General features: G+C 43.2%; 2 protein-coding genes and 1 long non-coding RNA gene across 16 annotated transcripts in view; 2 read left to right on the top strand and 1 right to left on the bottom strand.

The window, feature by feature from the left end:
* Positions 1–129,979: 129,979 nt before the first annotated feature.
* LOC134533644 (dnaJ homolog subfamily C member 21) lies at positions 129,980–528,520 on the top strand. The gene is made up of 4 exons (XM_063371171.1): positions 129,980–130,123; positions 233,641–233,823; positions 490,442–490,529; positions 527,796–528,520. The coding sequence occupies exons 1-4, from the start codon at positions 130,018–130,020 to the stop codon at positions 527,962–527,964; spliced, it is 546 nt and encodes a 181-aa protein (XP_063227241.1). The 5' UTR covers positions 129,980–130,017; the 3' UTR covers positions 527,965–528,520.
* On the top strand, positions 501,415–505,590 carry LOC134533639 (uncharacterized). Its single transcript, XR_010075352.1, has 2 exons — positions 501,415–501,521; positions 503,346–505,590. It is a non-coding gene; the product is annotated as an uncharacterized LOC134533639 (long non-coding RNA).
* Positions 528,521–535,529: 7,009 nt separating the features above from the next.
* Positions 535,530–563,776, bottom strand: part of LOC134533641 (serine/threonine-protein kinase tricornered) — a 455,610-nt gene continuing 427,363 nt past the window's right edge. For 9 of the 14 annotated variants that reach the window (XM_063371161.1, XM_063371157.1, XM_063371162.1 and 6 more), the window contains 5 exons: positions 561,071–561,453; positions 559,091–559,348; positions 557,400–557,600; positions 556,535–556,846; positions 535,530–555,303 (listed from right to left, as the gene is read on the bottom strand). In XM_063371161.1, coding sequence (XP_063227231.1) covers positions 555,188–555,303; positions 556,535–556,846; positions 557,400–557,600; positions 559,091–559,348; positions 561,071–561,453 — 1,270 coding nt within the window. In that variant the 3' untranslated portion in view covers positions 535,530–555,187. Of the gene's footprint in view, positions 555,304–556,534; positions 556,847–557,399; positions 557,601–559,090; positions 559,349–560,700; positions 561,454–563,776 lie in introns of those variants that run through there. The other 5 variants (XM_063371165.1, XM_063371155.1, XM_063371160.1 and 2 more) reach the window with 3 other exon arrangements.

Below are 563,776 nucleotides of genomic sequence, written 5' to 3'. Positions count from 1 at the left end.
CGTCCTGGTCTCCAGTCCCGTGCGAGCCACCTTCGAGGCTAGACGCGGCCGCGATACGCTCCATAAACTCGCAACTATTATCGCTTTTGTTTCCTGTACTATAGTATGTTATAATCTCTTATACCGTTTTCTTTACCGTGTGTGTGAGTGTTGTTTTGTATCTGGCGTGTCCGCGGGCCAAAACATGTGGACTAACACAACTAGCCTGCACCGCACATTTCTCCAGCGCGCGAGATGTCCCTCGGCAGCTTCATGGACCGGACGGTCCACCCCTGCCTCCCCGCAGGAGGCTGCTCTATGCGAGAGAGCTTGCGCCGGGCAATACAAGAAAACGGCCGAGAGACGTCCACCACGTCTCCACGTATTCTACGGAGACGGGTACGCGACATTTGGCGCCCGTACGTGTGGCGAACAAGAGAGCGTGTGCAGTGCGGGAAAAGAGTGTACAGTGAGTGATCAGACAGCGTGAAAATCCACCTGGGACAATGAATTGATTCACTTATCCACCTAGACAGTACTTCTGATCTCATCAACGCGAGGACGCAACCATTACTTTCCCACGTTTCCAACACCTATCAGTTTCACGGTTCAGCTGATAACGCATCGCCGTCTCCCGTCCCGCAACGGGATTATATTTCCCGTCGATTCACCCCCCTCCCCCTTCCACGGGATAACCAACCGTGGTACCCCCTCCTTTTCCTCCCTTTCGCCGTTCTGCCATCGGTGATCTTCGTGGCGAGCTGGCGGTGTTCGGGCGGACGCAGTGGTAGCCTGCGCAGACGGAGCGGCCACGTGGCCCGGTGTTTGTAAACAATGCTGCCGCGCGGTTTGACAGTTGTCATCTACCGAAAGGCATGGACATTGTGACAGGAGAGTGGCAGTGTCGGAACATGTGCACGTGCGCGTTACTGAGGCGCAGTGAGGTGAAGACAGAAACTGCTGAGGGTGTGTTGTTGTGGGACAGGGATACATCATCAGAGCAGATGCATAGGGTAGCCTCGAACACAGTGAGTGCCGTGTACCATGAAAAAGGGGTATGTGACGAGTGTAGAGGCTGCTCGGGCAACCAGGTCGGGTCGATGTTACCGAAACAGGATCCACCGTCGCCGAACCTAATTGACTGGGACACGCCTACAAACTCTGTAGCGCCGCCAGTCGCGTACGCTGTGCGGGTTGCCACAGGGGCCGGGCGTATAGTGCTGCCGGAGTTTAGCGGGCTCCTTCACGAAGACCCACGGGAGTTTGTGCGATGGTGTGAGAGGCATATGTTACAGTGCAGTGTGCCAGTAGAGGAGTGAACACAACGCACGAGCGAACAGTTGCGTGGGCGTGCTCATGAGTGGTGGACTCTATGGGGTCGATACGATATGCAGTGGCGGGAGTTCGCCACGCGTCTCATACAGCGATTTGACGACCGCCAGGCAGTCTTGAGCTGCAATGCCCGTTTCTATGGCGAGGTGCAGAGTGACACGGAATGGGTGGAGAGATTCCTGGCGGGCAAGTTGCAGCTTTATCGTCGCATAGCGCCAGGGGAAGCGCCGGAGCAAGCATTGCCGGACGTGACCGCGTTAGTGCGGGAAGAATTACAACCCTTCCTCAGGCCGTATTGCAACGGGTCTGTTGAAGAATATGTATGACAGGCCGTAGCCATGGAGGGCAACCTGCAGCGCCTTCTGGGGCGCCGGACAATTACAAGGCCCACCGAGTGGCAGCCGACAGACTACCACACCAGAGTGGCGGAACGCGGGGAATCGGCGGGACGGAGGCCGACCACCCCAGTGTCGCCTTGGATGCCCGCAGGACACGTTCCATTGGCATCAGGACTGCCCAAGACAACGACAACAACAACAACAACAACCGGAGGAAAACGGGCAAAAGGGGATGTAGGACCAACAGTTCTGCCCCCCACACCACCTACCCCCCTTCCCAAACCCACGGCCGAGACACACATAACACTGGGACAGCTCACAACCCCAGACGACCGGCTGATGCGGGTACCCATCAATCTGAACGGGAGACCGACGGCCGCTCTCGTAGATACAGGTGTGAGCCACGTGTTTGTGGCCCAACACTTGGTACCACCAGCGGACGTCACACCGAGACGTTGCGCGCTGCGCCTGGCCACGAGCACCGGAGTCGGGACAGCCATCGGGGATGCCATCATAACGGTGAGTGTGAGGGAGCTGGTTACCCAGACAGCAGCAATTGTAGTAGAGGGACTCAGGGAGGACCTAATGCTCGGACAGCCTTGGTTGGTGGAGCATGACACAGTGATAGCACTGGCCTCTGGGCTAGTCAATGTCGGCAAACATGAGCGCCTGGCAGTGTATGCACTAGGTAGAGCACCACCTCCCCCGAGAGAGCCCACGAAGTTAGAAGATGTGGACAATGATGTACCCCCAGGTTATCAGGATGCATTCAGGCGGCTCATAAGGGAAAGGCAGAGCGTCTTCGCCACTGCCGACCACTCGGGCGTACAACGGTGACAGAACACCGAATCCCCACTATGCACGACCAACCAGTGTATGAGGCCCCCAGGGGATATGGTTTCCGCGAGCAACAGGTGATACGTAAGTGCACGAAATGTTTCGAGATGGTGTTATTGAACCCTCCAACAGCGCATACAACTCACGCATCGTCCTAGCTGCCAAGATGGATGGGACCATGCGCTTCTGTGTGGACTTCCGTCCCCTGAATAGTGTCACCATCAGTTCTCCACCACCGCAGATCAGTGTGGACGAGGCCTTGGCAGGTCTGGGCAATGCGGGAGTGTTCACGACCCTTGACTTACGTTCGGGCTATTGGCAGGTGCCAATACACCCAGGTGACAGAGAAAAGACAGCATTCATGGTGCCCGATGGTAGATGCTTTCAGTTCTGTGGCATGCCCTTCGGGCTCAAGTGCGCGCCGGCCACATTTCAAGCTATGATGGCCCGCATACTGGAAGGGTACATTGGCCAGTTCGTGACAGTCTACCTCGACGACGTGATCGTGTACTCCAAGACCTGGGAGGACCATGTGCAGCACCTGTCCCTGGTCCTGGAGCGGCTCGAGACGCACCACCTGACCTGTGCCACACAGAAGTGTCACATTGGACGGAGAGAGGTGGAGTTTTTGGGGCATGTGGTGAATGCTGAGGGTAATCGTCCGCACCCGATGCACCTGGCGAAAATTGCAGAAGCTGAACCCCCTAGAACCCGCAAGCAGTTGCAGAAGGTCTTGGGCCTCACCAACTGGCTGCGGAACTATATCCCGCAGTTCTCCATGCTCACTGCCCCCCTGACAGATCTGTTGTCACCTTGACAGTGCTACCACTGGAAACCGGCTGCACAGAAGGCGCTGGACAGCTTGAAGACGGCTTTTCTCCGATGCCACACTCTGTCACGGATAAACCCCGAGAGGACGCTGTACGTTCAGACGGATGCGAGCGCCGAGGGGGTAAGCGCGGTGCTATACCAACAAGACGAAAATGGGGACAGGTGCATAATCGACTACGCCAGTGCAAAGTTCGGTCGCGCTGAACGGAACTACCACAGCAATGAACAGGAGTGCCTGGCTGTGGTATGGGCACTGAGAAAGTACCGTCCCCATCTCGAGGGTAGTCAATTTGTATTGCGCACGGACAACCAAGCCCTCACGTGGTTGTGGACCCTCCAGGGGCAGAAAAGAAAACTCGTGAGGTGGGCGCTGTTTCTACAGTTGTTCGACTTCGTTGTGGAGCACGTACCAGGAGTAGAAAATGAGCTGCCGGATGCCCTGTCACAGGACCCTGATGAGGGATCATGCCTGGAGGACGAGGTATCTTGGGACGAGATACTACCACCTGGCCATGAGATGGATCACCACCACCCAAGGGACCCAACCTGCCGCCTGCTTGCTCTAGGTGTGGACGACGACCCGCCTCCTGCGGACCTGGTCAAGCTGAAACGTCGGGTGCACAATGCCCAACACAACTTATCAGGACACTGAGCACAGATGCGCGAAGCAAATAGCGGAACCATGTGAGACCTGGACTACGAGAGATGGCGTGCTCTACCCACGAGGAATGGGACCCGATCAGGAGTGGTGCACCTATGTCCCACCGGAGGCACGTGAAGCGGTGTTGCGCTTTATGCATGATCACGACCTGGCTGGACACCCTGGGGCGGACCAAACACGACGGGCGGACGGTCAGCACTACCACTGGCCTGGCATGGCCCGGGACGTGCGGGAGTACGTGAGGACTTGGTGAGACATGTCAAGAGCGGAAAGCGCGGCTGAGTGAAGGGACGGAGCAACAACAGCCTCGCATTCCCACTACCCCTTTCCAGTCTATCGCGCTGAATATCATGGGGCCATATTCCCGCACAGCCCGGGGCAAGAGATTCCTGTTGGTAGTGACCGATCTCTTCACCCGTTGGGTAGAAGCTTACCCCACCAGCAACGTTCGGGCCAACACCATTGGGACAGTATTACAAATGGAATTCTTCCCGTGTTGGGGCTACCCGAGAGACCTGCTGACAGACAACGCCACCAATTCGTCGGGATGCAGTGGCGGGAAATGTGCAACTCGTGGCACGTCGAACACCGGACCACACCTGCCTACCACCCCCGAGCCAACCCGACGGAGAGGCGAAACCAAGAGTTGAAAGTCCAGATGCGCATAAGGCTGGGTAGCGACCATACTAAGTGGGACGACCATTTTGCAGAGGCTCTGTTTTCTGTTTTGCATCCGTCGCAGAACCAATGCAGCCACAGGAATGACCCCGGCGGAAATGGTCCAAGGCCACAATTTGCCCTTGCCAGGAGAATGGACAGCCCACGGGGTAGCCAATGAAGAAGAAGACCCAGAGGAGCGCCATCAATGGCGAGAGGCAGAAATGACAACAGCGCGCGAACACCAGAGGGCCTATACTTGCCAGATAACACCGCAGACGACCCGAATGCCACCGGAACTCCAGCCTGGAGAACTGGTATACGTGCGCACGCAGCCTCTCTCCAGCGCGCCGAAGAACTACAGTGCTGGGTTGAGCTCCAGATGGTCGGGACCACACCCGATCCTTAAACGGCTAAGTAGGAGCACCTACCTAGTCCGCCTGGATGGACGGCGGGTGCGAAAAGTGCACCGAGACACCATACAGAGAACAACATTCCGAGGAGAAAATTTGGTCTCTGAAGATGTCACCCTAGTAGAAGTGGATGAAACATCTACTTCAGACGACTCGATCACGCCCCGAGGCATGCGGGGCCTGTTCCATGCCACCCCCAGCCCAGAAACAGCGACCCTGGAAACAGCAGGAAGCTCGGCCACAAGTCCGAGGCGACGCCGTCGGAGACGCACGACGCGGACACAGATCGGTGAAGTAACCGAGATGCTCGAGGCGGGTGCAGATGCGGTGGAGGAACAACCTCTGGTGACCGAGCCGGATGAGGAGGCAGCTGAGCCACTCTCCCCCACCCGAGGTGGATGGGGACATGGTGCCTCCTTCGCCGATGCAGAGTTCCGAGTCACAGTCAAGGAGCCGGCTGAGACGATCCCGAGATGCAACCGACGACGTCGCCGAGCCCCACGTTACTTGGCAGACTATGTCACAGGCTCAGAGCTGGACGCGCTTGTGTACGACGACCCGGCGAGTACAGGGCGAGAGAGGCGGCCCTAACCCCGACGACCGCCGCTGGAGAGGGCGTCCCTATCCTGCTGCCACGGGTGGAAGCACAGATGGCCTGGACCCGGGCTTATCCAGGGGGGGGGCAGTCTAATGTCGTACCTCCGTGCCTCAGCATTAAAGCCCGGATCACAGCCCTGTCCGCAGCGTGCCGCGGCTTTGGGAATGACGTCACTTCCGCTCCGTGCGCGCGAGAGCAGTGCGCCGGCGTCCTGGTCTCCAGTCCTGTGCGAGCCACCTTCGAGGCTAGAAGCGGCCGCGAGACGCTCCATAAACTCGCAACTATTATCACATTTGTTTCCTGTACTATAGTGTGTTATAATCTCTTATATCATTTTCTTTACCGTGTGTGTGAGTGTTGTTTTGTATCTTGCGTGTCCGTGGGCCAAAACACGTGGACTAACACAACTAGCCTGCACCGCACATTTCTCCAGCGCGCTAGACGTCCCTCGGCAGCTACACGGGCCGGACGGTCCATCTCTGCCTCCCCGCAGGAGGCTGCTCTATGCGAGAGAGCTTGCGCCGGGCAATACAATAAAACGGCCGAGAGACGTCCGCCACGTCTCCATGTATTCTACGGAGACGGGTACGCGACATGTTAGGAATGTATACACACTCTAAATTAGCAGTTTTAAGATGTTACAGAGTGGAGGTCCGTGAGAGACAGTACGTAATTACAGATTAATTGACACTCGAAATTCACGATGTAGAACACAATGTAAACTTTTACACGGCCGAGAATTTTAGGATAACATAACACATAATACATTACATTACAAAAAAAATTAAGAGCATATGTACCAAGTCCCAAAGAAGGTCTGCAGACACCTCCTCGCGGGTCACAGATTTTATTTAGTTTATATATTAATTAACATAGGGACGACGTTGCATAAGATACCAAGTGTATCGATGATTAGCAAGGGCGAAAACACCCATGTTCACATTCCTCACATGGTGACACGGCCTGCAGAAATAGTCCCACAAAAGACATAATACGAATTACATTATTTTTGGAAATTGTCTGCAGGTTTCGTCTGGGGACGGACCAGTGCAGGCGAAAGTCAACAGTTTCCAAAAACAGCATCCTGCCTAAGAATAGGCTCGTACGTAGCTTTTGACTACATGAGTAGTGATGCTAAAATTCGCGGACATGTGTATGCGAAAGAAAAGTATATGTTAAGCGATAAGCTATTTAAAGCTGCACCGAGGTGAGGCCAATGAAAGTGGATGAGGCTGTACTTACACTATTATAACTAAGTAGGACGAACAAAGCCCAGATAACCCCGTGGCACATTTGTTGCACTCACACACTACAATGCAGGTGTGAATGTGGCATAATGGCCTGTGCGACAGAGCACCGACGGTTGGCGTCAATCTATGTCCTGGAAAACACTGACGTCGACCAAAGTGTCTCCCCGGCTTCTTCAGGCCGTTATGTCTCATAAGCGCCCTCTCTTGCTTTAGTGCGTGCGCCCTACGTCTGATTAAGGACTGCTCACAGACGGCTACGTATTTGTGTAATTTATGTTTTTTATTTTGTAAGTGATATTGTATTTGTATTTTTATAATTAATCGTTTAATGTTATTTTAGTGCTTGTGTTTAATTTGTAGATCCACCGCCTGGCCTGCCGCGAGCTTGTGTTCTCCCGCGCCGGCCTGTTTCCCCCCCTCCGCCGCCCCTGCGTAATGCCGCGCGCGGGCGAGCGGAGAACTCAGTCGCCGACCAGCTGCCGCACAGAGCAGACCTGCGTCGCTCCGCTCCGCGAGAAGTCACTCGTCACGAACACGCCACGTACCGTCGAGCATCGCGATCAGCTTATCATATCACGGGGCACTCATCAGCTGCCCTACAGAACCGCGTTCCATTTATTATTGTAATTAGGGAGTCCGGGTCACGGCGTCGAAGAAATGTCCATCTCACGACGTGGTCGGCCAGGCTGCGATAGGATTTCCATTAATAAATCTTGTCTACGGAACCGGGCAAGACGTCTTTTTCCTACTGCCTACGTCAACATCTCCAACATCCCCTGAACTCCTTTCCCTGTCCCACATATTCTGGTCACGGCCACGTTAGGCCTGAACTCGCCACTCTCTGGCTGGAGCTACTCGGGCAAAAACGACTTCCACAGGGCGAGCTTCGTCTGGGACCGAGGGACGTAGGGCTGAAGGGACAACATATGGCGCCCAACTAGTGTGGCCAGAATACATAGTGATTGGGACGCACGTGAATGGTGTCGCGGGGGCCGGGTCGTGTCTCTCACGCTCGGGCGCGGACAGGAAGCAGGTGCGGTCACGCGACGTGGGAGCGGCGCGAACCGGAGACGGCGGCGCGGCAAGGATTTTCGGTGCGAGATAACACCACGTGGAAGGCGCGGATTGTATTACCGAACGACTGACATTACTTCCCGAATCAGTAGCACCGCTGATAATGATGGCGGGGGCGAAAGTCGAGATTGGAACAGGAACCTGTTCGTGCATGTGAGACGCCCCGAGCCGTTGTTGAGATTGGTCTGCCGCGACCACGACACAGAGGCCACACATCGCTACAAATATGAACGACTTCCAGGAAGCGTATGAGTCCTAGGCCAACACAGACTTTCCAGAATAGGGAAAGAGTTGCGAGCACTTATCAAATTATGAATGTGGATTTTGTTTTGAATACGGGGCGTATGGCTTGACGATGTGCGGTGCGCATTCATGCCCTGGCGGGACACCTTATGGGTGGTTCTGCGAGGAGTGTGGGATTATATGGCACGAGGAGTGTTTACATCCGATCGCTCGAGAAGAGGAGTGGATGTTTGGATTTACATGTGACCAGTGACCAGCGAAGCTGTGTATAGGCATTACCGTAATCGTCACGATGCCGCCCCCGGAAGTTCACACATCCACCACTCCTGGAGACCAAACGACCACGAAAGCCGAGTGGTCACACTGTGCGGATGCCGACACGTTGCTCACAATGTCTCTGCTTGAGACGACGATACTCCCGATTCCACTGCAACCAACGCTGCCGCCCCAGACGCCGCCCCCGACGTTGTCACCTCCAGCTGAGCAGTGGGTTGCTGGTGCGACATCGGGCTGTATCGAAATTGAGACAACACACTGCAAGGCTGCTGATGCCACACCATTCCACGTCATGATCAACACGCTTCCCCCGACGCCGCCGCCACAGCCTGGCGAGAAGGCTACTGGTGCGGTGCCGCATCTCACCTGGGCAACATCGCTATGCTTTTCAGACAGCCAACAGGCCGTCGAAGATGTTCCGCACCATGCCATGACCATCACACCGCCCCCGATGCCGCCGCCACCGCCTGCCGAGAAGGCTACTGGTGCGGCGCTGTGTCTCACCTTGGCAACATCGCCGTGTTTTCCAGACAGCCAGCAGGCAGCCGAAGCAGTTACGCACCATGCTATGACCATCACGCCGACCCCGACGCCGCCACCCCCAACTTCCGTGGAGGCTCTCGGAGGTTTGACGCGGTGCAAACCGGCCGTTCTGCCACATCCGCCAGAGGACAAAATGACCACTGAGGTGACAACGACAGAAGATCACCCGGAGGAACCACTCCGATGGCGCCACCCACAGTTGCTGAGAAAGCTGTTGGCACGGGACGGAGTCGCAAAACGACGATTTTGCAGTACTCTCTGGGGAATCAGCCACCTGCCGAGCCATTAACAGTCGACCCAACACCACCTACCGCACATCACCGAGGATGTGCCACTACCACCTGCCACGCACGTCACAGAGGGCGTACCACTACCACCTGCCATGCACGTCAAAGAAGGTGTGCCACTACCGCCCACCACACACGTCATCACCTCATCAGAACCCAATTTTATTGCTACTGACCGCACCCTGTCTCATTCCACTTACCCACACAGGAGATTAATTTTGACTGTGCATGAGTCATCCCGACAGCAAAATTAGGGTCGCGCACCATGCCTGCTGGGGCCTCGTGCTATGAGCGGAGGTATCCCTGCCTAACGCAGTTCACTCAGGCTGTCCAGACCTGTAACCTCGGTGATAGTAGGCCCTTCGGCCTGGATTGGGGCATTCGATTCGCCTGTTTCAATTTTCCTTGTTTCTCCAAATCTCGGGGATTTGTCCATAGGATGTTCCACTTCCTCCAGGTCCTTGCGTCCCTTGGGTAGCCAGACCATGTATGTTGTGGCCCCGAGCTGGGCTACAAACTTTCTCAGAGAGGACCATTTCGGCACCAAACCCGCACAAAACTTGCACCTTTCTGACAACAGATGAGGGCACCTAGCATACACAGTATGTTCCAAACCAGTTGTGCTGAGGGCTGAGTTGATTGGGGGTATGGTGAGCATGGAAATGAGCTTGGTGCCTTCGTGCCTCCTTCCGTATTTCCTCCATCGGGAGTCTGATTCATGGCCCTCCATGTCTGTACTCCCCGGGTAATATGAGGTTATGGCCCTGTAATAGTTCTGACAGGGTGTGTCTGGTTACCATATTGGACTGGCAACCTTATATAGAGAAGCGTGTGGAGATGAACGTCCCAATTTGTATGATCCTCAGCTAGCCTGAGGATTAGTTGGGTTTTGATATCTTGGTTGAGTTCTCAGTGGGGTTGACATGGGTATGGTAGATCGGGGTGGTTTAGTGCACCATCCCCACTTCTGGCAGTAGGCCTTTCAGTACCATCCCACGTATTGTACCCCATTATCAATAAATAGTACCCTGGGGTACATGTAATGTGGGAAAACCTTCCAATCCAGGAAAAACACCACCCTGCTGGTCTTCACATTAGTCACTGTGAACACTTCCGCCCACTGGGTGAGGATGTTTGTGACTACTATGACAAAACAAAATGCTTCCTGTGGGAGGTGCGTGGATTCAGTCCCATTATATCCATGGCAACTGTGTGGAAAGGAATGTCGGGTCGTAGGGGAGCCTGTGGCTCCACCCCATCCGGGAGGCGTGCCTTGTGATCAGGCAGGATAAGGTATAGCATGGCGTGGAAGCGTAGTTTGACCGGGCCGAAGGCATGTCTGCAGCAGCCGTCCACATGAACTTGGTTTTTGGTGATTAGGTTTGTTATCGGCGAGATGATGGTTGCGAACTGACGATGAAGGATCGGAGCCAGTTAATAAGCTCCAAGAGTTTTTGGAGCTTATTCTGCCTGCATATCGCCTGTTTGTGTTTGATGAGGTCCAACTGTGCAGGCAGGGGACAGCAACCCTCAGCTGTCATGAAATGTCCCAAGAACTCTATTTTCCTGGTATGATATAGCATTTCAGGGGTGCTCATTCTAGCACACCTGCTGGCCAGGTAAACCATCCCCGGCTGTGGTGCTGCTTCATATTTGGGGATGAAGTTAGCCGCGAAGTAAGAGTGTCTGGCTGCAATGTCCACCAGCACCTCCAGATCTCACCTATTCGCCAAGACTGGAATCCAGAGAAACTCCCCCAACTCTGGTCCCAAGCACACAAGTCGGTATGGTGCTTCCCTCGTTACGGCAGTATTTGTCATGGTTGCCAGGGTTGTGTCTTGAGCTATCGAACTCACCGCAGACATACGGGGTGACTCATTGTGGTGGTGCAGGCCAGCACCGCTGACATCAGGAGGTCGGGGCAGAAGGTCTTGGGTGCCTGCAGCTGCTTTTGGTGTCACCAGTGACATAGTGTGAGTGGTGGCTGGGCATGAAATCGGGGGCTGCATCCAGATGCTTCGATGTTCTATATCTGGTGTTTCCCAATGGAATCTGTAACTGCATCACTTGTTCCCTACATGGTGGCTCTGGTGGGTCACACATCGCGCTAATGGTATTCCTTGGAATAACAATACTGACACTAGGGTGGTTGCTTCTCTCCTGCCGAATGTCCTTCATGGCGATACTCCCAACAGGGCTGCCACTAGCTTTGCCTCTGCTGGCTCTGTCGTGTCGGGTCCCATCGCCGTATATGGCCTGCCCTGGGTTGGCGATGGGGCCACATACAGGACAACCGCAATGTTGTCCTCTGGTCAAATGGTGGCATGAGCTGGGCTGGCCCGACTTTGTGTATTTTGTCAGCATGACAGATGCACGTTCTGTATGTCATGTTCCAATTACCTTGCTAATGCATGGGCCAGTCCTCTTTCGAATGCCCTGCTCATGAAAGGGTGTATTTCCGGGATCATGAGCTCCACTATTATGGCTAGCACCTCGTGACATAACCTCCTTATGCCAGACGTCGGCGGAGCCATATCTTACTGTGGATGAATTATTCTACTCCTTCTCCAGCAGCTTGCAGGCAGCAGAACAGTTAGCTCTGACAATTGGCAAGTGCGCGAGCATCATCGAACCGTGACTCGAACTGTGTCGTTAAGACGTCCCAGGTCATTGGATACTCGCCCACCATAGTACACCATACCTGAGCACTCCCATGCAGATGCCTGCTGACCCTCTCTGTGAACTCTTCCAGTGGAATGTAATACATCACGAGCTTTTCCATGCATATTAAAGTGAATCTACATGGGTCTTTGTGTGTTTGGCCCACAAACTTTGGTAACGATATTGACATGCTTGTGGCGGGCCCACCCATCTCTAGGCCAGAGTGACCAAACTGTCCTAGCAGACTGCACCCATGAAAAGTCCTTCCTGGAAATTGACACAATTCTCGCACTATTGTACACATCCTATTCTTGGTTTTCTCGCACTAGTAGATGCACCATTTAGCGAGGCTGTCCAGGCCAGTCCAATAGTGCACATGCAATGCCCTCTTCATTCCATGCATTGTCTGGGTCCAGTTCAGGTTTCATTATGTTGGTGCACATGCAGGTTGATGCAGCACCCCTTTGCAACATACTGCTGGTCATGAACTCACTGATAAGAAGTTTTCCTGTTCATCTTATTAAGACTTTTAAATCTTTTATGTTTCTCATCGGGGCTATTCTCGACCAGCGTGTGTGGACCACACCGCGACGTAAACTGATTTGTGCCTCAAGGCTGTTTATCTGAATAAATCCATACATGTTTGACGGAGTTTAAGTCTAAATAAACCAGGACGTGCTAGTCAAAATGTGTTCTTCTATTTGGTTCATGTGTATACCATCTACTACCCGGTTGTGTGTGGGACGTCCTAATGTAGCGTACCTGACACTGAGAGTGGGCTGGGTCCAGGGGCTTTGAGCAGTGTTGAGGGGGATTCGAGTCATGCCTCATGGGCGACATCACAGTACTGACCAAGAGTCACTATTGGGTCTATGTCCATACACACGGTGGAGCCCTTAAATATACCATTCGTTCGTTAACGTAAACCCCGGCCACAACAACTGTCTCAAAGCAGCAACAGATAGTTATGTTTGTAAGAAATGCTACTGAACACTGCAAATGGGTTTCTTTTGAGAGAAACCTTTTGAAGGCTCCAAGGTGTAGGTTTTTACAGATAAAAAAAAAGTTAATGTAAATTGTCTGCTTACAATTGTCGATCCTTGATACGTTATTTGACAACTAAGCAGAATACATGCCATTAGACCACTGAAAAAATTCATACGGGATGATACGATACTGAATGATGAGGTTCAGAGTAACTATTTTCAAATAGAACAGAATGGTTTGTTATGGCATTCTCTCAATAAAATTCCTTGGAAGCTTACACACGCAGATGAGCATTACTACTTTAAACACATACCAAGATACTGCAAACCCAATATGACTGTTGGAGGGAAGAAAAAACATTACCCTATAGTTGCTAACTTACAGCCAATTACCTTGCTCTGTCTTTTAACTGAGGTAGCAAACGAAAAACATTTTTTTGACAGCTAGGAACATAGTCACCTGTCAGAGTAAGCTACGCTTGCCTCACCATGTGGAAGCTTACATTCCTTCATGATAGCTTTTCAGTGGGCTTTGTTTCAATAAGTTATGGACTGTTTAATTCAAAGTTTATAACCGTATTTCAGGCAAATAATTCTGTTACTGACCAAACTCATAACAATATTTCAAAATTATTATTGCTGATTTTTTTTCGGGTAATTCATGTCATGGTAAAAACATTTTTGTTATTTTAATTCACAGCAAGAGACTTATTTAAAATTTAATTTATAATAGTGTTGTGTATAAAACCATGAACATTTATTCAAAAATTTTGATTTGGACATGAATTCCCAACAGGAATATATATGTCTTTAATCTAAGGGTGGGTTTCACTCTTACTGAGGATTTGACACTGTAAATACTCGTAAACTATGAAATCTAAAGAGTAAATGTAAATAAATCTTAGAGCAGACATTTCTCATGGTTGTGACGTATGACTCACTTGGTTAATATTTGCAACGATGATATAATGAGCACAGGTGGGGAGCATCGAATTTAAAGACAGTGGGAGCTCTAACTCCAGATTTGCATGATTTAAACATGAAATTTGCTTTGAGTGAGCACTGATAAGTGCTAGTTGAGTGAAATAACTATAAATTTAGTAACTTTGGTTTTGGAGCCATTCATTGCAAAATTCCTAAGCAAAAAAACATTATGTTGCAGAACAGAAAGAAAACAAGCAAAATCACCCGACCAGAAGCAATTAAAAATGCAGATTTGCCGTAGGTATCAAATAAGACAAAGTCCCCACGAGAAATGAGCTAGTAGATCAAAACGAGCCACAGAACGAGGCAATAAATTTGCACTCAAGTGAGTTTCAGCCATCTACCTTGTGAGATGCGACAGGGAATGCAGAAAACTGTTTTGTAATGGATATGGATATGCTCTCTGATGATTTTGATGTTGATATTGTTACGGCCGTCGACTCACACTTAGCTGTGTCGACCGTAAAGATGGAAATGAAGGGAATATGTACGTGAAATGATGATAATGAAATGAATCGTGAAGGATGATGGGGAAAGGGAATGGAAGTGAATCTACCGGGATCGTCTGGTCTGTGTTCCTGAAATCGTGACGGCCCTGTCATGAGTATCAGGTTCTGGGGGCGGTTCCACCACTCGTGTTTTTCCTTAATTGTCCTTAAGGTAGGGTGACGAGTCCCTATTTGCAAAATATTTTAAATAAAGAGGTTAGGGGTGAATGTTTCCACAAGAACAGGTTTATTTCCGCAGTTACAACTAACATTTTATTCAACACATATATAATCCTCTACTTTCTGTGACTTTATAATTACAATTTATAACATTGACGACATTCGTCGTACCCTCCCAGATACAGAGGCCGTACCTGGCCACCGATGTGGGCCTGAGGGGGCCTGTTTCCCCCCCCCCAGTGAACCTCCAGTGTGTGCATCGGCCAGGGACGCGCCCGCGTGCGCCCTAGCACGCCAGTGAACCAGTGTTAATGTGTAAATGTTTCTGTGTGTATATATTTTCTTTCCTAATGACAGTGACTTTTTTAAGGGTGTAAATAATGTAACTGTAATGTATTAACTATCATATAATAATCGTGTAATTCTTGTAAACGTGTCGCAGTGTCTGTATGTAAGCGCGGCCTGGCGCTCATCCGCGTCGCGAGGGGTGGCGCTCTCCCACGCCGGCCGATTTCCCCTCCCCTCCCCCGCAGCCCGCGCGCGACGGCCCGCGGACGGGCGGGGGACAGCAGTTGAACTCAGGACTCGAGCAGCGGCGGACGTGCGCTCCGCTCCGCGCTGATCGCGAGACGGGTTGTCGAGCTCACGGTCCGGCGACTCCGCCACAGGACGAGCATTTTCGCAGCAGCCGTGCTGCCTACGACGTGCCGCCCACGCGATTGGGTGTCCGAGCTGCGAGTACGTAAGTTACGTCACGAGTCGGTCTTTATAGGACGCGTAAGACTTGTTACGCATCGCTGAACTTTCGCCGACGTCACGAGTCAGTACGTAAGAACCGCGCACGCATCACGTGTCTTAGTGGGGGACATAGTTACTCACTGCCGAACCATCGCCGACGTTACGAGTCAGTACGTAGGGTCCGCGTACGCGTCACGTGCCTTCGCGAAACAGTTGATTATCGGGAACTTTGTTACGTGGGAGAACCGCCAGTACGCGTCGGAACGACTGGGCCGTACGAGACGGTCATCGGGAGTCCGGGTCATCATGGGAGGGGCGCGCACCCCGCGACGGATCCGCCAGGCCGCGGCAAGCTCTCTGAACGTAATAAAAGAGCTCGTGAACCGATTAACATCGAGTGGTCCTTTCGATCTACCTGTCATTCTACCTCAACATCCCTCCAGGTCCCGCATTTCCAGGTCCCGGCCACGTCGGCCTGGACCCACACCTCTCCGACGAGAGCAGTACGGGCATAACAGACATTTCTAGCAAACAGGGAAATAGGGACCAGAAGCCGAGGGACGTCATTTGGCGCCCAACTAGTGTGGCCGTAAGCATACGCAAGCGCACGCAAGCGCGCAGGTGCAGGGCAGGACGGAAGCAGGTGCGGCCGCGCGGTGTGGGAGCGGTGCGAACTCGAGACGGCGCGCCGGCGCGCCGGCGGGAGATAACGTGGCGCGGGAACGGCGCGAATACGAGACGTTTCGGCGAGAGATAACGTGTCGCGGGGGCGACAGAAATACAAGACGGCGGCGCAGCGACGTCTCCGACTGAAGATAACGTGCTGGGTAGGATCGGATTGTGTTACTGGGGAGATTGTGATCACGAACCCGGATCAGTAGCACGGAGAGGACAGGATGGTGTGGAAACAGGCGGGACAAGGGAAAGACGATCTAATAAGTTTCGAAACAGACTTGCATGGGGAAGGAGGCTCCGCGAAAATGGACGTAAAAGACGAAGTGTGCGGGTCCGGCGGCGCGGCCGAGGGAACGAAGAGCACGGACAGCACGGACAAGGACTGTAAAAGGGAACAGGGGGACAGGCCCGCGGACATGGAGGGGCCAGTAGTGCGGTATGTGAACACGCAGTTCGAGTTGCCAGAGTTTGCGGGGAGAGACAACGAGGACCCGCGGGAGTTTTTGCGGGAGTGTGAACACCTCCTAAAACTGTACGAAGTGCGACGGGCGGAGTGGGCGCCGCGAGTGGCGGGACAGCTCCGCGGCGAGGCAAGGAACTGGTGGTCAATGGCCGGGAGTTTTGATACCGAGTGGGGATATTTTGTACGCCAAGTCAAGACTAGGTTTGATAAAGATCAGGCGCGAGAAATGTGTTTGCGGACATTTTATTGCCAAAACCAGGAGGAGGACGAGAGTGCAGAGCAGTTCATTTACGAGAAGTTACGCATGTTCCGCCGATTGGGGACGAGTGGGGACGTGAGTGCGGCGTTGCCAACCATTGTCGAACAATTGCTACCAGAGTTTCGCCTCTTCATGAGAACGGCTGCTGGTCGTGATACGGAGGAGTTCGTGGCCCTCGCCCGCGTGATCGAACGTGACATGTCGCAGTGGAGGACGGCATTCAGGGGCGCGAGAGCTCCCCGTGCCCGCTCGGGGCCGCGGGGGGTAACCGTCACAGAAGTCACGGACAGTGACATGGCCGTGGTGAGCTACGCCGATGGCGAGGGACCGCGCAAGACAACAGACCGTGGTGGCACCAGGGAACGTCCGGGGTCAGCTGCAGCAGGAGGGGGACATCACGAGCGGACAGCTACGCGGGAGAGGGATGAGCGTCCGCCGCGATGCCGATTTTGCCCGGACGCGTACCATTGGCATCGCCTCTGCCCCACCAGAGCCGCGTGGGAGGAGGCGCGCGAAGGCAACACGTCGCAGGCGGGAAACGCAGGACCGGGGGCGGAGGGACAACTGGGTGCCGCTCCCCGGCCCGCCAGCCACCGGCAGACCCAGTAACCGACAGGACTCGTCGACCACCACCGGAGCCTACCACAACAACACCGCGTACGCCGCCAGGGAGCGAGGGGCAATGGACTCGCTCCTCGTCAGCTGTCCCTGTGCCGGGGCAACCTCAGGGACAGCCGAATGTCGCCACCACCACCACGGCCCCGAAGCCGGTTATACCGGGGCCGGACCAGCCGCCTCGTCGACATGCCATCGGCGAGGTGGGCCACCGGAGCATCAGCCCAGGCATCCCGCCAGCAGTCCCCGTGCGGGGGCAGCTGGATGCCACCAGGCCCCCGGGGCCGGACCAGCCGCCTCGTCGACCTGCTGTCGGCGAGGTGGGCCACAGGAGCATCAGCCCAGGCATCCCGCCAGCAGTCCCCGTGCGGGGGCAGCTGGATGCCACCAGGCCCCCGGGGCCGGACCAGCCGCCTCGTCGACCTGTTGTCGGCGAGGTGGGCCACCGGAGCATCAGCCCAGGCATCCCGCCAGCAGTCCCCGTGCGGGGGCAACTGGATGCCGCCAGGACCACAGCGGCCCCGACGGAGGTTTTTCCGGGGCCGGACCAGCCGCCTCGTCGACCTGTCGTTGACGAGGTGGACCACCGGAACGTCAACACGTCGGCGCCAGAGCGAGCCGCGGACCTCGCCGCGAGTTTCCCACGCCCGGACGGCCAGGCGGCCGGGGGCGGTGGGGGACAGACGACTGCACAGCTGGGGCAGGTCGGCCCCGAGGAGCCGGAGCTGCTGCGAATTCCTGTCCGCGCTAACGGGCGGGAGATGCTGGCCCTGGTGGACACCGCCGCCAGCCGAACCTACATCGCGGCCCACCTGGTGGGAGCGGAGGCAGTGACACCGCGGAGGGAGCTGGTGCAGCTGGCCACCAGGGACGCCATCGTCGCGGCAGGGGGCATCACTCAGGTAACATTGAGCATCGTTGGTCACGTTAGCCACATCGAGGCCTGGGTGGTCCCCGAGCTCCGCGAGGGGCTGATCCTGGGGGTCCCGTGGCTGCACGAGGTCGACGCCACCGTGGAAGTACGGGCCGGCCGGATGCACTTCGGCACCCGGGGGCGCTGGACGGTGTACGGCGTGCACCAGGTTCCCCCCAGTCCCCCTCAGTCAGTCATCCACCTAGAGGATCTTCAGCACGGTGTCCCCGAGGAGTACGTCGACGTCATCAACAATGTCCTCGCCTCCCAGGCACAGGTATTTGCGGCCGCGGACCGGCTACGACGGACGAACGTGACTGAGCACCGGATACCGATGGTACCGCACCGCCCCCCCTTTGAGAAGGTATACGGATTTGGCATCCGAGAATGGGGGGCCATACAGACTCAAATTGACGAGATGTTACGTGACGGGGTGGTTGAACCCAGCACCTCCCCGTACAACTCGCGGGTGGTGCTGGCCACCAAGAAAGACCGAAGTCTACGCTTTTGCGTAAACTTCAAGGCGATAAACAAACTGACCATTCCTGCCCCGCTTCCGCAGATCAACATCACAGACGCTCTGGCAGGACTGGGGGACGCTACTATCTTCACGACACTTGACTTGAAATCGGGCTACTGGCAGGTGCCGGTATGCCCAGAGGACCGCCCTGAGACGGCATTTACAGCACCAGACGGCCGACGTTACCAGTTTTGCGCCATGCCGTTTGGTCTCATGGACGCCCCTGCCACGTTCCAGGCACTGATGGTACGTGTTCTGGATGGGTACATTGGTGAGTTCGCCAGTGCCTATCTGGACGACGTTATCATCTGGTCCAGGACGTGGGGGGAGCACGCGCACCATCTGGCACTGGTGCTAGAACGTATGGCCAGACACGGACTGACGTGTGCCCCAAAGAAATGCCACATTGGGGCCACGGAAATCGAGTTCCTGGGACACATAGTGACGGCGGAGGGGTGCCGCCCCCGACCTGAGCAATTGGAGCTGATTGAGGGAAAGGGGGCACCGAAGACCAGGAAGCAGCTCCAGAAGCTTCTGGGGCTGCTCAACTGGCTGCGGTCCTTCGTCCCCGACTTCGCCACGGTGACGGCCCCGATGACGGACCTACTGTCGCCGAAGACTAAGTTCCGGTGGACCCCCGCCGCGGACGAGGCCTTGCGACAGGTAAAGCACCGGTTCAGGAACTGTCACACGCTCTCACGCCTGGTGCCCAGCCACCCCATCTTCATCCAGACAGATGCGAGTCAGGAGGGGATGGGGGCGGTGCTGTATCAGATGGATGACCAGGGCGTGAGACGCGTGATCGAGTACGCCAGCGCCAAGTTTGGGCAGGCTGAGCGGAGGTATCACGTGAATGAGCAGGAGTGCCTGGCGGTGGTCTGGGCACTGCAGAGGTACCGTCACCACGTCGAGGGGCGCTCATTCACGCTGAGAACCGACAGCCAGTGCCTCCGCTGGTTAGACTCCGCTCAGGGCCGGAAGTCTAAGTTCACTTGGTGGGCCATGCTGATCCAGGAATTCTCGTTCACGGTCGAACACATTCCTGGACGTGAAAATCAGCTGGCCGACGAGTTGTCCCGGAATCCGGATCCTGAGAATGAGTTCCACGACGATCAGGGCTGGGAGGAAGTGCTCCTCCCTGAGCGTGGGCGCGGGGTAGAGGACTCGGTGCCGCGACCTTGCGCGTTGTACTCGCTGACAAGCTCCACTGCTCCTGCACCCGACGCGCGACCTGAGACAATGACTGACCTGATCGCGTGGGTCCACGCGGCGCAGCTCCGGGACCCCGACACCCAGACCCGACTGACAGAGTGTGGGGAGGGGGTGGTACCGGGCTGCCGAAGTCTGAACGGGGTGCTCCAGACCAAGGGGGCTCACAGGACGAGCAGGTGGCGGACCCACGTGCAGCCCGAGGCGAGGCGCTGGGTCCTGGGCTACCTGCATGACCACCCCCTGGCAGGACACCCGGGTGCGGAGCAGACGCTGCGTGAGGTCAGACGGACGTTCCACTGGCCTGGCGACGCGGCAGAAGTGAGACGCTACGTGCGGGCCTGCCTGCGTTGCCAGGAGCGGAAGTCCAGGCGACCCGACGGCAGGGAGCAGCAGGTCCCACGACGGCCCCGGGATCCCTTCCACACTGTGGCGGTGGATATTATGGGGCCGTATCCTCGCACGTCCCGTGGCCGGCGATTCATTGTTGTGCCACGGACGTCTTCTCTTGCTGGGCGGAGGCGTTCGCAGTACCAAACGTGAAGGCCGGCACCGTGATTGCCCTGCTCGAGCGCGAGTTCTTCCCGCGATACGGGTACCCCGCGGTCCTGCTGACGGATAACGGGGTGCAGTTCACGGGGAGAAGCTGGCGAATGTCCTGCGCGGGGTGGGGGGTGCAGCATCACATGACGCCCACCTACCATCCGCGTGCGAATCCGACCGAAAGGCGGAAACAGGACATTAAAACTCAGCTGCGCATCCGGTTGGACGAGGACCACACCAAGTGGGACCTGCACCTGCCGACGCTGCTGTTTTGCCTGCGCCGTCGGACGAACGCGGTCACGGGCCATTCCCCCGCTGAACTGGTGCAGGGCCGAAACCTCGCCCTGCCCGGGGAAGCACGTACACCCCCCGACACGCCCGACGTGACCGCGCACGATCTGCGCGAAGATGCCCGACGTCGCCAAGCTGACTACCTGACTAGACGCACGCCGCAGACGCACCAGCCCCCAGCACGACTAGAGCCTGGCCAGAAGGTGTTTGTTAAGTGTCACCACCTGTCGGAGGGCGAGAGGGGTTTTTGCGCCAGTCTGGCCCCTAAGTGGGCAGGACCGCAGGAGATCGTAGACAGACTGGGGACCACCTCGTACCTCGTGCGTCGCGCCGACGGACGAACGACTAAGGTACACAGGGACGACATCCGACTGATAGGCGAACCGCACGACGAGTACGACCACGACGACAGCGGACCAGTGGTCGGTGACGGGGTCGAGGATGACGTCACCGAAGGTGTACTGGCCGACCTCGGCGCCCCTGTGGTGGCACCACCGGAGCCGGATCAGGGACGTCGACGGGGACACGCCCACCCCAGGTCACAGCGGGGGGTTGGCAGGAGCGTTGACGGGGACGACGACACACGGGGCAGGACCGATGACAACGTCGCAGTAGGAGTCCTGGTCGACCTCGGTGACCCCATGGTGACGCCACCGGAGCCGGATCAGGGACGTCGACGGGGACACGCCCACCCCAGGTCACTGCGGGGGGTTGGCAGGAACGTTGACGGGGACGACGACACACGGGACAGGACCGATGACAACGTCGCAGTAGGAGTCCTGGTCGACCTCGGTGACCCCGTGGTGACGCCACCGGAGCCGGATCAGGGACGTCGACGGGGACACGCCCACCCCAGGTCACAGCGGGGGGTTGGCAGGAACGTTGACGGGGATGACGACACCTGGGGCACGACACATGAACGGGCCCACACAACGACACCGACTCAGCCTCCTACGGGGGGACAGCAAAGGGGGGACGGCGGTTGGCGACTGGCGAGAGGGGGCGGGGAAAGAACGCCCTCCAGAAGGGGCGTAAGGGGTCCGCGTGGCGCAAGCATGGCAGAGCTGGAGCGCTTCGTGTACCGGATGCTCCCGCCTGATGACGTCAGCGCCTACGCCAACGACACTGACGGACCACTCATCGAGGACGTGACGCATGACAACACTGTACAGGGCGACCTGGTCGACCTGAGTGAACCAGTGGTGACGTTGCTGGAGCCTATCCAGAGACGTGGACGGAGGTACGTCCACTCCTGGGAACGGCGGGTGATGGGGACGGACGTAAGCAAGGACGTGACAGACGGGGTAACGGTCCGGCTCCTCAGTGGGGAGGGCGATGTCGACAGGGCCCAGCAGGTGGTCCTGGACTTGCCTTCCGGGGAGACGATGATGACCGCTCACGCGGGGAGGGGACCGGCATTGCGCCGGTCCACGCGTGAGAAGACGGCCCCCCACTACCTCCGGGACTACGAGTGGGGGAGTCAGCGCAAACCCCGAGACGTGAGACAAACGACCGACGGGGGGTTACGCTGCAGCGTGATGCAGCTCCTGCCCCAGTTTGCCCGACCCAGACGGAATGACGTGACGAGCTCCGACGACCAGACACGTGGCCGGACGCGGACGCGGCTGCCGGTCTAGGTCGGCGTCGGGGGCCAGGACGGCCTCGGGAGAGGGGGGGCATATGACGACAGTCGTCGTACCCTCCCAGATACAGAGGCCGTACCTGGCCACCGATGTGGGCCTGAGGGGGCCTGTTTCCCCCCCCAGTGAACCTCCAGTGTGTGCATCGGCCAGGGACGCACCCGCGTGCGCCCTAGCACGCCAGTGAACCAGTGTTAATGTGTAAATGTTTCTGTGTGTATATATTTTCTTTCCTAATGACAGTGACTTTTTTAAGGGTGTAAATAATGTAACTGTAATGTATTAACTATCATATAATAATCGTGTAATTCTTGTAAACGTGTCGCAGTGTCTGTATGTAAGCGCGGCCTGGCGCTCATCCGCGTCGCGAGGGGTGGCGCTCTCCCACTCCGGCCGATTTCCCCTCCCCTCCCCCACAGCCCGCACGCGACGGCCCGCGGACGGGCGGGGGACAGCAGTTGAACTCAGGACTCGAGCAGTGGCGGACGTGCGCTCCGCTCCGCGCTGATCGCGAGACGGGTTGTCGAGCTCACGGTCCGGCGACTCCGCCACAGGACGAGCATTTTCGCAGCAGCCGTGCTGCCTACGACGTGCCGCCCACGCGATTGGGTGTCCGAGCTGCGAGTACGTAAGTTACGTCACGAGTCGGTCTTTATAGGACGCGTAAGACTTGTTACGCATCGCTGAACTTTCGCCGACGTCACGAGTCAGTACGTAAGAACCGCGCACGCATCACGTGTCTTAGTGGGGGACATAGTTACTCACTGCCGAACCATCGCCGACGTTACGAGTCAGTACGTAGGGTCCGCGTACGCGTCACGTGCCTTCGCGAAACAGTTGATTATCGGGAACTTTGTTACGTGGGAGAACCGCCAGTACGCGTCGGAACGACTGGGCCGTACGAGACGGTCATCGGGAGTCCGGGTCATCGTGGGAGGGGCGCGCACCCCGCGACAGATCCGCCAGGCCGCGGCAAGCTCTCTGAACGTAATAAAAGAGCTCGTGAACCGATTAACATCGAGTGGTCCTTTCGATCTACCTGTCATTCTACCTCAACATCCCTCCAGGTCCCGCATTTCCAGGTCCCGGCCACGTCGGCCTGGACCCACACCTCTCCGACGAGAGCAGTACAGGCATAACAGACATTTCTAGCAAACAGGGAAATAGGGACCAGAAGCCGAGGGACGTCAACATTCTATTTATCACACATAAATTACACATAATTACTGAACCATAGTCGTGCCCATGGCGGGCTATCTTTTATGGGAAAACCGCTTACAGTGTAATTAGTTCGAGGTACACTTACGTGTGTGCATTTGAGTGCTAGTAGTCTGTTTTGTTTACGTTGACTGACATTTTTTCCCGCTTAAATGCTTATGAACTGTGCACAGTTTAGGTTAGCTTATTCCTGTTGATCGTGTAGTTTATATTTAGTGTTTTTGTCGTACTTGCGTTATGTCAATATGTACTTCACTAAAAACTGTTGTGTGCCGGGTATTCAAAACAGGACTGAAACACGTCACAGATTTCCTCGTGTTTGTGACGTGGAAATATTTCAGCACTGGAAACGTTTGATTGCTTCGCCGAAATTAGCTCTCATTAGTAATGAGCATATTTACAAAGTACCTATAGGATATGCAATAGTCACTTCAGTGCAGATTGTTAATTCTGTACTAACCCTCCTATTGCCAGGTTCGTAATATCAAATTATGCCCTATTATTATCTGTTTTTGTTACTACAAATGTATTCGTTCATGTCGGCATGTTTTTTCAACCCCTTTCAGCAATTATTTGTATTATCAAAAATTGTTTCATGTAACAGTTTTAGATACAAATTATAAGATTTATAAACAATTCGAACGGTTTTGATAGTGTGCCTAATGAGGAAGTTATGAATTTTTTTGTTCTTGAACCCCTGTTTTTTTCTCCCTTTGCAATACATTTGGTCGTATAAAAAAACTGTTTCAGACGAAAGTTGTACACAATAATTCAATGTTTAACAATAAATAAGATTGAATTTATAATCTTACATAGTTCTGGACTTACGAATTTTTATTTATTTTCAAACCCAGTGTTTTAAACCCCTTTCTGCAATGTTTCGAATTATCAAAAATTGTTTTTGATAAAAGTTTCAGATAAAAATTATAAGAATAATCAAAAAATTGAATCGTTTTGACAGGTTGCCTAATGAGGGAGTTATGAATTTTTTGGTCCAGGAAACCCTGTTTTTCTACCCCTAGCAATCATGGTTGGTTGTATAAAAAAATTAGTTTGGACAAAAAAGAATTGTGTTTTCACAACAATTTATTATATGTTCCATCGGATGTGATATTCATCATATTATGGGAGTTATTGCAATTTTTCTGTTTTTCGAAAACCTTCCTGGTAAATATGTAGTTAAACGGCATTTGTGAAGAAAAAAATTCTAAAAATCTGAAAATTATGTTATTATATGCTATTTAACTTCCTCTTTTCATTTAACCCGGCGGAGATAAGAAATTCCAAATACTTTAGGAGATATCGCCATTCTTTTTTTTTTTTCATACAAGACCTGTCCAATCATTCGACTGTCGCAATTTTTTATTTTGCCGAGTGTTTGTGAATGCCTAATTAATTCAAATGGTCGATTATGTTAGGTCAGTTACATTATAAATACTTTCAAACTAAGCGGACATTTAAAATAATGTGAATTAATTTTAATGGTGGTTTAGTTGTAAAGTATTTATAATGTAACTGACCTGACAACGAACCGGGACAAAGGATGAACAGTAAGAACTCGCATATTTTTTTTTACTAATTATTTGCGCAACAATATCCAAATAACAAATAAAACATTAAAATTCAGTACAATCACTGTTTCTTGATAGAATTTGTGCTTTTATGGCACAGTAGGTACATCATATCATTTATAGTGTAGGTACTAACTGTTTTACTATTCTGCAATGTCAATAAATGGTGAATAAAGTTTGCCAGTTATATGTACATTCCAATAAATAAATTATATTGTATACCGTTGTCTAGTTGCTGCTTTATACATTTGGCAATATGTTTGCTCTATGCTGTTGCAAATGTACAATCTTAATGCTTTAATAAAGTTATTACAATATTTTATTTCAACTAACAATTTACATGCACACATGTGGTGGGCAGTTCAAAATGCACTGTTAAGGCTTGAAATTCAACTCATAATGTTTTTTTTTAATTTTGCTTTCCTTCTAACAATTTATGTCAATGTTTATTAAATTTTGCAAACAGGACATTAATTTATGGTGTATACTCGGTAAATGGAATGTATTGTTTGTAAAATTTAATTACTCATTGGCTCTTACAGTTAAGCAAATTCATTGATGGAGTTGTAATGAAAGTCTCAATAGTGCATTTTGAACTGCCCGCCACCGTAGTTTTTTTGGTTTAGTTTTAGGTCCAGCCACCAGGAGCGCTGTAAGCACTGTCAATGTTTGCTCTATGGAAGATATCCATCTATCCCCTCCCTTATCTATGGTCGTGCCTATCAGGGATACTGTCGTTAATAAATAAACCGTGCTGTCGGCCATTTCCTAGAGCTTATTCTTGACCTCATTTGTCTCTTACTGTTTTGTGCAGTTACCAACTGTTGCAGACTAATTTCTCCCCAGTTACGTGACGGGTTTAAATTAATTTATTATTCCTAATTTCTATCGAGTTATTGTTAAACTGCGTATTCTTAGTTTTTGAAATGAGAGAGAGAGATATCGAATATTACCAGCTACATGGGCATAAGGCCGTTGTGCTGCTGTCTAGTTTTGAGCCATCGTCGCATCGTGGCTGATCATTCACCCATCGTCATCTCGGCGGCGAAGTAGCGTGGCTTCCAACTGACTCTGTGACTCTCTGACTTCTCGAATAAAATCTCCCCGTATAAGAAGCCCGTTTTGACCCTGTTTGCGTCTGTTTATTAATAACATAAACAGTTCCGCTTCGGCGCCGCTTCTGACGTCATTACACACTCCCCCTCCTTCCCTGTGCCTATGACCGAGTTTCGCTGCGCTGTGATCAAGGTCGCGCCCGCTGAGCGCGTGTGGCAACCCCCCTGTTTGTTTCCGTGGCCGTGTTATGCTTGCGTTAGCAAACATTCCCCGACTCTCGCTTCACCTGTCCTTCAATGTTTCCTGCTGCGTTTGTCATTTCCTCATCGTGTCCCGCTGTTCCTGATCGTCTGGCTAGCTATTAAAAAACCAAAAAGCTTTCCCTGGTATCCTACGGTATTTTAGGCCGTTACAATATGGAGTCAGTTGAGCTAGCGGTTGTGAACGATGGGCCGAGTTTGTCACAGTTTGGTGTAACAATGTTTCTTGTCTGGCTGCCCAACAGTCAAGAAAGGCATTCATCGAATCCATGCTAAAAAAATAAAGCAAAGTCAGTTTTTAAAAATTATTGTATTTATTTCATACACAGCAAAAATTCAAGAAATAAACCCCTGGCGGCTGTAGTCAAAATGCAGCCTACCCATAATTTTGTTTTCTTACTGCAACATACTAAATACCAACATGGTTTTATGTGAAAAAAAATTCTGCGATTATTATGTTATTAATGTAATAACTTGTATCAATGATTCCTGTTACAACTTAAAATTGTACATCTTTAATAAATTTACAGGTTTTTCATTTCCTTACATTTAAACTACCTTATTATAGATCCATATATCTATCATTAGTATTACATATTTCTCATTTTAAGATACTCCTGGCCTGAACAAGCAATTTAGGATGATAAATTGTCCATAACTTCTTTAATATTTTGTTTATAATGAAAATTGTAGCACATAATTGAGATAATAATGTAAATGAATTATTAAAACTGAAACCATTAAAGAATGTTACCATGCAAGATGTAAATTGCTGAAAACTTAAAATTAAGTTGGTTTTTACAAATTTTCTCTCTTGTAACATAATATTATTAAAAGGTTACACTTTTAATAATTAATTTTCATTATCTAAATTAATTGCAACAATATTAATTATAAACGAAGTATTAAAGATGTTATGTGCTATTGTGCCGTGTATTAGGGATTTAGGCACGTTTTATTTAAAATTTTGTAATCTTAAATATTTTTGGAAATATTTTTTTTCTTTCATCTTATTTTCTTTATGGCCAGGCCCTCAGCCTCTGTTCTCAGAGGCGAGCTGTTTTTCTTTCCCAGCCTCATGCTAGGCTAGCATTCTGGCTAATATTTCTCCTGCCTCCAGGCACGTCGAGGGCCGGTAACTTTATTTCTTTGCGTGACCTTTTTTGCCTAGAGCAGCTTGTGAAGCAGTGCTGAGCCCTGCTAACTCTGTCACGAATCGGTATAAGGTTCACTAGCAGCAAGACACGACAGGAGGATCCCGTGGGCCTTGCGTCCCACAGACCATGCGTTTTTTGAAGCCATCCCCCTCCTGCTCACCCACCCTTTCTTCTCAGAAGAGAAGCTAGGAGCGACGACCGCACGGGTACGTTAACCGAAGTCAAGGCCATCTCAGGCTTGACAGCCGCAGTTACGATTCTGGACTTTAATGACATCTAGTGACGGCTGTCGTCACTAACGCCACTTGTGGGCGTCGGCAGCGCCGACACCAGCGCTCGCGCGGAGGTAACGACAACCTCTCTCCCCTCCTTATGTCTCAGGCCGCTAGGTGGCACCGCTGGTTACTCCATTACCCCCTAGCTTGACACTCTCGTCGGTCACTAGTCGATTTATTAGTACTTCTTCTCGCCACCAAAAGATAGCGCCTCAGTCGCGCAGTCACTCCAGTAAGATCTAATTTTTTTTATGCCGGACACCTTCGGGTGGACTCGGTAATTTTCGGCTCAGAGCCTACCCCCCCTCCCATTCTCTAGAGACCCCGCGCTAATGATATTCTGGTGATATCCCGCTCTGAACTTATTTCGGTGCGTGCCTCCTGACTGACTGGTACCGTTTGTATCTGCGATCTTCGGCGAATCATCGACATCGCATCGTATATTATGTAGTCTTCTCAGACTAGAGGGATGGAGTCCCTATCTAAAATTATTAACCAGTCAGTAGTTTAGTTGAAAGTAGAGAAACTTAGTATTTTTTTTATATTTTTTTAAATTAATCATGATGACTTCCGTGTCTACCGCGCATCGTGGTTCGGGTTTTCAGAGACGAGACGCCCTCTCCTGAGCGCCAGGACCAACACCCTGTTTTGGTAAGTCTTGACGTCATCCCCCCCTTTATTTCCCTGTATTGGCCTTTTGTGCCATTTAAGTATACTGTCTGGAAACAGGTCTGATTCTTTGGAATTTGGACTTCTGTTTCAGACAGGGTTCCAAGTTTGGGGCAGCCAAAATCCTCTGCCAGAACCTCTGGAGTCGGTTCCTGAGCAGAACCCACCACCTTTAGGCCAACTACCTCGATCACCGTCTACCTACAGCCCCGGATGATACCCGCATAATTCTATTATTCTATTCACGAACTCAAAGAAAAATAGTGTAACCCAGTTAAGACAGCGGACAGTAAAATCAGTTCGAGGAGAAGAAATTTATATTATGTTTTGCAAGGACTATATGTACAACCTTTAAAGTTACCAATGTTGATTTCATTCCTGTTTTTAAATATTGTTATTTTTGTTAGGCATTCAGGGCCGGCCCGATAGTAAATAAGTTCAATTAATATAATGAGAGTAATTGTGTGGAATTTAAGTAAGATCACTTATCAATGAAAAACAGATGTTACTAAGGAAAATTTAATCTATAAAAAAAAGAAAGAACAATGATTAATAAAATAAGGAAGTCTATAGACGTAACAGTTGTTTTTATTCATTAAATATATAATAACGATCCTTTTTCTCCCAAGTGTTCGTACGGAATCTCTAAATTTTCTTTGTTTACTCCTAGTGTCGCCTCTGTTGTTGACTTTTATCGCTATCAATTGAGGGCCCCAGTATTCAGAGTTTCCAAATCTTTTATCTAATTACTTAATTATTCTTTAAAACACTTGGAGTATTACAAAATGGTAGCAGAGCATGTTTACGTCTATAGGCATACCTAAGTTGAAAGGTCATACCTAAAAAAAAAATTTAAAAAAAAATTCTTTTTATGTTTTTCTTGGTCACTTAGAATCTTTTTGTAGTAAGTAATTTGTGAACTGTCCGCTGATACAAGTAGTAGCTAAATTGACCCTTGAATTTTAAAATTATCATAAGTTTTGTTGCACGTCGGTCTCTGTGTTTACATTTGAGCGCGCGCTGTGAGCCGCTGGCTGGCTGCCCGCCCACGCATCTCGGGCCTCGCGCGTGGCTTATCAACAGAGACGTGTTCGCTGGACAAGATACACCCTCCCCCCCCACACCCCTAGTTAAAGGCGCTGCACGCCAAGGTCAGTCCTGCCGGCTGACGTGATGTTCATTGTCGGTACCGTGTTGTGCAAGCTAACCTGACAGCTTGTTACACCCGAGTACACTGTTCATTTCCCGAAGCGGGTAGTAATAATAATAAATTATGAAGGCACACTATTTAGCATACCATAATGCTAATTTAGACCAGGGGTAAATAAAACCCCTTAAGTAAATGAAATCTTTGGACAGTGAACAATTTATTTGAGTTTCATTTAAAAGTTGTGTATTTTATAACCCGTATGAAATTGCGATGCACTTACATTACATTGGACAATAGCAGAATGTATTATACTAACTTTAAAATTCTATGACTGTTATGAAAACACAAAGGTATCTGACAATTTAATTCATAGTCTGTAGTAGTCGCGGATATCACCCCCCTGTGATGCTGGTCTGTGCTCTGTACTAGGGTCGGTGTTCAGGCCTTTTGGCGGGGGGGGGGGGACACCACTATCCGCACTACAAATAAACGTTTGCCAGTTTGGATACAGCTTATTTAATTAATCCCTCACACATTCTCTTTACATGGGGCTGTCTGAGGCACAACACCCGTCCCTCCGCGGAGTGAAGCTCGGCTGCACGTGTTTCGGTGGGCAGGCGCCTAGTGCGGGCTGCCCCTCATGGTCTCGTGCTACGTTCGTGCGAATGACTAGCTATGGCCCCCTCTCGATGATAGCTGTGAAGAAGTTATGTTAGGATGCCGGCGACTGAGACATGAAGTCCGTCCCGCTACTGTAGTGACATGCCCGCTGGTATGCGCAATGTCTAGACACAAAAACCCTTATATACACTTAGAAATATTTACAATTATGTTTCGCGTTGTATCAAACGTAGTCCTGAACTCCCCACTTCTCACGCTTGGTCTCACCAGTCGCTGCTCTCCGACCCAGGTCTCCGCGCACGTCCGCCTCGTCCCATCACCAGATGCCTACTGCCCCTCACGCGTGCGTCGCCCCTCTCGACCGTCCTTCCACCACTCCGCGACACGCGCAGTGCTCAAAGAGATTCCAGGTGTTGGCCTCGGCTTCGTCGCCCGGTGTACAAAGTTGCGTGAATATTTGGCATATTTCTTGAAAAAACATATCATTGTTATCACTGCAAAATATTACGTAAATAACAATAAAAATATTACATACAACATATAGGTACGTTTTTGTTCTATCGTAATGTTTTTAATACTCAATTAACACAATATCACTTAACACACTGCACGGGGCAGGGGTGGATTAGGGGTTGGCGCAGTATAATGGTCTTTATTAGCAGGGAAGACACTTGGGTCGACGTCAAGTCTTCGCTGATTTCACTTCAAGATCTGTCTGACGTGGGTTGAAACTTCTCTTCCTCGATTGTCTTCCTTCAGCAGTGCCATCTATTTTAAGCATGAAGCAGTAGTCTGCCATCATCTTTACATCCCACCTTCCCTGGTATCTCTTTTCCAAGTCCTTTATGTCCTGGTGAAAGTGTTCTCTTTGTCTTCACTGACATCACCAAGATTCGCAGGGAAAAAATATGTGAATGCAAGAGGTTAAGTTTCACTCTCATGTTACATCCTAATTTCATGAAATCCTCCAACATTTCTTTAACAATTGTTTTGTACTCTGGATGTTTTTTGTTACCTAAAACGTTGGCCAAAACTTCTTTAAAAGAAACCCAGGCCTTTTTTTTCTGCAGCATTCATTGTATTTTCGAACCTACTCTCTTTCATTAATTTTCTGATCTGTGGTTCCACAAAGACCCCTTCTTTCAGTTTCACATAAGATATTTTCGAAAATTTTGTTACCAAATACTGGAAACAGTCACCTCCTTTTAGAAGTGCTGTAGTAAATTGCTTCATTAATTTGAATTTAATGTGAAGAGGAGGTAATAGTACTTTGCTTTGTTGAACAAGTGGTACATTTATTATGTTCTGTGAAAAGAGTTGTAGGGTATTTCTTTTGGGCTAGTCTGTCTGTGCTCAGGTGCACAGCGAGCAATCAGTTTCTTTGACATGCAGTGCGTGCTGACATTTGATAATACATATGATGCTGTCATCTTTGAGAGACAGTGGCTGAGTGACAGCTTGTGCCGTTGCGTGCCTGCTGCCTCTGTCGCACAGGTGTAGCCTAATGCGCCATCATGTCTAGTCTAGAGAATTCTGCCAAGTATGGGTGGCTGAGAGCTATAACCTTAGAAGTTCCAGACGTTGGTGTTGGGGGGGGGGGGGGTTATCTGTCACAGTTATCGATGCCGGCAGTAAGGGGTGCAGTCCTGGGCTCCTGTTGAGCTGGGTCTTTTTTTTTTCTTGCTCAATTTCCTCTGCTGGGACTTCATCCAGGCAGAACAGCTGAGGGAGATGGGTGGGCGATGGCTCACATGTGTCCAGCGGTCGATTTTACCCATCAGGTTTCTGTGGTGTCTAGACGGTGGTCCACGGGTACAAGGTTAGTTGGAAGTCTTCTCTGTGGAGCTTCTTGACCCTCCGACCCCTACATGCAAGAGGTAGGTGGTCTGCCTCAGTTGTTGCTCCACCTGGTAAGGGCCACCCCACCATGGTCCGGGGCTGGCGCAGTAATTCTTGGGAGCTGCAGACAAGGGTGTCTCCAAGCATATACCATGTCCAATAAATGCATCTCCACTGGGAGATTTTCTGTGTTATAGCCATGGTGTAGCGTGACTGTTGAGTGCGTGCTGCCTCCAACTTTGTTAGACACTGGTCCCGCCGTTCTGGTGTTTCCCCTGCCTCATGTGGATGATGCGTTTCACATTCTCCTGGCTTCATATTTCGGCGGACGTCATCTCTGTGGTCACATTATGCGTCATTGAAGTCAAGTGCTGGTCCTACTTGAAGTGGTTTTCCTCTTGGGTCGGAGTTAGATTTTTTGTTTCCTTCACATGGTGGGGTTGGCAGGGTGTTGTTAGGCAGGAGTGGTCTGATGTTCGACATGCTGGCACCAGTCCCTGCGGGTTGGGCCAAGAAACTGACTCTTATTATCCATCAGTAGTCTGCGGGTAGCTGTACATCAAAAAGTTAAACTCCCAGGATAGTCTCTCTCCTATCAGGTTAGCCCTGACGCATCTGGTTGGGTAGACCTTCATTCACCTGGAGAACATGTTCGTAACCACTGCTATGAAGTGCTTGCCTCCTGAAATAATATGTGTGGGTATGGGCCCATGATATCCAGCAGGATCGCGTGGATTGGCATAATAATCTGGAAAATGTTGCTGTGCCTCTCTAGTTCTTATTCAAGCCTTTTGGAGATGACATACTCCATACTCCTGTACATTCTCCCGAACATCCCGGACCAATGATAGTACCTACACACTTAATATTTTGTTCACTCAGTGCCAGGATGGCTGGTGAGATCGAGGTCATGTGTGCATCATAGCAATGCCTCCTGTATCTCGGGTAAATAATGCACACGCAACTCACTCTGTTCATGTGGGACCCTGTTCCAGACAATTCCATCACCTGGCTTCTAAGTTGGACTTGTGTGATTCTTGTCCTGAGTGCATCGCAGTGTGGCATCCTGTGTAGTGGCTTGTGCCTCACGTACGAGCTCATCCAGGGTCATGAGGTCAGCTGGGGTGGGTTGTGGTTGTAAGTATGTCTGGCTTTATAGTTACTCCCTGGATCCATCTGTGAGGTGTCCAATGTTCGACTCCTTGTTGCACCATTTCCTCCCAGTCCATGACATCTCCCATGAAGCACGACTGTTGCGGGTCCCGGGACAGCAGGTTTTGGTCCACTTTCACATGCTCCACTTGTAAATCAAATGACTGGAGCAACAAGGCCCATCTTAACCAGTTTCCTCTCCGGCCCTCAAGGGTGTTTAGCCAAATAAGTTATTGGTTGTCCATGCATAAGACGAACGGCTTGCCCTGTAGGTGAGGCCTGTATATTTTTAGGGTCTAGATCACTGGCATGCACTCTCACCCATTACTGTGGTAGCGAGCCTCCACAGGTCCAAACTTGGAGCATCTTGGTCTGTAGTTCTGCAGCCAATTCACTAAACCCACAAACATTTGTAATTTTTACATGTACGAGAAGGGATCCCATGCTGCAATATGTATATGTATATGTAGGTGTTGAGGTTGTCAATTGCCGAACGCACTCGCAATATTTCCTTAAAAGTGAACCACCTCTGCCCCATTGTTGCACTTCTGAGGCACACATGTCAGATGCTGGGCAACAAAACGCTCCAGCACCTGGGCGAGATGGTGCACATGCTCTTACCACATCTCAGACCAAACGATCACATCGGCCTGATATGGCGTAATGACCTGGCTGACATGCCCATCCAATACGTGACCATCATGGCCTGGATTATTGTGGGAACGCATTTCAGCCAGAAGGGCATGGCTTGGAACTGGTATGGTAAAAGCAGTAGTTTCCTTTCGGAAGGGGGGTGGCATGTTACAAAGGTTCGAGGAGGGGATTGGCTGTAAAAACACATGGTAGAAGCTAAGAAGGTAACGCTTTCTTGCCGAACTGAAGCGAATATGGCCGAAGCAGACGGTGGAATTCTTCTGCCGACTACTTCGGCTATGTCCGCTACAGTTCGGCACGGCAGGTGACGAGGCGGCGTTTCAGGAATGATTGACGTGCCAGTTTCTTGGTACACGTACCAGTTAACAGAGTTTCTGATCATGTATGAAGATCATTTCTTTTGTTTTGGTACGAAAAATGCCAAGATTTAATTTTTACTATTCTAAAAAAAATTAACAATAAATCCAGTTTTAGACTTAGGCTAGTTACACAGTTAGTTTTAAAAATATGCGTAAACTGTGACGACAATTTTTGTCGTGTGAACCAGTATTTTGACTGAAGTACCAGTTTTTGTAGGTCAGTACCAGGGTTGTCTAACACCCACAGAATAGGAGAAAAAAAGCAGTTTTCTCCCTTTCTTGCTGCACCTCTGGCACCTGCCTTTAAGTCCAACGTACTAATTATCTCGGCATTACCCAGCCCAGCAAGTGCATCCACCACGATGACATGGAAGGAGGTTGAGAAGACACTGAGCCAAAAGTCTACACTCAAGGTGCAGTCATTTTTCTAAGCCAACACAATATCTACATTGTAGGCTCCTGGTAGATGGTTTTAGCATGCCCATGTAGAGCATTCCCTGAATCTGTTCCCTGATTACTCTGTGTTATTTAAAACCATATGCACGGGGTTTCTTGTAAACAGGCTGGCCATGTGTAGTGGGAATCTGATGCTCTGCAGTGGACGTGCGATGAAAAGGGTCTGGCTGTCTCTTAGGACCTGATGCACATTACTCTAGCAGTACAGAGTGCTTGAGGTCATCGAGGTCAATGATAATGTTCGGTTCTTGGGAGGCATCAGTTAAGGCATACACTTTGACGCTCTCTCTGTGTCTACCTTGTACTGTGCTTCTCTTACCTCAATCAGGGGACCAAGTTCACGCAGCCAGAGCTGCCCTGGCACAAGCTCTTCACACGGCCCCTCCATTAACCATCGATCATGCTTGCGTCCCCATATCTCTCACTATTACCTCTATTTTGGCTTCTCCCAGTTCTGTCACCGTGCTGCCCTGAATGATCGACCTCACAGTGGTCCAGTCGGGTGGAATGGCGACACGCTCATCAGCCACCGCGCCACGAAAAAATTTAAACATTAAAACTTTTATTAAGTCTATAATAAACTATTTAACAAACTTGACAAACTTTGGTTTTATAAATGATTAAATTATTTTCTGAGTTTGATATGCGACGGGTGTTTTGCAGAGCAAATAATGGTCAATACAACTTTCCTTTCACAGAAAACAAATATCTAAGTATACAACACATAATATAAATATTGAATATAATTGTTAAAAATGTATAATAGAATAGAAACATAATGCTTAAGTTTTATGAAAGTCATCTATCTGGTTTTCGTTCTTTTAGTAATCCATTGGCTGTAAACTGCTAGCACTTACATCAACTGTCACAAAAATATCTTTCTCGTAAATTAGCTACCAACCTCTGCATGTTATTGAATGCCGAGCCGTCTGACGACGCTGTAGTGGCGACGGAAGAGTTATGACGATGAAGAGTATCTTCAGTTTTAAGTGTTCCTATCTTATAGTTCACCTAAACTGAAAAGTCAGCTAGTGTAATTATGTAAATTATTAAATGTAATTAATAATTCCAGTTTCTCTAGCCTTCCTCTATCAGTTTTAAGAATTGTTTCTAGAAGTTTGTGTCTGAAAGTCAAAATTACAGTGTGTCAAAAGTATGTTAAATGCTAATTTCGTGGCTAGACCTGGTAATGACGTGTAAACAAATTCCAATGTAATATTTATATTTGCGTGTAAGGTTTTGTGCAGACGGTGACAATATACTTCGACAAACGCAATATTACAATTTATATAAATATCTTAACTAAAATAGTTTATGTTAAAATACAGATGGAATTTGTTATTATTCTCGACTTCAACGATTCTACCAATTCTTTCATTAGAGTAAGTTATCTTTAGGTTAAAATGTTAATCAATTGTGTGTTGTTTATTTTAAAACTAGCTTCAGTCCGCAGAGCGTGGACTACTGGGTACGTAACTTGCAGTACCCGTCAAACAAAATAGCAACATGTTCTTTCAATAGCAAGTTCCATCTATACTGTCTTATGTTATTAGGTTCTGGATCGCGATTCCGTAATTTAAATGATAAATCTAAAGATGAACAAGTACACGGTCTTTCTATAAAAAGAATACGTTTGATAACAAAAAAAATTCTAGTTCGGTGAAAATGTTCGTCTTGTTCAAATCGTCGTTAGTGAGGATACTTGTTTAATCAGCGAATATTCGGGTGATGGGGTAAGGGACCAAACCTTGCTGCAGAATACCCACGAGACGTGTAGGTTCTCGGAGGATCCTTGGTTCGCCTCAGTCAGGACTGCGAACTTGGTGTTGCTCCTCCGGTCTCTAGCGGGCGGCAGGAATACGCGCCGTCACGACTCCATCCTTCGGGCTGCGGGCGGGAACTGGGCTGGACTGCACGACGGTCATCCTTCCCGGGCTCGAACTGCGACTTTTCATTATTCGACTGAATTCTTCTTTCTTCAGGATGATCAACGACATCTATTCTTCGTAGTTTCAATGCAATTTATATTCATTAGACGCTCTCTTGAAATCTGGATATTCGTCGCTCTCTCTTCTTAAATAATGGTTTGAAGTCTTGACGTTTGAGTTTTATCTTCGTTGATTCAAATTAGCAATGCCCTCGAAATCTGATTCAATATTAGCATTAATAAGCATTTTCAATTCTTCTAGGAATAGTCATTATCAATTAAAGGTCGAAATCGTTGCGTTTTTAGATGTTGCCTTCATCGAATCTCAATTTGTTCTAAAGAATCTTTTTCACAGTTACTAATAAACGACTCTCTTAAAGTTGTTGATAAAACAAAACTATTAAAATTACTACCAATTACTGTCGTTGTTCATCTTTTAATTAGTATTAGTTCAAAAAAAAAATACTGCTATACTAGCTTTGACAATTATTTAAAATAAAATTTAACATAAAGTAATACATGTACAAATTGATAACCAAAGAACTTTAAATCTGAATTACTCATAGATGACAAAGTGTAAACATGCGGAATAAATTGTAATTAAACAAAATACATACTAAGGAAATTAAATATTTACTTTCTATAAAGGGTAAATATGGCCTTTATAGAATTGCCCCTTTCAGAAATGTTCATAATGGCAATTATTCATGACGACAGGATGACATTTCTCACAACTTAACTTGAAGTGTCCTTTCACTTTCGACTATCAAATGTTCGATACTATCGAAAACTAATCACCAATTAGTTAGTTCATGTACACACACTAAACCATAATCCGACAATAACAAACGATACATCTATACGTTAATACTTACAACAAAATACCATTATCAACCAATAGTATATTGTAAACGTCTGTGAGGTAATAACATATTTATAGGAATTTACGTTACAACAGGAGTGTAATATTCCCTGAGTTGTGTGATATTGTAGCAACCTACTACTTGATTAGTAACTCTATCTGAGATTTCATAACAATTGTTTCTAATTATTTTCGTGACAATATAAGGTCCTTCAAAAAGTAGAAATAATTTCTTTGTGACAAATCTCCAAAACTGACTACTAGGGTTTGTTCTTTTGAGCACGAGATCTCCACATTTGAAATTAATGTTTCTAGATGTTTTCTGTTGCTTCTTACGAATTCTGGCCGCCGATGTTAGTTTGGCTTTGACCATTTCTTCCGTCTCCTTTCTAATCTCATTTAATTCTATCTGCTCTTCGTTGGAAATTTCTCTATTCAACTTAGGTACCTAATATGAATTCGGGAATGATTATTGATTTGTTTCCCGTCAGAGTTGAACTATGCACAGTATGATTAAGTACACATTCAATGAATGGTAACTTATTTCTCCAACTCTGCTGTGCATCATGACAAAACGTACGTAACATATTGCCTAAAGTTCGCATTTGTCGTTCTACTGGGTTACTTTGCGGATGTCGAATTGAAGACATGGTTGGGGTAATATTCAACCCTCTTAATCCTTCCTGCCATTTTCGACTGACAAACTGGGTAGCATGGTCCGATATAATGGTTTCGATATGCCCTATTTCGGTTTCAAATAATTTAACTTTATTGTAAACTATGTTATCTGTGGCGTAGACGATAGGGTAAAGTTTTGTAAATTTTGAAAATATATCTAACATTACGAAAATGTTTTTAACTCCAGCTGTGGATCTGGGTAGTGGTCCCAACACATCCACAGATACCAGTCGTAAGGGCTTGTCTGGAATTATGTGTTGTGTTTCGCCAATTAAGTTTTTATGCGAATGCTTGGCCTTTTGACACAGATCACAGGAGCGGGTAATTGCAGCTATCCTTTTAGCTAAATTGGGAAAATAAATCTGCCTGCTTAATGACGACAGTAGTTTCTTCGATCCAATGTGTGCGCAGTTTGAGTGAATTTCCCAAATCATAGTGTTTATCACCGCTTCCGGTATCACGGGTTTCCAAATACTTTCAAACTTCGAATTTGATCCGTTTTCGTAAAACAACGTTACATCACTAGATAAACAATATTTCTTGTGTATTTGGTGTGTAGGTTCTAGACATCTTAATTTTTCCGTTACCTTTCGACAAAAGTTATCTTCACTTTGTAATACTGGCAAATCTCTAAAAATGTTTTTGATAATCACATTATTATTAATCTGTTGTGCCATCATGTTCGCCACTAAAAATTCTTTAGGATTACTTTTTGCGGAGAATTCGTTAGATAATCCATCCGGTATTCTACTCAGGAAATCCGCAGCAACATTTTCCTTGCCTTTAATATGACAGATTTCTATATCATACTCCTGCATAAGTAAACACCATCTAGTTAGCCTGCTTCCGAATATTTTTCCAGTTTTTAAACACATTAACGCCTGATGGTCCGTTAATAGTTTAATGTGCTCTCCTAATAGTAGATCTCGAAATTTCTGTAATGACCAGATGATTGCCAATGTTTCTTTTTCCGTGACGGTATAGTTTCTTTCTGCCGTATTCAGGGTTCTGCTTGCCATTGCAACCGTTCGTTCTATAACTTCGTCAGCAATCTGAGCTAATTTAGAACTTAATGCATACGCAGAAGCATCCGTATATAATAAAAATTCTCGACCTAACATAGGGTGGTGTATAACCTGTTCCTTCATAAATATTCGTTTCAGATTTTCGAAAGCTTCCTCCTCTTCATCACCCCATTTCCAGATTTTATTTTTCTTTTGCAAATCAAATAGAGGTACTGCTATCTTGGCTACCTGGTCACTATAGTTACGATAAAAACCGATGACCCCGAGAAAATTTCTCATTTGCTTCACATTCTTTGGCGATGGAGATTTGGTAATATTTTGTAATTTATCAGGAGCTGTCTTGATACCAGTGGGAGACAGTATGTGTCCTAGAAAAGGAACCTCTTGCCTGCAGAATAAAAATTTCTTCAATTTTACCGTCATGCCGGCATCACGTAACTTGGTTAAAACTATACTGATATGTTCGACGTGCTCTTCGAAAGTAGACGACGTAATCAATATGTCGTCGACATACGCTCTGGCAAAGTCTTTACATTCTGGTCCTAGAGTTTTGTCCAAACATCTGGTAAACTCGGCCACCGCATTACATAAACCGAAAGGCATGACCTTGAAAATGTATTGATGGTTATTGAACAGGAATGACGTATATTTCTGCGAATCCTCTTGAACCCCCCTTGTGCTTGTGCCATTGGGTAGTACCCTTATTTATAGTCCAGGAAGCCGCTTATAGCCACACAAATGTTCGTTGAAAATTCCAGAGGGCACAAGGGAGAAACGGAAAGTCCAAATGGTGTTCCTCAAGTAAACCTTAGAGAACACTGTGGATCGTTAATGTTAATAAAAAAATTAACAACTAGATAAAAAATACACAATGGGTGATTGTGCCATATTTCCTTGTTTATTTGTTAAAGTTAGAATTTTAAAAAAAACTATTTCTGTAGTTGGTATTTTCTGAATTTCGGACATATTATAACTTTACAATTTCAATACATAATAATGTTAGACAGATTCAATTTACTAATTCAGGGGCCCCTCTAGAAAAAGAACATAGACAGAGGTTAATAATAATTTTTGCGTAGTCTTTAGTCTTATAATAAAACCTTCGTAAAATCAGTTCTGTTATTTTAACAATATTAAAAGTTCACCGAAGACTGGCCATGACGAGGGGGTCGGGAGAAATAAGAATGTACTGTACCACAAGCATGATCTGGACTTATTGCCGAAAATATCGTTGAGATGCAATAGCTTCCCGGTCACCGGAGAAGGCTGGCGATTTTCAGGGGCTCCGCGAAGTTGGAGCCGAAACCCCAAGAGGTTGGGAGGGTGGTACTCCGGAGATTTGGAACCCGGAACTTTGGAACTTGGGACTTTGCACCCTCTGCAACCAAGAAATAGGTCACAGAGTTTAGAAAATGTAAAAAATTACAAGGGAGGATACAAAAGGGATGTTCCGAGAATTATAGAGTTTGGAGCTTTTGTTTACACTCACCATTCTGCTGAGGGTGAAATCCGAAGAAAACGGTCCACGGGATGGCACTCGCGGACGCGGGTCGCGTAAGCGAACATAACTAGATTACTACGGTGATGTAAACAATAATAAAACCAACTAGCTAACTAGAAAAAAGAGACGGGACTACTCCCGAAACTCTGGTAATCACATGCCTAGACTTTGTTGGAGCTCTCCGACAGCAAAAGAAGAAAAACCGACGAATTGGCGGGAGTCAAGTCTCTAAGACGACCGTTCGCGACGAGAGCTCAAGAAAAACTTCCTCCATCCCCTAAGTGGCACAAGGTAACATCGGCTAGCCCAGGGAAGCTGTGACTCGAGGGGAAGGGAAAATTAGCTGATTGGCCGAAGAAGCCTTGGTGGGGGTCGCTCGAAGGGGCTAAAAGAAATTATAAAAAAAAAGGGGGGGGGGGGTAAGTTCTGTTGCTCGGGCGGTACTGCTCTCTAGGTAGGTGACACGAGAAACTAAGGGTTAGCCGACAGCTCCTGGACGAGCGGGAAGCCTACTTACAGGCGTTCGGGGGTAATTTAGTTCAAAACAGTGCCACTAGATGGCACGGGTGAGTCGTTTGGTCCTCGGGCTCCTTCTGAGAAAACATGGGGGGGTGGGGGGGGGGATGGGAAAACTGCACTGTCTGTGAGAAACGACGGCCGTTCGTGACGAGACGTTATGCTAACGTCGGGTGGGACATGAGCCGCGCATGACAAAAGGTGCTCATGTCATGCGGCTACTCGGATCCGAGCTCGTCGTGAGAGATTGTCGATGGCAGCAGTTCCTGTCACGAGAGGGGATCGAAATGACAGACGGGAGGCGTGTGGCTAGGCGAGGAAAATTTGAATCGCCCTGCTGAGTTTAGCAGGCGTCGGCGAGAAAATTCCTGGGGGGGGGGGGAACTTAGGCTTGGGAACTTGGCAGGGCCACTGCTATAACAAACTTTAGTTGAGAGAGTACACTGAGGGGGGAAAAAATTAAATTGAGTCGCAAATTTAATACGTAAAATTCAGATTAAAAAAAATTGAAAATTTTTGAAAAGGGCCGAAAATCTAAATTGGCGGCACATACTCCCCCGCTGAAAGGCGGACCCAGGGTAAGTGACCAGAAGTAAGCAAAAGGTCAAGGGAACTGACCGACTTACCCTGTACCAGAATCGACTAACATAAACTACTAACAATAAACGGTCTCCTTAATACTTAACACACATGATAACACTTCATAAACAAACTTAAGAACTAAGTGGCGCCACTTTAATCTAGACATCTTATCCTAACATACATGTAAACTTTACTGCATTAATACACTTACAATTTGTGCCAGCACTCTTACAAACTAGTACCATGGTTTTTTTTTCTTATAACTAGGACCTAGGATTTGTGTTCAGACTCAACAGCACGTGTTGAGTGAGGCATGCCGAATTTTTGACTTCAGCTCCTTGGTTCGGAGTAAAAAGGGAAGAAGGAGGCACCTACTTCAGGTTAGGATGCACTTTCTTCAGGTGCGAAATATGCGCACGAGTAAAGAAGGCACCAGAACTGGGGTCGGCTAAGGCGACTGTTACTGGTGTTAGAAAACGTTGGATTTGCCAAGGACCACTCCAACGGTAGGCGAGTTTGGCTGATCTCTTATCGATCGCCTTGCTTTGTGTGTGTGATTTACACAACACCAAATCGTTTATTCTATAGGGATTGTCAGCACGTCCCTTATTGTACCTTTTCTTACTGGTTTCATGGGCCAGGTTTAAATTTTTCTGAGCACGCCTCCAAACTTCCTTTATATCACGAGGGTCGTCTGGCAGAAGATCATTTAAGGACCAGAGATTTGAGAGCGGGTTGTTGGGTCTGTAAGTGAACATGAGTTCGAATGGTGTTGTTTTATGTCCTTCGTGACGAGCATAATTAAATGCCATCTGTAACCATACAAGGTTGGTATCCCACTTATCCTGCGAGTTCGCATGGTATGCTATTAAAGCAGACCGGAGGTTCCGATTGAAACGTTCCGCATGAGAAGGCTGTGGATAATACGGGGAGGTGGTCACATGTTGAATGCCGTGTGAGAAGCACATATTTTTGAATTGTCTGGATGTGAATAGGGATGCGTTATCTGATACAATAATAGAGGGTAGACCAGATATCTTGAAGATATTGTTTTGCAATGCTCTTATTGTAGTTTCTGCTGTAGCTCTCTTGAGTGGGATGAGCCAGACGAATTTGGAGAAGGCATCTATGCATACAAGAAGCATGGAATGTCCAATTTTAGATCGGGGGAAAGGTCCCACAAAATCTATAAATAATTTTTGCATTGGTCTTTCGGCCACATCAGAAGTAAGGAATCCGAATCGTGTTTTCTGAGCGGGTTTGCTCAGTGCACAATTTTATTCTCTCAGCAATGTCCTTGTGCATTCCGTCCCAGCTAAAATGGCGACGTATGCGTTCAATTGTTTTGTAGGTGCCCAGATGTGCTCCAATCGGTGAGGTATGATAATACCTAAATACCATGTCTCTTAGGTTTTGAGGGAGGACAATTTTGAATGTTTTGCTTTGTTTTGTGCGCCTGTACAACAGTCCTTTTGAAAATTTATAGTATTTTGGAGGTGAATTTGATTTCATGTCTTGAATAATTTGTGATAGGTAGGAGTCTGAGTTTTGATGACTCTGCAAATCCGAGAAAGCTAAAGGGAAATCGGTGAGAAGTGCCTGACACGCAATCGTAGGTTCCTCCTGAAGATTAGAGTTGGAGGGGTTCTCGAACATTCGAGAAAGAGTATCAGCTACTATATTTTGTGAACCTCGAATATGCCGAATGGTGAACTTTAGTGATGAAATTTTTGCAATCCATCTGCCAAGTTTGCCTAATTGTTTGGGGTGGGCCAAAAGCCAAGCAAGGGCCTGATTATCGGTTTCTAACAAAAACTCTTTGTGTTCAAGATACTGCCTAAATTTATCTATTCCAAAAACGACAGCTAGGCACTCGAGTTCGTAAACAGATGAAGACTTCTTTTCTTGATGAGTCAGAGTGCGCGAGGCGAAAGCAATCGGTTGTCTGTGTCCATCAAAGTCTTGGGACAATACTACTCCCAAAGCTACGCTGGATGCATCGGTTTGGAGAATAAATGGCTTAGTAAAATCTGCCATTCGGAGCACTGGTGGGCTGATGATTGCCTGTTTCAAGTAATTAAATGCTTTGTCCTGTTCTGGGCCCCACTTAAATGCTGAATTTTTCTTTCTCAGGGCTTTGAGTGGAGCTGCCTGTTCCGCAAAATTAGGAATAAATTTGGAATAAAAATTAACCATGCCAATAAATCTTGAAATGCCTTTAGTGTCTTTAGGCGGCTGAAAATCTACGATAGCCTGTGTGCGGCTTGGATCAATCGTTACACCTTTACTTGAAATAATATGGCCCAAAAATGAGATTTCAGGGACAGCGAATTTCACCTTTTTTGTGTTTACAGTTAAGCCAGCATGGCGTAATCGTTCCAGGACTTGAGTCAAATGAGTTATGTGTTCCTCAAAGGACTCTGAATAGACCACAACATCGTCTAAGTAGTTGAATACAAATTTAAATTTAAGATCGCCGAAAACTTGATCAAGGAGGCGAGTTAAGACTTGTGCGCCAGTAGCTATTCCAAAAGGGACTACTTTATACTGATATAGGTTCCAGGGTACACAGAACCCGGTGATGTGTTTGGATTGAGGAGTTAAAGGTATTTGGTGGTAAGCTGAATTTAGGTCAAAAACGTTAAAATATTTGGCCTTACTAAACCAATGACAAGCTGAATTAAGGTCAGGGAGTGGAATTTGTTCAACGTCTATCTTCTGATTGGCTAATCGATAGTCGATAACTAGGCGGTGACCTTGACCTTTGGGAACCAAGAAAGCAGGTGACGAATAACTAGAAGTTGAAGGCTCAATCACATCCTTATCAAGTAAGTCCTGGATGTGTTCTCGCATAATTTGCATTTTGGGTCCTAACAACTGATAAGGTTGACATCTCACTGGCGTTTTGTCCAAAAGTTTAATTTCATATTCAATAAGGTGGGTACGTCCTAATTTTTCTGTCAAAAAATCAGAAAAACAGTTACATAAATTTTGTACCTCTGTTTGTTGAGCTGGTGTAAGATGGTCCAAATATGATTCATTTCCATCTTTGACACTTGTGCGAATGGCTTTAACCTTACCCTGACATTTTGTTCCCGGCGAGTCAAAAGAGATATTAACTTGTTTATTAAATTTAAACTTAAAATTTCTTGCTTGCAAATCAATTATCAATCCTGTTTTGGCTATGAAGTCTGATCCAAAAATAAGATCTGTTGCTAGATCCTGTGCAACTAGAAATGGGAAAGTCCAGGAGAATAAGTCGATTTTAATTTTAAGTAAGGCGATTGTGTTCACTTTTAATGGCTGCTCTGATGCAGTCACACATTGGATATTAACTGGTTCAGTTTTGTGAATTACTTTTTCTTTCTGTAAAACTTCAAACAGATGCCCAGAAATGAAACTTCGGACTGAGCCTGTGTCGATCAGTCCTGGAGTTTCGTGGTTGCCAATTAAGGTTTTGGCATAAGGTAAAACTGTAGGTAAATTTGCAAAAATATTATGACAGGTCCTCTTGTCTTGTTTTGGATTGATGCAGTGTTTACAGTACTCTGTAGGCTCATTATAATTTTTTATGTTTTTAGACTTAGTTGCCAATGTGTTTGTCTGTTGGTTATAGGTTTGTTTTGAATTGGACGGTTTTTTGGAAATTTTTTGTTTCTTTTTGCGTTTTCGTTTTGTCTTGTTTTCGCCTGGAGGGTGGCGATTTTCATTGACTGAGTTATGCCAATCAGTTTGTTTATTTGGTGGCACAGAAAGAAAACTTTCTGGCCACCTACCTACATGTTTTTTGGTTTGTGTTGGTAGTGAAAAGGCTGTTTGTTTTTGCTGTAACATTGTTCAATTACATGCCCGGATCTCTTACAGTATTCACAAAATGGTATGTTTCCCTGCTGTTGCCTATAATTTCCCTGGTGATTACTGTGAGGCTGTGATTTAGGGTGATTGTTAGTGTTCGTGCTTCCCTTGTTGGAGTTTTGGGAGGTCGAGAAAATGGGATGATTAGCCGGGAAATCTGGATAGCGGTTCCTTTGGTAATCGGCAAATTCTACATTGGTAGCATGAATACACAGTCTGTCCAGCTCGGCAAAGTTCTGTGGTCGGGTCTGGAAGACCGCTCGTGACCTTTCGGCAGGATTAATGCCATCAAGAATATTTGATACGATTTCATTCTCTGTGACTCCTAAACGAAGAACTAGGGCCGCTTCTTTAATGTCGGCGATGTACCTGGACAAAGGCTCATTCCTGTGTTGTAATCTATTATACCAGTCAAGCCTGAGATTCGTGAGCATCCTGGCAGGAATAAAAAAACTTATTACATCTGCATGGTATTGATCAAAAGTTAAATTATTTTCAATGGCCACCGAGGTTCTTTCACTCAAGGGTGGTTGTGTAAGGGGGAAAACTAATTCGAAAAGTTCCCTCGTTGGTATGTTGCATTTTTGGTGCAACCTAATAAGTTGTCGTAGAAATTCAATTAATTTCTTTGGGTCCAAACCATTGGTTTCAGGTAGATTATTTAGTAGCCTTTCGGCTGGGTGGGGAATTTTGCTGTAGAAATGCGAACTATGGCCTTGAGGTTCTGATGTTGGTGGTTGGTGCTGTGTAGTCGCTGGTTGTTCATTAGACAAAGGGGGGTGGGGGTTGTGTCGCGGAAGAGGGGCGGCAGGGGCGAGTGGAAGGTATGTGGTTGAGGGACTGACCTGTGGTATTTGTGGATCGGGTATTGGAATGGTTGGCATGACAGTTGTTTGTGCCCTTATTTCTGTCGAGGTGGATGTGACTGGCTGTGCTGAGGGTGTGATTGGGATGCTAAATGCCAAGGGGGAGGGGTGACGTTCAGGGGTGGTTTGAAGTGATGAGAAGGGGGATGTGAATTGATGGTATGGATTGAAAATGGCTCCTGAGGTGGGTGGAAAACACACGGATTGGTAAGGGTATGTGGAGTATTCTGGAGGAGGTCTGGTGTAAGTGACCTTGGTAACTGTCTGCGGTATTGGTCTGATGACCGTCCCGGGTGGAAACCACACGTGGGTGGATGGCTGACTGACAGTAGTGAATGTGGGTGGACTAGGAAGTTGATTTGTGGAAAATGAAACTGGAAAAGGTGATGCAGGGAGGAGTGGAGGGGAGACTGGTAATGATGCGCCCTGAGTGGTCTGTGTTTGTGCTCGTTGTGTGTCAGTTTTAATCTCTTCGAGGGGTGGTGTGTTCACTTCAGACCTTTGTGTCTGGATGTCGGGAACTAACCCAGTCGCCTCGAGGCTTGTGTTTTGTAGAGCATTGAGTCTAGTTCTCAACTTGAATCGGAGATTAGGGATCTGCTGACGACATTTGTCTATTTCCTTTTGATAAACCCCATTTAGTTTGCCTTTTGACAATATTACCAGGTTTGCTAGCCTGGTGGCAACGTGATCGAGTCGGGCGATCATTCTTAATATGTGGAGTTTGTTTGTTTCGGTGGACACTACATTTGCAAATGCTGCAATATCTTGGAATTTACTGGTGGTGACAGTAAATTCACTAAGAGGGTCTAAGTTCAAATTTAGAAGTGAGTGTTGTGTTTGTGGTTGGCAAGACCTGAGTCTTTTTCTCAGCTCTTGGGCGTCTCCTGAAGTGGACTGCCCACGAAGTGCTAACTCGTAGATCACCTCGTCTTTCAAAAGATACTCTGGAGTAACCATAGTGAAAATCAAATTTAGTGTACCCTTAAACCACAGAAGGCTTAAGAAGGAGTGAGCGTCTGCTCACAATGACCTTGAACCTTACCCTAGGCTTACTTACTAAACATAAAAACACTCTTAACTTAACTTATACTAGTGACTCACAAGGAGCCTTATTATTTTTTCTTTCTGGTCGCAACCCTGGTCGCACAGATTCTAAACCCACAAATTGTAAGGCAAAAATTATGTTTGTCAGGAGTAATGACCTTTAAACAACAAGGGAGGGGAGGTTCCTCTTGCTCGGCGGGCGTGCGCGCTGATTAGATAAGTCGACACCGCGCCCGTCGCTGTTAGGGTTGCGGGGGTGTGAGGGGGGGGGGGAGAGAGGAAAGCCGTAGTGGAAGCACGTTTAACTGATAACATACGTGCGCGCAGCCGAACTCTGGCCGCGAAACGGAGTGGGTGGGGAGGTCAGCTGGGAGGCGCGAGGAAACACTCGCCTGTCTACTGATGTGCAGCTGCCATATTCAACATGGCGGACACTCTATGGTCCGTAAAAAAAATACCGGACTATACGTACACATACTCATTAATAAAAGGGAGATAAAAGAATTCTAATGATGAGTGTAAATTTTCATGCAAAAATACTTACTATAGTAAATAGATATAAAAGTACGCGTTAATTGGCCAGTCAACGTTTACAATTCTACAAACTAAAGTTAAAAATTATTTTTAAAAAAAACTGTTTACACTTATTATCATTTAGTTTGAAAGTATTTGTAATTTAGCCAAAATAATAGCAATGACCACAATAAACACAGTTTTGATGCAAAATTACGTTATTACAGATCCGATAAATTATATAAACTAAAGTTACTGCTATCACTTCTTGAACTCTCTTTATGTTCTATTTAAAATATACCCTGTCAAAAATTTATTAATTTAAATTTAAAAAAAAAATTTTTTTTCTTAAACTATGCTTATAAAGTATGCTTCTAACAAACCATGCTCTGCTACCACTTTCTGAACCCCCCTTGTGCTTGTGCCATTGGGTAGTACCCTTATTTATAGTCCAGGAAGCCGCTTATAGCCACACAAATGTTCGTTGAAAATTCCAGAGGGCACAAGGGAGAAACGGAAAGTCCAAATGGTGTTCCTCAAGTAAACCTTAGAGAACACTGTGGATCGTTAATGTTAATAAAAAAATTAACAACTAGATAAAAAATACACAATGGGTGATTGTGCCATATTTCCTTGTTTATTTGTTAAAGTTAGAATTTTAAAAAAAACTATTTCTGTAGTTGGTATTTTCTGAATTTCGGACATATTATAACTTTACAATTTCAATACATAATAATGTTAGACAGATTCAATTTACTAATTCAAGGGCCCCTCTAGAAAAAGAACATAGACAGAGGTTAATAATAATTTTTGCGTAGTCTTTAGTCTTATAATAAAACCTTCGTAAAATCAGTTCTGTTATTTTAACAATATTAAAAGTTCACCGAAGACTGGCCATGACGAGGGGGTTGGGAGAAATAAGAATGTACTGTACCACAAGCATGATCTGGACTTATTGCCGAAAATATCGTTGAGATGCAATAGCTTCCCGGTGACCAGAGAAGGCTGGCGATTTTCAGGGGCTCCGCGAAGTTGGAGCCGAAACCCTAAGAGGTTGGGAGGGTGGTACTCCGGAGATTTGGAACCCGGAACTTTGGAACTTGGGACTTTGCACCCTCTGCAACCAAGAAATAGGTCACAGAGTTTAGAAAATGTAAAAAATTACAAGGGAGGATACAAAAGGGATGTTCCGAGAATTATAGAGTTTGGAGCTTTTGTTTACACTCACCATTCTGCTGAGGGTGAAATCCGAAGAAAACGGTCCACGGGATGGCACTCGCGGACGCGGGTCGCGTAAGCGAACATAACTAGATTACTACGGTGATGTAAACAATAATAAAACCAACTAGCTAACTAGAAAAAAGAGACGGGACTACTCCCGAAACTCTGGTAATCACATGCCTAGACTATGTTGGAGCTCTCCGACAGCAAAAGAAGAAAAACCGACGAATTGGCGGGAGTCAAGTCTCTAAGACGACCGTTCGCGACGAGAGCTCAAGAAAAACTTCCTCCATCCCCTAAGTGGCACAAGGTAACATCGGCTAGCCCAGGGAAGCTGGGACTCGAGGGGAAGGGAAAATTAGCTGATTGGCCGAAGACGCCTTGGTGGGGGTCGCTCGAAGGGGCTAAAAGAAATTATAAAAAAAAAGGGGGGGGGGGGGGTAAGTTCTGTTGCTCGGGCGGTGCTGCTCTCTAGGTAGGTGACACGAGAAACTAAGGGTTAGCCGACAGCTCCGGGACGAGCGGGAAGCCTACTTACAGGCGTTCGGGGGTAATTTAGTTCAAAACAGTGCCACTAGATGGCACGGGTGAGTCGTTTGGTCCTCGGGCTCCTTCTGAGAAAACATGGTGGGGTGGGGGGGGGGGATGGGAAAACTGCACTGTCTGTGAGAAACGACGGCCGTTCGTGACGAGACGTTATGCTAACGTCGGGTGGGACATGAGCCGCGCATGACAAAAGGTGCTCATGTCATGCGGCTACTCGGATCCGAGCTTGTCGTGAGAGATTGTCGATGGCAGCAGTTCCTGTCACGAGAGGGGATCGAAATGACAGACGGGAGGCGTGTGGCTAGGCGAGGAAAATTTGAATCGCCCTGCTGAGTTTAGCAGGCGTCGGCGAGAAAATTCCTGGGGGGGGGGGGGGGAACTTAGGCTTGGGAACTTGGCAGGGCCAATGCTATAACAAACTTTAGGTGAGAGAGTACACTGAGGGGGGGGGGAAAATTAAATTGAGTCGCAAATTTAATACGTAAAATTCAGATTAAAAAAAATTGAAAATTTTTGAAAAGGGCCGAAAATCTAAATTGGCGGCACACTCTCTCAACGGAATTTGCCAGTATCCAGCCGACAGATCTAATGTGGTAAGAAATTTTACTCCTTGGTATAAACGCAAGATATCGTTGGTCGACCGTGGACTCTCCCTATCACGCACGGTGATCTTATTAATCTCTCTCGCGTCCAGGCACAAACGTACCGAACCATCCTTTTTCCTAACACATAGAATTGCGTTGGTATATGGACTAGGTGCTCTATTTATCACATTCCAGTCTAGCATAAGTTTCAAATATTCTTGTGCTTCGTTTAGATATCGGGCCGGTATTGGATACGTTTTCTTATGAAAAGGTTCGCCTCGTTTTACTTCTATGCTGGCTTGATATATTTTATTTAAACCTGGCTTATCAGAAAAAATGTCTCGATAAGAGTTCAACACTCCGAAAAGGGATTCTTTGTCATGTTCGTTAATTATTGTGATTACTTTAATGGCCTCATTCAAATCATTTTCTGTAGCATTTAAATTCTCCATATTACTTGTGCATATAAATGCATACGGGTCTTCCCTACGAATAAGTGCTACGCATTTGTCTGTAATTTGCCAATTTTCAGTAGTCGTTGGTTTTTCTATTTCATCCATGGCCGTAACCATCCATCCGCTGAAATCCAATATTATTTTACTTGTGGTAAGAAAGTCTACTCCTAAAATAATAGGTTTGGCTAACCCTTTGACAATTAATACGGGTACATGTTTCTTATTTCCCAATCCTTCTATCTCCAATAAGGTCTGTTTGTTTGTAATAGGACTAGCCCTAGAAGTTACTCCTAAAATTTTCAAACTGGGTACAGGCATTAGTGGTAATTTTACTCCAGTAGATTCTATCATATTGACGCAATCTTCACTGATACACGATATTTCCGCACCACTGTCTAATAATATAGGTGTTTTAACTCCATTTACTCAAAGTGTGATTTCCGGACATAAAGCTGCTTTGCAATGTTCAGTGTTTTCACTGGGTTCGTTAAGTAAAAATTCTCTTTCATTTTCTTTGAATAATATGGTATTAATTCTCCTCGTAGTTATACTCTTAGCATGAATATTCGACGTAGTGTTAACCCCTTTCATTTCCTCCTTATGGAATGACGTACAGAGCCATTTTTCGTCATTCCTATTTAGTTTCCCTCATTACCGACAAAACCTTTTCTATGATTTGGTAACCATGTTGTCGCTAAATTTTCGTTATTCCGAGGTGACGAAAACGCCTGCGTTTCTCCTTGCATTACTTCGGTCCCTCCATTTGCTTGCCTCGGCGTCCATTTTGTGTTATTACTCTCTTCCCTCGGTGGAATAGAATAATGTGTATTTCCTCCTTGACTAATCTTATAATTTACACTCGTAAATTCATTATCCCTCTGCGATGGTATACACGTTCTATCATTGACTCTATATGAATTAGGTGCTGTTTCCTCAGAACTTATAAATTGGTTATCTGCGTGTTCTGAATGTAATTGTTTGGATTTAAACCAAACTGCCCCTTCCTGATGTGGACTATGTGGTCGTTCCGGTTCTCGGCTATCTTGTCTCTTCCCGTTTTGATTTCCGTAACTTCGTCGGTTCCAGAAATTGTTATACCGACGTCGCCCCTGATAACTATTATTGTGCCAGTTATCATTAGAGTATTTAACGTGTAACGAATTAACTTGTGGTGGTTTAGGTCCGTGATTCTGGTCGTCTTTCCTATTTCTCCAATTCTGATATAACGGTGCCGACTGACTTGCGTTCTTACGTTCGCTAAATTCCTTTTGATTGTGAGAACGATCTAATTTTTCCAGTCTATCGTATGTTAACAGTTGTTCTTTAAAGTCAACTATACCGTTATACTGACGTCCTGTCAATTGCAACTGATATTTTAACGGAAATTGAGATAGTATCATGGCAATGAATTCCTCATCTTCCATATTACAATCTAAATATCTTGTTCTTTCATACATATCACTGATATGGGATTCTAAATTTTGAAATTTCTTGTTCTCGAATTTCTCTGAGTGTAGTTGAATCCTGAGATTACTTTGAATTCTGGTACTCCAAAATTGTTGCAAGAATAAATTCTCGAAATAACTAAAATTGGTGACAGTGTCTCTGAGTAATTCCCACCAAAAATACGCAGTGTTTTTTAAACAATGACTAATGCATTTTAACTTCTCTCCATCTGAAAGATTAAATACCATACAATATTCTTCAAATTGTTTCAAAAATCTTTTCGGATTTTCTGTACTCTTTCCAGTATAGGTTGGCACATTATCTAACCATTTTCTGGCAGGGTTGTGTAATGTTAAAATAGGGTCAGTGGTCATTGGTAAAATATTTCTATTGGAAGTGTTTGGTTCAGTGTTGATATCTGTAGAACTAGCTACACTAACGGTTTCCTTGTTGCTAATACGTAGTTCATTAGTGTTTTGTCCCATTTCCTTTTCTACGTCACTTATCCTAAGTTCTACCCTATTTACTTTACCTTCCAGATTCTTTTGTAACTGATATAGTTCCTTTTGAATTATTGTAACTGTATTTTCCTTACATTTATTTTGATGTTCATGTAAAGTATCATTAATGTTAGCTTGTATGCGAGGTATGGCATTTTCCACTGTTTCTAATCGTGTTTCCACTACAGAAAAGCTTTGTTCCATTTGTTGTTGTGTTTGTGTTACCTCTGCTCGAATTTGATCAGTTTCTACTGCAATCTTATTCAAAGCAGTATTTAAAATTTTGGCAATATTATCTAACCTAGTACTCTGTTCCTGGTTTTCACGTTCGCGTTCTTGTTTCTCTTTACGTTCGCGTTCTTGTTCTTTACGTTCGAGTTCCTGTTTTTCACGTTCGCGTGCTTGTTTTTCCTTACGCTCGCGTTCCTGTTCTTTACATTCGCGTTCCTGTTTTTCACGTTCGCGTTCTTGTTTTTCCTTACGCTCGCGTTCCTGTTCTTTGCGTTCGCGTTCCTGTTTCTCTTGCTGTATGAATTTGAACAATTGCTCTATAGTAGTGGTTTGCGATTCTTTTACCTCGGATGCTATTTCTTCCTCCTGTCGCGGCTGATGTTCGTTCGATGTGTTCACCTCGCTCGGGATTCCTGAACTAGTGCTTGCTTCCATTTCTTCGGTCACTAACCTCACCTCGTCAGCTACGTCTGAACTAGAACTGCTACCGATATTATCCTTGTTTCCTCTGAGGAAGTACGTTGTCCTATTTTCTTCTGCTGCCATAGTGTTAACTGCAAGTTTACCGTTACTCGAGCTTCAACGTTGGGCGCCAAAAACTGAAGAGTATCTTCAGTTTTAAGTGTTCCTATCTTATAGTTCACCTAAACTGAAAAGTCAGCTAGTGTAATTATGTAAATTTTTAAATGTAATTAATAATTCCAGTTTCCCTAGCCTTCCTCTATCAGTTTTAAGAATTGTTTCTAGAAGTTTGTGTCTGAAAGTCAAAATTACAGTGTGTCAAAAGTATGTTAAATGCTAATTTCGTGGCTAGACCTGGTAATGACGTGTAAACAAATTCCAATGTAATATTTATATTTGCGTGTAAGGTTTTGTGCAGACGGTGACAATATACTTCGACAAACGCAATATTACAATTTATATAAATATCTTAACTAAAATAGTTTATGTTAAAATACAGATGGAATTTGTTATTATTCTCGACTTCAACGATTCTACCAATTCTTTCATTACAGTAAGTTATCTTTAGGTTAAAATGTTAATCAATTGTGTGTTGTTTATTTTAAAACTAGCTTCAGTCCGCAGAGCGTGGACTACTGGGTACGTAACTTGCAGTACCCGTCAAACAAAATAGCAACATGTTCTTTCAATAGCAAGTTCCATCTATACTGTCTTATGTTATTAGGTTCTGGATCGCGATTCCGTAATTTAAATGATAAATCTAAAGATGAACAAGTACAAGGTCTTTCTATACAAAGAATATACGTTTGATAACAAAAAAAATTCTAGTTCGGTGAAAATGTTCGTCTTGTTCAAATCGTCGTTAGTGAGGATACTTGTTTAATCAGCGAATCTTCGGGTGATGGGGTAAGGGACCAAACCTTGCTGCAGAATACCCACGAGACGTGTAGGTTCTCGGAGGATCCTTGGTTCGCCTCAGTCAGGACTGCGAACTTGGTGTTGCTCCTCCGGTCTCTAGCGGGCGGCAGGAATACGCGCCGTCACGACTCCATCCTTCGGGCTGCGGGCGGGAACTGGGCTGGACTGCACGACGGTCATCCTTCCCGGGCTCGAACTGCGACTTTTCATTATTCGACTGAATTCTTCTTTCTTCAGGATGATCAACGACATCTATTCTTCGTAGTTTCAATGCAATTTATATTCATTAGACGCTCTCTTGAAATCTGGATATTCGTCGCTCTCTCTTCTTAAATAATGGTTTGAAGTCTTGACGTTTGAGTTTTATCTTCGTTGATTCAAATTAGTAATTCCCTCGAAATCTGATTCAATATTAGCATTAATAAGCATTTTCAATTCTTCTAGGAATAGTCAAATTATCAATTAAAGTTCGAAATCGTTGCGTTTTTAGATGTTGCCTTCATCGAATCTCAATTTGTTCTAAAGAATCTTTTTCACCGTTACTAATAAACGACTCTCTTAAAGTTGTTGATAAAACAAAACTATTAAAATTACTACCAATTACTGTCGTTGTTCATCTTTAAATTAGTATCAGTTCAAAAAAAATACTGCTATACTAGCTTTGACAATTATTTAAAATAAAATTTAACATAGAGTAATACACAGGGGCGTATACTCCTTGAATGCAATGCATGCAGTGCATGCTCTTAATGAAGCTAATATTTTATGGGCATTGTGGCATTGATCACTATCTCGCTGTTTAGTTCTGCAATTGTTTTCTGCTTAAGTTATTCCCTTTTCTTTATAGCTAATCTCGTTCCGTTCATGATTTGTGCGACGTGTGGCAAACAAATGCATTAGCGCTACCTATTGACTACAGCGTGAATGATACTTGTAATAGTTCCTCAGATTGTCGCGGTACGGCGCTGTGGTGTTCTCAACAGCCACTCTCCAGATGTGACGTCACTACCAACTCTCGCGAAGACGGGGTCGCATGCATGCACTAGTTGCTTCTGCATTCACTGATCAGTAACACAGCGCGGCCGCGAACGAGTCCATTTAGTGTCTGTTCAGTCGGTTTTTTTTTTAAAATAAATGTTTGGGTTAGAATTATATAAAATTCGTATACACATTTAGTTGTAATTCAACTCTTAATTTTACTATTTTTCTTTTTCACTGTAATCTTAACGCGTGCGGCGTGGGTGCTTGTCGCAGCTTGTGTTAAGCTTTTGTGTCACGTGGGAGGTTGCAGGTGCTTGAAGGTGACATTTTATTCAGCATGAACAGGAGTAGATTGTGTGATGGTTAGTGATTTAGTGATAAGTTTACAATTAAGTTTGTTGTAAAATTGTAGTTTTGCAAGATGAATAACTGTAAAAATGAGGTCGTAGAGACTATTTTTAATAAGCCTTTTCAATCATGTTCATTTGATGAAAAGTTAGAAAACGTTAAAAACGGGCGCCCGACGCCAGCGCTTAGCAATCTAAAAACAGATAACAAAACTAAAAATTTTGTACGGACATTTAATCCTGAGCTTTATAACAAAATTGTGTGGTTATGTGGCAGTGAAACATTAACAAAACTCTTCTGTTGGCCATGTTTGTTGCTTGCAAATGAAAAATCACCCTGGAACAGTAAAGACCGGGGTTATTCATATCTTAATAATTTGCACACGGCAATTTCAAGGCATGAAAAGTCAGCCTCTCATATACATGAGTGGATATCGCTCGGTACATTCGGCAAAAGTAGGGTTGACTTGCAACTGGATTCACAGAAACGTGCAAGCATTTTAAAACACAATGAAACTGTAAAACAGAATCGGGAAATACCGAAGAGACTGATTGCAGCTACATGCTTTTTAGGGCAACAGGAACTGTCATTTCGAGGACATAGGGAAAACAGTGATTTTAACAATCGAGGCAATTATGTAGAGCTAGTTCATTTGTTGGCTGAGTTTGACGACAAATTGAGAGTCCACTTGTCTACAAGCTCTGTGTTCACTGGATTATCACCAATAATTCAAAATGATTTAATTCAAAGTATCAATGATGTAATGATTTTGGAAATAAAAAATGAGATTAAAGAAGCAACGTTTGCTGCTATTTTGCTTGACGAAACATGTGATGTAACAAAATTTTCACAGCTATCAACAGTGTTAAGATATGTGTACAAGGGGCAAGTATACGAAAGGTTCGTAGGCTTTCATGATGTCAGTGGAGACAGGTCAGCAGAGGCACTAGCAAAACTTGCAATAGACACTCTTGAAGTATTTCAATGTAAGGACAAACTGGTCGCGCAGACGTATGATGGTGCGGCGGTCATGGCCGGACATTTGAATGGTGTGCAGGCAAAAGTTAGAGAAGTGATTCCTCATGCTGTATTTGTACATTGTTACGTTCACAAGTTGAATTTGGTGTTATCGCAAGCAGTTTCATGTATAAGTGCATGAAGAGTGTTTTTTGCTAACCTTAGCGGCTTTGTCAGTTTTTTTGTCCATTCCTCAAAAAGAACTAATTTATTAGACACTATAGTGCAGAAGAGATTTTCTAAACTTGCACCGACAAGATGGAGTTATTCAAGTCGCTTAGTTCAGACTGTCGCTGATCATAAAGTAGAACTTGAAGAACTGTACGAGCACATTTTAGAAAATCCGGAAGACTTGGACACAACTGCTATTAACGAAGCTCGTGGATTTCTTATGATGTTAAGGGATTTTCAGTTCAACTTCTTGTTGTGTGTATTTGGAGAGTTATTTTCGTTGACAGATGTTACATTTAACATTGCGCAGTCAAAATACTTGGACATTACATTTTGCAGCAAAGAAGTTGAAGCTCTGAAGGATAAGCTAAACACAAAGAGAAATTGCGGTTTTGATTAAATATGGTTGAAAACTGAAACCGTATCTGACTGTGAGCCTGCAAGGAAGAAAAGAAAAGGAAACTGCTTAGAATCCACTGTAAAGGACAATTTTAGGAGGATGTACCTTGAGATTTTGGACACTGTAATCATGCAGCTGAATATTCGGTTTCAATCGTTGCATGATTTGAAGTTCATTGAAATGTTTGATTCAAAAAAATTCTCAACATTTTCAGATGTTTTCCCCGAGGAGGCATTTCAAAAATTAAGGACACTCTATGGAAAATTTTTTGATATTGTTAGGCTGAAATCTGAATTGAGTGCTATGTTTACATCTAAACATTTTGAGGGAAAGACAGTGCAAGAAATGTATCAAAATGAACTCCAAAGTGAACTTCCAGAACTCTATAAACTGTGTGTAATGGTTTCAACTATTCCTGCTACATCGTCATCCGTAGAACGTTCGTTTTCTGCACTAAGACGAATAAAATCATTCACAAGAAATGCGCAAGGACAAAGTCGTTTGTCTGCACTCTCCATCATGTCCATAGAAAAAGATCTGTTGGTGCAGATGAAAGCCCGCAACTCGTTTTTCGACGAAGTCACAGAGCAGTTCTGCAGGAAAAACCGCAGAGCCGAGTTCCTTTATAAGTAAATACATGGTGAGTGACATTTTGATATCTTTGTTAATTCTTCTCTCTAAGTTTATAACAAAAAAATTAATGTTATTACCAGTTTTATGTTTAATTATTTTTAAAAAAAAAACTGCCTAAACAGCACCATTTTGCTCCCTGAAAACCAAAATTTTCTGGGAGAGGGCCGGACCCCCTTTCTTCCGGGGGGAGGGGGGGGGGTTGGATGTATTCTATATTGTTACCAAATTTGTCAGGATACGCCCCTGGTAATACATGTACAAATTAATAACCAAAGAACTTTAAATCTGAATTACTCATAGATGACAAAGTGTAAACATGCGGAATAAATTGTAATTAAACAAAATACATACTAAGGGAATTAAATATTTACTTTCTATAAAGGGTAAATTTGGCCTTTATAGAATTGCCCCTTTCAGAAATGTTCATAATGGCAATTATTCATGACGACAGGATGACATTTCTCACAACTTAACTTGAAGTGTCCTTTCACTTTCGACTATCAAATGTTCGATACTATCGAAAACTAATCACCAATTAGTTAGTTCATGTACACACACTAAACCATAATCCGACAATAACAAACGATACATCTATACGTTAATACTTACAACAAAATACCATTATCAACCAATAGTATATTGTAAACGTCTGTGAGGTAATAACATATTTATAGGAATTTACGTTACAACAGGAGTGTAATATTCCCTGAGTTGTGTGATATTGTAGCAACCTACTACTTGATTAGTAACTCTATCTGAGATTTCATAACAATTGTTTCTAATTATTTTCGTGACAATATAAGGTCCTTCAAAAAGTAGAAATAATTTCTTTGTGACAAATCTCCAAAACTGACTACTAGGGTTTGTTCTTTTGAGCACGAGATCTCCACATTTGAAATTAATGTTTCTAGATGTTTTCTGTTGCTTCTTACGAATTCTGGCCGCCGATGTTAGTTTGGCTTTGACCATTTCTTCCGTCTCCTTTCTAATCTCATTTAATTCTATCTGCTCTTCGTTGGAAATTTCTCTATTCAACTTAGGTACCTAATATGAATTCGGGAATGATTATTGATTTGTTTCCCGTCAGAGTTTCAAATGGGGTAATCGTAGTTGAACTATGCACAGTATGATTAAGTACACATTCAATGAATGGTAACTTATTTCTCCAACTCTGCTGTGCATCATGACAAAACGTACGTAACATATTGCCTAAAGTTCGCATTTGTCGTTCTACTGGGTTACTTTGCGGATGTCGAATTGAAGACATGGTTGGGGTAATATTCAACCCTCTTAATCCTTCCTGCCATTTTCGACTGACAAACTGGGTAGCATGGTCCGATATAATGGTTTCGATATGCCCTATTTCGGTTTCAAATAATTTAACTTTATTGTAAACTATGTTATCTGTGGCGTAGACGATAGGGTAAAGTTTTGTAAATTTTGAAAATATATCTAACATTACGAAAATGTTTTTAACTCCAGCTGTGGATCTGGGTAGTGGTCCCAACACATCCACAGATACCAGTCGTAAGGGCTTGTCTGGAATTATGTGTTGTGTTTCGCCAATTAAGTTTTTATGCGAATGCTTGGCCTTTTGACACAGATCACAGGAGCGGGTAATTGCAGCTATCCTTTTAGCTAAATTGGGAAAATAAATCTGCCTGCTTAATGACGACAGTAGTTTCTTCGATCCAATGTGTGCGCAGTTTGAGTGAATTTCCCAAATCATAGTGTTTATCACCGCTTCCGGTATCACGGGTTTCCAAATACTTTCAAACTTCGAATTTGATCCGTTTTCGTAAAACAACGTTACATCACTAGATAAACAATATTTCTTGTGTATTTGGTGTGTAGGTTCTAGACATCTTAATTTTTCCGTTACCTTTCGACAAAAGTTATCTTCACTTTGTAATACTGGCAAATCTCTAAAAATGTTTTTGATAATCACATTATTATTAATCTGTTGTGCCATCATGTTCGCCACTAAAAATTCTTTAGGATTACTTTTTGCGGAGAATTCGTTAGATAATCCATCCGGTATTCTACTCAGGAAATCCGCAGCAACATTTTCCTTGCCTTTAATATGACAGATTTCTATATCATACTCCTGCATAAGTAAACACCATCTAGTTAGCCTGCTTCCGAATATTTTTCCAGTTTTTAAACACATTAACGCCTGATGGTCCGTTAATAGTTTAATGTGCTCTCCTAATAGTAGATCTCGAAATTTCTGTAATGACCAGATGATTGCCAATGTTTCTTTTTCCGTGACGGTATAGTTTCTTTCTGCCGTATTCAGGGTTCTGCTTGCCATTGCAACCGTTCGTTCTATAACTTCGTCAGCAATCTGAGCTAATTTAGAACTTAATGCATACGCAGAAGCATCCGTATATAATAAAAATTCTCGACCTAACATAGGGTGGTGTATAACCTGTTCCTTCATAAATATTCGTTTCAGATTTTCGAAAGCTTCCTCCTCTTCATCACCCCATTTCCAGATTTTATTTTTCTTTTGCAAATCAAATAGAGGTACTGCTATCTTGGCTACCTGGTCACTATAGTTACGATAAAAACCGATGACCCCGAGAAAAGTTCTCAATTGCTTCACATTCTTTGGCGATGGAGATTTGGTAATATTTTGTAATTTATCAGGAGCTGTCTTGATACCAGTGGGAGACAGTATGTGTCCTAGAAAAGGAACCTCTTGCCTGCAGAATAAAAATTTCTTCAATTTTACCGTCATGCCGGCATCACGTAACTTGGTTAAAACTATACTGATATGTTCGACGTGCTCTTCGAAAGTAGACGACGTAATCAATATGTCGTCGACATACGCTCTGGCAAAGTCTTTACATTCTGGTCCTAGAGTTTTGTCCAAACATCTGGTAAACTCGGCCACCGCATTACATAAACCGAAAGGCATGACCTTGAAAATGTATTGATGGTTATTGAACAGGAATGACGTATATTTCTGCGAATCCTCTCTCAACGGAATTTGCCAGTATCCAGCCGACAGATCTAATGTGGTAAGAAATTTTACTCCTTGGTATAAACGCAAGATATCGTTGGTCGACCGTGGACTCTCCCTATCACGCACGGTGATCTTATTAATCTCTCTCGCGTCCAGGCACAAACGTACCGAACCATCCTTTTTCCTAACACATAGAATTGCGTTGGTATATGGACTAGGTGCTCTCTTTATCACATTCCAGTCTAGCATAAGTTTCAAATATTCTTGTGCTTCGTTTAGATATCGGGCCGGTATTGGATACGTTTTCTTATGAAAAGGTTCGCCTCGTTTTACTTCTATGCTGGCTTGATATATTTTATTTAAACCTGGCTTATCAGAAAAAATGTCTCGATAAGAGTTCAACACTCCGAAAAGGGATTCTTTGTCATGTTCGTTAATTATTGTGATTACTTTAATGGCCTCATTCAAATCATTTTCTGTAGCATTTAAATTCTCCATATTACTTGTGCATATAAATGCATACGGGTCTTCCCTACGAATAAGTGCTACGCATTTGTCTGTAATTTGCCAATTTTCAGTAGTCGTTGGTTTTTCTATTTCATCCATGGCCGTAACCATCCATCCGCTGAAATCCAATATTATTTTACTTGTGGTAAGAAAGTCTACTCCTAAAATAATAGGTTTGGCTAACCCTTTGACAATTAATACGGGTACATGTTTCTTATTTCCCAATCCTTCTATCTCCAATAAGGTCTGTTTGTTTGTAATAGGACTAGCCCTAGAAGTTACTCCTAAAATTTTCAAACTGGGTACAGGCATTAGTGGTAATTTTACTCCAGTAGATTCTATCATATTGACGCAATCTTCACTGATACACGATATTTCCGCACCACTGTCTAATAATATAGGTGTTTTAACTCCATTTACTCAAAGTGTGATTTCCGGACATAAAGCTGCTTTGCAATGTTCAGTGTTTTCACTGGGTTCGTTAAGTAAAAATTCTCTTTCATTTTCTTTGAATAATATGGTATTAATTCTCCTCGTAGTTATACTCTTAGCATGAATATTCGACGTAGTGTTAACCCCTTTCATTTCCTCCTTATGGAATGACGTACGGAGCCGTTTTTCGTCATTCCTATTTAGTTTCCCTCATTACCGACAAAACCTTTTCTATGATTTGGTAACCATGTTGTCGCTAAATTTTCGTTATTCCGAGGTGACGAAAACGCCTGCGTTTCTCCTTGCATTACTTCGGTCCCTCCATTTGCTTGCCTCGGCGTCCATTTTGTGTTATTACTCTCTTCCCTCGGTGGAATAGAATAATGTGTATTTCCTCCTTGACTAATCTTATAATTTACACTCGTAAATTCATTATCCCTCTGCGATGGTATACACGTTCTATCATTGACTCTATATGAATTAGGTGCTGTTTCCTCAGAACTTATAAATTGGTTATCTGCGTGTTCTGAATGTAATTGTTTGGATTTAAACCAAACTGCCCCTTCCTGATGTGGACTATGTGGTCGTTCCGGTTCTCGGCTATCTTGTCTCTTCCCGTTTTGATTTCCGTAACTTCGTCGGTTCCAGAAATTGTTATACCGACGTCGCCCCTGATAACTATTATTGTGCCAGTTATCATTAGAGTATTTAACGTGTAACGAATTAACTTGTGGTGGTTTAGGTCCGTGATTCTGGTCGTCTTTCCTATTTCTCCAATTCTGATATAACGGTGCCGACTGACTTGCGTTCTTACGTTCGCTAAATTCCTTTTGATTGTGAGAACGATCTAATTTTTCCAGTCTATCGTATGTTAACAGTTGTTCTTTAAAGTCAACTATACCGTTATACTGACGTCCTGTCAATTGCAACTGATATTTTAACGGAAATTGAGATAGTATCATGGCAATGAATTCCTCATCTTCCATATTACAATCTAAATATCTTGTTCTTTCATACATATCACTGATATGGGATTCTAAATTTTGAAATTTCTTGTTCTCGAATTTCTCTGAGTGTAGTTGAATCCTGAGATTACTTTGAATTCTGGTACTCCAAAATTGTTGCAAGAATAAATTCTCGAAATAACTAAAATTGGTGACAGTGTCTCTGAGTAATTCCCACCAAAAATACGCAGTGTTTTTTAAACAATGACTAACGCATTTTAACTTCTCTCCATCTGAAAGATTAAATACCATACAATATTCTTCAAATTGTTTCAAAAATCTTTTCGGATTTTCTGTACTCTTTCCAGTATAGGTTGGCACATTATCTAACCATTTTCTGGCAGGGTGGTGTAATGTTAAAATAGGGTCAGTGGTCATTGGTAAAATATTTCTATTTGAAGTGTTTGGTTCAGTGTTGATATCTGTAGAACTAGCTACACTAACGGTTTCCTTGTTGCTAATACGTAGTTCATTAGTGTTTTGTCCCATTTCCTTTTCTACATCACTTATCCTAAGTTCTACCCTATTTGCTTTACCTTCCAGATTCTTTTGTAATTGATCTAGTTCCTTTTGAATTATTGTAACTGTATTTTCCTTACATTTATTTTGATGTTCATGTAAAGTATCATTAATGTTAGCTTGTATGCGAGGTATGGCATTTTCTACTGTTTCTAATCGTGTTTCCACTACAGAAAAGCTTTGTTCCATTTGTTGTTGTGTTTGTGTTACCTCTGCTCGAATTTGATCAGTTTCTACTGCAATCTTATTCAAAGCAGTATTTAAAATTTTGGCAATATTATCTAACCTAGTACTCTGTTCCTGGTTTTCACGTTCACGTTCTTGTTTCTCTTTACGTTCGCGTTCTTGTTCTTTACGTTCGCGTTCCTGTTTTTCACGTTCGCGTTCTTGTTTTTCCTTACGCTCGCGTTCCTGTTCTTTACGTTCGCGTTCCTGTTTTTCACGTTCGCGTTCTTGTTTTTCCTTACGCTCGCGTTCCGGTTCTTTGCGTTCGCGTTCCTGTTTCTCTTGCTGTATGAATTTGAACAATTGCTCTATAGTAGTGGTTTGCGATTCTTTTACCATGGATGCTATTTCTTCCTTCTGTCGCGGCTGATGTTCGTTCGATGTGTTCACCTCGCTCGGGATTCCTGAACTAGTGCTTGCTTTCATTTCTTCGGTCACTAACCTCACCTCGTCAGCTACGTCTGAACTAGAACTGCTACCGATATTATCCTTGTTTCCTCTGAGGAAGTACGTTGTCCTATTTTCTTCTGCTGCCATAGTGTTAACTGCAAGTTTACCGTTACTCGAGCTTCAACGTTGGGCGCCAAAAACTGAAGAGTATCTTCAGTTTTAAGTGTTCCTATCTTATAGTTCACCTAAACTGAAAAGTCAGCTAGTGTAATTATGTAAATTATTAAATGTAATAAATAATTCTAGTTTCTCTAGCCTTCCTCTATCAGTTTTAAGAATTGTTTCTAGAAGTTTGTGTCTGAAAGTCAAAATTACAGTGTGTCAAAAGTATGTTAAATGCTAATTTCGTGGCTAGACCTGGTAATGACGTGTAAACAAATTCCAATGTAATATTTATATTTGCGTGTAAGGTTTTGTGCAGACGGTGACAGTATACTTCGAGAAACGCAATATTACAATTTATATAAATATCTTAACTAAAATAGTTTATGTTAAAATACAGATGGAATTTGTTATGATTCTCGACTTCAAAGGTTCTACCAATTCTTTCATTAGAGTAATTTATCTTTAGGTTAGAATGTTAATCAATTGTGTGTTGTTTATTTTAAAACTAGCTTCAGTCCGCAGAGCGTGGACTACTGGGTACGTAACTTGCAGTACCCGTCAAACAAAATAGCAACATGTTCTTTCAATAGCAAGTTCCATCTATACTGTCTTATGTTATTAGGTTTGGGATCGCGATTCCGTAATTTAAATGATAAATCTAAAGATGAACAAGTACAAGGTCTTTCTATACAAAGAATATACGTTTGATAACAAAAAAAATTCTAGTTCGGTGAAAATGTTCGTCTTGTTCAAATCGTCGTTAGTGAGGATACTTGTTTAATCAGCGAATCTTCGGGTGATGGGGTAAGGGACCAAACCTTGCTGCAGAATACCCACGAGACATGTAGGTTCTCGGAGGATCCTTGGTTCGCCTCAGTCAGGACTGCGAACTTGGTGTTGCTCCTCCGGTCTCTAGCGGGCGGCAGGAATACGCGCCGTCACGACTCCATCCTTCGGGCTGCGGGCGGGAACTGGGCTGGACTGCACGACGGTCATCCTTCCCGGGCTCGAACTGCGACTTTTCATTATTCGACTGAATTCTTCTTTCTTCAGGATGATCAACGACATCTATTCTTCGTAGTTTCAATGCAATTTATATTCATTAGACGCTCTCTTGAAATCTGGATATTCGTCGCTCTCTCTTCTTAAATAATGGTTTGAAGTCTTGACGTTTGAGTTTTATCTTCGTTGATTCAAATTAGCAATTCCCTCGAAATCTGATTCAATATTAGCATTAATAAGCATTTTCAATTCTTCTAGGAATAGTCAAATTATCAATTAAAGGTCGAAATCGTTGCGTTTTTAGATGTTGCCTTCATCGAATCTCAATTTGTTCTAAAGAATCTTTTTCACAGTTACTAATAAACGACTCTCTTAAAGTTGTTGATAAAACAAAACTATTAAAATTACTACCAATTACTGTCGTTGTTCATCTTTTAATTAGTATTAGTTCAAAAAAATACTGCTATACTAGCTTTGACAATTATTTAAAATAAAATTTAACATAGAGTAATACATGTACAAAACGATAACCAAAGAACTTTAAATCTGAATTACTGATAGATGACAAAATGTAAACATGCGGAATAAATTGTAATTAAACAAAATACATACTAAGGAAATTAAATATTTACTTTCTATAAAGGGTAAATATTGCCTTATAACGATGTGTTCCGTGCTCGCATGTTTAAGAGGCGGTCATGCCGAAGTCGCGTCCTCACCATGACTCCTTCCTACAAACAACTGCTGACAAGGCCTCACCGCCAGGAATAGTCCCTCAAACATAAGGACAGGGTGATGGGGCTCCGGGACAGATGATGCAGCAAGTTGGTCAACTGCAATGTGACTGGAGACGGAGACACGAGGGTTGCCATGGTCTGCAGTGAGGCGTCATGCAGGATGACATGGCCGGGATGCGAGTCCAGTGTCTTACCACTGCGCCGCCTTTACCAGTACCAGTGTGTTTCCTCATCCATTCATCATCTGTTGTCTATTAAATAGAATTTTTATCTTATTATATATTTGTAGAAAACTGTTAGAACAATTCTCTCGCAAGTTTTACACAAGTGCAGAAACTGCTAGCAACGAAGGTGTTTATATTTGGTTGTTGCCAACAACGGTTGTCGCGCCGCGAATCAGCCAAGCAACAATGACCCGAGGCAGATGTGACATCGCGCCGAGTGTTGGTGATTCAATACCCACCCTCTCTCACTGTCAAACTATCTCTCCCAAGTTGGTCGTATAATGTTTGTGAGAACATAGGTCGTGTTCTTAAATACGTGCGTTAGGAATTATATTTATTTGGGGTTATTAAAAACTAACTTAAATTTTGCATATAAATAATATAATTCAATAATAAAAGCCCTGGAGTAATGTTAAAAATACGGTAGGTAAAGTATAGATTCAATAAAATTAAAACAAATGATCAGATTCAGTATTTATATTTACATGTGTATATAATTATTTAATTATTAAAATAATTGAAATAATGTTGACTATTATGAATTTCAAGAAATATTTTGAATGTTTATTTTAATATTTAAATTCTTAATTATTTATTAAATAATGTATAATTTTATATGCAAATAAATTATACATAACCTCACTTATGTAAATTTACTTGAAAAAACCTCAGTGGTGCAGCCATGTTTGTTTGACGAGAAGGGATTTTTTGAGTATATAACCAATATCTTCTGTACAGGATAGGTTCTCAAATATGTTGGATGTTTGATGGAATCAGCCAATGCTACTCGCTTGCTCTGTTGTGTGATCTGTGTGGTGAGTGCTAATCGCCCTAGCTGCTACACGCTGACTCTGATGTTTTGTGGTCTGGCTGATGACTACTTGCTCTCCAGCACGAGCTCTAAACTGTTTTATATCTACTACTTGCTTCCTAGCGTAAGATTTTTACCTCTTGTTTCCCACTAATTGCTCCCTAGAGCAAGTTCTTAACAGCTGGATTCTGACTACTTGCTTCCTAGTCCCAGCTATTGACTGCGACCCCGATTGAAGCTGACTGATCAGTTTGTACCTCCTTCTGGACTCTGGAGGCATTATATACCACATAGAAGGCTTTTCCTAACGTTCAGTAATGTCTCATATTGTGCCACGAACTACCACATCTACGGCATTTTAGATAGGTTTAAGACTGCCACACATGAATGATTATCGGTACACTTTAACTTTCACTCACTTTAATTGGGTTTGCCAGCTTTAGGGTAGAACACAAATATTCAATGGTGTACACCCCGTTTTAAGCAATTATTGTTAATGCTGTTATTAAATGTTATTAAAAGTCGTCTTACGACGATAAACAGGCAAGTTGCGAGTATAGTGTTTGGGTTTTGTAGGAAACGTCACTAACTGTTCATATTTTTAATCTGAGCTGGCGAGGCGTAGACTCTATGCTTAGGCTAGGGAGTAACTCAAACAGGTGTGCAGAGGACGCACCTGCTACGTGTGGTGCGATTTAGGCGATCCTAAAGTAACCTTCTCATGATATTGAGGGGCCGTACGCCCTTAAACATCGGTTTGAAGAAGAAAATATACTTATTATTAGCCAAGGGTCTAGTCTGAGGGCTGCTGCCAAAAAAATAGGAGTCAAATAATCTACACTTTGAAAAAGAATTGAACTGGTAAGTATTCTTAATCCTGCTGTATTTAATGACTTTAAACAATCGAAGAATTTAAATTTTACTTTACTCTGAACGTAACATAAAAACTGTGAGATAATTGAACATTTATTTAAATTATTTAAAGTTTATAAATATATTATGTTTTAAATTATAGTTGACAAGTAAGCAGGGCAGTGCTTTGAGACTCGGTAATCAGGTTTTCAACAAACTGGCAAATTTACTTTGAATTTAATTTCCAAACCAAACTTTTACTTTGACAAGCCAGCTGTGTAATTTACTTATAGCTACACTGTAGAGTCAACATGTTAATTCAAATATCACGATTTTCAATTGCGTAAAGGATACTAGACTGGCTTCAAAAAATATGAATGGTTTCACAATTCATTGCAGAAATAGATTCGAATTAAACTGGATATAAATCAATCACTTAATATAATTATATTTCATTGGCATTGCTTACATTTGCGAGCATTTTGTTACTTCTGCTATGGGAATCATTATCTCCACATGAAATGAAACATTTTCCTACGTTTTCTTATGACAATAATATCTCATGTTTTTATCAGAGGCAGGTCTATCGTGGAGAAATTGTGGTAATTACAAGAAAATTTAAATGCCAAAATTGTTGTTGCCTGAATTTAAATTGTACACCCAAAGCCTGACCTGTCTGTGCTAATATCTTACCAGCACAGCTTCAACATAGCATGTGATGCAAATTGAGCCAAACATTTTTTAATGAGTTCTTACGACGAAGCCAGTCTAGTTTGAGAAGAGTATTATTGTTGAAAAAATGAGATAGGAATGATTAAGTGATTTGAATTTTTTTTTTCTCTTTTCCGGTGAAGTGGATGCCACTTCAAACCGCGCGCCATCGAGCGCCTCCGCCCCCTTCCTTCCCCCCGTCCCGGTTCCCGTGACGTCACTGAGATTATGAATTGGTAGGCCCCCTGTGGCCTCGGGTCAAAAACCTCGATTAAATTAACACAATAAATAATAAAAACGAAAGCGACATGGATTCAGTTATTAGGCTTCACCTCCAGTGCCGGCCGCGTTTCGGAAGGGCATGGGATTTTGAATTGTGAAATAATTAAAATTTCTATATATAATTTCTATTTATAATAATAACAATTTAAATTAAATAAATAAATACAAGCTACAAAATAACTTCAGTATCATTAACTCCACTTCTTTCGATTCAAAATGGTCCGAATCACGCAGGTGTATATACAACCCCCTCGGGTTCACTGCCTGTGTTGTTAGGGCTGACTCCCTATGCCTGAAGGGCGAGACCCGCCTGGCAGGCTTCACCTCCAGTGCCGGCCGCGTTTCGGAAGGGCATGGGATTTTGAATTAACAAAGATAGTTCCGTAAACTTATCATCACCTAATAAATATTTTTTCCCATCCCCGGGGTACGTAAAATTTTACAGCCGCACCACTACAACACGCGCGACAATCCACACACACGTCGTAGCACCTTGTCAAGGCAGAATCATGCAGGTGAACTGGTAGGGGGAGCTACCCCAGCCCTCGCTGGGGATCCGGGCCGAGAGGCATGCATGCCTGTTGCCTGGCAGGGCAGGGCTCTGGGGGCATGTACAGTAGTCTAGATTTTTAAAAGAAGGGGGAAAAATTAAAAAAAAAAAAAAAAAAGTTTGGACGAGGGCATTTCTTCCACCCAAATAATATAACAGGACGACCTTCATTGGAAATAAAATACACTAACTCCACTTTCTATTGTCGCGTTCCAGAAATTTCTCGGTGTGGCCGGGTTCAGATTTCTGTCTTTCACGGCGCGAGCTGTGGGCGGGCCGCTGCGCCCGTGCGAGAAGCGGCCTGGTTCCGTCAGCGGCCGGCGGCGGCGTGTCGTGTGCTCTCGCTGCACATTCCTCATGAGTCGCGCGGGCCACCGACCTCTGCTGGCGTGGCTAGGCCGCAGCGGTGCTCGTCGGCGCGCTCGGGCCTGGTTGCGAGGTCTGGGGGCGGCGGCCGAGGTTCTCTGGAAGGGTCGGCGGGCCGAGAGGGTTTATAAGCGGCCGCTGGAGGTTGCTCGGGGCTCACTCTGGGGGAGGCTATGCTTCTCTCCTGTGGCAACGAGTCGGTTAGGGATGTTAGGCTCTTTGAGGATGAGGCTTTGCCGCGGAACAAGCAATACGTTCATGTAAAGATGGTTGGGGTCGTGGAAATAATGTTTAAGTTAACTTTAAGGACTTATAATGAGTTTTAACGACGTAGACGATTTTGATACCCTCTAGCTGCTCGTTGATCAAAGCGTTTGTATCATGATCACTTTTTGTTCATTCAAGTTAAAGTAATTAATTGTAAAGCAACTAATAAGACGGATTTTCAGATTGCGCTAGATTTTAAGTTTTAATGTAAATGTTAATACTTAATGATTGTCTGTCATAAACTAGCAACATTTTGTATGAGTTTAAGGTCTCGTGTAATAAACTTACTTTCTTTATAACTAAGTTTTAACTCATTTAAAGTAATTCCTTCTCTCTCCAGACCTGCTGTACAGGGGGCGGAACCTATTATTTTAAGATCCCGGGTAGTGAACAGTTTTGATTACAAAGGACCTTTTTAAAGCTAAGCGAGTATGTTAAGAGTTACGGATTACCCCCCCCCCCCACCCCCACCCCCCAAGAAGTATTAGATTTGTTATGGTTTTGATTAATCATCACCACAACGTCTCATTTAGTTTAGGCACCGTGTATGACCTACGTCACATTTGGTGGAGTCTGCCGGGTCGGAAATACCGCGACACTATTTTACATGTTCTAGCAGACAACAGCTTGGGGGCTAGCTACAGCAATATTGGCTTAGCCTAACTTTGACCGAGCTATGTTGGAACGCAATAGTTCGGTCCCTAAGGCGGCCAGTAGTATGTTTTGGTTCCTCCGGGGACAGGCGCCAGGCGCTGGAGCCGAGAGCCGGTCCGCCATATTGGATTTTGACGTCACGGCGGCCATCTTGGATGAGTGTAACGGGACTCAGCGTAACGGGACAAGTAGGACATTGACATTTGACCCTCAAAAATCGCCAAAATTTGCCAAAATTGGGAAAAAATTGCCCAAAATTCCTCAAAAATCGCCAAAATTTACATTTCTGTGGAAAAAAATTCCACAAATTGAAAATTCCCGTTTTCGAGGGAAAAATTTCCCGTTTCGAGGGAAAATTTCCCGTTTTATTCCTTAAAAATACCAGCAGCTAGAAATGTCCATATGTAGGCTTAAGCATCCATGTCTACAGCCTACGATAAGCCTCTGACGTCATCATGGATTATGACGTCACCGTTGCAATTTCCGTTACGACCGCCATCTTTAAAATCTTTATTTATTATCCGATTTTAATAAAAAAATTTTTAAAATTTATAAAAAAAATTCATGTAATGAAATTATAATAAAAAATATTAAAAAAAACATAAATTTACGACATGGAGCTCAGAGTCCTCGGTTTTAACCCGACGAGTGCAAAAATAAAAAAATTGGCGACCGATCCTTCCCCCCGTGGTGGGTGCTGGCAGACTGACCCCTGCCACTTATGTCAAAGTATATATCGTCACCTAGTATGACGACATGTCCGCCATCTTGAAAATCCGTAATTTTTATGTTAGAATATCGGTAAAAAAATTAAAAATCCTTAAAAAAATTAATCAACCGAATTAAATAATAAAAATCTTTAAAACCACCGTTGCACTTTTCGTTACGGCCACCATCTTGAAAATCCAACATTTTAATGCTATTAATTATGGAAAAAATCCAAAATTCATAAAAAAAAAATTCACTCATTAAAGTAATGATTGATTCGAAACTTGGTTCGATCCCTGGGTGATACAAAACAACTTTAATTTTAAAAAAATACCACTAAAGTGGCAGGTTTGAGAAAATAAAAACACCGCAAGTTCTTTTAAAAAAAACTTTTATTACATACATTCTACACAACTACAAGTACAAAAAAATACACAGACAAATTACCAAAGTTTCGTGGATCTCTCGATTCAAACAGTCTTCTTATTATACGGACTAAGTCCTTTACATGACTTGAAATGTCTATTCAGTTTATCAGGTCGACATATTGGTACACCACAATTTTCACACAAAGACGAATTATCGACTTCATTAAAAGGACAGTGATATATTTCGTGTCGTTGTGCACTTTGAATATTTGCTAATGTTTTGTTACAAAATATACAGCTTGATTCCGATGAATGTACAGCCAGTCTATCACAATTCCTGAGGTGCCGTTTTAATCTTCCATAGAGTATAAACTTGCTTAAACATCTGTTGCACTGATATTTAATGCGTTCAGAGTTATTACTACAATTGTGTATTACATAATCCCGTAATTTCAGGTTTTTGATCTTCTCGCAGTACGTACAGTTGGGCGATGGAACACCGTTGGATGCTCCTTCCTTTATCAATGTCATTGGAACAGTTGACAACCATTGTAACACTGCTGACATGTTAACTTCTGAAGCCTTTGAGGTCTGCTCTGCGGAAGATGTTGCAAGCGTCGAAATCTCCTGCTGTGCTGAGAGAGCAGGTGTAGCTGTAGACGTCGTTGTCATCGTGCTCTGCACTGATGATGGTAGACCTTCTATCCAGGTTGGTGTAGATAGTGGTAATGATGCCATCGAGTTCTCAAGAATAGCTAGATACTGGTCTATTATACAAGTCTAACTATCCGATCCGTTCATCACCGCAGCCAGAGACGGACTGAAGTCCATATCACCAGGGTCTCACTTATATATTCTCATTAGCTTGTTCAACACATGAGTCAAAACAATAACCATGTTCATTATACTTGCAATTAAATAACTCGGAGCATTTTATATAATGACGTTGTAAGCTGTCGAGACGTGAAATTAGTTTACCGCACTTATAGCACTGAAATTGTATTCTTTTAACATTATTAGAACAACTGCTTCTTTCATGTCTGCGAGCATTTGAGGTGATAGTAAATGATGCGTCACAGTATTTGCACTGACGCAATGTACGCTCTTCATTAGTTGAAGTATCCATTGCTGATGATGAAACTTCGGATGATGGTGGTATCACATTTGTTGAAATCTCCTCCAATGTTGATGTCGTCGTTGCCAACGGGATCTGCACCTTCTCCGTCGTAGCTGCCGTCAAGGTTCCCGTAGACGATGGTACAACCTCCGAGTTCGACGTTAAAGTCGGTAAAGATGCCATCGAGTTCGCAAGAACAGATAATTACGCGATTTATGCACCAGATTAAACAAACTAGGTGATCCTTACACCGCCGACGTCAGTAACAAACTGAGCGTCCTGCTGTCTAGGACTCGCTTATATACATGCGCCGTATGGAATAATACGCTAGTCAAATCAAGAACCATTTACAATAATACTAGAGTCAAAACAACATTAAAAATAGAAGGACCATCAACGAAAAAGGCAGCACATTTGGAAGCACCGACAACGAAAAGGCAGCACACTTGGAAGCACCGACAACGAAAAGGCAGCACATTTGGAAGCACCGACAACGAAAAGGCAGCACATTTGGAAGCACCGTCAACAAAAAGGCAGCACATTTTGGATGCAACATCATAAAGGCAGCACATTTTGGAAGCACCATCGAATAAGGAAGCACATTTGGAAGCTCCATCAACAAAAAAGGCAAAAAGGAAGCACAAGTTGCGAGATCTAAGTCTTAGTTAGAAATCAGAATACAAGAAATAAAAACATTAAATTTTTATAATTTAAATTATTTATTTTATTTCTTTACATTATACAAATGCAAGTAAAACAAGCCATTATTGTATGTAGCCAGCTTTCCTCAGTTCCTTGAGTATGAAGGATATTTCTTTGATGCACGAATAGTTTCCTGCACAAAGCGAACCATGTAGAAGTCTTAGCCGGTCAACCAATATGTTTGGATCTTTCCATGATGTGTAATCATTCTCTTCTACCACCATCTTCCTTGCACGTTTATAATAAATATTATGATCTCTGGTGTCTTCCGTTTTACCACCAACCTCAGGGTAACTTTCATTTTTGAGACGGTGATCACCACAAGCTTTATCAGATTTATTTAATATATCACGTCGTTTCCATCGTTTCGGTCTCATGACACCACCACATTCTTCGATCTTGTCAGCTTTAGGTGCTTCATCATAGTCTATGTCTTTGTCAACAGCCTCAGAGTTACTGTAACAATCACCGTAGAAGGAATCGTCTTCACCCAATTTACCGTAAGAATTCGATGTTGATGATGTTGAAGTGTCTTCATCGTCTTCATGCTTCCTTTTTAGGAGTCCATCATTTCTACAAAGTAGGAAAGATCTACTTGAATTCGGCTGGAATATATTCTCACTTTTCACGTTAAGGATTCTTCCATTGTCTTCATTCTTCCATAAATCACCAACCTCCTTCAATTTAAGTTCTTTGTCGAGATCGGAAGAGCCAGGAAAATTATTGTCGTAATGTAGATCACTCTTCCTTAGTCTAGTAGATTCATCGTTGTCCTCTAGCTTGTACGCAGGCTTGGCGTTACAAGTTCTGCCATGTCTTTTTAAGCTCTCTCTCCGCGTAAACAACTTGCTACATCGAACACAACTTATCATATTGCGTAGTGGATTTTTAACACAGTCATTCTTCTCGTGTTGTCTTTTATTCTTTCTCAAGATAAACTCTTTGCTACAAAACTCACACCTATGTTCTTTCGATACAGCGTCAGATCCTAAATCGGAATTCATATTAGTTACCGAGACTAATGCCAGATACCAATTGAGTGTTTTAAATTATATCCATTACTTAAATAGAATTTTTTTCATATTTCATCAGTGAGAATTAATATATCTCATGCAAAGGTACTTCATGCATGTAGTTCTGCTTTTCAACAACAGATGTCGCTACATGTTGCTTGCAGGTAAATAATATTTAGTTCTTTTATGCGGGATGCGGGATGCTCACTAACGATCGCAACAGAAGGATGGCTTCGCTAGACTCCAAGGAGAAGGAAGTTCGTCCTTCCTGTTAGTGCTTCTTAAATTTCTCAGAGATTATTATTATTTGACTGAGTAATGATATTTTTTTTTTCATTTCCGCCTGATAAAAATATTATAAGTGTTGATTAAGTAGCAGAAATTCACTAATTACATGTAACCTTGAATAAAATGTCATGCCTCATTAAGTAAAAAAAAATCCTTCATGCAGAGATCAATTTCTCATCTGTAACCAGTGTAACCCTTCTCTACCTATTACCCTTACAGCAGGGAGAACCTGGCCTAACAATTGGCCCAAGGGTACTAAATCAAAGGGAAAGAAAAGGTTACGTTAAACAAAACAAAGAGCAGAGCTCAGTGGTATAAATATATTTTCATTATTTTGCAAACAACTCGGTATATGCGCATCTCAACAGCGCTCAAATGCAAAAAAAAATTGCTTTATTACAACAATCAGAATAACCTTAAAAATCTCAAAATTCAGGTACAAGACAAAAAACTTTAATAGAGGTGGGTATATTTTTCTTTTTGGTTGCGTGGGTTCACAGGCTTCACCACAAATTCACCACAAGTTCATGTTCATGAACTCTTAGTCCATTTTCATACACCACATACAAAAAAACAAATTACCTAACAAAAATTTTAAAATATTATATTTCGTTTATCCCACCCCGAGAGCTCTCCTATAGCAAGTCCCGACACTCTAAACAATAATTTAATTACGGTACTCTACCAACATTATGAGTATAAAGTTTTATAAAATTTTATATAAAAGACAATTATGATAATAAAGATTTCCTAATTTCATCAATCACAGATGGCAGCCTCAAATGAGCATGAATAGAATATTTTAACTCTCATACATTTAACATCTAATAAAACATATATGATAATAATTTGTACCACTCAAGATATCAGCAATATAAATATATAATTCTATAAAAAAAATTATATAATTAAAAAATATAATAAAAACAATATAACAAAATTATAATCTCACTAATCACCCACTGCAGGCTTTTTCTCCAACCTACAGAGGCGGGCAGCATGCAAACAATAAAATGCCTAAAATATTTCTGGCAAAATTAAATCACCAAAAAAAATTATAGAACTAACACCCTTAGGCAAATTGTGTTCATTATCTCAACTTCTTAGTAGCTCTTCACTATCCAAAGGCACCCAAGGAAATATACTTTTCAAGACTCACCCCTTCAGTTGCCATCGGGAACAGGACGACGCACAATATAAATAATTTAAAAAGGCCATTTAAAAGAAAAGATCACTACACCACCATTAACTGGACAGCTGGGACGCCGACTGTAACCACCGACTCTCGAACCAGCTGCATTCCATACGACGAACCATTTAAACTTCGTGGAATTTCCTTCGCTCAGCTACCGACGAAACTTCATTTCTTCCCAAATTTCAATTCCAAAAATAAATTAATCCGTCGAGACGATCTATTCTCTTCATCCGCAATAAACAGGAAAAATCACATAGTAGACCAAATTTAAGTTTATAAAATGTTGTCCTCGTCCTGTGCCAGCTGCTCAAGTTGACTCGGTAGACTAGTCTCACACCTTCTCGCTCATTCCACAACCCTCCATGTCGTGTCGAACTCCAAAAAAATTGATTACATAATTTTTTTTTTTATATAACTTCTTAAAATAATTTTCTCGCACGCGCCGATGCTTCCTCGAATTTAGAAAAGAAGGTACCACTATTATCTTGTTACAAAATTTTTCCCCACAGCTGAATCGTAGCTGCTTTTCTTCTGCTCGTAAGTAGCCCGGGTCTATGGTAATATTATCCTCGGCGATAGAGGCCTCCACTGGGGGTTAACTACACTTCATTTCCCCGCACGAGCCTCGCGTTGCTTTGTCCAGCATATACACGCTGAAATCTCTCTTCTCCTGTCCACGAATTACACATAAATCAAGTAAAGTGAAAATCATTTCTTGAAGTCGTGATGTGCATTATTCTCCGGAGGTACCTATCATAGACCCACACTGACCATCTGGCCTCACTGCTAACTCACGAGTCACTCCCAATTTCTCTCTGTACAGCGCTGTTCTTGACTCGTCGCTTACCGCGCATGCGCGGTAGCTAATTCCAACAGTCACCGCCGGCAGCGCTACACAGATTAGCCCGTAGCTAGCGTACAACTCTCGACCCAAAACACTAATAGGTGGCGCGATAAGTCACACCTTCCGACAACGCGCGGACACGATCAAAACAAAAAAAAAAAATTATTTGTGACGCCGTCACAGGCGTCAGACCAGAAGCACTCGGAGAAAACCATAAGATGTCTAGTCAGGAATAATCAGGAGCACTCGGAGAAAACCATCAAAATATTGTCAAGAATAATCGGGAGCACACGGAGAAAACCACCACAAGTTTTCTTTGTTACCATAAAATTACAGAAAAAAAATTAATAAAAAATAAAAAATAAAAAAATCACAAAAAATTCAAAACTGATTGTGGCTTGGACTAGAACTCTATCTTTGCTCAACAATGAGAAGTTCACAAGCTAGCAGACAGCGCGCGGGAGCGGCAGGGCACAAAAAGCTCGACAAGCAATAACGTCGACAACTTACGAAGTTCCGCCCCTTAGCTGTGAGTGGCTAGTAAATCTCACCCCCTACTGTGGCCTATAGGAGACGCGAGGCCTGGAACCACCTACTTTACACATCTCCGGATAAGAAGCCACTATGAACTGGTATGGAGATATTCGACCTTTTGGACTGTCTATGTTTTTGTCAAGCGAAGCTGGATGGGTACCATAAGCTCGACAGTCCAAAACGTCGACAAGGTAATATTTGTTAACTGCAGGATCAGACGTCTGAGAAATCGCTGACGTTTTTTTAATACACATGCTGATAAATAATCTTAACGATAAAAATTATTATCTAAAAATATTTATTATTAGTGCAATTTATTTGGGATTTTTATGGTATTGATTTAAGTTCCATTTTGCGGTATGATGTTGTAAGACTTGTAAAAGTTTTAAGAAACAATCTGATATGGTTATATTTTCAAATCTAATTTATTTATTGGATCATTTTACATAACCCCCTGAGTTAAAATGATCATGTCGTTATTTCGCATATCTTCACTATTATATTTATAATGACTTAAAAATCCTTCGGAAAAATATGGGGAAAACACATCGTTGTACATATTCTTGCAAAAAAATTCAAGGAATGTTACACATTATAATAATTGCGTAATTTTTGCTTAAGAATATAATTTTCCCCAGCCGCCCCTAACTCAATTTTTTTTCCATTTGTCGCTTAGATCAACGCACTTGGCATCAAACTTCGTCCCACCTAATTTTTTTCTCTACATACCCCGTTAATAAACCACCTTCCCCCTCCCGGGTACGATCCAGCCTTTCCCATTCCCGAGTCCTCAGCGAGTAACTTGGTTTCGATCCCACCCTACGGGGCATGGCTCATATTTATGAGCACCTAGGAAAGACTCAAATGGTTCAGAGCACATTAAAATCAGTATGTCCCGTCGCCTTAAGCCTTTCTGTGCATAACCCTGTGACGTAAAACCTATTTACCTTTACCTTCCCCTTCCCATCCCATCCTTCTTCTTCTCACATGGTTCCCAAAGCATGTATTATTTTTTTAATTTAAAATTTAACTTTTAATAATACTTATTTTCGTTTTTTAATTTTGTTTTATTTTAACCAGTAAATCACCAGCTGCAGTATGACTACCTACCTTTTTAGTTTAACTACTCGACTGAGCAATTTACACGAATTTGGTTCAGATTTTTTTAACAGGTGTATTTATTTTTTACATTTTTTACTAATATAATTATAAAGAATAAATACGTATATGCGTGTTTGGAATATTTTTAGTAAAAAATACGACATAAGATACCTATGTGCTAGCTACATTAGAATATAAACATCATTTAGAAAAGTCACTGCTTTAACAATGTTTCAAAACCTATAAACTCTTTTATCTTTAAGAGATTTCCGGAAAATATTATTAATGCGCTCTGTTTATTTCTTTCTTATTAAACCACAAATTAAGTTATTAAAAATATAATACTCAGCTAAGTTTATGTAGGAACTTTAAATGTAAAATACAAAATACTTATTCGGCCTAGTGTAAATGTTTAAATTCCCGAGAAATAAAGTTCATGTACATCAAACAAGCGAAACAAAAACTATGTGTTTTTCCCTTTTTATTTTTTTTATTTAGTAATAGAATGCACTCGTCGCTGTGGGTAAAATTTATTGCAAAACGATGGGAAGTAAACTAATTAAATAATGTGTAACAAAAATTTTGAGTAAATATTTTTTATATAACTAATTTCTATACATTTAAACTCAATCATTTTTTTTCAATACTTAGGGCCAGTATATTACTCGCATTGAACCGTAAGTCGCTGCTGTTAATAAGACCGTTTTCATCAATTTATCAGGTTATTAGTTTGTGTAAGATATCCGTAGCGAACAAATATAGACACGCTATTACGAAAGTAACCATTGAAAATAATAGAAAAGTAGTAAGATAACTATATCACTTGTCTTTATGAGAGGTGGGTGTCAGGATCAAATTTTAACATTGTATTAAAAAAATGAGAGATGTAATGGAAAGCTCAACCATGAAATTCATTGAAAATGCAGGGCTTACAAGATTTTTAAAAAAATGCATGAAGTCTAACAGAGCATTAAAATAATGGCACTAAACACAACAATATTAGCTGTATTTAAAAGGAAACTGCACATATCATTGTTATCATACAACAAAATTCAAGGTTGGGAGAATGTACAAAATATTAATAATATTCGTAAACTTCTAAATGCATTGAAAAGGTTTGGCGAGGTAATGTAAAATAACAATAAACTGTAAATAAAAGTGTAATATGACATGCACATTTGGTTTCGGTAACAACATGGAAAGCGATGCTACGCGAAAAAAAAAGCTACAGGCTACATTACAGCTAATTTCACACAAATGGACAGAACATTTCTGAAGCGTAAGCAATTCACAACTAAACAAAGTATAACTTTCAGATTAAATTACAAAAATGTTAATTTTAATCTACACCTTTCAGTATTTGTGTATAAACACCCTATCGTTTCCTTTTTTGACACAATAAAGTAACATTTTACTACCACATTACATTTGTACATATATAGAAACATAATGGTTTATTTTTAGACTACCAACTTTCGCGTGGCCCAAATAACACACACATTTCATGTAATTTCATACGTGTATTGCAAATTATAAAATAAAAACAATTAAAATAAACTAAAACATTCTGGTAAAATCACAGATAGGCCTATGCTAGTGTAAAACAATACATTTTAAAGTTTGTAAATAAACACCCCACCGTTTCGTATTTTTACACAACAAAGTAAAATTTTACCATCACATTACATTTGTACAAATATAGACACACATAAAACACACAAACGTGTACGAACAATGAATTTTACGCTAGATTGAGTTATCTGTCTTACGAATATGCATTCGCACAAATAAGAATTTTATGTGGCATAACTTGGAAAATATGAAGTTGTTAATTTCCCAAAAACGGGCTAATGTTATCAGCACAAACTGTTGAATGATAAATGTTGACAACGATATATCATAAAAATAATATGTACAAGAAGTTTAAAAAATAAAGTGGTAACTGGATAGTTGATAGTGTGTCTTATTTTCATAAACTATCTAAAATATATTTGTGTTTCTTGGTCTGCTTACAATACAAGAAATGAATTTAATATAAAACAAATCTAACTTTTCCTATAAGTAAAGCATATTCTGTAAAACTAAATCATGACCGTAAAAAATAATGTATTTTTCTAAGTGTGTACTTTTATCGCCATTTCCTTATGCATCAATGTCTAGCGATGGAAAAATTAGCGTATTAAGTATTTTGTGTTTGTACTGTACTGCAAAGTATGGATGTTTTCACTTAGCTGAACTTTGGTAAAGATTACAAATATATGTTTATACAATAAAGAGGTGATTTTTATATACAACCAACATTTGTTCTTAACTGATATAATGTGCAGTTCTGAATTAAGCAGTCGCAGAGATAATATTTACAGTAGACAAATGTTTTAACTTTGCACTACTCTACTGTAAGAAGGTATGTTTATTTGACATATTGTAAAGGTTGAATGGGGAAGGACAGAATTACTATATGCCAGAGCATTTCAGCTTTCTAAGTGATACTAATTTGACGTGTTAAAAAAAAATTTAGACTTCCCTTCTCAAAGATTTTTTTATGACTTCAACATACGTAGGCCTGACTTATTGTATATAGTAATATTTCTGCATGGAATTATATTCCTTGTAATTACTCCCATTGCATGCAATTGATGAAATGCTCACACTCAAACACAAAGAGTCATCACAGTGGTAATTATTGATTTTATATGCACTCTAAACGAATGAAGAATATGAAATCCCTAAAGACGAATTACACAATAAAATAGATTAGCATTTTTTTTTAAAAGAGAATAAGTGTTGGAATGAAATGAATAAAATATCGGCCTGAAGTAAGCACTATAAGCATAGGCTGTATCCGAATACATAGGGATGCGTCCTTAGCACACACATCCGTACATCCCTTAGCAAATGCAGCCACAATGTAGAGGACGCATTTTTAATGGATGGATAGTATCCGAATACTTTTACTGCTAGCACCACCTGTTTACTGTCAGTCGTACTAATGTTCACGCAGCCATTTTGTCTAGGGATATCTACGAATATTCAGCAAAACGTAAATAATAAATACCTACCAATTAAAAAATAATGTAACGTGTATGTTATACATGTTAGCGATCCAAATAAAATACATTTTATAAATTGTAAACTTTAAAAATACTTATGAGTTTTGAATTATCCTTTAAGTTTAAATTCGTATTTTTATTATATTTATTAACGTCTTCATTTGTCTCTGTTTAAGTTATCACTTTCGCTTATAATGTTTTAAACAAATATTATGCTGAAAATCTGAAGTAATATTATACACAAACAAAATAAAACCCGATTCCGAAGCTAATGGATGTAGGGACGCGTTAGTGGATGCGAGTGTCGCATCCCTAGAAATCTCGAATTAGTGGATGCGTGAAGGGATGCATCGGCATCCCTTGTGAGAATTCGGATTCAACACAAAGATGGCCGCGTCCACTACGATGCACTTTTAGTGGATCCCTTAGCTAAGGGATCCATTAGACCAGTATTCGGATACAGTCATAGTTTAATATATCGTTTTCAAAAAATTTTCAAAACTAATTAAAATTAGTTCCGACTGTCGTTTTTGCTGTTCATAAATTTTTCGGCATTATCTAATTGTTTTTCAAATGTAAGCTGTCATAGCCGATGCACCCGATCTACAGATAAACACATTTTCAAATAAAACATTAAATGCAACGACTTCCAACGGGGAATTCAGATTTTCGCGCTGCTAGGAAACATTTTTCTGCTCTGATTTTCCGTTTGTCTTCGTACCTGATGGGAAGGAGAGAAGGTTAAGAAACCCAGTGGGCAGCAAGACAGGCGAGGATGATTTTTAAAATCAGCAGGTGGTCTGGAAAGGAGGAGCATTAGGAAGGTTTAGACATTCTTACATGACTCAGGTAAAGTGGTCGAGGATGGAATGGCCCTGGAAGTGGGAGAGGGAAAGATATTCCTTTCTTTGTCCGTTCCTTGTACCAAATTAGAACAGGAAATAAAGGTTTCAACGTGAAAAATCACATTACAAGTTTATACTACAAAAATCCTATTACAATATTTACTTTTTATGAGAAATACGTAAATTCATTCGTCCTATCAGCACTTTAAGCGTTTTGTTTTCTACTCGACTGCGTAGCCTTGGTAAATTACAATAAAGTACGTTACTAAAGTGATAGAAAAGTCAATAACTTTTATATTATACCTACCTATATGTTGATAATTATCATGATGCAATTGATCTAAGTAGTTAGTATTTTTAAAACCGTTGTTTTTATTATTCAATACAGCTATTTTTTCTTGATAATTTACGCACTGAAAATATGATGTCATACATCATGCCTCATTATAAATGTGACGTCATATGTCCGATTCCTAGAGTATATGATTTTAAACCTCATTAGAGAATCCCATTTAATTTTCCAAATAGTTGCCAGTAAAATTAAAAATAAATTCTTTAATCGTAATTTGTGAGAAGGAATACCTACCTAATTTTATATTTATATAAATATTTATTAAATTAGAGTTCTAGGGTGTTCTGTTGAGCAATTTGTGATGCCAGTACAAAAATTCTTCACAAGTAAAAAGTGATTAAAATTTCATCTTACTTGCACTAATCTAACTTCAAATATACCAAATAGAATAAATGTAACATATTTGCAGCATTCCCTAAACAACATAGGTACTTACAGTAAATTCACTGTCACATGTATAACGCACATCGCGCAGGCTTGCTGTGACCGAAGCACTCCGACGCTAAGGCAACTCTAGCGATCTAGATAATTGCCTATTTATATATATGCGCACACTCTCACTCCACCTTAAACCTTGATGACTAAGAAATCTGTTCAATGATCTTCACATTGGGCACTATATGTGTATGATATAATAATTTGATTTCCCTAATTAATTAAAAACACAATTAAAATCTTTATCTATATTTATTTCACCTTAAGTAGCCAAACTTGATTTTTTTCACATGATGAACTTTTCTAGATTTTGTATAATTTTAGCGACAGTATGTTATAAACTGCGTTTTTGAGATACATTTTAATGGATGGCTGTATGACGCTGTGTCGCACACGGTGTACGGCGGTAAAGCTTTGGAGTACTATTAGGCATAGTTGACTCTAACACTGATATAGTTTCTCACATTTTTTATGTTTCTCATTTCTGTAAAAATCTTTCAGCCCGTCTTGCTAAGAGGACAACTTCAATGTACTGCAGCTGCTGAAAAACTGTAGTTATCAATCAAGTGACTCCTCGATTTTGAACACTCACATTGCGGACAAAAATTTGTCAATATCTTTGAACTCTACTATAAAATGTTCTCGTCTTCCTTAATCAATTTTACTCCCCATCTTTATAGTTACCTCTGCAATAAATTAAATTCCGTGAAGTGTTGAAAGATTTACAAAGGTCTGTTCGAATTTCCGTAAAAGATGAAGATGAAATAATGCAAATAATCACTAAAAACTTAAACATTATTTTAATTCAAAACAAAAATGTGAAAACATTTTTTCATACAAATTATGCAGATTTAATGCGTTTTCGAAACCTTTGTAATAGAAACATGTGGAACACATCTCTTGCAAATAAACATTATAATTGCACAACCGTGAAAGTCAAAAATGAATATAAAATGATAAGAATACAATGTTATTGAATAAACTATTTATATAAACAGTCCTTAATCGGTGAAAAACGTTATGTACAAAATTAAAACTATACACTCAATATAAAAAATACACAATCCATGGTTTTGTACACTATCTGAGTAAAATAATGTTTATAAAAGAAAGAAAACCATTTACAAAGTTTCAAAAGAAAATACTTGAAACTTTTATATGAAACCATGTCAAATAAACATAGATCAATTATTCTTGTCTTGTAAAAAAAAATCATTACCCTTCATCCTATTTGTTGAGATACTTATAACATAAAACCGTAACTCATAAAAAATAATAACAGTATACACAGTTTGACATTATTTTCTGATTTCACGGTGAAACATTCAAAAATATAAATAAAACATATGTATGTTCATTTAATTAATATGAAGTAATACTCAAACTTAAATGAAATTAGGAGTGTATTGAACACCTCAGAAATGTTATTATCTTGTTGTCGTTAATATTATTTATAGGCCTGTGTACTCACAGCATAGCCTGAAGTTAATTCTAACCAACATTTCACTCAGGTAAAAATCTGTTTTAAATGCCAATCTCAAATATTTAACTGTAGATAAAATCTCTTATAGAATCTATATAATATGTTAAAATATTTTCCAACGGCTAGGATTAACGCCGTATTTAGAAGATAATTTCAGCAAAACTTAAACCGTGGCCTTACTTAGCCTTTCAGAAGGGACAAGTCTTATTTTATTATTTTCATAAGACAAATTAAGCAATATAAACAACGATCAGTTCTACTCCGGTCGTACCCATTACCACGATACAAATAAAATCACAGAACACTTAAAACATAAACATTCTTATAGGACAACATATACTAGAAAAATGATAAAGTATCATAAAATTATTCAAAGAAACATGAAAATTACGCCTTGACATATACACAAATCCAAACATTCTTTTTCAAAGTAATCCACTTAATTCTCTGAATTTCACTACGTCACAGAGAATAAATATATTAATAAAATAGACCAAATAAATATTGAAAGATTACTCATAAAGTCATAAATATATAGCCTACATGGATTTGAATATTGAAATCTGAATTCTCTACGCGTCAGTTAGCTCACACCGTAACATAAAAAAGTCTCATTGAGGATTATTCAGAGATTCAAATTCATAAACACAATTTTCGTTTTGGCTTTTTTGATGTAGGTTCATCCTTGCTGAAAAATGTTTGTACATCATTGTATTAGAACGGTCATATTCTTCTTTATCAAGTTTTTTACAGTTCCTTAGAGAAAATTCAGTCATAGCTTTAACTATGTAGTCGGGATCTCGTATGGGCATCGAACGAGTTCGGCGTGGGTCGATTAGTTCAGGTAACATACAGTTTAAATAAAATTTCGACAACTGTTCCTCCATTTAATTCTTTCAGAAATTGTCTCTCTCTATCTGTGTTATTTTCATGTCGCATGGAGTCAAAAGTCCCAAAAGGCAATACTCACGTCCGGTTACGTGGAGTTGCCCTTGAATCTGATAAAAATAATGATGGTTTTTATTAATTTCAGTGACAGTTGTTTTGTCACGAGAAACATTCCAAAATGTGCATTTCCTCTTGCGAATTAACTCATCAGGACTTATTTGTACTGGCTTTACTCCTGACGCTGGACATTTTTCTTCCACTGTGCCATCTGTCCCGATGAGTCCATCTGGGCTGGCTCCAAGAAACGATATCTCTTTATCAATAAAGAGTCCGCATGCCTTTACTTTAACGTTATGTAACTCTTCCAGATTTTTTATAGCTTCCTTTACGTGATCTCTACCCCATATAATTGCATCTGTGTCGAAGTCACTATAAAGTAGAGTAGAAACCAATTTCTGGCACGATGTGTGTGGTTTACGCCTACACACAGTGCCAAAATTTGAAGCTGTCAACATTTTCCTGCGTGTTTGTTTCCATAGGTTACTTACTGTCTCTTTGTCGGACTGTTCCACTTTTCAAGTCTTTGCGCTCTTTTGGTGTTGTTGGTAAAGATTTTAGAAAGGTTTCCTTCGTCATCTCAAAATCATCGCGAGTCATATCTGGTTTTTGAGATTGGGGACCATGGTCACTCTCTGCAGGAAGCTTGGAGTATTTGCAACAACGGCACTTTTGCGCACATACTGTTTGCGCCTGATCTTACTTTTCAAGAATATTCTTCTGCTTTCAAGTTTTTTGGTGTCCTTTCCTGGGCTGCATTTGTACATTTTTTCTGTGTAATTTGTAAAGTGGTGTTTTTGTGTTGTATGTCACTACAGCGGCATGGCTCCTGCCCCGATAGCTTCTTCGTAGGCAAAAATTAACCCTCTTGCCACCCACAAATTTAGCAACAATGTTATTAAATTTGCTGGGCCGAATTGCTATCGACATCATTCAATAGACTTCTTGCATTGTTCAAAATGCAATGCTTTTGAACTTCTTCGACCATGGACAAAATTCCACTATTTCTTAAATCTGGTACCAAATTTTCTTTCTCTTTTCTTGTACCAAAATATTTTTGGCACTGAGAATGATCCCCAAAAATATGGTGTGGAGCATTCAAAGCATCTGCTTTGAAATTGTGTAACTGCTAGTGTTCACTTATATTTTTTTGGCTTTTCCAGTGCCTCGCTGAAGAGACAATCGATGTTCGCATCCTTAAAATATTAGCAGCTAACTTTTTTCCGGAACACGATGTGACCGAGTTTGCCATTGGTTGCGATTACCTTCAACTTATTACTATAATTACGAAGCACCTGATTCCGGCATTCTATTTTTTGCACTGTGCTGTCAGAATATGGTCGCATTTTTATCAGTGTGTTGTATATGCTGCAATCACCATCCGCGATCAACGTACCAAATATAACTCCATGAAGTTCAACACTGGATCGAAATCCTTCAGCGATTATATCGGCTTCCATACTTCCTGCACTTCCATTCCAGTTTTTGTAGCATACGTGGTCACTGATCTCTCTTCCATTTCTTTCAGCATAAGCACAAATGGAATAATATCTATTTCTTACTCTAATAAAGAGAACTTCTCCTGTATAAAATCCTACAATTGCTGCCACTCCAGATAATTAACTGTAGCTGCTGTTCTTGTAAGACATTTTAGCACATGTTCCATCAACAACAACGGTTAAGATTGGAATTCCGTTACTATCTACTTCACCTTTTTGTACTGCAAACTTGACTTCTTTTTTTACTGATGCTTACATTTCTTCCACAGCAGTAGACTCCCAACCATAACACACTATGTCATGATATTTTGAATAAGTATTTATTGACATAGCAGGAACATCCATGGCTGTGGTTAACTCTTCAATCTGCTGATGACCTGCCCCTATGGACATTATTCCTGCTACTGTTGCAGTGTTTATGTCTCTAGACGGTTTCAGTGGGTTATCTGTTCGAATTAATTTCCTAACATTGCACATGTAGCAACGAAGGGTAAAAATGGATATCTGCCCATGTCGCTTCTCACTCGACATATCCATGTTATTTAATGTGCAGCCAAAAGGCTCATGTGAGCTAATGTTCTTATGTTCTTCAAAAAAGTACTCAATATCAACTAGTCTACGGCCAGACACTGAATACTCTTTACTTTGTTCCATATCGTCAAGTGATGTGGGCGGTAAATCATAGCCAGATTCTTTTTCTGTGTTTCCAGGATGCGAAGTTGAAGCCATTTCTTTTCTAGAAGAGAGACAAATAAAATGACTTACGAACATTCCCCTTTATAGTGAGACTTTACAATGAAATGTGAAAATGATCTATTTCGTATATTAAAAAGTAAAAAAAAATATTATAACGCCTTAGTTTTTGAATCCGGTATGTACTGTGGCAAAAGGCCTGCAAGAACCCAAGACTAATGTGTAGACACCTGCAAAATTCGCCAATTCATTTTGCGATAGGCTAGAATCCAAATACGTTTGCACCTTTTGCTGTTTCAGTGATTGGGCCACGGTTTACCTGAAGGACTCTGAGCCAATGAAAAACCTTCATCGATAGAAGTATCGAATCACGGAACATCCCAGTTAACAGGACTTATACCTACGTCAGTAGCCAATGAGAAGGCGTAATTTGCCCGAGAGCATAGAATATTATGGAGTCTATCCTATAGGTCATTGAAATCGCGAATTTTGCAGGTATCTACTAATGTGCTTTTTTTGAATAAGAAATTATTATTCTGAATAAACAAATACTTTGTTCACAATCTAACGACTAACTATTGAACATAAAACTTCCACAACATAATTCTATCAATGTTTATATCAGTAACATATTTCGTAAGAATAACGTGGAAAATATATCTATTAATATTAATATAGGACGGTATTCAAAGACACAAAAATAAGAGTTAAGGTGTTGAATATGCTACACCTGTACCCGAGCCATATTCTAGTGGCCATTTCCGATCCTGAACCCTTAGATAAGACACAGCCGGTCCCTAATTTTTGAAAACAAATTTTAGTGTCCTATCCGTGATCTATCTGTTGCCCAAACGTCTGCTCATTCATAGAGCTAATTGTTTTGGTGATTTCGTCCAGATTACGGAACCATGTCTGGCGCTACTAATTCGTATCTATTTAATCCTGGAAAAAACATTTTGTTTATTTTCATTCTAATAAAAAAAATTATCACAGCTTGAAACGTAGTTGAGAATATTAGAATAATGGTCTTGAATACACATATGTTGAATACACGTCTATGTTGTATGTAGTTATCTCCGTAGCAGAGAGGTGAAATACAAGACAAGGTACAGGTTTGGTTGGTAAAAAGTTGTTAATTCGACAGGGATAATTTTTTTACGTTATCTATAAAACATAATATTAAAAACACTAGTAGTATAGGAATGTATGTCCGGCGCCTGGCGCTGGCGCGTGGAGCCGGAGCCGGTGTCCGCCATCTTGGATTGTGACGTCACGGCGGCCATCTTGGAAGGTTGTGACCTTGACCTTTGACCTTGACCTTGACCCCGGTGGCCATCTTGGATCCGCCATCTTGGATACACCATTTTGGATGACGTAATTGTGTGTTCTCGAACATTCCGGCGATGTGTTTTCCGCCATATTGGATGATGACGTCACCGTTGCAATTTCCGTTACGGCCGCCATCTTTAACTTTTTTATTTATTATCCGATTTTAATGAAATTTTTTTTTAAAATTATAAAAAATTCATTTAATAAAATTTTAATAAAATACTTATAAAAAACAAACATTAACGACACGGAGTTTGGAGTCCTCGGTTCGAACCCGGTGAGGACAAAAAAACTAAAAATGGCGGCCGATCCTTCCCTCTAGGTGGACGCATGCAGACTGACCCCCACCACTTCTTACCATGTACATATAATAACTTACACCCCCCCCCCCCCTTACACCCCCACCCCTCCGTTCCTAAAAAAATTATTTTTTTCGCACATGACGACCAACCCCTCCCCCACCACCTCTTTTTTATTTTATTATTTTTTTCATCGTAATAACCACCCTCCTCCACCACTACTCTAGTTTTTTCCACTCCCTCCCTCACTTTACCGTCATTCCCACCCCTACCCTCCTCCTCACCCCTATTCTACCTTTAAAAGTATAAATACCGGCTGCAGGACCCGGGAGCCTTCAGTTTTTTGCCTCAGTTCCTCCTCCGCTACCGAGTACTTACTTCGTGCCGCGGAGACGTCCGTCGACGCCGAGTACTTACTTCGTGCCGTGGAGACGGATTTTTGTTTTTTTCACGTAATAAATATAATCATGGTTTCGCTTGCTGAAATGCATGATTTCATCGGTGAACTAATCACAGGATATGAAGGGATGTCGTTCGATCAAATTCGCCAGTCGCTAACTGCAACCATCATAAGTACCCTCGAAGCATTTCCCGGATGCGAGGAATTCATCCTGTATCTACACCACCGCATCCTGTGTACGGTGGAGGCGGCCATAGAGCTACAGCAGCAGCAGCAGCAGCAAGACGCACAAGACTCCGGCATCGAAGAGTGAGGCGCCATCGTCGCGGCATCCTCGTAACAAATCCAGCAATATCAACATGTCGGACGACGGGTGACAGCGTCGACGAGGGCCATCGTCGAAGCCCATCGATGTCGCCATCGTCCGACACGTTTTGGACATCTTTCGCAGAGGGGCCGTGGCAGCCGCACGTCCCAAACGAGGACGTCTCAGCCGTCGTGACGCGACAGCTGCCCCGGAGATCGTCAACGTGGTTCGCCCAGAGGACATCTTCTATCAGGTACCCAGACTTCGTCGACCACGCCGACCACGTCGACCACGTCGACGACGACGACGACGACGATGACGAAGATGTCATCACGTGGTTCTGGGACCTCTGTCCGGACCCACGCCCTCACGAGACTGAAAAGTGTGCCTTGTTCGACAGCAGCCAAGAAAACTATTCTTTCGTACGATCAGGAGAGCAGTGTGTTCAATATCAAATGTTTTATCACGGTTCCACTACCGACGTGTTCGCCACGAACATTACGTATTTTGAATCGTGTCGTGACGACATGCACTTTAGGCTTAAATGGGATTCCAAGGATCCCTTCGGTACCGTGAAACCTATAATTGCATATGACTGTACGAACCCAAATTGTGTAATCAAACTATGCCATCCGCAAGCGTATTTTCCGTGTTCGATTGATGAACTAAAGACATCGAAAATCGGTAATCGTAAATACCACTACAGTGAACAGTGCGGTGGACTAAAACATTGTAGGTACATGTACCACGATGATTTAGGTTATTGTTCAAAGTTTGAGACACCTTGCTGTCGTGAACTGTGTCCCGTGGCCAGATCAAAACTATTGTGTGACGCTAACTTTAACGCGACAATGCATATTCATAGACAATGCAAAATTCAACCGTCATATACTTTATAAATATTATTATTTTTGATGTATCTTTTTAATCAAAACCTAAACGAAAAAAAATAGCCATGTTCTTACAATTATTTTGTGTTTTGCATCTCTGTAAAAAAAAAACTTTGTAATCAAGAATTATTTTTAAAAATGTATATCTACAAAACTAAATTAAAATTCTTATAATGTTTTTGATGTTAAAGTATGTATTAAAAAAACTTGTTAAACAAATGAATATATATAAAAAAAAATCTACGTCTACTCGGCACGAAGAAGGTACTCGGTAGGGGGGAGGGGGAATTGGGGCAAAAACTAATGTGTGAGCGATGTATATATATGTATGTATGAAACGCAGAGAAAATAAAATGGAAAAAAAATTTTTAATGTTTGTGTTTTATCGTAATAATAAATCCCCCAAGTCACTATACACACACATTGTTTTTAAAAACAAAAAAAAAATATCTCTTCATGTTTATACTTGAAAAAAATACTTAAAAAATTATACATCGTTATACTTGGAAAAAAAATTAATTCTTTTCAGCTTTATACTTGGAAAAAAAATTATTCATCTTTATACTTGGAAAAAAAAATTATACATCCTTATACTTGTAAAAAAAATTATACATCCTTATACTTGTAAAAAAAATTATACATCTTTATACTTGTAAAGAAAATAAATTCTTTATAACTTTATACTTGGAATAAATATTAAAAGTTATTCTTTATAAAATAATTTTTGTAATATATTGTTAGCACGTGGCGACCAGCACACGAGTCCTTGAAGAGGACGTTAGGTCTGTGCCCCCAGCGCCGTGTCCCACGGTTCGGCGAGCCACATGGAGGGGGAAGATGCACCTGCACGGTCCAGGGGAGAGGAGGGAAATTTTTGCAAACTAAGATCTTCACCACCTCCACCCCGCCGCCACCGCCGCGGCCAGGGGGCGCCGGACCCCCACCACCGCCGCGGGCGCTGTGGAGGGGGTAAAAGCCGTCTCACTGCCCCGCCGACCGCGTAACGGAGCAGCCGCGCTTCTTGCTCGCTCCCCGCATGGCGCATGTATACACGTACAGAAATAAAAAAAAATACAATTTATTACATACAAAGATTTATTTACACACAAAATATGTTTTACACACACAAGTTTCATTTAAAAAAAAAACTCGTTGTTTTAAAATATCCTTTTCATCAATCCACGAGTCAAACTCTGGTCCATGATGCAACCATCGTATTAAGGCCTTACCCTTCTTACGTCGTAACACTTTTTCAACGAGAAAAGTATCTGGAAATTTAGTTTTCATAATCTCTTCTCCATAAAACGCCCCTGTTATACGTTTTCCTTTCAGATCCTCGAGAAAATAAGTACGCGGATACGTATTTTTTATTCTACATACACGAAATAGTTCACCAGTCCAATTCCCCTTGTAAGGTCTGTGAAAAATTCCGCGATTTTTCGAAATCCGCACAATGTCGCCGATATTCGCTTTTTTCTTTCGCGAATCTAGTATATTCGTCTTGGAGTACACAGTTCGAAGCAGTCGATTGTCCTTTACGTCCTTTGGCTTCATTTTCGTGGTAGAATGCACAGTAGAATTGTATTCTCGCACCAGTTTAGGAAGTAAATTCAGCCACTTGTAATTACCGTTCGCTGTAAAATTCCTATACAGTTTATTCTTCATCGTACGAATCACACGTTCTGCCATTGACGCTTTGACACCGCTAAACGTAGAATAATGCGTAATGTCAAACTTTTTCATCAATGCCTTGAATGATGCATTGTAGAATTCTTTCCCGTCGTCAGTCTGCAGTAACGAAGGTCTTCGTTTATGTTTCAAAATATCCGCCATGGCACTCGTAACTTCCACGGCGGTTTTCCGTTTTAAGGGTCTAGCCCACAGGAACTTTGAATAGGTGTCTATGACTATGAGAATGTACCTGTAGCCCTTGTTCACACGTGAATATTCGCACATTTCGAGCAGATCAGACTGCCAATTGTCGTCCAATCCTTTGATTTTTATTTTTCGACGTGGATAATTACGTCTTGCAGGTTTATGCAACTCGCCCGCAATGGCAAACTTTGACATGATCACTATTCAATATAACCCGCTTCCCGTAATTCCTCAAGTATGGAAGTGATTTCGTTGGTATGCGAATTATTTCCCACGCTCTGAGATGCCTGTAGCAGTCTAAGACGATCAACTAATTCGTTCGGTTCGTCATAATATACATAGTCCAATTTTCTACCAGTGTCGAGTTTATAAAGTCCGGCCCCCTCGATGTCTAAGAAAAGACTAGCTATCAAAGGATATTTCTCATGTTCATAATCTTTGAATCGACCTGTTTTCGGATCATTTTTCGCGTAAACGGCGTTGGAAGCATCTAGCAATCTTCTATATTTTCGCAAATCCACCTCTGAATATCGTCGCGGTTTTTTACGAAACAAAAGTTCGCATAATCCGCGAGTAAGTTTTATCACCTCTTTGCCACATTCAATATTATCGCCGGACACGAAATGAACCTCCTTCGAACCAAGGACCCATTTACTACCTCGTTTATGCACGCCATACGTCGCATCGCTGTTTCGAGGCACAGAGGAGGCCAGGTACTCGCTAGCGAGAGGACCGACTTCGAATCCTTTTTTATTTCGCGGTTTCTTTCTAAGAGTTCGACCGACACGAACTTCGTCTTCGCTAGTAGATACGTTGGAATCGTCTGTTAATTGTGGACTTCGCTTTCGTTTGCCCGCGGACGTAGTTGACGGCTCCTCTTTTACCTCGATTTTAGTCGGTTTCTCGTTTTCGACGTTCCCTCGCTTGGCTATGAAACTATCCAGACGGGCACTCAAGGGCTTCAATTTTTCCTCTCTTCGAACCTCGTCGCTTAATCTGTGTTGCTTGGCGAGCAAGTACTTTGTCCGTATGGCCTCGATGACATCGTGCAGTTGCTTAGCCAAATCGGTGTTAACATCCATACTGTTTATCTCGAAGCACCTTTAGACACCAGACGTGAATTAAGTTTTGACAGAAGCGACTTTAGGTCGTCGCGTCTTTGTGCATTCGAAACTTCGATCATGTCGCGAATTCGAGAATCCGAAGCTTCCACGCGCTGGTCTATGGCTACGAGGTACACGATTATTTCGTCCTTTGCGCGTTTTATTTCTTGGCTAAGTAGCGAAATGTATTTACGTATTTCATCATCGTGTGTCACGGTGCATAGTTCGGTACGCGGAGCTCGACTGCTGCGTCCAAATTTCGAAATGCTATGATTCATGTTTGACGATAAACTGATCGAAAACCTGTCTGTACCTGCCCTTATATAGAGGCCAGTCTTTGACTATGACTAGGAATCCGTGTTCGTCTTTCCAACACAAGGAACACATGTCTTTAAATTCCTGAAACGACATGTCGGTGTTTACGTGATCGTCGTAAGCATGACGTAAATTAAGTTCGTCCATGCGAAACAAAACTATAACATTCGCATTATCACGCAGCAAATGTTTGGGTATTCTACCGTACGTCTGACACAGGTATACGCAGTCTACCTTGGCGTGTCTGCCCATGAAAAAGTACTCTTGTATTATGCCTTGTTTCTCACAAGCCACATCATCGAACACAAACACGGAATTAGGCTTTGCTTCGTCGGTAGACACCACATCGGTATTATCGCTAAACGGAAAATACTCCAGACCATCCACCGAGCGAAGAACAGCGGCCAAGCGCTGGTACTTTGGCTGTTGCAACGACTTGGAATACAAGTAAACGTTCTCGAACCGAAGACCGTTTGGCTCCTCCAGTAAACTCAGTAAAACACACGTCTTGCCACAGTTTGACGGTCCCGCTATGATGCAACGTACGGTGGACGGTAATAATATACCATGTCGTGATTCTCGACCGATAGTTTCATCGTCCTGCGTAATGCACACTGGCAAACAAACATCTTGCTTGACTACCTCCATCGCTACTGACGTAAATTCTATAAGAGCAATCGTATTTATTGATTTTAGGTCAGTTGCATGTAATGTCTCGAAGAGGCAGGAACAAACAACACATTGGCGCGGGACTCGTAAACTCGCTGATAAACAACCTACCATTCGAGCTACACATTCCCGGCTACAGATTTTGCGGCCCCGGGACTAAACTAGCGAAAAGGTTAGCTCGCGGTGACGTGGGCATTAATTCTCTCGACGAAAAGTGCAAGCAGCACGATATCGCATATTCATTAAGCAAGGATCTGGAATCTAGGCACAGAGCAGATCAGATACTGGCACAGGAAGCCGAAGATATAAGCAAATCGCCTGACGCGGGACTAGGAGATAAAATCGCAGCGTGGGGCGTATCTAAAATCATGAAGGCAAAGACGAAATTAGGAATGGGTGCTCGTCGCCGGACCAGGTCTCGCAAGACCAAGAAGCGCAAGACACAAAGATCCAATAAGAAAAAGGGCAGGTTTTTACCGCTGCTGGTGCCTGCTATAGGTGCACTAGGCGGGATCGCAGCAGCCGCGGCAAATATCGCTAGAGCAGTCAACACTAGCAAGAACCAGAAAAATCAATTAAAGGAAGCACAACGACATAATGCAAGCATGGAAGCCATTGCCATCGGTAAAAAAAACGGCGCAGGACTCTACTTACGACCTCACAAGGCAGGTCGAGGCATGAAAAAAAAAACGTGTAAAGAGAAAATCCTAAGTTCCCTACCGAAACGACCGCTCACCAACGTAGATTTAATAAAGTACGCACGCAAACTTAAAATACAAAACTTCCGTGGCGTGTTTATGCGAGACACTTTGCCCAGCAAGCCAAAGACACGTGAGCGCGCCATAATTAATTTAGACACGTCGGTGGGTCGCGGCACGCACTGGGTGGCCTATGTAAAGACGGGGAAAAAAGCTACTTACTACGACAGTTTTGGTAATTTACGTCCTCCGCCCGAACTGCGACAGTACCTGGGTCGGACCACTACGATGTTTTACAATTACGAAACGGAACAGAGGCCTAATCAAACAAACTGTGGTCACTTGTGCTTGAGATTTCTGACCAAATATGAAGTATATATAAAATAAACGCACAGTAGCGAAAATCAATCAGTCATGTCCGTAACACTCATATTGACAGGTCGTAGCTCGCAGCTACGAGCCACATTCTACCCGCCGCTGGATTTAGTCGGGGAATGGTGTATCGGGCTCGTAGATTTTCAAACGTATAATGCCATACCGAACATTGACGAAGAAAACTGCAAAATGTGCTTCTTGAAAAGTGATGGAACAACAGCTCGGGAAGTTGTCATACCTACCGGCGCATACGAGTTGAGCGATATTACAAATTACATCAAGCAAGCCCTGTCTCCAAACACAATTTTCGAATTGCGAGATAATCCAAACACGCTACAGTGCGAACTTTACTGCAGTGAAAATGTCGACTTTACGAAACCTAGCTCCATAGGTACAATGCTAGGATTCGAACCGAAAATATACGCAGCCAAGACCTTGCACGTCTCCACGCGACCTGTAAATATCATGTCGACAAATGTAATACGCATAAACTGTAATTTGGCAAGTGGAACGTACCTCGACGGAAAAATAAACAACATGGTACACGAGTTTTCGCCAACGGTTTCGCCCGGATATAAACTGGTCGAAGTACCGCAAAGTATCATTTACGCCCCTGTGCTCGCCAAAACAGTACACGAAGTGGTAGTGGACATTGTCGATCAAAACGATAAACTAGTAAATTTTAGAAACGAAGAAATTACACTACGTTTACACTTGAAGCGATGGGACTGATTTTCAAGACCTATAAATCAAAGAAGCGACACGAACCCAGGACCAGTCTGTTGCGAGGCCGCGGCGCGTTAACACCTCTTAACGTTAAGTATCTCCGCAGTTTAGGCTACAAAGTTCACAAGCATGGAAGATTATTTAAACGTGTCAGAAAAAGCTCAGTTTAGCGACGATGTAAATAAATTTGAATACCACTGCTACGCACCCTACCTCCAAGGTCCGTACATGCCCGGTAGGGAAATACGCATCCCGGTACAGAAACAAGACGTTTATACTCTACCCTGCCAGTCGTTTATTCGTATAAGAGGCACGTTGACAAAGGCGGACGGAACACATCCCACAACTGCGTATTTCGGACGAAACGGAATATTACATTTATTCGAACGAGTTATTTTCGAATTGAATAATATTGCGATCGATGAATCGTGGGACTTGGGCATTACCGCCACGATGAAAAATTACCTGTCTCTAACACCGAACGACCTGAGCGCGACCAAAATCGCGGGTTTTGGAATGGAACCCGATTTCAAAATTCCCATCTACGAATCTGGAAAATTCGAAGTTAGCATACCGCTTTCGATGCTTCTCGGCTTCGCGGAGGATTACAAGAAAATATTGATTCAAGCCCGCCAAGAACTCGTGTTAATTCTAGCGACATCGCACCTGAATGCTGTCGTGGGAGCACCCGGAAACGACCCCCAGCCGGTCGCAGTCACCGTCACGAGCACCGAGTGGTTTGTTCCGCACATAACCGTCAGCACGAAGGAAAGAGTCAGACTTTTAAGTTACGTCAAAAAATACAAGACGGTCGAAATTGCGTTCAGGAGCTGGAATCTCGTAACGTGTCCCTTACTGACCCAGAATAGACGCAATCACTGGGTCGTCAAGACGTCGAGCAGTACGGAAAAACCTAGGTATATAATATTAGCTTTGCAGACAGACAGACAAATGAACTTGAAAGCCGACAGGTCGGTGTTTGACCACTGTTTTATGGAAAATGTAAAATTATTTTTAAACAGCGAAAGTTACCCGTACGTGGACATGAACATTGATTTTGAAAATGGTGGTATTTCCTTGCCGTATCACATGTACACGCAGTTCCAATCTTCGTACCACGGACGAGAATCGCACCCGATCCTGAGTCCAGACACCTATAAAACATTAGCTCCGCTAATCGTATTTGACGTGAGCAAACAAGACGAATCGATTCGCAGTTCTATGATTGATTGCCGATTGGAAATTTCCACGAAAGATGACGTACCGCCACTCACAACGGCGTACTGTCTAATCCTACACGACAGGGTAATTAATTACGACGCGTTTTCAGGTCTCGTGAAAATATTGAACTAGATATAAATACAACTGCATGTACCATCCCATCATCAGTCGGTTTCAGAATGTACTGCAACCTGCAAGGTTTCCAGAGCCAAAATGGGTTCGTGCTCAAGGAAATTGCCGTCACTCACGACGGCCGGACTCGAACCCGCAGCTTCCGACCCCCGTATCCGTGGAAACTACTAGACGAAAAAAGTAAACGGTCGAATGAATGGCTATGCAAATATTATCACGGACTAGAGTGGGACGAAGGAAAAATTCCGTACCATCAAGTGAAAAACACACTTCAAGATTTACTACTGCAAAACGAAATAATCTACGTTGCCGGACCTGAACAGAAGAAATGGCTACGAGAACTGTGTGACGACGGAGCAGCTGAAATCGTAGATATACAGACCGACTACGGCTGTCCTTCCCTGCGCAAACTCTGTGCAATGTACGAAGCCAAGCATCCAAACGACAAGTTTGAACATGTCTGTGCCTGCACAAACTCGCAGCTAATGCAGAAATGGCACGCGCAGCAGTGCGAATAACTTATTTTTTTAAATATTGGCAAACCCGATTTTTTTTGTCAGATATTGGCACACCTGAATTTTATTTTTTTGGTATAAATAGCTCGACACTCGAGCTCTATCAATCAGTTGACGTTCGCACACGATGACGACGTTTAACCCGGAAACCGAGTACCTGAGTGCGAAACCAGACTACAGCTGTATTGAATACAGTTTCCTGGACGAAGAAGAAAATTTACGCACATATAAGGAAATATGTTACGGCGGAGTATTACATTTCCTAATGGCTCATTCGCCACACAGTTATGAGCCATCCCAACAACAAATAAACTGTTGCGGGGCGGAAAAGTGCGTCGTGTTTAACCTCAGACCAACATCCGTTCTTCCATGCACCAAGGAAGAAATTCTCGGTACAACTCTACACGCATCCGACCGCACGCCAGAAGACTGTAGCGGTATCGACCCCGGCACCCCGGGCTGCAGTGAGCAGTCCAAACCCGTGTCTACGAGACGCAGCGACCTGTCCAAACTCGTCGCTACGAAGCGCAGCGACCTGTCCAGACCTGAACTCAAGACTAGGACTCGACGTCGGCCCTCTCCCAGACTCGAACCGACAACTCGGCGCCGCAGCACCAAGAAACGTGGATTGAGCGTCGATACGCCACAGATCTACAGTGATAATGCTACGGACTGTTACGAATTTGATTCTGTAAAAACCATTCGTACCGCCCTGTGTTCTGTACTCTCTGCCTTGCTAGATGTTTTGAAGTAATAAAAAAATCAAAAAACTATTGTATTGTGTTTTACTTATTTATTTCGTCTTCCGTTTAAAAATTAATTATGTAGGATTGAAAAGGTAATCATACAAATAAAAAAAAATGATATTTTACAGTCGGTTATGTAAATATGAAAGTGATGAAAATAACCTAATCTATAAAGTTTCATAATATATAAATTTTCAGTAAGTTGGTAATTATTTCGTCTGGAGCATGGCGATTCACGTGGTGAATCTTCCAGCTGCCAGGAGCTGAGTGAATCTGATTGGCCAGTGGATATCCCCACCGTGCCGACGGCCCTAGGCGAGGATTGTCAGCCTCCCTCCTGATTCCCGCAACATTCGCTCCTCCCACTTCCCTCATCCCTTCCCCTGATTGCAAAAAAATCGACCTGACCATGCTGCAGTTTTCGCGGGACCTGATTGGCTTGAGCCTGTGACCAAGGGGGGAATTTACCTATAAATTGGCGTGTGAGACGTCGGGGGCTTCACTTTTGGTCTTGCCGCCGTCACCGCATGTTCCTGTTTGAGCTTCGTTGCGACTCTTTCCACCTCTTCAACTCCAGCAGCTTGGTAAGTACAACTTCTCCGTAAATTTTAACTTTGAAAATTTTGACGTAAATTTTAACTTTGAAATTTTTTCGTAAATTTTAACTTTGAAAAATTTTTCCGAACGTTTTCAACTTTGTAAATTTTTTTCCGAACGTTTTCAACTTTGAAAATTTTTCCGAACGTTTTCAACTTTGAAAATTTTTCCGAACGTTTTCAACTTTGAATTTTTTATTTTTATTTTAACATTGCGGTTTCGCGTGTGTGTACGCCTTCGCTACGTCCTTCACTCAGTCAGCAAGCCTAACAGCTGGCCACTGGGTGAAGGCCGCTGCTGAGCCAGCTAGTACGTGACGAGGTGATAACACCCGAGCGAGCGCGCACGGCTGACGCGACGCCCGCCGGCTCCCCGGCCAGCCGGCCGGCAGAGAGAGAGTAGAAATAATAATAATAAAGAAAGAAGCAATGCGTACGCACGAGGAGTAGTAATCGCCTGTTTTCCAAAAAATTTTAAGAAATTATTACAATTTCCGTCTCGTAATTTTTCGAGTGTATTTATTTTTTTTCACGTCTATGATTGGTTCTGTTTAGATGATGTGTGCGAGTGGAACTGGTTTAGATGTTACGTCTGCGTTAGGTTCAGTATTAATATTTTACAGTCGTGATTATTACAATTTTTTCTTCTAGTCGAAATTATTAGAGCCATCAGTTGCAGTATATTACATCTTGAATTAATAATATTTTTTTCCCTCGGGCACGAAATGTTAGTTATTATTCACGCATGAACGTCTTAGCTTGCGACAAGATGGATGTCGTGTACACCCGTGTCCTACCGACGGGGGCAGCGCGCGCAGAACGTGCCCTCCCCCCTCCCTGCTTCAGCCCCCACCCGTGGTGCACGGAGCGATGTTTCCGCCGTGCCGTGCGGCTTACGTCTGGCTAGTTACCGCGCACCGCCGCATGGAGCGCTCAAGTCGTCCTGCCTGCCCCCCTCGCCTGGCTCAAAAAAAAAAATAACAGATGCACGCGCACTTGCTATCATAATCAAATAGAAAAATAAATTTGTTTCATAATCAAATAGAAAAATAAATTTGTTTCATAATCAAATAGAAAAAAAAATATTTTGTTTCATAAAAAAATAGAATTTTTTTTATACTTAATAAAATACAGAATATCTAATCACAACTAACTACAGAAATATACAAAAAAAAAAAAACGAGTAAAACTACTATTGTAGTACAATTACGTAAAAAAAAAATTATTGTATGTGTTGCAGGTATTCAGTGCTTCTCCTTGCGTCGAGCTACTCTCCAGTGTGATCCGCTTGGAGAACGCCTGTCTGCCCTCTGGAGTCCTGCACCGTTCCTCTTCGATTCCGGTCAGTACATAAAACATAAAATATTGACATCAGTGTCTTTGCGCTGTCTTGAAAAAAAAAATTCGAGTACTAAGCCAGGTGGTCTCTTTTCTGTGTTACAGGTTCCTGTGTGCTGTGCGGCGTTCCAGCCCTCCTCGTTGTACGTGCGTGCAGTACACACAGAGACGTTCCTGTGTTCTTCTGGTGAGTTGATTGTATTTTAATTTCCACTTTGACTTGTTTCTGATGTTTTGTGTGTGCGTGTAGCTGTCTTTATGCAAGTGTATTTTGTTTGTGTGTAGGTGTGGTTGTATTTATGCACGTGTGTGTGTGTGTGTGTGTGGTTGTATTTATGCTCGTACATGTTGGTGTGTATGCTCGTACATGTTTGTGTGCATGTGTTTTTGTGCGCGCATGTGTTTGCGTGTGTGTGTTTGTGTGTGTGTGTTTGTGCGTGTGTGTGTGTGTGGTTGTATTTATGCTCGTACATGTTGGTGTGTATGCTCGTACATGTTTGTGTGCATGTGTTTTTGTGCGCGCATGTGTTTTCGTGTGTGTGTGTGTGTGTGTGTTTGTGTGTGTGTGTGTTTGTGCGTGTGTGTGTGTGTATGTGCATTTATGCTTGAAATTGTGTGTGCATCTTGGTGTGTATTTGTGTGTATGTGTGTGTGATATTTATGATGTTCTTGTTGCTATAATTTTTACGTTGGTGTTACAGACTTCATCATGAAGAGGACATCGACTGGTGTTCCCGTGGCAGCCCTCCAGCCCTCGACCTCCGGAGCCCTCCAGCCCTCAACATCGGGGCCAGCACAGGTATGTGCACCAACACCACCAGGGAATGGGTGTGCTTTCTGTGGCAAAGTTTTTACTGTTACTCGTAAGTAGTTGGAAAAGGGGGGTTCAAGCACAGGCGGAGGAGCCAGGAGCCCGCCATCTTGGATGACGTCATCGGCGGCCATCTTGGATGACGTCATCGGCGGCCATCTTGGATGACGTCATCGGCGGCCATCTTGGATGACGTCATCATGACCTTTGACCTTGACCTTTGACCTTGTCAATCTATGCTAATCTATGCTAATCCATGCTAATCCGTATGCCAATCTATGCTAATCTATGCCAATCTATGCCAATATATGCTAATCCGTATGCTAATCTATGCTAATCTGTATGCTAATCCATGCTAATCTGTATGCCAATCCATGCTAATCCATCCGCCATTTTGTATTTCTAGAAATTTCCACCAACTTCGAATCGTGACGTCACCGTTGCACTTTGTGTCACGGACGCCATCTTGGATTTGAATTTTTTTTTCGAACTTTGAAATTAGATGTAAACATCAACCGCCATCTTGTTTTCGTCTGCTGGTGGCCGCCATCTTGTTTTCGTCTGCTGGTGGCCGCCATCTTGTTTCGTCTGCTGGAGGCAGCCATCTTGCGACGTCATATAGTTCTGTTGGTCGCCACCAGATAGCAGCAGGGATTATTTTATTTTTTTTCTTTAACTAAAATAATTTCAGTGCCGAGGCTGGGATTCGATCCATGGGACGTGAAAACGTCCAGGAAGTCGTGGTTACGAGGCGGACACCTTGACCACTAGACCACGAGACCAATTGGGATATGGTGGAATAAATAATCTATATATGCCACGTACTGACGTCAAGTTTTATGATAAAAGGGGGGAGGGTGTCTTTGCCTTCCCAAATGCATGAAATTCAAATTATTATTATACCATCGCCATCTTTAATTCCAGCACAGATACCAGATGGCGCCAAATTCAAATATTAGTTAGGGAGTCGGCAGGCAGGTGTCGCATGCCGCCATCTTGGTTCTCAAGTTGGCTGGTAGATGTCGCTAGTATCGCGCGCCAAATTCAAAAATTAGTTGCCAGAGACGCCGCCATCTTGGTTCTCAAGTTGGCTGGTAGATGTCGCTAGTATCGCGCGCCAAATTCAAAAATTAGTTGCCAGAGGCGCCGCCATCTTGGTTCTCATGTTGGCTGGTAGATGTCGCTAGTATCGCGCGCCAAATTCAAAAATTAGTTGCCAGAGGCGCCGCCATCTTGGTTCTCAAGTTGGCTGGTAGATGGCGCCACCGTCGCCATATTTTAGTTCATACAATCGATACCAGATGACGCCACCATCGCCATCTTTAGTTCCTAGTGTTGCTACCAGAGTGTGCCACCGTCGCCATCTTTAATTCTTAAAGTTACCGCCGGAGCGCGCCACCATCGCTATCTTTAATTCATAAAGTCGCTACCGGATGGCACCACTGTCGGCCATTTTTAATTCAAGGTATTGTCGCCGGATGGTGCCAAGTTTGAATTTAAAAACCTACAAGTGTTATGCAATGTGTAACCAGTCGAGATAAGTTTGGAACCTGTAGCCATATTATTATTATTATTTATTAATGTATGTTTATTAAATATGATAGAGTATTTATAAAATATTGGTGTTGTGTAGAGTCTCTCTCTCTTCTTCTCGTAGTGGCAGACAGTTGTAGCAATTGTAGTCAGTTTGGAACCACTATACTACATCTCGACACTACTTAGAAATTATGCCTCCACTATTTTACCCGGACTTGGCACCGGGCAAGCATGGAACCAGAAGAGTAATGCAAGGGAATGGCTTTTCATTTGTTTGTAACAAACAAACCATCCATCCGATTACATTATCCCAAGTTCGAGCGGCATCATTTTCAGCCTCTCTGTCCAGGGAAGAAAGTGTCCTTCGATGCAGAGGGCTGCGGGATCGCTCCCTACTATCATCCATTTCGCTGTCGCTGGATGAAGCCATGATGAGAGCGTGGTTAGAAGCAGACTACCACGTTAGCGGAGCGATGCTGTGAGGCCCCAGAACTCGATCGAAATAACCTGCACAACACATTCCAAAAACCCGGTGCAGCCTATGGTTGACGACACAAACACCCCTAAGTGGCTCTGTGTGTTTCCTCCTGCCCGAACACGCGCTGCTGTGAAAGCCTCTTCCCAAGCACAGACGTCACTCCAGCAGCAGACAAAACAGGCGTATGCTACAGGAGCTAGAACAATTGAATAACCAAATATATTTAGACTACCCAACTTCATAAATGACATGAGACAATTCCTGTGCGATAATCATACTTTAAATGTTGTAATGTATGGAAATAAATACTCTCCACTCATTTTTCAAAAATCGACACTTAATTCGACATTCATATTCAAAATCAACACTCAATTAAACACTCATTCTCCATCTGCACCCGATACAGAACTAAGTTACAAAAATTAAGATACACCTCTTAATATCAACTGTTTAAATTTTATTAAATCATAAAATACAATTTATAAAATATTCTTCATCCAACTAAACATTATTTTATTCTATATAACATCTACATCTTAGAGCATTAAGTATACTGTACATGTTTCTTTGATAACAGACAAATCTTTAATTTAATGATTGCATTTAATTTTTACAGTTAAATAATATTTTGAAAATTAAATGTTGACAAATTAATAACATGTCCAGCGGCCATATTGAAATTTTGTACTGTGATATAAATTTGAGGACAACGATCCTGAAGAAGCTAGTTGAATCATAGATCTCATCCAGTACCCGTGTACTGTGGTCAAAATGTCTTTTGATCCGTCTGCTGAGTATGCAGAGGTAACGTCTGGATTCCGTCGTGTGTTCTTCGTGACAGCTGATGGTCAGTTCCAGCTGGAGGTCTGCAACTTTGGTCATCACTGGGTGTCGAACTGTGACGAGGACAACCTAGATGTACGCAATCAAGCATGTAGTAAGGTCAACTGTGTTATATATCATATACGACCTGACAGTAAATTTCCCACAAGCTTAGACATACTTAAGGCTGCATCAGCAACCGAAACGTTACGTGTGCGTCCAGGACAAGCGTCAATGAAGTGTGAGTTGCGGCGTAGCACCGGTGCGGTTATCAGTTGGACGGAACAGTGTGACGGGCTTATTCACCACACCATTGAGGAAGAAAGTAATCAAGTATGGTGGGCTTCATGCAACTACCTGCAATGTAACCTACATAGTTTTAAGCCTCTGTACGAACCCGGTAGTTAGTACCACGTGACATCTATGAAATACATGCAAGAGAACCATTTTTGAAAAGAAAAAAACGAAAGTGTTGCACAACAATAAAGTTGGTACAACTGTATGACATTTTTTGCGTCATAATCGTGAAACTAATTATTATAATATTAAATAAGACTCATGCGCCAACTGTATACAATGAACCACGTACCACCAGTATGCTCTGAGCCATACGCAGTTTACTCATGAAGTGGAATATTTTTTGTTTTAAAATTACAATGTTTGTAACTCGAGAAATTTAATTTTAAAAGTTTTATAAATGGCTTGTTTTTAAAAATATATTATTATTATTTGCAATCTGTGGTTGCACGAGTATATGTCGACTTTCTTGTAATAAAAATAATGAATGTATTTCTCGACTTTAATTTAAGTAAACCCCCAAAGTGTATAACTTCAAATTAATATTTATTCGTGTAAAAATCCCTAAAGCAAATAGTGCATGCTTTGAAACGCAGGTTGAGGTCAACGGTTCGGAGCAGCATGCCAGGCCAGCGACCGGACGGAAAAAGTATTTCCGGGGTAAGGAATTTTGTTGACTGCCTGTGGGAGACGGGTCAGTCTTAAGGTGGTTTCATGCGAGGTCCTTCGTAATGAACAGACCCAACAAATCCGAAATTAATTTTGTAATACGCATGTCTAAAGGAAGTTCAATAATGCATACCATTAGTTTATAATGTATGAAACTACTGGTATGCATTAATACTAAAAATTAAACCACTAAACATATAAAAAAAAATTAATGTTTATAAAAATATATATTTATAAACAGTCATCATGTTTAGAACCTGTGTTGGAAACCAATATAAATTTACTCGATTTTTTTTAAGCTAACACATCAAATGAACGTTCAGGTGTGAACCCACCCTAGTGACTCGTCCATGACCTCACTGACGTCACACACAGAAATCCTTTATATACCCGAGCGAGCGCAACTCCAACCATTTGTATCGTGCCTTCATGATCGAGTTCTATCAGTCCACTAGTCCACGTCTTCAGTTCACCGCTGAGGTAAGATGCCCTCCCCGTTTATAAAAGAAATATTAGTATAACAGTGCATTGTTCAGATCCATGTCACATTAATATTAAAGTATTGTCATTCGTGCATTTCATTAGTTGTGAAGTAACACTATTCGCGGCTGAAGATTAACGGCTTATAGTAATAACTAAATTCGTTTGCAACTACTTATTTATTTTACAAGAAGCAAAAGCAGTAGTTAAAAATAATCTATATTGTTAACGTCTGTACTGTGGCGTCAACAAACATCTAGATTTTAAATTTAACTCAAAATTAAAAACATTTTGAATGTCTAGCAATCATTACGATGAGTCAGATTATTCGGCTCTAAAAATCTACAACCTTTCGATAACACTATAGGCATCGATCTGCATTCTATATTAGCTTATATATTCAGGTGCATTCAGATATTTTAAAATTGAAACATATTTCCTAAAATAATTCATTAGCGAGAGTTAATTTCCTCTTTTTGCAAAAACCATGTATCTACTAGTTTTGTTACGATATATACCAACACACATCAAATCACGAGTGTCGTGGTGGCTAATATCTAAAAAACTTTACGGAGAATTACCGTCTCAAGAATAAGTAGAAGCACACTGGGGAAATCCAACACAAATCGTGCACGCTTATGCTTTATTCCTAACACGTCTGTAGGTTAGTTGTAAACTGTTTACATTGATCCCCTCTGCAACTCGTAGCTACAGTGTTGTGCTCCTATCTGGTAGACATGGCGCTCCGTAGTCTGGAGTGCGCGGTTCGATACCCATCTCGTCCAGTTTTATGTTATTACAAAAAAAAAAAGTTGTTCACTATGTCTATATATTGAAATCTTTCATAGTCACATTTACTGTATACGTTACGTCCAAGTGCAATTCTAGTATCGCATGCATTATTGTCTGCGAGCCATAATCTCGTAAGCAACCATGCTCAGTCCTCTTTCCCTGACTGAACCAAATGCCAGACATGCTCGGGGGGACCGATGACTTTATTTATTCTGACAAGCCACAAATTAAGATGTATTTATTATAAATAATTATTTCCAATGTAACACTAGTAGGCTCATTATTAGTTTTATAATTTATTGTGCATGTCCTTACACAGTTTTATTCTCTAGCACGAGTAATATGGATTTTCATACTAGTGTATTTTCACATAGAATAGTTATTTTCGTATTTATTAAACACATTTTTGACTTGAGTGGTAGTTGACGTCTACATAATGTACTGTAATATCCTAGCGGCTTACATATATACCGCTGCTCTCAGGCATCGGTCCTATGCTATAGGGTACGGACAAGTCTTTGACCTCGCCTCAGCTGATGTAACCTGTAATTTTATCACGTCTCAACTGATGCATACGTAGTCTGTGTTAACGTCCTACTGCAGGCACGAGCCTTCAGTCCGCCACAGTCAGAAGCCTACACATACTTGTAAAAAGTATTACACTTGTGATTGTTATTTTATGTAGTGTCACATGCAGTTGTAGCCATGAAACCATTTACGATACCCTGGGAACAATGTAGGGACCACATTAGGAAGTAATATTTTTCTTGTTGTACTTATGCTGAAATCATATATCCTAAAGTGTCTGGCCACATACAGGAAAAGGACGCACAGTTGGCAGCACACTATGCTATGAGCAGCGATACATTAATTTATATAGATTATGTTTTTATTTGAAATATCAGTGTAAGTATGTCTAGTATTCCAGCAATATAACAGCAGAGCTACTTCCTTTCATTATACGTAAATGCTCCCCTGACAGCATAGGGTGCTCGAGACATGTCGGGACACGACTCAGACTGTCATGAAGCGCGCGCCGCCTGTCTGAAGAGAGTGGTGTAAGAGAGGTGGGGGTGGGGGGAGGGGGGGGAGCTTCAACATACCTTCTGAAAGGTTTCCATTAGTGCTCTGACCCAGCGCAGAGCTACGTGAAATTATATATGCACTGCGAGTCCATTTCCTTACATCGCGCACGATATTACTGAGTCCCATACCTTATTAAATCATAAATATTATTTATATTTTTGTTAACTCGTTATTTACATTTGCTGCGTATTTCATTACAAATATATTCTTAATGAATAAAGTTTTTCACGCACGATACCTAGCACTGTATCACGTAGCGGTAGACGGTCTGTTAGAGTCTCGTCGGCTAGTACACACATTTCCTACCAGTACAATTAATTATTATAAAGCTAGTGTGACCTGCTTATGTTTACACAGGAAATATTACAGCTTCAAACTGTTGACACATTTTTTTTTGTTAAGTTCTCAGTAATACATAAAAAATTTTTTAACAAGTTGGTGGTCCTGCTTATACACTTTCATCTGTTTTTATGCAAGTGACTGCTGGTTATTCTTCGAAATAGTATTTTAACTAGTATTTCGTTGGTAGGTATCTACTTCTCCGTCGAACCGCATCGAGGCTTCTCTGCAGGATCCGGAGCTGATAGCAAGAGATATAGCATCATCATCATCATCATCATCCACGTCTGCTGATATTTCAGTTAGTTCAGGGGTAGGCGCGATGGGTCCTAGTTGTCGCTTTTGCAAGAAGTTATTTACGGCCTGGAAAAATGCCTTACGTCATGAACGACAGTGTGCAGACGCACCTAACCTAGAAATGCACCTCTGCGAGAAATGCGGCACTACATTTGCTCGTTGGGGTAACCTACAGCGCCATTTGAAGATCTGTACCGGCACACATACATCTCGCAGCAAGCATTGTCGGTACTGCTACAGGCAGTTTACGAGGACCTTCGATGCTTGTAGGCATGAGGATTCCTGTACTGGAAACCAGGCTCGAGCAGTTAATGCTCTTTGTGATAAGTGCGGAAATGTTTTTGCCCGGCGCGACAATTTAGCAGCACACCGCTTGGTATGTCGTGGGTCTGCGGCGACGACTCCAGCTCTTCCGACTCGGTGCACAATGCTTGTGAGTGAAGAGCAGCAAGCCTCTACTTCTAGAGCAGTTCAACCCATGGTGTTGCCTAATACCTCAACATCCCAGGCCACATCAACCATTGAGCCAGAAGATATTAATAATAATAATGATTTTGTTGAAGTGGCTCGTGCATTCAGTGGTAGTTTGCGCACCTTCGTAGCCGGGAACAATTTCGACCGTTCATTGGATATCTGTACATATCTTGAGACGATGGAGGATAGAATAGTTGCGCAGCTAACTGAGATTGTAGAGGCAACTGGGGCCATAAAATTTAATATGTGGCTCGAGTGCAATTATGCAAAACCAGCACCATTCGACGACAGTGCAGACCTGCGTGCCTTCAAGACCCCCAACATCCCTCTATACAATGTAGATGATGTTGCTATAGCTGTTCGAAATAGCATTTTGAACATCTGTAAGGAGGAGGACGAGTACATGAGCAAAGGTTCTGGCTGGTCGCTGACGTCAGTGAAGTGCATACAACTTCGTGTCAGCAAGCTCGACCCACTGCGTGCATCTTCCTATCTGCCTCTGCCACCATCGATTGCTATCAAACATGCTGTACTTAATCCCCAGAACGAAGACCAAGAATGTTTCAAGTGGGCCATTATCTCCAAGTTTGTTGGGGGATTTAATGTGTGTCGAGTTGACCAACGATACCTGAACCTGGAGACACAATTTAACTTTGACGGACTTGATTTCCCTACACCAGTCAAACAGATCAATGTCTTTGAGCGACACAACCCAACCGTGTCAGTTAATGTCTATACTCTCGGTGAAGAGAATAAGGTGGTCCCAATTCGGGTTGTTGATGAAGAGAAGCAGCAGCATTTCGATCTTCTGCTAATATCTGATGTCGATCACAAGCACTACTGCCTCATAACGGACTTTTCACGGCTGATACGGTCTCAGGTAACCAATCACAATGAAAGAATATATATATGTAAGAGATGCTTCAAATCATTTGATGATCGACTCCGAGTGACTGGAATGACGGGACAACAGTGCCTGGAACAACATAGGAGGTACTGTGTTCCTCATGCACCTGTGCGTGTTGAAATGCCACTTCCCGACAAGGATGGAAACCCACCCAGGCTGGAATTCACCAACTTCCACCACATGGGTAAACTGCCTATAGTTGTGTATGCAGACTTCGAGGCCATGCTAACCAAGGTGGACTCATGTCAGCATGACCCCAATATAGCATACACAGAGAAGTACCAGAAGCATGAGCCATATAGCTATGGTATATACATCAAGGTGGACAATGCTCGTATACCCACACACCTTACAGCAAACCTGCCACAGGAACCGATTATATACCGAGGTGTGGATGCTGCGAGTAGGTTCATGGAGGATATAGTTGAAATTGGGAACAAAGTGAAGGATATATATGCTACCTCCATCCCAATGACACCTCTGACACGGACCCAGTACATTACCTTCAACCATGCAGCACAATGCTGCTACTGCCACAAACCCTTCACTGCATCAAACTATAGGGTGAAGGATCATGATCATTTTACAGGAAATTACATTGGACCTTCCTGTAATGGCTGTAACATGTTGCATCGTAGACCAAAGAAGCTAGTAGTCTTCTTCCATAATCTCGGCTACGACCAGCACTTTATTGTCAAGCAGCTTGGGTATGACACTAAGGAGATCTTCATCATACCACACAGTGAAGAGAAAATGATAACATTCTCGAAGAAGCTTGGTGATAGGTTCTCAGTCCGGTTCATTGACACACTTAGATTCATGGCATGCTCCCTGTCTTCACTAGCACATAACCTACCACCAGCACAGTTTGTCACCACCATGAAGTTTTTCGATCCCACCTGTGTGTCGCTCGTCATGCGGAAGGGAGTATTCCCATATGATCACATTGATTCCTGGGAACGTCTGGACGAACTGCAGCTACCGCCCAAGGAGGCTTTCTTTAACATTCTCACCGACTCTACCATTAGCGATGAGGATTATGTTCATGCACACACCGTCTGGGATGCCTTTCATTGCTCGACATTGGGGGAGTATAGCGATGTATACCTAAAGTCAGATGTTTTGATCTTATGTGATGTTTTCGAGAGCTTCCGCAGCCTTTGTCTTGACACGTATGGTCTAGATTGTGCGCATTACGTCAGTGCACCAGGATTTACTTTTGATGCCATGCTCAAGACTACCCAAGTTCGGTTGGACCTGCTCACAGATTATGACATGCATTTATTTGTTGAGTCAGGCATCCGAGGTGGGGTGGCACAGTGCATGAAAAGGCACTGCGTGGCAAACAATGCCTATGCACCTGAGACACACAACCCCACCAAACCTTCATCGTCTCTTGCATACCTAGATGCCAACAATTTGTACGGTTGGGCCATGTCTTGCCCTCTACCACACAGTGACTTTCAGTGGAGCAATGATACGAACATTGATTTTACCAGCATACCTGATGATAGTGATATTGGCTACATTGTGGAGTGTGACGTCGAGTATCCAGTAGAATTACATCCGTCCCACCGGGATCTACCCTTCCTTCCTAGGAATGAGTGTCCTCCCAATTCTACCCAATCTAAACTTCTCACCACTCTCTCCAACAAATCCCACTACGTTATCCATTACATTAACCTCAAACAAGCAATTTCCCACGGTCTCCGCCTAACTCATGTCCATAGAGTCCTACATTTTCGTCAGTCAGCATGGTTGCAGCCATACATAGCATTGAACACTGGAAAACGACAAGCCGCACAGAACGACTTTGAGAAAGACTTTTTCAAACTAGCTAATAATGCTACTTTTGGGAAATTGATGGAGGCGAAACGTAAGAGGCAAGCAATGGAGCTGGTGTGCTGTGAAGAGCGCCTCCGCAAGCTTGTGGCTCGCCCCACCTTCAAGGACTACACAGTCTATGATCAGAGTCTGGCACTGGTGCACCTTCAGCACGAGAAAATAATGTTCGACAAGCCAATATATGTTGGATTTGCCGTTCTTGACCTCTCCAAGACTTTGATGTACCACTTCCATTATGATGTGATGAAACCCAGGTATAATGATAGGCTTGAGCTAGCCTACATGGATACAGACAGCTTTATTTATCAGATTGATACTCATGATTTCTACTCTGATTTGCAGTCTGACCATGCACTGTTAGACCACTTTGACATGAGTGGTTACCCTACCAACCATGTCCTGCACTCTGCGACCAATTCTAAAGTAATCGGGAAATTCAAAGATGAGTGCTGTGGCCGACCCATGACAGAATTTATCGGCTTGAGGGCTAAGCTGTACGCCCTAAAGTGCAGTGACATTGTAACCAAGAAGGCCAAAGGTGTGCAAAGGTCTGTGATTAAAAACCGAATCACTTTTGAGGACTACCTGCGTACACTACACCAGGAGTCTACATTGCGTGTAAAAGTGCGATCTATACGCTCCTACCACCATGATATCTATTCCGAGTGCACCAACAAACTAGCACTTACTTGGACAGATAACAAAAGAGTTATCCAGGATGATGGTATACATACGCTACCCCATGGCTACGTTGGGTAATGGAGGCTTATCACATGTATTTATACATTTTTTATTTAGGCCTTCTCTTCCCCGTCCTCTTTGCTGTCATCTTTTGTTGTTGTAATTAATGCTGGGAAGTATGTTTCAGCGATGGTTATTTTTCCCTCAATGTTTGCACATATTTACCCTCCCCTTGTGTTCTTATGGGAATTGTTTTCATTTTTCAGCTTCGTGGGGGGGGGGTAACACAGCCAGGCATGGCACTTGGGATAATGTAATCGGATGGATGGTTTGTTTGTTACAAACAAATGAAAAGCCATTCCCTTGCATTACTCTTCTGGTTCCATGCTTGCCCGGTGCCAAGTCCGGGTAAAATAGTGGAGGCATAATTTCTAAGTAGTGTCGAGATGTAGTATAGTGGTTCCAAACTGACTACAATTGCTACAACTGTCTGCCACTACGAGAAGAAGAGAGAGAGACTCTACACAACACCAATATTTTATAAATACTCTATCATATTTAATAAACATACATTAATAAATAATAATAATAATATGGCTACAGGTTCCAAACTTATCTCGACTGGTTACACATTGCATAACACTTGTAGGTTTTTAAATTCAAACTTGGCACCATCCGGCGACAATACCTTGAATTAAAGATGGCCGACAGTGGTGCCATCCGGTAGCGACTTTATGAATTAAAGATGGCGATGGTGGCGCGCTCCGGCGGTAACTTTAAGAATTAAAGATGGCGACGGTGGCACACTCTGGTAGCAACACTAGGAACTAAAGATGGCGATGGTGGCGTCATCTGGTATAGATTGTATGAACTAAAATATGGCGACGGTGGCGCCATCTACCAGCCAACTTGAGAACCAAGATGGCGGCGCCTCTGGCAACTAATTTTTGAATTTGGCGCGCGATACTAGCGACATCTACCAGCCAACATGAGAACCAAGATGGCGGCGCCTCTGGCAACTAATTTTTGAATTTGGCGCGCGATACTAGCGACATCTACCAGCCAACTTGAGAACCAAGATGGCGGCGTCTCTGGCAACTAATTTTTGAATTTGGCGCGCGATACTAGCGACATCTACCAGCCAACTTGAGAACCAAGATGGCGGCATTCGACACCTGCCGGCCGACTCCCTAACTAATATTTGAATTTGGCGCCATCTGGTAGTCTGTGCTGGAATTAAAGATGGCGATGGTATAATAATAATTTGAATTTCATGCATTTGGGAAGGCAAAGACACCCTCCCCCCTTTTATCATAAAACTTGACGTCAGTACGTGGCATATATAGATTATTTATTCCACCATATCCCAATTGGTCTCGTGGTCTAGTGGTCAAGGTGTCCGCCTCGTAACCACGACATCCTGGACGTTTTCACGTCCCATGGATCGAATCCCAGCCTCGGCACTGAAATTATTTTAGTTAAAGAAAAAAAATAAAATAATCCCTGCTGCTATCTGGTGGCGACCAACAGAACTATATGACGTCGCAAGATGGCTGCCTCCAGCAGACGAAACAAGATGGCGGCCACCAGCAGACGAAAACAAGATGGCGGCCACCAGCAGACGAAAACAAGATGGCGGTTGATGTTTACATCTAATTTCAAAGTTCGAAAAAAAAATTCAAATCCAAGATGGCGTCCGTGACACAAAGTGCAACGGTGACGTCACGATTCGAAGTTGGTGGAAATTTCTAGAAATACAAAATGGCGGATGGATTAGCATGGATTGGCATACAGATTACCATGGATTAGCATACAGATTAGCATAGATTAGCATACGGATTAGCATATATTGGAATAGATTAGCATAGATTGGCATAGATTAGCATAGATTGGCATATGGATTAGCATAGATTAGCATAGATTAGCATAGATTGACAAGGTCAAAGGTCAAGGTCAAAGGTCATGATGATGTCATCCAAGATGGCCGCCGATGACGTCATCCAAGATGGCCGCCGATGACGTCATCCAAGATGGCGGGCTCCTGGCTCCTCCGCCTGTGCTTAAACCCCCCTTTTCCAACTACTCTCGTAATGCCAGACGGCACGAGAAAGTGTGTGCAGCTAATCCTGGCCGCACTGTTAACAACCAGTGCCATACTTGCGGCAAGATAGTTAGCCGCAAGGACAGTTTGGCCCGCCATATGCGAACTTGTTAGGGCACCGTCGAGCACAGCACAGGCTCGAGGTGCATTCACTGCGGGCAGCATTTCAAATATACCCGTGATGCCAGACGCCACGAAAAGAGCCAGTGCCAGTTCAATCCCGACCGCATTACATTCAAATGCACGAAATGCCAGGGAGAATTTACCCCCAAAGACACGCTGTTTGTGCACAGCAAGTCTTGTAATGGCGTGGCTCCCAAGAGACGGTGCGTAGACGCGACCTCTGGCCTGCAACAGCCCGGCCCCAGCACTCGTCCGCAATACGTGGCGAGTGTGCCCGACCAGGCTCGAGTAGACTTGGAGGCGCAAGCGCCTGACCAGGCCCAGGTAGACTTGGAGGCAGGCGGTACCGGGTTCGTTGAGGCGGAGTCTGCGTTCCGCCGCAACCTGAAGACGTATGTTGCAGAAAACAACGGTACAACAAAAGACATTTGTACTTACATGGTCCAAATGAAGTATAACCTAATAAATCAGATAACCAATGAAGTCAATGAAAATGGTCCAGTAAAATTTAATATCTGGCTCGAGTGCGACTATGCAAAGCCCGCTCCCTTCGATGAAGGTGTCGACAAGAGATCATTCAAGACAAAAAATATTCCCATATATGAGGTAAGCGAAATCGAGGAAGCAATTGATGACAGTATCCTGAAAATATGCAAGGAGGAGGAGGACTACGTCAGCAAGGGATCCGGGTGGACCTTGTCTGTCGTGAAGCGAATCCAGCTCCGCTTCAACAAGCTTGTCCCTCTTCGAGTATCTTCATACATTGACCTGCCTGCCGCCATCAAGAACCGTGAAGCGTGCATAAACCCCAAGAACTTGGAAGACAACGAGTGCTTCAAGTGGGCCATACTGGTGCGGTACGTGGAGGGGGAACATGCCAACCGAGTTGACAAGAGGTACCACGACCTGGAGGGAAAATTTGATTTTTCAGGACTTGAGTTCCCCACCCCCCTCCACCAAATCAAAGTATTCGAACGGAACAATCCCGATGTTTCCGTCAACGTCTACAGCATTGACGAAGACAACAAGATCGCGTCGGTGCGTGTGGGGAAGGAGGAAAAGAAACACCATTTCGACCTCCTCATGATGACGAGCGAAAACAACTCTCATTTCTGCTTTATAAAAAATTTCTCAAGACTCGTCCGGCCTCAGATCACTGCCCACACAGAAAAAATACATGTCTGCAAGAGATGCTTCACTTATTATCATGATTTGCCACGTGAATCAGGACTGTCAGGGCAGCAGTGTCTCGACGCGCACAAGAAATTCTGCAAATCCCATGATCCCGTGCGCGTCGAGATGCCTAAGCCAGACAAGAACGGCCAGCCCCCAGTCCTGGAGTTTAAAAACTATCACCACATGTCCAAGATGCCCATTGTAGCATACGCAGACTTTGAGGCCATGCTCGTGCCCGTACATACATGCCAGCAGGACCCCCAGCAGTCAAGCACTCATGCGTACCAAAAACACGAGGCATACAGCTATTGTATCTATGTAAAAGTCGACAATAGCGTGATCCCAGCCACGCTCACTTCCTCGCTGCCGCAAGAGCCGATTCTGTACAGGGGTCCCGATGCTGAGGCAAAATTCGTGGAGACCATTGTTGACATTGGTAAAAAGGTTAAGGACATATACGAGACGAGCATACCCATGACGACGCTGACGGCACAGGAGTATGCCAGCTTCGCCGCAGCCCATCAGTGCTGCTACTGCAATGCGGTATTTACCATGGGTAATTACAAGGTCCGAGACCACGACCACTTCAGTGGGAAGTACCTTGGCGCCGCCTGCAACAGCTGCAATCTTCTGCGCAGGCGGCCCAAGAAACTCGTGGTTTACTTCCAAAATCTGGCCTATGATGAGAAGTTCATCATCAAGAAACTGGGCTACGACAATAAAGAAATATTCATCATCCCCCACACGCAGGAAAAAATGATTACCTTCTCGAAAAGTCTGGGCAACAAATTCTCCTTACAGTTTGTCGATAGTTTCAGGTTCATGGCTCACAGTTTGGCGTCCCTTGCCTCGTACCTGCCAGCCGACCAATTCACGGACACCATGAAATTTTTTACTCGTGACGAAATGGCCCTCGTCACGAGAAAAGGTGTTTTCCCCTACGATTATGTTTCCAGCTGGGAGAAACTGGACGAGCCACAACTGCCACCACAAGATAACTTTTATAATATATTGAATGACTCGCACATAACTAATGATGATTACGAACATGCAAAGGCAGTGTGGGAAACATTCGGCTGCGTGACCCTGGGCGACTACAGCGACGTCTACCTCAAGACAGACGTGCTGCTGTTGACTGACGTGTTTGAAAACTTTCGTCGGCTGTGCCTGCAGACGTACGGCCTTGACTGCAGCCATTACGTCAGCGCACCAGGGTTCGCGTTCGACGCAATGTTGAGGCAGACAGGGGTACGACTTGAGTTGATGATAGATTACGATATGTACATGTTCGTCGAAGCTGGGATCAGGGGTGGGGTCGCGCAAGTGATAAAGAGACACTGCAAGGCGAACAACATCTGCCTGCCCCATACCTACGATCCCAGCCAACCATCAACTCATGTTGCGTACCTGGACGCCAACAATCTGTATGGGTGGGCCATGTCGTTGCCTCTTCCAGTCAGCGGCTTCAAGTGGGTGGGCGCTGATATCGACGTGATGTCGATACCTGACGAGGGGCAGACAGGCTACATCCTTGAAGTCGATGTGGAGTATCCGTCTGCCCTCCACGAGGACCACAAAGATCTACCGTTCCTGCCCGTCAGCCAGTGCCCACCCGGATCGCGTCAAACTAAATTAATCACAACACTGGAATCCAAAGAAAATTATATAATTCATTTTAGAAACCTGAAACAGGCCATCCAGCACGGACTGAGACTCAAGAAGGTGCACAGAGTCCTTGAATTCAAGCAGCGTGCCTGGATGGAGCCATTTATTACGAAAAATACGTTGAAACGACAGGCAGCTACAAATGATTTCGAGAAAGAATTCTTCAAGCTTGCCAACAACTCCTGCTTTGGCAAGCTCATGGAAAATAAATTCAAGCGGCAGCGTATGGAGCTCGTATGCAGCGAGGCGAGGCTCCGAAAGGTTATTGCCAAGCCAGCGTTCCAGGACCGAACCATCCTTGATGAGTCTCTGATGCTGGTGAGACTACAACAAGAAACCATCTTTCTTGACCGCCCAATATATGCGGGGTTCGCGGTCCTGGACTTGTCCAAGACGTTAATGTATGGGTTCCATTATGACATAATGAAAGAAAAATATAAGGATGACATCACGCTGGCGTACATGGACACGGACAGCTTCATATACGAGATCAAGACGCGTGACTTCTACCAGGACCTGGCCGACGACGCTGCGCTCCTGGACGAGTTTGACACCAGCAGCTATCCCATTGACCACCCCTGCTACTCACCTACGAACAAGAAGGTAGTAGGCAAGTTCAAAGACGAGTGCAGTGGAGTGGCAATGGAGGAGTTCGTCGGCCTAAGGGCAAAACTGTACACCTACAAATACAATAGTAATATCACAAAAAGGGCCAAAGGTATACAGAAGTGCGTGGTGAGAAATAAAATATCGTTTGAAGATTTCCTCGAGGTCCTGGAGCAGCACACGGAGAAGCGCGCAAACGTCCGGTCCATACGTTCACATAATATGGTCTTATATACAGAATGCTCAAATAAATTAGCACTAACATGGCACGACGATAAACGCATAATATGCGACGATGGAATTCATACATTACCGTACAGATATATGGCCTGAATATAATTATATACATACGTGGAAGAATGAGAATGCTATAAAGACTGAATGGTTTTTAATGAATTTTTTTTTTCACATAAAAAACCTTATAACATGAAATGTTGAAACTTGCGTCTGTGCTCGTACGTTTCGCACAGGATTCTCTGTCGGGGTCCCAGGCTTCTGCTGTGGTAGCCGAGAAAAAGACCTTGACGGGAATCTGAACCGGAATGTGCGAGCACAGAGCCGGTGTTTGCCACTTGCTAGCCACTCATGTACCTGTTGATGATGTTGTACATAGCCTTCACCGTTGGATTTTTCATCGTTGGTTTCCTGAGTCCGCTCGTTGTAATTGTGTTGCACCCACGCTGTTTCGTGGTGCTCTTTTTTTAAATTTTTTTGCACCTAGATTTTTGGTTTTCTGGTGCTATTTTTCCTTGTTTTGTTCATGCACCCACACACACACTGTTGTTTCGTGGTGCTATCTTTTTCATTGATTTTTTTGCTCCTACATTTTTATGGTTTTCTGGTGCTATTAAACCTTAATTTTTTGCACCCACACTGTTTCGTGGTGCGATTTGTTTTGTTCATGCTCCTACACACTGTTTCGTGGTGCGATTTGTTTTGTTCATGCACCCACAATATTCGTGGTGCTTATTTGGTTGGATGGTTGGGATGGCAGTGGTGGTGTTTTGCATCCTCGTTGTTTGCGATGCTACGTTTTTTTGGTTGGTTGGTTGGGATGGAAGTGGTGGTGTTTTGCATCCTCGTTGATTTGTGGTGCTGCATTTTTTGGTTGGTTGGTTGGGATGGAAGTGGTGGTTTTATGCACCTACGTTGTTTTGTGGTGCTACGTTTTTTCTTGGTTGGTTGGTTGGGATGGACGTGGTGGTTTTATGCACCTGCGTTGATTTGTGGTGCTACGTTTTTTGGTTGGTTGGTTGGGATGGAAGTGGTGGTGTTTTGCATCCTCGTTGTTTTGTGGTGCTGTGCTCTCTTGGTTGGTTGGTTGGGTTGGAAGTGGTGGTGTTTTGCATCCTCGTTGTTTTGTGGTGCTACATTTTTTGGTTGGTTGGTTGGGATGGAGGTGGTGGTTTTATGCACCTACGTTGTTTTGTGGTGCTGTGCTCTCTTGGTTGGTTGGTTGGGATGGAAGTGGTGGTGTTTTGCATCCTCGTTTTGTGATGCTGCGCTTTTTGGTTGGTTGGTTGGGATGGCTGTGGTGGTTTTATGCACCTACGATGTTTTTGTGATGCTGCGCTCTCTTGGTTGGTTGGTTGGGTTGGAAGTGGTGGTGTTTTGCATCCTCGTTGATTTGTGGTGCTGCGTTTTTTGGTTGGTTGGTTGGGATGGCAGTGGTGGTTTTATGCACCTACGTTGTTTCGTGGTGCAGTGTTTTTTGGTTGGTTGGTTGGTTGGGATGGAAGTGGTGGTGTTTTGCATCCTCGTTGTTTTTGTGGTGCTACGTTTTTCTTGGTTGGTTGGTTGGGATGGACGTGGTGGTGTTTTGCATCCTCGTTGTTTTGTGGTGCTACATTTTTTGGTTGGTTGGTTGGGATGGAAGTGGTGGTTTTATGCACCTGCGTTGATTTGTGGTGCTACATTTTCTTGGTTGGTTGGTTGGGATGGAAGTGGTGGTGTTTTGCATCCTCGTTGTTTTGTGGTGCTACATTTTTTGGTTGGTTGGTTGGGATGGAAGTGGTGGTTTATGCACCTACGTTGATTTGTGGTGCTACATTTTCTTGGTTGGTTGGTTGGGATGTAAGTGGTGGTTTTATGCACCTACGATGTTTTTGTAGTGCTACGTTTTTTCTTGGTTGGTTGGTTGGGTTGGAAGTGGTGGTGTTTTGCATCCTCGTTGTTTTGTGGTGTAATACGAATTTTTTTTTTACACTCATGAGTTTTACACTGATGCTTTTTTTTTACACCGATGCGTTTTTTTTTATGCTTCGTTGGGCTCCTTACGACGTTGGTGTCAAGACGATGGGCTCCTAACATCGATGGTGTCGTGATGCTGGTGTCAACGCTGGACTGTTACACCGCTGGGTTCCGCATTCGATGACATGCAAGATTTCGGCGTTGTGTGTCAACGCTGGACTGTTACGTCGCTGGGTTCCACAGTGGTTGTCATGCAAGATTTCGGCGTTGTGTGTCAACGCTGGACTGTTACGTCGCTGGGTTCCACAGTGGTTGTCATGCAAGATTTCGGCGTTGTGTGTCAACGCTGGACTGTTACGCCGCTGGGTTCCTCAGTCAATGACATGCAAGATTTCAGTGTTGATACTTCGTTGTTACTGGACAATTTCAGCGTTTGTATGTGACATATGCTAATTTAAGCACGTGCTTTGTGTCATTGTATCATATGCTAGTTCTTTCTGGTAGGCTTGCATCGTTGTAATGGGCCACGGCTAAATAGAGATGTTGTTCATAAGTACTTGACTACATATGTGACGTATATTGCATATGGAGGCAAGGGGCTTGTGCGCGACCAGCCTGTTTAGCGGTGTCGGTCTCCAGCCCGTTAAAAACCCGCAGAGAGCAGTGATGCAAGCCTTCTGTTTAAATTACTAATATTCTGTTTAAGTATTTAGCAGGTGAGCAGTTGCTGAGATGGGGAGAGAGAGATTCAGCGTGAGGAGGAGAGAGAGCTGGTGAGATGGAGAGAGAGACGACGGGACGAGAATGGTCTGCTGGGAAGAGAGAGAGAGACCTGCGAATCTACACTCTCACACATGTCAAATAAAATAAGAATATATTTGATTGTATATGTTAACGAAAATATATATCTGTAAAATTTTTGACCTTTGGTTTTATTTCTATACTACTGTTACCCTTGTTTTTTAAATTGCTGATTTTTTTTATATAATGTATGCTTTAAATTAGATTGCTGAAAAATAATGTAAAATGATTTTAATTTTTTAATTTTTTTTGGAAGAGTATAATTAATAGACTTTACAGAAAGAAAAAAAATGAAATAAAGGTGAAATGAAAATAGACAATTACATTGGTTTATATATTTTTTATTTACATAATTTCATCAGTAGATGACATTGGAAACAATATTTACAATTGCAATAAAGAATAAAAAAAATAAATATCACTGTAGTAATAAGGATGCTCATAGAGCCACCGTTTCAGTAACTGACTATTACAATGTGCACAGTGGAAACCATTATAAAATTTATCGCACTTTTCAATTTGGTTTCCGTACATCTTTAACAGTTTGTTGAAGCCAGGACAGTTGCCTTGTTTACGTAGGTCAATTACATTGGCACTACACAAATCACTCACAATACATTTCTGTTCATTACCACGGACGTAAACAACGTCGTCTTCCAGCTCGACGAGATCACGTAGCACAGATGTAAGTTGTTCATAGTCCACATCACCTTCATTCCACGAGAGTCCGTTCACTTCATAGGTCAGACGGCGGTTCTCGCGTTGAGAGGATCTGTCTAGCTTAGTCCAGTCACACGGCGGTTTAAAGATGTATTCGCTAGTCTTGACTTCGTCACCGCCAATGACGGACGTCACGGACAGTTGCTTCACTACAGGCCCCTTTTGGGACGTAAGACACTGGACGTTGACAAGAAAGAGTGTCATATTGTCGTTACTCACAGTTACGCATACGACGAGGCTGGAGTGACGTGGCTAAGATGCTGGCTCTGCAGAAATGCTGGAGTGGTACCTAGATGCCGACTGTGGCACGGCGCTCAGGATCTAGGCTGCTGCTGCCGCCACGCATCTCGTCGCTTCTTGCACCATGACTTCATGTGCGGCGTGTCGGGCACGGACGACATATCCTTGTCGCACTCGGTGCATGGTAGACAGTCTTGGATGTCTGGGTCTAGCTGCAGGTACACCGGCAGGAACTTGTACACGTATCTTATCTCGTACGGGGCGTATACCAGGAGAAACTCCTTTGGTAGATAGGGTAACTCCGTCTCCTTATCCAGTGCCGTAAGCGTGCGCACTTTACCATATGCTAAGATGGCCGACAAGATCTTTGCTCCGCTCGCACAACAAGCAAACATCGTCTTTCCTTCAGGATGGGAGCGACTGCAAAACTGAAGGCTCCCGGGTCCTGCAGCCGGTATTTATACTTTTAAAGGTAGAATAGGGGTGAGGAGGAGGGTAGGGGTGGGAATGACGGTAAAGTGGGGGAGGGAGTGGAAAAAACTAGAGTAGTGGTGGAGGAGGGTGGTTATTACGATGAAAAAAATAATAAAATAAAAAAGAGGTGGTGGGGGAGGGGTTGGTCGTCATGTGCGAAAAAAATAATTTTTTTAGGAAGGGAGGGGTGGGGGTGGAAGGGGGGGGGTGTAAGTTATTATATGTACATGGTAAGAAGTGGTGGGGGTCAGTCTGCATGCGTCCACCTAGGGGGAAGGATCGGCCGCCATTTTTAATTTTTTTGTCCTCACCGGGTTCGAACCGAGGACTCCAAACTCCGTGTCGTTAATGTTTGTTTTTTATAAGTATTTTATTAAAATTTTATTAAATTAATTGGTTTATAATTTTTAAAAAAAATTTCATTAAAATCGGATAATAAATAAAAAAGTTAAAGATGGCGGCCGTAACGGAAATTGCAACGGTGACGTTATCATCCAATATGGCGGAAAACACATCGCCGGAATGTTCGAGAACACACAATTACGTCATCCAAAATGGTGTATCCAAGATGGCGGATCCAAGATGGCCACCGGGGTCAAGGTCAAAGGTCAAGGTCACAACCTTCCAAGATGGCCGCCGTGACGTCACAATCCAAGATGGCGGACACCGGCTCCGGCTCCACGCGCCAGCGCCAGGCGCCGGACATACATTCCTATACTACTAACACTATATTTCGTGTAAAATAAATTAATATTATTTGTTTGTGTAATTGCTATAGCAAAGTCTTGGCCCGTCAATTGGCTTGGGTTTTTTCATATAAGATAAGCCTATGGCCCTTTGTTTTAACTTCATATAAAAATTAAAATCATAAACACAATACCAATAAAGTATGAACGTATGTATGCATATATATAATTAATGATTCTCCTCTAAGCCGTGAAATATTTTTCAGTTACAAAAACTGTGTTACCAAATGCCGATAAGAATAAAAAAACCATTCGGTGTAAACCAGACACCCTGGTTGTTGTAATCTTCCATTACTCTTATGTAAACGCAAATAAACAAATGTTGTATAGAGTCACGTCAAGTAGCGTGCTTGTTCGCGATGTGCAACGGTGTTTAGCCTCGCGCGGGATACTGTTTATTAAAACGACAACCGATCTGTTCCCTACTGGAATTCAGTTTGGAAACCTTCTGCGATATGGCCCATGAGTTAGTGTTACGGTTGTATCGCAACAAGGCAGTGCTTATTCACTACCTTACCCGAATGTCTTGGAATACCGTCTTTGTGACTTAAAATAAACATGTAGCTGATACATTATATAACATTCATTACAACATATATTCCTGCAGACATTCTATGCATGCCTGTATACTCAAACACAGGTCACTTAAATACATACACATCTCCGTAAAAATAAAATAATCATGCATTTCAATTTACTATGTAATGTAATAATATTATATATTTTTATAGCTTCTTCAGATCATGGTTGTCTTAATAATATTACAGCGAGCTGGGCTATTGCAGTTAAGTTATTTGTTAAAACACAATGCCTTCGTTTATTAGTATATGAATTCTTGAATTTTTAAAATTGTTTCCACGATTGCCATCTAAAATAATTTTCTAATCTCGTTGCAAGAGTTTTAACATAAAAGAAAAGAGTTCGCACATGAGCGAAATTGTTTTCTTTACAAATACGTCTTTGTTTCATTTTACCAATTATATAAATTGACAAAAATCCTATTTGCAAATTGTTTAATGGGATAATCTTATCAAATTAGTGTATTGTCATGGGTCCTCGATAAATCTACAAAGTTTGAATGAAATCTGGCAGTTTTTAGTGGGTCAAAATCGCACCCAAAGGAGTCGGTTACAAACATACAAACAAACATACAGGTGAAGTTAATATAAAGCGTGTAATAAATTGACTACGTTATTAAAGTGATAGAATAAGTCAATAACTATCATATTACATTTATTTGTTGATAAGTATTTGTATTAACTTTAAATTATGTAGTTAGTTTTCCTTAATCTGGCTTTTTTAGTCTTCACTATAGCAATTTTTTTTTAAATTTACATACTGAATACATGCTCTCAAATGATATCCTGCCTCATCTGCAATGTGACGTCAAGTGTTCGATCCCTCATTTATTACTTAAAAGTTCATTAGTGATTCCATTTTCCCATTCCAAATAGAATTTAGTCAAATTAAAAATAAAAGCTGAAATCGTTCTTTATGAGAAGGAAAGTTTACTTAATTTTTTATATAGTTATATTCATAATTGTTAAACTTGGTAATTTGGGGTGTTCCTGTTGACAAGTTCTAACAAATAAGTTGAATTTAATTTTATGGAGTCATATCACAGAAGAAAAGGTGTAATATTATTATATTATTTGCGATAATTTAACTTAAATGTGTTAAATTGAATAAACGACTCATATCTGCAGCAATCCCTAAACTAAATCTTCGGAACTTTGAAACTTGGCCATGAAGGTCGCGTGCAACGCTCGTCGCGCCGGCTTGCTGCGACCGGAGCACCGCCGCAGGACGGCACACACGCCGACGCTTAGGATATTCCAGCAATTCAAATAATTGTGCTAGAATCTTTATGTTTATACCGCCTTAAAGCTGAATGAGTAAGAAAAAACCTTTATGAAGAAGATTTTCACATTGGACCCTTGATTTGTATGTTAATCGTGTTTTTAATTCCTTTGTTATGATTGAAAAACACTTTTTATTACTTCATCGATTAATATCGTACTTTTAATATTAACATTTAGAAATTTTTTTAACATAAGTGTTTGAAATGGTGTTTCTAGATTATTTTGATGCGTTTACGGTGAATCTTGTTAATAACTGCGTAAATGCGAATCATTTTAATGGACTGCTGTAAGTCGCAGCCATCTAGGAATAAAATGCACGTTTTCGGTGATACTCACAGGGTCTACAGCGGTAAACTTTCGGTATGTTATTAAGTATAGTTGACTCTATCAATGTGCAAAAATTCAGCTTTGGACAAATTTTTCACAGGTTTGTGCCTCTTTAGGTCTTTGTTTCTTGGACTGATAGCCAACATTTTACAATGGATATTTATAAGTAAACATTATTTTTACGGTGTTTTCCGTTGGATCTACAACACTAACCAAGGTTTATTTATTGCGCATTGTAAGTTTACCTCAAAAAATACATCTTAATGGCCTGTATTCGAGACATTCTTGTATTAAAAATTTTCAAATGTAGGGTTCTTCTGAATGCCATTTCATAAAATGGGTTTAAAATATATTTTCTAGCAATTTTTTTTACGGTGAAAATCAATTTGATCTTAGAATTAACCTTTCCTCGAAACTTTGTTTAGTCGGTTACTTAAGAATAAATGTTATTATAAATCGCTGATCCAAACATACTATTAATCGAGCTATCTATAATAACATTGGAATTTGATAGAAACATTAATCACATCGCCAATTTCACTAACTACATTTGAGTAAAATGTGACAAACGTGAAATGCCAGGGAAAATAATATAGAAGCCGAACAAAATTATTCGCTGTGACAAAGAAACGAGGCACTTCGCGCCGTAATTATGTGGTTTTCCGGTAATAAAAATAATTAACTCTAGCATTACAAAGTTGAATTTTTTACCACGAGTGCTACTTGAAAACATAAATATGCCAGAAAAAATATTTCCTTTTAGTAAATAACGTGTTAACCATTTAAAATATATATATTATTATTATTTATTGCATAACTAACTAATGCGAGAGTTGGAATTAACTTTTTTATTAACTCTAATAATGTAATTGGGTTATTAACACGCTTTTATGAGTTTCACTTTTAATTAACAAAGAATGTAATAAAAAACTGGAAGTCTATTTTAACCTACTTATAATTGTCATATCGAAATGAATCATTGTATGCAGCCTATATATGTAGTTCGAAAGACAAAACTGTAATTTGGTATTTCGGAGCAGATCTTATGATGGAGAAAAAATTAAAAATAAATTATATAGTTTAATAAAAATAACTATAAACACGCTTTTATCACGCACTATAAAGTATAAAATAATGAAATTGAATTAAATTCATACAAAACTTCGGTAATTATAAGTAAGCTTGTCACTTATTTTTTTTTATCCAATGGTTAATTCAAAAAAGCATGGAACGCTTTATTTAAACTAATGTAAAGTACACACAATCAAAGCAGCAAATTCGGCTAATAGCATTACTGTGCCTTCAGCATTATGAACGTGATTTAAATGTTGAATTAAGTGTTAAACATTTTCACATGTAAATTAAAAATTAATTTTATTTATTAATTTAGGTAATGAAAAAAAAAAAACATTTTTTGAAGAAGCTAGTGTCATGTCTGTAAACGCTTTTCACGCCTGTAACAATTTATTCATTTCTTTATAGTTAAAAAAATATTGCTCTTTTGTAGTTTATACTTTTTTTTAGACTGTGTAGATATTATATTTACACTCTACACTTGAATTAGTTAAAACTGCTCCACATCAGTGAAACTTACTGATGATTTGTTTAACCTTTTCCACTTGAATCAGTCAAATGTTACTAATTATTTCAGTAAATTATATTCACTATTTTAACTTTTGTTAATATTTTTTACAGTGAATTACACCGACCATAAACAAAATTTTCATCGCAGTCCACTGATTTTCCAGTAGGTAGTAAGTCGTCAACTAATTTATCAGTAAATTTAATTTTACTGATTAAAACTACTGATTCAGGTTTTGAGAGTATGTGTTTACACAAGCTTAATATTAAATTAGCTTTCACTGTCTAAATGTTTCGTACGGACAAATTTAAACACTTACTGTCATGTAACTGTGCCTTTATTTGTTTCCAAGAGTGTTTTTCTGCTTAACATTGTGCATTTTTACTAACGGATCACACAAAATTTCTTAATTGTAGTATTGGAGTGCTTACTTGTATTTTTGGTCTATTGTTTGCACTTATTTGATTATTTTAATTTTATTTTTATTAATTAGTTTTGGTAACTCTAGTATTTTTTAGTGTTTTAAAAGATTAATACAATGCAAGTAAAGTGTTAGAGAAACTAAAAGCCTTAACTTCGCCCCTTATAAAGACAATTAAATTATTAAAAATAAAATTACTGGAAGTAGTTGACGATTAATTCACTTCAAGGTGATATGACTCGCAACAACGATTTTATGTTTGTATTATATGCGGCACGAATAATATGGGGGCATATTTACCGTGGAGAAACATCCACCAACAAACTTATTTTCGTGTGATGTCGTTGTACGCTTCTTCTTCTCGGTATTAAAAGTCTACAAGTAAGTGACAGGTTCAGATGTTATTCATTCATTGGACACAACAAGGAGGCTGACACGAACACAATAACCCATTCTAGAAAGAGGGGACAGCTTAGATCCTATTGGCCGCACAGAGGGCGTGGCTTAAAGCAGGTAGTTTTGTCGACTTTTGGACTGTCGAGCTTCTCGTACCCATCCACTTTCAACCTGTTACATTTCCGCTGTGTTTTGCGTACTTATCTCATTGCATTACTGATGCATACTTAAATTTGTATCTCAACACCTCTAAAGAAACACCCCCTTCCTCCCCACCCACCCCCCTTCCCCCCCAAAAACGCAGGCAATGATGATTCCGGTCAGGGAGAAATGTCTCAGGTTCAGCTTTCAGACATTTACATGCGACGCTTTCGGTACTCCTGTTGTTCGGCCGTGCGAAATCAATGGTGTCACCGTGTTAAACAAAATTATTGGAAGTTTTTAAAATGGGGAAAAAGTTTTACAGCTTTCCTCTAAAATGAATGCTTTTCGTATATTTAACACGCTCGGCAATATTTTAAATATTTCCACGTTAAATTCGGTGTCCGAGTTTCGTATTATAAGTTTATTTACAACGTGAGAACACATGAATTTGCTCGTTACCTGGGTTAGATATTTACACATCACTGGCGAGTGTTGGAACAGTAGCTTGCAATTTTTAAATATTTGTTCATTTTATTTTGTTTCAACTTTTATACTGATTATGCATGTATACAGTTGTTATAATGCTCCTGCAACAGGCACGGATGCCTCCAGTGGAGACTGGCACAATGTTTGCAAACATCTGCGTGCCCCAGCCCGAGAGCGTGATGGAGTTTGTAGATGTTCCTGAAAATGGATAGTTGTATGCGAATTTAAGGCGCATCTTTTAAAGTATCAAAAAGTTTAGCACAGCGACAGTAAATTGGTGGACATTGAAGTACTAATTTCCAAAAGTTATCAACAAGTGCATCATTTAACAGCATGTAAAACTTTCCGGTTGCTTTTAAGATTTCTGCTTTGTAATATCTGGTCATTCACCTGCAGGGGCGGATACAGGCTTTTTTTTTTTTTTATCGGGGGTGGAGAGAGGATTTAAAAAAAGGATAAAATTTAAAATTTGAACATATTTGAAAAAAATGAATGAATTCGAAAAAAAAAATAACAATACTATTGACATTAACATCTTGACACATGGTCTTATTTAGTAACCGTGTGTGACGTAGCTCCTCACACAGTAACATTCTGTCTTGCATAACTGCGGGGGGATGTATCCTCCCTATGCACTGCTCTTGTAGCCACCTGATATCGCACAGTGACAGTGCATGAGAAGATGAAGGCGAACAGGCGCTGCTCGAGGCGCGAGTAAGAGCGCGCGGGCTGTGCTAGTGCGAGGCAGCGCCGCAGAGCAGCGCGCGCGGCGGGCGGGCGGGCGGGCGGGCGGGAGGCGTGGCCTCAGTCTGCCGGCGCGCTGGTCCCGGCCGGTCATTAGGAGGGGGCTGCTGCGGCGAGCATGTTCTGGATCCTGAAGCACTCGCGCCTGGGCGCAGCCGCGTCCTTCTTCCACGCCGTCATCAACAACAACAACACCACGGCGGCCGGCAGCACGGCCAGTGCAGGTACACCAGCGCTTGCGAGCTCAGCTGCCTCTGACATCCCAGGACAAATGCTTTCATCAGCGTGCAAATTATAAATAATAAGCATGGCTTCTCAACGCGATGCTTGTAAAGACCAACAATATCTGTATTTTCAAAACTAAAGATGTTGAACTGTTTAGCTTTTGAGTAGTTTAAGAGGATACGGACCACGAAGTTTGCTAAAGTTAGCTGAAGTTTATTTTATGGGTATAATGTTTCATCACTATTACATTTCCTGAAGAAGCTACTGTTTCGCTTTCCACTCTACATCGGACAACTTAAATAAAAATAAAAACTCTCACGGTGAAATGACTATGTCCTAAACGAATATATTTAGTTCGTCGTTTCATACATTTTTATAAGGGCCAACATTTAAGACACTATAAAAAGGGATATATTTATTCCTGTGCTATTCTCTAATTTGTTCAGTCTTAAATAAATTAATTTTGACATTATGAAATAAGACTCACCAAGTAGGATTTACAATATAAGAGTAACAATTCACAACATAATCAAAATAAACAGAACTGAAGATGATTGAAATTTATCTATAGTTAAGTTCCTTATATAATTATTTTAAATTCAAATATCAGACACACTTCTGATTGCAATTTTCTGTCTTGTGAGCAAAGGTAACAGGGAGACAGGGACACCCACATACCCACACACACACACCCACACACACACACACACACACACACACACACACCATCATCTAAGAAATGGTAATTATATCACATCATTACAAATTGTACAAAATAAAAAAAAAACAATATGTATACTCTACTGAAAATTGAACACAATATTGTATGTTGTTCGTGAAATGTTGACCGGTGTTTGGATATAATTGATTTAGCTCTGATTGCTAATTGGTCAGGTGACTAAATGTTGGATGATAGGCTGGTGACGGGTTAGTGTGAACCGAATAGTCTTTATATGCTTCAATAATTCAGGAAGTGTTCGAAAATAGTAATTTTGGAAAAATTCGTCACAATATTAACTGGGCAAGAGTTGTTATGAAAGTAGCCGTGGAACAGCGAGCATGGCAGGTCTCGACTCTCTCAGGCAAGCTTGTAACCGGCTAATGAACGGCAAATGGAAGCTATGACGGCAGCGAGTAGATGCAGCAGTCTACATAGCTCAATAAACAAAGCGTTAATTTTTTTTTTCGCGTCTCAAAGTTGTGCTCAGCAATAATATCACACAGTTTGTTCGTAAACTTGCTGGAAATTTTCATGGACGTGTTTCCCAAAGAAGAAAATTTTACTGGATAATTTAAGTGGAAAACTTGGTGGACGTGGTTTGTAAGGGAGCTTCCATTTCCCCATAAAGTAATATCATCACTGCCACATTTCACTGCTTCAACCTTCACATGTCTATTGATCACGAGGTTCACGAGATGCCTAACCTAATCACTTTTATTAATTAAGTTTTAATTTCATTTATATGAGTTTAGAAGCTAGCCTAACACGTGAAAATCAAAGAAAATAAGGCGTTAAGAGCGATAAACGCACGTGCAACAAGTGTCTCATCAGCTCTATGTGCTGGGTACTGAACTAGTGAGACCCTTAATGGCATGGTGTGTGTGCAGCTGCAGGAATCCATGTGCAGTGACGATACTTACATAGCATGCGTTATTTCAAAACATTTTAACCATTTTAACACTCACAAAAATAATCTTGAGCAAGCATTAAAGAAACTGATACATTTAGTTACATTTTCAAAACCAGTCTTTATCGCGTAATGCGTAGTACTGTCAAGTGCAGACGGATTTCTCGGGCAACGCAGGTGCTTTAATGTCTCTTAAACAGCCATCCCTTTGAAGAGATAGTTATTTCACCGAATTGTTTTGCTGAAAACAGTTTTTGATGGATTAAAATGAAATACGTAGTATTACTACGGGTAATTGTTATAATTTCAAACAAAAATACAATTTTCTTTCTAAACGTACCCTGGACTGGGATTATGTGGTTTATTATTTTTAATAAACCATACTTATTTAGGACTAGCTGCCCGACCCGGCTTCGCACGGCTATACTAATGGAAAAAAATTAAGCCACATCTCCCATTTACAGTAATGGTAAATAAAAACAAATTCAGTGAAAATTTATTACAATGCTGTATAATGTACCGAAGAGAAAATGAATAGAACCGATGGTTTCCAGACTCGTGCACGCAACGTACAACTGATGTACCCGTACTTCGCTACGGCAGTCTACAGGCAGATCACTCTTGCGCCGCTCATTATACATGCCCCTCCTTGTGGGTACGCCACTGCCGCGCGATGCCCGTTGCCATGGAGACGCAGAAGGCATGAACAATGCAAAATCCTGTTCTCATGCAGACAAAGTACCCACTGTTGCCTGGTTTTAACCACCCATGGGATCTAATTTTCGGAAAATGTCATCCTGCGTAACATAAGGTACATTACTGTGAAGTTTCAAGTCTGTAAAATATACATACTTGAAAAAAAGGGCAATTTTTGATATTTAAAGTACCCGCCAAAATTTCAACGGTGATGAGGACTGCACTAACAATGAAATAGTCGTTGCCATAGAGACGAATGAAGCATCAACAAAGCAACAGCCGTTGCCATGGTGATTTCCTACCAAAAATTGGAAATTTTGATATATTACGCCCCCGAAACTCCCCTTGGGATCGGATTTCCGCAGAATCCATTCTTAGTGAGCGTCTACATCACAAAATGAGTAACTATGCTAAATTTAAAGCCAATCGGGTGTATAGTTTCAGAGATCTCGTGATGAGTGAGTCAGTGAGTGGTATTTTATCCCCTTGGGGGTAGAATTAATCAAAATCCTTTCTTAGCGGATGCCTACGTCATTTATAACATCTACCTGGATGCCAAATTTCATTCCGATCCATCCAGTGGTTTGGGCTGTGCGTTGATAGATCACTATGTCAGTTAGTCAGTCACCTTTGAGTTATATATATTTAGAGATTTCACAAAAAATTATTTATTTTTGGTAGTTCATTCATTTTAATAAATATATATATTTTTTAGGCTTAGGAATATTGGGATTACATGAAGATATGAATTTTCCCATTCCCTACATCTTAAACGTATAATAAAGATTCTTAAACCCTTACAAAACAGACATTATAACAATATGTGTCCATTAAAATATAATATAGAAAACAAAAAAAAAAGTTTATTGTGTTTTTAGCGCTATTAATTGGACAATGACTTATTTATAAAATGTGGTGGTGAGTGGTACGCCAAATAGCCGCTGAAGGCGCATGAAGCAGACAGAGCGCTGCCGGTGAAACCAGGAGCTGTCGTGATTGGACGGTCACTGGCAAGCCCGAGGCAGAGTTGCGAGGTTGTATACGGTAATGCCGCGTGTGGAAGTAGCAGCGGTAGTTCTTCCGGCGGCATGCTTCAGGCTGTGGAGCCGCCATCTTGGATAACCTTCACCTTGAAAACCAAAATTGCCAAAAATGACCCGAAATTTGCCAAAAATTCGCCAAAATAACCAAAATTTCCAGTTTTTGGGAAAACATTCCGCCAAAAAATATGAAGTTTTCACCCATATTTTGAGGGGGAAAATTCACGTTTTGAGGGAAAATTTCCCATTTTATTCCTCAAAAATGTCTTAAAAAGAAATGTTCTAAAAGCGGCATAAGAGTTCTAAAAGCAAGCCTCCATATGCCACCTAGGTCATGAACTTGACAATTAGGATTCCATGACCGCCATTTCAAATTGGTGACGACATTGTTGCCATTTTCGTTATGTCCGCCATCTTGAAAATCTGTGAATATTAAGCTAGATTCGGGAAAACTTTAAAATAATTAAAAATGTTTTATTAAAATTTTATTAAAAAATTCTGCCATTTTGGATTTTTATATCACTTCCACCGTCTTGAAAAACCGTAGTTATCAGATTTTTATGGGTAAAATTATAAATTTATAAAAAATAATTAAATTTTAATACATTTTTTAGTAAAAAATACACTTATGTCACGGAGTCCTCAATTCAAACCCGGTTAAAGAAAAAATTAAAATGGCAACAGATCCTTCCTCTACGGAGGTCAAAGACAGACTGACCTCACACCACTAATGCCAAGGTATATATATCGCCAGCTAGTATGAGGTCACGTCTACCATCTTGTTTTCGTCTGATAGAGGTCTCCATCTTGGATCCGACATATTGTTTTCGTCTGCTAGAGGGCGCTAAAACCATGTTAGTTGTTTAATTTTTACCCGCAATAGTGCAGTAATTATTTATTGCCAGGGCACCCGCCATCTTGACATTTGACCACCATCTTGGAAATCTGTATTTATTTAGCTAGAAAATCTGCAAAAATCCCCAAATTCATCAAACATCACTTATTTAAATAATGATGGATTAGATCCATATCCATCCTCGCTTCGATCACTGGACGATAAAAAAAGTTAATTTTAGGTAAAAAATATTTATTCAATAAAATATGAAAATAATCCTAAAAGCAGCTTAGGTTCCTAGTATACTAGTCTCAAGTAAGCCGATGATTACATATTGACCACCATCTTGAAATGTGTTATTTAGCTAGAAATTCGGGAAAATTTCCAAAATTCGTTAGAAGAATTGTTCATTCATTTACTAATGAATTCAATGGATTACTGTGATTTCTTCAATCTTTCGTCAAAGCAAAAATTTAATTTAAATAAAATTATCAAAATATAACATGTTTAAGAAATAAAATAACTAAATTAAAAACAACACATTTATTACATAAATCCTACACTACTACACGAATACTTGTTTAAGGAACAATATAATAAAAATTTAGTTTTGCATTGGCATGAACTGACTAAATCTTAGCTCCAATCGGTTAACTGAAGACAAATACCAGCCAGATAACTTTCCTACGTAGTTTTTTTTCTTCCCGGCAGAGTAACTCGATACTGTGTTTAACAGACTGCTTCAAATCGTTATGATTGTAAATGGGAGTATTCGCTGTCTTGAATGCACACTTCTTCACTCTGTTCTCAAACGGATATGGTTTACCATATATCCAACCACAAGTTATATTTCTAAGGTCCGTTTGTTGCTACTTCATCAGTAAGCTGATTGATAATGTTCTGCTTGATATCGTCAAGAAAAGTACAAATGTCTTTAGACTCACTGAGTGTATTTAGTTAATAGTAGTCTTTCAAAATTCAACGAAAAGTAGATTGCGCCAAGTGGAATCCATAATCATTTACCTGTAATGCACCGAGCACAGGCATGTGTTTAGTGTCATGTCCAGATATAATCGCAATCGGTTGCAGCACATCTGTTTGTGTGCTTGTATGCATACGAGACTTAAACCTAAACTGAGGAGTCTAAATGTGTGCAGGTAGTTCCACAGTAGGCACATGGATTTCGCCTTTTCAGATTTTTGCGTGTCATCTTATACTGTGAATACAAGTAAACCACACATGACACTCATTACTGCGAATCTTCATACGAGAATGATTCTTCGTACATTTACTTCTCTCGTGCCTTCGTGCATCATGGGAAAATGCGAACGACATATCAAAGTAGCCGCAAGGATGTCTAGTCGATGAACACGAACCTTTCAGAGCCGAACCAGATGATGATGATACTACAGTTGTACCAATTTCTAATGTACACGTATGGACAGCGATGTATCGTTGTTGCAGCGAAACCTTCACTTTCTGCCATGCATCACGACCTCTTCATGTCTTCAAGTGCGTTTTCATATTATGTTTTCTGGCAAACTGCTTGTGGCATTTCTCACAGCCAAACATTTTGCGAGGAGGATTTTTAGTACAGTCTCTCTTCTCATGTCGACGAGCATTAATGTTATTTGAGAATATTGTTACGATTTACTGTGGGTTCGTAAAGGATAGCCCAATTAAAGGTTTTTATCACACACAGTTTTATTTATTGCCACTTTAAATTACTAGCTAATAATCTAAAAATTCCAATTAATAAATTGTACTTAAAAAAAATGTCGCTTCCTCCAGTCACTTGTTTCTCACAATCCACACGCCTCGCTGGGCCGCACCCCTCGTGGGTCTCCGTCGCCGCACTCCGCCGCCGCCGTCGCACTTGCCCTTCGCCGGGACCCACTCGCCGCCTCGCTCGGGACTCCACTGACTCTCGATCAGCGTCCTCGAGCCATCCCGACGGCAGAAATCTCTCCAAACACGTGTCGGCGTAGTCCTGCATCGAAATTATAACATTCAAAAACAAATAGTAAAGTTACTTAACTTTAAACTGTCAAAACGTACCGATGTTATTTGAAATAGAGTACTTATACCTGCAAGACTACGCCCCTTCCACTTTGCAACCAGATCTAATGTCTGCTGTCATTAGGCAGCTTAGCTCCTCCCTCCTCGTGTATCATACACCTATACATATCGTCTGTTAGTGTACTTGCACATTCCTTGAATAACCTTAAGTATTTCGCTAATTTGTTGTCGTGTTGGGTGTTAGGAGTAGTGGTGTAGAAACATGTGTTGAGCAGTAGACCAGAGAGTTGTAGATGTAGAGTCAAACTACTTACGTGTGCATTAGCATTTCATTTTATCGACAATGAAAAGACAAAAAACTGTTTTAGCATATTTTTCAATAGCCAAAAGACAGTGTGAAGATGCTCATGTTGAAACTTCATCGAACGGATGATGGTCATCATGATGGTCGATTCTGCTGTTAGTGGGCTGCATTCCAGATTCAACCAAGAAGGCATAAAGAAAATGCAGAAGATGGAGGACTGTTTGCTCAAGGGAGAAATTTGTGACGAGCTAGCAAGTTATCCAGAAGTGAATTCTCAGTTACTGAAGACTGAAGTTGAACTATTTTTGAAGAAGCATAAGCCAAAATCTGTTAAGGATGTATCAAAAATACTATTGAACTCTGTGCTAGAAGTTAGGCAGCTGTTTTCAAATATAGAAGTGGTTTTGAGATTGCTGCTTGTTGTACCCAGCTCTTCTTGTTCAGCTGAAAGAAGTTTCAGCTCTCTACAAAGGCTTAAAACTTATCTCTGGTAGGTATGTTTGATTTTTCGTGAAACCTTAAAAAGATTATTTGGCTTTAATAAATATTGTTTTTGTACTTTCATGTGTCGGAAAGTAATTACCATTAAATTTAATTTTTCAGATCAACTATGACACAGGCAAGACTTAACCATGTAGCTGTACTACATGCTCATCAACATGAGCTGGACGTACTTGATTTAAACAACATCACGTCTCAATTTATAAGTAAGAATGAGAGACGGGGACATGTGTTTGGTAAACGATAACGAGCTACAGGCAGTCAGGCACTAGTACAGCAGAAAGACTTAATACAAAAAAATGTGCAGTGATATTTAAGGTATCGAATAGTGATGTGTGGTGGAGATTTTAAATGTGTAGGGCTAATCAGTCAAAGTAGTCGTGACATAAGATGTAGCCTATTATGTGGACAAGAAAGCAAAGTTTATGAATTGTAAACAATTTTTTTTAATGTTTCAAAGTGTACATGTCTTTTAATTTAGATTGAAAATATCGTAAGTGAATTAGTTGTAGAAAATAATTTATAAATATAAATATGATTCTAAAATAATACATTTAATTCCATTCGAGTAAAAAAAAAGAGAGCTTGTGTCCTCCCTGCCTTCTGCCCAATTTTATTTGTAAATTATTCACTCATAAAATTGTATCTTAAGGAAACAATAATAATTTTAACATCGATGTATCCAATGGTTAGATACCAAAACTGCTTAAAAAGAGCTATTTTGCACTTTTAAAATCAAAAATTTCCGGTGGAGAAGCCCCGGACCCCCCGTCTTAATGGGAGGGGAATGGGTTTACATGACATCAAAATCATTATTTGTCCCCCCCAACTTTATGAACACAGCTACGCCAATGCTCAAACATCAATAATCCTCGGCAACACGAGAAGAGAGAAAATGCTAGGAATCTATTTTACGCAACATTTTAAGCTATACCAATGTCGCAAGCAATTTGCAAGGCATGATAATATGAAAAAGCACATTAAGACATGCTGAAGTAGTGCTGCACGGCAGAAAGTAAAGGTTTCTCTGCAACAACGATGCATCGATATGCATAAGAGATCACTTGGAGTTTATACAACTGCAGCGACATCATCATCTGGTTCGGGTCTGAAAGGTTCGGCTTCATCAAATAGACATCCTTGCAGTTACCGTGATATGTCGTTCGCATTTTTATATGATGCACGAAGACATGATAGGAGCAAATGTGTAAAGAATCCTTCTCGTACGAAGTTTCGCTGCGATGAGTGCCATGTTTGGTTTACACGTATTGACAGTTTGTGAAGACATGCGAAAAAAATGTAAAGGTGAAGTCCGTCTGCCTACTGTAGAACTACCTGCAGACATTTCGACTCCTCGCTTTAGGCTGGAGACTCGTATAGGTACAAACACAAAAACTGATGTTCAGCAACCGAATGTGATGAGGCCTGGACATGAATATAAGTCTCAGACAGTTCTCGGTGCATTACAGGTAAATTATAACGGGTTACACTTGGTGAAATCTGCATTTCGTAGAGCGTTGAAAAACTACTATTATTTAAATACGTTTAGTGAGTCAAAATACATTTGTACTTTACTTGACGATATTAGGCAGAACATTATCAATCAACTTACTAATGAAGTAACTACATATGGACCATTAAAATATAACTTGTGGTGGGACTGTGTATATGACAAACCATATCCATTAGAGGAAATAGTGAAGAAGTGTGCATTCAAGACAGCGAATTCTCCCATTTACAATTCAAACGACGTGAAGCAGTATGTTAAAAACAATATCCAGAAACTCTGTCGGGTAGAAAAAGACTGTGTAGGCAAAGGATCTGGCTGGTCTCTGTCTTCATTAAACCGATTCGAGCTAAGAATTAGACAGTTCAAGCCAGTGCACAAAAATTGTTTTATAAGATTGATAATTTTAGCAAGTGTTCCTGCAGAAGTATAGGATTTATATAATCATTTTTTTTCTAACCTGACTCTTTTATGTTACATTGATATATTATTTAATTAAATATATTTTTGTTTGAATTGACAAAGGATCGAACCGAGGAAAAGAGTCGATCGTATCAATCAGTATATTAATTGCAAATGTATTTAATGACTTTTTTTATTTTTTCCGAATTTCTAGTTCAATAAATACAAATATCCGAGATGACGATCATAACGTTTTACTGAAGTTTGGTATATGAGAAAATTAAGCCTCCTTAGGATTTTCAACATGATTTATTGAATAAGAGTCAATTTACCATTAATTTTCTTTTTGCATTGACCAAGGATCGAACTTAGGACAGGAATCTATCGATTCTATCAGTATAATAATTGCTGGAATTTTGGATGATTTTTGGAATTTTTTAGACATTTCTAGCTAAATAATTAGGAATTTCCAAGATGGCATCCAAATTTCAAGATGGTGGGTGCCACAGTAATAATAAATTATTACTGCACTCTATCAGGTAAAAATAAAACTAATAAGTTTGTGGTGCACTCTAGCAGACGAAAACAATATGGTGGCCTCCAGCAGACGAAAACAAGATGGCAGACGTAACGACATACTAGATGGCTATATATATATATACCTTGGCATAAGTGGTGGAAGGTCATTATGTCGGTGGCTTTCGTGGAAGAAGGATTGAACCGAGCACTCTATGATACAAGTGCATTTTTCAATAATAATTTATTAAAATTTGATTAATGATTTTTTTTATAAATTTTAAATATTTCCCATTAAAATCTGATAATAATTACCGATTTTCAATATGGCGGCCATGACATCATAATTCAAAATGGCGGAGTGTTTTTACTTAAATTTCAATTTTTTTACATATTTTAAATTTTTTCCGACTTTCTAGAATAAAAATTATGGATTTCCAAGATGGCGGCCAAAACGAATATTGCAACGATCTATAATCCAATATGAAGACCATAAAGAAATGCGCAACAATGACGTCATATACATCCATGTTGGCGGGCGTAACGAAATATGCAATGTTTTCCAGATACAATGATGGCAACTGTATTTTTAAAATAATATTTTATTAAAATTTGATTGATTAAATTTTTTTATGAATTTTTAAAGTTTTTCCGAATTTCTAGCACAAAAATGAGGGATTTTCAAGATGGCAGTCGTATTCATAATTGCAGCAGTTAGGTCAAAATCGAAGATGGTGGGTGTGATGTAAGACATTTTTATTAATTTTTTAATGTTTTATTTAGATTTTTTTAAATATATTAATAATTAATTACTTTTTTACCCTAGCCTGAAATCGAACCAAGGACCGAAATCGATTAAGTAACTAAACATTTGAAGTAGACAATTTTTTAAGTAACTAAACATTTGAAGTAGACAATTTTTTTTAATTTTTTTTTGGAATTTTTTTCGGGAATTATTTGGTCAAAAATTAAATTATTTAAATTGATCAAGTTCCTGTTATCAGCAGCTTTTAGGAATCTTAAGCTATTGTTATGAATTTGTATTCTTTCTAAGGCAAAAGTTTTTTGAGGTTCTTGGAATTCTGCATTTTTGAATTTTGTAGGAATATAACGGAAAATTTTCCCTCAAAACGGGAAGATTTCCCTCGAAATTGTAGATTTTGAGTCATTTTTAATAATTTTTGACAAATTTTGAAGGTCAATGTCATCATGATCCACAGCTTGAACACCGGCACCGGACCACTAGCCGAAGCCTGTACCAGGAAATACGTATACTACTATTGGCGCATTACACACTCGCTCTACTACCAGAGTGATGCATGTTTGTGACGAAGCGTGGACCTGGTGAGCAAAATAAAGCGGAATGACTAGAGACAATAGTACATTTATTGACGATTAAATGTTATACACATAGAATACTTCATACACTGAGAATGAAAGAAATCAGAGGTGTCTGCTACCAAGGATTCCTCAGTAACTAGTCATGGTAATCACTGTAACATACGAACCACGGCATTACCTTTGAATATATATACTGTATAGAAGTCGCAAGTGGATAGGATTTACTCTACGTTTTTCAGAAGCGTATAATGAGCAGCTTGGGAACTTCACCGCTGCAGTGCGCTGCCGTAACGCCCTGTATCGTCTTAGTTGTTATTTATACGTTAGAGCGCAGCACTGTCGCCCGCTGTCATTCCCCGCACCCCTCAACCATCATTCACTGCAGCTCAACGTCGTTCAACAGGAGGGGGAAGGGGTGTCTGAAGAGTTCGACACTTGTCCGCTAGGGACCACCACAAGTCGATGCCCTAGAGATGGTGGCGATTGCGGCGGTGAATTAACCAACTACCTCAAAACCGTATTAGAATTTTTAACCTGGGCTGGCGACTTCTATACAGTATATATATTCAAAGGCATTACTATATAAAGCAAGCAATAGAAAGACACTAAATATTGACTTTAACAAGTTATGGCTTACAGTAAAAAATATATCGACATCATGAATAATTGCTTTGGACAGTTGTTGGCATGATGGAACGAAAACATCTCTTGTAGATTGGACGACAACTGAAGTTACAAACTGTTGCACATATTTATTTATACAGGAATTATGCAGGTTTAGACAAGTCTACTCACAATCGAACAACCATTTACGCAATAGCTGCGAGTTGCATCAAGCATAGCTCCATTCAAGTCCAATCTTGTCGCAAATGTTAGGCGGCTTTCCATACATTGCACTAAGCTTGCGCAGATAAGGACAGCCATAGTCAGTCTGCAAGCTTACGATTTCATCGGGACTGTCACATAACTGGCTCAGCCATTTATTCCTTTCGGGTTCGTTTGATAAATTATACCTTGTGGATTCTGCAGTAGTAATCACTTGGTGATAAAAAAATTTTCCTTCCTCCCATTCCAAACCATAATAATGTTTGGTTAGTCATTCGTTGTACTGGTGGCTTGGTTCATGCAGTCTTTGCCAAAGATACAGAGGACGGAAAGTGAATGTAAAATTCGTAGGTGACAGCAATCTCCTTGAGCATGAATCCGTTTTGACTCTAAAAATCTTGCAGCACATCTTGATGTTAGCAAATATGTGTTTGCAACTAAATTACATTTGCAACTATGCCAGTATTTATGAGATGATTGTTAGGTATCTGGCATATCGCCAGACAATATCGGGATTCTACAGTCGATAATTTTTGTATTTATTCAATTATTCTGTTTTGAAACATCAAGCACCATTAACGGAACTTTGCTTTTGAAATGGCATAGATTTAGTACTGGCAACTGTCCGCGACCATAGTACACTTGCTGAAACTTGGCGTACATTTGATATGCAAGAAGAAATCTTGCATTATCAAAGTCCATGTTCATGTCCAGATACAGGTATGGAACTAGAAGCAGTACACTCCTGCACTGAGCTGTCTTCCAGTCTGAATCCCAACTATAATGGATTGAATTTTCCCGTAGCTAAGCTGTACTTTACCATCCACTTGATACGTTGCCTTTGAGGCAAGCCAGGATACATTTCTGGGCTCCATGAACGGGATCATACACCAATTTTCTTACCATATCCTACTTTCTTCAGCATATTTCTGAGTTGGATGGTTGGCAACCTCCACTCGATTGACTGTAGTGTTAGTGAAACATCCTGCGGATTATCTGCAGCAAAGACTATTGCATTAACGTGCATGTTGCCTGGAAACAGTGAGTACTCTTCATTCGAATTAATGATTATTTGCTTGGAGTTTTCTGCATATCCAAGCAGCATTGATAGGGGAATGCATAAATCGAACTTTCCCTCTGCATAAACAGGTATTTTTACTTATCCTCGAGGTCCCATTCGGCCTTTGCAGCAGACAGTTCATTCGATATGAGTGAGAGGTATCTTTTCATCATGGATGTTATGCCTACATTTCTTGTCTGGTCTTCCTCAATACTGTTATGATTACACTTGTACTTCCTATTTATAGTAATTAAACAGAGACCTCATATTCTTTGTTCACTACTTCTTTATTACGATTACACTGGATATAAAATACTATTATAGAAAACACACACTTCCTTGTTGGCTTCCATCTTTTCACTGTCCTTTCTTGCCAACCTTAGCTACACAACTTCCTCCTGGCGATCCATGTATTTCTCTACTATTACATCTCCCTTTCTTAACAGTACTCCTCCAAATACTTAGGTCTATGTACATGACGTCCACTTTGTGTTGTGAGAGTGGTGGCAGGTTGAGCCGTGGCTAACTGACTGTCATCGTGGTGTAACATCTGATTGTTATGTTTATCCCACCGTATTGTTTCCTTAAACTCCCTACTCTCATGATCCCATCCTTTAAAGTCCTCGTCTATACTTTCCCTTCTTCCCCTCGCCTGCCTGTTTGTCTCACCTCCTTCCCCCTCGTCGATCCTGTTCTTAACTCTGAACTCAAAATTGTTAGTTCCTTTATGTATGTGAACTCTATTTCTTTCAACCTGCTTGCCCTCAGGGGTCATAATCACATAAGATCGTGGTCTTTTGGAGGAGTACCCCAGTACCTGCCCCCATGGTCCTTTCCTGATCCCCTTGTCTGCTATAGAATACATTATCGCCTGGCTTGAAAGGCTTGAGCCTTCTTGATCCCCTATTGTAATACTCCTGTTGTTTGTTTTGTCTGCTAATGAGCTTTGCCTTGTCTGCCTGATGTACTTCCAGACTATCTCTACCCACTGTCAGCATGGTGTTTGGTTGACGACCAAACATCATTTCTGCTGGCGTTTTCCAGTTTCCCTCTAGCGTAGTGTTGTTTAATTCCAGCATTGCTAACTTGACATCCTTGTTCTCTACCCCGACTTTCTTTAACATCCGCTTAACTGTCTGTATGTGTCTTTCTGCTAGCCCGTTTGACTGTGCATATTGTGGACTGGAGGTGACATGGTTAAACTGCCATTCCTCTGCAAATTGTTTGAATTTCGCATTGGCATACTGTGGGCCATTATCACTATACACAATGTTCGGTATCCCATACCGAGAAAAAACTGATTTTAATTTATCTATGGTAACCTCGCTAGACATATCTCTGAGTTCTTCTATTTCCACAAACTTAGTAAAGTAATCCACCACCAACACATAATTCTTTTGGAAAAGAGCGAAAATATCCGTGCCTACAGCCAGCCACGGACCACCTGGTACCTCTCTCATGTACATTGGTTGCTTGACATTTTTCTTTGGGCTCCTCATACAAATTACACAATTATTCACCACATTCTCTACTTCTTGACCCATATTAGGCCAGTACAAATGTTGTCTGGCACGATGTTTACACTTAGATATACCTAAATGATTATAATGCACCCGATTCAGCATCTCCTTCCGTAGGGCCTTAGGAACTACAATTTTCTCTCCCTTAAATAACAAGTCATCAACTACGTTTAACTCACCCTGCACCATGAAGTAAGGTTTTGTGACATCCGCACACTCTTTCTTGTCTTTTGGCCAACCCTTTTTAACCAGCTGTATTACTGCCTGCAATTCTGGATCCTTACCTGTCTCTACTTTAAACTGTTCTAGTCTACATTGTGTGACTGGCAACTTAGCTATTACTAGCCCTACGTGTGCTTCTATTTCTTGGCAAACATCACTATTCTGTGATTTCTTTTCCCCTAGCCTCGACAAAGCATCTGCGATGATGAGATCTTTACCCGGGACATGCTCCAGGGTAAACTCGTATGGTTGTAACCTCAAGCGCATTCTTTGCAATCGCAACGGACACTCATTTAAGGGTTTTTTAAAAATAGAAATGAGAGGTAAGTGATCTGTCTGTACTACAAACTTGGTTCCACACAGATATTGGTGAAAGCGCTCACAACCATAGAGTATTGCAAGACACTCTTTTTCAATCTGTGCATAATTTTCTTCACTTTTGTTAAGTGTTTTGTTTGCATATACTACTGGCAACTGCTTTTGAAATATAACTGCTCCTAGGCTATGACTAGACGCATCGACTGATAAAACTATCGGCTTATTTCTGTCATAGTACTGTAGTACTGGGTTTTTTGTTAGCACTTAAGTTCCCTAAATGCCTGCTCATGGTGATCATTCCACTGCCACGCTGCATGCAGTTTATTAACTTCTCTCAGGGGATGACTAATTTTATTTACCTGAGGGATGAACTTTGATACATACGTGATCATTCCCAAAAAAAGTGGCTAATTCTTTCTTATTTTTAGGTGTGGGCATGTTCCTTATTGCTTCGACTTTTGACTCATTAAGGCTAATGCCGTTGGAACTGATTTTGTGCCCAACATAAGTTACCTCTGAAGAACTGATCCTGCATTTTGACTTGTTGAATTTAACTCCATTTTCTTTAGCTCTTTGTAGTACCTGTTGTAACCTCAAGTCATGTTCTGCTTGATATTCCCCCCATACAATCAAATCATTATGTATATATTATCACTCTATATATTTATTATGTATTGTGTTTGTATATGGTTTGGATCTGACTTGTCGACTCTATGTATCTATTTCTCGTATAATTTCAATTATTCAATAGGCAAAACATAGCTAATTAAAAGTTATTATAATTTATTGGGCGCCGTTGCTATGTTAAGTGAGTGTCCGTTATAAATGTTGGACGTAGTGAAATAACTATGGAAACAAATGAAATTAAAATAATAAAAGCAAAAAAAATGTAATTGTGTAGAGTGAATGGGTATTACAATGTAAAAAACACACAGTTTAATGACAAAAGACCTGCAAACAACTATAACAAATACACTGAACCATATTAATTCTAGACAAACAATAACACAACGACATTAACACTTATATTGCCACACAGTGGGAATTTAATGGTGTTGTTATGAATAGTGATAAATTGTGCAGATTATTAGTGAGAAAAATATTCTGAATTAATCAGGTTAATTGTGGTTTTCATGGTTAGATTGACTGGTTAAAAATTCAGGAGATATGTAGGCAAAGATTTATACTAAAGTTCGTTACGTTAAAATTATCATTTGTCACAAGTTCTTATACGAGAAAGAGTTTAATGGTTAATGTATCCAAATTTCTGTAATTTAACGTCGATCAGTTTCAGTAAAAATATACAAACACTAAAGAATTATTATGAAATTCCTTCAATAAATAATATTGTCACCTCGGCTAGTGCTCAGGGTTAGCATAAGTTTTGCTTTCAGACCACTGAGTAGAATATTTACTTTAAATCATTCTGAAATAATCATCCAAATCTGTAATAAAGTTCAAACGAATTAAAAAAAAAATAATGTTCAAAATTGTCCGAAATATATGTAGTTGATTGGAATATAATTATAGTGTTCAATAGTATTAACTTGTAAAATTCCGTGCTAGTGACGCTATCCAGCAAAAAACATGGCAACTTTTAGCTTAGGCTCTAGGCCTCTAACTAATTTGCAGATAATTTATCTATTTGCCGCCGGATCCCGTTGTAAATACTCACGGTCTTAGTCTCTACAGCACAAATTTTTTTATAATCACAGAAGTTATATTATTTTACAAGATTATGTTAATTATATCAATTTACATAAGGCCGGCGTCGGGATAGACCCAGACGAAGAGACGCCTTTTCGTACTTTTTCCTTCTATCATAATTCACGGACGCACTTCCGCCCACGGCGGTATGCTTTTGACTTGTCCCAGGCAGAGGGGAGGAGTGGGAGCAGTCCCCGAACAGGGGTCGCTGCCCAAGAGCAGGGAGGGATCGGGAAGAGGGGGGGGGGGGGGAGAGCGGGAGCAGTCCCCAAGCAGGGGTCACTGCCCAAGAGCAGGGAAAGGTAGGAAGGAGGAGTGGTCCTCCAGAGAGGTCGCTGCCTAAATAATACTGCTCAAGTATTCTGTCATTTTTATTAACCCAGAAAATACTGGGAAGAGCTTTCTTCCCTGGCTTAGCTCAGCCAGAGTAAATATACAATGTATGTACATATTCATCAGGGAGGGCACATCTGTACCCTTCCTGTGCATACATATTCGAATTAAATACTATTTACCTTCACTTGTATAATTTAAAGGCTTCTTTTTACAACACTGGGTATTTACATATTTGTCCTGAATTAGGCTGGGCAGGTAGACAAAGTTTCCTTAATTTACATTCCCCTTTGTCTGCCATCTAGGGGCGGGTGGCGAACTAACTTTCCTCCCCATAGATTATGTAGGATGGGTGGCGCACTTGGGGCTTGTGCTATCATACCAGCCGAGGCCAAACAGGTGGACATGACAATTCGCCCCCCCTCCCTCTGTGGCCTTGTCTGGGATCGTTGCACATGCCAGGAGTCAGCACGCTGGGCTTCAGTCCCAGGGCTGGCTCCTCTACACTGGCCACTACACTTCGCGGAGGTTAGTCGGTAGCGGGCTGGTCTGCCAGCCGTTCCCATGGTCGTAGGGTCCTGGAGGTAGTTGTCCTGGTGGAGAGGGGCTAGTAGGTTCCTGAGGTTCGGGGTTTTTGGACAGATCTGTTTTCCGTCTCCATGGCTGCAGGTGAATCCTGTTCTGGGAAAACCATATTCCTCGGTCTGGAAAAGGCTCTTTCTTCCAGTGGCATCTTGCCTTTGAGAGGGCGCCGCTCAGCAGCTGTCTCCATGACTGCATGGTCGATTTCCCCTTTGGGGTTCCTCCTTTCTGGCACCACTGAAAACGACTGCCCGAGTTATTTTGGCTTAGCTTGGTTGTGGCAGAGCGAAGGGAAGGAGTTTCTTGAGGTCTCTGGTCCCCTTGCGTCAACACAACCATACGTTGGTCTCTGTGTTGTTCAGTGCAGATTCCAGGTTTAGGTTTAACACCACTTTGATTAGGGACATTCAGGTCACCCATTCCTTTGGTGCCCCAGTCAAGAGTCCGGCGGGACGTTCGTCCGAAGTGTATAGTTTGATCTTCAAAGTCCAATATCGCCTGCTGCTGCGTGAGCCAAACTTGGCCCAGCACAAGTTCTTCTCGAAGGTCCTTTGCGACTAGACATGGGATCTCCATCTCCACATCAGCTATGCAGCATTGTACCACAGCATTGCCCAGTAAGGTCATGGTGGATCCCTGGGTGGCAAGCTGTGCCATTTGGGGTTGGGAATTAATAGGGGTCCCTATTATCTGCACAACACTCTCGCGCACATAATTAGTGGTGGCGGCTGAGTCGATAAGAGCCTGAATGGGCTGTGAGTCCAGTTGCACCTTGACTCTTGGCAGTTCTTGTTGTGGGTGGTGCTGTACGCACATAAGGCTCGGGGTCGGTCTACCTTCGAGCCGAGCTTGGGAGTTGAGGTCTTCTACCTTCGGTGTAGGGGTAGGGCTCGTTGGCACCACTCTTTCCCTCCAGGGGTCTACTGTGTTGAGGCTGTTCCTTTCAGACTGTTTGCAGCGGAGCACTGGGCAGTCTTTGCGAAAGTGTTGTTCAGGGCAGTGCCAACACTTTGGCAACCTTTTCTTGGGGGTAGCATATTCTTGTACCAGGGTTGGTGGTTAACAAGGTTTACTTGTTACAGTGTCCCTAGTTTCGAGATAGTCTCGCTGCACCGCAGTGGCTCGAACCATAAGTTCGGATAAATTCTCGGGAGGCGGATGCCGTAGAAATGGCCGTAGGTTGGGCCGCACCAGCTCCAACAAGGTAGGAAGAAATTCATTTGGGTCTCTCCCTGGGTGTAGCCTCTTATAAAGTTTCCTTTTCTGTAGTAAGAAACTTTCGACATCCTCTCCTTCCTTTTGTTTGGTACCATATAATTGGGCAGTAAGCTTTGCCAGTCTTGATTGGCTTCCAAAATGGTTCAGGAAGCCCCCTGTGAACTCTTCCCAGGTGTCATACAGCCCTTCATGGTTATTCCACCATCTAGTAGCTTCCCCCATTAGTAGTCCTCCGACATGGTCAATCCATTCGCCCTGGGGAATCCCCTGGGTCTGTAGGGCCTGCTCCCAATGCTGGAGCTGTTTGACAGGATCCTCCTGGTCTTGTCCCCGGAAAGGCCTCGGTGTCATCTTCGTTTCGGCGCCACTGGGAATTTCTGGGGTGTTCCTACATATCCCGCACTTGAAAGAGAGTTCTGTGAGGTTCAGTTGGGTGTCATCCCAGCCTAAGCAGGATAGATGGTACTCCCGATAGCAGCTCTTGCAGGTGGTAAGCACTAGGGCAGTCCGTGGGCAGTCTCGGGCAAAGCATCGGCGTGGAACAACTGATGTTGGCTTCTGGTCCCGCAATTGTTCTCGGCAGGTTTGGCATATGTGGATGAAGTCTTGGGGATCGATGTCTCGATTATTGTGTCCCAGACACTGCAAGTGGAATAATGTCCTACAACACACGCAGGGGGTTTGGGGTCCATCCTGGGTACGGCAATCTGAGGTGGCACACGGTGTAGACTCCATTGCGGTATTTCTGTTGGGCGCCACCAGGTGTTGTCTTCACTCCTGGAAGTGGATGTTTTCTCCGGCTGTGCTGATAGCTCTCGTAGAGGCAGGGCGAGGTCCTCAGGTTATCCAAGCTGACTGGCCCCACGTTAGGCGCCAAATTGACTTGTCCCAGGCAGAAAGCTCTTCCCATTATTTTCTGGGTTAATAAAAGTTACAGAATACTTAAGCAGTATTATTTAGGCAGCGACCTCTCTGGAGGACCGCTCCTCCTTCCTACCTTTCCCTTCTCTTGGGCAGCGACCCCTGTACGGGGACCGCTCCCGCTCCTCCCCTCTGCCCGACCTTCCCCTGCTCTTGGGCAGCGACCCCTGTTCGGGGACTGCTCCCTCTCCTCCCCTCTGCCCGACCTTCCCCTGCTCTTGGGCAGCGACCCCTGTTCGGGGACTGCTCCCGCTCCTCCCCTCTGCCCGACCTTCCCCTGCTCTTGGGCAGCGACCCTTGTTCGGGGACTGCTCCCGCTCCTCCCCTCTTCCCGACCTTCCCCTGCTCTTGGGCAGCGACCCCTGTTCGGGGACTGCTCCCGCTCCTCCCCTCTGCCCGACCTTCCCCTGCTCTTGGGCAGCGACCCCTGTTCGGGGACTGCTCCCGCTCCTCCCCTCTGCCCGACCTTCCCCTGCTCTTGGGCAGCGACCCTTGTTCGGGGACTGCTCCCGCTCCTCCCCTCTGCCCGACCTTCCCCTGCTCTTGGGCAGCGACCCTTGTTCGGGGACTGCTCCCGCTCCTCCCCTCTGCCCGACCTTCCCCTGCTCTTGGGCAGCGACCCTTGTTCGGGGACTGCTCCCGCTCCTCCCCTCTGCCCGACCTTCCCCTGCTCTTGAGAAGCAGCGACCCTTGTTCGGGGACTGCTCCCGCTCCTCCCCTCTGCCCGACCTTCCCCTGCTCTTGGGCAGCGACCCTTGTTCGGGGACTGCTCCCGCTCCTCCCCTCTGCCCGACCTTCCCCTGCTCTTGAGAAGCAGCGACCCTTGTTCGGGGACTGCTCCCGCTCCTCCCCTCTGCCCGACCTTCCCCTGCTCTTGGGCAGCGACCCCTGTTCGGGGACTGCTCCCTCTCCTCCCCTCTGCCCGACCTTCCCCTGCTCTTGGGCAGCGACCCCTGTTCGGGGACTGCTCCCGCTCCTCCCCTCTGCCCGACCTTCCCCTGCTCTTGGGCAGCGACCCTTGTTCGGGGACTGCTCCCGCTCCTCCCCTCTGCCCGACCTTCCCCTGCTCTTGAGAAGCAGCGACCCTTGTTCGGGGACTGCTCCCGCTCCTCCCCTCTGCCCGACCTTCCCCTGCTCTTGGGCAGCGACCCCTGTTCGGGGACTGCTCCCGCTCCTCCCCTCTGCCCGACCTTCCCCTGCTCTTGGGCAGCGACCCCTGTTCGGGGACTGCTCCCGCTCCTCCCCTCTGCCCGACCTTCCCCTGCTCTTGGGCAGCGACCCTTGTTCGGGGACTGCTCCCGCTCCTCCCCTCTGCCCGACCTTCCCCTGCTCTTGGGCAGCGACCCTTGTTCGGGGCCTGCTCCCGCTCCTCCCCTCTGCCCGACCTTCCCCTGCTCTTGAGAAGCAGCGACCCTTGTTCGGGGACTGCTCCCGCTCCTCCCCTCTGCCCGACCTTCCCCTGCTCTTGGGCAGCGACCCCTGTTCGGGGACTGCTCCCGCTCCTCCCCTCTGCCCGACCTTCCCCTGCTCTTGAGAAGCAGCGACCCTTGTTCGGGGACTGCTCCCGCTCCTCCCCTCTGCCCGACCTTCCCCTGCTCTTGGGCAGCGACCCTTGTTCGGGGACTGCTCCCGCTCCTCCCCTCTGCCCGACCTTCCCCTGCTCTTGAGAAGCAGCGACCCTTGTTCGGGGACTGCTCCCGCTCCTCCCCTCTGCCCGACCTTCCCCTGCTCTTGGGCAGCGACCCTTGTTCGGGGACTGCTCCCGCTCCTCCCCTCTGCCCGACCTTCCCCTGCTCTTGAGAAGCAGCGACCCTTGTTCGGGGACTGCTCCCGCTCCTCCCCTCTGCCCGACCTTCCCCTGCTCTTGGGCAGCGACCCCTGTTCGGGGACCGCTCCCGCTCCTCCCCTCTGCCCGACCTTCCCCTGCTCTTGGGCAGCGACCCCTGTTCGGGGACTGCTCCCTCTCCTCCCCTCTGCCCGACCTTCCCCTGCTCTTGGGCAGCGACCCCTGTTCGGGGACTGCTCCCGCTCTTCCCCTCTGCCCGACCTTCCCCTGCTCTTGGGCAGCGACCCTTGTTCGGGGACTGCTCCCGCTCCTCCCCTCTGCCCGACCTTCCCCTGCTCTTGGGCAGCGACCCCTGTTCGGGGACTGCTCCCGCTCCTCCCCTCTGCCCGACCTTCCCCTGCTCTTGGGCAGCGACCCTTGTTCGGGGACTGCTCCCGCTCCTCCCCTCTGCCCGACCTTCCCCTGCTCTTGGGCAGCGACCCCTGTTCGGGGACTGCTCCCGCTCCTCCCCTCTGCCCGACCTTCCCCTGCTCTTGGGCAGCGACCCTTGTTCGGGGACTGCTCCCGCTCCTCCCCTCTGCCCGACCTTCCCCTGCTCTTGGGCAGCGACCCCTGTTCGGGGACCGCTCCCGCTCCTCCCCTCTGCCCGACCTTCCCCTGCTCTTGGGCAGCGACCCCTGTTCGGGGACTGCTCCCGCTCCTCCCCTCTGCCCGACCTTCCCCTGCTCTTGGGCAGCGACCCCTGTTCGGGGACTGCTCCCGCTCCTCCCCTCTGCCCGACCTTCCCCTGCTCTTGGGCAGCGACCCCTGTTCGGGGACTGCTCCCACTCCTCCCCTCTGCCTGGGACAAGTCACTTTTATACAGGATAGCCTGCGGCTGTAAACACTGCAGCCAGGAACAGGTAATCTGATATACGTGATTACTAATCACATCAAAACAAAGTGGAAACACTATTAAATATAACATATCTGTGGTGAGACAAAAAATACAATAAATAACAGAAGTGAAGTTACATAAATGAGTTAAATATTAAATCAGGTTAGGTTTGATGGTAGTATAGTCAGTTCAATGTTTATGAATGCTAAGCTGAAGCATGACAGTTCCGTAGTTTGAAGGTCAGATATATTATATAAAAGTGTTAAACAACATCATAGTATTATTAATAATAAAGACATACATATATGATAATAAAACAATTAATAAGTAGTCTTATGTTGCTGTACGCGGTACCATGTAACCGTACAGAATGCTGTCCCAGATGAAGTTTTGTGAAAGATCCTTCTAATAAGTCTAGGGGGTTTTCAAAAGTTCATCTTAACCCTTTCTTTCAGTCTCAATTCTGGTCACGCGATAGTTAGGCGGTTGACGAGCAAACGTCTCTTTTTTTTTTCTCAACAGCAGGTGTGAGATAAAAAAAAAACAAGCGCACGGCGGTTGAACTAGGAGCAGGAGTGGAGGGAGGGAAAATTTTGCGCCAAAGCGACAACCAATCCGCGACGGCACTGGGTCGCGCGATCACTTCTCGCTGAACATTCGTACAGTCAAGACATGCGTCGAGCAGCTCCGCGAAACTCCCGAGTTTTTCTCCGGTGCTCCGTCGTTGAAGGCAGTCTGGAAGGGCTTACGAGGTACGGGCACAGCACAGACACAGGTAAGTGTACTTGCGATTGTGAAGACGGCGAAAATATGCAATGTGAAAAAAAAAAAAACAATTGCAAGCCCTGTATTGTTGTGTACAGGTACAGCACGGCGTCAGGCGCTACTGTACAGCACCCTGGAACGAGTCGGGGCGACCTTGACAGCGCCAGGGGAGGGGACATGGTGGCGGGGACGGACGAATCATCTCACGGCCACCTGCCGCGAGATCCCAGCTGTCTACTGCACTGCTACCAGGCCGGCGTAATCCACCCCAGCCCAGCTGGCGGGAGGCGGCGTATCGGCGAGACAGTGCCTGCTGACGGTGACGACGGTGTTCCTGTCCGACATCGGGACGTTCCACGACTAGCGTGGGACGTCAGAGTTGGGTCCTTACACAGTCGTTGCGTATGCGGTTAGTTCAAACACATTTTCAAGGCGCACTCACACGGGCGTCCTTAATTATAGCTTGGGCTTAACTCTCAAATTTCACCTCTTCAAAACAACAATGTCCTATCTGTGCTTTCCAGTCGTAGCCTCGGGTCACCTCGACCATAACCATTAGACCACAAATAAACATTTAAAATACTAGGAAACATACTTAATTACAACAATAAAAAATATATTATTATTAGGAGGGTTTAATGTGTTTTGTTTATAACTTAAACCTATTAATATTTAATTTAGCATGACTCACAGGGTAATCTTGTACCATTGTTATTGTATCGGTACTAACATACAGTAGATTCATGCTATAAATATTAGATCATATTTCTTTTGTTTACATATTTGTTCTTAGACATAGCAATTATTTTCAGTTATTTTCTGGTAACATAATTAATTTGATTACAACTAATTTCAGTAATAGTGTGATTACAGTTCATATTGTACCAAAATTTAATAATAATTGATATTATTTTATCTCAAGTATAACAAATTGACTTGAGATTAATTCTCAAACTATTTAGTTACTAATGGTAATTTACTAAAGCAAAGGCTTATTTACATTTTGCTCTTGGGCTTAGAAATTATATACAAGAATATTCTAACACATCATATACCATTATCATTTACACATTTCATGTCACTATGACCACATGAATAGTTACAATACCATTAAAGGACTTATTATTACAATAATAATAGTTCATTTCATAAAATTCATTTCATGTTATTTCATCTTATAACATAATTAATTAAATTCAAATGCTGCAGACTTTCAGACAATAATAGTGTAGGCTATTAATATGTTTTTGTACCATCAGTACATACTGTTTTTTCACATAACACATATCTTGCAGTGTTCAATCAGTTTCTTTTTCATTTCACTGTTGGTGTGAAATTATAATTTTAAGATCTTTGTCTGACTGATTTCATCACACTTTGTTGACACTTGTTACACACTTTGGCCACAGGCAACAACTGGGTAGCACAGAAAATCATTTCCTCTTGCTCGCGACACCAGTGTTCCATGTTCTGTATCACAGCCAGAAGAATAGACTCCAACCAGTAGGTCCTTCGAAACTTCAAGAGCTTATAACTTTCGTGTGACAACAAAATTAGTGTGTGAAGTATATACAACCATGTTGTATTTCTTTTCAGTGGCAAATTTAAAATAAATTAAGCTACTGCTTAATATTCAAATTTAAATTCAAGTGTTTTTATTCATTCAAAGCAAAGTGTTTTTAAATGGCTCACTATCTATATATATAAAAATTTAGCTTCCGTATGTATTTGGCCGCAAAACTCGGAAAGTATACGATGGTTTGGATTGAAATTTTTACAAAACATTGCATCTTAACAGAAGAGTGTTTATATGAAATAAAAGTTTGGGAAAATCCACCGGAAAAGTCGGGAAAAAAAAGTTTCTATAACTAAATATCATGGTCACCCAACTTAGTTGTGACCACGCTCGACGATGCTGTACCATATTGTCGAAGTTCAAGCACATCAGGCTACTCGACCATTGTGCCTTGACGACTATAATTTACACAAATATGTATATATATATATATATATATATATATATATATATATATATATTTCAAGAAAGAATAAAAAACTTTATTTAATTTGAAAGTATATTCTTTCGACTCTATTGATAAAAATACGTTTAAATTAAAAAATATTCAAATTTTTGGAGCACAGTAAAAAAAATGCATTTAACCACGAATATGCGAGTTAAACTTCAGAACGATCCAACAGCAGTCATATTTTCAAGACAATTAATTGAAGTTGGTAACGGCACTGTACCTACAAATCCAGAAACAGGAAAAATCAGCTTATCATCTGATTTATGCAACATCGTAGATTCAAAAGAGGAATTAGTAGACAAGGTATTCCAAAACATCGAAACAAAATTCAAAAATCATGCATGGTTGAGCGAAAGAGCCATTCTAGCGGCTGAAAATGTTGACGTACACGATATGAACAATAGTATTATAAACAGAATCGAAGGTGAAACAATGACATACAAATCTATTGATTCAGTAGTGCACCAAAATGAAGCAGTGAACTTTCCAACGGAATTTCTCAATTCACTCGATGTTCCAGGATTACCACCACATATTTTGAATTTGAAAATTGGTGTGCCAATTATATTGCTTCGAAATATCTGTCAGCCTAAATTATGTAATGGTACACGATTAGTAGTTAAAAAATTAATGGATAATCTTATTGAAGCAACAATTTTGATTGGACTTCATAAAGGTGAAGACGTATTACTTCCACGAATGCCACTTATTCCGACAGATATGGCGTTCGAGTTCAAACGACTTCAATTTCCAATACGCCTTGCGTTCGCTATGACCATCAATAAAGCACAAGGACAATCTTTGCAAGTGTGCGGTTTGAATTTAGAAAATGAATGCTTCTCTCATGGACAGTTATATGTCGGGTGCTCCAGAGTCGGTAAACCATCTGATCTATATGTTTATGCAAAAAATGGGAAAACAAGGAATGTAGTCCTTCCATTAGCTTTACAATAAAAATATTTAAGCTAAACACATTTTTATTTCTTCTATTACATTCCACAGCCATGCACAGTAAAATATTAAATTAAACAATGAATTAATATTAAACTGTGCCACAGCAAAGCGTGGCCGGGTTTAGCTAGTAAATATATAAGATACAATGCCAAACATAATACACATTATAACAAAAATTTGTGCAATTTTTTACATAAATGATATTCACAGTCAAATTCATGGCAATTTTTATCTTATTTTATTCTTCTGAAGTGAGCTTAAAAATCAGTAAGTGCGACAATAATTCATCATATGGATAACGCAAGCAAGGTAATTAGTTCCTAGAGGGTTTGCATGGCTTTGTAGTTGCAAGAGTGATATGTGGCTTATTTGATATGCTGTGTGCATGCTTGCTTATGTGGACAATCAGCTGGTCAGCAAATTCTAACACATTCTGTTACACTTGGTCATGATAGCTGTTCTCACACATGTCAGTGGGTATTCATACAGGATACACAGTTGTTTTTAATTCCACAGCTGACACCTGGTCATGCTCGTGTGTACATGTTGTAATGTTGACACCAACTCTGTGGTGCTAGCGCCATGCAATGCTGTATAAATAGCTCTCTGGCTATACACTGTTACACACAATAAAATCCTAGTGTGGGTGGACTATTTCACCATGCCTCATCACTAGACAAACTGGCCTTACACTCGTAGGCTGCCAGTGTAGTGTATCAATAGACACTACAAAACACAATAACAGCAAAAATAAAATCTCATGGCTGGCACTACCATTGCTGGCATAAACATATGAAACATCACACATTTGCACTATAGGATATCCTGTCCTCTATTTACATAGGACCATCCAATGTATTCTATACAACAACTGTACATTCAGGCTATCTTCCACTGTAGCATACATTATGAGTTCTAATGAGCTCTGACCAAACACATCTTTACAGATTACTAGGCTGGTTGTAGGCCCTTAAATGTGTTAGATTATACCTTCCCACAACTTGGTTGGTAACAGGGTCTTGCAGCTCGTATCAATTTCCATGTATGATATTGCTTACCACATATGGACCTTCGAAGAGCAGAAACAGCTTCTTCGTCACTCGTTCCCATTTCTTGCTCACCGGAGCTGTTCTTAGAAGCACCCGGTCTCCAACTTGGAACTGCTTTACTCTAGATGAACTCTTGCGTTTCCTCCTGGCTAAAGCTTCTACTTGTAGTCGCTTACTGATGAGGTGCTCAACCTCTTGACCGGTTGGCCATTCCGTCATATCTGTATCAATATCTCTTTCAGGTAAATAGAGTGGATTAATCGCCACCGACCGATCCAGACTTAGGGCTTTACTCTGAATTAGAGGTCGTGGTTCGGGGCGATTTAACCTGGATCCACTCTAGTATAACGGGCTGTCTCGTTGGTTGTGGCTACATGATGTTGTAGCAGGGTGGTTTCCATTCTGAGTTGTCCAGCTGTTCGATGGGCCATGGGCTGCAGTGGCTACAGCAGTCCGGAACTCAGCAGCAATGGGGTTGATGGGAGTGTTGCGCTGGAAATATCCCATGCTCTGCTGGCTTGGTGAATAATGTGATGGCGATGGATAGGGAAATGAAAATTGATGACTGGCAGGTGGGCCGGTACTTCTTCTGGTTCCGCAGCCATCTTCCTGTTCAGTCGGGACTCTGGTGTGTGGCATTCGATAGTCATGCTGGTAGTAAGCTGTTGATGGGTAGCTGCGCTTCTGGTTTGCAGGGCGGTAATCAGCTTCTCCATCTGATTCGGTAGCTCTATACCTATAGCTTGACTTCCTGGGAGGCCGTTCCATCGCCTTCCTGTTCTGTTGCCGCTGATCCTCTTCCTCACCTTCACTGTTACTCCTGGGTCGCTGGCTCTACCACTTCTTCTTCGGATAGGGCTTGTTTTGGTTTGATTTCCTACCCTTCTTGTACCCATACTTGAAGCTGTTGTTGTTACTCGGCTCGGACTCAGAGTATCGAGAACTCTTCTCACAATTAATGACATGCACATTTGCTTGTCTGTCGTCTTTGTTTCTGCCTTGCCAGTATGTGTTAACTGGTCCTTGCTTTTGGTAAGCAGTCTAAGATAGCTTCTCAGACTCCTCCTTGCTGGCTTGACCCTTCTGCAATCGTTGTAACTTGTCCACTGCCAACATGTGATCACGAAACTCTGTGACATCTTTGTAGGCATGGCCAGACATTTGCATTTGGTAGGCGACAGGTAACTGTGTTAGCATGGTGGCAATGAACTCTTCGTCTGACATGACGATGTCCAAATACCTGGTGCGTTCGTACATGGTGGCTTTGTGTGCCTCCAGTGAACCACCTCTCTTACTGTCAAAACGGTCAGCATGTAGCTGAGCACGCAGGTTGCCTTGTATTTTCAAGCTCCAGTACTGGCTCTTAAACTGGTCCTTGAAATGGTCAAATGATGTAGTCTGAGTGCTTTGGAGCTCCCACCAATAGAATGCAGTGCTCTTGAGGGCAAAATTCAGACACTTTAATTTTTCTAGGTCTGTCAAGGCAAAAGTTTTGGCATATCCTCAAACTTCTTCAGGAAGCGGATTGGATTTTCTTGAGACTTGCCAGAGAATGTGTGAATAGACTCCGACCAGTGTTTGGCAGGGTGGTGCATTAGTTTGACCTGGTCCAAGTGTGCAGGTGGGCATGAACATTGTTGTGGAGGGTGACTGGGTGCAGGTAGTGTTGCTGTCGTAGAGGCAGGCAAGGCAGTGGTGAGTGATGTGACAGAAGTCACCTGGCTAGGCAGCCCACCTATTTACTTTGTGGCCTGTAGCTGCATGGCTGCATCACAACTCTGTGTATTCTTCTCTGCCACAGCTCTGAACTCTGCTTCCATGCTGTCCCATCTTGATTTTAGTAGAGCTGTTGTAGTCTCCACTTCCTCTAACCTTTCACTCAATACCTGTGCATGGCCTTGCTGTTCCAATCTGGCCCTGTCTACTGCCCTCACCAAGGTGGTAGTATGAGTTTCCAAATTGTAAACTCTGGATGCCTGAGTCTGAACTTGCTCTGACAGTTGGGTCATTGATTGAGACTGGTCCTGCAATCTGGTCTATATCCTCTCTTCCAATTCAGTCAGTCTCTCTTGCAACCTGGAGTTGAGCAGATCCATCTTGCTGTCAATGTGTTGACGCATCTCTACATTCTGGCTGTTTATTTGGCTGGTTAGGTTAGCCTGCAAGTCTTGCTGTTGGCTGGCTAAATTGCCCAGGTTGGACTGCATCTCTTGCTGCTGACTGGCTATGTTGTTCAGGTTAGACTGCACCTCTTGCTGCTGACTGACTAAGTTGGACTGCATGCTGTGCAGCTGGTTGGCTGTTTGCTGTCCTTCGATTTGTATGATTAATCTCAGCTGTTGCAGCAACTGTGACATATATGTTATTCTAGAGGGCTGTGTAGTCATGGAGTTCACTGCAGGAACTGTGGTAGCTGCTGTCCCAGCTGTTGACACGCTGGTTTAAGCTGTCCCGGCTCCCTGGAATTCCTCCACCTCAGATTGTTCCTCATCTGAGTCGTTGGGTGACTTGGCAGGAATGTGAGTAACAGCAGATTCTAACTGTTCCCTTGGTACATTGGTACTGCTACTGTAGCTGGCAGCATATCTGTGATCATCCTGCTCTTGGACAGCTATAGGTTCATTTTCTAATAGAGGGGCTCCTGACTCCTCCAGCTCCCTACCTTCCTCCATGGCAGCAGACTGGTTGGCAGTTCGGTTATGAAGCTCGTACCCTTTAACAGCAGACATTTTCTTCCGAATATTTCAGTGATTACAGTAAAATTCCTCTTCGAGCCACCACGTTGTGGGCCACTCTATGTATATATTATCACTCTATATATTTATTATGTATTGTGTTTGTATATGGATGATGGTAACACCCCTCTGACTTGTCGACTCTATGTATCTATTTCTCGTATAATTTCAATTATTCAATGGGCAAAACATAGCTAATTAAAAGTTATTATAATTTATTGGGCGCCGTTGCTATGTTAAGTGAGTGTCCGTTATAAATGTTGGACGTAGTGAAATAACTATGGAAACAAATGAAATTAAAATAATAAAAGCAAAAAAAATGTAATTGTGTAGAGTGAATGGGTATTACAATGTAAACAACACACAGTTTAATGACAAAAGACCTGCAAACAACTATAACAAATACACTGAACCAAATTAATTATAGACAAACAATAACACAACGACATTAACACTTATATTGCCACACAGTGGGAATTTAATGGTGTTGTTATGAATAGTGATAAATTGTGCAGATTATTAGTGAGAAAAATTTCTGAATTAATCAGGTTAATTGTGATTTTCATGGTTAGGTTGACTGGTTAAAAATGCAGGAGATACGTTGGCAAAGATTAATACTAAAGTTCGTTACGTTGAAATTATCATTTGTCACAAGTTCTTATACGAGAAATAGTTTAATGGTTAATGTATCCAAATTTCTGTAATTTAACGTCGATCAGTTTCAGTAAAAATATACAAACACTAAAGAATTATTATGAAATTCCTTCAATAAATAATATTGTCACCTCGGCTAGTGCTCAGGGTTAGCATTAGTTCTGCTTTCAGACCACTGAGTAGAATATTTACTTTCAATCATTCAGAAATATACATTCAAATCTGTAATAAAGTTCAAACGAATTAAAAAAAAAATAATGTTCAAAATTGTCCGAAATATATGTAAGTTAGTTGATTGGAATATATTTATAGTGTTCAATAGTATTAACTTGTAAAATTCCATGCTAGTGACGCTATCCAGCAAAAAACATGGCAACTTTTAGCTTAGGCTCTGACGTCATCCGGCCGAAAGCCACCCTAAAGCCCGACCTGCAACCGCCAGTATGCAACCCCGCTAACGGAACGCGTCCCTAGCCATGGCCCACCCGAGTCAGGCGAGCCACCAGCAACCAAGGTAGAACCCGGCCCCCCCCCCAAAATAAACAGACCGTCATTAAAACCAACCACGTTATAAAACAAACATAGATTATTAAACAGTGTTACGTATTTATTTGAAGTTGGTCAACGAAAGTGCGACGTAGGAGTGCCCGGGCACTCACGTGTGTAACTACAGCAATACGCGTGTGAGTGTTCCCCTGGCGGCCTTCTGCCTGAATCAGTCAATCAGACCTTATGACATAATTATTCAAACCTTGTGTTGCATCATTAAACCCACCAGAGCAATCCGAAAAGAGACGAACAGTCGCTGGTGTGACGTAAAAATTCAAACATAATAATTCTTAAATATAATAACTTTCATTTGTAGAAGGGACAAATGACCTTGATTCAGCTTTGATAATTAACGTAAGAATTTAACACCCTTAAATTCTATTATTAACATATCATATCAGAAACTAACGTAATGAGGTCAACCCTGGCGCGAGGGCCACCGAGCCTCGGCCGGACGCCATGACATGACGCCAGTACAGCGCGACTCGTGGACCGGGGCGGACGCACATCCCACGGAGAGACATCATCCTTTGTCCACACCGAGTTCACTTCTGGTAAATATAGTCATTCTTAAAACCCCTTTTTAATAATCTCTCCGTGTGTACCCGGTCCAGTTTTTCGGTCCAGGACCTAATCCGGCCGCATAAATCTAAAAACCCCCCCTGCACCACACTTGGTCCGCGGGGTAGGTTCAGTATCCGGTACGGGCCGTCTCCCGAGGACAGAACTTTGGTTAAACTCAGTCGCTCCGGCACTGACACTCCCCGTAAGGGAACTTTTGAGCGAATTTAGCTGCGGTCCGCGCTCCACTGCCGTGGACGCGAACACCGCCTCGATACGCAGATTTACGGGATTGGCCGCCTCCAATCACCCTCACCCCTCGTTGAACAGCCAGGCTCAGAAACGCCTAGGGACACGATAATACGGAAATATTAGTGACTTTGTAACATTTCTTTGTAAACTTGTGCAATGCACCCTCGTGTAACATTTTCTTTAGTAAACTTGTGCAACGCAACCTCGTGTAACATTTCTTTTGTAAACTTGTGCGACGCATCTCTCCACGTAACATTCGTAAACTTGTGTAACGCAACCTCGTGTAACATTCCTTTTGTAAACTTGTGCCACGTTAATTTAGTAACTTTCAGACTTAGTTGCGTGTAATTGTGTAGTTTTTGTATCTTGTGACGTCACCTGTTGTACGACGTGGCGTGTAACCAACAAAGTTACACCAGAACCACCGTCGCCTGAATAAATGACGCCCGTCATTTATTACCTCATTTCAGCGTATGCTTCTTTAAACCTGCTATCCCCAATCACCGCCGAGTAGGGAATTCCTTAAACCCACGCAACATCGCCGACGGTCCTAGTGGGCCACGCAGGGCAATCGACCCCACGACCCAACTACCGACTAGCACCAGAGCTAGTCTGGCGCCCACCCAGACTCATTACATTTGCAACAGCCACTCCCGCTAGGAACCGCACCGGGACTCGAGCCCGAGACCCCGGACGACGGCATTTGGCGCCCGCTGCGTGGGGCGAAGATAGAAAAATCAAGATTTTCTCCACACAAAATTACAAGAACTCTCATGAAAACACGGAAAATTTGAGCCATTATTAAATCATAAATTTTTATTCCTGCCACGCCAAGCCACAGCACGGACACGGGACGGCCATTTTGCACAGGCAAAAGTAATTAAGGTCAGACAGGCCGGCGCGACGAAGCAAGCGGACAAAGGGGCTCCAACCCCCCCCCCACTCCGCTCGGCACTCCAGCGCCATCCGCGACGCAGAAGCCTACGTCACAGCCCGACCCCCCCCCCCCCTCCGCAGCGGCCATCATCGGCCTCTGCTTTGTGCGAGTGTCCGGGCGCCCTCGCCCGTTGCCTCGCACGCTCATCCGTACCCCCTCCCCAACGCGGACAGTTCTCGACCTCCGCTTTGTGCGGCTGTCCGGGCGCTCTCGGCCGTCGCTGCGCACGACGATCTGCGCACCACCTCCGCCGCGGCCATTCTCGGCCTCCGTTTTGTGCGGCTGTCCGGGCACCTGCGCAGCCGGCGAGTGCGACCCCGCGCGCAGGCCTGCACCGCGCACACAGAGCCGCGAGCGAGAAGCACAGACCAACACCGCTAAACACGCACCATAACTAGAGCAATATGCAAACCCGGAACTCCGACGTTGTATGCGCCCAGTGCTTACTGCCCAGGGGAACAGATCTACTGACGGGATCGAGACCATGGTACATGACCTGCCAATGCACCTCCCACAGTCAGGACCCACACGACCACTCATGGCTGCAGCCGTGGGACGGACAGTTCCCGGGGAAGAACCAAGCACCAACCGTTAAGACGGAAACAGTAACTAACACCACCGTGGTGAGCACTCGCCCGAGCACCTGCACGACATGCACACACGCCGCGAAAGAGGGACACCATGCGCAACAGCCAACGCCACTCGCCAACCCAAACCTCGTTACGCACAACCGCCCCCAAGGTTATCAGGGAAAGTTCACACTACCTGAATTCGGTGGCCTCACACATGAGGACCCACGAAGTTTCGTAGAAAAATGTGAAGCATGATTGACACGAGCAGGTATACCCGTAGACGAGTGGTCTAGACAGGCCAGCGGACAACTGCGAGGCACAGCCCACGAATGGTGGGACATATGGGGACGGTTCGGCATGCCGTGGACGGAGTTCGCCGGCGCACTAACCCGCCGATTCGACACGGAACAGGCATTAGTCGACTGCACCTCACAGTTCTATGGCGAGTGGCAGAAGGACGGCGAGACGGCCGAACAATTCGTAGCACGGAAACTACGTCTCTTCGCGCGCGTCATCCCGCACGCTCGACCCACGACAGCGCTACCCACTGTTACAAGGTTACTCCACACCGGCCTCCAGGCTTTCATGCGTTGTTGTCGCCCAGAGTCGGTAGAGGAATACGTGCAACAAGCAGCGGCCATCGAACAGAACCTGCGCGACCTCTGGCAACGGGGCACACCGGGCACGAGTCGGGGATGCCTCAGTCAGGCATCACAACAGGGGGGAGCTGATACCCAGCCACCGACCCGGCGACGAGCCATCGAAAACACGCCCCAAACCAACGCCACACCCACCAGGTCGGCAACACAGGACGTCCCGGGGCTACCACTGTGCCAGCGAGGTTGCCCAGATGGTACGCGCCACTGGCACAAGGACTGCCCATTACCACCTCCTCGCGCGAACAAACCGCCGGGAAACGCCAGCCCGGGGGCGGAGCATTAGAGACACCGCTCCCGGTTGCCACGGGAGGGGGAAGACCCCCCCAACTGTAACAGCTGACCTGCCCGCGGGACAGCCTCCTGCGCATCCCCGTGGAGGTTGACGGGCGAGCCGCGGCTGCTCTAGTCGACACAGGGGTGAGTCACGTATTCGTAGCCCCCCACCTGGTACCGCCCGGGAAACTTCTACCACAACAGACGGAATTGCAATTAGCCACGAACACCCGGCCAGGCCTGACCGTAGGGCGAGCGACACTCCAGGTTAGCATAAGGGGCTACACCACCACCGTGACCGCCCTCGTAGTCAAGGACCTCCGCGAGGAGATAGTCCTGGGGCAGCCCTGGCTAGCGGAGCAGGATGCCGTAATCGAGACCAAGACCACTCTGGTACACATCGGCACACAAGAGCGGCTGGTTGTCTATGCCGTCGGGGCACTACCTGCACGGGCTCATGAAACCGTCACACTCCACCAGGTACGTCACGATGTCCCACCCGAGTACCGCGCCGCCGTAGACCGGGTACTAGCAGAGCAGCAGGAAATATTCACGGTGTCCGACCCCCTCAGATGAACTACGGTCACCGAGCACCACATGCCGACCAACCACAACAAACCGGTGTACGAGCCCCCCAGAGGATACGATTTCCGGGAGCAACGTGCCATCCGGGAACAGGTCGCGGAGATGCTCTGGGATGGTGTTATTGAACCGTCGAATAGTCGCTACAACGCCTGCATTGTACTCGCGCCGAAGAAGGATGGATCACTGCGGTTCTGCGTGGACTTCCGGCCACTGAACACTATCACAGTTAGCGCCCCGCCACCCCAGATCAGCGTGGAGAACGCGGTAGCAGGACTAGGACGAGCAACGGTGTTCAGTACCCTCGATCTTAAATCAGGGTACTGGCAGGTCCCCATACGGACCGAGGACCGCGAGAAGACCGGTTCACCATCCCCGACGGCCGCAAATTCCAATTTCGAGCGATGCCATTCGGACTGAAATGCGCCCCCGCGACGTTCCAGGGGATGATGACGCGCGTAATAGAGGGCTACGTCGATCGCTTCGCACTAGCGTACCTCGACGACGTAATCGTATTCTCGGAGACCTGGGAGGAACACATCCGGCACCTTACACTAGTCCTCGAACGCCTCGCTACCCACCACTTGACCGTCGCGCACCACAAGTGCCACATCGGGACGCAGGAGGTCGAGTTTCTGGGGCATGTCGTGAGCGCCGCGGGTAACCGGCCGCAAGCGAGCCACCTCACGAAGATCGCTGAAGCCGAGGTACCGCGAACGCGGAAACAGCTACAACGCTTCATCGGCCTGATCAACTGGCTCCGGTGCTACGTCCCTAACTTCTCGAGGACAATAGCCCCCCTGACGGACCTCCTGTCACTCCAGTCACGGTACCGGTGGAACGACCAAGCCCAGCGCGCATTCGAAGAGGTTAAACTCGCCTTCACACAGTGTCACACGCTCACGCGGGTAAACCCAGAACGTCGCCTCTACCTACAGACGGACGCGAGTAACCTCGGGGTGGGCGCGGTACTATACCACGTAGACCCGGACGGTGAGCGTGAGGTCACAGACTATGCTAGCGCAAAGCTCGGTTCGGCGGAGCGCCGATATCACAGCAACGAGCAGGAGTGCCTAGCCGTAGTCTGGGCCATGAAAAAGTACCGGCCACACCTCGAGGGAAAGAATTTCACACTTAGGACGGATAACCGATGCCTGACGTGGCTGCACACAATGCAGGGCAGGAAGGGCAAGCTGATTCGGTGGGCCTTGTTTCTCCAATCATTTGATCTTGAGGTAGAGCATGTCCCCGGCACCGAAAATCAGCTGCCGACCTGTTATCACGAGAACCCGACCAGAACACCGAACTGCGGGACGACGACGACTGGGATGCCATGTTACCCCCAGTCACGCCAAACCCACCCGAACACGGCGACACTATGTGTAGCCGCCTCACGGCCGAAGCCCAGGGCGAGGAAGGACCGCCTAACACTGCCGCCGACCTGTATCGACGCGTATGCCAGGCCCAGGAGACGTCACCCGACGCCGACCGCCAGCGTCGACAGATCCCCGCGGCCGAACACGGAGGCCACGTTGCGGTTCCACCACGACCACGACCTCGCGGGGCACCCCGGGATGGACCAGACCCGCCGCGAAGTGGGCCGACACTACCACTGGCCAGGTCTGACCCACGACGTCCGTGAGTACGTACGCGAGTGCGAGGTCTGCCAGAGACGAAAGGCACGCCGACGGGACAGGGAGGAGCAACAACGGCCCAGGGAGCCCACCACCGCCTTCCAGACCATTGCACTGGACGTGATGGGCCCCTACCCCCGCACGCCTCGCGGGAAACGCTTCCTGCTTGTCGTGACTAACTTGTTCACGCGGTGGACCGAAGCGTACCCGTGCAGCAACATCAGGACCACCACTCTACTTCACATCCTGACCAACGAGTTTATGTCACGTTGGGGCTACCCCCAGTCCATATTAACAGACAACGCCAGCCAGTTCCTGGGCCGTCAGTGGAAGGCCTGGTGCACCGACCACGAGGTCGAACACCACTCGACGCCAGCCTACCACCCGAGGGCAAACCCCACCGAACGACGGAACCAGGAGCTGAAGGCGCAACTGCGCATACGACTGGGGGCGGACCACACTCAGTGGGATACCCACGTGCCAGACTCACTGTTCTGCATCCGGAGACGCACCAACGCCGCCACCGGCCGCACACCGGCAGAGATGGTGCAGGGGCACAACCTGCCACTGCCAGGGGAATGGACCACACACGGACCACCCCACCCGGCGGAAGACACAGCCGACCGCGATCAACGGCCACCGCCGAACAAGAGGAGGCTCGACAACGTCAGAGACGATACGCCCAGGAAATAACACCCACGACCGAACACACCCCGCCCGCGGTGCGGGTAGGCGACCAGGTGTTTGTTCCCGTGCACCCCCTCTCCAACGCGCCCCGCAACTATTGCGCTGGACTCGCCCCAAGGTGGAGCGGTCCCCACCCCGTACGCCGACAGCTCGGGAGGACCACTTTCCTGATACGCACCAGCGGGAGACGGGACAGGAAGGTACACCGCGACGATCTGCGGCTGGCCCACCTACCCGGGGAGAACCCCCCCGACAAGGAGGTAGCACCCACACCGGACACCGAGGGAGCGCCTGAGAGGGACACGCCCGCCCAGACCACCCCGGCATGAAGACCAACTGGTCAGGGCCGACCACAGACGCTCGTGTACGAGGACACGACGGCCACACCGGCACCAGAGGTAGCCGACGAGCCCAGCGGGACACCTACCCTCGAAGACGAGCCCCAAGGACCCCTCATCGAGTGGCCTCCGGACACTGACGAACCCACGACTACACCGAGACCGCCAGAGGACGGCGTCGAGACTCTCTCGATCACCGAGCTCTCGGACCCCCTCAGCACCCCGACAGAGGACGGCGAGACTGAGACCATCCCCGTGGTGACGGAACCAGACGACGAGGCCACTGGCCTGGGACCGCCTGGCATCCCAGAGCGGGAGAGACACCCGTACCACACTACGCCGCGTTCAGCCCCGGACGACCTACGGCCAGACACCACCACATCGCCCCACGAGCCCCCGGGCCCGAGAGACGCCCCAGGGAACAGCCCCCCAAGGAATCGCCGACCACCCAGGTACCTGGACGACTACGTACGGGGGAAGGCGCCACGGGCCTCCTCCAACGTCCCACCACCCGGACTCTCGATGCGGGACCACCCAGGTCCAGAGCGCGGGCCCTACCAGCTGCCGGACCACCTCGGACACTCGACGCGGGACGCCCCAGGTCCAGAACGCGGGCCCTACCAGCTGCCGGCCCACCCCAGACATCCTACGCGGGACCACCCAGGTCCAGAGCGCGGGCCCTACCAGCTGCCGGACCACGTCGACGAACCGACTCCTGGCTGTTCGACGTGGGACGACCTGGACACAGCATGCAGGCCCTACCAGCTGCGGCCGCCGCGAGCACCACCTGGCTGGAGCTGCTGCCGAAGCTAGGGGCGCCCCCACGTAGCGGGTTCACTAGTGGCGCAAGGTCGGGTTTCTCGAGGGGGGGGGGTGGCGTTTGACGTCGTCCGGCCGAAGGCCACCCTAAAGCCCGACCTGCAACCGCCAGTATGCAACCCCGCTAACGAAACGCGCCCCTAGCCATGGCCCACCCGAGTCAGGCGAGCCACCAGCAACCAAAGTAGAACCCGGCCCCCCCAAAATAAACAGACCGTCATTAAAACCAACCACGTTATAAAACAAACATAGATTATTAAACAGTGTTACGTATTTATTTGAAGTTGGTCAACGAAAGTGCGACGTAGGAGTGCCCGGGCACTCACGTGTGTAACTACAGCAATACGCGTGTGAGTGTTCCCCTGGCGGCCTTCTGCCTGAATCAGTCAATCAGACCTTATGACATAATTATTCAAACTTTGTGTTGCGTCATTAACCCCACCAGAGCAATCTGACAAGAGACGAACAGTCGCTGGTGTGACGTAAAAATTCAAACATAATAATTCTTAAATATAATAACTTTCATTTGTAGAAGGGACAAATGACCTTGATTCAGCTTTGATAATTAACGTAAGAATTTAACGCCCTTAAATTCTATTATTAACATATCATATCAGAAACTAACGTAATGAGGTCAACCCTGGAGCGAGGGCCACCGAGCCTCGGCCGGACGCCATGACATGACGCCAGTACAGCGCGACTCGTGGACCGGGGCGGACGCACGTCCCACGGAGAGACATCATCCTTTGTCCACACCGAGTTCACTTCTGGTAAATATAGTCATTCTTAAAACCCCTTTTTAATAATCTCTCCGTGTGTACCCGGTCCAGTTTTTCGGTCCAGGACCTAATCCGGCCGCATAAATCTAAAAACCCCCCCTGCACCACACTTGGTCCGCGGGGTAGGTTCAGTATCCGGTACGGGCCGTCTCCCGAGGACAGAACTTTGGTTAAACTCAGTCGCTCCGGCACTGACACTCCCCGTAAGGGAACTTTTGAGCGAATTTAGCTGCGGTCCGCGCTCCACTGCCATGGACGTGAACACCGCCTCGATACGCAGATTTACGGGATTGGCCGCCTCCAATCACCCTCACCCCTCGTTGAGCAGCCAGGCTCAGAAACGCCTAGGGACACGATAATACGGAATAATTAGTGACTTTGTAACATTTCTTTGTAAACTTGTGCAATGCACCCTCGTGTAACATTTTCTTTTGTAAACTTGTGCAACGCAACCTCGTGTAGCATTTCTTTTGTAAACTTGTGCGACGCATCTCTCCACGTAACATTCGTAAACTTGTGTAACGCAACCTCGTGTAACATTCCTTTTGTAAACTTGTGCCACGTTAATTTAGTAACTTTCAGACTTAGTTGCGTGTAATTGTGTATTTTTTGTATCTTGTGACGTCACCTGTTGTACGACGTGGCGTGTAACCAACAAAGTTACACCAGAACCACCGTCGCCTGAATAAATGACGCCCGTAATTTATTACCTCATTTCAGCGTATGCTTCTTTAAACCTGCCATCCCCAATCACCGCCGAGTAGGGAATTCCTTAAACCCACGCAACATCGCCGACGGTCCTAGTGGGCCACGCAGGGCATTCGACCCCACGACCCAACTACCGACTAGCACCAGAGCTAGTCTGGCGCCCACCTGGACTCATTACATTTGCAACAGCCACTCCCGCTAGGAACCGCACCTGGACTCGAGCCCGAGACCCCGGACGACGGCAGCTCTAAACCTCTAACTAATTTGCAGATAATAATTTATCTATTTGCCATCGGATCCCGTTGTAAATACTCACGGTCTTAGTCACTACAACACAAATTATTTTATAATCACAGAAGTTATATTATTTTACAAGATTATGTTTATTATATCAATTTACATAAGGCCGGCGTCGGGATAGACCCAGACAAAGAGACGCCTTTTCGTACTTTTTCCTTCTATCATAATTCACGGACGCACTTCCGCCCACGGCGGTATGCTTTTATACAGGATAGCCTGCGGCTGTAAACACTGCAGCCAGGAACAGGTAATCTGATATACGTGATTACTAATCACATCAAAACAAAGTGGAAACACTATTAAATATAACATATCTGTGGTGAGACAAAAAATACAATATACATAACAGAAGTGAAGTTACAACAATGAGTTAAATATTAAATCAGGTTAGGTTCGATGGTAGTATAGTCAGTTCAATGTTTATGAATTCTAAGCTGTAGCATGACAGTTCCGTAGTTTTTAGGTCAGATCTATTATATAAAAGTGTTAAACAACATCATAGTATTATTAATAATAAAGACATACATATATGATAATAAAACAATTAATAAGTGGTCTTATGTTGCTGTACGCGGTACCATGTAACCGTACATCATCTATGTAAATTTCCACCCCTGATATGCCTGCAAAAATGGTTGTAAAGCATTTGTGAAATACTTCTGGGGCCGATCTTAACCCATATGGAAGCCTAGTGAATTGGTATCTCCCAAATGGTGTATTAAATGTTGTTACATCCTGACTTTCCTCATCTAATTTGATATGCCAGAAACCCTTGAAACCATCCAATGTTGTGAACACCTTCGCTTCCGGCATTCGTGAGGCTAACTCTTCGAATGTGGGCAATTGAAAGTATTCTCTTTCTATTTCCTTATTTAATTTAAATGGATCTATACAAATTCTGAGACTATTATCCGGTTTCCTGATCACCACGAGGGAGTTAACCCATTGTGTCGGTTTTGTCACTGGTTTGACTATTCCTAACTGCTCCTTTTTATCTAGTTTCTGTTTCAGTGTATCTAGCAAGTGAAATGGTATTTTTCCAGGTTTTGCAACGAGTGGTTCTGCTCCATCCCTTACCTTTATTTTGTATGTATAGTTAAATACCCCAATTCCTTCGAACAATTCCTTATACTCCTGTAACACTTCACTAACGCTGTCAATCAATGCATTTCTATCTAAACTATCTATGAACCCTGAGCTACCTGTACCTCTTTCCATGGTGCCCTGTTTAGAACATTTCTGTGCCCCATTGTTTTCAACTGTACCTACCGTTAGTACTCTCCTCACCAGATCATATTGTTTTATAGTGGGTAGGCGGATCACTGGTGGAGCGTTCTTGTTACCTTCTACAACTTGAAACTCCACCACACCTTCCTTACCTCCTTTAAATCTACAATAACAGAAACACTTTCCTACTACATGTATGGGTAGACCACTATAATTCTCCAATTTTACTGTTGGGGGCACCATTTTTATTTTTAGGTGCCTTGCCTCCTCAGTTGTGATTATGTTTACCTGTGCTCCAGTGTCTAATTTAAATTTGACATACCTATTCCTAATTAACACTTTTTCAACCCATTCCTCCTTACTGTTTGCACTTTCACTCTGTACACATGAAACTTGACCTAATAACAATACTTGCTCATGTACTTGACTCCCATCCCATTTCTGTTGTCCATTAAATTCCCTGTCCTGATCACTTATTTTGTTTACCCCAACTGTCCCGCTTTGCTGATTCACTTGATGTACGGAATTGACGTTTGATCTGCACACTATTCCAAAATGCCCTAGTCTGTTACATACCTTGCACACCTTTCCATATGCTGGACACTTCATAGGTGGATGCTTCTTACCACATCGCGAACAGCTAAAAGCATTGCCCTCGACCTGGTTCCAATTTCTTCCTCCTTACCGTTGTGGCATCTGCTTGCTGCTCTCCTCTCCATCTCTGTAAAGTTCTGTTGATCTTGATTGTGGAGGCCCCGAATACCTGGATTGTTTTTGATACGCCGATCTTGAAGGTTGTGCTTGCTGAGACATATTGGCTTGTTTGATTTTGCACACACTTGCCACATTTTCCCCTCGGGATACGGTTTGTAACTGGAGTTGTGTTAGTTCTGCATTTTTGCATATCTGGACACACTTGTTTAAGGTTAAGTCGTCTGTGTTTAACAGTTTGGTTTTAATTTCCCTGTCTTGCGGACCACCAATAATTCGGTCTTTTATCAGGCTGTCCCTCATATCCCCAAACCTACAATTCCGGATTAGTTTCTTCAGGTCTGTTACATACATATCAATATTTTCCCCTTCCTTCTGGTCCCTGTTGAAAAATACGTGCCGTTCTACACTGACATTGTTTCGCGGAACACAATAGTTCTCAAAAGCACTTAAGACTTTGACTGGGTCATTTTTTTCTGCCTCGGTCAGTTCAAATGTATTGTAAAGCTCCAAACCTTCTTCACCAATTATTGTCAGTAAAATCGCCGTTTGCACCTCCGCCGTTTGCTTCGTGGACCCCGACGCTAGCATATACAATTCATACTGCTGCTTGAACCTCCGAAAATTTTCCGCTGCATTTTCCGTAAATTGCAATGGATTAGGCAGTTTCAAATTATTCATTGTGATGTTGACTGCGTTGCTCGGCCACGACTGCTCTGCAATACCTTATCGTTACCGTGTGGTGTCTATTTGCCGTTCGTGACACGTTGACTCTTCTCCGACTGCGCCATGTTATGATTACACTTGTACTTCCTATTTATAGTAATTAAACAGAGACCTCATATTCTTTGTTCACTACTTCTTTATTACGATTACACTGGATATAAAATACTATCATAGAAAACACGCACTTCCTTGTTGGCTTCCATCTTTTCACTGTCCTTTCTTGCCAACCTTAGCTACACAACTTCCTCCTGGCGATCTATGTATTTCTCTACTATTACAAATACCATTGAGTACACATGTAATGCAAACGATAAAGTGTAGAATACAATTGCAAGATATTTTCTTCCTTGTCGGGTGGCCTCCATCTGACTTTGTCAGCATGCTTCTTATAAATAAAAATGACTACGAAGGAAAGGTGCTATTATGGTGCTGTACAGTGATGCATACTTCAGGTAGCAGTGCATACAGTCTAAGCTGGAAAGTCTGTAGTTCATTTTCGTAATGCTTTCATCAAAAATCACTTGGTCATATAAGTTGAGCATTATGTCATATTTTTTAAACATCTGTCGTATGCTGAAAATAAAATTTACTCTGATAAGTTTTAATGCACCCATATCTGGCAGCGAACTGGTCTTCTGCAAATAATGTGATTTATTTTATATCTGCCAGGTCTCACAAAATTTATGCTATTGGCTTCAATTTCTGAAATTCACCAAGCATCCTCGCTGGTCAACGATTCAGACTATGACGACAACTGAAATGTAAATGATCCTTTGCAGTACTTCAACTAGTTTATATTCTGGTGGAACCTTTGGTGAAAATTCGTGTAGACATTAAGCTCTAATGAGCTACAAGTATAAAAGTGTTTGATTTTATAGAATTTTTCCATTATCATGTGAGATCAAACAGCAGGAAGTTTCTTTGCCCATGTGCATTATGCAGGCCGACAGTCAGTTGCACTAAAATTGCGACATGGCGTACTTTTGCCTTCTACCATACGATGCATAATCGTAAACCTCTCCAATTGTGGCAAAACACATGTTCTACAGAGTGTGCTGGAGAAACCAAACGGTATTTGGTTCGAGGATTTGTACCTGCATTTCAAGTTACTGCTACAGCCAAAAACCAGCGCTTGGCACAAATTCTGTGATCGGTGGAAGGCCTGGAATAATTTAAATTTACTGAAAGTGTAGTTATGGTGTCTCCAAGTGAAGCGAAGACTGATTCCATGTTTGTTTTTGACGTTACTTTGTGCGAGATGTAATGCAAAATTCAAGAAAATTATTCCGTGGGAAGACATACAAAAGTAGACTGCATTTAATTTTGTCAAATCAACATCAGAATACTGACACACTTACTGCATGGCAATATAAATTATTTAATTAATTTATGGCATGCTTAAACATTAACATGATGTTTCAGGAATTCAAAAACCTGATCCTGATACTGGGATTCCTAGCTATTATCAAGGAAGGGCCTCGATATAAGGGTAGGTAAAGGCAAGGTTTCGATTAAATTATCGCCGAACATGAGTCATAGCATTTCGAAATTAGTCGTAGTATTCAGGCTTCGAGTACAGAAAAATAACTCCATATGGACTCACGACACCCAAATCTGCAAATTAATTTCTCTACTTCGTCAAAAAGTATAAAGTGCGAAAAACCAATTACCAGAGTATGTTGTGGCCATCATTCAGCATGTAGAGGTCTGTATCTAATTCTCGAATTCATGTCATGCTAGAAGTGCCGAATACACAAAGATGTGATGATTTGAGGGCCTTTCAAGATAGCCTAAAAGTTTCACTTTCAGACTATCTTGCTAAACAAAGCTAGAAAATAACATATCAATGTATAGAAGAAATCAAAAAAATTCTTTAGTTGAATAAAAAATATAAAAGGAAGTCTTTCAACCTGTTTTTAGCCACTAAGATGGCAGACTTAGTTATGAACCTTCATCGCACTGTGATAACTTATTTTTTTTGCAAAATATTTACTTGCTAGAGGAGCTAGACTTCGAGGTGAAATGGAAAATGAAGATTGATTTAAACCAATCTCTAGTCATCCTGTAGAACTGTAAAAGAAAGAACTGACTCTAAATATCACGAGAGAAGTTGATGAAAAGGTACCAACTGCAATGAAGAAGACATATGAACTACCACGAGAAAAAAGAGGAATCGATGAAAACCGTGTTTATGCTCAGGAAAAACCATTGCAAACGTGGAAACCATGTTAATGTGATAGTTCACCATAATTGACATATTTCACGAACCTCCCCCTCAGAACAAATTAAATATGTACCAGGAATAATAATATATTTTTATGAAATACTGTTTCACCAGGAACATATTTTCACGAAGATTTGCAAGAATACAAAATTGTTTCTCTTAATTATTTTATGCAATGCAATTTCTGCAAATTATTTCGAAATTTTTCATTAATGGCGTTGTGCCACTTCACTGTCTCATCGGTACATTGTTACATTTACTATGTGTAATTTTATAGCTTACATTTTGGACTCTTATGTCAGAGATAGTTAATTAATTTTTTTTTTCCCGCAGTAATTTATGAGCCTCTTATAAGGTACACTTGGCCCAAAGGGTTCCCTGCTTGACCCATCATGTTGTCTATCCTCCTTGACTACCGCACCCTGGCTGCTTCTATGTAGGCAGTACCATCTCCCCCCTCCCTTCAGGAGACAGGCCACGTCCATACCAGCATCTCCGCCTCCCTGCTTGACCCGGCATGTTGTCTATCCTCCGTGACGACCGTAACCTGGCTGCTCCTGTGTCGGCAGTACCATCTCCCCTCTACCTCAGAAGACAGGCCACGTCCATACCAGCATCTCCGCCTCCCTGTTTGATCTGGCATGTTGTCCATCCTCATTGACTACCACACCCTGGCTGCTCCTGTGTCGGCAGTACCATCTCCCCCATCTCTTCCGAAGACAGGCCACGTCCATACCAGCATCTCCGCCTCCCTGCTTGACCCGGCATGATGTCTATCCTCCGTGACTACCGCACCCTGGCTGCTCCTGTATCGGCAGTACCATTTACCCTCTACCTCAGGAGACAGGACACGTCCATACCAGCATCTCCGCCTCCCTGCTTGACCCGGCATGTTGTCCTTCCTCCGTGACTACCACACCCTGGCTGCTCCTGTGTCAGCAGTATCATTTCCCCTCGCCCTCAGGAGACAGGCCACGTCCATACCAGCATCTCCGCCTCCATTTTGATCTGGCATGTTGACCATCCTCATTGACTACCACACCCTGGCTGCTCCTGTGACGACAGTACCATTTCCCCTCGCCCTCAGGAGACAGGCCACGTCCATACCAGCATCTCCGCCTCCCTGCTTGACCCGGCATGATGTCTATCCTCCGTGACTACCACACCCTGGCTGCTCCTGTGTCAGCAGTATCATTTCCCCTCGCACTCAGGAGACAGGCCACGTCCATACCAGCATCTCCGCCTCCCTGTTTGATCTGGCATGTTGTCCATCCTCATTGACTACCACACCCTAGCTGCTCCTGTGTCGGCAGTACCATCTCCCCCATCTCTTCCGAAGACAGGCCACGTCCATACCAGCATCTCCGCCTCCCTGCTTGACCCGGCATGATGTCTATCCTCCGTGACTACCGCACCCTGGCTGCTCCTGTATCGGCAGTACCATTTACCCTCTACCTCAGGAGACAGGACACGTCCATACCAGCATCTCCGCCTCCCTGCTTGACCCGGCATGTTGTCCTTCCTCCGTGACTACCACACCCTGGCTGCTCCTGTGTCAGCAGTATCATTTCCCCTCGCCCTCAGGAGACAGGCCACGTCCATACCAGCATCTCCGCCTCCATTTTGATCTGGCATGTTCACCATCCTCATTGACTACCACACCCTGGCTGCTCCTGTGACGACAGTACCATTTCCCCTCGCCCTCAGGAGACAGGCCACGTCCATACCAGCATCTCCGCCTCGCTGCTTGACCCGGCATGATGTCTATCCTCCGTGACTACCACACCCTGGCTGCTCCTGTGTCAGCAGTATCATTTCCCCTCGCACTCAGGAGACAGGCCATGTCCATACCAGCATCTCCGCCTCCCTGTTTGATCTGGCATGTTGTCCATCCTCATTGACTACCACACCCTGGCTGCTCCTGTGTCGGCAGTACCATCTCCCCTCTACCTCAGGAGACTAACAACATCCATACCAGCATCTCCGCCTCCCTAATTGATCTGGCATGTTGACCATCCTCATTGACTACCACACCCTGGCTGCTCCTGTGACGACAGTACCATTTCCCCTCGCCCTCAGGAGACAGGCCACGTCCATACCAGCATCTCCGCCTCCCTGCTTGACCCGGCATGTTGTCCATCCTCCGTGACAACCGCACCCTGGCTGCTCCTGTGTCGGCAGTACCATCTCCCCTCTACCTCAGGAGACTAACCACATCCATACCAGCATCTCCGCCTCCCTGCTTGACCCGGCATGTTGTCCTTCCTCCGTGACTACCGCACACTGGATGCTCCTGTGTCGGCAGTATCATTTCCCCTCGCCCTCATGAGACAGGCCACGTCCATACCAGCATGTCTGCCTCCCTGCTTGACCCGGCATGATGTCTATCCTCCGTGACTACCGCACCCTGGCTGCTCCTGTGTCGGCAGTATCATTTCCCCTCGCCATCAGGAGACAGGCCACGTCCATACCAGCATCTCCGCCTCCCTGCTTGACACGGCATGTTGTCCTTCCCCCGTGACGCCCGCACCCTGGCTGCTCCTGTGTCAGCAGTATCATTTCCCATCGCCCTCAGGAGACAGGCCACGTCCATACCAGCATCTCCGCCTCCCTGTTTGATCTGGCATGTTGTCCATCCTCATTGACTACCACACCATGGCTGCTCCTGTGACGACAGTATCATTTCCCCTCGCCCTGAGGAAACAGGCCACGTCCATACCAGCATCTCCGCCTCCCTGTTTGATCTGGCAAGTTGTCCATCCTCCGTGACTACCGCATGCTGGCTGCTCCTGTGTCGGCATTACCATCTCCCCTCTACCTCAGAAGACAGGCCACGTAAATACCAGCATCTCCGCCTCCCTGCTTGACGTGGCATGTTGTCTATCCTTTGTGACTACCGCACCCTGGCTGCTCTTGTGTCATCAGTACCATTTACCCTCTACCTCAGGAGACAGGACACGTCCATACCAGCATCTCCGCCTCCAAATTTGATATGGCATGTTGTCCATCCTTATTGACTACCACACCCTGGCTGCTCCTGTGATGGCAGTACCATTTCCCCTCGCCCTCAGGAGAGAGGCCATTTCCATACCAGCATCTCCCCCTCCCTGCTTGACCCGGCATGATGTCTATCCTCCGTGACTACCGCACCCTGGCTGCTCTTGTGTCGGCAGTACCATTTCTCCTCGCCCTCAGGAGACAGGCCACGTCCATACCAGCATCTCCCCCTCCCTGCTTGACGGCATGTTGTCCATCCTCCGTGACTACCGCACCCTGGCTTCTTTTGTATCGGCAGTACCATCTTCCCCCTCCCTCAGGGGACAGGCCATGTGAATACCAGTAAAACAGCCTCCCTGCTTGACCCGGCATGATGTCCATCCTCCGTGACTACCGCATGCTGGCTGCTCTTGTGTTGGCAGTACCATTTACCCTCTACCTCAGGAGACAGGTCAAGTCCATACCAGCATCTCCGCCTCCCTGTTTGATCTGGCATGTTGTCCATCCTCATTGACTACCGCACCCTGGCGGCTCCTGTGTCGGCAGTACCATTTCCCCTCGCCCTCAGAAGACAGGCCACGTCAATACAAGCATCTCCGCCTCCCTGCTTGACCCCGCATGTTGTCTATCCTCCGTGACCACCGCACCCTGGCTGCTCCTGTGTCGGCAGTACCATCTCCCCTCTACCTCAGGAGACAAACCACGTCCATACCAGCATCTCCGCCTCCCTGTTTGATCTGGCATGTTGTCCATCCTCATTGACTACCGCACCCATGCTGCTCCTGTGTCGGCAGTACCATTTTCCCTGGCTTTCAGGAGACAAACCACGACAATACCAGCATTGCCGCCTCCCTGCTTGACCCGGCATGTTGTCTATCCTTCATGACTACCGCAACCTGGTTGCTCCTGTGTCGGCAGTACCATCTCCCCTCTACCTCAGGAGACAAACCACTTCCATACCAGCATCTGCGCCTCCCTGCTCGAACCGGCATGTTGTCCTTCCTCCGTGACTACCGCACCCTGGCTGCTCCTGTGTCGGCAGAACCATCTCCCCCCTCTTTTCAGGAGACAGTCTTTGTCAATACCAGCATCACTGCCTCCTGTCTTGACCCGGCATGTTGTTTATCCTACATGACTACCGCACCCTGGCTTCTCCTGTGTCGGCAGTACCATGTCCCCTCTAGCTCTGGATACAGACAACGTCCATACCAGCATCACCGCCTCCCTGCCTGATGAGGCATGTTGTCTATTCTCCATGACTACCGCACTCTGGCTACTCCTGTGTCGCCAGTACCATCTACCCCTCTACCTCAGAAGACAGGCCACGTCAATACCAGCACCTCCGCCTCCCTGCTTGACCCGGCATGTTGTCTATCCTCCAAGACTACCGCACCCTGGCTGCTCCTGTGTCGGCAGTACCATCTGTCCTCTACCTCAGGAGATAAACAACATCCATACCAGCATCTCCCCTCCCTGCTTGACCCGGCATGTTGTCTATCCTCCGTGACTACCGCTCCCTGGCTGCTCCTGTGTCGGCAGTATCATTTCTCCTCGCCATCAGGAGACAGGCCACGTCCATACCAGCATCTACGCCTCCCTGCTTGACACTGCATGTTGTCCTTCCTCCGTGACGCCCGCACCCTGGCTGCTCCTGTGTCAGCAGTATCATTTCCCATCGCTCTCAGGAGACAGGCCACGTCCATACCAGCATCTCCGCCTCCCTGCTTGAACCGGCATGTTGTCCATCCTCCGTGACAACCGCACCCTGGCTGCTCCTGTGTCGGCAGTACCATCTCCCCTCTACCTCAGGAGACTAACCACATCCATACCAGCATCTCTGCCTCCCTGCCTTACCCGGCATGTTGTCCATCCTCCGTGACTACCGCATGCTAGCTGCTCCTGTGTCGGCATTACCATCTCCCTTCTACCTCAGAAAACAGGCCACGTAAATACCAGCATCTCCGCCTCCCTGCTTGACGTGGCATGTTGTCTATACTTTGTGACTACCGCACCCTGGCTGCTCTTGTGTCATCAGTACCATTTACCCTCTACCTCAGGAGACAGGACACGTCCATACCAGCATCTCCGCCTCCAAATTTGATATGGCATGTTGTCCATCCTTATTGACTACCACACCCTGGCTGCTCCTGTGATGGCAGTACCATTTCCCCTCGCCCTCAGGAGAGAGGCCATTTCCATACAAGCATCTCCGCCTCCCTGCTTGACCCGGCATGATGTCTATCCTCCGTGACTACCGCACCCTGGCTGCTCTTGTGTCGGCAGTACCATTTCCCCTCGCCCTCAGGAGACAGGCCACGTCCATACCAGCATCTCCGCCTCCCTGCTTGACCGGCATGTTGTCCATCCTCCGTGACTACCGCACCCTGGCTTCTTTTGTTTCAGCAGTACCATCTTTCCCCTCCCTCAGGAGAAAGGCCATGTGAATACCAGTAAAACAGCCTCCCTGCTTGACCCGGCATGTTGTCCATCCTCCGTGACTACCGCATGCTGGCTGCTCTTGTGTTAGCAGTACCATTTACCCTCTACCTCAGGAGACAGGTCAAGTCCATACCAGCATCGCCGCCTCCCTGTTTGATCTGGCATGTTGTCCATCCTCATTGACTACCACACCCTGGCTGCTCCTGTGTCGGCAGTACCATTTCCCCTCGCCCTCAGAAGACAGGCCACGTCAATACAAGCATCTCCGCCTCCCTGCTTGACCCAGCATGTTGTCTATCCTCCGTGACCACCGCACCCTGGCTGCTTCTGTGTCGGCAGTACCATCTCCCCTCTACCTCAGGAGACAAACCACGTCCATACCAGCATCTCCGCCTCCCTGCTTGACCCGGCATGTTGTCTATCCTCCATGACTACCGCATCCTGGCTGCTCCTGTGTCGGCAGTACCATATCCCCTCTACCTGAGGAGACAGGCCACGTCCTCACTGGACTCGGATTAACTCCTGTTTGTCCCGCCAGGGAGCGACACCTCCCCGAGCTCTATGCCCCTGACTGTGCGATCTAGCGGCGGTCCGTAGAACTATAGTTCGGCGTGGTCCACTCTTTTCCTGAGTGTTTTGGACGCCCCTACACCACTCGGGCTACTCGTCATTCTCCCTCATCGCTACTAGCCACACACCTTTATTTATATTCCCCCTACCCTTGTTTTAGGTCCCATCGGGCTTTTAACATAGTGACCCTGCCATCCCCCTGGGGAGTCTAGTGCATCCTCGTGCTCACGTGTATAGTCACCGCCAGATTATGTGGGAGCTTTTGCGGAACTCGCGAGCTGTAATGCATGCAGTCACTATTTAAGGGGGTGAGTTATTGCTGGTTACTATTATGGTCGTTTCCGTACCCACATAAGGTTCTCACGATTGTTTAACTTCTCCCCCTGACCCACCACTCTCTGGTGAGCAATACTGCAGACTCTTCCCTTATGGCGCTGTACCTCATTCCGGTATGCCTCTATACTTCAGCGAAGGGCTGAGCACTGCACGGCCCAAGATGGGTTCAACCACCCCCCCCTCTTCCTCATTCATTTTTCAATGCACCTTGACTTCAACATGCTCTGCCTCGCGTGCAGCTAAGTGTCGGGACATGAAACTGAGTAATGAAAGACGTCATTTAATATTCATCTTACGGACCTATTTTTAATTTTATTTTTAAGTCCAGAATACATGCAGATTGCTTCGTATCATGGAACAATTAATAAAAAAATTATAATGTTTATAAATTATAATATTATGTAATCTCATCAGTCATATAATGGTTTGTGTTCAGATAAACTTAAAGCATGGTCATTAGTAACACTTAAAAATAACCTCGGGTACCTTGTGACTTATTGTTGTTATGTTTATTATCGTATTACAATTTTGTTGACTGATTCCAAAAGTGTATAAACTCAACCATGTAAGTTTTTCCCAGAAATCACCTAGTTATGCCAATCAAAGTAATTTCTTTAACTGTGATAAAACTGTCGACGTACAAACAAAAATATGTATTCCACATTAAAAATTTTATATGATAATAAGGGTACCGGTGTTGTTATTTCATTTTACGTTTCCCTTTAACGATTCGTAATTTACACACTTGTGGTGTGGGTGTAAAATCTAAAGTTGTATGTTCTCTCACCGTGTTCCTTCTCTGGTCTATTGCCTTTTACTTAGTATTTACCAGCACGCTTTCCAGGCTGTTTGTAAACACCCAAGAGTGCATCTATTCTCTAAGGAACACAGGAGGCCAAAGCGTGTTTCTTAACCACGTGAATAGAAATTATAATTAGTTATTGTTAATACGTTTAAAAACCAATAAATATAAACTTAATGAAATTCTTTAACTAAATGAGTTAAAAAAATATTTTATTACAAATATATACATACAATAGTTCCAATTCTTCAACGAACTATTCATAACATTTGAAAACAAAATCGAGTTTAGAACATTTATGACATTTAAATTTTTTATAGTAATTATTGTATTTTGTAAGTTATTACAGAATATTTAATTTAGGGCCTTAAAACTAAGATGTTGAAAAAAATACATTTTTCATCAAGACAATTATGATGCTTTTGATATCAAATGTCACTAGTGTCTGTGAAGAAGCAGGGATAAATTTCATCAATTTTTGATTGAACCGACACTATACGAAATCTTTGACTTTTTAAATGAATTGAAATAATAACTTTTAAGTTTTTTTTATAACTATACAACTTTGTTATTTTTTTAAAATTTAATATTCAGTTTTCGAACTTGTCAGGTTCGTACCAAGTAACGAAATCATTTATGTATGCTTTGTTGACCGATTTTTTATATTGTTTTAATTTATATATACTATTTCATTAAATTTAATATGCAATCTCAATTTGGCATAATCCAAGCAGTGTATTGAATTATATGTAATCTAATACCGTGGTTGCAATAGGGCCTATCCAATATGAGGGCTGCTGTCAAGTTATAACAAATTATACCAGATGTCAAGGTCATCCAAGAGGGTGACTTAAGTCAACGTTATGCCGAATAGCTATTTGGTCAAGATAAAATTATAATGTCATCAAATATGGTGATGGGGTCAAATTCAAAGGTCAAAGCAATTCAATATGGCTGCCATGAGGTCACAAGTCAAAGATGGTGACCATAGTGGAATATTCTAGAGAATTTACGGATATTGCTGACCGGCAACTTGTTATCCATGCTGATACATGAAATCTGCGCTAGGAACCTATATGTTAGACTACTCTTATGTATCAGGGTCAATACAGCCAATTATTCTTTAACCTCGTTTGTGCAATAACAAAAAACTTAAGTAGTAAAGCATATGCACACGATAACTTTACAACTTAGGATATTAACAGGTTTATATTACGAGATGGTAAAACATGACATCTCAGAGACACAATACTCAACTGATACCTTTCCTTCCCTCTGCGACTGACGACGCAGTACCTAACATATATGAAGCTAGCCATTTACGGCTGCAAACACCATAACGGTATTACAGCTCACAGGAACTTATTTAAATCTATCGAATGTGCTAGCCGTTTGTAGGGCAAACAATTGCAAAACTTTTGTTACTGTTTACTCTCTCTCTCTCTGGGTATTAACTGCCCCCTTATAGAAATCCCTATCTTAAGTTCATAACTGGTTACTTGATTAAAGTGGTATTTAATTCAGATCAAAAAACAATATAAATTAAATTTTAATTTCCTGAGTCTAAGCCCACCTTGGCTAATTGCAAGAGGTACGCAACTCCAGGGGTTACTCGGTGACAGGGGATAAATCCAAATGCCCCGATGCTCTCACCTGCTATGCAGTGGGACAAAACATGTTAACTAATCGTCTTACGTTTACTCCCGCGTCACTCAAACATATTCCATCCAATCCCATCTCCCCCGGCGAGTTACACAGTTGCCAATCGATCGAGATCTTCGCTGAAATATGTGGGGCTGCGCCTGTCATGCTTCTATGGAACTGTTGTCGCATGGCACGAGTGCCACTCGCTGAGCGAGTGGTGGCTCCGGAACTGCTACTCTCCTAGCGAGTCGAAGCTCCAGAAGTGCCCCTCGCCATCACCGCCTAGAAGCCAAGCTTCTTGTTGCTGTGTTCGACCAGCCTACCTGCTTGCCATACCGATCACCGTCAGCTGGAAAGTGTGTTGATTCGCTCCATTACTTGCTGGCCTCATGACGTCTGCTGATTGGCCCTTAGCGGCCACCCCCGCGGAAACTGCCCTATTCTGAGGTGGCCCACAATGCACTAGGCAAGCTTCCTACATTCTTCCGCATATTTTATTCATATAGTATGGTTAACAGCTCAGTGTGACGGCTTCCAATGTACTGTATTTCATTTTGTTATTAATTTTGGTTTGTAAGTGTCAATACAAATAAATTTTCTCTTCTTGATGAGTTGGTTGGAATAGATATACATTGAAATATTTTATTTAAATAAATGTTTCGATAAACGAAATAATTATTTTTTGGTTTTACACCTTATTTAAAGGTATACACGAAAAAGTATGCGAAAATTTTTACATTAACATTGAAGTAACGCTGGGTTTTGTAATGTTTATATTCGTTTAAATTCGTGGTACATTTTTCATCAGTTACCTGTGACTCGTGATACATCCTGGATGGCGAGGGCCACCGGAGTGTCGAGCAGGGGGATGTTCTACTGGGGGGGGGGGGGGGGGGGCTGCGCGGGGATCGATACCTGCTGCTTCACGGCTGAGCGCGTCGCGGGGACTGCAGCCTCTCGGCTCAGGAGCCACCGGGCTCAGGCTCAGCGCGCAGGTACACGCCTGCTCCGTGCAGCCTGCTGAGTTCTTCTGTGCTGTTGTCCTGTTTCGCCAAGCGCTGATTGCGCCTTTCTTGTTGTTTTTCCATTCGGCAGGCGCTCCCGTTGTTCCCACAACTCCTGTTCTGCGTAATGTTTGTGTTCTTTGTTTGAGCGCTCGCCCGTCTAGTGTGAGAGGAAATACTTTTGTTTATTCTAGTGAGTAGAGCAAGCATTCTTCTCATAAATGTTTCCGTTCTGAAACATTTATTTCAATTGCGGCTGTTTATTTGGAAAGCGTGATCAGCATGAAAGAGCTTTAAAAATATTTATAGTGGATCGTAAATGTAAAAATAACAGAGTAAATAAAATAGAGTTACTCCAGGTTTCTCTATAAATTTAAATGATTATTATATTTGGGAAAAAATAATAATAATTTAAATTAGATGGTACAATGACATGAATACCTTTTGTGTTAAATAGGGAATCATTAAAACCATCAATAACATTTAATTAATTGTACAAAATGTACTTGATTGGACTTTCATATCAAAACAAGTAGACTGAAACAGATTCATGACGAGTTTTTTGAAACGTAATTTAATTTACATTTTAACATCCTTAGACCATAAGTCATTAATTTGATGAGATATCTACTTAGTTTCGATGCTTTAAAGAAAAATAGCTTCCATAAAACTGAAGCCAAAATGGTTTTGCATGTACACTAGTCTGTGAAGACCTAGCCGCGGTGTAGCGGCCATGTTCTGGAGGGAGACTCGCAGTGAGGCTGACAGGCAAAGCGCAGTAGACTGCCGCACGTCTCCTGGAAATGCGGAGACGAGATCAAAGACGTAGCTGGGCGGGAAGAAAGTGGGAAATTGAGACCTCGCTGCACATTAACCATGCAGTTCCATAGATTAGAAATTAGAGGCTGACTTCAGGGTGACAGTTTATACGTTCCCCTGTGGGGATTATACTGAAACTAAATCATTAAAGAGTAATAAAAACACAAAACAAACCCAAAAAAGTGGCAAAGACAAACAAAAATATATACTATATGGCTGATGAAAAATAAATGCCTTAATGTCGGGACTGCATACACCGCCGAGAGGGCTGCAGCAGAGTAGGTGGTGGACATGGGGGTGTGTGCACCAGTGCAGTCGTGCAGCGTGTCTCAGGGGTACAGGGGCACACTGCTCAGACTGCCTGCTCCGCTGTCTGCCTCGGTGCTGGGCGCCGTCGGGCTGCAGCAGAGTAGGTGGTGGACATGGGGGTGTGTGCACCTGTGCAGTCGTGCAGCGTGTCTCAGGGGTACAGGGGCACACTGCTCAGACTGCCTGCACCGCTGTCTGCCTCGGTGCTGGGCGCCGAGCGGGCTGCAGCAGAGTAGGTGGTGGACATGGGGGTGTGTGCACCTGTGCAGTCGTGCAGCGTGTCTCAGGGGTACAGGGGCACACTGCTCAGACTGCCTGCACCGCTGTCTGCCTCGGTGCTGGGCGCCGAGCGGGCTGCAGCAGAGTAGGTGGTGGACATGGGGGTGTGTGCACCAGTGCAGTCGTGCAGCGTGTCTCAGGGGTACAGGGGCACACTGCTCAGACTGCCTGCACCGCTGTCTGCCTCGGTGCTGGGCGCCGAGCGGGCTGCAGCAGAGTAGGTGGTGGACATGGGGGTGTGTGCACCTGTGCAGTCGTGCAGCGTGTCTCAGGGGTACAGGGGCACACTGCTCAGACTGCCTGCACCGCTGTCTGCCTCGGTGCTGGGCGCCGAGCGGGCTGCAGCAGAGTAGGTGGTGGACATGGGGGTGTGTGCACCAGTGCAGTCGTGCAGCGTGTCTCAGGGGTACAGGGGCACACTGCTCAGACTGCCTGCACCGCTGTCTGCCTCGGTGCTGGGCGCCGAGCGGGCTGCAGCAGAGTAGGTGGTGGACATGGGGGTGTGTGCACCTGTGCAGTCGTGCAGCGTGTCTCAGGGGTACAGGGGCACACTGCTCAGACTGCCTGCACCGCTGTCTGCCTCGGTGCTGGGCGCCGAGCGGGCTGCAGCAGAGTAGGTGGTGGACATGGGGGTGTGTGCACCTGTGCAGTCGTGCAGCGTGTCTCAGGGGTACAGGGGCACACTGCTCAGACTGCCTGCACCGCTGTCTGCCTCGGTGCTGGGCGCCGAGCGGGCTGCAGCAGAGTAGGTGGTGGACATGGGGGTGTGTGCACCAGTGCAGTCGTGCAGCGTGTCTCAGGGGTACAGGGGCACACTGCTCAGACTGCCTGCACCGCTGTCTGCCTCGGTGCTGGGCGCCGAGCGGGCTGCAGCAGAGTAGGTGGTGGACATGGGGGTGTGTGCACCAGTGCAGTCGTGCAGCGTGTCTCAGGGGTACAGGGGCACACTGCTCAGACTGCCTGCACCGCTGTCTGCCTCGGTGCTGGGCGCCGAGAGGGCTGCAGCAGAGTAGGTGGTGGACATGGGGGTGTGTGCACCTGTGCAGTCGTGCAGCGTGTCTCAGGGGTACAGGGGCACACTGCTCAGACTGCCTGCACCGCTGTCTGCCTCGGTGCTGGGCGCCGAGAGGGCTGCAGCAGAGTAGGTGGTGGACATGGGGGTGTGTGCACCTGTGCAGTCGTGCAGCGTGTCTCAGGGGTACAGGGGCACACTGCTCAGACTGCCTGCACCGCTGTCTGCCTCGGTGCTGGGCGCCGAGCGGGCTGCAGCAGAGTAGGTGGTGGACATAGGGGTGTGTGCACCAGTGCAGTCGTGCAGCGTGTCTCAGGGGTACAGGGGCACACTGCTCAGACTGCCTGCACCGCTGTCTGCCTCGGTGCTGGGCGCCGAGAGGGCTGCAGCAGAGTAGGTGGTGGACATGGGGGTGTGTGCACCTGTGCAGTCGTGCAGCGTGTCTCAGGGGTACAGGGGCACACAGCTCAGACTGCCTGCACCGCTGTCTGCCTCGGTGCTGGGCGCCGAGAGGGCTGCAGCAGAGTAGGTGGTGGACATGGGGGTGTGTGCACCTGTGCAGTCGTGCAGCGTGTCTCAGGGGTACAGGGGCACACTGCTCAGACTGCCTGCACCGCTGTCTGCCTCGGTGCTGGGCGCCGAGCGGGCTGCAGCAGAGTAGGTGGTGGACATGGGGGTGTGTGCACCAGTGCAGTCGTGCAGCGTGTCTCAGGGGTACAGGGGCACACTGCTCAGACTGCCTGCACCGCTGTCTGCCTCGGTGCTGGGCGCCGAGAGGGCTGCAGCAGAGTAGGTGGTGGACATGGGGGTGTGTGCACCAGTGCAGTCGTGCAGCGTGTCTCAGGGGTACAGGGGCACACTGCTCAGACTGCCTGCACCGCTGTCTGCCTCGGTGCTGGGCGCCGAGCGGGCTGCAGCAGAGTAGGTGGTGGACATGGGGGTGTGTGCACCTGTGCAGTCGTGCAGCGTGTCTCAGGGGTACAGGGGCACACTGCTCAGACTGCCTGCACCGCTGTCTGCCTCGGTGCTGGGCGCCGAGCGGGCTGCAGCAGAGTAGGTGGTGGACATGGGGGTGTGTGCACCAGTGCAGTCGTGCAGCGTGTCTCAGGGGTACAGGGGCACACTGCTCAGACTGCCTGCACCGCTGTCTGCCTCGGTGCTGGGCGCCGTCGGGCTGCAGCAGAGTAGGTGGTGGACATGGTGGTGTGTGCACCAGTGCAGTCGTGCAGCGTGTCTCAGGGGTACAGGGGCACACTGCTCAGACTGCCTGCACTGCTGTCTGCCTCGGTGCTGGGCTCCGTCGGGCTGCAGCAGAGTAGGTGGTGGACATGGGGGGTGTGTGCACCAGTGCAGTCGTGCAGCGTGTCTCAGGGGTACAGGGGCACACTGCTCAGACTGCCTGCACCGCTGTCTGCCTCGGTGCTGGGCGCCGAGAGGGCTGCAGCAGAGTAGGTGGTGGACATGGGGGTGTGTGCACCAGTGCAGTCGTGCAGCGTGTCTCAGGGGTACAGGGGCACACTGCTCAGACTGCCTGCACCGCTGTCTGCCTCGGTGCTGGGCGCCGAGCGGGCTGCAGCAGAGTAGGTGGTGGACATGGGGGTGTGTGCACCTGTGCAGTCGTGCAGCGTGTCTCAGGGGTACAGGGGCACACTGCTCAGACTGCCTGCACCGCTGTCTGCCTCGGTGCTGGGCGCCGAGCGGGCTGCAGCAGAGTAGGTGGTGGACATGGGGGTGTGTGCACCAGTGCAGTCGAGCAGCGTGTCTCAGGGGTACAGGGGCACACTGCTCAGACTGCCTGCACCGCTGTCTGCCTCGGTGCTGGGCGCCGAGCGGGCTGCAGCAGAGTAGGTGGTGGACATGGGGGTGTGTGCACCTGTGCAGTCGTGCAGCGTGTCTCAGGGGTACAGGGGCACACTGCTCAGACTGCCTGCACCGCTGTCTGCCTCGGTGCTGGGCGCCGAGCGGGCTGCAGCAGAGTAGGTGGTGGACATGGTGGTGTGTGCACCTGTGCAGTCGTGCAGCGTGTCTCAGGGGTACAGGGGCACACTGCTCAGACTGCCTGCACCGCTGTCTGCCTCGGTGCTAGGCGCCGAGCGGGCTGCAGCAGAGTAGGTGGTGGACATGGGGGTGTGTGCACTTGTGCAGTCGTGCAGCGTGTCTCAGGGGTACAGGGGCACACTGCTCAGACTGCCTGCACCGCTGTCTGCCTCGGTGCTGGGCGCCGTCGGGCTGCAGCAGAGTAGGTGGTGGACATGGGGGGTGTGTGCACCAGTGCAGTCGTGCAGCGTGTCTCAGGGGTACAGGGGCACACTGCTCAGACTGCCTGCACCGCTGTCTGCCTCGGTGCTGGGCGCCGTCGGGCTGCAGCAGAGTAGGTGGTGGACATGGGGGTGTGTGCACCTGTGCAGTCGTGCAGCGTGTCTCTGGGGTACAAGGGCACAATGCTCAGACTGCCTGCACCGCTGTCTGCCTCGGTGCTGGGCGCCGTTGGGCTGCAGCAGAGTAGGTGGTGGACATGGGGGTGTTTGCACCAGTGCAGTCGTGCAGCGTGTCTCAGGGGTACAGGGGAACACTGCTCAGACTGCCTGCACCGCTGTCTGCCTCGGTGCTGGGCGCCGTCGGGCTGCAGCAGAGTAGGTGGTGGACATGGGGGTGTGTGTACCTGTGCAGTCGTGCAGCGTGTCTCAGGGGTACAGGGGCACACTGCTCAGACTGCCTGCACCGCTGTCTGCCTCGGTGCTGGGCGCCGAGCGGGCTGCAGCAGAGTAGGTGGTGGACATGGGGGTGTGTGCACCTGAGCAGTCGTGCAGCGTGTCTCAGGGGTACAGGGGCACACTGCTCAGACTGCCTGCACCGCTGTCTGCCTCGGTGCTGGGCGCCGAGAGGGCTGCAGCAGAGTAGGTGGTGGACATGGGGGTGTGTGCACCAGTGCAGTCGTGCAGCGTGTCTCAGGGGTACAGGGGCACACTGCTCAGACTGCCTGCACCGCTGTCTGCCTCGGTGCTGGGCGCCGTCAGGCTGCAGCAGAGTAGGTGGTGGACATGGGGGTGTGTGCACCAGTGCAGTCGTGCAGCGTGTCTCAGGGGTACAGGGGCACACTGCTCAGACTGCCTGCACCGCTGTCTGCCTCGGTGCTGGGCGCCGAGAGGGCTGCAGCAGAGTAGGTGGTGGACATGGGGGTGTGTGCACCAGTGCAGTCGTGCAGCGTGTCTCAGGGGTACAGGGGCACACTGCTCAGACTGCCTGCACCGCTGTCTGCCTCGGTGCTGGGCGCCGAGAGGGCTGCAGCAGAGTAGGTGGTGGACATGGGGGTGTGTGCACCAGTGCAGTCGTGCAGCGTGTCTCAGGGGTACAGGGGCACACTGCTCAGACTGCCTGCACCGCTGTCTGCCTCGGTGCTGGGCGCCGTCGGGCTGCAGCAGAGTAGGTGGTGGACATGGGGGTGTGTGCACCTGTGCAGTCGTGCAGCGTGTCTCAGGGGTACAGGGGCACACTGCTCAGACTGCCTGCACCGCTGTCTGCCTCGGTGCTGGGCGCCGTCGGGCTGCAGCAGAGTAGGTGGTGGACATGGGGGTGTGTGCACCTGAGCAGTCGTGCAGCGTGTCTCAGGGGTACAGGGGCACACTGCTCAGACTGCCTGCACCGCTGTCTGCCTCGGTGCTGGGCGCCGTCGGGCTGCAGCAGAGTAGGTGGTGGACATGGGGGTGTGTGCACCAGTGCAGTCGTGCAGCGTGTCTCAGGGGTACAGGGGCACACTGCTCAGACTGCCTGCACCGCTGTCTGCCTCGGTGCTGGGCGCCGTCGGGCTGCAGCAGAGTAGGTGGTGGACATGGGGGTGTGTGCACCTGTGCAGTCGTGCAGCGTGTCTCAGGGGTACAGGGGCACACTGCTCAGACTGCCTGCACCGCTGTCTGCCTCGGTGCTGGGCGCCGTCGGGCTGCAGCAGAGTAGGTGTTGGACATGGGGGTGTGTGCACCTGAGCAGTCGTGCAGCGTGTCTCAGGGGTACAGGGGCACACTGCTCAGACTGCCTGCACCGCTGTCTGCCTCGGTGCTGGGCGCCGTCGGGCTGCAGCAGAGTAGGTGGTGGACATGGGGGTGTGTGCACCAGTGCAGTCGTGCAGCGTGTCTCAGGGGTACAGGGGCACACTGCTCAGACTGCCTGCACCGCTGTCTGCCTCGGTGCTGGGCGCCGTCGGGCTGCAGCAGAGTAGGTGGTGGACATGGGGGTGTGTGCACCTGAGCAGTCGTGCAGCGTGTCTCAGGGGTACAGGGGCACACTGCTCAGACTGCCTGCACCGCTGTCTGCCTCGGTGCTGGGCGCCGTCGGGCTGCAGCAGAGTAGGTGGTGGACATGGGGGTGTGTGCACCTGTGCAGTCGTGCAGCGTGTTCCAGGGGTACAGGGGCACACTGCTCAGACTGCCTGCACCGCTGTCTGCCTCGGTGCTGGGCGCCGAGCGGGCTGCAGCAGAGTAGGTGGTGGACATGGGGGTGTGTGCACCAGTGCAGTCGTGCAGCGTGTCTCAGGGGTACAGGGGCACACTGCTCAGACTGCCTGCACCGCTGTCTGCCTCGGTGCTGGGCGCCGAGCGGGCTGCAGCAGAGAAGGTGGTGGACATGGGGGGTTTGTGCACCAGTGCAGTCGTGCAGCGTGTCTCAGGGGTACAGGGGCACACTGCTCAGACTGCCTGCACCGCTGTCTGCCTCGGTGCTGGGCGCCGAGCGGGCTGCAGCAGAGTAGGTGGTGGACATGGGGGTGTGTGCACCAGTGCAGTCGTGCAGCGTGTCTCAGGCGTACAGGGGCACACTGCTCAGACTGCCTGCACCGCTGTCTGCCTCGGTGCTGGGCGCCGTCGGGCTGCAGCAGAGTAGGTGGTGGACATGGGGGTGTGTGCACCTGTGCAGTCGTGCAGCGTGTTCCAGGGGTACAGGGGCACACTGCTCAGACTGCCTGCACCGCTGTCTGCCTCGGTGCTGGGCGCCGAGCGGGCTGCAGCAGAGTAGGTGGTGGACATGGGGGTGTGTGCACCAGTGCAGTCGTGCAGCGTGTCTCAGGGGTACAGGGGCACACTGCTCAGACTGCCTGCACCGCTGTCTGCCTCGGTGCTGGGCGCCGAGCGGGCTGCAGCAGAGTAGGTGGTGGACATGGGGGTGTGTGCACCAGTGCAGTCGTGCAGCGTGTCTCAGGGGTACAGGGGCACACTGCTCAGACTGCCTGCACCGCTGTCTGCCTCGGTGCTGGGCGCCGAGCGGGCTGCAGCAGAGTAGGTGGTGGACATGGGGGTGTGTGCACCAGTGCAGTCGTGCAGCGTGTCTCAGGGGTACAGGGGCACACTGCTCAGACTGCCTGCACCGCTGTCTGCCTCGGTGCTGGGCGCCGAGCGGGCTGCAGCAGAGTAGGTGGTGGACATGGGGGTGTGTGCACCTGTGCAGTCGTGCAGCGTGTCTCAGGGGTACAGGGGCACACTGCTCAGACTGCCTGCACCGCTGTCTGCCTCGGTGCTGGGCGCCGAGAGGGCTGCAGCAGAGTAGGTGGTGGACATGGGGGTGTGTGCACCAGTGCAGTCGTGCAGCGTGTCTCAGGGGTACAGGGGCACACTGCTCAGACTGCCTGCACCGCTGTCTGCCTCGGTGCTGGGCGCCGAGCGGGCTGCAGCAGAGTAGGTGGTGGACATGGGGGTGTGTGCACCAGTGCAGTCGTGCATCGTGTCTCAGGGGTACAGGGGCACACTGCTCAGACTGCCTGCACCGCTGTCTGCCTCGGTGCTGGGCGCCGAGCGGGCTGCAGCAGAGTAGGTGGTGGACATGGGGGTGTGTGCACCAGTGCAGTCGTGCAGCGTGTCTCAGGGGTACAGGGGCACACTGCTCAGACTGCCTGCACCGCTGTCTGCCTCGGTGCTGGGCGCCGAGCGGGCTGCAGCAGAGTAGGTGGTGGACATGGGGGTGTGTGCACCAGTGCAGTCGTGCAGCGTGTCTCAGGGGTACAGGGGCACACTGCTCAGACTGCCTGCACCGCTGTCTGCCTCGGTGCTGGGCGCCGTCGGGCTGCAGCAGAGTAGGTGGTGGACATGGGGGGTGTGTGCAGCAGTGCAGTCGTGCAGCGTGTCTCAGGGGTACAGGGGCACACTGCTCAGACTGCCTGCACCGCTGTCTGCCTCGGTGCTGGGCGCCGTCGGGCTGCAGCAGAGTAGGTGGTGGACATGGGGGTGTGTGCACCTGTGCAGTCGTGCAGCGTGTCTTAGGGGTACAGGGGCACACTGCTCAGACTGCCTGCACCGCTGTCTGCCTCGGTGCTGGGCGCCGTCGGGCTGCAGCAGAGTAGGTGGTGGACATGGGGGTGTGTGCACCAGTGCAGTCGTGCAGCGTGTCTCAGGGGTACAGGGGCACACTGCTCAGACTGCCTGCACCGCTGTCTGCCTCGGTGCTGGGCGCCGAGCGGTTTGCAGCAGAGTAGGTGGTGGACATGGGGGTGTGTGCACCAGTGCAGTCGTGCAGCGTGTCTCAGGGGTACAGGGGCACACTGCTCAGACTGCCTGCACCGCTGTCTGCCTCGGTGCTGGGCGCCGAGCGGGCTGCAGCAGAGTAGGTGGTGGACATGGGGGTGTGTGCACCAGTGCAGTCGTGCAGCGTGTCTCAGGGGTACAGGGGCACACTGCTCAGACTGCCTGCACCGCTGTCTGCCTCGGTGCTGGGCGCCGAGCGGGCTGCAGCAGAGTAGGTGGTGGACATGGGGGTGTGTGCACCAGTGCAGTCGTGCAGCGTGTCTCAGCGGTACAGGGGCACACTGCTCAGACTGCCTGCACCGCTGTCTGCCTCGGTGCTGGGCGCCGAGCGGGCTGCAGCAGAGTAGGTGGTGGACATGGGGGTGTGTGCACCTGTGCAGTCGTGCAGCGTGTCTCAGGGGTACAGGGGCACACTGCTCAGACTGCCTGCACCGCTGTCTGCCTCGGTGCTGGGCGCCGAGCGGGCTGCAGCAGAGTAGGTGGTGGACATGGGGGTGTGTGCACCTGTGCAGTCGTGCAGCGTGTCTCAGGGGTACAGGGGCACACTGCTCAGACTGCCTGCACCGCTGTCTGCCTCGGTGCTGGGCGCCGAGCGGGCTGCAGCAGAGTAGGTGGTGGACATGGGGGTGTGTGCACCAGTGCAGTCGTGCAGCGTGTCTCAGGGGTACAGGGGCACACTGCTCAGACTGCCTGCACTGCGACACAGTGTGTCTCGTCACCACAGCCACTGCGGGGCTCGTGGTCCGTGCGCCAGAGCCCAGGCACTGCCTCTTGTTGTGGAGTGGAGGTTATGTGTGGATATCTAGTACTGGGTTACTTCTCAAGTGTGGCTCGGGGTCGCGGGAGGGACTCGAACTCGCGTGAAGCGAGACACACATTTGCGCTCAGCCAATCAGCACTCACGTCGGGCGGAAGACCAACGCTCGACCCGCAGTATGAATCGTTTTTTTAATAAAACATATAATTAATTCTGAGTGATATAAATAATTTTTGATTGTAGTTAATAATAGCAAGTCTCGAACTAATTAATTGTACTGTGATATAATTTTATACGGATAAACTTTTTTAAAATCTATTTACAGTAGCTATTGTTATGATTTACCGGGTTCGTAAAGGATAGCCCAATTAAATATTTTATTACACAGTCTTATTTATTGCCACTATTTACATTACTAGCAAATAATCTAAAAATGCCAATTAATCAATTGTACTTAAAAATAATGTTTATTCGCCAGTCACTCGGTTCTTACACACCGCACACCTCGCTGGGCCTCACCTCTGACGCAACTCTCGCCGCAGCACCCCTCGTGGTCTTCCATCACCGCACTCCGCCGCCGCCGACGCACTTTCCTTCGCCGAGGATCCCACTCGACGCCTCACTCGGAACTTCACTCGGGACTCCGCCGCGCCTGCGACACTATCGCCCGGAACTGAACTCTCTGCCCTGGAACCTTCGTCCAGGGACTTCGCCGCTCTGCCGCGCCTGCGACACTATCGCCCGGAACTGAACTCTCTGCCCTGGAACCTTCGTCCAGGGACTTCGCCACTCTACCGCACCCGCGGCACTATCGCACCGGAAACTCCGCCGCGGGAGAACACCCGACTGAACTCTGACTCTCTGACTCTCCACTGCTGAGGCCGGCGTTCTCGTCTTATATATCAGCCCAGGCGCTTTCCAGAAATCACGAGTGTGGCTGGGGCCAGTCGCGTCATTCCGCGCCGACCCGACGGCAGAAATCTCTCGAAACACGTGTCGGCGGCTCGCGTAACTCCGCAGCCATCAGGTTTCGGATGTCAGCTAACAGCGCCGCGCGGGGAACTGAGGGCTGGAGGGAGGGGAGCGGCGACCCAGGTGCGCGCGGAACGTCTCATGTTGCGCGGCCACGTGATGTCAGCCAGCTGTGCACCTGCACGTGTCGCGGCCTTGCTCACGTTCGTAACACTATGAACACATATCACTTAGCTAAGGTACAGTTGGTTGCCGTGACTGTTCACAGATGACAGCACTATTACGGCACAAGTTACGAAATAATTACTAATTGACTTGTAGACTAATGTTAAGGTACCTTTTGGGACTACAAAAATACAGGTTCTAATCAGATTGACACGATACAGTAACATTATGCATAGAATATTATCTAAAGCTTTTACAAATGTCCATAATCCACAGAAGTCCTAGAATTTTAACGTTTCATAGACGAAGTGGAAGTTTCTATTTTACATATATTTCTACAATTGTGTGCATTAAAACATTTAAAGCTTAGTATACATTCGCGATAGCACGTTAACAGCGTATAAACAGCACAGTTGCACACATGCAGCACATAAGTCGAAGCTACATAAGCACACAACACAACAGTTAGAATCATTCCAGTATATTATTCCCTCATCACATTATTTATTTCATTTTATTTACCCACGTACAGTTCGGCTAAGGGCCATTTTTCAATAAATATGTGACTTTCAAACACTAACATTTAACATTATCTGTCATAAAAATGACAGACTACTGTACTTATATTTCTTTGCTTCTATGCCAGTAAGTGATCTCTATTTGTAGTGAAGAGTGCGCCATTAAACATTTATTAGAATTTATAAATTTCATGCATTATGCATTTGTAGTATTTCTATTTCAGTACATAATCAAAATTGTAAAACATTCAGGGTTAAGATAAAGTAACTTAAAATATGAAACTGTTAAATATTACTTTCAGAATAAAAAAATAAACAAAATTAAGAACATTTAAAAACTTCATCTAAAATTTATTTTATTTCGTGTTACTCTTGTTAACTGCAATGTGTACTCTAAGAAACGATTAGGAAATTTATCATTATATAATTTTCTAACAAATATTTATAATGCACTGAATACCTGGAGGATTTTTGGATTAACATTTTGAGAAAAGTGGATACTAAATAACATTGAAGCTATGGGAATACTCCTTGCATGGCTAAGTGTTAAAAAAGTGCAATCCAAACAGTAATTGTATGTGAATTTAATGATTTTATTATGCGTGGATGCGCTTTTGCAATTATTGGGCATTTTACAGAAAAAGCAGAGCAGTACGGTACCTGAAAAAATATTCTTCTGTCGCAGCCTACATGTGCCGATATATTTCGAAATAACAATTTCTTCTGGTACGTTCTAAATACTTCTGGAACTTTCTAGAATATATTAATGTGAATTAAATTATATATGAATTATATATGTTCTCCACAATTCCGAGTTCAAACCGAGGACTGCGTGATGTAAGTGAAACTTTTGATTAAAATCTTTATTTTAAAAGTATTTATTTAATTTTTTGGATAATAACTACGGATTTTCAATATGGTGTCCATGACGTCATAATTAAAAAAATAGCAGAATGCTTTTCATTTAAATATTTATTATTATTTTTTAAATTTAAAATTTTTCCAATAAAAATTGTAACATAATTTCGGATTTTGAAGATGGCGGCCGTAAAAAAAAGTGCAACTGTGACAACACAATTCAAAATGGCAACCATACATCCTAATTTTCAAGGTTATGACTTAAGTGGCTAAGGCAGGTTTGCATTTAGGACTATTAAGCCACTTTTAGGACATTTCAAGCCACTGGAGTTTTTGAGGATTTAAACGGGAAATTTCCATCAAAACGAGAATTTTTTCTCGAAAAAGGGAGAGTTTTAAAATATTTTTTGAGATTTTCCTCTAAAATCTAGAAGTTTTGGTTTTTTACGAAGTTTTGGCAAATTTTGAGGAATTCACAGTCATTTTGGGCAATTTGTTGGCAAATTTTGAAGGTCAAGTTAAAGGTTGAGGTCATCCAAGATGGCTGCCGTTACGTCACAAACTTATTTAGGACACTGACGCCGACACCAAGTTGCCGGACATGTCACTCAAGTTGCAATGAAAATGTGGTGTTATCTGCTTGCTATACATCATTATCTCAAAACGTAGATTGATCTTAAATAATAGTTATGATAATAAAATACGGTGGGAAATAAATGTAAACATTTTCATTGTTTACAATAAACATAAAACTATCGCTAGCTACATACAATTCGGTCGTTGTTAACCTATAGCCTGTTTTAAACGGTTTTAAATAAAATAATACTATATTCGAACGTCAATCACGATGTGAGACGTGACTGCAGTGTTACTATATTTATTGCAAACATTTATTAGCTTAGTTTATTATATACGTAAGGTTAAAATATGTTTGGAAAAAATAACTTGTGTGCGAGTAAAGTGTAGAAACCAAGAATGTAAACACTGAAGGAGAATGGGTAAATGCCTCACTTATCTTGACGTACGGCCGTGCTGAGATAATAGCCAGTTGTTGCAGGTCCGGCTCCAGTGTCGACACAGACACCCTAGTCCCGACCCTCGTGGCGCAGAGATCCGGCCAATCCGCTATGTTCATTTCATACTATATATTAAACATTAAACTACTACGTAATTTCATGTAACCAACCTTTACAATTTCATACAAGTTACATAATAGTTGTCTTTGTATTTGTAATATTAAAATACGTAAGCAAAGTATTAAAAACATACTATACCTACCAATCAGATGTGTTTTACATTTCCGTAACGTTAGATTATTTTGGTTTAAAATAGAATACACCAGAATGTCGTTGACGAACATCTTTATTTTAAATCGGTGCATATTTAAAGGCGCGTTTACACCGGAGTTTGAAACACGAGTTGCAAACAGAAATTGCAAACATCTCTAAAAACGCGCATTTTTAGACGAAACATTTCGCTGTTGCAAACAGTTTTTCACTGTTTGCAACATAAATTTTTGTTTCCACTTGAAGTCGGTAAAGATCAAAGGGAGTTGCAAACTTTTGTTTGCAACACTGGTTTCAGTCACTATGTGCCGTTGAAACACGAAACAGAAACATTTCCCCGCCATCCCCTTCGCTTCCACCTCCACTCTCACTCAAGCAAGTCCTGTGGAACCAAACTATTCCCGATTACAAAAATAAAAACATGAAAACCTACGCATGGAATGACATTTCACGTGAAATGAATTTAAGCAAGGCAGAGGTACAAAATAAAATGAGGAACCTCATTATTCAATTCAATAGAGAAGCTAAAAAGGGGAATAAGTCTGGATCGGGGGCCGACGATGGGAAAACCAAGTGGAAGTTTTTTCAACCAATGATGTTCCTGAAGGACAAAACGATCCCCAGGCAAACTCGAGAGACAGCGGGGGAGCAAGAAGCAGTAGGCCCACAGGTAAGCTTTTTTATTAATTACGTATATTTTTACTGAAAAAAAGTTACAATTTACAATAAACATTTTTACAATTAAAAAAACACTAATGTAAGTTTGTGCTAATGTTAAATCAGGATTACACTACGATTTCACATTGCCTTAACCTAATGCTTATCCTGCCAGGAGACTGATCCTTGAGGACTCTTAAAATATTCTGCAAACTCTTTTCGGATCTCCTTTGCTAGCTCTGAGGGTTTCCTAGGAATCCGCTTTAGACGGAGAAGTGTCCCCTGGGGCATTCCATCCACCCTCCACTGGCCAGGTACAAGAGTTCCACTTGCATCTTCACTATCGTACATCCCTGAGGGATTGTACGATGCACTTGACGACTCGCTCCTCCTTAAAAAGTTGTGCAGATGCGCGCATGTTAATACAATTCTTTCAGCGTTTTCTGGTTCAAGAAGAAGTGGTTTTCTGAGTACTCTAAACACTACCGATACAATTCCAAACACATTTTCGACGACTCTACGCGCACGGCATTGGCGATAGTTAAAGGTTCGTTCAAGACTTTCTTTATCGTGGAGGCCTGGAAATGGTTTCATGATGTTTGGTTGCAGAGGGAATGCATCGTCTGCAAGCAGGACGTAAGGTACTGGATAGGTCCTCCCTCGCAACATTTTGGGGCTTGGACGGTTCAAATCAGATTCATCCCAAAGTTTCTTGATTTTGCTGTGAGCAAATACACCACCATCAGAAATGCGTCCTTGGCATCCAACCGAAACATAAGTGAAATAATAGTTTGCATCTACAACTGCAAGCAAGACAATGCTAAAGAATCCTTTATAGTTGAAGTAGTCACTGCCAGTGTTGAATGGTGCTTGTAGCATTACATGTTTCCCATCCATGCTGCCAATACAGTGAGGGAAGTTCCATTGTCGGTTATACTCTTCAGCGTGATGTAGCCACTCATCTTTTGTAGAGGGAAGCTGCAATCAGATGGAAGAAATTAATTATCTAGTACAGCCAGTATAGTATAGCCTATTTATATAGCCTAGTATATTATTTATATTTATAGCCTATATTTGCTACATTTTCTCGTCGTAGAAAATTGTGCAAATGCACACATGCCACCCCTCTCAAAGTAATATCCTCCTGCTTTAAAAATAAAATCAAAATTTTAATTTTAATTTCTAGTTTAACCAAATAAGCTTGAATAGCGTAATGCTGTGCCACATTTTTCACTAACGTTTTAGCCGGATTAAAGCGTTTAAATGCATGTTTTTGTGCTATTAGGACATCACGCAATAATTTGTAATGCATATACAAATAAATTTTTTATCATACTATTTAGATACCCTCTTTTTTTTCCAGGATGGAACAGAAGTAGACGAACCAGCTCCTTTTGAAACCAGTGATATTCCCCAAACAAGTGGTGGAAATATTTCCTCGTGTGAGACAATTTCGTCTGAAATAAGCCCCTCCATTAGTAATAACCGTAAGCACTGCAAACGTAAAAGGAACCCTGAGGCCCACGAAGCATATGAAGTTATGAAAAAAACTTCAATCACAGATGAAACAAAAAGATGACTGCGATGTATTCGCTGAAAATGTTGCTTGTCAGCTGCGTCAAATCACCGATATTCGATCCCAAATGATAGCAAAACATAGAATAAATCAAGTTTTGTTCGAAATGGGTATGTCTCAATTCGACATTTATTCTAACACGCCATCAAATGGATCTTCTAGGCCTTCAAGCGCTGGTCTGGACCATCAGTTTACACCAATAGCCGACGCGCTCGCAGTCGTCAGCAATCTGGACAATGGTGATGACTCCGTAAAAAAAACCTATACAGAATTACAGTAATTTTGTTTGTTGTTTTTGGCCCTTTTTCAGTTTTTGTTTATTGACCTATGTTATACTTTTTTTTATTTAAACTTTAACTTTAAGTGTAGCCAAATAGGCCTACATTCATTTCTAAATGTTTGATAGACCCTAATATTGGACTTGTGGTTATGTAACCTGTAATGTATTAAATAAATGTTAACGATAATAAAGATATTTTTAATGATTAGTAATATGAGTTATTATTTAAAAACTCAATATCCCTAATTACCTTTACGTTGTCTCCCAACAAATCTATCAGAGCAGCACACACTTCTGGTACAAATAAAGAAATACCAGTAGTAGATTTTATTGCTTAAAATTATAAAAATATATTTGCCATAAAATACCCTAGGACCTTTTAGGGGTGAGAGAGGGGGATTCCTAAACAGGTTCTGACTCTACAATATTTTATATTATATTATTTAAAAATGGCTGTCAAAATAACAAATATAGGCTACTAGCTGCAGTACCCGGCTTTGCCCGGACTGAACACCGGGTGGTATATTGTCCGCAGGTTACAGCACAATGGGTAGCGATATGTCCAGTGTGGTGGACATTAAGAAATGACACATAATTACTGTTTGTGTATCTGTGACCTATGGTTTTTTGTTTACCCATGGCGATCGGTTAAAAGGTTTAGAAGTTGATACGCTACAGCGCCATCTAGCGGCGAGTTACAAAAAAATGGTTAGCATATAAACCTTCTCCATGATAAAAACACTTCGATGTGCCAACTTTCATGGCGATCGGTCAAACGGTGTAAGAGTTTATCGACGTCGTACATGCCAACATCCAATTATATATATTCTTATATTTCGAAATTTTAGGGCTTTCACTTTTGCGGAAAGTGGATGTTCAGGACCTCGAATGGTTTGGAACACTCCATCTCGAAAGAATAGATATTTGAAATTCCTGAAATTTTCGAAATTTTGGGGCTTTGTTCCCAGAGGGGGGCGGGGGGTTCGAGGACCCTGAATGGCTCGAAAACACTTAAAATTGAAAGAGATAGATTTTTAAAAATTTTTAAACTTTCGAAATTTTTGGGTTTTAAGCACCTGGGGGGGGGGGTGATGTTGAGGACCCCGAATGGCTCGGAAACACTCCAAATCGAAAGAGATATAAAGGAATTAAAGAATGTAGGCATTTACTGTATACTCCTATCTACCATAATAACAATATTGACAAATAGAAAGCTTATTACCTACCTATGAATAATTATCTAAATAAATTAATAAATAACTGTATGTTTAAGAATTTACGTACATACATAATATTAAACTTCAAACTATACACACCAAAAAAAAACCTAAGGATGTTTGTGAAACTATTTTTTATTTGTCATAATGTTTACTTAAAACATTTGTAGGATTTGTTTATATGTAAAACTGTGGTGGCAATATTCCGCTTATCCAAAGGAGTATAGAAATTAATAGAGATATCACTCCCTGTACACACCACAAATCTTTGAATGTCTCAGCAGCCCTAAGACTCTTGACGCTCAGCAGATAAATTATAAACACTAAACCAAACTCCTTGCAAATAAGTAGGCACTGTAAAAAAAATAACAATATTGACAAAAAGAAAATATTAGTAGGCCCTACCAACCTATGAATATATTTCGAAGAAATTTATAAGTTTAAGAATTTATGTACCTACATAATATTAAACTTGAAACTATCAACACAATAAAAACCTAAGAATGTTAGTAAAACTATTTTTTTTATTTGTCATAATACCTAAAATACGTATGTTTCCTACAATGAAACAAAGTATAAATAATGACCAATTTGACAAAAAAAATTGTACAACTCGAATGACATTTTAAACATACACGTGAAATTTAAAAGAATTACGAGTGTCCTAGGTAGGGAGAAAAAATATATATATAGAAGAAATTAAATAAAAAAATGGGTGCGCGTACTTAGGTACGCGCATGAGAAATTATACTTCTTTGGCATCATTAAAAAATAGTTTTTAATTGCATGCAAAAATATTGCGTGGAGTCCCTCCGCGCGGAAGAAGTGAAACTTCGTAATGTGGAAATGAAAATAGGAAGGGGTAGAAATTGATTTTTAGTGAAATCATATTGTATCAAATCAAACTAAAAAAATAAAGGAAATAAATTTGTAACGATTCATAGATTGATCTTCAGAGAGAGAGAGAGAGAGAGAGAGAGAGAGAGAGAGAGAGAGAGAGACACCTATTGAATGTCTATAAAACTAACTTTTTTATGAGAGCAGATTTTCATGAAATATATCATGAAATCATTCAACGATAAAACCTGTTTATTTAATTAAGCGGACGGGTTCGCCCCAAGGAGAAAATTGACGCGGCGAGACCTCGTGGACATAGAGAAATGACACACACTCACTATTTTTGTGTATGAAACATGATTTTTTTCTGCAATTTAAAAAACGGTATTGAAAATTGAAACAAATATGGCGACACTACAAACTGTCAAGATATTTATTTTTTTCTTACTCTCTACTTAGTTCCTTACAATAGCAAAACGTAACGTAATGGCTTGAAAGCTATTGCTCGGCAGACATAGAGGAATGACACTAACAGTTTGTGTATCTATGACACACATTACATAAAATTAAGATATATATTTTTAACACGTTTAAAATTTATTTTTTTAGACAAAAGATAGCCTATGTCCATCCCCAGGATATAATCTATCTCCTTGCCAAATTTCATTTCGATCTGTTCAGCCGTTCAGCCGGGAAAAGGTAACAAACAGACAGACAGACAGACAGAGTTACTTTCGCATTTATAATATTAGTAAGGATGTGTAGTCTACTTATAACGTCGTACCTTTATGTTATCCTTCAGAAGATCTATCAAAGCCTCGCACACCTCAGGTACAAACAAAGATATTGTTGATTTTGATATCTTGAACAGGTAACTCAAGCTTGTGTATGAATCTCCGGTAGCTAAAAAGCGCAAGGTTACGGCTAGTTTTTCCGTTACAGAAATAGCCTTTCGGTAATTCGTATCCATTTTCGAAATTTTGTGACCAATCATTAAAGTTAGATATTCAAAATCCTCACTGGTCATTCTTACAAAGTTTTTAAAACTTCCGTCCGTTCTCAGTTCACCTGATAGAGGGTCAACATCATCTCTATTTAAATCGTCCAACAGGTCGTTTCCACTGTACGTAGCTCTGGAATGCAGAGACGGCCTCACCCAGTATCGTCTCGGCCTACGTTGCTTTGACAACACGACACACACCGCCGCGGCTAAAATGGCATCCTCGACACTTGACATCCTGTGAAGGACTGATCCCAGGAACCAGAAAGCGAGTCATAATCAAGGTCGAAAGTGTTTCAAACATTTTCATGAAACATGGAAATAAAACCATGAAATAAAAATTGCAAACATTTATTTGAAACTACTGTTTGCAACTGCTGTTTGCAATAAAAGTTTGCAACTCTAGTTTCACTAGAATGAATTGTATTAAATGAAGCATCAGAATGGCGGTCCTGTGGCTGGTTCCTGGTCGAGCAGCGCGAGGAGTCGACCGCCATCTTGGATTCTGACGTCACGGCGGCCATCTTGGATGAACTTGACTTTTGACCTTGACCCTGACCCTAGCGGCCATATTGGATTCACCGTTTTTTATCCGATCTTTTGAATTATAGAATTTTCAGCCATCTTGGAATCGAATGTCCCACTCTCTAATGTTGAACTTTTCGCTATGGCCACCATCATGAAAATCTATAATTTTCATCAACTTTAAATGTAAAAAAATAAGAATTATAAAAATTAAGTTATTAGACATTTTAATAACAAGAAATACTGCCATTTTGAAAAACTGTCGACCATCTTGAAAATCTTTAATAATTAAGCTAGAAATTCGCAAAAGTTTCAAAAATCATTATAAAAATCACTTAATAATATTTTAATAATACAATTTACAAAACGGTACTGGGTTCAAGCTCGGCGAGGCAATTCAATTAATAATGGCGGACCATCGTTCCTCCATGGAAGCACTGGCATATTGACCTCCCATCACTAATTCCAAAGCAGATATTACGTCAGTCAATACTATGTAATGGAGGCCATATTGTTTTCGTCTGCTGGATGGCACTGCCATCACATTAGTTTAATTTTTACCTACTAGAGTGCAGTATATTCATTTATTACTGTGGCATCCACCATCGTGGAATTTGGCCACTATCTTGAATATCTTGAATTATTAAGCTAGGAATTAAAAAAAAACATTCTGAAAAACATTCGCTTTTTAAAATAATAATTGATTCGATCACCTTGTTTTGATATTTGATCAATGCAAAAAAATTAAATTTAGGTAAATATTTATTTAATTAAAATTACTTAAAAAGTGAAAATGTTAAAAAACAATTTTTATAAATAAAAAATTTATTACATAATTTCTAGAAGTACAAAAACAATGAAATTACTACCATTTCTTGACGTAGGATCGTCCTTTTCTTTGTTTTAAAATCTTCTCCACCAAGTATATACCTATCAGGATACATCGTAGGCTGAATCTCTTTGGCATACAAGCCGTCACGAATAGGCTTGTGGTCCAAGTAGGTCCTAGCCTCCGATTCACGATCATGTGTCACATGTATAAATTCAGGACTCCAATTCGCAGTGAAACCTTTCTCGAAGATGCGTTTCTGCTTGAAGATTCGCACGATGTCACCGACGTTAGCTTTAAACTTTCGTGAGTCTTTCTTCTTCGTGTTGGAAAACACTGTTCGAAGCAAGTGAACTTCTGTTACGTCTTTAGGCCAGGGGCGTATTCTTCATGAATGCAATGCATGCAGTGCATGCTCTAAATGAAACTAATATTTTATGGGCATTGTGGCATTGATCACTATCTCGCTGTTTAGTTCTGAAATTGTTTTCTGCTTAAGTTATTCCCTTTTCTTTATAGCTAATCTCGTTCCGTTCACGATTTGTGCAACGTGTGGCAAACAAATGCATTAGCGCTACCTATTGAATACAGCGTGAACGATACTTGTAATAGTTCCTCAGATTTTCGCGGTACGGCGCTGTGGTGTTCTCAACAGCCACTCTCCAGATGTGACGTCACTACCAACTCTCGCGAAGACGGGGTCGCATGCATGCACTAGTTGCTTCTGCATTCACTGATCAGTAACACAGTAAAAATGACGTCGTAGAGACTATTTTTAATAAACCTTTTCAATCATGTTCATTTGATGAAAAGTTAGAAATCGTTAAAAACGGGCGCCCGACGCCAGCGCTTAGCAATCTAAAAACAGATAACAAAACTAAAAATTTTGTACGGACATTTAATCCTGAGCTTTATAACAAAATTGTGTGGTTATGTGGCAGTGAAACATTAACAAAACTCTTCTGTTGGCCATGTTTGTTGCTTGCAAATGAAAAATCACCCTGGAACAGTAAAGACCGGGGTTATTCAGATTTAATAATTTGCACACGGAAATTTCAAGGCATGAAAAGTCAGTCTCTCATATACATGCGTGGATATCGCTCGGTACATTCGGCAAAAGTAGGGTTGACTTGCAACTGGATTCACAGAAACGTGCAAGCATTTTAAAACACAATGAAACTGTAAAACAGAATCGGGAAATACTGAAGAGACTGACTGCAGCTACGTGCTTTTTAGGGCAACAGGAACTGTCATTTCGAGGACACAGGGAAAACAGTGATTTTAACAATCGAGGCAATTATGTAGAGCTAGTTCATTTGTTGGCTGAGTTTGACGACAAATTGAGAGTCCACTTGTCTACAAGCTCTGTATTCACTGGATTATCACCAATAATTCAAAATGATTTAATTCAAAGTATCAATGATGTAATGATTTCGGAAATAAAAAATGAGATTAAAGAAGCAACGTTTGCTGCTATTTTGCTTGACGAAACATGTGATGTAACAAATTTTTCACAGCTATCAACAGTGTTAAGATATGTGTACAAGGGGCAAGTATACGAAAGGTTCGTAGGCTTTCATGATGTCAGTGGAGACAGGTCAGCAGAGGCACTAGCAAAAACTTGCAATAGACACTCTTGAAGTATTTCAATGTAAGGACAAACTGGTCGCGCAGACGTATGATGGTGCGGCGGTCATGGCCGGACATTTGAATGGTGTGCAGGCAAAAGTTAGAGAAGTGATTCCTCATGCTGTATTTGTACATTGTTACGCCCACAAGTTGAATTTGGTGTTATCGCAAGCAGTTTCATGTATAAGTGCATGTAGAGTGTTTTTTGCTAACCTTAGCGGCTTTGTCAGTTTTTTTGTCCATTCCTCAAAAAGAACCAATTTATTAGACACTAAAGTGCAGAAGAGATTTCCTAAACTTGCACCGACAAGATGGAGTTATTCAAGTCGCTTAGTTCAGACTGTCGCTGATCATAAAGTAGAACTTGAAGAACTGTACGAGCACATTTTAGAAAATCCGGAAGACTGGGACACAACTGCTATTAACGAACCTCGCGGATTTCTTATGATTTTAAGGGATTTTCATTTTAACTTCTTGTTGTGTGTATTTGGAGAGTTATTTTCGTTGACAGATGTTACATTTAACATTGTGCAGTCAAAATACTTGGACATTACATTTTGCAGCAAAGAAGTTGAAGCTCTGAAGGATAAGCTAAACACAAAGAGAAATTGCGGTTTTGATCAAATATGGTTGAAAACTGAAACCGTATCTGACTGTGAGCCTGCAAGGAAGAAAAGAAAAGGAAACTGCTCAGAAGCCACTGTAAAGGACGATTTTAGGAGGATGTACCTTGAGATTTTGGACACAGTAATCATGCAGCTGAATATTCGGTTTCAATCGTTGCATGATTTTAAGTTCATTGAAATGTTTGATTCAAAAAAATTTTCACATGTTTTCCCCGAGGAGGCATTTCAAAAATTAAGGACACTCTATGGAAATTTTTTTGATATTGTTAGGCTGAAATCTGAATTGAGTGCTATGTTTACATCTAAACATTTTGAGGGAAAGACAGTGCAAGAAATGCACCATTTCCTGTATCAAAATGAACTCCAAAGTGGACTTCCAGAACTCTATAAACTGTGTGTAATGGTTTCAACTTTTCCTGCTACATCGTCATCCGTAGAACGTTCGTTTTCTGCACTAAGACGAATAAAATCATTCACAAGAAATGCGCAAGGACAAAGTCGTTTGTCTGCACTCTCCATCATGTCCATAGAAAAAGATCAGTTGGTGCAGATGAAATCCCGCAACTCGTTTTTCGACGAAGTCACGGAGCAGTTCTGCAGGAAAAACCGCAGAGCCGAGTTCCATTATAAGTAAATACATGGTGAGTGACAATTTGATATCTTTGTTAATTCTTCTCTCTAAGTTTATCACAAAAAATTTAATGTTGTTACCAGTTTTATGTTTAGTTATTTTTTTAAAAAACTGCCTAAACAGCACCATTTTGCTCCCTGAAAACCAAAATTTTCCGGGAGAGGGCCCCCGGACCCCCCTTCTTCCGTGAGGGGGGGGGGGGGTTAGATGTATTCTATATTGCATGCGTTACCAAATTTGTCAAGATACGCCCCTGCTTTAGGCCTCATTTTCATGGTAACTGTACCGTCGAATTGTATTCGTTTATTAGTTTCGGTAAGAAATCCAGCCACATGTAATTTCCGTTAGCCGTAAACAATTTTCACACATTGGTGCGCAAAGTTCTGTTAAACCTTCCGGGCAACAGAGGCTCTGACATTACTAAATTTAGAGAAGTTCTTCATCAAAGCATTGAATGACGCATTGTAGAATTCTTTGCCAAAATCCGTTTGCAGGTGCGACGGTACTCGTCCATCATGCAAAATGCTTTTAGGCTGCTCGCCAGGTACTGTCGTGTAAGCAGAACTTAGCCTTGAAGCTCCCTTATTGCTTCCTAGTTCCTGTGTATAGAGCGCAAAACAGACCCACGAATGTAAGTGCATAAAGATAAATGAACATGTCTCGCTATAAATTTTTGACGTTTTAACGTCTTATAAATCGAAGAACGCTGGCTGCATGCACGAAAAAGCATGACTCATTGTCACGTTCCGCCTGAGCCGTGCGTGTAAGAACCTGCCAACCACCGTGCGAGAAAATCTTGTATAATATCAAACAGGTTAAGCCGGGCTTTTTAACTAATAATTGTTCGTGATTATATTTAAACAAAATATTTAAATTAAATTTGCAAAAACTGTAAATAATATTTGAAAATAAAAAAAGTATGCAATTTTTCATCAATGTTTTCTTATGACGTTATCACGTGAAATTTTCGTCCGTAAACCGACTTAACAGACAACCCCCTTTTTTATAGTGTTCAGGTTTATGAAGTTGTAAGGAATTTTTGAACTGTAAATAATTATTCACATGCAATGCGTGCGATCTTCCCGCCATCTCTCCACCCACGCGGACGGCGGACGGCGGACGGCGGACGGCGGACGGCGGACGGCAGACGGCGGACGGCGGACGGCAGACGGCGGACGGCAGACGGCAGACGGCAGACGGCAGACGGCAGACGGCAGACGGCAGACGGCTGACTGCAGTCGACGAGGAGCGCTGCGGTCGCGCAGACTCCAGCCCGCGCGACCGGATATTACCTGCCGGATATCGAGCAGCTCGTATCCCTCCTCTCCGCCGCTCTTCCCGCCGCAGGAAGTAGGGATATCCTCCCCCGAGACACACTTCCTGGGCGACTACAGAAAATATTCTTAAAAATAACTTTGAGAGCAATTAAATAAAGGCAGGCAAGTTTTAATGCAGAATTTTACAATTTCACAAAACGATGTTCCCATCTTAAGGGGGTGCCTCCCATTTCATGTCAATATTTTATATTTACAGTAATCACAGATAGACTTGTAGACTTTTTCAATTGTTTAACTTTTCACGAAATGAAAAAAATCTACACAGCGCATACTTTTTGCATAATAAGCTGCCAAAGTTAATTTTTTTACGTTTTTGGGTTGTACAAATAAGGAGACTTTAATTTATTGAAGAACTGAAACTTTTTAGTTTTAACTGCAATGACATTGGTTACTCCAAGAAATGGTTTGAATTTATTTCAGAAAATATTAATTTATTTTACCTGGCATTTCAAAATACTCAAGTTTGTTACGATTTTGACAGCCAAGAAACATGAAATGAGTTTTTGTGGAAGAAATGCAAACCATATCATGAAGTAGCCAGTGGCATTGCAGTTAAATCTAAAAAGTTTCCGTTCTGCAATAAATTAAATTCTCCTTATTTATACAACCCAAAAACGTTGAAAATGTAACTTTGGCAGCTAATTATGCAAAAAGTATGCGGTGTACATATTATTCATTTCGTGAAAGTTAAACAATTGAAAAAGTCTACAAATTGATCACTGATTAATATAAATATAAAATCATGACCTGAAATGGGAGGCACCCCCTTAAAAGCTAAAAGTTCTTTGAATGGTTGTTGCAATGGGGGAGATTGGTTGAACATAATTTGTTGAACAAACTGCCAATATGCTGGTTGTCGTTGTGGGTTCTCCCCAATACTCGCTAGGCGACGGATTTAATTGATAATAAATGTCTGTTTCGGTACATAATCTTAATCGTATTCCCATCCATATCTGCGGTGTCGAGCAAAACAAACTAACAGTAGAGATCCAAACAGAAAATAAGGCAGAGCGTATGCGGTTTTTTACTAGAGTTGCAATGAAAATCTAAAATATTAGCAACATTATTTATAAATCACACAAAACCACATAGTATTTCATTAAACATTACACATCACAGAAATATAAATGGTGGTTAACTGAGAACGTATAACAATCATAAAAACTATAGGCATAAATTTTTATAATAAACAGAGGTGCCCACCCCCCCCCCCCACAGCACTATGACTCACCCCCCCTAACCTAATGATGGCCCCCCCCCCCCCACTCACCGAAATATTTTGTGCCATTTTCTCAATGATTTACTCAAAGATTTTATAATATTATACTTTTTTAGTATTATATTTTGTCAAATTTGGCATTAATTAAAACTGATTTTCTAATAATAATTTTGGTCATATCAGGTAATATTTAATATTATAATTTAAGCATACTATGACATGTGAAAATGTTCTTTTCAATCCTTGCTTGATACCTTAATAGCTTAAAAATGAGATGAAATAGTATTGCAGCATCACTCACAATAGTTCATTGATTACAATGGAAAATTTTAAAAATTCTGAATTAGACATATATTAAAAACAGTTAACATTGAGATATAATATATATTCATCTTAGCATAAAAAACAAAAGTAATACAGATAAACGCCTGTTTGAAAATCTAGCTCAAATTTAATTTGTGTCTCCTTGCAATAACTTTCACTAGCAAAAAAAATTGCATGATTAAAAATTAACGCTGATCTATATCCTTGACAAAAGCTTCTTCCTTGAAGATGTAGATCGAGAGAAGTTCTCAACGATTTCATAATTTTAAATGGATGCAAGCACATATTTTTCCGAACACAGAACCATTCGATTTGACAGCTAGCATCTGTCACCCATGCACGATCTCAGCCTGTTTTTCACTATACATTACTTACTCATTGCTCTTTCTGCGGAACAACTTGTTACTGCCAATGAAAGTAAAGTTGCATAAACAACTTTAATAGCTTTAAACCCAGAAAAGTTATTGAGGCATCGACAAGGTTTCAGAAACCCTTGGGTTACCCACAAAACATTTTTCTTTTCATCTCCCTCATCTTCCTTTTCCTCTTCATCACCATCGATTTCTTCTGTATCTACTAGGTTTTCATTAGCCACGTCAGTCTCTTCATCTTCCTTTCTTGATGTTCTTGGGCTTTCTTTTACCACATCGGATAGTGAGATATTTGGATGTGTGGCAAGGTATAGATCACTGAAGCTGTTCAGTTCTTCAGCCACTGAGTCACAATCCCACTTGTATAAATCACACAACTCCTTGATGTCTTCTGATTTAACATTATCTTTCTCTGCATTAAGAACTCCTGTGTGAGAAAAGTGGCTCATTTGCATAACCATTTTTAAGGAATGATAGGAAAATCTATCCTCGAGCTGACGATGCAGAGAATCTAAGAGCTTAAAATACATTTCAATTTTAAGTCTACGATTTAGGTCTATTATGGGCTCGTCAACTCCAATCTCGTCCATTGCTCTTTTCCTAAACCTTATTCTTCCAGGTACTGGTACAAGTGGATGAATGTCATGTTTTTTTCGCAAAATCTTCCGATTTTTTTAACACTTTAGACCAACCTTCGTCACTTCGGAGGTTCTTGATTTTAGTCTTAACACTGTTAATGATTGTTTGAATAGTCCCATAATATATAACTATACCTTGAAGACTAACTGTCACAGGATTCATTACAGTGAATACAGACTGGGCGACATGAAGAGCAGTGATTACATTAAAATAGTTTAGCTTGCTCAATAGCCCTTTCGCAAGAGTCACGGTTTCTCTGTCAAATTTTTTGCTGTCCTGCAAATCATCTAAAGCTGACGTAATCTCCTCGAAGAATAATATTATAACTTTTATTGCTTCGGCTTTGTTTGATCATCTTGTTGTTTGCACCCTCTTCAGTCGTTTCCTCTTGTCGCTCAACTTTGTTCTCAAATCCATTTTCTCAACAAAAACATCATGCCTTTTATGCCCAGAGTTAAACAAGCGATATAATTCTTCCAGCACTGAAAACAATTCTCGAATCTGGGGGCAAAAATCAATTGATTTCTCAAGAACGAGGGCGAATCTGTGCGAAGTACACCAAACATTAAAGGCAGTGTCATACTCATTTTGAATTAAAGTTTTAAGTCCTGAGAAATTTCTCCTCATATTGCCAGCACCATCCATACTTTGACCAATAATATTTAAGGGGTTGAGTCCTACTTCCTTCAAAGTGTCTACCAACTTTGACTTCAGATTTGCTCCAGTGACATCAGCAGATGTGAATACATTTATTAGTCGCTCGTATGGTTTTGCAGACACTCCTGAATTTTCTACATATCTCAGAAGGACCGTAGTTGCTTCTTTCTTAGCGACATCTTGTGTGGAATCCAAAATGACAGAAAACTGGTTACTTTCCTTTATACTGTCAAATATACTTTGGGTTACCATGCCAGTCATAATGGAAATCAAGTCTGATATATTTCTGTAGCTTAGAAAATTTGATCCCAGTTTTTGTTTGTTCATCCTTGGATTTTCAATTTTTTCGAGATACATTCTGGCATCAGGGTTGTGTTTAGCTAGAAGTTTAAACAAATTCAGCAGCTTTCCTTCAACTACAGTGTTTTTTCTGAATGCTAGCATTTCCTTAGCCAAGTACCTGCAACAATCAATGATGACGGAGAGAACTTCTCTTTGGTGTCGAATGTTCTTATTTTCTTTTTCACAAAATGTACTGGTAACATGTTTTCCTGCAATCCATTGGACCCTCGCAATTTGGCAACCTAAGTGGTTTTTAGAAGTTTCGTGAACCTCAATATTTCTTTGTGCATTACCTGTGCGCCATCCTTGATAGCCGTTACCAGATGACCAAGTAGAATGATGGTTGGGTAGTGCAAACAGAAGGCAATGCAAACAATACGCAGAATCATTCCGTTTACTGTAAACCAACCAACTTCTATATTTTACCGTTCCATCAGGAAGTTTGTACTTCCGCCACTTCATAGAGAATTTTCTGTTGTTGACTGATGGATAATCGTATTCAGGATCAAACTCATTATTTTCCAATTTCAAGCCAAATTCTATGTCTCTGGCTGTCAGTTTGATTTCACTCAGTCTACAAGGATTACTGTTATTCTCGTCGGAAATCAATTCAGCAGATGCCACTTCAGTGTCCGGCATTATTATTTCTGTGGTTAACTCAGGCTGAATGCTAGAGGGCAAGCTGAAAGGATCTATAAATTTCTTATCTGCATTAAATCCATGCGAAGGCCAGAAACACTTGGCATGTCAGTGGTGGATGACATCGACAGAATACCATCAGTCGCAGGAGGATTCTCAGCAGAGTAGGTGTTACCAAAAACGATGGAGGGTGAACCAGAAGTATCAGGATAAGTTGTTGACTGGCCCTGCAGAATATCTGAATATTCCTCTCCAGTTAGTGTGACATCATACCTAAATATATATATATATATTCTTTGCACAATTGGGAATATTTTGAAATGCCTATTTTAATGGCCTAAAAAACATGTAATAATTGCATAATGAATTTACACACACTAGAAAATAACCTGAAGGGGCCCGCCTCGTGGCCCAAAAAAGGTGTTTCTAATATGCGTGTTGTCTTGAAAGTACTTAAGGCACCCGCCTACCTGGGAGCGCATCCCGAACTTTCACTCGCTATCCAAGCAGCCTTCGCGGGCGACAGCGGTCGGTGCTGGAACTAGGCTGCAGCCGCGTTCCCTCGGCGGGAGTGTCATTCATTTTCCCCCTTCCAAGAATTGTCACAACCGTAATAGGGTGTTTCCAAACCTCCAATACTTCTGCTCTTATGGCGGAAAGAAAGATAATTGATACCGCGTGCAATTCTCTCTCTTTCTCCATCCCTCTCCCCAACCCCCCCCTTTCTTGTTGTTCCTACGCTACGTCCGTCGCATACAATGTGGTGACCTAATAATTTTATTTCTGCATAGTTTGTAGAAAGGTCCAGTGCATGCCCTTATATTAGTGCCACATACATCCCGTGAATAGTTAGTAAGATACAGAAGCCTGAAAAACCCATTTTTGGCCATGTTCAGGGGAAATAAAATATTGTTTTTCATGTACAGTTAATTTTGAAAATATATTTTAGTTCTTGCCTAAAGTTTGAGTTCTTTTCATACCGAATCCGATATCTAAATTTTTCTGTAGTATTTGGTTTAAACGTGTATTTTAAACACTATGTAACACTGTTCACTTGCTAGGTAGGCGAGCGCCTTAAGCAAGGGCAGTCGTTTGAAATGTGTGTTCTTTTCGTAGATAAATGGCGTGAACACACATTTACATAGTTTCGGTATAAAAAACGTGTTCTAACACGCTGCAGCGCGATTTTCTGGAATTTAGACGGGCCCCGTAATAAGTGTCTGATACCGATATGTACATTTGTATTGCTCATTATATTTTACACTTACCTTTCTCGTTCTGGTTGATAAATAGCAGTAGATGTCGATGTTCCCTCAACATAAGGTTTCCACGCAGAACTATCACTGCACTTCACCTCAATTATTTTTTTCCTAATTTCTAAATTGTGCTTAACTTTATAAAAATGCTTCTTCTTGCAATGGTCTGCCCACTTATCATGTCTAACTGTCCTTTTACACAAAATCTCTAAACATTTATATTTATATTGCGTTTGCTTTTTAGGCATGGCTACAATACCAGCATTATATCACGATTACACTTCAAAAACTAATTAATTCGAGGATGATAACAGTAAGAATAACGCACAAGCACAACCCGACTTCGCACTGATACATTCAGTAATGGCAGACAATAGCTTCAGTGTGGTCCAGCTAATTCTGGGCGTCGCTGCCAGCTATAACAAGCAAAACAATGAAATGAGAAGGAGTGCGTGTAAAGTGATTTTTCTGTCTATAGCTTTTGACTTGTAAAGAAAGAGTGGGGAATAATCGGAAATATGGTCTCAACTATCAGGCGGGCATGAGCTGAACAGAGGTATAGAATTTCCAAGCCTGATAGAATGCATCAGATTCTCCTTTCAGTTGCTCGGTCTGCGCAGGCGCGAAGCTTTTTTTTTTTTTTTTTACTATTGAGTGTGGGCGCTTATTGTCGAAGCGGGGATAGGTACCATCCTGAACCGACGGATGCCAAACTGCTTTTGTTGAGGAAAGTGCGGGGTTGCCAATTTGATTTACAAGATCCCTTTCAATTATCAAAGCACCAGAAACGTATTTTCACATTAGAAGCTATAAGTATGTAAATTATATTTTTTTTTTCTCGTCTTTTGATAAACCCCCCCCCCCCCTGAAATTTTAATGACGCAGTCTGCGTCGTTACCCCCCCCTTGTGGGCATCCCTGTAATAAATACCATATTAAATACAAGTAGTATATATTGGTACACTAGGCACAATATAACTCCGAGCTTGAGCTACGTCACACATGAGGAGTGTTGACTGCAACACGTGTGGGGGGTCGGGTGGATGAGGAGGGGGTATAAGCAGATACGGCGACCTTACACAGCAGGTAGAGAAAAGCAGAAAACATTGACCACTTACCACTGACGTTCCAAGCACTACCTCAGTTCTTCAACGCCGCACTGACTGTTCCATCCGAAGAGTCTGATGTGTAAACGTCACTGCTGTCACTGTTTGCATCACTTAACTGAACAATCGCTTTATCAATTTCAATGTCAAAACGCACATCCTTATCCTAGTATTCGTTCTCGAGTGTCTTGACGTGATTGCAAATCGGTATCCAATCTTCTGGACCCATTCGGTTAAATTTTTCCTCGCAAAGTTTTTTTACATTTGCCAAATTGCAAGTAACATTTCTTGAAGCGACTTCTCCTTTAACTTTAGCCCATATGCTATCGGATTCAAATCCGGATGATAAGGGGGCAGACGAAGTAATGTGTGGCCACTATTTACCAATAATCTGTCTGCCGAGTACTGCACTTGCGAAGGTTTGTGCTTATTTATGAGGTTATACAAGTTTGGTTTGAGCATGTCGCTAGTAAAGGAAATATTCTCCTTACTTAACCACTGCTGCATTTCCTTTTGTCGAGTTGGAGGTAGGCTTTTTATTTATTTTTACATTGTGATAGGGAGCATTATCACAACAACACTGTTTGGTGGAATATTTTGTATTAATTGCTCGGTGAGCCATTTTTCATATTGTTTGTACAGTCGTGCGAGACACACCCGTCGCATTAGCTGTTCTCAGCTGTGCTTTCTCTAGTGAAATGGAGGGTTCCTGCAATCGCGCTTCATTTTCCATAAACTGCAGAACGTTATAGACGATTTCCCGCGCCTGCGAGTGCAGTTTTTTACTCTTTACTTTTGACAACACTGGATGCATTTTATGTATAAAGTTGTACTTTACTGAAGTAATGCACTACTAACACTGGCTCTGAACAAAAGTGATACACTACATGCATACAAACCTCAGATCCAAACTGCAAACGAAAAAGTTTAGTAAGTACCAACATATTCGTCAGATTTCACCGAAGGACTAAGTTTTCACTCTGTGCAGTAGCGTGTAGCCCCTGTTATCAAGTTACGCATTATCTCTCACTGCCGCGCCACGTCTGCCTTCTCCAGTGTCGGGACTCACATACACACAACGATTTTCTAACCATCACCCAGGCTCGGAGTTATGTTGCGTCTAGTGTACGTCCAGCTTCAGGAGCTAAATGTGGAGTGTGCGCAGAGCGCCTACTTGAATTTATTCGTCACTGCCGCAAAATTTGATTGTGATGTCACGGAATCTATCTTGGTTGACATTGACTTTGACCTTAACCTTTAACCTTGAACTGTAATCTTTGATCTTGACATTTCACCTTGATCTTTAGCATTTTGGCATTGATATTGACTAGCAACTTGGATTATAACATCACAGCCACTTTCTTCGAATCTGAAGTTATAGCCGCTATCTTGTTTACATCTGCTGAATGTCGCCATATTGTATAACATTAATGCCACCATATTTTTTCTTCTGGAAGCCGCCATCCTGGATTCCGCCATTTTTGTTTCTGCTGTTTGTTCCTAGAGTGCATTAGTATTACTCTGTCTCATTCTTATATGATCGATGTTGCATTACCTACCCGTGTTATTACTCTCTATTAGCCATAGTAAAATTATTATTTTTATACAAAGTAAATTGGAAGTGATGTGATTCGAACCATGACAGCACGGACCTTCATCGTGCTATACTGTCTGTTCGTGCAAATGTTTACTTTCTAGAAGAGCCAGACTTTGACATGAAATGGAAAATTTAACAGAAAATTAAAACATTCATCAATAAACTTGACAAACTTTCAAATAAGGAAGAGCCACCCATCACGAGGTTCCAACCGCAGAAAAAGAGGACATAACGCGTACAGAGTTTATGCACAGAAAAAAATATGGAAACATAGACACAAAGTTAATGCAATACTCTGGCCGTACTTAAAATCTTTCACGAATCAGAATAAAGACACGACATACATAGTCTAAAGAAAAGAAATTAAAAGGTTCCTCGGAGCTAAAGAAAAATACTTTATGCTAGGAAATAACATAGGTAGAGGATAATAAAACACAAGTTACTCCAGGTCTCTACGAATTGCTGTTTCGCAGTGAAACTAAATGCTATTCCCACGAGGATTTGCAACAGTAAAAACAACTGCTAATGCAACTACAACAACTAATGCACATTTCTGTGACAATGACCGAGAAAGTGGTATATATAGTGTCGAATATCATGAAAAAATCGACATTCTTGCTAATATTTTCAGTGAACTAGAGTTACACATGAAGGTTTAAAAAGCTAGAAAGTGGTCAGAACTTTGACTATGTGTATTCAGACTACTCGTACGAATTGGTCAATTGACTGAGACTGCTGCTGGTTATATTGCAGGAAAATATTTGCATACCAACGAAATAACCTCCATTCTCGAAGAACTGAGAGAAGCAGGCTACATACCATTAGTCGATTCGAAATCGCAGGTGAACTTCACGCTCTTGCAAGACAGAAATACCTTCGTCGCAAAGTCTTAGTTCGTGGACTTGATGATTTATTCTAGGCGGAACGTGTTGAGATGAAACCATATTCCCGATTAAATAATGGTTTCAAGTACATTATGACTGTCATTGATGTGTATAGCAAGTTCGCTTGGGCCATACCTGTTGAATCGAAGAATGCGACCGACATAGCCAAGGTCATGGTGGACATTTTGCGCGATGAATGGGTGCCATTGCACCTGCAAAGGGATATAGTGCGATTGTTGGGGACTACTACTCGAAGTAGATCCGCAAGGATGTCAAGTATAATGGTGGTGAGATGACAGCTCTACACATTTCCACATCATACCGTTATTATTTTTCAACAGATAGGAACAATACAAATGCAATTATGTCTTCCCCTTATTGAGATGAAGGGGTGGCATCGAAGAATAACGGAATTCCTCTATGCAGCATCATCAGCCTGATAAAAAAGGAACATGTATTAACTATCTGGCATAATTATCACTTTTCACACAAGTGGCAACCACAATAACAGTTATGGATCAACACAACACAAGAATATCTGGGTAACAGAAACAGATCTGAAAGACTTCCCTCTCGATTCACACAAACTGATGCTTTTTATAGTTACAAATATTAACGAGTGAGTTATCCTTAATTATTAAGAATTTCAGAGTTCAAAATCTCTTCTCAATATCAAGAAACATAAAAAAAATTATATTAAATTAAATTAACTCTCTTTGTGGACCAAAAATTATATTATGTCAAGAATAATGTACGGGCAAATTGTTTACTCAAGAATCCTATCAGTAGGCATATGTCTTCACGTTCACGTAATCAATTCTTGGAATTGCCCTCTAAAGCACCCACCTGAAACACTTGTGAACATTGCGGATATGTGTGGTGTTCACTCGCCGCGCATGACGGTCCCTGCTGCAGCCACACTCTGGTCCTCTGGACTCGTCGGAGGCAGGGTCCACCTCAGCCTCTCTAGCGGGTCCCCACGAGCCCTTCCGACATGCAGGCTTCTTGGTCCCCTCTCCACAGCAGTTAGATGGCTTGGCCACAGCCGCACCGCCACACTCGGATGTGGCTTCAAGTGCTCTGCTAGAGCCACACCACCACCCAAGGTATTTGCCCGATGGCTCGGGCGCAGCAGCACTCCGACCCTCCTGCAGCCAAACCGAAACTCTCGGGCTTGGCTTCGATAGCTCAACCACAGCCGCACTGCGAATCTAGCGCGTGGCTTAGATGGCTTGGCCATTACGTCACCATGACACCCGGGCGTGGCTTTGGTGGATTCGGCCACAGTCGCAACGCGATTCTCGGGCCTGTCTTCTGTAGCTCGGCCACAGCTGCACTGGTTCTGTGGTTTCACTCTTCCGACAAACCATCTTCAATATATAGTGTCCATTAAATAATGTCCCAGTTAAATCATTACTGTAAGCATTTTAGAGTGATGTTTCAAGGTCACATTCAAAGAGTAACTCAATTAGTTTTAAATATGTGAATGTTTTTGTTTTCTCGCTTGCAGCGCGATATAATTGCTTTTCCCTAATTTTTGGAGGGTGGACGTGTGGCAACAGGATGAAGTCCCTCCCCGTTGATATCTCTTTGTGCGATAGTGGTTGAACTTCGAAGTCCATGACCATTCTTTTTTTGGTCGTAATGGTCGTGTCGACAGAGCTCTTTTTCGCTGGCCTCCACGTTCATGTGACATAAGCCATGCGATTTTTTATTTTTCTTTGGGGCTTTTCAAAAAATCGTGTCAGTAGTGTGTAAATGCTCCCCCGAGGACAGGCTTCAGGCTGTGGTGCTTAGTGCCGACCACTATCTTGGATTGTAAAGGCCATTTTGGTGTCAGATTTCCTACAAATTCCTCAGAAATGATTCCAAATTTGGCGAAATTCCTTACATTTTTTTCCTATTTCGAAGGAAAGTTTCCCATTTCGAGAGAAAATTTCCCGTTTTAGTCCTCAAAAATGTCAATGGCTTGAAAATTCCCAAAAACGGCTTAAATTGCATATGTACAAGCCGCTCTAAGCCGTCAGGTAATGATATTGTCAATAAAGATACCATGACTGCCATCTTGAATTATGATGTAACTATTGCAATTATCGTTATGACCATCATCTTAAAAATCCTTAATGTTTATACTATAAAATCTGGAAAAAAATTAAAATTTATAAAAATAAATAAATGAATAAATTTGAAATAAAAACTTTCCGCCATCTTGGATTATGATATTACAGCCAACATATTGAAAAATCTGTAATTATAACTAGAAAAATTTGGAACAATGTAAAATTTATAAAAAAAATATTAAATTATTTTTAATATAATTAAAATAAAACGCACACTTATATCATGGTGTCCTCTTTTCGAACCCAGCCAGGTCATTCGAATAAAAATGACGGCAGATCCTAAATATGTGGATGTCCGAGCACATGTCTGTCCTTTTCTTTAAACGTGCTTCCTTTTTTGTTAAAATTTCTTTCAAAATGTGCGTCATTTTCATAAAAGTGGTTCCTTTTTGTCTAATTTTCGTCCAAATGTGCGTCATTTTCGTTAAACGCGTGTTCCTATGTGTACATTGAGTGTTCGGTGTGTGCATTGCGCGTTCATTACGTGTTCGGTGTGTGCATTAGTTGCCCCCGGGTAAGGGAAACAAGTAGGTTAGTTAGAGCGACACAAGAAAACTGTGTTGTGAGAGTAGCAAGTTTTATTAACATGAAATAACAAGAGAGAACAATAAACATGTTAATACGGTACACTCATGTCTTTGAATACTAATATTCGTACTTGAACTTGTCCCACTTGAATACCTACACCAGCTGACTGCCAACACAGAAATAAAACATATGTCAACAATCACCATACTACATAAAATTACAGCATATTTAATTATTACACAGACTTAGAATTTTTTTTGACGTTCTTAAGCTCACTTTACTCTAAGAAAAAATAGCGAGTCACAATGAATGCACGTTTAAGATACACACACAAACACACATACACACACACACACACACATATATATATATATATATATATATATATATATATATATATATATATATATATATATATATATATATATATATCACTTTCTACAAAGGAAAAATTACCAGAGAATAATTGTCACAAGTTATTTTACAAAATGTTATTATGCGTTACAGTCTCAAGTCCAAGCCTGCCTTGTGGCTTACAACCAGACCCCTCGTGCTACCTGGTCTAATATAGCTGGGCACTCGCCTCAACACTCGGTGGTCGTCCTGTCCCGGGCATCGCTCGCCGAGTCGCCACTGCAGGCAGCGCCCTGCTCCCCTCACCACGCCATGGGTGGTGCGCTGCTGTACAGGAACCTGCAGTTCCCTTGACGACCGCTACGAATCCCCTTCGATTGACGCGATGTCCGCACCTGGCACACACTCCAGTGTCTCGTTACTTCCAAGTGAACACTCCTACTTGAATACTGGTGTGCACAAGTCTAAGTCGGTAGTTGTCGCACACTGCCTATGTCTGACCACACTGTCACCTACATGCTCTTGCCCGTATCGTTTCCCACTTCGTTTGTCCTTTTCTGTCTCGGACTCGCTATTGCCAAGTGCCCTTCTTAACAATTGCTCCAACGAGTCTCTCGATCCCCACACAGTCGACACTCTGCTCATTGTTGAATATCTTTGGTTCTTGCTTGCTGACAATCTCGTAGCCCTCTGGCATGGCTCCTCGCGAATTGGGCTAAGTCCGACTTACGACGAAAACTAAGTCCAGCTTACCTTTCGCAGAGCCTAAGTCCAATACCGGAGTTCATTCAGGCATAGAAACAGTATTCTTCTCGGTGGCCAATCAGGGCGGTGGCAGGTCTTTGTAGCGGCGGTGCAGCGCTTCCGTTGGTCGCCGATGCTCTGCTGGTGTTCTGCTGAGGTCGGGTCGCCTTCCCCTATGTTCTCTGACCATCCAGACTTGCTTCAGTCTGGACGGGAGTCGGCCAGTGCCGTGCGTAAGCAAACCCCGCGGGAGGGTTACCCGCTGGTTGAGCTCCAGCTTAGTGGCTCACGGAACAGAACACTCGGTCGAAGTGGCAACACTAAAGGCTCTCCGCGACACGAACCACGTGAGCTGCGGACCACGACTTGAAGCAGACTGCCGGAGTGGGGAGGGGGAGTAGAGGGAACACCCCCCCTTCCTTCTGACTACATGCAAACAAAACTTATCTATTCCTACGTAGACTTACAGACTGTCTTACAGTATTACTTTGTAATTAAATGGCGTTCAACATTAATTTAACAGATTTTATGGTTTACGTGATTATTCATGTTATGAATAATTATTGGCTGCTATGGTCAAACGGAAGATGGTTCGTCACTTGCTTGGATTATTCCACTTAATATTACATTCTTAAACTCTTCCCATCAAATAGGGCTGAAGGCGGTACCCACAAATAACGAGTGTTGATATACTATAACACCCTGGGGGGGGGGGGGGGCGTGCAGCCAGCGGGGATGGATATGAGCGGCTTGGGGGTGGGACATGGTGATCCTAGGAGGTACGACGTCGTCATATACCACTGAAACTAACACATTATTTTATGGACATTCTGTATAACAAATCTGATTCTGACATACAATTTTCTCCGTTTTCTTATAACGAATGCTATGTGTACATATTAGATGTCAATCGATAGCAGAACTGCCAAAGTCCGAATATTTATTTAAATGAATGGAGTTATTAATTTATGAAATCGGAAGTACCATATTTAAGAGCCTAATACTTCTTGCAAAGTCTCCATGAGGTCGTTTCCGCAATGGCCAACTGATTATATTGTGGGAAGAACTGGGTTCGTAAGGGATAGCCCAATTAGGTATATTTCACAGTTTTATTAATTACTATTATTTACGTTAACAACAAACAATTGTACTTAAAAATGCCTAATCACCAATCACTGGCACTTAAAAATGTTTATTCCCAAGTCACACAGTGTCTGTCAAGTTCCACAGACTGCACTCCTCACTGGGCCGCACTCCTCGCGGGAAGATGTCTCGTAGGCACGCCGTCGCGGCTCAAGCAGTCGTAGGTCGTCTCTCCAGAACCGACGAGAGCAGCTGCGACGAGTCACGTCATCCTGGGCCGACCCGTCGCCCGAACAGTCCAGTCGCTGCGGCAGCCCGCGGAATTCCCCAGGCCACTCAGCGATAGACAACAGCGCCGAGGCAGCATAACGCGCGGGGGTCAATGACCCTTGTAATCCGACCAGGCGTGCATGACATGCCTGATGTCAACAGGCCGCATATGATCGTGCAGGGCTGTCTGTCAGCTCCGAAGGGTTTTCTCGGGTATCTCCTGTTTGCGGAAGCCTAGGGAATTCCAGCACTTCGTTATTGTTGCTAGTGTCGCGGTTATTCAGTGATTGCAGCTTGGTGTGCAACGACAAGTGTTCCTGTGCTGCAAAGTACGGACAGGCTACGTGCGAAGTCTCTCCACCTCCATGTGGTAGTGAATGTCAATGTAGGTGGGTAATAAGACGACCAGTCTCTGCCAGAACTGCATTGCTATAATTCCAATAAAGGACTCCCTGTCACGGCGAAGTAGAGACAAGGGATAGGCGCATGCGCAGAGGTGGACCCGTCCACCTCTGCAAACTCCTGGGACCGGATGAACCCCGACGAGGAGCGCGGGGTCTTCCGTAAGCCACGAGGGGGGGGAGCACAAAAAAGCTCCGGCTCGCCCCCTATCGAATCGGAAGTCGAGACGACAGCAGACAGTGAGGACTCAGAGCTACCAAGTGGGTCTCGCGGCGGGAAGATGGTTCAAATGGTTGAACGGCCATGGAAAGAGGCCAAAAAGAACGATCTAGGAAGGAAAGGCGACCCAAAGAATCAGAGCGAGGTGCAGAAGAGGAAACAGGCTTGCACAAGGAGTCGACCCAGGGACAGGCCACAGATGCTCTGCCGGGCCCCTCCGCAGATGGAACCCGGGGAAAAAAAACCTGTAGTGCAGATGGTACACAGGCCTTGCACGCCCCAGAAACGGCTCCTGCCCAGGAAAAGGCAAAACATAGAAAGTTGGATACGACTCCGTCTGCGCTCAGTAGTGAGGCATTAGAAGTGAATCTTCTCGTGGCGGAACTGTACGGCATCCGTTCCGACCGCGAGCGGGTCACCAGTGGAGCTGCGCGCGAGATTGGGGCACGGGTGCGTCAAATGCAGAATGCAATTGACCGTTTAGTCCATGCGAACATCTTCCTCGCTGGTGCAATGAGTACTGCCGCTAAGGTCGGGGCGGACGACCGGAAACTGTCGTACGCCGGTGTTGCCAGTAGTAGCCCGGGTAATGAAGTCATGGCAGCGGCTGGGCCTGTGCAGATCAGGCCAGCATGTAAATTATGGTGATCTATCCTGTAGACGAGGCTTCCCTGTCCAAGGACACGAAGCAGGTCGTTAAGTGTGGACTGGCCGGAGTGGAAAACGAACTAAAAATTAAGGGGATGCGCACCGTGGCACGTGTGGGTGTAGTGGTGGAGGCAGCCGATGATGCCACGATGATCGCCCTCCGCATGCAGCTGGCCGCGCAAGCGGACATGATCAGGGTGCATGAACCCAAGCACCTCATGCCAGAGGTGCTGCTGTACGATGTGCCCCGAGACTTGGCCACCCCGGAAATCGGCAAGCACATCCACGGGAAGAATTTCATGGAGGATGTTATCCCACTGGCAGAGTTCTGCAAGGATCTTCGGATCAAGCGCCAGATGGGTAGCCGGACAGAAGACGAGACACATCTCGTTCTGCAGTGCTCCCCAAAAGCTCGACATGCGATGCTGGATGCGCACAGAGTGTACCTTGGGTACACCTCCTGTAAGGTTATTGAATATCTGAACCCGCTGCGGTGTTATAACTGCCAGCGCTTCGGACACCACTCGGCGGCCTGTAAGCTGAAGGCTCAGTGTGGACGTTGTGGGACTGAGGGGCACACCACAACTTAGTGCCCTAAAGGTGCTCAGGAGTGTTGTGCGAATTGCGTGCGGGCAGGGATAAAAGAGCACAGCCATGTGGCCTCCTCGCGAACCTGCCCTGTCCTGGCTAAAGCCATAACAATGGAGGCTTCTCGCATCAATTATGGTTGGTTGTGTCCAGCTCAACATGCAGAGGTCGTCTGTGGTCACGGCCGAACTGGAGGCCTACTGTCGACAGCAGAATCCAGATGTGCTACTTCTCCAATAGCTGTACTCAGTCCATGGTAAGCTCCCTGGAATAAGTGGGCGCAAAGCCTTCCTGGGTGAACATCCCCAGGTTGTCGTGGTCGTGTGCAATGACAAGTTGGACATGATGGTATGCATGGGGCTCTCCACCCCATACCACATGGTGGTGCAATTGAGAGACGAGTGCCATAACACAGTCTTTGTGGCCTCGTCATACTTCAGGCCATCTGACGATGTCGGTCAACATCTGGCTCAGTGGGAATGCATCCTTCGGGCCCTGCATAGCCGCTGGGTAATACTTGGTGCAGATGTGAACGCAAAGGCTGAACTTTGGCACTCCCCCACGACAAATAAAAAGGGGGTTATTGTCACCCAGTTTCTCCTTGCCCATGACCTCTACGTTCAAAATGATCCAGGGCATTTGAAAAGGTATGTCTCCGACGTGCACGGAACTGAATAAGCCCTTGATGTGACGCTTAGCACCCGTCATGGACAGGGTAAGATAACGGACTGGGTAGTGTCGCAGGAATCCTCCAGTGACCACAGACAGATCGGGTTTAAACTGCAGCTTGGGGTACCTGGCCAAGAGGTGGAGGTGCGTACCATCCCCAGGTCCCGATACATCCATAAGGTCACCAATTGGAGACGTTTTGACAACGTCCTGCGACATAAGTTTCGCACCCACGAGGCTGACTTAAGTTGTGGATCGGTGCATCTGCAGGCTCAGGCGGTGACTGATGTAATCCAGGAAACAACCGAGACAGTGTTGCGAAAACGAACGTACTCCCATGCCTCCAGTCAGTGGTGAACGGACGAGTTGGAGGACCTCAGGCTATCACTCATTCGTGAGCGGAATGCCCTGAAGTGTATGCGTGAGCCGGCTATGGAGCTGGCACGGGCGGAGTACAACACCCGATCGCATTGCTATAAGAACTTGGTGAGGTCTAACCGGCTTGATTCGTGGCGCTATTTTGTGGAGGTCACCGGGAACGCAGAACCCTGGGGACTGGTCTACAAGATAGCGGCTGGTAAACATCGAACAGCTATGCATCTCTGCAGCTTGCACCAATGTGAGACAGTGGACCTGGATGTTCTCACTAGCCCAGTAAAACCTTTGCAGGTGCTCCTGCCAGAAGATGATCCTAGGGAGGATCTCCCTCTGCATGTTCCTGTGAGGGAGTCTTGTCGCCTCCCCACTGGTGCAGCTGACATGGCCGACTTTGACATGAATGAGTTTCGGGCTGCTCTGTGGAGTCAGAAAAACAAAAAGGCCCCGGGCATTGACGGTATCACAACTGAGATCCTGAAACGGGCCAGTACTCAGCTACTTCCTCTCCCTGCTCGATTTGGCTAACAAGTGTCTCGCCGATGGTCAGTTCCCGGATTGCTGGAAAGTTGGGGAGATCCGGGTTCTGTACAAAGGTGGTGGCAAAGACCAGGGGGAAGCTGGTTCGTATAGGCCTCTGGCGCTTCTGCCGGTACTTGGAAAAGTGCTGGAGAAGTTAATCAGTCGCCGACTTACTGGCTTCCTGGACATAGTTGATGGCATTAACATCCGCCAGTACGGGTTCCGCAAAGGACTGGGTACTGACAATGCTCTCTACGATGTCACGTCTTGTGTGGGAGCGTGTCAGAGCAAATACCTGGTAGGGGTGTTCCTTGACATCTCGGATGCCTTTGACTCTGCATGGTGGCCCGGGATTCTGGAGAGGCTTCGTGAACTTGGATGCCAGGCAAACTTACATCGGCTGCTGGCACACTACATTGTAAATCGTAAATGAGTACTCAGGCTCAACACCTGTGATGTCGAGAAATCGCTCACCAAGGGGTGCCCCCAGGGCTCTGTCCTGGGTCCCCTGCTCTGGAATATCCTGTTTGATGGGTTTCTCAGGATCCCGCTGCCCCCAGGCTGCCAAGCCTTCGGGTATGCGAATGATGGACTCGTCCTGATTCCTGGCGAATCCAGAGCTGAATTGGAAGACAAGGCCTGTACAGCTATGCAGGCAATTGAGGATTAAGGAGCAGCTGCAAAGTTGCGCTTCTTGTTTGCCAAGACCAAGTGCATGATGCTGCGTGGCCAATTCAGGGGGAAATGGCCGCATTATCCACGGATCCAGCTTGCTGGCAACAGGCTGGGTTTTGTGACGACCATCCGGTACTTGGGGGTCTTGCTGGATGAACGTCTGACGTACCTTCCGCATGTAACCTTTGCAACACAGAAAGCGACAGATGTGTTCCAGAGCCTGAGGGAACTATCGCCTAGTTCTGGAGGTCTGACCTTCCAAACAATGATGGTGTTGTACCGCAGTGTTTTCCTCCCAGTTGTGACATATGGGGTAGTAGTGTGGTCACGGAGGGCTACCCAGGCTCACGTAAAGAGGAAGTTGCTCTCTGCTCAGCGGGCAGCCCTTCTTGCGGTAACCAAGGCATACACCACTTTGGTTAGTGATGCTCTACCTGTCCTGGCTGGTGTAGCTCCCCTGGATATTGAATTTTTGGAGCATGGGGCGTTAGCCCGCCTCAGAGTCCAACAAGAGTTTACTTCTGCAACGAAGATCTGGTGTGGAGGCACAGTCTTGCTGCATGGCAGTTCATATGGGACACATCGTAGAGAGGGCGGCACACCTACGCGGTGTTCCCGTCTGTGTGGAGTCGCGTGCGGGCTGGGTTCCTCCAAGTTACCCATGTGCTTGCGTAGATCTTAACTGGTCACGGTAACTTCCGGGCTAGTTTGCACCGGTTTGGGCTGGTGGACACACCACTCTGCCTGTATTTTCATGAGAACGATGACGTACACCATGTTCTGACCAACTGTGGGAAGATGGAGGACCCGCGTGAACAACTGCGCCTCCAGTTTGGGCTCCTGGAGGGTGAAATGACACTGCCTCAAATTCTTCTACAGAAGAGCACAGCAGCCTTAGTAGGAGTGTTTGCCCGTAAAGTGGTTCGCCGGCTAAGTGTGGCAGAAATGCTGCTGACGCCGAGACCCCCGGATGGCTAAACTGGCTGCAGTGGGCGGGGTAACTCACCTCCTGCCGGCGAAAGCACGGTTGCATAAGGTGAATGGGGTCCAGTGGAAGGGATGCTAACCCTGGTTCGAGGCGCCAATGATTGTACGGGACGACTCAGACCGGCCCTAAAGGTTGGGTGCGGAGATCTTCCCCAGATGTCTGGGACACAGGGGTGGAGACATTTTGGATGGTAGGAGGACCACCTCCGACGAGACTGTGGGAGGTGTGGTAGAGACCAGTACCATTGCCTATGTTCCGGTGGAAGCTTTCGGGAACAATCTCGGCCAGCACAGTGGTGCAGCATTTGCTGCAGTCTGATCCAATTGATTTGAGCCTCAGTCGGTGGTGGGTGCTCGTGGATATCACGACCTGGGACGAAGTGGTTCACCGTCCCTAACCGAGTTAATGCGGGTGACACCCCGGCCTATATGCGGATTTCTTAGAAGGCTAGAACATAAGCCTAAAGAATCTGTAAGTGCACGTGGGCAACCAAGAATGCCCTCGTGTACCTGCGAAACCTGCCTGGCCTCAGCCGGACAGGTGGAGGGGCGTGCTTTCAAGCAACACGGATCCTTGAGATAGGCAACAAGCTTGTGTTGAAGCTTTGATAGGCCTATTCCAACATGTCTATCAGCTGTTCCCTGATTCTACCTTTGAGGTGCAGGTACAGGGAGGGAGGAGGTGCGGAAAGCCGGACATGTTCCGGAAAACATGCCAGCTCCGAACCTGGCAGCGCGTAACAATAAATACAAAATATGTTAAAAACAGTATTTAATTTTGGAATTGCATTACCCATTTAAAAAATATATATATTATAATTTTGACGTGTAACATCTTATCTCTCGTTAGACAGCATTTGGTGGGAGTGATTTCGTGAATGGAACGGAAGTCGAATAAATGGAAATGCGTAACCACGGTGCTGCCATCTGTGGCGGACCTGCATGATTCATTCGTTTATATTGCTTTCGTGAACATCGCAGAAATTATATTGCGCATAGATATTAAAAATAAAACTCATAATAGTAAAACTATACTTTAATGATTTATGTTATAATTTATAGTAACAAAAATAATAAATACATAAAAATATGTTAAAATTCTGGCATTACAAATTTTACAACCCTAAGTTAACATTGAAATGTAGAGATAGCGCATCGTTTATCATACTGTAAAGCCACAACAATTTTATAGCCTACATATGTTCGACGCTGTGATAAAATTTTTACTGTTAAATCTTAAATGTGGAATCAGCTCAATAATGTTGAGGTTGTTTTTAGTAAGTATTTACTGACTGACTTCAGTTGTTTGAGCAAAAAAACACATACATATAATTATTGCTATAATATGTGTTTTAAATTGATTCAGGTTAATATAAAATTTTAACGAATTCTACTTTAATTTTGTGTCCGAGTTTCGTATTATAAGTGAATGGTCAACATGAATACACATAAATCTGCTCTCACCGAGGTTATATGTTACACAACTCACATATTTTATTTTTTTGCCAATGTTGCTTAAAGGATATTATTGTTAATTTAAAGCATGCCGTAGAGTTAATTTAAGATATTTTTTAAATAAATTTAATCAAGCATATTCTAAATACACATTGTTTATAGTTATAATTCAGAATGCAGGCTATTAAACCTACTTTACTTACCCTACACTTACATGTACAAACAGCAGGAATAAGCAGGGATTGGTCATGTTTGCGTGATCACAGGGTAACCGGTTGAAGCTCTTTTTCCTTCAGATAATGGTCTGCGTCATGTTGGTGTTATGGCCTTGGTGTCTATTACATATTTATAAAAAATAATAATTTACCTTGGAAGTACATGGAATTTTAAAAAGAAACAGACTAATAAAACATGGAACCTCAGAGGCGACACTAAATGCCAAACAAGGAAAGGTAATGCCTCCCTGAAAAAACTGTGGAGACTGTGGATCTGTAACTTTAAATTAATAAATTTAAAAATGCAGTTTCGTCTATAGACGTGCTTCGATTTATTTTACTTTATATGTCTGAATGGTCATAATGTTGGATAGTTAAATAATTGAATGATATGGTTAGCTGAATAATAATAAGTTAATTTTATAACAGAGTAACTTGATAATAATCACACTGATTTAAGTTTATGACAGGTTTAAATTTATAATAGGACCAGCCTTAAAATATTACCAACCATAAACAAATGCATTAAGACATACTTAAGAACAAAACATAATACAATATGTTAACACATAGAACTTACACACTGGCACTTAAGTTTGTTACATAAGTAATTATAAAAATGTGGTGGTATTTAAATTTCTCATATTTGCTCGACTTGCTGCCATCCTAATTCTTTCAGAAATGGCCCGCTATGGGTGCCACGGAACAATAAGGGGTTCTGAGTAGTCGTGGAGAACTTGCAAGTAGAAAATCCGTAGCCTGTGTGTCTGGAGTGATTATTTCTTATGATGCCAGGAAGACCATTTGGCCGAAATCTCAGCTCCAGTTCTTGGACCCTGGCTGCAAACAAGCCAAATCCAAAATAATTATACCTGGTCCACAGACAGCCGTTAAATAGGCACAAATACCCGCTAAAAAAGGGGTAATTATCGGGAAAGATAATGGATATCGACAACTCACCAAAACAGGGAGTTGCTCCTTGAAATCATGAGGTGCCCACGAAACTCGGCACGAAACTAGCGCAGCGGATGTGGAAGCACTCATAATTTTAAAAAAAATTAACTATGACCTATAAACAACTAAATGATTACAAAAGGTTAACTTAATATAATATTTGGGAGAACATCCCTTAATGAGGCGACTACATCTTAATGTAAATGTCGGAGGCGAATCTCGCTAAGCGCTGGCCGAGAAAGATGCAGTCAGTTGGAAGTCACGCCAAGAAGTCCCCGGTATGGCACCTGTGGTGCTTAATTGAATTCGGCGCTTCGCCTTGAAAGAAGGAGGGGATACTTCGCCTTCAGGGACGTAAAGTTCCGAAGGTGTTAGAGGGAGGGGTCGAGAAATACAGGATTCGAGAGCTCAACACTGTTGTCGGTACCCGATCGCAGCGCCATCTACTTGGGAGTGGCCGAAACAGGTGCGAAGTCGATTCCCACATCTCGAACAAGATTACTTCGAAAGCAAGTGGGTTTTGGTAGGAGACTGGTGGAGTGCTGTGATGGATCGGAAGAGAACGACAGGAGAACATTTGTGTGTGGGTCGCTAGAGGGCAGTGGAGTTTAGCAAGAACTCGAACACCCAAGGGAAGTAAGTGACAACTCCGCCACTAGAGGTCATAGGCGGTACATTCGAAAACCAGTGTCCAGTCCTTGAGTCTATAGAGGAGGGGGGAGGGGGAAATTTCCAGGGGCAGTGCGAAATGCGCTCTACTGATCCTGGAGATGTGACGTTTAGTTGGGGGGGGGGGGGGGGGTAGGTAAACTGACTCGGTATCCTGACTGGAAGTGCTCACCTTAGGTGAGGCTCTGGGAAACGAGGTGCTCTGGGAATCTGCAGGGACAGGCGGTCTTGATCATTATGACAGGCCGAGTTTCAGGAGCCAGATGTGCGCCAAGACGGGAAGAAAGTGAGACGATGCTAGCTTCGCAAAGGATCGGCAAAATCTTAGCTGAGAGTGACTCGAGGAAACAGCCGAACAAAGATTAAGTGGGAGGGTACAGTAAGCAGAATAAGTTTAAATTTAACCTTTAAAATTACTTTTAAGATGATAATTGGTTGGATGCTCAAACCAAAGGCTAAAGTTTTGTGAAAACAGTTTTCAATGCCTTTTTTAATGACGAATACTTACCTACCATCATAAGACATGGTCAAGCACCATTTTCAAAAAGTTTTGAGCAGAAAAATATGGTGATGATGATGAAAAAATGTGGTTTCAACTACATCATAGCAAACCATATTCTGACAATTCTTAACTCCATGGGAAGACGTCGCTATCATAATTGGAAAAAACATTTCCAAAGTATTTATAAATATCACAGTTTTTCGTGGCCATTTCTTTGCTTGCTTGGCTTCTGAGTTGTAGCCACATCGAAGTCAAAGATTTCACTGAAATTTCACTTGCAGTCGCCATCATCAGGGAGCAGTTACATACTGAGGTTATTGCAAGTTCACCTGCCTTTTAATACTCTCGCTGAGAGGGGAGTGTTTCCCGATTGGTTGCAACTGTGTTACAATCAGAACTTTTCTTTCCTCTAGTTGTCCTGTTGGTTTAGCCAAACAGATCGGGGCTTCTGTGATTGGCTGGGTGTGTTGGCCAAATGGAAGCGATATGTCTGTTGTTGGATGCAGAGCTAGGTTTTGAGGATTTCTGAAGAATGGGTCCCATATTCTTCTTACTCACAAAGACCCACACTGCTCACAAAAGCTCAGCTCCGATTGGCCAAACACACTGGCCAACCAGAGGAAAGGAAGGCTCTGATTGGAACACAGCTGCAGCCAATCGGGGAATTCTCTCCTATCAGGCGAGAGCATTAAAAGGCAGGAGAACTTGCAATAGCCTCAGGTTTCCTCCAGTGCAATGCTGGTTTACTGTAGCCAACCTAATTTGCTACATTCCCTAGGCTGCCGGGGCGTTAATTGCGGCGCCCCTGCAGTCTTATAGGTCTCGCACTAGATGCTCGCGTGTCGCCGTGGCCTCTCCCACGCGAATTACGGAATTACGAAAAGCGTATAGGCCTTCCGCCTGGCACGTATTAAGAACCACCCTTAAAATCACTCCCTATTTGGTTAGCAGGGCTCGCAATCACTTCGGTTGTGCGAGACTGACTTCAGCGTGGAGGGGCTATAGTCTAATATAAAATAATTAACTAATAGCCTCAGTAGGTAACTGCTACCTGATGATGGCGACTGCGACGTCGACCGAAATGTCGGCGATGCGGCTGCAACCCAGAAGCCAAGCAACTCAGTTCTCAAAGATGTTGTAAGTATTAGTGACATCACCTTCAAGGTTCACGGCAGGGATTGCGAGCGGTGCGCCCGACTTGTGCCCGCAGGCGGCCGACCCGGCAGGCAGCAGGGCTACTACAAGCTGCGCAGCGCCGAGGAGGCGAGCGACTTGAACGCCAACACGCAGCGGGGGCAGTCAGACTCGGACTCCACCTGCAGCGACCATCGCCAGCCGCACTCCGAGCACTCCGAGCGCACCGAGCGCACCGAGCGCACCGACTCCGACTGCGGTGAGTGCCTTCTGACTGCCCGTCCCTGCGCGTGGCGCCGCGTGTGTACAGCACCTGCTACGGGGAAGACATTGGGGTCAATTTTTAAGTAAATATTTCAGTTTATAAATAAAAAACATATGTGTGTACTCATAGACGCGCATTATAAGTTCTAATTTTTTAAATTTAAAACTTAACTATTTTGAAATTCAGTTACAAAAAAAATCAAAATTTGATAACATAACTATTTTAACCGAAAATAATACTTTATAGTTCATGCATATGCAAATAAATACAATAATGAAGCTGAAGTATCCGCCGTTTCTCTTAAAGGCATACACAGAGGCAAAATGGGGGATGTATCCCCACCCCCCAACTCACCAATTGAGTTCTGCGTGTGTTCCTGATCACCCAGACTTTATGAAGTATATAGCAGAAACATGCATGCGCTTTAGACTTCAACTTGGTGCAGATGCACTTCATTGAATTTCCATTGCTTATAAAAATTCCACTCTCAGTGAGCCTAAAGACGTATAAAATGAAAAAAAAAAAATTTGGTCACAAATTATTTAATGCTATACTTCTTTAGGGAAGTTGAGAGTGATATTTTATTATATGATGGAAAATGTAACTAAATGCACTCAGATCGTGCAACTGCATTTTACACAGGTTCAAGTCCAATACCCATATGCGTTTCTGCTCTAGGCACCGTGCACAGGTGTGAAAATGCACAGGCGCTGCGTAGTGTTTCGTCGAGATATCGAAGCAGGTATTTCTCTACCACTCACTTGGAAGTCTTCGGAATATTTCGGCCCTGAACCGAAGTAACCCCCCCCCCCCCTCCTTTTCTTTCTAAATCAAGTGCATGTTTTTAATTAGGCGTCACACCGACCTACCGGCGACTTCTTGGCGTGATGTCAGACTGACTACTTCGTTTCTCGGCCAATCCTCAGCAAGATTCAACTTCGACGCAGTCACTAGGATGTAGTCGTCTCGTCAATGTATGTTTTCCCTAAGTTATTAGGTAGTTATAAGTCAGTCTGTGTTTCAAAATAGAAAATTTTTTTTTTGCTAAATTGTAATAAATCTGAATTATGAGTGTTTCCACGTCCACCGCGCTTGTGCCGTCAGGATCTCGCGCGCATCCCGGCGGGACTCCTCCTCAGCGCAAGGACAACAACCTGTTCTGGTGAGTTCTCAACACCCTCTTTCTGTTCCCCGACGATCCCCGTTTCTGTAGGCATTGTTGCCTGTTTGACGACTGGCTGTGAAGCAGGTCTGATTCTGTTTGATTTGGCTTGTTCACAGACAGGGTCCAAGAATTGGTATCCCAAGCCGGCGCCGACATTGTGGCCAAGTGCTCTTCCTCTTCTTCGGAAACCAGAAACTCCTGAGGTGCCACCTGGCAGCCCGGCTACAGTATGATGTATCACTCCCGACCAGCAAGTTCCAACTATGCGACCCCAGCATTCCCCATGACTTCCACAGCATGCCAGTGCTACGCAATGACTAAGTGCCAGCTAATTGTACTATATATGTAATAGCTAAAGTGGGAAGTGCAGGATTTTAATAACACTATGTGCTTATAATTATCACTCTGGGATTGTTTATTTTTATTTTTAACTATGGTGCAAAGCACCTGTTAATAATTTGGTTCTTATAACTTATAAAGGTGTTAACCTATATTATAAATTGTAACTCCTAATGTAATCGTCCAATTATATTATTTAAGTAATTAATTATTTTATCAAACCAACTTGTGATCATTAAGATAATGTTTTGGTTTACTTTTGTTCAATTAACTATGATAGAAAAATAAATAGAGGCACAGTTATAGACGAACCTGCATTTGTTATTTATTCTTTTGAAACTAAAGATCCACAGTCTCCCAATATGTTTCCAGGGAGACATTTACACTACCCCAAATGTAGAGAAAGAGTTTAACAACTACCATTGGCGTAGCTGTGTTCATAAAGTTGGGGGGGGGGGGACAAATAATGATTTTGATGTCATGCAAACCCATTCCCCTCCTACTAAAGGCCTTTTCACAATTCCGCGATGCGACGCGATCTGGCGACGCGATGTAGCGAAGGCAGCGACGGAATTATATGTCGTCAGCTAGTGCACTTCATAATAGCGCGACGCGATCGCCACGCAGCTGGCGAATAAAAACCGAACCAGCCTGCACTCTGCTATGGTGATATTTTACAACATGGTTGTGAACAAAAGTTTTTGGCGGTAATATTCAGATTGGTGTTATTATATTTGTTCACTGACTGACTGGTAGAAGCATTTAATTATGGATAGGAATCGCGAAGCTCGTAATATTCACAGACGGAGAGTACTAGCTGTGTTGTTAGGCCGATTACTAAATAATAAACGATGGCACAATGGACATTGGACATTCAAGCTATTTGCGATTTATAGCCAAGCATTATTTTTCTCCGTCTGATTACAATATTTGTTACCTACTAGAAACATCGTACAAACACGGATTTTTCTGAACTTCATCAATCAGACGCTCTTCAAAACTCATTTCAGTTGAACAAAATCCACGTGTTGTTTACTAACATTACTTAGATGTATCAATACATCGTTTCTTACCTTTTGTTTTCAGTTCTTCTTCTTCTTTACGACAATCTTGTTTCTGATTGGCTGTTATTTCTGACGTCATTAGCGACATCGCCGAAGCCTCGTCGCCAAGTGAGCTGTCGCGCATCGCGGGCGATGTAGTTGTGATTGGCTGGTTTGGTATGACGTCACGTCACATCGCGTCGCGTCGCGGTATTGTGAAAAGGGCTTAAGACGGGGGGTCCGGGGGTCCTTCACCGGAAAATTTTGATTTTAAAAGTGCAAAATAGCGCTTTTTAAGCAGTTTTTGTATCTAACCATTGGATACATCGATGTTAAAATTATTATTGTTTCCTTAAGATAAAATTTGATGAGTGAAGAATTCACAAATAAAGTTGGGCAGAAGGCAGGGAGGGCACAAGCTCTTTTTTTTTTTTACTCTAATGGAATTAAATAGTTTTATTTTACAATCATAATGATATTTTTATAAATTATTTTCTACAACTGATTAATTTACGATATTTTCAATCTAAATTTTAAAACAATGTACATTTGGAAACATTAAATAATTGTTTATAACTCATAAACTTTGCCTTTTTTCCACATAATAGGCTACATCTTATGTCACGACTACTTTGACTGATTAGCCCTACACATTTAATCTCCAGCACACGTCACTATTCGATACCTTAAATAACACTGCACATTTTTTTGTATTAAATCTTTCTGCTGTACTAGTGCCCGACTGCCTGTAGCTCGTTATCGTTTACCAAACACATGTCCCCGTCTCTCATTCTTACTTATAAATTGAGACGTGATGATGTTTAAATCAAGTACGTCCAGCTCATGTTGATGACCATGTAGTACAGCTACACGGTTAAGTCTTGTCTGTGTAATAGTGGATCTGAAAAATTAAATTTAATGGTAATTACTTTCCGACACATTAAAGTACAAAAACAATATTTATTAAAGCCAAATAATTTTTTTAAGGTTTCACTAAAAATCAAACATACCTACCTGAGATAAGTTTTAAGCCTTTGTAGAGAGCTGAAACTTCTTTCAGCTGAACAAGAAGAGCTGGGTACAACAAGCAGCAATCTCAATACCACTGCTATATTTGAAAACAGCTGCCTAACTTCTAGCACAGAGTTCAATAGTATTTTTGATACATCCTTAACAGATTTTGGCTTATGCTTCTTCAAAAATAGTTCAACTTCAGTCTTCAGTAACTGAGAATTCACTTCTGGATAACTTGCTAGCTCGTCACAAATTTCTCCCTTGAGCAAACAGTCTTCCAGCTTCTGAATTTTCTTTATGCCTTCTCCTACCCCCCCCCCCCCCCCAAACACAAACTTGTTCTTGCCCCTTTATTAAAAAGAGAATAATTAATAATCAATTTTATAATGTGTTGTACCGCCAGAATTTTTCTCATGATAGATTGTTACTCACCTCAGTTCCACTTATTACTGGTTCCTTCCGTTCGATGAATTTTCAGCATGAGCATCTTCACACTGTCTTTTGGCTATTTAAAAATATGCTAAAACAGTTTTTTTGTCTTTTCATTGTCGATAAAATGAAATGCTAATGCACACGTAAGTAGTTTGACTCTGCATCTACAACTCTCTGGTCTACTGCTCAACACATGTTTCTACACCACTACTCCTAACACCCAACACGACAACAAATTAGCGAAATACTTAAGGTTATTCAAGTAATGTGCAAGTACACTCACAGACGATATGTATAGGTGTATGATACACGAGCTAAGCTGCCTAATGACAGCAGACATTAGGTCTGGTTGCAAAGTGGAAGGAGCGTAGTCCTGCAGGTATAAGTACTCTATTTCAAATAACATCGGTACGTTTTGACAGTTTAAAGTAAAGTTACTTTACTATTTGTTTTTGAATGTTATAATTTCGATGCTGGACATATTTCTTGCACCTTTTATGCATGGTATCCGATTCGCTTAAAATTACTTAGATTATTGATTTATTCAAATAACATAACAATAATGTGGAATAATATTTAAAAAAATATATATCACGGTATAGAAAGTTGGGGGGGACAGTCCCCTCCACCCAAAAAGTTCAGGGGGACACGTCCCCCCTGTCCCCCCCCCCCCCCCGGTTCATACGCCCCTGACAACTACGTACTCCAAGTTCACTGAAGAAATTAGAGAGAATGTTTTTGCTTTAATGATAATCTTTATGTATGACACTTTATGGAATATCATCGTGGGAATGTTCATTTATTTAGCTCTAGCATTTCTTTACACTTGCAAATCCTCGTGATAATAGCCTTAAGGTTCATTGCGAAAAAACTATTCGTACAGATCTGGAGTCCCATTGTGACCTGTGCCTTGAATACGAGCGTTTATTAGTATTAATTTATATTCCCTTGTTATGATATCTAGATTATTTAGGTATTATATTCTAGTATTATGATAAAGTACATTTTAGAAACCATACATTTTATGTACCTACACAGCTCAGAACTTAGGTAGGTAAATGTAATTTATTTTTGTGAATAGCAGTCTCAATAATTTTTGTGCGTATATGTGTATAGGGTTTAAATCTAATTTTTAATATGTCTATATATACTTTTTGAATTTATGTTCAGCATGTTTTTAGCCAATAGTGTAGTTGAAAGAAGTAAGAACTATTTAGTTAGTGAGCCGCCGAGGTGTCGATAGTGGTACGTTAGTGTTGGCACCACTACGTAAGTAGTTATTATATAACTCGATAGATGGCAATACTGCGGTGTGACATAGAAACAATTGACCGTCACATTTGCAGAGAAGTGCACGTCTAGCTGACTGCCAGGCGCGGCAAAGCAAGATGTAGAATTGGTCCGTGTGCGGTGAAGGTTTTCGCAAAATGTATCACTGGAAGTGTTCGTGGCCATAGTAACCTCTGGGGTATTTACCATGCCTTGAAGTATCATGGTCGTTTGTGGTGTACTTGATCTATCCGGTACAATCGAGGAGTTGTCAACATTGGCAGTGCTGCGCAAAGACAAACTGTATGCTACTTTCAAGTTACTTTTGGCTAGAAAAAGTCGTCATCGAAGGAACCAATGGACAGTTTCGACTTCAGGTGGAGTATATCCTGGAAGCAAAGTAAAATTGTCGACAGGAATTTTGACCATCACTTTGCGAAAGTATCGCCGGACACAATATCAAGATTGGTGTTTGGCAATTTGAAAGCGAAGTCATGTCATGTAGGGCGTCGTGGAGTGCCATTCGACTACGAGAAGGTCGGTTACGAGACAGTAACAACATATATGTAAATTTCGCTGAGGCTCATGCATACTGTTAAGTTTGCGAAATACCACGGAGTTTTTTTTTGCAACTGGATTTGAGTACGACTTTTGTTTTGCGAGTAAAAATTACTGCATACGAAGAGAAAAGTTAAAAATAGGCGAGAGAGTAAATTTTATATTTAGACTGGTAAAATAAATTTGAAGTAAAAGTTATATTATGCAACTATAGGTTTCTATCTAGTATGTATTATAATTTATGCGCTGTCTTTTTTCCTTTGGATAATATTTATATAAATTGTAAATTATATAAATTATTATTTAAACTTGCTATATTTTAACATATGAATTATAGTAATTTTGTATCACTTTTGTATGTGTGAAAAAAAAATATTATTTAAATAATACAGTCACTTGGGAATGTTTGCAAATTATTTCATAAATTTTCTGGAAGAATAAGTATGCGAGAATGAACGTAAGGCTTCTTATTTGTAAATATTTTGAATCTCCATCTGGTTGTAACGCCCACTCGTGCCTCAAAATAAAATTATTTTGTTTTATAAAAAGTCCTTGGAAACAGCTGGGCAAAATATTAAGAAAATTTAAAGTTAATTACCAGAGGGGGCTCGAGGCGGTGAACAAGACAAAATTTACACTCCATGCACACTAGTAACTTGGGAAGTTCGTGGATCGATAAAATGAAGAAGGTATTTGATAAATAAATACACTACATCGGTAGCTTGGTCTATAGGTTTTCCTGGTTTATTATTAAGAGATTTAGTTTTCGCATTATTTCAACATGACAATAAAGATCTTAGTAAGTAACAAAGTTAAGGGGGCGCCCCGGGATTATTTAAAACAATACATATTACACCTTAACAAATAAATGATTACATAAACAAAAATTTAAAAATTGCACCAAAATTTGATTCTCCCAACGATTACATATACATGAGTTTCCTTGATTTTACATGTTCCTGGGATTACATTCTTAAAGCCCTGCTTGCTGGTATCTTGTTAATGAATTTAGTTGATTCGATGCAAGTGGAATATATAAATATAGCTTATATCACCCGGTTCTTCCCAGGGTGACGTCGGACCGAGAGGAAAACTCTTCTAAAGGGGGAAATCAACAGCAGGTCCCGAAGATCATGCGGGGAGCAATTTCTCTCTCCGGAAGCTTTGACCCTGTCTGAAACACTTGTCAAATTCAAAACAAATTTGACCTGCGTCCAGACAGTCATACACCGTCGGTGCGAAAGGCCAACAAACGGGAATTTGGGGAAGAAAAAAAAGGCTGGATTACTCACCAAACAGGGTCTGAAATCAGGGCTCGCGAGGTGTCTCGCACCGATATCAGGATGGCGCGCACCGAGATACCGCGGATGCGTGGAAGAAACTAAAATTTTTAGGAAGGTAAAAAAAAATAATAAAATTTAACTAAACATGACTTCTTCTAAATACTACATCTGACTGGCTACTTACTGTACCACTGGGATCACATCCCTAAAGCAAGCTGACTACATTCTTGTGCACACGAATTCGCCGTTGCCGCGAAAAGCCTCTTAGCACAGAGGACGCCGAGAAGACGTGGTCAGTAGCCGAGGTCGGAGAACTAAGTGCCGGCGATGGCGGTCAAAGCTTCTAATTTAATCGGGCGCTCAGCCCTAAGAAAAAAGGGGGGGAAGGTTCGGCTCAGGGCCGAAAACATGCGGAGGTGCCCGAGGCGGGCGTGACAACAACACGACATGCGCACTCTCTACCGGCGGTAACAGGAAGCTACAAAGAATCGACTTCAACAGGCCCCGAGAAGGAAGCATAGAGCTTAAGGGCGCCGCGGCGCTGCTCTCTAGCGGCGTAAAGGGGAACTAACTGAGGCGGTGAGCTGACTTGCCACCAGGTGTCATGAGGGTGAGCTCTGCACGCTGGCGACCAGGCCCGCGGTTACTTTTTCCTCCGCTAGATGTCGGGGACGTCTCTGTCGGACCAGGGAGAAGGTCCTTGAATTAGGCCATCGTCCCGTCAGGTCACTGCTCCAAGCTTGATTTCTCAGAACTAATGTCTGGTGGAGAGAGAGGAAGGGGCGGGACAGAAAACGCCACTCCGCTGGGAACACAGCTCCACTGGAGCCCCATTCGTGACGAGACTTGCTATTCTCAGCAGGCTTATACAAAGTAGCAGCTTGCAGCCCAGGAGCTGCTCTATGCAATTTTGGTCATGAAGAGAAATAATATTACAAACTCGGGACGTGACTGCAGGCGAGAGAAATTTCAACCGGGCTGACCATGTCCACATTAGACAGCAAAATATCAGATTGGCCCTCTGGGAAGGGGCTTCGGTCCACTGGCACAAAGTTAAATATGTGGCGTACACGGGCCTAAACAAGAGTTATTCCCCTTTAACAACCAGATAATTTTAAAAAAATATTTCCAAAAAATATTTTAAAATTATAGAAAAATTAAACAAAAAGGGTGACGAAATATACATACTCCCCCGCTTGAATGCAGAGCATATAAAAAAAACTGCAACAATGATAACCTTTGATTGGGCGTGTAACCAGGTTCGCCTGTATCCTACTACTTACAGATAAAATATATTGAACAAATCGAAGGTATATTATAATTATTTAAATTACCATTAACGGTGAATGTTGTAATGAGGAATGTTGATCTCAGATGTTGGGAATGGTGTCACGTGACAAAAACTCTAAACATGGGCGCTGTGAGGCGGGCCGAAAACACTGGGCCGGAACCTAAACTTGGTCCATCGGGTGCCAGTTATGAAAGGTGGGGATTTGTGTACCCCTGAAAATAATGAAAGCGGGAATGTAAGCCCCTGTACAATAGTCTTTCCATAAGAAGCTGAAGGCATTGGGACTCAGCCCTGCACAGTCAGGCGATGGAGAAGAAGGTCGAATTTGCTGCTTGCCCGAAGGCGAAACAGAACCTCAGTCCCAGAGTGACACAGGACCTAAGGGTGGTATTCCCTTGGCGGAATTTTAAATTATTGGGGATGAAAACCCCAAAAGATCAACAATCCGTAGGAATGAATGAATTTAAAAATATTAAATATCCGATAAATTAAGAAATTTCAGCGCATACCACTCTGATGTTTATTATTATTAACTAATATTTATTATTTAAAAGATTTCTGCAAACAAAACGATAAATTAACGACTCTTCGCACTCTAATTTAAATTATTTAAAGAAATGTAAAATGCAATAAACCAACAATTATAAATCAAGAAGGGGATAAATTATAATTGAGCGGTTAGATCTTCCATGACTGCTGATAGGCTTCGCACTGCCTGAGAGGGGGTTTGAACATAGGCCGTCCAAAGATGAGTGGTGGGAATGTAACCCAAAGAACACTCGAAAATGGTCATAGGATTTTTCACCTAGAGGACCGGGTCATGGCTTGTTGGCTCAGAGGACCCTTACTTTTGCGCCGCTCGGTGGCTAGCTTGACCGAGCTCCTATTTTAGAAAAACACATAAAAGAAACCAGTTTGCCGTCTAAAAGTCACGTAGCTCTTACTTAAAAAAAAAAAAAAATCTCATCGATAACGATGTAAAAGAGATACAAGTTTGGGGTAGAATGCAAAAGAAAAAAGAAAAATGGCTAGATGTGACAGCTTCAGTGCTCAGACTCTATGTACGTCACTGTACATCACATTTACGTACAAGTAAAATAATGGAATAAACATGTAAAAGTATTAACGCAAAATCAATAAAAAAACTACAAACATTATTCTGGTTTACTTTACAAATTATGATCATTAAAAAAATGAATGTAATCAGAAATTAAATAGCTAAAATCGTAGAACAACTTCATGAAGATTCAAAAAACCAAACCCATCAGAGAGGTATTACTAAGTAAAAAAAATTAAAACTCTTTGCGTCAATTAGCTTGTTAAGGACAGAACTTACGGGTATAAAAATTAAAAATTAAAATATCTTAAATTACCTAGCTTGTGCTAGCCTAGAAACGGGGTGAGTAAACATATCCAAATTAATTTAGTGGACCTGTCATTGGGGGTTGAAAGTATTTCACCCTTCTCGGTGATTACCTTAAATATTAAAATGAGACTAGTCACCTCGTAGCTGCTTAATTTCGGGGGGAAACGTATCTTGATATGCTTTATTTTATTATTATTATTTATGAGCGAAAAGAAAAGATAAAAAAAGGATGCCTGTTGCCCTACTACTTGTAATAAAAGCAGAATTACTTCCGTGACCTTTGACTGTAACACTTTATAAGTACAACACCAGGTTTATAATTAAATAGGGTCCATTTAAACTTGGTTTGAGTTATTTAAAATAAATCCTTAAAATCATTTAATAAATAAAAAATTAAATTCAAAGCTTAAATTTAAAGTACCTGTAAGTTTACAACTATTTATGCAGTAGCTATATTAACGAAATGAAATTCATCCTGTTGATCTCAGATACTGGATATCGTGTAGGAACACAAAATGGGCGCTGTGAGGGAGGCCGAAAAGCACTGTGGCCGAAACAAGGGAAATGCATCCTTGAGCACTCAGTGACGAATGGGGACTGTAACCTGTAACCCCTGTAAATGGGTATGGTAACCCGTAACTTACGAACTGAATTGGGAATATAACTCCTGTACACGTTTCTCTGTCCATAAGAAGTCGATGGCATTGAGTCACAGCTCTGCACAATCTGACGATGGATCAGACGAAATGGATGAATTTAATACTTGCTTAAAAAGCGAAGTACACCTCGGTCCCGGATACCTACATTTATTAACTCACACAGGCTCAATATGTTCAAGCTCTGACGGCTGATCAGACCATCAGGCTGAATCAGAGAGACCTACGAGGGAATTTCACCCCTGAGTTAGTTCGGGTTCGAAACCCGAAAGATCAACGAATTTGGATGAAAAATGGATATTGTAATGAAAATTTAGATTATAAGAAATTGACTGATATAATATTGTAGTTATTATATAATTTTAATTAATCATAATTCTTGCACTCAAATTTAATAAAAACAACTATAAGTAAAATCGTAAAATGCTATATTATATCCTAAAAAAAGCTAATTTAAAATTAATTATAATCTCGCTGTCAGATCTTCCATGGCGGGCACAAAAGTTCACACTGCCTAAGAGGGGGTTTGAACTTAGGTCGTCCAAAGGGTGAGTGCTGGGGATCTAACCCAGTGACACTCGGTGGTCATAGAATATTTCACCTAGAGGACCAGGTCATGGCTCGTTGGCTCAGAGGACCTCTCGCGATTTAACGCCTGAATTTAGTGCTGCTCTGTGACTAGCTTGACCTAGCTCGACTTTAGAAATACACGAAAAATAAACCTTAATGCCACCTTAGAAGTCACATTTGCAAAACACTGTAAAATAATAATGAACATCAAACTACTTTAGGTAGAGAGCAAGAAAACAATTAAATTTAGGTGTACCGTGATGTACGAACTACTGTGCTCAGTTTTAAATACGTCGCTGTTCACCACCTTATAAAAGAAATTGATACCGTGCACCCACTTTAGAGACAAGCCCCAACATGAGCACAACCCCCAAGCGAGCGGAAAAAGCCAGGCCCACTAGGAGCGTCAGTCAAAGCCCCTTCTGGTAGGGGAATCGCCTCCAGAGAGGTGTTCCTGTTAAGTAGCAAGGCTAACAAGAGTGTAAAGAGCCGGAGTAAGAGCATCTAAGTTTTATTTACAAATTTATAATAATAAACAATTATTGTACAAACATGGTTTGGGAACAACTGTAGACAAATATCGTTACAAAAGAAATCGCAACACGCAGAAGTGAGTAAGTAACTAATACCTTGAACGTTCATACAAGCGAAGTAGAATTTGCCCTTAAACAAATAACAATGCAACGGACTGGCACCTTACAACCGCCATTTACGAGTACACATATATAATATAATAACAATTACATAATAATGAACTATGCGGTGTCGCCGCAGCAGGAAAGATTTACAGTTCAATTTACGAGCGGGCCAATACATGAGACAAATCACACAACAAGCAAAGATATACAGTTAAATCAAATGGCGTCGAGCGTCAAATCACGTCCCGCTCAGGGAACAGCTAGGTCGAAGAATGAAACCTCCAAATTTATTTAATAATTTTCATAAAGCTCAATTGATTCCACCACAAAATTTATGTGCGCACACAAAAAATTAAGGTTACAAGCTGTCGTCGCCGGGAGGGCGGAAAGACACCGAGAAAGAAAACTTCGAACAGCAGCCAGCAATTTAACTAAAAATTTACGAGGCAAAACACGCACAACCCGCCGCGTGAAGCACAAGGTGCACTAAGGCCAGGTAAAAACAAGACGTAACCAGTAAAATGAGCAAGGGTCATGGTTGGCGAGGGAAAAACGGAAAATTTAACCGAACTTTAGTCTAGACATAATTTTGCGAGGTGGCAGCCGAAACGGTAAATTTGAACAACAGAAACAAGAAAAAAAAAGGCAAAGGTAAATTACATGAGTAGGGCACGGCCACCGCGTCCCAAAGCGAACTGACGTCTCAGTCTATGCCAACCATACCTTCAGGGGGAAACAGACCAAGCTGCTCGAGCCGCGTCCCGACGATGACCACCTCGAGGAAAGCCTAGCGGCCTTCTTTATACCAAACGAACAAGTGGCGCTGGTGTCGCCCGCCGCCAAGGGGAAAGGGAAGAGGGGAAAAAAGGGGAGGGAAAGACAGTCACTGCGAAGGCATGGAGGGGGGTGAAGGGGAGGGAGGCCGTATGCACGGGCAGCGCTGGCTGCTCGGTGCAACTCCCCACCCCTAACCTGCTGTTACTCAGAGCCAAGGAACATGTTTCCAGTTTACAAAAAAAGGGGCTTCTTCTCAGTGGATGAAAGGTCTTCTGTCTTCAGCCACGGAGAGTAAGTCGCGACGCAGGAACAGACGATGAGGGCGGAGCTGCAGCCACGCCTTGAGATGAGGCGGACGGCCACCCGCACCTCAGCGCAGCACGGCGGGAGTCGGATCGCCCAGACAGTCCAGCACAGGAACGATGAATTGTCTCCGGGAAGGATGCCGGCATGGCCCCTCTGCGAAGCGTGACATCGCGAGCTGTCTCCTCCTTCCAGTAGGGTGTGTCGGTCAGGGAGAAACCGGCTCGAGCGGAAGACGTTCTTAGAAGAGAGGCTGAAATACAGTTTCAGCCATCGGGTCAGCAACGCTCGCTCGTACTAGGCAGCAGCAGCACGGTGGTGTCGATTGCAAGAGTCGTTGACGAGAGTGGTCTCAACCAAGGCTGGCCAAACCTCGGGAGACCACTCATAGCAGCCCAAACGGAGAAGAGCGAAGAATTCAGCAGGCAAGGTCGTGGCTCTGAGCAGGCAGTCAAAGGCGGGGCGGGGGGCGCGAAGACGAATGAGAGGCGACGATCTCGATGACGAAGCAGGTGTCGACGATGCGAGGCCCGTGCACAGCCAAGGAAGCGGACCCTTTGGAGAGGGGGCGGCGCGTCCACAGCTGAAAAAACAAACTTCACCGGCGGCAAAACCATACCTAAACGCCGACACACAAACACGGGACAGCTAAGGCACAAATTTCTTAATTTGACTAACATGAGCTTTTCTAAACCTAGACTTACGTTTCACGTCCTGGAGGAGGACCGTGTTACTTGACAATATTTTAACAATAGTAAACGGCCCTTGAAAGGGCGGAAGAAATTTACTATTAATTTTGTCCTTTAAGGAGGGCAAGAGAAATGACCTGCAAAGAACAGACTCGCCCATCTTAAAAGTGTGAGGGTTTCTGTTTTGATTATATCTATCAATCACCGCATCGCGCGCCTTCGTCAAGTTACAAGAGACGTCTTCAAGAACACGTTCAAGTTTAGAAGCATCTAAACTACAGTCCAGCGGCGGCAGTCCCCACTGGTTCAACAAGGGATGAGACAGCTCCCTCCCCAGGAAAGGGACTGAAGGGGGAAAACCCGTCGCAGAATGAAAGGCGGAATTTAATCCCACATTAATAAATTCTAGGTCTTCATCCCACACAGTTTGATCCGTGCGGTAAAAGGAAGTCAAAACAGCCTTTAAAACCTTATTCACTCTTTCCGATTGGTTACCCTGCGGAAAATAAGGGGTACTGAATACAGGCCTAATCGCCCACTCAAAACACATATCCTTATATGTGGAGGATTTGAAATAGGCTGCGTTATCCGAAGCTAGGATACAAGGAGGTCCGAATATTTTCCACACATGCTCCTTAAGAGCCTTAACAATAGAAACCGATTTCATGTTTTTAAGTGGCAGCAAAACAACAAATTTAGTAAAAATGTCTAAGACAACAAGCAAACATATGTTTCCCTTGCGAGATCTTGTAAGCGGACCAAATATATCGATATGCACCACGTGCCAGGGTGCAACCGGCGCATCGGCACTATAGAGCCCGACTCTAGAGTTTTGAGGGGGCTTCGAGATTTGACAATCCAGACAGGATTTAACAAAGTCACGCGTATCCTTGCGCAAATCCGGCCAATACAAATGTCCAGCAATCCGGCGATAGGTTTTTTCTATGCCGAGATGCCCGCCGACAAGAGAAGCATGAAAATAGGTAAGAACCATGTTTCGAAGAACAACAGGCACAACAACCTTACGGGCTCGACCCGAGTTACCCACAAAATAAATAAGGCCCTGTTCTTCCACATACGGCATTGATTTAGAACCACGTAATTCTTTACGTATTTGATTACAAAACGCGTCATCGCGTTGCGACTGTTGAATGTTTACATAAGATTCAGGAAAAACTTTGCATACTGATAAAAATTCAACGGGTTCAGGAAGAGGCTGCCGATCGCAATCAAACTCTTCAGAACAGAACATACGCGACAGGGTGTCGGCAACCACATTGTCCGTACCTTTAATGTGATGAATCACAAAACGGAAGCGTGAAAGTCTAAGTATCCAACGGCCGAGCTTTCCCAGCTGGTTAGGGTGATTGCATAACCACGATAACGCCCTGTTATCCGTAAAAAGATCAAATTGAGAAGAATCTAAGTAAGATTCAAATTTTTCCAGACCAAAAAGAACAGCTAAGACTTCTTTTTCATACGTCCCAAGACGTCGTTCTGATTCTAGCAAAGTTCGACTCGCGTAAGCAATAGGTCTAATCTTACCATCTTCCATATGTCCTAGAACGGCTCCCAGGGCAATGGAAGAGGCGTCGACTTGCACAGCGAAGCGTCGATCAAAGTCCGGAAGGGTCAAAATAGGAGGAGAGGCCATACAAGATTTCAGCGTGGTAAAGGCTAGTTCCTGCTCCTCTCCCCAGACAAAGGGTACGTTCTTTTTACGCAAAGAATTCAAAGGCGCGCTAAGGCTCGCGAATTCTGGAATGAATCTCGAGAAATAGCCTAACATTCCCAAAAAACGCTGAACACCCTTTAGATTTTTAGGGCGCGGGAAATTCACAATGGGTTCAATTTTCTCAGGATCCATTATTAAACTGCCTTCAGATATGATATAACCCAAAAACTTCACAAAAGATTTACCCAACGAAATTTTGTCAGGATTCACAGTCAATTTAACAGCTCGAAGGCGGGTCAGGACAGCCTTCAAATGTTCCAAATGATCTTCAAAAGAATTGCTATAAATTATAATATCATCTATGTAATTAAACACGTATTTGAATTTTAGGTCACGAAGTACATGTTCCAAAACACGGCTAAGCGCCTGACTTCCGAAGCTAACGCCCATAGGAATCTGTGATTTAAGTCTAAAACAGAAAATATTTTGGCTTTGCCTAAGTGCTGCAACGCACTTTCTACTGTCGGCAGAGGCCACACATCGTCAATGATTTTGTCATTTAAGGGTTTAAAATTATGCACTAAACGCCAATCTTTGCCATTCTTTTTACTTACTAGAAAAGTGGGGGTACTGTACGGAGATTGAGAAGGGGTGATAACCTCTTCCGCGAGGAGTCTCTGTAAGATGTCTCGCATGACTTGCATTTTAGGCGGCGATACCTTATGGTATTTGCTAGATACCGGAATCTCGTCCTTAAGATGGAATCTATAAGGCAGGACGTCGCAATTTCCTACCTTACGCGTGAGTACATCAGGAAACAACTTGACCACATCAGCAACCGCTCTTTCACGATCGCTACCCGCCCCTGAGTCGTCACATCTCAATACGATAGGGGCTCGATACTCGTGTCTTAACAAAATCTTGCTGTCGGGGGCAAAGGCGAAACGTAACTCGTGCCTATGCACATCAACGACACAACGTGAATGACTCAGAAAATCCAAACCTAAAATAATATTAGGCGCGAGGCCGGGCACAACACTGAACACCCAGTCCCACGAAAAACCCTTAATTTTGAAATGTAATACGACGGATTTAGTTGCGCGCATGCTCTCTCCATTTGCTACGCAAAACACAGCCGCAGCATCAGTAGTGACACGTCGCAGCAAATGAGGAAATTTTTCCGCCAGGGAATTGAACAACTCCTCGCTGATAACAGATCGAGTAGCGCCTGTGTCAATAAGGGAAGGAAAGAAATAATTTTGAACATTGATAGGAACAAAATGTAAATACTGTGGACGGGAGGATTTACGGAATAGTCGACGAAGTCGCCCTCTCTTACGGCCCGTCACTGCCCGTTTCCCGGGCAGTCACTACGATAATGACCGGTGAGCTGACATCGAAAACATTTACGATCGTCGATGTTCAAGCGAGGATCGCCACACTGAGCGGTAGAATGCCCAAAGGCACAACAATTGGCACATCGCAACGCTAACCGCTCGGTACCGGCATTGGCCTGCCGCGCCGGAGAGTTCAAGGTCGAGTCAGCGACCCGTGCGCTCGGAACAGCTGTCTGTCTGGGCGTTCTCAAATTCATAGGCGTAAATTGCCGGAGCTGGGTTACCCTAGACTGCGCGCCGGAGGCGCGCGGCTGTCCACCGCGGTCTGAGCTGCTAGTTGCGTCAATCACCCCCATCGGTCTATCCAGACCAGGCTCGTGTAACTCGGGCGTAATCACCGCCCCGCTTCCATGCGACACGTCAATCCTGTTTACCACCTCAACAATAGGTTCCCCCGACAAAACATGAGCCGACTCACGCGACCTGGCCCTGGCAAACTGAGGTTCCTTGAAGCCTACTTGCGGAAATTCAGTCTGATATTTATCTATGGCGTTAAGGCGGCTCTCAACCTCACCACCCCAGACGCGTAGGCTTTCTAGAGTGGTAGGAGGAGTTAACATAGCACAATGCTGCAATACTCTAGGTGAAAAATTATCCAAAATTAGCTGTACAAATTCAGACTCCGGAATGCCTAACTCCAGGGCATCCGCATAACTAGTAACTGAAGTGACGAACTGCGCAATGGATTCCCCCGGTCTTTGAAATCTAAACACCAGCTCACGTTTGCAAGCGTCAAGAATCCTAGGCGGACACACGGAGCGGACTAGAGCCTTCTTAAAAGTCGAAAAATCCGATCCCTGCAAAATAGCCTGCGTGAGCGTGGTCACAAAGATACCGGTACACTTACTTAAGAGTGCCTTCATAAAGGCTTCTTGCGGGACCAGACTGAGTTTATTAAGTCTATCAGCGGCGATCAAAAAATCAAGGACGCATCTAGGCTCGCTCCCACCCAGGATAGGAAGAGATTTGAGCGTAGAAAAGAACAGTTTCTGATTAAATGAGGACGAAGGCTGACTCACGTCCGGTGGAGACTGCCGTGGCTGGTCTCCAGGTGGCGAGGCACTGGACTCTCGCACAAACTGTACCAGACGGGACCGCATAGAGACCACTGTTTCCCCGGGCGCAACGGTGAGCCCGTTCTCCTCCATATGAAGAGCCAGGTCCTCACGGTGCAGCTGGTATATCCATGACACTCCGACGGTAGTAGCCATGGTCATGAAAAACAAACAAACAGAAACACTGACACTCTGAGACGGAGCAGAGTAGCGCAGAGTTGCACCCACTTTAGAGACAAGCCCCAACATGAGCACAACCCCCAAGCGAGCGGAAAAAGCCAGGCCCACTAGGAGCGTCAGTCAAAGCCCCTTCTGGTAGGGGAATCGCCTCCAGAGAGGTGTTCCTGTTAAGTAGCAAGGCTAACAAGAGTGTAAAGAGCCGGAGTAAGAGCATCTAAGTTTTATTTACAAATTTATAATAATAAACAATTATTGTACAAACATGGTTTGGGAACAACTGTAGACAAATATCGTTACAAAAGAAATCGCAACACGCAGAAGTGAGTAAGTAACTAATACCTTGAACGTTCATACAAGCGAAGTAGAATTTGCCCTTAAACAAATAACAATGCAAAGGACTGGCACCTTACAACCGCCATTTACGAGTACACATATATAATATAATAACAATTACATAATAATGAACTATGCGGTGTCGCCGCAGCAGGAAAGATTTACAGTTCAATTTACGAGCGGGCCAATACATGAGACAAATCACACAACAAGCAAAGATATACAGTTAAATCAAATGGCGTCGAGCGTCAAATCACGTCCCGCTCAGGGAACAGCTAGGTCGAAGAATGAAACCTCCAAATTTATTTAATAATTTTCATAAAGCTCAATTGATTCCACCACAAAATTTATGTGCGCACACAAAAAATTAAGGTTACAAGCTGTCGTCGCCGGGAGGGCGGAAAGACGCCGAGAAAGAAAACTTCGAACAGCAGCCAGCAATTTAACTAAAAATTTACGAGGCAAAACACGCACAACCCGCCGCGTGAAGCACAAGGTGCACTAAGGCCAGGTAAAAACAAGACGTAACCAGTAAAATGAGCAAGGGTCATGGTTGGCGAGGGAAAAACGGAAAATTTAACCGAACTTTAGTCTAGACATAATTTTGCGAGGTGGCAGCCGAAACGGTAAATTTGAACAACAGAAACAAGAAAAAAAAAGGCAAAGGTAAATTACATGAGTAGGGCACGGCCACCGCGTCCCAAAGCGAACTGACGTCTCAGTCTATGCCAACCATACCTTCAGGGGGAAACAGACCAAGCTGCTCGAGCCGCGTCCCGACGATGACCACCTCGAGGAAAGCCTAGCGGCCTTCTTTATACCAAACGAACAAGTGGCGCTGGTGTCGCCCGCCGCCAAGGGGAAAGGGAAGAGGGGAAAAAAGGGGAGGGAAAGACAGTCACTGCGAAGGCATGGAGGGGGGTGAAGGGGAGGGAGGCCGTATGCACGGGCAGCGCTGGCTGCTCGGTGCAACCGATCCAAAAAAAAATTATAAAAGTTAATAAATTGTTTACTCAAAAATCATAATCACAAAATTATTATTTATCCTTTACTTTGCATTCTTAGATTAATAGGTAAATTGCTTATAGAAAACTCGACGTTAAAAAAGTGTAGTTATCTATCTTACAATAAATTCCTCACCTCATGGCTAGCGTAAAAGTATTGGGGATTCAACCCATGTATATAAACAATTTAATTCAGTAACCTTTCCTTTAAGGTAGAGTGATTGCACCTCTCGTTGGGTGATCACTCAAATCATCTAAACAAAAGCTAGGCACATGGATGTGTATGGTGACACAATGAAATGGTACGTCGAAGTATATTCACGTTGCTTGTGAACGATGCAATTGAATTAGAGTACTAGTTAATATTACTTAATACCATATTCTTATTTTATATTACGTAATTAATGGACCCTTTATAAATTTATTTTATGTACTATTAAAATACTTAATCGTTAATTTTAAGATACTTAGAAAATGTAAACAATGGCAGTTTCTTAACATTAGCTAAAACAAAATATTTTATATTACCATATTATTTGTATAGTTAATATTATTATAAGTTATATATAAAATTATCATGTTATATTTTATAAGCTCCCCTAGATTAAGAAAATAGTTTGCTGCTAAATTCAAAGCAGGATAGACAATTTACAGTGCCTGTTTTGTGACATAAAAAGTATATTATTAGGACATACAAAGCATGGGTGGTTTGTTTACAAAATATGTGGCGCGTGGGTGGAACACACAGGAGAGGAGAGGGGGTTCCACGTGGATGGCGGCCCTGTCATGTGGAGAGATAACATGGCGGCGTGCGCAGGCGCCGAGAGACAAAAAATACAAACAAAACACGACATCACTACAGAGACGTCAAATTTGGTCAGACCTTGAAGATAAGGCTCCAGCGGGTGACACCGCCCACTCGACGTGGCAGCAGGGAGGGAAAAACAAAACATAACAGCACCCATATGGCTGTCGGCAAATATAATGTGAGAGCTCATGTGAAAATTTACTATCGTCCAGGATTTGCTGAACATAAATCTCAAAATTATGTCGTGGGCAATCGCCTCGCGCTACAAGGAAACATAATGTTCCAGGGGAGATTAAGACTGGACGCCCCTGCGGGGATGTGAATGCCCTGTTATAAGGACGTCACGCCTGTAGCGGCGGTAGGAGTGCGCAGGGAGGGGGGGGGGTTATAGTGGTGACCGGAAGATAGTCACGTATGAAATAACGCACGTTCCCTGCGCGGGACGTCGCACGGGCAAGGGCGGAGCAAGGGCGCAAACACCGTCACAGCGGGACGTTAAAACTCAATATAAATTTTAAAAATTTTAACAAGCAATATAACTACAGGGTGTACCAGCGAACAGTTCACAATGTTATTATTACAAAATCGCTGTCACAAAAATTAATTAATTTTTTTTAATCTATATATTTTTTAATTTTAGGTATGCCTACTCGATTTAGGTATGCCTATAGACCAAACCACGCCCTGCTACCAATTTTAACGCCCCTTATGCCTCAAAATAAAATTATTTTGTTTTAATAAAAAGTCCTTGGAAACAGCTGGGCAAAATATTAAGAAAATTTAAAGTTAAATACCAGAGGGGGCACGAGGCGGTGAACAAGACAAAATTTACACTTCCTGCACACTAGTAACTTGGAGAGTTCGTGGATCGATAAAATGAAGAAGGTATTTGATAAATAAATACACTACATCGGTAGCTTGGTCTATAGGTTTTCCTGGTTTATTATTAAGAGATTTAGTTTTCGCATTATTTCAACATTACAATAAAGATCTTAGTAAGTAACAAAGTTAAGGGGGCGCCCCGGGATTATTAAAAACAATACATATTACACCTTAACAAATAAATGATTACATAAACAAAAATTTAAAAATTGCACCAAAATTTGATTCTCCCAACGATTACATATACATGAGTTTCCTTGATTTTACATGTTCCTGGGATTACGTTCTTAAAGCCCTGCTTGCTGGTATCTTGTTAATGAATTTAGTTGATTCGATGCAAGTGGAATATATTTATATAGCTTATATCACCCGGGTCTTCCCAGGGTGACGTCGGACTGAGAGGAAAACTCTTCTAAAGGGGGAAATCAGCAGCAGGTCCCGAAGATCATGCGGGGAGCAATTTCTCTCCCCGGAAACTTTGACCCTGTCTGAAACACTTGTCAAATTCAAAACGAATTTGACCTGCGTCCAGACAGTCATACACCGTCGGCGCGAAAGGCCAACAAACGGGAATTTGGGGAAGAAAAAAAAGGCTGGATTACTCACCAAACAGGGTGTGAAATCAGGGCTCGCGAGGTGTCTCGCGCCGACATCAGGATGGCACGTACCGAGAATTCGCGGATGCGTGGAAGAAACTAAAATTTTTAGGAAGGTAAAAAAAATAATAAAATTTAACTAAACATGACTTCTTCTAAATACTACATCTGACTGGCTACTTACTGTACCACTGGGATCACATCCCTAAAGCAAGCTGACTACATTCTTGTGCACACGAATTCGCCGTTGCCGCGAAAAGCCTCTTAGCACAGAGGACGCCGAGAAGACGTGGTCAGTAGCCGAGGTCGGAGAACTAAGTGCCGGCGATGGCGGTCAAAGCTTCTAATTTAATCGGGCGCTCAGCCCTAAGAAAAAAGGGGGGGAAGGTTCGGCTCAGGGCCGAAAACATGCGGAGGTGCCCGAGGCGGGCGTGACAACAACACGACATGCGCACTCTCTACCGGCGGTAACAGGAAGCTACAAAGAATCGACTTCAACAGGCCGCGAGAAGGAAGCATAGAGCTTAAGGGCGCCGCGGCGCTGCTCTCTAGCGGCGTAAAGGGGAACTAACTGAGGCGGTGAGCTGACTTGCCACCAGGTGTCATGAGGGTGAGCTCTGCACGCTGGCGACCAGGCCCGCGGTTACTTTTTCCTCCGCTAGATGTCGGGGACGTCTCTGTCGGACCAGGGAGAAGGTCCTTGAATTAGGCCATCGTCCCGTCAGGTCACTGCTCCAAGCTTGATTTCTCAGAACTAATGTCTGGTGGAGAGAGAGGAAGGGGCGGGACAGAAAACGCCACTCCGCTGGGAACACAGCTCCACTGGAGCCCCATTCGTGACGAGACTTGCTATTCTCAGCAGGCTTATACAAAGTAGCAGCTTGCAGCCCAGGAGCTGCTCTATGCAATTTTGGTCATGAAGAGAAATAATATTACAAACTCGGGACGTGACTGCAGGCGAGAGAAATTTCAAACGGGCTGACCATGTCCACATTAGACAGCAAAACATCTGATTGGCCCCCTGGGAAGGGGCTTCGGTCCACTGGCACAAAGTTTAAATACATGGCGTACACGGGCCTAAACGAGAGTAATTCCCCTTTAACAACCAGATAATTTTAAAAAAAGATTTCCAAAAAATATATTTTTTTTTAATTATAGAAAAATAAAAAAAAGGGTGACGAAATGCCTAAATTCCGCCACATGGTTAAGGTACCCATGCAGTTTCACATTAGACTTATTGTGTCTGCTAACTTTATTTGCTGTTATGTTTTGTGTAGTACCGTCGTTCCGTGTAGTTGCATGGTTCTTGAGAGCTTGTCAGGCTAAGAACAATTTTGTTACGACTTGGTTTTAGTCATACACAACTTCAGGCAGAGAGCGATGAAGTTGTAAGCCACTGTTGGTTAAATGAAATTTGACCAACAGCCAGATGAACTACACCATCTGCACATATGTATTTTCCTGGTAAAATGTCTATTATTTTTAGCACCGTGGAACCATTTATGTTTTTTGTGCACTGCATAGGACGTGACATTATTCAGACTCATCAAAGATATGAAATATTGCCAGACTGTTGCATTAACTTGGTGTCCACAGAGGTATGTACATGTATGTCCGGCATCTGTACCCAGAGTGAGGAGGCAGTGGTGTCGACCGCCATTTTGGATTATGACATCACAGCTGCAATTATGGATGACATTGGCCTTTAAAATTTTCCTAAAATTTTCCAAACATTACTCCGAATTTACCAAAAATTGTCAAAAATTCGCTCAAATTTGCTACAATTCCCAGTTTTTTAGGACAAATTTTCTGCCAAAAAATCTCAAAAACTCAGAAAAACAAAAATGTCCATATTTTGAAGGAAAAATTCCCGTTTTAAAGGAAAATATCCCATTTTTATTCCCAAAAAATGTGAACAAGTGAAATGCCCTCAAAGAGGCATAAAGTCCTCATCTACAGGCCTTCAATAACCTCTGAGGACATTTTACCTAAACCAATAAGTAGATATAGCCGCCATTTTGAATCATGACATAACTGTTGCACTTTTAGTTAAGGTCGCCATATTCAAAATCCTTTTTTATGCTAGAAAATAAAAAAATTTTAAAACTTATAAAAAAAATTAATATTTTTTTAATTAAAAACATACCACTATCTTGGATTATTACATCACAGCCATCATTCTTAAAATCCGAAATTATTATAAGAAAAATTTGGAAAATAATTTTAAAATTGATAAAAAACTAATGAATCAAATTTTAATAAAATATTTAATTAAAAAACACACTTACATATGGTGTCCTCGGTTCTAAACTGGTCAGGAAAAAATAAAAAGGGTGACCGATCCTTCCTCCACGGAAGCCACCAGCAGACTGACCTCCCATCACTAATGCCAAGGCATACCTGTATATCGCCAGCTAGTATGTCATCACGTCCACCATCTTGTTTTAGTCAGCTAGAGGCCACCATCTTTCTTTAGTCTGCTAGACGATGCTGCTGCCATATTACTTTAATTTTTATCCGCTAGAGTGCAGTTATCTTTTACTGCCAGGATGTCTGCCACATTGGACGCCATCTTGAAAATCTGTCATTTTTAAACCAGAAATTAGGGAAAAATTCCAAAAACCCATCGAAAAATCAGAAATTAATTAATTGAATTATTCTGATCCGTCCTTGGTTCGTAATTGATAGAAACAAAAATTTATTTTATGTAAGAAATATTAATTTCATTAATATGGTGGAATCCTAAAAGAAGCTTAAATTCTTCTACTACCAGCCTCTAGTAAGCCAATGATGACTTTTTTACCGCCATCTTGAAAATTCGTAACAATAAACCTAGAAATTTAGGAAATATTCCTAAAATTGTCATAAGGTCACTCATTAATTTACTGATTGACTCGATGGATTTCCGTTCTTGGGTTGATTCCCGGCCACTCGTAAGAGAACCTTAAGCTTGAAATAAATTTTAATTATGTTTTCAATTAACTTTCCCAGAGTTTATTTATCGTTCTCTCTACGAAAAAAGACTCTATACAAGATAAATGCCCATCGAAATAAATATGTTGCCGCTGTGCCTGCCGTGAAAGTCTAATTTTTCGTAGCTTGGAATATCTTTCAACCAGATCTAGGCGTATAGACTAAGTGTCTTTGGAGCTCGACCACATGCCATGTACAATGTCAGGCATATAGACCAAATGTTTCCGGATTACAGGGCCTTCTTCGTCGATAACAAACATAAAATATTTGAAGCAGTCAAGACAAAGTCTCCGAACTGCCAGACTTAAAAGTAACGATAAAATCAATTACAATCAATAAGACCAAATGAACATGTTATATGCTTACTAAACGACCAAGAATCCCTGAAAAATTATTTTTATCATGACCAAGTGGTTTTTAACCAATAAATTGTACCTACAGTACACACACAGGTGTTGCAATGAACACACAGTACACACACTGTACACGCAGTGATCACACAGCGCACACAATGAACACACACTTCATACAATGAACACACAGTAAACACACACTACGTCAATGGACTCCAGCAGACACACAGGACTCGCAATGAACACTCAATGCACATACAGGGCACACAATAAACACATAAAACACACATTGAACATGCAGTCCAAGAAATCATGATTAGTTAGAAATCAGATTTTCCGGTGCTCGCCGCATTGTTGCCTTGGGATCGGCGTGGGCCGAGACCGGGCAGTCGTCTGCAGCTTCCGGATGGTGACAGACGTGTCCCACCAGAGCTCCACTCGCGAGTAGTGCTAGCCTCACAGCCGACCCCAGTAAGCATACATGCCACATCATTTTCCTTCAGTCATCTCCATTATACCATCGCCGCACTACAGGTACACGGGAACACATGTGAATCCTTAGGAGACCTTTTAGGAGAGCGTGGAGAGCGGTCCTCTTTTTGTGTTGGATGAACGTGGGACCCATTATATATATTTGTGTAAATAGTATATTAGTGTATGATTGCTGTGCCTCTGGCACAAATGGTTTGTAAATACCAGTGTAATTCGTAGGGCTATTTTACTGTCGGTACTAGCAGAACTTACACCTGTGTAATGTAACATTATTTTCTGTGGGCACGAACTTTTACTAGCAGGTGTGTCCAATTCAATGCTAGACCAGGTGTGTCACCTATCACCTTCCCAAGTGTGGCAGGCCATGTCCCGACACTATACACAAGCCGGGCTGGACTCTAAGACGTCTTGTTCAAGTTGTTATGCGCTATCACAATTAACCCAGCGGGGCGAATCCAGACGTTTTCTTTCCAAACATAGGCCACTTTGTCCCCTGCTATGATGGCTGACACCCTAGACATGAGATCAAGCCGAGCCCAACCAGCACCAACGACCGCCGAGGACCAGACGGGGGGGGGGGATATTTAACACATGTTTATTCATGGACAAGTAGTATTGTAGTTATGTAATAAATTTTTCTCATCTATAAGGTTTTTTTAATATTTTCTTTAGCTATCCGGATTTTGATCATTTTTCAGCTTATACATATTGATAACTTAAATGGACTTTACATTTGCTAGCATTTAAGAGATTTTTAATAATTTCCAGCAGGAACTACTAACTTGAGGTTTAGAGTAATGACTTTCTAATTTGTAGGTTTTGAGTTTATGTGTGCAAACGTTTTTCATGTAACAGGTAGCTAAATTGTTTTTTTAGCCTAATTCTTTTGTTACAGTTCTCTGTACATCAAACTTCCTTTGCAAGTTTCATTGTTGAGACCAGACTACCGATTGTCATGATGGCATCTACCATCCACAAAGGTCGTTTCTGCTCTGCTACTATACGGCAGATAATAACCGCTACCGGCACGAGCATTAGTGTGCCAACAACATACAGGATGACCTTCAATGGTGTCACATGTGTGGAAAGATGATCACACGCAGTGAAAAGTTGCAAAATCATCTTATAACATGTACTGGTGTTTTCTACATGGCAACAACCAACTGGTGTAGCTTCTGCTACAAAACCTTTGCCTATGCTTGTGATTCTAGACGTCATGAGAAGATGGCTTATGGTCTCATCCCTAACCAAATAGTACAGTCTTGTGAAAACTGCACTAAAAAGTGCGCTAGGAGTGGCAATTTGAAAGCATGTATACCAATGTGTACAGGGACCTGCTCCACCTCCAACTAAAAGCAGAGGACGGCCACGCTTGAGCCTGCAGCTACAACTAAGCCCAGCACCAGCCGAACAAAGGTTGTAACTGGACCAGTTTGACCTACACCCATGACTTCATCATTGTAGAAGTGGGATTCCGAGGCAACTAAAATACTTACATGGTAGAAAATAATACAAGTTCTGCCAATGACACATGTATATACTTGGACTCTATCAAGGCTAAACTAATAATCCAACTTGTAGATGAGATTGAGAAGAATGGTGGTCCACTCAAGTACAAGATTGTGATTTAGTGTGACTACAAAAAGCCAATGGATACAAGTAAAGACAAGAGGGCCTTCAAAACAATGATGTTCCTCTCTACACAGTTAATTTGGTGGAAGATGCCATCACTGAATCCATCTCTAAGATTTATAAAGAGGAGGAAGACTACAAGGGGAAGGGATCCAGATGGACGTGATTTTCTGTTAAGTGACTTAAGCTGAGAAAAAGTACACTTGATCCACTTCACGCTAGCTCCCACATCGAATTAGCTACCTGCATCAAAGATAAATATGCAGTGATAGTCCACAAAACCTAGATGATCACATGTGTTTTAAGTGGGCGATTCTGGTCAAGTTTGTGGAGGGATGGAATCCTGATCATGTCAACCAACACTACATGTTCTTGGAGGGGAAATTCGACTTTAGCAGCATCGAATTTCCTACTCCGTTTCGTCGGATTCCTCTGTTCAAGAAACAGAATCCTGGTGTTTCCATAAACATCTATAGCATAGAAGAGAACCAGACAATTTTACCAGCATGAGTCACTCCAGAAGAAAAATAACATCATTTCGATCTTCTGCTCATTGTCAATAACAAGTCGTCTCACTTAACTTCATAAATAAATTTTCCACCTTGGCGAACTGCAACTGACTACACAACATGATGCTATTCGTATATGCAATTGATGCTTCAAGATTTATAATGAATTAGAAAGGGTTAGTGGACTGACTGGTCTTCATTGTTTTGAAAAACACCATGAGCTCTGCAAACAGCATGCAGTTGTTCGAATGGAATAGCCACAGCTTGATGAAAATTTTTAGTCACCTATTCTTCAGTTCTAAAATTTCCACCATGCCAATAAGATGCCTATTGTTTTTTTTATTGTGATTATGAAGTTATTCTCGATAAAATACATGCATGCCAACTGAATCCTGATGAGCCATACACTCTGCAGTATCAAAAACATAAAGCCTACAGCTATTGCATTTACATGAAAGCAGATAACTTCATAATTCCTGAAATCTTTAATTCTTCACTTCCATCAGGATCTGAAGTGTATAGAGCTTGTAACACAGAGGACAGATTTATTTCCTGCATTGTCGAAATTAGACAGGATGTACGGAAAATATTTTCTGTGTCTGTTCCCATGACTCCGCTCTCACGTGCACAGAACACTGATTTTCTGCGAGCAAAGTGTTTTTGCTACTGTGATGGAAAGTTTGGAGGGACTGTGAAGAAAGTGTATGATAACAATCACTTCACTGGCGAATATCTGGGAGCTGTATGTAATGATTGTAAACTTTTCAGATGCAGACCTAAGAAGTTGATTGTATTCTTCTACAGCCTGGCATATGACCAAAACTCCATTATCAGGAAACTGGGGTATGACAGTAAAGATAATATCATCATTCCTAACTTTGAGGAAAGGCTGATAACTTTTCCAAGATGTTGTGCTTTAAGTTCAGTATCCAGTTTGTTGATACATTCCAATTCATGAGCGGTGGTCTCGCTTCTCTCACCGATTCTTTGCCTGCAGACAAGTTTATAAGTACTGCTAGAGTTGGTTACCTATGAGGGAGTATCTATTACTGTACGATTTTGTTGATTCTTTTGGTTGATTAGATAAAACTAGTCTTCCATGCATTGATGAGTTCTACAACATTCTTGATTGATTCTGGGATTTCCGAGGCAGATTATGCACACCTACAAAATGTCTGGGGCAAGTTTCAGGCACTACTTTGAGGGACTACGCTGACTTGTACTTGAAGACATGACCTTATCCTGTCAGATTTGTTTGAGAAATTTCGCAGTCTATGCTTGGAGACATGCAGTTTAGACCCATCTCACTACAGTTATTGTCCTGGGTTCGATTTCGGTGCCATGCTTTTACCACATGTGTAAAACTAGAGCTTCTAACCAATTATGTTTGTGTAAGCAGGTATTCGGGATGGTGTAGCGCTAAGCATTAAACGTCATTGTGGAGTAAACAACAGTCACATGCCAGATATATGTTGCAACCAAACCATCTGGAGTATATTGATGCAAACAATTTGTATGGATCGACCATGTCGCTGCCGCTCTCTATTCGTCATTAATTGTAATGGGATGATGTAGATGTTGATGTTATGTCTGTTCCAGACAATTCTCCTACAGGCGGCACTATCGAGTGTAATGTGGAGAACCTTCCAGAGCTTCACAAAGACCTACCATTTCTCTCCATCAATAAGTGTCCACCTTGTTCCATGCAATCAAAATTGATGACGACCCTGAACAATAAGTAGCACTGCATTGTGCATTACATAAACCTACAGCAGTCAATACCGCATTAGTTAAGAGCAACCAAAATACATCTTGTCCTCTAGTCGGCGTGGTTGCAACTGTATATTATCTTTGAAAGATTTGTGCAATGGGAGTGCATGACTTGATGTACGCTTTTGGACATACGCCATTGCTTAGCACATGTATGTCTGTAGAAGAAAACTTCAAAAAAACACAAATGACAAAAAAAACTAAACAAAAAATTGCTGTTGTCGGGAATTAACGCCACACAATACTCCACAACAGGAATATGGTCACCGAACAAAGAAAAATAAAGAAAAGTGGACTAACGGAACGAAAAAATCCCCACAAATGATGACAGCACAAAAATACCGAAACCAGAAAATTCAGCACAACAGTTGAAACGAGACAAAAACACAGCAAAACGAAAAGACGAAACAAAAAACAATAGTTTTCCTCAAAACAAAAAAACAAAAGAGAAACGAAAAATAACCCCACAAATGATGACAGAACAAAAATATTGAACCCCAAAAAAAATTAACCACAACAGTCAAAACGAGACAAAAACACGACCAAACGAAAATAGGAAACAAACACAACAGTTTTCTAAAACAGAAACAAGCGACGTTTCGGGAACTGCTATCTGCTCCCGTCCTCAGGCAGAGACGCACATGGTACGGAAACACAGGTGCGACTGAACTGTATATTCGACTCAACACCAACAAGTACAAAGCTGTAGCCAACGAGTTCGAAAATGAGTTATTTAAGCTCATTTGGAACTCTACATTCGGGAAATTGAAGAAAACGGGAGATGGAGGCTGGTGTGCTCCAATAAGCATTTTAAGAAACTGGTGTATTGCCCATCCTTCAAGAACCGCACTATTTGTGAACCGAATTTGTGTCTTGTTCACCTGAACCATGAGACCATCGTTTTTGACAAGCCGATATATGCAGAACTCACAGTACTTGACCTTTCAAAGAATCTCATGTATAATTACACTACAATACCATGAAATCCAGATACCATGAAAACAATTATCTAGCCATGGACAACCCATCAACAAAAAAGTTGTTGGAAAGTTTAAGGATGAGTGCGAGGGGAAAGTGATGAGTGCAGAGGGAAAGCGACGAGTGAGTTTGTCGGTTTTCGGGATAAATTGTATGCCTACAAGTATGGAGGCATCGTTGAGAAGAAGGCCAAGGACATCCAGCACGGTGTTAAAAAACTACTTTGACTTTAGCAATTACCAGGATGCCCTGCAAGACCACCATACAAGGAAGATTGCAGTTAGAGCCATATGCTCGAGGCAGCATATACTCTATAGTGAGTGTACATATAACATGGGAGGACAAGCACATGATATGCGAGGTTTTATCCGCATGTTCCCCCATGGATACTTTGGAGACTATGAAAAATATTTTTTTTATTTTATGTAAATAAATTTTTTGTTGTTGTTTGGTATACATAGTCTTCTCTTGAGATTTTTTGATGTGAAGTGAATTTAAAAAGTCTTACTTCATTTCAGTAATTAATATTTGACCTGCATACTGATTATTATTTAAATATATAACCTGCATTCCTCAAGATAATCATACATAAATTGGACTCGGAGAAGAGCGAAATGCAAATATATACACAAACTATAAAATATCTGCTTCCATGCAGGTTTAAATAAAAATACGCAAACATGTTCCTGTTTAGAATAGATAAATGTAAATATTACTTGTGAGTAAGGACTCTAAAACAAATGGCATCAAAAATTTGTTACAAGAAAAATTATTAATAATTATTATTTTGAAATAAATGTAATCATTGCATACGCAACGATGAGATGATTAATTTGATATATGATAACATATGTATGAGTATACACATAAATATTATATATGAGTATGACTTTAAGAAAGAAATGATATGTACCTATCTAAGAAAAAATGTCGGTCACAGCCATCAATAGAAACAAAAGGGCTGTGTACTTTAATAAATTGTGTGGATTTTTGTTTATTTTTGAAAAAATTGTAAATTAAAAAATAAGTGGGTTTTTTGGTTTATAAGGTTCATAACAACACTGGTAGAGGATATAAACTCGACCTTACATGCATACAAACACTGTTACTTCTACAGAGCATGTCCGTGGTGTTGTAGGTTCATAGTCATTATCTCTCTGCCCCAAGGCGCGCTGCTCTACTGCAAAGGAAGGATATGCACGCGCAGGGCCGCAACTAGAGTCTCTGGCACCCGGGGCATAAATGGATTCATGCGCCTCCCCCCCCCTTTTTTTTGCACATACCACACTAATAAAGCGGGGGGGGGGTCCGGGGGCCCTCCCACGGAAAAATGATGCTATTTAAGCATTTTCCATACCTACATGTAACAGTTTCTGTGCCACTGTAACTTCCATGCATGAACCCACTATGTCCATAAAGTAGTCCGTATAATCACTAGACTTGTTCATTAAATTGTCGTCATTGGATGAAAGTACTATATTATATTGTAGTCTACAAATTTGTAGATGCTATAATGTTTCTAGCAAAACAGGGAAGCCCTCTAAGGGGATCACAAGAACAGTTTGACTTTGGTGATCCCAGGAGTGGAAAATTTCTGAATACAATTCACCTATTATCTCACTACAATGCAAATTTGCGTGAACACATAGAGACATAAGAAAGAGCAATGAAGTTATTTCTCATGGAAAGTTCAAAATGAATTCTTATATATTATAGCAAGTAAAATAAGACAAGATATTCTGAATGATGTTAGAAATGCGAAGTATCTTCGACTCAACCCCTGATATCAGTCATAAAGATCAAATGACAGAAATAATTCGCTATGTGAAAATGACAGAGAGTGGTGGAGAGAGCGGTGCGCCACTGCTTCACACAGCCAGTGGTACCACCCTCTCTGACAACATTGTACTGTATTCGTATTGAGGACGCATTAAAACTTTCTAACTTCTCCCTTTACATTTTTTTTATGTTAATGATGAACTTAACATTTTTCTCAGAGTATTTTTCAAAGAGTATTTTAAAATAAATATGTTGAGACGTTATATTGTAAATCAGATTAGACATTCCTGGCATGCAAGTTAAAAAACTTTTTACCAGTTACCAGTTGTAGTAGGAAGGAATTACAGTGCAAGCGATTTCGGCGCCCCCACAGCTTTGCGCCCGGGGCGTATGCCCCGCTTGCCCCCCCCCCCCCCTTAGTTGCGGCCCTGTGCACGCGCACCCGTAATTTACCTTTTCATGCTAATTAAATTCCCTTACAGGTTGTTCACGGCTTGCACTCTCAGGGTCGGATAACGTAATGAACAGCCTTTTGCCATTCTCTGTCGGACGCCGTGGGCAAAACACTTCGTGTAAAGCTTCGGCCACACAGAGCGCTGTGCTCGCTATATTCGCGGTGTTAGCTGCGCGAATAAAACATAGCCAGCTGATCTCAGGTGTCACTGGCCACACGCTATGTTGGCTTCTTGGTGACGTCACCGGGTGTTTGCTTCTCAACTAGTTTGCCTTCTGTCGCTCACTTGACGCATGCAGAATTGGGATGAACTTCGGCTTTTGTTTTTTATGTAGTTTGGTTTCTCATTGTTGTGTCGCCGGAGTTCTTTGAAAGTTTACAAAAATATACTTGTTTATTGAATAAATTGATGGGAAAATATAGAAAGCAGGATATGCAAGAAAATGCAATAGATTTGATTCCAAGAGAACGTTGTCTCAATTGTATTTATTCTGAAATTACCCATAAATTTGTTTTCGTCCTTAACAAGCAACTGCTAAAGCTTTATTAAATAATGAAATACTTCAAATTATTTTCTTTTTATATTATCGTACCTACATCGAGTGCCATCAGAATGTTATCATGGTCGGAATCATCACTCGAATGCCACGGCATGCGTATCTCCGACTGTCCTGTCTGGCCACGTGAGGCAGCGACCATAGCGAACACAGCGCAGCTCTCTGTTTGCCCTCGGCTTGCCTGCTTGTTTCTTCATTCAGGAGGGGAGGGGTGTAGATGGAGTGCGTCATTTAATCTGCAGCATTAAATGCGCGCACATACAACTCGCCGGAGAACAAGTGACTGCAGACAAAGCAGTCTGCGTCGCCATGGCAACGGCTCTGGGAGCAGAGATTGGATTGGACTCGGCGGTTAAGAGCTCGGCAGGCGGGAGGGAAAAGAGCGGATTAAAACGAATTTCTAATTTGCAGCAACAAGGCGGGGCTCCTTATTGAGTCGCCGGGAAACAAGGTCCTCGGAAACAGAGCGTGATGTAACAAGCATGGAGCCCGAAGAAGTGTAAATTTCAGCTGTAACAATTTATCCCCCGTTTGTCTTTCAAGTCACAGACCATTATCACACAATATCCCTCCTTTACTTTTCCGAAACCAAGTTTAAACATAAAACAATCAAAAATAGTTATGACCTAAGAAATTATGAAACAAAGATGGTGTGATTCTGTTCCCATCAATCATGCTTTTGCCTTCAGAGTCCCTGGATTCTTGTTCTGACACCTCACTCCGACTGTCCGCCCCGAATACATGCATGTTTTGAGCCTTTTGCGACATTCTTTTAACTGGCGATCTACGTTCTGATTCTGACATGAAAATAAACACATTTATTTACTTCACGTTACATGGAAAATACAGACTTTCCAGAGACCTTTTGTTAAAGATTTTAGCAATTATTATTGACTATGTATTTCGGAGGTAGACATTAAAACCATAGTATGTGGTGTCTATGGCGTGGGTGACTGATAAAAATTGTAAATCACTTTTATTTGCAAAAACAAATTTAAACAATATAAAATACAATAAAATTTGTAAATCAATAGCTGCGTAAATTAAAATATGATGGATTTTTTTTTAAATATTAATCTATGATTTTACTTTCTATGGTAGCTAGTGCAGATATTTCTATTTTTCTATAATTTATTTCATATATATTTTAGTAAAGGTATTATATTATTAAACATTACAATTAAATTCATTCTGAATCTCCTAGAATTAACAATAATTATAAGTTATTTTTGTAAAATTTTCATGTAAGTCATATAATGATGTAACAAAATAAATATAGATACACATATAAATAAAGAAGACTAGTAGTACTGACTCACAGTTTAAAATACTGACTACAAAAACATCCATGGATGATCCAACCAAACTAAGTTTAAAGCTTAATAAGGAATAAGATGCAAAAGTTTTTTAAGTTATGCTTTTTTAGCCTCATTGTGTGTGAAATGTTAGTATGCAACAGAATGAGGTCGAATGCGCATGCGCGGCTTGTCCAAATGTTTTAAAATGCAAGATATATGCCTGCAACGTAGTGCGTGGTTTGTTTTCTAACGAATAAAATATTTTCTTTCAAAAAAAATTAAAAGATTTGCTCAAATATATTTTTAATTTTGATTTCCTTGCTTCAACTACAGTACCTTTTTCTTAAAACCAGTTATCACAGTTTCTGCAATTTGGTTTTTTTAAGGTTGACTTACTTATATGTAGTTTATTAGCGAAGAAAATTTTGTAAGGCAAAAATGGTTTCGAGGGAATTTACCACTTTGTTGGTTCTCTTAAATAAAATGACGAAAGTAGTATATAAAAGGGGCTCCTGCGCCAGGGTTCTGGGTGTGGAGCTGTGTGTACGGCGGCCATCTTGGATTGTGACGTCACGGCGGCCATCTTGGATGAGCGTAACACGACACCGCGTAACGGGACAAGTTTGACCTTGACATTTGACCTTCTAAATGTGCCAAAATTCGCCAAAATTGGGCAAAAATTGCTCAAAATTCCTCAAAAATCACCAAAATTTACATTTCTGTGGAAAAAAAATCCGCCAAAAAAAAATCAAAAAATTCCACAATTCAAAAATCAGGATTTCGAAAATCCTCAAAAGTCGTTTTGCCCTAGAAAGAACCCAAATTCCTAAAAACGGCTTAAGCATCCATGTCTACAGCCTCCGGTAAGCCATTTCTAGGAATATAAGGATACCATGACCGCCATCTTGGATTATGTCGTCACCGTTGCAATTTCCGTTACGGCCGCCATCTTTAATTTTTTTATTTATTATCCGACTTTAACGAAAAAAATTTTAACATTTATAAAAAAATTCACTTAATAAATTTTTATAAATTATTTAAAAAAAAATTTACTTTTACGACACGGAGCTTGGAGTCCTCGGTTCAAACCCGGCGAGTGCAAAAAAGAATTAAAAATGGCGACAGGCTCCTTCCTCAATGGTGGCTGCAGGCAGACTGACTCCCTCCACTTTTTTTTCAAAGATATATATCGCCATCTAGTATGACGTCATATCCGCCATCTTAAAAATCTGTAATTTTTATGTTAGAAAAACGAGAATTTTTTTAAAAATCATTAAAAAATTAACTAATCGAATTAAATAATAAAAATTAAACAAAATAGTACTTAAAACCACTGTTGCAATTTTCGTTATCGTCGCCATCTTGGATTATATAATTGTAGCATGTTTCGTTACGTCCGCCATCTTGGTTGAGTACGATGTCGTCGTTTCACTTTATGTTATGACCGTCATATTAGATCCTATTACTGTTGCATGTTTCGTTACGGCAGCCATCTTGTAATCGTGTAATTATTTAGCTAGAAATTCGGGAAAAATTCCAAAATTCATTAAATAAATCACTTATTAATTTACATATTGATTCGATCCGCTCATGTCCTCGGTTCGATACCCGATCGATGCAATAATGTTTAAATTTATGTAAATAATAATAATTTCAATAAACCATGTTCAACATTCTTAAAGAGACTTTAAATCCTCTACTACCATCATCCTATCAGATATCAAGACCACCATATTGGAAATTCGTAATTTTAATGCTAGAGAAGCGGGAAAAAGTTCAAAATTTATTAAATAAATTTGTAATCTATATACTGATTGATTAGATCGAATAAGGTCCTTGGTTCGATCCCTGTCGATACAAATCAACTTTAATTTTGAAAAATACCACAAAAGTGACAGGTTTGAGAAATAAAAACACCGCAAGTTCTTTTAAAATATTTTATTACATAAATTCAATACACTACTACAAGTACAAAAAAACACTGACAAATTACTAAAGCCTTTTTGGATTCCTCGATTCAAACAGTCTTCTTATTGTACGGACTAAGCCTTTTACATGACTTTAAATGTCTGTCCGATCCGTTCATCACCGCAGCCAGAGACGGACTGAAGTTCATATCACTTATATAGTCTCATTAGCCGGTACAACACATGAGTCAAATCAATAACCATGTTCATTATACGTCTCGGAGCATTTTTTATAATGACGATGTAAGCTATCGAAACGTGAAATTAGTTTATTGCACTTATTGCACTGAAATTGTATTCTTTGAACATTATTAGAACAATCGATTCTTTCATGTCTACGAGCATTTGAGGTGATAGTAAATGATGCACCCCAGTATTTGCACTGATGCGAAGTACGCTCTTCATTAATTGAAGTATTCAATGCTGATGAAACTTCAGCTGATGGTGGAACAGCACACATCGAAGTCTCCTCCAGTGTGGTCAGAGGCGTTGCCAACGGGATCTGCTCCAACAACGTCGGCGCTGACGTCATGGTTCCCGTAGTCGATGGTACATCCTCCATCGAGTTCGACGTTAAAGTCGGTAAAGATGCCATCGAAGTCTCAAGAACAGGCAATTACACGACTTATGCACCAGAAGAAACAAACTAGGTGATCCGTACACCGTCGACGGCAGTAACAAACTGAGCGTCCTGCTGTCAAGGACTCGTTTATATACATGAACCGGTTAGAATAATACGCTAGTCAAATCAAGAACAATTTAATAAAATACTAGAGTCAAAACAACATTAAAAAAATAGAAGCACCATCAACAAAAAAAAGGAAGCACATTTGGAAGCACCTTCAAAAAAGGAAAAACAATAGGAAGCACCGTCAACGAAAAGGCAGCACATTTGGAAGCACCGACAACGAAAAGACAGCACCGCCATAGAAAAGGCAGCACAATTGGAAGCACCGACTACGAAAAGGCAGCACATTTGAAAGCACCGTCAACGAAAAGGCAGCACATTTGGAAGCACCGTCAACGAAAAGGCAGCACATTTGGAAGCACCGACTACGAAAAGAAAGCAAATTTGGAAGCACCGACTACGAAAAGGCAGCACATTTGGTAGCACCGACAACGAAAAGGCATCACATTTGGAAGCACCGACAACGAAAAGACAGCACATTTAGAAGCACCGACAACGAAAAGACAGCACATTTGGAAGCACCGACAACAAAAAGACAGCACATTTGGAAGCACCGACAACGAAAAGGCAGCAACGCCATCGAAAAGGCAGCACATTTGGAAGCACCGACTACGAAAAGGCAGCACATTTGGAAGCACCGACAACCAAAAGGCAGCACATTTGGAAGCACCGACAACGAAAAGGCAGCACATATTGGAAGCACCATAAAAAAAAGGAAGCACATTTGGAAGCTCCATAAAAAAATGAAGCACATTTGAAAGCACAAGTTACAAGAACTAAGTCATAGTTAGAAATCAGAATACAAGAAATAAAAACATTAAATTTTTATAATTGAAATTATTTATTTTATTTCTTTACATTATACAAATGCAAGTAAAACATGCCATTATTGTATGTTGCCAGCTTTCCTCTGTTCTTTGAGTATGAAGGATATTTCTTTGATGCACGAATAGTTTCCTGCAAAAAGCGAGCCATGTAGAAGAAGTCTTAGCCGGTCAACCAATACGTTTGGATCTTTCCATGATGTGTAATCAATCTCTTCTACCACCATCTTCCTTGTACGTTTATAATAAGTATTATGATCTCTGGTGTCTTCCGTTTTAACACCAGCCTCAGGGTAACTTTCATTATCGAGACAGTGATCATCACAAGCTTGATCAGATTTATTTAATATATCACGACGTTTCCATCGTTTCGGTCTCAGGACACCGACACATTCTTCGATCATGGCAGCTTTAGGTGCTTCATCACAGTCTATGTCTTTGTCAACAGCCTCAGAGTCACTGTAACAATCACCGTAGAAGGCATCGTCTTCACCCAGATTACCGTAAGAATTCGATGTTGATGATGTCGAAGTGTCTTCCTCGTCTTCATGCTTCCTTTTTAGGAGTCCATCATTTTTACAAAGAAGGAAAGATCTACTTGAATTCGGCTGGATTTTAGTCTCACTTTTCACGTTATTGATTCTTCCATTGTCTTCATTCTTCCATAAATCATCAACCTCCTTCAATTTAAGTCCTTTGTCGAGATCGGAAGAGCCAGGAACATTATTATCGTAATGCAGATCACTCTTCCGTAGTCTAGTAGATTCATCGTTGTCCTCTAGCTTGTACGCAGGCTTGACGTTACAAGTTCTGCCATGTCTTTTTAAGCCCTCTCTCCGCGTAAACTACTTGCTACATCGAACACAACTTATCATATTGCGAAGTGGATTTTTAACACAGTCATACTTCTCGTGTTGTCTTTTATTCTTTCTCAAGATAAATTCTTTGCTGCAGCGGAGGCTGGGCGCGGCGAGTTGGCATGGCATTTGCGAAGGACCAACAGGTGACTGTGGCCCTGTTTCTGGAGCAAATGCTGTGTGCTTCGCTGCGTCCTGTGCGGGTATGTTGCCGCGCCTTGTAGCAGGCTGGCCAACATACGGCCTCTCCAGGTCCTCGGTGCTCCGCGGACCGTCATATCTGCGTGTACCTGCCACGTACCATGGCCGAAATGGCTGCCAAAACACAAGAGTCTAGCGGCAGCAATGCTACCTTCCTGCAACTGGCTGCAAATGCCGATCCTCTCCGAAGTTGGCCGATCGGGAGCGCCTACCCCCTGGAAGTTTTTTTTTTACGCGCGCGTTTTTTCTCTCCAGTATAAAAATGCCACATAGACTGTTTAGTGGATGGTTGGTTATATTAGGTAAGTATAGCTACATTAAAAATACTGTAAAATCATTTTATGGTTGCTTAGCAAATAACCTTTTTAATATGTAGCTATCCAGCGCTAGGAAACCGTTTACATGATTTCCAAGTATCTTTAATGTAACTATCCTAACCAAATCAATTGGCCACATAGTTTTAAAGTATTTATAATGTAGCTAACCTAACCTAATTGACCATTAGTTATCATGTCCTTACCTGAAAATTACAATTTAATTAATAAATTTACTTTTATTTGCATTCATTATTCAAATATATTTATTACTTTTGAAATTATACGTGCTCGTATTTATTTTTACAAGTACAAAAAAAATTCGTACCTGCCGGGATTCGAACCATCAACCTTACAATTAGACGTTAGCGCCGCTGAGCGCTCAGCCACGAGGCCATATTTGACTATTTGTAGTTTCAGATAACATATATGATAGTGCCGCCGGCCCCGGAACGAGCCTGAGCGGTGCGGCAGCCGGCCCCGGAACGAGCCAGTTGCCAGTTGCCAGTTGCAGGAGGGTAGCATTGCTGCCGCTAGACTCTTCTGCCAAAACCGCCTGCAGGCACACTTCCCATCACCACTCCCTGTTTCCCTTCTGGGCCTCGGGCGAGACTAGTTGCGTTAACTCCGCGCAGCAGGTTTCCTGTTGCACCCCACTTTGCTAACCCCTTAGTGACTGCAGGGGCACTAATTGGCAGTGCCTCTGCAGTCTTCCCTCGCACTCAGATGCAAGCCGCCGCCTGTCACTTCCCCCTCCCTCCCAGGGGGGGGACGTGACATGGCAGTTTTACAGTTTTGTTTGTAGGCTTGTTCCTGGCACGCGTAAATTCCTCCAGTAAAATCACCCCCATTTTGAGGACCCACTCCTTCACAGGTTGTGTGGAACTGACTTCTGCGTGGAGGGGCAGTTGTTTAATTAAAAAAATTGGAGCAGCGCAGTACCTCTCCGGCTCCGTGCGTGCATCCTCGCGCGCGGAGCCCGCGTCACCCAAGCAGCTCATAGAACATGTTATGAGTAGAGCCTTCCCACTAGGCTTACACGGCGCCCACCAGTCAACACACAATAACACACACGACCAACCTGTTTGAATGCTAATTCAAAATGGTCCGAAGCATGCGGGTGATGGTTCGGCTCCCGGGAGTTCACTGCCTGACATGTTAGGGCTTCTCTATGACTGATGGGCATGGCCCGCCTGGATGGATGGCTTCACCCCCAGTGCTGGTTGTGTTTCTGAAATACATGAGATTTTGAATTACTGGCTACTGCTTTCGCATAGGCATTTAACCTGCGAGGTTTCACTTCAATTCATGGCTTATTTAAATAATTTAATTATTTAAACCCACACAAGGCAGCTCGAAACTTAAATTAAAATTTATTTAAATAGTCGGGGGGCTTGATTAATTTAAATAATAGTAAATTAGGTGCTACTCTGCTGTGACTGCCAGCTGTCAGTGCAAATTAACACCGTTGAAGCTGACCATGCCAACGAGTGGAATGCTGCAGCAATGGTGGGTGCAGTAGGGTGGTATATTATGCTTAGCAGTTTCTTAAAAATAATAATTAAACTCTAGAGTAGGTGTTGTGCCTCTAACCCCTGCGGCAGTGCAAATAGACACCGTTGAAGCAGACCTGGCCAACGAGTGGAATGCTACTGGCTGGCGGTGCCGAGTGCCGGGCAGCAAGGTAGCTCAGCTAGAGGCCGGGTCTAGACCTAGCACCATTATTATTTTTCTCTTTCTTCTAGTTTAAGGCTGGCTGACTGGCAGCTTGGGAAACGACATAATGTCACCCTAAAAACCAGTGCCACCAACCCAAAAAGCGGACAGAAATGTCCAAGCCCCCAAATTACTTAGTAGATACTTTTTTCTCCGTCCAACTGTTCTTCCTGAACCATCCTCTGTTCCTGTAGCCAACCTGCACTAATAATGCATGAAATTTTGCATCCCGCATGTCAGTGCCCAGGGTTTTCCCTCTGTCTATGGAGTTTTTACCTGGGCCCAACTTAACTCTAGTTATAGTCTAGAATAACCAAGTGAGGGGAGTTAGTCATGGCGCCAATTGCTGCCATGGCTGGCCAATCCCCCTCCTTAGCACATATGCATGTTCCCCTCTCTGCATGGTACCCCCTGCATGTGTAGAGCGTATAGGCTTCGGCCTGAGACGCACTTAGAGTCTCTCCCTAACCCAGACCCCTCCCAAACATACTTAGTAATTAATTAAGGTTAGGAAAAAAAAAGAAAAATCGTATGTAGTCCGCCATGTTTATTTCTTATGGTGGTAGGCGGTAAATTAAAAATATACTGTCGGCTGCAAATCGGTGGGCGATCGTTAAATTACACAATATTAATAATTCAAACGACGAAAATATGATTGAAAAGTCAAATCGATTGTTGTTCCAATCGAGTGGAAGAGAGATGCCACGCGTGCGTACAATGAGCATAACAGGACACATCCGTAGTGGGACATCCGTAGTGGGACAATGTGCGTTACGGAACACTTTCCCATGCGTGCAGCCGGCGTTCATCGATTTATTAGACGTCACGTCAAAACGAATGGATGAAAAAACAAGGTCAAATTACAAGGCACATATAGACGATACAACAAAGACAGTACAGAACAACTACATAACAAAAACATTATAAATGCTGAGAAAGAAGGATAGCACAACAAGAACAACACAGGCGAAAACAGAAGGCATCCCTACAGCGCAACAGCTGTGACCTTTCGGGAACTGTGGTGTGTCTCGTCGCCAGAACACATCAGATTGACGAAGCCTAATGTGTTGTCCGTGTTGTCTTCATTTGTGTATGTATCGAGGTTTTTCCTCTACTTTTTTCGTCTGTGCGGTCATTGTTGTGCAGTTCAACCCTGTTTGCAAGCTGTTAGCAATTTTTATTTTTTTTATTTCATATGTGTTTGCTCATTCTAATGTTACCTGTGTTAGTTTTATTTTTTCTTCGTTGGTCGGCGTGTGTTCACTATTTATTTTTGTAAAAAAATAATTTTGTGTTTTGTATGTTGTGAAATATTTCAATTTGGGCCAAGCTTGGTTTACTGTGACAGACAAATGATATGCAATGGTTCATACTTATAGTTTGTTACTTCGCATCAAGCTTCAAATAACACAAAATAAAGCTTCTTGTCGGTATAAACAAAGCAATGTTGTCTTATATACTGATGGTTTTAATCAAGGTTTGGCTTTTGGTCTTGGAATTGTTTTTATTCAAAAAGGGTACAAGATGTCAAGATGTGGTACAATGTAGTTACCATATGGCACAATACAAAACATAACACGTTATACAGCATTCCAAACCAATAAGTTTCTTCCACCATGAAAAAATATTATTTTTTTGTCAAAACTGTGATTATCACCTTATGTCTATTTTCGGAAGCTATTGATAAATACACAAGAAGAAAGCACAAAAAACACTACTGACTGGAATAAAAACTTAAATACAATGGTAAAGGAAAACAAACTGATATTAAATGTGCAATGAGCTGATGATACAACATGGGTATTTTTTACACTATCTGAATCTGTTGAGCACGTGATTTAAGAAAATGATGACAATGATCAACGAGATAATTATTATGAAAATACACACGCAGGCAGAAAACGGCAATGAGATACGTTGCCCTGTGTCCTGGCGATAACTTGGCCACACTGAGTTACGGACGCGCTTGCACTAAGGGTTCATTAGGAAGAGGAACAGTTAGGTAGAGGGAAAGGAGGGGGGGGACAGGAAAACGAGAATTGAGAGAAAGAAAATGACAGCTTGATCTAGCTAGAGGATAGGAGCTAGGGTCATTAATGAAGAAGGGTAGGCAAGGAAGAAGGTTTGTACAATTCAAAGAACTGTGCATACGGCGCCTGAGGTAGGGTTGGTGCAAGGGAAGCTGTTGACCTAAGTCTTTCCCCTCACGCTGTCTCCAGGTGTGAATGAACGACCTTGTTTATGACATCATCCTGTATCAGCAGCAAACTTGAAGGACCTTCGTGATACGTTAAAACGTGTTAATGCTTTCTTACTCGTTTCCAAAGGCTCCGACTGTTCCATTACCTCGCCTTAGTGCCCGGGTTTATTACAGTTGAGCTTTACTCTTCCTCTACTCCCGCTACTCCCGTGCGCGGGGACTGCTGGGGGATACGAGGCCATTAGCTGGGAGGTAGTAGCTGTGGCGAGGACACTGGCCCGAGGGCAGTGCGTCTCCCCGGCACGGCATGGTGCTAGGTGGGGGGACTGCTGGGGGATACGAGGCCAATAGCTGGGAGGTAGTAGCTGTGGCGAGGACACTGGCCCGAGGGCAGTGCGTCTCCCCGGCACGGCATGGTGCTAGGTGGGGGGACTGCTGGGGGATACGAGGCCATTAGCTGGGAGGTAGTAGCTGTGGCGAGGACACTGGCCCGAGGGCAGTGCGTCTCCCCGGCACGGCATGGTGAAAGGTGCGGGGACTGCTGGGGGATACGAGGCCATTAGCTGGGAGGTAGTAGCTGTGGCGAGGACACTGGCCCGAGGGCAGTGCGTCTCCCCGGCACGGCATGGTGCTAGGTGGGGGGACTGCTGGGGGATACGAGGCCAATAGCTGGGAGGTAGTAGCTGTGGCGAGGACACTGGCCCGAGGGCAGTGCGTCTCCCCGGCACGGCATGGTGAAAGGTGCGGGGACTGCTGGGGGATACGAGGCCATTAGCTGGGAGGTAGTAGCTGTGGCGAGGACACTGGCCCGAGGGCAGTGCGTCTCCCCGGCACGGCATGGTGCTAGGTAGGGGGACTGCTGGAGGATACGAGGCCAATAGCTGGGAGGTAGAAGCTGTGGCGAGGACACTGGCCCGAGGGCAGTGCGTCTCCCCGGCACGGCATGGTGAAAGGTGCGGGGACTGCTGGGGGATACGAGGCCATTAGCTGGGAGGTAGTAGCTGTGGAGAGGACACTGGCCCGAGGGCAGTGCGTCTCCCCGGCATGGCATGGTGCTAGGTGGGGGGACTGCTGGGGGATACGAGGCCATTAGCTGGGAGGTAGTAGCTGTGGCGAGGACACTGGCCCGAGGGCAGTGCTTCTCCCCGGCACGGCATGGTGCTATTTGGGGGGACTGCTGGGGGATACGAGGCCATTAGCTGGGAGGTAGTAGCTGTGGAGAGGACACTGGCCCGAGGGCAGTGCGTCTCCCTGGCACGGCATGGTGCTAGGTGGGGGGACTGCTGGGGGATACGAGGCCATTAGCTGGGAGGTAGTAGCTGTGGAGAGGACACTGGCCCGAGGGCAGTGCGTCTCCCCGGCACGGCATGGTGCTAGGTGGGGGGACTGTGGGGGATACGAGGCCATTAGCTGGGAGGTAGTAGCTGTGGCAAGGACACTGGCCCGAGGGCAGTGCGTCTCCCAGGCACGGTATGGTGCTAGGTGGGGGGACTCCTGGGGGATACCAGGGCTATTAGCTGGGAGGTAGTAGCTGTGACGAGGACACTAACTCGAGGGAAGTGCGTCTCCCCAGCACGGCATGGTGCTAGGTGGGGGGACTGCTGGGGGATACGTGGCCATTAGCTGGGAGGTAGTAGCTGTGACGAGGACACTGGCCCGAGGGCAGTGCGTCTCCCCGGCACGGCATGGTGCTTGGTGGGGGGACTGCTGGGGGATACGAGGCCGTTAGCTGGGAGGTAGTAGCTGTGACGAGGCACTGGCTCGAGGGAAGTGCGTCTCCCCGGCACGGCATGGTGCTAGGTGGGGGGACTGCTGGGGGATACGTGGCCATTAGCTGGGAGGTAGTAGCTGTGACGAGGACACTGGCCCGAGGGCAGTGCGTCTCCCCGGCACGCATGGTGCTAGGTGGGGGGACTCCTGGTGGATACGAGGCCATTAGCTGGGAGGTAGTAGCTGTGGAGAGGACACTGGCCCGAGGACAGTGCGTCTCTCCGGCACGGCATGGTGCTAGGTGGGGGGACTGCTGGGGGATACGAGGCCATTAGCTGGGAGGTAGTAGCTGTGGCGAGGACACTGGCCCGAGGGAAGTGCGTCTCCCCGGCACGGCATGGTGCTAGGTGGGGGGACTGCTGGGGGATACGAGGCCATTAGCTGGGAGGTAGTAGCTGTGGAGAGGACACTGGCCCGAGGGCAGTGCGTCTCCCCGGCACGGCATGGTGCTTGGTGGGGGGACTGCTGGGGGATACGAGGCCATTAGCTGGGAGGTAGTAGCTGTGACGAGGACACTGGCCCGAGGGCAGTGCGTCTCCCTGGCACGGCATGGTGCTAGGTGGGGGGACTGCTGGGGGATACGTGGCCATTAGCTGGGAGGTAGTAGCTGTGACGAGGACACTGGCCCGAGGGCAGTGCGTCTCCCCGGCATGCATGGTGCTAGATGGGGGGACTCCTGGTGGATACGAGGCCATCAGCTGGGAGGTAGTAGCTGTGGCTAGGACACTGGCCCGAGGGCAGTGCGTCTCCCCGGCACGGCATGGTGCTAGGTGGGGGGACTGCTGGGGGATACGAGGCCATTAGCTGGGAGGTAGTAGCTGTGACGAGGACACTGGCTCGAGGGAAGTGCGTCTCCCCGGCACGGCATGGTGCTAGGTGGGGGGACTGCTGGGGGATACGTGGCCATTAGCTGGGAGGTAGTAGCTGTGACGAGGACACTGGCTCGAGGGAAGTGCGTCTCCCCGGCACGGCATGGTGCTAGGTGGGGGGACTGCTGGGGGATACGTGGCCATTAGCTGGAAGGTAGTAGCTGTGGCGAGGACACTGGCCCGAGGGAAGTGCGTCTCCCCGGCACGGCATGGTGCTAGGTGGGAGGACAGCTGGGGGATACGAGGCCATTAGCTGGGAGGTAGTAGCTGTGGCGAGGACACTGGCCCGAGGGCAGTGCGTCTCCCCGGCACGGTATGGTGCTTGGTGGGGGGACTGCTGGGGGATACGAGGCCGTTAGCTGGGAGGTAGTAGCTGTGGAGAGGACACTGGCCCGAGGGCAGTGCGTCTCCCCGGCACGGCATGGTGCTAGGTGGGGGGACTGTGGGGGATACAAGGCCATAAGCTGGGAGGTAGTAGCTGTGGCGAGGACAATGGCCCGAGGGCATTGCGTCTCCCCGGCACGGCATGGTGCTAGGTGGGGGGACTGCTGGGGGATACGAGGCCATTAGCTGGGATGTAATAGCTGTGACGAGGACACTGGCCCGAGGGAAGTGCGTCTCCCCGGCACGGCATGGTGCTAGGTGGGGGGACAGCTGGGGGATACGTGGCCATTAGCTGGGAGGTAGTAGCTGTGACGAGGACACTGGCCCGAACGCACTGCGTCTCCCCGGCACGCATGGTGCTAGGTGGGGGGACTCCTGGGGGATACGAGGCCATTAGCTGGGAGGTAGTAGCTGTGGCGAGGACACTGGCCCGAGGGCAGTGTGTCTCTCCGGCACGGCATGGTGCTAGGTGGGGGGACTGCTGGGGGATACGAGGCCATTAGATGGGTGGTAGTAGCTGTGGCAAGGACACTGGCCCGAGGGCAGTGCGTCTCCCCGGCACGGCATGGTGCTAGGTTGGGGGACTGCTGGGGGATACGAGGCCATTAGCTGGGAGGTAGTAGCTGTGGCGAGGACACTGGCCCGAGGGCAGTGCGTCTCTCCGGCACGGCATGGTCCTAGGTGCGGGGACTGCTGGGGGATACAAGGCCATTAGCTGGGAGGTAGTAGCTGTGACGAGGACACTGGCCCGAGGGCAGTGCGTCTCCCCGGCACAGCATGGTGCTAGGTGGGTGGACTCCTGGGGGATACGAGGCCATTAGCTGGGAGGTAGTAGCTGTGGCGAGGACACTGGCCCGAAGGAAGTGCGTCTCCCCGGCTCGGCATGGTGCTAGGTAGGGGACTGCTGGGGGATACAAAGCCATTAGCTGGGAGGTAGTAGCTGTGGCAAGGACACTGGCCCGAGGGCAGTGTGTCTCCCCGTCACGGCATGGTGCTTGGTGGGGGAACTGCTGGGGGATACGAGGCCGTTAGCTGGGAGGTAGTAGCTGTGGAGAGGACACTGGCCCGGGTTCAGTGCGTCTCCCCGGCACGGAATGGTGCTAGGTGGGGGGACTGTGGGGGATACGAGGCCATTAGCTGGGAGGTAGTAGCTGTGGCGAGGACACTGGTCCGAGGGCAGTGCGTCTCCCCGGCACGGCATGGTGCTAAGTGGGGGACTGGGGGGGATACGAGGCCATTAGCTGGGAGGTGGTAGCTGTGGAGAGGACACTGGCCCGAGGGCAGTGCGTCTCCCCGGCACGGCATGGTGCCGGGTGGGGGGACTGTGGGGGATACGAGGCCATTAGCTGGGAGGTAGTAGCTGTGGCGAGGACACTGGCCCGAGGGCAGTGCGTCTCCCCGGCACGGCATGGTGCTAGGTGGGGGGACTGCTGGGGGATACGAGGCCATTAGCTGGGAGGTAGTAGCTGTGACGAGGACACTGGCCCGAGGGAAGTGCGTCTCCCCGGCACGGCATGGTGCTAGGTGGGGGGACTGCTGGGGGATACGTGGCCATTAGCTGGGAGGTAGTAGCTGTAACGAGGACACTGGCCCGAGGGAAGTGCGTCTCCCCGGCACGGCATGGTGCTAGGTGGGGGGACTGCTGGGGGATACGTGGCCATTAGCTGGGAGGTAGTAGCTGTGACGAGGACACTGGCCCGAGGGCAGTGCGTCTCCCCGGCACGCATGGTGCTAGGTGGGGGGACTCCTGGGGAATACGAGGCCATTAGCTGGGAGGTAGTAGCTGTGGCGAGGACACTGGCCCGAGGGCAGTGCGTCTCTCCGGCACGGCATGGTGCTAGGTGGGGGGACTGCTGGGGGATACGAGGCCATTAGCTGGGAGGTAGTAGCTGTGGAGAGGACACTGGCCCGAGGGAAGTGCGTCTCTTCGGCACGGCATTGTGCTAGGTGGGGGGACTGCTGGGGGATACGAGGCCATTAGCTGGGATGTAGTAGCTGTGGCGAGGACACTGGCCCGAGGGCAGTGTGTCTCCCCGTCACGGCATGGTGCTTGGTGGGGGAACTGCTGGGGGATACGAGGCCGTTAGCTGGGAGGTAGTAGCTGTGGAGAGGACACTGGCCCGGGTTCAGTGCGTCTCCCCGGCACGGAATGGTGCTAGGTGGGGGGACTGTGGGGGATACGAGGCAATTAGCTGGGAGGTAGTAGCTGTGGCGAGGACACTGGTCCGAGGGCAGTGCGTCTCCCCGGCACGGCATGGTGCTAGGTGGGGGGACTGGGGGGGATACGAGGCCATTAGCTGGGAGGTGGTAGCTGTGGAGAGGACACTGGCCCGAGGGCAGTGCGTCTCCCCGGCACGGCATGGTGCTAGGTGGGGGGACTGTGGGGGATACGAGGCCATTAGCTGGGAGGTAGTAGCTGTGACGAGGACACTGGCCCGAGGGAAGTGCGTCTCCCCGGCACGGCATGGTGCTAGGTGGGGGGACTGCTGGGGGATACGTGGCCATTAGCTGGGAGGTAGTAGCTGTAACGAGGACACTGGCCCGAGGGAAGTGCGTCTCCCCGGCACGGCATGGTGCTAGGTGGGGGGACTGCTGGGGGATACGTGGCCATTAGCTGGGAGGTAGTAGCTGTGACGAGGACACTGGCCCGAGGGCAGTGCGTCTCCCCGGCACGCATGGTGCTAGGTGGGGGGACTCCTGGGGAATACGAGGCCATTAGCTGGGAGGTAGTAGCTGTGGCGAGGACACTGGCCCGAGGGCAGTGCGTCTCTCCGGCACGGCATGGTGCTAGGTGGGGGGACTGCTGGGGGATACGAGGCCATTAGCTGGGAGGTAGTAGCTGTGGAGAGGACACTGGCCCGAGGGAAGTGCGTCTCTTCGGCACGGCATTGTGCTAGGTGGGGGGACTGCTGGGGGATACGAGGCCATTAGCTGGGAGGTAGTAGCTGTGGCGAGGACACTGGCCCGAGGGAAGTGCGTCTCCCCGGCACGGCATGGTGCTAGGTGGGGGGACTGCTGGGGGATACGTGGCCATTAGCTGGGAGGTAGTAGCTGTGACGAGGACACTGGCCCGAGGGCAGTGCGTCTCCCCGGCACGCATGGTGCTAGGTGGGGGGACTCCTGGGGGATACGAGGCCATTAGCTGGGAGGTAGTAACTGTGGCGAGGACACTGGCCCGAGGGCAGTGCGTCTCTCCGGCACGGCAAAGTGCTAGGTGGGGGGACTGCTGGGGGATACGAGGCCATTAGCTGGGAGGTAGTAGCTGTGGCGAGGACACTGGCCCGAGGGAAGTGCGTCTCCCCGGCACGGCATGGTGCTAGGTGGGGGGACTGCTGGGGGATACGAGGCCATTAGCTGGGAGGTAGTAGCTGTGGCGAGGACACTGGCCCGAGGGCAGTGCGTCTCCCCGGCACGGCATAGTGCTTGGTGGAGGGACTGCTGGGGGATACGAGCCCGTTAGCTGGGAGGTAGTAGCTGTGGAGAGGACACTGGCCCGAGGGCAGTGCGTCTCCCCGGCACGGCATGGTGCTAGGTGGGGGGACTGCTGGGGGATACGAGGCCATTAGCTGGGAGGTAGTAGCTGTGGCGAGGACACTGTTCCGAGGGCAGTTCGTCTCCCCGGCACGGCATGGTGCTAGGTGGGGGGACTGTGGGGGATACGAGGCCATTAGCTGGGAGGTAGTAGCTGTGGAAAGGACACTGGCCCGAGGGCAGTGCGTCTCCCCGGCACGGCATGGTGCTAGGTGGGGGGACTTCTGGGGGATACGAGGCCATTAGCTGGGAGGTAGTAGCTGTGGCGAGGACACTGGCCCGAGGGCAATGCGTCTCCCCGGCACGGCATGGTGCTAGGTGGGGGGACTGCTGGGGGATACGAGGCCATTAGCTGGGAGGTAGTAGCTGTGACGAGGACACTGGCCCGAGGGAAGTGCGTCTCCCCGGCACGGCATGGTGCTAGGTGGGGGGACTGCTGGGGGATACGTGGCCATTAGCTGGGAGGTAGTAGCTGTGACGAGGACACTGGCCCGAGGGCAGTGCGTCTCCCCGGCACGCATGTTCTAGGTGGGGGGACTCCTGGGGGATACGAGGCCATTAGCTGGGAGGTAGTAGCTGTGGCGAGGACACTGGCCCGAGGGCAGTGCGTCTCTCCGGCACGGCATGGTGCTAGGTGGGGGGACTGCTGGGGGATACGAGGCCATTAGCTGGGAGGTAGTAGCTGTGGCGAGGACACTGGCCCGAGGGAAGTGCGTCTCCCCGGCACGGCATGGTGCTAGGTGGGGGGACTGCTGGGGGATACGAGGCCATTAGCTGGGAGGTAGTAGCTGTGGCGAGGACACTGGCCCGAGGGCAGTGCGTCTCCCCGACACGGCATGGTGCTTGGTGGGGGGACTGCTGGGTGATACGAGGCCGTTAGCTGGGAGGTAGTAGCTGTGGAGAGGACACTGGCCCTGGGGCAGTGCGTCTCCCCGGCACGGCATGGTGCTAGGTGGGGGGACTGTGGGGGATACGAGGCCATTAGCTGGGAGGTAGTAGCTGTGGCGAGGACACTGGCCCGAGGGCAGTGCGTCTCCCCGGCACGCATGGTGCTAGGTGGGGGGACTCCTGGGGGATACGAGGCCATTAGCTGGGAGGTAGTAACTGTGGCGAGGACACTGGCCCGAGGGCAGTGCGTCTCTCCGGCACGGCAAAGTGCTAGGTGGGGGGACTGCTGGGGGATACGAGGCCATTAGCTGGGAGGTAGTAGCTGTGGCGAGGACACTGGCCCGAGGGAAGTGCGTCTCCCCGGCACGGCATGGTGCTTGGTGGGGGGACTGCTGGGGGATACGAGGCCATTAGCTGGGAGGTAGTAGCTGTGGCGAGGACACTGGCCCGAGGGCAGTGCGTCTCCCCGGCACGGCATAGTGCTTGGTGGAGGGACTGCTGGGGGATACGAGCCCGTTAGCTGGGAGGTAGTAGCTGTGGAGAGGACACTGGCCCGAGGGCAGTGCGTCTCCCCGGCACGGCATGGTGCTAGGTGGGGGGACTGCTGGGGGATACGAGGCCATTAGCTGGGAGGTAGTAGCTGTGGCGAGGACACTGTTCCGAGGGCAGTTCGTCTCCCCGGCACGGCATGGTGCTAGGTGGGGGGACTGTGGGGGATACGAGGCCATTAGCTGGGAGGTAGTAGCTGTGGAAAGGACACTGGCCCGAGGGCAGTGCGTCTCCCCGGCACGGCATGGTGCTAGGTGGGGGGACTTCTGGGGGATACGAGGCCATTAGCTGGGAGGTAGTAGCTGTGGCGAGGACACTGGCCCGAGGGCAATGCGTCTCCCCGGCACGGCATGGTGCTAGGTGGGGGGACTGCTGGGGGATACGAGGCCATTAGCTGGGAGGTAGTAGCTGTGACGAGGACACTGGCCCGAGGGAAGTGCGTCTCCCCGGCACGGCATGGTGCTAGGTGGGGGGACTGCTGGGGGATACGTGGCCATTAGCTGGGAGGTAGTAGCTGTGACGAGGACACTGGCCCGAGGGCAGTGCGTCTCCCCGGCACGCATGTTCTAGGTGGGGGGACTCCTGGGGGATACGAGGCCATTAGCTGGGAGGTAGTAGCTGTGGCGAGGACACTGGCCCGAGGGCAGTGCGTCTCTCCGGCACGGCATGGTGCTAGGTGGGGGGACTGCTGGGGGATACGAGGCCATTAGCTGGGAGGTAGTAGCTGTGGCGAGGACACTGGCCCGAGGGAAGTGCGTCTCCCCGGCACGGCATGGTGCTAGGTGGGGGGACTGCTGGGGGATACGAGGCCATTAGCTGGGAGGTAGTAGCTGTGGCGAGGACACTGGCCCGAGGGCAGTGCGTCTCCCCGACACGGCATGGTGCTTGGTGGGGGGACTGCTGGGTGATACGAGGCCGTTAGCTGGGAGGTAGTAGCTGTGGAGAGGACACTGGCCCTGGGGCAGTGCGTCTCCCCGGCACGGCATGGTGCTAGGTGGGGGGACTGTGGGGGATACGAGGCCATTAGCTGGGAGGTAGTAGCTGTGGCGAGGACACTGGTCCGAGGGCAGTGCGTCTCCCCGGCACGGCATGGTGCTAGGTGGGGGGACTGTGGGGGATACGAGGCCATTAGCTGGGAGGTAGTAGCTGTGGCGAGGACACTGGCCCGAGGGAAGTGCGTCTCCCCGGCACGGCATGGTGCTAGGTGGGGGGACTGCTGGGGGATACGAGGCCATTAGCTGGGAGGTAGTAGCTGTGGAGAGTACACTGGCCCGAGGGCAGTGCGTCTCCCCGGCACGGCATGGTGCTAGGTGGGGGGACTGTGGGGGATACAAGGCCATTAGCTGGGAGGTAGTAGCTGTGGCGAGGACACTGGCCCGAGGGAAGTGCGTCTCCCCGGCACGGCATGGTGCTAGGTGGGGGGACTGCTGGGGGATACGAGGCCATTAGCTGGGAGGTAGTAGCTGTGACGAGGACACTGGCCCGAGGGAAGTGCGTCTCCCCGGCACGGCATGGTGCTAGGTGGGGGGACTGCTGGGGGATACGTGGCCATTAGCTGGGAGGTAGTAGCTGTGATGAGGACAATGGCCCGAGGGCAGTGCGTCTCCCCGGCACGGCATGGTGCTAGGTGGGGGGACTGCTGGGGGATACGAGGCCATTAGCTGGGAGGTAGTAGCTGTGACGAGGACACTGGCCCGAGGGCAGTGCGTCTCCCCGGCTCGCATGGTGCTAGGTGGGGGGACTCCTGGGGGATACGAGGCCATTAGCTAGGAGGTAGTAGCTGTGGCGAGGACACTGGCCCAAGGGCAGTGCGTCTCCCCGGCACGGCATGGTGCTAGGTGGGGGGACTGCTGGGGGATACGAGACCATTAGCTGGGAGGTAGTAGCTGTGGAGAGGACACTGGCCCGAGGGCAGTGCGTCTCCCCGGCACGGCATGGTGCTAGGTGGGGGGACTGTGGGGGATACAAGGCCATTAGCTGGGAGGTAGTAGCTGTGGCGAGGACACTGGCCCGAGGGAAGTGCGTCTCCCCGGCACGGCATGGTGCTAGGTCGGGGGACTGCTGGGGGATACGAGGCCATTAGCTGGGAGGTAGTAGCTGTGGAGAGGACACTGGCCCGAGGGCAGTGCGTCTCCACGGCACGGCATGGTGCTAGGTGGGGGGACTGTGGGGGATACAAGGCCATTAGCTGGGAGGTAGTAGCTGTGGCGAGGACACTGGCCCGAGGGAAGTGCGTCTCCCCGGCACGGCATGGTGCTAGGTGGGGGGACTGCTGGGGGATACGAGGCCATTAGCTGGGAGGTAGTAGCTGTGACGAGGACACTGGCCCGAGGGAAGTGCGTCTCCCCGGCACGGCATGGTGCTAGGTGGGGGGACTGCTGGAGGATACGTAGCCATTAGCTGGGAGGTAGTAGCTGTGACGAGGACAATGGCCCGAGGGCAGTGCGTCTCCCCGGCACGGCATGGTGCTAGGTGGGGGGACTGCTGGGGGATACGAGGCCATTAGCTGGGAGGTAGTAGCTGTGACGAGGACACTGGCCCGAGGGCAGTGCGTCTCCCCGGCACGCATGGTGCTAGGTGGGGTGACTCCTGGGGGATACGAGGCCATAATTGGGAGGTAGTAGCTGTGGCGAGGACACTGGCCCGAAGGTAGTGCGTCTCTCCGGCACGGCATGGTGCTAGGTGGGGGGACTGCTGGGGGATACGAGGCCATTAGCTGGGAGGTAGTAGCTGTGGCAAGGACACTGGCCCGAGGGCAGTGCGTCTCCCCGGCACGCATGGTGCTAGGTGGGGGGACTCCTGGGGGATACGAGGCCATTAGCTGGGAGGTAGTAGCTGTGGCGAGGACACTGGCCCGAGGGCAGTGCGTCTCCCCGGCACGCATGGTGCTAGGTGGGGGGACTCCTGGGGGATAAGAGGCCATTAGCTGGGAGGTAGTAGCTGTGGCGAGGACACTGGCCAGAGGGCAGTGCGTCTCTCCGGCACGGCATGGTGCTAGGTGGGGGGACTGTGGGGGATACAAGGCCATTAGCTGGGAGGTAGTAGCTGTGACGAGGACACTGGTCCGAGGGCAGTGCGTCTCCCCGGCACGGCATGGTGCTATGTGGGGGGACTGCTGGGGGATACGAGGCCATTAGCTGGGAGTTAGTAGCTGTGGCGAGGACACTGGCCCGAGGGCAGTGCGTCTCCCCGGCACGGCATAGTGCTAGGTGGGGGGACTGCTGGGGGATACAAGGCCATTAGCTGGGAGGTAGTAGCTGTGGAGAGGACACTGGCCCGAGGGCAGTGCGTCTCCCCGGCACGGCATGGTGCTAGGTGGGGGGACTGCTGGGGGATACGAGGCCATTAGCTGGGAGGTAGTAGCTGTGACGAGGACACTGGCCCGAGGGAAGTGCGTCTCCCCGGCACGGCATGGTGCTAGGTGGGGGGACTGCTGGGGGATACGTGGCCATTAGCTGGGAGGTAGTATTTGTGACGAGGACACTGGCCCGAGGGCAGTGCGTCTCCCCGGCACGCATGTTCTAGGTGGGGGGACTCCTGGGGGATACGAGGCCATTAGCTGGGAGGTAGTAGCTGTGGCGAGGACACTGGCCCGAGGGCAGTGCGTCTCTCCGGCACGGCATGGTGCTAGGTGGGGGGACTGCTGGGGGATACGAGGCCATTAGCTGGGAGGTAGTAGCTGTGGCGAGGACACTGGCCCGAGGGAAGTGCGTCTCCCCGGCACGGCATGGTGCAAGGTGGGGGGACTGCTGGGGGATACGAGGCCATTAGCTGGGAGGTAGTAGCTGTGGCGAGGACACTGGCCCGAGGGCAGTGCGTCTCCCCGGCACGGCATGGTGCTTGGTGGGGGGACTGCTGGGTGATACGAGGCCTTTAGCTGGGAGGTAGTAGCTGTGGAGAGGACACTGGCCCGAGGGCAGAGCGTCTCCCCGGCACGGCATGGTGCTAGGTGGGGGGACTGTGGGGGATACGAGGCCATTAGCTGGGAGGTAGTAGCTGTGGCGAGGACACCGGTCCGAGGGCAGTGCGTCTCCCCGGCACGGCATGGTGCTAGGTGGGGGGACTGTGGGGGATACGAGGCCATTAGCTGGGAGGTAGTAGCTGTGGAGAGGACACTGGCTGGAGGGCAGTGCGTCTCCCCGGCACGGCATGGTGCTAGGTGGGGGGACTGTGGGGGATACAAGGCCATTAGCTGGGAGGTAGTAGCTGTGGCGAGGACACTGGCCCGAGGGAAGTGCGTCTCCCTGGCACGGCATGGTGCTAGGTGGGGGGACTGCTGGGGGATACGAGGCCATTAGCTGGGAGGTAGTAGCTGTGACGAGGACACTGGCCCGAGGGAAGTGCGTCTCCCCGGCACGGCATGGTGCTAGGTGGGGGGACTGCTGGGGGATACGTGGCCATTAGCTGGGAGGTAGTAGCTGTGACGAGGACACTGGCCCGAGGGCAGTGCGTCTCCCCGGCACGGCATGGTGCTAGTTGGGGGGACTGCTGGGGGATACGAGGCCATTAGCTGGGAGGTAGTAGCTGTGACGAGGACACTGGCCCGAGGGCAGTGCGTCTCCCCGGCACGCATGGTGCTAGGTGGGGGGACTCTGGGGGAATACGAGGCCATTAGCTGGGAGGTAGTAGCTGTGACGAGGACACTGGCCCGAAGGTAGTGCGTCTCCCCGGCACGCATGGTGCTAGGTGGGGGGACTGCTGGGGGATACGAGGCCATTAGCTGGGAGGTAGTAGCTGTGGCGAGGACACTGGCCCGAGGGCAGTGCGTCTCTCCGGCACGGCATGGTGCTGGGTGGGGGGACTGCTGGGGGATACGAGGCCATTAGCTGGGAGGTAGTAGCTGTGGCAAGGACACTGGCCCGAGGGCAGTGCGTCTCCCCGGCACGCATGGTGCTAGGTGGGGGGACTCCTGGGGGATACGAGGCCATTAGCTGGGAGGTAGTAGCTGTGGCGAGGACACTGGCCCGAGGGCAGTGCGTCTCCCCGGCACGCATGGTGCTAGGTGGGGGGACTCCTGGGGGATACGAGGCCATTTGCTGGGAGGTAGTAGCTGTGGCGAGGACACTGGCCAGAGGGCAGTGCGTCTCTCCGGCACGGCATGGTGCTAGGTGGGGGGACTGTGGGGGATACATGGCCATTAGCTGGGAGGTAGTAGCTGTGACGAGGACACTGGTCCGAGGGCAGTGCGTCTCCCCGGCACGGCATGGTGCTAGGTGGGGGGACTGCTGGGGGATACGAGGCCATTAGCTGGGAGGTAGTAGCTGTGGCGAGGACACTGGCCCGAGGGCAGTGCGTCTCCCCGGCACGGCATGGTGCTAGGTCAGGGGGACTGCTGGGGGATACGAGGCCATTAGCTGGGAGGTAGTAGCTGTGGCGAGGACACTGGCCAGAGGGCAGTGCGTCTCCCCGGGACGGCATGGTGCTAAGGGGGGGGACTGCTGGGGGATACGAGGCCATTAGCTGGGAGGTAGTAGCTGTGGAGAGGACACTGGCCCGAGGGCAGTGCGTCTCCCCGGCACGGCATGGTGCTAGGTGGGGGGACTGCTGGGGGATACGAGGCCATTAGCTGGGAGGTAGTAGCTGTGGCTAGGACACTGGCCCGAGGGCAGTGCGTCTCCCCGGCACGGCATGGAACTAGGTGGGGGGACTGCTGGGGGATACGAGGCCATTAGCTGGGAGGTAGTAGCTGTGGCTAGGACACTGGCCCGAGGGCTGTGCGTCTCCCCGGCACGGCATGGTGCTAGGTGGGGGGACTGCTGGGGGATACGAGGCCATTAGCTGGGAGGTAGTAGCTGTGGCTAGGACACTGGCCCGAGGGCTGTGCGTCTCCCCGGCACGGCATGGTGCTAGGTGGGGGGACTGCTGGGGATACGTGGCCATTAGCTGGGAGGTAGTAGCTGTGGCTAGGGCACTGGCCCGAGGGCAGTGCGTCTCCCCGGCACGGCATGGAACTAGGTGGGGGGACTGCTGGGGGATACGAGGCCTATAGCTGGGAGGTAGTAGCTGTGGCTAGGACACTGGCCCGAGGGCTGTGCGTCTCCCCGGCACGGCATTGTGCTAGGTGGGGGGACTGCTGGGGGATACGAGGCCATTAGCTGGGAGGTAGTAGCTGTGGCTAGGACACTGGCCCGAGGGCAGTGCGTCTCCCCGGCACGGCATGGTGCTAGGTGGGGGGACTGCTGGGGGATACGAGGCCATTAGCTGGGAGGTAGTAGCTGTGGCTAGGACACTGGCCCGAGGATAGTAAGTCTCCCCGGCACGGCATGGTGCTAGGTGGGGGGACTGCTGGGGGATACGAGGCCATTAGCTGGGAGGTAGTAGCTGTGGCTAGGACACTGGCCCGAGGGCAGTGCGTCTCCCCGGCACGGCATGGTAATAGGTGGGGGGACTGCTGGGGGATACGAGGCCATTAGCTGGGAGGTAGTAGCTGTGGCTAGGACACTGGCCCGAGGGCAGTGCGTCTCCCCGGCACGGCATGGTGCTAGGTGGGGGGACTGCTGGGGGATACGAGGCCATTAGCTGGGATGTAGTAGCTGTGGAGAGGACACTGGCCCGAGGGCAGTGCGTCTCCCCGGCATGGCATGGTGCTAGGTGGGGGGACTCCTGGGGGATACGAGGCCATTAGCTGGGAGGTAGTAGCTGTGGCGAGGACACTGGCCCGAGGGCAGTGCGTCTCTCCGGCACGGCATGGTGCTTGGTGGGGGGACTGTTGGTGGATACGAGGCCATCAGCTGGGAGGTAGTAGCTGTGGCGAGGACACTGGCCCGAGGGCAGTGCGTCTTCCCGGCACGGCATGGTGCTAGGTGGGGGGACTGCTGGGGGATACGAGGCCATTAGCTGGGAGGTAGTAGCTGTGGAGAGGACAGTGGCCCGAGGGCAGTGCGTCTCCCCGGCACGGCATGGTGCTAGGTGGGGGGACTGCTGGGGGATACGAGGCCATTAGCTGGGAGGTAGTAGCTGTGACGAAGACACTGGCCCGAGGGAAGTGCGTCTCCCCGGCACGGCATGGTGCTAGGTGGGGGGACTGCTGGGGATACGTGGCCATTAGCTGGGAGGTAGTATCTGTGACGAGGACACTGGCTCGAGGGCAGTGCGTCTCCCCGGCACGGCATGGTGATAGGTGGGGGGACTCCTGGGGGATACGAGGCCATTAGCTGGGAGGTAGTAGCTGTGGCGAGGACACTGGCCCGAGGGCAGTGCGTCTCCCCGGCACGGCATGGTGCTAGGTAGGGGGACTGCTGGAGGATACGAGGCCAATAGCTGGGAGGTAGAAGCTGTGGCGAGGACACTGGCCCGAGGGCAGTGCGTCTCCCCGGCACGGCATGGTGCTAGGTGGGGGGACTTCTGGGGGATACGAGGCCATTAGCTGGGAGGTAGTAGCTGTGGCGAGGACACTGGCCCGATGGCAGTGCGTCTCCCCGGCACGGCATGGTGCTAGGTGGGGGGACTCCTGGGGGATACGAGGCCATTAGCTGGGAGGTAGTAGCTGTGGCGAGGACACTGGCCCGAGGGCAGTGCGTCTCCCCGGCACGGCATGGTGCTAGGTGGGGGGACTCCTGGGGGATTAGAGGCCATTAGCTGGGAGGTAGTAGCTGTGGCGAGGACACTGGCCCGAGGGCAGTGCGTCTCCCCGGCACGGCATGGTGCTGGGTGGGGGGACTGCTGGGGGATACGAGGCCATTAGCTGGGAGGTAGTAGCTGTGGCGAGGACACTGGCCCGAGGGCAGTGCGTCTCCCTTGCACGGCATGGTGCTAGGCTAGGCTGCTTGCCGACCGAGTGTTTCAGGCACAACTGTTCCAACAACCTTCTGGTACAATAATTTTAAAATAAACTTGACTACAGATCATATTAATAACTTGGTATGTTAAATACACTATTATATAAGTAAAAGAGATAATTTAATTGCACCAGTAGTTAGTTGAGCTTTCGTTTCCAAATGTATTACCCAAAGTCCTTTAACTAGCTCGGACTGAACCTTCCAACTATGATAGAGGATGAGAGGTTCTTCTGCAATTAAACCCGCACAGCCAAGATCAACTGCATCTCAAGGACAGAGATATGTATACAGAAGATATGTTAGTTTTTAAGGAAATGCTAGATTCCTGAAATCAGCGCAGAGTGACGCCAGACTACGGGACCTACTGGCTTATCGTTGGCTGAGAGGCGCTTGTACACCAGCTGTCACCAGCAGTCGCCAGCCATCGCCAGCGGTCGCCAGCCGTCACCAGCGGTCACCAGCTGTCACCAGCGGTCACCAGCTGTCACCAGCGGTCACCAGCTGTCACCAGCGGTCGCCAGCCGTCACCAGCGGTCACCATCTGTCACCAGCGGTCACCAGCTGTCACCAGCAGTCGCCAGCCGTCACCAGCGGTCGCCAGCCGTCACCAGCTGTCACCAGCTGTCACCAGCGTTCACCAGCTGTCACCAGCGGTCGCCAGCCATCGCAGCGGTCGCCAGCCGTCACCAGCGGTCACCAGCTGTCACCAGCGGTCACCAGCTGTCACCAGCGGTCGCCAGCCGTTACCAGCGGTCGCCAACCGTCACCAGCGGTCACCAGCTGTCACCAGCGGTCACCAGCTGTCACCAGCGGTCGCCAGCCGTCACCAGCGGTCGCCAGCCGTCACCAGCGGTCACCAGCTGTCATCAGCGGTCACCAGCTGTCACCAGCGGTCGCCAGCCGTCACCAGCTGTCACCAGCGGTCGCCAGCCGTCACCAACGGTCACCAGCTGTCACCAGCGGTCACCAGCTGTCACCAGCGGTCACCAGCTGTCACCAGCGGTCGCCAGCCATCGCCAGCGGTCGCCAGCCGTCACCAGCGGTCACCAGCTGTCACCAGCGGTCACCAGCTGTCACCAGCTGTCGCCAGCCATCGCCAGCGGTCGCCAGCCGTCACCAGCGGTAGCCAGCCGTCGCCAGCGGTCGCCAGCCGTCACCAGCGGTCACCAGCTGTCACCAGCGGTCACCAGCTGTCACCAGCGGTCGCCAGCTATCACCAGCGGTCGCCTGCCGTCGCCAGCGGTCGCCAGCTGTCACCAGCGGTCACCAGCTGTCACCAGCGGTCGCCAGCCATCGCCAGCGGTCGCCAGCCGTCACCAGCGGTCACCAGCTGTCACCAGTGGTCACCAGCTGTCACCAGCGGTCGCCATCCATCGGCAGCGGTCGCCAGTCGTCACCAGCGGTCACCAGCTGTCACCAGCGGTCACCAGCTGTCACCAGAGGTCGCCAGCCATCGCCAGCGGTCGCCAGCCGTCACGAGCGGTCGCCAGCTGTCACAAGCGGTCACCAGCTGTCACCAGCGGTCGCCAGCCATCGCCAGCGGTCGCCAGCCGTCGCCAGCGGTCACCAGCTGTCACCAGCGGTCACCAGCTGTCACCAGCGGTCGCCAGCCATCGCCAGCGGTCGCCAGCCGTCACCAGCGGTCACCAGCTGTCTCCAGCGGTCACCAGCTGTCACCAGCGGTCACCAGCTGTCACCAGCGGTCGCCAGCCATCGCCAGCGGTCGCCAGCCGTCACTAGCGGTAGCCAGCCATCGCCAGCGGTCGCCAGCCGTCACCAGCGGTCACCAGCTGTCACCAGCGGTCACCAGCTGTCACCAGCGGTCGCCAGCCATCGCCAGCGGTCGCCAGCCGTCACCAGCGGTCACCAGCTGTCACCAGCGGTCACCAGCTGTCACCAGCGGTCACCAGCTGTCACCAGCGGTCGCCAGCCATCGCCAGCGGTCGCCAGTCGTCACCAGCGGTCACCAGCTGTCACCAGCGGTCACCAGCTGTCACCAGCGGTCACCAGCTGTCACCAGCGGTCGCCAGCCGTCACCAGCTGTCACCAGCGGTCGCCAGCCGTCACCAGCGGTCACCAGCTGTCACCAGCGGTCACCAGCTGTCACCAGCGGTCACCAGCTGTCACCAGCGGTCGCCAGCCATCGCCAGCGGTCGCCAGCCGTCACCAGCGGTCACCAGCTGTCACCAGCGGTCACCAGCTGTCACCAGCTGTCGCCAGCCATCGCCAGCGGTCGCCAGCCGTCACCAGCGGTAGCCAGCCGTCGCCAGCGGTCGCCAGCCGTCACCAGCGGTCACCAGCTGTCACCAGCGGTCACCAGCTGTCACCAGCGGTCGCCAGCTATCACCAGCGGTCGCCAGCCGTCGCCAGCGGTCGCCAGCTGTCACCAGCGGTCACCAGCTGTCACCAGCGGTCGCCAGCCATCGCCAGCGGTCGCCAGCCGTCACCAACGGTCACCAGCTGTCACCAGTGGTCACCAGCTGTCACCAGCGGTCGCCATCCATCGCCAGCGGTCGCCAGCCGTCACCAGCGGTCACCAGCTGTCACCAGCGGTCACCAGCTGTCACCAGCGGTCGCCAGCCATCGCCAGCGGTCGCCAGCCGTCACCAGCGGTCGCCAGCTGTCACCAGCGGTCACCAGCTGTCACCAGCGGTCGCCAGCCATCGCCAGCGGTCGCCAGCCGTCGCCAGCGGTCACCAGCTGTCACCAGCGGTCACCAGCTGTCACCAGCGGTCGCCAGCCATCGCCAGCGGTCGCCAGCCGTCACCAGTGGTCACCAGCTGTCTCCAGCGGTCACCAGCTGTCACCAGCGGTCACCAGCTGTCACCAGCGGTCGCCAGCCATCGCCAGCGGTCGCCAGCCGTCACTAGCGGTAGCCAGCCATCGCCAGCGGTCGCCAGCCGTCACCAGCGGTCACCAGCTGTCACCAGCGGTCACCAGCTGTCACCAGCGGTCGCCAGCCATCGCCAGCGGTCGCCAGCCGTCACCAGCGGTCACCAGCTGTCACCAGCGGTCACCAGCTGTCACCAGCGGTCACCAGCTGTCACCAGCGGTCGCCAGCCATCGCCAGCGGTCGCCAGTCGTCACCAGCGGTCACCAGCTGTCACCAGCGGTCACCAGCTGTCACCAGCGGTCACCAGCTGTCACCAGCGGTCGCCAGCCATCGCCAGCGGTCGCCAGCCGTCACCAGCGGTCGCCAGCTGTCACCAGCGGTCGCCAGCCGTCACCAGCGGTCGCCAGCTGTCACCAGCGGTCACCAGCTGTCACCAGCGGTCACCAGCTGTCACCAGCGGTCACCAGCTGTCACCAGCGGTCACCAGCCGTCACCAGCGGTCGCCAGCCGTCACCAGCGGTCACCAGCTGTCGCCAGCGGTCACCAGCTGTCGCCAGCTGTCACCAGCTGTCACCAGCGGTCGCCAGCTGTCGCCAGCGGTCGCCAGCCATCGCCAGCGGTCGCCAGCCGTCACCAGCGGTCACCAGCTGTCACCAGTGGTCACCAGCTGTCACCAGCTGTCACCAGCTGTCACCAGCGGTCGCCAGCCATCGCCAGCGGTCGCCAGCCGTCACCAGCGGTCGCCAGCCGTCGCCAGCGGTCGCCAGCCGTCACCAGCGGTCACCAGCTTTCACCAGCGGTCACCAGCTGTCACCAGCGGTCACCAGCTGTCACCAGCGGTCACCAGCTATCGCCAGCGGTCGCCAGCCGTCGCCAGCGGTCGCCAGCTGTCGCCAGCGGTCACCAGCTGTCACCAGCGGTCGCCAGCCATCGCCAGCGGTCGCCAGCCGTCACCAGCGGTCACCAGCTGTCACCAGTGGTCACCAGCTGTCACCAGCGGTCACCAGCTGTCACCAGCGGTCGCCAGCCATCGCCAGCAGTCGCCAGCCATCGCCAGCGGTCGCCAGCCGTCGCCAGCGGTCACCAGCTGTCACCAGCTGTCTCCAGCGGTCACCAGCTGTCACCAGCGGTCACCAGCTGTCACCAGCGGTCACCAGCTGTCACCAGCGGTCACCAGCTGTCACCAGTGGTCACCAGCTGTCACCAGCGGTCACCAGCCGTCACCAGCGGTCGCCAGCCGTCACCAGCGGTCACCAGCTGTCACCAGCTGTCGCTAGCGGTCACCAGTGGTCACCAGCTGTCACCAGCGGTCACCAGCTGTCACCAGCCGTCACCAGCGGTCACCAACTGTCACCAGTGGTCACCAGCTGTCACCAGCGGCCACCAGCTGTCACCAGCGGTCACCAGCTGTCACCAGCCGTCACCAGCGGTCACCAGCCGTCACCAGTGGTCACCAGCTGTCACCAGCGGTCACCAGCTGTCACCAGTGGTCACCAGCGGTCACCAGCGGTCACCAGCTGTCACCAGCGGTCACCAGCTGTCACCAGCTGTCGCCAGCGGTCACCAGCTGTCGCCAGCGGTCGCCAGCCGTCACCAGCGGTCACCAGCTGTCACCAGTGGTCACCAGCTGTCACCAGCGGTCACCGGCTGTCACCAGCGGTCACCGGCTGTCACCAGCGGTCGCCAGCCATCGCCAGCGGTCGCCAGCCGTCACCAGCGGTCGCCAGCCGTCACCAGCGGTCACTAGCTGTCACCATCTGTCGCCAGCGGTCACCAGCTGTCGCCAGCGGTTGCCAGCCGTCACCAGCGGTCACCAGCTGTCACTAGTGGTCACCAGCTGTCACCAGCGGTCACCAGCTGTCACCAGCGGTCGCCAGCCATCGCCAGCGGTCGCCAGCCGTCACCAGCGGTCGCCAGCCGTCACCAGCGGTCACCAGCTGTCACCAGCGGTCACCAGCTGTTACCAGCGGTCGCCAGCCGTCACCAGCGGTCGCCAGCCGTCACCAGCGGTCACCAGCTGTCACCAGCGGTCACCAGCCATCGCCAGCGGTCGCCAGCCGTCACCAGCGGTCACCAGCCGTCACCAGCGGTCACCAGCCGTCACCAGCTGTCATTAGCGGTTACCAGCCTTCACCAGCGGTCACCAGTTATCACCAGTGGTCACCAGCGGTCACCAGCGGTCACCAGCTGTCACCAGCGGTCACCAGCTGTCACCAGTGGTCACCAGCGGTCGCCAGCCGTCACCAGCGGTCACCAGCTGTCACCAGTGGTCACCAGCGGTCACCAGCGGTCACCAGCTGTCACCAGCTGTCACCAGCTGTCACCAGCCGTCACCAGCGGTCACCAGCGGTCACCAGCTGTCACCAGCGGTCACCAGCCGTCACCAGTGGTCACCAGCTGTCACCAGCGGTCACCAGCTTTCACCAGCGGTCGCCAGCCGTCACCAGCGGTCGCCAGCCGTCACCAGCGGTCACCAGCTGTCACCAGCTGTCGCCAGCGGTCACCAGCGGTCACCAGCTGTCACCAGCTGTCACCAGCGGTCGCCAGCGGTCAACAGTGGTCACCAGTGATCTAAGTGACTGCTACAGCTGGAGCAGGAGCTAAAAGAAGAAATAACATTTCATTGTAGAGACTCGTATGTCTCTGTCGAGCTGTCGATGTTTTCCGCGTACAACTAAATAATAACGGCTTTTCCATATATGTTTTCTTCCTGTTTCTTGGTAGAAGTTTATTCTAGACTTAAGGTTTATCGATATATAAGCAGTAAAGCGTAGTTTGGCTAATAGCAATACGCAATTATTAAGTAAAATACGTGGGAATTCAAAACAAGATTTAAAATATGTGTTATTAAAAGTATTCAGTAGTTAATATACATAAAACATCAATCAATTGTATTAATAGTAGTGTTTTTTTGAAATAAGGTCTTAAATTGTCACTCTTAAAATTGAAAAAAGTAAAAGGAAGTGGGACTAGTGTACATGAAAACTTGAAAAAATGCTCAATGACACGTACAAAAACCTTCGAGTGAACTCAGCTTTGTGATGCATGACTTATTTGGCCATCCTGTTCCTATAAACATGCTGGTACTCCACGTTGTAGTGAGGGACTGCCATATAGTAATGTGCCTGATACTAATTGTTGATGTTATAATATCACGAAAGATGGGTTTCGCTCGGAAGAGAGAAATAAATATTACAAGTATATAACAACCAAACTTGTGGATGTAGTAAAAGTAAGATATTTTTAGGTAAATTTAAATTGTTTACAAAATATCTGTAATCAAAATATAAATAAACTAAATGTTTCTGTAAAGATAAAAAGATTTCTGTAAGCGATGAAAATATGAAGCTTGTTAATGAACGTACTTGTTGGCACATTTATTTATTATTTTCCATGTAATAATGTCCCTATATAGCTCAATACCAGACACTTTGCCAGTTTTTCATGGCCAAACATAAAAAATCATTGACGCTACCACTGCCTCGCAAGAGTTATGAGCGGGCCCGGCTCGAAGGGTGATCGGGGGTAGAGGGTAGGCGAGACCTTCCTCATAACTGCAAATAATTAGGTGATTTATTACTCCCCAGATAATTAACACACATTATGTATTTTATTTAACTATACAATTAAGTAAAATAAAATAAACAAATCAGTTGTGTACTTGATGACTCACATTAATATTTATTTATTTATTTATTTGTAATTTGTCACATGCCCACCAACATTGATTATACGACTGAACTACTTCAAACATGTTGTCCGTAGGTCGAGAAGAAAGTGCTATCCATACCAACAGGAGGTTAGGGGTCACATTCCGCGACCTGGGACTACTCGCAGGCCTAGGGGTACTCCCCTGCTAGCAATGACTGCTGGGGGTTGCTTCATTAAGCAATGATTCCGAGCGGGCGACTCTGTTGTCCAACCACTCTGTAGTCCGGCCATGCAGCTGTAGGAGCGATATGTTGGCTGACAACACACGATGCCTCGAACACCTTAACACCGTTTTCTAACGACAGTTTAATACCATCTTCTCATGATGGCTTAACAAGGTCTTCTTATGAAAGCTTCTTGCGCGACACCTTAAAAACGTCTATTCGCGATAGCTTAACTCAGTCTTCTAGCGAGAGATTAATACTGTCTTCTCACAAAAGATTAATGCTGACTTCTCGCAACATATTTACCCTATCTTTTCGAAACTGCACTGTCTTCTAGCGACAGATTAACACCATCTTCTAGCGACAACTTAATAGAATCTACTCGTGACAGCTTAATATGGTCATCTTGTAACAGATTACCACCGTCTTCTCGAAACAATTTAACATAGTCTTCTCGTGAAAGCTGAATGACAATTTCTCGCTACACATTAACACCGTCATTTTGAGAAAGCATTACTCAGTTTTCTCGCGACAGCTTAACACTATCTTGTCGTTACAGCTAACACCAACTTTTCGTGAATCTTAACACCGTCTACTCGCGACTCCTTAACGAATAATTATTGAAACAGCTTAATGCCATCTTTTATCGACAGCTCACACAATCGTATCGACCCCTTAACACAGTCTTCTTGTGACACCATAACACCGCCTTCTCTCGACTCATGTCAGGATAGCTTAGCAGTATTTTATCATGACACCTTTACACCAACATTTGCGACAGGGGATTGGTGCAAGACAAAAAACAGTCATTCGTCAGAATTGGTTGGAAATGAGCTTAAGTGTTTCATAAATGCTTGTTTATTACTACTGTAAGGCCAGCCATCACGTATATAAGCTAGCGGGTTAGATTTAGCAAGTTAGTGGCGAGAGAGCTTCCGTGAGGGGAGGTTGTCGAAGATTGCAGCTCTGAGGCCTGCCATCTAACGGGAATCTTTCGAAGGTCTTCCACAATATCGCCTTTCTCTCTCTCTCTCTCTCTCACTCTCTCTCTCTCTCTCTCTCTCCAACACTGAAGACAAGTGAACCGCGATAACCAGCTCCTATCTTCGCTTCCCATCTCGCCCTATCCTTCATTCTCGGATCAGGTAGCCGCCCTTCCCCGCGTAGACTTTCGTGTTACTCCAGATTTTTGTACTCTGGTAGAGTTGACTGTGTTTAATAACATACCGAAAGTTTACCGCTGTAGACCTTGTGCGTTATAACCGAAAATTTGCATTTAAGTCCTAGGTGACAGCAAATTAAAAACATTAAAATGCTACCCATTTATACAGTTTTTAATTTTGACTGTCCGTAAACTTACCAAAATAATCGAGAAACTGTAATTCACCCATTAATGTAAGAAAAAATTAAATTTTTAATATTTAAGATATGATATAAAGAGATTAATTCACGACATATTTTTTTTTATCTTTGCCACCCAGATAAAAATACGATTTACACCGATTTGAAGAGCCCAATGCGAAAAAATGTCTAAATAAATGTTTATAATTATACTTTTAGCTTTAAGTTAGTATATTTATAAAGAGTCTAGCATAATTAGTTGCCTCATTAAAGCTGCCCGAGTGTACTGCGGCCGTACTGATCTTTCACGGCCGGCGTGCTTTGAAACACGCTGCGTACTGCGACACTCAATAAACTTGGTCTTATTTAAGGATTACTTAAAATAATATATTTAATGCATATGTTAGGGTGTATTCATGTTACATCTATTGAGATATACATATTCTTTTTCTTTATATGAATGATATTTGATACAATAAAATTAACAATAAACAATTTCTGCTTGGAACTTGTAAATAAAAATTCTAGAGGACCTCTGGTTTTATATATGTGTGTTCGTATTTTGTTACAAAAAATTTTATTATTAAAAATTATTTTAATACCAAAAAATATAATTATTTTTTATTTATAATACATTATATTATCTTCGATCAGAACTATGCAAAATTTTAATGTAGCCTATATTATAAAAATATATATTTTTAATTGTATAAGATTAGTTTACTACATAACAATTGAAGAAAACGATACACCGTAAATTACTTATTGAGTTTTGTCACTTTTATAACATAATTCGTATGATAATATTATTTTTTCCAGAAAATAAATAAAACATAAGTTGTGTTGTAAAATGTATTGATAGAATTACATATTTAGTTTTTTTTTTCTAAGTTAATTTATTGGAGTGCTGCGCCTAGCTGACTTCGTTGAATTGCTAGTGGCAAAGAGCGGTGGTGGATGTTTTGCAAGAGTTTGACCGTATTTTATGAACCTAGCTGTGAGAGGGTGTTCGTCCCAGAAATCCTAACGGTCAAGGAAAATAGCCTTTCTCTGTAGTCACGTACGGGTCTGCGACTCGCGCAATATCGTCAGTTTATCACAACTTTCCGGGAAGTTCTATTGTTGTTATTTATTTATAATTTAGAAATTAAAGAGTCGATCATACTAACATTTTTACCTAAGCAAATCGCATTCTGGAAGATTTTTATCTACGTTTGCAGAAAAAATCACTTGTAGTTAGGAAACTTTTATTCTTTCAGAGTAAAATTCAGTCTGGAATTACCATACATTAAAAACCTTAGTTTTCTGGAGCAAAAAACGTCCCAGCACGAGCGACTTTAACACTGCTGCACACACACTACGCAGCTTGAAATACATCAGTGGTCAGACTATTGTACCAGACACTCAAAATATACACATTTAAACCTTGAAAAAAAAAAACAGACAATATTTATGAAGTGATTTTGACGCTACGCTCAACATATTTATGTAACATGTAGTGAAATTTCTATAAAAAAAAATTTTTTCCTACCTTTTATGATTAAAATTACCAATTTAATAATAGGACGTTTAAACTTTTAGGTGTTTATCACAATTACCATGTAAGACATTCTTTTATATAACTTTGGTACCATAATGAGAACCGACTTAAAAAAGTATTAAAGTTATTAAATTTACGAAACATTTTTGTGGTTCATTGTAGAAATTATCATTAAGGACTCAACTTCTCATTATTGGTGTGATCACTAGGTTTCATCGGTAAACTTATGACGTGTTACTAAGAAATGTTCATTCTACTAGTATACAAAATTTTTGCTTTGGGATAATTTTCCATGTATTAAAAATTTTTGTTTCTTAACAGCGAAATTCGTCCCAACCCGAGCCTACTTCCACAACCTCGCAGTAGTATACACTACGCGGCTCGGATCGCTTTAGTGGTCAGACTAATTGTATGAGACACTTAAAAAATATACCAATTTAAAAATGAATAAATATGCAACAACGTTTACTCTAAGCGATTTCCACGTTGGGCTCTTTAAGTTTATGTAAGATGTATTTAGCTATATTTCCTTAAAATTGAATGAAAGTGAATTCGTTAACTTTAATAATTTAAATGGTCTATTTTATAGAAACATGTTTAAACTTTGTGCTTTTTATCACTATCCTCAGATAGGGCAATGTTTCTAGATTATTTTGGGTTCCATACTGACGGTCTACTCCATAAACTACATTTGCAATATCCATTATTGTGGATCGTTGCAAAAAATTGTCATTTTGAACTTAACTGCTCGTTTTTGGTGTGACGCACAAGGTTTGCGGCAGCACTTAAACTTTTGACGTGTTACTAAGACATGTTCATTCTACTACTGTACAAATTTTCGGCTTTGGGATAATTTTCCATGTATTAAAAACCTTTGTTTCTTCACAGCGAAATTCGTCCCGACCCGAGCCTACTTCGGCAACCTCGCAGTAGTATACACTACGCGGCTCGGATCGCTTTAGTGGTCAGACACATTGTTCCAGGCTCTCAACAAATAAACTAATTTAAAATTTAAGAACAAAATCGTGATCGTAAAATGGCCTCCATGGTGATTTGCGATTTATGGAGAAATAACAGCAATTAAAATCTTATGTAGTCTCCAAGAGACATTATTACATCACCAATCATCTAAAATAACAGGTTTACAAAATTTCAACATATTCAGTAACTAGTCAATTTTTTCATGTGTGTTAGTATTAACAATCTGGACCATATCTAGTCGGTGAGGTCTGTATTGTTACAGACTATCTGTATTCTGGTATTTGGATTTTGAAGCTACTTAATGATTCGCTTTCAATGTCTATTAAAATATACCTAATGCTAATTGCAGGAATATTTCTACTCGATTTCAAAATTATAATTCCTGAACATTTGTAGCGGACACATTTCAATGTAACACATACTGATTTTCGAGTTGTGTTGAGGTTTAACATGCCACTTCGTGTACACCTGCTTTTTTTAACAATGAGTCATGACAACCGGTGCCGTCTGTACGAGCGTCTTCACAAGTTATCCTGAAATATGTTCTTAAATATTAATTCAAGTGAATTCTTAAAATCCTACACACCTTATCTTAAGTGTCGTAAATGAATCGTTATATTTTGTAAATCCATATTATATAGGAGCCAACATGGCGCGAAGCGATGGACGCGATACGAATAATATTTTTTTTTACCAACCACTACATCGGTAAATATTTGTGGTTTCCATTCGCTATGAATTCAAGCATGTAACATTTGTACTGCTTCTTAAATTCGGCCACAGTTAAATGGGAGGCTCTGAATCACTGAAAACTCAACAAAATCAACGATGAATCACAGGCATTACAACAAACAGTTGTCACAAGTCAAGTAGCCAATGAGCAGGTGACATTTTTCGAGTCCGTAGAGGATTGTTGAGACTATCGTACAGGTCATTGGCAACGCGCCCTTACGCGCATGGTTAATACCCCGCATGAGTAGAGTGTAAAGGCGTAAGCATGAGACACATCTAGGTCCTCATCTAACCGCGCACACTTAGATTTAACTCAGGATAGGGTGAAAAATGTTTACTAATTTTGCAGTCCTAACAGTCACCAACGAAACGCCAGCAAAATAAATAAATAAGGCCACGAATATTGTTCGTGAATGAAGGTGAAGCTGATACTTTGGAAACGTTACCAGCAGATATTAAATAATGTTTAACTATTATTTACGTAGCTTACTTCTTAAAACTGCATTCATGTAAACTGATTTTGTGTGAGACTATGTTGAGTGTTTTCTGCTACACTTATTTTTCTGAAAAAAAGTATATTGTGGCTTAATAAACTTAACATTGATGCCTGTCATAAAAAAAAATTCAAACGTAATTATACGGATACATGTTGAGTATAGTTTATGAATGGTTCACGCATTGCTGAAAAAAAGCATGTTTACAATTTTACACATATTTTTGTTGTCGCATCGCGTCCATCGCGTTGTACATACGCAACTCTGAAAAATAAATGTATGGTAAAAAAATCTATAATAAAATAATCTCTTATCTTTCTTTATTCTTTTTTCTAAGCGCTCTAATGGCTTTCGATAGTTTTGTTCTTTTGTGTACTCTGCTTGGTGGAGGTTTCTTCGGCATTTTATTCCTGAATAAATCTCACGCTTACAACAAAAAACATCTTGCTAAATCACTGTGCTAAATAATAACAGAGAATAACCATTCAATTATACGCCGAGCTAGACCAAACACGTTCTCTTATCTAATGAAAATGAGTACGTTGACCTTCATATCAGTTTCGCGCGAAATCCCGTCTCCCCTTCGTAAACAGAAGACAGCTGTGGCTGGGTGGGAACGAGAGGAAACACTGGCTGCAAACAGTTGGGGAAACTGTCGCAAGGTGTAACTACTGTCCAGCGCGCTCCATAATTTCTCGTATCCGAGCCTGCACGCTGCTCAAACTTCTACAGCTACGTTTTTACTTTAGGTCCGACTGCAATAAGCTAAAGACTAAAATAAAGTCAATCATTCAGACGACAGATATGTTAGCGTTTGAATTACAAATGAAAACGCGAATGTTATTAAATTCGCAAATGAATATCACGCATTTTCGTAGCAGCTCATTTATTAAAATTCAAATTGTAAATACGTTAAATTAATAATGATTACAGATAAAATAACGGTCACAGTCATATCTCCCGTGTCTGAAAATTTATCTGCGAAAGTTTTACCACTGAATTCTTTATAGTTTATTAATAAAGCTTGAATTAAAATAATTCCCGAAAATCAGCAATAACTTAATTAAAATAAAAAAATAAAATTTACACCAGAATGGTTCAAATGTTCTCTAGCAGCTGAATAATTAACAAATATATTGTTTTTTTTAATACGATGCTGGTGCACCAATTCCCTTAACGCTTTCTTCCAGCGACAGCTTAACACTGTCTGATCACCACACCTTTAAACCATCTTCTCGCAACATCTTAACACCATCTTCTTGCGACAGCTTAACAATATCTTCTCGCAACAGCTTAACACTTTATTTTCGCGGAACTTAAAAAAAAATTATCTTGAGACCGCTTAGCACCATGTTCTTGCAACAATTTAACACCATTTTCTCAGGACAGATTAATGCCGCCTTCTCGCGAAAACGTAAAGCCATCTTCTAGAAACAGCTTAACACCGTATTCTTTCGAAAGTTTGCACCACCTTCTCGTGACATCATAACAGGGTCTACTTTTGACAGCTTAATGCCATATTATCACGGCACCTGAACACCATCTTCTCGCGAAGTTTTAAACTGTATTCTCACCACAGTTTAACGCCGTCTTCTCGAGACACCTTGACGCCATCTTTTCGTGATAGCTTAACAAGATCTTCTCGCGAGATGTTTAATACCATCTTCGTGACTGCCTAACACTATTTTCTCGCATCAGCAAAACACTTATCTTCTCGCGACAGTTAAATGCCATCTTCATGCGACAGCTTAACACCATCATCTCGTTACATCTTCCGCCAACTTTTCTTGTCATCTTAAAACTAACATCTTGCGACAGCTAAACACATTTTCCTGCAACAGATTAACATCATCTACTCGCGATGTCTTAAAAACCGTCTTCTCGAGAAACCATAATGCCGTCTTCTCACGACGACTTAACACCATCTTCTTGTGGCATCTTAACACTGTCTTCTTGCGACAGATTCACACCATCATCTTGCCACACATTAATACCATCTTTTTGCGATATCTTAATGCTGTTTTCTTTCGACAACTTTACACAATAATCCTGCCACAGCTTAACACCATCTTCCAGATACAGCCCAACACTGTATTTTCGCATGGACTTAAAACCACATTCTCGTGACAACTTAATACCATCCTCGCGGCAGCTTAAAGCTGACTTATCTTGACAGCTTTACACCATCTTCTCGCGACAGCTTAAAGCAATCTACTCGCGATATCTTTACACTATAAAACCTAAAAAAACAACTTTCTGCAACAGCACAACACATCTTCTCTCGACAGTTTAATAATATCTTTTCGAGACAACTTAACTTAGTATTCTCTTGACAGCCTAGCACATTCTTCTCTTGACAGATTAATGCGGTTTTCTTGCGACACCCAAAATCCATTTTCTTGTGACAGATTTACACAGTCTTCTCTCGTCAGCTTAACGCCATCTTCTCAGGAATGCTTTACACCATCTTCAATGATAGCTTAACACCGTCTTCTCGCAACAGCATAACACCGTCTTCTCGCGACAGTCTAACACTATCTTCTCGCGACAGCTTAACACCATCTTCTCGCAATATCTTAACACCTTTTTTTTTGCGACAGCTAAACACCATCTTCTCCCTACACCTTAACACCGCCTTCTTTCGATAGGTAAACACCATATTTACGCGATAGCTTATGGCTGTATTCTCGCGACAGACGAATGCCATCTTTTAGTGACACCAAAAATCCATCTTCTCGCTACAACTTTCAACTGTCTACTTTTGTCAGCTTAAAGCTGTCCTCTTTGCAACACTTTAAAACCTTCTTCTCACGACAACTTCACACTGTCTTCTCTTATCAACTCAAATCTGTCTTCTCGCTTAAACTAATGTCATCTTCTCGCACCAGCTAACATTTTTACACGACATATTAACATTATATTTTCGTTACAACTAACACCGTCTTTTCGACACATCTTAACACCCTCTAGACTCGACTCTTTAAAACCGATTTCTCGTGAAAGCTTATTGCCATCATTTCTCGACAGCTTAATTCCTTCTTTAACGACACATTAACGCAGCCATTTTTTACACCTTAACACTGTATTTTCGCGACACCTGATGCAATATTCTCGTGACACCTTAACACCATTTTCTCTTATCATATTAACACTGTCTTCCATCTTATCGCGACAGCTTTTAAAACCGTCTTTCTCGTGACAGCTTACCACCATATTTTGCCACAGCTTAACACCACCTTCTTGCGACACCTTAACACAGTCTTCTCGCGACAGCTTAACAATGTCTTCTCGCGGAAGTTTAACACTGTCTTCTCGCGACAGTTTAGCAATTCTTCCAGTGTATGGCCTGATCTGTGATATTATGTAAAATAAATTGTTTGCTCATGTTTGTATGTCAACTAGACAAGCCAGTAATTATTAGGCCAATCTTGACATTGTGATTGAGTGCAGTTAGCCTTATTTTCTGTGCCTGCTTTAGGGTTCTGTTGAGCAGTGGGCATTGGTTGTTGGTTTCGCTGGAAATCTGCGAACTCAACATTGGTAATGTGAATGCAGAGCTGGTCAAGTTCTGTGAAATTTCGTGGTCTTGTCTGTAACACTGCATGTGAGCACTCTGCTAGGTTAATGCAAACAATTTTTGTGGAAACTACCTCTCTCTCGGATAAGCCAAGGTGGATTACTTGGGCGGCCTCTTCTAAATCTGAAATATAATGTGGCAAGACTTTTTTTTGCAGTCTGTTATACCAATCTAGCTTCAGGTTGGTGAGATGGTAGCAGAGCATGGTTTTTTTTTGTATGAATACCCTGGTGTTATAGAACTACTTTGTTTCCTATAGGAATTTAACGATTGTTTTAAATTTGTCTCAAAAAAAGACCCACAAGCAATGTCATCTAACACAACCCTTGCTTCTTAAATACCAGTATCACCACCTTCACCACCCCTACCAATATTTCTTCCCTCCATCCAATTACCAAACACCCTGTAATTCCCTTCTCTCACCTAACCATCCTCCCATACATTGTTACCCTCCACGACTGTCCTGACATAATACTTGCAAGGGTTAATACTTGTGTGACTGTGGCTAGGCCAATGGAACTGCCTTGTATTGGTATAAATTCCGTGGTACACAAAACCTGGTGATGTGTTTTGGCTCAGGTGTAAGTGGTATTTGATGATATGTCGACTCTAGGTCATAAACAATAAAAAAACTTTGGCTTTGCTAAACCAATGACAAGCTGAATTTAAATCTGATGATGGCAATATCTCTATCTTGTGGTTAAACTTTCTATAATCCATGACTACACTGTGACCTTGAACTTGATCTTTCTGCGCCAAAAATGCAGAAGAGGCAAAACTGGAGGTTGATGGTTCAATCAAATCTTTGTCCAGCACATAATCATTTGGGATTATTGGCACCTTTTTATTTTTGATCTATAAATTAATTTTGCATTTTAGTTTTGATAGAGAATTAATAGATTAACGTAAACGTAGTTATGATAGGGTTCTCTCCCATTAAATATTTTCCCACAAGGTTCTTCCAGAGGTTTCCAGCGCCTAAATTGAGAGTGTCTCAGGTATAAAGGCCATGATTAACTGTTTAAAGTTTTTCGAATACATATATTTTACTAATCCTATAAATACGACAGGTGGAATCACATTCCGTAAATGCATGAATAAATAATAACTGTGTACATAACTCAATGCCAAATAACTTACTGTAAGTTTTGTGGTGTCTTTTTATTGATTATCCGATCGAAGCTACAGTGATTTGCCAGTAGCTTCAGTGTAGTATAGGATAATAATTAACAGGTCACTATCATTTCTATTGTAAAGGGTGGAACATTACTGTGTACTGTTCACTGTAGCCTTTTCAATGTCTTTGTCAGAATCACCATACACTCAAAAACCATACAACATCTTATCACCATATGCTCACTGATTAATTGAATAAGGTCTCGTTTATTTTGATCCACTCAAAGGATTTCTTCCTGTTTTCCTTCAAATTCTGTATCACTGAAAAAGTAAACTATTAGCTGATTCAATTTTCGTTGTCTTTTGTTAAGTGCATGATCCTTTTTTGAAGTATCTGTGACGTACCCACCGAACACAAAAGTTCCCATTCCGTAGTGTCTAATCGTAAAATGTGCATGTACTCTGGCTATTTCATAATAGGTGTCTCAATTTTTTCACTTGAGTTTGTGTAAAATGTAGCCTCAATCAGTAACATATATTTCTGTACACTGAACTAAATAAGATGATGTTTGATTGTTACAGTATTCATGAATGGCATGGTTTAGTAGTGGTTTATCGGCCTTTCTGAGAATGTTCAAGTTCTCAAACAGTGATGGTGGGTACGCACTTAGTTCATACATCATTACCTCCTCGATATCTTGTTACCCTGTCCTAGAAACTACAAGGAATCGCTGGAACAGTGGTCCAAGTTCAATGGTTATGCCATGCGCAACTATGACTAAAGATGAACTACTGAGGGTATTTTCTTTGTCGGTCCTCTTAAGTCGAGAGAAACTAATGTTGTCCACTCACACTATTCACAACTCTCATTCCCACTGACTCGCACTCGTGTACATTGACAACTTCCTTCGCCAATATATTTCTAAATGCGGGGTCAGCTGAAAAAGGTGAACGTAGTGACATCTTTGCGTACATTTTTTAAATGTCCAGATAATTTCTTTTAATTCTCGAAATACTGGAGTTCTTGTGCTGTTCACTTTTGGTGTACGTGTTTCCTTTAAAGTCCCGTATGGCAAAATTGAAGTCAGACATTATGGGGGCTGATGTAGTCCACAATGTTTGCTGATCTTTCATAATTTTGCTTCCATGAGTTTTCGTACAATATTTTTAACTCATCTGTAGGGAGTAAACAGCAAAGTTGGGCTAGGGTGATACATTTTTAGATTGAAAAGCATTTAAAAAAATGCGTTTTTGACCCATACATTTACAAAAATAGTGATGTTTTGCATAAATACCTGGAAGTCACTGTGGTCCTAAAAGACATAACAATATAAATTTTAGCTCTATTACTCACTATCGGTCACCATTTAAATCACATAGGCAAAATTTATTGATTTAAATTAAATCCATGGCCATTAAAATTGTAATTTTGATAAACAGATAATTTTTATACGCTTAGAAATAAAAACACTGCAAGATTTTCTCTGATTTTAATTGTTAACTTCAGAAATTTGAACATAAACCACTTCTTGTTGCCAGATTTTGGGTAGACATTTTAACTGATGTTCAGTACACTTGGTAAAGACAAAAAACATTCACAGGCCTTTATTTGGAATTTATTTTAGGCATTGGTTTCTTTTTGGCTAACTTGACTTGTCTACTATGATTAGGGCCTGTGTCATTGACTCGTAGCGCCACCTCTACACTGTCGAGGGAACTGGCGAGAGCCGGCGCGGCATGCCAGAGGCGGAGTGCTCTGCTGGCAGGCAGCAGCAATCTCTCTCCGGGACGGGCTTGTCAGCGGCTGATTGCCGCCGAGGGGGGGGGGGGCACCCCTGTCCAAACAGGGCCATCGATTGGTCGGACCCTCCAGCAGCTGGAAGACAACATCACCCCAGCCCTCGCAACAACACAGACTAGACTGCCTGTATCTGTACCAAGCGCTCATTTCCTCGAGTTCATGGTTTCGCATAAGCACTTGCTTTAAAGTGATTTTGTTTGTTTTCTTATGAAACCATAGAAGATCCAGCCCAACTACAATCAATTTCTGGTGCAGCTTTAGAAAATTTAACTCAAAAATTCTCGATGATCAAATTCTTAGTCAAAACTTGTGAGGATTCGCAAACATTTATATTCATTTATATCTCTCGTGAAATAACAAGTATTATTGCTGTACATCAATAGGGCAAAATAAAATCACATATTTTACATTTCTTCATTTATATAATGAAATACAACCTAACCGATTATGCAAATCAAATCTGTATTTGAACTTAAAGCTTAAAGCTTAGCCACTGTTACTATCGCTAATAAGTTCCTTGTCACCAAGCATTATCATTGTTAATTGATTTTGATAGTTATTGCCTATCTTTAAAGTTTAATTAAATCAGATCTAAACATCAACAAATAAGTTTCAATGGTAAATACAAGATTAAGTTACAAACATCCATACATCAAAACTTTCACAGCATATAATTAGATGTATGTTTGTCCTATATATTAAATTAAGGCTCAAAAATTTCAGAGATTAGAGTGGTTTTATTTTATTAAAAAATTATTTAAACTTTTACGGGGAAACTAAATAGCTAACCACCCACAGATACGCTCGGAAAAAATTCAGAAAAGTGATTATATTGTTTTATAGCTAATATATTTGGTGTTAATTCCAAACATATTTGTGTAAATCGACATATGCAATAAAACGGTACGTATATATACACTTATATTAATGTTCTTAAACTAACAAAGTCATTCAGTGTTGGAATTTTTGATTTGGCAATTTAGAAGTCAACTTTTAATCTAAATGCTTTATGAGAATCAGAAATATTGTTTACATTGGGAAAAATATTACGCTGTTAAAGAGAGAATTAAAGAAACATAAGTAGGGGTAAGCTAGCCTCTGAAATCACTTTTTCTGTATGCCCAAACATGATGGTACATTGTACAATAATTATGGCATGCAAGGGGGCGAATTTATTGTATACAGAAGGGGATTTGGGGAGAAATCATCTTCCATATTATTGTTACGAACGAGAGCAAGGCCGGGACACGTGCAGGTTCAGAGCTGGCTTGCGGCTGCCGCAATATGATATGCACCGCGCGCGCCTGGAAGATAACAAGGATTGTCGCTTTCCCCCCTCCTTACCCCCACTGCAGGCGTGGCGCCCTGCCTTTGACACGTAACTGAAACCTGACAGCTGTGGAGTTACGCGAGCCGCCGACACTTGTTTCGAGAGATTTCTGCCGTCGTGTCGGTGCGGAATGACGCGACTGGCCCCCGCCGCACTCGTGAGTTCCAGAAATGATGGCTGATATATAAAAAGAGGACGTCGGCCTCAGCAGTTGGAGTTGGAGTTCAAAGGGAGAGAGTTCAGGCGGTAGCTTTCCCGCAGCGGAGCTTCCGTGGCGATAGTGCCGCGGGTGCGGCAGAGTGGCGAAGTCCTTGGACGAAGGTTCCAGGGCAGGGAGTGAGAGAGTTCAGAGTGAAGTCGGGAGTTTTCCCGCGGCGGAGTTTCTGGGCGATAGAGTGGCGAAGTTCCTGGACGAAGGTTCCAGGGCGATAGAGTCGCGGGTGCGGCGGAGTTCCAAGCGAAGTTCCGAGCGAGGCGTCGAGTGGGATCTCGGCGAAGGGGAAGTGCGACAGCGGCGGCGGAGTGCGGCGACGGAGTCCTACGGCGGGGATCCACGAGGGGTGCTGCGGCGAGAGTTGCGCCAGAGGTGCGGCCCAGCGAGGTGTGAGGATTGTGAGAAACGAGTGACTGGTGAAGCAACATTTTTAAGTGCAATTGATTATTTGGCAATTTTATAAGATTTAATTGTTAGTGACATAAGTATTGGCCATCAATAAAACTGTGTATGATAAAAATCTTTAATTGGGCTATCCTTTACGAACCCGCAGTAAATCGCAACAGTATGTAAACTAGGAAGAAATTATGATATGCCCTTCTAGCCACCTACACTTCCCCTCCCCTCACCTAGTTTTGTCTGCAGTGATCGTCAACTGTTACAGAGCATGTCGTATGAGATTACGCCCTTGGGTGATACTACACTATAAAAATGATACAAATCATGGTATCCATTAATGTCCATTCCCTCACACAATGCCAAAATTCCCTAAAACAAATAAACATGAAAAGACTGAAAGGAATAGGAAAGAGTCTCTATCTGGGGAAGCGAGCATGCAGCTTCTTACGATGCCCTACAGAGACACTAGAAGCCACGAAGCTGGGGACTGGATTCAGGGTCAGTGCTGTCAACGGCTGTATCATGAGCGGCGTGTAAATGGCTTTGGAAGTAAACCATTTTTATGTGGAATATGCCTGTCCCAAAATTGAAAAGGACAAGTGACCCAGTTTACCCAAGAAGTGATTTGATTTACCCCTGGGCATGTTCAAATCGGGTAGATAAACTTAATGTTCGTTAAAATCCCTGAATCAAGTTAGTGCAGAAAAAATTCCCGAATTTGTATATATACTTGTGCCCAAAGAATGTTTAAAATACAATAATATATAATTTACATTCCTTACCAATTATTTTAATAATTTTACTATATCATAAGAGAGACCCGAATTACCCCATCCTACCCTAACCCTTCAGACGTATCCCTCTAATGAAATGGATAAGGTACATCACTCAGATACTCGCAGGAGATGAGAGTCGTATTGCACATTAAAGTAAAAATCGCACACTATGGTTATGAAAAAACCAAAGTAATTGCACTTTCTTACCATAAATTGTGACATGACAATAATTATAAATTAGTAAACACACATTAATGTTTAATTACATTATAGCATAAATATGTTCAAAAATAGTTTAAAAATGAAAATAAATCAAAACGATATCTAAGGAAGTGATAAAATGTGAACGAAAGGGTTAAAAATCCTCATTGCACTTGGAAAACCCCATGCCTGGATAAGAGAGTAATCGTATCACACAAGTAATAATTGTAATAATTAAAATAATAACAAATGGAATAATGATTATAATAAAATGCAATAGTAAGGTATACACACATATCCATCACGAACCCAATACAATGGAATGCAGGTAACTCGGAGATCCCCTAGGACACGAACCCCTCGAACAAGACTCGATCACTGATACAGCAGGATCGATGCAAGGACACGAATCCATCAATTCAATCAGTAAATCAATGAGTGGTTTTTTTTTTATGAATTTTCAACTTTTTCCCGAATTTCTAAAATAATTATTACGAATTTTCAAGATGGCAGTCATATCGGATTATATGAGGCTAGTTGGTTAGGAAACTAAGCTTCTTTTAGGGCTCTCCGCTATATTTTATTGATATTATTTTTTACATAAAATTACAATTTTTGCATCGCCCAGGAATCTAACCAATGACAGGAACTGATTGAATCAATCAGTAAATTAATTGCAAATTTATTTAATGAATTTAGGAATTCTTCCCGAATTTATAGCATAAAATTTTTCAACTTTTCAAGATGGCTGCCGAATGTCAAGATGGAAGATGCCACAGTAATGATAAATAATTACTGCACTATTGCAGTCAAAAATTAAGCTAATATGATGGCAATCACTCTACCAGATGGAATGTGTACTATGTGACACTAGCGCTCCTAGTAAAAATATTGAAAACAAGATGGCGGCAGCACTCTCTAGTGGATGCCATGTGATTTAACTAGCGCTCCTGGTAACGAGTACTGAAAACAAGATGGTGGTTCGGTCTCGAACAGGCGATGCTATTATTCTTCAAATTAAAAAAATTACAAGTCCGAATATGTGTGTTACTTATATACATCTTATTTAATTCTAGATCTGGTAAATGCCCCGATGGCCGAGCAATTAAAGGCCTATGTTTTCTAATCTAGAAGTCAGAGCTGCGATGGTTCAAATCACAGTGCTTCCAATGTATTTTGCATAAAAATTAAATTTAATATGTCGATAAGGATCATAATAGCTCTGGTAGGTAATGGAACATTGAGCTTATGTGATGAGACAAAGCGATGCTGGCGCTCTCTAGGAGTAAACAGAGGAAACAAAGATGTCGGTATTCAAGATGGTGGCAGTTAAAACCAAGACAGAACAGAAAAAAACGAATATGATGGATGTGTCGTCATCTAAGATGGCAACCTCCAGCAGACAAAAACAAAATGGCGCACATGATATCAGAATCTAAAAAAATGGCTTGGAAATCAAATCCAAGATTTCGGACATGTTATTAGAATTCAATATGGTGACCGTAACGAAAATTGCAATGTTCTATAATCCAAGATGGCGGCCGTAACGAAAAGTGAAATTGTAATGCCATACACGTCCAAGATGGCGGGCGTAACGAAAAGTACAGCATTAGTGAGCGGGGTACTCGATTTAAAGATGGCAGAGCCAAGATGGTGGATCGAAAATGGCCGCTGGGGTCAAGGTCAAAGTTCAAGGTCATCCAAGCTGACCGCCGTGACGTCAGAGAGGTCGGTCATTGACCCCCTCCTTGCTCCTCAACCTAGAAGCCTGGCGCCGGATCGGCTATCCTACACTACTCACAGGTGAAATGTATATTTGTTATTAGGTCAGGTCTGTAATGCACATTTTGTCTCGTTTGTAGGTATTTTTTTTATTGCTGGTAAAGTGCTGGCACAGGTAATAATGTAGCATTAAAGCAAATCTGATAGTAACTTGTTTTATTATTATTTCTGAGAAATAATTTCTTACTCCTCGAAATAAAACTAATAGACTTCTGAAAATTTTTTGGCCTTAAAATCATAACCTGATATATATCGTTGTGCACTACGGTGGTGATTTAAAAATTGAAATGTTAACCAACTAATCAAACTAGTAAATAAGCTGGTGCACTGGATGGACTGTATCAGTAAGAATCTGAATACGTGCTAAGCTATTCTTCGTCCCAGTTACTCACTTCTTCGTAACCGATTACTAACAAAAAATTGAGGCACATGAAAAAAAAATGTATACTAGCAGGTGGCGTGATGTAAAATTTGCCGCTTATAATTTTCAGACAGTCGACTTTCACAGTATGGTATATGGATTCGATTCCTCTAATATATGCACCACAAATTTTTTTTCTGCAAGTTATACATTCAAGGGCTAGTTTTCTGTGGTTCTGCGTTTCTTACTTTGAACTGATTTCGAAAAGTACGTTACATGAGCTTGATTATGATTTCAGACTTTTTTTCTTTACGTAATAGTGTGATAGCTAGGTGAGTAGAGCTGCGTGTCTCGTGCCATGGCATTCTGCTGGCGAGTCTCCCTCCCCGCGTGAGGGTTCAATGTTCAGTTGCAGGTGTCTCGTTCGGCAGCCTCTGACTCTAACCTTGAGAGTTTTTAATTTTCTTTGAGGTTAACGAGGTTTAATTTGGGTACTTTGACTAGTTGTATGTTAATACTTTTAGCTTCACGTGTATTGGAAGTTATTAACCTACATGAGGCAAGAAAAATAAAAACGTTACTTCAATGCCTGAGGTAGGTATCGAACACATGGTCCTTACCCTATAGGTGAATAGCTTTTCATGTGTGCTATCTCCTCTGACCAGCTTTTACTTTGTGATATAGATGGGGAATGTTTATTTTCAGAGATAATGGTTAAAATGTATGACCAGCCGCTTGAGTGCCATATGTTTTTAATCGATTAATTGGTCGCCAACTTTAGTTAGCGTGTTTCTTTTTGTTCGATTCTCAACAGGTGGTATTAGAGAGGCTCCCTGTGAAATAACTCGATTTTATTGTACACACAACACACACACAACACACACACAACACACACACAACACACACACAACACACACACCTACACACACATATATAAATACAAATATATATATACCTATATATATATGTATATACACACACACTCTCTCTCTAGCGCAACTTCTTTTTTTTAACACGCATTACTGTAAATAATAATCAGATATTTTTAACAAATGAGTTTGATAGGCAACTTTTTGTTTGAACAGTTATGTTTTACGAGATAATGGAGCTAGATAGTTTTAAGGCCTTGTGGTAAATATGACCGGGTTGTATATTCTAGAGGGACTTGTGCATATTTTACAGCTGTTTGCTGTGTTCCCAGTAGGTTAGTTTCATATTTGTTTGTCGGGTAATCAGTTTGTTATGCCAGACCTCCTACGAGTACAGCCTTGTTCTAAAAAAACTTTCGCTAGTCACCTCAAACCTTTTTTAACTGCTTAACTAGCGCAACATGCAAACCCGGAACTCCGACGTTGTATGCGCCCAGTGCTTGCTGCCCAGGGGGACAGATCTACTGACGGGATCGAGACCATGGTACATGACCTGCCAATGCACCCCCCACAGTCAGGACCCACACGACCACTCATGGGTACAGCCGTGGGACGGACAGTTCCCGGGGAAGAACCAAGCACCAACCGTAAAGACGGAAACAGTAACTAACACCACCGTGGTGAGCACCCGCCCGACCACCTGCACGACATGCACACACGCCGCGAAAGAGGAACACCATGCGCAACAGCCAACGCCACCCGCCGACCCAAACCTCGTTACGTACAACCGCCCCCAAGGTTATCAGGGCAAGTTCACACTACCTGAATTCGGTGGCCTCACACATGAGGACCCACGGACTTTCGTAAAAAACTGTGAAGTGCGATTGACCCGAGCAGGTATACCAGTAGACGAGTGGTTGGGACAGGCCAGCGGACAACTGCGAGGCACAGCCCACAAATGGTGGGACATATGGGGACGGTTCGGCATGCCGTGGACGGAGTTCGCCGGCGCACTAACCCGCCGATTCGACACTGAACAGGCATTAGTCGACTGCACCTCACAGTTCTATGGCGAGCGGCAGAAGGACGGCGAGACGGCCGAACAATTCGTAGCACGGAAACTACGTCTCTTCGCGCGCGTCAACCCGCACGCTCGACCTACGACAGCGCTACCCACTGTCACAGCGTTACTCCACACCGGCCTCCAGCCTTTCATGCGTTGTTGTCGCCCAGAGTTGGTAGAGGAATACGTGCAACAAGCAGCGGCCATCGAACAGAATCTGCGCGACCTCTGGCAACGGGGCACACCGGGCACGAGTCGGGGACGCCTCAGTCAGGCATCACAACAGGGGGGAGCTGATACCCAGCCCCCGACCCGGCGACGAGCCATCGAAAACACGCCCCAAACCAACGCCACACCCACCAGGTCGGCAACACAGGACGTCCCGGGACTACCACTGTGCCAGCGAGGTTGCCCAGACGGTACACGCCACTGGCACAAGGATTGCCCATTACCACCTCCTCGCGCGAACAAACCGCCGGGAAACGCCAACCCGGGGGCAGAGCATTAGGAACAACGCTCCCGGTTGTCACGAGAAGGGAAAGACCCCCCCAACTGTACCAGCTGACCCACCCGCGGGACAGCCTCCTGCGCATCCCCGTAGAGGTTGATGGGCGAGCCGCGGCTGCTCTAGTCGACACGGGGGCGAGTCACGTATTCGTGGCCCCCCACCTGGTACCGCCCGGGAAACTCCAACCTCAACAGACAGAATTGCAATTAGCCACGAACACCCGACCAGGCCTGACCGTTGGGCGAGCGACACTCCAGGTTAGGATAAGGGGCTACACCACCACCTTGACCGCCCTCGTCGTCGAGGACCTCCGCGAGGAGATAGTCCTGGGGCAGCCCTGGCTAGCAGAGCAGGACGCCGTAATCGAGACCAAGGCCACTCGGGTACACATCGGCACGCAAGAGCGGCTAGTAGTTTATGCCGTCGGGTCCCTATCCACACGGGCTCATGAAACCGTCACACTTCACCAGGTACGTCACGACGTCCTACCCGAGTACCGCGCCGCCGTAGACCGGGTACTAGCAGAGCGACAGGAAATATTCACGGTGTCCGACCCCCTCAGACAAACCACGGTCACCGAGCACCACATCCCGACCAACCACAACAACCCGGTGTACGAGCCCCCCAGAGGATACGGTTTCCGGGAGCAACGTGCCATACGGGAACAGGTCGCGGAGATGCTCCGGGATGGTGTTATTGAACCGTCGAATAGTCGCTACAACGCCTGCATAGTACTCGCGCCGAAGAAGGACGGATCACTGCGGTTCTGCGTAGACTTCCGGCCACTGAACACTATCACAGTTAGCACCCCGCCACCCCAGATCAGCGTGGAGAACGCGGTAGCAGGACTAGGACGAGCAACGGTGTTCAGTACCCTCGACCTTAAATCAGGGTACTGGCAGGTTCCCATTCGGACCGAAGACCGCGAGAAGACCGCGTTCACCATCCCCGACGGCCGCAAATTCCAATTTCGAGCGATGCCATTCGGACTGAAATGCGCCCCTGCGACGTTCCAGGGGATGATGACGCGCGTACTTGAGGGCTACGTCGATCGCTTCGCACTAGCGTACCTCGACGACATAATCGTATTCTCGGAGACCTGGGAGGAACACATCCGACACCTTACACTGGTACTAGAACGCCTCGCTACCCACCACTTGACCGTCATGCACCACAAGTGCCACTAAGGGACGCAGGAAGTCGAGTTTCTGGGGCATGTCGTGAGCGCCGCGGGTAACCGGCCACAAGCGAGCCACCTCACGAAGATCGCGGAAGCCGAGGTACCGCGAACGCGGAAACAGTTACAGCGCTTCATCGGCCTGATCAACTGGCTCCGGTGCTACGTCCCTAACTTCTCGAGGACAATAGCCCCCCTGACGGACCTCCTGTCACCCCAGTCACATTACCGGTGGAACGACCACGCCCAGAGCGCATTCGAAGAGGTCAAACTCGCCTACACAGTGTCACACGCTCACGCGTGTAAACCCAGAACGTCACCTCTACCTGCAGACGGACGCGAGTAACCTCGGGGTGGGCGCGGTACTATACCACGTAGGCCCGGACGGCGAGCGTGAGGTCACAGACTACGCTAGCGCAAAGCTCGGCTTGGCAGAGCGCCGATATCACAGCAACGAGCAGGAGTGTTTAGCCGTAGTCTGGGCCATGAAAAAGTACCGGCCACACCTCGAGGGAAAGACCTTTACACTTCGGACAGATAACCGATGCCTGACGTGGCTACACACAATGCAGGGCAGGAAGGGCAAACTGATTCGGTGGGCCTTGTTTCTCCAATCGTTTGATTTTGAGGTAGAGCATGTCCCCGGCACCGAAAATCAGCTGCCCGACCTGTTACCACGAGAACCCGACCAGAACACCGAACTGCGGGACGACGACGACTGGGACGCCATGCTACCCCCAGTCACGCCAAACCCACCCGAACACGGTGACACTACATGTAGCCGCCTCACGGCCGACGCCCAGGACGAGGAAGGACCGCCCAACACCGCCGCCGACCTGTATCGGCGCGTATGCCAGGCCCAGGAGACGTCAGCCGACGCCGACCGCCGACGTCAACAGATCCCAGCGGCCGAGCACGGTACCTGGCGTGTGCAGGACAGCGTAGTCATGATGCGGACCCCAGGCAACCACGGCGACTGGCGAACCTACGTCCCCACGGAGGCGCGAGAGGCCACATTGCGGTTCCACCACGACCACGACCTCGCGGGGCACCCCGGGACGGACCAGACCCGCCGCGAAGTGGGCCGACACTACCACTGGCCAGGTCTAACCCACGACGTCCGTGAGTACGTACGCGAGTGCGAGGTCTGCCAGAGACGAAAGGCACGCCGACGGGACGGGGAGGAGCAACAACGGCCCAGGGAGCCCACCACCGCCTTCCAGACCATTGCACTGGACGTGATGGGCCCCTACCCCCGCACGCCTCGCGGGAAATGCTTCCTGCTTGTCGTGACGGACTTGTTCACGCGGTGGACCGAAGCGTACCCGTGCAGCAACATCAGGACCACCACTCTACTTCACATCCTGACCAACGAGTTTATGTCACGTTGGGGCTACCCTCAGTCCATATTAACAGACAACGCCAGCCAGTTACTGGGCCGTCAGTGGAAGGCCTGGTGCACCGACCACGCGGTCGAACACCACTCGACGCCAGCCTACCACCCGAGGGCAAACCCCACCGAACGACGGAACCAGGAGCTGAAGGCACAACTGCGCATACGACTGGGGGCGGACCACACTCAGTGGGATATCCACGTGCCAGACGCACTGTTCTGCATCCGGAGACGCACCAACGCCGCCACCGGCCGCACACCGGCAGAGATGGTGCAGGGGCACAACCTGCCACTGCCAGGGGAATGGACCACACACGGACCACCCCACCCGGCGGAAGACACAGCCGACCGCGATCGGCTGCGCACCGCCGAACACGACGAGGCTCGACAACGTCAGAGGCGATACGCACAGGAAATAACACCCACGACCGAACACCCCCCGCCTGCGGTGCGGGTAGGCGACCAGGTGTTTGTCCGCGTGCACCCCCTCTCCAACGCGCCCCGCAACTATTGCGCTGGACTCGCCCCAAGGTGGAGCGGCCCCCACCCCGTACGCCGACGGCTCGGGAGGACCACTTTCCTAGTACGCACCGGCAGGAGACGGGACAGGAAGGTACACCGCGACGATCTGCGGCTGGCCCACCTACCCGGGGAGAACCCCCCGACGGGGAGGTAGCACCCACACCGGACACCGAGGGAGTGCCGGAGGGGGACACGCCCGCCGAGACCACCCCGGCACGAAGCCCAACTGGTCAGAGCCGACCACGGACGCTCGTGTACGAGGACACGACGGCCACACCGGCACCAGAGGTAGCCGACGAGCCTAGCGGGACACCTACCCGCGAAGACGAGCCCCAAGGACCCCTCATCGAGTGGCCTCCGGACACTGACGATCCCACGACTACACCGAGACCGCCAGAGGACGGCGTCGAGACACTCTCGATCACCGAGCTTCCGGACCCCCTCAGCACCCCGACAGAGGACGACGAGGCTGAGACCATTCCCGTGGTGACGGAGCCAGACGATGAGACCACCGACCTGGGGCCGCCTGGCATCCCAGAGCGGGAGAGACGTCCGTACCACACTACGCCGCGTTCAGCCTTGGACGACCTACGGCCAGACGCCGCCACATCGCCCCAGGAGCCCCCGGGCCCAGGAGACGCACCAGGGAACCTCCCCCCGAGGAACCGCCGGCCACCCAGGTACCTGGACGACTACGTACGGGGGAAGGCGCGACGGGCCCCCGCCAACGTCCCACCACCTGGACTCACGACGCGGGACGCATCAGGTCCAGAGCGCGGGCCCTACCAGCTGCCGGAAAACCTCGGGCACTCGACGCGGGACCACCCAGGTCCAGAACGCGGGCCCTACCAGCTGCCGGACCACCTCGGGCACTCGACGCGGGACCACCCAGGTCCAGAACGCGGGCCCTACCAGCTGCCGGACCACCTCGGGCACTCGACGCGGAACCACCCAGGTCCAGAACGCGGGCCCTACCAGCTGCCGGACCACCTCGGGCACTCGACGCGGGACCACCCAGGTCCAGAGCGCGGGCCCTACCAGCTGCCGGATCACCTCGGGCACTCGACGCGGGACGCACCAGGTCCAGAGCGCGGGCCCTATCAGCTGCCGGACCACGCCGACGAGCCAACACCCGGCTGTTCGACGTGGGACGACCTGGATCCAATACGCAGGCCCTACCAGCTGCGGCCGCCGCGAGCACCACCTGGCTGGAGATGCTGCCGAAGCTAGGGGCGCCCCCACGTAGCGGGGTCACTAGCGGCGCAAGGTCGGGCTTCTCGAGGGGGGGGCGTTTGACGTCGTCCGACCGAAGGCCACCCTAAAGCCCGACCTGCAACTGTCGCGGTTGACACTCCCGGTGTCACACCACCACAAGTTAGACACCCGTCTGGGAACAGCCTTCAACACTCCAATCTTGTTTATCTTTTTTAAATTATTATTTTGCACGCTGCTCCGAAAAACGAGTGCCCCAAAATTCATAAATAAATTATTCAAAAGGTTTTTAGAAAAGGAAGAGAACAGATTAATAGTATTTAAAATGAAAAGAACGTAATTACTTGAAATGTGAAAAACTTTAATGAGACCATTTGCGCATGAGCATGGTAAGGAATTTAATTTACGACCAAATATCAAAAAAATTACAGTTATATCTAAAACCATTTGCCCTATAAAGTTACAGAGGCTTTTAATATAGCCACGTTTTAATATATACCAATAAAATACTGCAATAAACGCATAAATAAATTCAGACATTGATACAAAAACCGTTCTAAATATATATATATGTATAAATAATAAATTACAATAATATTCAAATAAAAGTTAGTGAAAATCAATGTCTCTCTAAAACATCTTGATTACACCCGGGTGATTTTATTATACGGCGCTTCATGGCATGCTTGATGGAAGGTTCGGTAAAAATGAGTACGAGGACGCAACATACACTCGACGTGGGAATTAGGGTCTTTTGGCAAAAGTTATTTTTAAATTGTTCACTGTTATGGTGGGCAAAGTTTATATCAACGCCCCGGGGTCACAGGGGCAAAAGTTCGGAGCCGGAATCACTTACTTGCATTGAACGTTGTACGTCGCATCCCACCCCGGACCTCCTGGCCCGGAGTTTAGCCGGCTGTACTTTAGCACACATGCTAAATGCTTCATTAACGAAAAATGTAGCGTGGACTCTTCATGCTCTTGGCAGCACCCGCCACAATCTAAGTATTTGCCGAAGTTCAATATACGTCAGCTGATTTATGTTAAAAAATATTCACGAGTCCCCGCTAGCCCAATACCACAGGCCATCACCGCGCTCGTCACGCCCGAAGCGCATATACGTCCACCACGGTGATCAGCTGACGACTCACTCATACAGCTCATTCCGTCCTCCTTGACGTATTTCCCCCACCACCTTATTGCCTTGGAACAGTCCATTTCAATCTTCACGGAGGGGGAGCGTCGTACACCGTATTATGATTCAAAGTCCAAAACGATATAATTAAATATCAAGAAACTAAACCATTTAAAAAAAATAATATAAAAACATATTTAAAAATAAGATTAACAAAACTTATAAAAGACCAATACTTATAAAAAAAAGGAAAAGGGCAAATACTAAAACTAAAATTACGTCACAACCATAACTCAACATTAATTAAAATAAATATAAAATCAAGTGGCCATGCCACCCATGGCCACAAATCTCCCCGGCCAAAAAAATTTAAAAATAGTAACTAAAATACATAATCTTACAACTACCTATGTTCCACGTAAGTCTAGAACACACTCGTGGAACAGGTACAACTATGGTAAACTTAAATCAGTAAACTAAACAAAATTTAATAAACTTTTCCTAAACTTACATACTCATTACCTTTTACCACAAAATTTCTTAAGATGCGTAATATGAGCTTTTCGCACTCTTAACTTATTTCCTACTTCTTCGAGCAACACTGTTGCTGGGCCTAGAAATTTCTTAATAATAAACGGCCCCCCATATGGGCTTTGCAACTTAGCGGCACGGAATTTGGCTTTGTTGCTCTGCCAAAATTGACGGCACACTACTTCTTGACCCACAGTGAAAGGATTGGGTAGCCGATCTTTATCATATTGAGACTTCATTTTAAGCCTCACTTTATCCAAATTTGTAGCAACTTGCTCCCATAGCTGCTCTAATTTTCGGGGGCTGTGTATAAGCAAATTATCGGATTCCAACCCCCAAATATTTAACAATGGATGACATACTTCACGCCCTATAAATACATGCCCGGGGGTTACTCCTGTGGCACTATGCCTGGTCGTATTAAAAGCCAAGTTTAAAAAAGGTAAATATTCATCCCACTTGCGTTGATCGCGTTGATGAAAAATGGTTAGGGCAACTTTAACATTTTTGTTTACTCTTTCTACCAAGTTCGGGTTTGGAAAATATGGACTAGTATTAATATGCTTTATGCCCCAGCTTAAACACATACGATTAAAGGTTTCACTATTAAAATAACTAGCATTATCCGAAATTAGTTGCTCTGGGGCCCCGAATAAACTCCACACTTTTTCTACCAAATTCTTCACCACTTGAGCACTTTTCATATCGCGCATAGCCAAAAATATGCAAAATTTATTAAAACCATCTACCAGTATAAGTAAGCAATTATTCCCTTTCATAGACCTGGGTAAGGGACCAAAAACATCAATATACGCCCTTTCCCATGGTCGAGTAATTTTCTCCACGGAGTATTTTCCCACTTTAGTGTTACGTGGCTGTTTGGCCAACTGACAAAGTTCGCATTGTCTCACATACTGCTCCACGTCAGACCGCATCCCAGGCCAATAAAATTTGGCCGAAATTTTTTCAAAAGTCTTTTCAATGCCCCCATGAGCCCCTACTACGGAGTCATGAAAATATCTAATGACCATATTAATTAATCCTCTCGGCACATAAACTAACCTTTTTCCATTTTTTATGAAATACACTTTATCTTTAATAACCTGAAAATCTTGAAATTTAGGTTCATGAATACTCGCTCGGATCTCACTAATTTCCGGGTCCTTACTTTGCCATTCCTTCAAATCTACAAAACATTCGGGAAACTCTCCCAACACGTTACAAACTACCATATCCTCAACTTCACTACTCCCATCTAATTCATCCACCTCACTATATTCTTTATCAGCCTGAAAATCTTGAGGATCATACATTCTGGATAACGCGTCGGCAACGACATTTTCACTACCTTTTACGTGTCTGATTTGGAACTTAAAACGGGTTAGGCGCATTATCCACCGCCCTATTTTCCCTAATTGGCGGGGGTGGGAAAATAACCATGTAAGCGCCTGGTTGTCGGTACAAAGCTCGAACTCGGCATGTTCCAAAAAAATTTCAAAACGTTCTACAGCGAAAATACAGGCCAAGGCCTCTTTCTCATACACGCTATATTTACGTTCATGCCGATTAAGGGTACGACTGACGTACATCACCGGCTGCAAGCCTTTAGGACCTTCCTGTAATAACACCCCGCCCAATGCTAAACTAGACGCATCCACCTGCACAATAAATTTTTTGTCAAAGTCTGGCAACGAGAGTATTGGGGGTTCCGAAAGGGCTTTCTTCAGTTCCTTAAATGCTCTATCTTGCTCCTCTCCCCATATAAAAGCTACACCTTTTTTCTTTAGATGATTTAAGGATGCACAAATTTCCGCATAATTCGGAATAAATCTACTAAAAAATCCTACCATTCCCAAGAAACGCATAACCCCTTTTACGTTCTTAGGGGGAGGAAAACGCACGATCGGTGCCACTTTCAAGGGGTCCAGTTCTAACTTCCCATTTCCTACCACAAACCCGAGAAAATGTATTTGGTTTTTGGCCCAACAAACTTTGTCAGGATTAATGGTAAATCCCACAGATCGTAATTTTTCCAACACTACCCTCACGTTGACGCCGACCGCCAATGCTCCTCTGTCGCATAGACCGCTATGCCTCATCAACGTCTCGCAAAAGCGTGTGCACCGAATGCGCCCGTGCGCGCAGCAAAGTGCAGTTCGTGCGACGAGGCGAACGCCATACAACGAGTGCTACACCGGCGCAAGGATCCGGCCGGGTGTGGCATATCCTTCCGCCGCACTACAACAAATTGTTATAATTATGTTTTTCCACAGGATTTTATTAAACATTATTTTTTATTAATTAATAATTAAGTCTTTGCAAAATCATGTTTCAATGTGCGATTTGTCCCGAACCTGGCCGGTTCAGTTTCCCGCGAAATTCACACGTTTCCGCAGGAGGGCTGGTGGGGGAGGGGGGTCGCGCGCGGCGACACCGCTAGTGTCCTTCGAGAGCTCAACCAGGCCGGCAGCCTGCGCGCAACGCGGAACCTTCAACCTTTGCATTCACCGACATGTAGTTTTCCATAGTGTAATTTCTTTTCAACCTTTTGTACAGTTCCGCGGTCGGCCTAAATTTACCATGAGGTACTTAACTTAATTCAATCAGTGCTCCGAGATGAGTGTTTACGTCATACGTAAGTACTGTGGGGAGAGTATGTGTTTTTACGTCGGCGCTTCACGCCCAACCTAGCCTACAGGCTACTTAGTTTTGGCCCGCACGGGGCAGCCAGCAGGCGACACGTGCCATCCAACTTAATAACGATTCAGTCCCTGGGACACACCTAGACACCACGTAGAGTCGCCGGAGACACAGGCCTACGTGTTGCTAGCCCAGTTTATCAAGTGTAATGTGTTAGCGGAATAGTTGTTCGCCTAAGTGTAATTCGTCATGTCAGGGCTTATGTATCACCGTCGTACTGCAGTGCGCCACCAAACTTAATAACGATTCAGTCCCTGGGACACACCTAGTCACCACGTAGAGTCGCCGGAGACACGGGCCTACGTGTTGCTAGCCCAGTTTATCCAGAGCTAGGTATTAGTGTAGTGTATTGTGCTTCAAAATATCGTGTGCCATGTCAGAGTGTCTTTTGTAACTTTCGCGTCACGTATACGAGTCTGCCCCTCACGCGCATAAGAATCGTGAGCCGCCACTGAGGAAGTGAGCTGCGCGTGTGACTAGTCGCGTCGGGCAAACCGTTACGGCCAGAACGGGCAGCACCATGTATTGGGCTGTGCTGTATTAAATTCACCAACTATCTGAAGAGGTTTTGTGTTATTATTCAGGCGTCCCGAGTGGCCTCAACAGCTCGGGGGGCCCTACTGCGTTGACCCCTACCTCTAGCCACAAGGCCGAACCTTCCCTGAGATCACGAACTGAACAAAATCACGTCTAAATACTCAGAGGTAGCGGGGACGGCGTCAAATTGGCGCCCGACTAGTGTGGCTTTAATTTTCTAAAAATTAATTTCCAAATTTTGTTTCAAATTTTTCAAATTTTTTCTCAAATTTTTCAAATTTTATACTTCAAATTAGTGTACCAGTAAGGGCTCGCGTAGGAAGTCGGGAATCGCGCGGAAACGGACGCGACGCGCAGACAGCCAAAGGAGCGGGCACCTGGCGATAGGCGCGCGTCAAGTTACACGCCAGACGCGCATCAAGTTACGCGTCAGGCGAGATAACGGCTGTGGGAGCGGAAGTCCGCGCGCCTCGCACACGGATCAGGTGGCGCAGCTGCGCAGCTGCTACGCGCCGAACAGGAGCACGAACATGAGCCGTGACGGAGCGGTAAAGATAGACATGGAAGGGGTATGCCACGCATGCCTTCTGCCAGGGTTGCCAATAAATCATGCCGCGGCAGGGGTTTTCGCCACCTGTACCTGCGACACAGATAGGAAGCACAAAACAGACTTTGACGACAGAAAATCAGGGCCGACGTCTACAATTCAGTGCGGCGCGAGGGGATGTCATCGGCGGCCCGATGAGATGGCGTTCTGCCACCAGTGCGGCACCGTGAGGCACCGCTCGTGCACCGAGGCCCGGGAGTTCCTTAACTTCCGGAATGGGCTATTCATGTGCCGCGCGTGCGAGCTCGCGCTGGACAGACCGTCAGCGACGCCGGCGGCCCCTGTCGCACCGCGCCCCGGCGGCACCCTCAAGCTGCCGGAGTTCGGAGGGCAGGAGCACGAGGACCCCGCAAAGTTCCTGCGGACATGCCGAGACAGGCTGGCACGATACGCGGTGCCTACAGATGAGTGGACGGAGAAGGCGTGCGATCAGCTGAGGGGGTGTGCCCTTGACTGGTGGAACACAGCCGGAGAATACGGCATGGAGTGGGGTGACTTCGCCAACGGACTGGAGGAGCGTTTCAACGACGCCCGTGCCCGGGCCCGGTGTCAACAGTCACTGTTCTGCCGGCCTCAGGAGGCGGGGGAGAGCGCGGAGGCCTTCATCAGGTCTAAGGCGCGGCTCCACCGACGGCTGGCGGAAGGGGAGGACGACAGCAGCATGCTAGGGGTAGTCGTCCAGCTGATGCTGCCCGAACTGCGGCCATTCCTTAGGGCCGCCACCGACAAGGGACTGGAGACGTTCGTGCGGTTGGCGAACGAGGTGGAGCGCGACGTGCAAGCTGTCCGTCGCAGCCGCGAGCCGCCCACCCGACGGCCAGGTGCGTCGCCACCGATGTTGGCGGCCCCCGAGGTCTCCAGGGCTCTGGTACCGTACGTGGAGCCAGTGCCGAGGCAACAGGGGGAGCAGCCGTCCCGACGTACCGCACCCAGGGAGAACACCGGGGCACCAAACCAGGGGGCTCCGCGCTGCAAGTACTGCCGTGAGGAGCGGTACCACTGGCACGACGTCTGTCCCACGCGGGCAGCTGTCTGGCAAGCCCGTGGGGCGGGCGGCCTTACGTCGGGAAACGCCCGCTAGGGGGTAGTGCCATGGCTGGCCACTGTCCCTGGAACCCTAGCCCGGCCTCCACTGTCACCCCGGCGCGCCCCGTCAGGACGGACGGGCGCGGCGCACTCGACTCGTCAGCGGCCTGCACCGGGTCGTCGGCGAGCCGCACCGGACACCAGGTGGCCCCGGCGACACCGGCAGCACCTGCGGTGTCCGCGGACACACCGGCACGCCCCGTCAGGACGGACGGGCGCGGCGCACCCGACTCGTCAGCGGCCTGCACCGGGTCGTCGGCGAGCCGCACCGGACACCAGGTGGCCCCGGCGACACCGGCAGCACCTGCGGTGTCCGCTGACACACCGGCACGCCCCGTCAGGACGGACGGGCGCGGTGCACCCGACTCGTCAGCGGCCTGCACCGGGTCGTCGGCGAGCCGCACCGGACACCAGGTGGCCCCGGCGACACCGGCAGCACCTGCGGTGTCCGCTGACACACCGGCACGCCCCGTCAGGACGGACGGGCGCGGCGCACCCGACTCGTCAGCGGCCTGCACCGGGTCGTCGGCGAGCCGCACCGGACACCAGGTGGCCCCGGCGACACCGGCAGCACCTGCGGTGTCCGCTGACACACCGGCACGCCCCGTCAGGACGGACGGGCGCGGCGCACCCGACTCGTCAGCGGCCTGCACCGGGTCGTCGGCGAGCAGTACCGGACACCAGGTGACCCCGGCGACACCGGCAGCACCTGCGGACCGCCTGACGGCAGCGGCAGCGCCCAGGGAGCAGTGTGGTGAGTCGTTCCAATTAGGGCAGTTGGGACCTGGGGCGGGGCATTTACTCCGGATTCCCGTCAGGATGGATGGACAGCCGGTGCATGCTCTTGTCGACACGGCCGCCAGCCACACGTATGTGTCGGCTCAATGCTCGAGCGTACGGGACATTGTCTCAGATGTGGAGGAGGTACAGTTAGCGACGCAGGGGGCGACAGCGCGTATTGTTGGCCGCTCGAACATCACCCTCTCCATCAGGGACCATGTTAGTCACACAACAGCACTAGTAGTAGAGGGACTACGGGAGACGCTGATCCTAGGTCTGCCTTGGCTGGCGCAGGAGGACGCCACTGTGGAAGTCAGGGAGGGGAGGTTGCACGTTGGCCACCACGAGCGGCGCACAGTTTACAGCCTGGGCTATCGGCCACCCGCCGAGCAGGGGACACCCATCACGCTCGCGGACTTGAGGAACGGTGTGCCCGCTGCCCATGTAGAGCTCATAAACAATGTCTTGTCTCAACAGCCACAGGTGTTTGCGGCCACAGATATGCTCCGCCGTACCACAACCACGGAACACACCATCCCCACCCGACCTCACCAACCCCAGTTCGTAAAACCATACGGGTTCGGACCCACTGAAAGGCACGTCATCCAGACCCAGATCACGGAAATGTTACGCGATGGAGTCATCGAACCCAGTGAGTCGCCATACAACTGCCAGATTGTCATGGCGAACAAGAAAGATGGCTCCATGCGTTTTTGTGTGAATTTCAAACCAGTCAATTCAGTAACCATACCCGCCCCACCACCGCTCATCAACATAACAGACGCTTTGGCGGGGCTGGGCGACGCCCGCATCTTCACGTCCCTGGACCTCAAGTCCGGGTACTGGCAGGTGCCGGTACGTCCAGAGGACCGCCCGAAGACCGCGTTCACTGCCCCTGACGGCCGGCGTTTCCAGTTCTGTGCCATGCCGTTCGGGCTGATGGACGCCCCCGCGACCTTCCAGGCCATGATGGTGCGTGTGTTAGACGGGTACGCGGGCGAGTTCGCCGCCGCGTACCTGGATGACGTCATCATCTGGTCACGGTCGTGGGAGGACCACGCCCGGCACCTCGGCCTGGTCCTTGAGCGGCTGGCCAGACACGGCCTCACGTGTGCCCCCCATAAATGCCACGTGGGCGCGGCTGAACTGGAGTACCTAGGGCACATGGTGGACGCGGAGGGTTGCCGCCCTCTGCCAAAGCACCTGAACCTTATTGAGTCCAAACCCGCCCCTCGAACCCGCAAGCAGCTGCAGAAGTTGATGGGCCTTCTCAACTGGCTGCGCTCGTTCATTCCGCATTTTGCCAGCGTCACCGCCCCGATGACGGACTTGCTGTCACCCAAGCTCCGGTTTCAGTGGACCAGCGAAGCGGACGCCGCCCTGGATGCGGTGAAACGGCAGTTCCGCGAGTGCCACCAGCTCGCCCGTCTGCAGCCTGACCTTCCCCTGTTCCTTCAGACAGACGCCAGTCAGGAGGGGATGGGGGCCGTCCTATACCAGGTGGGGGACAAAGGCGTGCGCCGGGTGGTGGAGTACGCCAGCGCCAAGTTCGGCCAGCCCGAACGGCGGTACCATGTGAACGAGCAGGAGTGCATGGCCGTCGTTTGGGCTATGCGCCGCTACCGCCACCACCTGGAGGGCCGCCGGTTCACGCTGCGGACGGACAGCCAGTGTCTCCGCTGGCTGGACTCCGCCCAGGGCCGCAAGTCGAAGTTCACGAGGTGGGCGTTGATGCTCCAGAACTTCGACTTCGCGGTCGAGCACGTCCCTGGACGGGACAACCAGTTCGCCGACGAGTTGTCGCGCCATCCCGACCCACACAACACGTTTCAGGATGACCAGGACTGGGAGGGGCTGTTGCCGCCAGGGGGAGTCGCGCCGCCGGTCACTCCAGGGGAGGCGCCCGCAACTTTATTCCACATCCCAAGGGCCCCCGATTATCCCGCCGTCTTGCCTGTGGAGACCCTGAGCGGATTAGTGGAATTCGTGAAACAGGCCCAGCGGACAGACGACCCCACACAGGCCGAGGTGCGGTCATGTGGGGAGCAGGTTCACCCCTACCACAGGTGCGTGGACGGGGTGTTGGAGACCCGGGTACCAGGGGACATGGACGCCTGGCGCCTTCATGTGCCGCTCGGTGCCCGCGAGCAGGTCATGGGCTTCCACCACACGCACGAGCTGGCGGGACACCCAGGTGCGCACCAAACCCAGTTAGACATCCGTAAGACCTTCCATTGGCCGGGGGTGACGCGGGACGTACGGGACCTGGTGCGGCGCTGCCAGCAGTGCCAGCAGAGGAAGACGAGGCGGTCTGACGGGGTGGAGCAGCAGCGCCCCCGACGGCCCCGCGACCCGTTTCACACCCTGGCCCTGGACATAATGGGGCCCTACCCGCGGACCACCCGGGGAAGGAGGTTCTTGGTCGTCATCACAGACATTTTCACCCGGTGGGTCGAGGCCTTCCCGGTGTCCAGCGTGCGCGCCGGAACCATAGCCGCCCTGCTGGACCACGAGATATTCCCGCGGTATGGTTTCGCGCGCGTGCTGTTGACGGACAACGGCTGTCAGTTCAGCGGGAGGCGCTGGAGAGCTGACTGTCGCCGTTGGGGTCTCGACCACCACACCACCCCCATTTACCATCCCCAGGCCAACCCCACTGAGAGGCGGAACCAGGAGGTCAAGGCGCAGCTGCGGCTGAGGTTGGGGGACGACCACTCCAAATGGGACGTCCACCTGCCGAAGCTGTTGTATTGCCTCCGGCGCCGCACCAACGCTGTCACCGGTCATTCCCCTGCCGAGCTTCTGTACGGGAAGAACTTGGCTTTGCCCGGGGAAAGCAGGGTGGCCGATGTTGCCATGGGCACGGTGGCGCGACCCCAATCATGAGGAGGGGAGGGAGCACGCCAGACAACGGCAGGCCCAATTCCTGGCGGCCCAAACGCCCATGACTAGTCACCCCCCACCCCCCATCCAGCCAGGTCAGCTGGTATATGTCAGGCAGCACCACTTGTCGTCCGGGGCGCGTAACTTTTGTGCGGGGTTGGCGCCTCGATGGTCGGAGCCGCGGGAGGTCCTGTGGAGGACGGGCCCCTCATCCTATGCGGTCCGGACGCCAAGGGGGCGGCCCGCTAAAGTGCACCGGGACGACCTGCGCGTAGTCGCGCACGGGGTCAGAGTTGGCCCAACGACCCCCTCTTCACCATCCCCCACACTCCAGGAAGCCACAGATACGCCGCGGGAAGGAGCAGCACCTGAACCCACCACCCGGGGGGACATGCACACGGGCGACACAGACGTGGGTAGCCCTGATCAGGCACATGAGTGCAACCAACCCGACCTCCGGGACACTCCGAGCAGGTCCCCGGTGCCGCTGGCCACAGTTCCGCACGTCCCCGAGGAGGTGGGGAATCCGTTGGTCTGGTTTCCTGACGAGGAGGGGGAGGAGGTCTGTGAGGAGGAGGACGTCGAGCCACTGTGGCCGCTGGACCTCAGCCTGGCGGACGCCACGTTCCGGGTATCCGTGGACGAGCCCGAGGAGGGGGAGGAGGAGCCGGACAGTAGGGATAGGCGCCCCACCCGCAGACGTCGGGCCCCGGTCAGGACGTACTGCGCGGACGACAGCGAGCCGGTAGAGTTCGCTCCTGTCCCCGCCGTGGAGGCGAGCTGCCCGACCACCCAACCGGACACGAGGGGACCTACCACACTCTGCACAGTGGAGACCCCTACCAGCACAGTCCCCACCACACGACCACAGAGGGCCCGCCGACCCCCGGCCTACCTGGCGGATTACGAGTGGTCCAGGTCCCCGTCGAGCTACTCCACCCGGGCGCGGCCCGTAAGGGGCGATCCAGGTGTGCCAACACTCGTGGCCGGACCCCTATCATTCCCCCCGCCCACGTCATCCATTCCACCACCCTGCCACACCCCGACCACACTGACCCCCCCACCCACTTGTCACCATATTGAGCTAGAAGAGGCGCACGTCGCTGCCCAGTCCCAGGGGGGGAAAGGACACGGGTCAGGGCGTAACCCCTTATCATTCATTGAGTGGGAGAGGTATTCAGGGCAGAATGTTTACATCACAACACACCACCACTCCGCCGCGTAGTGTAGGGCTCGCAGTGCGGCGAACGTCAGTGAAGTGCTCAGCGTGTGAAGCGAGGCGTTGATGCACATAGCGGTCTCAGAGAAGGGGGGGCATTTGACGCCGACCGCCAATGCTCCTCTGTCGCATAGACCGCTATGCCTCATCAACGTCTCGCAAAAGCGTGTGCACCGAACGCGCCCGTGCGCGCAGCAAAGTGCAGTTCGTGCGACGAGGCGAACGCCATACAACGAGTGCTACACCGGCGCAAGGATCCGGCCGGGTGTGGCATATCCTTCCGCCGCACTACAACAAATTGTTATAATTATGTTTTTCCACAGGATTTTATTAAACATTATTTTTTATTAATTAATAATTAAGTCTTTGCAAAATCATGTTTCAATGTGCGATTTGTCCCGAACCTGGCCGGTTCAGTTTCCCGCGAAATTCACACGTTTCCGCAGGAGGGCTGGTGGGGGAGGGGGGTCGCGCGCGGCGACACCGCTAGTGTCCTTCGAGAGCTCAACCAGGCCGGCAGCCTGCGCGCAACGCGGAACCTTCAACCTTTGCATTCACCGACATGTAGTTTTCCATAGTGTAATTTCTTTTCAACCTTTTGTACAGTTCCGCGGTCGGCCTAAATTTACCATGAGGTACTTAACTTAATTCAATCAGTGCTCCGAGATGAGTGTTTACGTCATACGTAAGTACTGTGGGGAGAGTATGTGTTTTTACGTCGGCGCTTCACGCCCAACCTAGCCTACAGGCTACTTAGTTTTGGCCCGCACGGGGCAGCCAGCAGGCGACACGTGCCATCCAACTTAATAACGATTCAGTCCCTGGGACACACCTAGACACCACGTAGAGTCGCCGGAGACACGGGCCTACGTGTTGCTAGCCCAGTTTATCAAGTGTAATGTGTTAGCGGAATAGTTGTTCGCCTAAGTGTAATTCGTCATGTCAGGGCTTATGTATCACCGTCGTACTGCAGTGCGCCACCAAACTTAATAACGATTCAGTCCCTGGGACACACCTAGTCACCACGTAGAGTCGCCGGAGACACGGGCCTACGTGTTGCTAGCCCAGTTTATCCAGAGCTAGGTATTAGTGTAGTGTATTGTGCTTCAAAATATCGTGTGCCATGTCAGAGTGTCTTTTGTAACTTTCGCGTCACGTATACGAGTCTGCCCCTCACGCGCATAAGAATCGTGAGCCGCCACTGAGGAAGTCAGCTGCGCGTGTGACTAGTCGCGTCGGGCAAACCGTTACGGCCAGAACGGGCAGCACCATGTATTGGGCTGTGCTGTATTAAATTCACCAACTATCTGAAGAGGTTTTGTGTTATTATTCAGGCGTCCCGAGTGGCCTCAACAGCTCGGGGGGCCCTACTGCGTTGACCCCTACCTCTAGCCACAAGGCCGAACCTTCCCTGAGATCACGAACTGAACAAAATCACGTCTAAATACTCAGAGGTAGCGGGGACGGCGTCAACGTGTTCGACATGCTCCTCTAAGGACTCTGAATAGATACAGATATCATCAAGAAAACTAAGCACAAATTTAAACTGCTCTTCATTCAAAATTTTCCCCAGAATACGTGATAGGCATTGAGCACCAAAATTTACCCCAAAGGGGACTCGTTTCCACTCGTAATGACCCCAGGGGGTGACAAACCCTGTGTACTTACGACTGGATTCGTGCAACATACACTGATGGAAAGCTGAATTCAGGTCCAAAACCGTAAAAAATTTAGCCTTGCTCAAATATTGCAATAGAACTTCTATTTTCGGCATGGGATGGGGATCTAATAGCACCTTCTGGTTCAACAATCTATAGTCCAGCACAAGCCTATATTCCCCTGGCCTTTTCTTCTTTACTAAAAATGCGGGAGAGGCATACGGTGAGTCAGAATGCGTAATAATGTCCTGTTCGAGTAAATCTCGAATAATACCCTTAAAAGCCTTCATTTTCGGGGGAGCACACTGGTATGGGGCACATTTTATTGGCACTTCATCGTTTACTTTAATGACATATGGGGCCAACTGACACTTCCCTATCCGAGTAGTAATAACATCCTTAAATTCCTCTATTACCTGCTGTATCTTGTCGGCCTCTCTTTCACTTAACCTTTCCCGTGCCTCTTCTATCCCCCCACACACCATCCTTTTTGTCTTAGGTTTTTCTAACATTATTTGATGCCGAGGTTCAAAACCAAAATTCAATTTTCTCTGTTTACAATCAATAATAGCCTTTGTGTCGCTCAGGAAATCCATACCTAAAATTAAATCAAATATCAAATTAGGTATCACGTAAAATTTTCGGTCCCAGGAAAATTTTTCAACTTTTATGTGCAAAATAATGCTTGATTTACTTTCATATATTTTACCGTCCGCCAGTTGAATTTTTAAGTGACAGGGGTTCACTTTTCTCTTCCCTAATCCTTTTTTTATTTTCATGCATTCATCCGCGAATTTTTGATTCACAAAACTTTGACTGGCTCCCGTATCGATTAGGCTAGTAACCTTCCTATCACCCACTTCAACCTTCATACAAAAATTATTGATATTTCGCATTACCATTAGTCTGTGTTTTTCCTTAAACCTATATTTCTTATCACGCGATTTTATTCTACACCAATTCGCGAGATGTCCCTCTTGCCCACAATAGCCACATATTCTCGGCCCTCCATCTCTTTGGTTACAATTCCGGCTTAAATGTCCAATTTTCTCACAAGAAAAACATACCTTATGCTCAACCTTCGCTCCCTTACTTGGCCTTAAATTATCTGCATCATTTTTATTATCTTTAATTATACAACATTTAATAAAATCATTTTTTCTTTGCCTTAACTCGTAACCCGGAACCCTCTTCTCTTGTTTACATTGCCGCACATAATGCCCTGGAACATGGCATCGGTAACATGTTCGCGTAATTACCTTTTTCTGAAAATCCTCCCTCTCGCACTCAGCAGTATCATTTTTTATACCCTCTCTCTTATTATCGACGCGCGCGGTCCTTTCGTACTCTACCCGCGCGAACATTAAATTATCAACTTTCGCGGCCCACTCTAATAATTCACCTACCCTTTCAGGTCTCTTTAGGAATGAACACTCCCTACGAACTTCGGGATTCATATTCTCCAAAATTAAACTCACTACTTCTCCCTCCAAAAAATTATCTTCAAAAATTTTCGCATATTGCAAAATTTCCTGCACGTAACTACCCATTGACTCATCTCTTCTTTGAAACCGATTCACATATTGATGGATTATCCCGTATTTAACCCGTCTAAGACACAGGTTATCCCAAAGTAAACCCTTAACCTCTTTCCAACCTAAATTTTCCGCGAGTCCGCGCGCGATAATAGTCCGCCCCACACCGGCGCATTTACCAACTATGCATTTAAAAAGGCTGGTCGCGCTCGTAAAAATGCGCAATTGCAACAATTCCTCTACGCCTTTACAAAATTCTAGCAATTCCATGGGACCACCCTTCTGCAAAAAAGGCAACGAGTCAATCTCTTTAATTAATTGGTTAGCTTCTACTTGACTCACCACATCCCTTTCTTTTGTGCAAACAGGCTGAATATTATCGCGTCCCCCATCTAAATTTACTTTTATCATTTCTATTAATTTGAGCCGTAGTATCTCTACCCCATCATCGTCTTCGACCACTACTCCTGCCGCTTCTAAATTAGCCATAATTCCGCCCCGCTCAAGTTCATATACCCAATTTACCGCCATGCTCAAACACAAAATAGTCGCAAATACTATTAAAAATCTGCTCTTCCCAGCAGAGTTGCGCACTTTGTCGCGGTTGACACTCCCGGTGTCACACCACCACAAGTTAGACACCCGTCTGGGAACAGCCTTCAACACTCCAATCTTGTTTATCTTTTTTAAATTATTATTTTGCACGCTGCTCCGAAAAACGAGTGCCCCAAAATTCATAAATAAATTATTCAAAAGGTTTTTAGAAAAGGAAGAGAACAGATTAATAGTATTTAAAATGAAAAGAACGTAATTACTTGAAATGTGAAAAACATTAACGAGACCATTTGCGCATGAGCATGGTAAGGAATTTAATTTACGACCAAATATCAAAAAAATTACAATTATATCTAAAACCATTTGCCCTATAAAGTTACAGAGGCTTTTAATATAGCCACGTTTTAATATATACCAATAAAATACTGCAATAAACGCATAAATAAATTCAGACATTGATACAAAAACCGTTCTAAATATATATATATATATGTATAAATAATAAATTACAATACTATTCAAATAAAAGTTAGTGAAAATTAATGTCTCTCTAAAACATCTTGATTACACCCGGGTGATTTTATTATACGGCGCTTCATGGCATGCTTGATGGAAGGTTCGGTAAAAATGAGTACGAGGACGCAACATACACTCGACGTGGGAATTAGGGTCTTTTGGCAAAAGTTATTTTTAAATTGTTCACTGTTATGGTGGGCAAAGTTTATATCAACGCCCCGGGGTCACAGGGGCAAAAGTTCGGAGCCGGAATCACTTACTTGCATTGAACGTTGTACGTCGCATCCCACCCCGGACCTCCTGGCCCGGAGTTTAGCCGGCTGTACTTTAGCACACATGCTAAATGCTTCATTAACGAAAAATGTAGCGTGGACTCTTCATGCTCTTGGCAGCACCCGCCACAATCTAAGTATTTGCCGAAGTTCAATATACGTCAGCTGATTTATGTTAAAAAATATTCACGAGTCCCCGCTAGCCCAATACCACAGGCCATCACCGCGCTCGTCACGCCCGAAGCGCATATACGTCCACCACGGCGATCAGCTAACGACTCACTCATACAGCTCATTCCGTCCTCCTTGACGTATTTCCCCCACCACCTTATTGCCTTGGAACAGTCCATTTCAATCTTCACGGAGGGGGAGCGTCGTACACCGTATTATGATTCAAAGTCCAAAACGATATAATTAAATATCAAGAAACTAAACCATTTAAAAAAAATAATATAAAAACATATTTAAAAATAAGATTAACAAAACTTATAAAAGACCAATACTTATAAAAAAAAGGAAAAGGGCAAATACTAAAACTAAAATTACGTCACAACCATAATTCAACATTAATTAAAATAAATATAAAATCAAGTGGCCATGCCACCTATGGCCACACAACCGCCAGTATTCACCCCGCTAACGGAACGCGCCCCTAGCCATGGCCCACCAGAGTCAGGCGAGCCACCAACAACTAAGGTAGAACCCGGCCTCCCCCAAATAACAGACCGTCACTTCTATCAAACACGTTATAAAAACAAACACTAATTATTAAACTATATTACGTAGTAATTTAAAGTCGGTTGACGGAAGTGCGACGTAGGAGTGCCCAGGCACTCACGTGTGTAACTACAGCAATACGCGTGTGAGTGTTCCCCTGGCGGCCTTCTGCCTGAATCAATCAACCAGACCTTAGGACATAATTATTCAAACCTTGTGTTACGTCATTAACCCCACCAGAGCAATCTGACAAGAGACGAACAGTCGCTGGTGTGACGTAAAACATTCAAACATAATAATTCTTAAATATAATAACTTTCAATTCATAGAAGGGACAAATGACCTTAATTCAGCCTTTATAATTAATATAAGAATTTAGCATCATTAAATTCTCTTATTAACTTATCAGATCAGAAATTAACGTAATGAGGTCAACCCTGGCGCGAGGGCCACCGAGCCTCGGCCGGACGCCATGACATGACGCCAGTACAGCGCGACTCGTGGACCGGGGCGGACGCACGTTCCACGGAGAGACATCATCCTTTGTCCACACCGAGTTCACTTCTGGTAACTATAGTCATTCTGCAAAACCTTTTTAATAATCTCTCCGTGTGTACCCGGTCCAGCTTTTTCGGTCCAGGACCTAATCCGGCCGCATAAATATCACACCCCCCCCCCCCCTGCACCACACTTGGTCCGCGGGGTAGGTACACTATCCGGTACGGGCCGACTCCCGAGGACAGAACTTTTGTTAATCTCAGTCGCTCCAGCGCTGACACTCCCCGTAAGGGAACTCTTGAGCGAATTTAGCTGTGGTCCGCGCTCCACTGCCGTGGACGCGAGCACCGCCTCAATACTCTGATTTACGGGATTGGCCGCCTCCAATCACCCTCACCACTCGTTGAGCAGTCAGGCTCAGAAACGCCTAGGGACACGATAATACGGAACAACTACTGACGTTGTAACATTCTTTTATAAACTTGTGCAACGCAACCTCGTGTAACATTTCTTTTGTAAACTTGTGCAACGCACCCTCGTGTAACATTCTTTTGTAAACTTGTGCAACGCAACCTCGTGTAACATTTCTTTTGTAAACTTGTGCGACGCACCTCTCCACGTAACATTCGTGAACTTATATAACGCAACCTCGTGTAACATTCCTTTTGTAAACTTGTGCTACGGTAATTCAGTAACTCTCAGACTCAGTTGAGTGTAATTGTGTAATTTGTATCTTGTAACGTCACCTATTGTACGACGTGGCGTGTAACCGACAACGTTACACCAGAGCCACTGTCGACTGAATAAATGACACACGTCATTTATTAACTCACTCCAGCGTACGCTTCTTTAAACCTGCTATCCCCAACCACCGCCGAGTAGGGAATCTCTCAGACCCACGTAACACCGCCGACGGTCCTAGTGGGCCACGCAGGGCAATCGACCCCACGACCCAACTACCGACTAGCACCAGAACTAGTCTGGCGCCCACCCGGACTCATTACATTTGCAACAGCCACTCCCGCTAGGAACCGCACCGGGACTCGAGCCCGAGACCCCGGACGACGGCAAGGGTATGACCTACTTGGGCCAGATTATTTTGAAATGCAGAATATATTTCATGCAAAGGTAACCTGAATAGGCTATTTATATGTATTACTAGTTTACCTGAGTCAAACAACATAATTTACTCTACTAATTAGTTTATTACATCCGCCAGATCATTTCAGAGTTCAATTTTCTACAAATATATTGGACAAGTGAATTTTATACATTAAATATCATGATGAGCAAAAAATCAACCAATATATGAAGAAATGTTTACACTCTTCAGCGGCGAAAAGAAGAAAAGTTATTATTTTATTTATTTATTTTTTAAAATGTCCAAGTCGACTACAAAAATATACAATTATATTGTACATGTAGTATAGGACTCGTCAAGAATATTAAACATTATGAATACACATTTAAGTACAATCATATACACATAAACGTAAATAATTAAATAGTAAAAAACAAATAATGTACATTATATAATAATAATAATAATAATACATTTTTAGCATAGTTTTGCTTCCATAATATAATTAATAGAATAAAATCTGAATTCCAACAGCAAATCTTTCAGTATTTTTTTTTTAAATACACAAAGTTGGTCTTCTGATTAAAAATGTGGTGGAAGTTTATTATAAAAACATATAGCAGAGTATCTCGGACTATTTGCAAAACATTTTGTACGATGTTGTAATATATGAAAATTATTTTTTGATCTAGTCGAATAATTATGTAAATTGAAATTCTGTAGTTCATTCAATTGTGAATGAGCAAATATATGTAATTCATAAATGTATAACGATGGTAATGTTAAGACACCTAAGCTTTTGATAAGTTGTCTGCATGAGGTACGATTATTTACATGCATTATTATACCTACAAATATTTGCTGTATTTGAACAATTTTAGATGAGTCCGTGGAATTACCCAAAAATATTATTCCATATCGAGAGGTTCAACATAACCAAAGTAAATAATTTTTAAAGCATTTAGATAAGTCCATTTTGAAAATGTTCTCATAGCAAATAATATTGAGCTCATTTTTTTTAGTTAAATGAGCAATATGAGATTTCCAATTAGGGTTCTTCTCAATATATTTACCTAGTATTTTGGTTGAATTTGATTGAGATATATTATAACCATTAATCGATACAGTTTGGTCTTGCAAATTGTATAAGTTATTAAGTTTTAAATGCAGCCACGTTGTTTTTGTGTTATTAAGAATTAATTCATTAGCCTTAAACCAATCTATGATGTCCCTAGTTAAAATTTTAATATTTGCTATTAAACTTAAAGGGTTATCTCCATGTATAGATATATTAGTGTCGTCAGCATATAATACAACATTTTTAGGCAAATCGTTAACGTATAAGAAAAAGCAAAGGTCCTAGTACAGAACCCTGAGGAACACCAACAGATATGTTTTGCCTATCTGAATGAATATTATATTTTATGTTGGTTAAGGGATCTATATGTTGTACTACGACTACTTGTAAATGCTGAGTCAAGTGAGATGTTAACCAATTAAGCACTGTATCTCTTACACCATATGTGCTTAACTTTTTAATTAATATTTTATGGTTAACACTATCACAAGCCTTACTTAGGTCACAAAATAGCCCAACAGGATGATTCCTTCTGTGTAGGTCCATAGTAATAATGCTGATAAATTCATAAAGTGCAGTTATCGTCGATTTACAACGCCTGAATCCATGTTGACTGCCCACTAAAATTTTATTTTTCTAAAAAAATGACATTAATCTATTAAACATTAATAATTCTAATATTTTTGAGAATGAGGACAGAAGACATATTGGACTGTAATTCTGACAGGCGTCACAAAGACCTTTTTTATGCAAGGGAATAACTTTTGAACACTTCATAAGGTAGGAAAATAACCTTGGGTAAATATGTATTGTACGGATTAGCGCCAAAAAAAATCGTACAAATATGAAATAACTTTCATTATATGCTATCTTACGTCCTCTTTTCAGAACCGCCTGCGGAAATAAAATATTCCAATTACTTTTGGAGATATCGAATTTTTTAATATTCATTTTTTTGGCGATTTTTTTAAAAAAAATTTTTAAAAATCCGAAAATACCTTTATTCTGTGCTCTTTAACTTCCTCTTTTCATTAAACCCGGCGGAGATCATAAATTCCAAATACTTTAGGAGATATGGAATTTTTTAATTTTCATGTTGTGCACTGATGCGGCGTTCAGAGGAAGCCTACGATTCACACAACGTTCTGGACATACCCGAATACTCACGTTGGCAAGCCTTCTTTTCTTAAAATTAGCAAGAAGTCATTAAAAACACTTTAAAACACTGTGGATGGTTGGTTTTATTAGGTAAGTATAGCTACATTAAAAAAAACTGTAAAATCATTTTATGGTTGCTTAGCAAATAACTTTTTAATATGTAGCTATCCAGCGCTAGGAAACAGTTTACATGATTTCACAGTATTTTTAATGTAGCTATCCTAACCAAATCAACCATCCACAATGTTTTGAAGTATTTATAATGTAGCTAACATAACCTAATTGACCATTAGTTTTCATGAGTTGCATATTTATTTACAATAAAAAAAAAAACCGAAGATGCACAATCGGGCGTTAGCCTATCGTCCGTTGAAAGAAGGCTTGCCAACGTGAGTATTAGGGTATGTCCAGAAAGATGAGTGAATCATAGGCTTCCCGCGTTCACCATTGTTGCTTGTTTACAAGTATGATTTTTTTTTTTTTTTCGCGACGTAGTTGAACGACTACATCACGTAAAAAGAAAATTACGTGAGTTCCTACTGTTCATCCTTTTTCCCGGTTTGTTAGGTCAGGTCAGCTACATTATAAATAATTTAAAACTAAACAACCATTAAAATTAATTTTTATTATTTTTAATGTCCGTTCAGTTTCAAAGTATTTATACTGTAGCTGACCTGACCTAATCTACCTTTGTCCCGTTTTGTTAGGTCAGGTCAGTTACATTATAAATACTTAAAACTATACAAGTAAAATTATTTGATATTATTTTTAATTTCCGTTTATTTTGAAGTATTTATCATGTAACTAACCTTACCTAATGGAAAATTTATGTTATTTAGGCATTCACGCACACACGGCAAAATATAAAATGGCGTCTGTTGAATGATTACATATGGCTTGTATAGCAAAATAAGAACGGCGATATCTCCAAAAGTAATTGGAATTTTTAATCTCCGCAGGCGGTTTTGAAAAGAGGACGTAAAAGAGCATATAATAAAAGTTATTTCATATTTGTACGATTTTTTTTGGCGCTAATCCGTACAATACATATTTACCAAAATCAGGTACAGCATCTAAACCTGATGAACGTTTACCTTTTGATTTATGAACTACTGACAATAACTCAATTTTAGTTACAGGAAATATGAAAATAGAAGACGATGTATAGGTTGTGCCAGAAATGGAGGCTGTATTGTACACATTATTATTAATAATCTGATGAACACGGAGTTGGTTATGCACTATTTTATAAAAATATTCACTAAATTCATTAGAAACAAATCTTTGCTCTTCTGGTTTTGAACGACAGCATCTTACTGCACATTTTCGCTCATAGGCATATCGTCCAGACATTTTTATCTTTTCACGTTTTCTTGCTAACCAAATATTTTAAAATTATTCTAATTTACCAGATGCAAGTTGTTGTTTACCACTAAACACAACATGGCGCCAGCAAGTCAACCCTTGCGAGTCAAATAAATATCCTACTTATTTTAGCGGAGTATTTTCAAAGCAAATTATTTTTATTATAATACTGAATAATTTTAAATATTGATGTAGAAACTTCGTAACAAGTACAAGTAGCTATGCTATACTTGTTGAAGTCTTTAGTGTGATTGTGTGATATTGCATTTAGCGCGGTCACCTGTATCATGGCGAATGACGAACTAACAAAAAAAAGGGTCCATCATAAAAAAAAAAGCCTGTGCAACGATTTCCTATTCCAGTTTCCTCCCCATGCTGTCAGCCAACGAGCATTACTCCTACGGAAAGAGTGGTAACTTCCATGTTAAACGCGTATCGCAATAAGCAGACTGCTATGGAGCGACCGCAGCGATACCATGTGTGTCGTGGCAAAACCTGAACTAACGAGCGTGCGGCACATGCGCATTAGGAGCCCCCTTTTTTTAGCTATCACGTGCTTGTTTTTCCCGCCATACAGAAAATTAACGATTTGTTTGTAAACAAAGATGCAGAGAAGCAATAATTTATTCACAAAGGATGTTACTTTTTATTATTTTCGAAACTAGATTGGTCAATTACTTTGAAATTGCCTTATCAAACACTTGTAATAAATTTTCTCGGCAAATAATTATGTACTAAATCTAAACAGGCGTAATTCGGACCTATTGCATCTCTGCATGTTTATTTCTAAAAGTTACACTCGTACTTAACCTTCTTTAAGCTTTCAATAGCAAAGAAAGGCTAATTTAATATTCTTGTTAAGGTACCTTATATTATCTGGTTTGTACCATATGAAACCCCGATATCTCTCATGTTAACCATATTAAATATATTGCCAGAATGGAACCACTTTCGTGAGCATTTTGTTTGGTTTAAGTTACCATGCGCATGTATAAAACATACCTATATTTTAAAAACATACAGGCCTCTAACTCAGGTGTAAATACATTTAATTACACTTTTGACACATAGGTCAGGAAGGTTCTGTTATGAAATGAATCTAATTATCATGTTCGTTAGGCTACTAACTTTTTTTCTCCTGTAGGCCTGACGAAATCCTACTTTGTTACCATTAAAACCAATTTTATCACGGCTGGGTTTACAGTTTCAACCACCCCCCCCCCCCCCCTTCAGTAGTTATATATACAGTTAAACATTAATTACATATCACCTCAAAATTCTGAATTACATGGTACACAAATAGGCCAAAAGTGCATTTTGTAATAGATTCTCACTTATAGAATGGGCCTTAAATGTTGGCCAGCGCATACAGCTGGCTTCGCAAGGAGGTGGGAGGGAGAGTTTCACCACAAACTATGTGGCGTTCCTACAGACCATGACATCTTTCTGCACACTGCAAGCCCGACCAAACCCTTTGCTTGGCAGGTCCTCACAAGGCAGAAGTAGCTAGGTAGGTAAACTATGCACTGCTGCATTGCCAGTCACCACTTCTCTCTCTCTTTTTTTTTTTTTTTTTTTTTTTTGCAGAATAAGAAGCATGTTGAAAGTTGGGATATAGGCTAACAGTGACACATAATCAACACTGTTAATATTTGTTGAACTATTCAGGTTTTTAATCAGAATATAGAAAACTAAAGAATAATTAAATATAGCAGTTTTTGCCTAAGTCATGAGCATACATTTAGCCAGACGGATCAATAATTCTGTGTACTCTGTTTTGCAAAAATCTGGCGTCTGGGAGCCCTATTAGATCAAGCTGTCAAAACGACTGTCCAAAAGTTGGCAAAAACAGTTACTAACCATGATCACTCTGATTTTTGATATGAAACCTATTTCAATGAATGAATTAATGAATATCTAATTTATGTGCCATACTTTCTGAAAAAAAAGGAAAGGGGGAATTGAATTTGCTGTAAATAAAAAATGTATCTACAGACATGTTATACCAATATATTTAAATTTCATTCAAGATCACAAATTAAAAGGTTCACTGTTCACAAGGCACAAAACCTTAACCCATGTTTACTGGTGCCAATAAAATTTGCAAATATAGTTGTCTTGTTTTCCTATATTTACAAAATTAATGTTAAAATTATATTTCAACAATCAAAAACAACACTGTTACAACAAACTCATGCTGTATAATGGTGTAAATATGTACCAAGGTAATTTTTCTAGTTGTTAGGGTTTCACCCACTCATTTTTGTGGTGCTGTAGTGCCATTAACTGTCACAGGGTATACTGAAAGCTCCAAAGTCAGGGTATGATCTACTTGGGCCAGATTATTTTCAAATGCAGAATATATTTCATGCAAAGGTAACCTGAATAGGCTGTTTATATGTATTACTAGTTTACCTGAGTCAAACAACATAATTTACTCTACTAATTAGTTTATTACATCCGCCAGATCATTTCAGAGTACAATTTTTTACAAATATATTGGACAAGTGATTTTCATAAATTAAATATCATGATGAGCAAAAAAATCAACCAATATATGAAGAAATATTTACACTCTTCGGCGGCGATAAGAAGAAAAGTTTTTTTTTTTTAAATGTCCAAGTCGACTACAAAAATATACAATTATATTGTACATGTAGTATAGGACTCGTCAAGAATATTAAACATTATGAATACACATTTAAGTACAATCATATACACATAAACAAAAATAATAGTAAAAAAACAAATAATGTAAATCATAAAATAATAATAATAATAACACATTTTTAACATAGTTTTGCTTCCATAAAATCATCAATAGAATAAAAACTAAATTCCAACAGCAAATCTTTCAGTTTTTTTTAAATACACAAAGTTGGTTTTCTGATTTAAAATGTGGTGGAAGTTTATTATAAAAACATATAGCAGAGTATCTCGGACTATTTGCAAAACATTTTGTACGATGTTGTAATATATGAAAATTATTTTTTGTTCTAGTCGAATAATTATGTAAATTGAAATTCTGCAGTTCATTCAATTGTGAATGAGCAAATATAAGGCATTCATAAATGTATAACGATGATAATGTTAAGACACCTGAGCTTTTGAAAAGTTGTCTGCATGAGGTACGATAATAATTTACATGCATTATTATTCGTACAAATATTTTCTGTATTTGAAAAATTTTATATGAGTCCGTTTAATTACCTCAAAATATTATTCCATAACGTAAGTGAGGTTCAACATAACCAAAGTAAATAATATTTAAAGCATTTAGATTAGTCAGTTTTGAAAATGTTCTAATAGCAAATAATATTGAGCTCATTTTTTTAGTTTAATGAGCAATATGAGAATTTAAATTAAGGTTCTTGTCAATATGTATACCTAGTATTTTGGTTGAATTTGATTGAGATATATTATCACCATTAATCGATACAGTTGGGTCTTGCAAATTGTATAAGTTATTAAGTTTAAAATGCAGCCACGTTGTTTTTGTGTTATTAAGAATTAAATCATTAGCCTTAAACCAATCTATGATGTCCCTAGTTAAATTTTTAATATTTGCAATTAAACTTAAAGGTTATCTCCATGTATAGATATATTAGTGTCGTCAGAATATAATACAATTTTCCAACTCTTAACATTTTTAGGCAAATCGTTAACGTATATAAGAAAAAACAAAGGTACAGAACCCTGAGGAACACCAACAGATATGTTTTGCCTATCTGAATGAACATTATATTTTATGTTGGTTATGTACTACGACTACTTGTGAACGCTGAGACAAGTAAGATGTTAACCAATTAAGCTCTGTAGGTACCTCTTACACCATATGTTCTTAACTTTTTAATTAATATTTTATGGTTAACACTATCAAAAGCCTTACTTAGGTCACAAAATAGCCCAACAGGATGATTCCTTCTGTGTAGGTCCATAGTTATAATGCTGATAAATTCATAAAGTGCAGTTATCGTCGATTTACCACGCCTGAATCCATGTTGACTGTCCACTAAAATGTTATTTTTCTCAATTAAATCTCTATTAAACATTAATCATTCTAATATTTTTGAGAATGAGGACAGAAGAGATATTGGCCTATAATTCTGACAGGCGTCACGAGGACCTTTTTTATGCAAGGGAATAACTTTCGAACACTTCCATAAGGTCGGAAAATAACCTTGCATAAAAGATTCATTATAAAGATATAACAATGGGTTAACTATATAATCAATACAAGTCTTAATAATAAAATCAGGTACAGCATCTAAACCTGATGAACGTTACCTTTTGATTTATGAACTACTGACAATAACTCCATTTTAGTTACAGGAAATATGAAAATAGAAGATGATGTATAAGTTGTGCCAGAAATGGAGGCTGTATTGTACACATTATTACATTATTATTAATAATATGATGTACACGGAGTTGGTCATACACTATTTTATAAAAATATTCACTAAACTCATTAGAAAAAAATCGTTGCTCTTCTGGTTTTGAACGACAGCATCTTACTGTACATTTTCGCCCATAGGCATATCGTCCAGACATTTTTATCTTTTCAGGGTTTTCTTGCTAACCAAATATTTTAAAATGATTTCTAATTTACCAGCTGCAAGTTTTTTATCACTAAACACAACATGGCGCCAGCAAATCAAACCATGCGAGTCAAATATATCCTACTTATTTTAGCGGAGTATTTTCAAAGCAAATTATTTTTATTATAATATTGAATTATTTTAAAAATTGATGTAGAAACTTCGTTACAAGTACAAGTAGCTTTGCTATACTTGTTGGAGTTTTTAGTGTGATTGTGTGATATTGCTTTTAGCGCGGTCACCTGAATCACGGCGAATGATGAACTAACAAAAAAAAGGGTCCATCATAAAAAAAAACCTGTGCAAAAATTTCCTATTCCAGTTTCCTCCCCATGCTATCAGCCCCTGAGAGAGGGGCAGGGTAGGAGAAGCAACAGTTCACCGCCCGGAAAGTTGGCAGTACTGAGCCAGCAGGGCTTATGGAGGGATGTCGTGTTACAGTCGCTTTGGCTCGATATTTTCTTACGTAAAAAAACGTGTAGACCTGTCGTCCCACAAGATGATAAGCTACCTGCCTAAGCTGATATACACATGTTTCGGTGTAATTATTTACTACGCATTTCCCGTTACACTAGTGTTCTTAGTAACTTTTTATAATTATAGTCAGTGCACACATATTCCTTTGAAATTAAGCAGAAATATACTTAATTTAATGTGTGTGTACGAAACGATAAAATGAGCCGCTATTAGAATTTGTGACGTCTGCAACTACACAGTACAATATTTGTTTCGTACACTCTAAAATATTTTCTACGTTCATAAAATCTGTATAACTTGCTAAGTATTTTTTTAAATTGGTGTCATGAATGCTGTGCTCATCGAATCCAGTCTAGTTCTTTCTAATTCTTAAAATATATTTTTTATAAATCGTAAACATTATTATACTTTCATTCATTTTGTTTTACTTCTAACTACTGAACATGTGAGGTGTGAAAAGAGAGATAAAAAATATATATGTTACATTACATTGAGCTTGCGTCTGGTGGTTAATTTACATGACTAGACTTTGACGAACGACTAACTCCCATCAGAATTATGTCGTTGCATAACATAAAATAGTTTTACAGACATTAATTAATTAGAAACATATATTTTAGTATTAAAAAACTTTCCTTTTAGAGATGTAAACAGTAGCAGTTACTTCATAGTTGTCACTTAAAATAAATAACATATTTATGTACATATTTTTTGGTCCATGGTACAGATATCGCGAGGACCGCGACTCCCGCCAGGTTCTGATCTGGCTGGCGGCCCTTCACGGCCACTGGAGTGAGGCATGCCACGAGAGCCTGGCCGGATAACTAGGGTCGTCGCTACCCCCCTCCCCCTCCGCCCCATGCACATCGTCATCCCTCGGCGCCGTTATCTATCGCTGAGCGGCCTTGCGGAATTCCGCGGGACGCCGCGCGAAGTGGCGTGAACAAGCGACGCCATTCTGGACTTTTCGGGTGTCGGGTTAGCCTAGGATGACGCGACTCGTCACAGCTGCTCTCGTCTGTTCTGGAAAGACGACCCACCAGTACTTAAGCAGTAAAGCCGGCCTCTGTGAGAGTGCCGCGTGAGTGCCGAGTTGCGAGCGAGAGTTCAGAGAGTTCCACGAGCGAAGGGAAGTGCGACATCGGCGAAGAGTGGCGCGACGCGGAGTGACTGAATCGAGAGAGTGCGACTGAGTGGCGCGAGATGTGTGTGTGGACAGGCGTGAGATAAGGGGCGAACCACTGTTGAGTCTAGCTCCAGTGAGGAGTACAAACTGTGGAAATTGATAGACATTGAGTGACATGACAATGAACATTTTTTAATGCCAGTGATTGGTGATAGTACTTTTTGAGTACAGCTATTTATTAGCTAATTAAATATTAGTAATTAATAAAACTGTATTAAAAATTAATTGGAAAACATGATTGTGCTATCCCTTACGAACTTAGTTTTCCCCCCACATTAAGTCATAACAATACTTACGTTTATATTGTGCTATTGCTTCTCAACAATTTTTTTTATTGGTGGTAGTTGCGTTATAGTATGTGTTGAGTGATTGGCATGGTGCAATGGTCTGACTAGATTTGTGTCAACAGTTTGTGGAGATCAGGTCTCATTTAGAACAACACTTTGTATGTGATGTTTTGACATTTGTTTCCAGTCAGTCCGTCACAGAAAACCCATTTTTTAAATCATTTCTGACGTAAAGTTTTGCATTATTGGCGTTTATACTGTGTTTACATGGTCTGTGTTCAAGATTTGATTGGTAAAAACAACTAGGTGATTTTAAGGTTAGTTTCAGGCAAGTTTAATATCGCGAGTAGCTATCTGTAATTATTTTTCGTTTCTTTTTTTATAGTTCTACATACATCTAGCTTCCTTATGCATGTTCCATATGTTGAGACCGAGGCAAAATATCAACAACAGGGCATCTTATATTCAGAAATGTCGTTTCTGCTCAGCCACCTTCACTGCTGGTAACAACCGCTACCATCACGAATGTCAGTATACTGACACCAGCAGCATGACCTTCAACAGTGCCACTCGTATAGCAAGATGGTGCCCCACAGCGAAAAGATGCTGGAGCATGCCGGCAACAATTGCATCTGCTGATGCAGGTCCTTCATCCATGCTATTGATGCCAGCCGATATGAGAAGAGATCCTGTGCGCTGAACCATAATCGCAAAGTACAATCTTCCCAAAATTTCGCCAAGGAATTCGCTAGGGTCGACAAACTTAGAGCTCACGTCAAAGTGTGTAAGAGACCTGCTCCGTACTCCTATCAAGAAGCAGAGGATGGTGGTGATTAAGTCTGCAACTATTCCTAAGCCCAGCACTTCAACTGCCCGTACAGGGTGGTGACTGGAGCCAGTTCAGCTAACTCGCATTGCTTCATTACAGTCGAAGTTGGGTTTCAAGGCAGTTTAAAGATATATATCGCAGCAAACAACTCCGGTTCCGCTCAATACATATGAAACTACCTCAAATCGATGAAGACCAAACCGATAAGCCAACTCGTCGCTGAAATCGAAGAGGCTGAACCGCTCAAGTATAATATTGTGCTTGAATGTGAGTATGAAAATCCAGTGGAAACAAGCTAAGACAAGAGGGTTTTCAAGACCATGAATATTCCCCTGTACGCGGATCACGAGTTGGAGGAATTTATTGTTATTTCCACCTCCAAGATCTGCAAGGAAGAAGAAGACTACATGGGGAAGGAATCTGGCTGGACCTTGTCTGTTGTGAAGCGTCTCCATCTCTGCATAAATAAGCTTGACCCACTTCGTGCCAACTCATACATAGATTTACCTGCAGCCATCAAAGCCAAGTTTGCCATCATAAACCCACAGAACATTGATGACCATATGTGCTTTAAGTGGGCTATTCTATCCATGTTCGTGGAGGGTGGGCATCCCGAACGTTTCAAATAAAGCTACCTTACTGGAGGGGAAGTTTGACTTTATCAACATCGGATTCCCAACCGCACTTCGTCAGGTCCCTTTGTTCGAGAGGCAGAATCCAGGCATATCTGTCAACATATATGCCATCGATGAGAACCAGAAGATCGTTCCAAAGAGAGTAGCTCCAGAAGAGAAAGAACAGCACTTCGATCTACTACTCTTGACAGATGACACTACATCACATTTTACATTAATTACTAATTTTTCCGCCTTGGTGCGCTCCCAGCTTACTTCACACACTGGTGCTATTCATATATGCAAACGGTGCTTCGAACAGTATAATGATCAGGAAAGGGTAGGTGTGCTCACTGGTCTTCAGTGTTAAAAAAAACTCAATGTGCTCTATAAACATCATGCTGCAAATCGTATTGAGACGCTGTAGCTTGATGAATATGGTCAGCCACCCATTCTCCAATTCAAAAATTATCACCATTGTGATAAGATATATATTGTAGTTTATTGCGATTTCAAAGCTATGCTCGAGAAAATACATACTCTACATCCAAATTCATACCAGTCACACATACTGCAGTACCAGAAACTTACTGTATTTATGTATTTGTAGCTAATGCTATTATTCCAGCAAACCTTACATTTTAGCTTCTATCCCACCCCGAAGTGTACAGAGGTTGTGATGCGCTGTTGAAATAGGAAAGTACGTTCAAGGAGGAGTAGCCAATTAGACGAAACTAGTCTTCCATCCATCGATGCATTTTATAATGTTCTCACAGATACAGGAATTTCTGAGGCAAACTATGACCATGCTCTAAAGGTCTGGGACAAGTTTTAGTGCAAGGCTTTAGGTGATTAGGCCGACTCGTACCTTAAGACATGTTCGTATCATGAACAGATGTTTTCGAAAATTTCCACATGCTATGTTTATACACGTAACGACTAGACCCCTCACACTATAGCTCATGTTCTGGCTTTGCATTTGATGCAATGCTCTGTACTAAGGGCTAAAGCTTGAATTATTAGCTGATTACAATATGTTCATGTTCATGGAGGCGAGTATTCAAGGTGGTGTATCTCAATGCATCATGTGACATTGTGTAACCAACAATGAATATGTACCTGAGACCTATGATGTGCCGTTTATCATAATATTTGGGCACACATTTTGAGTTTTAAATTTAATTTTTAAAGAAGGAAACCAAATAATAAATTTGCATTTTTAATTTTGTTTCCATTACTCTACACTTTTATGTAATCTTGTGCAACCCAGTGCACCTGCTCTTGTTCACAGGCTTCAATTAGATACTGTTTGCTGACGATTTGTGATCGCAGCATCTCAACCGCAGTTTGAATCACTTTTTCCCCCTGTAACAGTTTGACTTTTCGTGCTAGCGAACGCTACCCCATGCCCACTGCTAGCAACTTTCATTTCTCGGAGGCAGGCATAGGTAAGCCTTTTGCCAGCACATGCAGGACCATGTTACAGCCCTCGGCGACGCCTCGAGATGGTCCACACGACGCCTTTCCCAGGCGAGTTAGCAAGTACTGGCCCCCCTCCCCTCATCACCCACCTGTGGCTTCACGAGAACTTCAACCCGGAACATCGACCCCAGTGAACCCAGGCGGGGACATTGTCTCTTCAAGGACATTCGCCCTTGTCAAAAAGAGCCCTCAGCGAAGTCTAACGGCGGGAAAAATCCCTAACTTTTCTCTGTGAGCTGGTCGCGAGCGCGCTAAGTGCTCTCTAGCGGACGTTTCGGTGACCCTCCAGGCAGGTTCTCATCTTGGCCACCAGAGCGTACTACTCATCTCTCCCATAAGAGACAGCTTGTCACAATCGACCTTGGCAGCAGTCGCAGTGTGATTGCGATCTTAGTTCGCCTGCGACTCGCGTGACAGCGCGGTGAGCGTTTTGCAGTCTGCTTCGCCCCTTCGGGCATTTCCGGACACATTCGGGCAATCACCACCCTCCCTTTTTTTGAATAGGCGCAGTAACTTTCTTTAATTAGGCGTCACGACGCCATTTTTAAACATTCGGCGGGCAGCATCTGGTCTGTGCGGACCACGCGTCGCGATTCGCGAGAGTCAATCTTAGTCGTGCTTCAAAGAATCGACACTACGTCATGTAGTCGCGAACGGCAAGGCATAGATGCCTTATTTCTCTAATTTGTATTTTTGGCTGCCCGTATTAGTTTTTTTTTATCTTAATTATTTCTTCTTTCCTCGTCATGGCTTCCGCGAATTTCCGTGCCGGGAGTAACCTACTCGACTGCTGGAGCCAGCTAACGTGACTTCTCCCCGCTGTTTGGGTAAGTGATCGTCATATCTCCCCCCCCCCCCTTTGCCTTTTGCCTTCCCCTGGGCGTAGTTGTGCCCAGCCTTAGCCGCCTGTTAACTAGTCTAAACAATTTGGGACTTTGGTTGTAGGCGGGGTCCAAGAATTAAGTAGAAGAATTAGAATGGAACTTCACTGCCAAACTAGCAGTCCGTGATTGGGCTCATGCAGTCATAAGTTTTCTCCCCACTCCGGTCGACATCCATTTTCTACATAAAACGTTTTCTTCAGGACTTTAATCTACCGAAACCTCCGGCGCCAGGACCACCAGTTTTCAGGACATAAAATATTAGTTAAAGTAATTTCAAAAGCCAACTAAAAAAAAAATGTAATTGTCTTGCCTTTGAGACTGCGAGCTCACTTAAAACCAGAGTCAAGTTTAAGATAGATGGTTGTTTTACTTTTATATGTATTTTGTTGCCCCGGGGCTCCCTTCTGTTTGTAATTACGTAATTATATTTTAATACATGTGTACTTAAAGGTTAAAGATAACAGAAAAGAAAAAGTTAAGCAAATAAATTTAGTAAAAGGGCAGTTATATAAATCAAACCAGCAGCCTTGTTATTTCATTATTATTCATCCTCGATCCACATAACCTCCTAGAGTTCCTAGTAGGTTATAAGTAATTTCCTTTGTACGACGTCTGGGCACCTCTGTGGTAATTGTTTTTGTTGTGTTGTTTTCTGGACCGACGTTTCCAAGGCCTTATTTTTAATTCTTCATTTTTGAGTGTTTACTTGCAGCCCAGCGTACGTTACAATGATGCATCAAAGCCAACAACTTTCTTGGAATATGTAGAAGCTAATATTTAGTATGGGTCGGCTATGATGCTGCCGCTTCCTGTTCGGGATGTCCAATGGGGTGCTACAGATACAAGGGAGGACCAAAAAAAAACTAATTTTTTTTTACTAAAACTTATTTATTACCCCTTTTTTACAAGATTCCTTTAGTCACTTTCAAAGTACGATCCATTATGGATGCGATGTGCTTGTCAAGTCTTTTTTCACACTGTTTGAAGTACTCTTCAACTCCTCAACTTTGATACCATCCGTGCCCTTTGCGAAGCTGTTTTTATCACCTCCACTTCTTCAAAACACTTTCTTTTTTGATTTTTCTTCATTATCGGGAACAGGAAGTAGTCATTCGAGGCTAGGTCTGACGAATACAGAGGGTGGGTAACGACAGCCACCCCTGAGAAGCCAATAACGGTTCACTCGTAAGGCCGTGTGTGCGGGGGTGTGTTCGTGATGAAGGTATCAGTCACCTGATTGCCAAAGTTCTGGGCGTTTCCTCCATACATCCTCTCGCAAATGTTTTACAACTTCCAAATAAAAGTGCTCGTTAACAGTCTGACCAGGTGGAATAAATTCTCGGTGCACAATTCCACGAACATCAAAAAATATATTGATCATCGTCTTAACATTCGACCTCAATTGCCTTGCTTTTTTTTGGTCTGGGGGAGATTTAAGTCTTCCACTAGCTTGATGCTTGCTTGGTTTCTGGGTCATACCCGTAACACAACTCTCATCACCTGTAATGACTGGTAAAAAAGTTTGGATCACTTTCAATCTCTTTTTTCAAATCCTGGCTCAAATGATATTATTTTTTAGGAATCTGTTTGAGAAGGCGAAGAACAAATTTAGTGGCAACAAGTCTCAATAGCAAATCCTCGGTCAAAATCCTCTGGCACGAGCTCCAACTCACTCCTGTCTCTTCTTAAATATCGTCGATCATGAAACAACGATCCTCGTTGATTTTTTGACGAATTTCTTCAACGTTTTCATCATTTCGAGATGTTGAAGGACACCCAGAACGAGCATGGTATTCAAAACTAATCTCATCACGTTTAAAGCGCCAAAACTACTCGAAAACTTGTGTGTGGCTATTAGCATCCTCCTTGAAAGCCTGTTGAAGCATTTGGTAAGCTTCTGTTGTCGATTTTTCAAGCAGGGAACAAAATTTCAAACCCTCTCTTTGTTCTTTTAAATCTGCCATAACGACTTCGCAGGCGGAACACGAGAACAGTAAGAGAAAACTATACTACAATCAAATGGTAACTTACACAATGATGTGATGAGGTCTGGGCAGCTATTTAGTGAAGGAATCTACTAACATAATCTAGCGGGAGAGCTTTTTACTAAGTCTACGCTGGGCAGCGCGCTCTCAGGCCAGTTTCTTTGAGTCCTCCCTATTATTGACGGTATGACCGTAGCGAAAAATTCACTCACATGCTCCATTTTTGAACACGATGTGGAGTATTCTCACGAGCTATGTGAAAGCACCAAAGATCTAACATTCCTCCCCAGTAAACGATGTCCGCCAGGATCAAAACAGACCAAGTTTATGACAACATTGAACAGTAAATAACACTATATTGTGCATTACATTAATCTCTTGCAAGCAATAAAACATGGGCTAACAGTTACAAAAAATCATGTTCTCCACTTCGAACTGGCAGCATGGTTAGAGCCATATATTCAAATTAACCCAGCCAATCACCAAGCTTCATTCAACGGATTTGAAAAAGAATTCTTTAAGCTCGCTGTAAAATTTTTGAAGACAAGAAACACAGACTGAGAATGGAGTTGGTATGCCCTGAGAAGCATTTCAAAGACCGCTCGGTATATGAGAAAAAATTGGCTCTCGTACACATTAAACAAGAAATAATAGTGTTTGATAAACAAGTATATGCAATGATTGCTGTACTGGACCTGTCTAAACCATTCCATTAATGTACAACATTCATTACAGCTCTATGGTACCAGGTACCAGGACCATCTACAACTGGTGTATATGGACAGAGATAGTTTTGTGTATGAGATTCACAATGTTGACTTCTCTTCAGACCTTAAAGCAAACCCTACAGTCATAACAGAGTTCGACACCAGCTGCTACCCACCCGACTACCCATGCTTCTCCCCCACCAACAAGAAAGTGGTTGGTAGATTCAAATATGAATGTCGGAGGACAAGTCAATAGCGAATTCGTGGGCCTGAGAGTTAAATTGTATGAGTAGTATGTAAATGGCGGAACTAGATCTGGCGCCGGCGCGTGGATTGTGATTGTCGCCAGATCTAGTTCCATTGTGATTGTCGGTCGGTGGTCGTCTCTCGGGGCGTGCGCATCTCTCTCGCGGGCTGTTGGCTGGGAGTTCCCTGCGACCTATTGGGTAACCGAAGGCTGGCAGTGCGTGTTGGTTTTGTGTGCGTGCTGGGGGCGGCCTAGCAGCGCCAACTGCTACCGACCGCGTCCCGGGGTGGCGGATACGGGAGCCCAGCCCGAGAGTTGCAATCTCGCTGGGGTGGCTGTGAATAACCAATAGCAGTCCGCGGACCAATGGCCGGCCTGCGGAGTCGTTATTACGGCTGTCGGTGTGAAGGGTAGCCTGAATGCAGCTCGGCGCGTGGCAGGAAGCAGCTTCGTCGGCGAAGGCCCGCAGGGGAGCTCGATGTGCTGAAAAAATGCGAAGTGTAGACGAACTGCGGGCTGGAACTTGCGGAGCTGTGAACTGCTGCGCGCGCAACGGAATTGAAATGCATCGGAACTCTGAAGGAAGACATCAGGAACCTTCAGCTGGGGCTGCTGTAGGTGTGGCAGCAGTAGCCTCGAGCGGCGCGACCTTCAACCGTCTCGGGGATTTTGGGTGGCGAGGTTGGTTCCCTCCCCCCACCCTGGCTTGAAAAGTACTGCTGTTGACCTGAAGAAAGAAGATGAAGATGGCGCAACGTCAGGCTGCCTTTCGCACCGAGAGCCAGCAGTTCGAGCCGGTTTACTGGCTCGTCTGCCCGCTTCTGTCTTAACTGTGGCTGCCTGGGCAGCTGTGGCTGGGCTGACGTGAAGTCGCCCGCCCCTGGGGGCGCATGCGCCCCTGGCTAATAATAACCCAGGAGCTCCCAACTTAAATGCGGGCCGCAAGGCCCAAGCACCCAACTCCACCAAGGTTGATTTTTCAGCCCCTCCAACTCTTCTTACCTGGACCCTTCTTCCTCTTGTCCAGTAGTTACCTGCTTGCTTAATGCATGTTAATTGATCCCCGCATGAACCGGCCCAGGGTTTTCCCTGTGTCTATGCAGGTTTTACCTGGGCCACACTTAGCTAGCTTTTAAGCTAGGCGACCAATGGGGCGTCAGTCATGGCGCCAATTGCAGCCATGGCTGGCCAATAAACCCCAATAAGCACATGATGCACGCGCCCTTGTCCTGCATGGTTAAAAACCCGCATGGTAGAGTGTATAGGCTTCGGCCTGAGACACACTTAGGTCCTCCCCTAACCTGGACCCTCCCCTACACACTTAGAATTAACTTAGGCTAGGAAAAAAAAATAAAAAAAAAAATTGTGATTGTCGGTCCGCCATCTTGGATTTGTGACGTCACGACGGCAAAAATTCCTCAAAATTCCTCAAAAATGACTCAAAATGACTCAAAATTTCCCGTTTTAAGAAAAAAATTCCCGTTTTCGAGGGAAAAATTCCCGTTTCGAGGGAAAATTTCCCGTTTTAGTCCTTAAAAATCCCAGCGGCTAGAAATGTCCTGATAGAGGCTTAAGCATCCTTAACTCAAGCCTCAGTTAAGCCTCTATCAGGATGTGACCTTGACCTTTGACCTTGACCCCGACGGCCATCTTGGATCCACCATCTTGGATGACGTCATTTCGTTTTCTCGAACATTCCGGCATTGTGTAATCCGACATTTTGAATTATGACGTCACCGTTGCAATTTCCGTTACGGCCGCCATCTTTAAATTTATTATCCGATTTTAATGAAATTTTTTTTAAAAATTATAAAAAAATATAAATAATAAAATTTTAATAAAAATATTTAAAAAATCATACATTAACGACACGGAGTTTGGAGTCCTCGGTTCGAACCCGACGGGTGCAAAAAAATAAAAATGGCGACCGATCCTTCCCCCGCGGTGGACGCTGGCATACTGACTCCCTCCACTTTTTTAAAGCATATATATCGTCACCTAGTATGACGTCATGTCCGCCATCTTGTCCTCGTCTGCTGGAAGCCATCATCAGTGTATCGTCGGCGAGAGTGCGCTGACGCCATGTTAGTTTAATTATCCGCTAGATTGCAGTAATCATTTATTATTGCTGTGACACCCGCCATCTTGAAATTCGGCCGCCATCTTGAAATCATGTAATAATGTAGCTAGAAAAGCGGGAAAAAATCCAAAATTCACCAAAAAAATCACTCATTAACTTACATATTGATTCGATTAGGTCGACTAAGGTCCTTGGTACGATCTAGGACGATGCAAAAAAATTAAATATAACATCAATTTAACATAATAGTAACAGGTTCGAGGAATTAAACACCGCAATTTCTTTTACAAACATAATATTTATTACATAATTTCTATTCTACTACAGGATCATTTGCGAAAGCCAGCAATCTTATAATCATTTAGTTCCGCAGCGGTATGAAATGACTAATTCTTAGCTCCAATCGGTTTATACTAGACAGAGTCCAGCCAGAACCTTTACAGACATAGTCCACCTCTTCTTGACAGAGTTTCTGGATACCGTTTTTAACAGTTTGCTTCACATCGTTAGAACTGTAAATTACTGCAGCCGATGTCTTGAATGCACACTTCTTCACTTTGTCATCGAACGGATATGGCTTTCCATATATACAGTCCAACCACAAGTTATATTTCAAAGGTCCGTTTGTTGCTACATCATCAGTAAGCTGATTGATTATGTCCTCTCTGATATCATCAAGAAAATTACAAATGTCTTTCGACTCACCTAATGTATTTAAATAATAGTAGTCCTTCAATGTTCCACGAAATGCAGACTGCGCCAAGTAGAAGCTATTATCGTTCACTTGTAATGCGCCGAACACAGTCTTAGGTTTATTTTCCTGTTCAGACGTCAACCAATCGGTTGCTGCACATCGGTTTTCTTGCTTGTACGCTCACGAGCCTTCAACCTAAACCGAGGAGTCGAAATTTCTGCAGGTATTTCAGCAGTAGGCACACGGACTTCACCTTTACAGTTTTTCGCATGTCGTCGCAAATTATCAATTCTAGTAAACCATTCATGACACTCATCACATCGAAACTTCATGCGAGATGGATTCTTCGTGCATTTGCTCCGCTCATGTCTTCGTGCATCATGAGCAAATGCGAACGACGTATCACAGTAGCTGCAAGGATACCGTGGTGATGAAGACGAACCTTTCAGACCCGATCCAGATACTGACGTTGCCGCAGTTGCACCATCTCCAGGCATACTCTTATGAACATCAATGCATCGTTGTTGCGCCGAAACCTTTACTTTCTGCCGAACAGCAGGACCTTTGCATGCCTTCATGTGCGTTTTCATATTATCTTTTCTGGCAAACTGCTTATGACATTTCTCACAAACAAACATTTTACGATATAGGTTCTTGGCACATTCTCTATTCTCATGTCGTCGAGCATTGCTGTTGTTTGAGAAAATCTTGTCGCAGTAACAGCACCGATGTTCGTTAGTTGTTGTCGATTCGGCATCCATTGAAGTCTCCATTGATGGCGAACCAGCGTTCGCCGAGTTTCCCTGTGCAGCCAGCACTAGCGGCATTAAAGTCTCTTCTGCTGGCGGTACCACGTCTGTTGAAGTCTCCTCCAGTGTTGACATCGACGTTGCCAACGGGATCTGCTCCACCATCGTCGACGCTGACGTCAAGGTTCCCGCAGTCGATGGTACAACCTCCATCGAGTTCGTCGTTAAAGTCGGTAAAGATGCCATCGAGTTCGCAAGAACAGGTAATTACGTGATTAATGCACCAGAAAAAACAAACTAGGTGATCCTTACACCGACGACGTCAGTAACAAACTGAGCGACCTGCTGTCTAGGACTCACTTATATACATGCACCGTATGGAATAATACGCTAGTCAAATCAAGAACCATTTACAATAATACTAGAGTCAAAACAACATTAAAAATAGAAGGACCGACAACGAAAAGGCAGCACATTTGGAAGCACCGACAACGAAAAGGCAGCACATTTGGAAGCACCGACAACGAAAAGGCAGCACATTTGGAAGCACCGACAACGAAAAGGCAGCACATTTGGCAGCACCGACTACGAAAAGGCAGCACATTTGGAAGCACGGACAACGAAACGGCAGCACATTTGGAAGCACCGACAACGAAAAGGCAGCACATTTGGAAGCACCGACTACGAAAAGGCAGCACATTTGGAAGCACCGACAACGAAAAGGCAGCACATTTGAAAGCACCGACAACGAAAAGGCAGCACATTTGGCAGCACCGACTACGAAAAGGCAGCACATTTGGAAGCACCGACAACGAAACGGCAGCACATTTGGAAGCACCGACAACGAAAAGGCAGCACATTTGGAAGCACCGACAACGAAAAGGCAGCACATTTGGAAGCACCGACAACGAAAAGGCAGCACATTTGGAAGCACCGACAACGAAAAGGCAGCACATTTTGGACGCACCGACAACGAAAAGGCAGCACATTTGGAAGCACCGACAACGAAAAGGCAGCACATTTGGAAGCACCGACTACGAAAAGGCAGCACATTTGGAAGCACCGACAACGAAAAGGCAGCACATTTGGAAGCACCGACAACGAAAAGGCAGCACATTTGGCAGCACCGACTACGAAAAGGCAGCACATTTGGCAGCACCGACAACGAAAAGGCAGCACATTTGGAAGCACCGACAACGAAAAGACAGCACATTTGGAAGCACCGACAACGAAAAGGCAGCACATTTAGAAGCACCGACAACGAAAAGGCAGCACATTTGGAAGCACCATCATCGAAAAGGCAGCACATTTGGAAGCTCCATCAATAAAAAAAGGCTAAAAGGAAGCACAAGTTACGAGATCTAAGTCTTAGTTAGAAATCAGAATACAAAAATAAAAACATTAAATTCTTATAATTTAAATTATTTATTTTATTGCTTTACATTATACAAATGCAAGTAAAAAAAGCCATTATTGTATGTAGCCAGCATTCCTCAGTTCCTTGAGTATGAAGGATATTTCTTTGATGCACGAATAGTTTCCTGCACAAAGCGAACCATGTAGAAGTCTTAGCCGGTCAACCAATATGTTTGGATCTTTCCATGAAGTGTAATCATTCTCTTCTACCACAATCTTCCTTGCACCTTTATAATAAATATTATGATCTCTGGTGTCTTCCGTTTTACCACCAACCTCAGGGTAACTTTCATGTTTGAGATGGTGATCATCACAAGCTTGATCAGATTTATTTAATATATCACGTCGTTTCCATTGTTTCGGTCTCAGGACACCGCCACATTCTTCGATCTTGGCAGCTTTAGGTGCTTCATCATAGTCTATGTCTTTGTCAACAGCCTCAGAGTCACTGTAACAATCACCGTAGAAGGAATCGTCTTCACCCAATTTACCGTAATAATTCGATGTTGATGATGTTGAAGTGTCTTCATCGTCTTCATGCTTCCTTTTTAGGAGTCCATCATTTTTACTAAGTAGGAAAGATCTACTTGAATTCGGCTGGAATATATTCTCACTTTTCACGTTAAGGATTCTTCCATTGTCTTCATTCTTCCGTAAATCATCAACCTTCTTCAATTTAAGTTCTTTGTCGAGATCGGAAGAGCCAAGAAAATTATTGTCGTAATGCAGATCACTCTTCTTTAGGCTAGTAGATTCATCGTTGTCCTCTAGCTTGTACGCAGGCTTGACGCTACAAGTTCTGCCATGTCTTTTTAGGCTCTCTCTCCGCGTAAACGACTTGCTACATCGAACACAACTTATCATATTGCGCAGTGGATTTTTAACACAGTCATTCTTCTCGTGTTGTCTTTTATTCTTTCTCAAGATAAACTCTTTACTGCAAAACTTACACCTATGTTCTTTCGATACAGCGTCAGATCCCAAATCGGAATTCATATTAGTTACTGAGACTAATGCCAGATACCAATTGAGTGTTTTAAATTAGATTCAATACTTAAATAGAAATTTTTTCATATTTCATCAGCGAGAATTAATATATCTCATGCAAAAGTACTTTATGCATATAGTTCTGCTTTTCAACAACAGATGTCGCCACATGTTGCTTGCAGGTAAATAATATTTAGTTCTTTTATGCGGGATGCGGGATGCTCACTGACGATCGCAAAAGAAGGATGGCTTCGCTAGACTCCAAGGAAAAGGAAGTTCGTCTTGCATGTTGGTGCTCCACAGATGTCTCATGGCGTAATATTAATTTGACTGAGTAATGATATTTGTTAATTCCACCTGATAAAAATATTGCAAGTTTTGATTTAGTAGCAGAAATTATCGAATTAAATGTAACTCCAAATAAAATGACATGTCTCATTAGACCAAAAAAAAAATCCATGCAGAGAGCGGTTTCTCAGAATAGTCAGAAACACTTGAAGAAACCACAGGAATGATTGCAAGAACACGGGAAAAACCATCAAAATATTGTCAAGAATAATCAGGAGCACACTGAGAAAACCACCATAATATTAACAATAATAATCGAAAGCACACGGAGAAAACCATCATAATATTGACCAGATTAATCGGAAGCACACAGAGAAAACCACCACATGTTTTCTTTGATATCATAAAATTACAAGAAAAAATATTTAAAAATAAAAATAAATTAATAAAAAAATAAAAAAATAAAATAATGCATAAATTTCTGGCTTGTACAAGAACTCTATCTTTGCTCAACAATGATAAGTTTACAAGCTAGCAGAAACTGTTTATGCATTATTTTATTTTTTTATTTTTTTATTAATTTATTTTTATTTTTAAATATTTTTTCTTGTAATTTTATGATATCAAGGAAAACATGTGGTGGTTTTCTCTGTGTGCTTCCGATTAATCTGGTCAATATTATGATGGTTTTCTCCGTGTGCTTTCGATTATTATTGTTAATATTATGGTGGTTTTCTCAGTGTGCTCCTGATTATTCTTGACAATATTTTGATGGTTTTTCCCGTGTTCTTGCAATCATTCCTGTGGTTTCTTCAAGTGTTTCTGACTATTCTGAGAAACCGCTCTCTGCATGGATTTTTTTTTGGTCTAATGAGACATGTCATTTTATTTGGAGTTACATTTAATTCGATAATTTCTGCTACTAAATCAAAACTTGCAATATTTTTATCAGGTGGAATTAACAAATATCATTACTCAGTCAAATTAATATTACGCCATGAGACATCTGTGGAGCACCAACATGCAAGACGAACTTCCTTTTCCTTGGAGTCTAGCGAAGCCATCCTTCTTTTGCGATCGTCAGTGAGCATCCCGCATCCCGCATAAAAGAACTAAATATTATTTACCTGCAAGCAACATGTGGCGACATCTGTTGTTGAAAAGCAGAACTATATGCATAAAGTACTTTTGCATGAGATATATTAATTCTCGCTGATGAAATATGAAAAAATTTCTATTTAAGTATTGAATCTAATTTAAAACACTCAATTGGTATCTGGCATTAGTCTCAGTAACTAATATGAATTCCGATTTGGGATCTGACGCTGTATCGAAAGAACATAGGTGTAAGTTTTGCAGTAAAGAGTTTATCTTGAGAAAGAATAAAAGACAACACGAGAAGAATGACTGTGTTAAAAATCCACTGCGCAATATGATAAGTTGTGTTCGATGTAGCAAGTCGTTTACGCGGAGAGAGAGCCTAAAAAGACATGGCAGAACTTGTAGCGTCAAGCCTGCGTACAAGCTAGAGGACAACGATGAATCTACTAGCCTAAAGAAGAGTGATCTGCATTACGACAATAATTTTCTTGGCTCTTCCGATCTCGACAAAGAACTTAAATTGAAGAAGGTTGATGATTTACGGAAGAATGAAGACAATGGAAGAATCCTTAACGTGAAAAGTGAGAATATATTCCAGCCGAATTCAAGTAGATCTTTCCTACTTAGTAAAAATGATGGACTCCTAAAAAGGAAGCATGAAGACGATGAAGACACTTCAACATCATCAACATCGAATTATTACGGTAAATTGGGTGAAGACGATTCCTTCTACGGTGATTGTTACAGTGACTCTGAGGCTGTTGACAAAGACATAGACTATGATGAAGCACCTAAAGCTGCCAAGATCGAAGAATGTGGCGGTGTCCTGAGACCGAAACAATGGAAACGACGTGATATATTAAATAAATCTGATCAAGCTTGTGATGATCACCATCTCAAACATGAAAGTTACCCTGAGGTTGGTGGTAAAACGGAAGACACCAGAGATCATAATATTTATTATAAAGGTGCAAGGAAGATTGTGGTAGAAGAGAATGATTACACTTCATGGAAAGATCCAAACATATTGGTTGACCGGCTAAGACTTCTACATGGTTCGCTTTGTGCAGGAAACTATTCGTGCATCAAAGAAATATCCTTCATACTCAAGGAACTGAGGAATGCTGGCTACATACAATAATGGTTTTTTTTACTTGAATTTGTATAATGTAAAGCAATAAAATAAATAATTTAAATTATAAGAATTTAATGTTTTTATTTTTGTATTCTGATTTCTAACTAAGACTTAGATCTCGTAACTTGTGCTTCCTTTTAGCCTTTTTTTGTTGATGGAGCTTCCAAATGTGCTGCCTTTTCGATGATGGTGCTTCCAAATGTGCTGCCTTTTCGTTGTCGGTGCTTCTAAATGTGCTGCCTTTTCGTTGTCGGTGCTTCCAAATGTGCTGTCTTTTCGTTGTCGGTGCTTCCAAATGTGCTGCCTTTTCGTTGTCGGTGCTGCCAAATGTGCTGCCTTTTCGTAGTCGGTGCTGCCAAATGTGCTGCCTTTTCGTTGTCGGTGCTTCCAAATGTGCTGCCTTTTCGTTGTCGGTGCTTCCAAATGTGCTGCCTTTTCGTAGTCGGTGCTTCCAAATGTGCTGCCTTTTCGTTGTCGGTGCTTCCAAATGTGCTGCCTTTTCGTTGTCGGTGCGTCCAAAATGTGCTGCCTTTTCGTTGTCGGTGCTTCCAAATGTGCTGCCTTTTCGTTGTCGGTGCTTCCAAATGTGCTGCCTTTTCGTTGTCGGTGCTTCCAAATGTGCTGCCTTTTCGTTGTCGGTGCTTCCAAATGTGCTGCCTTTTCGTAGTCGGTGCTGCCAAATGTGCTGCCTTTTCGTTGTCGGTGCTTTCAAATGTGCTGCCTTTTCGTTGTCGGTGCTTTCAAATGTGCTGCCTTTTCGTAGTCGGTGCTTCCAAATGTGCTGCCTTTTCGTTGTCGGTGCTTCCAAATGTGCTGCCGTTTCGTTGTCCGTGCTTCCAAATGTGCTGCCTTTTCGTAGTCGGTGCTGCCAAATGTGCTGCCTTTTCGTTGTCGGTGCTTCCAAATGTGCTGCCTTTTCGTTGTCGGTGCTTCCAAATGTGCTGCCTTTTCGTTGTCGGTCCTTCTATTTTTAATGTTGTTTTGACTCTAGTATTATTGTAAATGGTTCTTGATTTGACTAGCGTATTATTCCATACGGTGCATGTATATAAGTGAGTCCTAGACAGCAGGTCGCTCAGTTTGTTACTGACGTCGTCGGTGTAAGGATCACCTAGTTTGTTTTTTCTGGTGCATTAATCACGTAATTACCTGTTCTTGCGAACTCGATGGCATCTTTACCGACTTTAACGACGAACTCGATGGAGGTTGTACCATCGACTGCGGGAACCTTGACGTCAGCGTCGACGATGGTGGAGCAGATCCCGTTGGCAACGTCGATGTCAACACTGGAGGAGACTTCAACAGACGTGGTACCGCCAGCAGAAGAGACTTTAATGCCGCTAGTGCTGGCTGCACAGGGAAACTCGGCGAACGCTGGTTCGCCATCAATGGAGACTTCAATGGATGCCGAATCGACAACAACTAACGAACATCGGTGCTGTTACTGCGACAAGATTTTCTCAAACAACAGCAATGCTCGACGACATGAGAATAGAGAATGTGCCAAGAACCTATATCGTAAAATGTTTGTTTGTGAGAAATGTCATAAGCAGTTTGCCAGAAAAGATAATATGAAAACGCACATGAAGGCATGCAAAGGTCCTGCTGTTCGGCAGAAAGTAAAGGTTTCGGCGCAACAACGATGCATTGATGTTCATAAGAGTATGCCTGGAGATGGTGCAACTGCGGCAACGTCAGTATCTGGATCGGGTCTGAAAGGTTCGTCTTCATCACCACGGTATCCTTGCAGCTACTGTGATACGTCGTTCGCATTTGCTCATGATGCACGAAGACATGAGCGGAGCAAATGCACGAAGAATCCATCTCGCATGAAGTTTCGATGTGATGAGTGTCATGAATGGTTTACTAGAATTGATAATTTGCGACGACATGCGAAAAACTGTAAAGGTGAAGTCCGTGTGCCTACTGCTGAACTACCTGCAGAAATTTCGACTCCTCGGTTTAGGTTGAAGGCTCGTGAGCGTACAAGCAAGAAAACCGATGTGCAGCAACCGATTGGTTGACGTCTGAACAGGAAAATAAACCTAAGACTGTGTTCGGCGCATTACAAGTGAACGATAATGGCTTCTACTTGGCGCAGTCTGCATTTCGTGGAACATTGAAGGACTACTATTATTTAAATACGTTAGGTGAGTCGAAAGACATTTGTAATTTTCTTGATGATATCAGAGAGGACATAATCAATCAGCTTACTGATGATGTAGCAACAAACGGACCTTTGAAATATAACTTGTGGTTGGACTGTATATATGGAAAGCCATATCCGTTCGATGACAAAGTGAAGAAGTGTGCATTCAAGACATCGGCTGCAGTAATTTACAGTTCTAACGATGTGAAGCAAACTGTTAAAAACGGTATCCAGAAACTCTGTCAAGAAGAGGTGGACTATGTCTGTAAAGGTTCTGGCTGGACTCTGTCTAGTATAAACCGATTGGAGCTAAGAATTAGTCATTTCATACCGCTGCGGAACTAAATGATTATAAGATTGCTGGCTTTCGCAAATGATCCTGTAGTAGAATAGAAATTATGTAATAAATATTATGTTTGTAAAAGAAATTGTGGTGTTTAATTCCTCGAACCTGTTACTATTATGTTAAATTGATGTTATATTTAATTTTTTTGCATCGTCCTAGATCGTACCAAGGACCTTAGTCGACCTAATCGAATCAATATGTAAGTTAATGAGTGATTTTTTTGGTGAATTTTGGATTTTTTCCCGCTTTTCTAGCTACATTATTACATGATTTCAAGATGGCGGCCGAATTTCAAGATGGCGGGTGTCACAGCAATAATAAATGATTACTGCAATCTAGCGGATAAAAATTAAACTAACATGGCGTCAGCGCACTCTCGCCGACGATACACTGATGATGGCTTCCAGCAGACGAGGACAAGATGGCGGACATGACGTCATACTAGGTGACGATATATATGCTTTAAAAAAGTGGAGGGAGTCAGTATGCCAGCGTCCACCGCGGGGGAAGGATCGGTCGCCATTTTTATTTTTTAGCACCCGTCGGGTTCGAACCGAGGACTCCAAACTCCGTGTCGTTAATGTGTGATTTTTAAATATTTTTTTTATTAAAATTTTATTATTTATATTTTTTTTATAATTTTTAAAAAAAATTCATTAAAATCGGATAATAAATTTAAAGATGGCGGCCGTAACGGAAATTGCAACGGTGACGTCATAATTCAAAATGTCGGATTACACAATGCCGGAATGTTCGAGAAAACGAAATGACGTCATCCAAGATGGTGGATCCAAGATGGCCGTCGGGGTCAAGGTCAAAGGTCAAGGTCACATCCTGATAGAGGCTTAACTGAGGCTTGAGTTAAGGATGCTTAAGCCTCTATCAGGACATTTCTAGCCGCTGGGATTTTTAAGGACTAAAACGGGAAATTTTCCCTCGAAACGGGAATTTTTCCCTCGAAAACGGGAATTTTTTTCTTAAAACGGGAAATTTTGAGTCATTTTGAGTCATTTTTGAGGAATTTTGAGGAATTTTTGCCGTCGTGACGTCACAAATCCAAGATGGCGGACCGACAATCACAATCCACGCGCCGGCGCCAGATCTAGTTCCGCCATTTACATACTACTTGTATGCCTACCAGTATGGGGTGGATGTGGTTGAGAAGAAAGCTAAGTGCATTTAGCATTGCATTGTTGTGACTACCGTTATCTCCACTAACCACAGCGTTAAGCGGAAAGGGAGGTAGTAGGGCAGTCTGATGGAAAGAAAGAATCCTAGGTCGAAGTAAAGTGAATTTATTGCCTGTACTGGTCCACAAAATTAATACTGTACTCATCAACAATTACATTGACCGCTTCCACAGCAAATTTACACTGATCACTAAATATTAGTTGGAACATTTATAATAGTAATCAATTATTAACTCTAATACTTCCATTACTTTTACCAAAAATAATAACGCACAAAAATATTAAGTGAAAGTATGGAGGGGTTGGAGATGGTAGTCGCAGGCCACACCACATGCCTCAGACTGAGTCAATGCCAACTCTCAGTTATTAATAACCAGACTCCAAATAAAGTACAGGTTATGCCAGCATAACTTTGCACTCCCCCCAAGAATACAAATATAATAAGGTGCATACATAAACAGTACAGGCTGTATAAAATACTTGCAATAATAAATACTTCACAATATTAGTAAAACATCAAATAAAAATCACTATTACCACAAATAAGATCATGTACCAGCATGTATCTTAACAGAACTAATTTTAATATTACTTCCTTGAGATAAGCAAATCTTTAGCGTGTATACATAATAGAATATTAATTAACTTTAAAAAAAATGCTTCAGGTACATGTTATAACGAACGGTTAAATGATAATAATACAAGGTAAGGCACTTTAAAATACACGCATACCTGCCTCATGATATAACTTCTTTTTCTCTACCAAAAAAAAAAATAGGAACACATCCAAATGCCTACCATATGCACCATCGAAAAACCCATCAACAATATTTCACTCTGATTATTTACTTTTCCTCAATAAAAAAAATTAACTTTCTCTCTAGTAGCACTCTCAAATTAAAATATATATCTGTATCTTGCACCATATAGTCAAAGCTCACTAACAGCCAAACTTGAAAATGATAATAAATTGTACTAAAAATATAAATGGCTGACTGTGACACTTTTCATTTAACTTGTGGGTAGTCTTAGTAAGTTCACTCACATATTGTACTCCCAAAATCGGGGAGGTGCTAAAACTAAGTGCCAAAAACTTACTTTGCTGCCCAACATCGCTCATCATGAGCAAAGGAAAACAGCTCAAATCCTCGTCGACAGTAAACGAAAACGCTTACATAAGGCAGGTCTCCAAAACATGCTTCAAAAGTGGGCAACCTGGCCGAAAACACAGCAGTGCCAGACCAAGTGGAACTTCCTGGTTAAATGCGGTAACCGTCCACCACGATGAATTACATTAAACTCGTCACGTTTGCTGTAATCGTAAATGAAGTACAACCAGGCACCAACCCGTTTCCCTGCAATAGCTAGCAGCACGAACTCGTCGCAAACACTATTCGTAAAATGTCATGCTTAATATTGCCATAGTATTCTCAGCAATATCTATTAGCATGCACTCGTCGCAAACACCACTCGTAAATCGTATTGCTTAACACTGCCATAATATACAGTGGCTCAACTGCACTGGTTGAAGTTACATCCTCGACAGACAGCCCCAAAAACCGCAACATTTTCAATTACAACTCGCCATACCGACACAAACCTCACAAAAAAAATACTTCCCTAGCCCTACCAACAGCTGGCTACGGCAAACAAAAATTTCTCCATCGTGGCGCTATCAGCGCGCCGCATACAGAGACCTCCTACGACAAATCGGAGAACTACGAGGCAAGGCTAGTTCAAAACCACCTCACCAGAATGCGTAAGCATTCACATAACCAGCGCGGTCACAAAGAAAATAAATATGTGACGAGCGAAGCTAACGTCACAGCCTCCCCGCCTAAAACCTACTCCCCCTCGGACAACGCAAGGGATAACAGCTCAAACAAAAGGGAGACCAAAGCTAAGCATACTCACCAATCACATTAACGAATACAAGCTACAAAAACCCCTAACTCATTACACCCACACAAAATAAGAAACTCCAAGGACACCAAAACGCATGCAACTAGGGTCAAACCACCAACTGGGCTGTTCTAAGGTGGAAATAACTTTTTTACTGCTGATATGTGAGCCTTCTTTATGACAAACCCTTTATCAGGATCTCCCAAATTAACTGTGACAGGGGTCAGGAAAGATAAAACGCGATAAGGACCATCAAAGGCAGGGCACAGCTTGCTCGAAAAGAAATCCACCTTCTTACTAAGATTTACTTTTCGACACACCACCAAGTCACCAGGAATAATATCCGACACCGACCTCCCTTGATTGTACTTCTTTCCCATGATGGCATGCGCTTTGTCCAATGCTTGTTGAGTCTTACTCCAAACTTCTTCCAGCTTTACACCAGATTCTTCAAAACAACCAGGAGAAATACCCCATAGACTTAGCAGGGGATGGGGGAGCTCCCTACCAAACATAATCATACTGGGCATCCTTCCAGTTACCCCATGAGCCACGGAGTTCAGCGCGACATTCAGAGATGACAGCTCAGTGTCCCAACCCCTTTGCTTCTCATGGTGAAAGATGGTAAGAGCTGCCTTGATCGACTTGTTCACACGCTCCACCAAATTTGGGCATGGGTAGTACGGGCTGGTATGGACTTGTTTTGTTCCCCACCGAAAACACAAATTCTTAAGATTTACTGAAGTGAAGTATGTCGCGTTATCGGAAATTAGCAACTCAGGGCTACCAAATATTCTCCACACTTCATTTTCAAGCTTCCCACAAATGGAGCTGGCTTTCATATCTCTGAGAGGTATTAGAATCACAAATCTAGAAAAACCATCCACAAGAATTAACAAACAGTTGTGTCCCTTACTAGATCGTGGCAGAGGACCAAACACATCGATGTATACCCTTTCCCAAACTCTTTTGGGTGTCTGTACGGAATACATTCCCACCTTGGAATTATGAGGTTGTTTTACAAATTGACAATCAGAACACCTCCTTACATACTCCTGGACCTCCTTTCCTAACCCTTCCCAGAAAAATTCCTGGCGGATCTTCATCTCAGTTTTCCTAGCTCCCATGTGGGCACCAACAGCCGAATCATGAAAATATCTAAGAATCATCCTACGTACACGTTGAGGTACCCAAACTCGTTTGTTCCCCTTCTTATCGATGTGATAGATGATCCCTTTAGAAATGACGAAGTTCTTGCACATCCCAGACTGGATCTTCTCACGGATCTCGTCACCTTTCTCATCTTCACTCTGCCATTTACCAATGTCAACAAAGGACTCAGGAATGTGTTGGATAATAGCCAATGGTTCATCGCCCACCTCTGTTTCTTCTCTTTCCTCTTTTCCTTCTAAATGAAATTCAGTTGGGTCGAACATACGTGAAAGTGTGTCCGCGATATAATTTTCCTTCCCTTTCACATGTATAATCTTGAAACGGAACCGTGTAAGACGCATGATCCATCGCCCTAATTTACCAAGTTGGCGAGGATGAGAGAATAACCAAGTCAACGCCTGGTTATCTGTCATTAAGTCGAACTCTGCGTGCTCCAGATAACTAGCAAAACGTTCTACACCAAAAATACACCCCAGGGCCTCCTTCTCGTACGTACTGTACATCTGCTCCTGATGATTTAGAGCGCGACTCGCATATGCAATCGGCCTCATCTGCCCTTCCTGATCCTGCAACAACACAGCTCCCACTGCTAGACTACTGGCATCTACCTGCAATACAAATCGTTCATTGAAGTTGGGCAACTGGAGAACCGGTGGGTGTGAAATAGCATATTTCAAGTCCTGAAAGGCCCGTTCCTGCTCACTACCCCATTTGAAAGTAACATTCTTTCTTTTCAACATATTCAACGGGGCGCATCTTTCTGCATAGTTAGGAATAAATTTGGCAAAATAACCCAACATGCCTATGAACCTCATAACCCCTTTTAAGTTTTTGGGTTGGGGAAAATTAACTATGGGCCCAATTTTTTCCGGATCCATGATTAAATTACCATTGGAAACCAGGAATCCAAGAAATTTGACCTGTTCACTAGCCCACACAATTTTTTTAGGATTAACCGTAAATCCTGCGCTGCGCAATTTCTCCAAAACTTTGCGCACGTGTACCAAATGCTCCTCAAAAGAATTTGAAAATATCAAAATATCATCAAGAAAAGAAACTACGAACTCGAACTGGTACTCCTCTAACAATACATGCAAAATCCTTGACAGGCATTGTCCCCCAAAATTGACCCCAAAGGGTACACGTTCCCACTGAAAATGGCCCCATGGCGTTACAAATCCTGTGTACTTCTTGCTACTCTCCTCTAGAACACACTGATGGAAGGCCGAATTAAGATCAAATACAGTAAAGTATTTTCCACCACTCAGATATTGGAATAACACCTCTATATTTGGCATAGGAAAAGGGTCCACTTTTATCTTACGGTTCAGCAGGCGATAATCAAGAACTAAGCGGTACTTCCCAGGTTCCTTCTTTTTTACGAGGAAGGCAGGCGACGCATAAGGAGAAAGCGTACGCTGAATAATCCCTTGCTTTTCTAACTCCTTCACTATTTCCCTAAATGCTTGAAGCTTCGGGGGTGAACACTGATATGGGACGCATCTCACTGGTTCTTCATCACTCACTTTAATCTGATACCTACGGCATCATCTCACATCTTCCTAACTTATCATTCAAAACGTCCCCAAATTCCTTCATCACTGCTTTCAACTTCTCCTGTTGCTCACCCGATAAATGATTCGTCTCCCCCTGTATGCCAGAACAAACCTCCATTTCCCTTTTTGACTTCCGCTCCAAAGGCACCACATACTCTTTTTGAAAACCAAACGTTAACTCTCGGTCACCACAATTCACAACCGCTCGGGTCTCCTCTAAAAAATCTAACCCTAACACCATATCGCAGATTAAATCAGGCAGGACCCAAAACTGTCTGGTCCACGCAAACTTACAAATTTTTAAATGTAACCTCATAGAAACCTTAACCTGAATACTGATGCCATTAGCCACCTGCAACCTAAAACCCTCCTTTACCTTCAACCGGTTCTTGAGTTCAGGATCCTCAGACACCAACTGATTTGCAAACTTCTGACTGATGAAGCTAGAATTGGCACCTGTGTCCACCAAAGCTTGTCTGATTTTCCCCGCTACTAGGGTATCAACCCAAAAACTGCTATTATTTTTTCCGGGACCCCTGTATTTGATAGTTGCTATTTGCCCTCCTTGATTGACATTGGTTTCGTCTGATCCCTTATTCATGCTCTCAGTCCCCCCAGAACCCACCTTCTTACACTGACTGGAAATATGACCAACATTTCCACACTTGAAACACCGACTACCCTCGGAGAACTGGCTCCAACAATTTGAGGCAAAATGCCCCTGCTTGTGACACTTGAAACAAGTTACTGTCTTTTTCTTTTCTTTTAAAAGGTTGCTCGCACCCAGATGTTTATCACCTCTAACTTCTTTATGAGTATTTTTATGCTGATTCACCTGATCTGCTAACAGTGCATGATAAACCCGGCAGGTATACACAAGGTTATCTACCTCTATGGCCCATGTGTTCAACTCCTCCAGGCACTTGGGACACTGCAGGAAAGAACATTGCTGCCTAATCTCAGGTGCCATGTTGTCCAGCACCAACTTAATAAACTGACCATCGGAATATTTTTTTTCCAATGCGGAAGCACATTCCTGTAAATTTTGAATAAACTCAACCATGCGCTCCCCACGGCGCTGAAAACGTTTTAGGCAAGCTGCTTCAAAATCCTCCTTTTCTCTTGCAGGGCACAACAACACCCATAACTTCTCTTTGATAATTTCCCAATTATCACCCCGGGCTAAACCATCCAGTAACGCTTCAAGAACTACCCCAGTGCATTTGGGCAACAACCCCTGAATTAATTCTACTTCAGAGCGCAACAGATAACTACGTTTTATCTTATCGACTGCAACGATGAACTTAAGCAATGCCCTAGGCTCATACGAATTCAACTGCGGAACACTCTGTAATGATGACATAATCAGGGGAATCTTGTATTCAGCAACAGCTACCTGTCTAGCCTGACTTGCTTCAATATCCCCAGCCATCCTCTTATTTCCCTTTATGAAACCTACAAATTTTTTTCTCAAAACATCTAGTGTGTCACTGTCGTCAAATTCAATGGCCGCGGCTGTTAGGTTAACTTTCAGCTGTTCCTTAGACAATTCGTTAACCCACGCTGTAGGCATTTTAGATGGTTATCCTATCACACCAAGTACAATCTAACATTCACCAAACTTAACCTAGGAAGCAGAGTGGCGCAGCCTGTGACCACCGTTATCTCCACTAACCACAGCGTTAAGCGGAAAGGGAGGTAGTAGGGCAGTCTGATGGAAAGAAAGAATCCTAGGTCGAAGTAAAGTGAATTTATTGCCTGTACTGGTCCACAAAATTAATACTGTACTCATCAACAATTACATTGACCGCTTCCACAGCAAATTTACACTGATCACTAAATATTAGTTGGAACATTTATAATAGTAATCAATTATTAACTTTAATACTTCCATTACTTTTACCAAAAATAATAACGCACAAAAATATTAAGTGAAAGTATGGAGGGGTTGGAGATGGTAGTCGCAGGCCACACCACATGCCTCAGACTGAGTCAATGCCAACTCTCAGTTATTAATAACCAGACTCCAAATAAAGTACAGGTTATGCCAGCATAACTTTGCACTCCCCCCAAGAATACAAATATAATAAGGTGCATACATAAACAGTACAGGCTGTATAAAATACTTGCAATAATAAATACTTCACAATATTAGTAAAACATCAAATAAAAATCACTATTACCACAAATAAGATCATGTACCAGCATGTATCTTAACAGAACTAATTTTAATATTACTTCCTTGAGATAAGCAAATCTTTAGCGTGTATACATAATAGAATATTAATTAACTTTAAAAAAAATGCTTCAGGTACATGTTATAACGAACGGTTAAATGTTAATAATACAAGGTAAGGCACTTTAAAATACACGCATACCTGCCTCATGATATAACTTCTTTTTCTCTACCAAAAAAAAAAAAAATAGGAACACATCCAAATGCCTACCATATGCACCATCGAAAAACCCATCAACAATATTTCACTCTGATTATTTACTTTTCCTCAATAAAAAAAAATTAACTTTCTCTCTAGTAGCACTCTCAAATTAAAATATATATCTGTATCTTGCACCATATAGTCAAAGCTCACTAACAGCCAAACTTGAAAATGATAATAAATTGTACTAAAAATATAAATGGCTGACTGTGACACTTTTCATTTAACTTGTGGGTAGTCTTAGTAAGTTCACTCACATATTGTACTCCCAAAATCGGGGAGGTGCTAAAACTAAGTGCCAAAAACTTACTTTGCTGCCCAACATCGCTCATCATGAGCAAAGGAAAACAGCTCAAATCCTCGTCGACAGTAAACGAAAACGCTTACATAAGGCAGGTCTCCAAAACATGCTTCAAAAGTGGGCAACCTGGCCGAAAACACAGCAGTGCCAGACCAAGTGGAACTTCCTGGTTAAATGCGGTAACCGTCCACCACGATGAATTACATTAAACTCGTCACGTTTGCTGTAATCGTAAATGAAGTACAACCAGGCACCAACCCGTTTCCCTGCAATAGCTAGCAGCACGAACTCGTCGCAAACACTATTCGTAAAATGTCATGCTTAATATTGCCATAGTATTCTCAGCAATATCTATTAGCATGCACTCGTCGCAAACACCACTCGTAAATCGTATTGCTTAACACTGCCATAATATACAGTGGCTCAACTGCACTGGTTGAAGTTACATCCTCGACAGACAGCCCCAAAAACCGCAACATTTTCAATTACAACTCGCCATACCGACACAAACCTCACAAAAAAAATACTTCCCTAGCCCTACCAACAGCTGGCTACGGCAAACAAAAATTTCTCCATCGTGGCGCTATCAGCGCGCCGCATACAGAGACCTCCTACGACAAATCGGAGAACTACGAGGCAAGGCTAGTTCAAAACCACCTAGTGGAGGGAGGGAAGAGAGCGCGAAGGAGTGTGTGAAAGAGTAAGTGTGCGAGTGTGAATGAGGGTGGCCTAGTAGAGGGAGGGAAGAGAGCGCGAAGGAGTGTGTGAAAGAGTTAGTGTGCGAGTGTAAATGAGGGTTGCCTAGTGGAGGGAGGGAAGAGAGCGCGAAAGAGTGTGTGAAAGAGAGAGTGTGCGAGTGTGAATGAGGGTGGCCTATGGTGGGAGGGGAGAGAGCGCAAAAGAGTGTGTGAAAGAGAGAGTGCTGGAGTGTGAATGAGGGTGGCCTAGTGGAGGGAGGGAAGAAAGCGCGAAAGAAAATGTGAAAAGGGAGTGCGGGAGTGTGAATGAGAGTGGCCTAGTGGAGGGAGGGGAGAGAGCGCGAAAGAGTGTGTGAAAGAGAGAGTGTGCGAGTGTGAATGAGGGTGGCCTAGTGGAGGGAGGGAAGAGAGCGCGAAGGAGTGTGTGAAAGAGAGAGTGTGCGAGTGTAAATGAGGGTGGCCTAGTGGAGGGAGGGAAGAGAGCGCGAAGGAGTGTGTGAAAAATAGAGTGTGCGAGTGTGAATGAGGGTGGCCTATTGGAGGGAGGGAAGAGAGCGCGAAAGAGTGTGTGAAAGAGAGAGTGTGCGAGTGTGAATGAGGGTGGCCTAGTGGAGGGAGGGAAGAGAGCGCGAAGGAGTGTGTGAAAGAGAGAGTGTGCGAGTGTGAATGAGGGTGGCCTAGTGGAGGGAGGGAAGAGAGCGCGAAGGAGTGTGTGAAAAATAGAGTGTGCGAGTGTGAATGAGGGTGGCCTATTGGAGGGAGGGAAGAGAGCGCGAAAGAGTGTGTGAAAGAGAGAGTGTGCGAGTGTGAATAAGAGTGGCCTAGTGAAGGGAGGGGAGAGAGCGCTAAAGAGTGTGTGAAAGAGTGTGCGAGTGTGAATGAGGGTTGCCTAGTGGAGGGAGGGGAGAGAGCGCGTAAGAGTGTGTGAAAGAGAGAGTGTGCGAGTGTGAATGAGGGTGGCCTAGTGGAGGGAGGGAAGAGAGCGCGAAGGAGTGTGTGAAAGAGTGAGTGTGTGTGTGTGAATGAGAGTGGCCTAGTTGAAGTAGGGGAGAGAGCGTGAAAGAGTGTGTGAAAGAGAGATAGTGCGAGTGTGAATGAGGGTGGTCTATGGAGGGAGGGGAGAGAGTGCGATAGTGTGTAAGAAAGAGTTAGTGTGCGAGTATGAATGAGGGTGGCCTAGTGGAGGGAGGGAAGAGAGCGCGAAGGAGTGTGTAAAAGAGAGAGTGTGCGAGTGTGAATGAGAGTGGCCTAGTGGAGGGAGGGGAGAGAGCGCGAAAGAGTGTGTGAAAGAGAGAGTGTGCGAGTGTGACTGAGGGTGGCCTACTGGAGGGAGGGGAGAGAGCGCGAAGGAGTGTGTGAAAGAGTTAGTGTGCGAGTGTGAATGAGGGTGGCCTACTGGAGGGAGGGGAGAGAGCGCGAAAGAGTGTGTGAAAGAGAGAGTGCGGGAGTGTGAATGAGGGTGGCCTAGTGGAGGGAGGGAAGAGAGCGCGAAGGAGTGTGTGAAAGAGAGAGTGTGCGAGTGTGAATGAGGGTGGCCTAGTGGAGGGAGGGAAGAGAGCGCGAAGGAGTGTGTGAAAAATAGAGTGTGCGAGTGTGAATGAGGGTGGCCTATTGGAGGGAGGGAAGAGAGCGCGAAAGAGTGTGTGAAAGAGAGAGTGTGCGAGTGTGAATAAGAGTGGCCTAGTGAAGGGAGGGGAGAGACCGCGAAAGAGTATGTGAAAGAGTGAGTGTGCGAGTGTGAATGAGGGTTGCCTAGTGGAGGGAGGGGAGAGAGCGCGTAAGAGTGTGTGAAAGAGAGAGTGTGCGAGTGTGAATGAGGGTGGCCTAGTGGAGGGAGGGAAGAGAGCGCGAAGGAGTGTGTGAAAGAGTGAGTGTGTGTGTGTGAATGAGAGTGGCCTAGTTGAAGTAGGGGAGAGAGCGTGAAAGAGTGTGTGAAAGAGAGATAGTGCGAGTGTGAATGAGGGTGGTCTATGGAGGGAGGGGAGAGAGTGCGATAGTGTGTAAGAAAGAGTTAGTGTGCGAGTATGAATGAGGGTGGCCTAGTGGAGGGAGGGAAGAGAGCGCGAAGGAGTGTGTGAAAGAGAGAGTGTGCGAGTGTGAATGAGAGTGGCCTAGTGGAGGGAGGGGAGAGAGCGCGAAAGAGTGTGTGAAAGAGAGAGTGTGCGAGTGTGACTGAGGGTGGCCTACTGGAGGGAGGGGAGAGAGCGCGAAGGAGTGTGTGAAAGAGTTAGTGTGCGAGTGTGAATGAGGGTGGCCTACTGGAGGGAGGGGAGAGAGCGCGAAAGAGTGTGTGAAAGAGAGAGTGCGGGAGTGTGAATGAGGGTGGCCTACTGGAGGGAGGGGAGAGAGCGCGAAAGAGTGTGTGAAAGAGAGAGTGTATGAGTGTGACTGAGGGTGGCCTAGTGGATGGAGGGAAGAGAGTGCGAAAGAGTGTGTGAAAGAGAGAGTGTGCGAGTGTTAATGAGAGTGGCTTAGTGGAGGGAGGGGAGAGAGAGAGCGAGAGAGCATGAGATAGTAACGTCCTCCCCCACCAAAATTCTCATCAGAAGTGAAATGATGGCTTAAATTTTTGAGGTTATATTAATTTGCAGTCCACTCTCCTGACGCTAGAGTGGTAAAGGATTGCTGCATCTCCCAGGAACGAAGACACCGACTGTTTCTGGAAGATGATAGCCCTGAGGGGTCTTAGTTAAACCCCAGCGCTCCTAAATCCTCCCCCCCTCGGTGAGAGAAAAATTTTCATTACTTTTGTGTGTACATAAGTGAAAGACAATGATTCTTATTGTATATAACTCAGGAGAAATTGTTATTTTTGTAGTGTGAGATTAGGAAAGAATAGACTTGAAATACTTTGAGAGATTTGTCAGATATTTATATAGTGTGATGAGTGTCCCAAAAAATTAATATTTATAAACTATTTTAAAAAGGTATTTAGGGATTTTTATTTCAAAAGTAAACCCTTCGTTTTCAGGTTAAGAAGCAAGTGTTAGTAAAAAAACAGTTTTTGAAGTTAGGTTCACAAGCGCCGGACCACCGAGACACAGCCAAAATGGATGCCAACACACTTTTCACTTATCTCCGACAAATTATTATTTGCTCATCTTACTGCAAGATGGTCTCCTCCCACGACATCCATAAAAACATTTTCGATGGTGGCCAGGACGCTGGTCTTCATTTCAACTCATGAGACGTTTCCCACCACTTTGGCCCAGACACCGGTCAAGATGGCCGCCAGCATTACTCCTCGGCTATGACCAAGACATTGGTTTAGAGTTGTCTGCCAATATCCATCACCAAGAAACATGGACTATACTTCGAGAACTAAGAAGTGACCATAATGACTTGTTTGGAAAAAATATATGTATATTTGTGATTTAATAATACATATATATTCATTTATTTCTGTTATATAATTTATAACATAAGACTGATTTTTCGTAATACAACGTCTAGCTAAAATTAGTTGAAAAATCGTTAAAAATATTTAACTAAAAAAATGTGAAGTAATAATAAATACATACCATTGAGTAGATGCAGTTCGAGTAAAGAAGCGATTGTAGCCAGTTGGAGTCGATTGTAGCCAGTTGGAGTCGATTGTAGCCAGTTGGAGTCGATTGTAACCAGTAAGGAATACGACCTCTGTGGTAGGTATAGTGATAACATATTGAATTCATCATACAGTTGTCATGTATACAGTCAGTTTTCGTAGTAAGCATTATTAAGAAAATCGTCGAATAGTAATGGTAAAATGAATTTAAATAATATATATTTTACGCTTTAATTACTCTTAGCACAGACCAATAATCTAACCAAGGATGGATATCGATCAAATCAAACATCAGTAAGTGGTTCATTTATTTGGTGAATTTTAGAATGTTTCGCGAATTAATTACAAGTTTAAAAAAACTAGAAGTACTTCAGAAAACAAAAATGTCTGAATCCAAGATAATGGAAAAATCTAGAAAAACACAAAAATGGTGGCCGGGTTCAAGGTAATAAATATGACAGCTGCGGTAGCGGTCCATCCAAGATGGCGGCCGGATCCCAGATCTCGAGCCTGGAGCCGGTGACCCCATACACACTGTACTTCTCTACTAGTAGTGCCTCTGGCCAGCGCCTCTTCTGCCTGCGTGCCGATGAAAACAGTCTGGATTTACTAGACTTCCGAACCATTGTTAGCTATAACCTCTTTCTCCTCGCGAGTGGCGAGCCTCGGTATTGGGGCAGCTCCGCAGGTGGTGCGGCCCCTCCCCCCCTCCCTCTTTGTTGTCAGGCTCTGACAGAGCCAGACGCCCAGCAGGGAGGAGCATAGCACCCCCCTCCCATACTGTTTCCCGCGCACTCAACAATGTGCCCATTACATTAGGAAATACACATTTTCCTCAAAAATCTCAGTGACGACGAGGGAACCCTGAATAATGATATTATAAAGGGCTAACTATGCTTTAATAAAAATAAAGCTAGAAGTATTTAACTATAACTTACGAAAACTAGGCTGAACACAGCTTATAAACATTATAAAAATTAAAATTGTACAAGCTACGGAAAAGTTTTATTACTGGTTTAAAACCAATAAGTTAGTTGTAAATTACGATAAAACAGAATCTATTACTTTTACTTTAAAACCTTCCCTAGAAATTAAAACTGTTAAATTTTTAGGTATTCATTTAGATAGTAAATTAAATTAATATTCACACACAAATGCCTTATGTAAACGTCTTTCTAGGGTAATTTATTTACTTAGAAAGTTGAAATACTGTACGAGTCAACAATTGGTAATTAATTCATACTATGCTTTCTTTCATGTACACATACTATATGGTATTATACTGTGGGGTAATTCACCCAGAGCCAAAAGAGTTTTTATATGGCAAAAAAAAAAGTGATAAGAACTATTGTTGGAATTACTGAAAGACGATCATGTACAGAATATTTTATAAATCTGAAAATACTCACATTACCCTTTATTTTTATATTATACTGTTTATTGTATGTTAAAAGTAATCTACGAACTTTAATTTTAAGAAATAATGTACATAGCCATAAAACCAGAAATATATATTTAATTGATGTCAGTTATAAACGACTATGTCAATCATATATGAACTTTGAAAATGTAAGTGTAAGTTTTTTTAATAGATTACCCTTGTGTGCAAGGACAGTATCTTTTTATAAGTATAAACAAATCTTAGAACAATGGCTCATATCCAATCCTTTATACTCACTAGACGAATGGAAGAATTTAAATTTTAATGACCTTAAGTTCGTGTAAATTTATATTATTATTAAGATGTTTTTCTTTAAACTTAAAAATGTGTATTTGTATATTATTTTGTATTTTCAATGACAATGTCTATTGTACCCTGTGTCTAATGACAATAAATATTATCAATTATCAATTATTAAACAGTACATTCACTAACGAATAAAAGAGTTTCAAACATTAAAATTATAACATTTTGTCCACAAGAATCAGTGGGTATTTAGTTTTCTATAAAGTTGTTTATTGATTTTTAAAAAAATATGAATAATTATGCAAGTGACTGAGAATGTGCAATACACAAGTACAGAAGCTGTGCCGAATCCTCTTTATGGCAGACTGAAGTTATTTTATAGTTTTCATTCAAATGATCAAAAAACATGGAATATTAGCAAAATAATTAAGGAAACTACCCCCTTAAATGGCATCATTGTAAACAGTTTTTCAATAGTTTTGGAAGATGAATGATTCTTTAACCTTTTCAAGAAACAAATATGGGTGACTATTTCTGTTAAATTAATGACATTTGTCGAGAAACAGATTTTCCGAACGCCTTGTTATAATGCTAAGTGACCTTACTGAATAGTGTTTCATGGCTGGTAGGTATTTCGCAGTATGCTTAACAGTCCCCTGCTGCCTACCACTCAGTTCTCCCTACATAAGGGCTATCTGTGCCTTGCTCCGTGGCGATTCACGTCTCAAGAGAACTACAATCCCGCCATCCCTGGCTAGGCATTGTTCCAACAGCTCTGCCGCGGGACTGGAAGCACTGTGGGTCGCGACACTGCCACTGGCAATGTGTTTCATGTACATAGTATAAAGAGTCCAACATAAAACATCAGTTAATATTCAAACAGTACGGACAGTGATAGTAATTCCTATTTCCTGAATGTAAATGATAGGTAAGCGTTCCGTGTATTTTCATTGTAAGGAGAACTATATGGAGCGGAATGTGGCTTCTAATATCAGTGTTTCAGCCCATGTGGGGAGAACTGGGTTCGTAAGGTACAGCCCAATAATGTTTTATTACAATTTTATTAATTACTAATATTTACGTTACCAATAAATAACTATAATTAAAATGTCTTATCAGCAATCACTTGCACTTAAAAATGTTTATTTGCAAGTCACTCAATGTCTGCCAAGTTCCACAGTTCGCACTCCTCACTGGAGCTAGGCTCGACAGTGGTTCGCCCCTGTCCACTCACAGTCTCGCGCCACTCATTCGCCGATGTCGCACTTCCCTTCGCTCGCGGAACTCGCGGAACTCGCGGGACTCCCGTGGAGGCCGGCGTCGCTGCTCGAGTCCCTGGGCGCCCTTCCCGAGCCGAGCGGTGGGACGAGTCGCGTCATCCTGGGCCGACCCGACGCCCGAACAGTCCAGAAAGGCGTCACTTGCTCACGCCACTCCGCGCGGTGGCCCGCGGAGTTCCCAAGGCCGCTCAGCGATAGATAACAGCGCCGAGGGATGACGATGCGCATGGAGCGGAGGGGGGGGGGGGGGTAGCGAGGACCCTAGTAATCCGGCCAGGCTCGCGTGGCATGCCTCACGTCAGTGGACGGCGCGTGACGTCAGTGGCCGCCAGCCAGCTGACATCGTGATCTTGTCTCTCACGTTCCAAACAATAGGTTTACAGAAATCAGTTCATGGCAAAATTTTTGTCTCATACTAAAACACTTTACCTTTAAAACATTTATGAAATTGTCTGGGTAAACTCGATATGATTGTTACCTTACTAGCAATATAACTGGATTCAGACGCCATCGAGCCGGCATTAATAAAATTGTTCATGCTTGAATTGTGTGGTACATCTCTCCCTAAAGCAGGGTTTGTGCAGTGACTAATTGAGATTCAAATGCGGCCCACTTTAATGCCGGGAGAGGATTAGCGGCGGGTGCAGGGGGAGGGGAGAGGGAGAGAGAGAGAGAGAGAGAGAAAAAGAGAGAGAGAGAGAGAGGTGGACACGTACTAGGGAAGTACTAGTGTCTCTTTTCACGGCGCCATTAGCCGTGGAAACGAAATTTCGCTGCGTGCTTCTGACCCAATTTCCCATGGCTTTATCCACACACGACCAGCTCGTGAGCGCGTTGTTTGCGTACTGCGATGAGCATGTTGGCCCTCCACTTCCCCCCCCCCCCCCCCCCGCGTTTCGGTGCTTGACAATATGCTGGGGTGGCGACCTGTCCGAACGATTTAATTATCAGCCCGTGGCACAGGGTGTACGGTCCCTAGTGCTGCTCTCTTCATCCGAGACACAACTGTTTTTATTTAATTGACTTATGGACTTGAAGTGAAGATAAACATGGCTTAGTCTTTTTTTATCATTTGCTGAAAAATTATATATGAATGTTTGTTTCTTTTTGGTCTGTCCTGTATGCGTTCCTAAAACATTCACCCTGTTGAGTTTCAACTTTGAACACTTGACCTTTGAAACATTAGGAAGGTCACTGTTTAGGTGATATTATGATAAAACACCCCTTAAATCATAATTATTCTATTATTCATGATGAAATTTTGCAATTGCTTTTTTAACTCATCATCCATTCGATCTCTATGAAAATTTTCTTGTTGGATCGTTGAAACACCGGCAAGGTTACTGTCCAGGTTGGATAACGTGCAATAGATGGCACGTGAAACGTATCGGATAGTTATCAGTAAATAGTTTTTGACATTTCCTCTCTTCTACGGTCCGAATAATAATGGAGGTGAGAGTGTTGAGACAGAGATGGAGCGATAAAGAGAGTTATAGATATAGAGATAAAATATATACAAAAATATAGAGATAGTTTTATGAGGAGAGATAGAGAGTGATAAAGAGATATAGTGACTGAGAAAGATACAGAGAGTTATAGAGAGTGATAGAGAAAATTATATACAGATATAAGATATATAGGGATAATATAGAGATAATATATAGATAAAGAGATATATAGCTATTGTTCGGTAAAATAATACACGTGTTGTGCTTATCGTGGGATTCGGCGGATGGATACTACTCCTGCAAGTAGTAATCTGGCAACACTGTCCGTTGGTAGAGCAGTGGACTTCAAGATGGCGCCGCGGTAAGCTGCTTGGTAACTTTTTCAGTGATCTGGCACAGTTTTTTAAGTATATACACAACATTTTTGGTCCTCCAGGCCGGATCATCGCACGATTAAGTTACCGAACTCGAGTTGGTGTGTTATTTGGTCTCCGTGTGCAACGTTAATTATGTTTCAAATCGTGTTTGCGTGTGAATCTGCGTTATTGCCTGAAGTTACGTCATCGCCTTGGAATCCACTCAAACTACATCTCGCTAGAACACAAAACATTTCTCAAATATCTTCTTCAAACAAAACAAAAAATATGTTGTGGAGATGACACGTTTTTAGGTTTGGGTATAAATTGGTTGAGTGCATAGTAGTATCGGACATGTGGGTGAGTAATTTGGTTGTTTTTTTCTGTTGAAGTCTTCATTAAGGTTTTTTTTTTTGTTTTTTGTGAAAAGCAGATTAACGGTGCCATACTTTCTGTATTCTAGACGTGCGGATGTAACCTAACCTTGTGTGTAATTTTGTGCTGGTGTCGATCTCGGTCATTGTTTCGTTGCGGCCGTTAGGCATACGGTATTACGTTTGGCATCCTCGTATTTCTCTCTTTGAAATGGGTTTCAAAGCATTTGTTCTCAGGTTCAATCTTCAGGAAACGCAGTTAAAGCGCATAAGTGAAAGGATTCGGGCAATAATAGCACCTCCTGATGTCACTATTGAGGCTGTGCATATATTAACGCATTGGGTCTTCAACTAGACACCGTTGAAGCAGCTGTCAATGCTCTGTGCAACGAATTCTTACAGTCAGATCCTCTTCCCGAGGAGTTTGATGAAAGCATCCTTTCTGCGAAACATAATAGATTTTTCACCTTGCTGTCTGAAACAGGTTGCCTTGTTAATTCCTTCCTCTCTCGACATGTTGTGCAAAGTGAACCTAGTCCACCTGGAGCTGATAGTCCTGTGAAAGTAAGACTTCCGAAAATTAATATGCCCATATTTTCGGGACAGTGGGAGGAATGGCCCATGTTTTCTCAACTCTATCAGGCTTCCATTCACGGTAACAACTCATTGGCAGATGTTGAGAAATTTCAGTATTTGGTGGGCTGTCTCAAAGGAGACGCATTGCAAGTTGTGAGAAATCTCCCTATTATGTCAGAAAACTATTCTGTAGCTTGGGAACTGCTGACCAATCAGTATCATAATCTCAGAAAATTAACAACATTGTACATAAACAGGATCCTTGACTTACCCCCTGTGAACACAGCTAATCTGAAATCGTTGCGGCATTTCGTAAATACCTTCAACGAAAATGCTCGAGCCTTGAAGGGCTTGGACTATGACATCACTACAGAAAATCCACTGCTTGCTATTATCCTCATAAGAAAGTTAGATTTGGAAATTCGCTCAAAGTTTGAAACTTCTCGTGCAGGGCGTAACGACACAATACCCAAGGTATCGGAAGTGATAGATTTTCTCCAAGCAAGGGTCTCCACCATGGACTGTGCAGGTGATGCAGGGACCCGGCCTGGTACTAGTAAAACAACACATCGAACAAACTAGTTCAAACCATCCTACTCTTCCCACCCACCTAAATCTGTATTTGTTGCCAGTTCTGAACCCCAAATGCCAAGACCTTGTGTGGTTTGCCAGCAAACATGTCATTCTATTTATCGATATCCTGATTTTGTCAATTCTTCACTATCAGACAGACGTGCGATTGCACGACACAAGAAACTCTGTTTTAATTGTCTTGGAACATCTCATGCAGTAGCCTCTTGCTTGTCAACACAAACTTGTTTCCGATGTAAACAGAAGCATCATACATTGCTTCACATGGATGGTCAGACTGATGTTGAAGGTCAAAACCAGAGTTCAGATGGTATTCACAAGGCCTCTGAACAATTTGTCGGTGTTTCGTCAGCTCAAGGTCGCACTTCCGTTTTACTGTCCACTGCCTTGGTTATTGTTTATGATTCAGATAATCGTCCCCACGTGATGCGTTGTCTTATGGACAATGCTGCCCAAGCATCATTCATTACTGAGCCGGCTGCTAAGATTCTGTCGGTGCCTATCCAGAAGGTCAAAGGGTGTTTGGATTATCTCAAGGAGCAGTCCAATTGAATGGAATTATTGAGTGTACACTTCAGTCATCAGTAAAATCAAACTGTACATTCAACCACTTGCTATATGTTGTATCCAAGATCACAAATAACCTACCACGAACGACAGTTGATCCATGCGTTCGTTCTCGGTTAGGTTCCCTAGCATTGGCAGATCCTCATTTTTATAAGCCTGGTCCTGTTGATATGAACCTTCTCGCTATTCAACCCAGGGTCGGGAGGGTCAAAGACATCCCAGTTGTGTCATCCCTCATCATGGAGTGTTAAAAATGTCCAGCTCTGCCACTAAATTACGGGTGGTTTTCGATGGGAGCTCTAAAACTTCAAATGGAGTGTCATTGAATGACATATTGCTTACTGGACCAAAGTTACAGAATGATATATGTGAGGTTATTTTAAGATTCAGGCTGTACAGTGTGGCCTTTTCCTGTGACATAAGACAAATGTACCGTCAAATGTTGATCCACGAAGAGGACAGGCCATATCAGCAGATCTTCTGGCGTACTGATCCCTCTCTTCCACTACCGGTTTTTCAGCTGAACACTGTAACATATGGGTTATCGCCTTCACCGTTCCTCGCCATTCGGACCCTACACCAGCTGGCAGCTGATGAGGGTACCAAGTTTCCTCTAGCTCAAAATGCTCTCTTGAATCACATTTTCGTTGATGATATCGTCACAGGTGCTCCTTCACTGGAGGTAGCCCACTTGTTAAAGGCTAGGAGGTTTCGAACTTAGAAAATGGTGTAGCATCCAGCCTCATCTTTTGGATGATGTTCCTGAACTATATCGCGAAACTCCAAAATTGTTGGATTTGTCATCTGAACCAGTTGTAAACATTCTTGGTTTACAGTGGAATCCTGAAAAGGATGTTTTCTCCTATTGCCTTTCTGTTACCACTGGTGTTGCAACAAAACGATTTGTCTTATCACAGATAGCTCGGATATACGACCCTATGGGCTGGTTGTCACTTGTCGTGGTGTGGGCAAAAATCCTGTTGCAGTGGCTGTGGACCCAAGGGTTGGGTTGGGATGAAGTGCTGCCATCACCGAGCAAGGAGAAATGGGATCAATTCCGTGATAGTATGTCCAAATTGGAAACCCTTACTATACCTCGGTTCATATGTCCTTGTGAGAGTACAGTCGAGTTGCATGGCTTTTCAGATGCTTCAGAACGAGCATACGCTGCAGCTGTCTATCTGCGGAGTAGCAATACTCAAGGGGAAGTATGTGTTCGTCTTCTGTTGGCTAAATCACGCGTGGCCCCACTAAAACAAGTCTCACTTCCTCGTCTAGAATTATGTGGAGGCCATTTATTAGCCAAATTATTACACTATTGTCAGGCATTCCTAGTCCAACACTTAAACATTGCTGCTATTTATGCTTGGACTGACTCCACCATTGTTCTGTCGTGGATAAGAACTAACCCTATCTTTTGAAAACCTATGTTGCCAATTGAGTTGCTCAAATTCAGGAGTATGTCCCCCCTCAGTGTTGGAAACATGTGTTGTCCTGTGAAAACCCAGCCGATTGTGCTACTCGTGGGTTATTGCCATCAGAGTTTGTGGCTCATGACCTGTGGTGGCATGGACCTGAATGGTTGGTTGATCCTCATGATCATTGGCCTGTGTCTGCTTTAACCCATGATGCCAATGAAGTTCCAGAACTAAACGCATCATCATTTGTTTTGGTGAACACCAATGAACCTCCTGAAGAATTTGCCGTGTTCCGGAAACTGTCGTCGTGGCCCCAACTGGTTCGAGTTGTTGCCTATGTACTTCGGTTTATCAATAACTGTCGCAAACATCATCGTAACTCTGGAAATTTATCCACAGCAGAATTGAAACTAGCAACACTTCACATATGTAAGTGTATTCAACGTGAATGTTTTCATAAAGAGTTGAAACAGCTACAGGGGCAGGAAAATTGTTCCACGCGACTACAGCGTCTGGCCCCCTTTTTGGATGAACAGGGTGTTGTCAGGGCGGGCGGACGGTTGTCTAATGCAGATATTGGATTTTCAGCTAAACACCCTATTATCTTGCCTAAGGACCATCCTGCTGTTGAAGCCTTGGTGGATCATTACCATCTGAAGCATTTGCATGCCCCACGGCAACTCCTCCAGTCCCTGTTATCGCAACAGTTCTGGGTTTTGTCAGCCCGGTCTCTGATTCGATCCAGAGTGTTCAAATGTAATCGCTGTTTTCGATGTAGGCCTGTCAATAAATCCCCCCTGATGGCTGATTTACCTGCTGCATGTGTCACACCAGCTGGATCATTTGAGCGGGCTGGGATGGACTATGCTGGTCCACTCCATATCCGAACCAACAAGCTGCGGAAGTGTGCTACCCAGAAGGCCTATCTCTGCATTTTCATATGTTTTGTCACAAAAGCCGTGCACTTAGAGGTGGTTACCGACCTGACTTCAGATAGTTTTTTTGCTGCTCTCACTCGATTTGTGTCACGACGAGGTCTATGCCCTCATTTGTACTCTGATTGTGGCACTAATTTTATCGGTGCTTCGAGACAGCTGGGCCATGTTTTTAAACAGTTCCTAAAAATCCCCCTTAGTGGAATGCTTTGCTATGTCGCATGAGATCACCTTTCATTTTTTGCCTCCTGCCTCTCCTCACCAAGGAGGACTATGGGAAGCTGCGGTCAAATCAGCAAAATACCATCTAAGGCGAATCATTGGCAGCCAAGTGTTGACTTTTGAGGAATTGATGACGCTCACTACTCGAGTGGAGGCTGTTCTGAATTCTAGGCCTCTCACTCCCGTTTCTTCTGACCCGCATGATATGGCTGCCCTTACCCCTGGTCACTTTCTAAATGGTCGGCCTCTGGTCTCGCTGCCCGAGCCTTACGAGAATAATGGAGATAGCGATCTTTGTTTATCTCGGAGATGGAAAATGGTATGTGCACTTGCCAACCAGTTTTGGACACGGTGGTATCAAGAGTACTTACATCAGCTGCAGCCTCGGGGTAAATGGCACACCACACAGCCTGGTCTTCAGGTGGGAGAGCTAGTCCTGGTGGGAGAAGATCGTGTCCCACCCCTGTCATGGTGTCTAGCGAGAGTCATCAAACTCCACCCTGGGAATGATGGCATCACAAGAGTGGTAGACGTACGCACACAGAAAGGAGAACTGCGGCGTCCGGTACATAAGTTGTATCGTCTCCCACAACAATAGTGATGGTGCATCAAGTGACATACCATACTGTATATAGTGTAAATTGTGTTATGACAATGCTGGAGACCTCAGCCAGTCTCGGCGGGCGGTAATGTTCGGTAAAATAATACACGTGTTGTGCTTATCGTGGGATTCGGCGGATGGATACTACTCCTTCAAGTAGTCATCTGGCAACACTGTCCGTTGGTAGAGCAGTGGACTTCAAGATGGCACCGCGGTAAGCTGCTTGGTAACTTCGTCAGTGATCTGGCACAGTTTTTAAGTATATACACAACAGCTATCTATAAATAGATAGAGATAAAGAGTTAGAGATATATAGACGAATAGAGAAATATAAGAGATATAAAAATCTAGAAATATAAAGATTTAGAGATAGAGAGATAAATAGACAGAGATCTACATTATTATAGGTATAGACACATAGAGTGATATATACAGAGATATAGATATATAATAGAGAATAGAGAAACATATTAAGAGATATGGAGATTGATATATAGAAAGTGAGCTGATACATTTAAGCCCAGAATGTTTTATTTTATTATTTTATATTACGATAGAACAAAATATTTGTAGACTGGACTATATTAGTTCTGAACTTTCTACGTCCCTACCTCATATGTACTATGTGCATTCTGTTTGGTCCAAATCAATTTCTTTTGACTTAAACACTCTGGACGCTATTTGACACCGTCTATGAAATTCTTAAACAATTTATTTATAAATAATTGTATGTTTATATCCTTATTGTGGTTTTTAGACAGTATTTTTTTTCATTCTTTGATTTTATAGTTGACGTTGTGTTAATGTAACTATGTTAAATGTGGTTGTCATAATTTGAACGTTCCGGCTAACCAGAAGCCAGAATTAGATTTTAAGACATTTTGAACTGATGTAACAAAACATCATTCTTCTGTAATGGTGGACCAGATGCTGCGGACGTGAAGATCGGTGTCTCGCATAAATCCAGTGATTGAGTTTGAAATTAGGTACAAGTAATATATATTGGGGGCTCCGGCGCCTGGCGCCGGCGCGTGGTGCCGGTGCCGGTCCACCATCTTGGATTGTGACGTCACGGCGGCCATCTTGGATGGGTATGACCTTGACCTTTGACCTTGACCTTGACCCCAGTGGCCATCTTGGATCCGCCAACTTGGATGACGTCATTTTGTTTTCTCAAACATTCCGGTGTTTTTTTTCCGCCATTTTGAATTATGACGTCACCGTTGCAATTTCCGTTACGCCCGCCATCTTTAACTTTTTTTATATATTATCCGATTTTAATGAAAAAAAATTTAAAATTTATAAAAAAAATTAATTTTAATAATAAATATTAAAAAACAAACATTTACGACATAGAGCTCGGAGTCCTCGGTTCGAACCCGAAGAGTGCAAAAAAAAAAATAAAAATGGCGACAGTCTCCTTTCTCAATGGCGGCAGCAGGCAGACTGACTCCCCCCACCACTTTTTTTTTCATAGCACATATATCTTCTACCCCCTTCCCCCTTACACACCTTATTTTTTTCATTATTTTTTTATCGTAAAAAACCACCCACCACAACCACTACTGCTGCTGTTCTCCCATTCATCCAAGAAAAAAAAAGATCATCCCTCCCTCCATCCCTCTTTACCTTCATTCCCACCCCTACCCTCCTCACCAATAATTTTTTTAGGGTATAAATACAGCTGTTGTCGGACCCGGGGGTAATGTTTGCTTGTTGTGCGAGCGGAGCAAAGATCTTGTCGGCCATCTTAGCATATGGTAAAGTGCGCACGCTTGCGGCACTGGATAAGGAGGTGGAGTTGTCGTACTTACCTAAAGTAAGTCTTACCTGGTATACGCCCCTCATGAGATAACATACGTTTACAAGTTCCTACCGGCGTACCTGCAGCTAGATGCAGACATTCAAGATTGTTCGCCGTGCACCGAGTGCGACAGAGGAAGCTCCAGTGTCCCCGACACACCGCACATGAAATCATGGTGCAAGATGCGACGAGATGCGTGCAGGCAGCGGCAGCAGCAGTCTAGATCCTGAGCGCCGTGCCGCAGACATCATCTAGGTACCACTCCAGCCTCGTCGACCGTGTAACTGTGAGTAATGACAATATGACACTCTTTCTTGTCAACGTCCAGTGTCTTACGTCCCAAAAGGGACCCATAGTGAAGCAACTGTCAGTGATGTCTATCATTGGCGGTGAAGAAACCAGGACTTATGAATACATCTTTAAACCTCCTTGCGACTGGACGGAATTGGACAGATTCTCTCAACGCGAGAACGGTCGTCTAACCTATGAAGTGAACGGTCTCTCGTGGAATGACGGTGATGTGGACTATGACCAACTTAAATCTGTGCTGTCGAACCTCGTCGAGCCTGAAGACGACGTTGTGTACGTCCGTGGAAATGAACAGAATGAAATGAACAGAAACGAGTGATTTGTCTAGTGCCAAAGTAATTGATCTACGTAAACAAGGCAACTGTCCGGGCTTTAACACACTGTTAAAGATGTACGGAAACCAAATTGAAAAGTGCGATCAATTTTATAATGGTTTCCACTGTGCACATTGTAATAGTCAGTTACTGAAGCTGTGGCTCTATGAACATCCTTATTACTACAGTGAAGATTAAATATACTTATTATAATTGAAAATTTTTCCTATGGAAATGACTGATGTGTGTGTAGAATGATGAATTTTATTTGTAAATTAAAAAAATGTATACCATTGTATTTGTTTGTTCTTTTTTTTTCACCTTTATTATTACGGGTTTGTGTGAAGTAAAGTCTCTTAATTCCAACTTTCATCAAAAAATTATGTATGCAGAAAAAGAAATAAAATCAGCAAATAAAAAAACAAGGTATTAGTACTATAGAAATAAAACACAAAGTTAAAAAAAAATTACAGATATATATTGACGTTAACATATACATTTAAATATTTTTTTATTTATTTCATGTGTGAGAGTGCAGTTTCGCAGGTCTCTCTCTATCTCAGCAGCCCGCGCCCGTCCCGCCGCCTCTCTCCATCTCACCGTCTCTCTCCTCCTCCTCACGTCGAATCTCTCCATCTCACCGTCTCTCTCCTCCTCCTCACGTCGAATCTCTCCATCTCACCGTCTCTCTCCTCCTCCTCACGTCGAATCTCTCCATCTCACCGTCTCTCTCCTCCTCCTCACGTCGAATCTCTCCATCTCACCGTCTCTCTCCTCCTCCTCACGTCGAATCTCTCCATCTCAGCAGCTGCTCACCTGCTAAATACTTAAACAGAAAATTAGTCACTCAAACAAAAGACTTGCATCGCAGCTCTCTGTGCTTGGAACCGGCTGGAGACCAGCACCGCTAAACAGACTAGTTACACACAAGCCCCTTGCCTCCATATGCAATATACTCCACATATGTCACAACGACGTACCAACGCCGAAATCTTGTATAATATTGACTTGGAAAAACCCTCCGTTGTCAAAGCCCACCGATGTAAGAGCACATCGTCGCAAGATCTCCAACGTTGTCAAAGCCCATAGATGTAATAAAAATCCATCGATGTAAAAAATCGTATTGGTGTAAAACACATCAGTGTAAAACGTATCAGTGTAAAAAATGCTTGCACCACAAAAATCAACGTAGGTGCATAAAACCAACCAACAACCATCCATCCAACCAAGAAAATGCATAGCACCACAAAAAACAACGTAGGTGCTTAAAACCAACCACCACCCATCCAACCAAGAAAATGCATAGCACCACAAAAAACAACGTAGGTGCATAAAACCAACCACCATACAACCAACCAATAAAACGTAGCACCACAAAAAACATCGTAGGTGCAGAGAAAACACATCGAAGAAAGGCATTGCACCACAAACAACATCGTAGGCGCATAAAACCATCCACCATCCAACCAACCAAGAATAAACGCAGCACCACAAAAAACATAGAAGGTGTGGTAAAAACCAACCATCCAACCACCATTCATCCAACCAAGAAAATGCATTTCACCTAAAATCATCGTAGGTGCATAAAAAACCAAGAAAACAGAGCACCATCAAACACAACGTAGGTGCTGAAAACCAACCAACCAACCAATAAAATGCAGCACCACAAAAAACATCGTTGGTGCAGAAAAAACCAACCACCATCCAACCAACCAAGAATAAACAGCACCACAAAACACAATGGAGGTGCAGAAAACCAACCAACCAAGAAAATGCAGCACCACAAAAATCAACGTAGGTGCATAAAAACCAACCACCATCCACCCAACCAAGAATAAACATAACACCACAAAGAACATCGTAGGTGCATAAAAACCAACGACCATCCAACAAACCAATAATAAACGCAGCACCGCAAAACAACGTAGGTGCATAAAACCAACCAACCACCATCCCACCAACCAAGAAAATGCAGCACCACAAAACAACGTAGGTGCATAAAATCATCCAACCAACCACCATCGAACCAACCAAGAAAACACAGCACCACAAAACAACATATGTGCATAAAACCATCAATCCTCCATCCAACCAACCAAAAAAATGCTTGTACCACAAAACGATGTAGGTGCATAAAACCAACCAACCAACCACCAACCATCCAACCAAAAAAATTCAGCACCACTAAACAACGTAGGTGCATAAAACCAACCAACCAGCCACCATCCATCCAACCAAGAAAACGCAGCACCACAAAAAACTATGTATGTACAAAAAACCAACCAACCAACCAACCACCATCCAACCAACCAAGAAAATGCAGCACCTCAAAACATCGTTGGTGCAGAAAAAAACCAACCACCATCCAACCAACCAAGAATAAACGGTGCACCACAAAACAACGTAGGTGCATAAAACCAACAACCATCCAACCAAGAAAATTCAGCACCACAAACAATGTAGGTGCATGATTAAAAAAACACAACAAAGAAAAGCATTGTACCACAAACAACGATGCAAAAATCAAACAACGATAAATCCGACGATGCATAATCCACCGACGAAGGCTATGTACACCTAATCAACAGAGACATGGGTGACTACCTTGTGGCATCACTAGCACCATACTCGTAACATTTCTGTAGGTATTCCTGACGGACCTTGTCGGCTACCGTAGCGACCCGGGGCCCTCAAAGTCCACACCATGCTTCACCCCATCAGTGAATCCTACACGAAACGTACGAGCACAGTCACCAGTTTCAACATTTCATGTTATAAGTTCTCTTGCTTTTTTTTTTTTTTTTTTGCTGATTTTCCTTTTTTTGCAGACATATTTATTATGTATAACTATTGAGGTATAATAACATTATCCATTGTACCCATATGGTAATGTATGTATTCCATCGTCGCATATTATGCGTTTATCGTCGTGCCAACTAAGTGCCAATGTATTCATAGTTTTTGTGTACAATACCATTTGGTGCGACCTTATGGACCGGACTAGCGCACGCTTTGTTGTGTGGTGCTCCAGGACTTCAAGAACCTAATTTTGTTCTTCACCACACATTTCTGAATTCCTTTAGCTCGGTTGGATATTTATCGTTATATTTATATGTACATAATTTTGCTCTGAGGCCGACAAACTCCTCCATCGCCACCCCATTGCACTCATCTTTGAATTTGCCCACCACCTTTTTATTGGTGGGCGAGTAGCAGGGGTGACCAATGGGATACGCGCTCGTGTCAAACACGCTCATGAGCGCAGAGTCGTCGGCCAGGTCCTGGTAAAAGTCGTGCGTCTTGATTTCATAGATGAAACTGTCCGTGTCCATGTACGCCAGCGTGATGTTGTCCTTATATTTTTCCTTCATGATGTCGTAATGGAAATTGTACATTAGCGTTTTGTACAACTCCAGGACGGCTAAACCCGTATATACAGGCCGGTCAAAGAAGATACTTTCATGCTGGAGTTTGATCAGAGCCAAGTTTTCATCAAGAACTGTCCTGTCCTGGAACACTGGCTTTGCCACAACTTTCCGCAGCCTCTTCTCGCTGCATATGAGTTCCATCCGCTGCCTCTTCCTCTTTTGTTCTAATAGTTTACCAAAACATGCATTGTTTGCCAGCTTGAAAAATTCTTGTTCGAAATCATTTGAAGAATTCTGCCTCATAATCGTATTTTTCATAATGAAGGGCTTCATCCACACACGCTGCACAAATTCCAGGACTCTGTGTACTTTTGTGATTCGCAGTCCGTGTTGGAGAGCCTGCTTCAGGTTTCTATAATGAACTATGTAATTACTCTTTTTCTCGAGCGTCGTCATCAATTTAGGCTGACGCGAGCCGGGCGGGCACTTGTTGACGGGCAGGAACGGCAGGTCCTTGTGCTTGTCATGCAGGGCGGATGGGTACTCAACATCCACTTGTAGGATGTACCCCATCCGGCCCTCATCCAATATGGTCATGACGTCAATGTCCGTGCTCGCCCACCTGAAGCCGCTGGCGGGAAGAGGCAGAGACATGGCCCATCCATAGAGGTTGTTGGCGTCCACGTACAGTACGTGGGTTGATGACTGGCTGGGATCGTAGGTGTGGTGAAGGCAGACGTTGTTGGCCTTACAGTGGCGCTTGACCACTTGAGCAACCTCGCCCCTGATCCCAGCTTCGACGAACATGTTAAACGGGCCTTAGCTATCAAATTATTTATTATTTATAATAAATATATTTAATTTGATAAGACTCGAAAGTACTTAGACTCGTTCTGGTGTATTTATATGATAAGAACAAAAGAACGAATCATTTAGTTTAATTTGTGGGCGCCAACAACTTCTACGAAGTTGTAATAATGAATAACCATTACAATTACTTCTATTTTAATTAATTTGTAATACACACCATTAATTAAAATATATTTTATTATTGTCCGGACTATTCAGGGGTAGAGTTGGGTATGTCGTGGAAAAATTCGTAAAACCTTGGATTAGCTTGTATACAACGATTTTGTGAATTTTAACTCAAGTTGTCTCTAACTTTAACAATCTGGTAGTGTGAAAAGATTTAGTAAGGGATTTCAAGTGATATTAATTATTCCCGATTGTCAGTTTTGCAAGCTAGTAAATGTGGTGACATTCATTCATCATTATATAACCGACCTGTTATTATAGTTCCGTGGTAACGAACTATGCGTTACTAGGTTTGCCTTCTTTCAGCCAGGATCTCAGCAATGAATCTTCTGCGTCTTCATCCTTGGCACGCCCATTCGCTGTCTTGTACCTTCGTCCTGGGAACGCCTAGTATTAAAGAGTCGTCTTCGTCCTGGGAACGCCTTTCGTTGTTTCAAACTTCGTCCTGGAAACGCCTCTAGATGACCATCTTCGTCCTGGGAACGCCTTTCGTTGTTTCAAACTTCGTCCTGGAAACGCCTCTAGATGACCATCTTCGTCCTGGGAACGCCTATCGTTGATCGTCTTCGTCCTGGGAACGCCTCGCATCGTTTCCGTATGTTCTCGTACAGTTGAAAATAAGAAATACTTCTTTCTTCGTCCTGGAAACGCTTTAATCTGATTTCAGTCTTCGTAGTTTATACTCGTAGTCTTCTTCCTGGTATCGACTTGTAGTACTCAAATCTTCTTATAAATAATAATTCTTCTTTATTTCCCTAACTCTCTTCAAATCATTAATATTATTACTATTTACTATCATTTCTTATAATTCTTCAAGATATTTCACCAGTTATAAGTTCAATTTCTGCAGTCATAAAAATGTCATGTCTTTCCTATTCGAAGTTCCTATATCAATTCCCTTTCGTTTTCTCTATTCCTTCCAAACAAAACTTTTATTAGCTAGCAATAATTTTTGTTAAATCTTTTCCACCAATACCAGATTGTTTTACAAATATTCGTCATATAATATTACATATGAACTGTGAAAAAAAACTATTCTTATTCGTTAAACAAATATCATTACTTGAGCAAGGAAGTTTTACCTTCAAAGATATAAATACAAATTACTGATTTTATGGTTCATAGAGAAATAAAATGTGTAGTGAAGTGAAATTATAAATATGCTACATTAATTTTGTTCATCCATCTTGTTATGTGAAATTAACAAGTTCAACCTTTATAGAATGCCCCTCCGAAGAATGTCTACATTGTGTATGGTGACACTATAACAATAATACACTATGGACAAAATTACACTTGAACACATATCATCGTTACATATTTACAGGAATTACATACAATTCACACTCAAATAATAAAACAACAAAACAATTCTTCATTTAATAGGTACATGTTTTCTATTTTAAACATAGTTAAACAATTGTATCATAATTTTGTTTGGTTTCTTACTTAGTAACTCCATTAACCTTTCACTTTATACAAATATTATACCTTCATATCATTAGTGTGTGTGTAAATAAGACAAACTTTCAAATAAACGATTACTTTGCCCCTCCAAACTTTAATTAATGGTATTTTTTTTTCTCAATAAGGCTGAAAATTTAATTCTCTATCATATTAGGGTCTTTATAAATTCGTAATTGGTTTATATTGTAATGACCTATGATTTTCCCTGTGTCAATATCTGCTAATTCATAACAATTTTCTCTTATAACCTTAGTTATGCGATAAGGACCTTCATATAATAAGAAAAGTTTCTTTGTAACTAATTCCCAAAATTGACTACTGTAATTAGTTCTCTTTAGTACTAAATCGCCGCAAGATAAATTAATTTTATTTGCAGGTTTTAGTCTTCTTCTGCGCGCGTCGGCGGCAGCTATTAAACGAGATTTTACCATGTCTTGAATTTCTTTCAATATTCCTTCCAGATCTTTTTCCTCGTTACTAGTTGGTACTGCAGTAGGTTTAGACAATATTACTTCAGGAATTAGAGTAGATCTCTGTCCAGTAAGTATTTCATGTGGTGTTAAACCTGATGAAATATGCACTGTATGGTTGATCACGCATTCAATGAAAGGAATTTTATTCCTCCAACCAATATGTGATTCATGGCAAAACGACCTCAGCATGTTTCCTAATGTTCTCATTACGCGCTCTACTGGGTTTCCTTGAGGATGTCTTATGGAAGATGTGGTAGGGATAATATTTAATTTCCTCAATCCTCCCTGCCAAATTTTTCCTGTAAATTGTGTTCCTCGATCTGACAAAACGGCTCTCGGTTGTCCGATTTCATTAATGAATTGTTTGACTTTTGAATATACAATTTTACCGGTGGCGTGAACGATTGGGTATAACTTCGTATATTTTGAAAATATATCCATCATGACAAAAATGTATGTTACTTTGGCTGCCGAGCTCGGTAGTGGTCCAAACAAATCTACGGACACTAATTTCAATGGTGCTTCGGGAATGATAGATTGTAATTCGCCTACCATTGTCTTTTGTGAACACTTGGTTCTCTGACATAGATCACAGGAAGATGTGACCTTGGCGACAGTTTTCTGCAAGTTTGGCCAAAATATTTGTCTACTCAGTGACTCGGTTAATTTCTTTGATCCGATGTGTCCCCAAATTTCATGAGTTTCTCGAATTAATGGTAATATGACTTGCTTAGGCATAACGGGTTTCCATTCGTCTTCAAATTTCTTTTTGTTGTGATTTTTATAAAATAGAATACCGTCCTCCGAAATACAATATTTCAAATGTATTTTGTGCGTTATTTCAGTATCTCGTAGCTTACTTGTTAATCTTTTACAAAAATCATCTTCAACTTGTAATGTTGCTAAATTTCTGACAATGTTTGTGAGCAATTTATTTTGTTTAAATTTATCCGCTAGCATATTCGCTACTATATATTCCTTTGTGCGATTCTCGTGTGACGGTACATCGGAAGAGAAATCTGGTATTCTGCTAAGGTAATCAGCAACCAAATTTTCCTTACCCTTAATATGTTGGATGTTTATGTCGAATTCTTGCATGAGTAAACTCCATCGAGTTAATCGACTGCCAAAAATTTTTCCAGTTTTCAAACATGTCAGTGCTTGGTGATCGGTTAATAATTTAATTCGTTCGCCTGAGAGTAAATCTCGAAATTTTTGTAAAGACCAAATGATGGCTAAAGTCTCCTTTTCGGTGACAGTGTAGTTCCTTTCAGCGCTGTTTAACGTTCTACTGGCCATAGCTACCGTCTTTTCTACTCCGGTTTCGTCCAATTGTGCTAATTTAGTACCCAAAGCATAATCAGAAGCGTCTGTATATAATAAAAATTCTCTTCCTTGTACCGGATGGTAGATAACCTTTTCTTTAAGAAAAATGGATTTCAAATCTTCGAATGCTGTCTGTTCGGTTGTTTCCCATTTCCAAGCTCTATCCTTCTTCAACAAGCTAAATAGTGGTAACGCCACCTGTGCGATTCGGTTATCATAGTTTCGATAGAATCCGATAACTCCTAGGAACGTTCTTAGTTGATTTACATTTTTCGGAACAGGAAAATTTGTTATGGCGTGTAGCTTATCTGACGATGTTTTAATACCAACTGGAGTAAGTATATGACCTAAGAATGGTAACTCCTGTTTACAAAACACGGACTTAGAAAGTTTAATAGTCATGCCTGCTTCCTCCAAGCGAGACAAAACTAAATGGATGTGTTCCAGGTGTTCTTCAAAACTGGTAGATGTAATCAGTATATCGTCTACATAGGCTCTTGCGAAGCTTTTACATGCTGGGCCTAATGTTTCATCTAAACATCGTGTGAATTCTGCAACAACATTACAAAGTCCGAATGGCATCACTTGAAAAACATATTGGTAGTTCTTGAATAGAAAAGAAGTATACTTTTGAGAATTTTCTTGAAGTGGAATTTGCCAGTAACCCGCAGATAAATCTAAGGTAGTAAGAAATTTTACGCCTTGATATAATCGTAGTATATCACTCGTAGTGTGTGGACTCTCTCGATCTCGTAACGTAATTTTATTGACTTCTCTAGAGTCTAAACATAATCTAACAGTTCCGTCCTTCTTTCTAACGCAAATGATTGGGTTTGCGTAAGGGCTAGCTGCTCTTTTTATGACTTTCCAATCTAACATTAACTGTAAGTACTTCTCAGCTTCGTCTAAGTATTTGGCCGGAATGGGATATGATTTCTTGTGAAAAGGCTCTCCCTCCTTAATTTCAATTTTAGCTTGATATAATTTATTTAATCCAGGTTTGTCGGAAAAAGTTTCCCTATGTAATAATAATACTTCAAATAAACGTCTTTTTAATTTTTCGTCATCTAATGCAATACCTAATGTAGCATTCTTCAAATCTGTTTCTGAAGCTATTAACTCCTTAGTGGTAATACAACATATTTGTGCTTCCATTCTTTCCTTCTTTAATGTGCCTAAACAATGATCAGTAAATTGCCAATTTACCGCAGTGGTTGATGACGATCCGTCGTCTTTAGTAATCACGAGCCATCCTCCAAAATCTAATATAACTTTGAATTTAGTTAGAAAATCAGTACCTAGAATAATGGGTTTCGCCAATCCTTTCACAATTAGTATTGGTACTAACTTAGTTGTTCCAAGTCCATTTACTTCTAATAATGTCTGTTTGTTGATGATTGAGCTAAATTTAGTCGTCACACCTATGATCTTTAAGTTCGGTACAGGCAGAATAGGTTATTTTACTCCTGAACTTTCAATCATCTCGACGCAGTCAGAACTGATACAAGAAATTTCAGCCCCACTGTCTAACAATACTGGTACTTTTACTCCGTTTATCATTAAAGTTATTTCAGGACATAAAGCTTCTTTGTCGTTAATCGCGGTTTCTTCATTTGTTTCGTCGCTTAAAAAATTCCCTGTCATTGTTATTTAAAATTATAGTGTGTAATTGTTTCGTATTGCTTCTCATAGACATATTCAAAGTTTTTCCGCTATAGTTATTTTCGACTCCATTCTCTGGTTTTGGGTTAGACGTTCGGAGTCTATCCTCTCTAACCCTACTTAGTTTAACTGTTGCGCATTTTGGTTAGCCTCTGGCGAATGCCATATCGCGTTTGAATTAAACTCACGGTTGTTAAAACTCATTACATTACTTCCTCCTTGTCCGTTCGGATGTGTTGAATTTTCAAACGTAAGTTTGGTGTTTGGTCTCCATTCTGGTGTTTTAACTAAATTGCATACGACTTGGTCCCTTGGTTTGTTTACTTGTGTCGGAAATCTAGTATTTGTCTGTTCCTGTGACGTATTTTCTACTGTATTCGCATTTTGTGTCATCTGTGTTACCGCCCCTCCAGCGTTCTGTGTGTTTTTACAATAGTCGTCATTCCTTCTCCAATTTCCCTTCATTTGTGGTCTTGAAAAATTATATCTCCTATCTGAATCATGATAATTGTTTCTATTATAATTCTGGTTACCATATTGCCAAAAATTCCTCCTATTGTATTGGTTTCTGTCATACCAGTTTCGTTTATAATTATCGAATCCCAATGTGTTAACTCGCGGTGGTCTCTGTTCTCCTATATTTTCCAATTTTCTTTGGTGCCAATTAGAATACAGAGGTACATTCGGTTTACTATTGTTACGATTTTTATTCGGTTCTCTACGTTCGTATGTTTCCCTGTTCGTCGTCGTTCTCTCCAACTTTTCGAGTTTGTCATACACTAATAACTGTTCCTTGAATTCGACAATATTTGAAAATTGTCTACCCGCAAACTGTAATTGATATTTAATAGGTAGTTGCGATTATATTAGTGCAACGAACTCCGCATCCTCCATTCTACAATCTAAATACCTGGTTCATTCGTACATTTCACTAACATGTGCTTCTAAACTTTTATTTTTCTTGTCGAATTTTTCGGCATGTAACTGGATCCTTAGATTACTCTGAACCCTAGTATTCCAAAATTGTTGTGTGAATAGTTTTCTAAATGTTTCATACTCAATAACAGTATCTTGTAACATTTCCCACCAAAAGAAAGCTGTGTTCTTTTAACAATGACTCACACATTTCAACTTATCTGCATCGTGTAGTGCGAAAGTTTTGCAATATTCCTCGAATGCTCTCAAAAATCGCATAGGATTTTCAGTGCTAATTCCGGAATAAGTTGGTATGCTGTCTAACCATTTCTTAGCTGGATGATGTAAAGCTAATATCGGATCTGTTATAGCTGTTTGCATGATGCTATTATTCGTATCCGAACCTCGAATAATTCCTGCGGAATTAGTTAAATTAATAATTTCCGGTATTGTAGTCTGTGAATGTACTACATCTACTTCACTATGATTTCTGACTGTATTTCGCAACTGCATTTCTTTTTCTATTTCACCGATTCTTCCTTCTACTCCCTCAAATCTCACTTCATTCCTTCTGTTGGTCATGTCTAACTTTTCCTCGACAATATTGACCGCGATATTTTGACATTTACTTTCACATTCTTTCAATTTTTCATCTACTTTCTCTTCTACTTTAGATATATCTCCTTCTATTCCTTCTAACCTATCACATACTATAGAAAATTTCCTTTCTGTGTCCGTTAACATTCTATTCATGGCTGTATTCATTTGCCTAATATTTTCTAATAGTTCCTGATTTTCCTGTTTACGTTTCTCTTCCGCTTCGCGTTCTTTTTGTTCCCGTTTCTCCTCCGCTTCGCGCTCTTTTTGTTCTCGTTTCTCCTCCGCTTCGCGCATTTCCTGTCTACGTTTCTCCTCCGCTTCGCGTTCTTTTTGTTCTCGTTTCTCCTCCGCTTCGCGCATGAACCTAAATATTTGTTCCATTCCTGACATGTTAGTTTCCCTTATTCTCGTATCTACTTCGCCTATTTGCGGTGTTGGTACGTCGCCCTGTCTGATGTTACTGTCTATTTCAATTTGATCTGTGTTTTCAGATAGATCTGTTTCTGATGTAGCCCTGGAATTATTTCCCCTCAAGAAATAAGTGTTCCTGTTTTCTTCTGACATCATGTATGTGGGATCTCTAAACTTGAGTTAAAATATTCAGTTTGTTGTAGTCTATATACTTCGTGCTAATCCTTTGATTTATGGTCCCACGTTGTGGTAGCCAATCTAAACGGGCCTTAGCTATCAAATTCTTTATTATTTATAATAAATATATTTAATTTGATAAGACTCGAAAGTACTTAGACTCGTTCTGGTGTATTTATATGATAAGAACAAAAGAACGAATCATTTAGTTTAATTTGTGGGCGCCAACAACTTCTACGAAGTTGTAATAATGAATAACCATTACAATTACTTCTATTTTAATTAATTTGTAATACACACCATTAATTAAAATATATTTTATTATTGTCCGGACTATTCAGGGGTAGAGTTGGGTATGTCGTGGAAAAATTCGTAAAACCTTGGATTAGCTTGTATACAACGAATTTGTGAATTTTAACTCAAGTTGTCTCTAACTTTAACAATCTGGTAGTGTGAAAAGATTTAGTAAGGGATTTCAAGTGATATTAATTATTCCCGATTGTCAGTTTTGCAAGCTAGTAAATGTGGTGACATTCATTCATCATTATATAACCGACCTGTTATTATAGTTCCGTGGTAACGAACTATGCGTTACTAGGTTTGCCTTCTTTCAGCCAGGATCTCAGCAATGAATCTTCTGCGTCTTCATCCTTGGCACGCCCATTCGCTGTCTTGTACCTTCGTCCTGGGAACGCCTAGTATTAAAGAGTCGTGTTCGTCCTGGGAACGCCTTTCGTTGTTTCAAACTTCGTCCTGGAAACGCCTCTAGATGACCATCTTCGTCCTGGGAACGCCTTTCGTTGTTTCAAACTTCGTCCTGGAAACGCCTCTAGATGACCATCTTCGTCCTGGGAACGCCTATCGTTGATCGTCTTCGTCCTGGGAACGCCTCGCGTCGTTTCCGTATGTTCTCGTACAGTTGAAAATTAGAAATACTTCTTTCTTCGTCCTGGAAACGCTTTAATCTGATTTCAGTCTTCGTAGTTTATACTCGTAGTCTTCTTCCTGGTATCGACTTGTAGTACTCAAATCTTCTTATAAATAATAATTCTTCTTTATTTCCCTAACTCTCTTCAAATCATTAATATTATTACTATTTACTATCATTTCTTATAATTCTTCAAGATATTTCACCAGTTATAAGTTCAAATTTTGCAGTCATAAAAATGTCATGTCTTTCCTATTCGAAGTTCTTATATCAATTCCCTTTCGTTTTCTCTATTCCTTCCAAACAAAACTTTTATTAGCTAGCAATAATTTTTGTTAAATCTTTTCCACCAATACCAGATTGTTTTACAAATATTCGTCATATAATATTACATATGAACTGTGAAAAAAAACTATTCTTATTCGTTAAACAAATATCATTACTTGAGCAAGGAAGTTTTACCTTCAAAGATATAAATACAAATTACTGATTTTATGGTTCATAGAGGAATAAAATGTGTAGTGAAGTGAAATTATAAATATGCTACATTAATTTTGTTCATCCATCTTGTTATGTGAAATTAACAAGTTCAACATTTATAGAATGCCCCTCCGAAGAATGTCTACATTGTGTATGGTGACACTATAACAATAATACACTATGGACAAAATTACACTTGAACACATATCATCGTTACATATTTACAGGAATTACATACAATTCACACTCAAATAATAAAACAACAAAACAATTCTTCATTTAATAGGTACATGTTTTCTATTTTAAACATAGTTAAACAATTGTATCATAATTTTGTTTGGTTTCTTACTTAGTAACTCCATTAAACTTTCACTTTATACAAATATTATACCTTCATATCATTAGTGTGTGTGTAAATAAGACAAACTTTCAAATAAACGATTACTTTGCCCCTCCAAACTTTAATTAATGGTATTTTTTTTTCTCAATAAGGCTGAAAATTTAATTCTCTATCATATTAGGGTAATTCGTAATTGGTTTATATTGTAATGACCTATGATTTTCCCTGTGTCAATATCTGCTAATTCATAACAATTTTCTCTTATAACCTTAGTTATGCGATAAGGACCTTCATATAACAAGAAAAGTTTCTTTGTAACTAATTCCCAAAATTGACTACTGTAATTAGTTCTCTTTAGTACTAAATCGCCGCAAGATAAATTAATTTTATTTGCAGGTTTTAGTCTTCTTCTGCGCGCGTCGGCGGCAGCTATTAAACGAGATTTTACCATGTCTTGAATTTCTTTCAATATTCCTTCCAGATCTTTTTCCTCGTTACTAGTTGGTACTGCAGTAGGTTTAGACAATATTACTTCAGGAATTAGAGTAGATCTCTGTCCAGTAAGTATTTCATGTGGTGTTAAACCTGATGAACTATGCACTGTATGGTTGATCACGCATTCAATGAAAGGAATTTTATTCCTCCAACCAATATGTGATTCATGGCAAAACGACCTCAGCATGTTTCCTAATGTTCTTATTATGCGCTCTACTGGGTTTCCTTGAGGATGTCTTATGGAAGATGTGGTAGGGATAATATTTAATTTCCTCAATCCTCCCTGCCAAATTTTTCCTGTAAATTGTGTTCCTCGATCTGACAAAACGGCTCTCGGTTGTCCGATTTCATTAATGAATTGTTTGACTTTTGAATATACAATTTTACCGGTGGCGTGAACGATTGGGTATAACTTCGTATATTTTGAAAATATATCCATCATGACAAAAATGTATGTTACTTTGGCTGCCGAGCTCGGTAGTGGTCCAAACAAATCTACGGACACTAATTTCAATGGTGCTTCGGGAATGATAGATTGTAATTCGCCTACCATTGTCTTTTGTGAACACTTGGTTCTCTGACATAGATCACAGGAAGATGTGACCTTGGCGACAGTTTTCTGCAAGTTTGGCCAAAATATTTGTCTACTCAGTGACTCGGTTAATTTCTTTGATCCGATGTGTCCCCAAATTTCATGAGTTTCTCGAATTAATGGTAATATGACTTGCTTAGGCATAACGGGTTTCCATTCGTCTTCAAATTTCTTTTTGTTGTGATTTTTATAAAATAGAATACCGTCCTCCGAAATACAATATTTCAAATGTATTTTGTGCGTTATTTCAGTATCTCGTAGCTTACTTGTTAATCGTTTACAAAAATCATCTTCAACTTGTAATGTTGCTAAATTTCTGACAATGTTTGTGAGCAATTTATTTTGTTTAAATTTATCCGCTAGCATATTCGCTACTATATATTCCTTTGTGCGATTCTCGTGTGACGGTACATCGGAAGAGAAATCTGGTATTCTGCTAAGGTAATCAGCAACCAAATTTTCCTTACCCTTAATATGTTGGATGTTTATGTCGAATTCTTGCATGAGTAAACTCCATCGAGTTAATCGACTGCCAAAATTTTTTCCAGTTTTCAAACATGTCAGTGCTTGGTGATCGGTTAATAATTTAATTCGTTCGCCTGAGAGTAAATCTCGAAATTTTTGTAGAGACCAAATGATGGCTAAAGTCTCCTTTTCGGTGACAGTGTAGTTCCTTTCAGCGCTGTTTAACGTTCTACTGGCCATAGCTACCGTCTTTTCTACTCCGGTTTCGTCCAATTGTGCTAATTTAGTACCCAAAGCATAATCAGAAGTGTCTGTATATAATAAAAATTCTCTTCCTTGTACCGGATGGTAGATAACCTTTTCTTTAAGAAAAATGGATTTCAAATCTTCGAATGCTGTCTGTTCGGTTGTTTCCCATTTCCAAGCTCTATCCTTCTTCAACAAGCTAAATAGTGGTAACGCCACCTGTGCGATTCGGTTATCATAGTTTCGATAGAATCCGATAACTCCTAGGAACGTTCTTAGTTGATTTACATTTTTCGGAACAGGAAAATTTGTTATGGCGTGTAGCTTATCTGACGATGTTTTAATACCAACTGGAGTAAGTATATGACCTAAGAATGGTAACTCCTGTTTACAAAACACGGACTTAGAAAGTTTAACAATCATGCCTGCTTCCTCCAAGCGAGACAAAACTAAATGGATGTGTTCCAGGTGTTCTTCAAAACTGGTAGATGTAATCAGTATATCGTCTACATAGGCTCTTGCGAAGCTTTTACATGCTGGGCCTAATGTTTCATCTAAACGTCGTGTGAATTCTGCAACAACATTACAAAGTCCGAATGGCATCCCTTGAAAAACATATTGGTAGTTCTTGAATAGCAAAGAAGTATACTTTTGAGAATTTTCTTGAAGTGGAATTTGCCAGTAACCCGCAGATAAATCTAAGGTAGTAAGAAATTTTACGCCTTGATATAATCGTAGTATATCACTCGTAGTGTGTGGACTCTCTCGATCTCGTAACGTAATTTTATTGACTTCTCTAGCGTCTAAACATAATCTAACAGTTCCGTCCTTCTTTCTAACGCAAATGATTGGGTTTGCATAAGGGCTAGCTGCTCTTTTTATGACTTTCCAATCTAACATTAACTGTAAGTACTTCTCAGCTTCGTCTAAGTATTTGGCCGGCAATGGGATATGATTTCTTGTGAAAAGGCTCTCCCTCCTTAATTTCAATTTTAGCTTGATATAATTTATTTAATCCAGGTTTGTCGGAAAAAGTTTCCCTATGTAATAATAATACTTCAAATAAACGTCTTTTTAATTTTTCGTCATCTAATGCAATACCTAATGTAGCATTCTTCAAATCTGTTTCTGAAGCTATTAACTCCTTAGTGGTAATACAACATATTTGTGCTTCCATTCTTTCCTTCTTTAATGTGCCTAAACAATGATCAGTAAATTGCCAATTTACCGCAGTGGTTGATGACGATCCGTCGTCTTTAGTAGTCACGAGCCATCCTCCAAAATCTAATATAATTTTGAATTTAGTTAGAAAATCAGTACCTAGAATAATGGGTTTCGCCAATCCTTTCACAATTAGTACTGGTACTAACTTAGTTGTTCCAAGTCCATTTACTTCTAATAATGTCTGTTTGTTGATGATTGGGCTAAATTTAGTCGTCAACCCTATGATCTTTAAGTTCGGTACAGGCAGAATAGGTAATTTTACTCCTGAACTTTCAATCATCTCGACGCAGTCAGAACTGATACAAGAAATTTCAGCCCCACTGTCTAACAATACTGGTACTTTTACTCCGTTTATCATTAAAGTTATTTCAGGACATAAAGCTTCTTTGTCGTTAATCGCGGTTTCTTCATTTGTTTCGTCGCTTAAAAATTCCCTGTCATTGTTATTTAAAATTATAGTGTGTAATTGTTTCGTATTGCTTCTCATAGACATATTCAACGTTTTTCCGCTATAGTTATTTTCGACTCCATTCTCTGGTTTTGGGTTAGATGTTCGGAGTCTATCCTCTCTAACCCTACTTAGTTTAACTGTTGCGCATTTTGGTTAGCCTCTGGCGAATGCCATATCGCGTTTGAATTAAACTCACGGTTGTTAAAACTCATTACATTACTTCCTCCTTGTCCGTTCGGATGTGTTGAATTTTCAAACGTAAGTTTGGTGTTTGGTCTCCATTCTGGTGTTTTAACTAAATTGCATACGACTTGGTCCCTTGGTTTGTTTACTTGTGTCGGAAATCTAGTATTTGTCTGTTCCTGTGACGTATTTTCTACTGTATTCGCATTTTGTGTTATCTGTGTTACCGCCCCTCCAGCGTTCTGTGTGTTTTTACAATAGTCGTCATTCCTTCTCCAATTTCCCTTCATTTGTGGTCTTGAAAAATTATATCTCCTATCTGAATCATGATAATTGTTTCTATTATAATTCTGGTTACCATATTGCCAAAAATTCCTCCTATTGTATTGGTTTCTGTCATACCAGTTTCGTTTATAATTATCGAATCCCAATGTGTTAACTCGCGGTGGTCTCTGTTCTCCTGTATTTTCCAATTTTCTTTGGTGCCAATTAGAATACAGAGGTACATTCGGTTTACTATTGTTACGATTTTTATTCGGTTCTCTACGTTCGTATGTTTCCCTGTTCGTCGTCGTTCTCTCCAACTTTTCGAGTTTGTCATACACTAATACCTGTTCCTTGAATTCGACAATATTTGAAAATTGTCTACCCGCAAACTGTAATTGATATTTAATAGGTAGTTGCGATTATATTAGTGCAACGAACTCCGCATCCTCCATTCTACAATCTAAATACCTGGTTCATTCGTACATTTCACTAACATGTGCTTCTAAACTTTTATTTTTCTTGTCGAATTTTTCGGCATGTAACTGGATCCTTAGATTACTCTGAACCCTAGTATTCCAAAATTGTTGTGTGAATAGTTTTCTAAATGTTTCATACTCAGTAACAGTATCTTGTAACATTTCCCACCAAAAGAAAGCTGTGTTCTTTAAACAATGACTCACACATTTCAACTTATCTGCTTCGTGTAGTGCGAAAGTTTTGCAATATTCCTCGAATGCTCTCAAAAATCGCATAGGATTTTCAGTGCTAATTCCGGAATAAGTTGGTATGCTGTCTAACCATTTCTTAGCTGGATGATGTAAAGCTAATATCGGATCTGTTATAGCTGTTTGCATGATGCTATTATTCGTATCCGAACCTCGAATAATTCCTGCGGAATTAGTTAAATTAATAGTTTCCGGTATTGTAGTCTGTGAATGTACTACATCTACTTCTCTATGATTACTGACTGTATTTCGCAACTGCATTTCTTTTTCTATTTCACCGATTCTTCCTTCTACTCCCTCAAATCTCACTTCATTCCTTCTGTTGGTCATGTCTAACTTTTCCTCGACAATATTGACCGCGATATTTTGACATTTACTTTCACATTCTTTCAATTTTTCATCTACTTTCTCTTCTACTTTAGATATATCTCCTTCTATTCCTTCTAACCTATCACATACTATAGAAAATTTCCTTTCTGTGTCCGTTAACATTCTATTCATGGCTGTATTCATATGCCTAATATTTTCTAATAGTTCCTGATTTTCCTGTTTACGTTTCTCTTCCGCTTCGCGTTCTTTTTGTTCCCGTTTCTCCTCCGCTTCGCGCTCTTTTTGTTCTCGTATCTCCTCCGCTTCGCGCATTTCCTGTCTACGTTTCTCCTCCGCTTCGCGTTCTTTTTGTTCTCGTTTCTCCTCCGCTTCGCGCATGAACCTAAATATTTGTTCCATTCCTGACATGTTAGTTTCCCTTATTCTCGTATCTACTTCGCCTATTTGCGGTGTTGGTACGTCGCCCTGTCTGATGTTACTGTCTATTTCAATTTGATCTGTGTTTTCAGATAGATCTGTTTCTGATGGAGCCCTTGAATTATTTCCCCTCAAGAAATAAGTGTTCCTGTTTTCTTCTGACATCATGTATGTGGGATCTCTAAACTTGAGTTAAAATATTCAGTTTGTTGTAGTCTATATACTTCGTGCTAATCCTTTGATTTATGGTCCCACGTTGTGGTAGCCAATCTAAACGGGCCTTAGCTATCAAATTCTTTATTATTTATAATAAATATATTTAATTTGATAAGACTCGAAAGTACTAAGACTCGTTCTGGTGTATTTATATGATAAGAACAAAAGAACGAATCATTTAGTTTAATTTGTGGGCGCCAACAACTTCTACGAAGTTGTAATAATGAATAACCATTACAATTACTTCTATTTTAATTAATTTGTAATACACACCATTAATTAAAATATATTTTATTATTGTCCGGACTATTCAGGGGTAGAGTTGGGTATGTCGTGGAAAAATTCGTAAAACCTTGGATTAGCTTGTATACAACGATTTTGTGAATTTTAACTCAAGTTGTCTCTAACTTTAACAATCTGGTAGTGTGAAAAGATTTAGTAAGGGATTTCAAGTGATATTAATTATTCCCGATTGTCAGTTTTGCAAGCTAGTAAATGTGGTGACATTCATTCATCATTATATAACCGACCTGTTATTATAGTTCCGTGGTAACGAACTATGCGTTACTAGGTTTGCCTTCTTTCAGCCAGGATCTCAGCAATGAATCTTCTGCGTCTTCATCCTTGGCACGCCCATTCGCTGTCTTGTACCTTCGTCCTGGGAACGCCTAGTATTAAAGAGTCGTCTTCGTCCTGGGAACGCCTTTCGTTGTTTCAAACTTCGTCCTGGAAACGCCTCTAGATGACCATCTTCGTCCTGGGAACGCCTTTCGTTGTTTCAAACTTCGTCCTGGAAACGCCTCTAGATGACCATCTTCGTCCTGGGAACGCCTCGCATCGTTTCCGTATGTTCTCGTACAGTTGAAAATTAGAAATACTTCTTTCTTCGTCCTGGAAACGCCTTAATCTGATTTCAGTCTTCGTAGTTTATACTCGTAGTCTTCTTCCTGGTATCGACTTGTAGTACTCAAATCTTCTTATAAATAATAATTCTTCTTTATTTCCCTAACTCTCTTCAAATCATTAATATTATTACTATTTACTATCATTTCTTATAATTCTTCAAGATATTTCACCAGTTATAAGTTCAATTTCTGCAGTCATAAAAATGTCATGTCTTTCCTATTCGAAGTTCCTATATCAATTCCCTTTCGTTTTCTCTATTCCTTCCAAACAAAACTTTTATTAGCTAGCAATAATTTTTGTTAAATCTTTTCCACCAATACCAGATTGTTTTACAAATATTCGTCATATAATATTACATATGAACTGTGAAAAAAAACTATTCTTATTCGTTAAACAAATATCATTACTTGAGCAAGGAAGTTTTACCTTCAAAGATATAAATACAAATTACTGATTTAATGGTTCATAGAGAAATAAAATGTGTAGTGAAGTGAAATTATAAATATGCTACATTAATTTTGTTCATCCATCTTGTTATGTGAAATTACAAGTTCAACCTTTATAGAATGCCCCTCCGAAGAATGTCTACATTGTGTATGGTGACACTATAACAATAATACACTATGGACAAAATTACACTTGAACACATATCATCGTTACATATTTACAGGAATTACATACAATTCACACTCAAATAATAAAACAACAAAACAATTCTTCATTTAATAGGTACATGTTTTCTATTTTAAACATAGTTAAACAATTGTATCATAATTTTGTTTGGTTTCTTACTTAGAAACTCCATTAACCTTTCACTTTATACAAAAATTATACCTTCATATCATTAGTGTGTGTGTAAATAAGACAAACTTTCAAATAAACGATTACTTTGCCCCTCCAAACTTTAATTAATGGTATTTTTTTTTCTCAATAAGGCTGAAAATTTAATTCTCTATCATATTAGGGTCTTTATAAATTCGTAATTGGTTTATATTGTAATGACCTATGATTTTCCCTGTGTCAATATCTGCTAATTCATAACAATTTTCTCTTATAACCTTAGTTATGCGATAAGGACCTTCATATAATAAGAAAAGTTTCTTTGTAACTAATTCCCAAAATTGACTACTGTAATTAGTTCTCTTTAGTACTAAATCGCCGCAAGATAAATTAATTTTATTTGCAGGTTTTAGTCTTCTTCTGCGCGCGTCGGCGGCAGCTATTAAACGAGATTTTACCATGTCTTGAATTTCTTTCAATATTCCTTCCAGATCTTTTTCCTCGTTACTAGTTGGTACTGCAGTAGGTTTAGACAATATTACTTCAGGAATTAGAGTAGATCTCTGTCCAGTAAGTATTTCATGTGGTGTTAAACCTGATGAACTATGCACTGTATGGTTGATCACGCATTCAATGAAAGGAATTTTATTCCTCCAACCAATATGTGATTCATGGCAAAACGACCTCAGCATGTTTCCTAATGTTCTCATTATGCGCTCTACTGGGTTTCCTTGAGGATGTCTTATGGAAGATGTGGTAGGGATAATATTTAATTTCCTCAATCCTCCCTGCCAAATTTTTCCTGTAAATTGTGTTCCTCGATCTGACAAAACGGCTCTCGGTTGTCCGATTTCATTAATGAATTGTTTGACTTTTGAATATACAATTTTACCGGTGGCGTGAACGATTGGGTATAACTTCGTATATTTTGAAAATATATCCATCATGACAAAAATGTATGTTACTTTGGCTGCCGAGCTCGGTAGTGGTCCAAACAAATCTACGGACACTAATTTCAATGGTGCTTCGGGAATGATAGATTGTAATTCGCCTACCATTGTCTTTTGTGAACACTTGGTTCTCTGACATAGATCACAGGAAGATGTGACCTTGGCGACAGTTTTCTGCAAGTTTGGCCAAAATATTTGTCTACTCAGTGACTCGGTTAATTTCTTTGATCCGATGTGTCCCCAAATTTCATGAGTTTCTCGAATTAATGGTAATATGACTTGCTTAGGCATAACGGGTTTCCATTCGTCTTCAAATTTCTTTTTGTTGTGATTTTTATAAAATAGAATACCGTCCTCCGAAATACAATATTTCAAATGTATTTTGTGCGTTATTTCAGTATCTCGTAGCTTACTTGTTAATCGTTTACAAAAATCATCTTCAACTTGTAATGTTGCTAAATTTCTGACAATGTTTGTGAGCAATTTATTTTGTTTAAATTTATCCGCTAGCATATTCGCTACTATATATTCCTTTGTGCGATTCTCGTGTGACGGTACATCGGAAGAGAAATCTGGTATTCTGCTAAGGTAATCAGCAACCAAATTTTCCTTACCCTTAATATGTTGGATGTTTATGTCGAATTCTTGCATGAGTAAACTCCATCGAGTTAATCGACTGCCAAAATTTTTTCCAGTTTTCAAACATGTCAGTGCTTGGTGATCGGTTAATAATTTAATTCGTTCGCCTGAGAGTAAATCTCGAAATTTTTGTAAAGACCAAATGATGGCTAAAGTCTCCTTTTCGGTGACAGTGTAGTTCCTTTCAGCGCTGTTTAACGTTCTACTGGCCATAGCTACCGTCTTTTCTACTCCGGTTTCGTCCAATTGTGCTAATTTAGTACCCAAAGCATAATCAGAAGCGTCTGTATATAATAAAAATTCTCTTCCTTGTACCGGATGGTAGATAACCTTTTCTTTAAGAAAAATGGATTTCAAATCTTCGAATGCTGTCTGTCCGGTTGTTTCCCATTTCCAAGCTCTATCCTTCTTCAACAAGCTAAATAGTGGTAACGCCACCTGTGCGATTCGGTTATCATAGTTTCGATAGAATCCGATAACTCCTAGGAACGTTCTTAGTTGATTTACATTTTTCGGAACAGGAAACTTTGTTATGGCGTGTAGCTTATCTGACGATGTTTTAATACCAACTGGAGTAAGTATATGACCTAAGAATGGTAACTCCTGTTTACAAAACACGGACTTAGAAAGTTTAACAGTCATGCCTGCTTCCTCCAAGCGAGACAAAACTAAATGGATGTGTTCCAGGTGTTCTTCAAAACTGGTAGATGTAATCAGTATATCGTCTACATAGGCTCTTGCGAAGCTTTTACATGCTGGGCCTAATGTTTCATCTAAACATCGTGTGAATTCTGCAACAACATTACAAAGTCCGAATGGCATCACTTGAAAAACATATTGGTAGTTCTTGAATAGAAAAGAAGTATACTTTTGAGAATTTTCTTGAAGTGGAATTTGCCAGTAACCCGCAGATAAATCTAAGGTAGTAAGAAATTTTACGCCTTGATATAATCGTAGTATATCACTCGTAGTGTGTGGACTCTCTCGATCTCGTAACATAATTTTATTGACTTCTCTAGCCTCTAAACATAATCTAACAGTTCCGTCCTTCTTTCTAACGCAAATGATTGGGTTTGCGTAAGGGCTAGCTGCTCTTTTTATGACTTTCCAATCTAACATTAACTGTAAGTACTTCTCAGCTTCGTCTAAGTATTTGGCCGGAATGGGATATGATTTCTTGTGAAAAGGCTCTCCCTCCTTAATTTCAATTTTAGCTTGATATAATTTATTTAATCCAGGTTTGTCGGAAAAAGTTTCCCTATGTAATAATAATACTTCAAATAAACGTCTTTTTAATTTTTCGTCATCTAATGCAATACCTAATGTAGCATTCTTCAAATCTGTTTCTGAAGCTATTAACTCCTTAGTGGTAATACAACATATTTGTGCTTCCATTCTTTCCTTCTTTAATGTGCCTAAACAATGATCAGTAAATTGCCAATTTACCGCAGTGGTTGATGACGATCCGTCGTCTTTAGTAGTCACGAGCCATCCTCCAAAATCTAATATAATTTTGAATTTAGTTAGAAAATCAGTACCTAGAATAATGGGTTTCGCCAATCCTTTCGCAATTAGTACTGGTACTAACTTAGTTGTTCCAAGTCCATTTACTTCTAATAATGTCTGTTTGTTGATGATTGGGCTAAATTTAGTCGTCACACCTATGATCTTTAAGTTCGGTACAGGCAGAATAGGTAATTTTACTCCTGAACTTTCAATCATCTCGACGCAGTCAGAACTGATACAAGAAATTTCAGCCCCACTGTCTAACAATACTGGTACTTTTACTCCGTTTATCATTAAAGTTATTTCAGGACATAAAGCTTCTTTGTCGTTAATCGCGGTTTCTTCATTTGTTTCGTCGCTTAAAAATTCCCTGTCATTGTTATTTAAAATTATAGTGTGTAATTGTTTCGTATTGCTTCTCATAGACATATTCAACGTTTTTCCGCTATAGTTATTTTCGACTCCATTCTCTGGTTTTGGGTTAGACGTTCGGAGTCTATCCTCTCTAACCCTACTTAGTTTAACTGTTGCGCATTTTGGTTAGCCTCTGGCGAATGCCATATCGCGTTTGAATTAAACTCACGGTTGTTAAAACTCATTACATTACTTCCTCCTTGTCCGTTCGGATGTGTTGAATTTTCAAACGTAAGTTTGGTGTTTGGTCTCCATTCTGGTGTTTTAACTAAATTGCATACGACTTGGTCCCTTGGTTTGTTTACTTGTGTCGGAAATCTAGTATTTGTCTGTTCCTGTGACGTATTTTCTACTGTATTCGCATTTTGTGTCATCTGTGTTACCGCCCCTCCAGCGTTCTGTGTGTTTTTACAATAGTCGTCATTCCTTCTCCAATTTCCCTTCATTTGTGGTCTTGAAAAATTATATCTCCTATCTGAATCATGATAATTGTTTCTATTATAATTCTGGTTACCATATTGCCAAAAATTCCTCCTATTGTATTGGTTTCTGTCATACCAGTTTCGTTTATAATTATCGAATCCCAATGTGTTAACTCGCGGTGGTCTCTGTTCTCCTGTATTTTCCAATTTTCTTTGGTGCCAATTAGAATACAGAGGTACATTCGGTTTACTATTGTTACGGTTTTTATTCGGTTCTCTACGTTCGTATGTTTCCCTGTTCGTCGTCGTTCTCTCCAACTTTTCGAGTTTGTCATACACTAATAACTGTTCCTTGAATTCGACAATATTTGAAAATTGTCTACCCGCAAACTGTAATTGATATTTAATAGGTAGTTGCGATTATATTAGTGCAACGAACTCCGCATCCTCCATTCTACAATCTAAATACCTGGTTCATTCGTACATTTCACTAACATGTGCTTCTAAACTTTTATTTTTCTTGTCGAATTTTTCGGCATGTAACTGGATCCTTAGATTACTCTGAACCCTAGTATTCCAAAATTGTTGTGTGAATAGTTTTCTAAATGTTTCATACTCAGTAACAGTATCTTGTAACATTTCCCACCAAAAGAAAGCTGTGTTCTTTAAACAATGACTCACACATTTCAACTTATCTGCTTCGTGTAGTGCGAAAGTTTTGCAATATTCCTCGAATGCTCTCAAAAATCGCATAGGATTTTCAGTGCTAATTCCGGAATAAGTTGGTATGCTGTCTAACCATTTCTTAGCTGGATGATGTAAAGCTAATATCGGATCTGTTATAGCTGTTTGCATGATGCTATTATTTGTATCCGAACCTCGAATAATTCCTGCGGAATTAGTTAAATTAATAGTTTCCGGTATTGTAGTCTGTGAATGTACTACATCTACTTCCCTATGATTTCTGACTGTATTTCGCAACTGCATTTCTTTTTCTATTTCACCGATTCTTCCTTCTACTCCCTCAAATCTCACTTCATTCCTTCTGTTGGTCATGTCTAACTTTTCCTCGACAATATTGACCGCGATATTTTGACATTTACTTTCACATTCTTTCAATTTTTCATCTACTTTCTCTTCTACTTTAGATATATCTCCTTCTATTCCTTCTAACCTATCACTTACTATAGAAAATTTCCTTTCTGTGTCCGTTAACATTCTATTCATGGCTGTATTCATTTGCCTAATATTTTCTAATAGTTCCTGATTTTCCTGTTTACGTTTCTCTTCCGCTTCGCGTTCTTTTTGTTCCTGTTTCTCCTCTGCTTCGCGCCCTTTTTGTTCTCGTTTCTCCTCCGCTTCGCGCATTTCCTGTCTACGTTTCTCCTCCGCTTCGCGTTCTTTTTGTTCTCGTTTCTCCTCCGCTTCGCGCATGAACCTAAATATTTGTTCCATTCCTGACATGTTAGTTTCCCTTATTCTCGTATCTACTTCGCCTATTTGCGGTGTTGGTACGTCGCCCTGTCTGATGTTACTGGATATTTCAATTTGATCTGTGTTTTCAGATAGATCTGTTTCTGATGTAGCCCTTGAATTATTTCCCCTCAAGAAATAAGTGTTCCTGTTTTCTTCTGACATCATGTATGTGGGATCTCTAAACTTGAGTTAAAATATTCAGTTTGTTGTAGTCTATATACTTCGTGCTAATCCTTTGATTTATGGTCCCACGTTGTGGTAGCCAATCTAAACGGGCCTTAGCTATCAAATTCTTTATTATTTATAATAAATATATTTAATTTGATAAGACTCGAAAGTACTTAGACTCGTTCTGGTGTATTTATATGATAAGAACAAAAGAACGAATCATTTAGTTTAATTTGTGGGCGCCAACAACTTCTACGAAGTTGTAATAATGAATAACCATTACAATTACTTCTATTTTAATTAATTTGTAATACACACCATTAATTAAAATATATTTTATTATTGTCCGGACTATTCAGGGGTAGAGTTGGGTATGTCGTGGAAAAATTCGTAAAACCTTGGATTAGCTTGTATACAACGATTTTGTGAATTTTAACTCAAGTTGTCTCTAACTTTAACAATCTGGTAGTGTGAAAAGATTTAGTAAGGGATTTCAAGTGATATTAATTATTCCCGATTGTCAGTTTTGCAAGCTAGTAAATGTGGTGACATTCATTCATCATTATATAACCGACCTGTTATTATAGTTCCGTGGTAACGAACTATGCGTTACTAGGTTTGCCTTCTTTCAGCCAGGATCTCAGCAATGAATCTTCTGCGTCTTCATCCTTGGCACGCCCATTCGCTGTCTTGTACCTTCGTCCTGGGAACGCCTAGTATTAAAGAGTCGTCTTCGTCCTGGGAACGCCTTTCGTTGTTTCAAACTTCGTCCTGGAAACGCCTCTAGATGACCATCTTCGTCCTGGGAACGCCTATCGTTGATCGTCTTCGTCCTGGGAACGCCTCGCATCGTTTCCGTATGTTCTCGTACAGTTGAAAATTAGAAATACTTCTTTCTTCGTCCTGGAAACGCTTTAATCTGATTTCAGTCTTCGTAGTTTATACTCGTAGTCTTCTTCCTGGTATCGACTTGTAGTACTCAAATCTTCTTATAAATAATAATTCTTCTTTATTTCCCTAACTCTCTTCAAATCATTAATATTATTACTATTTACTATCATTTCTTATAATTCTTCAAGATATTTCACCAGTTATAAGTTCAATTTCTGCAGTCATAAAAATGTCATGTCTTTCTTATTCGAAGTTCCTATATCAATTCCCTTTCGTTTTCTCTATTCCTTCCAAACAAAACTTTTATTAGCTAGCAATAATTTTTGTTAAATCTTTTCCACCAATACCAGATTGTTTTACAAATATTCGTCATATAATATTACATATGAACTGTGAAAAAAAACTATTCTTATTCGTTAAACAAATATCATTACTTGAGCAAGGAAGTTTTACCTTCAAAGATATAAATACAAATTACTGATTTTATGGTTCATAGAGAAATAAAATGTGTAGTGAAGTGAAATTATAAATATGCTACATTAATTTTGTTCATCCATCTTGTTATGTGAAATTAACAAGTTCAACCTTTATAGAATGCCCCTCCGAAGAATGTCTACATTGTGTATGGTGACACTATAACAATAATACACTATGGACAAAATTACACTTGAACACATATCATCGTTACATATTTACAGGAATTACATACAATTCACACTCAAATAATAAAACAACAAAACAATTCTTCATTTAATAGGTACATGTTTTCTATTTTAAACATAGTTAAACAATTGTATCATAATTTTGTTTGGTTTCTTACTTAGTAACTCCATTAACCTTTCACTTTATACAAATATTATACCTTCATATCATTAGTGTGTGTGTAAATAAGACAAACTTTCAAATAAACGATTACTTTGCCCCTCCAAACTTTAATTAATGGTATTTTTTTTCTCAATAAGGCTGAAAATTTAATTCTCTATCATATTAGGGTCTTTATAAATCTGTAATTGGTTTATATTGTAATGACCTATGATTTTCCCTGTGTCAATATCTGCTAATTCATAACAATTTTCTCTTATAACCTTAGTTATGCGATAAGGACCTTCATATAATAAGAAAAGTTTCTTTGTAACTAATTCCCAAAATTGACTACTGTAATTAGTTCTCTTTAGTACTTAATCGCCGCAAGATAAATTAATTTTATTTGCAGGTTTTAGTCTTCTTCTGCGCGCGTCGGCGGCAGCTATTAAACGAGATTTTACCATGTCTTGAATTTCTTTCAATATTCCTTCCAGATCTTTTTCCTCGTTACTAGTTGGTACTGCAGTAGGTTTAGACAATATTACTTCAGGAATTAGAGTAGATCTCTGTCCAGTAAGTGTTTCATGTAGTGTTAAACCTGATGAACTATGCACTGTATGGTTGATCACGCATTCAATGAAAGGAATTTTATTCCTCCAACCAATATGTGATTCATGGCAAAACGACCTCAGCATGTTTCCTAATGTTCTCATTACGCGCTCTACTGGGTTTCCTTGAGGATGTCTTATGGAAGATGTGGTAGGGATAATATTTAATTTCCTCAATCCTCCCTGCCAAATTTTTCCTGTAAATTGTGTTCCTCGATCTGACAAAACGGCTCTCGGTTGTCCGATTTCATTAATGAATTGTTTGACTTTTGAATATACAATTTTACCGGTGGCGTGAACGATTGGGTATAACTTCGTATATTTTGAAAATATATCCATCATGACAAAAATGTATGTTACTTTGGCTGCCGAGCTCGGTAGTGGTCCAAACAAATCTACGGACACTAATTTCAATGGTGCTTCGGGAATGATAGATTGTAATTCGCCTACCATTGTCTTTTGTGAACACTTGGTTCTCTGACATAGATCACAGGAAGATGTGACCTTGGCGACAGTTTTCTGCAAGTTTGGCCAAAATATTTGTCTACTCAGTGACTCGGTTAATTTCTTTGATCCGATGTGTCGCCAAATTTCATGAGTTTCTCGAATTAATGGTAATATGACTTGCTTAGGCATAACGGGTTTCCATTCGTCTTCAAATTTCTTTTTGTTGTGATTTTTATAAAATAGAATACCGTCCTCCGAAATACAATATTTCAAATGTATTTTGTGCATTATTTCAGTATCTCGTAGCTTACTTGTTAATCGTTTACAAAAATCATCTTCAACTTGTAATGTTGCTAAATTTCTGACAATGTTTGTGAGCAATTTATTTTGTTTAAATTTATCCGCTAGCATATTCGCTACTATATATTCCTTTGTGCGATTCTCGTGTGACGGTACATCGGAAGAGAAATCTGGTATTCTGCTAAGGTAATCAGCAACCAAATTTTCCTTACCCTTAATATGTTGGATGTTTATGTCGAATTCTTGCATGAGTAAACTCCATCGAGTTAATCGACTGCCAAAAATTTTTCCAGTTTTCAAACATGTCAGTGCTTGGTGATCGGTTAATAATTTAATTCGTTCGCCTGAGAGTAAATCTCGAAATTTTTGTAAAGACCAAATGATGGCTAAAGTCTCCTTTTCGGTGACAGTGTTGTTTCTTTTCAGCGCTGTTTAACGTTCTACTGGCCATAGCTACCGTCTTTTCTACTCCGGTTTCGTCCAATTGTGCTAATTTAGTACCCAAAGCATAATCAGAAGCGTCTGTATATAATAAAAATTCTCTTCCTTGTACCGGATGGTAGATAACCTTTTCTTTAAGAAAAATGGATTTCAAATCTTCGAATGCTGTCTGTTCGGTTGTTTCCCATTTCCAAGCTCTATCCTTCTTCAACAAGCTAAATAGTGGTAACGCCACCTGTGCGATTCGGTTATCATAGTTTCGATAGAATCCGATAACTCCTAGGAACGTTCTTAGTTGATTTACATTTTTCGGAACAGGAAAATTTGTTATGGCGTGTAGCTTATCTGACGATGTTTTAATACCAACTGGAGTAAGTATATGACCTAAGAATGGTAACTCCTGTTTACAAAACACGGACTTAGAAAGTTTAACAGTCATGCCTGCTTCCTCCAAGCGAGACAAAACTAAATGGATGTGTTCCAGGTGTTCTTCAAAACTGGTAGATGTAATCAGTATATCGTCTACATAGGCTCTTGCGAAGCTTTTACATGCTGGGCCTAATGTTTCATCTAAACATCGTGTGAATTCTGCAACAACATTACAAAGTCCGAATGGCATCACTTGAAAAACATATTGGTAGTTCTTGAATAGAAAAGAAGTATACTTTTGAGAATTTTCTTGAAGTGGAATTTGCCAGTAACCCGCAGATAAATCTAAGGTAGTAAGAAATTTTACGCCTTGATATAATCGTAGTATATCACTCGTAGTGTGTGGACTCTCTCGATCTCGTAACGTAATTTTATTGACTTCTCTAGCGTCTAAACATAATCTAACAGTTCCGTCCTTCTTTCTAACGCAAATGATTGGGTTTGCGTAAGGGCTAGCTGCTCTTTTTATGACTTTCCAATCTAACATTAACTGTAAGTACTTCTCAGCTTCGTCTAAGTATTTGGCCGGAATGGGATATGATTTCTTGTGAAAAGGCTCTCCCTCCTTAATTTCAATTTTAGCTTGATATAATTTATTTAATCCAGGTTTGTCGGAAAAAGTTTCCCTATGTAATAATAATACTTCAAATAAACATCTTATTAATTTTTCGTCAAGCTAATGCAATACCTAATGTAGCATTCTTCAAATCTGTTTCTGAAGCTATTAACTCCTTAGTGGTAATACAACATATTTGTGCTTCCATTCTTTCCTTCTTTAATGTGCCTAAACAATGATCAGTAAATTGCCAATTTACCGCAGTGGTTGATGACGATCCGTCGTCTTTAGTAGTCACGAGCCATCCTCCAAAATCTAATATAACTTTGAATTTAGTTAGAAAATCAGTACCTAGAATAATGGGTTTCGCCAATCCTTTCACAATTAGTACTGGTACTAACTTAATTGTTCCAAGTCCATTTACTTCTAATAATGTCTGTTTGTTGATGATTGGGCTAAATTTAGTCGTCACACCTATGATCTTTAAGTTCGGTACAGGCAGAATAGGTAATTTTACTCCTGAACTTTCAATCATCTCGACGCAGTCAGAACTGATACAAGAAATTTCAGCCCCACTGTCTAACAATACTGGTACTTTTACTCCGTTTATCATTAAAGTTATTTCAGGACATAAAGCTTCTTTGTCGTTAATCGCGGTTTCTTCATTTGTTTCGTCGCTTAAAAATTCCCTGTCATTGTTATTTAAAATTATAGTGTGTAATTGTTTCGTATTGCTTCTCATAGACATATTCAACGTTTTTCCGCTATAGTTATTTTCGACTCCATTCTCTGGTTTTGGGTTAGATGTTCGGAGTCTATCCTCTCTAACCCTACTTAGTTTAACTGTTGCGCATTTTGGTTAGCCTCTGGCGAATGCCATATCGCGTTTGAATTAAACTCACGGTTGTTAAAACTCATTACATTACTTCCTCCTTGTCCGTTCGGATGTGTTGAATTTTCAAACGTAAGTTTGGTGTTTGGTCTCCATTCTGGTGTTTTAACTAAATTGCATACGACTTGGTCCCTTGGTTTGTTTACTTGTGTCGGAAATCTAGTATTTGTCTGTTCCTGTGACGTATTTTCTACTGTATTCGCATTTTGTGTCATCTGTGTTACCGCCCCTCCAGCGTTCTGTGTGTTTTTACAATTGTCGTCATTCCTTCTCCAATTTCCCTTCATTTGTGGTCTTGAAAAATTATATCTCCTATCTGAATCATGATAATTGTTTCTATTATAATTCTGGTTACCATATTGCCAAAAATTCCTCCTATTGTATTGGTTTCTGTCATACCAGTTTCGTTTATAATTATCGAATCCCAATGTGTTAACTCGCGGTGGTCTCTGTTCTCCTGTATTTTCCAATTTTCTTTGGTGCCAATTAGAATACAGAGGTACATTCGGTTTACTATTGTTACGACTTTTATTCGGTTCTCTACGTTCGTATGTTTCCCTGTTCGTCGTCGTTCTCTCCAACTTTTCTAGTTTGTCATACACTAATAACTGTTCCTTGAATTCGACAATATTTGAAAATTCTCTACCCGCAAACTGTAATTGATATTTAATAGGTAGTTGCGATTATATTAGTGCAACGAACTCCGCATCCTCCATTCTACAATCTAAATACCTGGTTCATTCGTACATTTCACTAACATGAGCTTCTAAACTTTTATTTTTCTTGTCGAATTTTTCGGCATGTAACTGGATCCTTAGATTACTCTGAACCCTAGTATTCCAAAATTGTTGTGTGAATAGTTTTCTAAATGTTTCTTACTCAGTAACAGTATCTTGTAACATTTCCCACCAAAAGAAAGCTGTGTTCTTTAAACAATGACTCACACATTTCAACTTATCTGCTTCGTGTAGTGCGAAAGTTTTGCAATATTCCTCGAATGCTCTCAAAAATCGCATAGGATTTTCAGTGCTAATTCCGGAATAAGTTGGTATGCTGTCTAACCATTTCTTAGCTGGATGATGTAAAGCTAATATCGGATCTGTTATAGCTGTTTGCATGATGCTATTATTCGTATCCGAACCTCGAATAATTCCTGCGGAATTAGTTAAATTAATAGTTTCCGGTATTGTAGTCTGTGAATGTACTACATCTACTTCTCTATGATTACTGACTGTATTTCGCAACTGCATTTCTTTTTCTTTTTCACCGATTCTTCCTTCTACTCCCTCAAATCTCACTTCATTCCTTCTGTTGGTCATGTCTAACTTTTCCTCGACAATATTGACCGCGATATTTTGACATTTACTTTCACATTCTTTCAATTTTTCATCTACTTTCTCTTCTACTTTAGATATATCTCCTTCTATTCCTTCTAACCTATCACATACTATAGAAAATTTCCTTTCTGTGTCCGTTAACATTCTATTCATGGCTGTATTCATTTGCCTAATATTTTCTAATAGTTCCTGATTTTCCTGTTTACGTTTCTCTTCCGCTTCGCGTTCTTTTTGTTCCTGTTTCTCCTCCGCTTTGCGCTCTTTTTGTTCTCGTTTCTCCTCCGCTTCGCGCATTTCCTGTCTACGTTTCTCCTCCGCTTCGCGTTCTTTTTGTTCTCGTTTCTCCTCCGCTTCGCGCATGAACCTAAATATTTGTTCCATTCCTGACATGTTAGTTTCCCTTATTCTCGTATCTACTTCGCCTATTTGCGGTGTTGGTACGTCGCCCTGTCTGATGTTACTGTCTATTTCAATTTGATCTGTGTTTTCAGATAGATCTGTTTCTGATGTAGCCCTTGAATTATTTCCCCTCAAGAAATAAGTGTTCCTGTTTTCTTCTGACATCATGTATGTGGGATCTCTAAACTTGAGTTAAAATATTCAGTTTGTTGTAGTCTATATACTTTGTGCTAATCCTTTGATTTATGGTCCCACGTTGTGGTAGCCAATCTAAACGGGCCTTAGCTATCAAATTCTTTATTATTTATAATAAATATATTTAATTTGATAAGACTCGAAAGTACTTAGACTCGTTCTGGTGTATTTATATGATAAGAACAAAAGAACGAATCATTTAGTTTAATTTGTGGGCGCCAACAACTTCTACGAAGTTGTAATAATGTATAACCATTACAATTACTTCTATTTTAATTAATTTGTAATACACACCATTAATTAAAATATATTTTATTATTGTCCGGACTATTCAGGGGTAGAGTTGGGTATGTCGTGGAAAAATTCGTAAAACCTTGGATTAGCTTGTATACAACGATTTTGTGAATTTTAACTCAAGTTGTCTCTAACTTTAACAATCTGGTAGTGTGAAAAGATTTAGTAAGGGATTTCAAGTGATATTAATTATTCCCGATTGTCAGTTTTGCAAGCTAGTAAATGTGGTGACATTCATTCATCATTATATAACCGACCTGTTATTATAGTTCCGTGGTAACGAACTATGCGTTACTAGGTTTGCCTTCTTTCAGCCAGGATCTCAGCAATGAATCTTCTGCGTCTTCATCCTTGGCACGCCCATTCGCTGTCTTGTACCTTCGTCCTGGGAACGCCTAGTATTAAAGAGTCGTCTTCGTCCTGGGAACGCCTTTCGTTGTTTCAAACTTCGTCCTGGAAACGCCTCTAGATGACCATCTTCGTCCTGGGAACGCCTTTCGTTGTTTCAAACTTCGTCCTGGAAACGCCTCTAGATGACCATCTTCGTCCTGGAAACGCCTATCGTTGATCGTCTTCGTCCTGGGAACGCCTCGCGTCGTTTCCGTATGTTCTCGTACAGTTGAAAATTAGAAATACTTCTTTCTTCGTCCTGGAAACGCCTTAATCTGATTTCAGTCTTCGTAGTTTATACTCGTAGTCTTCTTCCTGGTATCGACTTGTAGTACTCAAATCTTCTTATAAATAATAATTCTTCTTTATTTCCCTAACTCTCTTCAAATCATTAATATTATTACTATTTACTATCATTTCTTATAATTCTTCAAGATATTTCACCAGTTATAAGTTCAATTTCTGCAGTCATAAAAATGTCATGTCTTTCCTATTCGAAGTTCCAATATCAATTCCCTTTCGTTTTCTCTATTCCTTCCAAACAAAACTTTTATTAGCTAGCAATAATTTTTGTTAAATCTTTTCCACCAATACCAGATTGTTTTACAAATACTTATTCGTCATATAATATTACATATGAACTGTGAAAAAAAAACTATTCTTATTCGTTAAACAAATATCATTACTTGAGCAAGGAAGTTTTACCTTCAAAGATATAAATACAAATTACTGATTTTATGGTTCATAGAGAAATAAAATGTGTAGTGAAGTGAAATTATAAATATGCTACATTAATTTTGTTCATCCATCTTGTTAGGTGAAATTAACAAGTTCAACGTTTATAATGTGCATGTCGTAGTCGGTCATCAACTCCAACTGTACCTTTGTATGCTTCAGCATTGCGTCGAACGTGAACCCTGGAGCGCTGACGTAGTGGCTGCAGTCGATGCCATAGGTCTTGAGGCAGAGCTGTCGAAAGTTCTCGAACACATCCGTCAGCAAGCAGCAGCACATCCGTCTTGAGGTAGACGTCGCTGTAGTCGCCCAGGGTCACGCAGCCGAACTCGCTCCACACTGCCTGAGCATGCCTGTATTCTGCTTTACTGACATGGCTGTCATTTAATATATTGTAAAACTCCTCTTTCGCAGGCAGTTGTGGCTCGTCCAACTTCTCCCAGCAGGTCACGTAGTCATATGGGAACACACCTTTTCTTGTTACCAGATTCAATTCATTTTGAGTGAAGAATTTTGATGTTTCTACGAATTTGTCGGCTGGCAGGTACGACGCGAGGTACGCCAAACTTCGTGCCATGAACTTGAATGTGTCGATAAACTGTACGGAGAATTTGTCGCCCAGCTTCTTAGAGAATGTAATCATTTTCTCTTGCGTGTGGGGAATAATAAATATTTCTTTGTTGTCGTAGCCCAGTTTCTTGATGATAAACTTTTCATCATAACCCAGGTTGTGGAAGTACACAACAAGCTTCTTGGGCCGCCTGCGCAGGAGATTGCAGCTGTTGCAGGCGGCACCAAGGTATTTTCCACTAAAATGGTCGTGGTCCATTACTTTGATGTTGTAGGCCGTGAATGACTTTTTACAGTAGCAGCACTGATGGGCTGCGACGAAGCTGACATACTCTTGAGCCGTCAGCGACGTCATGGGCAGGCTCGTCTCGTATATGTCCTTCACCTGATTTCCAATATTAACTATGTCCTCCACGAATTTTGCCTCAGCATCGGGACCCCTGTACAGAATCGGCTCTTGCGGCAGCGAGGCGGTGAGTGTGGTTGGGATCACATAATTATCCACCTTAACATATATACAATAACTAAAGGCTTCGTGATTCTGGTAGGCCTGTGTGCTCGATTGCTGGGGGTCCGGCTGACATGATGGGATGGGCACGAGCATGGCCTCAAAGTCTGCGTATACGACAATGGGCATCTTTGACATGTGGTGGAAGTTTTTAAATTCCATGACAGGTGGCTTGCCGTTCTTGTCAGCTTTAGGCATCTCGATGCGCACAGGAGTATGAGTGTTGCAGAATTTCTTGTGCGCGTCGAGACACTGCTGCCCTGCCAATCCTGAAACATGTGGCCTCTCATCGTAATAGGTGAAACATCTCTTGCAGACATGAATTTTTTCTTTGTGGGCGGTGATTTGGGGCCTGACGAGTCTTAAGAATTTTTTTATATATAGCAGAAATGAGAGTTCTTATCTTCGGACGTTAGCAACAGGAGGTCGAAATGGTGTTGCTTTTCCTCCTTCCCCACACGCACTGGCGCGATCTTGTCGTTCTCATCGATGCTGTAGACATTGATGGAAACATCGAGATTGTTCCATTCAAACACTTTGATTTGGTGGAGGGGGTGGGGAACTCCAGTCCTGAAAAATCAAATTTATCTTGCAGCTCGTGATAACTCTTGTCGACTCGGTTGACATGTTCCCCCTCCATGTACCGCACCAGTATGGCCCACTTGAAGCACTCGTTGTATTTCAGGTTCATGGGATTTTTAGTCATGCTTCACGGTTCTTGATGGTGGATGGTAGATTAATGTAGGAGGAGACTCGCAGTGGTACTAGCTTGTTGAAACGGAGCTGAATTTTCTTCACTGAATACAGAGTCCACCCCGAGCCTTTACTTACATATTCGTCTTCCTCCCTACATATTTTCTCAATACATTCCGTTACTGCCTCTTCGATGTCGCTCTCTTCGTAGATGGGTATATTCTTGGTCTTGAATACCCTCTTATCGACACCTTCATCGAAGGGAGCGGGCTTGTCATAATCCCATTCATGCCACACATTGAACTTCACTGGGCCATTTTCACGTATTTCCTATGAAATGCGATTGATCAAGTTATTTTTTATTTCGCCCAGGTACGTGCAAATATCTTTGGTCAATTCCACTGCTCCGTCGTCACACAGATCTCGTAGCCATTTCCTCTGTTCAGGTCCGGCAACATATATTATTTCGTTTTGAACTAGTAAATCTTGAAGTGTGTTTTTCACTTGGTGGTATGGGATTTTTCCCTCGTCCCACTCTAGTCCGTGATAATATTTACATAGCCATTCGTTTGACTGTTTACTTTTTTCGTCTAGTAATCTCCAAGGATACGGGGGTCGGAAGCTACGGGTTCGAGTCTTGTCTCCGGAGGTGACGGCAATTTCTTTGAGAACAAAGCCGTTTTGGTTCTGGAAACCTTGCATTTTGCAGTACATCCTGACACCAACTGATGATGAAATGATACATGCAGACGTATTTATATCTAGCTCAATATTTTCACGAGACCTGAAAACGCATCGTAGGTAATTAATCTGTCGTGTAGGATCAGACAGAACGCCGTTGTGAGTGGCGGTACGTCATTTTTCGTGTAAATTTACAATCGACAATCAATCATAGAACTGTGAATCGATTCGTCTTGTTTGCTCACATCAAATACGATTAGCGGAACCAATGATTTGTATGTGCCTGGACTCAGGATTGGGTGCGATTCTCGTCCGTGGTACGAAGATTGGAACTGCGTGTACATGTGATACAGCAAGGAAAAACCGCAATTTTCAAAATCAATGTTCATGTCCACGTACGGGTAGCTTTCGCTGTTTAAAAATAATTTTACGTTTTCCATAAAACAGTGGCAGTAGTAAACAAATGGGCGTCCGGTGCCAGGCTTCAGGCTGAGGTGCCTGAGGTGCCGACCACCATATTGGATTGTGACATATCGGCGGCCATCTTGGATGGATGTGACATTGACCTTTGACCTTGACCTTGAAATTGGACCCTCAAAACCTGTCAAAATTAGCCAAAAAAAGGGCAAAATTTGCCCAAAATTCCTCAAAATCCGCCAAAATTTCCATTTTTTTGGAAAATAATTCCGCGAAAAATTCTCAAAAAATTCCACAATTCATAAATTAGGATTTCGAAAATCCTCAAAAGTCTTTTTGCCTTAGAAACCACGAAAATTCCTAAAAGAGGCTTAAGCATCCTTGTCTACAGCCTCCAATAAGCCTCTGACATCATCTAGGATTATGACCGCCATCTTGGATTATGTCGTCACCGTTGCAATTTCCGTTACGTCCGCTATCTTGAAAATCTTTATTTATTATCCGATTTTAATAAAAAAAATTATAAAAAAATTAATTTAATAAAATTTTAATGAAAAATATTTAATAAAACATACATTTATAAAATGGAGTTCGGAGTCCTCGGTTCGAACCCGGTGAGAGTAAAAAAAATAAAAATTACGACTGTTCCTTCCCTCACAGTGGCTGCAGGCATATTGCCCCCACCACTTTTTACCATGCATATATATCATTAGTTAGTATGACGTCATGTCCGCCATCTTGTCTTCGTTTGCTGGTAGCCATAATCATGTTATCATTGGCTAGAGTGCGCTGATGACATGTTAGTTTAATTCTTACCCGCTAGAGTGCAGTAATCATTTATTACTGTGACAACCTCCATCTTGAAATTTGGGTGCCATCTTGGAAATCCGTAATTTTTATGCTAGAAATCGGGAAAAATTCCAAAATTCAATAAAAATTAACTCATTAAAGTAATTATTGATTAGATCGATTCCCGTCCTTGGTTCGATCCCTGACCGATACAAAACAACTTTAATTTTAAAAAAAGTACCACTTAAGTGCCAGGTTTGAGAAAATAAGAACACCGCAAGTTCTATTAAAAAAAATTATTACATAAATACTACACTACTACAAGTACAAAAAAAAGCAGACAAATTACTAAAGTCTTTTGGATTCCTCGATTTCTGCATCAGCCACCCACGAATTAAAGCGATGTGGAAAGCCCCACCACTTGACGTAGGACCATCCTTTTCTTCGTTTTATAATTTTCTCCACCAAGTACGTATCGGGATACAACGTAGGCTGAATCTCTTCGACATAGAAGCCGCCATGGATAGGTTTGTGGTCCAAATCTTCGAGGTAGTAGGTCCTAGGCTCTGATTCACGAACATGTGTCACACGGAAAAGTTCACGACTCCAGTTCGCAGTGAAACCTTTCTCGAAGATACCTTTCTGCTTGGAGATTCGCACAATGTCACCGACGATAGCTTTAGGCTTTCGTGGATCTTTCTTCTTCGTGTTGGAAAACAGTCTTCGAAGCAGGCGATTGTCCTTTACGTCCTTTGGCTTCATTTTCGTGGTAAAATGCACTGTGGAATTATACTCGCTTATTAGTTTCGGCAAGATGTCAAGCAGGGGCGTATTCTCCATGAATGCAATGCATGCAGTGCATGCTCTAAATGAAACTAATATTTTATGGGCATTGTGGCATTGATCACTATCTCGCTGTTTAGTTCTGCAATTGTTTTCTGCTTAAGTTATTCCCTTTTCTTTATAGCTAATCTCGTTCCGTTCACGATTTGTGCGACGTGTGGCAAACAAATGCATTAGCGCTACCTATTGACTACAGCGTGAACGATAGTTCCTCAGATTGTCGCGGTACGGCGCTGTGGTGTTCTCAACAGCCACTCTGCAGATGTGACGTCACTACCAACTCTCGCGAAGACGGGGTCGCATGCGTGCACTAGTTGCTTCTGCATTCACTGATCAGTAACACAGCGCGGCCGCGAACGAGTCCATTTAGTGTCTGTTCAGTCGGTTTTTTTTTTTTTAATTAAATGTTTGGGTTATAATTATATAACATTCGTAGACACATTTAGTTGTAATTCAACTCTTAATTTTACTATTTTTCCTTTTCACAGCAATCTTAACGCGTGCGGTGTGGGTGCTTGTCGCAGCTTGTGTTAAGCTTATGTGTCACGTGGGAGGTTGCAGGTGCTTGAAGGTGACATTTTATTCAGCATGAACAGGAGTAGATTGTGTGATAGTTAGTGATTTAGTGATAAGTTTACAATTAAGTTTGTTGTAAAATTGTAGTTTTGCAAGATGAATAACTGTAAAAATGACGTCGTAGAGATTGGCTGTATCCGAATACTGGCCTAATGGATCCCTTAGCTAAGGGATCCACTAAAAGTGCATCGTAGTGGACGCGGCCATCTTTGTGTTGAATCCGAATTCTCACAAGGGATGCCGATGCATCCCTTCACGCATCCACTAATTCGAGATTTCTAGGGATGCGACACTCGCATCCACTAACGCGTCCCTACATCCATTAGCTTCGGAATCGGGTTTTATTTTGTTTGTGTGTAATATTACTTCAGATTTTCAGCATAATATTTGTTTAAAACATTATAAGCGAAAGTGATAACTTAAACAGAGACAAATGAAGACGTTAATAAATATAATAAAAATACGAATTTAAACTTACAGGATAATTCAAAACTCATAAGTATTTTTAAAGTTTACAATTTATAAAATGTATTTTATTTGGATCGCTAACATGTATAACATACACGTTACATTATTTTTTAATTGGTAGGTATTTATTATTTACGTTTTGCTGAATATTCGTAGATATACCTACACAAAATGGCTGCGTGAACATTAGTACGACTGACAGTCAACAGGTGGTGCTAGCAGTAAAAGTATTCGGATACTATCCATCCATTATAAATGCGTCCTCTACATTGTGGCTGCATTTGCTAAGGGATGTAGGGATGTGTGTGCTAAGGACGCATCCCTATGTATTCGGATACAGCCACTATTTTTAATAAACCTTTTCAATCATGTTCATTTGATGAAAAGTTAGAAATCGTTAAAAACGGGCGCCCGACGCCAGCGCTTAGCAATCTAAAAACAGATAACAAAACTAAAAATTTTGTACGGACATTTAATCCTGAGCTTTATAACAAAATTGTGTGGTTATGTGGCAGTGAAACATTAACAAAACTCTTCTGTTGGCCATGTTTGTTGCTTGCAAATGAAAAATCACCCTGGAACAGTAAAGACCGGGGTTATTCAGATCTTAATTATTTGCACACGGAAATTTCAAGGCATGAAAAGTCAGTCTCTCATATACATGCGTGGATATCGCTCGGTACATTCGGCAAAAGTAGGGTTGACTTGCAACTGGATTCACAGAAACGTGCAAGCATTTTAAAACACAATGAAACTGTAAAACAGAATCGGGAAATACTGAAGAGACTGACTGCAGCTATGTGCTTTTTAGGGCAACAGGAACTGTCATTTCGAGGACACAGGGAAAACAGTGATTTTAACAATCGAGGCAATTATGTAGAGCTAGTTCATTTGTTGGCTGAGTTTGACGACAAATTGAGAGTCCACTTGTCTACAAGCTCTGTGTTCACTGGATTATCACCAATAATTCAAAATGATTTAATTCAAAGTATCAATGATGTAATGATTTCGGAAATAAAAAATGAGATTAAAGAAGCAACGTTTGCTGCTATTTTGCTTGACGAAACATGTGATGTAACAAATTTTTCACAGCTATCAACAGTGTTAAGATATGTGTACAAGGGGCAAGTATACGAAAGGTTCGTAGGCTTTCATGATGTCAGTGGAGACAGGTCAGCAGAGGCACTAGCAAAAACTTGCAATAGACACTCTTGAAGTATTTCAATGTAAGGACAAACTGGTCGCGCAGACGTATGATGGTGCGGCGGTCATGGCCGGACATTTGAATGGTGTGCAGGCAAAAGTTAGAGAAGTGATTCCTCATGCTGTATTTGTACATTATTACGCCCACAAGTTGAATTTGGTGTTATCGCAAGCAGTTTCATGTATAAGTGCATGTAGAGTGTTTTTTGCTAACCTTAGCGGCTTTGTCAGTTTTTTTGTCCATTCCTCAAAAAGAACCAATTTATTGGACACTATAGTGCAGAAGAGATTTCCTAAACTTGCACCGACAAGATGGAGTTATTCAAGTCGCTTAGTTCAGACTGTCGCTGATCATAAAGTAGAACTTGAAGAACTGTACGAGCACATTTTAGAAAATCCGGAAGACTGGGACACAACTGCTATTATCGAACCTAGCGGATTTCTTATGATTTTAAGGGATTTTCATTTCAACTTCTTGTTGTGTGTATTTGGAGAGTTATTTTCGTTGACAGATGTTACATTTAACATTGTGCAGTCAAAATACTTGGACATTACATTTTGCAGCAAAGAAGTTGAAGCTCTGAAGGATAAGCTAAACACAAAGAGAAATTGCGGTTTTGATCAAATATGGTTGAAAACTGAAACCGTATCTGACTGTGAGCCTGCAAGGAAGAAAAGAAAAGGAAACTGCTCAGAAGCCACTGTAAAGGACGATTTTAGGAGGATGTACCTTGAGATTTTGGACACAGTAATCATGCAGCTGAATATTCGGTTTCAATCGTTGCATGATTTTAAGTTCATTGAAATGTTTGATTCAAAAAAATTTTCACATGTTTTCCCCGAGGAGGCATTTCAAAAATTAAGGACACTCTATGGAAATTTTTTTGATATTGTTAGGCTGAAATCTGAATTGAGTGCTATGTTTACATCTAAACATTTTGAGGGAAAGACAGTGCAAGAAATGCACCATTTCCTGTATCAAAATGAACTCCAAAGTGGACTTCCAGAACTCTATAAACTGTGTGTAATGGTTTCAACTTTTCCTGCTACATCGTCATCCGTAGAACGTTCGTTTTCTGCACTAAGACGAATAAAATCATTCACAAGAAATGCGCAAGGACAAAGTCGTTTGTCTGCACTCTCCATCATGTCCATAGAAAAAGATCAGTTGGTGCAGATGAAATCCCGCAACTCGTTTTTCGACGAAGTCACGGAGCAGTTCTGCAGGAAAAACCGCAGAGCCGAGTTCCATTATAAGTAAATACATGGTGAGTGACAATTTGATATCTTTGTTAATTCTTCTCTCTAAGTTTATCACAAAAAATTTAATGCTGTTACCAGTTTTATGTTTAATTATTTTTTTAAAAAACTGCCTAAACAGCACCATTTTGCTCCCTGAAAACCAAAATTTTCCGGGAGAGGGCCCCCGGACCCCCCTTCTTCCGGGAGGGGGGGGGGTTAGATGTATTCTATATTGCATGCGTTACCAAATTTGTCAAGATACGCCCCTGATGTCAAGCCACTTGTAATTTCCGTTAGCCGTGAACTGTCGCCACATCTTGGAATGCAAAGTTCTGTTAAACCTTTCGACAACGGAGGCTTTGACGTTACTAAATGTAGAGTAGTGTTTGATGCCATACCCCTTCATCAAAGCCTTGAATGTTGCATTGTAGAATTCTTTTCCGAGGTCCGTTTGCAGGTGTGACGGTACACGACCACCCTGCAAAATATTGTTCATGGCCTTGGCTATGTCAGTTGCAGTCTTTGATTTGACAGGTCTAGCCCAAGCGAACTTGCTATAAACATCGATGACTGTCAACATGTACTTGGAACCTTTATTCAATCGGGAATACGGTATAATCTCAACAAGGTCCGCCTGGAATAAATCATCAATTCCGCGAACTATGACTTTGCGACGAAGGTATTTCCGTCTAGCAGGAGCATGAAGTTCGCGAGCGATTCCGGTTCGACTCATTGTATGTAGCCGGCTTCCCTCAGTTCTTCAAGTATGGAGACTATTTCTTTGATGTGTGAATAGTTTCCTACACTAAGCTAAGCATGTAGAATTCTAAGACGATCAACTAATTCATTGGGGTCGTCCCAATATACATAGTAAAATATCTGATCACTTTCTAGCTTTTTTAAACCTTCACCGTGTATTGTTAGTTCACTAAAGAGATTAGCGAGAATGTCGATTTTTTCATGATCTTCGTCTTTATATACACCACTATGTGAATCGTTATCGCGAAAATGTGCATTGGTTAGCTCTAGCAGTTTTTTGTACTCTTGTAAGTCTTTGTGAGAATATCCATTAGGCTCCCTGCGAAACAGCAATTCGTACAGTCCCGGAGTCCCGCGCGTTTTGAACTCTTCTACGCGCACGATATTTCCTGGTAGAAAGTCTATTTATTTAGCACCGAAGAACCACTTATTATGTTTTCTGTACACTCCGTAAGTCGTGTCATTATTCCGGGTCGTAAAAGATATCAGGTATGGCCGGACCATTGCATTAACTTGATGTCCCTTTTTCGGTATTTTTTTCTTGTGCATGGACTTTGTACTAGCGGAAATATTCCACCAAACACCTATTCTTTTTATCTGCTACTTCATGATCGGCTTGCTTCGTACAATTGTCGAGACAAACTTGTGAAAATTCTGACATAAATACTAGTAGTATGTAATAGCCGGAACTAGATCAGGCCTCAGGCGGTGGAGCCGAGAGCCGACTCCGCCATCTTGGATTTGTGACGTCACGGCGGCAAAAATTCCTCAAAAGTCCTCAAAATTGACTCAAAATGACTCAAAATTTCCCGTTTTAAGAAAAAATTTCCCGTTTTCGAGGGAAAAATTCCCGTTTCGAGGGAAAATTTCCCGTTTTATTCCTCAAAAATCCCACCGGCTAGAAATGTCCTGATAGAGGCTTAAGCATCCTTAACTCAAGCCTCAGTTAAGCCTCTATCAGGATGTGACCTTGACCTTGGACCTTGACCCCGACGGCCATCTTGGATCCACCATCTTGGATGACGTCATTTCGTTTTCTCGAACTTTCCGGCATTGTGTTATCCGCCATTTTGAATTATGACGTCATCGTTGCAATTTCCGTTACGGCCGCCATCTTTAAATTTATTATCCGATTTTAATGAAAAAAAATTTAAAAATTATAAAAAAATTAAATAATAAAATTTTTAATAAAATATTTAAAAAACAAACATTTACGACACGGAGCTCGGAGTCCTCGGTTCAAACCCGACGACTGCAAAAAAAATAAAAATGGCGACCGATCCTTCCCCCCGCGGTGGCTGCAGGCATACTGACTCCCACCACTTTTTTTCAAAGCATATATATCGTCAGGTAGTATGACGTCATGTCCGCCATCTTGTCCTCGTCTGCTGGAAGCCATCATCAGTGTATCGTCGGCGAGAGTGCGCTGACGCCATGTTAGTTTAATTATTATCCGCTAGAGTGCAGTAATCATTTATTATTGCTGTGACACCCGACATCTTGTCATTTGGCCGCCAGCTTGTGAACTTCTCATTGTTTTCTGTGTGCACTGTGTGTACGTTCCGTTTTCTGTGTGTACTGTGTGTACGTTCCGTTTCCTGTGTGTACTGTGTGTACGTTCAGTTTCCTGTGTGTACTGTGTGTACGTTCAGTTTCCTGTGTGTACTGTGTGTACGTTCAGTTTCCTGTGTACGTTCCGTTTCCTGTGTGTACTGTGTGTACGTTCCGTTTCCTGTGTGTACTGTGTGTACGTTTAGTTTCCTGTGTGTACTGTGTGTACGTTCAGTTTCCTGTGTGTACTGTGTGTACGTTCCGTTTCCTGTGTGTACTGTGTGTACGTTCCGTTTCCTGTGTGTACTGTGTGTACGTTCAGTTTCCTGTGTGTACTGTGTGTCCGTTTAGTTTCCTGTGTGTACTGTGTGTCCGTTCCGTTTCCTGTGTGTACTGTGTAATCATTACATTTATTGCGTGTAAATTGCATGTATTGCGCGTACATTGCGTACATTACGTGTTGAAGCTGATGGAGCTGTTGGAGCACTTGCAGCTAATGGTCAATTGAAGCATAGGAGCAAAATGTAGATGGATCTGATGACGTGAATTGTAGCTCTTGGAACCTGGCGTATATTGGAGAGATCGATATTTTTTTCGATCAAATGATCCTCTTTTTTAATTTGTAGATTTGACTCTAGTATTATTGTAAATGGTTCTTGATTTGACTAGCGTATTATTCCATACGGTGCATGTATATAAGCGAGTCCTAGACAGCAGGACGCTCAGTTTGTTACTGACGTCGGCGGTGTAAGGATCACCTAGTTTGTTTCTTCTGGTGCATAAGTCGTGTCAATTAGCTGTTCTTGAGACCTCGATGGCATCTTTACCGTCTTTAACGTCGAACTTGGAGGTTGTACCATCGTCTACGGGAACCTTGACGACAGCTACGATGGAGAAGGTGCAGATCCCGTTGGCAACGATGGCGTCAACATTAAAGGAGACTTCAACAGACGTGGTACCGCCAGCAGAAGAGACTTTAATGCCGCTAGTGCTGGCTGCACAGGGAAACTCGGCGAACGCTGGTTCGCCATCAATGGAGACTTCAATGGATGCCGAATCGACAACAACTAACGAACATCGGTGCTGTTACTGCGACAAGATTTTTTCAAACAACAGCAATGCTCGACGACATGAGAATAGAGAATGTGCCAAGAACCTATATCGTAAAATGTTTGTTTGTGAGAAATGTCATAAGCAGTTTGCCAGAAAAGATAATATGAAAACGCACATGAAGGCATGCAAAGGTCCTGCTGTTCAGCAGAAAGTAAAGGTTTCGGCGCAACAACGATGCATTGATGTTCATAAGAGTATGCCTGGAGATGGTGCAACTGCGGCAACGTCAGTATCTGGATCGGGTCTGAAAGGTTCGTCTTCATCACCACGGTATCCTTGCAGCTACTGTGATACGTCGTTCGCATTTGCTCATGATGCACGAAGACATGAGCGGAGCAAATGCACGAAGAATCCATCTCGCATGAAGTTTCGATGTGATGAGTGCCTTAAATGGTTTACTCGAATTGATAATTTGCGACGACATGCGAAAAAATGTAAAGGTGAAGTCCGTGTGCCTACTGCTGAACTACCTGCAGAAATTTCGACTCCTCGGTTTAGGTTGAAGGCTCGTGAGCGTACAAGCAAGAAAACCGATGTGCAGCAACCGATTGGTATGACGTCTGAACAGGAAAATAAACCTAAGACTGTGTTCGGCGCATTACAAGTGAACGATAATGGCTTCTACTTGGCGCAGTCTGCATTTTGTGGAACATTGAAGGACTACTATTATTTAAATACGTTAGGTGAGTCGAAAGACATTTGTAATTTTCTTGATGATATCAGAGAGGACATAATCAATCAGCTTACTGATGATGTAGCAACAAACGGACCTTTGAAATATAACTTGTGGTTGGACTGTATATATGGAAAGCCATATCCGTTCGATGACAAAGTGAAGAAGTGTGCATTCAAGACATCGGCTGCAGTAATTTACAGTTCTAACGATGTGAAGCAAACTGTTAAAAACGGTATCCAGAAACTCTGTCAAGAAGAGGTGGACTATGTCTGTAAAGGTTCTGGCTGGACTCTGTCTAGTATTAACCGATTGGAGCTAAGAATTAGTCATTTCACACCGCTGCGGAACTAAATGATTATAAGATTGCTGGCTTTCGCAAATGATCCTGTAGTAGAATATAAATTATGTAATAAATATTATGTTTGTAAAAGAACTTGTGGTGTTTAATTCCTCGAACCTGTTACTATTATGTTAAATTGATGTTATATTTCCTTTTTTTTGCATCGTCCTAGACGTACCAAGGACCTTAGTCGACCTAATCAATCAGCATATAGATTACAAATTTATTTAATGAATTTTGGAATTTTTCCCGAATTTCTAGCTAAATAATTACGGATTTTCAAGATGGCGGCCAAATGACAAGATGTCGGGTGTCACAGCAATAATAAATGATTACTGCACTCTAGCGGATAAGAATTAAACTAACATGGCGTCAGCGCACTCTCGCCGACGATACACTGATGATGGCTTCCAGCAGACGAGGACAAGATGGCGGACATGACGTCATACTACCTGACGATATATATGCTTTGAAAAAAAGTGGTGGGAGTCAGTATGCCTGCAGCCACCGCGGGGGGAAGGATCGGTCGCCATTTTTATTTTTTTTTTTCACTCGTCGGGTTTGAACCGAGGACTCCGAGCTCCGTGTCGTAAATGTTTGTTTTTTAAATATTTTATTAAAAATTTTATTATTTAATTTTTTTATAATTTTTAAATTTTTTTTCATTAAAATCGGATAATAAATTTAAAGATGGCGGCCGTAACGGAAATTGCAACGATGACGTCATAATTCAAAATGGCGGATAACACAATGCCGGAATGTTCGAGAAAACGAAATGACGTCATCCAAGATGGTGGATCCAAGATGGCCGTCGGGGTCAAGGTCCAAGGTCAAGGTCACATCCTGATAGAGGCTTAACTGAGGCTTGAGTTAAGGATGCTTAAGCCTCTATCAGGACATTTCTAGCCGGTGGGATTTTTGAGGAATAAAACGGGAAATTTTCCCTCGAAACGGGAATTTTTCCCTCGAAAACGGGAAATTTTTTCTTAAAACGGGAAATTTTGAGTCATTTTGAGTCAATTTTGAGGACTTTTGAGAAATTTTTGCCGCCGTGACGTCACAAATCCAAGATGGCGGAGTCGGCTCTCGGCTCCACCGCCTGAGGCCTGATCTAGTTCCGGCTATTACATACTACTAATACTGTTTCATTTTCGATGATAATTTAGTTACGACCGAGCGTTGCTAGCGACAAGATGTACTGCAACCTGCAAGGTTTCCAGAGTCAAAATGGATTCGTGCTCAAGGAAATTAGCATCACATCCAAAGACAAGACTCGAACCCGCACTTTCCGACCTCCGTATCCATGGAAACTACTAGACGAAAAAAGTAAACGGTCGAACGACTGGCTATGTAAATGACTTGATGTAAGTTTTTGGACATACGCCATTGCAAAAACTTTTTCTGTTCAAGAAAAAATAAAAAATAAAGAAATAAATAAAAATACCCAAAAAAAGACAAAAAACACGAAATTAAGCAAAAAATTGCTGTTGTCAACAAAGATATACTAAGAGAAAGAAAAAAAGAAAAAAAAACACAAATGATGACAACACAAAAATATTGAACCCAAAATAATTCAGCACAACAGTTGAAACGAGACAAAAACACGACAAAACGAAAATACGAAACGAACACAATAGTTTTACCAAAACAGAAACAAACGACGTTTCGGGAACTGCTATCTGCTCCCGTCCTCAGGCGGAGACGCACATGGTACGGAAACACAGGTCACACCAGGTCAAGGTCACATCCATCCAAGATGGCTGCCGATATGTCACAATCCAATATGGCGGTCGGCACCTCAGGCACCTCAGCCTGAAGCCTGGCGCTGGACGCCCATTTATATACTACTAGTGGTCAAACACCGATCTGTCGGCTTTCAAGTTCATTTGGCTGTCTGTCTGCAAAGCTAATATTATATATCTCGGTTTTTCTGTACTGCTCGACGTCTTGACGACCCAGTGATTGCGTCTATTCTGGGTCAGTAAGGAGCAAGTTACGAGATTCCAGCTCCTGAACGCAATTTCGACCGTCTTGTATTTTTTGACGTAACTTAAAAGTCTGACTCTTTCCTTCGTGCTGACGGTTATGTGCGGAACAAACCACTCGGTGCTCGTGACGGTGACTGCGACCGGCTGGGGGTCGTTTCCGGGTGCTCCCACGACGGCATTCAGGTGCGATGTCGCTAGAATTAACACAAGTTCTTGGCGGGCTTGAATTAATATTTTCTTGTAATCCTCCGCGAAGCCGAGAAGCATCGAAAGCGGTATGCTAACTTCGAATTTACCAGATTCATAAATGGGAATTTTGAAATCGGGTTCCATTCCAAAACCCGCGATTTTGGTCGCGCTCAGGTCGTTCGGTGTTAGAGACAGGTAATTTTTTCATCGTGGCAGTAATGCACAAGTCCCACGATTCGTCGATCGCAATATTATTCAATTCGAAAATAAATCGTTCGAATAAATGCAATATTCCGTTTCGACCGAAATACGCAGTTGTAGGGTGTGATACGTCCGCCTTTGTCAGCGTGCCTCTTATACGAATAAACGACTGGCAGGGTAGAGTATAAACGTCTTGTTTCTGTACCGGGATGCGTATTTCCCTACCGGGCATATACGGACCTTGGAGGTAGGGTGCGTAGCAGTGGTATTCAAATTTATTTACATCGTCGCTAAACTGAGCTTTTTCTGACACGTTTAAATAATCTTCCATGCTTGTGAACTTTGTAGCCCAAACTGCGGAGATACTTCGCGTTAAGAGGTGTTAGCACACCGCGGCCTCGCAACAGACTGGTCCTGGGTTCGTGACGCTTCTTTGATTTAAAGGTCTTGAAAATCAGTCCCATCGCTTCAGGTTTATCGTTTTGATCGACAATGTCGACTACCACTTCGTGTACTGTTTTGGTGAGCACAGGGGAGTAAATAATACTTTGTGGTACTTCGACCAGTTTATATCCGGGCGGAACCGTTGGCGAAAACTCGTGTAGTATGTTGTTTAGTCTTCCGTTGAGGTACGTTCCACTTGCCAAATTGCAGTTTACGCGTATTACATTTGTGACACTCCAAATTGTTGGAGTGCCACATATTTTTTTTGTGGTTGATTTATTCTGGTTTTGCGTTGTGTTTCTGCGAGCGTGTCGAGATAGTTCGGGTAAGTTCGGTGGTGGTCGGGATTGTCGAGATTGTTTTTAGTTTTTCTGGAGTTGGTAGCAGTGTGTCTGGAGGAGTTGGTGCTAACGAGCGACGTCTGTCGGAGTCGTATTTTGGTGGTCATTGTGGGGAGTCGTTCAAACAAGACGATGGGGGGTGCAACGAGAAAGTTTGTGAATTTAATTATTTCTTGGGTGAGAAATAATCACTTCGTCTTCTGATGCTGATCGACGGCCATTGACTTTGGGATTTAGAGTCAAATGGCGAGTCCTCTGCCGAAGCGGGTAGGAAGAGAATCGTAGGGAAGGCTGTGGCAACAAGTACGAAACAGCCTTCCATATTCGTACATACTTCGTATTATTTCTTTGGTGAGAAATAATATCATTTTCTTTGGACGTTTTGGCCGATTGATGACGACTCGGTACCGGGTTGCCGCTCAAATGCCGACTACTGCATCGAAGAGGCGATTCCCGTTTTCCGTCGCTGTGGCTGCTTGAATGGGGCTGTCATGCTGGTGCGCAGTTAAAAAGGAAGAATGTGAACCAAGTGTCCTTCGTATTTTAAATTGCCGTGAGGGGCAACTTCTGGTTATTTCTACGAGTCAGCAAACACTGTAAGTGTTGACGTTAGATTTTCTAACCCGTACTTCTGTTTATTAAATTTCTTAGTGAAAGTGAAAGAGGTCTTCTTGAGCATGATTACTTTCTTCTTTTGTCTTTGTCTAATTGTTAATTGGATATAATGATCAGTGTATATTAATATATACATATAATATTTTTTTACGTGGTGTAGCAATGCAGAAATGCAACAGCAATGCAGTTTAACGCTTTTTCAAATGTTGTACAAAATGTAAAGGTCAATATATAAGTAACTGAAGTTACAATTAAATTGAAGTAATCCATTGGAAAACTGTGATACTTTGTGTATGATGCTAAATTTGATACGTATGTGTTAGAGATACTTAAAGAATTTTGAAATTGCGGGAACGACATTCTTACTGACTCAGAGGAAATGAATTAATAGATTTTTTTTTGTGTGAATTGAATCTAGTGAGAAAAAGCAGAGTTTCTTTAAACTCGCTGTGGTAGTGTGTTGGTCGAGGGTTATTCATACAAGCAGTATTGATTGCACGATGTTCCTTTAAATGGCATGTAGGCCTATTACCAAGTATTTTAAGCAATATATTTTTCTGTGATATTTATATATATTTGTTATACAAATATGATCATTGTAATTATGAGATTAGGGTTTTATTTATTAAGGTGTTGATCTCTAAGAAAAAAATATTTATTGCTGTTATGAACATTTTGTGGTGTAGACTGAGTTGTAAATGCATCCCCTGGTGCACCAGGTCAGGAATTTGTAGTATCCTATAGCATGTTAGTAATTTTTGTTGTATAGTCATGCACGTGAAAGATGCAAAACGGAGTTGTACAGTCTGAGCTACCCTGATGCGCTGTGAACATAACCCCTGTTTTATAGTTATTTATTCTGATATTTTGGAAGTGAGTCACCTTTTATGAAGTGTTGTAAGTTGAGAGTATTTTAGCTTTTTATGCAAAGTTGTTGCCATATTGTAAGAATTGATTTGAATACATTACTTAACCACTGCTCTCTTTTTTTTTTTTTAAGTAACTGCCTTCAGCTTATTCTTTTTTTTTTTTGAGTGTGAAGAAAGGTCAAGCAGGGGGGTGGTTACACATTCACAGGCATTATTTGAACGGGTAACGAGGAGACGTGCAAGGTCTTGGCCGCGTATATTTTCGGTTTGAATCCGAGCATCGAACCTATGGTTCACGGTATCGTAAAGTCGACATTTTCACTGCAATAGAGTTCGCATTGTAGCGTGTTTGGATTATCTCGCAATTCGAAAATTGTGTTTGGAGTCAATGCTTGCTTGATGTAATTCGTAATATCGCTCAACTCGTACGCCCCGGTGGGTACGGAAATTTCCCGAGCTGTTGTTCCGTCACTTTTCAAGAAGCACATTTTGCAGTTTTCGTCGTCAATGTTCGGTATGGCATTATACGTTTGAAAATCTGCGAGCCCGATGCTCCATTCTCCGTTCAAGTCTAGTGGCGGGTAGAATGTGGCTCGTAGCTGCAAGATACGGCCTGACAAAATCAGTGTTACGGACATGACTGATTTATTTTCGCTACTGTTCCTTTATTTTATACTTAGGAATCTCAAGCACAAGTGACCGCAGTTTGTTTGATTAGGCTTCTGTTCCGTTTCATAATTGTAGAACAATGTAGTGGTCCAGCCCAGGTACCGCCTAAGTTCAGGCGGAGGTCTCAAATTACCGAAACTATCGTAGTAACTAGCTTTTTTTTCCAGACTTTATGTACGCCACCCAGTGCGTGCCGCGACCTGCCGACGTGTCTAAATTAATTATGGCGCGTTCGTTGGTTTTTGGTTTGCTGGGCAAAGTGTCTCGCATAAACACGCCGCGGAAATTTGGTATTTTCAGTTTTCGTGCGTACTTTATTAAATCTACGTTGGTGAGCGGTCGTTTCGGCAGAGAACTTAGGATTTTCGTTTCTTTTTCATGCCTCGGCCTGATTTGTGAGGACGCAAGTACAGTCCTGCACCGTTTTTTTTTTACCCATGGCAATGGCTTCCATGCTTGCATTATGTCTACGAGCTTCCTCCAACTGCTTTCGCTGGTTCTTGGACGTATTCACAGCCCTAGCAATGTTAGAAGCGGCTGCTGCGATCCCGCCTAGTGCGCCTATAGCGCTTCTTGGTCTTGCGAATTCTGGGTTTACGAGCACCCATTCCTAATTTGGTCTTTGCCTTCATGATATAAATACGCCCCAGGCCGCGATTTTTTCTCCTAGACCCGCGTGCGACGATTTACTAATATCTTCCGCTTCCTGTGCCAATATCTCGTCGCCCCGGTGCCTGGATTCCAGATCTTTGTTGAGCGAGTAGGCGATATCGTGCTGTTTGCACTTTTCGTCGAGAGAATTAATGCCCACGTCACCGCGCGCTCACCCACTGAGAAAAATGGTCACTGAGATATTAACAAAACTGTTCTGTAATCTGTTTGAATGGTAGCTGCAACACAACTTTAGTAACATTTACAGATTGTTTTGTACTTCATTACAATTACTATCGTTTGAGGAACAATCCAAATCTTGTAGCGCGTTATTCTGTTGGAGGAACCATATTTTCTGTTGTAGGTACAGAAAGTTTTGTTGTTACAAACGTATAATTGGTTAAAAATACTAACTCCAAGTATTGTACAAATTACTAAATATGTTACTGCTGAGCGAACAAACGTTTTCGCAAGCAGCACCAATCCCTTTCCATTAGAGTTACAATAAATTGTTTCTTGAAACGATCTGATTTTGTTGAAAGTTTATAAACCAGCTGGGTAACCTTAACAATATTAAATTGAGCTTGCAAAACGTTGCCTCTGTTTAAAATACTCTCCTATTTGTTGTGCCTACCATCTGATTCTGTTAAAAGTTTACAAACAAGCTGGGTAACCTCAACTGTACTATATTGTACCCGCAACAAGTTTGCTTCTGTTTAAAGTACTCTCTTACTTGTTGTTCTTACCATCTGATTCTGTTAAAAGTTTACAAACAAGATGGGTAACCTTAACAGTACTATATTGTGCCCGCAACAAGTTTGCCTCTGTTTAAAATACTCTCCTACTTGTTGTGCCTACCATCTGATTCTGTTAAAAGTTTACAGACAAGTAGAGTAACATTATTAATACTATATTGTACCCGCAACAAGTTTGCTTCTGTTTAAAGTACTCTCTTACTTGTTGTTCTTACCATCTGATTCTGTTAAAAGTTTAAAAACAAGATGGGTAACCTTAACAGTACTATATTGTGCCCGCAACAAGTTTGCCTCTGTTTAAATTACTTTCCTTCTTGTACCGCTTACCATCTGATTCTGTTAAAAGTTTACAAAAAAGCTGGGTAACCTTAGCAGTACTATATTGTGACCGCAACACGTTTGCCACTGTTTAAAATACTCTCCTACTTGTTGTACCTACCATCTGATTCTGTTAAAATTGCAAACGAACTTGGTAACTTTAACAACACTATATTATGCCCACAACATGTTAGCCTCTGTTTGAATTACTCTCATATTTGTTGTGCTTACCATTTGCTTCTGTTATAAACTTTCAAAGCAGTGCCCATTTTCGAACCTCCGGTCCTGGAATTAATATGCAGGCATGCTGACCACAAGATCACAGTGAACAATAATAAAAAAAGAGTTTGCGATTCGTTTATAGGAGATGTCGTTTGGTGCACTCCCATTTTCTACATAGCATTCTAGTTAAAATAAATATAATCTTACTTTGCATTCATACATAACATCGTAATATTATTTTGTGAGTGGTGGTCGTAGTGTCAGAGTGCTCAGACCACTTGACATCCACAAAGGTGATCCACGTTCGATACCAGCGGGGTCAGCCTCCGATTTTTAGCTAAGTGGGAACTGTGGTGGACGTTGCCGTTGGCGGGCGGGTTTCCCTAGGGAATCTTATGCTTCCGTCAACTCTCCGCTGTACAGCCTAATTTAATATCATCCTTCAGGGAACAAAGATGCCTCCGGTCTCCCAGACAGAAACGATACCTGCCCTCGGGTGTGTGTGTGTGTGTATATATATGTATAAACATACATACATACAAATATATATATATTTGGAATTATCATGTGAGATGTTAGAACTTTGTAATATGGCTGTGCTCTAAAATTAAAATTAAAGCAACCTTGAACAAGCTCAATGAACAAATGTCGCACGAGCGTGCTTGCCATGTAACTCAAGTTAAAGTTCAACACGAACCTGATTTAGGCCTTCAGCTGTGCAAACAGTTAAAATTTTACTAAATTGGATAGCTTGTTAAAAATTAGGCGGGGTAAGTAAATATAGGTATATTCATGAGTATATAGTCACGAAAAAAAAAAACACCATTCATAACATGATGCGTAGCATGTGGGCCATCACTGATGCACCAGCTCACAGCCACAGCTCCACAGCTATCTAAGTTCTACCAGTGGGTCAAAAATGAAATTCTGATTTGAGTATTTCCTAAAGTCGGCCATTGCTAGCCCACTAGCAGAGCCATTATTTATCATAGCCAGATTTGGTCTATTGTGAACAAGTAAATAAACTATAAATTATTTTTTATATATTTTTTAATAATTTTTTTGGTCAAAAATCTTTGCGGGCACGTGCCCTTTCACTCACCAAAGTTTCATCGTACCGCATGAAATGTAGGCGTATGGAAACGTATGGACGACGAACAAAAACATTAGTTATATATATATATCAATTTGCTTCATAGGGCCAGTTAAGTGTTTAAAAGTAAAACAGTGTGTAAAAAAGATGTTACCAATTGCAAATATTCCACGGGTTGGTATGTAAGCATAGTAATAAATAGTAATAAATATAACAATCAGTTTTCGTATAGGGAGACAGGGGGCGTAAATCATTACATCCACCTCGGACCTCGGCCAGGGGAAAAATTGGCTGTTGCTACGTCGGTGGAGACGTGCTGTGCTGATGCGTGACGTCACAACCATCTGGTCTCTGCATGATGACCTGGCATTGAATGGTAGAAGGGGGGGACCTCCATATGCTAGATTCAATAAATGAGTTATTGCTATTGAAGTATGCCTCTTTCAACATATTTTTACAAACGAAAACAAAACATGGTTATCTTGACTTTCGAGGTTGAACCGCTTCGTTGAGGAACAGAATAACAACTTTTCGCCACGCATTGCAGCACGCTACTTCAGGGTTGAATACCAACATCTTCGTCCCAGCCTGACCACTGTCCGGCTATTAAAAACCTGGCACCACGCGCTATTCCGACCAAGGCTGTGAAAACAAAACAAATTGAAGACTTAGCCGAAACCAGCACAACAAACAGGTACGATGCATTCTCACACGTGACACCGGACGCACAGCCACCACGGCAGGTGCAACAAAAACCACAGGAAAACAAATACAAAGGCGTACCTATCATGGTCCGAGACACAAGTAGGCTAAAAGAAATTGCCCAGTACCTTACCACATGCAAAGTAGCATTCAGCAACACCATTACACGCAGGCGAGAACTGCTGCTTATTTTCAAAGACAGGGAGGGTTACAGAAAAGCCCTACATTTTTTTGAAAAGTAACGGCATCTTCCATCACATTTTCGCATCCGGACGAGCGCAACACTAAAGTCGTTATCTAAGGCCTGTACGCAGAACTCTCAGATGACGAAGTCCGAACAGAGCTCATCGAACAGGGCTTCAAAGTGATATATGTGCGCAACTTTAACGTAATTCGTTTGAACGAGCAAGGGACGCGCACAAACATACGTTCAGGAATATTCTGCGTAACACTTGAACCAGCCCAGGAAGAAGCTATCCTGGCTGTGAGGAAAATATTCCACACAAAAGTCACAGTGCAGAAATACAAGGCCTGCCCGGAGAATATCGCACAATGCAAGCGATGCGGAAACCCACCATTGTGTGTGCGATGCGGCGGAAACCACACAAGGAAGGAATGCCCAAAGGCGGACGATGCCGACAGGTATTGCATAAACTGTAAAACAGGAGGGCACACCGCAGCATGGAAGCAATGCCAGGTGTTTTAGAAAATAGTGGCAAGCAGACGACCACAACAGGCTACAACAGGCGCCACCCATAAGCAGCCAGACGGTTTTCCACCCTCCCCGCCCCGCACACATGCAGCACCCCGCACCTGTGGTAAACAAGCCACAGCAGCGCCCACAAACACAAACAGAACTGGCACAAACATACCATTCGTTTTCGGCAGTTGCAACTGGCTCCTCCAAGGCCACACAAAACAACATACACACCGCGGTGCAAGACAGGCCCGAGGAAATACTTTCAAAGGAATCTCCCAGCTCGCGGAGATACTCAAACTGTGCAAATTTACAAACTTACTCGCGAAAATCAGGCCGTACTTCGATCGCATCAGAGCCGAGCCGGAACACACAGAAAGACAATTCATCCTCATGACAGCCATCATTGAACTCTCTAGCGTCTAGCCCTTAAAATGGCACACAACCCGGTGAAGTCACTTCAGATTTTAATTTTTAATGCGCATGGCCTTCAACATAAATTATACGTAGAACAGTTATTTGTTGTATACGGAATCGATGTCACTTTTATATCTGAAACACATCTAAAACCACACATGCACGCTTACATTTGCGGCTACACAATAAATCGAACAGACCGACCCACACCCGGTTTGGTGTACAGCTTTTCTAATAAGACACAGAATCCATCACCGCCTGATAACTTTAAGTGCACTGTAAATAAATTTGGTAAATTTATACTTAAATTCTAATGTATTTTTACATTTTTTGTTATGTGGTTTGGGAAAATACCAAATGTTTGTGTAATTTTACACTAATGTAGCCATGAATGGAAATGAGCCGACATATTCGGTGTTTAAAAAAGCCATCATTGTGTATATTAATACGAAACCTATGTATCAATGGAAAACTTTTCCCGTGGGTAAAAAACTACACAAACATAGTGAATTTTAAAACATACTGACGCGAAAAGTTACAAATATTGAGTCTAGGTAAAAATGCAAGTGTGTAAAGTAGAAAAACCCATTTGTTTATATAACGTACCGCAAAATAAGTGTGTGTAATTTTACATACATATTATGCATAAAATATTTGTTTGCAAGTGTAAATTAACATGTGCGTAGCCTTGTGTGTCAAAATGTGACATATGGGTATCACATTTTTAAACATTTAGTGTCATTAATTTTACACTTATGGTGTCTTGGATAAAATACAAGCGGGTCAAATAATATTTATTTTTCAATAAATTTACAACCAAAACTGTGTGTATTATTTTAAACAGGCATGAGAAAGAAATTACTTTAAGAAGTGTAAATTTACTCACATGTAGCTATTTGAACCAAGTGTGCAACATACCTATGGTAAAACAACCAATACATTTCGTGTATTTATACGGATAATAATGTACATTTCTAAAACTTATTGAATGTGTAAATAAACACATATGTCGGGCTTTTTTTTTAAATATAAGGTTGGTAACTATACAGATATGATGTCTTGGAAAAAATATAAACTCATAAGGTAAAATAATATGCTTGTTCCGGTAAATTAACAACAACACTGTGTGTGTTATTTTAAACAAGCAATATGATAAAGAAAAGACTAAAAGAGGTGTATATTTCATAACATGTAGCTATTTGAGCCAAAAGTACAACATTTCTATGGTAAAAAAAAAAAAACACTTTATTACGTGTATTTATACTGATAATAATGTACATTTCAAAAACTTATTGAATGTGTAAATATACACATATGACGGGCTTTTTTAATTATCAGGTTGGTAATTACACAGATATGATGTCTTGGAAAAAATACAAGCTCATAATTTCAGGTAATAAGGTTATTACGGTAAATTTACAACAAAACTGTATATGTTATTTTAAACAGGCAATATGAGAAAGAAAACACTTAAAGAGGTGTGTAATTGCCAACATGAAAAGTTTATTTAATTAGTGGTGGTTTTCTTTCGGTCACCATTCGATTTATATACATAATGTAGTTGCCTTTAGTAAGATATCAATTTTTTTCTTTGTGACAAAATTCATTTTGCATGACTGGCCTCCCTTCCTGTCCTCTTTCCAGCTGGCTAGCTATCGCTCAGCTGAGATATTTGCCTCTGCACAAATTATTTTAATACAACAAATATAAAATTATAGCTTTCCTATTAGAGATAGAGACATGCGGTGTGAAACTTTTTTGATCAAAAGAATTTGCAGAATATGCTTAACTATCCATTTTCTATATAAATTGGACAGCCTGTTTACAATAGCGTATTGAAAAATTAACAAGTAATTTAAAAACTGTGTGCAAAATGTTATTAAAAAGTAGGAAGTTACGAAATGTATATCTGCATTATCTGCGATTGGGTTTTTATTTCACCTTTTTATCTTATTTTGTGCCTACATAAAACGTATTTTAGTTAACATTGATTTTCCTATACTTGCAAGATGCCAGCGCCCGACAATCCAACCAACCAAGACAAACTTCGGAATGAGGAATCATTCAAAGAAATTTAACTCGTTCCAGTGCGTGTTATTGCCGTTTTTCGTGAATATTGTAATGATAATAGTAATAATTTGTTAAGATACACGTAAATATCATAGTATGTAAACATTAAAAAAAGTTATGATGAAATTTAGACTATCGTTTTGCGGGCGATGTCGCACACACACCCCTAACATACCCCCCCCCCCCCTCCGGACCCTTTCACGCGCAGGGTCCATGGTGTCCGTGTGGTCGGCTCACACTCAGGCGATCCGGGTATCAGTCCCGGATTTTACGCATGTGGGAAACGTGGTGGACATTGCCATCGGCTGGCGAGTTTTCTCGGGGATCTCCCGTTCCCCCCGATTTTCTCATCTCTATTGTAGGGCATCAGTTAATGTCATCCTTCAGGGCATGCTGATGCCTAAGGCCTCCAATCATGTGGGGTACGATACCCTGCTTTCGGGTACCCGTTCCCACACTGTATTTAAACCCCCGCTCCTCTTTTTTTTTACACGCTTTATATTAGCTTCACCTGTATGTTTGTTTGTTTGTATGTTTTTATGTTTGTAACCGACTCCTTTGGGTGCGATTTTGACCCACTTTAAACGGCCAGATTTCATTCAAGCTTTGTAGATTTATCGAGGACCGATGACAATACACTAATTTGATAAGATTATTCCATTATTCAATTTGCAAAATAAGATTTTGTCAATTCATATAATTTCACAATATTTAGTAGGCTTTGTTAATATCGCGCCAAAGACAAACTGAAAGAAAAGAGTTCGCACATTGTAAAGAAAACCATTTCGCTCATGTGCGAACTCTTTTCTTTCGGTATGTCTTTGGCGCGATATAAACAAAGCCTACTAAATATTGTGACATTTAATTAAATGAAAAGTGAGAGTGGGTTATGATTATTGTGAACAATATACTTTCTTGAAGAGAATATTATCTATATTTGTAAAAATATGAAGGAAAAAAAACCTGAAATAAGGGCTTTAAATGTTGTTTCTTTCGTTAAATAGAGAAACATACTTACGTCTTTGTTTCATTTTACCAATTAACCAAGAGTGAAACATTATTAAAAAACATTTTCTGCTAATATTTCACGAAACATGGAAAAATTGAGGTTTAATTTTTCTGTGAAACCAACAGCAGATGGGAAATCAAACACCATATGCATAACCTCAATAGCTACACCTGAAAGGCAGATTTTTGAAATTCCACTCGAATACCAACCTGCAAATCTACATCAAGCAGTTACGAATATTCCAAACTATGCCAAGGTCAGTAAATCATTAAATAAAAGACATCAAACACGGAAAATATGGATACGTTTGACAGATGATATATCAAAAACATATTTGGATAGAGAGCAAAACTAACAGTTGGAGGAATTTAACCTGGACGAAATTGAGGAAAAAACAAAAAGTGCTGAATCTATACCTAGTGGATCAAATAAAATATTGGAAAAACTGTTAGAAAAATTTCTTGAAGGAAAAAAACTATATCTGAAACTCAAAATTTAGGGAAAATTTGCATACGCTTTCATGATTGAGAAATTCACGGGCAGAAACTCAAATGCTTACCAGTGGATTAAAGATTTCAACAAAGAATGTGAACGTTTCCTAATCAAAGAAGACAAAAAGAAAATAGAAATTTTAAAACATTTCTTAGAATACTCCAGTGTAGTTTGGCACAACTGCATGCAAATGAAACTTACATTGGAATCGGACTGGAACAAATGGGAGAAAATGTTTTGTGAGACATTTGCAAACTAAGGATGGTCACCCATCATATATGTTGACTTAGAATAAACATCAATGACTTCCCGAACATATTGATTTTCATAGCAGGATATTGAAATTATTGAGTACTGTAGTTCTTCAACACGCTATATTGGATATATATTTTAGAAGCAGCCAGTATCTACTCAAATACACTTTAATAGTAAAGTCATTGAATAAATAAAAAATTGAGCCACATCTAGAGACAATTCTGAGATAAAACAATATTTATCGATTTTATTTTAACTGCAGCCAATATCTATTCAAAAACTACTTTAATAGTAATTGATGTAATAACTATAAAGTTTTCTTACTTTGTTATAAAATTTTTTCATACGTCGAAAAAGAAGTATCACTTTAAATTATAAATAAACCAAACTAAAAAGTATAAAATAAATAATAGTTTAAAAAAAACTAAACAAAAACACGCCTTTATAGAAAATTAAACTAAAAATAGAAAATAAATTTTAATAAATTTGAATTAAAAATAGTGTAAAATAAAAAAAGTATTTTATTTAAAAAAAAAGCGTGGGGTGCTTTTTAAGATATTATCAAAATGATAATCCTTCTACCTACTCATATCTGTCAATAAAATAATTATAATTATTGACACCATGCACCCCAAGCTTTTTTTTTTAAAATAAAATACTTTTTTTTATTTTGCACTATTTTTAATTCATAATTATTAAAAATGTTTTTCTATTTTTTAGTTCAATTTTCTATAAAAGCGTGTTTTTTTTTTAGTTTTTTTAAAACTATTATTTATTTCTTTTTGCGTTTTTCTCGTAGACCATTCATAGCTCAACTGTTATTTGAATAAGAAAATATGTATAGTCTAAAAGCCGTAATATGATAAAAATATCAAGGGTTCATTTACCATGTGTTTTTTTGACTTTGTAATAGATCGCAAATACCATTAATATGGTATTTGGCCAAACAGGTATAAGAGTTAATTATAACACTTCAAGAATTTTTGTTCTTGGGTTTGGTCTTTCTAGATCAGTAAATGTGGCCGCACTTGCACTTTTTGAAGGAATATTTCTACCACAGAAAGCAGCGTCATGTATAGTACCTCCCTGCATGATTCCTGCTGTTAGGCAGAGGTTACCAGAAGGTTGTACAATCCACGGTAACCAAACTGTCTAAAAATAGCAGCATTGTGTAGCAGGGCTGCAAGATACATTCTTCTTGCGTGTCACGTGTTGGGTAGGGGCGGTGAGCGCCAACTTGGCGAAGATAGAGGAGGGAGGAGGGTTTACCTCGCACAGAACTCGAACTCATCTTTGTCATACTGCGAGTGTTCTGCGAACTGTAATAATGGCTGATGCGGAGGTCCACGATTTGCTGACCGCATGGTGTCTCACCGAGTATATCGACACGTTTAAAGGTAAGTTATATATTTGTATATATAGTATTGCTGTAATGTTAAATAAAACGTTACATTTAAATGTAGTATACGTGAATTAAGGAGTTCTTGATTGTTACTTAAACGTTGTTGAAATAACAGTAGCTATTATTTCAGTGCGATAACATTTGAAAATAGTTATAGATTATCATTATTATGAATACGCCAACTTGTAGGTTCAAGATATTATTTATTACAGGCATGGCGATTAGAATCTGCGCAGTCACAAAACATTAACGTGCACGCGGTAACAAGCGTACCTATTATCTATTCGTTAACATGTCTTTTTTTTTTATGAAGTGTTATTCTTATTAGGAAAATGGCACATAATTAACCATTCCTTGAGGTAAAGTAAATAATATAAAAACAATTAAGTTATTTAATTTTTAATGCCTATGTCTACAGCAACATTGATAATGGGACGTACGCCAGTGAAAGCAATAACGTTTTTCTTTAAGTATAACACCCTCCATTTTTCTGACTTAAATAAATTAATTTTTTTAACATTCATGTGCAACATCCTCAGCAAAAATTACTTCTCTCGAGCCCATTAACTTTGCCCATTGAAAACAACACAAAAATCGTCATTCCAGTTAATTTTAATAAGGAATAATAATGACAATCATGTTTTCAAGTATAACGTGAGTCTAGGGCGCATGTAAAGCCGAGTGAAGTATATCGTGCTATTATTGTTTGGCAACATTGCCAAACAGTTAGTCAGGGAAATGTTAAATGTCTAAGCGAATTGATGAAGTAAGATGCCGCGTGATACTGAAATTTCACTGTCTTGTATTTATATAATTTACTTTTGAAAATTTAAGACGTAATGAAATGAAAAAAAAAAAAACAGAATGCCATGTTGATTACCTTCAATAGCCATCATAGGCTACATCATTTAATTTTAACCAACTGTACTACATGCACAAAATCGTCCGTAAATTGCACACTTTTGTAATTGGATCGAAATTTTGCATGGTAACAGGTATTGTACTAAAACTAGATTCAATGCCAAAAACGTTTTGATTCCTACATGGAAACGTATTTTATATTTCTGTGTCACTGGCTACACCTGTAGGGCACTAATAAAGGTGGGGAAAAGACAGATGTTCCAGAATTCGCAAACTGTGAGCATGATTGCAGTAAAATCATCTATAATTAATAGTTAACAGCTAAAAATATTATCATAACTAACTGTAGCGGTTACACGTGGTTTTTTTGCCCAGCGTTTCATATAATATACCTATAACAGACTATATACTACGGTACTACTACAAAAGTAATGGTTACTTAAACAGACCTCATTCAACTATGAAAATATGTATGTACATAACAGTTGGTGGTGAATGATAATTTTTTTCAGTGTTTTATTTCACAGAGTCAAATCTTACTGTTTTAGATAATCGTATAGATATTCGTGCTATTCAACACCTGACGGAAGACATGATGAAGGAGCTGGTTCCCATTGTTGGAGACCGAGCCAAGTTCAAAGCAAATTTAGACAGTTGGAAATCTTTGATTGTTGGGAATTCTCTAAGGGAACAGCAACAAGTAAGTTCATTTAACATCTGTGGCCTAAGCAGTAGAAATGTAAACTGTGAAATTCTTGTTCTAAAAATTTCTTAAATCTAAGATTATGAACTCCGGTTAGTTTTTATATCATAATCAAAGTTCAGCTTTGTAGGTATAGGGAGTATTATCTAAGGTTTTTGTAAAAAGCATAGAAAATTAAATTTTATAGTTTACCGTCTATGTTCAAATATTGTGCAAAAGGCCTTAATGCACTTTTAAGTGCTCAGTAAACTTAAGAAAAAATATTTCTTTTACATCTTGTTTAGTCATTAAAACTACAATAAAAAACAATTTTTAAACCTAATTTTAGAAATGCGAATACCGTATATAATTTATTCGCGTTTGTTATTCAATATGTGTCATTGAAAAATCTAATGTAGTTCTCTATTTAAAATGTGATGATGTTATTGCTTGATACACAATAAAAGCTTAACATTTGTGAAAACTGGCAATGAAATCATATTCGGGTAACTTCAACGATTTGCCTTCAATGAAATAGGACGTGCTCTGTGTAACTTGATTTAGCTGACATGCAGGGTGCACCCGACGAATGCTAGGGACTTGAATTAAAAAGATTAAGGTACGGTTTCACAACGTTTGAAAAAAGTCTTGGTTATGTAATGATGATATTAATGTTATTATTTTGGTTAAATGTTGGTTAAATTTGAACTCTTTTTCAACGCACTTTAATCTATGATTACCTAAAAATTGGGTTATGTATTATTATGTATGTGTTATTTCACGTGCTGGTTAAGGATAAATAATAAACATTGACGAAAGTAAGCACTCTTGCAGTGAAACTTATATTTTGTGCAATTGGAAATGGCCTTTTTCTTTTCAGTTTCTCATAATAGTAAATAAATAACGCAAGAAGCACATAACCTATTTGTAAATGCTCTCTTTTGAGCGTGTTATTTATATTGTGCGAGTATAATTTATGAATGAAGCTAAATAATAGTTGTCTTTTTGAAAATGAACTGTTTTCATTAAGTATTTGAGGTTCTAAGAAAAAATTTGTTGGTCGTTAGTATGAGAATCGAATTCAATGCAAATTTTATAGGTTTCAAAGAAATGTAATGTATGCTTGAGTTTGTATAACATTTTCAGGCTTTTTTAGAGCAGCGTCGAGAATAAATCAAAGTTTCTGAGTATTTATTTGAAAAACGTGTTTTGCATAGTGAAGCATGACTAACCATTTCCTATTTTAATCGATCACATAGACAAGTTTACTTTAAAAACTACCAAAATATGAAGGTATGGACTTTATATTCCTCTGAATGTTGAAATGTATTCAGATTATAGAAAGGTCAATAGTTCTGTGTTGGTAAAATAATAAATAATTTCTTGTCATATATTATTTGTAAACTTATTGTTTGAATTAATGCATACATACGTGATTAATGTTATTTACAACTGCTATATCTGCTACAACCACACCTCTGGAAAGTCTGTACCTACAACTTGGTTTATATTAAAATGATACATTTATTTTGTGCGATATTTCAGTACGAAAAATTGGTTCAATATTGACTTTTCTTGTACATTTTTCTTTTCAATCCCTCACAGCGATTAATATTTAGGTATTCCTTGACATTATTGAAATTGTAACCGTTACTGGGTATTTGAAATTAAGCAGGATGAAAAGAGCTTTTTCGGTTTTCAGAAGGCTTCAGAAAAGTTTAGGCCTGTATTTCATGCGAGGTCTACTATACAATATACTCCCCGGCTCCGGTCATTCTAATTTCTGTTTTCCATAGTTTCCCGAAATCACTCCACGCAAATGCTGGGTTGGCAGACCTTTCTCGTAGCTCCTGTCACTGTTTAAAGTTGTATGTCACCATATCTAATGACCTCGATGTTGACGAGACGTAAAACCCACTTACCTACCTTTTAACTATGTTTACTATATTTTTGAAACTGGCATAAACTGAAACTTCTCAACTGAAGTGAAACATATTGTTTCTTATAAAAATAATTTTAAAAAAGGACCAAATATTATCATATTATTTGACCCAGGCTGTCTCAAAGTATTTGTTGTTCATAGGCCTAAACACAATTGTTTTGTATAAAAAACAAAAAAAAAACACTCAAATCTAATCTTTACGTGGTACATAATTTTCTTGAAGAGGTAATACAACTTGCTGAGAAACCCAAAATTTACACTGCAATGATAGCCGACTTTTAGGATGGGAAATGGTTATTTTAATGTCTTGAAAAAATTAACAGCATTTAATTATTTCCTGTTTTGCACTACGTAAAATGAATACTATTAAAGAAGTATTTTTTCCGACCCATCTAGGCTCGTACCCGAAAACTTTTCTTATGTGCCGGACACGTTACGAGCTAGGCTAACACGTTCAAATGAAAGATGTATCATACAATGATAAATTCAGAACCAAATATCTGGGGAAAAAAATGCAAATTTCTTGAATTCAAATGAGTTCTCTTAAAAAAAACTTTTCATTTATTAGTTAGCATTCTTACTCTCATAATGTTTTGTTTTTTGTACATTTAGTCTCTATTTCCTTTCTAGTTAGTTAACGCGCAATTTGGAAAGAAAACGGTAAATTACATTTCATGCAATATTTATATTTTTTTAATGTTGTGCATTATTTTGTAATTGGAACCATATATAGTGTTTAAGTTAACCATTGGTTACCAGCTATTAATTTTCCGTTTTACCTTAACCTTAACTCGAGAAACACACTTGGGTAACCATTGCTTAAAATTTAACTATATAACCACAGGATAAGCGGACATTGTGAAACCAGCTATAAATGTGGTATTTTTAGGCACTTATTTATTTGGTACAGTTTTATGCATAAGTTATATTCTGTTTTTTAACAATTTTTTGTCCGTTAGTTTTTGTGGCTCCATATTGTCAAGACAGGATTAAGTGCTACATAATTGTGCTTATTGATAAATTCTATTTACTAAATTTGCCTTAGTACTGTTTATTAACTAATAATTGGTAATAACTAAGTATGTAACTTGTTTCTCCCATTAAAATATATTTGTGGGTACGATTATTTTCATAATTTGCTTTGGTATTTCTGTTGCGTTACTAATTTAAGTTTTGCTATTTCCATAATATATTTAAATTTTGGTATGTCTTCGTGTGTTAGGCCAGATGCGAAACATGAGGTTCTGCTGTTAGTCGTCTTATGACGAGTTCAGACTTTTTGTTGTAATTTTAACGTGGAAATTAGATATATTTAACTTATATAATGTATGTTTTTATCCATTTGGTATAAAAGATGTTTAGTTTTCGTGCACCAAAGTTTGTGTTCATTATTCACACATCAATTTTCACTATTTGTCAACCCAGGGTAGGTTCTGAGCACATTCTTTATGGGTTTGAAAACTGCTGTTTAGTGTATACAATATTAGTGAAAGTTTGTTCTGTTGACCGGAATTTTTAATTTCCTGTTCCGTCGAGATGGCTTCGCTGCAAAAACATTGTCTGTTGTTACATAGACTATTATAGAGCAGAGATATAAACACTGGTAGCCTATATTATCGAGCAAGTTATAAGATTTGACTATTAATTTCATTGGCCCTTAAATAAAAGTAGTTGCTATGTAAATTATTCCATTATACTACAAGCAGCCTCAGTATTAGGAAGGAATTTCAAATTGTACTTTATAAAGTTTTTCTAGCATTTAGTCTATAAGTTAAAGTGGTTGTAGCACAAGTTTTTGGGAGTGACTAATAGACAAAAACTGAACGGAATGGTAAATAAGTGTTGTTGTGCATGGCTTTTTAGTGACCGTTATTGAAGTTATGTCTAATACCATACATATTCTATAATAATATTTGTCACTACTATAAAATGTATACCTACATTTTTAAGAGTTAAAATTTATATAAATTTTTGTTTAAAAAATTCACTGCTAGTACCTGCGAGCGCTGTTAATTTGACATTACGAAAGATAATTATAATTTTTTTGTTTTGACTTTGACTTTTTAAGAAATTATTACTATCCTGATCATAAATAAACTTAATTTTTTTAAAATTAAAGCGAAATCCAAAATATTTTCATTTATTCTGGTGTTTCTTAAGAGAACACACAGAAAGAATTGTATTAATTAATTTAGGCAAAGTAGAGTCCCCCATAGGCTATATTATGTGTGTGTGTGTTGTGTGCATATTATATATATATAGACTGCCAGGAAGTAGTTATAACTAAGACTAGACCTACTAATTGATTATAGCGTTGACTCATTAGTGGTAGATTTAGTAAGTGACTTAATCACGTGGATAGGTAGATAGCCGTTTTTCTGAGCAGTGTAATACAGACGTAATTATTAAATAGGTTTTTAAATAAAACCACTTGAAAATACGTTCATTTACAAGTATTGGAAATATACAAGTATGCAAACGGTCATATTGTGATTTTTTTTTTTGCAGTTCTGCCAGTTTGAATATTTATTATTGAGTTAGTCCTCTGTATATTTAGAGTTCACCCCCTGTCACATCATGGCTGTCTCAAAGTGCTGTTAACAGTTCGAGTGTTTCTGTTGTTACATGTTCAGATATATTTCATTAGTGTATACTCGATTTGGTTATAATTTAATAAGTGTAATTTTTAAGAATATTCTGCTTTCGTGTCACATCTTCTCTGTTTCTTGTGATTTTCTTTTTAAATTTTTTGCAAGTTTTATTGATTTTTTCGAAACGCTATTATATTTTAAGTTTTTGTTGATAAAAATGCATATAAATAGAAATTATATAGGGTAGTACACGAGGGCAGGGTACTGTTGCCAGAGTTCAGATTTATGAGATCATTGAAGTATATGACACTAAATGAAGCCCTTACAATGGAGAAGCGATGTAGTGAGAAACGTGGAAAAGAGAGACCCCAGGAAAGCACGTCAATCAATGGCAACGTCTCCCAAATTCCCCGCGTGCTAAAAATCTGGTGCTGATGACAGCAGGGATTGAACCCGGATCGCCTTGGTGGGAAGAAATTGTGTGCTAAGACTTTTTACGTCTCATATTGTCTAGGGACTCGTTTGATAATGTTGAACCCTCTGTTATGCATTCTCAGGTTTTAAGTGTAAATTTTTTAGTGACACTTTCTCAGATTCTTATTATTATGCGCATAGAAATGTTCTTACGTCTCTAGTACACTTAATAGGCCTAATAAAATAGTTATAGGTTAATGTCTAAATGAGCAAGCAAGTATTACCTCTCTGGACAATTATTAGCAACAAAGTCAGAACTAATTTTAGTAGAACAAATGTACTGTAGAGGCTTTTTAAAATGTGGTCTAGTCAGTACACTCCAATAAGTTCTTTTATTACAGGAATCTCCAAAAAATTCGCAACCATGCTACTTTGACTTTCATGATCACAAAGTAGATGCCAGCAGCTCAAACAACGAAATTAATAGAGAGGAACAAGCTGCACGAGGATCAGTTCAACTAGATTCACCACAACCTGAAAACTATGATCATAAACAAAATGTAAGTGGACCAGATAGTAATTAGTTTTCTGATATGTAAGAGCTCATTTTAACTTGTCCAAAGAAATTTATATTTAAATTTCCATCGTGTATGTGCGAGCATGTGCGTATGTACCCTATTAATATTGCTAAAATAAAAATTCTAGTTGCCACACCAGTTGGTCAGTTGTAAATCTTCAAATAAGTAAAAAAAAAAAAAAAAAAGAAATAGGGGTAAGTATTTACTTTAATACGATATGCTGACATAGCACTATGTTTAAAAATGTGTGAATGACTTACGTCACGACTACTCTATTAGAAGGAATTCTTTCACCAATGGTGTTAAAAATATTCCAGTATAATTTATGATTAACGGCGACCGTTGTTGTGGCAAACTAATTTTAATAAAACCCTTATTAGGCCCTAACAATTTTCAGAAGGACTTCTGAAAATGTAGTTTCAATCCAAAATTTACACTGTAAATCCTTTAATTTTAATACTATTTATAAAGAATAATACATAAAGGTGCTAGAGTATATCACTTTAAAAATCATTTAGACCTGTAAAGTTTTATTTTGGGATCCAACAATATAAGGCCGTGACAATTAAAACCGGTAAAAAAACCAATGTTACAGTAGTTAGTCATTCTTGTAATGGGTAAAAGATTCTCCCCATAGGTTAAACTCAAAGCACTAAGAAAAGGATGCTGATTTGGTTTTGCAATTTACAAATCAATACTAATATTATAAATGCGAAAGTAACTCTGTCTGTCTGTATGTCTGTTTGTTTGTTACCTTTTCCCGGCTGAACGGCTGAACGGATCGTAATGAAATTTGGCAAGGAGATAGATTATATCCTGGGGATGGCAATAGGCTATCTTTTGTCTAAAAAAATAATCTTTAAACGGGTTAAAAAATATATTTTAATTTTATGTAATGTGTGTCATGGATATACAAACTGTTAGTGTCATTCCTCTATGCCTGCCGAGCAATAGCTTTCAAGCCATTACGTTACGTTTTTCTATTGTAAGGAACTAAGTAGAGAGTAAGAAAAATATAAATATCTTGACAGTTTGTAGTGTCGCCATATTTGTTTAATTTTTCAATACCGTTTTTGTATATTACAATTTAAATTGCAGAAAAAAATTATTATTCATAGGTAGGTAATAAGTTTTTATATTTGTCAATATTGTTATTATGGTAGATAGGAGTACAATAAATGCCTACATTCTTATATTCCTTTATATCTCTTTCGATTTGGAGTGTTTCCGTGCCATTCGGGGTCCCTCCCCCCAGGTGGTTAAAGCCCCAAAATTTCGAAAGTTTGTAAAAATTTTTTAAAATCTTTCTCTTTCGATTTTAAGTGTTTTCGAGCCATTCAGGGTCCTCGAATACCCCGCCCCCTTCTGGGAAAAAGCCCCAAAATTTCGATAATTTTAGGAATTTCAAATATCATTTCTTTTGAGATGGAGTGTTCCGAAACATTCCAGGTCCTGAACCTCCATCCCCTCCCCTTCCACAAAAGTGAAAGCCACAAAATTTCGAAAAATTGGAGGAAATTGTATTAAAATTAAGTCATTACGAACTAAAGTGTCTGGGGCATGGTGGAACTTTTACCCAAAGTCGACTTCCCACCCAATTTTGAGGGAGGGGGAGGGGGGAGTGCAAAACCCCAAAATTACGAAAAATTTCAAAAATTTCTTAAATTTAAGTATACGTTTTTACTATTTGGAGTGTTTCCGAGCCATTCGGGGTCCTCAAACTACCCTCCCCCCACAAGGAGTCAAAGACCCAATTATAAAAAAATTTCCCAAAATTTCGAAAACCTATTCTCTTTCGATTTGGAGTGTTTACGAGCCATTCGGGGTCCTCGACATAACCCCCTCCCCCCTTCTCAGGGGTCAAAGCCCCAAAATTTAGAAAATTTCAAAAATCATTCTCTTTCGATTTTTAGTGTTTCCCTGCCATTCAGGGTCCTCAAAATCACCCCTCCCCCTCTGGGGACAAAGCCCCAAAATCTCGAAAATTTCAGGAATTTCAAATATCATTTCTTTCGAGATGGAGTGTTACAAACCATTCGAGGTCCTGAACATCCACTTTCCGCAAAAGTGAAAGCCCCAACATTTCGAAATATAAGAATATATATAATTGGATGTTGGCATGTATGACGTCGATAAACTCTTACACCGTTTGACCGATCGCCATGAAAGTTGGCACATCGAATGTTTTTATCATGAAGAAGGTTTTTATGCTATCCATTTTTTTGTAACTCGCCGCTAGATGGCGCTGTAGCGCATCAACTTCTAAACCTTTCAACCGATCGCCATGGGTAAACAGAAAATCATAGGTCACAGATACACAAACAGTAATTATGTGTCATTTCTTAATCTCCAACACACTGGACATATCGCTATCCATTTTGCTGTAACTCGCGGACAATATATCACCCGGTGTTCAGCCCGGGCAAAGCCGGGTACTGCAGCTAGTTCATATATAAGCCTAAATAAAACCGTTCGAAATTATTGAAATTTATCACCTTTTATCCTTGAAAGCAGAAATTCTGTATTCATACAAGCATATATGCGATAATAGAGTTTTTTTAATCAAATGAAAACTTAAATTTAGTATTCTTAAAATTTTTACCTACCGGTTAATTATTCACATAGTATTATTAAGCACATGTGATTGAAATTTACGTATATGTGAAACTTTCTGAGCTCGTTCGGGATGGAGCTCTTATTAATTAGAAATAAAACAAATCAAGTAAGTTTTGGATTCACTATCCAGCAAAAAATACACAAGAGTCTCGATAGCACTCTGATAACAATAATGGCTTTCGAACAACCTATTATGCACACTATAACAACTCCTCAAAAGAAAATTTAATACCTCTGACTACTATGCAACAAAAAATCCATCATGAATAGAAATCTACCATTTACATTAACAGTTAAAACAAATAATTAATTACAGTATTCAATAAATCGACAGTCTACAATAAAATGACAAAATATGCGACCTTATAAGTCCAGGAGGTGGTGGTGGTGGGTCACATTTTGTCTCAAATTAAAATTTTTGTTCATGTTGTGAATATTAATTTGTTTCAGACATCTCTGTACAAATTACTACAGGAGTCATCGGAAGGAAAACCTTTGCTGCACAGTTTTGGAGAAACTGGGTTGCTTAGTAGTTCCGCTGTGTTCTCTTTTGTTAAAAAGTCATTAAGTAATGTTATTTCAAACAGTACGAACAATGTGTATAGTGTAAATATTTTTCTAGTTATAAAGAATTTAGTCATGCTATAACTTTTTATAATTATCATTATGTATTTGTCAATTAATTAACTACACTGTATGTTACGTTAAGATATAACTGAAAAAATTGTTTATTTTTTAGTGGTCTAATGATTAGAATTTAATGTGCATCTACTTAAATTTAGTGCTTGTGATTTAAATGTCTGCAAATTTCAGTATATTTTCTCCAAAATTTTACTTTTTTGTTTAACAGCGTAGGTGTGTGTTGGAAAATGCAAAAAAAAAAAAATATTTTTTATATACAAATAAACGTTGAGTATAACTCAAAAAATGAATGGTGTAAGATTGTAGTAATAAAATTTGTTTATTTACCACATTGTCACCAGTTATTGCTATTGCGTTCCTCCAAATATATTTCTTGCCAAACAGTGTATATAGAACTTCATTAAGAATTACTGTATTTACCTTATTTCCAGAATAATTTTTTTTTACCAAAGGCAGAAATGTAAGTGGTGTACAATTAAGTGTATTTGCAAATATGTCATGAATACATGTAATGTTCAAGTAGCCTTTAGTAATATTTTGATAATATTGAGCTTAATTTTATCTTTCCTATGTTTACTCTGTCTGATATTAGGAAGTGAATGTGAATAATATAAAATTTCTACATATGTGTGTATTGATTTTTTGCAGTAGCTTTGTTTGAACTTTAATTGACCTGACACAAAATTTGATATTTGGGCACGTAGGAGTGCATGTTGCATATAGAGCTCAAAGCAGTCATGTGTGCATCAAATAAATTCTCTCCAAACATAATAACAATATTTTCTTAAAATACTACAACAAACAATCCTGAATTGTATGACCCAAGACTGTCATTCCCTTTTAGTTATTTACTCTAAACATGAATTCACAAAAGCATGCTGCCTTAGCTGTAACATCTAACTGGTAGTTATTTTTTGTGTGATTATGAAGCAAATTCATTTTCTTTAAATTTTCCGGTATCAGGTAAAAATAATTTTCTGCATTCTATGCTGAAAATATGAAATAAATGAAACAAATTTATTTTCTTAACAATTGTCTGAAAACACAGTATAATAATTTACATAATTTGAAAAACAGTTTTAAGTCTTTGTGTTACAGCTACCCTTATTTATGTACAATGTACATATATTACGCTGAAGTTAGTATAGCAATGTAAGTGGAATAAGATAACAATATTGGGTGTCTTCTAGGCAAGGGGTGCATTTAGTGCTAATATGCACAAAACAAAACTAACAGTCTTGCGGCACATTTGGGCATAACTTTTGCAAAAAAAAAAAAAAAGCAGTAACTGATACTAACTAAAATGGGATGTTACTCCCTTGAATTGCCCTTTAAGTGGCAACAAGAACTTTTTACATTCTCGTCGTCTAAGTTTATCAAGAAGAGTTTATATATATATATATATATATATATATATATATATATATATATATATATAAGAATGACCAAGGTACAAGAATTAAATTTTTTATTTTTAAATTTAGATTGTTAAGCAAATGAGTATTGCCACGAAGGGTGCTACGAGTGTTATATGTCTAGTGATTTTTGTTAAAAAATCCTGGAGATTTGAGCAACTAGAGCGAGAATAGTGTGAAGAGCACTTTATTCAAGTTGAAATACATGTAGCTAAAACTGGGGTTTACACAGTCATTTTAGCTATGGAAATTACTGTGAAACGTGTTGTATTTACGAGTAAGTCACCATAGATTCACAAATGAACGTGAATGTCTCATTGATTTTAAGCCATGCAGTTAATAGAAACGCTGCACAAGTGCCCATAAGCTCATAGCCTTGTGCAATAATTTTCATTAAGTAAAAAGAAAATATGAAGGGGGTGGAATGTAAATTTAGCAGTGCTTAGAAGTGAATACTACTGATATTTAATTTATGCAAGCTACTTTCTTAAGTTATTCACATTTTACTGATGAAAAAATAATATAGAACAACGTTGTATAATCCCTAATTAGTCATATGTGAAAATAAAAAGAAATAACTATCCAGGCCATTTTGTAGTGTTCATTTGCATCTTCTTTCTTAAAAAAAAAATCTTTAAAATATATATATTTTTTTTTTAAGAATTCATAGGACTTCATATTTAAATTTTTAATGCCTTTGTGGTGAAAATAAAGAGTATATTAATATTTTTATACATGTATTTGTAAAAAGAACTAAGTGTAGGCCTATATCAGTATATTAATTCTCATTTCTTCAAGTTTATTAAATATTTATGTTCCATAGATAATGTTATTACGGTTAAATGGTTGAAATACTACTACAAATTGGTGGAGTATAGTTATATTTGCAATCGTGAAGTTTGAAAGGTAACATCATAGATTTAATGAAGTTCTCTAAAATTACAAAATCATTTTGTAAACATGTTCGCTGCCTCTTATAATATTTTTAAGTGAACACTTTTAGGGCTTTGGATGCATCAGAGCCCTAGTTGCAGCAAGGATAGAGCATTACAAGTTTGATTATAATCGCTAGGCCCTAGTACAGCCGAACCTACATATGTGCGACCATTGACTTTGTTGTTTCTCTGTACGGCCCAATGCCCTGAAAATTCTGTTTTTTCATGCCGAACACACATACTAAAATCAATACATACTTATAATTTGTCCCATATTATATCTCGAAAGGTAACAGACCAACCAAATACAAATGTTATATGTGCAGCTATTATTACTCTTGCGCAACAGCACATTAGATGCAGTGCACTAACATTCTTACTGACTTGGTCGAACTATTTTTGCATATATATTGCATGGACACCACATTTTATGTTTTAATAGTTATGAAAACACTTGTAAAATTTAAAAGTTCACAATCATAAATTCTTAGGGCAATTCTTATGTGGCTAGTACATTTTTAAATATTGTGGTATATTTTTACAAAAAAAACTTTACAATTTATTCCACCTAAAAATTCCATGTTTGGGCTCCAACAAATTTTAAAACGCGCCATTTTGTTCCTTGTTAAATCATATTCATGCTATTGTTTCAGTTTTCTTGTAATACGTCATATGCTTATTATATTACCTACGGCACCTATGCGAGTAACAAATATTATAGCACATATACCAGAAAAGGTATATAAATTGCCACATTGCAGTGCTGGGAGTACTACGCTACACTGTTAAGGCTACAGAACAGATTGCCGAAATTACCACACTGTATTGCTGGAAGTACAGCATATCACTGTTAAAGCAACACAAAAAATTGCTAAAATTACCATACTGCATAGCCGGGAGTACTACACATCACTGTTAAGGCAACAGAATAGAATGTTAAAACCACCATACTGCATTGCTGGGACTACTACATATCACTGTTAAGGCAACAGAAAAGATTATTAAAACTATCATACTTCATTGCTGGGAGTACTTCATATAACTGTTAAGGCAACAGAACAGATTATTAAAATTACCATACTTTATTGTTGGGAGTACTTCATATTACTGTTAAATCAACAGAACAGATTATTAAAATTACCATACTTTATTGCTGGGAGTACTTCATATAACTGTTAAGGCAACAGAACAGATTATTAAAACTACCATACTTTATTGCTGGGAGCACTTTATATTACTGTTAAGGCAACAGAACAAATTATTAAAATTACCATACTTTATTGTTGGGAGTACTTCATGTAAGATGTTATGTTGGCAACATGTTAACCAACATCCGGGCGGCCATGTTGTGTGGCAGGAACAATGAAAACGTGTAAGCTTGTACAGACGTGCAATTAAAGACTCAAGATGATAAAACTGCAGTGAACTTCTTATTTATAACATGGTATCAGGCGCGGGGTTATTTGTGTTCGTGTTGCGAATGTAGAAAGTTCGTTCGGCTCGCCATCAAGACCAAAATGGACAAGTTTGCGAAACCACCTGATCACCTTTGTGTCGAGGGTAACCTAGACAAAAACTGGACCTTTTGGAAGCAAAAATTCAACCTGTATCTGCAAGTTTTAAAGATAAAAGATGATGCCGAGATCCCACGAGTTGCACTCTTACTTAATGCTATCGGAGATAAAGGGATTGAGATTTACAACTCATTCAACCTCGTTGAAACCGAACGGGAGAAGTTTGAAACAGTGATTGCACGATTTGATAAGTACTGTTCGCCACGGAAGAATTTGCTGTATCATCGGTTCCAGTTCTTGACTTCGAGGAGGCCAGAAGGTATGGCAATAGAACAGTTTGTTACTGATCTTAAAAATCTTTCACGCGTGTGTGAGTTCGGCCAGCAAGAAAGTTTTTTGTGCCGGGACATATTAGTGGCGGGAATTAACGATTCTGTTATGCAAGAGAAGCTGCTGCAAGGTGGAGACGACTTGACTCTTGACAAAGCTGTAGATGTGTGCCGGTCTGTTGAAGCAAGTCGTATTCAGCTCAAAGCCATGCAAGGCACCACAGGGAATCCAAATGCAAGTTCATCTAAGGATGTATTGTCAGTTCAGTCACCCCAAAGTCTGGGAAAATCAGGTTATGTTAGGCAACAGCCCAGTCGTAATTGTGGTTATTGTGGATACAATCATGGACGTGAGAAGCAGTGCCCGGCTTTTAATAAAACGTGTGCTAAATGTCACCAGAAAAATCATTTTGCAGCAGTGTGTAAGAATCCATCGGCCCGTCAACAATCTACAGATCATAGTACACACAATAGGCAGCCTAACCTACGTCAAGCCAATGCTGTCTCTGTGGATGTAGAATCACTGTCACATCAAGATAAAACAGTCTATAATCCTAATCAGTACCTATATATATCTGAAGTTGGTGTACCCACTCGTGATAATCAGTCATGGTGGGAACCAATCACTGTTGTCTCCACAGTTGTACAATTCAAGCTTGACACGGCTGCGCAAGTCAACACATTGCCGCTTGTTCTGCTCGATAAACTCGGTGTAAGTGATAATCACATTCAGAAGAACGGCCCAGTTTTGCGAGCATATGGGGAGTTTGAAATACCTCACTTAGGGTCTATCACACTGCCATGTGTTGTGCGCAGTAATCTACATTACCTACAGTTTGAAGTTGTGGACGTTCCTAAAGCTGTTCCTCTTCTGGGTTTGGAAGCTTGCCAGAAACTGCACCTGGTCCAGCGTGTCAGTGCTATCAATCAACATTTTGGATCATCTAAGGAGGACTTACTACATGAGTTCCAAGATGTATTTACAGGATTAGGAAAGTTTCCTGGTAAGCCACTTACTATTCATGTTGATCCTAATGCATCTCCTGTTGCTAACCCTTGTCGGAGAGTTCCACGTAGTTTATTTGATAGACTGAAGATAGCTTTGACAGAACTTGAGAAGGCGGGTGTCATCACCAAAGTAACCAGTCCGACGGCATGGGTAAACAATCTGGTGATAGTTGAAAAACCAAATGGGGACCTGAGAATATGTCTTGATCCCAATAGCCTTAATAAAGCCATTCAGCGGGAAATGCATCCTATTCCCTCTCCAGAAGACCTCGCCTCAAGACTGGCAGGGTTCAAGTACTATGCAACATGTGATTTGTCTAATGGTTTTTTACAGGTCACTCTTGATGAGGCCAGCTCAGAGCTGTGTTGTTTTGTAACACCGTTTGGGAGGTTTAAATTTAATCGCCTACCTTTTGGAATTAGTTGTGCTCCTGAGATATTTCAGAGGAAAACAACTGAGATATTTGGTGATATTGATGGAGTTGAGATATACTTTGATGACATTATTATGAGAGCAAACACTCAGTCTGATTTAGAGTCAATAGTTCGTAAGGTGTTGTGCAGAGCTAGAGAATGTAATGTCAAGCTTAATAAATCTAAGTTTCAGTATCAAGCATCTCGTGTAAGCTATGTTGGAAATGTAATCTCTGCACAAGGTATTGAGCCAGAAACAAAACATGTTGAAGCTATTGTGTCCATGCCAGTGCCCTGTAATAAGACAGAGTTGTTACGTTTTCTTGGCTTAGTAAAGTATGTAGGAAGATTCATTCCTAATCTAGCAAAAGTCTCTGCTCCTTTGAGACTCCTTACTCACAGCGATGAACCTTGGCAGTGGTCAGGTGAACAGGATTCAGCATTTGAATTGCTGAAAAATCTCATTTCTTCTGCACCTGTTTTAGGGGTCTATGACCCAAGCCTGGAACTCATAATCCAAACTGATGCATCCTCTCTGGGAATAGGCTGCTGTGCCTTACAGAATGACAAGCCGATTGCATTTGCATCAAGGAGTCTAACTAGCTCTGAACAGAAGTGGGCACCAATTGAAATGGAATTTTTGGCTGTAAAATTTGCTTGTGAAAGGTTTCATGAATTTACGTATGGGAGGCCAGTAACAGTTCACAGTGATCATAAACCACTTGTAGGCATCATGAATAAGGACTTAAATGTGTTGACACCTTGCATTCAGAATATTAGGCTTAAATTGCTGCGATATTCAGTAACAGTTGTCCACAAACCAGGGTCTGAAATGTATGTTGCAGATGCTTTGTCTCGGGCATTTCTGAGAAGTGATGATAACTCCCATGACGACTTGCAGTTTTCAGTTCATTCATTGGTGTCCAATCTACCCATGTCTGAAGAAAAAAAAGAGCAGTTCAGAGAAGCTACAGCACAGGATCCCCAACTCTCGGCCCTCATGAAGGTTATTTCTGATGGCTGGCCTGTTTCAAAACAGTTGTTACCTGATTCCTGTAAAATGTTTTGGAGGTTAAAGCATTTGTTGGAAGTAGTAGATGGCTTGATTTTTGTTGGGTTGAAAATATTTGTGCCTGCATCTCTGAGACCAGCCATGCTATCTTTAATCCATGAAACTCACTTTGGGATCAGTAAATGTAAAGCCAGAGCCAGAGAGGCACTTTACTGGCCTAATATGTCCCAGGACATTGAAATACTTGTTGGTAGATGTGAAGTTTGTCAAACCTATCAAAGATGCAACACTAAGGAGCCGTTGTTGCCACATCCAATACCTGACCGGCCTTGGGCTCATTTGGGGATGGATATCTTACAGTTCGCAGGGAAGAATTTATTAGTTGTCATCGATTACTACTCTAAATGGTTAGAAGTGAAACTTCTTACAGATAAATCATCAACTGAAGTAATCAAACAGTTGGAACATATTTTTGCTAGTTTAGGTAGTCCAGATTTAATTGTCTCTGATAATGTGCCTTTCAACAGTTATGAATTTAAGAAGTTTGCTGAATGTTGGAATTTTAAAGTTCAAACCACTAGTCCACACTACCCTCAGTCTAATGGGCTTGCTGAAAAAGCAGTGGATATTACAAAGCGTATGTTACGGAAGGTATCAGGGTGTAAAATCCCCTTATCTCTAGCACTACTTGAATACAGAAATACTCCTATTCCTGGTATTCAACTGTCCCCAGCTCAAATGCTGTTGCACCGTCGATTGAAGTCCAAAATTCCCACTCACTCAGATCTGCTTAAACCACACATTCATGCTGATGTTCCTGATAGATTACAGGCACGTCAGGAGAGTCAGAAGTTGTACTTTGATAGGGGTGCGAAAGCCCTCCCTGAATTGCATCCAAATCAGTTTGTTAGAGTTCAACAAGGTAATATGTGGAACCCAGCCACTATTGTTAGTAAATATGATACACCTCGCTCATATTTGCTTAAGACATTAGATGGCACTGTCTACCGGAGAAACAGAAAACACTTAAGGACAGTACCTGGCTTTGTAAATAATGTGCCTTCAGGTTGTGATACTGACTTGCCAAGAGACTGTGAAAGTGCTACTTCTATTATTGAACTGGGTTCTGATTCCGTCAGTGGTAGTGAAGAAACAATGTTCGATTCATTGCCAACCCTTAGGCCAGGAAGGGCTATTAGAAGGCCTCGCTATTTAGAGGATTATGTACATTAGTTGTAGACATATGGAAATGTAAACAGTCACAGTTGCATGTGAGCTACCTAATTGTAGTGTTTTGTATGTAAACTTGAAATGTAAACAGATACTGTTGTTGAGCCATGTAACTATGTGAACTGGTTGTAGTTTATTGGGTGTAAATTTTGTATATTTTTAGTGTCAATCCATATATAGTAAAGGAGATGTAAGATGTTATGTTGGCAACATGTTAACCAACATCCGGGCGGCCATGTTGTGTGGCAGGAACAATGAAAACGTGTAAGCTTGTACAGACGTGCAATTAAAGACTCAAGATGATAAAACTGCAGTGAACTTCTTATTTATAACACTTCATATCACTGCTAAGGCAACAGAACAGATTATTAAAACTACGATACTTTATTGTTGGGAGTACTTCATATCAATGTTAAGGCAACAGAAAATATTATTACAAATACCATACTGCATTGCTGTGAGTACTACACATCACTGTTAAGGCAATAGAACAGATTATTAAAACTACCATACTTTATTGCTGGGATTACTTCATATCTCTGTTAAGGCAACAGAACAGATAGCAAAAAATTACCATACTGTATTGCAGGATGCACTACACAACATGAAAAAAAAACAGAACAGATTGTTAAAATTACCACACTCTATTGCTATGAGTACTTCATATCACTGTTAAGGCAACAGAACAAATTATTAAAACTACCATACTTTATTGCTGGAAGTACTTCATATCTCTGTTAAGGCAACAGAACAGATAGCAAAAATTACCATACTGTATTGCAGGATGCACTACACAGCATGGAAAAAACAACAGAACAGATTGTTAAAATTACCACACACTATTGCTGGAAGTAAAGCACATCACTGTTTAAGAAACACAAAAATTGCTAAATTTACCATACTGTATTGCTGGCAGTACTACACATCACTGTTAAGGTAACAGAACAGATTGTTAAATCTAAAATACTGCATTGCTGGCAGTACTACACGTCACTGTTACGGCTACAGAACAGAAAGTTAAAGTTAATATACTGTTTTGTTAGGGGCAATAGTAGAGATTGCTAATGCTATAGAGCAGGATTGTTGACAGTGCTTTTCAACTTTGTACAGGTAACAAATAACCTCCTTTGCTGGTATTACTATCTTCATTTACTATGTTGAGATAGTAACCATAACCCATCGGATAGCTGTCACTATGTTAACAATATTGGATGATTGGAGGAATCAAAATCTGGTTCCTGCTACAATATGTTTTTCTCAGTGCCTTTTCGCTAGTTTCGTGCCGGCGCCGCAGAATTTGTAGCCGGGAATGTGTAGCTCGAATGGCAGATTGTTTATCAGCGAGTTTACGAGTCCCGCGCCGATGTGTTTATTGTTCTTACCTCTTCGAGACATTACATACAACTGACCTAAAATCAATAAATACGATTGTTCTTATAGGATGTTCGTCAGTAGCGTTGGAGGTAGTCAAGCAAGATGTTTGTTTGCCAGCGTGCATTACGCAAGACGATGAAACTAGCGATCGCGAATCGCGGCATGGTGTATTATTACCATCCACTGTACGTTGCATCATAGCAGGACCGTCAAACTGTGGCAAGACATGTGTTTTACTGAGTTTACTGGAGGAATCAAACGGTCTTCGGTTCGAGAACGTTTACTTGTATTCCAAGTCGTTGCAACTGCCAAAGTACCAGCGCTTGGCCACTGTTCTACGCTCGGTGGAAGGACTGGAGTATTTTCCGTTCCGCGATAATACTGATGTGGTGCCTACCGACGAAGCAAAGCCAATTCCGTGTTTGTTTTCGATGATGTTGCTTGTGAGAAGCAAGGCATAATACAAGAGTACTTTTCCATGGGCAGGCACGCCAGGGTAGACTGCATAAACCTGTGTCAGACGAACAGTAGAATACCCAAACATCTCCTACGAGATAATGCGAATGTCCTAATTTTGTTTCGCATGGACGAACTTAATTTGAGTCACGCCTACGACGACCACGTAAACACGACATGATGTTTCAGGAATTGAAAGACATGTGCTCCTTGTGCTGGAAAGACGAACACGGATTCATAGTTATAGTCAAAGACTGGCCGCTATATAAGGGCAGGTACAGACAAGGCTTCGACCAGTTTATCGTCAAACATGAATCATATCATTTATAAATTTGGTCGTAGCAGTCGAGCTCCAAGTACCCAGCTATGCGCCGTGAACCACGATGCTGAAATACGTAAATACATTTCGCTACTCGGCCAAGAAAAAAAACGCGTAAAAGACGAAATAATAGTGTACCTTGTAGTCATAGACTGGCGCGTGGAGTCCTCTGATTCACGAATTCGAGACATGATCGAAGTTTCAAATGCACAAAGGCGTGATGAGCTAAAGTCGCTTCTGTCCAAACTTAATTCGCGCCTGGTGTCTAGAGGTGTTTTGAAATAAACACTATGGATGTTAAAACCGATTTGGTTAAACAACTGCATGATGTCATCGAAGCCATTCGTGCAAAATATCTGCTTGCCAAGCAACACAGATTAAGCGATGAGGTTCGAAGAGAGGAAAAATTGAAGCCCTTGAGTGCCCGTCTCGATAGTTTCATATCCAGGCGAGGGGTTGTCGAAAACGAGAAACCAACTAAAATTGAAATAAAAGAAGAGCCGCAAACTACGTCCATAAGCAAACGAAGGCGTACTCCACAATTAACAGATAATTCCATCGTTTCTACTAGCGAAGACGAAGTTCATTCCGGTCGAATTCTTAGGAAGAAACCTCGAAACAAAAAAAAGGTTTCGAAGTCGGTCCTCTCGCCAGCGAATACCTAGCCTCCTCTGTGCCACGAAACAGCGACGTGACGTATGGAGTGCACAAGCGAGGCCTTAAGTGGGTCCTTGGTTCGAAGGAGGTTCATTTCGTGTCCGACGATAATATTGAATGTGGAAAAGAGGTCGTTAAACTTACTCGTGGATTATGTGAACTTTTGTTTCGTAAAAAACCGCGACGGTATTCAGAGATGGATTTGCGAAAATATAGAAGATTGCTAAATGCTTCCAACGCCGTTTACGCAAAAAATGACCCGAAATCGGGTCGATTCAAAGATTATGAAAATGTGAAATATCCTTTGATAGCTAGTCTTTTTTTAGACGTGGAAGGGTCCGGACTTTATAAACTCGAAACGAATAGCAAAATTGATTTGCAGTGTTGGGACAACCCCAATGAATTAGTTGCTCGACTTAGACTGCTCCAGGCATCTCAGAGTGTGGGAAATAATTCACACACCAACGAAATCGCTTCCATTATAGAGGAATTACGGGAAGCTGGATACACACGATGAGTCAATCTGGTATTGCACGCGAACTACATGCGCCTGCGAGACGTAATTATCCGCAATGACAAATCAAAATCAAAGGATTGGACAATAATTGGCAGTCTGATCTGCTCGAAATGAGTGAATATTCACGTGTGAACAAGGGGTACAGGTACGTTCTCATAGCCATAGACACTTATTCAAAGTTCCTGTGTGCTAGACCCTTAAAACGGAAAACCGCTGTGGAAGTTACGAGTGCTATGGCGGATATTTTGAAACAGAAACGAAGACGTTCGTTACTGCAGACGGACGACGGGAAAGAATACTTCAATGCATCATTCAAGGCATTAATGAAAAAAGTTTGACATCAATCACTACTCTACGTTTAGCGGTGTCAAAGCATCAATAGCAGAACGTGTGATTCGAACGATAAAGAATAAACTGTATAGGAATTTTACAGCGAACGGAAATTACAAGTGGCTGAATTTACTACCTAAACTAGTACGAGAATACAATTCTACTGTGCATTCTACTACGAAATTAAAACCGAAAGATGTCAAGAATAATCGTCTGCTTCGAACTGTGTACTCCAAGACGAATATACTAGAAAAAGCGAATATCGGTGACATTGTGCGAATTTGGGAAAATCGTGGAATTTTTCACAGACCTTACAAGGGGAATTGGTCTGGCGAACTTTTTCGTGTATGTAGAATAAAATATACGTATCCACGTACTTATTTTCTCGAGGATCTGAAGGGGAAACGTATAACAGGGGCGTTTTATGGACAAGCGATTATGAAAACTAAATTTCCAGATACTTTTCTCGTTGAAAAAGTGTTAAAACGTAAGAGAGGTAGGGCCTTGATACGTTGGATGCATCATGAACCAGAGTTTGACTCGAGGATTGATGTAAAAGATATTTTGAAACATTAAATTTTATTTTTTTGTAAATAGAATTTATGTGTAATAGTTTGTTAATATTTTTTGTAACTACAATTTGTCTGTAAATTAAATTTACGTGTAAATGTAATTTGAGTTTATTTTACTGTAAATTGTGCGCATGTCCGGAATGGTGTCCCCTGCGCGGCGCGCCCTGCCGCGTCCAGCGGAGGAATGAAGGAAGATTTCCCCCACCATGCGGCCCTGGCGGAGGCGGGCTAGCGCTTCCGCCGGTGAGCGGATATGCGCTTGCAAATTTTTTTCCCACCTCCCCTGCCCACTCCCACCTCCCCTGCCCCACTCCCACCTCCCCTGCCCCACACCCTCCTCCCCTGCCCCACTCCCACCTCCCCTGCCCCACTCCCTCCTCCCCTGCCCCACTCCCTCCTCCCCTGGCCCACTACCTCCTCCACTGCCCCACTCCCACCTCCCCTGCCCCACTCCCACCTCCCCTGCCCCACACCCTCCTCCCCTGCCCCACTCCCACCTCCCCTGCCCCATTCCCTCCTCCCCTGCCCCACTCCCTCCTCCCCTGGCCCACACCCTCCTCCCCTGCCCCACTCCCACCTCCCCTGCCCCACTCCCTCCTCCCCTGCCCCACTCCCTCCTCCCCTGGCCCACTCCCTCCTCCCCTGCACCACTCCCACCTCCCCTGCCCCACTCCCACCTCCCCTGCCCCACTCCCTCCTCCCCTGCCCCACTCCCTCCTCCCCTGGCCCACTACCTCCTCCACTGCCCCACTCCCACCTCCCCTGCCCCACTCCCACCTCCCCTGCCCCACACCCTCCTCCCCTGCCCCACTCCCACCTCCCCTGCCCCACTCCCTCCTCCCCTGCCCCACTCCCTCCTCCCCTGGCCCACTCCCTCCTCCCCTGCCCCACTCCCACCTCCCCTGCCCCACTCCCACCTCCCCTGCCCCACTCCCTCCTCCCCTGCCCCACTCCCTCCTCCCCTGGCCCACTACCTCCTCCACTGCCCCACTCCCACCTCCCCTGCCCCACTCCCACCTCCCCTGCCCCACACCCTCCTCCCCTGCCCCACTCCCACCTCCCCTGCCCCACTCCCTCCTCCCCTGCCCCACGCCCTCCTCCCCTGGCCCACATCCTCCTCCACTGCCCCACTCCCACCTCCCCTGCCCCACTCCCACCTCCCCTGCCCCACACCCTCCTCCCCTACCCCACTCCCACCTCCCCTGCCCCACTCCCACCTACCCTGCCCCACTCCCTCCTCCCCTGCCCCACTCCCACCTCCCCTGCCCCACTCCCTCCTCCCCTGCCCCACTCCAACCTCCCCTGCCCCACTCCCTCCTCCCCTGCCCCACTCCCTCCTCCCCTGGCCCACTACCTCCTCCACTGCCCCACTCCCAACTCCCCTGCCCCACTCCCTCCTCCCCTGCCCCACTCCCTCCTCCACTGCCCCACTCCCTCCTCCCCTGCCCCACTCACTCCTCCCCTGCCCCACTCCCTCCTCCACTGCCCCACTCCCACATCCCCTGCCCCACTCCCAACTCCCCTGCCCCACTCCCTCCTCCCCTGCCCCACTCCCTCCTCCACTTCCCCCACTCACTCCTCCCCTGCCCCACTCCCACCTAACATGCCCCACTCCCTCCTCCCCTGCCCCACTCACTCCTCCCCTGCACTTCTCCCTCCTCCACTGCCCACTCCCACCTCCCCTGCCCCACTCCCTCCTCCCCTGCCCCACTCCCTCCTCCACTGCCCCACTCACTCCTCCCCTGCCCCACTCTTACCTACCCTGTCCCCACTCCCTCCTCCACTTCCCACTCACACCTCCCCTGCCCCACTCCCTCCTCCACTGCCCCACTCACTCCTCCCCTGCCCCACTCCCACCTACCCTGCCCCACTCCCTCCTCCCCTGCCCCACTCAATCCTCCCCTGCCCCACTCAATCCTCCCCTGCCCCACTCCCTCCTCCCCTGCCCCACTCCCTCCTCCACTGCCCCACTCCCTCCTCCCCTGCCCCACTCACTCCTCCCCTGCCCCACTCCCTCCTCCCTTGCACCACTACCACCTCCCCTGCCCCACTCCCACCGACCCCTGCCCCACTCCCACCTCCCCTGCCCCACTCCCACCTCCCCTGCCCCACTCCCTCCTCCCCTGCCCCACATCCTCCTCCACTGCCCCACTCCCACCTCCCCTGCCCCACTCCCACCTCCCCTGCCCCACTCCCTCCTCCCCTGCCCCACATCCTCCTACACTGCCCCACTCCCATCTCCCCTGCCCCACTCCCACCTCCCCTGCCCCACTCCCACCTCCACTTCCCCACTCCCACCTCCGCTGCCCCACTCCCACCTCCCCTGCCCCACTCCCCCTTCCCATCCCCACTCCCTCCTCCCCTGCCCCACTACCTCCATCCCTGCCCCACTCCCAACTCCACTGCCCCACTCCCACCTCCCCTGCCCCACTTCCTCCTTCCCTGCCCCACTCCCTCCTCCACTGCCCCACTCCCACCTCCCCTGCCCCACTCCCTCCTCCCTTGCACCACTACCACCTCCCCTGCCCCACTCCCACCTCCCCTGCCCCACTCCCTCCTCCAGTGCCCCACTCCCACCTCCACTGCCCCACTCCCACCTCCCCTGCCCCACTCCCACCTCCACTGCCCCACTCCCACCTCCACTGCCATACTCCCTCCTCCCCTGCCCCACTCCCACCTCCCCTGCCCCACTCCCCCCTCCCCTGCCCCACTCCCTCCTCCCTTGCCCCACTCCCACCTCCCCTGCCCCACTCCCTCCTCCCCTGCCCCACTCCCTCCTCCCCTGCCCCACTCCCAACTCCACTGCCCCACTCCCATCTCTACTGCCCCACTCCCACCTCCACTGCCATACTCCCTCCTCCCCTGCCCCACTCCCACCTCCCCTGCCCCACTCCCCCCTCCCCTGCCCCACTCCCTCCTCCCTTGCCCCACTCCCACCACCCCTGCCCCACTCCCTCGTCCCCTGCCCCACTCCCTCCTCCCCTGCCCCACTCCCAACTCCACTGCCCCACTCCCACCTCCCCTGCCCCACTCCCTCCTCCCCTGCCCCACTCCCTCCTCCACTATCCCCACTCCCACCTCCCCTGCCCCACTCCCTCCTCCCTTGCACCACTACTACCTCCCCTGCCCCACTCCCATCTCCCCTGCCCCACTCCCACCTCCCCTGCCCCACTCCCTCCTCCCCTGCCCCACTCCCTCCTCCCCTGCCCCACTCCCACCTCCCCTGCCCCACTCTCTCCTCCCCTGCCCCACTCCCTCCTCCCCTGCCCCACTCCCTCCTCCCCTGCCCCACTCCCTCCTCCCCTGCCCCACTCCCTCCTCCCCTGCCCCACTCCCTCCTCCCCTGCCCCACTCCCTCCTCCCTTGCACCACTACTACCTCCCCTGCCCCACTCCCATCTCCCCTGCCCCACTCCCACCTCCCCTGCCCCACTCCCTCCTCCCCTGCCCCACTCCCTCCTCCCCTGCCCCACTCCCACCTCCCCTGCCCCACTCTCTCCTCCCCTGCCCCACTCCCTCCTCCCCTGCCCCACTCCCTCCTCCCCTGCCCCACTCCCTCCTCCCCTGCCCCACTCCCTCCTCCCCTGCCCCACTCCCTCCTCCCCTGCCCCACTCCCTCCTCCCCTGCCCCACTCCCTCCTCCCCTGCCCCACTCCCTCCTCCCCTGCCCCACTCCCATCTCCCCTGCCCCACTCCCTCCTCCCCTGCCCCACTCCCAACTCCACTGCCCCACTCCCACCTCCCCTGCCCCACTCCCTCCTCCCCTGCCCCACTCCCTCCTCCCCTGCCCCACTCCCTCCTCCCCTGCCCCACTCCCTCCTCCCCTGCCCCACTCCCAACTCCACTGCCCCACTCCCATCTCCACTGCCCCACTCCCACCTCCACTGCCATACTCCCTCCTCCCCTGCCCCACTCCCACCTCCCCTGCCCCACTCCCCCCTCCCCTGCCCCACTCCCTCCTCCCTTGCCCCACTCCCACCACCCCTGCCCCACTCCCTCCTCCCCTGCCCCACTCCCTCCTCCCCTGCCCCACTCCCAACTCCACTGCCCCACTCCCACCTCCCCTGCCCCACTCCCTCCTCCCCTGCCCCACTCCCTCCTCCCCTGCCCCACTCCCACCTCCCCTGCCCCACTCCCACCTCCCCTGCCCCACTCCCTCCTCCCCTGCCCCACTCCCCCCTCCCCTGCCCCACTCCCTCCTCCCTTGCCCCACTCCCACCACCCCTGCCCCACTCCCTCCTCCCCTGCCCCACTCCCTCCTCCCCTGCCCCACTCCCAACTCCACTGCCCCACTCCCACCTCCCCTGCCCCACTCCCTCCTCCCCTGCCCCACTCCCTCCTCCCCTGCCCCACTCCCACCTCCCCTGCCCCACTCCCTCCTCCCTTGCACCACTACTACCTCCCCTGCCCCACTCCCCCCTCCCCTGCCCCACTCCCTCCTCCCTTGCCCCACTCCCACCACCCCTGCCCCACTCCCTCCTCCCCTGCCCCACTCCCTCCTCCCCTGCCCCACTCCCAACTCCACTGCCCCACTCCCACCTCCCCTGCCCCACTCCCTCCTCCCCTGCCCCACTCCCTCCTCCCCTGCCCCACTCCCACCTCCCCTGCCCCACTCCCCCCTCCCCTGCCCCACTCCCTCCTCCCTTGCCCCACTCCCACCACCCCTGCCCCACTCCCTCCTCCCCTGCCCCACTCCCTCCTCCCCTGCCCCACTCCCAACTCCACTGCCCCACTCCCACCTCCCCTGCCCCACTCCCTCCTCCCCTGCCCCACTCCCACCACCCCTGCCCCACTCCCTCCTCCCCTGCCCCACTCCCTCCTCCCTGCCCCACTCCCAACTCCACTGCCCCACTCCCACCTCCCCTGCCCCACTCCCTCCTCCCCTGCCCCACTCCCTCCTCCCCTGCCCCACTCCCTCCTCCCCTGCCCCACTCCCAACTCCACTGCCCCACTCCCATCTCCACTGCCCCACTCCCACCTCCACTGCCATACTCCCTCCTCCCCTGCCCCACTCCCACCTCCCCTGCCCCACTCCCCCCTCCCCTGCCCCACTCCCTCCTCCCTTGCCCCACTCCCACCACCCCTGCCCCACTCCCTCCTCCCCTGCCCCACTCCCTCCTCCCCTGCCCCACTCCCAACTCCACTGCCCCACTCCCACCTCCCCTGCCCCACTCCCTCCTCCCCTGCCCCACTCCCTCCTCCCCTGCCCCACTCCCACCTCCCCTGCCCCACTCCCTCCTCCCCTGCCCCACTCCCACCTCCCCTGCCCCACTCCCTCCTCCCCTGCCCCACTCCCTCCTCCCCTGCCCCACTCCCTCCTCCCCTGCCCCACTCCCTCCTCCCCTGCCCCACTCCCAACTCCACTGCCCCACTCCCATCTCCACTGCCCCACTCCCACCTCCACTGCCATACTCCCTCCTCCCCTGCCCCACTCCCACCTCCCCTGCCCCACTCCCCCCTCCCCTGCCCCACTCCCTCCTCCCTTGCCCCACTCCCATCTCCCCTGCCCCACTCCCACCTCCCCTGCCCCACTCCCTCCTCCCCTGCCCCACTCCCTCCTCCCCTGCCCCACTCCCACCTCCCCTGCCCCACTCCCTCCTCCCCTGCCCCACTCCCTCCTCCCCTGCCCCACTCCCAACTCCACTGCCCCACTCCCATCTCCACTGCCCCACTCCCACCTCCCCTGCCCCACTCCCCCCTCCCCTGCCCCACTCCCTCCTCCCTTGCCCCACTCCCACCTCCCCTGCCCCACTCTCTCCTCCCCTGCCCCACTCCCTCCTCCCCTGCCCCACTCCCACCTCCCCTGCCCCACTCCCTCCTCCCTTGCACCACTACTACCTCCCCTGCCCCACTCCCATCTCCCCTGCCCCACTCCCACCTCCCCTGCCCCACTCCCTCCTCCCCTGCCCCACTCCCTCCTCCCCTGCCCCACTCCCACCTCCCCTGCCCCACTCTCTCCTCCCCTGCCCCACAACAGCCGAGTCCTGGCCACGGAACAAAGTTGGCTACAACAGGGGATGACGAAACGTCTCCACTGTGGCGAGTAACCATATATATTGCGACAATGGTTTATTCCGTTGCACTGTTCACTGTAATGTTGCTCGTATTCTGTTTTTCGTGTGTTTAAGAGTTCCTCGAGCGTACAGGGGAAACTTGCACTCGGATGACAAAGTTTTACGATGCAATTGGGATCATCACAATCAAAGACCGCCACGGCCATCATAGTCTTGTTCTTGCTCTTTTTATAAACTGCTTCCATTTTGTCGATGAATAAGTGTAGATAAGTCTGTACTCAGCGCATGATTTGACTCATGGAATATTGGCGTGACATTGAACATTACCTGTTTAAAATGATGGTCGCATATCGGTGGATAAAACCTATTGGTTCGGAAACGCTTGGCCATGCGTATGATTTTGTATATAAACTATTTAAAATGTTCACCGAGTTTCGTCGAAAAATATATTTTGGATATTGACTGGATGTGTCTGATCACCTACTAGATGCGCCTGGCTACCAACTATATGTGGTCTGGCCACCTAGTGGTCGTGCCTTTATGCTAACTGGACATGCCTAGTTGATAACTCGACATGTCAGCCACAAACTGGATGACGATTATGTGCCGGGCTACTGAATATAAAGGCTTAACTACCAACAGGATACGTCTTGTAACCTACTGGATGTGCTTTTCTGTCCACTGAATATACATGCCTGGCCACAGACTGCAGGTGTCTAGCAAACAACTACTGGATGTGCCTGTCCACCTATTATGTGCCTGGCTACTGGTTAGTCGACTGTTATGTATAACTGACTCTAAAACACATGACAAGGCATGCAAAATACTTGATTTGTCTTCTAAGAAGACTGTAGTAATGTAGAAACGCTAGTAATTGACTTGTTTGTATTTGTAAAATTTATATAAAAAAATTATTGGAATTTATGTTGCTTAGTTTCTCGAACCTGTAACGTTTATGATAATTTTAATTAAATAAGTATGCTTTTAACTTAACTTATATTTTTTGTATTTACCAAGGATCGAACATGAATCTTTCGATTCAATTCTTATATTAGAGAGTGATGTTTTTGGTGAATTTTGGAATTTTTTCCGAATTTTCAGCAACATAAGTACAGATTTTCAAGATGGCAGACATAAAGACTTACTGAAGGCTGGTTTATGTGTAACTTAAGCTACTTTTAGGATTTTGAACATGATTTATTAAAAAGTATTTATTTACATAAAATTAAAATATTTGCATCAGTCAAGGATCGAACCAAGGACAGAAACTAAACGAATCAATCCGTATATTAATTACAAATGTATTTATTGAATAATAAATAAATTCTTGATAAATAAAGTTTGGCATCAAACACTAATCTACATTTATTTTTGTCAAATTCTTCTTTGTCGAAAGATTTAATAGAATTTTGCTTACCAAGATATGGCGACATTTCATGGCTAACATAAATTACAAGTGGTTGGATATCTTGCTGAAACTAATAAGCGAATACAATTCCACTGTGCATTCTACCACAAAAATGAAGCCTAAAGCACATGAAAGATGACCACCTCCTTGGAACAGTGTTTTCTAACATGAAATAAGATCCACGAAAGCGTAAAGCTAAAGTCAGTGACATTGTACGGATCTCCAAGAAGAAAGGCTTCTTCGAGAATAGTTTTGCTGCTAATTGAAGTCCCGAACTTTTCCGTGTGATCATGTTCGCGAATCAGAGTCTAGTCCCTACTACATATAATATTTGGATACAAGCCTTTTCGTGGTGGCTTCTAGGCAGAAGAGATTCAGCCTAAGAAGTATCCCGATACATTCTGTGTGGAGAAAATTCTCAAACCAAGATATCGACGGTCCTACATCAAGTGGTGGGGCTTCCCACCTCAATTTAATTCGTGTGTAGCAGATGTATAAATCGAGAAATGCTAGTATTTTTTTTTGTACTAGTAACAATTATGTAATACATTTTTATTTGTTTTTTAGTTTTTTTCTCTAACTTGTTTGTCCTTTTTTTTCTGTGTTAGTCAAGGATATAAGGAAGGATTGAAATCGATTGAATCAATATAAAATGAAAAAGTGACTTTTAATGATTTTCAGAATTTTTTTTCGAACTTCTTGCTAATTCATTACAGATTTTAAAGATGACAGCCAGACTGCAGACCAGATGGCGGACGCACTGGCAATAAACAGGTACTGCTCTCTAGCCATAAACATTAAACTAATCGGTGGCAGCGCCCTCTAGCAGTCGACAATGAGATGGTGACCTACACCAGACGAAAACAAGGTGGACCTAATATGGCTGACATGACATCATATTGGCTGATAAAATGTCTTCCTTGGCATTAGTGGTGGGGGGTCAGTCTGCTGGTGGCTTCCGTGGAGGAAGTATCTGTCGCCATTTTTAATTGAATGACCTCACCGGGTTCTAACGTAGTACAGTTTTATAAATTTTATCACCCTAAATTTAATTAAGTATATATTATACTAATTTAAAACTATTCTCCGAGTTTTTCTAATTAATATTAAGGATTTTCAATATGGCAAGCAATTTCAAAGTGGTGGAATCATGTTTCATATAAAAATAGTAGATACTAATTATTTTTTTTAAAATATTCAACATTTGACTGAATTTATAGCTTGAAAAATACTTAAAATAAAGATGGCAGTCGTATCTACAATTGCCACATTTGTGTATGGCGACCATAAATAAAAGTGCAATGGTGTCATCATCATTCAAGATGGCCGCCTTGATGTCACAATACAAGATGGCGGTTGGCTCATCGGCAGCAGGAGCCTCCAATATATTCTACTATGTCTGTATAAAACAAAATTTTGAATCACTCTTCCCCATTGCAAGAACAATTCAAAGAATGTATCAATGCCCCGTATGAACCCAGTATGCATCACTTAATTCGGAAACTAGAAATGAATCTGATTCTTCATCCTCAATGTTCAAAAAATGTCACTGCAATGGTTGCATGCCTAACGGACTCAATGTAAAGTGTCCAGTTAACAGCAAACAGGCTCTTAAAATAACAGCAAAAACCAGTTTTGACCTTTCAGTTGAAAGAATAGTTTTCCCATTGCCGAGAAACACAGCTTACCAAATAAATTTGGAAAATTCAATTGTAAATTCAGTCAGTATTCAGTATCAAAGAATTCAATAGTATTTATCAATCTATCTCAAATCTTGTCATGACGAAATCATCCAAATGCAAAGAAATAAAAAAACAGCCAAATTTTTTATTTATAAGATCAAAAACATGTCCAACATCGACTTTGAAAAATACATTCATAAATGCATCCAGCAAAACTCTGTCAGAATGCGAAAAATCAGTTTTATAAAAAGGGCTTGGTTTCAGCATTGCTACTCATAAGATCCCTGTATTATACATAGTGTCTTATGAAGAAAGTACCATATTAAAACTGCCAGCAGTCGAACACGGCCGTCATTTCATCAACAGGTCACAAAAACCAAACATATCTTCTGGTGAACTACTAGCCATAAAAACACTGAAAGACGATTTCATCATCGTCATCCTTCCTGCTGACAAGGGCTGCGCTATAGTCATACTAAACAGAACAGACTATGACGGAAAAAAGCAACCAACTTCATTACCTCCGACAAATACATGCATTCAACAAAGACCCAACTCCCAGCATTGAACGCAAAGTGTACTAGATCCTAAAAATCGTCAGAGCTACATACCAGATCAAACCAGGTGCGCACTAACACCACACAGCATCAAGCTATTTCATATTTACTGTCTTACAAAAATTCACGAAACAGGCATACATTTACAACCTATCATTAGCTGTTGCATTTATCCAAGCCAAACACTATAAATTTCTGCTAAACATTGTTCAACCACTTGCAGGCCAGACAGACATCTTCATTAAAGATTCTGAGCACTTCATCTCCATAGTGAAAACATAAATAGTACTAACCTATACTCTTGAAATTTTGATGTTCAAAACATCTTTATGAATGTTCCTGTACCATAAAAACTTACAGTTTAAAAAAAAATGGAAAATGTCAGCACTGAATGAAAGAACAGAAATACCTTCAAAGACAATATATTTATAGAAAATTTCAAGCAGTAAGCATTTAACACATCTAACTCCTCACCTAAAATCTAGCTTCGATATGTCAATGACACCTTTCTATTCTGGTAACATGGACCCGAAATTTACAGACGTTTTCAAATTTCCTTTATTCACTCAGGTCTTCTATAGAGTTCCAATATGAAACCGAAACCGATGAGCATCTTCCTTTCCTAGGTGTTCCAGACGCCAAAGAAAACTGCAAAATCACCACATAAGTATACGTGAAATCAAACATATAGGCCAATACCTCAACTTTAATACAAACCATCCAACAAGTATTAAAAAAGAGTATTAATTATTTTCTAATAAACCGAGCTGAAATAATTTTCTCCGTAAAGAAATTATTTAAGATGTACAATATCACCTAAAAGATAAACTCATACGCACCTGACATTATAAAACAACACATAACAACCCACACGTCCTCCATCAATTAACAAATACCTGCCGAAAAACTCATATATATATATTGGTAATGCGTTATGTCCATGGCCTCTCTGAAAAAAATAATTCGATTGGTAAACAAACATTGCGGGAAGTAAAAAGTAATTAAATTTAGCTTAAGTTTCTTATAAAGTTTTTCTCTTTTTCTTGCAAACGTTTATGATTGAGTGAGCAGCTAAAAAAAAAAGCAAACTTGCGCCTAGCAGACTTGATGCAGGTTATTCGCGAGTCCCATACACAAATAGTCTAGAACTGCGGAGCAAAAAATTCAGTTCAGTGCCTTGACTGGCGCACACATTTGGAAGTGAATACAAAATCAAAGAGGCACTAAAATAACTTTCTCGTTGCGTGGCAATGTGTGTGTGCAATGCGGCCCACACGAGACTCGAGGCCAGCAGACCTGGTCCCCGTCAGTGCACAGCCGTGGGCAGTCTGCACCGCAGAGCGGTCCACCCCACTCGTGGTCCTATCCCCTCGTCACTTCGCCGTGGTCGCCACCTCGGGTCTTCTTGCGCGCCGACCACACGTCTTAGCCTCATAACAGTTGCTACACCTGTCTACTTTTATGGCATGCTCAAACATCACGCTGCACCGAATTTTATGGTACGTCTCCGATCATACCGTCAGAATAATTAAACAAACACTTTTCCACTAAACTCTGTACAATAAGAAACTGTAAGTAGACTAGTGCGTAAAACATTCGTTTTGTAGCAGAATTACAGGCAAACACAAGTTCAAGAACGTAAGTCAAAAAGGAAAAATGGACTTCAGTGTAATCATAGAATAACAAATAGCTAGAGGCGTGCCTACTCCTCAACTGTTTATGGGACTGAATTGACGAGGGGGTTGTTGCAGACGAGGCGCTGACCTGCAACGTGTGTGACCAGTCCTTCAACACGGCCAAGATGTTGATAAACCATCAGCAGAAGAAGAGGCATTTTGGGTGAGCAGTCACTCCAATACATCAAGTTTCCCTACCCTGGCAACACAAGACAACTCACATTCACTGAGAGTTACGGATTCACCACACGATATTTATTTAAACTACAATTATGGGGTGGTCAGGCCGATGACATTTTCATGAATAACAGATCAACATATCTCTATATACCGAGACTCCTTAGATAAATATTGTCATCCTACAATGTTTGTGGTTCTTTAAGCCTAATAATATTATAAATTTAAACCCAGTTTTACCCTGAAGAAAATATTCAATACTGCTACTGGGTCCGGGTGTGAAGGTGGCACCGTGGTCTGCCATCTTGGATTGTCACATCATTGTGGCCCTCTTAGATGACCTTGTACCTCGACTTTTGAAATTGACATTTGAGCTTGACCTTTAACTTTACATTGAACTTGACCCCAGCCAACATTTTGTTTCCCGCCATATTGTTTCCACCATCTTGGATTCCACCATTTTGAAATGGAGCACTTCATTCACCAATGTTCACTTTTCATTACGCATGCTATCTTGTATGTGTATGATGTCATCGTTACAATTTTCGTTATGGTCGCCATTTTGAATTCTAGAAAGTTGCAATTGTCGTTGCAGCTGCCATTCTGAATTATGATGTCATGTTCGCCATATTGGATCTGACATAATAGTCATTTTTTCGATTCTGACATAATGTGCGCCATCTTGCCATCATCTGCTGGAGGCCATCTTCTTGGATTCCACCATCTTGTTATTTATGTTCTGCTGTAGGCCGCCACCTGGGATTACTCCATCTTTATTTCTGGTGTTTGTTCCTAGAGAGTGTCAGCATCGCTCTGTCTCATGCACATAAGTTCGAAGTTCTATTATCTACCAATGCTGTTACGGTCTTTATCGACATATTAAATTTAATTTTTTTATACAAAATACATTGGAAGCACTGTGATTCTAATCATCACAGCTCTGACCTCTGGGTTCGAAAACATACACCTTTAACTGTATGGCCATCGAGACAGTTGCAAGACTGAGAATTAAATAAGGTTTATTAGAAAAATATCATACATATATTCGGACTTGTAATTGCTTTTTCAATTCAAAGGAATCATATCATCACCTGTTCGAGACAGGACCGCCATCTTTAATTTTTCTATACTCGCTACCACGAGCGCTAGTTACACATAGTACACACATCTTCAGCCAGACATAAGGTCGGTAAGTGATTCGTTAATAATGCAACACGATGGCCTTTTACATATTTACAATTTTTTTTTGAATTCATATTTTATAAATTACATATAAATATATTAAATGTCGGCTCTAAACTCAGCCTGTAAACACGAGAAGTGACTCGTTGATTATCTAACACGACGGTTTTATGTACAGCTACAATAAAACATTTCAACAACATATCTCACTACGATTGAAAATATCCTACATATGACCCGGGTCTTCATTAAAATAACATACTGTCTTTTTGCGGCTCACTTTCGTCCTTTAGCAACAGTATTGAATGGGAGAAAAAGCGGTTTTACTGTGCCAAAAACGAAAATTATAGTGACGTCAAACTTGGTTGTTATTTGGAAATTCTTCTTCAAAAACATTTACGTTCAGTGCACGTGCAGATAATCCATCCACACTGCATGAAGATGGCGACCCGTAACGAAAATTGCAACAAATGAAGTCAAGGATTTTCGCTCAGCCTCATTCAAGGAATTTACGAAGGCTTGGACCTTAATGAATTTTTTTCCTGGGCCTTTAAATATTCCTGTTTCAATTTTTTTTTCCTTACTCAAGTAAGGCATTTTCCCCTATAAATGCAAAGCATGATCTGTCCTTATCAAGAGCCTTTACAAACTGCTTCATAAGGCCCAGCTTGATATGCAGTGGAGGAAAGATGATTTTTTCTCGTTCAACTAAGGGTTTGCTAGTAATGTTTTTTTTCTCCAACGACCATGTCTTCTCTCTTAGGCCACTCTTGTCTAACCCAGTGGTGTGTTTTGTCTCTGCTATCCCAGAGGCACAAGAAACAAGGATATTTAGTGTGGCCACTTTGCTGTCCGAGGAGAAAGTTTACCATTTTTAAGTACACACAAATCACCCATTGATGTTCACGATACCTATCTTCTCCAAGACCAAAGCTATGGTGCAATATGTTTCTTTCATTATCGTTGAGTGAGCAATTGGTATTGTACCAAATTTGTTCCTATTGTGTAGAAGAACACATTTCAAACTTGGCTTTGAGCTATCAATAAATAAGTGCCAATCATCTGGAAAATATTCAGGAAGACTCACTTTTTTTCTTATATCTTGACAAAATACAAGATTTTCTTCTTGGGAGAAGAATGGTAGCAGACAATTTTCTCTTGTAAGGTAAAAATTAATTTTTGTTCTTTGTTCCAGTATATTTTTTTCCTTCGACCTAGAAGCCAGTAATTCAGAAGCTTCTATTGACAGATTAAGATCTCTGAGTTCATTAAACTCATCCTCGTTGAAACATAGAGGAATTGTTGACATCCCCTCATAATCAGCCACCTTCATTAGTATCAGAAGGGTGGTTATAGGGACAATACTCGCCCTCAGAAAGCTCTGGAAGCAGGTGAAATGCTGGGATCGGTTCTTCCTCTGAGTGAGGGACCAGGCGTCTTGCAGAGAATAAATCAGGATAAGTCCACTTGCTACGGTTGTTTCGATTGATTCCAGTATTATTTACTAGACAGAAATAAGTCATCGATGTGGTTCTTGGGTGCTCCCAGCACCATAGGTAAGCCGAATTTCAAACTTTTTATTTTCCCGTGAGTCCACTGACGTAAATGTTCCGTACAAGTTTTACAAACCTGATGCAGTGCCCAGGATTTATCCTGATCACCGAGCTTAACACCAAAGTATCCATGATAAGCTCTCTTTACAAGGTCACTGACAATCTTTCTGCTATCTTTTAATGTGTATTCTCCGCATATGTAGCAAAACACAACTTCTTCTACTGGAACTAACTTCGATCCATCCTGCACGGCTAAAACACACAAACTGACATATTTAGTTGAAGCATTGAAACGAAGACGGGATTCCCACCCTGGGGTATCCCAGTGACGAAGTGGCTTGAGTCAAGCAGGCGGTTTTACTTCTTTTTTCACACTTATCTCAAAAAGTAGAGCTGATAGAAAAAAAACTAATGTCATAGTTTGATTCAGCACCCCAAATGTAGCTAAAATCAGTTACAAAATCCTAGGCACAAAAAAAATTATTTCTTGTTGGCCTGTGTTGTAAAAAATAATGAAAATCAATAATTAAACTGAATTCATTCTAATTTATTAATTTTAATTTTTTATTGAATAATGTAATATTTTATAATGTAAATAAAGTATACAGATGAGAACTTAACATTACCATTATGCATACTTTTGAAAATTCCCTTACAAAGTTTATAAACACAATTTTTATAAATTTTTATAACTAATATTCAGAATTATCACTCACTAAATTTCTGAACGCGGCTCACACGTAATTCCCCACCCGCCGCTAGAATTCGCTACCGAAGCAGCTACACCAACTATCGAACCATTCGATTTGCATAGCGAAAGGTTAAACTATATAATGATACTTATCTGATAAAAACCAAAAGACTTGAAAAAAAAATACTCAATCCCACGTGAACCTGATTTTTGACAAAGAATTTTATTAAATGACTGCCCACTTTTTAAAATTCATTAAAAAGTTAACTCTGTATGGTTTCCATATTATTTACATCATTATAAATTATGAAGTATTAAAGGATAGATGTACTATTATAAAGTTTTATTTTTATTACTTTTGTGAATTCATGGAAATCCATTTCCTAACAAACGTTGTTAATTTATATAATTTTTAGTAAAAATAGAGGATTTAGGTCTACCTATGAAATAATCATTATACTGGACTAATCTATGTATTTAATAATATTATAGCAATACGATAAAAAATAAGGTGTATCTATATATATATGCTTAAAGCACAATTTGTATACTAATCCAGTAATTTTTATTTATTGTAATTTTAAAAAAAAAGTAAAAACATTTTCCTCACCTCAATTTTGAACCAAATTACTTTATTTTAACAGCTGCGAACTATAACCACTTCCTTAAGAAGCCTTCAAACAGTTAATGTATTATAATTATTGTTACAATACCATTATCGTTATGTTTTTTAAAACTTTAAATTACTCTTTACTGTTACAATGTTTTTAGTTTACCAAATATATTCAAGGGTAGTTTCACTATCATAAAGTTTCATTTGATACACCAATAAGTTCGGTATATCCCTTAATTTTTACGAAAGTGATTATGTATGGGTTTATGTTCAAGCACGTGGGTCTGCCATCTTCGTGTGAAAGGTTCGTTGCATGGTGCGCGCGCATAACAAAAATTTACTCTCTTCATTTTTCCATAAAGCTCCTTAAAAAGTGTAACTTAAAAATAAAAAGTATTTACGGCTTTAAATAAATTAAAAGCAAAAAAATTTTTTAAAATAAGCTTTTATTTAAACAATCTAAAAAGAAGAAAATAAATTTTTCCTTAAAAATTTTAACCATCAACTTATAACCTCATTATATAGGTACCATTTATATGATCTTAAAAGCTTGTTGCGCGATTTGTAAATTAACTAGTAGGCTACCACTTTACTATGTAAATTGATCCGCTAAGTTTATTGTATTTTCAATTTCAATTTAATTAAATACTGATAGGTAATTAAACCTCGCGACAAGCTTTTATGATCATAAAAATTGTATATAATGAGGTTATAAGTTGATAGTTAAAATTTTTAGGAAAAATTTTATTTTATTCTTTTTAGAGCGTTTGAATAAAAGCTTTTTTTAAAATAGTTTTTTTTTTCTTTTAATTTATTTTTTATTTTTTAGTTATCGCTGGCTAGGTTTCTCAGTCTGATCTCATTCAACGCATCATTCGTCGACCCTCCCAGAGCTCCGTTTAGAAGGGTAAGAGCTAATATACAACAGGGTTCGCCCAGGTGCCCTCAGGTGGTACGTTCATGACATCATATTACACCCCGATGCCACTCAGTCCTCGACACGGCCTCGCCTTGACTTGGGTGTTTGGGAGAATGCGCCACTTATTTCAGCTTGGAGCTTACTTGTGCCTGACGAAACACAGTTCCGAGTTTGATTTTGGAGTTGTCCTTTTCCTAGACAGGTTGTAGACCAATGCTGATGACGCCCATCTCGCCAAATTACACAAGTCAAACTTATTTCAGCTTGGAGCTTATTTGTGCCCACGGTCTAAGAAGGGGAGGTCTGGACACTCGCCAGATACAAGTGACCACTTGCTGTCTCCATAGTTCGTTCGACGTCCGCTATTCAACTCTAGCGCTAGGTGTCTTGCGGTGGAAATAATTCACTAGACGTTATTATAAATTTGTCAATTCTCTTGAAAAACAAACAAGAGGTAAATAATACATATACTGTACAACGATAGTTTAAAATCTAAATGTGTAAAAGTAACGAAAAAAACGTACCCGTATGTATTCATTACTATAAAAATTAGTACTCGTTATTTTCGTAGCGTTACGGTACTCGTTACTTCTGATACCGCATAACATGCTATGTTATGTTACAGCAACGAATCGAGTCGTATTGCGTACGCGTACAGTATGACGTCGCGTAAATAATAATAAATCGAATTGTAACAGTTAACAATATTTGATAATTAACAGTTTTTGTTAACCAAGAAACAATTAAATCTCATTAGAGCGGCTTTATTATATTATCTCTTTTAAGATAAGAACAAAAAACGTGAAAATACGCGATAATAAAAAACAAAACATACATACGTATTTCTAATTTGTAAAAAATTATTTCTTACGTTGTTTCTGTTCCAATCTGAAACTTTGTCTACACACACAATACCTTTAATAAACAGTAAAAAACTTGGACGACGAATTTCCAAATTATACTTTACTTAATAAACAAACATCGTTCTTTGTAACGTATGTACGTTTTAAAATTCATCGAATAATAATAATTACACTATATTTTAACATTTAAATTTAAAGAGTGAATCAAAGTACATAACTTGGCTGATTTACGTATTTGAATATCAATACCAAACCTGCATTTACAATACATTATTTACTACACAAATAAGTGCCATCGTCAGGTATTGTAATGTAAATTACAAACGGCGATTACTCCTTAACTAGTTGGAATTTCGTATCTCCGCATTTTTAAATAACAAAGGAAAGTTTAGAGCACTGAATAAAATTATTTTGGGATTATTATTATTATTTTTTGAAGGAAGAGACCGCACTCGTTTTGCAAATTTTGTATTTTAATAAATAATTGTGTATTGTCAAACTACTTACAAACAGGTATTACCTATCAGGGTTTGGCTGGTCATTAATAAAATTCATCATACATTCCATTTTTAAAAAAGTCTGGCCTATACAAAAATAAGTAGGTATTTTTAGACTACATTCATACAAATAATAAAATTTAACTTACTATTCCAATGACGTTTCCGAACTGATCTTTGTGATCCTTTTTTGTGAGAATGTCGTCTTCCACAAAATGTTTTTCGCATACATAATGGGATCTTTTAAGGACAAACTTGTCTCGTGGAATTGCTTTCTGCCACAATTGCCTAACATTATCATCATTGGGAACTCGGAATATCGCAACTTTCTCGTCCGACTTTGCTTGATAATTTTTTTTGCATCCAGGTGCAACACAATGGTTACGCATTTTCACAATTACAATAATACACGCTTATTCTCTTTACTAACAATCAATGCTCCTTGCTTACAATAAGTTCCCGTCTTCCCGCCAATGCTAATGTGGAAACCATACTACGTAACCTAATTTAAGTACCTCATTTATGAAATAATTCCTAAACTTATAAAACAAAAACACATCCAATTTAATACTGTATCGATATCTGTAGATTAATGCATTTTTAACATTTAAATGAAAATTTAAATGATTATTATGTTGAGTTGTTCATAACAACAAAGCTTAAAATACCACCGCAGAACAAGCAGCGCTACAGGTCAGCTGGTGGAGCGGAGCGGAACTACGGAGACATTAGGTGTGCCACTTTTGCATGCTGGCCTGGTTGGGAAGTGTCCAGACCTCCCCTTCTTAGACCGTGCTTGTGCCTGACGAAACACAGTTCCAAGTTTGATTTTGGAGTTGTCCTTCTCCTAGACAGGTTGCAGACCAATGCTGATGATGCCTATCTCGCCAAATTACACAAGTCAAACTTATTTCAGCTTGAAGCTCACTTTTAAATTTACTCTCAATGAGCCCTTTCATTTGATACCCATATTGTAGAAGTGCATTAAAAATAACTACTCCGCCATCTTGGATGGTCCGCCATATTGGATTTAGAATGACTCCAAATTATTTTTCGAGTTACTCTCAACCATCCCTTTCATTTGATACCCATATTGTAGAAGTGCATAAAAAAAATACTCTGCCTTCTTGGAAGGTACGCCATATTGGATTTAGAATGACGCCAAATTATTTTTCGAGTTACTTTCAACAAGCCATTCCATTTGATACCCATATTGTAGAAATGCATTAAAAATAACTATTCCGCCATCTTGTATGGTCCGCCATATTGGATTTAGAATGATGTCACACACCATATCGTGCATTGTCATCCAAACTAAACGTGTACACAAAATTTCAGCTCAATCGGTTGAAGATATCTACTTCAAAATTGAGTTCAAAGATTCCACCCGAACAAACATACATACATACATTGCAAGTTAAATAAAAGCTTTTAAAATAAACAAAATTATTGTGGGTTCAATATTTATTGACATTTCATGCATTTACGCCTACTCAACATGTCTTGCACGTGTACCCATAGTTTCGACGTGCATTGTAATTATAGTTTATACATTATTTAAAACATTTAATAAAACTGTATATATATATATAAGTGATAAGACTAAATAAATATAGTTTAAAAAACTAAAGAAACATGCTTTTAAAGATTATCAAACTAAAAAGTAAAAAATAATTTTAAAATTTAATTTATGACAATAGTATATAAGCAATACTAGTATAAATGAGAAAAAAGCTTGAGGCGCTTTGTGCCATATTTTTTGTATATTAAGCGCCCCATGCTTTTTTCTCATTTATACTAGTATTGCTTATATACTATTGTCATAAATTAAATTTTAAAATTATTTTTTACTTTTTAGTTTGATAATCTTTAAAAGCATGTTTCTTTAGTTTTTTAAACTATATTTATTTTTAACTTTTTAGTTTGATATTCTTTAAAAGCGTGTTTTTTTTAGTTTTTTAAACTATATGTATGTATAATTATCATAAGGAAATGAGTTACCGACACTACCTATTACCATCTGAGATAACTATTTGGAGTTGCAACATCACAAAGAAATGGTAAAGTCTCTCCGAATCATTTACAGTTAGATGTATGGATATAATCTTAGAATTTACCGAAAAAAAAAGAAAAGAAAAAAAAACATTTTTTTTAGGCGTGGCCGGGAGTAGAACCCACGATCTTTGAATCCGAAAGCTGACATCACAGATTGATTGATTGAAAAATTCTTTTTATTTTACATTTTTTGCACTTTACATTTCTTATACATTCATTTTTTGGCACCCCAGCACTCAGTGCTCTTTTACCAGCTATTTACATGACTATTTACTAAATTGTTTGATTTATTTACAAAAGCAGAAAATTTTAACATTAAAGGGAAAAGTTTAAAAAACCCTTCAGTCCGGCGGTTGGAGCTAAATAGCTCTATGGTCTCTTGATCTTGATGCACACATTATTCAAAATTGACACTTATTTTTATTTACACAGAATATATATTTCACTATTTACAACATAAAAATCACAATAAAAATATACATAATTATGGCACTATGGTTGGCGTCCATATCTATAACACTTTTTCACTATGGTTGGTGTCCTTAATGTCTTCCTGCTTGATTGTTACCCAGTCAGGGTGGTCTGCCAGGGTGGTAGTCTGTGATTAGTTTGTGTGGGTGTGGGTGTTGGATGTCGTGTTGTCCGATGCTGTTGATTAGAGGTGACGGGTGTTGTGCTGCTTTGTGGAAAAAAGTGTCTGCGTATTGTATTACAAGGGCGCGTGGTGATGGAGTGTTTGCGAGAGCATGGAGCTGTGTGTTGGTGACATGTTTGTATTTCCCGAGTGTACGTCTTAGGAGTTTGTTAAAACATGTATTTATCTGGTGGAAGCGGAAGTCGGGTACATGGGCAAATATTACGGAGGCATACAACAAGATGGGGATTATGTACGCCTTGAAGAGGTGCACTCTGTCCATATCTGGCAGGGGGCTGTGGGGACGGAGAATGACGGACAGAGAGTTGTATGCACGGTGGGCCCGGGCAGTGGCAGACGAGAAGTGCGGTGAGAGGCGCAGTGTGCGATCCAGTGTCACACCGAGGTATTTCACTGAGTCGCTCCACTTGATCACTGCGCCTCCCACGAACAGTGCTGGGGGCAGACGGGGGCGTCGTCGGGTGAAAAAGATTGCTTCAGTTTTGGAGGGGTTAGGAAGGATGCCCCAGGAAGTAAAATACGTTGTGACAGTGCGGATGGCCGAGGTCAGCCTGGCTTTTATTAGCAGGGGGTCATGATGGTTGACCATCAGCGCGGTATCGTCCGCGTACATGACAATCGTGCATTCGGGGGGTTTAGGAATGTTGTGCGTATACAAGGAGAATAATAGAGGTGAGAGCGTAGACCCCTGGGGTACTCCTGCAGTGATCTCTCGTGAGGATGAGGTGGACCTTTCCACTCGCACGCGGAACGTGCGGGCTTCTAGGAATGAATGAAGGATGGAGCGAAGTGCAGGGTTGACTCCCAGGAATGCTAGCTTGAGGATAAGGGCCTGGTGATGGACAGTGTCGAATGCACGACTCAGGTCTAGCAACACCATGCCAACATGGTTCCTTTGGGTGAAGTTGAGGGTGATTTGGTCGGTGACATGAGCCAATGCGTGCTGCATCACAGAAGTCGCGCGCCTTAGACCGCTCGGCTAACGAACGTAATGAAATGGGTGGGACATTTTACAGTGATGAGTCACTCACTCTTAGTCGAAAGAGTTACAGACTGATAGACAGAGTTACAGACGGACAGACAAACATACAGGTGAAGCTAATATAAAGCATGTAAATACATTATAGGTTTACGACAAATTTACACATTTAATTTACACATATTTACACAAATTTCCTTGTTAAATGCTTAAGCAATGAAAAAAATTTCTATATAGTTCTCACCGTGTGGTCACTGTTGCTTAGCAAATTTTTAATTAAAACTCGTTATGTATAGTAGGTTTGATGAAGAACAAACGAATTAGACTTCTCTTATATATAATTTAAAATAAGGTGCTATTTTCCTGTCTTCTTTCAGAATAAAACATGTGCATTAATGCCAGTAATGCAGAAAGCTAACAGACAGACAACCGATTGCAACATGACAAAGTAATATATAATAGCCGGAGCTGGGACTGGCTTCTAGATTTGGTGATTGGTACCAGTCCGCCATCTTGTATTGTGATGTCAAAGCTGCCATCTTGGATGACCTACACCTTGACCTTTGAACTTAACCTGAACCCTGGTGGCCATCTTGTATCTGCCATCTTGGATTCCGCCATTTCATTTTTCCACCATTTGGTTAAGGTTAATTCTACTACAGGTTAGGAAGAAAACGGGTTTTCTTATGGGCGAGTTTGGCACAGAGAAAAATTCTGCCGCTAGGTGCGCTGGCGTAGCGAAAGGGTAACATTTTACACACTGCCATGAGGGTGAACGTGAGAAAACCGCATTGAAGTCAAATAAAATAGTTGGTATGGTATTTAGTTATGTGCTTTTTGTTTGCAAGAATTATATTAAACAAGTCTTCCGTTAAGAACGTGTAAATTTCACAACTTTGTGCCTTTTGGGTACGTAAATAAAAGCTATACTGCGTTTATGTTTCGCCGCGAGCAATCTGCATATTATGAAGGTAAGCAAATATTTGAGGTAAGTTATGTCTGGATGAAAAAAGATGTGCTTGTTTGTGTTTTTATCGGTTTGATATCACAGTATCTATACTATTTAGTTTGTGAACGTTGTTGATTCTCGGATTAATGGAAATTAGGCGAATAATAACTAAAGTGAAGTTGAGGTCATGACCTCACTTTACCTTACTTCAGTTTACCTGCAGGTAAGCTTTGTACTTCAATTACAGATTTACTTGTTAATATAGCAAGCATAACATAAACAACCTTTCACTTGGTTATTATTCGACTGATTTCTCGGGATATGCGACAGTCTTTCCAAGCTTAACGTAATTTTGATTCATGCCACTAATACAATTTACATACCATATTCCATTATCAGTTACAGCAAGTCCGAATTTAAAATTTACGGACACAAAACGTTGGTGATTTACTAAGATATTTAAGAGAAAAATAATTGTTTTTTCAACTTTTCATCGCTTCACTGTGAAATTTGGTTTTCAAAACTATGAGTGTAGTGAGCTTGTATGGTGCACCCATCTACTTGCAGCATTTGTGCTTGTTTAGAAATTTGAAATAGGGATAAAATGTGGTAGGTAAATGGTTGTTCCTTTTGTGCTTAATCTTCAAGCACTATGTGAAGCAGGATGGAAAATATATTCAATTAAAAAAATTAAATAATTAGATCAATGCCATTGGATGTGTAGTTTAAAGGGGCGGTTCTTAACTAAACGATTTTACTATTTTTTTTTTGTAGTTAGCCTAACTCAACTGACTATTTTAATATCTCAATCGTTGTAATGTAACCAACCTAACCAACTGTCCACACCCACTATTTAAGTATTTTAAATGCAGCTTACTAAAAACCTAACCAACCATTTACACAGTATCAAAATTCTTGACATATTTTTTAAAAATTATGTTATTGTAGTTTTAACATGTAGAAACGTTAGGTTAGCTACATTAAAATTACTGTGAAATGGAGTGAATGATTGGTTAGGTTAGTTTTATGTGTATGTTGCAGAACTATTAGTTATTAAAATGGAAACGGGACAAACAAAATAATTCAAATTTTCAACCACATGGTTGCCTTCATAAGAGTGGAGAATACACCATGTAGATATGTGTAAAGGTTTTAAGTTGGATTTTTTTATATTTAATTTACTTATTTATTATGCTGTAAGTGATGGCCTCAATTTAATTATTTGTTTATTAAATTGAAATCTCATTGCAAAGTACCACACTTAATTGAAACATATAATTCTATATCCATGTAGTATGCTTTAAAATTGTGAACTTTTATAATGAAGTACCAAAGCTGTATTTTTTATGTTTCAATGGAATTTCACTGAAGTCAAAACACATGTTTTAGAGAAGTAATATAAGCAATTGTAACTATCACGTTTTAAAATTACTAGCTGATTGTTTTTAAATATATCAAATTGTGCTGGAAAAATCAGTGAAATAATATGTATGCCACAATTGATATGTCCATAAATTTGTCCCTATTTTTCATTTTCAACACTGATTACTTTCCTGCATTTCATAACATTTTTTCTGGGGTCTCAAAAATAGTTATTGAAAATTTTATAAGGCAAAAAAATTAAATTCCAATTGCAATATTGAACTTTTCCTATAGACATCACATAAGGATTAGTTAATTAGCTATTATTTGCTTTAAAAAGTCAGCAATGAATGTTTTTTTTAAAATCATACATACCTCCAATATGTTTTGGTTGACCTTTGATGTGAGAAGGTAACGAAAGCCAATAGAATTAAGTGTATGTGACAACTCAATGATTGATGTTATCATTACTCTTATTCCACAGGCTGTTGATGGTGAAAGAAACAATTCTGGCTGATATTTGGTGGATAATTCCCACGTGTCAATATACTCCAAGAAACCAAGAAGTGTCTACATAAGAAATAAAGAATCATTAAGTATTTTTAATGTTTCAATACAGGAAAATCTTTATTTTTGTTAAGTGCAGTTTATGAATAGAAGCTGTCTATAAAATTATTTTTGTGTACTTATTTAATAAAACAAGTATATATATTTAATTTACAAAATAATTTTTAATGTGTTGTGTGCACAGGATGTGAATAAATTGGCCGAGCCCATATTTCCCATTTCATTCCCAAAAATGCTCTTGGAAGTAAAAGAAAATTGTGTTCATAAATTCATTAGTGCCTCTGGTAGTTAGTCGGTAAAGAAAACAATGACAAGTACCATTATCGCTTAAATTTTGATGTGTGGAAATTTTATTATGAATAACTGCATTATGGAAATTACATAATTTGTACAGCAATTTTTAGTTACCTGCTTCATGAGAGTAACACTCATTTTCTGGAAATTTTTTGGCTGCACATGTTTATATGTTAAATTTGGGGCCATTCTTAGGCCTGCCGCTTTACTGTCATACTTCAATAGAAGTTCCAAGTGGTTCATGCATGCTGCTTCCATCCCGATCTTAAATGAAACAAATTCCGTAACAGATTTTAACAATCAAATAATCATATTGAAATGTCAGCAATTTTTTTTTTACATTTGAAAACTAACCTTAAATACACGTGATTTAAGCCATCTGTTTCTTATACAAGTGTGGACCATCAGAAATGAAATATAACTTTCTGTCGCCTGTGTCACTACATGGGTGGGTAACTGAATTACAAACGTTCTTCTCATATTTTATGCCAATACCAAACTTTTTCCACATTGAACGGTTTGTTGTTGCTCCATCACACACTACGCAGTCTACAAACAGACCAGCTGCATCTAGTTTCGCAATAGCATCCAGAACCAAATTTGTAAGGACATTGCCAGGGGCTGCATTTTTGGTGAGATACAGACCAACAACCTGGCCCCAGTTACAAATAAATGGCCGAAAGAATAGGACCAAACCATGGTCAGCATACTGAGAGAACTGTGTGTCTGTTGTATTAGAACATACATCCACTAACCCTGTGATTGTACCAGACACTGAATTTAAATCCAAATGTTGTGTTAAACTTATTTCGTCAAACGGCAGTACACCATGATGTTCAATAGTGTCTTTTCTTATAAGCAAGGATTACAGTTTACATTTAATGCACTGCAGAATATAATCTGAAATGCCACATTCTGCCTTTATACCTCGGATGTGTGTGTTGATAGTGCGTACTGTGGGAACAAAAAGAATTTTTTGTTCTTGAATATGCTTGTACAAAGAAGGGCTCTTACATCGCTTAAGAATACATTCCAGTATCCATTTATTACTAAAAGAATTTTTCTGCAACGTACAGGAATGAAAGCACTGTTTTACAGCTTCTTGCTGTTTTTCTGGCAAATTGTTTATGGCCTCTTGTAAAGCAGTAGTAGAAAGCTGTTTGTTTTTTCCTTGTAAGTGTTTTATCATTGTAATGGCAGATCTTTCTTTTAGTACCGAACGCTTCACATTTCTAGTTAGAAAGCATCTTCGTGGAACTTTAGATTTACTTATTAGTCGTGTTTTGAAGCATTTGCAGTGTAGGAAAACTTCATTTGAAACAAAGCAACATTTTGGACTAAACAAAATTCCATTGCATATTGTTGCATTACTTAATATTTTTAATGACACTTGAGGTGAGTTCATGCTGGTTATTTCTTTGATATGTACCCCTTTGCAAAACTCTATTATTTCCAACTTTCTGAGAAGTAACAAAATGCTGTCTGTAGTATGGACATAGTTAAAATTTAACCTCCTCATATTTATTTTACAATTGCAAATGTACAAACTTGGCTGAGCACTGTCACGTTCCCAAACAACTTTAATTAACAAATCTGCATTGTTCTGCTCAGATTTTCGGTAGTAGAAATATGTCAGTGAAGCATCGTTTTCTGTTTTTCTGCCCCAACCATTATCAAGAGACCTTGATATTAGCCACTGCCACACATTTTCGTTTTTTGTGGTGCTTGGGGAGCTGGCACTTTGTGGCTCTAAGCGAGCAATATTGACAGAATTTTTGTTATCAATGTTCTGTAAACAAGAATGTTCAAACATGATTATTATTTTGCTATATATTTCTAACAATAAATATTCTGAAAAATTTTTATAACTATTTGTTTTACTTCAAAGTTATATGTATGTAAAACTAAGTATGTATGTGTATTTAAAACTGTGTACATGTAAAACTGTATGTATATGTATAACTGTAAATATGTAAATGACATGCTCCATAGCCTTATGGTTTCTACCAAAAAGAAGGCTCAATGGAATACAAATAAATAAATAAAAAATAATATAATAGTACACTGTTTACCTAGTTTCATACATTGTTTTATGCTTCTGATATAACTTAAATTATTGCCAAAAACTAATGTATTCCAATTAGTAACAAATCAGAGGTGGTAATTGAGTAGTTAATAAAAACACAAGATGATTTTTTTTTAATCACACTTACCTACAGTTTTTAAGATGATCCCTTCTTTTACGAACTACTGGATCTATTACAGATTCCAATGAAGATTGTTTTGACTTCATTTACATTTGCGTATTCTTTAAAGATGTGTGTATGTATGTGTAAACCATTGTGTGATAAAATAGGATTTTCTAAGCCCAGTGTAAATTAATTTTTCAGATTGAAATTAAAATTCCCTTAAAGTTTTACTTAACAGTGTTTAAATTAACTCAAATAGGTTTTGTTTTATAGAAAAGCAAATACTTGGAAAATTATTATTATTCCTATTGTAATGCACTCAAAATCTTTAAAGAATTTCATCATTTTTTTTTCCTTCTGAATTGTGCTGGTGCCCAAGTTTTAATAAACATTGCAAATTATACTGCAATAAGGTAATTTTAAACAGACAATTATAGTCAAGTCTTTAAGTGAACAACTGAATTTCATGTTACGATTCTCAATTCTATACCTTTAATAATAAAACTTAAATGTATTTCTTTCAATTTTATGTTTTACTTAAAAGATATGAAAGAGCACTTTGCTGCCATAATTGTTTTACAGCAGATCCAATGTTCCTGAAGAGCCAAAAAATTGTGGAGAAATAAAAAAAAAGGTAAGTTAATTTCCCCTGCCATGAAGAGAAAAAAATATTTTGTAGGACTTAATGCAATAAAACTATCATAACACACACACACACAAAATTCACAGCTATGCTATAGCATAAAATCAAGTAATTAGGTATCTTGAAAACCACTGAGTACTGTGTGGTAAAAAAATTTCATTAAAAATAAAAATGCCATCAACTGTAAATGGTTTTAAATGAGATTTTGGTTACTTTGAAATTTTAAATTTAAATGGTCATAACTGCAGCAAGTATTGTGTTTGATTCAAAAATGAACTTGCACTCATCTCTAGTTTTCTTCTGTATGTCTTGCGCTGTGTCAAGTATGGAGGCAAGTTTGGAAAAATAGTTGGCACTGCAGATTATGTTAAAGTTATTTTACCTCTTGGTATCTTGATGGTATCACCTTTAACTTCGTGAACATAATATCTTAATATCATTTGTTCCTGAAATGTGTATACATAGTTGCTAATTACTTGACATTGCAGCTGTAATAACAGCTGTGTTCAACATGTATGCCACATGCCACTTCATGTCCTGTAACACTTTGTGCTCTTTAAAAACTGTGCATCTTTGAATTTGAGCACATTATTGTTCGAGCTAAGTGGTTTTTAATGGATTTTCTCGTTTTCAACACAATCCACAATAATAAGCCCTCATTTGTGTTAAACTATAAGTAAAACTTGCCGTCGTCCGGGGTCTCGGGCTCGAGTCCCGGTGTGGCTCCTAGTGGGAAAAGGCGGTTCTTGATCTGTGTTGTCCGGGTGGGCGCCAGACTAGCTCGTTTCTAGTCGTGAATTTGGGGTCGTGGATGTATGTGCCCCTGCGTGGCCCACTAGGGCCGGCGGCGGTGTTGCGTGAGATGATTTTAAATAAGAGACGTGGAGTTGAGGTGGTGGTGTCGTACCTTTTATTCAGAGGAGCGAGTCGTACACGATACAACACTCTACAGAGGTCCCCAGGGGGTTTTTACTTGTTATTCCGTGGCGCCTTATTGTTTGTGTTCCGCGTTACGTGGCCTCGGATGCTGTTATGTCTCAGACGTCTCACTGGGTACGTAGGTAACGTAATTTCGTAACACAAAGGCGGGACACAAAATACACTGAATTAAGGGGGCGCGTACAGGTTACGTGGCACTCGTTACTCGGGTAACGTAAGTTAGCAATACAAAATACGGGATACAAAAATACACTGAATTAAGGTGGTGCGCACAAGTTACGTGGCACTCGTTATTCGGGTAACGTACGTTAGCAATACAAAACACGGGATACAAAAATACACTGGATTAAGGGGGCGCGCACAAGTTACGTGGCACTCGTTACTCGGGTAACGTAAGTTAGCAGTACAAAATACGGGATACAAAAATACACTGAATTAAGGGGCGGGCGATTGGAGACGGCCAATCCCGTATGCAAATGTCTCGGCGCGGGTGTTGTGCCCACTGTGGTGAAACACGCACCGCAATTAAGTTTGTCCAAGTTCCCTTGCGGGTTTGTGGTCAGCGCCGTGCGCGTGACCTTAAACAAAGTTCTGTACGTTGCGGGAGACGGCCCGTGCCGTATGCTGAAGAGCAGCCCCGTTGACCAAGTGTGGTGCGGGGTGTCCTTAAGTTGATGCGGCCGGATTAGGTCCGGGACCGAAAAAAGGGACCGGGTACTCACGGAGAGGTTAAGTAATAAAAGGGGTTTGGTTAATTAGTGGCTATAGTTACCGGACGTTACTTTCAATGTAGACAAAGGATGTTGCCTCTCCGTGGGACGTAGGTCCGCCCCGGTCCATGAGCTGCGCTGAACTGCCGAACTGGCATGGCGTCTGAGGGAGGCTCGGCCTCTCTCGCGCCAGGCGTGACCTCATTACGCTAGACTCCAAACGGGTGTGTCTGGAAGAGATTTTATTGTCGCTAAAATCCTAATTTAATGTTTTAGGAGGAATGGGTACGGTTCTTCTCTTGTCTACTCAGGTTTCCGCGGCTTTGTCTTTGATTGCTGTTCGGGTCGCCTGACTCGGGTGGGCCATGGCCAGGGGTGTGTTCCGTTAGCGGGAGCGTATACTGGCGGGTGCAGGTCGGGCTCTGGGGTGGTCGTCGGCCAGACGACGTCAAACGCCCCCGCCCCCCTGTGAAGCCCGACCTTGCGCCGCTTATGGTCCCGCTAACATGGGGCCACCCCTAGCTCCGGCCGCTCCATCCCGGCGTGGTTCGCGGCTCAGCAGCTGGTTGGCTCCGCGTACTGGACCTGGTGATCAAGGCCGACTGGGCCAACGTGCGCGCCGCCCCGGTTGCCGTCGTGGCAGGCGTGCCGGGGGCGGCGTCGTGGCGTCTGGGTGGGGTCAGCGGCTGATAGGGTCAGCGCACTGGACCTGGTGAACGTGGCCGACTGGGCCAACGTGCGCGCCGCCCCGGTTGCCGTCGTGGCAGGCGTGCCGGGGGCGGCGTCGTGGCGCCTGGGCGGGTTCAGCGGCTGATAGGGTCAGCGCACTGGACCTGGTGATTGTGGCCGACTGGGCCAGCGTGCGCGCCGCCCCGGTTGCCGTCGTGGCAGGTGTGCCGGGGGCGGCGTCGTGGCGTCTGGGTGGGGTCAGCGGCTGATAGGGTCAGCGCACTGGACCTGGTGAACGTGGCCGACTGGGCCAACGTGCGCGCCGCCCCGGTTGCCGTCGTGGCAGACGTGCCGGGGGCGGCGTCGTGGCGCCTGGGCGGGGTCAGCGGCTGATAGGGTCAGCGCACTGGACCTGGTGAACGTGGCCGACTGGGCCAACGTGCGCGCCGCCCCGGTTGCCGTCGTGGCAGGCGTGCCGGGGGCGGCGTCGTGGCGCCTGGGCGGGGTCAGCGGCTGATAGGGTCAGCGCACTGGACCTGGTGATCGTGGCCGACTAGGCCAGCGTGCGCGCCGCCCCGGTTGCCGTCGTGGCAGGCGTGCCGGGGGCGGCATCGTGGCGCCGGTGTGGGGTCAGCGGCTGATAGGGTCAGCGCGCTGGACCTGGTGATTGTGGCCGACTGGGCCAGCATGCGCGCCGCCCCGGTTGCCGTCGTGGCAGGTGTGCCGGGGGCGGCCTCGTGGCGTCTGGGTGGGGTCAGCGGCTGATAGGGTCAGCGCACTGGACCTGGTGAACGTGGCCGACTGGGCCAACGTGCGCGCCGCCCCGGTTGCCGTCGTGGCAGGCGTGCCGGGGGCGGCGTCGTGGTGCCTGGGCGGGGTCAGCGGCTGATAGGGTCAGCGCACTGGACCTGGTGATCAAGGCCGACTGGACCAACGTGCGCGCCGCCCCGGTTGCCGTCGTGGCAGGCGTGCCGGGGGCGGCGTCGTGGCGTCTGGGTGGGGTCAGCGGCTGATAGGGTCAGCGCACTGGACCTGGTGTACGTGGCCGACTGGGCCAACGTGCGCGCCGCCCCGGTTGCCGTCGTGGCAGACGTGCCGGGGGCGGCGTCGTGGCGCCTGGGTGGGGTCAGCGGCTGATAGGGTCAGCGCACTGGACCTGGTGATCGTGGCCGACTGGGCCAGCGTGCGCGCCGCCTCGGTTGCCGTCGTGGCAGGCATGCCGGGGGCGGCGTCGTGGTGCCGGTGTGTGGTCAGCGGCTGGTAGGGCCAGCGCACTGGACCTGGTGATCGTGGCCGACTGGGCCAGCGTGCGCGCCGCCCCGGTTGCCGTCGTGGCAGGCGTGCCGGGGGCGGCGTCGTGGCGCCTCCTAGCTCCGGCAACAGCTCCACCCGGGTGGTGCTCGCGGTGGCCGCAGTTGGTAGGGCCCGAGCACCTGCCCCGGGTCGTCCCACGCCGAACATCCGGGGGTTGACTCGTCGAGGTAGCCTTGTGGCTGACAGGCCCTGCGCCCTGTTCCCAGGTCGAAGTCGGCCAGGCGAACTGGAGGTCTGTGGGCCCGTCGGGGTCGTTCTGCGGGCTCGCTGGCGGGTTCACTTGTCCCCAGTCGATGTCCCGGTCCGCGGAGGTCCTCCTTCGGCGGCGGTTGACAGTTCGTGGACTGGTACGGAGTCCGTTCCCGTTCGGGTATGGCGGCTGATGCTGAGGCGGCGATCTCCGGGTCGGTCTCTCCGGGTTGCGTGACGATCGGCGTTGGCCCATCGTCGTTGCCCGCATCGGATTGACCTATGCTGTGCGACAGCTCGGCGATCTCCACGGCCTCTGCTTCATCGCCCCGTGGGTAGCATTGCGGTGGGGGGCTCTCGTACACCCCGCTTCCCTCCCAGGGTACCACTGCCGTCTCCGGTGCGTTCTCGTAGACCTCTTCTGGTTCGTCTGGCACGTCGTGGGCGGGGTCGCCCCCGGTGTCCCCCGTGGCCATGCTAAGGGCATAATCGTCGAGGTACGTGGGCGGGCGCCGCCACCGCCGTGGTCGTGGCCTCGCCTCGTCGTCTGACGCGGCCTCTGCGGGTGATGTCCCAGCGTGTATGCAAGTTCGTCGCGGGGCCTGTTGGACGTGGTGTTCGTGAACACTAGGGTGCGGTATGGGCGCGGTTCGGGTCGGCTCCTAGCGGGGGTCGCTTCTGGCGAGTTGTCCTCTTCCTGGACGGCGTCGCTCTCCGGCGTACGGCGTCCGTTGTCGTCCGGAGTGGGGGGTCCTGCGTCCCCGTCTGGGTTCCTCTCCGCAGGCAGGGCGGTGAGCCGGATGTCGTCCCTGTGCACCTTTTTCAGGCGCCGTCCCTCCGTGCGGACTAAGTACGTCATCCTGCCTAGTCGTCGTCGTACTGTGTATGGCCCGCCCCAGCGCGGGGCCAGGCCCGCGCAATAGTTGCGGGGTGCGGCTGAAAGTGGGTGTAGTCGTGCGAACACCTGATCGCCGACCTGCACGGCGGGTGGAGGATGATCTGTGATTGGGGTGATCCGGTTGGCGTACCTCTCCTGCCTACGTCTTGCCTCGTCGTGCAGAGTCACCCGTCGTTGGTCGCGTTCCTCCGTCGTCTCGTCGGGGTGTGGAGTGCCGTGTGTGGCCCATTCTCCCGGTAAGGGCAGGTTGTGGCCCTGTATCATTTCGGCCGGTGTGCGGCCGGTTGCGGCGTTGGTGCGGCGTCGTACACAGAAGAGGGCGTCAGCCACGTGCAGGTCCCACTGCGTGTGGTCTGCCCCCAGCCGGATCCGGAGCTGTGCCTTCAGTTCCTGGTTCCGGCGCTCTGTCGGGTTCGCTCTCGGGTGGTAGGCGGGCGTCGTGTGGTGCTCGATCTGGTGTTCGTCGCACCAGCCCTTCCAATGTCGCCCCAGGAACTGACTGGCGTTGTCCGTCAACACCGACTGGGGGTATCCCCAACGGGACAGGAATTCCCTGGTCAGCAGGCTGATGATGGTAGGTGTGCGCACGTTCCCGCATGGATACGCCTCCGTCCACCGCGTGAAGAGGTCCGTCACGACGAGGAGGAAGCGTTTGCCGCGCGGCGTGCGGGGGTAGGGGCCCATTACGTCTAAGGCTATCGTTTGGAAGGCGGTGGTGGGTTCCCTGGGTCGCTGTTGCTCCTCACCGTCACGCCGCCTCGCTTTCCTCGCCTGACAGACCTCGCATTCGCGCACGTACGTACGTACGTCGTACGTGACGCGGGGCCAGTGGTAGTGCCGGGTGACTTCTCGTCGTGTCTGATCGGTCCCCGGGTGTCCAGCGAGGTCGTGGTCGTGGAAGAACCGAAGGACCGCTTCTCGGGCTTCCGTCGGGACGTAGGTCCTCCAGTCTTCCTGGTGTCCGGGTGTGTGAGTCTGAATCAGGCCGTCTTGCACGCGCCACGCCTCGTGTCCGGCGGTCGCTTGCTGGCGGCGTCTTGCCGCGTCTATTGACGTTTCCTGTGCTCGACGTACCCGGTCCTGGACGTCGGCCACGGTGTTGGGTGGGTCTTCGTCCCCGTCCGCGTCGGCCGTTCTTCGCGCGCATGCCGAGTCGTGCGATGCGTGTCCGTGTGGTGTGTCCGGGGGTAGAATCTCCTCCCAGTCGTCCTCGTCCGTCAGCTCTGTTCGGTCGTCGGGTTCCCGCGACAGTAAGTCGGGGAGCTGGTTCTCCGTGCCGGGAACGTGCTCGATGTCGAAGTCGAACGACTGGAGGAATAGCGCCCATCGTATGAGTTTGCCTTTCCGCCCCTGCATCGTACGCAGCCAGGTGAGGCAGCTGTTGTCCGTCCTCAGTGTGAAGCACTTCCCCTCCAGGTGGGGCCGGTACTTTTTCATGGCCCAGACTACGGCTAGGCACTCTTGCTCGTTGCTGTGATACCGGCGTTCGGCCGGTCCGAGCTTCGCGCTAGCGTAGTCGATGACCTCGCGGACCCCGTTCGGGTCCGTGTGAAAAAGCACCGCGCCCACACCGAGTGCGCTGGCGTCGGTCTGAAGGTAGAGGCGGCGTCCGGGGTCTACTCGTGTGAGGGTGTGACAGCGAGTGAAGGCGGCTTTTATTTCTTCGAAGGCGCGTTGCGCGGGTTCGCCCCAATGGTACCGTGCCCGTGGTGACAGGAGGTCGGTCAGTGGTGCGATGGTACGGGAGAAGTCGGGGATGTACCCCCTGAGCCAGTTCACCAGGCCGATAAACCGTTGGAGTTGCTTCCTCGTCCGCGGTGGTGCCGCTTCAGCGATCTTGCGCAAGTGAACGGGTTGGGGTCGGTTGCCAGCCGCGCTTACTAGGTGGCCCAGGAATTCGACCTCCTGGGTCCCGATATGACACTTGTGGTGTGCGGCCGTGAGATGGTGTGTGGCCAAGCGTTCTAGGACCAGCGCCAGGTGTCTGGCGTGGTCCTCCCACGTCTCGGAGAAGACGATCACGTCGTCGAGGTACGCGATCGCAAACCGGCCCAGGTACCCCTCCAACACTCGGGTCATCTTTCCCTGGAACGTGGCCGGTGCGCACTTAAGCCCAAAAGGCATGGCGCGAAATTGAAACTTCCACCCGTCTGGTATCGTGCCCGTATGGGCACTTGCCAGTACCCAGCCTTCAGGTCGAGCGTACTGAAGACTTTCGCGCGGCCGAGTCCGGCTACGGCGGCGTCGACGCTGATTTGAGGTGGGGGTGAGCTAATCGTGATCGCGTTTAGCGGCCGAAAATCGACGCAGAAGCGTAGCGAACCGTCTTTCTTTGGGGCTAATACGACGCAAGCATTGTAATGACTGTTGGACGGCTCGACTACCCCGTCGCGAAGCATGTCCGCCACTTGCTCCCGGATGGCCCTCTGCTCCCGGAACCCGTAGCCTCTCGGGGCCTCGTGTACTGGGTTGTCGTGGGTGGTCGGGATGTGGTGTTCGGTGATGGTGGTGCGTTTCAGTGGGTCGGCTACCGCGAAGATGTCCTGCCTTTCTGCCAACACGCGTTCCACTGCTGCTCGGTACTCGTGGGGGACGTTGTGGCGGAACTGGTCTAAGGTTACTTTCTCCCCCTGACTCTCGGGGGTAGTGCCTATGGCGTACACCGTGAGCCGCTCGCGGGTGCCAATGTAAACTCGTCTGGGTTTCATTTCGATCACCGCATCTTGTCTCGCTAACCATGGTTGGCCTAGTACTATCCCTTCGTGTAAGTCCTCTACCACTAGGGCGGTTACCGTGGTGACGTCGTCCCGAATGCGTACCTCGAGTTCGGCTTGCCCCACTGTCCTTCCCGGTTGCGTGCTGGTTGCTAACCGTAACTCGGCTTGGTGGGGCTGCAGCGCGCCGGGGGGTACCAGGTGGGGGGCCACGAACACGTGGCTCGCGCCCGTGTCTACCAGGGCCGCCGTGGGTTGCCCGTTGACTTCCACTGGGATACGGAGTAGGCCGTCGCGAGGGCGGACTAGCTGGTTTATCTGCGGTGTGGCTGCTTCCGCGGCGGGTGTGGGTTGGCTCGGGTTACTCGGAGGCGCGGGTTTTACCGCCGTGCCCCCGGGTGGGCGTTTCCCGACGTGTTGGTGAAGGGTGGTGTTTGCCGGCGTGGGCAGTCGACATGCCAGTGGCGGGTACCTGCGGGGCAGCCCAACTGGCATCGCGGTAGTGGGGGTTCCTGCTGTGTCGATGACCCATCGGGCCTACCAGGTGGTGGTGCGTCCTCGATGGCTCGTCGTGGGCGGTCGGGTGGGTAGCCCCCTGCTTCCCGGTTCTAGACGCTGGCTATTCTCTGACCCATTGGGCGTCTGGCCAGGTCCCGGTCGGTGTTCGGGGGGTCGTAGTGTCGCAGTCCCCGGATGTTCCGTTCCGTGTCTATGGCTTGTCGGACGTAATCCTCGACTTCCTCTGCGCGGTAACACCGCATGAACGGTTGCAGTTCATTGTGTAGGAGGGTGGTAATGGTTGCGAGCGCGGTGGCTGGCGCGGCGCCGGGTGCTACTCGATTGAACAGTTGCATTTTCTTGGCCAGAAACTGCTCGACGGGTTCGCCGTCGCGTTGACGTTCGCCATAGAACTGTGTCGTGCATTGGACCAGTGCGTGTTCCGTGTCAAATCGGCGGTTGAATGACGTGGCAAACTCCTCCCAGGGCATGCCGAAGCATCCCCAGATGTTCCACCATTGGCGGGCGGTCCCCTTCAGCTGTTCGCTCGCTCGCCCCGACCATTCATCGGTCGGTATTCCGGACCGTGCCAGTCTAACCTCGCAGTGTGTTAGGAAGTCTCTGGGTACTTCGTGCCCTATTCCGCTGAACTCGGGTAGTGCTAACTTCCCTGTGTAGCACGGGTTGCGTGTATGCATCCCCGTGTTTGGTCCGGTGATTGCGCTTGGTGGTGGGATGTATTGGGGTGCCAGATTGGTCCGGGCACTCGTGAGGCCCATAGTCGGTAGTATGCCTCCCAGTGTGACGTTAGCTTGCGCCTCCGTCTTAAGCGGTGCCCATGACCACGGTAATTGGGTGTGCGGCTCGCCGAGTAACGTCTCGCTCCAGGGCTTGCCCCAGGTCTGTTCGGTGACGTTGTCCCGGGTGTTCGCGCATTGGCATGTCCTGTACCACGGCAGTGATCCCGTCAATAGGTCTATTTCCCTTGGTAATAGGCAACGCGTGCACACGAGGTCTGTAGGTGGTGCCTGCATGTTGAGCTGTATGTTGTACGTTCAAGTTCGCCGTCTGTGACGGGCTGTTCGTAGTCTGGGCGCGTGTTGTAGCGCGCGGGTTTGAGATCGGCAGCGGGCAGGTGCCCGGACAGCCGCACAAAGAGGAGGCGAAAATGGTCCGCGCGGAGTGGGGGTATCGGGATGGTTGCCCGAAGCGGAGAGCGTGAAGCGGGTTGACGAGGTGGGGGTAGGTGCCCGGACAGCCGCACAAAGAGGAGGCGAAAACGGTCCGCGCGGAGTGGGGGTGGTGACGTCGCTCCGTTGCTCGCCTCGCCGTGATGACGTGCGGGGGTGGGGGTGGTTGGAGTGTCCTTTGTCCGCTCGCCTCGTCGCGCCGGTCTGTCTGGCCTTCGACCCTTCCTGTGTCCAAAATGGCCGTTTCGTGTCTCCGCTGTCGCCTGTTGGTGAATTTATTTCGAAAATGTCCAGAAGTGAAAAAAAAAAATTTTCACGTTATTTTCTGCCCCACGCAGCGGGCGCCAAATGCCGTCGTCCGGGGTCTCGGGCTCGAGTCCCGGTGTGGCTCCTAGTGGGAAAAGGCGGTTCTTGATCTGTGTTGTCCGGGTGGGCGCCAGACTAGCTCGTTTCTAGTCGTGAATTTGGGGTCGTGGATGTATGTGCCCCTGCGTGGCCCACTAGGGCCGGCGGCGGTGTTGCGTGAGATGATTTTAAATAAGAGACGTGGAGTTGAGGTTGTTGTGTCGTACCTTTTATTCAGAGGAGCGAGTCGTACACGATACAACACTCTACAGAGGTCCCCGGGGGGTTTTTACTTGTTATTCCGTGGCGCCTTATTGTTTGTGTTCCGCGTTACGTGGCCTCGGATGCTGTTATGTCTCAGACGTCTCACTGGGTACGTAGGTAACGTAATTTCGTAACACAAAGGCGGGACACAAAATACACTGAATTAAGGGGGCGCGTACAGGTTACGTGGCACTCGTTACTCGGGTAACGTAAGTTAGCAATACAAAATACGGGATACAAAAATACACTGAATTAAGGTGGTGCGCACAAGTTACGTGGCACTCGTTATTCGGGTAACGTACGTTAGCAATACAAAACACGGGATACAAAAATACACTGGATTAAGGGGGCGCGCACAAGTTACGTGGCACTCGTTACTCGGGTAACGTAAGTTAGCAGTACAAAATACGGGATACAAAAATACACTGAATTAAGGGGCGGGCGATTGGAGACGGCCAATCCCGTATGCAAATGTCTCGGCGCGGGTGTTGTGCCCACTGTGGTGAAACACGCACCGCAATTAAGTTTGTCCAAGTTCCCTTGCGGGTTTGTGGTCAGCGCCGTGCGCGTGACCTTAAACAAAGTTCTGTACGTTGCGGGAGACGGCCCGTGCCGTATGCTGAAGAGCAGCCCCGTTGACCAAGTGTGGTGCGGGGTGTCCTTAAGTTGATGCGGCCGGATTAGGTCCGGGACCGAAAAAAGGGACCGGGTACTCACGGAGAGGTTAAGTAATAAAAGGGGTTTGGTTAATTAGTGGCTATAGTTACCGGACGTTACTTTCAATGTAGACAAAGGATGTTGCCTCTCCGTGGGACGTAGGTCCGCCCCGGTCCATGAGCTGCGCTGAACTGCCGAACTGGCATGGCGTCTGAGGGAGGCTCGGCCTCTCTCGCGCCAGGCGTGACCTCATTACGCTAGACTCCAAACGGGTGTGTCTGGAAGAGATTTTATTGTCGCTAAAATCCTAATTTAATGTTTTAGGAGGAATGGGTACGGTTCTTCTCTTGTCTACTCAGGTTTCCGCGGCTTTGTCTTTGATTGCTGTTCGGGTCGCCTGACTCGGGTGGGCCATGGCCAGGGGTGTGTTCCGTTAGCGGGAGCGTATACTGGCGGGTGCAGGTCGGGCTCTGGGGTGGTCGTCGGCCAGACGACGTCAAACTAAAAATGTTGATTAACATTACAGTCACCCTAACAAAAATTAAACAGTTATCTCATTTTGTATTGTAAGTTTGGAACTATTCAAATCACTTCATTTATATATATATATATATATATATATATATATATATATATATATATATATGTGTGTGTGTGTGTGTGTGTGTGTGTGTGTTTTCTGTAAATCAACTGTGCTTTTTGTTCATCAATATTTTTCGCATGAATTTATTTAAACCCAAATAATATTTAAAATCAAAATGCAATTAAGGTAATAAGAAAGGGATTTTGAATGAGCTTCAAATAGTCATTGGCTTCATTAGAATTTAAATATTAAATAATGTACTTACAGCACACATTGATATACTTTTCAGTTGGTTGGAGCAAACTCAGGGTAGTTGGATATTAAATTATTATCTTTATACACTTGTGGTTGGGCTTTCACCCGTTGGCAAGGAGCTCCCCTCTAGCTCACTCTACCAATTTCTGAAGTCCGTCCCTCCTCTCCCATTCAGTACCCTTCCCTCAAGCCCATTCCACTCTCGCCCTGTCCTCACCAGAAACACCTGCTTTCCTGATTCAGTTCGTCTCCACTCCCTCTGGGTCTTCCACTGGTGATCCCTGCTCCCTCTGTACACCCCTCGGGTCAGCCTATCTCCCGGATTTCCCCAGCCCCTCTACCCAATTACTATTTTATATGACCTCACTCGTTAAATATATTTTTCCTACTTTATATTAAACTGAGGATCTTGTGTACTTAGTCACGTGCATTTAGATTTTCCTAGTTGTGAAATTAAATTGTATAGGTCTATAAATATATCGATGGTGTTAAGGTAAAATGCTGTAACCCACATTTGACAAACTTTTCAGGAGAACAAAAAAACAGTTATCTTTGAATTAAAGGAACTTTAGTGGATCTTTTGGGTTGGAGATTAAACATTTTATTATGTTGACTCAATTGGTGCATGTTTTGCATATAAAAAATGTGTAAAAGGTTTTTGAATTAATTAAAAAACAAAAAAATAGAGGGTTACTGCATTTCACCTCTAGGTGAGATGAGGGTTAACACAGACATCATGATACAAACCTCATTTTTTAATGTAACATAAAGACAATTAAAGAATACTCCCATGTATTTGTTGTGATAATATAACAAAGAAGTTTTATAAAACAAATGTCATTGCAGTAGTATAAACTTCAGAACAATTATCACTATTTAAACGACCAATGTGTCCACTGTCCGGTTATAGTTGCGTCATTTAACCACTAGTGTTCACATCGTCTTCTTCATCAGTCTCATTTAGACAGTCTGGAACATCATTTCTCTTGGGAAGTGATTTGTACTCGTGATGGTACCTACTTGGTATTACCCCTTTTGAACACAAATTATTAAGGTCCTTATACTTGGCCATAGAAATAGGCACTCGAGCAGGGTACATTAATTTAGGCATTGACGAGTCATTTACTCGACCTCTTTTTTCGTGCATTGTCAGATGCACTGGCTTCTGTTCATCAAAGGATGTATAGACATCAACAATGTTGTTCCCTTTGTACAATCTCACCTTAGTAACTTCTCTAATCATTATTCGACTTCCCTCCAAACTTTTGGTTTTAGAGTCTGGTAATACTGCTTCTTGATATTCCTTCCAATTTCTAAATTCTCTGTGAGAAAGTACTACAACATTGTACGGCCGAGGTGTAATTCTACTGTTTGTTATTACTGTAGGCCATTCCGATGGGGCCCAAATAGTTTTCTTTCTGTTGCAAGTTTCAATACATGCATGTACAGAGTCCACTGGCATGTATGTATGTCCTGGAATAAGATAGCAGATGCTTAAAGACACAATACTTGTAGATGTTTTCAAAAATTTGAATAAAATAGCCCATATTTGCCTGTTTTTGTTTTGGCCAGGACAGCTGTCACAATACAGGGACACTTCTTTAACAATTCCTCTGTCATCTACAGTAGACAAGTACTGAAATATTACAGAACAAATTTCATTTGCTCCCCTCTTCCCGTCACTTTCTCCCCACAAGTAACAGTAGCCTTCTCTTGTACTGCTTTCGTAGAAGGTTAGATTATACACTGCATACTTCCTACTGTAATACAGAAGCATATTTTTTCCCCGTGTGGTGTGTTTAACACCTTCTGTAAATCGAATGACACACACACAAACGATTGGTCTTCTCGTGCACGTGTTTGATCAGATGCGAATGCTTTTTTTGCTAGATCTTTGTCACTCAAATGCCTAGCCATAACTGATTCACTTACTCCATTTTCTACATTCTTGTTCTTCTCACACATTACACATTTGTCTTTTTTTGGGCAGTGTATTCCTATGTTAAAATCTGTACGCCAAATGTCCTTGAAAACATGTTCTTTTACAGGAGTAATATTATGATCCTTAGCATAAGTACTGTATAATCTGTACACATTGGTCGTGTTCTTAAACTCCACAGGAAGATAAAGTCTGTTGGTGCTCTGCCGACAATAATGGGACGGCACAGCTGGAAGTGATTTTATAAATTGTTCTACTATCTCTCTTCTCTCCTGTGGTGTCTTGTTTGGTGGTGCTTTCTTGCCCCTTCCATCTAGTTTTGGTGTATGTATGTGAGTTTTATTATCAAAAGTATACTGAATCATTCTCTGGCTTATGTCTAGAGTACTCAAGATGAACTGTTGGCACACTTTGCTTCTTCCTTCTCCTTTGGCAGGGAATACGTGAGTGTTCTGGTACGTCTACTTTGCTCTTCTTTTGTGTAGACACGTTGTTTTCCATCTTCTTTTACGCAGGCGAGTATGAAACTTCTTTGAGCATAGCTGTCTAATGACCTGAACATGTTAAAAAGATGCTGCCGTTCACCTTCAAACTTTGCACTACATTTATTTTGGCATTTACCGTGTGCGCATGGGTCCATTTTTACACATTTTGAAGGCATTTCTTTTCTTGTTTTACTAATGTACGATTCTCCCTTTACCTTCTTAAGTTTTTGTACTACTGCATTTGGTGGATTTTTATGTTTGCGTGTCCCTCTGTTACCAACAACGTTTTCTAACTCAGTTTCTATTCCTTCTTTACTAAATTTGTTTGCATCCTGCATAATTTGTACACTGTGACTAGAAGTGGCACCTAGTAGGTTTGTAGAATCAATTTTATTGTTTATATCTTCTGTAATAACCAACATTTGTTGCTTATTTAGTTTAAGTGTTTGTATTGACCTACATTCAACTGTCTCGACAACTTCTTTTGAGCAACCACTTTCATTTTCAATTAAATGAATGCAGTTCTGTTGAGTTTCAAGATGAGTTTCCACATCTACTTTTTTGCACTGCAGTAGGCTATTGCTATGACTCTTAGTAACCTCAGTATTCGTTTTACCTTCAAAAATAGTTACATCTGGATTATAAGTCACATTTTCACTTTCACGCACACTATTTTCTACATTTCCAGGGTTTAGAACAATTTGATCACGCACTTCAATAACCTCTTCATTATTACGATGCATGATTATACGATTCGCATCAGTACTCGACGAATCTTCGTTTTGATGCACAAGCAAATTGTTATCATACTTACTTCCAGATATCTGTTTCGCTAATTCTAGAATCTTTAATGTTCTAACCGACATTCTCAATAACTAGACAAATTTTCAAACATCAATAAACAATAACAATCAACTGCTGTCCATAGATTAAAGCATAAGAAAACAATGCTCACAACTAAGAGGAAACAGTTGACTTTACTCACACTGTGAACACTATGGCTCCATGGAAGTAAAAGTAATTGTAATATGAAGTCTGATAACTTTACCTACAATACATAATGCCGTAACCATCGCAACAAATATTTGTGTAATATAACTCGTGGAAGTAAAATGATGTAACCCACAAGCATGAGGCTTACATCATTTTACCACACTGAAAATACACTTAGTGAGGGTTACCCCAAATTATAAAAGTGTATATCTACCATGTTATTCATTGTAGGGTTACGGCATTTTACCTACCTATAAAACCATAATAAATAAGTGTTTCCATCATAATATCTCATTTTCGCCCAATTTGAGGGTTACAGCGTTTTACCTTAACACCATCGATATCATCTTGGGACATCTGGCTTCCACAATGTGTTTTTTTACGTTCCTTAATACACAGTGTATGTTCTCTGTGTTGTGTGTCTATTGGAAGATTGAGCAACAATTTAGACTGAATTGTTATTAATGCCAACAAAGTTTCAAAGTGCTGTTAACTTTCTCTAGTAAGTGCAATTGCATTTCAATTTAAATTAACACACATGCAGTTCTGGTGAAAACCTTTTCAATTGGAATATTTTGATCTAATTGGTTATCTAAAAAAAATGTGTTAAATATAGTCAACAGATTGGAATCCTTGAGCAAAATGATAACCTGAATGAAAATTGAAACGAAAGAAATATTACTTATGGTAAGTAGTATTATAGCAAACTAGAAGGCTATTTGAAATTTTTTTAATTAATTAATAGGTGAATAAATGTTGATATTTAAAGTACCTATTACAATTATCAACAGCCCAAAACGTACTGAAAATATGAATGCCATTTTTTTTTTTTTTTAATTTTGGGGTTATTGGCATACAAAAGATATAACCTGAAGTTTTTTTTAATAATGATACAGAAACGAACACGAACCTTAACATAAACAAAAATATCAAATGCATGTTGTAATACCATTTTTATATCTGGTTTGATACCAACGAACTCATCCTACTCTACTACAGAGCCTAACGTGACTATCAAGCTGGAAGTCGGGATGGAATTGGTTAGGATATACTATTTATTTTCACGAACCTCGAAATTAATTTCACAAACATAATCAGCTTTCCTCAAGTCTCTATCACTCATTGGGATCTTTCTGTTCCATAATTCTCTTATTTTTTCGTCTGCAGGAGCCTTAAATACTTTTTAATGCTTGCGTCGTACTTTCTACAACATCCAGTTTTGCAACCGGGCACAAAACAACACTTAGGCATATTGAAAAACTAAATTAAAAACTACTTAGAGATGAAAGTTAAGCTATCCTAATTTTAAATTCAAAACGAACTGACAAGTTTTACACATATTGTTATTTCACTTTGAAAAATGCAAACGGCCCATTTAAATACATTGAAATAGATGAAAGTGACCACCTCATGGAACACTACTGCCACCTGGCGGAGAAACCAAATAGTGTGCCAAACTTATAACATTGATCTTCCCAACCTGTAGTAGAATTAACCTTAATTTGGTTTTTGTAGAACTTTCCACCATTTTTAATTATGACAATATTTTGCAATTTTTGCTATGGCCATCATCTTGAAAATCCATAATTTTTATGTCCGAAAATCTGGGGGAAAAAAATTAAAATTCATAAAAAAATTAATAATATTTTAATAAAAAGTTCCACTATCTTTAATTAAGACAACACCACTGCACATTTTGTTAGTCACCAACTTTGATTCTAGATATGTTGCATGTTTTGTTACACCCACCATCTTGGATGTGTATGACAACATTATTGCACATTTAGTTACAGCCGCCATCTTGGATTCTAGAATATTGACATTTTCGTTTAGGCGACTATATTGAAAATCAGTAAAAATTATCACATAATTTGAAAAAAAAAAATAAAGTTTATAAAAAATTTAACTAATCAAATTTTAATAAAATGTTGTTTTAAAGCACTTGCATCATGGAGCTCTAAGTCCTCAGTTAGAGCCTGGTAAAGGCCAAATAAAAATTTGCTACCGATCTTTCTTCCATGAAACCCACCGGCAGTCTGACCTCCCACCACTAATGCCAAAGTATATATCGCCAGCTAGTATGATGTCATGTCTGCCATTTTTTTCCGTCTGCTGGAGACAACTTGTTTTCGTCTGCTAGAGTGCACTGCTACCATGTTAGTTTAATATTTTCCCACTAGAGTGCAGTAATCATTTATTATTACTGTGTTGCCCACCATCTTGAAATTTGGATGCCATGTTGGAAATTCGTAGTTATTTACCCATAAATACAGGAAAAATTCCATAATTCATGTAAACAATCTGCAATTAATATACTGATTATTTCGATATATTCCTGCCCTGGGTTCGATACTTGATCGAAGTAAAAAAATTAAATTTTATGTAAAAAAAATTAATTTAAATAAATATGGTGTAAAGTCCAAAAATAAGCTTAAATTCCTCTAGAGCACAATCCTTTATCCGAAATGGTCGGGACCAGCAGCATTCCGAATTTCGGAATTTTTCGGATTTCGGAATTATAATACAGGAGGCCTAGTAAAGCCAAGTTAGGTTATGTCAGATGTATTAAGGATTTCAAGCAACATAGTACAAAAAACAACAAAGTACATAACGCAAATAAACACTGCAGCATAAATAAATACCCGAAACAATCGCCAAAATAATTTGTTTTTAACAACTGATACTGTAAAACATCTGGAGAATGTTTATATGCGTCGTCATCGCCGCCGATGTCGCCGTCAATTCGTACGTCTCGTGATCGGCCGGGAGCAGGATTTTCCTTCTCCTGAGATGAAGCAGCACGAATGATGGCATTTTTAAATGCCTCTTGAAGTGTCACTTGTTTTGGTTTAGTTTCCGCAATAATTCCACCTTCTGAATTATTGATAATGTTAAGTGTTTTCGTTATTTTTCGCTACCACCCATCTTCATATCGGAATGCCTTTTTGCCATTGCCGTCTTCAAATATGGTAACACGTTCGCGTAACAACACGGTTAACTACTAAACGCGATTAAACAACTCCTATCGTAGCCAAGCAGCAAGCTGTAACTGGCGCTAGTTTGCCGGACAAATGGTAAACACAGCGCCTCAGCGTTGCCAAATTGCATGCTGCCTTGCTGACGCAGTGCTGCCAAGTCACTCGCTCGCACTAGTCACGCGATCGCGACTTGAGTTTGCCACACAACTGCGAACAATATCGCGGACGTTGAAGTTTCGAAAATATTTTCGGATTTTAGAGCTGTTCGGATTTTGGAATTTCGGATAAAGGATGGTGCACCTACTACCAGCCTCTAGTAAGCCGATGATGGCATATTGACCACTAACTTAAAAATTTGCAATAATTAAACTAGAAATTCAAAAAATTGTTAAAAAATCACTCATTAATTAATTGATTGAATATATGGTTTCCTGTTCTTGCTTCATCCTTGGCCAATGCAAGAAAGGTAACTTAATGAAAAATACCACAAAAATGACAGGTTCGAGAAATAAAACACCACAAGTTCTTTTACAAACATAAATTTTATTACGTAAATTCTACACTACTACGAAAAAGCAAAAACAATTTATCTAAAAAGTAGATTACATAAACAATTTCTGTTCAAGATTTATTTGAAAATTTAATTTTGTGCAGTTTAAGACACTGTATAGCTGTTAGTCCCGATTTACGAGGTTGGTCAGCGAAATACTTAAAGAAAATCTTACAAACATAAATGTGCTGTTGTTTGGTAACCTGAGGTCTCACAAGTCAGGAGAAGTTTTTGATGTAACAGTAGTGTACAGCATTGCTTTCGTTTGTCACAAGCAACAAATTGAAATTATATTTTCTTTGTTGTTTAGTTGTCCGAATCGGACATACCTTATTATCCTCATTTAGCGCATACACATTAACGAAACTTCAGGGTTATTTTTCTCAAAAAGATTAATCTGATTTAATGGTGGTGGATAGTATAGATCATCAAAGTCGTAGTTATTCTCCAAAGTATAATACCTCTTATCAACACGATTTTGATGACTTCCTTCGAAAAATCTTGCCAAAATACTATATTTTAAAACAAACTGATCTTTCAATTTAGGCAATTGACAACTGCTCTTTTGTTGACTATCGACTCAGATAAAGCAATAATTGAAGATGCCTGATGTTTGAGGCATACCAGCACTTGTTTCTATTCCTATGCACATCATCTGGTGACCATCCAGACTGTTATAATGTTAAAAAATCCTTATCCCATTTGCCGCACTTATGCCTTCCGAGAGAATGTCAGAGACCTACTGCATATTATAAGATGCCTTTACAAGTTATCATGTCGTCCAAATTATTACACGTGTTGCACTGAAACAGTGATCCTGGATAACCTACGGCATGACGTAGGCCTACCCCTTGTCTTTCAGTGTGCTGTAAACAAAGTGTTACGGGAGAGGCAGGATATATTTGCAGTAGCTGAGGCGAACTACAACCGCCGAAGATCCTATCCCGACCACTACTGACTAACCCATCCACGAGCCCCCACAAGGTCATGGATTTCGCTAACAGCGTGTGATTCGTGAGCAGATGATGGATGTGCTGCAGGACGGGGATATCGAGCCCTCTAACAGCCTGTACAGTGCAAGCATCGTACTTGCTACCAAAAGTACGGGTCCCTGCCATTCTGCATGGACTTCCCGCTACTGAATGCCGTCACCACCAGCTCCCCACCTCCTCAGATTAGTGTCGAGGTCCGGGTGTTCAGTGTGCTGGATTTAAAATAAGGCTACTGGCAAGTGCCCATCTGGCAGAAAGACAGGGAGAAAACCGCATTCATTGTACCAGGCGGGAGGTGCTTTCAGTTCCGCGCTATGCCATTTGAAATAAAGTGCGCATCAGCCACATTCCAGGCTATAATGACTAGGGTACTAGAGGGCTATTTAGGACATTTCGCCATCGCCTACCTAAATGCCAACTGTTCTTTCAGACATACGCGAGTGTCCTAGGAGTAGGAGCTGTCCTGTTTCACACGGACATGCAACGGAACCGAGAAGTAATAGACTATGCGAGCGCCAAAATTTATACAGGCAGGAAAATGTTACTACGGTAACAACAAAGAGTGCCTAGCAGTAGTGTGGGCTGTTAAAAAGTACTGTCAGCATCTCTAGGGCAAAACAATTACCTTGCGCACGGACCCCCGGTGCCTGAGCTGGCTACACTCAATTCAAGGTCGCAAAGGGAATATAATATGCGGGGACCTGCTCTTACTGTCGTCCGACTTTGAAGTTGAACATGAACCGGGGACCGAGAATCAGCATATGAACCAGATGGGCCAGAGAACTGCGAGACTAGGAGGAGCGGGTTGCAGCGGTACATGTTTCACACACGGACCAGCATGTGCACTGTTTTACCACCGGCGAGGACGAGACGGACACACCCCTGAGCACGGCGGTGGACGAACGGCATCTGTGACAGCTCCAACCTCTGACACCAGGTCCTGCAACATCCGCTACATCTTTACGCTGAAGGTTCCGGGTAGTGGTTTGGGGCAGCATACCCACGGTGATCTGGAAACGTCCACTGTCTTCGCAATACAGGTTCCACCGCCCGGTCTGGAAACATCTGCTCTTCTTCACACCACTACTCTTCGTTGACACCCTCCGGCCGGCAGATCAAGTTGTTCGCCCACTCGTCCGTGCTGAATTCTCAAACTGCAACTGGAGTCTCTCTGACCACTCATTAACAACAAACAGAATGGCCTCTCCCACTAACTGCTCAGAGCATTTTCGTAGTTCGTCAAGTCCAATCAGTGCGTCACACTTCCGGTAATGTCCGCCACACCTTTCCCCTCACCTTCACTTCCTCGCCTCTCAATAACTACCAGCGGTAATACAACATTAACAATCCGTCTTCTCCTCACCATAACCAATCACTTAAAGATCTCACTTGCATACTACACGACAAAACTGTTCAAGTGCGGGAGTACAGTACTTTACCACTACATCTTCCAGATTCCATCCTGGCATGGATGCTTCCTCTAGGAGCGTGATACTTAAGGCGGGCACTAGGCGGATTCGGCGGTGATGGCAGGTCAATTCAGTGACAATCCCAAGAAGTCGTGGAGTGAAGTGCAGGTGTAGACTGGGATATATTGTGCTCTTATATACAAGAAAAGAACCGCCCAAGCATTCGATTCGTATTTACAGATCACCGTTCAGTGATCCAGTTCTCATCTGGCCATTTAGCTGATGGACTCGCCAAAGATTCTTGGTTACCTGAATTACAGTTCAATAAATTTGGATCCTGGAACTGGGTCCTGGCATGTGCCTTGGCGTGGATGGGAGTCACGTGGTTAGGAATACCTGGTTCACGGGTCATGGGTCACGCTTCAGTGAACCATGTCTCTTCCAGCAGATTCGACTCGGCTCTCGCCCTGACTGACTGGGTCACAGGTCACGGGTCTTCGTTCTCGGGACATGGATCACTTCCAGTTTTTTATACAGAAAATATTTTTTTATATAAATAAACAACAAAAATTACCATGTGTCATGACACCGGTAACATATTTTTATGGGAAACATCAAACAGTGGAAAATTCGGAAAAGGTCGTAATACTGATTGCATGTGTTGTTTCAGGTGCTCTGCATGCGACAGCCTGTTCCCATCGCTGATGGCACTGGAGCACCACAAAGAAGAGTTCGATCACTGGTCGGGTGACGAGAGCCTGGGGGATCACAGCGAGTCAGACCATGATGAATATAGTGATGGGATGGCGACCAGCGAGGAAATGGAACGGTTACTCTAGTCCAGCACTGCTCCCCACTATGGATCATGCATGTCTTGGCACTGGTTGGGTGACAAGCGCGTGTTCGACGTCAGTAAGTAAGGTCCTGGCAGTGTGATGGCAGAGTGACTAGCGACTACTGTAGTCTGTTTGTTTTTGCCACAAGTGTTGGCAGTTCGTCTCTATTTCCTAAGCCAAAATCTTCCAACACAAATTATAATACAGTAATGCTAACTATGTATTTTCTGTTACGACGTAAAATATGAAATTTTTTCATATTATATATATATTTTTTCAATAAATGCCTAAATAGTCTCTTAAATAATCATCACCCTGCTTAGTCTGCATGGCTGTGTGTTCAGACATAAGAATAACAGAACCTCAAAATCTTCATTACTACTTCATTATTTCACAAAACTTTTTTTCTCATTGGTTATTACACTAAGTAATGGACACATGTCCCAACCCAAGTGACAGTAGCACAGACTGTATAGCATTAAACTGCACACTAAGTAACATTTATAAAACTCTCATATTTAATTTTTCAATGTCAGTACTTTCAGTACTTTTACCTACTTTACACTGCATGTAAATATTTTTTAAAATTTTTTGTAAGTATGCATGTACCATGTCATGAATAAAAAAAGTTTTCTCATCATTTGTTTTAAAAGAGAACTAATGACATTGTAAAACTGAAAATACCTACTAATGGTACCTATACCTTTATACTGTAGCTGCATCTCTTAATTGTTCTGACATAACTCGCACAAAAAATTCCCTGCAGTTTAGGCTGCACGACTGTCGGTGTACACCAGTCCCGAACAATGTCCACACTGGTGCCACAATGCTTGGTTTTTGTCAGACACCCTCAGAACACACAGTACTTATCACAAACTACAGGTATAAGTGCAGTAACATTACATAAAGTTACTAGATTGTCAGTCTGTTGTCATCACATAAATTAGAGAGAGAAAATATGTCACCTTTTCATCTGAGCTGATGTCCTCAAATAGATGTTTGAACGTGACTTGCTTATTCCCTTGCCTTGTTTCATCTTTTTTCTCAGGCTCCGAATTAATTTTGCGTTTTTTTTTTTAGTTTATTTTCTGTAGCTTCTTCAAATATTAATACATTGTTGTTACAGTAAATATATTTTTAATGCTGCTGCTTAGAACTGTGCTTTGAATTTTTTTGTCCAAGTGAAGACCTAGAAAAGGGGTTTATGTCTGAAAAGCGTACTTACATTGTCGTCTAAAGCCTTATCATGGTGGTTACTCAAATGCACTCAAATGTCAGTTAATGTGTGATAGATCACAGAGCCTGAGACGTTCCTGTGAACTCAGGGCATGACGTCGAAATGTGGCTCCAAGGCAGAAGAGTGGTGGCCTAAGGTACCCGGGGTGTAGGCCTCGCAGGTTTCTAATAGCAATATTCAACTAAAAGCCGCAATGAACAGGAGTGCCTGGCATTGGTATGGGCACTGAGGAAGTACCGTATCCACCTCGAGGGTAGGCAATTAGTATTGCGCACAGACAACCAATGCCTCACGTGGTTGCGGACCCTCCAGGGGCGGAAAAGCAAACTCGTGAGGTGGGCGCTGTTTCTACAGTCGTTCGACTTCGTTGTGGAGCACGTCCCAGGAGTATAAAACGAGCTGCCGGACGCCCTGATGAGGGATCATGCCTGGAGGACGAGATACTACCACCTGGCCATGAGACGGATCACCACCACACAAGGGACCCAACCTGCTGCCTGCTTGCTCTAGGTGTGGACGACCCGCCTCCTGCGGACCTGGTCGAGCTGAAACGTCGGGTGCACGATGCCCAACACACCTCTCAGGACGCTGAGCGCAGACGCGCGAAGCAAATAGCGGAACCATGTGAGACCTGGACTACGAGAGATGGCGTGCTGTACACACGAGGAACGGGACCTGGCCGGACCCCCTGGGGCGGACCGAACACGGCGGGCGGGCGGTCAGCACTACCACTGGCCCGGCACGTGAGGGCTTGCGAGACGCGGCGGAGCGACGGGACATTCCCACTACCCCTGGGCGTCATGGGGCCATATCCCCGCACAGCCCGGTGGCAGTGACATATCTCTTCACCTGTTGGGTAGAAGCTTACCCCACCAGCAACGTTCGGGCCAACACCTTTGGGACGATATTGCAAACGGAACTCTTCCCGCATTGGGGCTACCCGAGAGACCTGCTGACGGACAATGCCAGCCAATTCGTCGGGAGGCAGTGGCGGGAGATGTGCAACTCGTGGCACGTTGAACACCGGACCACACCTGCCTACCACCCACGAGCCAACCCGATGGAAAGGCGAAACCAAGATTTGAAAGTTCAGATGCGCATTAAGGCTGGGTAGCGACCATACTAAGTGGGACGACCATCTTGCAGAGGCTCTGTTTTGCATCCGTCGCAGAACCAATGCAGCCACAGAGCCACAGGAATGACCCCGGCGGAAATGGTCCAAGGCCACAATTTGCCTGTGCCAGGAGAATGGACAGCCCACGGGGTAGCCGATGAAGAAGACCCAGAGGAGGACCCGAGGCGGACGGACAACCTCTGGTGACCGAGCCGGACGAGGAGGCAGCTGAGCCACTCCCCCCACCCACGTGGTGCCTCCCTCGCCGAGCCGGCTGAGACGACCCGGCGAGCCCGGGGCGAGATGGGCGGCCCTAACCTGGACCCAGGCTTATCAGCTCCGTGCCTCTGGGTTCAAGCCCGGATCACAGCCCTGTCCGCTTTGGGAATCACTTCACTTCCACTCCGTGCGCGCGACAGCGGTGCCCCGGCGGCCTGGTCGACAGTCCCGAGCACCATGGCGGCCACCGAGGCCGCGGTCGCGAGACGCTCCATAAACTCGCCGCTATTATCGCTTTTGGTTCTGTTCTATAGTGTGTTATCATCTCTTTTATCGTTTTTTTTCTACCGTGTGCGTGAGTGTTGTCTTGCATGTGGCGTGTCCGCGAGCCAAACCACGTGAACTAACACAACTAGCCTGCAGCGCGGGAGACGTCCCTCGGCAGCCACGCGGGCAGGACGGTCCACCCTGCTGCTCTGCGCGAGAGCCACGTATCCACGCTTCCTACGGAGTCGGGTAGACTGTTCATTCTGCTCTGTCATCGCATTCAGTTTCACCTTTTCCTGCCGATCTACTGCTCCCCTGTTCCAATCAAACACATGTTTTCCCTTGATAATGCACATTTTCAGTGCAATGGCCTCATTTTTGTTCTCTAATAATTTATTTTGCATGGCCACAGAGTCCACTTATCGTCAAAGGCAAGACATTAAAAGTCATTTACAGGTTATTTATCCGGATTCATAGGATAAATAACCGCAGGCAAAATCCTGAAACTCCTTTCCCATTGGCCACTACAATTGTAAAATATTTTTTGAATAGCATTGCAACATAATTTGGTCTTATCATGTTAAAGCCTTTTCCATTGATAAACAAGTCACATCCTGTATTGCAAGCATTTTTTAACGGGCCAAAAAATCAAGTCCAAAGTTTGTGAATGATGTGAAGTATAAGGATGGATTTATCAACTGTGATCTCAACACAAAGTATATACCTGTAACGCTTTTAAAGTCCTGTGAAAAACATGGTTGTCCACAACAGCTGTACTGGTTATTTTGGTTGGCTTTACATTTTCCAGCCATTTTAGGAAAAGATCTTCATTAGCCTAAGCAATTTTGAACCGCTCATTAGTAGCTTCAAGTGTAGGCTCATTGTCAAATTTGGAGGAAAAAATATATTGGAGGTCCAAATAACTCTCTTGCACTCGTAACAATGCAGACAGTTAGGGTTCATTTTTTTTCTTGCCAGGATCGTTTGTGGTCCAACTGGTTTTTCTCCATAGAAGCTAAAATAATATACAGAATCTGAATAACACATATTCCTACTTCATTCATATTATAGATTGTTTAGCGGGAAAACTTACATTTCACTAGTGATGATTCAAGGTTGTAAAAAATGATTTTACAGCTGCATCATGAAAACCAAAAATTATATTCAAACTAGCCGCCAGCTAGTGAAAGCTGGCATAAATTTTGCCGAAGAAACCAGTCCTTTCCGGCTCATCGAAAACTTGTATGCAAATAATTACAAATTTATGATTATTAGAGAATTTTAAGGTTAATTGGTTGCAAATCAACAGGGATTATTATATGAAAAATCTATTATTTCACTTGCATAAATATGTAGATGGTGCTAAAATTGTAACATTGTAAGACACATATGTGATCAAGAAAAAACATCTTTAAGTAAAGTAAAAGATGGGGTAACATATCAGTCTAAAAAGTCATATATATTTTTGTATAAGCCTATTAAGTTTTAATAAATAGACCATTTTCCAATTTTTTTTATAGTCTGCTTTAGTTAGATGGATGTGTTTAAACATGAAAAAATAAAACTACATTCTTTTCCACTTCTTTAAGGTAAAAAAAAGTGCTTCTTTCTTTAAATGTAGAGAATTAAAAATTTCACATCTTACAGTTCTTTGAAGTCAGTAATATGCATAGACTTAGTAAAGCCAAAATTAAACTATAGTAGGTAGGTACTTTCCATAGGTGTGGAATTAAAGGAAACCTTAACAAAGTAATCTATAGTTGTAATGTAAGATATGGTTGTAATATTAAGCACATTCTGATTTAGAAGGAGCATTTATATGCGTAGTTTATATATGTACAAACATTTATTATATATAATGATGTATCAAACACCAAAATTTCAAACAAAATATTTACTATAAATCCTCATGTATTGTTAAAATTTTTTATGTGCTGCTTGAGTTAATTCCGATATATGTTTACCTTTAAATAAAACATAAAACCCCACCAACTAAATAAAAAATTCCTTGAAAACAATTATTTTTTAGTGTGATACTGTAACAGAAAGACGAACACACATTTAACTATGCTAATACCTTCAAGTATATTTAACAGTTGTAAACATAAACTATTTTTTTTTCTTCAAAACATAATATTCAGTTTGGCAACAGTAAGTGCAAAAAATGCTGTACAAACGTGTCACTGAAAAAAAATTAAAGGAGAACTGCATTATAAGATAATTTTTTAATTTTGTGTTACTTGCAATCCATCTTTCCCTCGCTTTGAAATGTTGCCTAAGCCTGACAGCATTGTGAATCACACTATATGTTCACTTTCCCATTCAGATGTATATTATTTTCAATATACATGATCATACTTGGATAGTGCTTAAATGCTTAAATGTTATCTAGAAACAATGTTGCTGCTGGAAATAAATAAAAATATATTCTAACACACAGATTAGACTGTTTCCCTTACAACACAAGATTAGTGTATTAATCGTGTACATATCAGAGAAACATATATCATACTGTTTAGTATATTTGCTCTAATGCCTATAGGATATTTTTTTGATGCAGATAACATTAAATGTAAAATATATCTGACTGATTACTTGTCCATGTACGTATGTAAATAATGACAAAAATACCTAGCCATTAAATATAAAGACTTGACTTGAATATTTTGAGTACAGTACCTTTACAAGATATTTTCAATAGTATAAATTGTTTTTTTTCCCCATAGAAATATTTTAATTACGGTACCTTTACAAGATATTTTCAATAGTATAAATTGTTTTTTTTCCCCATAGAAATATTTTAAAGGCATGTAAAACTATTCATAATTATTTATCTTTAGGGCCTATGCTATTATGTATTTGTTTCTCACTCTTGATAAATTAATCCTTATGCATTCTGCTGAGAGGTTAATTGTTGCATTCGAAAGATCCACATGATGCAATACTGTACATGTCTGTGAAAATAAACTCAATGAATTGTATTTGTAATCTTTACCCCTTACTATACAGGATGGTTGGTAAATTAATGTCAGTCTCTTAGTCTACATTAGTGAAAATGTCTTGCTGAATCAATGGGAACCATGAAATAAGTTCAACTGTTTGTCCATTCAAATTGACATTGTTAGTAAATGAAATTTTTTTTTGAGTAGATTAATTCACTACATATCTTGATAAAAATTTAACTTTTAAACAAAAACTAATTGTTTCACAGTTCAGGTATTGTATGCTTGTAACAATGCCTTCTTCAGCTCTCTTTGACCATAGGATTGTCATCTACATTGCCAGACACGCTGACCGAGAGAGACTTATCAACTGTATTTTGGTTCCTTATGTAGTGCATTTGTTTCATACAAAAAATATTAAAATATTAATCTGAAATATGAATTACTTATTTCAATTTTTTAACAATAAAGCAATGCCGAGCATAAAGTTGTCAGTTTTTAACAGTGTCGTCCTAAGAAATTAAGATTTGTATACATAAATAAGATGTTAAAAATAAATTGACATAGTGGACTTGTATAAAACTATGTTCTTGTGTACAAAGTAGCATATTGTCTGGAGAGATGTCAGGTTGATTGTGCCCGTCTCCGGGTAGCAAGGACCACGTCCCCATAGCCATCATGCTGGAGTGCCCATCACCGGCCAACACAAGCAGTGCACTGTCATGCGTCAACTGTTCAAACGATAATTGACATGAAGAGAAGAAGTACCCTAATTTATGTAATTCATGTAATTCAGGCGAATGCAGGATGCAGGAAGCACTTAAGAGCCTTGTAGCAAAGCATGGTGACATTGTGCAGTTATGAGAAAAAAAAATTTTTAAATTTTTGCTAGTCCTACAATTCTGAAAAGCAAAATGGTCGCAATGCAGTTTCATTCATTATAAGTAGGTGCCCCACAACACAGTAAATATAATTTACAAAAAGTGGTATTAAAGTGCAGAAATTCTATATTAAAACAATAAATAAGCAAACAACTGATATATGGTACCAAATAATTTTTGTATTTAAATCCCTTATGATTTCATATTCTATAGTCCATGCATTAAAACATAAGTCACAAGAACACATGCACTAAAAACCAGCCTCGTTAATAATGTCCTAAAATAATGACAAAAATTTTTGAAGAATAGTAAACAGGGCACAGCCGTTTGAAAATTGTCAAAAACTGCTTTTTCAGAGGACTTTTAAAGCAACTATAAATTAATATTCTCACAATAAAGAACTCATAAACACTTACTCCTTTTCATGCTTAACCAGACAAGCTACAAGTGCAAAAGTGATGGCTTGATTTTCAGAGTCCTGGATGACAGTATCAGAAAATTTAACACCATGTGATGCAAAGGCTTGAAGGTTTTTGTTCTACTCTGAAAGAATCTGAACATGATCGCAACGATGGTGGTTGTTATTTTTGGCTCTACCACCTGTGTCAGGTTAATTGGTATTTATTTTAATAAGATATACCCCATTCATATTAATTGCCCAACAAATACTATGACTGCTTTTAGTGTAGCCAGTTTATTGTTAAAGGTTTTACAGAAAAGTAGTTTCATTTTCAATCACTCGCTTAATCTCATCCTCACACTTCAGGAGCCCGTCAGAGGAAGCTCCGGATAGTGATCAGAGCTTCCCTTGCGACAATAGAACACGACTCTCGTTAACAGTTCAAGGAAAATCACAGGCTTGATGGTGGGCACAGGCATGACCTTGGGATTAAAATAATAACTCAGTCTTATCCTCATAGGAAATAATAAAATGTTTTATATGAAAACAAAGTATACATACAATTTGTACAGCCACTAGTCTCACATGCATGACAAAGTATCGAAATAATTACAATAAACAACAATCCAATTAAGAAACATGAAGTGTTACAAAACATTTAAAACTCAAATAATAGCGTACACTGGTACAAAGTAACAAACAGCCAACACTTGAGGCAAATATTAACTACACACACGAGACAATAGGTGGATCTGAAGGTAAAAAAAAATTACTGTGCAGACATGCTTGGTTTATTGAACAGTGTATCACTATTATGCCAGAATAAAATTAAAATAATAACTACAGCTGATTTTAAAGTGAAAGTTTTGATTTTAGAATCTGTAGCAGTAGTTGAGAATAGGCTTACTACTCAATCAACGCCCCTTCCCCTTCAAAAGCCAGAGTCTCCACTTAGTCGACATATTCAGAAGGCAAGGGTAGCGGAACCACTCCTCCCGAGACAAGGTATGATTTATATGCAGAGCCTCCTGAAACTTTGTGGTTTACTGTTAAAATAAATTAATAAATAAAAACTTTTAGTCTTAATCAGTGGTGAAGTTAAGGCAATATCCCTTTCCTTACACAGAACCACATTTCTGTAGCCACTACCATAAGATATGCTATTGACAGCAAACAATTTAACACAAAAATATAACTGACAGTAAAATACTGTATTTCCAAAATAAACAGTACACCAATTCCTCACTTAGCACATCTTTAAATTGCGCAATTCATTTAGCACTATGTTAATTTTACTGCCCCAGTCTTGAATAGCACGTCTGTAAATTTTAGTTAGCATGAAATCGCTACGGGCAAAAAAAAGTCGAGATGACACCACGAAGTCTGCTTCAAATCGGTAAACAACAGATGTGCCATGGGATACGGTTAGCTACACGAAGGGGGAAGAGATGAGCGCGCAGCTCTGACTGCGCTATAGGCTGTTGTACAAACATCAGCTGTGGCAAGTTAAGTTGCGGCTACGGAGTGTAAAGGACCAAATGTTTTTACGTCCGCGCGTATGCCGCCGTGTTGTACCGTTGTCTCCCGGCCACAGACCGGGCCGTGAACTCAGTCTAGCCAGTGGCAGGGAACTCGCACACACAAATTGTGTTCAAGTATTTGAGACAAAACTAGAAGTAGAATGTCATGAAGGCCACACTTATGTTGGTCGCACTTTAGTGTTAAGGAAGTCAACTGTTGTACGAAATAAGGACTCTATCAAACGTTTATATAAGTCTGGTGTTGTTGGTTGTACTAGTGGGAATATATTTGACATTAGCTACCAGAACAGAAATGAACAGGTGATTCACATGGAAAAGGTTGTTAAATAAATGGTGCAATGAAAAAAAATTACGGACCTGACAGGATTGATGTGAACCAAGCAGTGATACGCGAATAAGCACTTTAATTTTTGAAAACTTAAAATGTAAATATCCTAACAGTAATATTGGTTTCACTACCAGTAAAGGATGGTTTGGACAGTTTGTGGAAAGCCAACCAGCCGACTAACGATAACTATCTGCCGTTATGCGGTTGTCATATTTGTCATACAAAGTATTCGATGGTAGGCTAATAAAGATAAATGGTGTGACATATTTATTGTGAGTGTTATTCTTTGCATTTATACTATTTAAATAATATTTCCCTACACATTTTTTAACACATTAAATAAATTAGTCTTGCTATTTATGAAGACTAATGCTTCAGATTCCACGATTTCATATAAAACAAACAATTTTAGGAACACATTAGTCATTAGTCAAGTAAGAGATTAAAGTACACAATTTTTGGTAAAAGTTCCGTATCACATATCTACGTTTATCCCTTGATCCTGATGGCATGTTCCTGTACATTTTGGTCCTGTGGTACATGATAACTTGCTGTTTTAATTTAATATGTCACAAGATCCTGCAAATAACAAAAACTTGTGATTAACAATAATTTATGATCGTAAGTTGAATAAAATGGAAAATATTTTTTGTATTAAACTTACAATCATTATTCATTGTTATTTCACAAGTTTTATTTGTTAGGTCAGGATCTTTTGACGTACTAAATTAAAACAGCAAGCACCATGTACCACAGGATCAATGCATATAGGATAATGCCATCGTAATCAAGAGATTACCTTGTATAGATGATACGGAACTTTTACCCAATTCTTGCACAAGTTCAATCAAGCTCCAAGGTTGGTTAACCTGCTATTACTTAATGGATGACAGAAATCTTGCACATGGTTAGCGAGTGTATTTTTACGAGAAAGATATTACAATGTTACCAAGGATTTACATTTGCGATTATCAACAGTTGCTGAAAAAACAAAATTAGATTAAAAGTGGCTCAGAAAATGGGAAATACGTATTGCTGAGGGAAGAACGTACGTTGCCTTGGAATGTTGTATTCATGACTGGAGGGAAGAAATAAAATTTATTTAGTGATGATGGTACTGCAATTAAAATTTTATTTGAAAGATGAGAATTTGTTGCGAATGTTTCAGCAATTTTCACTTTATTTATTTTAACAATCAAGAATAAGATTATATGATGAATAGCGATAAAACTGAAATAACTTCGAAAGGCATGTCAGGACACTATCCTACAATGAAATCCAAGTTAATAAAACACAAAGCTCCGAAATGCAACAAAAATCATGAAATTAATCAGCAACTTTAACCAAAAATTAAATCATGAAAACTATTCTTTTAAATTGTTCAATTCAGACAGTGTAAATTATTTAGCAGGAAATTTGTACCAAAATATATGTACAAAATAGATTTGAAATATTATACTTTCTTTATCTTGCAACTGTTGCTGGTAGTAATTAAATTTTACATTATGGATTTGGTGCATTTTTCAAATGCACAAATATTTGCCAATTAATTATTCTTGTTCTGTGTAGTTAGGCATGCTTCTTATAAATTATTATAGTTTTAAAAGATATCACAATCAGTCAAAATGAAACTGTTTTGGTGAAATACAGAATTCATAAAAAAAAACACACACAAAAATACCCCTTTTAAAAAAACAAAATTAGCCTAAAAATAAAATTATTAAAAAATTATTTCTACTTATAATATTTGTAAGGTAACATTAATTTGGGCCATTCCTGGCTGAAATACAAATGGCGTTTCACTGCTTTAAACAAAATAACTGCAGGCAGTATCCATTTTTATACCCATGATGCTTTTTTTTTCCTAGCATCACAGTTATCATGTTATCATCCACTATTAAATAAATTATATATATATATGTATGTGTATGTGTGTGTGTTTGTGTCAATACATTTAATGAAACTCTTGTGGCAAAAATAGAGTGCTGGAGAATTTACTAGCAGATGTCAACACCAAGAATGCTAGGCTGATTAGTTAAAAGCGATTTATCAATTTTAATAAGTGCCTGAGTCCAGAATAAACATTTATAGAAATATGGAATTGGGTCACAAGTTCTGGTTTTAAAGGTTTGGTGTAATACTTATTCTTAACAAAAAATCTTTTTGGTTGTGGTCCAAATATTGTGGGCACAAGGCTTATTCTGGTAAATACCGTATTTACCCGCATATGGGTTACAGATTTTAAACCAATTGTTTGTTTTATAAAATGTACTGTGACACATATGCAAATTTTCCATTTTGGGTAAAAAAAAAATGAACATTGCACTGTTATGGTTGACTACGTTTTTAAATAATTAGCCTATGTTGGTTTTTAATAAATATGTCACGAGTAAATATATAAATTGTTTAGTTAAAATAGCTACATCTGCCGCCTGCGGGCAGATACCCCACCCGCCCCAGTAAGTGACGTGGCTGTCTGCCGCCCTGCTGATCTCCGCAAGAGGGGGGAGGGGAGTACGTGTGTGTGTGTGTGTGTGTGTGTGTGGCCATGCAGCAGTGATTATGGTTCCCCCCCCCCCCCCCCCCTTCTCAATCTTCGTTGTGAATGTCCGTGAACTGGCACCGTATTGAGACGCAACTGTGTCCGAACATTGTTTTTGTGTAAGATTTCCCACGCTTTCTACTGCAACATTACATTCATGACAAAACTGCTGTAAACAGCATGCCTGTTATTATTGAAGAACGTGAAAAAAAAAAAAATTTAATAGCCAATGTTCTTTTCTGTTTTAGGGAAGACTATGTGATGGGTAAAAAAAAAAACAAGGGGATGGGAAACAATTTTCCTTTGTATTTTTAGCTGGCGAGAGTTCAGCCGAGGGAGAGTGGGGAGCGAGCTGAGACACGGGAACTGTCTCCCGCCAGCCCTGGGCACGTGTACACCCGCCGGACTGGCGGAAATAAACCTGCCTATGTGCTTATCACAGGGGAAGGCAGTGTGCGTCCAATTGTATTACAGAATACCAGCGCACTGCACACATGTATGCTGTAGTTTAAGTTACGTTTAGTTTTAACTTAATTAAATTTATCTTTAAGGCTCCCTCCAACACCATCGTCCCCCATATACTCGCACACTCCGTCAGCCCAGGAATGCGTAGAAGCTGAGGCTAGGGCCTCGCGATGAAGGACTGGACAATTTCTCTAACCGACCTCGGTCAACCTGAAGCTCTATCCACTCCTGAGTGTAGGCCCGATGCACCACCTCGTGACAAAAAAACTAAATTTAAAAAAAAGCTATTGAATCAAACATATTTTAATGTTTATTTATATATTTAAATTCACAAGAGTACATCTAACTTACCCTTCTTAATTTAGTTTAGGCTGGCTGGCAGCCTGGCGGGAAACGAATAAAGTCGCCCCAAAAACCACCAGCTACACCCAACCCAATGCGGACAGAAATGTCCAAGTGCCCAACCCCTGAATGGTTGAATTTTTTTCTACTCTGTCCACCTCTTCATCCAAATCCATCCTTCTGTTTCCCGTAACCTACCTGCACACATACCTACTGCATGACTTTAGCACCCCGCATGAATGAGCCCAGGGTTTTTCCTGTGCCTATGCAGGTTTTACCTGGGCCCAACTTATCTAGTTTTAGGTTAATTGCTGCCATGGCTGGCCAATCCCCTCCTAGCACATGATGCATGCTACCTCTCCTGCATGGCTTACCACTTGCATGATTAGAGCGTATAGGCATCGGCCTGAGACACACTTAAGAGTCTTCCCTACACAGACTTCTCCCGCACTCTCATAGCTTTAAGTTAGGTTAGGAAAAAAAATCTGCCATAAAGACTTTACTTGTATTCTAATGGAGACATATTTATAGCACAACTCATATTTGACAGTGATTCTTAGGGTGAAAAAGTAAGATTTTTTTGCCCAGAATAAAGAGTGCAACTCATACGAATTACGAAGGGGCAACCTATCTGCGAGTAAATACTGTACGGTATGTAACATTCCCTAAAACAAGTTTAAGCACCAGCTAAATGTTTATGCAAACTACGTATTATATTTCAAAGAGAGTACATAAAATGTCAACACAAGAGTACCAGACAAAGTTTTTTTATAAAAAGAAGATAATGTATTTTTCAAAACACCTTATAAAAATTAACACAATGCATTATTTATTAAAATACTACATCATTACGTTGCTTAAACAAATCACAATTTTCTTATTCATAACTAACTGAAAGATAAAGCCAATATCTACTTAAAGAGTTTCAATTGTTACTACATTTAAAAGAAAATACAAACATCTATCAACGTTTCACATAAAATCAAATTGTTTGTTTTCAAAAATATATTTCATAGCTTTTAAAAAAAATCTAAACAAACATAACAAATTTTCAACATTTTGGGGGATTTTTATCTGGAAATTATTTCTAAGAATATCAAAATTCTTTGTACCAAGCTGCCTGCACAGTGTCATTTGTGATGTCACTAAATACAAAACATTGTTACAAAAAAGTAGCAATAAATAAATGTCAATAAAAAAAGCAAACAAATCCTGTTATAATGACAATAGCAATAATACGCACCACATACAGAGCACATATAGGTCGGTTACAACCATAGAGGCTAGCATGGGGCTTTTCCGTGAACACGCCAAGACAGATCAGTTTGTAACAACCTTGACACTAGCACAAAGCTGAACATACAGTAATTGTGTGTCTAAGCTACGTGCAGATGATGGGGTGTACATGACAGGACAGACTTTGAGCACTGTGTACACATTGCAAGGCATTGTGTAAATAACACTACTGTTTATAAAACTATTTAAAAATCATCCATCTTACAAAAGTAAATTTATAATTTATATAAACTTATCCAATAATATGTTTTATACAAGCAAGTACCCCACCTGCTCTGGCATGTAGGTGAAACATCTTAGCAATGTAGACATCATCAATCCTGGGGAAATAACTAAGGCTTGACAGGAGAGATTTTTTTCCAAGCCTGTTAAAAGCAGTTAGGTTTCCTTCAAGAAATATTGTATAGAATCAGTGATACATATAACATTATTAGAAGTTCATTTAGATGCAGTTATATAATTAGGAACCACAAAAAAAAAAAACACATTTTATTACCTACAGCCATTTTCACAAAACCTCACACATAAAACTTTCAACTTCTATCACTGCCACATAAATTCTTAATATTAATTTCCAAAATAAAAGAGCAGAATTTATATAAGTTAAAAATGCAATGTATTTGATTTTAAAAACTGCAGTTGGTTCCTAATGTATATTTGCAACCATTCCATGCTGTATTTTGTGCATTGAAAATTTTCAAAAACATTCAGAAATTAAAATCAACCATGGAAAATGTTACAACTGCTATCCAACCCTAAAACTCTCGTAACTGTGTTATACACTTCACTCCTTGCAGAGAACCTGTACGAGTGTGTGTCAATAACGAACTTTGCCAGAATTGCTTCCATATGTGTATTTAGATAAACAATTACAGTTCCACTTACTCTTGGAATGTTCACGGAAATGCCAGTAGAGAGCATGCATCCCACACAATGTGCACACACAAAGAGATCTTGTCAATGAAAACAGGGTGACATTACAACTTCTAAACTGTTATCACTGTCAACTCAAGGGAGATGAAAATAGACAATATTTCATTTAAGGTTGAAAATGTCCTTCGCAGGGGCAACTGACCTGCACTTTCAAAGCACAGAAAAGTGTTATACAACAATCATCAGAATACAAATATCACGTGCAGCACTGCTGTTTCTTCAGATCTGCTCGACTCAATGCAGCTTCGACATCGCTGTGGAGGTAAACGCCGACGAAATATCCATGCGACTTGCAACTTCATTTTGTGTTGAGTTTGCCAACTTGGTACCACCACTATTTCACTCTTAGATAATACAGCTCAGTAAGAATAAGAGAGATGCAAAATAAAAATGTTATGTACCAGAAACATTTAAAACTAATTAGAAAAAAATTCTACACAAACACAAAGTGTGACCTAAAGAAATGTTTTTCATTCCTTTGCCACTACATAATTCGATGACACACACAATATTATGAAAGACATGGAAAACACTCAAAGTGTACGCAGGCTAGCCACTGAGCTAAATTCAAATGTCACTGCTACATATGATGCACTAAGCACAAGCGAAACTGTGAGCAAGTGTGAAAGGAGCACAACACACTGTTTGAAATCATCAAAAACAACATCTGTGTTGTCACTCAAAATAAATGTCTCAAGTCAAGTGCATAACATTACTAAAAAGTAGAGATGGGCCGAGACTTGAAAACTCCAGTCGAGTTGAGCGAGTGGCTAAAGCTTGACTTGGTCCGGAAATAAAGTTCATTGTACTCTACGGGATGAGACTCTACGGTATTTTTCATAAAACGGATACAAATCTGACAATAGCAAAGAAAATAAAATCAATAACCAGTATTTTCAAACACTTCACAGCATAATTTCATATTTACATTCGCATGGTTTTCTCAAAGTATGGTTAATTTTCCATTATTTTACTGCCAAATAAAAGTTAATCCTGCTTCTCATGTTTCAAATCACTGAAAAACAAAGCCATTTCGGAATGGCAGGCTGTAAATCATATATTTTTAACACAGCAAATAAATTTTAAAAATAAAATATTTTTATGTCTCGAATGTACATTTTTTTCTACTACCATGGCAATAAAACGTATTATTATTCAGCACATACATGAATGTTATATTATAGCATGTATCTTCATATCTGATTATCTAGTTAAAACGGCAGATAGCTTTACTTTGTTTTTAACAAACCTTACGTATTTGACACCTAGATTATTGACTTTTTTAAATATGTGACAATACATTTGAAAATGCATAAGTATTAATGATTTTAAAATCGGAACAATCGTCACTGACTAGAAAATGGCAGAAGGAAAACAAAAAATACTGAGTTAACTATTTTTTGTTTACAGTTATTGTTTTGATATTATATTTTATGTGCAGTTATTGTTAACATGTCAATTTAATAGTGCTTAAAACAAGTACTTGTTGAAAGTACCTACTTTTTTCAAGAAAAAATGTCAAAATTTCAAAAATGGCATTTATGAGTACTTCTAATGTAGCTTGATTATCTTGCAAAAAGGTGATTCTCAATTTCAAATGGATGCTAAAAAAACTCACATAGTCGGGAGTATAGGTCAATTGGAGGAAAAAATTATTAAAAATAAGAACAACTATGTGAAAATTATTAATGATATTTATAATTTATAATTTATTAAACCACATAATTTTCTTGACTTCTCAACTAATGAGTTAGTCCATTACCTAGTAGAAATAATATACTCAATTTTAAAAGAAATAAGTTGCTATGATTGATAGTTATAATTTACTTATGATGACTATCACGTAGAAGAAATATATATATATACATAGTTTAATATGGTGCTAAAGATACATTTACATAATCACCACAAAATTAAAATCATACTCAAAAATTTTTGCAACTACTTGCACTTCACTAAATATGTAAAGTATTCAACTCGACTCAACTCGACTCAACCAAAAACTAATGGAGTGTGGACTCGAGTCCATGGTACTTTACTGAATTCGGCTCGACTCTGCCATTTTTTCTTAAAAGATCACAAAACTAAAACCTAAAAGAACAAAAATGAAAGTATTTTTGTAGACAAAATACATACAGTAGTGAATAGAGGTGTGTAGTGCATATAAACTTTAGTAGCCAAAAAACATGTGACACTTTCAATGGACCAATCAGAATCAAGGAATTATATAAAAACAGCAGAGGGAATTTTGTGTTATGTAAACATAACCATGGCAATAAAGCCTAACCTGTATTTTAAAACTGCTTTAAATCATACTTTATCATACACTAAAAGTCCGTTATAACGTAAATTTATAACGGCGCCAAAAGTTTATGTTATAGCGAATTTTCGTTATAGCCAAAATTTGAAAAAAATCTTATTTTTGTAGCATTTTAAAAATATATTATTTTCTCGCTTGTTTTTTACTATGGAAATTCACAACAAAAATAAAGGAAATATACATAAAACTTACTAAAATAACATTTTTAAGCTATATCAGCACTTGCCGACTGCGAAATATGAGACCGCGTGGCCGTGATAAGGCCGTCACGCACATCGTGGCTAAGCGCACAGCTGTTTGTTTACATGGCGTCGGGCGGGCGGGGTCACGCAAGGTCATGCCGGCCGCTTCCTGTCGCTTTGACCGCAGCTGGTTTGCTGGAGACATGTGCGCTAAGCTGATGATATCGGGTGCATATTTGCGGAGTTTTGAATACTTACTAACAATATGTAAACTCAAAGATGTAGTGAAATTTATTTTAAAATTTGTCACATTATTACTCATGTTGACACCTATGAAAAATGTCAAACACAAAAAAAAAAATTTTAAAAATCTCTAATTACGTTGAACAACCATACAAATTATATAAAATAATTTTTCCGACAATTGGTCAGTAACACAAAAATAATCACTCGTACAGACCCTTGGAAAATAACACAAAATTAAAAATCACTTTTTAAAAAACGAATCAATTTTCATTTGCCTTGATTTCACTAAACTTTCGGACAAAATAAACGACTGGACCTCTTGGAAGTTCATCAAATCTTTCGTTGAAGCATTTGTATGCTGATAAAAACGACTGATTGTGTCAAGTGCCTCCATCACCGACGTTTTTGACGGAACAGATACGTCACTTGGTTCGTCGTCATTATTGTCATCATCTTCAGACGCCGCTTCGTTTTGATTAGAAGAGACGAGCTCGACAATTTCCGTGTTCGTCAACTCCCCGTAACTACACCGTACACAATGCTTACGATGCAAGTGTGAGACGAGTTATGCTCATTTACGGGCTACAGTCGGCGAGATTCTAAATAAGTAATGCTCGCAGCCGGGCCCTGTCGCAGTGGGTTAACGACACTTGCTTTTGTCGCCGCGAGGCAAGCTATGCTCGCTGTGGGGCCCCCTACCTTGTGCGGTGTTGCCAAGACGGCCACATCATGCGCGTTGTTTCATTTGCCGGACGCGTGGAATTGTGTGAAGCTGTTTCTCATTTATTAAGGAAATTGTAGATGTTTTCTTATTGTTTTAGGGCATAATTACAGGTGTGTAATCTATCGCTATAGCGAAAATGAGCCCACGCTGCATTCATTATTTCCGAAATTTTTATCCTACGCAGCATTTGCAAAACTGACGGTGCCGATGGCAATTATCGTTATAGCGGACTTTACGTTATAGACCGTATTCGCAACAACGGACTTTCACTGTATTATTGTCTTCTTATGAAATGTAAATATATGTCTACAAACACTAGTCATAATAAAACAAAAAACCAGTATACAACTTAAAAAAATTTGTAAATTGATCATATTGGGTTAAAATTTTACCACAGCCAACACAGAACAGTTTTGTCCACACACTGACACAACTCATGGCCCCGCGGGCATAATACTGTTCTCGCTCTGTATCTATGCTCACTCTATTCAAAACATATTGTGTCGAACCACATAACGTAAGTTACTAATGATGTGTGTCTTAAAAGACTGAAACAGGATATAAGGAGGAAATATAAAGTACATAAGCCATGAAAAATTATTTCTGAAACTGTTCATAAGAAATGCAAATTACACTACCATGTTTGATCACATAATCGTCACACGCATATAATCGTTGCACCGATATTTTAGGGCGTCAAAATTTGGATTAAAAAACCTCTCACGTAAAATTTGCATGATGTTTTTGGTCTAGCTATTAGATTCAGTGTGCTTTGTGTAGGAATTGTTTCCGTATAAAACTATGTATTTTAAAGTAGAAATATATTTATTGGGACATTACCACTTATTTAATTAACAGAAATACGAAGTTGTCTGAAGTGTAAATTTTCTTTTTGAAGACTTTTTAAATGTTATAACCTTTATCTGTTCGTCTGCATAGCCTTGGTGTACCACTTATATCTCGCCGATTGTATGCAACGCGCGCTCTCTGTCGAGTGCCAAGTTAACTACATCTGATGGCCCGCCTTTAGTGGTGTATACTACGACGATAGTTAGTTCAGGCTCGCATTCTAGTCACAGATTTTGTTTTTCTATTTAAAGTTGAAGAAAGGTTTTTGTTGCATGACTTACTAATTTAAATTGTTTGGCGTGCTCTTTTTAAATAAACGTACTTTCCATGAATGTGTTTTGTTTTTATGAATAACTTTACCTAACAAAAATTTCTTTTTCTCGCATAAACGTTGCACCCCTACTTTTCAAACTTGATTTTAGTATAAAATATGCGACGATTATGGGATAAAACACGGTATTTAACCTAGTCCTAATTTTTCACTTTGTATTTGTTTTCTAAATGTAAATTTATGCCAAGCACTGCACAGACAAAAGAATAGCCACTGAAACTCCTCCATCTCAAACAGTAAACTTCTAACTCCCAACATTTCAAAATCACAGCAGTCACAAAGTATTACCTTAGTTTCCAGTATATAAGACAAGACAGCATAATTTTTTTTAAGTATAAAACAATATAGCCATATTTGGGAATATTTTTGAGGTAATTTTGTGAGTGTGAAGAAGCTTTAAAAATACTGCTGTCATTTGACTCACTCTCAGTCAGGATGCGGTTGCCCTATCAGAAGATAAGGGCATAGTTCGTGCCTACAACTTACCAAACAGCAGTTTTATAAACAAAATGGGGACATCAGTTCCAACTACCTTGCTTTCAAATTCTGCAGCGCAGAAAGTGTAACCACACCAGTAAGTGAAGCATGACATGAAGGTCTTAAGTGTGAAATCAAGGGTAAAAACCTGGTTCAAGCTAGTCAATTCATTATTAAAACAGCTCTTTCCCATGATCTTTCATGAAACAATGTGTGCGATCTCTATGCAACAGTGACATAAGGCCAGTCACAAAGACTACTTCAGCAGCTTTAAGGTAAATACTTTTATACCATTCTTGTCTTACACACAGGAAAATACAGTAACACTTAAAAATGTAATTGCCAATTGGTACTAGTACTCTTATTTTAAACCAAAGTGTAAAAGAAGATAATCAATGATTAAATAATTATGAAATAGTAACTCCGTGCAAGACAACACAGATGTGCGTACATTACGATATTCCGAAAAATCTTTGATTCAAAACATTGCTTTAGCAAAATGTTTTGCTATAATGAAGTAGTGGTTTACAGTTTATAAATAAACACTATCTGTATGCCTGAATTCCAACTGCTGATTCCAAAATTCACAAATCCAAACTTTTAACATGTTAGTAATTTTGTAGCCAATATAAAATGCTTGATAACCATGCTGTAAGGAAAAGAAAGTATTTTCAGCTTCACCGATGGTGACGAAGCCTTAGAGAAGCTGTGCTTGCTAATCTTGAGTGCCAAGTTTTCTTGCAAACACACAATATTAATGTTAACCTCTATACAACTAATATTTGTCACATGTAAGAATATTAAACCACACAATCATTAGTTATAATAATAAAACTAATGTCAATATACATTCTACAACTCATTCAAGCAAAGACTACAAAGAAAGAACTTAATAACTTAATGTTTTCTCTTTTAAATGGAAAAAATAAATAAATTTAGAAATGAACAAATATGTCACAAAAAAATTATCACACAACATAAGAAAACTAAAAATATGTGACTTACTGTAGCATAAAAATTTTGACTGAAAATTAAGTTACATGCATGTAGCACAATTTATTAACTGCTTCAACAAAATTTGTAATAAAAATTCTAAATATACTTATAATGGTGGTAAACCCAAATGCATCAATTAAAATGTTAAAATATAAAAGCAAATTAATATTTCTATAAAAACCAATTTATGTGTGCCTAAAAAAAAATTTTTTTTTATCCTCTAACTTTTTGTAATGTTAAACATACGTAGCTTGAATTTTAATCTCATGCACGATCAATCTAACATGCCAGCCTAAAAAAGTCTATATACTAAATTCCATTAATTTCAGAATACTAATAATTTTAAAATAGAAGCAAAATTAACATTTTGAAATGGTAAATGGAAATGTGATAAATATCTATAAAAATACAAACATAAACACATTGTTTTATTCCAATCACATGGTTCCTGCCACTCATAGTGCCAGACTCGTTACTCACAGTGAAACCCCTTATTCCCCCTCCAAGGGTAAACTGTGAACTGCAGACAAGTGCCAATTATGGTAAAAAATTATGTTACTGTTGTAATTCATACAATTCACATAGCTTCAGTATTTGATACATTCATAACATTAACCTTTTGATATTTCAACAGTAACGACCGAATAACATACAGTACTGGACTCTTTTTAACGCCATTCAATGGTCCTATTCAAAAACTGTACGTAAAATATAAAATTACCCGAATGAAAAGTTTAAACAATATGGTGAAAGATTAACTCAGTTTTTCTTTTCACTTTTCTTTCCCCATTTTCTGTCTAACAACAATGTTCTCCACTAAAAAAATTAAAAAACTTCATTTAAAGAATTTAATCACGTATTTGTTTGAAAAAAAGCATTACACCAGGTGTTAAATACATAATAATGTCTTTTATAAGCAAAAACAATGCTGTTCCACCTTTCAATAGATAATCACTGATATGAAGATATCACTTTCATGTTGCTACACAGTGTAAATAACAGTGAAGTACATTATGGACACCACTTATAAATAACAAATGGTGCTGTAGTAGAAAAAATAGTACATTTGAGATAGTAAAATGTCTACTTTCAAAATATGTTTGCTGTTTCACATTTATGACTTAATGTGTGCCTTTCATTCCAAAATAGTGGTGATTATCAATGTTATGAAACTTAAATAGTAAGATAGTAATTTTCAGGGAAGTGTAATTTAAGAGAATGTTTAACACTGATTCAAAGCTAAATTTAACAGTTACTTTAACAAAACTATATAAATTACATGAAAACATAAATAGTGTGAATGTAAATATGAGGTTTCACTGTAGTAAGATATGTAAACTCTTCTTTTTTTTAAATAACACAAACACTAGCCTATTCTCCAACACTCACCTTTCTTTATTGCAACAACTGTCTATTAAATCACTTACAATTCCATACATTGGCACAAACATCATGCAGATATATCAAGTTTACAGCACACGTTATAACTTAAAAAATCTACCCAAAAAAAATTTAAAAAAACCAGTTTCACAATGTGTGTTTAAAATATTGATTTACTTTCTATAAGATAAATTTACACGGATCCTTGAACCAATGGTTGTTACTGTAAAGTTTCTCAAATGGCTGTTACTTGTGCAGTATACCAGCGTCTGTAGGTCTGCCACAAGAGTTTGGAAAATACACACATAATATTGTATATAAAGATGAGCACAATTTTAAGATTAATAAAAAGTTTTGTACATTTAGTAGAGAGGAAGCAAGGCAAAGCTATAAATTTTCCTACATTCAAATCTGGAAAACAAAACTCAAAAAATTATGAACTTGTCTGAACAGTTTTGTTAATTAGCTGAAGATATTCTGAAGAGTTTTTGTCTTGTGCGGATCAGTTTGTCTTTTAGCCGGGCACAAACTGAGAACTAACAATACTGATAATACAGTGATGCTTTACATTGGGATTCAACATCAACTTATTTTTTTGTACTTACTTTTAAGAGGAGATAATAAACTTGATGAAACCTTATGCAAAATATTGTAGTGTATAAATGGCATTGAAGAATCCATAAGTGGATTAACATTTTAGGAATGCAAGTGGAAATGCACTTTCAATCTTCATTTAACTTAATTCTAGTTCGGCATGTGCCTTGAAAATTAGGCAGAAAAAAAACATTAAAATAATAAAAACCTAACATGAACCTAATAACAGAACAATAGGTGTGATATGTTATTTTATAAAGGACTAGCTAAACCCGGCCACGCTTTGCTGTGGCACAGTTTAATATTAATTCATTGTTTAATTTAATATTTTACTGTGCATGGCTGTGGAATGTAATAGAAGAAATAAAAATGTGTTTAGCTTAAATATTTTTATTGTAAAGCTAATGGAAGGACTACATTCCTTGTTTTCCCATTTTTTGCATAAACATATAGATCAGATGGTTTACCGACTCTGGAGCACCCGACATATAACTGTCCATGAGAGAAGCATTCATTTTCTAAATTCAAACCGCACACTTGCAAAGATTGTCCTTGTGCTTTATTGATGGTCATAGCGAACGCAAGGCGTATTGGAAATTGAAGTCGTTTGAACTCGAACGCCATATCTGTCGGAATAAGTGGCATTCGTGGAAGTAATACGTCTTCACCTTTATGAAGTCCAATCAAAATTGTTGCTTCAATAAGATTATCCATTAATTTTTTAACTACTAATCGTGTACCATTACATAATTTAGGCTGACAGATATTTCGAAGCAATATAATTGGCACACCAATTTTCAAATTCAAAATATGTGGTGGTAATCCTGGAACATCGAGTGAATTGAGAAATTCCGTTGGAAAGTTCACTGCTTCATTTTGGTGCACTACTGAATCAATAGATTTGTATGTCATTGTTTCACCTTCGATTCTGTTTATAATACTATTGTTCATATCGTGTACGTCAACATTTTTAGCCGCTAGAATGGCTCTTTCGCTCAACCATGCATGATTTTTGAATTTTGTTTCGATGTTTTGGAATACCTTGTCTACTAATTCCTCTTTTGAATCTACGATGTTGCATAAATCAGATGATAAGCTGATTTTTCCTGTTTCTGGATTTGTAGGTACAGTGCCGTTACCAACTTCAATTAATTGTCTTGAAAATATGACTGCTGTTGGATCGTTCTGAAGTTTAACTCGCATATTCGTGGTTAAATGCATTTTTTTTACTGTGCTCCAAAAATTTGAATATTTTTTAATTTAAACATATTTTTATCAATAGAGTCGAAAGAATATACTTTCAAATTAAATAAAGTTTTTTATTCTTTCTTGAAATATATATATATATATATACATATTTGTGTAAATTATAGTCGTCAAGGCACAATGGTCGAGTAGCCTGATGTGCTTGAACTTCGACAATATGGTACAGCATCGTCGAGCGTGGTCACAACTAAGTTGGGTGACCATGATATTTAGTTATAGAAACTTTTTTTTCCGACTTTTCCGGTGGATTTTCCCAAACTTTTATTTCATATAAACACTCTTCTGTTAAGATGCAATGTTCTGTAAAAATTTCAATCCAAACCATCGTATACTTTCCGAGTTTTGCGGCCAAATACATACGGAAGCTAAATTTTTATATATATAGATGAAGATGTTTAATAAGGCATATGATGGCTTAATATTATGACTAAAATTAGAAAATTAAAATAAAAAATGGGATAAAATATTTTAATTTAGATTAAGTTCATGCTGCAGATAATGCAAAAAATTATCTGAATATCAGCTCATAACTTTGTTTTAGTAAAATAGAACCCTGTTTTGCAATAAATGTTTTTCTGTTTATAATGTCACGTTTTAAGTCCCAATGCTTTCCCCGTAAAGAAAATGTATTTACATTATGTGTATAATATTTCATTGCTTGTTTTATAAAATTCAAGAACTGCAAAAAAAAAATAATTATACTTCTGCATATTCCATATTATGAAAGGTACATGTGTTTGCAGTTGTGTGTCTGTTAACATCTTCGTCTTGGAAAACAAAATAACAAATCCTTACATTTGTTGACATTCTGGTGTGCTTTCAGATGTACGTACGTATGTTTTAGTTTGCCAAGTGTTTCATGATGGCATGTTAAGTGGCGAAGAAACTGGACACAGACAATTTTACAGAAATGTGGCAGTTGAAGCACCATGAAGTTGAAGGAAAATTGTTGGCTTGGTTTAAGCAAATCTAAGCATTTAAGAGTACCCATTACTGTTTTTAACATTAAATTTGTTTACATGGCTAGATGAGTTCACTGATAAAAAACTATAACACTGACAAGTGCAAAATTGATATTTGAGGCTAATAACATTTTCCTGTGTTTTTTTTTTGTTCCCCCTTTTTCCCCTTGAAAAATGTTATAACAGGGTTCTACTAATGAATTCAATACTAACATAATGCAAATAGTTTCAAGATTTCTGTTAATTAATTACTAAATTATGCAATTAATATCATACATTTAAAAAGGGCCATTTTTACTACCTATGTTTAAAGTTTCTTATAGCCATCATAATGTACCAAAAAAATGTAAATAAAATGAATTAATTCCTACTAGGTTACTAATTTCCACTTTATTTGGCTCTGGCCATTCTCTTACACCCCGTATTCTTTGGAAATAATTGTGCAGGCTCTGTTCGTTGTGAAATGTATCAGTTTTCACATGTGTTTCTGTGGTAAATGAGAAAACTAAATTTAAATTTCATTCTGATTATTATATTATTTACAATAATCAAATGTTAAATTACTTTATAAAATAACAAGAAATTAATAAATTAAGCTTAACCACTAGTAGACACTGAGTTGGGAAAATGCAGGTATCCTGAGAAAACCCACCAACACTTAGCAACATCCACCCCATTTTACAATTGGCTCAGAGTTCCGGGAATTAAACCAACATCACATTGGTTGGGGTGCTGATAATCACCACTCACTAGCATAGCCCCTTAATAATAGCCAAGAACCAATCCCCATCCTTGTTCTGAAATATTTTGATAAGTACACTACATAACCTCAAGAGTGGTTTCAAAAATTGTTGTAAATGTTTTGATTAGCCTAGTACGTAATCTGAACTATTCTTAAATTTAAGATGCTTGATAATCATTGGTTAGAGGCAAATTCATCATTGTTAATGTTAACCATACACTGAGAAACACAAAACTTGCTTAATAAGATTGTTCATTCAAAACTTAATTTGGGCAAAACCAGACATTGTGAAACCAGCCCTTAGTTTTTGGTAGTACGTCTAAGCACATAATTACCAATATGAATCAACGTATTTGACTACTGCAAAACAAAAAAGCAAAACCAATCTTAGCTGACAACAGCTAGTTTAACTCTTATCAATCAGTCCACATTATTGAAGAACTTATTTTACAAGATTTAGTTTAATGTAAACATCCTCATTCTTACGGGTTATAAACCAAAACTTACAAGTTTTCCATTTTTCAGAACTGCTAGATGCTTATGTTGTAGAATCACAAAGCACAGAGCCAACAGACCTTTTAAAGCTTTCTTATACCCAAAACATTCACACAATACACAACATATCCTACAATTTTGGATAGTTTCACGTGTTGTTTTCTAACTTCAAGTTAGTTCCAACACAATATTTTCAGCTGTTCTGTATAGTGAGAGCTTCAAATGAAATGTGACAACCCAAGAAACTGACTGCACAGCAATCACACCAACCAGTCCACCAGCAATAGTACAGATCTGATGAGTACAGTAAAATGAAACAAACGCTTTTAATGCCATCTTCTAACTACACTTATAAAGAGAAACAGAGGTTGCATTGATGTTTTTTAATTGTTATTCAATAAATGCTCATATATGCTCAAATGATCAATATGCTTAAAATCGGCAAAAATTAGGTACTTCAATCTAAATTCTAAATACTTCAATCAAACTAGACTTTAGGTTATGGTTGCTCTTGGAGCCAAAATGCTTCCAAGCCTATTTAGCACAACTGGAAAAATAGTAAGTTCCAATGTACGTATTTCCAAACACTAGACACTGGCAGAGCAAAGACACGCTATATGGTATAAATCTGCTGTGATAAAAAATAACTTTTTTTAGTAGTATTGGTTGCTCCAACATATAAAAAAATGTTTCTATGACGAGCAAGAGATGACAAATGTCCACCACATTGTCCTTGTAAAGTATCAATAAATTAAAACACATCCAACTATTTCTAGAAATTTCACAATCCTGTGATTATATTCTTACAAAAATAAAATAAAAATGAAGTATGACCTTTAAAGTATTTGTAAATCATACAGCTGCAAAATTTATTTTGCAGAATTAATTCCAGAAAATATTTCTGTCCCTACAGCTCTAACTGTATGGGAAAAAAAATCAAATCACAGCTTGGTACAATAAATTAAGTGCAACTTCTAATACCAAATAAAACAACAAAATGAAAAAAAAAAATGAACAATAAAGCAAATGCAATGTCAATGTCACATTCCAAATTCATGATCCTTCAGCACATTCTGCAGGTAAGTGAAATAAATAAGGAGCACATCTGGCGCTCGTCGTGAGGGTAGCTCGTCTCTACACGGGGCGGGGGGCGGACTACTTCTTGGTGGGAGTCCCTCGCTGCGTGAGGCCCTCGAACCTCTTGAAGGTGTAGTTGATGAACACCCAGTCCTTGTAGATCACTTCCCCGTCCTGGGGCAGCGGTGCCGCGGCTGGAAGAGAGACAGTCCGTCACCGCCCGGCCACGCGCCCTGACAGATGCATCTAGGCCCTTGTGCCGAGCCCCGGCCAAGTCTCCGAGGCTTGCATGGTTGCACCTGGCTTTCAGCTTCAATTGTGGCCAACTAAATGTTTTCCTAACCACATTTAACAGATTTTCCATGGCCGACAACCATTAAAAATTTAAATTTAAATTTATGGTTTGTATTAAATTAACATTGTCCACAAAAACCATTTAAAAATAAAACCACAATTAGATTATTTGATTATTTTTATTTACGTGCCTTTTAAGGATCAGCTACCATGATATTTTTGTGTGATTATAAGAAGTCTAACTGCTTCAATAATTTAAATAGGCTATAAAACTGCTAACCATTTTCAAACCTTGCATACTTGTAGTTAAAAGTTCAAGTAAGCACCTTTCCCCGACAAAAGTTTCTAATATGTGAAAAATGAACATATACATATAAATAAATAAATAAATAAATATATATATATATATATATATATATATATATATATATATATATACACATACATACATACATACACACACGTACATATAAATCTATATATATATATACACACACACACACATACATATACACACAAACACACATGTATTAACAACAAAGAATTGTAAGAAAATATTTATAAATGTTGTAATACCCTTGAAGGAAAATTAAAGACTGCTGCAAAAACCTAACTGCAGAGGTTAACACCAGTACAAAGAAAGCTAACAGTGCTGAAGTTCGCGATTCCACTCAACTAAGGCAAATTCTCTCCTGGTTTTACTTTTTTACACCACAATGTGCAATGATGCTGATAGACCCAGAACTTTCCCACACGTGTCTACCACTAAAAAATATAATTCAAGAGTCAACCACCATACAGGCAGCATCAGTCTCTCTGAGAGCCTCCAATGGCCACGGGTAATGACAGAGCTAAAACATAAGGGCCTTCCTACAGGTGTCGGAGGCAAATACGGTACAGGTTGCACCAGGGCCTCTGAGGGTCTGCAATGTGTGCTTTTCATGGTAACTTAAAGGTAATTTAATATTTTGAATAATTGCTTAATTCAATAATAAACATTTAAAAGTAATGCGAGACTCTTAACCAACAACAAATATTTTTGGTAATGGAATCCTTACAAATGGCCAAATTTCAAAGAGAAAGCTGAAGAAATAGCACATAACGAGTACGAGAAGGAAGCGGCACACTCACGGATCTCCAGCTTGACGTCGGGGAAGTCGTCGAAGTTGGAGGTGTCGTCGATGGAGCGCACCTCGACGGGAATGGCGGCCGGCCGCTCGCGGATGTGGTCCCAGTCCACGCCGCGGAAGAACGGGGCCAGCTTCAGCTCGTCCATGCCGCGCTGGGAGCCCAGGCGACGCTCCGCCTCGCAGCAGAACCTCACGATGGTGTCCTTGGCCTCCTCCGAGATGGGCACCTCCGGGGGGAACGTCAGCGTCTCCCGCCAGTTCATCACCTTGCGGTACGTCTCCTGCGGGTTCTCGCTGCAGAAGGGCGGGTAGCCTGTGCACACCCGGGCAGCACTCTCTCCTCACCTTTGTATACATCTGCACCTCTGCACCTTAGCAGCCATACTTGTGCGTTTGCAGTAAATTATATCAACATTACAGATTTACAAACATTTGCCATTACATAAGTCTCTTTTAATGAGTGTCTCTAACATTAACAAAAACATATTAACACACCAAACAGAAAGTTCAGAAATTTTTCAATAATCTTTCGAATGTAGTCACTAGGCATTTTTTATTATTATTAGTAGTAATTCATCCAAAATGTCAAAAAATATGGTTTTTCCCAATTCCTAAAAACTTTCAATTGTCTAAGTTGATGAAAAAATAATTTATTTTCGACAGTTATAAAAAAAATATATAAATTAACTAAACTGTTCAACATCAAAGGCTACACACAACCGTTTAATGCACTGCTACATTCCATATGATGACACACTCTCAGACCATGCTAGAATTGAAATATAAATAATTAGACATATTTAAAGTTTTTAAAACTATAAAATCAACACCTGAAATAATCAAGAGCAGATCTTGGGCGTACTTACCAATGAGCATCTCGTACATGATGACGCCCAAGCTCCACCAATCACAAGCAGGACCATAGCCAGTCTGCAGAAACACTTCGGGCGCTATGTAGTCAGGGGTGCCAACCGTACTGTACGCCAGCGCACGTCGGTTCTTCTTCCAACTCTCTGCCCGTCGCTTGCTGTCCATGGGGCTGGAGGCTGCAAGCCAATCAGAGCGCACTGTGCACCGAGCACACTTAAAGCACGACTGCACATGTGCTTCCCACCCACTGTTACAAACTGTCCTCTCGCGGCCACAGTGACGGACCATGTACGACATACGTGACCATCTAATCCCGAACAAGATTGTTTTATTATTAATTATTGACTGACGTAGGAAAGTCCAAGTTAAAGTTCATATTAACTTAAATCACAATTATGTAAACATGTAGCTGTAGCACTAACTTTAAAAATAAAATATTTTAATGTTGTAATCCATTTTACTCTTACAACTAGGTTTCCAAAACCTTTAGAATGTGTGTGATAACTAAAAAGCCTTCAAAAAATTGAAATATATTTATTATCAATTAAAATTATGTTATTTAATAAGTTTACAAAACTGCAGTATGTTACATTTAAATTCTACTGAATAAGCCTTAAAGGTACAGAACAGGCTTAAATTGGAGAGTTTAAGGGATCTGGTACAGTCATACGTCAGAATAAGTTGAAAATTGGCTCATCTGTTTCATAAATGCTTGCTTATTAATAATACGAAGTGAGCTGGATGGTATACGAGATAGCGGGTGTGATGTCACCTCACGAGGGGAGGCTGTGAGGCCTGCCATGCAGCTGGCTTCTCCCTCCACAGACCGAGGGAAGCAAGCCCCCTCCCCCACAGCCTGCAGCCACGATGCAGCCACGATGCAGCCACGATGCAGCCTCTTACACACCACCATTTGGAACGAAACTCTTTCCGTACGTAATGCATGCTTAGTTTTTAAACTCACTTTTATTACAGTCTGTCGCTAAGTTTTATTATAAAATCTAGCAAATGAGATGTTAGTAGTTTTGTTTGTTTATTATTCATACTCCATATCTTTAGTTTATGATATTAGATTTGAAGATGGCATTTTTTACTATTAATTAAAAAAGTAATATGGATCTGGCAGTTATGGTATGTCTATATTTTAACTCCTACTTTATTATCTTATGATATATAATTTATTGAGTATTTTATTTCCGAATGATATGAATTGTGTGTTTTAAACCTGTATCTAAATCAACGATCAAAAATCTGAAAGACTGGCAACTCAACGTTGTTTTTCCGTACCTGCTACAATCACAAACTACACTGCCATCTATGAATTTACAAATGAAGTAACATGATTGAAAGTGCGTGACAAATGGAATATATTTAAGAAATCGATTGTCAACGGGTTTTTTTCAGGCTCGAGCGGAGGCACTGGACTTGCTTTAAGACTTGTTTACTGCCGGGATGCTCGATATGATTTCAGAACACTGGAAGTTTTTTGTTTGTTTTAAAAACTTCTTATTTCTATTATGGACTATTTTGTACCTGATAATTTCATTTCCTTAAGTCACAGACGTGACACATTACGGTAAAAAAAACCCACATTAAACCAACAATAATATTAAATGACAATTAGATTCACTGCTATTTCTTATTGAATTGAGAGGTTGGAGTTGTGGGGAAGCGGGGAAGCGCTCACTGAAGTCGGACGGCTTGGCCTGGCTGAGGTCGCGGTAGAAGTCGGTGCGGTGCGACTTCTTGAGGCCCGTGCACAGCCCGAAGTCGGACAGCTTGATGTGGCCGCGCGCGTCCAGCAGCAGGTTGTCGGGCTTGATGTCGCGGTGGATGAAGCCCAGCTTGTGGATGGAGTCGATGGCCAGGGCCGTCTCCGCGATGTAGAACTGCGTGCACTCTTCCGACAGCGTGTCCTTCTTCATGAGCAGCGTCATCATGTCGCCTGCACACACGAGCACGCTTGCCAACAGCATTCAACAATCAAGCAACCAGTGCAGATCCTTGAAAGTACTTCAGGGACACCATTGCCTTATTTCTATGCCACCGCTCACATTGCCCAGCTGTCCTATGCACGATGAGAGGCTGGGCCAGTCCAGAGCCTTGCCTTAGAGGCGATACCGCGCTAGAAGCACCAGCGAGGGTCGCACTTATCGTCCCGCCTGAATAGACGGGCTCCTTAAATCCAGCCAGCAAGAGAAACTTAAAAATAGGATAAGCTGAGAGAGAAAGAGATTCTTGGAAGTACATGTATAACTGCCAAACATAACTACTATAAAGAATCAAAACCACTGTTAGGAGATAAAAACCTGTTACGGTTATAAATGGCGCTTGCTGTGAATATTTTGAGATCTTACAATTAATTATTCTGTTTCACAGAAAACTGATAAAACTAAGCAAGAACTCCAGGATGAGAAAAGGTAATTCACTATGTACAATGACAGAAGGACAGTGGTTATGGCACCTATGAGCCTAAGGTATCATAACTATGAGGCCTTATTGTTGTGACAGTCACCATACGACTGAGAGCGGAAAAGTGATAAATGACGTTTCTTATCATAAGTGTCGCGCCTTACATAGTGTGTCGCAACTGTGACTCTACTTTCTAGTAAAACTAGAAACAGCTTCAATTTTCTTAACTCTTAGAAGCCCTGTGGTCTAGTTGTAGTTACCATGACCACACATCAGTCTTCTGATTAACAATCACAATATACTAAAGATTCGAATTTTAATGGTATGAAAATCTAATCATCGCAGCACTTCCAGTTCTGAAATAGCACATGAACATTGCTATAGAAATATACAATGTTATTTTTTAAAAATTTACTGCTTGTAATTGATTTTATTTCATTTATCCTAATAATTTTGACAATGTGTGATTCTCGCATTTAATAATTTCTATCAGCTGAAAATAAATATTAATTCATGTTCCTTGAAACATACAACATTCATTTTGATATAATTGTATTTTGAGAATTCTCAAAAGAAAATGTAATTAATTCTCCATATCAAATGAGTCCTTAAACTTAAGTGGAATATGTGTCCATTCTCTTAAGTATTTTAAATTAAAAAGAGTTCACATCAGTATGCATTTAAAATCAACTTTTTTTCCAAATATATCTTATGCCACATCACAATGTTTTGGGGAAATTAACAGAGAAGCTTATTCTGGCAAATTAAGAAAAATCACAACTAAATGTGGGAAAGGCAGTGATGATGGAACCTCCGGGCAGTAACTCCATGATGAGGCAAAAGTGACATACGTGTATGACGTGGGAAAGACTGTGGTGATGGTACCTCCGGGCAGGAACTCCATGATGAGGCAAAAGTGACATACGTGTGTGATGTGGGAAAGACAGTGGCGATGGTACCTCCGGGCAGGAACTCCATGATGAGGCAAAAGTGACATACGTGTGTAACGTGGGAAAGACAGTGGTAATGGTACCTCCAGGCTGGAACTCCATGATGAGGTAGAGGTGACATACAAGTGTGATGTGGGAAAGACAGTGGTGATGGTACCTCCGGGCAGGAACTCCATGATGAGGCAAAAGTGACATACGTGTGTAACGTGGGAAAGACAGTGGTGATGGTACCTCCAGGCTGGAACTCCATGATGAGGTAGAGGTGACATACGTGTGTGACGTGGGAAAGACAGTGGTGATGGTACCTCCGGGCAGGAACTCCATGATGAGGTAGAGGTTGATGGGGTCCTGGAAGCTGTAGTACATCTTGACCACCCACTGGTGGTCGGCCTCCACCAGCACGTCCCGCTCGGCGCGCACATGCGCCACCTGCTCCTTCTCCAGCATGTCCGCCTTGCGCAGGATCTTCATGGCGTACACGTGGCCCGTGTCCTTCTTCTGCACCAGCCGCACCTCACCGAACGCACCGCGCCCTATCACCTTCAGTGGTTCGAAGTCCTCCACGCCGAGGCGTGACCGCTTCAGCCTCAGGAACTCTGTCTCCTTCTGCGCATGCTGCAGTCGCTTCTCGTGCCGCTGCGACTCGGAGAGGCTGTCGTCCTTCAAGGACTCCTCCAGCTTGGCCAGCCTGCACACAGCACGTCCACGCAGTCAGCACTGCGGCACAAGCTAGTGGCTGGTCATCATACTTGCTTTACAGCACGTCCTGCCTGACACCCCATCCATGCAGTCAGCACTGCGGCACAAGCTAGTGGCTGGTCATCATACTTGCTTTACAGCACGTCCTGCCTGACACCCCATCCATGCAGTCAGCACTGCGGCACAAGCTAGTGGCTGGTCATCATACTTGCTTTACAGCACGTCCTGCCTGACACCCCAGGCAGTCAGCACTGCGGCACAAGCTAGTGGCTGGTCATCATACTTGCTTTACAGCACGTCCTGCCTGACACCCCATCCATGCAGTCAGCACTGCGGCACAAGCTAGTGGCTGGTCATCATACTTGCTTTACAGCACGTCCTGCCTGACACCCCATCCATGCAGTCAGCACTGCGGCACAAGCTAGTGGCTGGTCATCATACTTGCTTTACAGCACGTCCTGCCTGACACCCCATCCATGCAGTCAGCACTGCGGCACAAGCTAGTGGCTGATCATCATACTTGCTTTACAGCACGTCCTGCCTGACACCCCATCCATGCAGTCAGCACTGCGGCACAAGCTAGTGGCTGGTCATCATACTTGCTTTACAGCACGTCCTGCCTGACACCCCATCCATGCAGTCAGCACTGCGGCACAAGCTAGTGGCTGGTCATTATACTTGCTTTACAGCACGTCCTGCCTGACACCCCATCCATGCAGTCAGCACTGCGGCACAAGCTAGTGGCTGATCATCATACTTGCTTTACAGCATGTCCTGCCTAACACCCCATCCATGCAGTCAGCACTGCGGCACAAGCTAGTGGCTGATCATCATACTTGCTTTACAGCATGTCCTGCCTGACACCCCATCCATGCAGTCAGCACTGCGGCACAAGCTAGTGGCTGATCATCATACTTGCTTTACAGCATGTCCTGCCTGACACCCCATCCATGCAGTCAGCACTGCGGCACAAGCTAGTGGCTGGTCATTATACTTGCTTTACAGCATGTCCTGCCTGACACCCCATCCATGCAGTCAGCACTGCGGCACAAGCTAGTGGCTGATCATCATACTTGCTTTACAGCATGTCCTGCCTGACACCCCATCCATGCAGTCAGCACTGCGGCACAAGCTAGTGGCTGGTCATTATACTTGCTTTACAGCATGTCCTGCCTGACACCCCATCCATGCAGTCAGCACTGCGGCACAAGCTAGTGGCTGGTCATCATACTTGCTTTACAGCACGTCCTGCCTGACACCCCATCCATGCAGTCAGCACTGCGGCACAAGCTAGTGGCTGGTCATTATACTTGCTTTACAGCACGTCCTGCCTGACACCCCATCCATGCAGTCAGCACTGCGGCACAAGCTAGTGGCTGATCATCATACTTGCTTTACAGCATGTCCTGCCTGACACCCCATCCATGCAGTCAGCACTGCGGCACAAGCTAGTGGCTGATCATCATACTTGCTTTACAGCATGTCCTGCCTGACACCCCATCCATGCAGTCAGCACTGCGGCACAAGCTAGTGGCTGGTCATTATACTTGCTTTACAGCACGTCCTGCCTGACACCCCATCCATGCAGTCAGCACTGCGGCACAAGCTAGTGGCTGATCATCATACTTGCTTTACAGCATGTCCTGCCTGACACCCCATCCATGCAGTCAGCACTGCGGCACAAGCTAGTCGCTGATCATCATACTTGCTTTACAGCATGTCCTGCCTGACACCCCATCCATGCAGTCAGCACTGCGGCACAAGCTAGTCGCTGATCATCATACTTGCTTTACAGCATGTCCTGCCTGACACCCCATCCATGCAGTCAGCACTGCGGCACAAGCTAGTGGCTGATCATCATACTTGCTTTACAGCATGTCCTGCCTGACAACCCATCCATGCAGTCAGCACTGCGGTACAAGCTAGTGGCTGATCATCATACTTGCTTTACAGCATGTCCTGCCTGACACCCCATCCATGCAGTCAGCACTGCGGCACAAGCTAGTGGCTGATCATCATACTTGCTTTACAGCATGTCCTGCCTGACACCCCATCCATGCAGTCAGCACTGCGGCACAAGCTAGTGGCTGATCATCATACTTGCTTTACAGCATGTCCTGCCTGACACCCCATCCATGCAGTCAGCACTGCGGCACAAGCTAGTGACTGATCATCATACTTGCTTTACAGCACGTCCTGCCTGACACCCCATCCATGCAGTCAGCACTGCGGCACAAGCTAGTGGCTGATCATCATACTTGCTTTACAGCATGTCCTGCCTGACACCCCATCCATGCAGTCAGCACTGCGGC

This window comes from Bacillus rossius, chromosome 7 (genome assembly GCF_032445375.1).
Source record: "Bacillus rossius redtenbacheri isolate Brsri chromosome 7, Brsri_v3, whole genome shotgun sequence".
Classification (NCBI taxonomy): Eukaryota; Metazoa; Arthropoda; class Insecta; order Phasmatodea; family Bacillidae; genus Bacillus; species Bacillus rossius.
This window is presented reverse-complemented; position numbering and strand designations above follow the sequence as displayed.

What these genes read in the sequence shown, in the direction of transcription:
- LOC134533644 (XM_063371171.1), top strand. Translation starts at nt 130,018, where the DNA reads ATGTTCTGGATCCTGAAGCACTCGCGCCTGGGCGCAGCCGCGTCCTTC. An exon ending in GCGCACCGACTCCGACTGCG is followed by an intron (nt 233,824 to 490,441) that starts GTGAGTGCCTTC and finishes GGGTTGTTGCAG; the next exon opens with ACGAGGCGCTGACCTGCAAC. An exon ending in CAGAAGAAGAGGCATTTTGG is followed by an intron (nt 490,530 to 527,795) that starts GTGAGCAGTCAC and finishes GTGTTGTTTCAG; the next exon opens with GTGCTCTGCATGCGACAGCC.